Raw genomic sequence first — 576,716 nt, 5'->3', positions numbered from 1 at the left:
TTATTCTGTCTTTATTGTTCCTGACCACAACGATGCAATGTGTTTGCCTTTCTTATTTTCACCCATGGAGGTGTTTAGCTTCATTCTCTTTCCTGTACATTGCCAATCTAATTTAAGGCACTGGTTCATGTGGACCACTGAGAAAAAAATCAGTGTAACAAGAATACTTACGCTGTGCTGATTCAGGAATCTGCTGTTTTCCTAGAAATGTTTTGTCCAGCTCGAAGGACACTGTCGTTAATGAGGTTTAAGTGGTGCTTGGGTTTGAGTAAGCATTGTTAGACTAATGTAAGTCACCAAATTAGAGCATATATATCAGGCTCCTTTAAAGTAAAGTAAAGTTAAGTTTATTCATTAGTCACAAGCAGGCTTACATTAACCCTGCAATGAAGTTACTGTGACAATCCCCTTGTCACCACACTCCTGCACCTGTTTGGGTACACTGTGTGAGAATTTAGCATGGCCAATACATCTAGCCTGCACATCTTTCGGACTGTGGGAGGAAACCGGAGCACCTGGAGGAAACCCATACAGACACGGGGAGAATGTGCAGACTCCAGTGACCCAAGCGGGGAATCGAACCTAGGTCCCTGGCACTGTGAGGCAGCAGTGCTAACCCACTGTGCCACTGTGCCACCCCACAATGTGAAGATTCAGAAGGTAATTCGATGCCAATTTTATGCCATAAATGAAGTGGATGCTAATATAGAACGGTCAAAATCAGGAGAAAGTTGTAAAACTATCTCTGTCATAGATTGACTGATTTTAAAGTTGATCACAAAACTAAGATGATCTCCTGTGGAACACAAAATTCAGTTAGGCAGCACAGTCATTTAAGTTATCTTAACTCATTCACTTAGGAAAAAGTCTTCAATCCATTATTAGAATACCCACAATATCTTTCAATAGATTCCTCCACGTTTGGCTCAGAAATGTTTATCATTTTTCTCAACATCCTGACAACAGTCCTACATTTACCTTTCAGGAGTTTGAACCCGTGACCTCCTTATCCCATTGTTATGGTTACTTTGAGGTCACCATCTAAATTTACCTTTCCTACTATCTTGAGGTCACCGGGGTCCTTTCTGACTCATCCTTCAGAATTGAAGAACCCACGTTTCTTCATTTTTTCTCAACCACCTGAGTTTGCTCTTGTGGATTTTCTCTGCACGATCGCAAGCAATTGATTGTCTCATTCTCCCTGCAAAACAAAAAGAAAGAAGATCTTGCAATGTCTTTCAAAATACTCAGGACATTACAAAGTCCTTCAAAACCAATAAAGTACATTTAAGCGTGGTCACTGCTATTATCATAGAATCCAATAGATGCAGAAGGAGGCCATTCAACCCATCAAGTCTGCACCGACAACAGTCCCATCCAGGCCCTATCCCCATAACCCCACATAAATAATCTGCTAATCTCTCTGACACTAAGGGGCAATTTAGCACAGCCAATCAACCTAACCCACACATCTTTGGACTGTGGGAGGAAACCGGAGCACCCGGAGGAAACCCACGCAGACACGGGGAGAATGTGCAGACTCCGCAAAGACAGTGACCCAAGGCTGGAATTGAACCCGGGTCCCTGACGCTGTGAGGGAGTTCCAGAGACATGATCCTCCGAGAAAACAAAATTCTCCTCATCTCTAGATTGTCGAACAAAGGAAACATCCTTTCCACATCCACCTGTCAAGACCTCTCAGGACCTTAATTGTTTCAATCACAGACACTCTGGGCGGAGTTTTCCAGCTGCACTTGCCACAAGGTCGGAAATTCCTGCCCAAGTCAACTGACCCTTTCGTGGTCCGCCGGATTTTCTGTCCCGCCCGTTATGATTCCCGTGGCAGGAAGGATGGGAAAATTCCATCCTCTGTGCCTGATTGAGGAACCCTGTGGTATCCTCTGACAGCCCCACACACCAGCCCCCCCAACTCCCAACCATCCTCATCCAATCCACACTCACCTGTACCTGGGAATCCATTGCCTATCCTCATTCTAGGCCTTTCTATAGCAGTAGCAGTGGCCACCGCTCCAGGAGGTGGTTTTGGTGCTGGAGAGCTGCCAGCCAATGGGCATGATTTCCACCTTATGGCGGCTTAATCAGGATTGAAGGCCTGATACTGCCCAGGTAAGTGCCTGATTGGAATATTAAACATTGGGTCTCCCAGTAGAAAATGATACAGTGCTCTCGCTGGTTCTTCAACAAATGTATGAGGCCCCCTTCACCACATTAAATCCTAGCCAGAGGGGCTTTCTGGCTCCTTGAGGGCACAGAAACCTCTCTTCCTTTTGATCTCCTTCTTCAACACCTTCAGTACAGTGCCTGAATATTTTCTGTTATGCCATTTGTAATGATTTCAATCAGGCCATTGAGGTTGGCCTGTTGGAATATGAACTCCCTGATTAAGGAGCCAATTGATGGGCCAATCAGGGAGTCTTTTCTTTGTATTTAACTAGGAGTGTCAGTTCCTCTGGCACTCCCGAAGGTAGACTGCTGACTGATAGCACTCTGTGTACTGCTGTTGGAATTGTAAATAAAGGGATTCTGGTGAAGGGACTTCTGCCTCCGAAGACTTATTACACTCACATTCCTCACTCTTTCCTAGATAATGTTCTCTTCAACCAAAAATCTCAGCACTTGCTCCAGCCACAATCCACTCCCTTTTAAGAGGCAAGCTTTAAATCTTAGTCCTCTGTAGACTAGGCCAGCTAATAGATACCATGAATATTGCTGGATGGATGCTGTGATCATTCAAATGAGCAGGCAACACAACGTTAGCGTAGCTCAATGGAGAGGTCTTGGCTAATTATGCATCATGATCTCTTTCTGTTTTATCAGTGCCTATCAAAGTTAGCTCCTCATTATTTTGGGATTTTCTGTTGCTCGGAAGCTATTTTCCATTCTGGGGGGCGGGGGGAGGGGGGGGGGGCTGCAAATCGTCCATTTAAATATCATGATGAGAGTGTATCTGCCTGGTTCCCGGTTTCTCAGGCCTCGGAGAACATTGCAGCTGACGGGATTAGTATTCTGCTTCCAGGTAAAGATGAGCATCTTTCCAGCACAGCTTGTGGGCCAGAAGCTGCAGGAATTCTTCATCCCAGATCACCAAGTGTATCTGCTTCGCTGCCTGTCATCAGAATCCAGTCCCCCCCTCCCCAACCCCGTTCCCCCCCACCGTCCAAAGAACCCTTAGGGATTGGACATCCCCACTGGATATTGGAATGGGCCTGCTTCCAAGAACCAGCCAGTCCCTTCTGGCCTCAAGCACCCTCGCCCCTACTCTTACCCTCACATATAGGGACATAAGAACTGGAGTAGGCCATTCAGCCCCTCGAGCCCACTCTGCCATTCAATAAGATCATGGCTGATCTGTGGCCTAACTCTATGTACCTGTCCTAGGCCCATATTCCTGGATACCTCTACTCAATAAAAAATTGTCTATCTCAGACCTAACCCTAACAATTGAACCAGCATCCACCGGCGTTTGAGGAACAGAGTTCCAAACCCCCAGCACTCTCTGCGTGTAGAAATGTTTTCTAACATCTCTCCTGAACGGCTTGGCCCTAATTTTTAGATTATAGGCCTCAACTAGTGGAAACAGTTTATCCTTATCCACCCTGTCCTTCCCTGTAAATATTTTGTCGACTTCTATCAGATCATCCCTCAACCTTCTGAATTCGAGAGAGTAAAGGCCTTATTTGTCTAATCCTCGTAACTTAACACCTGAAATCCAGGTATCATTCTTGTAACCCTGAGTTGAACTCCCTCTGGGGCCAAAACATCCTTCCTAAGGTGTGGTGCCTGTACCTGCTCACAATACCCCTTCTCTCCCACTCTCTCTCAACCTGCTTGAGGGGTTTCGGTTCCCTCCAGACCATTCGCTGCTAATCAGGTAGCCATACGCATTAATCAGGTTGGGTCTGGGTGAGAAACCTGGGAGAAAGAAAATCCGTAAACATTTGACCGGGCACTGTATAGTATGTGGACTTCCAAGTTTCGTAATCCAAACTCCTGCCTCATCCCTAACTCACGGAACATGTCCCAGTCAATAGGGGGATCTTAAAAAATGTTGTGTTATAATCCTTATGCCTTGATTTAACTTAGCCTTTCAAAAAGGGGAGGCAATGGCCTCATGGTATTATTGCTAGACTATTAATCCAGAAACTCAGCTAATGTTCTGGGGACCTGTGTTTGAATCCCATCACAGCAGATTGTGGAATTTGAATTAAATAAAATTATTTGGAATTAAGAATCTACTGAGGACCATTGTCAATTGCCGTAAAAACCCATCTGGTTCACTAATATCCTTTAGGGAAGGAAATCTGCCATCCTTACCTGGTTTGGCCTACATGTGGCTCCAGAGCCACATCAATGTGGTTGACTGTCAACTGTCCTCCAAGGGCAACTGGCCAGCCAGCGACGCCCATATCCCAAGGAATGAATGAAAAAAAAGGTGTTGTCTGGCAAAATAAAAGACTCACCTGATGAAGGAGCAGTGCTCCAAAAGCTCGTGAATCCAAATAAACCTGTAGGACTTTAACCTGGTGTTGTGAGACTTCTTACTGTGCCCACCCCAGTCCAATGCCGGCAGCTCCACATCATGCAAAAGGCACCGCCCTTCACCTGGGTTTCTCAATCAAAAGACAAATATCAAAACAAACTACGAGAGTCCAAGGTGGCTATTTCACCCTGAGCTGTTATCAAGAATATTTCAGGTACGAAAAACCCAAAACACATTTGGTTGGAACCAATTTGTTGAAAAAGTGAACACCTTGTACTTTTTAATGCCACCCACCCTGATGGCATGCTTGATTTGGGATTCAATGTTTGTCCCATTTTTGCAATATTATCAACTGCCTAAGCCCAAGAGGTTTCGTGCAAACATTTCTCAGGCAACTGGTAATAATTGGGCCAGGAAGATTGTACACTTATAAGTAATTACTTTGTGTTGGCAGACTACTTTACCAAACATTGCTCAGTCGAATATGTCCTTGAGCAATCCTAAATAACGTTCTAATGAGGAACTTTATATATGTATCTGTGAAATGGAAGCAACAAATTATTTCAAATTGCTAACACTTACCAAGCAATAAATAAGTTGCTTAAACAGAGCCATACTTTACACAGAACCACACTTTGTAATCTTTGAGTGACATCTTTATAAAGCACAAGTGTTACTTAACAATAGATATCTGCTCAAAGTTCCAATACAGCTCGGATGCATAACAGTTGTCCATCATCCAGTCAGGTAGCACAAAGCTGAACTGATTCTTTCAGAGGTTTTAAAGGATGAACACATTGGGCGGAATTTTCCCTTTTTTATTTAGAATGTGGCAGTGGGTAGGAAAAGCAGAGATGAAGCCGGCAGCCCCAACAGCAGGCTCTGACAAAGGGTCATCTAAACTTCAATCATTGGCTCTATGCTCTCTCCACAGATGCTGTCAGACCTGCTGAGATTTTGCAGCATTTTCTTTGATTTGATTTACTATTATCACATGTATTAGTATACAGTGAAAAGTATTGTTTCTTGCACGCTAAACAGACAAAGCATACCGTTCATAGAGAAAGGAGAGAGTGCAGAATGCAGTGTTACAGTGATAGCTAGGGTGTAGAAAAAGATCAACTTAATGCGAGGTAGGTCCATTCATTGTTAGAGAGTTTAAAAGAGTCAGAATAAGGTTTTAGAAGCATAGAATGAGAGTAAAAATGGAACTAGAAGGTATGCTGGGCACAGCTTGCAAGAAGTCGCCTCACTCTGGCGCCATTCGTTTTTTTAAAGATTGGGGCACCGTTTTAAAATGCCACCCGCAATACCCATCTCAACACTGCCCCTTGGTACCACCCCCGACACTGCACAGGCACTTCTCCTTTGGCACTGCCCCCTGGCACTGTCCCTTGGCAATGCCCAGACGCTGCCCCCTGAGCTTAACTTCCTTAACGAGATGCCTGAATTGGATTCCAGAGGAACACCCAATCTGACAGGAGTGGCAGTTCCATTCCCTTGTGCACTTTGTGAGAAGCTTCATCTAATTTGTCAGAATTATGGATAACTGAAGTGTCAAGGGGTATGGGAGAAAGGTCGGGATGTGGAGTCAGGCCACAAGCTAATCATTAACGAATTGAATGACAGAGCAGGCTGGAGGGGCTCAATGGCCTACTCCCAGCCCAATGCTCCTAATACACAGAGCAAAGTTCACAAGGCAGGTGCTGCTTTAGCCCAGGTTGCACACACTGACACCTCTGGATTTTGCTGCAGTTGTATACATGTATATAACTGCCATGGACAGACAGCTGCCTGTGAATGGGCAGTAATGGGGAGGATTGGCAACCGCCAGTTCATATTTAGCAAACCATAGCGGTTTATTTACAGGCAGATATATATACAGATTAATTCCACAATGTTAACACTTCCAGCTCGAAGATCCACTCTGGCTGCAAGAGCCCGCACTCTGCAACAAGATCCCCACACTCATTCCTCATTGGGCGGTGTGGGTCGTGATGCGCGATTATTTCACTCGGGAGGCTGGATCGTACCCGGGAAATAAAGGCTTTTATTAGCAACAAGAATGGAGCATACTGCTTAACAATACAATCCCAGACTAAAGGGTCACTAGGCAGTGCAGTGACCTTTATACTCCTATCGGAAGGCAGAGCCAGCCGGAGTGTACCACAGAACAATACCAACAGGTGGAACACCCCAACCCTAACCCCAACAGTAACAAGAGTAACATATGTACAAGTACCCATAGTGATAACCATCTATGGTTCAGTACCCATGGTGGTAACCATTTATGGTTCACCACAGGTCACATGACCCTCCTGGTGTATGCCCCTTAAAGGGGCCAGCTGCTACAGTATACCTCCTGTCTGACTTCCTGTAAACCATTAAAAGAAAAGGTATGTCGCAGCGTGTAAACTCACGCTATCTACTTCCTTCCCATGTAAGTTATTTAGGAAGATGTTTCAGCTATTAAAGCCCAAAATATACTGGTCAATGCCAGTAAAGATCAGGCTGAGTGTGTAATTCTTATGGTTCGGTCAGGGGGAGAGGAATTTGCTGTGAAATCTGTTTCCACCTGGTTTTCACTGATCCTGAGAGGTTTTCCAGATTCCTTTTACACCGGCCCTCATTTGCAGGTGGGATTGTTGGTAGCAGACACAGTGGAGGCTTCAGCTGTTCCACCGAGTTACTGGCCAGTGGTAAGTCTACCCGAGTGAAATAGATTTTACTTGCGTTCAACCACCATGAGCGAAACTCACAATCATGTACAACAACAACAACTTACCTTTACATAGCTCCTTTAACATAATGAAATATACCAAGGCCCTTCACAGAAGCATCACAAAAGAAAGCGTGACACCAAGTCACATAAGAAGATATTGGTGCAGATTTTCACCAATTCGGGGTGACTTCAGGAGCCCTTTGGAAATGGAGGGTGGGACCCACATCTCGGACTCCCATCCCCCCATTCCCATTTCCCAAAACTTCCACCAGTGCAGGATAAGGATGCAGGAGGTCAGCTCACATGTGCGGGCACGGTGGCACAGTGGTTAGCACTGCTGCCTCACAGCGCCAGGGACCCGGGTTTGATTCCTGACTTGGGTCACTGTCTGTGTGGAGTCTGCACGTTCTCCCTGTGTCTGCGTGGGTTTCCTCCGGGTTCTCCGGTTTCCTTCCACATCCAAAGGATGTGCTGGTTAGGTGGATTGGCCATGCTAAATTCTCCCTCAGTGTAGCCGAACAGGCACCGGAGTGTGGCGACGAGTGGATTTTCACAGTAACTTCATTGCAGTGTTAATGTAAGGCTACTTGTAACACTAATGAATAAACTAAAAAAAAACTGAACGAATTGGAACACTGTCGCCCTTGCCAACTCCATCGTGGGGATGGGCAGTTTAACCCTCGTCATCCTCCCCTGAAATTGCAGGTCCCTTCAGTCGGTAGATGTGGTTCACGGCCTGTCAGTGGTGTCCTGAGTTGTGGGAGCCCCAGTCCCAAGTGGGCAACCTCAAAAGAAACCTGTTCCTAGAATTCTATTATTGACAGCAAACACAAAAAATGCTCTCTCAATACTGTAGTTAGATGCTGTATTGTAAGTTTTATATAATTTACTGCAGTAATTGAAATCCTTCTTGTAATAATCTGAGATGATAGTCTTCAGCAGCTGCATGTTAGAGAACAAAAAGCTCCCAGCTGCTGCTGGGCTACTTTGATTGACAAGACATTTCTAAATTTTCGAAAAATACATAGCCATTTGTTTTTTTTTGTAATTTCAATGGGCTGTGATCTGGAATGGGTTTTATGATAGCTGTGGTCATTATGAATGTTTGGCCAGATTTCAAAAGTCCAGAACCACTTATCTCAGCAGGGGCTGTCTAAACATTTTGATTGAGAGATTAGTAAAAAATTTGATATCTTCGATGTATTTAGTGGAATAGATGTTTGTTTTTAAAGGAGATTTACAACTTGTTGGGATTTATTTGGAATAGCTTCTTTTGGAAAATAATTTTTCTTTCAGTATGGTGTGTTTGACTGAGATTGGATAGTCCAAAGACTATTTTATAAATTTCAATTCCAGAATGTTCTATCCATAGTCTAACGGCACAGTGGTTAGCTCACCTGCCTACTTACATAGAACATAGAACAGTACAGCACAGAACAGGCCCTTCAGCCCACGATGTTGTGCCGAGCTTTATCTGAAACCAAGATCAAGCTATCCCACTCCCTATCATCCTGGTGTGCTCCATGTGCCTATCCAATAACCGCTTAAATGTTCCTAAAGTGTCTGACTCCACTATCACTGCAGGCAGTCCATTCCACACCCCAACCACTCTCTGCGTAAAGAACCTACCTCTGATATCCTTCCTATATCTCCCACCATGAACCCTATAGTTATGCCCCCTTGTAATAGCTCCATCCACCCGAGGAAATAGTCTTTGAACGTTCACTCTATCTATCCCCTTCATCATTTTATAAACCTCTATTAAGTCTCCCCTCAGCCTCCTCCGCTCCAGAGAGAACAGCCCTAGCTCCCCCAACCTTTCCTCATAAGACCTACCCTCCAAACCAGGCAGCATCCTGGTAAATCTCCTCTGCACTCTTTCCAGCGCTTCCACATCCTTCTTATAGTGAGGTGACCAGAACTGCACACAATATTCCAAATGTGGTCTCACCAAGGTCCTGTACAGTTGTAGCATAACCCCACGGCTCTTAAACTCCAACCCCCTGTTAATAAAAGCTAACACACTATCGGCCTTCTTCACAGCTCTATCCACTTGAGTGACAACCTTTAGAGATCTGTGGATATGGACCCCAAGATCTCTCTGTTCCTCCACAGTCTTCAGAACCCTACCTTTGACCCTGTAATCCACATTTAAATTAGTCCTACCAAAATGAATCACCTCACATTTATCAGGGTTAAACTCCATTTGCCATTTTTCAGCCCAGCTTTGCATCCTATCTATGTCTCTTTGTAGCCTACAACAGCCCTCCACCTCATCCACTACTCCACTAATCTTGGTGTCATCAGCAAATTTACTGATCCACCCTTCAGCCCCCTCCTCTAAGTCATTAATAAAAATCGCAAAGAGCAGAGGACCAAGCACTGATCCCTGTGGCACTCCGCTAGCAACCTGCCTCCAGTCCGAAAATTTTCCATCCACCATCACCCTCTGTCTTCAATCAGATAGCCAGTTACCTATCCAATCGGCCAACTTTCCCTCTATCCCACACCTCCTTACTTTCGTCATAAGCCGACCATGGGGGACCTTATCAAACGCCTTACTAAAATCCATGTATATGACATCAACTGCCCTACCTTCATCAACACACTTAGTTACCTCCTCAAAAAATTCAATCAAATTTGTGAGGCATGACTTGCCCTTCACGAATCCGTGCTGACTATCCCGGATTAATCCGCATCTTTCTAAATGGTCGTAAATCCCATCCCTAAGGACCTTTTCCATCAATTTACCAACCATTTACCGTCCTTTCACTTCCCCAGATTCCATCTTTCTTGTGTTTATGGTGGGAGACAGAAAAAGCATTTAGATCTTGGGATCAGCACATAATCATCAGCCATCTCCACTGCCTGTCTAGCCATTTTAATTCTCTGACCTTTAACATGAGACCAAACTGCAGGAGGAAGTGAATTCTCCAGGAGAATTCTTCCAGCCCCTGTGTCCAGTACCTCAGCACCTCGAATTACTTCATAGATTCCACCAATGTCCAAGGATCTCCAATCCCGCAAGAGATCCCATCTTATTACAATATTCCTGGATGGGCCCCCACTTTGTTATGAGCCCAGCTGACATTACCACTGGACAAGTCAGATCCCAGGATTGAACCTAGTTCGCTAGGTTATAACTTTTATTTTTTGTTTGGAAAGGTGGAGGACGGCTGCTGAACAGAATCATAGAGTCTGCTGTTAAATGTTTAACAAAAGAATAAAACATCTATTAAATAAGAAAAGATGAACAATATTACACCACTTTGTCACTATACCTTTACAGTTATACACAGATTTGTAAGTATAACATGAGTTACAAAGTCTATCTTATACTCTAATGTTCAGAGTAAGTACACATGTAAACCAATAGGTGATCTGTAGTCAGACATACCATACTCTGAAACCAAGTGACAGATGCCACCCTAAGCAACTTCTATGGATTTCTCATCAACCCGTCCCCAGACACTTGGTACACGGTGAGCCAGCTAGTCTCACAGAAGGTCTTTCTTTTAACTTGAGTTTCCCATCTCTATTCTAAAAGAACTTGCCTTGGAATTTCCTTCCAAACTATGCTTTCAGTTGGACATTTTCAACAAGGATCCACCTCCAGACTTTCAACCTTTCCTTCTAATGTTCTTTGCTTCTGGATCGCCATGCGCATTCAGATTTTGCCTTCGCACACTCTCCCAGATACTCGACCATGCTAATCTAACACTACTGCCTCACAAGCTCATATCAAGAAATCATCAATCTTCAGCTGTCTCCTTGGATCTTTTGGCTTCTCCCAAGTGCATTTTAACCTGATTCTGCAACTTGCAGCTTTTTCTCTTTAATTTGGAGCCTTTTCTTTCGCTCCTTACTTTACTTTGTTTGGACTCCTACTCTTATTCCTTGACTTAAGTGGGCCTTTCTTTTTGTCCAAGTCCCTGGTTTCTGTGATCTTCTCCTGTTCTATTACAAGTGGAGCTTGGTGGCTCGGAGTTTTAGGCTAGCTGATAATGCCCATATTTAAGATGGGGGAGACAGAAATTAGGAAACTTTAGGCCAATTAGTCCAGCATCTGTTCTTGGGAAAATGTTAGAATCCATTATAAAGGAAATAGTAGCAGGGCATTTCAAAAATCATAATACAATCAGTCAACATGGATTTACGAAAGGGAAATCATGTTTGACAAATTTAATGGACTTCCATGAGGATGTAAAAAGTAGAATGGATAAAGGAGAACCAGTAGATATAGTGTATTTGGACTTTGAAAAGCTATTTGATAAGGTGCCACATTCGAGCTCATGGTATTGGGGTGATACATTAGCATGGATAGAGGATTAACTAATAAACAGGAAACAGAGTCAGGCTAACTGGATCATTTTCAGGTTGGTAGACTGTAACTGCTGGAGTGCCACAGTGATCAGTGCTGGGATCTCAACTATTTACCATCTATATTCATGACTTGGATGAAATTGGCTGGTAATTGCAATGAAGGCAGGAAAGCAGGTTGTAAGGAAGACACAGTGGGCAGGATTTCCCACATCCCCCAGGATATCCTGCCAATATGAACGGCCAGAAATTCCGGGTAAAAAGTCTGCAAAGGGAAATAGGTAGGTGAAGTGAGTGTGCCGAAAGTTGGCAGATGGAGTATAATGTGGGAAAATGTGAGGTTTTCCACTTTAAAGTTAAAGTTAAAGTTTATTTATTAGTCACAAGTAAGGTTTACATTAACATTGCAATGAAGCTTCTGTGAAATTCCCCTAGTCACCACACTCCAGCACCTGTTCGGGTCAAGGCACCTAACCAGCTCATCTTTCAGACTGTGGGAGGAAACTGGACCACCCGGAGGAAACCCCACAGACACAAGGAGAACGTGCAGACTCCACACAGACAGTGACCCAAGCCGGGAATCGAACTCAGGTCCCTGGCACTGTGAGGCAGCAGTGCTAACCACTGTGCCACCGTGCCGCATGTAGGACTGCCACACTGTGCCATGTGCCACGGACATGTAGGAAGAACAGAAAAACAGAATATTATTTGAAAGGAGAGACGGCAGAATGCAGCAGTACAGAGGGACCTGGGTGTCCTTGTATATGAATCACAAAATACTAGCATGCAGGTACTACATGCAACTAGGAAGACAAATAGAATGTTGGCATTTGTTGCAAAGGAGGTTGTAATCAACCTAGTGAAACTTCCCCAAACTGCATCTAAAGTATGTATATCCCTCCTCAAATAAGGAGACCAAATCTGTACACAGCACAGTACAAAAGTAGGGAAGTCTTGCCACAATTGCAGGGTGCATTGGCATGACTATACCTGGAATACTGTGCACAGATTTGGTCTCCTTATTTGAGGAGGGATATACATACTTTAGATGCAGTTCAGGGGAGTTTCACTAGATTGATTCCTGGGATAAAGCTGTTATTTTGAGAGGAAAGTTTGAGTACATTGCTCATTGGAGTTTAGAGGAATGAGAGATGATCTTATTGAAGCGTTAAGACCCTCATGAGGTATGAGAGGGCAGCTACTGAGGGGATGTTTCCCCTCATGAGGAAACCTAGAACTGAGGGGACAGAATAACGACAAATGGCCAGGGGGAATTTCTTCTTTCAGAGGGTTCTTAGTCAGTGGACTTCTCTTCCCCAGAGAGCAGTACAGACTGGGTCATTGAACTTATTCAAGGCTGAGCCAGACAGAGCTTTGATTAACAAGAGAATTAAGAGCTAAGGGCGGCAGGCAGGAAAGTGGAGTTGAAGCCACAATCTTGTCGAATAGCAGAGAGCAGTCTCGAAGTGCCGAATGGTCTGTGCCTGCTCCCATCTCTGGTGTTCTTAAGTTGTCTTTAAAGTGGAAAACCAAGCTCAACAAATACAACAACGCCAACGCAACCTTGTTGCTGAGTGAAACAAAGCATTCGCTTCTTCCTCTTGCGAATGCTTTCAGAAATGTTGAGCTGTCATCCTGTCACAAAACACATGAATGTTCTTTTTTCCCACTGTTTTCCCCTCCTCTCCAGATGGTGGTGACAATGCTGGGGTATGGCTCTGTGAGTGCTGGCAATGAGCTATTCAATCATGAAGCTGAGCTTACTGTTGTCATCACTCAATATTCATACACATCAAGTTTCCAGCACGGATAACTGGAGATCAATTAGCAACAAGGACCCTGACTGAGATTTCCCATTCCCAACACCACCCCCCCCCACCCCCGCCTCCCCACCACACCCCACCCCCCCACCCCCGCCTCCCCACCACACCCCAAATCCTATTATCCTATTTCACCTCTTCTCTTTCTTAGCTTGGTAACGCCAAGGGATGTACAATTGAAGCGATGCTACAACTGAGAGTAATTGTAGCATTCCGACAGCCTCAGCCATGATCAATGCGCTCTCTGTTAGGCCGGCTTTAAGGTGTTCCGCATGCCCCGGGGGCTACTGCACTTAACCTTTCGTATTGGATTTCCACAGATCTCAGCACGCTTCCACTCACCCTCAGGTTTAGTAAGAGAAGATGTAAGGCCCAGTGTGAGCCACTGCCACAACTTCATCACATAACAACTGAGTGCTTCTAAACCTAATGCACCTTTAAAACACACAAACGTTCATTTAAAACAGTTAAAGTTGTTATCAATGAGTTCTGAATCTTTGGAATTCTCTATCCCAGAGAGAAGCGGATGCTTATCATTGAGAATATTTAAGGCTGCAATAGAGAGATTTTCGGTCTCTCAAGTGATATGGGGAGTGGATATGGGGAGTGGGATATGGGGAGTGTGATATGGGGAGTGGGATAGGGGAGCGGGATATGGGGAGTGGGATAGGGTAGCAGGATATGGGGAGTGGGATATGGGGAGTGGGATATGGGGAGTCGGATATGGGGAGTAGGATATGGCTAGTGGGATAGGGGGAGCAGGATATGGGGAGCGGGATAAGAGGAGCAGGATATGGGGAGCGGGATATGGGGTGCGGAATATGGGGAGTGGGATATGGGGAGCGGGATATGGGGAGTGGGATATGGGGAGCGGGATATGGGGAGCGGGATATGGGGAGCGGGATATGGGGAGTGGGATATGGAGAGTGGGATATGGGGAGCGGGATATGGGGAGTGGGATATGGGGAGCGGGATATGGGGAGCGAGATATGGGGAGCGGGCAGAAAGTGGAGTTGATGCACATGATCAGCCTTGGTGGCATTGAATAGCGGAGCAGGCTCGACAGGCCATCTAGCCTGTTCCTGCTCCTATACATACTTACTTTAGATGCAGTCCAGGGAAGGTTCACCAGGTTGATTCCTGGGATGAAGCTGTTAATCCTTTGAGGAAAGTTTGAGCACGATGCTCGCTGGACTTTAGAAGAATGAGAGATGATCTTATTGAAGCATCCTCATGAGGTACGAGAGGGCAGCTACTGAGGGGATGTTTCCCCTCATGAGGGAATCTAGAACCTGGAGGGGGGCGGGGGGGGGGGGGGGGGGCACAGAATAAACAGTCTCCCATTTCAAATGGACAGGAGGAATTTCCTCTCTGAGAGGGTGGTTACTCAGTGGAATATAATAGAGCCTCTAAATTAACCAGGCCAAAAGGGTCTGGGTAAACTCACTGTTCCTCAGTGAGAAAACATGCTTAAGGCAACATGTGTAAATGCTTTGAGTATAACTCTCTGTCCAGTGTGCGTGGTCGCTGAATTTATCCCCACGATCGTTCAGGTAGAGATTGTGGGTTCATTGCCCCTGTTTTTAACACATTAAATAGGCACCAAGTATCTGAGGTTAACAGTGAGACTGTGTACGTCCAATCAGCACAGGCGTTGCTCCCAGTGCTGTATTTGTGGGGCCCTTTGTTTACCATCACAGGCGGTGACTAAAACAGCTGTTAGGCCTCTCAGTGTAAATTAACAATCTAAGACCTGCAGAAGGGCCACTTGCTGGTTTTATTTCATCAATAAATGGGCATTTTCCTGTGTCCCTGGCTGCCCGCAATGAAAGATTGGTTATTTGCAAAAAACACATTTCTGTAAAATCCGAAGGAGGAGGGATATTTTTCCAACTCCATTCTAGTTGTAATTTACCCCCTTTCTACCCCAACCATCACCTACTGCAATGCCCCCTTTCTGACTTACCTAAGGCCAGATTACCATCCTTTTCACTCAGGCAAGCTGTCTGCAGATGTGTAACCGGCACTGGCAGCATTCTTTCAGTCTTTCATGGGATGTGGGTGTCGCTGGCTAGCCCAGCATTTATTGTCCATACCTAATTACCCTTGAGAAAGTGATGGCGAGCTGCCTTCTTGAACGCTGCAGTCCATGTGGTGTAGACACACCCACAGCGCTGTTAGGGAGGGAGTTCCAGGAATTTGACCCGGTGACAGTGAAGGAACGGCAATATAATTCTAAGTCAGGATGGTGAGTGACTTGACGGGAAACCTGGTGGTGTTCCCATGCATCTGCTACCTTTGTCCTTCTAGATGGTAGTGCTCATGAGTTTGGAAGGTCCTGCCCAAGGAACCTTGGTGAGTTCCTGCAGTGCACCTTGTGTATGGTACACACGGCTGCAACTGTGTGTCGGTTGTAGAGGGACTGAGTGTTGAAGTTGGTGGATGGTGGGTGAATCAAATGGGCTGCTTTGTCCTGAATGGTGTCAAGCTTCTTGGGTGTTGTTGGAGCTGCACTCATCCAGGCAAATGGAGAGTATTCCATTGCACTCATGACTTGTGCCTTGTGAATGGTGGCCGGGCTTGGAGGAGTCAGGGGGTGAGTTACTCTCCGCAGAATTCCCAGCCTCTGACCTTTGCTTATAGCTCCATTATTTACATGGCGAGCTCAGTTCAGTTTCTAGTCAAAGATAACCAATGGTAATAGTGGGGAATTCAGTGATGGTAATCCCATTGAATGTCAAGGGGCGAAGGTTAGATTGTCTCTTGTTGGAGTTAGCCATTGCCTGTGTTACATCCCCAGCTGTACTGGAAAAGGCAGATCTCAGAGTGAAACCTGGCCTGATAGATCCTAGTTTCTTTTTTCAGAAACTGTGGAGGTATGTTCCAGAACAAATTCACAGGAGTCTGCCGACGAACATTTAATACAAGAAGTAAAATATTTATTTATTATTTATTGCAGAACTAGGGGTCGTAGTTTGAGGGTAAGGGGTAAACCTTTTAGAACTGAGGTGAGGAGGAATTTCTTCACCCAGAGAGTGGTGAATGTGTGGAATTTACTATCACAGAAAGTAATTGAGGCCAAAATGGTGTCTGATTTCAAAAATAAATTAGATATAGATCTTGGGGCTAAAGGGATCAAGGGATATGGGGGGAAGAGGGGATCAGGATATTGAATTCGATGATCAGCCATGATCATAAGGAGCAGGCTCGAAGGGCCAAATGGCCTACTCCTGCTTCTAGTTTCTATGTAAAACAAGAAAACTGAACTATATCATACCAGACCAAAAGATTGGAAAGATCTCAATACACACACAAGAAAATGATTCAATTTCCCAATATTCCTTTACCCCAGCAATAACTTTATGGACACATTAAACCAGTGAAGAGTTACCGCTAGCTTGACACAAAGGCTTCTCACTTGGGATGGGTATCGTTGCAGACGATCTTCTTCTGGTGAATTCCTAAGCATTCACTTGATGCTTTTTCACCCAACTCGTTTCTCTCCCCGTCCCATGGCAATTAAGATGGGCAACGCCCACATCCCATGAATGAATGAAAAAACATCAAAAACTGCACAATAAACTCACTGTTTCTCCAACTGCAGTGCAAAAAAAAAAGAGTTCCCTCAACTCAGTCTTCCAGTCGCACTTCTGCTAAACTGATCTCTGTACTGAGTCCTATAACTGATTATTCTGACGTGGAGATGCCGGTGTTGGACTGGGGTGGGCACAGTAAGAAGTCTCACAACACCAGGTTAAAGTCCATCGGGTTTATTTGGTAGCACGAGCTTTCAGAGCATCGCTCCTTCACTAGGACTCACCTGATGAAGGAGCTGCGCTCCGAAAGCTTGTGATACCAAATAAACCTGTTGAACTTTAACCTGGTGTTGTGAGACTTCTTACTGTGATTATTCTGCTAACTTCTGTTCCAACAGCATTGCAGGTTTACTTCCCAGAGAGATTTTTTAAAGATCTCTGTTTTCACTCTCTGACACACACTCAACTTTCTGTGACACATGCGACCAAAGCAGATTTCATGCATCTCTCAACAACTCACCCAGACATTTGTCAGACTGTGAGCCAGCGAATCTCACTGAAACTTTATTTTTCTCATGAGCATTTCCAATCCCCACATTTGAAGATCTTGCTTTCGGAATTCTTTCCAAACATTAACCCCGCTGGGCGGTTTCAACAAAGGCCCACCTCGCAGGGTTTCAATGCCGCCTTCCGAGATTCCTTTCCGCTGAATCTTGAGGACATCCAAGCTTCACCTTGGAAGTACAGTTTCAGATCTTCAGCCATGCCAAGCAGAACATCACGGCTTCAGAGAGATACCTTCCCCCCTCCAAGGCCTGCAGCATGAGTCACCAACCTTCGACTGCCTTCTCAGATCTTCAAGGCCTCTTTTGAGTCCACTTCACTTTACTGGCATTCTGTATCAGGTCCAACCTGGCTCTTCGCGTCGGTTTCTATTTTACCTTCCGTGCAGGCATGCAGGGCTGACCCCTGACCCGGAATGAAATAAAAACCCTCACTGCGCACGTGCACCCATTTCCTGGCAAATGTGCAAAAGGCCTGAGGCTTGTTCATGACCTCTGACTTCGGATTGAGGACTGAGGTTCATTACACCTGGTGTGGAAGTGTGACACGAATGTTACTTGCTGCTTATCAGCCCAAGCTGAAACGTGTCCAGGTCCTGCTGCAAATCTAACCGCCCTCCAGAGTAAACACAGTTGAGTGAACAAGGGAATGACTACTGGAAAACGTACAAATAAACACTACTGCTTGGTGTACAATGAAACCAGAAATTGCTGCAAGCACACGGCAACCGGAATTTTACTGGCACGCCTGTCCCGATTCTGGGATGGACAAGGCTCACAGAACGGAATTCTCCGTTGGCCTCAGGTGGGATTTTACGATTCTCAACCAAGCGAGGTCGTAAAATACCAGCCAGCATGCCCATTATGGGTGGCACGGTGACACAGTGGGTTAGCAGTGCTACCTCACAGCCAGGGACCCAGGTTCAATTCCAGCCTTAGGTGACTGTGTGGAGTTTGCACATTCTCTCCGTGTCTGCGTGGGTTTCCTCCGGGTGCTCCAGTTTCCTCCCACAGCCCAAAGATGTGCTGGTTAGATGGATTGGCCATGCTAAATTGCCCTTTAATGTCCCAAGATATATACAGGATAGGGGGATTAGCTTTGTAAGATGCATGGGGATAGGGCTTGGGTTGGTACATACTTAATGGGCTGAACAGCCTCCTTCTGCACTATAGTGCTTCTATGATCAGGTTAGGACTTTGGATTTCCACACTTCAGTTGACCTTCATTTTTGATTGGAGAATTATCACAACACAACTCCGTATGGTGTGGAATGGACTGCCTGCAGTGATAGTGGAGTCAGACACTTTAGGAACATTTAAGCGGTTATTGGATAGGCACATGGAGCACACCAGGATGATAGGGAGTGGGATAGCTTGATCTTGGTTTCAGATAAAGCTCGGCACAACATCGTGGGCCGAAGGGCCTGTTCTGTGCTGTACTGTTCCAAGTTCTATGTTCTATGTTCTAACTGTGAACCTAAATTCAAACATTCTACTTGTAATTACAAGCTTGAAAAAGCTGAATAATTTCTACTAAGTAACAAGCATTAAATGTTTCTAAGTATACTTTTGGGAGAGTGCCTACATATGGTTCCTTGCCAGGAACCTTAATAAACCTAATATTAGATGTAGCGTGAGGAGCATTTTCACTATCTGTCGAGTGTCATGACAGATCTTGCTGAATTCTATGCAGTGAAAGAATAATTGGTTAAAACATAATGAAGGCTCTGCTAAATGTTAATATTTTTCAGTCTGGGTGTAATTACATTATATCAGATGAAAAAGGCATGATCCCGAAAGGATTAATAAAATAACCCAACAGTGAAATAAAAAGGAAAATGTGTATCTACAAATCCTTCAGGCAGAAGGCACATGGATTCAGTGGGATGGTTAAAGAAACATGCAGCAACATGTTAAAAGATTAAACAGTTGGGTAGAGTGAAAATTAAGAATAAACATATCTGCAGACACAAAAGGTAACAATAAGAAATTCTTTCTGTAGTTCAGTAGAAAAAAGACCGAAATAGGTGAGAGCCATAAAAGAAGCAATTGTGTCTAAGACAGTGGGCGGCACGGTGGCACAGTGGGCGGCATGGTGGCACAGTGGGCGGCACAGTGGCACAGTAGGTGGCACGGTGGCACAATGGTTAGCACAGTGGCACAGTGGGCGGCACGGTGGCACAGTGGGCAGCACGGTGGTACAGTGGGCGGCACGGTGGCACAGTGGTTAGCACAGTGGCACAGTGGGCGGCACAGTGGGCAGCACGGTGGTACAGTGGGCGGCACGGTGGCACAGTGGTTAGCACTGCTGCCTCACAGCGCCCGGGACCTGGGTTCAATTCCGGCCTCAGGTGATTGTCAGTTTGGAGTTTGCATGTTCTCCCCGTGTCTGCGTGGATTTCCTCCGGGTGCTCCGGCTTCCTCCCCCAGTGCAGGTTGGATGGATTGGCCATGCTAAATTAAGACCATAGGCCACAGGAGCATAATTAGGCCATTCGGCCCACCGAGTCTGCTCTGCCATTCTATCATGGCTGATAAGTTTCTCAACCCCATTCTCCCGCTTTTTTCCCGTAACCTTTGATCCCCTTACCAATCAAGAACCTATCCATCTCTTTCTTATATACACTCAATGACCTGGTATCCATAGCCTTTTGTGGCAATGAATTCCACAGATTCACCACCCTCTGGCTGAAGAAATTCCTCCTCATCTCAATCCCTTTACTCTGAGGCTGTGCTCTTGGATCTTAGTCTCTCCTATTAATGGAAACACCCTCTCCATGTTCACTCTATCCAGGCCATTTAGTATTCTGTAAGTTTCAATGAGATCCCCCCTCATTCTTCTAGACTCCATCAAGTACAGACCCAGAGACCTCAAACGCTCCTCATACATCAAATTGCCCCATAGTGGCCCAAGATGTGTAGGTTAGGGGGAGTAGCAGGGTAAAAACGTGGGGCAACGGGCATAGGACATGGGTAAGGTGCTCTGTCTAAGAGTCGGTGCAGACCTGATGGGCCAAAATGGCCTCCTCCTGCACTATAGGGATTCTATGATTCTTAGAGAATGGGCACAAGGTTATAAATACTGTGAATGACTGCAGTCTCCAAATATTCACAACAGAAGTCATGATCGACATGCCTTCCCCATAAAGAGTTAGCCCTTTTGAGGTTGATATTCATTGAAATGAGATGGGAGTCGCACCAGGTTAAAAGTGATCCTGGGAGAGTTAATATTGGCCAAGGATACCAGAGAGCATTTTGTCAAGCATTGGAAAGGGTAAGGAGGAGATTCACCAGGATGTTGCCTGGGCTGGAGCGTTTCAGCTATGCGGAGAGACTGGTTAGGCTTGGGTTATTTTCCTTCGAGCAGAGAAGGCTGAGGGTGGACCTGATTGACATGTACAAAATTATGAGGGACATAGACAGGGTAGATAGGAAGAAACGTTCCCCCTTAGTGGAGGAATCAATAACTAGGGGGCATAGATTTGAGGCAAGGGGCAGGGGATTTAGTGTGGATTTGAGGATTTGTTTTCACCCAGAGGATGCTGAGAGTCTGGAACTCACTGCCTGAAAGGGTGGAAGAGGCGGGAACCCTCACAACATTTAAGAAGCATTTAGAAAAGCACTTGAAATTCCAGGGTATGCAAGCTATGGACCAAGTGCTGGAAAATCGGGTTAGAATAGATCAGTGCTTAATGGTCGCCGCAGACATGATGGGACAAAGGGCCTGTTATAAAGCTCTGTGACTATGACTCAATGATGAGAAATGTCAGTGAACAGGGAATGGGAGAACACACTGGGCGGGATTTTCCAGCCACGCTCGCCCCAAAACTGGAAAATCCCATCTAAAGTCAATGGACTTTTCCATGAGTCCACCCCTCTCCTGCTTATGATTCCGGGAAAGGATGGGAAAATTCGCCCCAATGTCTAATCTCAACAGGAAGGGCAGCAACTGAGTTATCGGCAATGGCAGTCTTATCATTCTCTGTTCAACCCGATGTGGAATAATGGAATCGATATCCAGGGATAGACCGGTAAATGATCTGGACAATAATGCTTGGGCCTCATGAAAAAAGCTGAGGATAAACGACACTGCAGAAACTCACCACCTGAGGAAACATGGCATGTTCCGCCCTGGAAAATCAGTGAGGAAATTAGCATTCAGCTTGACTTGGATGAAGATTTTGAAGGTGAATTGTTTTTGTGTTTGCTAGGTTTGGGTGTGCAGTCCGAGTTTGACAGGCTGGGTCTTTGTTTATTAGCTGATGAGCACTCTCAGAGGAAGACTGCGCTGCTCCAATTCCCAATCTTAGATTGGTTGACACTTTCTTTTTTGGATGATTCATTTTGTCAGACTGACTGTTTGTGTTTTACACATGTACTGATCAATTAGGAATGCAGAGATTGACAGCAAGGCGAATAGACAGGCACTTGGACACATAGCACAGTATTGAGTTATTTATGTTACCGGATTATCTTGAATTTAAGGTCTATTGGAGCTTCAGTAAGACTCAAAATAGCTAGTGTAATCACCCTGGATATCCTCTCTTCCACCTTCTTCTGTCGGGAAAAAGATAGAAAAGTCTGAGGTCATGTTCCAACCGACTCAAGAACAGCTTCTTTGACAAAGCTTTGACAAAGGGTCATCTGGACTCAAAACGTCAGTCCTTTTCTCTCCTTACAGATGCTGCCAGACCTGCTGAGATTTTCCAGCATTTTCTCTTTTGGTTTCAGATTCCAGAATCCGCAATAATTTGCTTTTATTTTATTAAGAACAGCTTCTTCCCTGCTGCCATCAGACTTTTGAATGGACCTATCTCGCATTAAGTTGATCTTTCTCTACACCTTAGCTATGTCTGTAACACTAGATTCTGCACTCTCACCTTTCCTTCTCTATGAACGGTATGCTTTGTCTGTATAGTGCGCAAGAAACAATACTTTTCATTGTATGCTAATACATGTGACAATAATAATTCAAATCAAAAATATTGATTCAGTTGAGGCCATAACACTCCTTCAATCACTTTTTACAGTTTGCAAACCCTCAGTACATGAGCACGCATGGCATATGCAAATATCTTACAGAATGCAGAGACTCAGATTTCCTGTAGTTTTTTTTTAAGAATCCTACAGTGCAGAAGGAGGCCATTCGGCCCATCAAGTCTGCACCAACCACTATCCCACCGAGGCCCTATCCACATAGCCCCATGCATTTGCCCTAGCTAGACCCCCTGACACTAAGGGTCAATTTAGCATGGCCGTTCCACCTACCCCTCACATCTTTGGACTGTGGGAGGAAACTCATGCAGACACGGGGAGAATGTGCAGACTCCACACAGATAGTGACCCAAGCCGGAATCGAACCCGAGTCCCTGATGCTGTGAGGCAGCAGTGCTAACCACTGTGCCGCCAGCGATAGCAAATGTATTGTAAATGTATTCTTTATATTTATATTAACAAGGTAGTAAGCAATAGAGCACAGAAACATTATGTCCTTATCATGTTTAACAATTCTAACAGCAGGGAAGATGGTGGCATAGTGGTAACGTCATTGGGCTCATAATCCAGAGGCCCAGACTAATGCCCTGAGGACAAGGGTTTAATTCCCTCCATTACAGCTGGTAGAATTTAAATTCAATTAATATGAGCTGGAATATCAAGTGATGGGGGGGGTAGTATAGAATTTCAGTATCAGACCCTTCATTTTAATTTTACCGTAATAACTCGATTAAGGTAATTATAAAGTGCCTTATATTTGGTAAGAATTCACAATGTGCCTGGAACAATATAAGGTATTGTAAATTGCAAAGGTATTATAAACTGTATAACCACAAATTAACCAAGTATTAGAAGCTTAAACTCTATTTTCAACCCTGTATTGTGCGCCTTGGCCAACTTTGTTCTGAATGCGGCATGATGGGAAACACAGTGGTAGACAGGCCAAATTCTGTTAATACAATGGAACACAGAAAAGCAGCTTCTGTTATCTGTTTTTGGATATACGAAAGGCAAGTGTAATCACAGGCCCGGTCTGTAAGGGAATGGATTCGTTCATGGGTAGCGAGTCTCCCAAGCTGAAAAAGGAGGCCCAGGTTCCAGCAAAAGAGTGACTCCTTTCACCAATTAAAAATCACAGGCGTTCGTTGTGGCCTTGGTTACTGGTAATGACGTGGGTTAGGTTTCCTTGGTAAAGGGGAAGGAACCTACATGGGAAATCAGCTAATAAGCTCCTATTCCTGTTGACAGGTGGAACGTTATTGGCTAAGGTAATAATGTTGAATATTGTGATTGGGCCCTCCAGTCTGATTGATGAGACTAGGCGGGATTTTGAAATCTTGAGAATAATAATGTAATAATTTTACTGGGCAATATTAGGTCAGAAAGCACAGTCAACTCTCAATGACTGTGTCTCTCTCCTGATGCATGCATTAGCAAATAAATTCCTTTTCGTTCTTTAAATATATGCTGTCTTTCACAGTCTATGGGCCCGATTTTACCAAAGATTCGTGCCTGTTTTCGGGCGTGAAATCGCAGTAAAGTTGGGCGTCGGGTCTATACCGCGATCTGCACCCGATTCCGAGCAGATCATGGCTTTACCAACACCTGATTCGGGCGCGGGCGGGCGGCCCGACGATTTAAATGTATTAGCATGCATTTAAATCGACTTAATGAACCGCGCGCCCAACTCTACCGCCAAATCCCACTTTACCGTCTTCTGGTCCGATGTGGAACTGCGCTCTAATCGACCTGCCGAATAAAATCTGAAGTTGCCGCTGCAGCCTCCGAAGAGCGGGGTCAGAGACTGCAACGGCTCCCTGACCCAGCTCCTCCTCTGGGGGGATGTGGGGGGGGGGGAGGGGGGGGGAGCGGTGGGAGGGGGGGGCTGGAGGAGAGGAGGTGTGACATATCATCCTCTGGGGAGTGGGCGTGGGAGGGGAGGGGGTGTGACCGATCATCCCCTGGGGGGGGCGGGGTGGGAGGATAGGGGGTGTGACGTATCATCCTCTGGGGGGAGGGACCGCTGCCACTCTGCGGCCAATCGGTGGGGAGGGAGGGGGCAGGGGGTTCCGCTGCCACTCTGCGGCCGATCCCTCCTCCCCACCGGAGGAACAAATCCCTCCTCTCCGGAGTGGCCGCATACTTCAAACACCACGACTGTCATTATTCACCTCAGCGGAACCCACTGCCCCCTCCATCCCCACCGAACGGCCGCAGAAGTGGCAGCGACTCACCCAGAGGATGATACGTCACATCCCCTCTCCTCCCACCCCCCCACCCTCCCCCAGATGGTCTGTGTCAGAGAGCCGCTCTCTCTGCTTTTATCTTTCACACCCGGGCGCGCTGCTTCAGATTTTTTTCGAACTGCGCATGCGCAGTTCAGAGCTCTGATCATTCTGGCAGCCATAAGCCCCGCCCACAGTGCGAATCGGACCGGAGCCGGCAAAACGTGTATGGGCGCGCTGCAAAAAGGATTCCGGGCTCGGATCCGTATTACGCCCGGATACCGCCCTTCGGCTCCGATTGGTAAAATCGGGCCCTATGTATTGGTTGAGTGAAGTTCAACAAATTCAAGGCACCCCAAGGGGAACACCCTTCAGAAAATTCCTCTTACAATTTGGCACTGTGAGCAGGGTATTCACCAGTAACCGGTGGCGAGATGTGTTCCCAAAAGGTGGGTGAGTACAAAGAACAACAAAGAACAATACAGCACAGGAACAGGCTCTTCGGCCCTCCAAGCCCGCACCGCTCCCTGGTCCAAACTAGACCATTCTTTTGTATCCCTCCATTCCCATTCCGTTCTTATGGCTGTCTAGATAAGTCTTAAACGTTCCCAGTGTGTCTGCCTCCACCACCTTGCCTGGCAGCGCATTCCAGGCCCCCACCACCCTCTGTGTAAAATACATCCTTCTGATATCCGTGTTAAACCTCCCCCCCTTCACCTTGAACCTATGACCCCTCGTGAACGTAACCACCGACCTGGGAAAAAGCTTCCCACCATTCACCCTATCTATGCCTTTCATAATTTTATACACCTCTATTAGGAGTACTTTCTTTAAATACCACCCAGTAGCTAGGGGGCTAGGCGTCTGGCAGTCGGAAGCCGTAGGTTGAGTACCTTGGACTGGGAAAGAGGTGCGAAAGCAGTGTGTATGTCAAGAGCCCACGCTTGACGTAGAGGGGCCAGGGACAGACTCTCGGACACTCCTATGCAGCGGAGCCGAAGAGGCCACGTAGCTAGAGACGCGTCAAGTGGCTAGACCGTGTGTACAGACGGCGGCTGGCTTGGGAGCAAGGAACTCACAGGGAGGGGTTCCAGAGGTAGGGACAAGGCCGTGTGAGAGAACCAGCAAGGAGAGGTCCCAGAGGTACAGGTCTCCTGTAAGAGACTTGTGTGAGAGAGAGAGAGACAGGTTAAATTGGTTGGTCTAAAGCGTCATAGACCAAAGAGGGGGGTAAAAGCAGGCACGGACTCTCTGTGTATGGCACAGAGAGAGAGAGAGAGGATATAACTGTGCGATTCATGGTCATTTTCAAGAACAGGAATCTGACAGAGATTTGAGGTCTGCCAAGTTGGGAAAGGAAAATCAATTTCAAGATGGCGTTACGTTACGTCTGAAAAGTTGTAAGAAGAGTTAACCATTTCAGCACACAGTTGATTTGATTTTGTATCTGCCTGTGTTGGTTATGGAGGCAGAGTTGTAGAAATAGTTAATTGTGCAAATTTTGAGCTAAACTGGAGAGATTGTAAGTAAGTGTAAAAGTTTTAATTTAGTAGAGATATTTAAAAGTGATAAAAAAAAATTAATTTTGGATTAATCAGGATCAAGCTTGTTGTTACTTTTAAAAATGTAGTCTTGATAGAATTGACAATGGAAAGAATTATTCCGGAGTGTTTGAAGTGATGATGTCAATCTGAGTGAATTTACTCTGCCCCTGCTGAACCATGCAGAGAAATAACCCATTCTGTCCCAGGCAGGATGGATCTTTGTGTTATAAGACTTGAAGTAGTTTTAAGACATAAAATCAAAAATCTAACAGAAAGGGGAGTTGCATAAGGTTGTGGTGAACCATCGTTGGTTCCCACTGGATAGTACTGAGCCAGGGCTGGCCAGTACTACAGGAATGTATATAGGTTACTGTGGGATCGTACTAATGTTGCTGTTGGGTTAGGGTGGGATTGTTACACCTGTGTTTGTTACGTTTGTGGCACATCCCAGTCGGGCTCCGCCTCCTGGGAGAGGTATAAGACTCCCTGCTCGGACGGGACCCCTTCAGTCTGGGATAGTGTGTTAAAGTTCTGATAGCTCCATTGTTAGTTAATAAAAGCCTTCTTTTACTGAAGCTTCGAGCCTCGTGTCCAATTGATGCGCATCAAAGATAGAATGGGAGTGCGCGCTTAATGATGGGAATTATTATACTGCCATAATACATTCTAGTTAAAATGTGTAACATGGATACACAAAGTAGTGAATCAACCACAAAACTGGAGGAGTGGTTTTGAACACAAAGCACACCCCTGTTGAAAATTTTGAATATGGGAAGTTTGAAAGCAGTATTAGATGTCAGACAGGCTAAAAGGGAGAGCCCGCCTATAATACCAAATTGACAGATTAATATAATTAGAGATGATGGAAATAATTCAGTGGAATAAATGAGAAAGGAAAATGAACAGGATAATAAAAGATACGTTATAGAGGAGCTGATAGTAAACAGAGGAGGACAGAATCAAAAGTGGGATTCATTGGATACAAGAGAGACATTTGAAGGGATTCTATGGAGTAGAATGCAGTTTAGGTGATAGCTATAGATGAAGGAACAAAGTTTTCTTAAAGGAAAGAAGAGATGAGATAGACACTAATGGACAGTTGAAAGCCCAAAACACTGTTTTCTGAGTTTGAGATGATTCTGACATAAGAAAATGTGCTGTAAGCAAGTTACCTTAATAAAATGATGTTATTTAAGATAAGAACAAACAATTAAAATAAGTTATGGCCTGGGATCAAATTGAAAGATTTGATTTCTGTTTCAAAGATGTTATTAGGTTATAGTATTCGGGGGGGGGAAAAAAGATAATTTCCAGAGGACTGGGGGAAGGTTATTTGTGTACAAAGGCTTTTCACAGGAAAAGGGGTAAGATAAGTATTGAAGACTTTTTAACTATTGTAGAAATTTTGTGGAAGGTTCTGCCCGAGTGATTAAAGCCCTTAAAGGACTTGATAAAGGGAGGAAGGGCTAGTCAGGAAAAGATAGAGTGGGGAGATGCAGAAATGCAGGCTTTTTCAGATTTGAAGCTGGCTTTGGTGACAGCCCCAGCTTTGGTCGCCAAACCATTACACATTCTCTGTGGGGCAAATGATGGAATACAGGCAGCTGTGGTTGCTCAGAAGTAAGGGGACAGATTGAGACTGATGGGGTGTTACTCCGCTCAGTTACTCAGTTGCCAGAGAGATGCACCGGTGTGTGAGGGCACTAGCTTGTGCCTCGTGGGCGGTCAATGTTTTGGAGCCCCTCGCCTTGATGGGAAAAAATGATCCTCCATAGCCCGCATTCTCAGGAATTTACTCCAGGCAGCCAGTGCTCCTTTAGAAGCAGCAATATTAGATAAAAGTTCAAGCTCACAGGAAAATTGAGAATGAAGTGCAGCAAAGGAAACCATTTTGCCAAAATCAGGCAGCAAAGGCCTGAGTAAAACAGGATTGGGAGTGGACACAGCTGAGCAGCTGTAGCAGCTGAGGGCAGTCCAGGTATTGATGTAAAACAAGTGGAGGAACAAGCAGATGAAGAGGAAAAGGAGCAATGGAAAAACGATGGAGGATGGTGTGGTGAACCATCGTTGGTTCCCACTAGATAGTACTGAGCCAGGGTCTGGCCAGTACTACAAGTATGTATATATGTTGCTGTTGGGGTTAGGGATGGGTTGTTCTACTTGTTGCTGTTGGGGTTAGGGTTGGGCTGTTACACCTTGTATTATAGTTATTGTGGTACATCCCAGTCGGGCTCCGCCTCCTGGGAGAGGTATAAAGGTCTCTGCTCTGTCTGGGACCCCTCAGTCTGGGATCGTGTATATAATTAGTAGCTTCGTTGTAACAGCAAATAAAAGCCTTTATTTCCTGAGCATCTCAAGCCTCGTGTGTGATAACGCGCATCAGATGGTAAGGTCATGATGGAATATGGAGGAGAGAAGGGAAAATAATAGTTCCTAAAGTAACACAGCATTCCCTGCTGAAGATTTATCACGGGATAGCACACCCAAGCTGGGACAGAATGCTCGATTTATTGAAGAAATTTTAGTATTGTCAGAGGTGTCTGCAGTGCACCCTAGTGGTGCCAGGACATCCCTGCAAGATTAAAATGGGAAGTCAACCCAGACCCGAAGGACCCTGGGAGAATTTACAATTGGATATTACAGGGCCACGGGTACAGGAAAAGCGTACTGTTTAGTAATTGTAGATCAGTTTACTCGATGGGTTGAAGCATTCCCATGTAAAGACGCCACAGCTACAACAGTAGCTGTGATATTACCAAATGAGATAATTCCCAGGTGGGGAATGCCTCTTCAGCTGGATTCTGATAAGGGAACTAATTGCACAGGAAGAGCTTTGAAAGACGGATCTGTCGTATGTTGGGAATAAAGCAGAGGTTTCACAGAGTTGAGGGATGGTGGAGAGGATGAATTGAATATGGAAGGATCTAATAGACCATCTACATTTTCTTAAAAAGCAGGTGATCACGCAACAGCAGCACCGAGATTGGACTAAATTGGTGGGAGACAGTACTCCTAAATTGTCTTCACCGAGAGATAAGGTAATGGTGAAACTCAGGACAGACAAAAAGGGGCGAGGAACTTGCAGAGAAGGGCCTTTTGACATGGTGGTTACAGGGTAGGCATGTACCCTAATTGATGATAAGTGTGGGCTACGCTGGAGACAGTTAAGGCCGTATCCTGGTGGTAAGCCCCAAGATAGCGAACCTGACCCAGCGACTGAATGATTTAATATAACAGTAGAAGTGGAGAGAATCTGATTAGATCAAATTTATTCTGATTGTTAATTTAAGGTCGTGAGGACATCTGGATTGTATTACAGATTATATGCTAGCGCAGATACCCGGAGCTCTACAACGAAGGCTACAATCAAGGCACAGCTCCAATCAAGATCGACCAGACATCCCCCAGCAACTGAGGTTCTTCAGCGTTCCCCTCGGGAGGTACATGTTAATACTTACATGACACACACATATGCTAGATTGACTAGTCAGGTGAAGTATTAGATATGTTCGCACATCCCCATACATGCAGGAGGGGGAATCAGTAGAGAGGTAAGGAAAGAATTTCTTAACAGTGAGTCTTGTGCAGAGAGGTTAGGTCATATAAACACATATACACCTGCCTATAACCGAGGGGAACCAGCTCCTAGTTTAGTTTTAAAACAGCCAACACCAAAACTAAAGGGGATATATTGTGCTAGAAACATGGAAGGCCAAGGGGAAACCTTGGGCATGAGTGAATGTGATCACAAGGATGTTGCCGGGACTTAAGAAGCTGAGTTACAGAGAGAGATTGAATAGGTTGGGACTTTATTCCCTGGAGCGTAGAAGATTGAGGGGAGATTTGATAGAGGTGTATAAGATTTTGATGGGTATAGATAGAGTGAATGCAAGCAGGCTTTTTCCGCTGAGGCTCGGGGAGAAAAAGACCAGAGGGCATGGGTTAAGGGTGAAAGGAGAAAAGTTTAAAGGGAATATTAGGGGGGGCTTCTTCACGCAGAGAGTGGTGGGAGTGTGGAATGAGCTGCCGGATAAAGTGGTAAATGCGGGGTCACTTTTAACATTTAAGAAAAACTTGGACGGGTTCATGGATGAGAGGGGTGTGGAGGGATATGGTCCAAGTGCAGGTCAGTGGGACTAGGCAAAAAATGGTTTGGCACAGACAAGAGGTGCCAAGGGGCCTATTTCTGAGCTGTAATTTTCTATGGTTCTATTTTCTATGGATCGAACCACCCGGCTGTGCCTGAGTCCACCCAGTAATGACCAATCTTGCAATATTTCTTATTGCTTTAGAGGAGGCAACACTTATCCAACTCTCAATGGAACATATTGGATTTGTGGGGATAGGGCATATCCTTGGCTCTCTGTCGGATGGAAGGTGTTGTGTTACCTTGGATATGTAATCCCATACATATATCACAATCCTAAACTCCCTCCCCTGCCAAGACATCAATGAGATATTACAGAAATATAATGGTTCTTTGGCATATTGTTTCCCCAGTATAGAGTAGCTAAAGCAATGCGTGAAATTCTGGTTCTACGCTCCATTTTGGAACAAGTCACCAATGATACAGCAACTGCCCTTGCTAAGGTTAATGATGAGATGGTAGCCATGCGCACTGTGGTACTTCAACACAGATTGGCATTGGATTAAGTCTTGGCGGCAAGGGGTGGGACTTGTGCGGTGTTTGGATCAGGGTGTTGCACGTATATACCAGATAGTTCAGAAAACATAATTAATCTGGTTAGTCATAGCAGGAAAGAGGTGGAGAAACTCAAAGACCCTGAACCATTTACCTTAGGTGGTTGGCTCTCAGCCTGGCTGGGCTCCTTGGGAACATCTATCCTACAAGGGATTGCAATATTCTTCATGGTGATCTTGGCATTGATGGAGCTTGTCAATGGAGTTAAGTGTGCCTGTGCAAAGTTGCCCAAGTCCACAGAAGGGATGGTACCAGTGATGGCAATTAAATTGAGCAAGCAAGGACACAAAGGGGCCAGTTGTCCTTCAGGACACAGGAATAAGTATTGGGACACTTCTATTTAGTGGCCTTATCTTGGGCTATAGCTAAGGGCCAAAAGCAGGGACTGATAGGGGATAGTATAGAATTCTAGTATCAGGCCCATCATTTTAGTCTTACCATAATAAGTAGACTCGGTTAAGGTAATTATAAAGTGCCTTATATATATAGTAAGAATTCACAATGTGCCTGGAACAATATATGCAAAGAGATTATAAATTGCAAAGGTATTCTAAACTGTATAACCACAAATTAACCAAGTATTAGAAGCTTAAACTTTATTTTCAACCCTGTATTGTGCGCCTTGGCTAACTTCGTTCTGAATGCGGCATGATGGGAAACAGTGGTAGACAGGCCGAATTCTGTTAATACAATGGAACACAGAAAAGCAGCTTCTGTTATCTGTTTTTGGATATGCGAAAGGCAAGTGTAATCACAGGCCCGGTATGTAAGGGAATGGATTCGTTCATGGGTAGCGAGGCTGGAGCAGTCTCTCAAGCTGATAAAGAAGGCCCAGGTTCCAGCAAAAGAGTGACTCCTTTCACCAATTAAAAATCACAGGCGTTTGTTGTGCCCTTGGTTACTGGTAATGACGTGGGTTAGGTTTCCTTGGTAAAGGGGAAGGAACCTACATGGGAAATCAGCTAATAAGCTCCTATTCCTGTTGACAGGTGGAACGTTATTGGCTAAGGTAATAATGTTGAATGTTGTGATTGGGCCCTCCAGTCTGATTGACGGGACTAGGCGGGATATTGAAATGTTAAGAATAATGTAATAATTTTACTGGGCAATATTAAGTCAGAAAGCACAGTCAACTCTCAATGACTGTGTCTCTCTCCTGCTGCATGCATTAGCAAATAAATTCCTTTTCATTCTTTAAATATACGCTGTATTTTGCAGTCTATGTATTGGTTGAGTGAGGTTCAATAAATACAGAGCACCCCAAGGGGAACACCCTTCAGAAAATTCCTCTTACATCAAGCCTGTCTCAGTAATGGTGACCATTACAGCTATTTTTGCTTGTTGTAAAAACCCACCTGGTTCACTGGTGCCCATCATAGAATCCCGACAGCACAGAAGGAGGCCATTTGGCCCATCGAGCCTGCACCAATAACAATCCCACCTAGGCCCTATTCCCATAACCCCACGCATTTCCTCGCTAATCCCCCGAACCTACACATCTTTAAACACCAAGGGTGAATTTACCATGGCCAATCCAACTAACCTGCACATCTTTGGATTGTGGGAGGAAACCGGAGCACCCGGAGGAAATCCATGCAGACATGGGGAGTTCCTGCAAATTCCACACAGTCATCTGAGGCTGGAATTGAACCCGGGTTCCTGACACTGTGCGCAGCAATGATAACCACCATGCCACCATCTTGACAAGTCCTGTACCAATTCATGAAGGTCCTGACTTCTCAAACATGCCCCTTGCCTGAGGTGTGGTGATCCTCAAGTTAAAGTCACCACCAGTCAACCTATGGTCATCTGGAGTATGGAGGCTTTGCCTTTGGGGAGGTGGTATTGAGGTACTGCTGCTGGACTAGTAATCCAGAGACTCAGGGACCCAGTTCAAATCCCGCCATGGGAGATGGTGAAATTTGAATCCAACAGAAATCTGGAATGAGGGGTCTAATAATGACCATGAAACCATTGCCGATTGTCATAGAAACCCATTCAATTCCTTTAGGAAAGGAAATTTGCCATCCTTATCCGGTTTGGCCTGCATGTGACTCCAGACCCACCGCATTGTGGTTGACTCTTAAGTGCCCTCAGGGATGGGCAATAAATGCTGGCCCAGCCAGCGATGCCAACAAAGAATTTTTAAACATTATTGATCAACCTTGAATAAAATGGAGGAATTGTTGACCCATCCCAAGACGCTATCACTGTTGCTTTCTAACAGTTCCTTGGCGCTACATAAGAGAAGTGCAGTGATAAGCAATAGTTATCCTGTAGTGCAGCTCTGTCCAAGACAACAAGAAACTACAAAGGGTCGTGAACGAAGCCCAGTCCATCACACAAACCAGCCTCCCATCCAGTGACTCTATCTACATTTTCCACTGCCTCGGAAAAGCAGCCAGAATAATCAAGGACCCCACGCACCCCGGAGATTCTCTCTTCCGACTTCTTCTGCTGGGAAAAAGATACAAAAGTCTGAGGACATGTACCAACCAACTCAAGAGCAGCTTCTTCCCTGCTGCCATCTGACTTTTGAATGGACCTACCTCACATTAAGTTGATCTTTCTCTACACCCTAGCTATGACTGTAACACTACATTCTGCACCCGCTCCTTTCCTTCTCTATGAATGGTATGCTTTGGTTGTATAGCGCACAAGAAACAATACTTTTCACTGTATACTAATACATGTGACAATAATAAATCAAATCAAATCAAACCAGAAGGCCGGTCCAGAGCAGGCACGTTCCCAGTTACACTGTCACAAGGAGAATCCTGTGCTTATCTAAATAATTGATGCAGCTGCTAAAAATATGGAAGATGAAAGAATATCTGAGAAAAGAACTTAAAAATACAGCTGAAACTTCTTAAAAAACAATTGCCATTCACTCAGTTGGTGTACCTGGCACAAGCCATAACATGGCACACATTGGAGCTGAATGTAATGAACCTTCACCGTCCACGGAAACCCTCGGGCAAATCATCTCACTTTCTTTACACATGAGAGTGGCATTCAGAAGCACTGCCAGAACAATTAGAAGAGACACCTCATTTATGCACCAGCCGTGGCTTGGTCCATCGCATTGATGTTTCTGAATAAGACGTTGTGGATTCAAACCCCATTCCAAAGACCTGAGCGTGTTAAGATCCTCGCTGATGTTAAATGCGAGGATATCCCAAAACCCAGTAGGGTAACTGGGAACACCGGTTCTTAGTGATGTATATTTTCAATTTGGTATAATGTGAGGAAAGATATGCAAACCAGTGAGGAAATATTAAGTCTTGTTTTAATCAATCATAAAATAATATTTTTTAACTTAAAATGAACACACAATCGGAAAGACTACAATGCAAGACAATAGGACACTTAACTATAATAGTAGCTACACAAACACACACAGACATTTATGAAATTAACCCTTGTTCCCAGCTATCTATGCTCCTAAATTCTGAGAAATGTCCCTTTCCCAAACAACATTCAATACCATATAAATCTTTCAGCTAAATCCAGCATACGTAGTTACCACCCACAAAGTTTCTTCAAGCTTAGAAAAGCTTCTTTTCAGTGTAGTGCTTCTTCTCTCTCAGATATTAAAGCAGCGGCTTTCTGCTCCAACCTGTTTTCAGGAGAAAACCGCCTTTCCAGTTGGGTGTGACAATGGCCGTAACTGCTTCCCAGCTCTCTCCCTCCTCCTGGGCTGTACCCAGTTACCCTGCTATGGATATACTAATACCCTCCTCTTTAATATTACCTTATTCAGATAACCCCATGGGCCAGGTTTTTAGCAAATAGGTGCAAATTGTATTCTTTTCTCTCCCCTTTGAACTCATCTCTTCTACCATAATTCCTGCTGGTGTGATGTCACGTGACACCAGCACGGTGGGGGGAGAATGGTGGAAGGGGGGAGCATCCAATGCTCCCAGAAGCAATGCCATTAATCCATTTAATCACCTATCCTTCTACTTCCTCCTGAATAATAGATTTGAGCATTTTCTCAGAGTCAGATATTAGATTAACTGATCTATAGTTTGTTCATTTCTGCCTCCCTGCTTTTTTGAATAGTGGTGTTACATTTCTGGTTTTCCAATCTGCTGGGACGTTGCCAGAGTCCAGGGAATTTTGGATGATTACATCCACTATCTCTGCAACCACTTTCTGTAAGATCTTTAGATGTGAGTCATCAAATCTAGGGAACCGAAAGCCCTTATTCCCATTAGTTTTCCTGGCACTTTTTCTAGATGGTATCCAACATTTTAAACTCAAATCATAGAAGACAGTTTTTCCACTGTAATTGAAGATACAAATTGCTGGAAATGTACAGTATGCCAGGTAGAATTTAATTTGATTTGATTTGATTTATTGTCACATGTGAAAAGTATTATTTCTTGCGCGCCATACTTACAAAGCAGACCGTTCATAGAGAAGGAAATGAGAGAGTGCAGAATGTAATGTTACAGTCATAGCTAGGGTGTAGAAAAAGATCAACTTAATGCAAGGTAAGTCCATTCAAAAGTCTGACAGCAGCAGGGAAGAAGCTGTTCTTGAGTCGGTTGGTACGTGACCTCAGAGTTTTGTATCTTTTTCCCGAAGGAAGGAGGTGGAAGAGAGAATGTCCGGGGTGCGTGGAGTCCTTAATTATGCTGGCTGCTTTGCCGAGGCCGTGGGAAGTGTAGACAGAGTCAATGGATGGGAGGCTGGTTTGCGTGATGGATTGGGCTATATTCATGAGCTTTTGTAGTTCCTTGCAGTCTTGGGCAGAGCAGGAGCCATACCAAGCTGTGTACAACCAGAAAGAATGCTTTCTATGGTGCATCTGTAAATGTTGGTGAGAGTCGTAGCTGACATGCCAAATTTCCTTAGTCTTCTGAGAAAGTAGAGGCATTGGTGGGCTTTCTTAACTATAGTGTCGTCCAGGACAGGATTTGTGGAAGGAGAAATAGAGTTAGTGGTTCAGGTTGATGAGCTTAATCTTTGGCAGTCAGTGCAGTTTCCTCTATTTTGGGGAGATTAGGTGAAGATTGGATGGTTACTTTGCTGAACACGTCTGTTCTGTCTGCATGGGCTTGTCACTGGTTGCTTCAGTTCCCTATCCCGTTCGGACATCTCAGAACACAATATTCAAATGAAGCAGGGCACAAGCTGGTGGAGCAGTATCTTATATTGGTGAAAGGTCATTGAACTGAAATGTCACTCCTCTTCCGTCTCCCCAGATACTGCCTGACCCACTGAGTGTTGCTTTTTTTGTTTGTATCTCAGATCGCTGGCATTTGTGGGGTTTTGCATTCATTTTAACGTTCACATTGTGGTCTGGGAGCCACAGCTTGGGTGAATATTCTCCAACCGTTGGTGGTTTTACCCCAAGAGTTGCCTTCAATCTCTCAAGTAAAAGCAAAATCCCGCAGAAACCAAATAGCAAAAATCTGGCGACACTCAGAATAAAATGTTTCAAGCAATTTTGACCTCTGTTGGATAAGTAACGACATTTAAAAAACATTGAGCAATGGTTTGAGGAGTTTATTACAGTATTGGAACACAACATGTATTACAGTGGCTATTTCAGTTTGCAGCACAGGAACAGGCCCTTCGGCCTTCCAAGCCTGCACCGACCATGCTACCCGACTTAACTAAAACCCCCAACCCTTCTGGGGACCATATCCCTCTATTCCCATCCTATTCATGTATTTGTCAAGACGTCCCTTAAAAGTCACTATCGTATCTGCTTCCACTACCTCCCCCGGCAGCGAGTTCCAGGCACCCACCACCCTCTGTGTAAAAAACTTGCTTCGTACGTCTCCTTTAAATCTTGCTTCTCGCACCTTAATAGTAATTGACTCTTCCACCCTGGGAAAAAGCTTCTGACTATCCACTCTGTCCATGCCCCTCATAATCTTATAGACTTCTATCAGGAGCCCTGGTGATGCAGTAAGTTCTGGTATCCTGGTGATGCAGTAAGTTATAGGCTTTGGGTTGCTTGTTTATTTACTCTCAACTCTGTCTGCAATTTCAAATGGAATGCAGGACATAATTTATTTAAAGCTTCAGCACATAACCCCGTGAACCATTCACATTTTTCAAAATACCGTACGTTTCTTGGTGTTTGGAATGTTCCCTGGCTAGAGAGACAAAGGCCAGGAATCGGGGCCTCCTGACACCCTCCTGACTTCATGCCACGTGTGAAACCATTTGCTCTCCTCATGTCAATTTACATAACCCAACAACAACAACTCTGAGTCATCCCAAAGTAACCAGTGTGGGATGGATTTCATCCAACCTGCTGATGTATCTGAGAGTGAACAACTGTTTGTCGATCGGAAATGGAGAGAAACAACTCAACAGAAACTAACAAGTGATGAACAAAATAGAGAATGCTGGAAAAACTCAGCCGGTTTGGCAGCATCTGGAGGGACGGAAAAGAGATTTAACATCACAAGTCAGTTCGACTCTTCGTCAGATTTAAAGAGAGGGGAGATGTGTTGGATATTAAACTGTAACCGGGAAAGATTGCAACAAGATGGAGCAACCTTAAGAACAAGTGACAGATAGCCCGGTGTGGGGGTGGGAGAAAAGCCGTGGGGGGCGGGTTCATGCATTGAGACATAAAATGTTTGCGATACAGGAAAAAGGGTTAAAAACAGAGGGGAAAGGTCACAGTGTAAAGTTGTTGAACTCAATGTTGATTCCTAAGGGCTGTAATGTGCCTAAGCGGAAGGTGAGGTATTGTTTTTCCAGTTGACAGTGGGCTTCACTGGGGCATTGCAGCAGTAAGAAGTTTAACAACACCAGGTTAAAGTCCAACAGGTTTATTTGGTAGCAAAAGCCACTAGCTTTCGGAACAGGCTGTCCCTTCGTCAGGTGGGTGGGAGTTCTGATTACAAACAGGGCACAAAGACACAAACTCAATTTACATGAATAATGATTGGAATGTGAGTCTTTACAGCTAATCAAGTCTTAAAGGTACAGACAATGTGAGTGGAGGGAGTATTAAGCACAAGTTAACCTTAATGCTCCCTTCACTCACATTGTCTGTACCTTTAAGACTTGATTAGCTGTAAAGACTCACATTCCAATCATTATTCATGTAAATTGAGTTTGTGTCTTTGTGGCCTGTTTGTGAACAGAACTCCCACCCACCTGACGAAGGGACAGCCTGTTCCGAAAGCTACCAAATAAACCTGTTGGACTTTAACCTGGTGTTGTTAGACTTCTGACTTTGTTTACCCCAGTCCAACACCGGCATCTCCACAGGATTGCAGCAGACCAAGGATGGACATGTGGGCATGAGAGCAAGATGCTGAGTTAAAATGGCTAGTGACAGAAGGGTTGGGGTCACGCTTGGGGCTGAGTGGAGGTGTTTCACAAAGCGGTCAACCAGTCTGCATTCAGTCTCCCCAATGTAGAGGACACCTCACCGGGAGCAGCAAATACAGTAAACCATGTTGAAGAAGGCACAAGTGAAATGTTGCTTCACCTGAAAGGAGTGTTTGGGGACTTGAATGGTGAGGAGGTAAAAGGGGAGGTGTAGACGGGCTGGGCAGATGGGCAGAACAGTGGCAAATGGAATTTAACCCTGAAAAGTGCAAGGTGATGCTTTTTGGGAGGACTAACAAAGCAAGGGAATACATAATGAATGGTAGGAAGATAGCAAGTACAGAGAACCTTGGGGTGCATGTCCAAAGATCCCCGAAGGCAACATGACAGGGAGATAAGGTGGTTAAGAAGGCATATGGGATAGTTGTCTTTATTAGTTGAGGTATAGAATACAAGAGCAGGGAGGTTATGATGGAGCCTGTATAAAACACTCATTAGGCCACAGCTAGAGTACTGTGTGCAGTATTGGCCACCACACCAAAGAAAGGATGTGATTGCACTGGAGAAGGTGCAGAGGGATTCACCAGGATGTTGCCCAGGCTGGAGCGTTTCAGCTATAAAGAGAGGCTGGCGAGGCTGGGGTTGTTTTTAGAGAGAGAGAAAGTTGAGGGGGGACCTGATTGAGGTGGACAAAATTATGAGGAGGCTAGATAGAGCAGATAGGAAGGAAAATTTCCCCTTAGGAGAGGGGTCAATAACCAGGGGGCGTAGATTTAAGGTCAGCACCAGGAGATTTAGAGAGGATTTGAGAAAAAACCGTTTCACCCAGAGGATGGTGGGAAATTGGAACTCCCGACCTGGGAGGGCTTCATGTGCGGAGACTCGTGTATTTGTGGTGGTGGGGTGGAGTGGGCATGGGAGCAATGGGAATGCCAGCGGTGAACGGGGGGGGGGGGGGGGGGGGAGGGGGCTGTTGCCTGGGATGATCATGGGCCAGGGATGCGGATATGACCGGGGGAAGAGGGCCGATGTTGGGGATGATTGGGGATGGGGGGGGGGGAGGTGTCAGGAAGTGAGCGGAGGCCACGGATATCTCCATGGTGAGAGGGGGGGGGATTATTTGTTTTCCCCGTTGTCAGGGTAGCCTTTCCGATCTCAGTGGAACTAGTTTCTGGCTCGAAGAGTCCCCACCTCAACAGAATAACAGTGCAAAACATGCCCGCTCTATTTATTGGCAGTTAAAGTAACAAAATATGGAGAGGAAACTGGCCTGGGGGGTTGGAGAGTTCCACACCAGAACTGACACTCAAATTCTCATCAGATTCCACCCAAGGAACAAAAAAAAACCTCTTTTTCTGGATCCAGGCTTCTCTGGCTAGGCCTGCAGTTATTGTCCATCCCCTATTGCCTTTGGCAAGATGTTGGTGAGCTGCATCTTGTACCACTGCAGTTCATGAGGTGTTGATGCTCCCACAGAGTAAGCAGGGAATTCCAGGATTTTGACCCAGCAACACTGAAGGAACGGCGATATATTTCCAAGTCAGGATGGTGAGTGGTTTGGAGGGGAACTTCCAGGTGGTGGTGTTCCCATGTATCTGCTGTCCTTGTCCTTCTAGATGGTAATGGTCGTGGGATCAGAAGCTGCTGCCTAAGAAACCTTGGTAAGTTCCTGCAGTTCATCTTATAGATGGTACACATGGCTGCCACTGTTCATCGGTGGCGTAGGGATTGAATGATTGTGGAAGTGGTAGCAATCAAGTGGGCTTCTCTATCCTGGATGGTGTTGAGCTTCTTGAGTGTCGTTGGAGCTGCACTCATCCAGGCAAGTGGAGAGTATTCCACCACACTCCTGACTTGTGCTTTGTAGGTGGTGGTCAGACATTGGGGAGTCAGGAGGTGAGTTACTCACCATAGGATTTCTAGCCTTTGACCTGCTCTTGTAGCCACAGTATTTATATGTTTAGTCCAGTTCAGTTTCTGGTCAATGGTAACCCCCAAGATGCTGATAATGGGGGATTGAGCAATGATAATGCTGTTAAATGTCAAGGGAAGATGGTTATATCTGCTCTTGTTGGCAATGGCCATTGCCTGGCACTTGTGGCGTGAATATTACTTGCCACCTGTCAGCCGAAGCCTGGGTCTTGTTCAGAACCTGTTGCATTTGAACATGGACTGCATCAGTATCTGAGGAGTCACAAACAATGCTGAACATTGTGCAGTCATCAGTGAACATCCCCACTTCTGACCTTATGACGGAATGAAGGTCATTGGTGAAGCAGCTGAAGGTGGTTGGGCCTCGGACACTACCCTGAGGAACTCCTGCAGGAGCTGAGATGATCCCGTCCACAGGATCTTATGTTCCTGTTGAGGAAGAACACCGATGGAGATTCCCTGACAGCAGGCTGGGCGAACCACAGAAAGTGCTATCGACATCAGGGGATTGGAACATTCTGCCGACAGCGAGTGGCAAACCCCCTCCCCCACTGAAAAACATGCTCCAAGGCGGGGGGGATTGGAAAATCCAATTCACTTTTCACACAATAATGTTGAAATACAAGTTGATCTACATTATTATTTGTTAGTTTCTGTTGAGTTGTTTCTCTCCATTTCCGATCGACAAACAGTTGTTCACTCTCAGATACATCAGCAGGTTGGATGAAATCCACCCCACACTGGTTACTTTGGGATGACTCAGAGTTGTTGTTGTTGGGTTATGTAAATTGACATGAGGAGAGCAAATGGTTTCACACGTGGCATGAAGTCAGGAGGGTGTCAGGAGGCCCCGATTCCTGGCCTTTGTCTCTCTAGCCAGGGAACATTCCAAACACCAAGAAATGTAAATCGTATGAGGAAAGGCCGAGGGGCTTGATGTTGTTTTCGTTAGAGAGAAGAAGGTTAAGAGGTGACTTAATAGAGGCATACAAGATGATCAGAGGATTAGATAGGGTGGATAGTGAGAGCCTTTTTCCTCGGATGGTGATGGCTAGCACGAGGGGACATAGCTTTAAATTGAGGGGTGAGAGATATAACAAAGAACAAAGAACAATACAGCACAGGAACAGGCCCTTCAGCCCTCCAAGCCCGCGCCGCTCCCCGGTCCAGGATTGAATCCTGAATCCAGGATCCCCGCCCAATTTTCCAGCCTATCTACATACCAATATCCTATCCACCGAGCTGTCCCCCATTATAGGACAGATGTTAGAGGTAGGTTCTTTACTCAGAGAGTAGTAAGGGCGTGGAATGCCCTGCCTGCAGCAGTAGTGGACTCGTCAACGTTGACAGTGTTCAAGTGGTTATTGGATAAACATATGGATGATATTGGAATAGTGTAGATTAGAGGGGCTTTAGATTGGTTCCACTGGTCGGCGCAACATCGAGGGCCGAAGGGCCTGTACTGCGCTGTAATGTTCTATGTTCGATGTTCTATGTACGGTATTTTGAAAAATGTAAATGAGCCGAAGCTTTAAATAAATTATGTCCTGCATTCCATCTGAAACTGTAGAAATGGTTGAGAGTAAATAAACAAAGCCTATAACAAAAGAGTCCAGAGGGGCAATTGTTTCACACAGAGGGTGATGAGTGTCTAGAACGAGCTGCCAGAGGTAGTAGTAGAGGCGGGGACAATTTTGTCTTTTAAAAAGCATTTAGACAGTTACATGGGTAATATGGGTATAGAGGGATGTGGGACAAGTGCGGGCAATTGGGACTAGCTTAGTCGTTAAAAGAAAAAGGATGACATGGACAAGTTGGGCCGAAGGGCCTGTTTCTTTGCTGTAAACCTCTATGACTCTATGACTCTATAACTTACTGCATCACCAGGTTCGCCCAGAAATCAGATTTTAACTGAAATAATACATGTTGTGCTCCAATATTTGTAATAAATTCCTCAAACCATTGCTTAATTTTTTTAAAAAATGTTGTTACTTACCCAACAGAAGTCAAAATTGCTTGAAACATTTTATTCCATGTGTCTCTACACTTTCACCATTATGTACCTCAGCAACTTGTGGGATCTCAGTCCCACGCTGGGTGTTTTGGAGAGTTTCAGAGCTGCTGACACATGGCGCTGCTAATGGACATGAAGCATATGGCGCGGAGTTGATCTCGTCGGTGAAAATTTCACACGTAGCAGGAAGTACAGAGGAACTCAGGAGGTCCACATCTCAGCCCTCAACCTGCAGGGAGAGCAAATATGCAAGCATTACAACAGGGCCATATATCAAAGCTGCTTAATGAGCTGTAAACCACTCTTCAACATCCTGAGCCCGTGAAAGGAGTTATATGAATATAATTTCTGTCTGTCTTATCTCCTGAACTGGACTTTATTGTTTATTACCCAGATTAAATTATCGAGTTAGTACGACGCTTTTACTTAACATCACGTTCCGTTAGCTATACTGTAATGTGGAATACATCTGCCTGACTGTTCAAACATCCTTTCATATTCAGATGTTTTTCTTTTTAAAACTCCTTTCTTTTCAATCATTCTTCACTGTCCCAAGGCAAATGATACAAATAAGACAGGAAATCCTATGAAGAAAGAATTGGAAGGTGCCTTTCCCTTTAAAAGCACATTATTCCATTTAACATCATGATTTTCTTTTTCTGTGCCCTATATCCCGCCCCCATGCCATCTGCTAATTCTTTTTTGTCGATCTTTGGCATCAGTCACCTCTCTGATGCTTCTCTGAGTAGGAGAGGAGAATTATTTGAAGAGCATAGCATCCATTTTTATAGCTAGGAAATTCAGTAAGTTGAAAATGGTTTTAAACTTTCACAAAATGCGTCAACGTTTTATTTAAACGTACATAAGTTGCAGTCACTAAAGTTGCAATTCACCAAAGATCCTGAGACAGCACCTTCCAAACTCACGACCACTTCCAGCAGATACATGGGAACAACACCAGATGCAAGTTCCCCTCCAAGCCACTCACCATCCTGACTTGGAAATATATCGCCGCTCCTTCACAGTCGCTGGGTCAAAATCCTGGAATTCCCTCCCTAATGGCATTGTGGGTCAACCCACAGCACGTGGACAGCAGCGATTCAAGATGGCAGCTCACCATCACCTTCTCAAGGGCAACTAGGGATGGGCAATAAATGCTGGCCAACCAGCGACGTCCATGCCCCATGAACGAATAAAAAAAATGTCAGCAAGCTTATTGTGAGCACTGAGATGAGCTTAGTTTTTACGATGCAACTATAACTTTGCCTTTGGCAGATTGGCCAACATTTCCAAAATAAGTATATTTTATCAACTTACTTTTAGCGCTTGAGGATTTGCACCAACACCCTCAAGAGGTAAAATAGCAGCAGAAGATATCTGGAAGATGAGTTCTCATCCCAATCTGTTTGGAGACCCAGTAGTTGAGCTGATTTGATATGGAAGTAGGGTGTTGATTTTTACTCTGATACCCAATCAGAAAATGATTTGATTTGATTTATTATTGTCACATGTTTTAGTATACAGTGAAAAGTATTGTTTCTTGTGCGCTATACAGACAAAGCATACCGTTCATAGAGAAGGTAAGGAGAGAGTGCAGAATGTAGTGTTACAGTCATAGCTAGGGTGTAGAGAAAGATCAACTTAATGCGAAGTCTGACGGCAGCAGGGAAGAAGCTATTCTTGAGTCAGTTGGTACGCGCCATCAGACTTTTGTATCTTTTTCATGAGGGAAGAAGGTGGAAGAGAATATGTCCGGGTTGCGTGGGGTCCTAAATTATGCTGGCTGCTTTGTCAAGGCAATGGGATATATAGACAGAGTCAATGGATGGGAGGCTGGTTTGCGTGATGGATTGGGCTACATTCACGACCTTTCATAGTTTCTTGCGGTCTTGGGCAGAGCAGGAGCCATAACAAGCTGTGATACAACCAGAAAGAATGCTTTCTATGGTGCACCTGTAAAAGTTGCTGAGAGTCACGATGGAACATAGAGATCACACAGTGAGAAATGACCAAGCTCCAACTCGTTCACCTTCTACCATACTGTTTGATGATAATGGAATTGTTAACAAAGAATGCCTATCAGCCACTCAGCTATGGACAGCTAGGAATGGGCAAAAAGTGATGGCCTTGCCAGTGATGCCCGCATCCAACGAATTAATAACTAAATCATTATCAATTACTGACCCGGGGGTGAGATGAGTTTTTGAAAGCTTTGCGAACCTTGGGTCTAGAAGGCATATCTCCCTCAAAAATATGTTGCACTTGCAATATATTGTACGGTGGCACGGTGGTTCACACTGTTTCATCACAGCACCAGGAACCCGGGTTCGATTCCAGCCTTGGGTAACTGTCTGTGTGGAGTTTGCACGTTGTCCCTGTGTCTGTGTGGGTTTCCTCCAGATGTTCCGGTTTCCTCCCACAGTCCAAAGATGTGTAGGTTAGATGGATTGGCCATGGTAAATTGCCCCTTAGTGTCCCAAGATGTGTAGGCTAGGTGGATTGGCCATGGTAAATTGCCCCTTAGTGTCCCAAGATGTGTAGGTTAAGTGGATTGGCCATGGTAAATGCGTGGGGTTACGGGAATAGAGTGGGCCCCAGAAGAAGTCTGGTGAACCTTTGTTGTGCTCTCTCTATGGCAATAATATCCTTTCTGAGGTAAAGGGACCAAAACTGCGCACAATGCTCCAGGTGCGGTCTAACCAAGCTCCGATACAATTGAAGCAAGACCTCACTACTCCTGTACTCAAATCCTCTTGTGATAAAGGCTCAGATCCCATTAGGCTTCCTAATAGCTTGCTGCACCTGGAGTAACTTATGGACAAGGACACCCAGGTCCCTCTGTACATCGACACTTTCTAATTTCTCACCATTTAGGAAATGGTACATCAGTTCCTTCTACCAAAGTGGATTGCCTCATATTTTTCCACATTATATTCCATCTGCCGTTTTCTTGCCCACTCACTGGGCGGAATTCTCCAGTGCGTTGGTCTAAAAGACAGAATTTCCCACCCGACTGTCAATGGGGTTTCACATTGTCCACAACCTGCCCGCTAAAATTCCAGTGGCAGGTGGGATGGGAGTGTAAGTCTGTCCAAATCCTCCTGTAGCTGTTTTACATTTTCCTCACAAAACACATTCCCACCGAGCTTTGTATCATCCATGAACTTGGAAGTATTACATTTGGTCCCCACATCCAAATCATTGATATATATTGTGAACAGCAGGAGCCCGTGTGCTGATCCTTACGGTACCCCATTAGCCACCGCCTGCCAATGTGAGAATCCCTAGTCTCTGTTTTCTGCCCATTAACTAATCCTCAGTCCATGCCAGTATATTGCCTCCTAATCAACATCCCTGTAAGGGACTTTATCAAAAGCCTTCCTAAAATACAAAAATATTATATCCATCTTTGTCAATTTTGTTATTAACATTCTCAAAAAACTCCAACAAGTTTGTCAAACTTGAGGCAAGATTTTTCTGGCCGTTCACACCCCCATGACCAGACATTCCCATTAGACATTCCCATCGTCCGCCAAAGTTTCTGTCCCGCCCAGTATGATTCCCACAGTGGGTGGGACCAGAAAATCCCACCCATCATTTCCCAATCAGATCATCATGGTCCAAGTATCTATTTATCGCATTCTTTATAATCGATATCAACATTTTCTCTACCACTGCTGTAACAGTTCCCTGTTTTCTCTCTCCCTCACTTCGTAAACAGTGGGGTGACATTTGCCACCTTCCAATCTTCAGGAACCATTCCAGAATCTATAGGATTTTGGAAGGTGATCACCAATGCATCTATTATCGCTATAGCAACATGTTTCAACACTCTGGGATGCATAATATCAGATTCCAGGAATTTGGCAACTTTCAGTTCCATTAATTTCTCCAACATAACTTTCTTACTTACGCTAATTTCCTTCATCTCCTCATTCTCCTTATCCCCTTATGTCTCTACATCTGGGAGATTCCCTGGCCGGAACTCTTCAGCTGTCCACGCTGCCGGAATCTTCTGGCCCTGCTGCCATTGCACCCCCGCCATGGGTTTCCCAGCAGTATGGGGTGGAGTCATTGGGACATCAATCTACACCCCCAGCCCTTGGCTAACAGCAGGCCACCTCCGCCATGTAAAAGCTCCGTGGGGAAGACAGAGAATCCTGCCCCTGTATCTTCCTTCGAGGAAACAGGCACAAAGTCATCATTCACTTCCATTTCTCTGTTCCCCACTATAACTACTCCTGATTCTGCCTTTAATGGACCCCAATTGTCTTAGCCAACCATTTCCCATTTACATGCTGAGAGAAGCTTTTACAGTCTATTCTATTGTTTGTTTGCTAGATTGTACTCACATTGTATTCTCCCTTTCTTTATCAGTTTCTTGGTCCTTCTTTGCTGTATTCTAAAGCCCTCCCCATTCCTCAGTATTATTGCTATTTCTACAACTTTATTAGCCTTCTTTTAATCTAATATAATCTTTAACTTTCTTTGTCGGCCACGGTTGACCAGCTTTTGTTTTCTGCTTTGGCACCTTGAAGGAATGTAGAGGTGCTGTATGTTATGTAATATTTATTTGAAGACTATATATTGTCTATGCCCAGGCAGAAAGGCTGGCCAAGTGGTGTGGGAGGATGTTTCTGGTGGGTCTGGCCAATGCCCTCCTGCTGCCATGCTGTTTTGGCAGCAGTGGGAAGCTGGCATAGGGATGCCCCTTGAGCCAATTGAGCTAACTGAGTGACCACTTAAGGGCCTCTTTCAGCCTCTGCTTGCATCTGATTGGGCCAGCAACACTTTGGGGTGGGTGGGGGACGGCGGGGAGCTACCATCCACAATGGGATGTTGGCCCGGGGGTGACAACTTAATTGGTCATCACGAGGAATATGCCACCTGGGTACAATGGCCGGATGACACGATTTGAACTCTGGCTTTCAACCACGACAGCACAGGGCTATGTAGAGCAGGAACACTGACTTAACAGGGCAATGGGGAAAGCACAGGGCTGTATAGAGCTGGCAGACTGGGCTGAATGGTCATTTTCTGTGATTTGATTCGATTTATTCTTGTCACATGTATTGGGATAAAGTGAAAGGTATTGTTTCTCGCACGCTATACAGACAAAACATTCTGTTCATAGAGAAGGAAAGGAGAGAGTGCAGAATGTAGTGTTACAGCCATAGCTAGGGTGTAGAGAAAGATCAACTTAATGCAACGTAAGCCCATTCAAAAGTCTGACAGCAGCAGGGAAGAAGATGTTCTTGAGTCAGTTGGTACGTGACCTCAGACTTTTGTATCGTTTTTCTGACGGAAGAAGGTGGAAGAGAGAATGTCCGGGCTGCGTGGGGTCCTTAATTATGCTGGCTGCTTTTCCGAGGCAGCGGGAAGTGTAGACAGAGTCAATGGATGGGAGGCTGGTTTGCGTGATGGATTGGGCTTTGTTCACGACCCTTTGTAGTTTCTTGCGATCTTGGGCAGAGCAGGAGCCAAACCAAGCTGTGATACAATCAGAAAGAATGCTTTCTATGGTGCATCTGCAAAAATTGGTGAGAGTCGTAGCGGACATGCCGAATTTCTAATTCAGTAACTCCTGGATTTATTTCTTTTTCCAGGAGCATCAGCTTCTTTCCATGTAAGTAATCATTCCTTTCTGGATCCTTTTGTTCTCGAGTGAAACACTTTTCCTGCAGTAAAATGTAGCTGTGATGAGGGTGTGGATTCTCACACATACTCACAGTTAGCGAGTCAGTGTGAGTGTGTGACCTCGCAGCAGAAATACCTGGCAGCTCAACTTTCAGAAACATACAAATTAAAACTTTCGATGTATTGGCCTTCGAAGTATCAATGACAGCGTTCTCAACATTAACACCATCCGGCTCCCCTGACACATCTAAAAAATAGTCACACCTCAGGAACAGCCCTCACTCCCTCTGCCCCCTCTGTCCCCGCCACCCCTCCCCGCCACCCCTCCCCGCCCCCCAGACCCCAGCTTTCCTTCCTCAGACACACAGGCCAAGGGAATGACTTATTCCATCCAATCAGATGCTAGAATGTGTAAGTCATGGGTACTGAGGGGTTTTCAACTCACACTGTTTCCCAGCGTTTAAAATACCCAACAATTGTTTTTAAAAGGTGGAGTTTATCAAATTTACAGCTGTTCTTTCCCAGTTCTTAGAGCATATGTGTAACTCAGATGGCTTCTAATGATTTTCTTACTGTACTTAGGAAATAATAATAAAATTATTGAATCTTTTGCCCAGTGAATTCATGTATTATGGAGTATGTCAATCTGTAATTTTAAATATACTTGCTTTCCAATCACTGGCAAGTGCAGATCTATTTGAGTCGAGATACAAAAATACACTTTGAGTTTGTTTGATGTTTTATTGGTTTGAACTCAGCGATTGGCAGTCATATTAGATCAATGCTGAATTAGCTGCCCATTGCCATAATGAACCTTGGCACTTTTGGGTTCTGTAAGCGAAAAAGTAGCCAATGTTTCATTTATGGTTATCAGGCAGTATCAGAGAATCATAGAATCATACAGTGCAGAAGAGGCCCTTTTGGCCCATCAATTCCACACCAACACAACATCTGAACTCCCATCTAATCCCACCAGCCAAGCACTTGGCCCATAGCCCTGAATGTTCTGACGTGACAAGCACTCATCCAGGTACTTTTTAAAGAATGTGAGGCAACCCGTCTCCACCACCCTCCCAGGCAGCGCATTCCAGACCGTCACCATCCTCTGGGTAAAAAAGATTTTCCTCACATCTCCCCTAAACCTCCTGCTCCTCATCTTGAACCTATGTCCCCTTGTGACTGACCCTTCAACTAAGGGGAACAGCTGCTCCTTATCCACTCTGTCCATGCCCCTCATAATCTTGTACACCTCGATCAGGTCACCCCTCAGTCTTCTCTTCTCTGACGAAAACAACCCAAGCCTATCCAACCTCTCTTCATAATTTAAGTATTCCACCCCAGGCAGCATCCTGGTGAATCTCCTCTGCACCCCCTCCAGTGCAATCACATCCTTCCAATAATGTGGCGACCAGAACCGCACACAGTGCTCCAGCTGTGGCCTCACCAAAGTTCTGTACAACTCGAACTGACTTCCCTGCTTTTGTAATCTATGCCTCGATTGACAAAGGCAAGAGTCCCATATGCCTTGTTCACCACCTTACTAACATACCCTTCCACCTTCAGAGATCAGTGGACAAACACACCAAGGTTCCTTTGTTCCACAGAATCACCTAGTGTCCTATCATTCATTGCAAACTTTCTTGTCAAATCACTCCTTCCAAAGTGTATCACCTCACACTTTTCAGGGTTAAATTCCATCTGCCACTTATCTGCCCAGTTCCATTTATATCTCCTTGTAGCCCAAGACACTCCACCTCACTGTTAACCACCCGGCCAATCTTTGTGTCATCCGCAAACTTACTAATCCTGCCCCCACGTAGTCATCAATGTAACTTATATAAATGATGGATATTAGGGGGCCCAACACAGATCTCTGTGGTACGCCACTGGACACTGGCTTCCAGTCACTAAAGCAGCCTTCTGTCCTCACCCTCTCTCTCCTGCAACTGAGCCAATTTTGACATCCTTCTGATACTGAACACCTGAAAATTCCTGGGGTCCACTCTGCTGTTGCGGAGGCGGGGTGGGGGGGGAGGGGGGGGTTGTGGATTGACCCAGCAATGGGGAGGCGGAGGGGGGCGGTTGTGAAGATTGACCCAGCGACTCAGCACATGTTTTGCAGCAGCACGAGACAGCCCACCATTGGCTGGCAGCGGGATCTTCTGGTCCTGCCATTGTCAACCAGGTTTCCCATTGAATAAACCCCTTGCCGCCTAGGGGCGTGCCGTAGACGGGACCAGAAGGTCCCACCAGTGTGACTGGCCAGCAAGTTCCGGCCTAAGCCTTGGAGACAGGGTTGGGGGGGGCGGATTATCAGCATGCTTGAGGTGGGTCACTTATATCTGCAAGGGCACAAAGCAGTGGAATTTTCCCTGTGACACTGCATGAATCTGCAGAGCCATCCTGTCCCAGAATGGAGGCAAGTCTGCTCCTGAAAAGATACTGGTCTTTTGCTCTCAAAGGAGCAGGAGAACGGTTTGGGTAAATGCTGATTAACATTCCCTAATAAAAGCTTGAGGCCTTTTGGCTCCAGCCAGGCTCCTGACAGCAGGCAATCTGAGGTTCAGGGCCTAAATTGGAGAAAGCACCTTCTGAGGAAGCCCAGGAACCTCTCTGGCTTTCTACTGGAGCCAGTGGAGTGGCAATTAGAAGATCCACAGTAAGAAGTCTCACAACACCAGGTTAAAGTCCAACAGGTATATTTGGAATCACGAGCTTTCAGAGCACTGCTCCTTCATCAGGTGAGTGTTGTGAGACTTCTTACTGTGTCCACCCCAGTCCAACGCCGGCATCTCCACATCATGGCTACCATCGACACCACAAACCGTCAACTCAAAGTGGAGAGGATCTCCAAGAGGATCGCGCAGCCACTCAGCCGATGAAGGAACAACGCTCCGAAAGCTCGTGATTCCAAATAAAGCTGCTGGACTTTAACCTGGTGTTGTGAGACTCCTTACTATGCCCACCCCAGTCCAACACCGGCATCTCCACATCATAATTAGAAGATCTGTCCATGGCATCCTTGCTTTAAAATGCCAGCGAGCAAAAAAAAACAGGGCATGGACTTCAGGCAGTGCTTGGCTCTGCCCCAGAATCTGGCACTCATCCCCACATGAAGCATTCCTGATCTGGGCTGGAACTTTGAGGCCTCCGTATCAAGACTCACACCTGAAGAAAGATCACCAGGGGTGAAGGACAAATTCCCTTTTGCAAAGAGTCAACTCCTTTGGGAGGGAACAGTAGAAACCTTGGGCGGAATTCTCCAGCCGCGCTGGTCTAAAAGCCGGAAATTCCCACCCGACCGTCAATGGGGTTTCACATTCTCCGCAACCCACCAGCTAAAATTCCAGTGGCGGGCGGGATGGGAAAGTTCCAGCCCTTGTCCTTGGAGGAATTGTTGATAAAGATGGTGCATATACAGGCTTTCTGCGACTCGATGTATTTGATGTGTTAGTGTTACAATATAGTGTGGTTTCAATAATTATTCTGACCCAGTTAATGTGATGATATTTTGTCAGGTCTTCCCTATCGTTCTGTCATTTCCTGACCCTCTTTCCCTTGCCTTTAAACCTGCTTAAAACCTGTTACACCTCGATGTGGAGTTGCCGGCGTTGGACTGGGGTGGGCACAGTAAGTAGTCTCACAACATCAGGTAGCACGAGCTTTCGGAGCGCTGCTCCTTCATCAGGTGAGTCACCGGAAGGAGGGGCAACACTCCGAAAGCTCATGCTACCAAATAAACCTGTTGGACTTGAACCTGGTGTTGTGAAACTACTTACTGTTACACCTCGGACATTTTACAATGTTTGCCGTGTCATGGGCGGGAATGGAACAGTTGGAGAATTAGCCAAAAGTCCATTGATTTTCAGCAGCATTGGAAAATCCTGGCCATGGGCAGGTCTGGAAAATCCCAGCCTTTAACTCTGTTTCTCCCTCCACAGATGCTTCCTGACTATCTGAGCATTTTCAGTGTTGCCTGTTCACAGCTAGATGTTCTGATTAGCTCAAAGTCTTCGATTTCACTCTAAAACAAACTGGGGGTACAGGTGTGATGAGCTCCCAGACTTTCCACTGCGGATGCCACCCTTGCAGTGTTGGCCTGGGTTCCACACATTGCCGGCACTACCTCCTGCGACAGAAGGCTCCGGGGCTCCTCCATTCGGCCTTGCAGTTGCAGGATTGTCGCTGACACCCCATCCTGGTATTCCCGGTGCTGTCTCTGCATCTCCAGCTGCAGAAGGATGGATGTGTCCAGAGGCACCTGGCTGTAGCGCACAGCCGTGTCCTGGGATCCAGCAGACCTCCGACTGTCCGATCCATGGGATGTTCCTCTCTCCACCTGATCTGCATCAGTTGCAGCATGGTGCTCACCAGGCAATGACCCAAAAAACCTGCCTGCTGAGATCACCCACCGAGGTGTGTGTTTCTGTGCTGGTGGATGCTGGGTGACTGCCATGATGCATCTTCACTGTCCGCTTCTGACATCTCCTCTGAGGTGGTGCTGAGGAGAGGGGGCGATGGGACCCTGCTGGTGACTGGACCAGGCTGATCGGGTGATGTCCCTGCAAGGAAAGGGTCACGGTATTTGCACATGCCCAGGGCAAGTGGGTGGCACGGGGGCACAATGGTTAGCCTCACAGTGCCAGGGTCCTGGGTTCAATTCCGGCCTCAAGTCACTGTCTGTGTGGTGTTTGCACATTCTCCCTGTGTCTGCATGAGTTTCCTCCGGGTGCTCCGGTTTCCTCCCACGGTCCAAAGATGTGCAGGTTAGGTTAATTGGCCATGGTAAATTCTCCCTTAGTGTCAGGGGGATTAGCAGGATTGATAAGTGGGGTTACGGAGATAGGGGAGAAAAGAGCTGACGTTTTGAGTCCAGACGACTGTTACATTAAGGGACAAAGGGTCATCTGGACTCAAAACATCAGCTCTTTTCTCTCCTTACAGATGCTGCCAGACCTGCCGAGATTTTCCAGCATTATCTCTTTTGGTTTCAGATTCCAGCATCCGCAGTAATTTGCTTTTATTGCGGAGATAGGGCCTGGGTGAGTTTGTTGTCGGTGAAGACTCGATGGGCCGAATAGCCTCCTTCTGCACTGTAGATTCTGTGGATTCTAAGTGTTTGGAATACACAGAACTCATTTGAGTTTATTCATCTAGATGAAGGTGTAGAGGCTCCTCACTTTTCTCTCGCTGGCCCACCTCACTCCCAGCACAGGCCCACGCCTCAGCATCACGCCTTCCCCTGCCAGCACCAGGTCCCCTCAAATGGAGCTGGAATCCGGCATCCCACTGCCCTGACGTTGCTCCCAGTGATTGTGGGTAAGCTTATGCTGCAGGAATGCAAATCAGGAGGACATTACCTTGCCTCCTGCTGGGTCAGATGTTGATGAAGACTGGCGTGTGTGGGGCACTGCGTGTGAGCAGGGAGAGGTTGTGAGGAGAGGAGTTTCAGTGGTTGGGAGGAAACTTGTGGGAGATAGGGTGCTGCTAGATGGCACCATGTGGGGGGTCGAGGTGACATTCTGAGGGGTGATGTCAGGAAGGAGTGCAGAGAGGACACAGGGAGCATTCACCCGGGCAGAACGGAGTAGGCCATTCATCTTTGTGCGGCATTGAACCCCTGTCCTCTTGTGGAGGAGGTTGGCATTGACCAGTGCTGCTCCCGTCTGCCGGGGGGGTTTGTGACCTGGCTGGAGTCTCTCTGGAAATTCGGCATGTCAGCTCCAACTCTCACCAACTTTTACAGATGCACCATAGGAAGCATTCTTTCTGGTTGTGTCACAGCTTGGTATTGGCTCCTGCTCTGTCCAAGACTGCAAGAAACTACAAAGGGTCATGAATGTAGCCCAATCCATCACACAAACCAGCCTCCCATCCATTGACTCTGTCTACACTTCCCACTGCCTCGGCAAAGCAGCCAGCATAATTAAGGACCCCACGCACCCCGGACATTCTCTCTTCCACCTTCTTCCATCGGGAAAAAGATACAAAAGTCTGAGGTCACGTACCAACCGACTCAAGAACAGCTTCTTCCCTGCTGCTGTCAGACTTTTGAATGGACGTACCTTGCATTAAGTTGATCTTTCTCCACACCCTAGCTATGACTGTAACACTACATTCTACATCCTCTCCTTACCTTCTCTATGAATGGTATGCTTTGTCTGTATAGCGGGCAAGAAACAATACTTTTCACTGTATGTTAATACATGTGACAATAATAAATCAAATCAAATCAAATCAAATCAAAACAAATCAAATCCTGCCAGTCTGAGGGTAGACTGTTCCCCTTCTCTCCTCAACAGCATCAGGCAGTCTGGTGAGGGCCTCCCCTATAGGTAGGGAGCTGGCTTCCTCTCTGCCATCCTCCTGCCTGGACTGTGAGCAAGTGCTGGGTTTTTAAATGCAACGCCTCTTTATACTATTGCTCAGATGACGCCCCCCGACCCCCCCACCTCGCGCCCCCCCCCACCCCCCCAACCTTCCCCCACCCTGGGAAGGGCGAATCAAATGCCTTTTGCCCTCAGCGCAGCGTTTTTCATGTGGGGAAGTTTTTCTTTCAAAATGCCTAAAAATTGTGGTTCAGGTCACGCCCACAGAGCGGGTGGGATTCGAACTGGTTTTCCCACTGAAACTTAACGAAGTTTGGGAAAATTCCACCCCAAACGTAAGCACGACTTGGGACAAAAACAGAAACTGTTGGAAATACTCGGCAGGTCAGACAGCATCTTTAAAGAGCAAGTCACAGAGTTAAGATTCCAGGTTAGCGACCTTTCAACCTATTGCTTTGGCTCTGGCTGCAGGTTTTGCGATGTTGCACTTTATTGACTAATTGCATTCCAAGAATTGTCACACAATTCTTGGAACGCAAACACAATGTGAACTGTTCTCGGTGCCAACCAGGTCACTTGATCACATTGGTCGGAGCGATAGGCAATTCTCGAGAACTGGTGGGATCCAAGTTCAATATTACCAAAATACTTCGTACACAAATACGGGGCAGGATTTTCCAGCTGCGTTCGCCCAAGACCGGAAAATCCCGCCTGAGGTCAACGGACCTTTGCATGGTCCGTGTCCAGCCCCGCTACGATTCCCGTGACGGGCGGGACGGGAAAATTCTGCCCTATATTTACATCTTAAAAAAACGTGCCTCACTTTAATCTTATACGGCAAATGCAAAAAGTAGTTGAATTTTTCCGCAGGAATCCAGTTCTGTCAGGTTGATTTTCTACATTTCTTCAGCGAAACACAGTATCTATAGATAGTCAGTAGATATATTAAAACTATCACAATACTGACGTAGGTGTGCTATCTTGGGCATATGCTAAGTGCTGTCGTTGAACCTACTGTATTATTCACTATAACCAGTAGTACTGCATTCAGGCAGAGCCACTTTTACATTTATTTTAGGTCAACTCTTTTGGTCCACTTCCTACTGCCGACAGTGAAATGTGGATCTTTTTTTGCCCCTTATAGAGTGTCCATTTTAGCGTCCTTTCCTGCTGACCGTTAAGAATTGACAAGTAGCTTTTCTGGCTAAATACCGTTGATGGCCAGAAAGAGATGCTTCCAGCCAATCGAATCCGTGGGTCCTTTTTTTATTCTTGCGCCTTTTCTCACAGCACCTCGGCAACCGAGGGTTACTTTTAGTGATGTGAATGAGCTGCGAGAAATGATGTCGGACCCAGGGTTGAGAAGCAAATGAGTCGAGAGGGCTCTGAGCAGCGACTGGGAAAGCAGCCAAGAGTTTCCACAACCAGGAAACTTGTATTATCGAGAGGAAGATCTGCATAACTCTAGTAAATAAACATTAGTACAGTTTAATTTAGACCCGCAGCTGTTTAATTTTGTGCGCCGAAGTAATAATAAGCTGTCAATGCCGGAAACGCGCTTTGCTATCGAATGTACGCTTTAACTCGTTCAGTGCCGGAGACACCATTTGGTGTGAGCCCTGTCTCCCACGGGGAGATACCATATGGGCCTGATTTTCCAGCTCACTGCTGACAGGGAAATGGGGATATGACAAACTTGCGTCGAGGCACATCGAAGTGTTGTTGTTTTAGCACCACAACCGTCACTTTGTGTTTGTAAGTCAACATAGGGCCTAATTTTGGAACAAGTAAATTTAGACCAGGTTTTTTTGATGGCGTACACCTGGCATCGCGCCACTATTCCTTAAAAAAAAACATACAAATAGTTCCAACCCCTGCAAGCTCACAAAGGCTGCAATATACTGAAGGTATTTCTTTCTACTCTGACATTAATCTACCTGTTTTTGAATTTCTTTGCAGCTGTTGAGAAGAAGCTTTCATCCAGGGGTTCCGCATCTAAATCCCAAAGGGGAAGCCACACCCTTCAAATCTACTACCCTCCGTCCTGATCAAATTAATAAATAATATCGAACCTGGAGAATCACAATCACAGCCATTCCTCCTTGCAATCAGTTAGAAGGAACAAACTTGCTTTCATCTGCCCCATAGTCCCTTGCCATCTCAGAAGGTGCAATATCTTCTCCCTTTACCTCCACCCTGCTCACTGTCCAAGTCCCCAAACACTCCATTCAGGTAAAGCAATGTTTCACTTGCACCTCCTTCAATCTGGTCTATTGTCTATTTATTGGGCGGCACAGTGGCACAGCGGGTTAGCACTGCTGCCTCACAACGCCAGGGACCTGGGTTCAATTTCCGGCTTGGGTCACTATCTGTGCAGAGTCTGCACATTCTCCCCGTGTCTGCCTGGGTTTCCTCCAGATGCTCCGGTTTCCTCCCACAGTCCGAAAGATGTGCTGGTTAGGTGCGTTGGCCATGCTAAGTTCTCCCTTAGTGTACCCGAACAGGCAGTGGAGTGTGGTGACTAGGGGATTTTCACAGTAACTTCATTGCAGTGTTAATGTAAGTCTACTTGTGACTCTAATAAATAAACTTATGTTTATTAGATGCAACACCTTCCCCTTTATCTCCACCCTCCTCACTGTCCCAGGCCCCAAACACTCCTTTCAGGTGAAGCAAAATTTCACTTCCACCTCCTTCAATCTGGTCTATTGTGTTCACTGCTCCCAATATGGTCCTCTAGATTGGGGAGATGGAACACAGACTGGGTGACCGCTTTGAGGAACATCTTCACTCATCCATAGGACCATAGAACCTCTACGGTGCAGAAGGAGGCCATTCAGCCCATCGAGTCTGCACCGACCACAATCCCACCCAGGCCCTATTCCCATACCACATATATTTACCCAGCTAATCCACCTGACACTAAGGGGCAATTTAGCATGGCCAATCAACCTAACCCTCACATTTTGGACTGTGCGAGGAAACCAGAGCACCCGGAGGAAACCCACACAGAGACGGGGAGAATGTGCAAACTCCACACAGACAGTGATTTGAACCCGAGTCCCTGGTACTGTGAGGCAGCGGTGCTAACCACTGTGCCGCCACCGTCCACAAGCATGAGCTTCCTGTTGCTTGCCGTTTCAATTCAGCATCTTGCTCTCCTGCCCACATGTCTGTCCTGGACCTGCTGTAATGTTCCAGTAAAGCCCAACGCAAACTGAAGGAACAGCACCTGATCTTCCGATTGGGCACTTTACAACCCTCAGGACTCAACATTGAGTTCAGGGACATCACGTGATGCAAGGTGGGGAATGGCTGTGTTTTTGCAGCCTCTGCCGCTAATCATCCTTTGATCCTTTTTCAATCCTGATGCGCACCCCTGGCATTGGCCTTTATTCCCCAATTAACACCTCCTAGCATCTTTGATGAAATCTCTCCTAGCTCCTGGCAATCACTGACCTCCTACCCTTTCCACCTGTTCCAGCCTCTCTTGTACAGGTTATAATCCAACATATTTCTTCCTCCCTTTGCTCTGAAGCAGAGTCAAATAGACTTCAAATCTTAACTCTCCCTCTCAATGGCTGCCAACCTCACTGGGATTTTCCAGCATTCTCTGTTTTTAATTTCGGATTTCCAGCCGCTTGATTTTTGTACAAATGAAGCATTGTCAGAAAAAAATACAGTTGTGGAATCTGGATACCTTATCGTTTGCAGCCAGTGTTTCCCATTGTAATAATGTGCTTTCCAAAGAACTGGGTTCAAAGCTGCTCGGTAGGATTTTATCATCTGGTGAATTATTTTACAAGGTGATTTTATTTGCTTAGTGAAAGGTTAAAAAGGTGCAAGTGGATGATTGGCAGGAGATAATTTCATCATGCCTGGTGGTGCAGATGTGTAATTTTTTGAAACAAAATTAGCACCTGTAGGAGTTCATAAGGTTCATAAACTTCAACATCTGTTGCAGTTTAAAGGTGTCACAACAGCTTTAACATAGCGATTCAGCAACTGAACCTTTCAAGCAGACTTTCAGGAACTGAGACCATTTCTAAATCCCACAGTGAGGCAGAAGGGGATGAGTAATTGCAAAGACCCAGTGCTCTTGAATATCAAAGAAAGACGATTTGGACAGAAGATACAAAAGCTACATTAATGTATCGAGGAGGGTGTTTTTTTACTGTTGGTTTGTCAGTTGCTGCCTTTGTATTGCTTTGCCTCACACAGGATACACCCAGTTAACCCAGAAAAAAGTATTATATCCCATGGAACCGGATGTACTGTTAAAGTGTTGTTCAATTCCACAGTGTACTGGGAGCTGGACCATATTGTAAAATGGAGAAACCTACTCCATTCTAACCTACAATCTGCCCCCAGTCCCAAAACATTGCACAGTACAGTCATTTATTTCTAAATTAAAGACACATTGAGTGTCACTGGGTTCCTTTACATGAACTCTTAGTCAACTTGTGCTGAATTCTCAATCGCATATGTCAGGGAGGCGCTGGCCTGGTGGTATTATCGCAAATTTATTTATCCAGAAACTCAGCTAATGTTCTGGGGACCCGGAGTTCGAATCCCACCACGGCAGATAGTGAATTCAACAAAACATGTCTGGAATTAAGAATCTACTGATGACCATGAAACCATTGTCGATTGTCGGAAAAACCCATCTGGTTCACTAATGTCCTTTAGGGAAGGAAATCTGCCGTCCTTACCTGGTCTGGCCTACATGTGACTCCAGAGCAACAGCAATGTGGTTGACTCTCAACTGCCCTCAGGCAACCAGGGAGGGGCAATAAATGCTGGGCAGCCAGCGACACCCATGAATGAATTTTTAAAAAAAGGGTCTGATGGTCTTTTTCATTTCCTGGTTTTAGAGAATGACAACATTCCCGTTACGGTGAGAATTTGTTCTTTTAATCTTCCAATTTAGCGTACGTTTTGCCGACGCTGATTTCTTGGAAGGAATCATAAAACATGTAAATGAGTGGAACATAGGGATCTCAAGTTAATGACATGGATGCTCGAATACAAATGAAGCCAGCTATCTTCATTGAAGAATTGACAGCAAGCTTTCTCAATACAGATGAAACATGCCCATGTTCAGATGACCGTGATAGTCCTGGAGAGAATGGTGATCTCACATGTTGGAGCTTCAGTTGATTATTCTGTGGAGTGGAAGGAAACTTGTTCACAGCTGTGGCTGTGGTAGCAGTTGGTCCTCTTCGCACATGTTTGGAAAATTGGGTTGAAAAATTTTGATTTGATTCGATTTATTATTGGCACATGAGTTGTATACAGTGAAAAGTCTTGTTTCTTGCGCGCTATACAAAGCATGCTCTTCATTGAGAAGGAAAGGAGAGAGTGCAGAATGTAGTGTTATAGTCATAGCTAGAGTGTAGAGAAAGATTAAGTTAATGCAGGGTAAGTCCATTCAAAAGTCTGATGGCAGCTGGGAAGAAGCTGTCCTTGAGTCGGTTAATACGTGACCTCAGACTTTTGTATCTTTTTCCCGACGGAAGAAGGTGGAAGAGAGAATGTCGGGGGGGGGCGGAGCGTGGGGTCCTTAATTATGCTGGTTGCTTTTCTGAGGCAGCAGGAAGTGTAGACAGAGTCAATGGATGGGAGGATGGTGTGCGTGATGGACTGGACTACATTCACGATCTGTAATAGTCCCTTGCGGTCTTGGACAGAGCAGGAGCCATACCAAGCTGTGATACAACCAGAAAGAATGCTTTCTATGGTGCATCTGTGAAAGTTGGTGAGAGTCGTAGCTGAATAGCCAAATTTCCTTAGTCTTCTGAGAAAGTAGAGACGTTGGTGGGCTTTCTTAACTATAGTGTCGGCATGGGGGGACCAGGACAGGTTATTGGTGATCTGGACACCTAAAAACTTGAAGCTCTCGACCCTTTCTATATCGTCCCCATTGATGTAGACAGGCTTGTGCCCCAAGAATACTTGAAATCCATCCGTAAAATGTCAACAGTCAAGAGAGCACCAGAGTGTGGAGTCTTCTTGCGAGCTGTCCCCACCATACCTTCTTTCTTTTACTCTTGTTCTATGCTTTTAAAACTTTACTGTAACTCTTTTAAACTCTCTCATGATGTTCTATTTAAATGTCTTACAGTTTGGGTGATTCTCTGCACCCTGAAGACTTCTTCCCTGCTGCCATCAGACTTTTGAATGGACCTACCTCGCATTAAGTTGACCTTTCTCTACACCCCAGCTGTGGCTCTAACACTACATTCTGCACCTTCTCCTTTCCTTCTCCCCTATGTGCTCTATGAATGGTATGCGCGCAAGAAACAATACTTTTCACTGTATCCCAATACATGTAATAATAATAAATCAAATCAAATCAAGTAAAAAGTGTGATAAATTTGGAGGCAGAAGGCTTGATGTCCACACCGCATTGGAGAGCTTTTTGAAATAGTATAAATATTCAAAGAAACAGGTTGATATACATTCAGGGATCTAATCAGATTTTACTACCTTAAGCCACAATTCTATAATTCTGAGAGCTGGGAAAACTCTAAGGCGTTTTACATGGCCACCTATCCCACCAGCAGAGAACCAACCGGAACAGCCCGCCAGCAGGAAGGGCCAGCAAATCCCACCCATACCCAGACACCCCAACATAAATCCAATTGCAGAGAGTAGGATTTGATGTGAAGCAGTTTGTCAGTTGTCTGACAACAAAGTTGTGGTGAGGAGGGTGGTACCCGCCTCACCACATGAAAAGGATGGGAGCATGAACTCTTGACAGGATGGTCTCCGTGGTAACGGTTGAAGTGCTATAAACTGGCTTGGCTTGAAGAAAAGATGGTACGATAATGGACGATGTTGTCAACTTTATCAGCACAAAACAATGTTATGAATGAAGGCACAGCAATAGAGGTGGTAAGTAAATTCGAGATTGTTTAGTTACCTCTCTGGAGTATCATAAAAGTACAGCAGCCCTTTGACAGTCTGACACACTCTACATCGAATCATTCTCAAGTATCACATTGACAGGAAGACTTTTCACACCTGTCTAGCTGGTTTTCATTTCAAAATTCCATTATGGGTTTTTTCAAGTGACTTTGTTTTCTGTAGGTTTTATGGGAGGTTTAGGTAGATTTTGGTCTTTTTAAGTTTATTTATTAGTGTCACAAGTAGGCTTACATTAACACTGCAAGGAAGTGACTGTGAAAATCCCCTAGTCGCCACACTCCAGTGCCTGTTCGGGTACACTGAGGGAGAATTTAGCATGGCCAATGCATCCTAACCAGCACGTCTTTCAGACTGTGGGAGGAAACCGGAGCACCCGGAGCAAGTCCACATAGACACGACGAGAACATGCAGACTCATAACAGTCAATGACCCAAGCTGGGAATCGAACCCGGATCCTTGACACTGTGAGGCAGCAGTGCTAACCACTGTGCCACCATGCCAACCCATTTGGGCCTGTGATAAACCCCATTAGGTCCATGGGGAATTGGGGAACTGATTGATCTCGCTGTGGGGCTCATTGAGTATGGGTTCCCCTAACAGGCAGTGGCCTCCCGAATTGGAACTCATTACCTGAGTCTTTTATAAGGCAGGCCCAGGGCTGGGCCTGTTGAATGCTAATCCTGGGTAGGGACTAGTGTGTGCACACCCCAATTGGGTTACCTGTGTCAGTACAGGGCCGATTTCAGAAAACATGCCAGCATTATTCTGGCCTGCATTGGCAGCCTGTTCAAACACAGAGATCAGTTTAGGGTTGTTTGCCTCTCTGAGAATGGCCTTCAGTTAAGTTCTGGGAGGATATGTTGGAGGGGATTATTAGGTTGCTCCTCCTGTAGAGGTGGGGGTCATTTCTACTACCACTAGTTATAGAGTCATAGAGGTTTACAGCATGGAAACAGGCCCTTCGGCCCAACTTGTCCATGCCGCCCTTTCTTTTAAACCCCGAAGCTAATCCCAATTGCCCGCGTTTGGCCCATATCCCTCTATACCCACCATACCCATGTAACTGTCTAAATGCTTTTTCAAAGACAAAATTGTACCCGCCTCTACTCCTACCTCTGGCAGCTTGTTCCAGACACTCACCACCCTCTGTGTGAAAAAATTGCCTCTCTGGACACTTTTGTATCTCTCCCCTCTCACTTTAAACCACGCGCTCTAGTTTTAGACTCTCCTACCTTTGGGAAAAGATATTGACTATCTAGTTGATCTGTGCCCCTCATTATTTTATAGTCCTCTATAAGATCACCCCTCAGCCTCCTATGCTCCAGAGAAAAAAGTCCCAGTCTATCCAGCCTCTCCTTATAACTCAAACCATCAAGTCCCAGTAGCATCCTAGTAAATCACTTCTGCACTCTTTCTAGTTTATTAATATCCTTTCTATAATCAGGTGACCAGATCTGTACACAGTATTTCAAGTGTGGCCTTAACAGTCACACAAGAATGTATTTTTAAAGACACTTTTTTTCAAGATAACTTACTTACATTGGCTGCCATGGTGCCAGCTGAAGAATTCGGAAAAGGGAAGGCCCAAAGCCTGTTTGCTCATTGCCGGCTTGTGCTTTGATGGGTTCTTCAACAGAAAGAACCATAAGATCCTGTTTCCCTCAATTTGATGTATTTATTGTCTGCTTTGGGGGTTTGTCCAGGCACCTAGGCCCTAAGCTCTGGAATTTCCTTCCTAAATTTCTCCAACTCTCTCTCTTCTTCAGACGCTCCTTACAACTTACCTCTTTGTCCAAACTTTAGTTCAGATGTCTTAAATTTCCTACCATCGCTCAGTGTCAAGTTTTGTTTGACGATGCTCCTGTCCGGTGCCTCGGAATGTTTGGCTCCGTTAAAATCACAATATAAATGAATAAGTGCGTTGTTACCCATATGTTCTGCAACCCATTAATAAAAGAACTGCCTAATCTTGGATCCTACACTGAGTTGAATCATTGTGTGCAACTTATGGTGTCCTTAGTCATTGGACTCTTCCTGTGTGATCATGCAAGGCATCCAAACGATGCTTTTAGCATGCCAAATATGCATCCAACCAACAATTATAATTCTGTCTGAATCATAGAATCCCTACAGTACAGAAAGAGGCCATTCAGCCCATTGAGTCTGCACCGACCACAATCCTACCCAGGGTCTATTCCCGTTACCCTACATATTTACCCTGCTAATCCCCCTGACACTAAGGTCAATTTAGCATGCCCAATCAACCTAACCCAAACATTTTTGGACTGTGGGAGGAAACTGGAGCACCCGGAGGAAACCCACGCAGGCATGGGAAGAGCGTGCAAACTCCACACAGACAGTAACCCGAGGCTGGAATTGAACCTGGTTCTCTGGGTGCTGAGAGGCAGCAGCGCTAACCGCTGTGCCCCATGTCATTGGTGAGATTCTAAAGGCTCAAAATTGGAATCATCCTTGGCCGTGGTTACATATTGTAAACTGGAAAATGTAAAATCAAAAGTGTTAGGAGAACAAAGATAGCTTCATGGGATTTATATTTGTATTGGTAAATATTAGAAATACGATATTGTTTCAAGTTGGACAATTTATTGTTTACTGTGTTAGAAAAGATTAACCTGTAGTTAAAGCTTTTGCAGAAAATACGGACACATGGGATTGAGGGTGATTTAGTGGTTTGGATCAGGAATTGGCGAGCTGTAAGAAAACAAAGGGTGGTGGTTGATGGGAAATATTCATCCTGGAGTTCAGTTGCTAGTGGTGTACCGCAAGGATCTGTTTTGGGGCCACTGCTGTTTGTCATTTTTATTAATGACCTGGATGAGGGCGTGGAAGGATGGATTAGTAAATTTGCGGATGACACTAAAGTCGGTGGAGTTGTAGACAGTGCGGAGGGAAGTGGCAGGTTACAGAGGGACATAGATAAGCTGCAGAGCTGGGCTGAGAGGTGGAAAATGGAGTTTAATGCGGAAACGTGTGAGGTGATTCACTTTGGAAGGAGTAACAGGATTACAGAGTACTGGGCTAATGGTAAGGTACTTGGTAGTGAGGATGAACAGAGGGATCTGGGTGTCCATGTGCATAGATCCCTGAAAGTTGGCACCCAGGTTGATAGGGTTGTTAAGAAGGCGTACGGTGTGTTAGCTTTTATTGGTAGAGGGATTGAGTTTCGGAGCCAGGAGGTCATGCTGCAACTGTACAAAACTCTGGTGCGGCCGCATTTGGAGTATTGCGTACAGTTCTGGTCACCGTAATATAGGAAAGATGTGGAAGTGTTGGAAAGGGTGCAGAGGAGATTTACCAGAATGTTGCCTGGTATGGTGGGAAAATCGTATGAGGAAAGGCTGAGGGGCTTGAGGTTGTTTTCGTTAGAGAGAAGAAGGTTAAGAGGTGACTTAATAGAGGCATACAAGATGATCAGAGGATTAGATAGGGTGGATAGTGAGAGCCTTTTTCCTCGGATGGTGTTGGCTAGCACGAGGGGACATAGCTTTAAATTGAGGGGTGAGAGATATAGGACAGATGTTAGAGGTAGGTTCTTTACTCAGAGAGTAGTAAGGGCGTGGAATGCCCTGCCTGCAGCAGTAGTGGACTCGTCAACATTAAGAGCATTCAAATGGTTATTGGATAAACATATGGATGATATTGGAATAGTGTAGATTCGAGGGGCTTTAGATTGGTACCACTGGTCGGCGCAACATCGAGGGCCGAAGGGCCTGTACTGCGCTGGAATGTTCTATGTTCTATGTTCTAAATTCCTGCTGGACAAAGCTGTTTGTATGCGTGGGGAGGGGGGGGTGTTTGGTTTCAGATTAAACTGTTGTCAAAATCTTGCTGCCTTTCACATCTGTCCTGGTGATGATGCACTCCTACCGCAGGTTTCCAGACAGCGAGGGGAGCATTCAACAGGAAACCCTATTGACAATGGCAGAACTATAAGATCCTCTGCCAGGGAATGGCGTGCCTACCAGCGCAAAACATGCCGTGGAGAGGGCGAACAATTCCTGCCCTGCGTTTCTATTGTGCTTAGAGAGGGTTACAGCACGAAGAATAGATAGAAGCTAGCAGGAGCCTGTGGTTGTTGTGAAGCAAGTGGGCAGCCTTTTAAGGTAGAAAGGTTTTTTGAAATTAGTTTGAGTTTAATTTGTTTGTCGTTGGAGACAGGACAGTGGGGCAGTAAACATCTCTCAACTCTGCTCGGAGAAGAAAGGCTGGACAGGCCAAGGGAGCTGTAAACGGCAGATTTCTCAAAGAATGAGATAAAGTCCAGACAACCAGGAGATTGGGACAGAAAGAATATCTTAGGAAGACTGAAGTTAAAGGAACAGAGACCAAGAAGTTGAACAAGCTCCTATTCAGAGGAGAATTCAAGAGAAAAGCAGACAAAGTGTTGTAAGTGAAAGAGGCAGCTGTGGTAATTAGATTTGAAGTGGAAAAGTAGACTTCAGAGGGAAATCAAAAGTCTGGTGCCATCTTAATGGAATCGATAGTTAAAGAAATTGTGAACAGTTTGTACAACAGTCAAGACAAAGAAATCCTGAGGGGAGAGCTGTAAAACCTGGTTGCTGGATTATTTGTTAAAATTGGAGTGGAAACTTTGTTTGTAAGACCGGAACTTGATCCGGAATGCAAACCGCTGATGGAAAGCATTGCTGTTTAAAAGATTCGAAAGTGTGCCTTTTTGAACATGGAATCTGAAGTTCCTTGTGTGGAAGCTGGAGTTTAGTGAGACAAGACGGCTCACGGTCTAAAAATCGGGTTAAAGTCCAACAGGTTTATTTGGTAGCACGAGCTTTTGGAGCGTCGCCTCTTCATCCGGTGAGTGAAGAAAGCCCGTGCTACCAAATAAACCTGTTGGACTTTAACCTGGTGTTGTGAGACTTCTTACTGTGCCCACCCCAGTCCAACGCTGGCAACTCCACATCAGCTATAAAAATCATCTGGGAGGATTTTGAGATGAAATCCACAGGCACTCATTTGGGTTCAGAGCAGAGTGTGTGTTTTTCCACGGACAATCTGTGTGCTTAAAGGAATTTTGTAGCTATTATCTAAAGCTATTTGTAGCGTGGCCAGAAAATCCATTCCAGATCAAGTTCAGGTCTTACAAACAAAGTTTCCACTCCAATTTTAACAAATAATCCAGCAACCAGGATTTACAACTCTCCCCTCAGGATTTCTTTGTCTTGACTGTTGTACAAACTGTTCACAATTTCTTTAACTATCGATTCCATTAAGATGGCACCAGACTTTTGATTTCCCTCTGAAGTCTACTTTTCCACTTCAACTCTGGCCGTGCTCGCCCTAAAACCAGACAATGCAGCCTGAGGCCAAGGGACCTTTGCATAAAAGTTTAAAATTTATTAGTGTCACAAGTAGCCTTGCATTAACACTGCAATGAAGTTACAGTGAAAACCCCCTAGTCGCCACACCGGCACCTGTTCGGGTACACTGAGGGAGAATTAATCATGGCCAATGCACCCTAACCAGCACGTCTTTCAGACTGTGGGAGGAAACCAGAGCACCTGGAGGAAACCCACGCAGACACGGGGAGAACGTGCAGACTCCGCACAGACAGTGACCCAAGCTGGGAATCGAACCCGGGTCCCTGGCGCTGTGAGGCAGCAGTGCTAACCACTGTGCCACCATGCCGAACCACCCCACCCCCTGCCTACTAAAATTCTCGAGGCAAGCGGCACGGTAGCACAGTGGTTAGCACTGCTGCTTCACAGCTCCAGGGTCCCGGGTTCGATTCCCGGCTCGGGTCACTGTCTGTGTGGAGTTTGCACATTCTCCCCGTGTCTGCGTGGGTTTCCTCCGGGTGCTCCGGTTTCCTCCCACAGTCCAAAGATGTGCGGGTTAGGTTGATTGGCCAGGTTAAAAATTGCCCCTTAGAGTTCTGAGATGCGTAGGTTAGAGGGATTAGCGGGTAAATATGTGGGGGTAGGGCCTGGGTGGGATTGTGGTCGGTGCAGACTCGATGGGCCGAATGGCCTCCTTCTGCACTGTAGGGTTTCTATGGAACAAGAAGATTCTGACTGTATTTTTTAATTTGCGTAAACCTTAAAATCTGTGTACATTTGTGAATCTAAGGGGGGGGGGGATTAGTAAATGAGTATTGCATCATAATCAAACTTTTCATTTTTAATAAATGTTTATTTCTTGTTGTTGAAATGAACTAGCGATCATGTGACTCTGTTCCTCCACATTTAAAAAAAAAATGTAAAAGTTGCGGTCTTCTGTGCCAAGGTTCCAATCTGGGACCTTCCAGTTCACTTATAACATCAACTGGGATCATAACAAACGCAAATTCCATTCAAAAGTGTGCCGAAGAAGAGATTGCGCACGCGACAGTCCCTCAAGCTTTTAACAGTTCTTGCAGAGTATCGTCAGAGATTTGAATGCGTCTTCAGCAGAATCCCGGGCGTGTGTGTAACACCCACCGCGATCTTCCACACATTTACATTTCCCACAGCCACGGAAAGCTTTTCATTTGTGTGTGGGGAGGAGAGGGTGGGGGGAGGCATGCGGTGGGGTGGGGGGGGGGGGGGGGGGGGGGGGCGTAGAAATGTCCTTCTGCGTGGGTGGCTGTAGCTTAATATGTGTGGCAGGTATTAAAATAACAGAGCGCTGGCAGTGCCAGCAATCCTATCAAAGGTGTCCATATTTTGGGTTTCAGAGAAACAGACATGTTGTTTCAATATTCTCTTCACTGCAGTTACTGGTCAGAGGTTGTCTGCTGATCAAATCAGTGCCCCAGCAGCCTCCCACTGTAGTTACATTTGTGCCAGTCATGTTCGTGGTTGTTGGGATGACGAAGGAAGTGCCGTGGAGTGGTCTCTATATTTAAACCTGCACAAATGGCATTTGAATCATTTATGCCAAGGGAACAATTTGACTGGTGAATTTCACAGATTCCTCAATTTAATGGCAAATTGCTAATCTATCCATATACACCAACTTGGTAATCAATTATTAATGTTGGCAAGATGACGTCCTCTTAAGAGGAAAGTTTTTATTTGGGGGAGGAATCAAACTCGTGGATTTTAGTTAAAGCCATTTCATGGTTTGAAGTTGTGTTTTTTTAGTAAGAAATCATAGAATCCTTACAGGACAGAAGGAGGCCATTCGGCCCATCGAGTCTGCACCAACCACAATCCCATCTAGGCCCTATCCCCATAACCCCATGCATTTACCCTAGCTAGTCCTCCTGATACTAAGGGGCAATTTAGCATGGCCAATCCATCTGGTTGGCAGATGGTAACTAGTGGCGTGCCGCAGGGATCGGTACTGGGGCCTCAACTATTTACCATTTATATAGACGATCTGGAGGAGGGGACTGAGTGTAGGGTAACAAAGTTTGCAGACGACACAAAGATAAGTGGAAAAGTGAATCGTGTGGAGGGTGTAGAAGGTCTGCAGAGAGATTTGGACAGGCTGAGTGAGTGTGCAAGGATCTGGCAGATGGAGTATAACGTTAACAAATGCGAGGTTATTCACTTTGGAAGAAATAATAGCAAATTGGATTATTATCTAAATGGAAAGAAGTTACAACATGCTGCTGTGCAGAGGGACCTGGGGGTCCTTGTGCATGAGACGCAAAAACCCAGTCTGCAGGTGCAACTGGTGATCAAGAAGGCAAATGGGATGTTGGCCTATATCGCAAGGGGGATAGAATATAAAAGCAGAGATGTCTTGCTGCATCTGTACAGGGCATTGGTGAGGCCGCAGTTGGAATACTATGTGCAGTATTGGTCCCCTTATTTGCGGAAGGATATATTGGCCTTGGAGGGAGTGCAGAGAAGGTTCACCAGGTTGATACCAGAGATGAGGGGTGTTGATTATGAGGAGAGACTGAGCAGATTGGGTTTGTATTCATTGAAATTTAGAAGGCTGAGGGGGGATGTTATAGAGACCTATAAGATAATGAAGGGGCTGGATAGGGTAGAGATGGAGAGATTCTTTCCACTTAGAAAAGAAACTAGAACTAGAGGGCACAGCCTCAAAATAAAGGGGGGTCGGTTTAGGACAGAGTTGAGGAGGAACTTCTTCTCTCAGAGGGTGGTGAATCTCTGGAATTCTCTGCCCACTGAAGTGGTGGAGGCTACCTCGTTGAATATGTTTAAATCACGGATGGATGGATTCCTGATTGGTAAGGGAATTAGGGGTTATAGGGATCAGGCGGGTAAGTGGAACTGATCCACTTCAGATCAGCCATGATCTTATTGAATGGTGGGGCAGGCTCGAGGGGCTAGATGGCCTACTCCTGCTCTTATTTCTTATGTTCTTATCTAACCCGCACATCTTTCAGACTGTGGGAGGAAACCGGAGCACCCTGAGGAAACCCACGCAGACACGGGGAGAACATGCACAGACAGTGACCAAAGCCGGGAATTGAACCCAGGTCCCTGACGCTGCGAGGCAGCAGTGCTAACCACTGTGCCACCGTGCCGCCCCCATATTAATCACCATAATACCTGCTGCAGTCAATTCCTCAGAGAAACACATAACATTTTCCAATTTTTAAAATTAAATGGTTTATTTAAGTTAGGAAGAGAGGTTTGGATAAACTTGGGTTGTTGGAGCAGAGAAGACTGAGGGGCGACCTGATCGAGGTGTACAAGATTATGAGGGGCATGGACAGAATGGATAAGGAGCAGCTGTTCCCCTTGAACATAGAACATAGAACAGTACAGCACAGAACAGGCCCTTCGGCCCACGATGTTGTGCCGAGCTTTATCTGAAACCAAGATCAAGCTATTCCACTCCCTTGGTTGAAGGGTCAATCACAAGGGCACATTGGTTCAAGGTGAGGGGCAGCAATTTTAGGGAGGATGTGAGGAAAAACCTTTTTATCCAGAGGGCGGTGACGGTTTGGAATGCGCTGCCTGGGAGGGTGGTGGAGGTGGGATGCCTCACATCCTTTAAAAAGTACCTGAATGAGTACTTGGCACATCAAGGCTATGGACCAAGTGCTGGTAAGTGGGGTCAGGTGGGAGTTCAGGTGTTTCTAATGTGTCGGCGGGGACTCGATGGGCTGAAGGGCCTCTTCTGCGCTGCATGATTCTATGATAATTACCTGAACCAGCTCCAATGCGGGCTTTGCTTTGTTCGTGCTGATACCTACTCAAAAACTGGCACATGGGAAGCACATGTCCCGAGTATTATGTGTGTAGCAAGGAAATTTCCTCTGCAGTTTCTGGTATTTGTTAACAAAGCCAAAAGGTGTTGCTCAGTGAACTTGTTTATGAAACAAATGATTGGAAAGAAATCATCCCCTCTAAGGACAGAATGATGAAGATTTGTTTTAGTGAGTTTTAGCACAATCGTAGCTTGTTGCTAAGAGATAACAACTTTTAGCAATCTAATTATAACTGGTGTCAGAGAAATCCTTCATCTATTAGATTGTGCGATTGTTTGGAAGGGTCGAACTACTATGATTCCTTTCAGATCAGGAAAGGTAATTTGCGTTAACTTTGTGACAGTAACACCGGAATATATCAAACCTGACCAGAACGGAAATGTTCCAAATTTACATTTTGACCTTTGTAAGCTACTGAAAAACAGAACATTGCTATAGAATGAGACAACTGATGCTTGCAAGCCACCTTGATCACAGACTCTATTCAGCTTGGACCTGATTTAATTAAATCTGCTTACCAGTTTTCTCCTTCTGGGATTTGCCCCAGCTATTTGGGTGGCACAGTGGCACAGTGGTTAGCATTGCTGCCTCTCAGCGCCAGGGACCCAGGTTCAATTGCGGCTTTGGGTTACTGTCTGTGCAGAGTTTGCACATTCTCTCCGTGTCTGCGTGGATTTCCTCCGGGTGCTCCGATTTCCTCCCACAGCCCAAAGATGTGCGGGTTAGGTTGATTGGCCATGCTAAAATGTCCCTCGTGTCAGGGAGATTAGCAGGGTAAATATGGAGGGTCATGGTGATAGGGCCTGGGTAGATTGTTGTTGGTGCAAACATGATGGGCCGCATGGCCTCTTTCTGTACTGTAGAAGATTGCACCAGGATGGCCGAGCGGTCTAAGGCACTGCATTCAGGTTGCAGTCTCTTCGAAAGGCGTGGGTTCGAATCCCACTCACGACAATTAATTTTGTATGGGGCGGCACGGTGACACAGTGGTTAGCGCTGCTGCTTCACAGCTCCTGAAAGAGCTTCCAATTAGTTCTGCTGCACGGTGGCGCAGTGGTTAGCACCACTGCCTCACAGCGCCAGGGACCAGGGTTCAATTCCTGGCTTGGGTCACTGTCTGTGTGGAGTTTGCACATTCTCCCCGTGTCAGCGTGGGTTTCCTCCGGGTGCTCCGGTTTTCTCCCACAGTCTGAAAGACGTGCTGGTTAGGGTGCATTGGCCATGCTTAATTCTCCCTCAGTGTACCCGAACAGGCACCAGAGTGTGGCGACTAGGGGATTTTCACAATAACTTCACTGTAGTGTTAATGTAAGCCTACTTGTGACTAATAAGTAAACTTTAACTTTAGGGATTCTATGATTCTATTCACTCCTGTTAAGCCACTAATCTGCCCATTACATAGAATGTACAATACAGAAACTGGCCATTCAGCCCATCTGGTCAATGACAGTGTTTGCTACACACAACCTCCTCCCACATCGAACCCGATCAACATAGCCTTCCACTCCTATCTCCCTCATCGACTTATTTTCAAACCTCCCCTTAAATGTATCAATGCCAGTCAGTATGATATCACCCACTATGAATTTGCATTTTAGTATCTAAAATCTACTTTAGCGACAGTACGCCATGGGGCCATAATGCCTCTCAGAATAATACTACTCAGTCACATGTGTGGGCTGTGATCCCTCACACATTGCCATGTACTCCTAACCTTTCAGAAGGCAGACTGAGAAACATTTGAGTGACACAAGAATGACTGTTGAACCAGCAAGCTGGTTTCTTTTCACAAGTTGGTCGTCCGTTTCAAACCTACCTACTGCTAGACAGGGTAGATGCAGGAAGGATGTTCCCGATGGTGGGGGAGTCCAGAACCAAGGGTCAGAGCCTCAGGGTAAAGGGTAAACCTTTTAAGGCTGAGATGAGAAAAAATTTCTTCAGCCAGAGAGTGGTGAGCCTGTGGAATTTGTTGCCACAGAAAGGGGTTGAGGCCAAAACATTGTATGTTTTCAAGAAGGAGTTGGATATAGCTTTTGGACAAAAGGGGATCAAAGGGTATGGGGCGAAGGTGGGATCAGGCTGTGTTGGATGATCAGTCATGATCATAATGAATAGCAGAGCGGTCTTGAAGGGCCGAATGGCCTCCTCCTGCTCCTATTTTCTATGTTTCGATGCTGCAAGATCTTCTCAAAGGGGCACGCCAGGCAGGTCTTCTCTGGCGAAAGTAGACCAGCAAGTTTTGCTCTGCCGACTGTCGTGTTTATTCAGCGACAAAGGGGGCAAAAGCCGTTTAAAAATTGACTTGGCAATAACTTACATTTAGCAAAGGTCTGAAAGAACCCGTTGGCAGCCTATCCAGTCCGTCAATAACAAAAGAAAAGTTTAAAAAATAAGATAGAATAAAAGTCAGAGAAAATGACGAAAGAGACGCAGGCGACAGTCCAGGGGGAAGAGGGAGTGTTTATTTCACTCGAGAGGAAGGATAAGCAAGGCCATACAGAAATACTAAGAAGTCTCACAACACCAGGTTAAAGTCCAACAGGTTTATTTGGAATCACGAGCTTTCGGAGCACTGCTCCTTCATCAGGAGAGTGGAGAGGTGGGTTTCCAAATTGTCGTGGTACTTAATCAGTCAGAGAAATTTAAGTGGAATTTATTAGTCAGCCTGAATCAAATTCTAAATTATAGAATATTTCTCATCTTGAATTAGACACCTATGTTTATGATGGGTACCAGTTTTCCAGGTATCACAGACTAAAGGCGGAATTTTCCCGTCCCGTCCAACACAGGAATCGTAGCGGGCGGGATCGGACCATGCAAAGGTCTGTTGACCTCAGGCAGGAATTTCCAGCCTTGGGGCGAGTGCAGCCGGAAAATTCCGCCTAAATTCCTTCGCAAATTGACATACAGGAATAAAAAAGTAGAGGAATGTTTAAAAAAGTGTTACAAAAGTAAATATACAATATGTTACAAATATGCCAAATTCTTATCAAAAAAATCAATTTGCCAGTTAAAGTTTATTTATTAGTGTCACAAGTAGGCTGACATTAACACTGCAATGAAGTTACTGTGAAAATCCCCCAGTCGCCACACTCCAGCGCCTGTTTGGGTACACTGAGGCAGAATTTAGCATGGCCAATGCACCCTAACCAGCACGCCTTTCAGACTGTGGGAGGAAACCGGAGCACCCGGAGGAAACCCACGCAGACACGGAGAGAATGTGCAGACTCTACACAAACAGTGACCTAAGACAGGAATCGAACCCGGGTCCCTGGTGCTCTGAGGCAGCAGTGCTAACCACAGTGCCACCCCATTGCCCAGATGTAAGGTAATGAATACATGAGGAGACTACAACTTCATATGAGTCCGGTTTCACTTCTAGAAGAATGACAAGGGAAGAAGCTGGCCTGGTGCAACATTGCAACATGAATTCAGTGAGCTTTATCAGTGAGATAAATCTCACTGTAGTCTAACAACAATCCGACATTTTGCATAATGAATATCACTGAAAGTCAATGAAATTGACGAGACTAGACTTCACACACATTCACTTGTAAATAAAATACATTTTTATAGAAAGTTTATTGGATCAATTTGGATTGAAAGGGCGGCACGGTAGCACAGTGGTTAGCACTGCTGCCTCGCAGCACTGGGGACCTGGGTTCAATCCCAGCCTCGAGTCACTGTCTGTGTGGAGTTTGCACATTCTCCCCATGTCTGCCTGGGTTTCCTCTGGGTGCTCCGGTTTCCTCCCACAGTCCAAAGATGTGCAGCTTAGGTTGATTGGTGATGCCAAATTGACACAAGTGACAGGGGGATTAATAGGGTAAGTATGTAGGGTTACAGGAATAGGGCCTGGGTGGGATTGTGGTCGGTGCAGACTCAATGGGCTGAATGGCCTCCAACTGCACTGTAGGGATTCTATGGTTCTATGAATTAGTTGCAAAATAATTGGGATCGAAGAAAATATATGGATAACCCATTTTCGCTTAAAGCTTCTCCACTTGGTTCACTAGATCAATCCCTGGAATGGAAGAGTTGTCCGATCATAAACTAAGTAAATTGGGTTTATGTTCTCTGGAGTTTAGATGAATGAGATGGGGGTCTCATTGAAAGCTGCAAATTCTGAAGGGGTTTGACACGGTTTATGCTGAATGCTGTTTCTGCCGGCTGGGGAGTCTAATATGCGGAGAGCACAGTCTCAGGATAAGTGGCTAATCACTTAGGACTGCGATGAGGAAACATTTCTTCACCCAAAGGGTTTGTGAATCTTTAGAATTCTCTGTCCCAGAGGGCTGTGGATCCTCCATTGTTCAATACATTTAGGGCTGGGATATTTTTGGTCCCTCAGGGAATGAAGGGATATGGGGAGCAGGCGGGGAAATGGAGTTGAAGCCCAAGAGCAGCCATGATTGTACTGGATAGTGGAACTGGCTTGATGGGCTGAATGGTCCACTGCTGTTCCTATTTCTTCTGTTTTTGTTTTCTTCTGTCCCTTTCTCATTGACCGAGTTCCAACTTGTCCTTCTTTGGCTCCAGTGCCAAGTTTTGTTTGCTTACACTCCTGTGAAGGGCCTTGGGAAATTTTGTTATGTTAAAGGTGCTATATAAATGCACGTTATGTTGCTGCTTGAGTGCTTCGTATACAGCCCCATTACTTTGACACGAATCCCTTACAAACAGTATATCTTCAGTAAATGCACAACATCCCCCTCTTTCTCCATTTAGTTAAGACAATCCAGTACTTATAGGACAGGGGTGGCACGGTGGCACAGTGGTTAGCGTTGTTGCCGCACAGTGCCAGGGACCCGGGTTCGATTCCCAGCTTGGGTCACTGTCTGTGTGGAGTTTGCACATTCTCCCCGTGTCTGCGTGGGTTTCCTCCAGGTGCTCCGGTTTCCTCCCACAGTCCAAAAGATGTGCAGGTTAGGTGCACTGGCCATGCTAAATTCTCCCTCTGTATACCACCTGAACAGGTGCCGGAATGTGGCGACTAGGGGAATTTCACAGTATTTTCATTGCAGTGTTAATGTAAGCCTACTTGTGCCACTAATAAATACAGTAAGTAGTCTCACAACACCAGCGCCGCTCCGAAAGCTCGTGCTACCAAATAAACCTGTTGGACTTTAACCTGGTGTTGTGAGACTTCTTACTGTGCTCACCCCAGTCCAACGCCGGCATCTTCACATCATAATAAATACATTTACTTTCAATGCCTTTAACAGCCTGAGTAAGATCTGGCTAAATATTTTGATTTAGAAGCACCATTATGTAACCATTAGAGCATTGCTAATAGTATAGATTTCATTAATTTCATACGAATTCATGAGGGCAGCCCGACTTATAATATTCAAAATGCCTTCCTACACTATTGTTGAATATTAATCTAAAATTACTTGGAGGAGATTTCTGATTTGTGAGAAGATCTGCCCGATTGGGAATGGGTAAATTTCCATTGAAGCTCGGACATTCACCAGCACTAGAAGTAGTTATTCTGCATTCCTTTCCCATTAGAAACCTCTGGTAAGAAAATGCTTGGTAAGGAATTCCCATTGAGAACACGTTTAACCGCAGTGTTGAACCACACAGATTGTATTTTTAGTTGAATGAAAAGGAGGTCACTGATAGCGTGAAAGTAAAAGTGCCACGTGTATGAAGGAGCATTTTAGAGAGTGTAATAGAGGAACCTTTGCCTCTTTTAAAAAATAATTAGTAAAACCTTGGTCAGCTTGAGGGAAGCTGATCACAAAGGAAGACTTTAACATTTACAAGCCTCCACTGGGGTGGCACGGTGGCACAGTGGTTAGCACTGCTGCCTCACAGTGCCAGGGGCCCCGGTTCGATTCCTGGTTTGGGTCACTGTCTGTGCGGAGTTTGCACGTTCTCCCCGTGTCTGCGTGGGTTTCCTCTGGATGTTCCTGTTTCCTCCCTCAGTCCAAAGATAGAATCATAGAATCCCTCCAGTGCAGAAGGAGGCCATTCGGCCCATTGAGTCTGCACTGACCACAATCTCATCAAGGCCCTACCCCCATAACCCTATAATGCATTTACCCTAGCTAGTCGCCCTGACACTAAGGGGCAAATTAGCATGGCCAATCCACCTAACCCGCACACCTTTGGACTGTGGGAAGAAACCAGAGCATCCGGAGGATACCCACGCAGACACGGGGAGAATGTGCAAACTCCACACAGACAGTGGCCCAAACCAGAAATTGAGGTATGTAGGTCAGGTGGATTGGCCAGGCTAAATTCTCCCATAGTGTCCCCGAACATGCGCCGGAGTGTGGCAACTCGGGGATTTTCACAGCAACTTCATTGCAGTGTTAATGTAAGCCTACTTGTGACTAATAAATAAACTTTAATTGTAGACTGTTTAAGTTCCTATTTGTTGTGAATAATTGAAAACAAGAACTTGGTTTAGCAAATGAAATGGAAGTTTAAATGAATCTAATTTACGATCCGTGTGGGGAGACCGTAAACCAAAATAGCTGAATTTACTGAACCATTCCAAAATGAGGAAATTACCAATGATATTCCACTCTCTGTAGCTGTAACTGTTAGACAAATCAGAATCCATAGAAATTAAACATGTGGTAACAGGTGCATTATCGCCAGTATGCAGTATAAATTGCATACGGCAAACCAGATACCACAAAGAATATCTCACCAGATTACAAACATTCACATCACTCCCTACACAATAGCACCACATACAATCTCAATCTTTCCAACTTGATGCTTGGAACTTGGAACCACTCAGTTTTCTCACTCAATAGTTTTGGTCCTTGGGTCACTGCAACATTAGTTCCATTTCATGTGAGTCCCCCAAAGTCAAGTAAACAGCACACAGCTAGGTTCACGACAGTCTTGATGGTGCAGATTCTTTTATTTTATTCATTTGTGGGATATGGGTGTCGCTGGTTGGCCAGCATTTATTACCCATCCCTCGTTGCCCTTGGAGGGCAGTTGAGGGCCAACCACATTACTGTGGCTCTGGAGTCACATGTAGGCCAGACCAGGTAAGGACGGCAGATTTTCTTCCCTAAAGGACATTAGTGAACCAGATGGGTTTTTTCAACAATCAACAATGGTTTCATGGTCATCAGTAGATTCTTCATTCCAGATATTTTTCATTGAATTCAAATTTCACCATCTGCCGCGGTGGGATTCGAACCCGGGTCCCCAGAACATTAACTGAGTTTCTGGATTAATAGTCGAGTGATAATACCATTAGGTCATCAACTCCCCGGAGGAGTTCAGATGAGTGAGAGGAGATCTCATAGAAACTTATTCAATTCTAACAGGGTTAGACAGAGTAGGTGCAGAAAGATGCAGACTGGTGGGGGAGTCCAGAACTATGGGTCATAGTTTAAGGATGACGGGGTAAACCTTTTGGAACTTAGTTGAGGAGAAATTTCTTCACTCAGAGGGTGGTAAATGTGTGGAATTCACTACCACAGAATGTAGTTGAGGCCAAAACATTGTGTGATTTCAAGAAGAAATTAGATATAGCACAAATCTGAAGCATAGCCAAATAGAATTGTTCCATTCACAGCCTCTGTTCTAGCCCTGTCTTTAGCTTTGTCCCTTTATTGATTTGATTACACACACAACTCCTTGTAAATGTGCCTTCTCTGTTCTTCCCTTGCTGTGACTCTCCTTTGCCTGTAGCTGACCTTTGTATCTGCCAGCCATTAACTTCCTTCCTGTTGGCACTGCACTGTTTCCAGGTTAAGGTTGCCTTAACTTGGGGCAGCATTTCTTAACAATTGATCCTTTTGCAATTAATGCAAACTCTTTTAGTCCTTGTCAAACATTCTTAAAAACAGTCACAGATTCCAGAGACATTTTAAAGAAATTAAAATTTTTCATTACTCTACTGCTTCCAGGTCAGAGGTTGTCACACTAACTATTGAAAAATGTTAATTACTATTTGACCAGAAACCATAACCATTAACTTGGTTTAAATCAATAGCCTATTTTACTGTTTATGTTGAAAAATAAAAATATAATTTAAAATATTTTTAAATATTTGGAAGGAAGATAAATGAGTGTGATTCCTGCTTTCAATGTTCAGGTTTCACCAATCCTTGAATTTACATTTTTCATGTAAGATTCCATAAGATTTTAGAAGGGAGAATCCTTTCACTGTTTTATTGCTGTTTATGCCAGGCATCTGACCAATCCAAATTCAGTTCGCAAGTAGTTTAATAATCACTTAACTGGAGTTACAATTGGGATTCTCCCAAACTTTAAGTGTGAATGTGATAGTGCACAATTATCCTTTTGGCAAATGCGTTATCCCACAGTACGGTTAGCGGCCAACCTCACCCTCAGAGGAAACGGTTCTGGAGTTATGATATTTCAGCAATGTACAAGGTTCATGGGCCGCATTTTGTCCAGGTTTGTGCTGTGGTCCTGGTGTGATAGTCCGTTGTTTAATGTCGATTTTTTAAAAAATTCATTCGTGGGACATGGGCATTGCTGGCTAGGCCAGCATTTATTGCCCATCGCTAGTTGCCTTTGAGAAGGTGGTGGTGAGCTGCCTTTTCAGATAAAGCTCGGCACAACATCGTGGGCTGAAGGGCCTGTTCTGTGCTGTACTGTTCTATGTTCTATGTTCTTGAATCGCTGCAGTCCATTTGCTGTGGGTTGACCCACAATGCCGTTAGGGAGGGAATTCCTGGATTTTGACCCAGTGATTGCAAAGGAATGGCCGATATATTTCCAAGTCAGGATGGTGAGTGGGTTGGAGGGGAACTTGCAAGTGGTGGCATTCCAATGTAACTGCTACCCTCGTCCTTCTAGATGGAAGTGGTCGTGGGTTTGGAAGGTGCTGTCTAAGGATCTTTGGTGAGTTGCTGCAGTGCATCTTGTAGATAGTACACACTGCTGCTACTGAGCGTCAGTGGTGGAGGGAGTGGGTGTTTGTGGATGTGGTGCCTATCAAGCGGGCTGCTTTGTCCTGGATTAAAGGCTAGAATTCACTCATGTCACATGCTGTCAGCGGGAATGGAGAATGTGGCGCTCAGCCAAATCAGCAGCAGGACTGGAGAATCCCAGCCGCAGGCGAAGTCGGAGAATTCTGACCAATATCACCTAGACCCGATGCCAGATTCCCTATCCGCAGTTGCCCAGTTTGTTCAAGTCTGTGTGTGCAGATTTTAAAAAGCAAATACCTGCAGACAGAGGAAATAAAATCCACAATACAGAGGAATCATTAACCCCGCCCTCACTCTCTTACCTCCTGCTGATGGTCCTCTCCTATTCAGAGGCTGCACAATACCACAGCTGGAATTTTACCACCACGGCTGCCCCGGGATCAAGGCGGGCACGGCTCGCAGGACGGAATTCTCTGTTGGCCTCGGGTGGGATTTTATGAGCCTTGCCTGAGCGAGGTCATAAAACCCCAGCCCACAACTCCATTTACCTGCTCAAGCTCAATATTTCTTACTTTCCTTCGCTAATGAAAGTCTGTAGATTTTAGCTTTGTGCAAGTGGATAGATTTTAAATGGATTGAAATCGGGTCTTACAGCTGCTTAAAGTGTGAGTGTACTATGAGCAACTATTGTGCAACTGGCCTACAGGTGGCGCATATTCATGCAAATGCATCACTTTCCATCTGTTGGCGATTGTATTCCAATCCCCTTCCCGCACCTAATGGCGCACAAAGACAAACCTTCATCTGTTTCCAGAGTTAGCAATTTCCTGTAATAGCTAATAATTCCGGATAGTCTGTCACTGGGGGATTTATAGCTTGAGGTGCGCCACTCCACATCAGGCGTGACTGACCAGGAGAGTCTCCCACTCTCACTGCCAGCCGTTGTGTGTTTGGAAGGATTGGCAGATTGACACGCTCCATCTGTTTGGCTGAGTTATGAACCCACCTTCCTTGGCCATCAAGTCCTGGGGTGGGACTCGAACCCGGAGCTTCTGGCTCAGAGGCAGAGATGCTACACACTGCACCACGAGACCTGGCTATTGTACACTTGGTTAAGAAATCCACTGATCTGCCAAGTAACAAAGGTGGGACCCTATGGGAGCATGTTGATAGGTTGCTAGATCAGTCCAAAAGTCAGCGAAGAACAGTTCAAAGTTCAGTGAATCTTAGTCAGTCGGGAGCAGGTGAAGATGAAGGTGGCCAGCTCCGTACAGCTGGAGTGAAATCATAGAAACACCACAGTGCAGAAGAAGGCCATTCGGGCCATCGAGTCTGCACTGACCACAATCCCACCCAGACCCTACCCTCACATATTTACCCGCTAATCCCTCTAACCTACGCATCTTAGGATTCTAAAAGGCAATTTTTAACCTGGCCAATCAACCTAACCCGCACATCTTTGGACTGTGGGAGGAAACCGGAGCACCCGGAGGAAACCCACACAGACACGAGGAGAATGTGCAAACTCCACACAGACAGTGACCCGAGCTGGGAATCGAACCCGGGACCCTGGAGCTGTGAAGCAGCAGTGCTAACCACTGCGCTACCGTGCCGCCCCTGTTAATTCTGAGGAGCTGGGGACTAAGTCAAGCTGTGGAGATGCCGGTGTTGGACTGGGGTAAACACAGTAAGAAGTCTAACAACTCCCACCCACCTGACGAAGGAACAGCCTGTTCCGAAAGCTAGTGTCTTTTGCTACCAAATAAACCTGTTGGACTTTAACCTGGTGTTGTTAGACTTCTTACTGTGACTAAGTCAAGCCCCAGAGCCGTTTGGTATGTCTGTGCAGTTGAGGTTCAGAAGAAGCCCCGGAAGTTGAGAAGGCGGTGGAAGTTTGCTGGCTTTGTGCTGCTGACAGGGTCTAGGGCTCAGAGAAGCTCAGGGATGCCCACGAGCAACATTTGCTCTGTGCAACTGGGCGGAACCGGAGCTCAGAGAAACCCAGCAGCAGTGTTGTGCTCAGAGTCGCTGTTGAGCTGGAATTGTGCCAGTGATTCAATTCTAGACTGAAGACTGGAAATCCCTGAAAGGGGAAACAGAGTGAGTTCACAGCGAACAACTTGAGGCACTGGAGAGAATTCCAACAGAAGGTGGAATTTTCCCATCCCGCCAGCCACGGGAATCGGAGTGGGCGGCGGGCAGACCACGCAAAGGTCCGTCGACGTCGGGTGAGATTTTTCCAGTCTTGGGACGAGCGCAGCTGGAAAGTCTCACCCAGAATCTTCGAAGGTGGGAATTGGAAAGCCTTGTGAGAAAGATAAAGTTTCAGGGATAAAGATAAAGTTTCACTAACGTCTGGGCGGGTTCTTGAGAAATCAAACGACTCAGTGTTGGTTGCATCTGTCATTTACTCTCTGGTGTGGTGTGCCCAACCACAACTCACATATACCTAATGTTAGTGTATAGGGAACATACACACACTGTGTTTTGACTATCCAGTAAATGTGTTGTACAGATGCAGGGAATACATGAGAATTTCTGGCCCTTCTGAAAATGATTTTACCAGAGTAAATTTCACTGGTGTCAAGAGGTGGGAAAGGTTCATAACACATGACACGGTGATGTTTCCTTGGAGAGATTTATATTCTAGTGAACACAGTGGTTTGAAGAGGTCTCCAAAGTCAGAACAGAAAATCCCGCTGACACTTGGTGTCCATTTTGGGAGAATTCACCAGCAGAAACAAATGTGGGTTATTGTGCAATAATTACATCACGACGATTAGAGAATCAGTGCTCACCAATCAGTGATATGATTTATCAAAGGGATTTGACAACAGAACTATCCTCAATGGGGCTTTCTGGTTGTGCCCCCCAGAACCAGAGGGCACAACCTCAGGCTAAAGGGACGATCCTTTAAAACAGAGATGCGGAGGAATTTCTTCAGCCAGAGAGTGGGGAATCTGTGGAACTCTTTGCTGCAGAAGGCTGTGGAGGCCAGGTCATTGAGTGTCTTTAAGACAGAGATAAATAGGTTCTTGATTAATAAGGGGACCAGGGGTTATGGGGAAAAGGCAGGAGAATGGGGATGAGAAAAATATCAGCCATGATGAAATGGTGAAGAAAACCCGATGGGCCGAGTGACCTAATTCTGCTCCTATGTCTTATGGTCATTGTCTCTTAAAGGGCAAAACAGCAGAGTAAGGGTCATGTGACCTTGGTGACCAGTGAGGACTCAGAGTGTGGAATCACCCCATGGTGAGAAAGGCACCTAGGCAAAGAGACATTCTGGGAGCTAACTACAGCCACGAAGCTGCTGTACAATTCTTATTACCAAGTGCCTTTTCTGTTAACTAATCAGGACTGCAGAAATGCATCTTTACATTTGGAGCCGAGAATAAATTATCCTGACACTGCCTCTGGCCCGACACATGTGAGTATCCTGTTCTAACCGTAGCCTGAAAACAAAAGGTCTCACCAGAATGAGAGTGGACACAATACATCGAGACTGGACACAACACACTGAGACTGGACACAACACATCAAGACTGGACACAACACATTGAGACTGGACACATCGAGACTGGACACATCGAGGCTGGACACAACACACTGAGACTGGACACAACACACTGAGACTGGACACAACACATCAAGACTGGACACAACACATTGAGACTGGACACATCGAGACAGGACACATCGAGACTGGACACAACACACTGAGACTGGACATAACACACTGAGGCTGGACACAACACACTGAGACTGGACACAACACACCGAGACTGGACACAACACATCAAGACTGGACACAACACACTGAGACTGGACACAACACACTGAGACAGGACACAACACATCGACACTGGCCACATCGACACTGGACACAACAAACTGAGACTGGACACAACACACCGAGACAGGACACAACACATTTTGACTGGACACAACAAATCGAGACTGGACACAACACGCTGAGACTGGATACAACTAATCGAGACTGGACACAACACATCGAGACTGGACGCAACACATCGAGACTGGACACAACACATCGAGACTGGACACAACACATCGAGACTGGACACAAGACATTGGGACCGGACACCTCGAGACTGGACACAACAGACGGAGACTGGACACATCGAGACTGGACACATCGAGACTGGACACAACACACTGAGACTGGACACAACACATCGAGACTGGACACATCGAGACTGGACACATCGAGACTGGACACAACACACTGAGACTGGACATAACACACTGAGGCTGGACACAACACACTGAGACTGGACACAACACACCGAGACTGGACACAACACATCAAGACTGGACACAACACACTGAGACTGGACACAACACACTGAGACAGGACACAACACATCGACACTGGCCACATCGACACTGGACACAACAAACTGAGACTGGACACAACACACCGAGACAGGACACAACACATTTTGACTGGACACAACAAATCGAGACTGGACACAACACGCTGAGACTGGATACAACTAATCGAGACTGGACACAACACATCGAGACTGGACGCAACACATCGAGACTGGACACAACACATCGAGACTGGACACAACACATCGAGACTGGACACAAGACATTGGGACCGGACACCTCGAGACTGGACACAACAGACTGAGACTGGACACATCGAGACTGGGACACATCGAGACTGGACACAACACACTGAGACTGGACACAACACATCGAGACTGGACACATCGAGACTGGACACATCGAGACTGGACACAACACACTGAGACTGGAAACAACACATCGAGACTGGACACAACACATCGAGACTGGACACATCGAGACTGGACACAAGACATTGAGACCGGACACATTGAGACTGGACACAACACACTGAGACTGGACACAACACACTGAGACTGGACACAATACACTGAGACTGGACACAACACACTGAGACTGGATACAACACACTGAGACTGGACACAATACACTGAGACTGGACAAAAGACACTGAGACTCGACACAACACATCGAGACTGGACACAACACACTGAGACTGGATACAACACACTGAGACTGGACACAACACATCGAGACTGGACACAACACACTGAGACTGGACACAATACACTGAGACTGGACAATAGACACTGAGACTGGACACAACACACTGAGACTGGATACAACACACTGAGACTGGACACAACACACTGAGACTGGACACAACACATCGAGACTGGACACAACACACTGAGACTGGACACAACACACTGAGACTGGACACAACACATTGAGACTGGACACAACACACTGAGACTGGACACAACACACTGAGACTGGATACAACACATCAAGACTGGACACAACACATCGAGACTGGACACAACACACTGAGACTGGACACAACACACTGAGACTGGATACAACACACTGAGACTGGACACAACACATCGAGACTGGACACAACACACTGAGACTGGACACAACACATCAAGACTGGACACAACACATCAAGACTGGATACAAAACATCGAGACTGGACACAACACACTGAGACTGGACACAACACACTGAGACTGGACACAATACACTGAGACTGGACAAAAGACACTGAGACTCGACACAACACATCGAGACTGGACACAACACACTGAGACCGGACACAACACATCAAGACTGGACACAACACATCAAGACTGGACACAACACATCAAGACTGGACACAACACACTGAGACTGGATACAACACACTGAGACTGGATACAACACATCGAGAGTGGACACAACACATTGAGACTTGACAAAACACACTGTGGCTGGACACAGCACTTCAAGACTGGACGGAACACATAGAGACTGGACACAACACATCGAGACTGGACACATCGAGACTGGACACATCGAGACTGGACACAACACATCGAGACTGGACACAACACGCTGAGACTGGACACAACACACCTGGACTGGACACAACACACTGAGACTGGACACAACACATCGAGACTGGAGACATCGAGACTGGACACAACACATCGAGACTGGACACAACACATTGAGACTGGACACAATACACTGAGACTGGTCACAACACATAGAGACTGGTCAAAATATATTGAGACTGGACACATCGAGACTGGACACAACACACTGAGACTGGACACAACACATCGAGATTGGACACATCGAGACTGGACACAACACATCGAGACTGGACACAACACACTGAGACTGGACACAACACATCGAGACTGGAGACAACACACTGAGACTGGACACAACACACTGAGACTGGATACAACACACTGAGACTGGACACAACACATTGAGACTGGATACAACACATTGAGACTGGACACAACACACCGAGACTGGACACAACACATCGAGACTGGATACAACACACTGAGACTGGACACAACACACTGAGACTGGATACAACACACTGAGACTGGACACAACACATTGAGACTGGACACAACACATCGAGACTGGATACAACACACTGAGACTGGATACAACACACTGAGACTGGATATAACACATCGAGACTGGATACAACACACTGAGACTGGACACAGCACATCGAGACTGGACACAACACATCGAGACTGGATACAACACACTGAGACTGGACACAACACACTGAGACTGGATACAACACACTGAGACTGGACACAACACATTGAGACTGGACACAACACATCGAGACTGGATACAACACACTGAGACTGGATACAACACACTGAGACTGGATACAACCCATCGAGACTGGACACAACACACTGAGACTGGACACAACACATCGAGACTGGAGACATCGAGACTGGACACAACACACTGAGACTGGACACATCGAGACTGGACACAACACACTGAGACTGGACACAACACATCGAGACTGGATACAACACATCGAGACTGGACACAGCACATCGAGACTGGACACATCGAGACTGGACACAACACACTGAGACTGGACACAACACATCGAGACTGGACACAGCACATCGAGACTGGATACAACACACTGAGACTGGACACAACACATCGAGACTGGACACAACACATCGAGACTGGACACAACACATCGAGACTGGACACAACACATTGAGACTGGACACAACACGCTGAGACTGGACACAACACATCGAGACTGGAGACATCGAGACTGGACACAACACATCGAGACTGGACACAATACACTGAGACTGGTCACAACACATAGAGACTGGTCAAAATACATTGAGACTGGACACATCGAGACTGGACACAACACACTGAGACTGGACACAACACATCGAGACTGGACACATCGAGACTGGACACAACACATCGAGACTGGACACAACGCATCGAGACTGGACACATCGAGACTGGACACAACACACTGAGACTGGACACAACACACCGAGACTGGACACAACACATCGAGACTGGATACAACACACTGAGACTGGACACAACACACTGAGACTGGATACAACACACTGAGACTGGACACAACACATTGAGACTGGACACAACACATCGAGACTGGATACAACACACTGAGACTGGACACAACACACTGAGACTGGATACAACACATCGAGACTGGATACAACACACTGAGACTGGACACAACACACTGAGACTGGACACAACACATCGAGACTGGATACAACACACTGAGACTGGACACAACACATCGAGACTGGATACAACACACTGAGACTGGACACAACACACTGAGACTGGACACAACACATCGCGACTGGACACAACACACTGAGACTGGACACAACACACTGAGACTGGACACAACACATCAAGACTGGATACAACACACTGAGACTGGACACAACACACTGAGACTGGACACAACACACTGAGACTGGACACAACACATTGAGACTGGACACAACACACTGAGACTGGACACAACACACTGAGACTGGATACAACACACTGAGACTGGACACAACACATCGAGACTGGATACAACACACTGAGACTGGACACAACACATTGAGACTGGATACAACACACTGAGACTGGACACAACACACTGAGACTGGATACAACACACTGAGACTGGACACAACACATCGAGACTGGATACAACACACTGAGACTGGACAGAACACACCGAGACTGGACACAGCACATCGAGACTGGACACAACACACTGAGACTGGATACAACACACTGAGACTGGACACAAGACATTGAGATAGGGCAGATCGAGACTGGACACGACACACTGAGACTGGACACAACACATCGAGACTGGAGACATCGAGACTGGACACAATACACTGAGACTGGACACAACACATCGAGACTGGAGACATTGAGACTGGTCACAACACATAGAGACTGGTCAAAATACATTGAGACTGGACACATCGAGACTGGACACAACACACTGAGACTGGACACAACACATCGAGACTGGACACAACACATCGAGACTGGATACAACACACTGAGACTGGACACAACACATCGAGACTGGACACAACACATCGAGACTGGACACAACACGCTGAGACTGGACACAACACACTGAGACTGGACACAACACATTGAGACTGGACACATCGAGACTGGACACAGCACACTGAGACTGGACACAACACACTGAGGATGGACACAACACACTGAGACTGGACACAACACATAGAGACTGGTCAAAATACATTGAGAATGGACACATCGAGACTGGACACAACACACTGAGACTGGTCAAAATACATTGAGACTGGACACATCGAGACTGGACACAACACACTGAGACTGGACACAACACATCGAGACTGGATACAACACACTGAGACTGGACACAACACATCGAGACTGGACACAACACATCGAGACTGGACACAACACGCTGAGACTGGACACAACACACTGAGACTGGACACAACACATTGAGACTGGACACATCGAGACTGGACACAGCACACTGAGACTGGACACAACACACTGAGGATGGACACAACACACTGAGACTGGACACATCGAGACTGGACACAACAAATCGAGACTGGACACAACACACTGAGACTGGACACAACACATCGAGACTGGATACAACACGCTGAGACTGGACACAACACATCGAGACTGGATACAACACACTGAGACTGGACACAACACATCGAGACTGGACACAACACATCGAGACTGGACACAACACGCTGAGACTGGACACAACACACTGAGACTGGACACAACACATTGAGACTGGACACATCGAGACTGGACACAGCACACTGAGACTGGACACAACACACTGAGGATGGACACAACACACTGAGACTGGACACATCGAGACTGGACACAACAAATCGAGACTGGACACAACACACTGAGACTGGACACAACACATCGAGACTGGATACAACACGCTGAGACTGGACACAACACATCGAGACTGGACACATCAAGACTGGACACAGCACACTGAGACTGGACACAACACACTGAGGATGGACACAACACACTGAGACTGGACACATCGAGACTGGACACAACAAATCGAGACTGGACACAACACACTGAGACTGGACACAACACACTGAGACTGGACACATCGAGACTGGACACAACAAATCGAGACTGGACACAACACACTGAGACTGGACACAACACATCGAGACTGGACACATCGAGACTGGACACAACAAATCGAGACTGGACACAACACATCGAGACTGGACACAACACATCGAGACTGGACACATCGAGACTGGACACAACACATTGAGACTGGACACAACACATCGAGACTGGACACAACACATCGAGACTGGACACATTGAGTCTGGAAACAACACACTGAGACTGGACACAACACATCGAGACTGGACACAACACACTGAGACTGGATACAACACACTGAGACTGGACACAACACATCGAGACTGGACACATTGAGACTGGACACAACACATCAAGACTGGACACAACACATCGTGGCTGGAGACGACACATTGAGTCTGGACACAACACACTGAGACTGGACACAACACATCGAGACTGGACACATCGAGACTGGGCACAACACATCGAGACTGGACACAACACATCGAGACTGGACACAACACATCGAGACTGGACACAACACACTGAGACTGGATACAACACACTGAGACTGGACACAACACACTGAGACTGGACACAACACATCGAGACTGGAGACATCGAGACTGGACACAATACACTGAGACTGGACACAACACATCGAGACTGGAGACATCGAGACTGGACACAACACATCGAGACTGGACACAACACATCGAGACTGGACACAACACATCGAGACTGGACACAACACACTGAGACTGGACACAACACACTGAGACTGGACACAACACACTGAGACTGGACACAACACATCGAGACTGGAGACATCGAGACTGGACACAATACACTGAGACTGGACACAACACATCGAGACTGGAGACATCGAGACTGGACACAACACATCGAGACTGGACACAACACATTGAGACTGGACACAATACACTGAGACTGGTCACAACACATAGAGACTGGTCAAAATACATTGAGACTGGACACATCGAGACTGGACACAACACACTGAGACTGGTCAAAATACATTGAGACTGGACACATCGAGACTGGACACAACACACTGAGACTGGACACAACACATCGAGACTGGATACAACACACTGAGACTGGACACAACACATCGAGACTGGACACAACACATCGAGACTGGACACAACACACTGAGACTGGACACAACACACTGAGACTGGACACAACACATTGAGACTGGACACATCGAGACTGGACACAGCACACTGAGACTGGACACAACAAATCGAGACTGGACACAACACACTGAGACTGGACACAACACATCGAGACTGGACACATCGAGACTGGACACAACAAATCGAGACTGGACACAACACATCGAGACTGGACACAACACATCGAGACTGGACACATCGAGACTGGACACAACACATTGAGACTGGACACAACACATTGAGACTGGACACAACACATCGAGACTGGACACAACACATCGAGACTGGATACAACACACTGAGACTGGATACAACACACTGAGACTGGACACAACACATCGAGACTGGACACATTGAGACTGGACACAACACATCAAGACTGGACACAACACATCGTGGCTGGAGACGACACATTGAGTCTGGACACAACACACTGAGACTGGACACAACACATCGAGACTGGACACATCGAGACTGGACACAACACATCGAGACTGGACACAACACATCGAGACTGGACACAACACATCGAGACTGGACACAACACACTGAGACTGGACACAACACATCAAGACTGGACACATTGAGACTGGACACAACACATCAAGACTGGACACAACACATCGAGACTGGACACAACACACTGAGACTGGATACAACACACTGAGACTGGACACAACACACTGAGACTGGACACAACACATCGAGACTGGAGACATCGAGACTGGACACAACACATCGAGACTGGACACAACACATTGAGACTGGACACAATACACTGAGACTGGTCACAACACATAGAGACTGGTCAAAATACATTGAGACTGGACACATCGAGACTGGACACAACACACTGAGACTGGTCAAAATATATTGAGACTGGACACATCGAGACTGGACACAACACACTGAGACTGGACACAACACATCGAGACTGGATACAACACACTGAGACTGGACACAACACATCGAGACTGGACACAACACATCGAGACTGGACACAACACGCTGAGACTGGACACAACACACTGAGACTGGACACAACACATTGAGACTGGACACATCGAGACTGGACACAGCACACTGAGACTGGACACAACACACTGAGGATGGACACAACACACTGAGACTGGACACAACACACTGAGGATGGACACAACACACTGAGACTGGACACAACACACTGAGGATGGACACAACACACTGAGACTGGTCACAACACATAGAGACTGGTCAAAATACATTGAGACTGGACACATCGAGACTGGACACAACACACTGAGACTGGTCAAAATACATTGAGACTGGACACATCGAGACTGGACACAACACACTGAGACTGGACACAACACACTGAGACTGGACACAACACATCGAGACTGGATACAACACACTGAGACTGGACACAACACATCGAGACTGGACACATTGAGACTGGACACAACACATCGAGACTGGACACAACACACTGAGACTGGACACAACACACTGAGACTGGACACAACACATTGAGACTGGACACATCGAGACTGGACACAACAAATCGAGACAGGACACAACACACTGAGACTGGACACAACACGCTGAGACTGGACACAACACACTGAGACTGGACACAACACATTGAGACTGGACACATCGAGACTGGACACAGCACACTGAGACTGGACACAACACACTGAGGATGGACGCAACACACTGAGACTGGACACAACACATTGAGACTGGACACATCGAGACTGGACACAACAAATCGAGACTGGACGCAACACACTGAGACTGGACACAACACATCGAGACTGGACACATCGAGACTGGACACAACAAATCGAGACTGGACACAACACATCGAGACTGGACACAACACATCGAGACTGGACACATCGAGACTGGACACAACACATTGAGACTGGACACAACACATTGAGACTGGACACAACACATCGAGACTGGACACAACACATCGAGACTGGACACATTGAGTCTGGAAACAACACACTGAGACTGGACACAACACATCGAGACTGGACACAACACACTGAGACTGGATACAACACACTGAGACTGGACACAACACATCGAGACTGGACACATTGAGACTGGACACAACACATCAAGACTGGACACAACACATCGTGGCTGGAGACGACACATTGAGTCTGGACACAACACACTGAGACTGGACACAACACATCGAGACTGGACACATCGAGACTGGACACAACACATCGAGACTGGACACAACACATCGAGACTGGACACAACACATCGAGACTGGATACAACACACTGAGACTGGACACAACACACTGAGACTGGACACAACACATCGAGACTGGAGACATCGAGACTTGACACAATACACTGAGACTGGACACAACACATCGAGACTGGAGACATCGAGACTGGACACAACACATCGAGACTGGACACAACACATTGAGACTGGACACAATACACTGAGACTGGTCACAACACATAGAGACTGGTCAAAATACATTGAGACTGGACACATCGAGACTGGACACAACACACTGAGACTGGTCAAAATATATTGAGACTGGACACATCGAGACTGGACACAACACACTGAGACTGGACACAACACATCGAGACTGGATACAACACACTGAGACTGGACACAACACATCGAGACTGGACACAACACATCGAGACTGGACACAACACGCTGAGACTGGACACAGCACACTGAGACTGGACACAACACACTGAGGATGGACACAACACACTGAGACTGGTCACAACACATAGAGACTGGTCAAAATACATTGAGACTGGACACATCGAGACTGGACACAACACACTGAGACTGGTCAAAATACATTGAGACTGGACACATCGAGACTGGACACAACATTGCGTCTTGGAAGTGCAGCAGAGAGGGAGAGATTCGCGAGAGGAGTGCTGCGGGTAAGCGCTGTTATTTTTAACTTACTTTTTCGCGGGTTTTTTCTTTAAAAATATCTAAACCCGGAAGTGGTCGCGCAGGGAGGTCTGGGAGAGAGAGATTTTTTTTTAAAAAAAGTTACTCACCTCAGTGAATCGGCCTCATTGCGTCTTGGAAGTGCAGCAGAGAGGGAGAGATTCGCGAGAGGAGTGCTGCGGGTAAGCGCTGTTATTTTTAACTTACTTTTTCGCGGGTTTTTTCTTTAAAAATATCTAAACCCGGAAGTGGTCGCGCAGGGAGGTCTGGGAGAGAGAGATTTTTTTTTAAAAAAAGTTACTCACCTCAGTGAATCGGCCTCATTGCGTCTTGGAAGTGCAGCAGAGAGGGAGAGATTCGCGAGAGGAGTGCTGCGGGTAAGCGCTGTTATTTTTAACTTACTTTTTCGCGGGTTTTTTCTTTAAAAATATCTAAACCCGGAAGTGGTCGCGCAGGGAGGTCTGGGAGAGAGAGATTTTTTTTCCCCAATAAATTGGAACAGAGAGGAATCCCGATACTCTACACTTGTAGAGTATCCCACCCTCCCTCCTCCTCTAACCTAAAAAAAAGACCCAGTGAGAGCAGGGCTTTGGAGAAAACAGGAGGAGGAAAGGTAAGTTTAAAATTTTCATTCACTTTTTTTTCCCTGTGTGTTTAAAGGGGCAATTATGAGTGTGAGGCCAGTATGTTGTTCCCAATGTAGGATGTGGGAGGTCCTGGAGGCTCCTAGCCTCCCGGACGACCATATCTGTGCTGGGTGTGTTGAGCTGCGGTTCCTAAGGGAACATGTTAGGGAACTGGAATTGCAGCTCGAGGACCTTCGCCGGGTTAGGGATAGTGAGGAGGTCATTGACAGGAGCTATCGGCAGGTGGTCACACCGGGACCACGGGAGGAGGGTAACTGGGTAACAGTGAGGAAGGAGAAAGCTCAGTTGATGGTGAGCACCCCGGTGGATGTGCCCCTTAATAATAAGTACTCCTGTCTGAGTACTAATGGGGTGGACAGCCCACCTGGGGGAAGCAGCGGTGGCAGTGTCTCTGGAGCTGAGCCTGGCCCAGTAGTGCAAAAGGGTAAGGAAAGGAGGGTAGTGCTAATTGGGGACTCTACGGTGAGGGGGTCACATAGGCGTTTTTGCAGACACAGACGGGACTCTCGGATGGTGGTTTGCCTCCCTGGTGCAGGGGTCCGGGATGTCTCTGGTCGAGTCCCAGAAATCCTGAAGGGGGAGGGAGAGGAGCCGAAGGTCGTGATGCATATAGGTACTGCTGACATAGGTAGGAAGAGGGAAGGGGTCATGAAAAGAGAATATAGGGAGTTAGGTAGACAGCTGAGAAAGAGGAATGCAAAGGTAGTAATCTCGGGATTGCTGCCTGTGCCGCGGGAGAGTGAGAACAGGAATCGGTGGAGAATGAATGCGTGGCTGAGGGACTGGAGCAAGGGACAAGGATTTGGGTACTTGGATCATTGGGACCTCTTTAGGGGCAGGTGTGACCTGTTTAAAAAAGACGGGTGGCACTTGAATCCCAGGGGGACCAATATCCTGGCGGGAAGGTTGGCTAAGGCTACTGGAGAGACTTTAAACTAGAAAGGTTGGGGGGAGGGAATCGAAATGAGGGGACTGAGAGCGAGGAGGTTAGCTCGCAAATAGATAAGGAATGTAAACAGGGTAAGAGGGAGGTTAGACGAGTGATGGAGAAGGGAAGTGCTCAGGCTGAAGGTCTGAGATGTGTCTATTTTAATGCCAGGAGTGTAGTGAATAAAGTGGATGAGCTTAGAGCGTGGATTGCTGCTTCGAATTGTGATGTGGTGGCCATTACGGAGACTTGGATGTCTCAGGGACAGGACTGGGTGCTTCAGGTGCCGGGTTTTAGATGTTTCAGGAAGGACAGGGAGGGAGGCAAGAGTGGGGGGGGAGTGGCACTGTTGATCAGGGATAGTGTCACGGCTGTAGAGAAGGTGGACGCCGTGGAGGGATTGACTACGGAGTCTCTGTGGGTGGAGGTGAGGAACAGGAAGGGGTCGGTAACGTTGCTGGGTGTTTTCTATAGGCCGCCCAATAGTAACAGAGATGTTGAGGAGCAGATGGGGAAACAGATCCTGGAGAGATGTAGGAATAACAGAGTTGTCGTGATGGGAGATTTTAATTTCCCAAACATAGATTGGAATATCCCTAGGGCTAGGGGTTTGGATGGAGAGGAGTTTGTTAGGTGTGTCCAGGAGAGTTTCCTGACACAGTATGTGGATAAGCCTACTAGAGGAGAGGCTGTACTTGATCTGGTGCTGGCTAATGAACCTGGACAGGTGGAGGATCTCTCAGTGGGTGAGCATCTTGGGGATAGCGATCATAATTCTATCTCCTTCACGATAGCATTGGAAAGAGATAGGATCAGGCAGGCTAGGAAAGTGTTTCTCTGGAGTAAAGGGAAATACAGTGTCATCAGGGAGGAAATTAGACGGGTAAATTGGAAGGAGGCATTCTTGGGGAAAAGTACCGAAGGAAAGTGGAGGTTTTTCAAGGAATGTTTGTCTGGAGCTCTGCATGACAACGTTCCGATGAGACAGGGGGGTGTTGGTAGGGTACGGGAACCGTGGTGCACGAAGGTTGTGATGAACCTGGTGAATAAGAAAAGAGAGGCGTACAGAAGGTTCAGAGAGCTAGGAGGTGTTAAGGATTTAGAGGAGTATACGGGATGTAGGAAGGAGCTTAAGAAGGAAATTAGGAGAGCGAGAAGGGGTCATGAGAAGGCCTTGGCGGGTAAGATTAAGGAGAATCCCAAGGCTTTCTACAAATATGTCAAGAGTAAAAGGATGAGATGTGAAGGCATAGGACCCTTAAAAGGTGAAGGGGGAAAAGTTTGTGCGGAACCGTTAGAAATGGCGGAGGTGCTTAATGAATACTTTACCTCGGTATTCACGGTGGAAAGGGATCTGGGTGGTTGTACTGCTGGTTTGCGGTGGACAGAAAGGATCGAGCATGTGGACATAAAGAAAGAGGATGTGTTGGAACTATTGAATGGCATCAAGGTTGGTAAGTCGCCGGGACCGGATGGGATGTACCCCAGGTTACTGTGGGAGGCGAGGGAGGAGATTGCGGAGCCTTTGGCGATGATCTTTGCATCGTCGATGGAGACGGGAGAGGTTCCGGAGGATTGGAGGATTGCAGATGTGGTCCCTATATTCAAGAAAGGGAACAGGGACAGCCCGGGAAATTACCGACCGGTGAGTCTAACCTCAGTGGTTGGTAAGTTGATGGAGAGGATCCTGAGAGACAGGATTTATGATCATCTAGAGAAGTTTAGTATGATCAAAAGTAGTCAGCACGGCTATGTCAAGGGCAGGTCGTGCCTTACAAGCCTGGTTGAGTTCTTTGAAAATGTGACCAAACACATTGACGAAGGAAGAGCGGTGGATGTGGTCTATATGGACTTCAGCAAGGCGTTCGATAAGGTCCCCCATGCAAGACTTCTTGAGAAAGTGAGAGGGCATGGGATCCAAGGGGCTGTTGCCTTGTGGATCCAGAACTGGCTTGCCTGCAGAAGGCAGAGAGTGGCTGTGGAGGGGTCTTTCTCTGCATGGAGGTCAGTGACCAGTGGAGTGCCCCAGGGATCTGTTCTGGGACCCTTGCTGTTTGTCATTTTCATAAATGACCTGGATGAGGAAGTGGAGGGATGGGTTGGTAAGTTTGCTGACGACACCAAGGTAGGTGGTGTTGTGGATAGTTTGGAGGGATGTCAGAAGTTGCAGCGAGACATAGATAGAATGCAAGACTGGGCGGAGAAGTGGCAGATGGACTTCAACCCGGATAAGTGTGTGGTGATCCATTTTGGCAGATCCAATGGGATGAAGCAGCAGTATAATATGAAGGGTACCATTCTTAGCAGTGTAGAGGATCAGAAGGACCTTGGGGTCCGGGTCCATAGGACTCTTAAATCGGCCTCGCAAGTGGAGGATGCGGTCAAGAAGGCGTACGGCGTACTGGCCTTCATTAATCGAGGGATTGAGTTTAGGAGTCGGGAGATAATGCTGCAGCTTTATAGGACCCTGGTTAGACCCCACTTGGAGTACTGCGCGCAGTTCTGGTCACCTCATTACAGGAAAGATGTTGAAGCCATTGAAAGGGTGCAGAGGAGATTTACAAGGATGTTGCCTGGATTGGGGGGCATGCCTTATGAGGATAGGTTGAGGGAGCTTGGTCTCTTCTCCCTGGAGAGACGAAGGATGAGAGGTGACCTGATAGAGGTTTACAAGATGTTGAGAGGTCTGGATAGGGTAGACTCCCAGAGGCTATTTCCAAGGGCTGAAATGGTTGCTACGAGAGGACACAGGTTTAAGGTGCTGGGGGGTAGGTACAGAGGAGATGTCAGGGGTAAGTTTTTCACTCAGAGGGTGGTGGGTGAGTGGAATCGGCTGACGTCGGTGGTGGTGGAGGCAAACTCGTTGGGGTCTTTTAAGAGACTTCTGGATGAGTACATGGGATTTAATGGGATTGAGGGCTATAGATAGGCCTAGAGGTGGGGATGTGATCGGCGCAACTTGTGGGCCGAAGGGCCTGTTTGTGCTGTGGCTTTCTATGTTCTATGTTAACACACTGAGACTGGACACAACACATCGAGACTGGACACAACACATCGAGACTGGACACAACACATCGAGACTGGACACAACACACTGAGACTGGACACAACACACTGAGACTGGACACAACACATTGAGACTGGACACATCGAGACTGGACACAGCACACTGTGACTGGACACAACACACTGAGGATGGACACAACACACTGAGACTGGACACAACACATTGAGACTGGACACATCGAGACTGGACACAACAAATCGAGACTGGACACAACACACTGAGACTGGACACAACACATCGAGACTGGACACATCGAGACTGGACACAACAAATCGAGACTGGACACAACACATCGAGACTGGACACAACACATCGAGACTGGACACATCGAGACTGGACACAACACATTGAGACTGGACACAACACATCGAGACTGGACACAACACATTGAGACTGGACACAACACATCGAGACTGGACACAACACATCGAGACTGGACACAACACATCGAGACTGGATACAACACACTGAGACTGGATACAACACACTGAGACTGGACACAACACATCGAGACTGGACACATTGAGACTGGACACAACACATCAAGACTGGACACAACACATCGTGGCTGGTGACGACACATTGAGTCTGGACACAACACACTGAGACTGGACACAACACATCGAGACTGGACACATCGAGACTGGACACAACACATCGAGACTGGACACAACACATCGAGACTGGACACAACACACTGAGACTGGACACAACACATCAAGACTGGACACATTGAGACTGGACACAACACATCAAGACTGGACACAACACATCGAGACTGGACACAACACACTGAGACTGGATACAACACACTGAGACTGGACACAACACACTGAGACTGGACACAACACATCGAGACTGCAGACATCGGGACTGGACACAATACACTGAGACTGGACACAACACATCGAGACTGGAGACATCGAGACTGGACACAACACATCGAGACTGGACACAACACATTGAGACTGGACACAATACACTGAGACTGGTCACAACACATAGAGACTGGTCAAAATACATTGAGACTGGACACATCGAGACTGGACACAACACACTGAGACTGGACACAACACATCGAGACTGGATACAACACACTGAGACTGGACACAACACATCGAGACTGGACACAACACATCGAGACTGGACACAACACGCTGAGACTGGACACAACACACTGAGACTGGACACAACACATTGAGACTGGACACATCGAGACTGGACACAGCACACTGAGACTGGACACAACACACTGAGGATGGACACAACGCACTGAGACTGGCCACAACACATAGAGACTGGTCAAAATACATTGAGACTGGACACATCGAGATTGGACACAACACACTGAGACTGGTCAAAATACATTGAGACTGGACACATCGAGACTGGACACAACACACTGAGACTGGACACAACACACTGAGACTGGACACAACACATCGAGACTGGATACAACACACTGAGACTGGACACAACACATCGAGACTGGACACAACACATCGAGACTGGACACAACACATTGAGACTGGACACATCGAGACTGGACACAACAAATCGAGACTGGACACAACACACTGAGACTGGACACAACACATCGAGACTGGACACAACACACTGAGACTGGTCAAAATACATTGAGACTGGACACATCGAGACTGGACACAACACACTGAGACTGGTCAAAATACATTGAGACTGGACACATCGAGACTGGTCACAACACACTGAGACTCGACACAACACACTGAGACTGGACACAACACATCGAGACTGGACACAACACACTGAGACTGGACACAACACACTGAGACTGGACACAACACATCGAGACTGGATACAACACACTGAGACTGGACACAACACATCGAGACTGAAGACATCGAGACTGGACACAACACATCGAGACTGGACACAACACATCGAGACTGGACACAACACACTGAGACTGGACACAACACACTGAGACTGGACACAACACATTGAGACTGGACACATCGAGACTGGACACAGCACACTGAGACTGGACACAACACACTGAGGATGGACACAACACACTGAGACTGGACACAACACATTGAGACTGGACACATCGAGACTGGACACAACAAATCGAGACTGGACACAACACACTGAGACTGGACACAACACATCGAGACTGGACAAATCGAGACTGGACACAACACATCGAGACTGGACACAACACATCGAGACTGGACACATCGAGACTGGACACAACACATTGAGACTGGACACAACACATCGAGACTGGACACAACACATCGAGACTGGATACAACACACTGAGACTGGATACAACACACTGAGACTGGACACAACACATCGAGACTGGACACATTGAGACTGGACACAACACATCAAGACTGGACACAACACATCGTGGCTGGAGACGACACATTGAGTCTGGACACAACACACTGAGACTGGACACAACTCATTGAGACTGGACACATCGAGACTGGACACAACACATCGAGACTGGACACAACACATCGAGACTGGACACAACACACTGAGACTGGACACAACACATCAAGACTGGACACATTGAGACTGGACACAACACATCAAGACTGGACACAACACAGTGAGATGGACACAACACATCGAGACTGGCCACATTGAGTCTGGACACAACACACTGAGACTGGACACAACACATCGAGACTGGCCACAGAGTCTGGACACAACACATCGAGACTGGACACAACACACTGAGACTGGATACAACACATCGAGACTGGACAGAACACATCAAGACTGGACACAACACATTGAGACTGATCCGCAGTCTTACAGTCCGAATACGCCCAACTCCAAATTATTTAGTGAGCTTGTGGATTGAGTGAAAGCTCAATTGCAACTTCAACCATCAGACACACTTCAGAGATTCAAATTAAATTTGAGAATGAGAGCCCCAGGCCAACTGATTGCCACTTACATTGCTAAACTAAAGCAATTATCGGAGTATTGTGATTCCACAGCCACCCTCAATGATACGCTACTGGATAGGTTAGTCTGTGGTGTGATCAGCAACACTCCTCAACACAGATTGCTTGCAGAGGTCAACATAAATTTTCATTGAGCAATGGAGATCGCGCTGGCCATGGAAAGAACTGCAAAGCACACAAAATGGCACCGTTCACCAGGTAGGGCAGGAACCTGCAGCCAGCCTTGGTGCCAAAACCACCAAAACAGATGCAAAGCCAGAAACAAAACAAAGAGGTACAGAACAGGCCACCAGCCAATAATGTTTAAAGTGGAATGTCAGCAATGTGGAGGCAGCCACACTCCTGAATCATGTCAGTTTAAGGAAGGTGACTGTTTTTATTGTCACAAAGAGGACATTTGATAAATCAGTGCAGAGTTAAGTCAAGATCGCAAGATAATCAATCAACTATCAATCCTCCTGCCTTGGCAAAGCAGCCAGCATAATTAAGGACCCCACGCACCTCGGACATTCTCTCTTCCACCTTCTTCCGTCGGGAAAAAGATACAAAAGTCTGAGGTCACGTACCAACCGACTCAAGAACAGCTTCTTCCCTGCTGCCATCAGACTTTTGAATGGACCTCCCTCGTATTAACTTCATCTTTCTCTACAGCCTAGCTATGACAGTAGCACTACATTCTGCCCTCTCTCCTTTCCTTCTCTATAAATGGTATGCTTTGGCTGGATAGTGCGCAAGAAACAATACTTTGCACTGGACGTTAATACATGTGACAATAATAAATCTAATCAAATCAAATCAAATAAAAACTAAGATGTTACATGTACACAATGTGGAAGAGCCTTGCGCCCGTGATTCTGGTATTCACTCTCTGTGTAATCTGAAACAGAGACAAGATAGGTCCTATTACTGTAACCCTCTGGGTGAATGGGAAGCCGCTTAAGATGGAAGTGGATACAGGGGCATCAGCCAGTGTGATGGCCGAGCATATATTTCAGTGCCTAAGACTGGGAGTCCGACCATTGAACTTGAAGAGCATTTCTGCCAAGTTGAAGAGGAATAAAAATAAAAGGCAGCACAATGCTACCTGTAATCTCAGGGCAACAGTCTATCCAACTCCCAATGATAAAGTGATGGGTGAAGGACCAAGCCTTCGTGGCTGTGATTGGCCTGAAGAAATCAAGTAGAATTGGGCTGAGATTTTTTAGTTGCCCGAACAGATAAGAAAATACCAGAGCGTCTTCTGTGATAAATTAGGAAAAATCAAAGGGCTGCAAGCTGAGATTTATGTGGATCCAGAGACAATTCCCCAATTCTTGAGGACAAGACTAGTACCATATGCCTTACGGATGGCACGGTGGCACAGTGGTTAGCACTGCAGCCTCACAGTGCCAGGGACTCGGGTTCGATTCCCGGTTTGGGTCACTGCCTGTGTGGAGTTTGCACGTTCTCCCCATGTCTGCGTGGGTTTCCTCCGGGTGCTCCGGTTTCCTCCCACAGTCTGAAAGACGTGCTGGTTAGGTGCATTGACCTGAACAGGCACCGGAGTAAGGCGACTAGGGAATTTCACAGTAACTTCATTGCAGTGTTAATGTAAGCCTAGTGTGACTAATAAATAAACATTAAAACTTTTTACGAGAGAAAGTAGAAGCCAGTTCAGTTCTCGGAATGGGCAGCCCCGATAGTTCCCGTATTGAAACCAGACAAGACCGTTCGCATTTGCACTGATTATAAGCTAACAGTTAATCCGACCACCAAGCTGGATAAATATCCAATCCCGAGAATTGAAGAGGTAAATCTTACACAAATCTGGATATGAGTCACGTGCACAAACAGTTCAAATTAGATGCTGCTTCCCGGGGGTATGTCAGGATAAACACACACAAAGGCCTATTCCACTACACACTCTTGCCTGCCTTTTGGTGTGTCTTTGGCATGTGTAATATTACACAGGACAATGGAGAGTGTGCTACAGGGGCTACCGCAGAGTTCAGTATAACTTGATGATGTCCTTATAACTGGATTGAGAGAGGCTGAGCATCTAGCAAACCTAAGAGAGGTGTTAAAGAGATTTTAGGAGGCTGGAGTTTGCCTCAAGAAAGAGAAGTGCACCTTTCAAGCTACCGAGGTGACCTACCCAGGGCACCGTGTAGATGCACAAGGATTACACCCTGTGGAAGATAAGGTCGAGACAATATAGGAGGTGCTTGACCACACAAACACAACTGAACTCAAATCATTTTGGGGATGGTAAACCATTATGGATTTTTCTTGTACCAAATTTATCAATGGTATTGACACGTTACATAGTCCGCTGAAGAAACATCATCATTGGTCTTGGAAAGCTCTGCAGGAGGAGGTTTCCACAGGTGAAGCAATTGCTGCATTCCTCAAACCTGTTTGTGCATTTCCATCCATCTAAGGAGCTGATATTGACATGCGATGCCTCTGCATATGGTATTGGTACAGTGTTGCCCCATGGACGTGGCGGCGTGGTGGCACAGTGGTTAGCACTGCTGCTTCACAGCACCAGGGACCCGGGTTCAATTCTGGCCTAACCCGCACATCTTTGGACTGTGGGAGGAAACCGAAGCACCCGGAGGAAACCCATGCAGACACGAGGAGAATGTGCAAACTCCACACAGACAGTGACCTTAACCCAAGTAGACAGTGACCAGTGAATTGCTCTTAACTGAATTACACAGAGCTCATCCTGGCACCTCAGTCCTGAATGATTGCCCCCCCCTTGTTCTGAGACTGTGCCCCAGTGCTTCAAGCAGGCAGCTCATCACCACCTTCCCAAATGCAATGGGCATGGGCAGATGCCCACATGCCATTGATACATTTTCAAAAAAGGAGCAGTTGCATGGATCCTGTGGTACAAACCTACCTAATCTGGCACAACTGCTGCCCAGGAAGATTAAGAAAGTTCTGACCAATATTTAGCTGCCCTTGTCTATTTTTCTTTTGGCATCCTGCTCCCCAGTTCTGTTCAAAATTCCACTTCCTGATTATGCTTAACACCTCAGTTCCAAATTCTGTTTTAAGTCCCACACTCTGGCTGTCTCACCCTCACGTTGCTCCTGGTATACCCCTGGTGTGGCAGCTTCAGAACTTTAGGAAGGAGAAAGAGAGAGGAGAGATCAGCTTCTGTCCACATGCATTGCTAAGAATGAGAGTTGGCTTTGGTGGGCTTCAGTTGAAGGCTTGAGGGCAGTGCATGCTTGTGGAGGGCCTCCTTCATTCTTTCTATTTCTCTCTCTCTGTCTTTCTCTTCATCTTCAATGGTTTCCACTCCCACTTCCTCCCTTTCCTGTTGCCATCATTTTGTTGTGGACCATGTTCAGGAAGATAAGGATGATGATGAGGGAGATGGAGATGAATGCGGATGATGTGAGTTCCAGAATTCCTCTGCTCCATAGAAATCTCTTCTCCTTACTCCTTGATCTAAACCTCATCCCTTGTACCAATTCCTTTTCCATTCCTAGACACCAGATTCGGTCACCAAGTAGAATTAAACAGCAGCAGTGAGGCAGTGTTTGATCCACACAGCGTGGAGTAGTAGGAGAATTGGGAAATGGGTGAGGATGTACAACCTCCCTAGCAGAGGTTAAGGAAAGGGCTGTCGACCAACTTAGAGTTCTGGGACCCAGAATTGATGGGTAGTCATCTGAAATGAAGAATGTTTGAGGAACATTGTACTTGCTTGCAAGCTCTGAAATTAGTTGCTGATGGCGTGCCACAGGGACTGACCATGGCACTTAGGCCTACAGCAAGATCAAAGAAGCCTTTTTTTTGTTGAGGCCAGCAATAGAATATCGAGCAGCTTCACCAAGGTCTACTACCAGACCGCCAAGAGACCGAGGACAAGTCAGTACCCACACCTGCACACTGCCAATGACTGCAACATCTCTGGAAGTGGTGAGAATGGGACAAACACCATGTTCACGGATGCAAGCTGCTGCCTCTTGTGCTGTTGTGGCATTCATGGTAACTTCATTGCAGTGTTAATGTAAGCCTACTTGTGACAATAATAAAAAAAGTTTTAAACTTTTCTGTGCTGTGGGAGTGTAAAACTCTGCCCCAACTGGGTTACCTATTGACTTGGTTCTCTATTGTCTAGGGGGTTTTCGCAGTAACTTCATTGCAGTGTTAATGTAAGCCTACTTGTGACAATAATAAATAAACTTGGTTCTCAGCCATCACCAAACCTCCTACCGGAAACATGTGTCGGGCATCAGGCACATTGGGAATGATTGATTTTGATCGTTTAATTAAAATGGTTGGAAAGTCATGTGCAGCCTGCATTAAATCCTGAAATGTCTTTTCAACCAATAAGGTTCCCCACTGGCAGCAATAAGACAAAGGATTAATCTTCCAACTGGTGGAGCTTGATGGAAAGACTGGGAATCCTTCAACGAAACCTCAATCCTATTTGTTTTTAGCTTCAGGGCTTCTGTTCAGCTGGACTGCCAAGTAAAGGCACAGCATAACCATGTTTGGCTCCACTAATCTTTGCAGTGCAAAACCATACAAGCTATTGGCTTTCGTGAAGATGGTTACTCTCTCCCAGTAAGTTCCTTCGACAATGCTAAACAGATGTGAGCAGATTCTCAGTTCTCTTTAAGATTACGACTTAAACCTTCCAATGTGTTGCAAATGTTTAAGCTAGGTCTTTGCCAGGATATAAGATTGTCCAGGATCTTAGCATTCTGCATGAGGTTGTTACTACTTCATTGCTGAATGGTCAGAAATTTGCACATACCTACCTTTCTTACCTGTGGAAAACACTCGCGAACATTCCCCGTGTGGTGATGGGTGTAATTTTTAAAAATACGCTTTGGGATTATGACGGTATTCTGTAAAGAAGGCTTTGTGTCTCTGTATCTGTGCACATGATTTAATTAAGCTGGGGAGATTAATAAAGTAAGAAGTTTAACAACACCAGGTTAAAGTCCAACAGGTTTATTTGGTAGCAAAAGCCACACAAGCTTTCGGAGCTGCAAGCCCCTTCTTCAGGTGAGTGGGAATTCTGTATGACTACCATAGATTAATAAAGACAGTTTGTCTGTGAGAGGTGAGAGATAAAAGGGGTAGAGATGCTTGATGCATTAATTTGTAATGAGAGGTTATGGTGAAGTGGGTTTATAGATAAATAAGTTGGGTTTTTAAAGTTTGCATTAGGATATGAGGCCATAAGACAAAGGAGCCATTCGTCCCATCATGTCTACTCCACCATTCAATCAGATCATGACTGATTTGATAATCCTCAACTCCAGTTTCCCACCTTATCCCCATAATCCTTGATTCCCTTACTGATTAAAAATCTATCCATCTCAACCTTGAACATACTTAATGACCCAGCCTCTACAGCCCTCTGCGGTAAAGAATTCCACAGATTCACTATCCTCTGAGAGAAGAAATTCCTCCTCATCGCTGTCTCAAATGGGTGACCCCTCACTGTGAGATTATGCACCATGGTTCTAGACTCTCCCACAAGTGGAAATAACATCTCAGTATCTACCGTGAGAATCCTATGGGCGGGATTGTCCTCCCCCTCTGTGGTGTGTTTCCTGGCAGGTGGGGGTGATGCACCGCTCGCTGGCAATGGGATCTTATTGACCCGCCGTTGTCAATGGTTAAGTTTAAGTTTAAGTGATGACAAAAGTCTGCTTACATTAACACGGCAATGAAGTTACTGTGAAAATCTCCTAGTCGCCACACTCCGGCGCCTGTTCGGGTACACTGAGAGAGAATTTAGCACGACCAATGCACCTAACCAGCATATCTTTTGGACTGTGGGAGGAAACCCACGCAGACACGGGGAGAATGTGCAGACTCCGCATAGACAGTGACCCAAGCCGGGTATCGAACCCGGGTCAATAACATACTGGGGGGGGGGAGATTTTCCGCTCCCATTTTTGGGGGGGTCTGTGAACAGAAGCAGGAAATCCTGGGGGGGTCCCAAAATGCTATTTATGCGATGGGATTTTCTGTTCCGACTGTCCCTGCCCCCCTCTAGTGACAGAATAGGAATCCTGACATTTAACACTGGGATCTCCATTTCACTACATTTAAATATAATGATCACTTTTACACCTGATAGTCCCGCCCCCTTCCACCATTAGACTGTCCATTCACGTCAGTGTGAAATATTTGTATCATTATTTGCTTCTGTAGAAGTGAAACAAGCAGTTAAAATCATTTCTTTGTACTTCCCAAAAGTGAAACTTTACATCATACTTCAGGGACCATCTGTGAGATTTGTGTACTTTGGACAGAACCCAAATGGACCAGTCATAAAGATGGTTCATCAACAAATAAAGCAATCAAACGAATATACAACAAAGCTTCCACAAACTTCAAGAACGTTCTCTTAAAGTAGAGAGGGATTTAAAGTAAACACAAATGGACTAGAAATTCCTCAGGAGTGAAGGGGTTTTCACTGGTTAAAGGTGCATTGTCATCAGGAATGTCAGGCCTTTGAGAAATGAGGCAGTGAGAAAACCCAACAACAATGGCCCTTTAAAATGAGATATAAATGCTTCTCAAAATGGGAGGTGAGACTTACTGAACTTTGTATATTTTTTTGTACACTTTTGTTAACATTGTTACAGCTAAAACAAATATATTTTATATTTACCTTTTAAATAACATAGAACGGGACTCAACAAAAGCCGCTTCCACGCAACAGACTAAGAACTGAACAAAGATTCAAAATATACAACACCTGCCCTGTAAGATGTTGCATCGATGTGTCTACTTTCAGACTGTGCAGAGGATATTTTATAACCAACAGCATAAACTTATAAGATCTCAGCCAGTCTGGCAGCATCTGTAAGGAGAGAAAAGAGCTGACGTTTCGAATCCAGATGACTCTTTCCAAAGGGTTATCTGGACTCGAAACGTCAGCTCTTTTTTCTCTCCTTACAGATGCTGCCAGACCTGCTGAGATTTTCCAGCATTTTCTTTTTTGGTTTCAGATTCCAGCATCTGCGGTAATTTGCTTTTAAACTTATAAGATGTTGATTTTGGCCATGGTGCCTTCATGAACTCTAACTACTAATTCAAAACGTTTTGTATTTATTAAAGCATTTGGTGATCTTTGTAATTCCTCTGTGTAAGGTAAGAGAATCTCTTTGCTTTAACCATAGAATTGCTGATTCAATTTGCTCCTCCGACCCTCCCACAAAGTGGTCATTAATCTCCTGCGGCAACAGAAATCTGCTGGTGGAAAAAAGAGGCAGGGTTTTCCAGCCACGCTGGCCCCAAGGTCAGAACATCCTGCCCGAGGTCACCGGATCTCTGCATGATCCGTGTTCCGCTGCCCGGCTATGATTCCCGTGGCGGATGGGACGGAAAAATTCCACACAGTAAAAAAAAGCCAAAATGAAATTACTTAAACTTATTCTTGAATTTTGGTGGCAAAACATGGAATTGCTCAATACACACATCAAAATCATAGAATCCCTACAGTGCAGGAGGAGGCTGTTCGGCCCATCGAGTCTGCACCGACAACAATCCCCCCTAGGCCTTATCCCTGTAACCGCATGTACTTACCCTGCGAATCCCCCTGACACTAAGGGACAATTTAGCATGGCCAACTCACTTCACCCACACATCTTTGGACTGTGGGAGGAAACCGGAGTACCCGGAGGAAACCCATGCAGACTCGGGGAGAACGTGCAAACTCTGCACAGCTAGTGACCCAAGCCGGGAATTGAACCCGGGTCCCTGACGCTGCGAGGCAGTAGTGTGAACCACTCCAATACCGTTCCTCCCTAAAATCGTTAACTTTTAAAGACAAGCTAGAGTAATGCAGAATTTGAGCCATGTGTACTGAACATGTAACTGCTCCTTTCGGAGCACCACTGGTTAGTTCAGGTTAGCTCAGTTGGCTTGACGGCTGGTTCGTGATACAGGGCGATGCCAACAGTGTGGGTTCAATTCCCGTACCAGCTGAGGTTATTCATGAAGGCCCTGCCTTCTCAACCTTGCCCCCTGCCTGAGGTGTGGTGACCCTTGGGCTAGATCACCACCAGTCAACTCTCCCCCTGTCAAAGGTGATCTGGGACAATGTGTGCTGCCCTTATATTCCTTCCTTCCTCCTCTGAGGCTTCTATAGGGTGGCTTTTGTGAGGCAAAGCTATGCAGCATGCAGTTCACCGCTGGAGGGCAATCAGGGCCCAGCAGGATTACATTACAAAACTCCCAGACTCACCCAGGTACCTGAATTACATCTTCAAAATGACAACCCTGTTCTCTTATCATGACTCCAGCTGAAAGCTGACCTTGTTAGAGTGGCGGTCAGCTGTTATCTTGGGAAAATGCCCAGCTCGTCATCACACAGCACTAGAGGCAGTCACTTTCATATTCACGCAACTGGTCATCCCTAATTGAACCAAGGAGTGGAAGTGAGTCTCATTGGACTGCACTCCAAAGTGAAGGCATTTTGGCAGCAACTCGAGCATTCACTTGAATAATGCGATACTGCCTGTTGCAAACAAGTTTGACAATGAGTGAAGTTCATTCTCGGTGGAGAGGGGATTGATCAAGAGAATATACAGGAATAATATAATGTTCAATTCTGGTCGCCACACTACCAGAAGGATGTGGAGGCTTTGGAGAGGGTACAGAAAAGATTTACCAGGATGTTGCCTGGAATGGAGGGCATTAGCTATGAGGAGAGATTGGAGAAACTTGGCTTGTTCTCACTGGAACAAGAGAGATTGAAGGGCGACCTGATAGAAGTCTACAGGATTATGAGGGGCATGGACAGAGTGGATAGTCAGAAGCTTTTTCCCAGGGTGGAAGGGTCAATTACGAGGGGGCATAGGTTTAAGGTGCGAGGGGCAAGGTTTAAAGGAGATGGATGAGGCAAGTTTTTTACACAGAGGGTGGTGGGTGCCTGGAACACGCTGCCAGGGGAGGTAGTGGAAGCAGATACGTGTGGTGAACCATAGATGGTTACCACTATGGGTACTGAACCATAGATGGTTATCACTATGGGTACTTGTACATATGTTACTCTTGTTACTGTTGGGGTTAGGGTTGGGGTGTTCCACCTGTTGGTATTGTTCTGTGGTACACTCCAGTTGGCTCCGCCTACCTATAGGAGTATAAAGGTCACTGCGCTGCCTAGTGACCCTTTAGTCTGGGATTGTATTGTTAAGCAGTATGCTCCATTCTTGTTACTAATAAAAGCCTTTATTTCCCGGGTACGATCCAGCCTCCCGAGTGAATTAATCGCGCATCAATACGATAGTGACTTTTAAGGGGCGTCTTAACAAACACATGAATAGGATGGGAATAGAGGGATATGGTCCCCGGAAGGTTGGGGGTTTTAGTTCAGTCGGGCAGCATGGTCGGTGCAGGCTTGGAGGGCCGAAGGGCCTGTTCCTGTGCTGTAATTTTCTTTGTTCTTTGTTCTAATCAATGTCACCATGTGCTTTTTGAATCTTGCACCTTTGTAAAACTGTGGTGCTACCATATTGCCACCAGTTGGCTGTGAGGACGCAAAATGCGTCTCTGACTAGCTTGATGAATCAAGCTGAGTGACGTACAGTACCAGTCATGGCTCAGTTGGGAGCACACTTGCCTGAGTCAAGGTTGTGAGTTCAAATCCCATTCCAGAGACTTGGGCACAAAGTCTGGTCTGACACTCGGGTTCTGAGAGTGCGGCACTGTTTTTCAGAGAAGACCTTAAACCAAGGCTCAGTTCTGTTGTCACAGATGGAAGTAAAAGACCCCATGATGCTATTTGAAAGAATAGCAGGAAGTTCTCCCTGGAGTTCTGGTCAATATTTATTCCTCAATCAGTATTATTAGAGGCAGATTACTTGATCTTCATCATAGTTTCTACACATCAATTGCCTGACACTTTTCCTACCTACATTACAACAGGGATTACACTTCCAAAAGTATTTCACCGGCTCTGGGAAGTACCTGAGGTTGTGAAAGGCACTATTTAAAGGCAAATCTTTTCTTTCTTTGTCATTATTGATTATCTCAGAGACAGCCAAGAATGACAACTGTGACTTTTGCATCCACTGGCGATGTGATTCCTGCAGGGGAGGTGGACTGCAGCTCAAGTTCATGGAAACATAGAAACTAGAAGCTGGAGTAGGCCATTTGGCCCTTCGAGCCTGCTCTGCCATTCATTTTGATCATCAAATTCAATATCCTGATTCCTCCCACCTTCTCCCTTTTACCCTATAGTCCCAAGAACTATATCTAATTGCTTCTTGAAATCAGACAACGTTTTAGCCTCAACTACTTTCTGTGGTAGTGAATTCCACTGCCCTCTGGGTGAAGAAGTTTCTCCTCACCTCAGTTCTAAAAGGTTTACCCCCTTATCTTCAAATTATGACCCTTGTTCTAGATGCCCCCACCATTGGGGATATTCTTTCTGAATTTACCCTGTCTAACCCTGTCAGAATTTTATAACTTTCTATGAGATTATATTGTAAATGGCAGAACCCTTAGGAACATCTACAGAGGGATCTGGGCGTGCAGGTTCACAGTTCCCTAAAAGTGGAACACAGGTGGCCAAGGTGAATAAGAAAGCATGCTTGCCTTCATCAGCGAGGGCATTGAGTACAGGAGTTGGGAAATTATGTTGCAGATATATAAGACCTATAAGACCGCATTTTGGAGTATTACGTGCAGTTTTGGTCACCACATTATCAGCAGGACGTGGAAGCTTTGGAGAAAGTGCAAAGAAGATTCACCAGGATGTTGCCTGGTCTCGAGGGTGTTGGCTATGAGGAGAGGTTGAATAAACTGTTTTTACTGGAAAGACAGAGGCTGAGGGGAGACCTGATAGAGGTCTACAAAATTATGAGAGGCACAGACAGGGTGGATAGTCAGAGGCTTGTTCTAATGGGTGGAAGTGTCAATTACACGGGGGCACAGGTTCAAGGTGAGAGGGGGACAGTTTAAGGGAGATGTGCAGGGGAAGTTTTTCATACAGAGTGTTGGGTACCTGGAACGCGCTGCCAGAGGGGGTGGTGGAAGCAGGCACATCAGCAACATTCAAGAGACATCTGGATGGGTTCATGAATAAGGAGCGAATAGAGGGATACGGACCGAGTAAGGGCAGGTTTTTGTTTAGTTGGGGCATCATGATTGGCACAGGCTTGGAGGGCCGAAGAGCCTGTTCATGTGCTCTTTTCTTTGTTCTTGTAAACACAAAATGTTCTTGTAAACACAAAATCAAATGTAAACAAGTCTTTTCTAGTTATATTTGTGCATATATTAATCTGATAATAATTTAAAGGTCTCTGACCAATTAGTCTCCGGACTTACCTCGGCCTTACTGTTGGCAGTGGGCAGGCCCAGTAACAGTGCAATGGAATAAATCAAATGGGCCAGAGAAAGGCCAATCGGCACACTGGATGCTGACAACCTATCAGCATCCAGTGCTCCAAGCGGTCTTGCTCTGATTGGCCCTCTAATTCTTTTTAAATTTTGCATGTTTGAACTGGCGTGTAGCAGTCACGTGTGTGAATGTCTCCATGTCCTTGCCTCTCCACGTATCTGTAATCTCCTTCAGCTCTTTGGCATTCCTCAAATTTTGGCTTCTTGAACATCGCTGATCTCTTTCACCCTACAATGGCAGTCAGGCCTTCAGCTCTTGGTCCGAGGCTCTGGGGTTTCCTCCCTAAACCACCCCAACTTCTCTCTCTCCTTTTTTAAGACACTCAATAGAGCACAACTTCTTAGGGAATTTTTTTCGATCACTCGTTTGGACACCTTTCGATGTCAGATTTAGTTTGCAAATGTTCCTGTGAAAAATCAAGTAAAGAACAAAGGGACATTGGCGTGCTTGTCTATCGATCTCTGAAGGCGGAAAGGCAGGTTCATAGGGTGGTGAAAAAGGCATATGGGACACTCACCTTTATCAATCGAGGCATTGATTACAAAAGCAGAGAGGTCATGATGGGATTGTATAGAACTTTGGTGAGGCCACAGCTGGAGTACTGTGTGCAGTTCTGGTCGCCACATTATAGGAAGGATGTGATTGCACTGGAGGGGGCGCAGAGGAGATTCACCAGGATGCTGCTTTGGATGGAACATTTAAGTTACAAAGAGAGGTTGGATAGGCTTGGGTTATTTTCGTTGGAGCAGAGAAGACTGAAGGGCGACCTGATTGAGGTGTTTGAGATTATGAGGGGCATGGACAGGGTCAGTTACGAGGGGACACAAGTTAAAAGTGGGAGGTTTGGGGGGATTTGAGGAAAAGCGTTTTTACTCAGAGGGTGGTGACGGTCTGGAGTGCGCTGCCTGGGAGGGTGGTGGAGGCGGGATGCCTCACATCCTTTAAAAAGTACCTCAATGTGTACTTGGCACACCATAACATTCAAGGCTATGGGCCAAGTGTTGGCAAGTGGGATTAGGTGGGCAGGTCAGGGCCTTTCATGTGTCGGGCGCAGGCCTGATGGGCTGAAGGGCCTCTTCCACATTGTAGTATTCTGTGATTCTGTGATGCACTTTTGAGTTTCACCATGTTAAAGGCAGGACACAAATGCAAGTTGTTATATGGGCTATGATAATGTTATAGAAGCAATGCAGTGCAATGTCTCTGTTACTTCATTCAAATGCCCATTTTTAACTGCCAGAGCCTGGAAAAATCAAGTAAAGATCTTCAGGTGTGTCCATTAGAAAATATCAGAAGCATTCTACCGTCAGTTTCTCTAGATCGGCACGGTCGCACAGTGGTTAGCACTGTTACCTCATAGTGCCAGGGATCTGGGTTCGATTCCCAGCTTGGGTCACTTTCTGTGTACAGTTTACATGTTCCCCCTGTGTCTGTGTGGGTTTCCTCCGGGTGCTAAGGCTACTGGGGAGAGTTTAAACTAGAATGGTTGGGGGGGTGGGAATCAAATCGAAGTGACTGGGAGAGAGGAGGTTAGCTCACAAATAGAGAAAGCTTGTCGACAGTGTGAGAGGGAGGATAGGCAGATGATAGAGAAGGGGAGCGTTCAGACCAAAGGTTTGAGATGTGTCTATTTTAACGCAAGGAGTGTTGTGAACAAAGTGGATGAGCTTAGAGTGTGGATCACTACTTGGAAATATGATGTGGTGGCCATTACAGAGACTTGGATGACTCAGGGACAGGACTGGTTTCTTCAAGTGCCGGGTTTCAGATGTTTCAGAAGGGACAGGGAGGGAGGCAAAAGAAGTGGGGAGTGGCACTGTTGATCAGAGATAGTGTCACGGCTGCAGAAAAGATGGATACCATGGAGGGATTGTCTACGGAGTCTCTGTGGATGGAGGTTAGGAACAGGAAGGGGTCAATAACTTTACTGGGTGTTTTCTATAGTAACAGGGATGTTGAGGACCAGATAAGGAAACAGTTCCTGGAAAGGTGTAATAATAACAGAGTTGTCGTGATGGGAGATTTTAATTTCACAAATATTGATTGGAATCTCTCTAGAGTAAGGGGTGTAGATGGGGAGGAATTTGTTAGGTGTGTTCAGGAGGATTTCTTGACACAGTATGTAGATAAGCCTACAAGAGGAGAGGCTGTACTTGATTTGGTATTGGGAAATTAACCTGGGCAGGTGTCAGATCTCTCAGTGGGAGAGCATTTCGGAGATAGTGATCATAATTCTATCTCCTTTACAATAGCATTGGAGAGAGATAGGATCAGACAAGTTAGAAAAGTGTTTAATTGGAGTAAGGGGAATTATGAGGCTATCAGGCAGGAAATTGGAGGCTTAAATTGGAAAGAGGGTTTCTCAGGGAAATGTACGGAAGAAATGTGGCAAATTTTCAGGGAATATTCCCTGGAAATTTGTCTGGAGTTCTGCATAGCAACATTCCAATGAGACAGGGAAGTTATGGTAGGTTATAGGAACCGTGGTGTACAAAGGTTGTAATGAATCTAGTCAAGAAGAAAAGAAAAGCTTACAAAAGGTTCAGGGAGCTAGGTAATGTTAGAGATCTAGAAGAGTATACGGCTAATAGGAAGGATCTTAAGAAGGAAATTAGGAGAGCCAGAAGGGGTCATGAGAAGGCCTCGGCAGGCAGGATTAAGGAAAACCCCAAGGCATTCTACAAGTATGTGAAGAGCAAGAGGATAAGACGTGAAAGAATAGGATCTATCAAGTGTGACGGTGGGAAAGTTTGTATGGAACCGGAAGAAATAGCAGAGGTACTTAATGAATACTTTACTTCAGTATTCACTATGGAAAAGGATCTTAGTGGTTGTAGTGCAGACTTGCAGCGGACTGAAAAGCTTGAGCATGTAGATATTAAGAAAGAGGGTGTGTTGGAGCTTTTGAAAAGCATCAAGTTAGATAAGTCGCCGGGACCGGATGAGATGTACCCCAGGCTACTGTGGGAGGCGAGGGAGGAGATTGCTGAGCCTCTGGCGATTATCGTTGCGTCATCAATGGAGATGGGAGAGGTCCCAGAGGATTGTGGATGTTGTCCCTTTATTCAAGAAAGGGAGTAGAGATAGCCCTGGAAATTATAGACCAGTGAGCCTAACCTCAGTGGTTGGCAAGTTGTTGGAGAAGATCCTGAGAGGCAGGAGTTATGAACATTTGGAGAGGTATAATATGATTAAGAATAGTCAGCATGGCTTTGTCAAAGGCAGATCATGCCTTACGAGCCTGATTGCATTTTTTGAGGATGTGACTAAACACATTGATGAAAGAAGAGCAGTAGATGTAGTATATATGGACTTCAGCAAGGCATTTGATAAGGTGCCCCATGCAAGGCTTATTGAGAAAGTGAGGGGGCATGGGATCCAATTGCTTTGTGGATCCAGAACTGGCTTGCCCACAGAAGGCAAAGAGTGATTATATATGGGTCATATTCTGCATGGTGGTCGGTCACCAGTGGAGTGCCCCAGGGATCTGTTCTGGGACCCTTACTCTTTGTGATTTTTATAAATGACCTGGATGAGGAAGTGGAGGGATGGATTGGTAAGTTTGCTGATGACACAAAGGTTGGAGGTGTTGAGGATAGTGTGGAAGGATGTCAGAAGTTGCAGCGAGACATTGATAGGATGCAAGACTGGGCGGAGAAGTGACAGATGGAGTTCAACCCAGATAAGTGTGAGGTGGTTCATTTTGGCAGGTCAAATAGGATGGCAGAATATAAGAATAATGGTAGGACTCTTGGCAGAGTGGAAGATCAGAAGGATCTTGGGGTCCGAGTTCATAGGACGCTCAAAGCAGCTGTGCAGGTTGAGGCTGTGGTTAAGAAGGTGTATGGTGCACTGGCCTTCATCAATCGAGGAATTGAGTTTAGGAGTCGTGAGATAATGTTGCAGCTATATAAGACCCTGGTCAGACCACACTTGGAGTACTGTGCTCAGTTCTGGTCGCCTCATTACAGGAAGGATGTGGAAGCCATAGAAAGGGTGCAGAGGAGATTTACAAGGATGTTGCCTGGGTTGGGGAGCATGCCTTATGAGGATAGGTTGAGTGAGCTCGGCCTTTTCTCCTTGGAGAGACGAAAGATGAGGGGGTGACCTGATAGAGGTGTATAAGATGTTGAGAGGTATTGATCTAGTGGATAGTCAGAGGCTTTTTCCCAGGGCTGAAATGGTTGCCACAAGAGGACACAGGTTTAAGGTGCTGGGGAGTAGGTACAGAGGAGATGTCAGGGGTAAGTTTTTCACTCAGAGGGTGGTGGGTGCGTGGAATGGGCTGCCAGCAACGGTGGTGGAGGCGGATTCGATAGGGTCTTTTAAGAGACTTTTAGATAAGTACATGGAACTTAGTAAGATAGAGGGTTATAGGTAAGCCTAGTAATCGCTAAGGTAGGGACATGTTCAGCACAACTTTGTGGGCTGAAGGGCCTGTATTGTGTGTAGTTTTTCTATGTTTCTATGCTCCGGTTTCCTCCCACAGTCTGAAAGCTGTGCTGATTAGGTGGATTGGCCATGCTAAATTGACCCTTAGTGTCCCAAGATGGGTAGGATAGGAGGAATTAGCCATGGTAAATTGCCCCTTAGTGACATAGGATGGGGGATTAGCCATGGTAACTGTGTGGGGTTATGGGAATAGAGCAGGGGCAAGGGTTGGGCCTGTCAGATTCAGTGCAGACTCGATGGGCCGAATGGCTTTTTCTGCACTGCAGGGGTTCTAAAAGGTACAAACAGAAATACACACATTTTGCAACTTAATAGATCTCAGAAAATGGTAACATATTTACAAGGCGATGCAGAAACTTGAACAGTAGAAGGCAAAATGCCACCTTAAAATAGCAACAAAATGTTGTTCAGTTGAGGCAGTAACTACCAAAAATACTATCTGATCTGTTCAGAGCTCCTCCCGCTCACTGACTGTAATCTGGTTGCCACGGAAATACTAAGGGAGACTTCGATGTTTACCAGACTACAGTTACGGCAAACAGTTAAAGGGAAAACAGCTGCTGGGAGTTTAAACATTCAACATGTTCTGTTAAGCTCAGAGAAGAAATGATAAAAAAAATAATTTACAATGCGTTCTCTCTCTGGATGAGAAATAAACACAGTAAGAAGTTTAACAACACCAGGTTAAAGTCCAACAGGTTTATTTGGTAGCAAAAGCCACACAAGCTTTCGAGGCTCTGAGCCCCTTCTTCAGGTGAGTGGGAATTCTGTTCACAAACAGAACTTATAAGACACAGACTCAATTTACATGAATAATGGTTGGAATGCGAATACTTACAACTAATCCAGTCTTTAAGAAACAAAACAATGGGAGTGGAGAGAGCATCTTTTTAGCCTGTCTTGATGCTCTCTCCACTCCCATTGTTTTGTTTCTTAAAGACTGGATTAGTTGTAAGTATTCGCATTCCAACCATTATTCATGTAAATTGAGTCTGTGTCTTATAAGTTCTGTTTGTGAACAGAATTCCCACTCACCTGAAGAAGGGGCTCAGAGCCTCGAAAGCTTGTGTGGCTTTTGCTACCAAATAAACCTGTTGGACTTTAACCTGGTGTTGTTAAACTTCTTACTGTGTTTACCCCAGTCCAACGCCGGCATCTCCACATCATGAGAAATAAACTCCATGGGACAAAGAATGTTTACTAGGAATACAAAAAAAACGGAGCTTAATCTGCTCCAGTCTTCATTGACATGGACATAAAGTTATTCCATCAATGTGCAATAGCACCTCTTGGAATCACTTGAGTACCAGGAAACTATTCTGCCTGCTCTGCTGCAGTTTGGCTGGGACTGTCAACTTTAATCTGATTTCCCTCTGCTTTCCCTGCAACCTTTTGTATTCCTCCTATGTGAATACTTATTCAATTCCTTTTTTTTTGTTCTGGCATCTGCTTCAATAACATTCCATAACCCCCCTTTGCATGCAAAAACTTCTCATCTCCACTATTGTTCTTTGTGATTATTCAATTGTGACTCCATGTTTCCTCAGTCATGCAAAAAAGTATCTGCAAATATTTTTAATAAGCATGCACTACACTTTAGGCATAAAAGAATAGTGTGTTCCTAATTGGGGAGATGACAGCCTAATGAAAAAGGTTAGTGGGTTGAATTTCTTTTCCTGACTTGGGAAAGTGCCCTAGATTGTTGGATTTTTATTCCATGTGGGCGGGGTGGGGGGTTAATGGGGTTTGGGCGCTGGGTGCCAACGAGGACTGGCCAAAAGGCCCACGTTGGTGGTTTAAGACTGCAACCAGCTGTGCAAAAAAAACTTCAAAACAGTCCCCAAGCCCTCACTCCTCATGTTCCATCCTTGCCAACTCATGCCACCACATGCAACCACTCACCCCCTCAAGGCCCTCATACCCTCCATGCCAACCTAAGCCCCTCTAGCCATTTAAATGGCCCTTCATAAATCCTATGCCAATTTAGTGCCAACACATGCCCTCCCCACCCATCACCTTTTGCCCTGATATCCTCCAAACCACTTCACTCAGTATCCACCATGGGCAGATCTCAGGAGCCATCCTGAATTGAAATAAAGTTCAAAGTGCCTATGGCAGATTTTTCTAAAAAAAAACCTCACAATGATAAAAATCCATTCAATACATTTAAATTCCTTCAAATATTTAATGGCTTATGAAAACATACATTTGCATTCATAGCCCCAGATCTCAAAACTCTCAATAAAACTGAATTTACAAGCCCTCCACTGTGATAATGATAGATTATGGAATCAATCATGCAACACTAATCCTGTAATGATAATCATACTTATCTCAACAGAATCACAGGGCTGTTACAGCACAGAAGATGGCCTTGCAGCCCATGATGCTTTCACCTTCCCTGCATATGAGCACTTAACCTACTGCAATTCCTTGCTTCCCCCAGTAACTCTCCAGATGAGTCTAATTCCCATCTAAATACGTTGATTGAACCTGCCTCCACCACAGTCAGGCAATGCATTCTTGATCTTAACCATTTGCTGCACGAAGAGCTTTCTCCTCACATCATGTCAATTACTTTAAATTTATGCCTTTTTGTTCTCGATCCTTACATGTAGGAATAGTTCTTCACTATCTGCTCTGTTGAAACTTCTCTTGATTTTGAATATATGTATCAAATCTCCTCAGTTTTCTCTTCTCCAAGAAGAAAAGGTCCCAATTTCTCCTATACCTTCATAATTGAAGTTCCTCATTCCTGGGACTATTTTTGTGATTATTTTCTGCATTCTGTCCAATGCCTTCACATCCTTCCTATAGCGCGGTACCTGTAACTGGACACAATACTCCACTGAAAGTCAAACTAGTGCCTTTTACGAACTAGTTCAACACTAATCCTTGCTCTTGGACTTTATACCCCTATTAATAAAGCATCGGATACTGTATGCTTTATTAAGCTGCTCACTCAACCTGTCCTGCCATCTTCAATAATGTATGCACATGTACGCACAATTCTTTCTGCTCCTGCACCCCTTTTAGAGTTGTACCTATATTTTATATTGTTTCTCTATTTCTTCATACCAAAATGAATCACTTCAAATTTCTCAGCATTGAATTTCATTTACTACTTGTCTGCCCATTCCATCAACTTGTCTATGTCCTTTTGTAGTTCGACACTATCAACAAAGAACAGTACAGCATAGGAACAGGCCCTTCGGCCCTCCAAGCCTGCACCGATCATGATGCCTGCCTAAACTAAAACCATATGTGCCTACAGAGTCCGTATCCTTCCATTTCCATCCTATTCATGTATTCGTCTAGTTGCCCCTTAAATGCCGCTATCGTACCTGCTCCCACCACCTCCCCAGGCAGCGCGTTCCAGACATTCACCATCCTGTGTAAAAAACTTGCCTCGCACATCTCCTCTAAACTTTTCCCCACGCACATTAAACCCATGTCCCCTGGTACTTGACTTTTCTATACGAGGAAAGAGCATCTGACTATCCACTCTGTCCATGCCGCTCATAATCTTGTAAACATCTATCAGGTCACCCCTCAACCTCTGTCGTTCCAGTGAGAACAAGCCAAGTTTATCCAACCTCACCTCATAGCTAACACCCTCCAGACCAGGCATCATCCTGGTAAACCTCTTCTGTACCCTCTCCAAAGCATCCATATCCTTCTGGTAGCGTGGCGATTGTACACAATATTCAAAATGAGGCCTAAGGTTCTGTACAGCTGCAAATTTTTATACTCAATGGCCTGACCGAGGAAGGCAAGCATGCCATATTTGATTTGATTTGATTTATTATTGTCACATGTATTAACATACAGTGAAAAGTATTGTTTCTTGCACGCTATACAGACAAAACATACCGTTCATAGAGAAGGAAACGAGACAGTGCAGAATGTAGTGTTACAGTCATAGCTAGAGTGTAGAGAAAGATCAACTTAATGCAAGGTAAGTCCATTCAAAAATCTGACAGCAGCAGGGAAGAAGCTGTTCTTGAGTCGGTTGGTACGTGACCTCAGACTTTTGTATCTTTTTCCCGAAGGAAGAAGGTGGAAGAGAGAATGTCCGGGTGCGTGGAGTCCTTAATTATGCTTTCTTGACTACCTTATCTACCTGCATTGCCACTTTCAGTGATTGGTGGACATGCACACCCAGATAATTCTCTCAGATGTATCATCCACAAATTTTGAAATTGTGCCCCACATACCAAGGTCTAAGTCATTAATATACATCAGGAAGAACCTGGATCCCAAAACTAACACTTGGGGAAACTTCATTGCAAACCTTCTCCCAGTCCGAAAAACATCTATTAACCACTACTTTGTTCTTCTTGTTACTCAGCTATTTTTTTTATCCATGTTGCTACTGTCTCTTTATCCCATGAGCTTTAACATTGGTCTCAAGTCTGTTGTGTGGCACTGCACCAAATGCCTTTTGGAAGTCTATGTACATCACATCAATACATTGCCCTCATCAAGCATTTCTGTTTCCTCTTCAAAAAACTCCAGGAAGTCCGTTACAATTTTTCCATTAAGAAATCCCATGCTGGCTTTCCATAATGAATGCACGTTTGTCCATGTGACGAGTAGTTTTGTCCCAAATTATTGCTTCTAGACGTTTTCCCTCCTAAGCATTAAAGCTGACTGACTTAGCTTCTGGGCTTATCCTTACACCCTTTTCTGAACAAGGATGTAAAGATAAGCCCAGAAACTAACATTTGCAATTCCCCAGTCCTCTCACACCACTGCTGAGCGCAAGGAAAATTGGGAAGTTATGGCTAGGTCCTTTGCAACTTCCACTCCTACTTTCTTCAGTATCCTTGGACGCATCTCATCCGAACCTGGTGCGTTTTCAACCTTTCTAACAGATCCCTCTCATCAATTTTAAATCCTTCCAGTGTATTAATTATCCCCTCTTTCACTGTGGCCTGAATAGCATCTTCTTCCTTAGTAAAGACATATGCAAAAAATGTTTAACTGCATAATGCAAATAATACCTTAGAACTGAGTATGGCTAGAACAAGGTCACCAAGTTTAGAGGCATGGAGCTGTTACACAAAATTGGGTGCCATGCAATGTAATAATACAATCAGGATATTCTCAACTTAACAGCACCTCAATGCATATCACCCAGACAAGCTCATAACCTTCTTCTAACTGTTACCCACAGTAAAATGATGACAGAGGAATAACAACAATAAAGGATCAAAGCAAGTGTAAGAGTTTTAAGATATTAAGGATAGATAAATTTAAGACTTCTGCAGTTTGAGAAGATATGCATTCCAAAGCCATGTTAAAGGTTTGTTTATTGTATTAAAATGCATCACTATTTTACACAAAACACATCTCTCCTCTATGTATACACATAAGTACTTCAATGATGGTTGTTTAGCAGATAAGAAGTTTTGAAGTAAATCAAGGCAGACATAAATTCCAATCAAATGTTTTCCACAGGTCAAAACATAGTCCAGTCTAGATCATTAAGTTTGATAATAACTCTATTGGTCTCAAAGAACAGCTACGCAAGACAATGCTATTTATTGCTGAAAAGAGAAACATAATGCTGACGCTATTTGCCTTGCACTCATTGGGACATATGCAAGATTGTCAAATTTCAAGTAATCACATTAAAATGTCCACTGTTTGATATGATTCTGTGTTTGGGCAGCGCGTGGTAATAGACACACTAACAACAAAAGAAAGATATTTAGTCGAGTAAATGATGTGGCTCACTTGTGCTCGCTAGAAGTGACATACATTCACATGCAGGGACATGTCCTCTGCAAACAAAAGGAATATGTTCAAGCCTGGTACCTTTTTTGAAATACCCAGAAGTGTGACGGGCCCAATTCCTTGTCATCTTCTCTATTGCAATGCTTCAGCTAATCAGACTTCCCAACCAATCAGCACCCTTTCCTTCTATAATATAAGCGATTGAAATTTGGTAATGCTGTGTTTGCCCCAGTGTATGCAAGATGAAAAACTTCAGCAACATAACTTTCTTTTCAGCAATACTCAAGTTCTGTACTACCCGGTGATTGCTGAACACTACGTTTGTAATCTGCAGCTTAGGTATGCTGCGTCGATTTCATACTTCTTCCTTTGCCCTTATTCCTTGATAGGCCTTTGTAAGTGAGGTCTTCTTTTAAAATGCGTTTCCTTCTGGCAAAGTATTCCTCTCGGCGGTTCTGTAATCTTCCTGTAAACATAAGATTGTGACATTAGCACTGGATTAATAAATAAATTCCAGCTTTATTTTCCCTTTAAAAACCACAAGAATATCAAATCAGTTCGTGGTAAGGTAAGGTAACGTAGCCATAGTCTCCGATGACCATAGACTCCCCCCATCCCTTGAGGGGGGAGAGCTGACAGGTGGTAATTTAACCTGAGGATCACCATGCCTCAGGAGAAGGGCAAGTTGAAAAATTAGGGCCTTCATGAATAATCTCAGCTGGTACTGGAATTGAACCTGCGCTGTTGGCATCACTCTGCATCACAAACCAGCTGTCCAGCCAACTGAGCTAAACTAACTCCAAGCTCATTTTGCAGAGATTAGATCACAAGCCTGACCCTACATCATACATAATGTTCTAAAGTAAAAGCGATCTGGGCAAAAATATTTTTGTTCTTGTGCTCATGTTAAGAATAGATATTCTCGGGGTCACAATCTGCATAGGGAGAGCTGCCAAACTCTGCCATGCCCTGCAGGGACACCAGCAACTATGGTGCAGCATGCAGCTTGTACATGTGCAGGGACTCTAATGATCAACTGTGGCCTGGCCTTACGTGCACTGTCTTCTAGGCATGCTACAGGCTCATGCCTGTACTTAGAGGTAACTTCCGCTTCAGCCTGGCCTGTGACCTGCACATTTAGCTTTGGCAAAGATTGTTGATTGTTTGATCTGCATTTAAATGCTTGGTGGTTTTCTAAATTTTTGTTCCTCTTTTTGTGACACTTCCTCCTTGTAAACTTCATGTCCTAATCCCCAGAAATCTGACTTGCACATAAGTTTCCTCTTCAATCAGTGCCATCATTCCCTTACCTGCCTGAATTTGCACATGGAGATGTGAAGAATTATACAAATTAGATCAGACCAGAAAACTAAATGCTCCAAGCACTGGGGATTCCAGCATGCCTTAAAGCACTGCAAAGCAATATAGAATTCTTTTATTCCTGAATACTGCCCCATGAAGTGACAATCCTTCAAATTTCAGTCCTGTAAATAGCATTTATAAGAAAAATGCCTTTAAGGTGTCAGAAATCTTGGTGCTCCGTATGTTTTTGTCTGGTACAGAGAAAGAAAAACCTGACTAAAAAGTCAGAAGTTCGATTTTTTAACACTGAACATTTGCTTTAGACAAGTAGTGTCTCTAGTTAGAAAACTTTATTTGCATTTATAATTACCTGGTAGTAGAACACGTGTAGCTTCATTACTCATAGCAGGTGGCATGTCTTGACGTAGACGCTTTGCAGTATTGTCATCTCCCTGACCTATGAAACTAAATGAGAAGAAAGATTAGTAATGTTTCAATATGCCAAATGCACGACAAACGTAAAAAGCCCATGGAGGAAAGTGAATAATTTAGACTGCCACTGGTATAATTTGCAACATGAAATGTATGCCAATTACAAATGGTACCACTGGAATGAGGTCAGAATCCGTTATGTTGTTTTTCTATGACATTATGATGGGGCATATGGAACACATTGTTACAACTGAAATACCTTTTATGGATTGAAACCACTTGGGGTAGAAAATTGGATAGGGCCTAAAAACTAACTTGGCAATGTGGGCGACCCTGCATCCATCGATTTTGATGCAGACAGCATTCATGCATTGTGCTGTTTACTAATTTAGGCCATTGCAGTGTGTAAACGTGAAGCTAACTTTCACTATTTAAAGAAAGTTTATACTTCCTAAAAGAGAGGTGCGTTGTGAATGCAGCACGGGGTGGATGTCATTCTAAAAGTGATTTTGATGTTAGGAATGCTCAATAATGGCTCAGTGTGGCAGGGCGGCTTCCAAGATTTTCAAATCCTGCACTAAAGGTCTTACTGCAGGAGATGGAGAGGGGAAAAACTGTGAAGGTACTTCTGCCCAAACTTTGCAAAGACAGTGGGACCAGATAGTCATGGCACTCAATGCCGGGAGTCGAACTCCAAGGATCTTGGATGTAGTGTTGTAAGAAATTCACGGTCTCACATGGACACCAAGGTCAATAAATGTTTAATCCCACCAATAGCACCACTAATCTCATGTAATGCTTAATACAGTACACATCCATCACTCAACTGCCAGAAATCCCCAACAATCACGATTCATACATAACATTCATCTCCTGGCCCTCAGATACTCAGCACTGCTGCAAGCCTCACACCTTTATCTCACAACTTGAACACAATGCTTGCTATTCAATCACATATGATAAGCTACGTCACCCAAACAGATTGTACAATATTCAGTACTACATTTCCGCCTCTTACGGGTCAAGGTAATACTTAACCATGGACGGCAGCAACGAATTTGTGGGAGCCAGACATCGTTGCATGTCCTTACGCCTATGGAGGAGATGCTGGTCACTATCATTGGAGTGGCCATCGCTGAGGTTACGGCCAGTGACAGGGTAGAAACCACAGAGATGCTAATATCCTCAGACCTAATTTCCTTTCTTAAATCCCACTTTGATTTCATCCTACAATTTCTTCAATCCAAGTTTGCTGATACAAAACTAGATGGGAAAGTTAAGTTCTGAGAAGGATACAATGGGCTGGATTTTTCCCATCCTGTGGAGACGGAGCCAGAAGCAGGAGAGCCTGGAAAATAGTGGACAAAGTCATGTTGGGATGGCTCCTGCTTTACGGAGGTGGGACGATAATTAAGACTCCAATAAGTATGATTTTGCAGCCTTGGTGGCATTTGCTACAGGCAGAGCAGCCTCCTGCTGTACGTGGAGACCATCCTCCGAATGAGAGTGGCCTTTGTAAGGCAGGCTGGGGACGGATTGGAACCAGAGGCTCCAGGCTCGAAAGACCACACCTTCAGGCCACATGATTCTTCTGGGGAACCTTTTCCTCCACTTGGAGGGGCTTACCTGCTTTGGTGCTCACCATTTTTGACCCCCTTGGATGCCTCCAAGGCTCGTCCATGTTGAGACACCGTTGTGGTTTCAGACCTGCCTCAGCAGAACTTAACTCTCCAAGTGGAGTTGTTGAAGCTTTGGAGTTGCCAACCTCGAGAGCCTACCGGCTACCCTTAAATGGATGGCAAACACAGAACCTGCCAGTCAGGAGACTGTCTCTGGGAAGATTGCACCATTAGGCACACTGCAGGCAAGCTCATAACCCCATTTGTCCCTGATATTGAGGTCCCTGAACCTTAAATAAAATCCAATCTAAAGCATCTAAAGGGATATAGAAGGTGGGCAAGAAGGTGGCAGATGATGTATAATGCAGGGAAATGTGAGGTTATTCTTTATAGTAGCCAGAATAGAGAACGGAGTTTTAAAAAATATTGAGAAACTAGTAAATTTTGGTGTTCGGAGGGGTTTGAGTGTTCTTGTACATGAAACACAAAATTAACATTGCAGGTACAGCAAAGACCAGATGGCATATTGGCTTGTATTGCAAGGAGGTTGGTGTATTTGAGTAAGGAAGTCTTGCTGCAATTGTACAGGTGTTGGTGTGACTACACCTGGGATATTGCATATAGAACTGGCTTCTATAACCAAGGGAGTGAATAAAGGTTCATTAGACTGGTCGCTGGAATGAGAGCGTTGGCACTTTGAGGAAATATTGAGTAGAATGGGCCTATAGTCTCTGGAGTTCAGAAGAATGAGAGCCGATTTCAGTGAAAAATATGAGATTCTTAGAAATATTGACAGGGTGAATATGGAAGGGCTGTTTCCTTGGTGAGAGAGCCCGGAAATGGAGGGGGTGGGGGGGGGGCACAGAGCTTCAGGATAAGAGGTTGGTCATTTAGGGCTGAGATGAGGAGAAATTTCTCCATGGTGTTATGAATCTTTTAAAACTGTCTACCCGAGGGCCACGGATGCTCAGTCTTTTGGAGTATTTCAAGACTAAAATTGACAGATTTTTGAAGTCTAAGGGAATTGAGGAATATGGAGACCAGATGGATAAGTGGAGTTTGATGTTGAATTTCAGCCTTAATGTAACTGAATGGCATAGAGCCCACTCCAGTTTTTCCTCTGAAAATGGCAAATGAATAATATAGAGTGGTCACTATGAAAAAGTATGAAAAATTAAATAATTTCAACTTGTATCAGCTAAACATAAAATGCAAGGTAGGCTGGCTGGACCTTTGTTGGTGGAAGTTGAACTGCATCAAAGAATCAGGAGATCAACCCTAGCAACTAATCTACTATTCATTATTCGCTCATTTAACTTTCACATGGAAAACGGAAGTACAATAGCTAAGGAGAACCCCTGGAGAGCTGTCTGTGTAGGGCAGCTTGGAGCATTTCAAAGGTGTGATAAAGCATTGATCATCCTGAGCTGACACATCCACAAAGATGGTGAAAGTTTAAGAGGTGTTTGGCAGATCGTTTCAATGGGAGCTATAGCTCAAGTCCAAAGTAGATGCTTTTCATACAATCTTGTTTGCAGTCCATATACGATAGTGGTAGAAATAATGCACAATGTTGATATAAGTATTCAAATAAAAAGAACACATTTACTTGTTCCAGGTACAGCCAATAGTTGGGTTTGTGTCTTTGGGCAGTCAGGGTGTGGGGAGAGTCCTGTGGAGGGGTGGGTTGGTCTGGTCTGTGCAATAGTTACCCAGAAGTTAGCAGGACTTCTGGGTAACTATTGGTGTAACCAAATCTGAATCATCCGAAGTTTGTGTTTTAAATCGGTTGGTTCAGTGCCTAGACAAAGTTTGCACTTTTGGGCAATTGCCATGCAAACCTTACCTGTGAAGATCCAAGAGGGGTTTCCTAATGCATCTTTGGGGTAATCCCCAAATCCGACACTGGGCAGCTCGGATGTTATGGACCAAATATATTTCTGGATTCTTTCCTCCTTCATTAACAGATAGGTCACGAATTTACAGCCTCGCTTGTCCTGAAACGGCAAAATCCCGTCCGAGTTCAATGGACCTTCCCATTGTCCATCCTTGCCCGCTCTGATTCCGTGGTGGGCGGGGCAGTAAAATTCCAGCCATAATGTATTTAGAAAATATTCTTCTTTCCCACAATCAGGTTCAATCAGCAGCAAAGATCACAATTTATGCCACATGGGGCAGCACGGTGGCACAGTGGTTAGCATTGCTGCCTCAAAGCACCAGGGACCCGGGTTCAATTCCTGGCTTGGGTCACTGTCTGTGCAGAGTCTGCACGTTCTCCCGTGTCTGCGTGGGTTCCCTCCGGGTGCTCTGGCTTCCTCTCACAGTCTGAAAGACGTGCTGGTTAGGTGCATTTGCCGTGCTAAATTCTCCCTCAGAGTATCCGAACGGGCGCCAGAGTGTGACGACTAGGGGATTTTCACAGTAATTTCATTGCAATGCTAATGTAAGCCTACTGGTGACACTAATAAACTTTAAAAATGCATCTAATAAAATTGCACTAAGAATACTTCACTGTCATGATTATGTTCTGAACATGAAGCGCTACAAAGTGAACTGAACAAAAATTTTAATACATTCTGCTCAAATCAGGAGACATTAAATTACCTATTTTAAGTATAGACTTATTCATCCTTTGAAGAAGCTGATTGTCTATGCAAAGCCAAGACATTCATATTATCTTAAAGTAGTTTATTTGTGCCAAGAATTTCCTAGTTTGAAAAGCTTTACTTCAGTGCATGTTCAGGCTAACATGTAAACTGAAATCTCAGTATGAGGTTCCTGTCTTTACCTTTCAGATTTCCTTTTCTTCCTGGCAGCAGATGTTAAAGCCATATAAGAAGGTTTGCTGTTTATTCCATTTGAAGATAGCAATGATGGGAAGCCTAACCTGCAGCAATATATAGCAAACAGAAACAAAGGTGAGTTTACAAGCAATCACCATGGCTTTTATTCTCAAATACTGTACATAAAAGTGTTTAGCTATACACTTAAGCAACAGACGTCACAAATCCAAAAAGAACCAAAGTCACAAACTGATGTTAACAATTAGGAAATAGAGGTAGTTTAAGGAATTTATATTTGTATTGTGTGCGTTAGAAATATGATATAAGTTTAAGCTTAATTATGTTTCAACATATGTGTGCCAAGGGAAAACTTCAGTTTAGCTTCATGTAAACAAAGGTGCCTACAAGTCTATAGTTTAGCTTCACTTTAAACTTTGCCTGCATTGTAATTAAAGCACTTATAGGCTTTAAAAAACTAAGCTGTTGCTTAGCAGTCAGAGGCCCACACTGAAAAGCAGAAATATTTCAGTTCAGTTGGAACCAGGTAACCCAGAAGCTTTCTACAGAAGTTGCCAGTGCAGGCAGGACAATACAGAGGGACAGAAAGCAGGTCCCAGAAGCTAAAGAAAAGTCAGAAATCAGAGAATGAAAGTACTAGGAAGTTAAAGAAACAAAAACAAAAATCTGGAAAAAGGGTTCTGTGCAATGAGGTCAGGAGCACAAGAGGAGGCTCCCAGTAAAAGACAGGGCTGCAAGGTACAGATCTGGAGACAGCAGCTAGCGAGAAACCAGATATGCAAGGTAGTCCTAATGTTGTTGACACCTTAATACAGCCAATGAAGCAGTGGTACTTCGTTGATGTGGGTACTTTACAAATAGTGTGGGAGCTTGAGTGCATGTAGTGATGGAGGGCAAAGAATACTGAAAGGAGGTTGAAATCTTGGATGTGGATCCTTGGTGAAGGCATCTGAAAGATAACACTGCTTAGTAGTAAATTCCACGGCATGTTCTTCAAGAGTGTAATTCAAGAACCCTTGTCTAAAAGTCAGAGTGCCAGTGAGATCAGTTGGTTCACAGTGTGACAAGCATTTGGGGGAATTTGATGTGAAATCACCAGAGGTTGTATTGTGTGGCGTTTGCCACTTGGTTTTGGAGTTTGGTATGTCTGATCACACTTCATCTATTGGTTTATATGGACTGTGTACTTACTGAGGACATTAGAATATAGGATATATTTAGCAATGTTTTATCGTTACAAATTGGTATGTCTGTAAAGGTATAGCTGGGGTGAAGGAATAGTGTATGATAGATCTTGTTTAATAAACATCTCATTCTTTTGAAGTTAATTGGCAGCCCTGCAACTCTGTTCATCACATCTCTAAACAAGAAATGAAAGTTACGGTCTACTGAGTCAGGGTTCTGCTCTGGGATCTGACTGCCCAGTAGTATCAGTGGGGATCGTAATAACAGGGAATAATTTAAAGTAAGAAATAATACGCGAACTCATAATTATTAAAAACTAAAACGGTTTAACATTTAGTTTCTGCCACTGTTTAAGCACAGTCATACTTCAATGTTCAAATACGTTTTGTTTCCATGAAAAGAGATCAATATGATAGTTTGAAATTATTTTGTACTTGCAGAAGATTCAGTTTGGAAGATAAGGTCAATCACGTCTATCAGCAGCTATCGGCACAAGTGTCAAAATAAATCGAATTCCATTTGTTCATTTGAGATGCATTTAAATAAACAAATAAATAAGATCAAGCCTTTCAAAAACATATAGACCCTGCATCTTCAACTTCCAGTGAAAACCAAATAGTACAGCAGCATAAAATCATAGAATCCCTACATGCAGAAGAGGCCACTTGGCCCATCGAGTCTGCACCAACTGCCCGACAGAATATCTTACCCAAGCCCTAATACCTGTAACCCCACATATTTACCATGGCTAATCTATCTAACCTACACATTTTGGGACTATGGGAGGAAACCCATGCAGACATGGTGAGAATGTGCAAATTACCCAAGGCTGGAAGCTGAGAGGCAGCATTGCTAACCACTGTGCCACCCCTAATGCATCAGAGACTCTATGAAAATTCAAACTCAAATGAAAAGATGTAATAATTAAGGTCTTCTACCATTTCAAACTTTTTATCCCTGATATAAATTTGCATGGTAGCCAATAAAAGCATCTTTATTGTGCACAACCTTATAGTTTACAATTTATTTTAGAATATCAAATCACAAAAACCACTATACTCATGATTTGATGGTACTGCGACATACCAAACCAAAGATAGATTTTCACAGCTTTATTCTAAAAAGTCACAAAAATCTGAACTAATTCCTTGATTGCTCTTTGCATATACATGTAGTCTAAAAATACCTAATTTCACAACAGGAACTCCTACCATTCTATGAAAATACCTAATTGAGTTTCAGATTTAAGGTTTACACTTGGTACATGCGTATTTTTCACTTTCTTCAGAAAAATGTCCCAAAAGATATTTTATTCCTAATATTATTTTAATGTACCAGCAGATTTAGGCACCTCTTGTTTGTTTGGACTGTTGCTAGTACTTTACCAGCCCTTAAAACCTGAAATTAAATTAGGTGTTTTCACAGAATGGCTGGAATCCCTGCTGTTGGTATTTTCATACAATAATACCTAGGTTACAAAATATATTGATTGGATCAAAATACCAAACTGTAATTACAGGGTATATGGATTTTATGATGAGTAAAATTATTCTCGAGAATTTAATACTTATTGCTGTTCTGCAACATGAAATATTAAGAATGGTAATCTATACAGAGTTTATTGCATTTCATGTGTACAAACTGGTCCAATGGAAATATGATGTACAGGTAACTTTTAAAAATGTTAACTGAAAAAAAGTTATGAATAAATACTACAGTTGCCACTTCCCTTGCTTAACAATTAATACTAGAATCCTGATGCACAATGCAAGGTTGTGGAGGAAGAAGAAATAAAACTTTATTTAGGCTGTAAAACAAACCTTTGCAGGAAGCTTCTGTGATTCTTGGAGTGCTTGTATGATGCAGTGTAACCAGAGATTGTCTTGTTACAATTGGTTTTATTCACAAATGAGTGTTGAATTCTTGTTGTGTCTGGGACAGGTTGGCTGCATTCTCCTAAATTGTATGTAACATTTATTAGATTCTCACTCATTTCAGAGGCAGAATTCTCTGCGTCGCTCAGACTTTTCCCTTCCTCTTTGTGACAATCTGCCTTTTGGAGCTGTTGCTTTGAGGTAGGCAGTTGACAGGAAACTTGCACAATTTGCGACTTGCAGTTCTCTGGTGTATAGTGTATACGTGCTAGCCCTTCTTTAGCAAGGCTATCATTCAGCTGAGCAAAGCTTGAATTTTGTGCAGTATGACTATTTAGTTCACTGCAAGTTAATAGTGATTGCTCCAGCCGTCGCCTGGAGGATTTGTACGTAGATACTCTCTCTGCTTTTCCCACTGGTAGTAGATTTTCCTTTGATTCTATGGCAAGGAAAAGTATCAGAAATTAGCCACAGTTAAAATACACATTATCAAAATCCAATACCATAAGACAACAGATTTCACCACAAATTTTCCATGATGAAGAGACTTTAAATGCAATATTTTGTTGAATGTACTGTATTGGAAAACATAGCTAAATGATGTTCGGAAATAATTCAGTCTATACTTAACCATACCAGTGCTCCCCAAACTATTTTCCCTGTGTGACCCCATTTTAACATGTGGAGATTAATGTGAACATGCACGCACAGTTAGTTAGTGGCAGCCGGAGGATGGGAGGAGGTACAGAAGCTATGAAAGCCTGAGTGTGGCTGATTCACCAACCCTACACTCCTGTTGTGCCTACCTACTGTTGCCTATTACGAAGGTCGTAATTTCCTCATTTAAAACTTGCCATGCTTGTAAAGTTCACTTCCCCACAGTCTATTTGAATAAATTGATGCCAGGATGAGAACTGTGATGCTGTCCCTTTTCAGGCTGGATCATGTAATAATTAGCAACTCGTTCATTCTCCCACACCCTTTCACTATCCACATATTCACCAATGTAAGAACTGACTCCTCCTCAGGCTCCAGTTAATTTTTTCAGATCAATCAGTTTGTTAATATAGCTTCCAATCTCTTAATGCGTGCCAGGTTCCAATATGGAGCAAGGGACAGAGAGTCCCATATTCGTGAGTCCCTTGCTCACGACTCTTTTAAAAGGTATTGAAAAGAAGAAGAAATATCCCAGGGACCAGGGCACCAATGTCAAGATTGGATCCAGTAGAAAGATTCAATGGGAGAAGGGTGAAGTGGAAGGAAGGATAAAATCAATGGCTCACACATTCATAGTGCTGGCACCATGCTCTGATCATTGACCTGAGAGCAACTGAGAAATGAGCAGGACAAAGGCAGGACAGGATGTCACGTGGGTCTTGGTGGTGCTAATCTTGGAGGAAGGGAGTCTCATGATCCCCATCTGCTGTCTTTGCAACCCCAATTGGGATTGCGAGCCACAGTTTGGAAACTGCAGCTGTAAATGGTCTCTCAGCATTATAAATATGATGCAGGTGCCTGATGCAATGGCTCAGGATTTTGAAAAAATAATAAGGTTACAATAATCAGTGTGGCCATCATTATTGCTCCGAAACTGATAGCAGCTTTTAGAGCTACATGTGCAGTTAAATGGGAAAATCCAGATGTTTCCATCAGTTATTCTGTGTTTCTTCATCCAGCGCTCTACAAAATAATGGGTATTTTTACTTCTACATTATTAGTCTCTCTGGAAATATTGAAAAACCTACGCCATGATGAATGAGATGTAACTGGGATTTTAATAATGTATTGAGTACATAATTGCTGCTGAACAACCACCTGGGCCTGAAAATATGATATAATATTTGCAAAATCAAAATTGTCCATTGTGATAGAAATTCATTTTTAAAATAATATTTTTATTAAGATTGCTAAGGTATTTCACCTTCTACCTTCATTTTACGTATTTCTCGATCTATATTTCACTTTCCATAAAATGATATGAAAGAGTGACAGAAAATTAGTGCTTTTAAATGCTGTCTGTGAGAATTCTTCAGTGTGATTGGCTGCTCACTCTGCCTGATGACATCATCATCAACAATATACACTGGAGTTTACTAACTGGGGTGCGCGGGAGTGTCCCAGGGTGGCAGGAGTGGCACATCTGTAAAATTTGTAAAAAGCTGCGGGGCTGTTTGTCCAATCAGAGACTGGCTTCTCCAGAAGATAGTCCCTGATTGGATGAGTGTTAACACTGGAGTGATGGGAAGAGCGGACCTCAGAATGGAACTTGCAGCAGGCACCATAGCAGAGGGCCAGAATGGGCCTCGGAGCGTGAGAAAGAGGGGTGAGCGTGTGTGAGAGCGTGGGATGAGTGTGTGTAAGATCGCGCGGGAGGAGGGGGGAATTACATGAGAGAGGGAAATGTGTGTGAAGGATTTTCACAGTAACTTCACTGCAGTGTAAGCCTATTCGTAACACTGATAAATAAACTTTAAAAAGGGAGTCGTGTGTGAATCATAGGGCCTGATTTTACCATTTTCATTCTAAGTGCTGAATCTAGGCGCAATTCAGATCTGACTTGTAAAACTGTTGTCAGGCGCCCCCATACGCACTTTTAAAAAAATCGCGGGTCGCATTCACACTGTGGGCGGGGCTTAGCACACCCGAAACGATCGGAGCTCTGAACTGCGCATGTGCAGTTAGAAAAAAATTTGAAAAAGCGCGCCCGTGTCAGATTGCTCCCGGGCCGCAGAAAGCGGAGAAAGCGGCTCGGGAGCGATGGCCCCCACAGAAATCACTGTCCCCCTTATCCACCCCACTGCCCAGACCGATCGCGACCCCCTTCACCCTTCCCTCCCACTGATCGCCCGCAGAGTGGCAGCAGACCCCTCCCCCCCCACCAGAGATCCATCTGGCCTCCCCCGCCGCAGAGAATGTTCTGGCCTCACTCCCCCCACCCCAGTGAATGATCTGGCCTCCCCCTCCACCCCCAGAAAATGATATGGCCTCAATTCCCCCCCCCCCAGAGAATGATCTGGCCTCACTCCCCCTCCCCCAGAGGTACATCTGACCTGCTTCCCCCTTCCTCCCAACCAGACAACGATCTGCCCTCCCCCCGTCCAACCCGACAACGATCTGCCCTCCCCCCCTCCCCAACCAGACAACGATCTGCCCTCCCCCCGCCCAACCCGACAACGATCTGCCCTCCTTGCCCCTCCCAAACCAGACAACAATCTGCCCTCCCCCCCCACTAATGATCGGCCCTCCCTCCTACCTCCCCGCCCCCCCACCAGAGAATGATCTGACCCGTCCCTCTTCCCCCCTCCACCACTGATCTGAGTCAGAGAGCCGTTGGAAGCCCTGAACTCGCCTCTTCAGCAGCTGGAGCGCCCGATTTAGACTTTTATTTAGCAGGTCCATTTCGGCGCGATTCCAGATCGGCGAATGCAGTGGTAAAGGGGGAAATGCTGATAAAGTTGGGTGGGCAGTTCAATTTAAGTGCATGCCCGCTTTGGGCGCAAATCGGATTGCGGCCATTCCCGGGTCTCGGTAAAGTGGCCATCTGTGCGGATGCGGATTGTATTAATGGTCTCACATCCGACTTTACCACGATTTCGCGCCCGAAGATGGACGCGACGCAATGGTAAAATTGGGTCCATAGAATCCCTACAGTATAGAAGGAGCCCATTCGGCCCATCAAGTCTGTACCGACCACAAACCCACCCAGGCCCTATTCCCGTAACCCCACATATTTACCCTGCTAATCCCCCTGACACTAGGGTCAATTTAGCATCAACAATCAACCTAACCCGCACATCTTTGGATTGTGGGAGGAAACCGGATCACCCGGAGGAAACCCATACAGACATGGGGAGAATGTGCAAACTCCACACAGACAGTGACCCGAGGCCGGAATTGAACCTGGGTTCCTGGTGCTGTGAGGCAGTAATGCTAACCACTGTTCCACCGTACTGCCCATGTGTATGTGAGAGAGAGAGAGAGTGAGGGGGAGATATGTGTGTGTGTGAGAGAGAGAGAGGGAGACGCGAGTTCTTGCATCCGATACAAGCAGCAGCATTGCAGCATCACTCCTCCCATTAAAAGTGACAAAAGACTTAATTTTTTTAAAAAAAGAAGACATTTTAGATTGCCCACACCGAAAGTGGGTGTTTGTGACTGTGGGCCTCTTCCCAATTCCTAACATGCATAGATATAGCTAGAAAAGACTTGTTTACATTTGATTTCTGTCTTCGCACCTATATTGAGGCAAAAATACACATTATGAGAATGATTGGGGTTCCCTGGTGCTCTTGGGAGGTCACTAGGGGTTCCTTGGATTAAAAAATTCGGGAAACCCTGATATAGCGTATACCAAGACGCGTAATTACTGATACCAATAAAAGTATTTTTGGTACCAAACCATGGAAGAAGAAGTCAGAACTGATGATCAAAAGTTTTATCAAAAAGTTAGGTTTTAACGAGCGTCTTAAGAGAGAGATTGAGAAAGGGTTTAAGGAGGAAATTCCAGAGTTTATGATCAAGGCTATTGAAAATGCAGCTGCCAAAGGTAGAGCAATTAAAATCAGGGATACACAAAAGGCCAGAATTGTAAGATTTCAAAGTTTGTAAGACTGAAGGAGGCTGCAGGGATAGGGAGGGACAAGCACGTGCAGAGACTTGAAGACAAGGATTTGAAAATTAAAGCAATGCCAAACAGGGAGCTAGTGAAGGTCAGCAAGCATGGGGGTGATGGACAAATGGGGTTTGGAACGAACTGAGACATGGACAATAGAGTTTTGGATGAGCTCAAATTTCTATAGGGTGCACAATGGAAGGCTGGCGAGGAGTGCACTAGAATAATCAATTCTGGAGGCAACTAAGGTTTCAACTGCAGAAAAACTGAAGGAAGGTCAGAAACCCATCTTGAGGTCAACAACACAGAGGTTGCAAACTGTTCTGTTCAGTTTGCCCAGAGATGCAACTGTGGATAGGAAATGGAGTTTGTGGCAGGGATTAAGATTAGTTGAAGAAAAAAAAAATCATATCGTACGAGCAGTGTGGCAAAGCAAAAACAGAGGAGCTGGTGGCGAGATGATCCTGATAATGTATTTTGGATTATATCACGGAGGGGTATGCAGATGAGAAACAGAAGGTGGTCAAGGATAAATCCTTACAGAACTCCAGAGCTAACAGAGCAGGAATTGAAAGAGAAATAATTGCAGATAATTATCTGGCCACAGTTAGACTGATAACATAGAACATAGAAAGCCACAGCACAAACAGGCCCTTCGGCCCACAAGTTGCGCCGATCACATCCCCACCTCTAGGCCTATCTATAGCCCTCAATCCCATTAAATCCCATGTACTCATCCAGAAGTCTCTTAAAAGACCCCAACGAGTTTGCCTCCACCACCACCGACGTCAGCCGATTCCACTCACCCACCACCCTCTGAGTGAAAAACTTACCCCTGACATCTCCTCTGTACCTACCCCCCAGCACCTTAAACCTGTGTCCTCTCGTAGCAACCATTTCAGCCCTTGGAAATAGCCTCTGAGAGTCTACCCTATCCAGACCTCTCAACATCTTGTAAACCTCTAACAGGTCACCTCTCATCCTTCGTCTCTCCAGGGAGAAGAGACCAAGCTCCCTCAACCTATCCTCATAAGGCATGCCCCCCAATCCAGGCAACATCCTTGTAAATCTCCTCTGCACCCTTTCAATGGCTTCAACATCTTTCCTGTAATGAGGTGACCAGAACTGCGCGCAGTACTCCAAGTGGGGTCTAACCAGGGTCCTATAAAGCTGCAGCATTATCTCCCGACTCCTAAACTCAATCCCTCGATTAATGAAGGCCAGTACGCCGTACGCCTTCTTGACCGCATCCTCCACCTGCGAGGCCGATTTAAGAGTCCTATGGACCCGGACCCCAAGGTCCTTCTGATCCTCTACACTGCTAAGAATGGTACCCTTCATATTATACTGCTGCTTCATCCCATTGGATCTGCCAAAATGGATCACCACACACTTATCCGGGTTGAAGTCCATCTGCCACTTCTCCGCCCAGTCTTGCATTCTATCTATGTCTCGCTGCAACTTCTGACATCCCTCCAAACTATCCACAACACCACCTACCTTGGTGTCGTCAGCAAACTTACGAACCCATCCCTCCACTTCCTCATCCAGGTCATTTATGAAAATGACAAACAGCAAGGGTCCCAGAACAGATCCCTGGGAACCAAACCATTGCAGTGCCACCCAGTTGGATGATGGAGAAGACAATGTGGTTAACTGTGTCAAAGCTGCAGATTGGTCAGGAAGGATAATTATGGTCAGTCACAAAGAATGTTACTGTATTAACAAGGGTTGCTATTGGGCGACGGTCAGGCAGGAAACCTGATTGGAGGAATTCTAAATTATATTTATGGGAGGGATGAATATGGATTTGGGAGATGATTACTCATTCAAGGACTTGAAAGAGGAAATGAAGGTTAAAAATTGTAGTTTGCAGGTACAGAGGGTTTTTTTGAAATTAGCAGATTTGAAAGGGTGTTTAAAGTTTAAGTTTATAATTTAAAGTTTATTTATTAGTGTCACTAGTCGGCTTACATTAACACTGCAATGAAGTTTCTGTGAAAAGCCCCTAGTCGCCACTCTGGCAACGGTTCGGGTACACTGAGGGAGAATTTAGCGTGGCCAATGCATCTAACCAGCATGTCTTTTGGACTGTGGGAGGAAACCGGAGCACCCGGAGGAAACCCACACAGACAAAGGGAGAATGTGCAGACTTCCCACAGACAGTGGCCCACGCCGGGAATCGAACCCAGGTCCCTGGCGCTGTGAGGCAGCAGTGCTAACTAAAGACTGTGCCGCCATGCTGCCATGGGTGGAATGATGGGGAAGAACTATATACAAGGGGAACTGTTAACAATGGCAGCTAGCATGAGCCAGAAACAGCAAAGTATTAGTTACGTGGGTGGCACATTTTGGGATTCCTAATTTTTTTCCACAGAAAGAATTTTGGAATTGAGTTATGTTTAAGGATTTTTAAACAAACCAAATTCACATAGGTTCAATAAAAATGTGATCATATGTACTGTTAGATTGTACTAAAGCCAAATGAATCAGTTTGGGGAGTGTCGAAAATCCCAAGTCTTTCATTCTGATTCAATGAGAATCTCTTGTTTTAAACCAGATGCTCAATAAATATTTTCTCAGATGCTTAATAAATATTCAAATCCATTGTGGGGAGGAGTATTTTTGATGGTGTGGGCATTGCTATAGCAGACAGAATATCTAAAACAGGCCGAGTGTTCCTTGAACATAGTCAGTGATGGTCATAATTATGACTTCCATTTTGTTATGATGTGGAGATGCTGGCTTTGGACTTAGGGTGGGCACAGTAAGAAGTCTCACAGCACCAGGTTAAAGTCCAACAGGTTTATTTGGTAGCATGAGCTTTCGGAGCGCGCTCTGTGGGCTCTGATAGGGCGGCACGGTAGAGCAGTGGTTAGCACTGCTGCTTCACAGCTCCAAGGTCCCGGGTTCGATTCCCGGCTCGGGTCACTGTCTGTGTGGAGTTTGCACGTTCTCCTCGTGTCTGCGTGGGTTTCCTCCGGGTGCTCCGGTTTCCTCCCACAGTCCAAAGATGTGCGGGTTAGGTTGATTGGCCAGGTTAAAAATTGCCCCTTAGAATCCTAAAAAAATGCGTAGGTTAGAGGGATTAGCGGGTAAAATATGTGGAGGTAGGGCCTGGGTGGGATTGTGGTCGGTGCAGACTCGATGGGCCGAATGGCCTCCTTCTGCACTGGAGGGATTCTATGATAGATCAAAGATTAATTGTAAGAGAATTAAAGCACGCAGCAGGAGAAAACTTTTACTGAATGTTACAAGTTTGCAGGATGCACTACAGAGTTAGAAATTGAAGGTTAGGCCATGCCAATGTTTAAGAATGAGTAGGATTGGAAGTTGAAGGAATAATATGTCATGGAAACAGAGTGGATAGGATTAAACCTCTGTTCATATGAAGGGTGAACACCAGCATGCATTGGTGATGAAATATGCTCCGCTTGCCTGGATGAGTGCTGCTTCAACAACACTCAAGTTGGATACCACCTGGGCAAAGCAGCCCTAAATGGAGATGGTGGCATAGTGGAACTGTGACTGGACCATTAATCCCAAGGCCCAGGTTAATGCTCTCAGGACACGAGTTCAAATGCCACCGAGGCAACTGGTGGAATTTAAATCCAATTAAAATCTGTAAATATAAAGCTAGTCTCAGTAATAGTGACCATGAAACCTTTGTTGATTGCTGTAAAAACCCATTTGCTTCATTCATGTCCTTTAGGGAAGGAAATCTGCCATCGTTACCTGGTCTGGCCGACATGACAGATCCACAGCAATGTGGTTGACTCTCAAATGGTCCCTGAGAAGTTCTAGCAAGCTATTCAGTTTAAAGGCAATTAGGGGTGGGCAACAAATGCTGGTCTTGCCTGTGACACCTGCATTCAATCAAAGAGTAAATAAGCTGACTTGATTGGCACCCTGTCCATTACCTTCAACGTTCACTTCCCCACCACCGTCGTACAGTAGCAGCGTTGTGTACCATCTAGAAGATGCACAGCAGCAAATCACCAAGCTCCTTTGACAGTACCTTTCAAACAAGTGACCTCTTCCATTTATAAGGACAAGAGTTGCTGATGCATGGCAACACCTCCACCTTCAAGTTTCTTTCCAAACCACATACCATGTCATATCACACTATACGTGACACTGTTTCACCATTCCTTCACTGTTGCTGGGTCAAAATCTTGGAACTCCCTTCCAGCAACACTAAGACTGTTCCTACACCACATGGACTGCAGCAGTTCAAGAAGGCAGCCATCACCATCACCTTCTCAAGAACAATTAGGAATAGGCAATAAATGCTGTACCAGTCAGCAATGTCAGCATCCTACAAAAGGTCAAATATAAAAATACAAATCTGCACCTACCTGATCATACAACCAACTATCTTCTGCATGTCTATGTTTCAGTCACTTCATTTCAATATCCTCAATCTCTGGTTCTCCAGTTTTCTCTTACACTTCAGTTCTCCAACAATGCAGATCAGCACCCTGGTTCCCCATTCTGCCAAATCCTAGATTTCTTTCAACTATATTCTGAGACACAGTTTATCCTTTTCTTGGGAGTACAAAGTCATTAATTTGTTTTTCTTTTTCTGAATCCATTCTGGCAGTTGTTTACCATGACATTATCACATTGAAAATGGCCAAGTTTACTTCTGATAACTGATGTCATTATTTTCACTGTAATTGATGCAAGACCAATAAGTTTGTTTTGTCACCTTTATAAAGACGGGCATCACATTTGCGTGCACTATCGTATGTCACTGCTCTCAATGTCACTCACCTTGGGTAGAATTTAACAAAGGTGGCGAAGGTTCAACTAGTGACACACCCGCTAACCTGATCACCAGGGGCTCTGTGGGATTTAAGTACTAATTGGCAATGGGGGTTCTTTTAATTGCAGGACTTTCCTCAGTACAGAAATCCTGCCCAATCAGAGGCTGGCAGCCCTCTATTATCAAAAGTGTCACCAGGATCGGAGACTACTCCAGTAATAAATGACCCTTCAACAGGATTTATCGTGGGATCCCGAGAGAAAGTCAGGTGATGGTGGGATGGTGGTTACTGCGAGAGTGGGGATTGGCTCTCAGCCAGGCACTCACTCCTTCAGATGCAGGGTCCCCCAAACAGGCAGATTAGGGTCACTCATAATCACAGATGTTTCTTTATCACATGCATCTCAGATTTCTTCTCTAATGCTATTTCCAACGTTACCACTACAGTTTGATGGTCTGTATACCACCCCCATAAATAGCTTTTGCCCCTTGATGTATTAACTTGATCGTTACGGATTCCACATCATCTGTGCTAATATCTTTCCTCAATGTTGTATCAATAGCTTCTTTAATCAACAATGCAACTTCACCACCTTTTCCTTTCCACCTGTCCTTCCTTAACACTGAATAGTCCTCAATGTTTAATTCCCATCCTTGGTCACCTTGGAGCCACGTCTCTGTACTCCCAATCATATCATAACCCTTTACATCCATCTGCACAACTAATTCATCCATTTTATCAAATGTTCCAAGTGTTCAGGTACAAAACCTTAAGGCTAGTCCTTTTAATGTTCCTTTTCCCGATTCTACTATTTTTTACTTTGTTCTTATCTGGTTCTGGCCCTTTATTTCTCTGCCTATCACTTTTCTTATTCTCCATGCTGTCTTTTTCTCTTGTTCTTAATTCTCCCTGCTCTGAATCCTTACATAAGTTCCCATTACCCTAGCCATTTTAGTTTAAACCCTCTCCAAACACTCTCACAAGTACCTACTCCCGCACCCCCCTCCCCTCCCCATGGACATCAGTCCTGGCTCTGTCCAGGTGTAACCTGTCATTTGCACGAATGTGTACAACAACAGGCCATTCACCCTTCGCCTTCAAAATGTCCCTCAACTGCTCTGAGACATCCTTAACCTTAACATCAGGGAGGCAACATGCCATCCTGGAGTCTTTTTTGCAGTCATAGAAACGTCTATGTATTCCCCTCACAATTGAATCCCTCATGACTATTGTATTTCTACTCCTCTTGCTCCTATCCCAGCAAAGCCAACGTGGTGCTAGGAATTTGGCTGCTGCTGCTATCCCCTGAGAGGTCATTCCCTTCAACAGTATCCAAAACTGTATATCTGTTTTGCAAAGAAATGGCCACAGGAGATTTCTGCACTACCTGCCTAGTCCTCTGCTCTGTTTGGTGGTCACCCATTCCCTTCATGCCTGTGGAGTCTGAGCCTGCAGTGTCACCACCTCTCTATTCATATTATTCACAACACTCTCCGTCTTGTGGATGTTCCACAGTGTTTCCAGATGCTGCTCCAGCTCCAGGCTTTCAGGAGCTGTAGCCGAAGGCATTTGCTGCACATGTGCTGGTCCTGGGAACTGGAAACATTCCCGGTCCCCTACATGGAGCAAGAAAAGTAGACCATGGCTTGGAGCTCTCATGCCATGTCTCATACATTTCTTGATATCACATTGAATGAATGGAATTGGCTGAAGACTGACATCTGTGATGGTGGGGACTTCAGCTAGAGGCAGGGATAGAAAATCTATTCAGCACTTCTGGCTGAAGATATTTGCAAATGCTTCTGCCTCATCTTTTCTGCTCATCTGTTGGTCTCTACCATAACTGAGGATAGGGATGTTCCTGGAGCATCCTCCTTTTCCTTTAATTGTGTAATTATCATTCATAATTGTATGCGGCAGGACTGCAGAGCTTTGATCTGATGTGTTGGTTGTAAGATCATTAAACATGACCTATTGTGTTAACAAAGAAAAAAGAAAATTACAGCACAGGAACAGGCCCTTCGACCCTCCAAGCCTGCACTGACCATGCTGCCCGACTGAACTAAAACCCACTACCCTTCTGGGGACCATATCCCTCCTTTCCGATCGTATTTATGTTCTGCTTCTATTGTTTAGCATGCATTTAATCCTGTGCTGTAGTATCATGGGCTTGGAACCTGATTTTAAGGTGTGCCTGGTGCTGTTCCTGGTAAGCTCTCTTGCACTCCTCATTGAACCAGGGCTTGGCTTGGTGGTAATGGTCAGCTGAGGGATATACTGCTCTACAAAATTACAGACTATGCTTGAAAGTTTGATGATACTGATACTAGCTTTTTACTCATGTATTTATTAACTGAATTTAACTCTGTATCTGGATCACTAGTCCATAAGCACTATGTTTCTGTACCCCTAGCTTCAACATAGTTTTGTGCTGTCTGTTAGCTCAGTGAACAAAGAGTTTAGGATTAGGCTGGGGGAAAACAAGAGAAAAGGTCTACTGTTCAGAGAAAAGCCTCTTGGCCAAAGAGGTAGCCATGGAGGTGAAAGAAAGGAGGCTCAACATCATTTTGATAGATAATAATGTCAAGTTCTTCTTCCACTGTACCCATTTCTCTGATGTGGAGATGCCGGCGTTGGACTGGGGTAAACACAGTAAGAAGTTTAACAACACCAGGTTAAAGTCCAACAGGTTTATTTGGTAGCAAAAGCCACACAAGCTTTCGAGGCTCTGAGCCCCTTCTTCAGGTGAGTGGGAATTCTGTTCACAAACAGAACTTATAAGACACAGACTCAATTTACATGAATAATGGTTGGAATGCGAATACTTACAACTAATCCAGTCTTTAAGAAACAAAACAATGGGAGTGGAGAGAGCACGGTACATACTCTTGCAACTCGGCCAACGTTGTCTACCTGATACGCTGCAAGAAAGGATGTCCCGAGGCATGGTACATTGGGGAAACTATGCAGACGCTGCGACAACGGATGAATGAACACCGCTCGACAATCACCAGGCAAGACTGTTCTCTTCCTGTTGGGGAGCACTTCAGCGGTCACGGGCATTCGGCCTCTGATATTCGGGTAAGCGTTCTCCAAGGCGGCCTTCGCGACACACGACAGCGCAGAGTCGCTGAGCAGAAACTGATAGCCAGGTTCCGCACACACAAGGACGGCCTCAACCGGGATATTGGGTTTATGTCACACTATTTCACATAAATATTTCTGCTTTTTTCCTCCTGAGTTTTTATCATGCGATCCTAGAATCAGAATTTATGTCACACTATTTGTAACTCCCACAGTTGCGTGGACCTGCAGAGTTTCACTGGCTGTCTTGTCTGGAGACAATACACATCTTTTTAGCCTGTCTTGATGCTCTCTCCACTCCCATTGTTTTGTTTCTTAAAGACTGGATTAGTTGTAAGTATTCGCATTCCAACCATTATTCATGTAAATTGAGTCTGTGTCTTATAAGTTCTGTTTGTGAACAGAATTCCCACTCACCTGAAGAAGGGGCTCAGAGCCTCGAAAGCTTGTGTGGCTTTTGCTACCAAATAAACCTGTTGGACTTTAACCTGGTGTTGTTAAACTTCTTACCCATTTCTCTGGCCAGAAGGCTTCCCTGTGCCACCTTTTGCAGGAATTGCCACCTTTTCCTGTCTTAGCAGATGTGATGAAAGGTAGTCAACCTAAAATACCATCTCTTTAAAAAGATTCTGCTGGATCCGATGAGTGTATCCAGTATTTTCTGTTTTTCTCTCAGTTTTCCAGAGTTTACAGCATTTTGCTTTTGTAGTTATAGAAAGAAACTCTTGCATGTGTGTACTTGAGTAGCTCCATTTGTTGAATGGGATTGCTGCTTTGGACTAGCCATAAAGTAAACAGGAGCTGCTTAACCACAAGGAAACTAAGACCAGCTGAACCTAATGGTTACTTTACATGGGGTTGGACATTTCCAGATTCCTGCATCCCCACTGCAAACATCAGCTGGCATGCATCACTGGAGCTGCCCCAGGCCGCAGGATTTGTTCTAACAATGCCAGGCATGCTGACCTGGGATAAAAAACCACTGCACATTTTGAAAATTGAACAATGAATGCTTTGAACAAAAATTGCTCTGTACACTTCAATCCCTCTTCAAGCACACAAAGAAACCTCTCCTTCAGGCATTTATTTCAATAATCTTCATCATATTAGTTGCAAATACATTTCTATTTTTCTTAAACTAAAAGCACATCCATCATTAATTTACAAACCAAGTTTCAGATTGTAATGTAAATGTATATATGAATTAAGAGTAAGCCACTTGGCTCTTCAAGCTTGTTCCGCCATTCAATAAGAAAATGGCTAATTTATTGTAACCTCAACCCCACGTTCCTGCCAACCCCTGATAACCTTTCACCCTCGTTAATCAAGAATCTATCTGGCTCTGCATTAAACATATGCAAAAACTCTGCTTCTGCTTGAGGAAGAATTCCTCAGAGAAAACATTTCTCCTCATCTGTCTTAAATGAGCAGCCCCTTATTATTAAACAGTAACCGCGAGTTCTACATTCTTCCACAAGAGGAAATATCCTTTCCATACCCACCCTGTCAAGACCCTCAGGCTGTTAAAGGTCTCAATCAAATCGTCTCTTATTCTTTTAAATCTGAACAACTTTTCTTCATAAGACAATCCGCCCATTGCAGGCATTATTCTAGTAAACCTTCTCTGTACAGCTTCTAAGCCATTTACATATTTCCTTATATAAGGAGATCAATATTGTACAAAGTACTCCAGATGTGGTCTCTCTAGTGCCTGTACAACTGAAACATAACTTCCCTACTCTTGTAATAAATTCCCTTTACAATAAACAATAACATTCTATTAGGTTTCCTAATTACTTGCTATATCTGTATACTAGCCTTTAATGATTCATGCACTAGACAGCCAGATCCTTTTGAATCTCAGAGCACTGTAATCCCTCACCATTTAAATAATGTGCTTCTTTTTTATTTTTCCTGCCAAAATGGATCATTTCACATATTTTCCCACTCACTTAACCATGTCTGTTATGTGCACTTCACAATTTACTTGCTTAACTATCTGCGTCAGCAGCAAATTTAGCAACGGTACCTTCGGTCCTTTCATCCAAGTCATTTATATAAATTGTATAAAATTGAGGCCCCAGTACACCACTCATTACATCCTGCCAAAAGACCAATTAATTCCAACTCTCAGTTTTCTGTGAGCTAGCCAATTTTTAATCCATGCCAATGTTACTCCCAAGGCCATGAGCTTGTATTTTCCGCAATAACCATTGATGTGGCACATTATCAAATGTCTTCTGGAAATCTAAGTACAGTACATCCACTGGTTCCCTCTTTATCCATAGCATATGCAACTCCTTCAAAGAACTCCAATAAATTGGTTCAACATGATTTCAGTTTCACAACACCATGTCGACTCTGCCTGATTATCTTGGAACTTTGTAAGTGGCCTGCTATAGCAGGCAAGATTCTCTGGCCTCCCCTCAGAGTTTTACTCGGTGACAGGGGGCGGTACATCATTCACTTCTGCCCCTGCCAATTGAAGCCATCCCTGCTGCTGGGAAACCGCTGGCAGGGGATCCGCCACTGGCAGGACTGGCCGGAGAATCCCGGCCAACATCTTTCATAATGGCTTCTAATGTTTTCCCTATGACAGACGTGAAGCTAACTGTCCTTTAGTTTCCCACTTTTCGAATAAAGGAACCTTCCTCAAATCTAGGGAATTTTGGAAATTAAAACCAATGCATCAACTATCTCCCTAATAACCTTCTTTCAAGACCAAGGGATTTGTCAGCCCGCAGTCCCAACAATTTGCTCAATACCACTTCCCTGGTGATTATAATTTTTGAGCTCCCTCCATTCCCTTTCCTGATTTACAGCTGTTTCTGGGATGCCAGTTATATCGTCTATAATGAGGACCCATGCAAAATACCTGTTCAATTTGTCCGCCATCTCCCCAATTTCCATTAGGTAAAGCCTATTTGAATTACATTGATATGACATGTGGGCACACTAAGTGCACTATTGAACATCTTAATAAAATGGCACAATATTCCACCTACCCACTGATGATTTTAATTGATCTGGAGATCTATCCTTTTGGACTTTTATAGTCGTCGTCGGTAAACTTCTGGAAGGAGTTTTTTTTGAGCCTAAAGACAAAAAAAAACATTTGAGACAATGTATATTGGTACAATTAACACATATGGAATTAAAACAGTTCAAATCCATGTTTAAATAGGCGAGAAGACACACTGAAGCTAACAAGCACGCTACTAAGAGCTTTTGGATATTTGCCTGGTGGAATGCTGTTGGTGGTGTAACTTTACCAAATCAGGTCCTTTCAAATCATGATTTTTGTAAGTTGCAGATAAAACTGTCAATAGAACATAGAACAGTACAGCACAGAACAGGCCCTTCGGCCCACGATGTTGTGCTTGGACATTCCATTTATTCATTGTACCTAACAGACGTTTATTGCACAAATGATTAAACGTCTTTAAGAAGGTGGTGCTATCAAGATAAAATTTGGCCACAGAATGAGGAAAATGGATGCTGAGAGGTCACATCAATACTGATTTAACCCCTGCATATTAACTTGAATATAGATCACAAAGATATTCATAGCTATTTTTAAAAATTCCCTTTAAGAATTATCCAATTCCCCTTTGAAAGCCATTATTTGAAATCTGCTTTCACTGTTTCAGGTATTGCATTCCAGGTCACAACTTGCCACATAAAAATAAATCCTCCCATCATGTTCATGGCACTTTTGCCAATTAACTTAATATGTACCATGTGGTTGGTTATTGATCCATCTGACTTTGGAAGCAGTTTTTCCCCAATTAACGCTCTTTAAAAACCCTTCTTGATCTTGAACCTCTATTAAATCTCCCCTTAATTATCTCTGCCTAAAAGGGAATGCCAACATCTCTCCATGCTAAGTCCGATAATCCTAATAAATCACCTCCGCATCCTATTTCAGGCCTTGATTTTGTTCCTAGAAGTGTGTTGTATAGAATTGAACACAATTCTCTAGTTAGGGCTGAACTAGTGATTTATAAACTTTAAATATAGCTTTCTTGATTTTTTTTAACTTATGGTTTTGTTTATAAAGCCAAGCATCCCGTATGCTCCTTTAACCATCTACAAAGATTTGTGTATGTACATCCCGGGACTCTTTATTCCTGCACCATTTAGTTTATATTTTTTCTTCTCATGCTCCATACCAAATTGCATCACTTCTCACTTTTCTGCATTAAATTGCATTTGCCAGGTGTCTGCTTATTTGACCAATCTATGTTCCCCTGAAGTCTACTGCTTGCTGTTCACTAAATTTCTGAGTTTTGTATCATCTGCAAATGTTGAATTTATGTCCTGTTTACCCAAGTTCAGGCCATTAGTGTAAACCAAAAAGAACATCTGAGCTTATTTGTGGAGATTTCATCTCAGTTGCAAAGATGTTAACAGTTGCCGTGAAAATATGCTTGGATAAGCAGTCTTTGTATTTCTACCAGTCGGTCTAATAAAACATGTTGATTTGGCAACTGTGGAACACTACAATTATTATGTACAGAAAATGGTAAAAGAATGATGCACACAATGTGGTTAGGAGCAGCGGGATGTTACATCGATTATATTTAGACCTTGATAAAGCAACGATTATAAATTGTGCCAAAAATTTAAAAGATTGGCTAGTTTTAGCTGGGTATTAAAACTTTGTCATGTAAACCCTTATGTTCCAGCTTAACTCAGTACAAATATTATAAAGATATTGCTCAGTTATCTCTGGGCATTGGACATGAGGGAGGAACCAAGTATATAATTCAAACACAAACAGCCTGTGATTTATTCAGTTACAGCTATTAGCAGCTCCTTCACATTTGGCTCACAGTAACTTAAATCCAGGAAATCCAGCAATTTTTTTAAGGAGTATTTATTAGCCTGGACTATTTCAGAGTCAGCCTGGAACTTTTGAAGCTCTTGGGCCAATATTATTTAGGTCAAGAATAAAAATTAGTAGATATTGTGAACACTTTACTGTCAACACATATATCTATATATAAATAAAATAAAGTATTTCCAAAATCAATAAATTTGTTGAACAATCTCAAGCAAGGTTTGATGTTGTGAAACTCTGCCTCTGCTCAAAGGCATGAGGATGATCTGAAGATTATGAGTGGGATTTTAAGGCCTCGCACGTCCCAAAACTGTAAAATCCCACCCAAGGTCTATGGACCTTTCCATGGTCCGCCCCTCGCCTGCACCGATTCCCGTAGCGGGCGGGACGATACAATTCCAACCAATAAATCTAGTAGTCATTCTAAGAAAAGGCTTGCTTCTTGGGTGTACTATCAAAATTACCTAGGCCAAGTATAAACATTCTCCAGGATGTAATGAGAAAAGCACACTTACAAGAATAGTCAGAAACACAGGGGCCTAAATACGTTTTAGAAAATGGCAAGGGCGGCATGGTAGCACAGTGGTTAGCACTGCTGCTTCACAGCACCAGGGACCTGGGTTCGATTCCCGGCTTGGGTCACTGTTTGCACGTTCTCCCCGTGTCTGATTGGGTTTCCTCCGGGTGCTCTGGTTTCCTCCCACAGTCCGAAAGACGTGCTGGTTAGGTGCATTGACCCGAAAAGGCGATGGACTGTGATGACTAGGGGAATTTCCCAGTCACTTCATTGCAGTGTTAATGTAAGCCTTACTTGTGACTAATAAATAAACTTTAAGAAGATCCAAATATCACAATAATGGTTTTGTGTTAAAAAGCACCATCACAACATGCCACACAAAACAAGGAGGTTTCAGGCTTGGTTGAACAGCTGAATTAGTAGATTTTAAACAGGCTAGCATACAGGAAAGGCAATTGGCTGTGTTGCTGTCTGATTGAGAAGGAAAATATTAAAAACAGCTATGGATCCTGCTCTGCCCTTTATCAACTGGCCCCTGCTTTAACATTAAACAAAAGCAACACAGGGCTCAGCCATTGTAGTCCCTATTCTATCCTGCCAACATTAATTATCTGGACTGATATTAAGAATGCCCTTTCGTTGAGATACAAGTGGGTGGCTGAGGGCAGGTATGAATATGAGTGGAAGAATCTATATGCTTTTTTTTCCCCTTCAAAAAGAAGCATGATTTAGAAATACACATTATCTGGTGGGGTTTGAAAGAAGTGAACAATTTTTTATTTTGATATGTTGGCCAGGATTCAGTTGATGCCTACAATGTGCATCTTCCTCAGCTTCAAGTATTCTCCACTGTGCTTACAGAACAAGAAATAAAATATGACAATTTAAGCATTCTTGTTCTTCACTAAGATAAAGGCAAAATACTGCAGATGCTGGAATCTGAAGCAAAAAATCCCAGAAAATGCTAGAAAATCTCCTTTCTCAGATGCTAAGAGCAAAGAAAATCAGAAGAGATTTATACTATGAGGGTTGGGGGCAGGGTTGTAATAGGACAAAGGGAATGTAAATGAGGATGAAGAAGGCTGAGAAAAGTGCTAAAAGTGTCCGTTAAATGACCAGATTCCTGTTCTTCATTTGATTCGAATTTCAAAAGGAATCTCAGCCAAAACCTTTTGGCTCTTCCCATTAGTGAGATCTTGTGGTCCAGCCAAAGGCAAATCTCCCTCCTGCCTTGGCAGTTGAGGGTGAAAGTCAAAGAAAAAGCCATTGACAGCATTGGGACTGGAAGATCGTGCCGCTGGCCAATAGCAGGCCGACTCCACTGCTGCAAAACATGGCGTGGGGAGGGTAGGGGAGCAATCGGAGTTAACTTATTTTACTTCATACCAACCAAACAAGTGAATTATACATATCGCTCCAAAGGAACTAATTTTCCTTTATTTGATAATAGTAGAAAATAGGAAACCAAGTTTACATTAATGCTTACCAGCATGAACAAAAATATAATTTTATATTTATAAATATAATAGAATTTTCTTGGCAACTAATTCATACATTTTAGGGTTAACTGGGGTATTATGCAATAAGATTTAGGACTACAATCAGTTCTGCAGACAGGTAATATGGACTCTAAACTTTAACTCTGTTCCTCTCTCCACACATACTGTCAGATCTGCTAAGTTTATCCAGCGTTTTCTGTTTTTATTTCAGATTTCTAGCATCTGCAATATTTTGCTTTTATTTGAAGATTTGGGGCTAGACTGGGGAAAAATTAAGTATATGTGCATGCTAATCTGATCAGCTTTGACTTGTAAGGGATAAAACCTGATTGGTAAAGCTGTTTTCTGCTTCCACATAAATGACATATCAACATAGTACTTAAATAATGTCCAAGCTGCAGCAATGGTTTTCAGCAGCCATTCACAAATGTATGCTTAGGAATACATGATCTACATTCTTGCAATAATTCATTCTTCTAGTTAATTAACATATGCTACTTAATTATAGTTTAAGAACAGTCTACATACTACATGGTGCAGCCTGGCAATAGGTGAGCTGGGAGTAATTCATAATCGAGGAAATGTTTAGCTGTTCATCAGATAATTGTTCTGGCAATTCCATAATCTGATCTTCCCAAGTAATCCCTTTCTCCTGTTGTACTAACTGCTCCACTTGTACAAACGCATCCTCAGCAGCTGCAGACGCAAGTCCAGCTTCCTGCAATGTTTTATACTGTTGGCTGAATGCAGGAAGCAAAGTGTTTATAAGCCTGTAAAGTGAAAGCAAAACAAACGATTATGGTGCAGGTCCTACTATATCATACATGTAAAATGATGTGAGATTTCACACATGACTACACATTTCCCTTTTTACTGAAAATATCAAGGGAATAGTTTCCTTCCTTAATGCAGTAAATTGTGATTAAAGTTCTAAGAGTCACATCCACACAGAATATTAAGAGTTTGTTCTAAAGGTCAAGATACTTTTTATTTACTTAACCTTATTGCTAATATAGTATACCAGCAGTAATTTAACATAAGGCAGATCAGAAAAATATATTTTGGTTGATTTGACACAAGTTAAGTAGGGTTATCATCCAACATCACAAAACTTCTAATGATTTGACGTTGACTTTTTGCCTGAAAATGTATTTCTTCCCCCCACCTCCCCAATCTGATCAGAGTTAAGTGCTGCAGATTGGACTGTAACACAATATACATGGAAAGATGCATGTTGTCCACAACAGGAACTCGACTTCACTTGATCTGCACTGATGTGAGTCAGGATATACATGCTGAAGCCTCGCAAGGTGGATGCAAAATTCAAATCAGAAGAACCTGAGTGTTACTATTTGATCTCTTGCTGGCTAGACTGGCTAAAACACCGTCAAATGTAAGTAAGTTTTCTTTTCCTTATCATCTAACATAAGCATATGATGCTTATGGTGTGCCCCTCATTATAAGTAACCACCAAAAAAAATTAAACAGTAATAATTTTATAAAACCTCAGTTATGTGGTTGTTGAAAATTCTGGAATAGAATAATTTAGTGAACAAGTTTAGTTAATGTGGTCACAACCGGAGAGTTATAATGTAAGATATGCTCATTCAGTCCTCGTTTGCAACTTCCCAAAGTAATAAAAAAACTTTAATTCCTTAAGTATTATGCAGTAAGCTCTTTAAATATAATTTAACGTTAAGCTACAAATGATGTGATTAATAATTTCTTTCAGATCAAGATGTTGGTACAAGTTAAAAACTGCTTTACTTTTCTGTTCTTCTGTTCTCTGGTTTTTGGAGAGAAAGTAACTGAGTCATATGTTGAATTTGTTGTTTTAAGTCCATGACTTCCATTTTTAAATGGCTGCACTGTAGATCTTGATTAAGGACCTGTCAACAAAAATACATTTGTAAGGGCAAATTTGTGGTCTGGACTAATCAAACTGTACAAAGTGGTAGAAACACAGGTTATAAGACCATAAGACCATAAGACATAGGAGCGGAAGTAAGGCCATTCGGCCCATCGAGTCCACTCCACCATTCAATCATGGTTGATTTCAACTCCATTTACCCGCTCTCTCCCCATAGCCCTTAATTCCTCGAGAAATCAAGAATTTATCAATTTCTGTCTTGAAGACGCTCAACGTCTCGGCCTCCACAGCCCTCTGTGGCAATGAATTCCACAGACCCACCACTCTCTGGCTGAAGAAATTTCTCCTCATCTCTGTTCTAAAGTGACTCCCTTTTATTCTAAGGCTGTGCCCCCGCGTCCTAGTCTCCCCTGTTAATGGAAACAACTTCCCTACGTCCATCCTATCTAAGCCGTTCATTATCTTGTAAGTTTCTATCAGATCTCCCCTCAACCTCCTAAACTCCAATGAATATAATCCCACGATCCTCAGACGTTCATCGTATGTCAGGCCTACCATTCCTGGGATCATCCGTGTGAATCTCCGCTGGACCCGCTCCAGTGCCAGTATGTCCTTCCTGAGGTGTGGGGCCCAAAATTGCTCACAGTACTCCAAATGGGGCCTAACCAGTGCTTTATAAAGCCTCAGAAGTACATCCCTGCTTTTGTATTCCAAGCCTCTTGAGATAAATGACAACATTACATTTGCTTTCTTAATTACGGACTCAACCTGCAAGTTTACCTTTAGAGAATCCTGGACTAGGACTCCCAAGTCCCTTTGCACTTTAGCATTATGAATTTTGTCACCGTTTAGAAAATAGTCCATGCCTCTATTCTTTTTTCCAAAGTGTACGACCTCGCACTTGCCCACGTTGAATTTCATCAGCCACTTCTTGGACCACTCTCCTAAACTGTCTAAATCTTTCTGCAGCCTCCCCACCTCCTCAATACTACCTGCCCCCCCACCTATCTTTGTATCATCGGCAAACTTGGCCAGAATGCTCCCAGTCCCGTCATCTAGATCGTTAATATATAAAGAGAACAGCTGTGGCCCCAACACTGAACCCTGCGGGACACCACTTGTCACCGGTTGCCATTCTGAGAAAGAACTAGAAAGCACTTCAATAAGGCTTTAAGAATTCCTTCAATCCCTTTAGGATTCCAGCATCCGCAGTATTTTGTTTTTATTTAAGAATCCCTGGTTGTGCATATAAAAAAGTAAAATAACTAAATACGTACATTTAACAACTATGGTCTGAAGCAAGTATTGCTAGATTCTGGTAACTAATGATAGCAGATCCAAAGCTTTTTGTACACGTGGATAAAAGATACAAGCCACAAGTCACCCTGCCAACTATTTGTAATGACATTCCTAATGTGCTGCCTTTCGTTGAGCACAGCTGTGGTGACCCAGATGCCACCTATCTTGAATATACTATCCTGTGACATGAGGTTTGTTTATTATTCCTGATTGTTTGCATTTTGATATAATGGTTCATTTGTACCTAAAGTTATGAACACTGCTGTTTTTGGACAATCATCAAACACCTGATATCCCAATAAATCTTTTAACCAGCAGTTTTTTTATTTTTCAGATACCAGGGAAGGCATCACTCACTCCTCCTGAAATAGCTTTTCTCAAACAGATTCCTGTGCTAATTTTTCCATGTTGTATGGCCTAACACAAGAATTGGAAGTGTTCTCGGAGTTTCTATTCTGCTGGTGGTTCAGTGCTATTGCTATGCAACCAGGATTTATGTAGCACTCCTGAGTTGCCATTAGTGACCACCAAAAGTAGTGTCCTCCTGTTTCTGAGAACCAGTCCAAAAGGATTTCTTGCAGGGGACAACATTTTGGAATTTCAGGTTCTGGAACTCATTGCTCCTTAGCCATCTTAACACTGACGAGCATTATTGCATTTTTGAAAATAGGTATGTATAACAAGTTTTCTGAGCATTCAATAGATAATGCATTTTGTGATGGAGCACAAAACCACAGTGTCAATAAATTGTGATTTCTGGGCTATGCTGAGCTAGCTGATCTGAATTGGTGCAACAATGGGATATTGCAAGCCAGAGAGGAGAAACTGAATTCAGGGTTTTTGCCCCGTGGCTGGGATTCAATTATTCCTTTTGGAAAATACTTATGTCTGTATGTCAGCTGGAGACATAACTATATATTCTGGTGATGCCCTTACAGCTTACCAACACTTGCTGTTTAAGTTTGCATATATTGCATGATCGCTTGCGTAGCTGATGTCAATGGAACCACACCTTAGCCTTGAGTCACTGCTTTCAGGGAGAGAAGGGGAGAACATATAACATGTTGGTAAGTGGGGGAATGGAAACGCTCCTCCAGAAAGACAATTTGTTGTAACATTTGGCTGCGTCTATTTGAAATGCTTCCAATACTGTATTTACTTTGTCTATAAGCATTTCTTGAATTTTCTGGCAGAATTTGCACATCTAAAAATGGTTGTTTCAGAAGAGAGGCAGTGTATCTGCAGTTAAACTTTATAGGTTCTGAAATTTGTTTATAAATTTTAAAATTCAAATTAAATACAAGTATTTACATAATCAAAGACTTGTTTTGCAGCTGTTTCTTTCCCCTCACAAATGGAGCATGATGTTTTTGTTGGCTCACACAGAAGATGCTAAAGTGGTCACTTCAAAGTGGTACAGAATGGGTTGTGACCGAAAAGTCTGAATGGACAGGTGTTAGATCAAATTTCCCAGCTGTATGTCTTATTATTTACTAGTTCAATCAGCTTTCCATCCTCGCATTAACTTTCTTCTCTTCCAAATACCATATTTCTTTTTATTTACTTATTTCCTCTCCAGTTCAGCCACTATATATCTGCTTGCTGGATTCTCTAACATTTTCCCTCTTAACTTTCAAAGATCTCCCAAAAAACTCTCCTTTTGACCATGTTCTCAATCCATACCTTAGAATGAGAAGAAAGAGATATGGTGGATGCCAAACATGGGGAATGGGCAGTAATGAAGAATTACTCCATAATGTCTCCTCTGGCTATTCAAGTCAGCGTCTGTCATTCCCATAATTGTTAGATCAGTACAGCCTCCCTGTCCCCCTCCATTAACCTCCCTCCACCTCCAATTTGGTGACCTCTGCCTTCAGGGTACACAGCTCCACTTCAGCAGAATAATGCATTGTACATTAATACATTGCATATGAAACTGCTGTTCTTTATGTTTTACTGTGCACATGGGAACTTCACCAGTCTTCCTAACACTAGATGGTGTTGCTGCACCTCCAAACCGTGTCACCCAGGTGTGTTTTTCTTGGTGGCAAGGCAGGCAAGTAGTTTAATTTAAAATAAATTGTTGGCCTTTTGTGACAAGTGTTAATCCATTTTTTTCTGATTTTGGCAGGCCTTGGGAATCATCCATTCGCTTTTTTTGCCTGCCGGTAGGTCCTATTTCTGCTGATTTGATGGGCCATATGTCATCCCTTTTCTCTAGTCATGGTCTCGTCTGCTTTCTTTCATTGTTTATTCAAGAGCATTGCTAAGATGCCTCACCCTGCCTTTGTTATGCCACGATTCACTTCCAGCTTTGAAGGCCTCAAACCCTTTGGCTTCAGTGGAACTTGGGACATTCCACTCCTTGGCCAGAATCTTCTGGTCGTTCACGTGGTGGGATTCTTTGGTCCTGTCGGTGGCGCACCCCCTGCTGCGGGTTTCTTGGCGGTGTGGGGCAGCTTCAATGAAAACTCCCATTGACAGCGGCGGGACCAGAAGATCCTGCCGCTAGCCATCGGCGCTGCCTCTCACTGCTGAGTAAAATGCTGAGGGGATCCAGAGAATCTCACCGCTTGTTCCATGGTCTCCTCTTCTTTGTTTTGTAGCACGTTTCCTCCAGACCTTGTGTCTGTCCTCATTTCTTATTTGATAATTGCAGCCCTGCCATCTTCCTACTGATTTCTTCAATGCTCAAACCAGCAAGTTGTTCTTCAAAGAAACTGCTGCAATTATTGCACTTTCAAGGACATATCAAACACTTCAAGGTCAGCCTGAGGGGATGGGAAGGCAGCCAAAGATTTTGGTGGGGGTTTGATTTGATTTATTATTGTCACATGTATTAGTGTAGAGTGAAAAGTATTCTTTCTTACATGCTATACAGGCAAAGCATACCGTTCATAAAAAAGGGAAGGAGAGAGTGCAGAATGTAGTGTTACAGTCCAGAGAGAAAGATCAACTTAATGCGAGGTAGGTCCATTCAAAAGTCTGATGGCAGCAGGGCAGAAGCTGTTCTTGAGTGGTTGGTACATGTCCTCAGACTTTTGTATCGTTTTTCCGACGGAAGAGAGCATGTCCAGTGTGCATGGGATCCTTAATTATGCTGGCTGCTTTTCTGGGGCAGCGGGGAGCGTAGATGGAGTCAATGGGTGGGAGGCTGGTTTGAGTGATGAACTCGGCTTTGTTCACGACTCTTTGTAGTTTCTTGCGGTTTTGGACAGAGCAGGAGCCATACCAAACTGTGATACAACCAGAAATAATGCTTTCTATGGTGCATCTGTAATACTTCATGAGAGTCGTAGCAGACATGCCAAATTTCCTTGGTCTTCTGAGAAAATAGAGGCATTGGTGGGCTTTCTTAACTATAGTGTCGGCATGGAGGGACCAGGCCAGGTTGTTGGTGATCTAGACGCCTAAAAACTTGAAGAACTCGACCCTTTCTACTTCTTCCCCATTGATGTAGACAGGGCATGTTCTCCACTACGCTTCCTGAAGTTGATCACTATCTTCTTCATTTTGTTGATGTTGCGGAAGAGATTATTGTCATTGCGCCAGTTCACCAGATTCTCTATCTCTTTCCTGTACTCTGTCTCGTCATTGTTTGAGATTTGAGATCTGACCCACTATGGTGGTGTCATCAGCAAACTTGAAAATCGAGTTGGAGGTGAATTTGGCCACACAGTCATAGACTTATAAGGAGTATAGTAAGGGGCTGAAGGCAAAGCCTTGTGGGGCACCGGTGTAGAGGATGATTGAGGAAGTGGTGTTGCCTATCCTTACTGATTGCGGTCTGTGGGTTAGGAAGTTCAGGATCCACTCGCAGAGGGAGGAGCCAAGACCCAGGCTACGGAATTTGGAGATGAGCTTCGTAGGAATAATGGTGTTGAAGGCTGAGCTGTAGTCGATAAATAGGAGTGTGACCTAAGTGTCTTTGTTATCTAGGTGTTATCTAAACCATGCAGCTTGACACTGACCAACGAATGGTTGTTAATTATTTTGTTTAGCTGAGACAGGTGCTATGTTTGTACGTTTTCTCTGTCTGCAAAGAACAGGGCCCTGTGCATTAATATATGTTGCAATACACACGACTCTGTTCTTTTCAAGCAGAACCAACATGGACACATAGCACCTGTTTGCCATTCCCTGACACATTCCTCAGGGCCAATTGGGATTAAGCTCTGGTTTACATTTCAAACAAGTTTTGGCAGTTAACTGTCAATCATCATCAACTGGTGCTTTTCCCATGGCAAAGCCTCTGCTGCCTCTACCAAAGTCCACTTCTCAAACAATCATCATTCTCTTGTCAGACAGTATACATCGTTTTCCCCTTGTATTGCCATTCTTGCCAAGTGTCCTGATGAGTGCCAGATGAAAAGCCTCAACAGGTCTCTTTTTTCAACAATACTCAAGTTCTGTACTACCAAACAACAATTCAAATATATATTTTTAAATCTTTGTGTGCTGTCACATGACAAATTAATAGATTTATAAAACATTTTAAAATAATTTTTTAAAAAACCTTCTAAGTTCGCCCCATGTGTAAATGTTGTAACACTTACATTTGCTTAGTGTGAGTTTTTCTAAGTGATCTTACTTTAGAACAATTAGCTTTCTGATTAGGTGAAAATTCTTTAATGTGATTGACTGTGTGGCCAGCCTGATGACATCACTTCAACCCTATGTTGGGAAATCCTCAGTAAAGAACACATAATCAATTGCAGTACGCGGCGTGGTGATAGAAGCGAGTTTCTCGATGGAGAGATTGCTAGATCTCTCAGTGAGACATACTTCATTGTCAGTGGTGAGTGCTATTGCTTCGCCACTGATCGCAACATCTGACCTAGTGATTTTGTCCAGAATACAAAAGCAAGTACTAGAATATTCAATTCTTTGCAATCAACAGAGACAGTCCCTCCTCAGAAAGTACCCAATAGTCTTGGATTCAGAATGTCCCGTCAGCTCTTGATCATAGGAATTACAATTCAATAAAGAGAGATAGTTTGACTAAATTTCAATTAATTTTAGAAATTGCTAATATAAGTTGCCATGCAATTTGTTTTAAGCATGAAGAACTATATCTTCTGCTCTGAAAGGAACACACCTATAACACTGTCATATGAAATGATGGATCATAATGTATAAAAAGAACCTCATGAAGGATTATCAATTATTTTAGTTCTACCTGAGGCATCTTTCCACCTTGGCCCAATGAACACATTTCGTTCTCCACACGGTGCAACCAGTTACTGTTTTCTTCAAGCATTCTCTGCACAGTTTCCATCTTTTGTTGAATATGCTTGTGTTGTGTAATTAATGCTGCGAGCCTACGTTCGTGCTTGCAAGATGCCTAAAGAACGAATAGGTAAAGCGCTAAGTTAATCAAATAGGTACAAAAGATCGATTTCTTCCAAAAACAATTACCAATACTGCAGCAATTTTGCAAATTTAAAGGGCTGTAAACAAAAACATTAAACAACAAATACCACGCGAGGCATTTTCCTTTTCCAGCATGGATCAGGTTCGTACTGATAAACTAGGTCTGATTCAGGATATTAGTGATCAGGGTGCAGTGCTAACACAGCAGGTCAAGAGCACAGCAGGTTTCGGAACAAGTCCCATCTAACATTTTATACAGAGGCAAATACTGTGGATGCCTGTAAACCAGAGTGATTCTTCGTCAGAACTTGAAAACATTATCAATGCAATAAGTTTCAAGCAAGTTCAGAGGCAGAATAAAGAACAAAAAGGATGGTTTATGATAGGGTTGGAAGGCAGGAGTGATTAAATGAACAGCAGATACCAGCACCTATTGGCCGAGGAACTGGGAACAGTGGTTATGATCTGAAATTGTTGAACTCAATGTTGAGTCTGGAAGGTAAAGTGCCTAATTGAAAAATGAGATGCTATTCCTCAAGCTTCTATTGAGCTTCATTAGAATAGTGTCTGACATCCCAAGCAGGCATAGGAGATGCAACACCTACCCTTTCACCTCTTCCCTACACTACCATCCAGGACCCCAAACATTCCTTGCAAGTCAGACAGTGATTTACTTCTACATCTTTCAATTTAGCATACTGTATTTGTTGCTCATGACTTAATCCCCTCTAAACTGGGGAGACAAAATGCAGATTGGGTGATGGTTTTGCCGAACACCTCTGTTCAGTCTCCAGCAGACAACCTAGTGTGAAGGAGCAAAGAGATGCAGCATGGAAAAGCCTGGTTCACAGGCCCATTCCTGGATGTGATGCAGTGAAGGCATGGGGAGAAGTCCTTCTCCCTGAGAACAGCAGGAAAAGACCAGTCATCCTCACAACACAGGCATGTCTGCAAATCAAAAAAGCTGTCAGCAGCTGAAGTGTAGTGCCAAGAACCAGTCGTGCGGGGAAAGGCTCAGCGACTTAATGAAGTCATAAGGTGAATGTCATACAACTGGTAGGTGGCCGCCATCACTCTGTTACTCTCCCAACATTCCCTTGCAAGTACTACTCTGATCAACACACCTTGCCTTCACACAAATTCCTTTCTCTCTAGATTCCTCCTCAAATCTCCATTATAATAGGCATCACTTACCCAGGGTCATTGTGGGAAGCTTTCAAAGCTGCAAGCACACTTCCCTAGTTAAACATGCCTGAATGAAGTTGTTGTGGGCTTCTCTGGCAGGCAGATCTGGGACTTTCGGCACCAATGGTGCACCTGGATGCTCCTCCTCCTAACCCAGCAAGGATGTCACGCACATTCTATCTTCCTCTGGTGCCAGATTCAGTCCTTTATGCATCATGCAGTGCACAGTAGACCATTAGAAATCTGGAGGCCCTTGCTGGGACAGATTAAGGCCATCTTCAAATCAGTAAAGGCAGTGGAACCTCATTGTTTTGTTCTATTGTTGCCTTGGTGGTGAAATAGCTCAGTAGTACTTATTGTGTGCCTCTGTGGTAGGGTTCCTCAGCCAAATCTTGAATGGGTGTTCCTTGTCCCCCAGGAGACAACTGTTGAAGCTGTGATAGAGAGAGCTGAAGAGAGACTGTCGAAGTAGGAAAGAGCTGGGGCAGCTCCCTGGATACTTGGCGCAAACTTGCATTATCCTCTTGTGATGGTCACCTACCAGCTTCATATAATGGGAGTGGAAGCCCTCTCTTTTGAAAAATACACCAGGGCTGTTCTGATGGCATTTTCAGTGCCACATGTGCGCACACTGTGACCTGAGATCGATGAAGTTGACACTGGGCCTATAAACTCTGTGTGAGGTGCTCTCTCATTTAAGGTGCAATTCTGTCTCCACCTTCTATGTTCCGTAAAGCATGCTTGTGACTGTGGAGAAGGCAGTTTAAAAAAACATTTACAGGATGTGGCTAGGCCAGCATATAATGCACATCCCTAGTTACCCTTGAGAAGGTGGTGGTGAGCTGCCTTCTTGAATGACTGCATTTCCTGAGGTGCAGGTACACCCATAATGCTGTTAGGGAGAGAATTCCAGGATTTTGACCCAGCGACAGTGAAGGAACGACCAATATATTTCCAAATCAGGATGCTAAGTGGATTGGAGGAGAACTTTGAGTGGTGGTGTTCCCATGTGTCTGCTACCCTAGTCCTTTTAGATGTTAGTGGTTGTGGGTTTGGAAGGTGCTGCTGAAGGATCTTGGTGAGTTCCTGCAGTGCATCTGGTAGATGGTGTACACGGCTGCCACTGTTCTTTGGTGGCGGAGGGATTGAATGTTTGTGCAAGGAGTAGCAATCAAGCAGGCTACTTTGTCCTGGATGGTGTCAAGCTTCTTGAGTGTTGTTGGGGTTGCACCCTTCCAGGCATGTGGAGAGTATTCTATCACACTCCTGACTTGTGCCTTATAGATGGTGGTTAGGCTTTGGGGAGTCAGAAGGTGAGTTACTTTCTGCAGGATTCCGAGCTTCTGACCTGCTCTTGTAGCCACAGTATTTATATGGCTAGTCCAGTTCAGTTTCTGGTCAATGGTAACCCCCTGGATATTGGTAGTGCGGGATCCAGCAGTGGCACAGCCATTGAATGTCAAGGGGTGATGGCAAGATCCTCTTTGTTGGAGACGGTCATTGCCTACCATTTGTGTGGCATGAGGGTTATTTGCTACTTGCCAGCTCAAGCCTGGATATTGTCCAGGTCTTGCTGTATTTGGACATGGACAGCTTCAGTATCTGAGGAATTGTGAATGGTGCTGAACATAGTGGAATCATCAGCGAACATCCCCACTTCTGACCTTATGATGGAAGGAAGGTCATTGATGAAGCAGCTGAAGGTGGTTGGGCCTCAGACACTATACTGAGGAACTCCTGCAGTGATATCCTGGAGTTGAGATGATTGACCTCCAACCATTACAACCATCATCCTTTGTGCTCGGTTTGACTCCAAGCAGCTGATAATTTTCCTTCTGATTCCCATTGACTCTAGTTTTGCAGGGCTCCTTGATGGCACACTCGGTCAAATGTGACCTTGATATCAAAGGCCGTTCAGCTGGAGTTCAGCTCTTTTGTCCATGTTTGAACCAAGACAGTAATGAGGTCAGGAGCTGAGTGACTCTGGCTGTACCCAAACTGAGCATTAGTAAGCAGGTTATTGCGAAACACATGCCAGTTAATTGCACATTTGATCACTCCTTCTATTATTTCACTGATAATTGAGCATAAACTGATGGGGTTGGCAATTGGCTGGATTGGATTTGTCTTGTTTCTTGTTTACAGGACATACCTGGGCTATTTTCCACATAGCTGGATAAATGCCAGTGCTGCAGCTGTGTCAGCACAGAAAGTTCCGGAGCACAAGTCTTCAGTACTATTGTCAGGGCTCATAGCCTTTGCAGTATTCAGTGCCTTCAGCTGTTTCTTGATATCACATTAAGCGAATTGAATTGGCTGAAGACTGGCTTTTATGATGCTGGTGATATCCAGAGAAGGCCGAGATAGATCAGCCACTCGGCAATTCCGGCCGAAGATTGTCGCGAATGCTTCAGCCTTATCTTTTGTGGAGCTTCCTCCTCTAGTGAGTTGTTTAATTGTCCACTACCATTCACGGTTGGATGTGGCAGGACTGCAGAGCTTAGATCTGATCTGCTGGTTGTGGAATTGCTTAGCTCTGTTTATTACTTGCTGCTTATGCTGCTTGGCATGGACTCGAGAAAGCTGGATCCCACACGCAACAGGAGCTGCCTCCACCCGGCTTAAAAAATTCCAACTGTTAAACTCTGTTTCTCTCTCCTCAGATGCTGCCTGTCCTACTGAATTTTTCCAACATTTTCTCTTTATGTTGCAAATTGGCCAACAATCTGACTTTGGAACTGCTAGAAAGTGAAAAATACCACATCCAATTCCAGTGTGTGGATACTGAAACAAAAACTTCCTCCATAACCGACTGGTATTGAGATCATCAGTCCCTTGAATGGCTTCCTCAGCTAGACAAAGGAACCTTTCATTGGGGACAAAGGGGAAGGACGAAGAAGTTTTCATCTGCATAAGAATGCTGTGCTCTGATGTTCTTAAAGACCCACACTGAACTAAGGTAGATGAGGAGTACTGTCAGGGCAAAGTTCAATTTCAGCAATCTCATGACATCAGTATTTGCCCATTATAACAATGCGATGTGCTATAGTAGAGCTTTGGATTAGAGGTTAAAAAGGTTTAATGTCCTAAACTCAAGAACATATGAAAATCAAAATCAGATTTGCATCTTATACATGATGCATGCAGTGGAAAGTATAAAAATAAACATCAGCACATGTCAAAACAAACAAAGCAGCTTTTACCTATTTAGCAAGATAGCTTTATCTTTAACAAACGCCCTTAACTCAAAATAAATGACGAAAATAGATGCTACTATGGGTGGAATTTTCTCTTTCTTTGAAAATGTGTCAAGTCGGGTGGGAAGAGCGGTGTGTAGCTCACTGGCAGCACTGCTGGACCTTCCCGCCATATTTTTTGATTGTGAAACACAAAATCCTGGTGGTGAGTCTCACAACATCACGCTGGCAGCCCGCTTCACCAGCAATTTCAGCCGCTTTTTAAAGGGTGCCCTGATTTGAAAAAATAAAAAAGGACCCCAACACGGACACGGGACATCCCCCCTACTGCCAAGGTACAGCTTGGGCCTGACCCTCGCCCCCTCCTGGGGGCTGTACTTACCTATGTGCCCCCGGCAGATTCTCTTTGTTAGTTCCCCATTTGTAAAAACCTGTTGTGAACCCCAGTGGGGATTTTCCAGCAACAATGACTGCTAGTCATATGTAAATCAATTTAAATGGGGTTCCCGTTTCTGCATGGCAAGAATCCTGATGTGGAGATGCCGGCGTTGGACTGGGATGGACACAGTAAGAAGTCTCACAACATCAGGTTAAAGTCCAACAGGTTCATTTGATATCACGAGCTTTCAGAGCGCTGACTCACCTGACAAAGGAGCAGCGCTCTGAAAGCTTGTGATACCAAATAAACCTTTTGGACTTTAACCTGGTGTTGTGAGACTTCTTACTGTGGCAAGAACTCCGTTATGTCACTGGGGACAATAGAGCAGGAAATTCCACATGCGTAAAAGCTGTTTTGGGACTCTCCATTGATTCTCCACCCCCATTCCTGCCCGCTGAAAACATGGACAGAAAATTCCTCTCCTTCATTGCAGCTGGATAATGCAAGTCTTATATAGCCTGTGATACTGCGCATTTAACTATATCACAATTGAACTGTGTTTTTGTCAACTTAATTGACAGAACCTGATGAAAGGTCATCCAGACTCGAAACTTTGGCTCTATTCTCTCTCCACAGGTGCTAACAGACCTGCTGAGTTCTCCCAGCATTTTCTGTATTTGTTTCAGATTCCAGCATCCGCAGTCTTTTGCTTTTAAACATGTATATCCAAGTTCTGTACAATGCTTTGATGTAATTTTAATAAACAATAACAGAAAGACATGCATTTATACGGCACCTTTCACAACAATTGGGCATCCCAAACCCCTTCAGAACCAATGAAATAATTTGGAGTTGGAATCATTGCTGCAATGTAGGAAATGTGGCGGTTAACCTGCACACAGAAACTTCCATAAACAGCAATGTGATAATGACCAGATAATCAGATTTTGTGATGTTGACTGAGGGACAAACATTGACCAGGACACTGCCCATATCTCCCTTGGTCTTTGAAATAGAGACACAGGATCTTTTATGTCGACTTGAGAGAGGAGACAGGGATTCGCTTTAATTTCTCATCTGATAGACGGAATCTTGAAAGGTGCAGCATTCATTCGATATTTCCCTGGAATGATTATTGCGGTCAAGTCCTGGAGTGGGACTTGAATCCACAGCTTTCTGACTTCGAGGCAAGAGTGCTACCAACAGAGCTACAGTTAGACCATAAGACACAGGAGCAGAATTAGGCCACTCAGCCCATCGAGTCTGCTCCGCCATTCAATCATGGCTGATTTTTTTCTCATCCCCATTCTCCTGCTTTTTCCCCATAACCCCTGATCCCCTTATTAATCAAGAACCTATCTATCTCTGTCTTAAAGACACTCAATGACCCGGCCTCCACAGCCTTCTGCAGCAAAGAATTCCACAGATTCACTACTCTCTGGCTGAAGAAATTGATACCAATAAAAGATGCATTTCAGATAATATAAACTTTTAAACAGGAAATTGCTCAGAGTAACTATTATATAATGATTTTCCAATGCATTAAGAAAAAGAAACTGACACCAGCTTTCAAGTTACCTGCAAATGATTGTTGGGGAAACATTGTCAGGGAGTCAAAATGGAAGGTAAGTTTTTGGGAGCAGGCCAGTAGATTGACAGTTGGTCAATTTTTCCACCCGTGATACATTCATTACCAAACAATTTTACCTTTTCTGTTACATGCTCAGAGGAGAACAGTTTGGCGTGTTGCTGGTACCGTTGACAATAATATATTTTTAGTTCCTTCTCTTTCAGTCTCAGTTCTAAATCTAAACAGGTATTCCTGATTTTCTGTCGATTGCTGAAGATATTTTCAAGGACTTGTTCAAACCTGGAAAAGAAAAGGAATGTGACCAAGTGCAACATTATTCTGCCATTTGTTTCTTATCACTTTACTTAGTAGCTAAAGTAATAACTTAAAAATAAATCTTTTGCAGGATTTAACTAAAGTACTGTAAGTGCTTTAGAAAGAGCAAATCTCACGTCGAATGTCCACTGATGCCCATTTTCAGAATTTGTCTGAAATGCTGCTCTAAATTGCATAACCCAAAACAAAAGCAACTTCATTTCAATTTGTATCTTAACGCTCCACCTCAAATAGGCCATGACAGCAAAACACTTGGGGAGTCAAGATGTAGTGTAGTTTCCAGGTGGAACAGATTGATGCTGTGGGGTAATTAGACCAGAGCACACAGAGATAATGTTAATATAATTTAGTCAAAGTCAAACATTTCGTCTTTTTAAAATCTGATATAAATTCTTATTTCCACATTTATAATAGAAACTGCCTGTGTAATCACATTGTGATTACAACCTTCTGTTATTGGCTGTACAGTTCCACTTCCACTGGGGGACAGTGCAATTACAGAACAACATTCATAGACAGTGTCCATTCTAAAGCATGTGAAATGTTAGGAAAACAAAGGTAGTTTTAAGGGATTTATATTTGTATTGGCAAACATTAGAAATGAGGATGAATTGATGAAATAGCTGAAGATGGTTGCACTTCGGACATTACCCTGAGGAACTCCTGCAGTGATGTCCTGGAGCGGAGATGATTGACCTCTAACCACAACCATTATCCTTCATGCAAGGTATGACTCCAACTAGCAGTGGCCTTTCCTTCCGATTCTCATTGACTTTGTTACGGCTCTTTGATGCCACACTCAGTCAAATTCTGCCTTGATGTCACTGACACTCTCACCTCTGGTGTCCAGCTCTTTTGTCCACGTTTGAATCAAGACTGTAATGAGGTCAGGAGCTGAGCGGCCCTAGTGGAACCCAAACTGAGCATCAGTGAGCAGGTTATTGCGGAGTAAGTGCTGATTGATAGGCTGTTGATGATTCATCACTTTACTGACGATTGAGAGTAGACTGATGGATTGGTAATTGACCAGGTTGGATTTATCCTGGTTCTTGTGTACAGGACACACCTGGGCAATTTTGCCTATTGCCGGGTAGATGCCACTGTTGTAGCTGTGCTGGAACAGTTTGGCTAGGGGCACGACAAGTTCTGGAGCACAAGTCTTCAGTACCATTGATGTAATATTGTTAGGGCAGTATCCAGTGCCTTCTATTATTTCTTTGTATCACATGGAGTGAAGCGAATTGGCATCTGTGATGCTGGGCACCTCTGGAGGAGGCCGAAATGAATCATCTATTCATCAGTTCTGGCTGAAAATTGTTGCAAATGCCTTATCTTTTGCACGGATATGCTGGGCTCCTCCATCATTGAGGATGGGGATATTTGTGAAGTCTCCACCTCCAGTTAGTTATTTAATTGTTCATCACCATGCATGGCTGGATATGGCAGGACTGCAGAACTTAGATCTGATCCATTGGTTGTGGGATTGCGTAGCTCTGCCTATCACTTGCTGCTTATGCTGTTTGGCACACAAATATTCCCGTGTTGTAGCTTCACCAGGTTGACAACTCATTTTTAGGTATGCCTGGTGATGCTGTGTCTCTACAAAGACTGTGTGGTGGTCACTCCTACCAATACTGTCATGGACAGATGCATCTGCGGGCAGGCAGGTTAGTGAGGTCAAGTATGTTTTCCCTCTTGTTTCCTTCACCACCTGTCGCAGACCCAGCCTAGCAACTATGTCCTTTAGGACCCGGCCAGCTCGGTCTGTGATGGTACTACCGAGCTACATTGAAGTCCCCCACCCAGAGTACATTCTGTGCCCTTGCCACCCTCAGTGCTTCCTCCAAGTGGTGTTCAACATGGAGGAGAACTGATTCATCAGCTGAGGGGGATGGTACATGCTAGTAAGGAGGATTTTGTAGGGTCGGCAGGGCTAGGTCTACCATTTCTGGTGCCTAATTCAGTGCTGGGTGGTCCGCCCAGTTTCACTCCTTTTTAGTGGTGGAATACAACTGAGTGGCTTGCTAGGCCATTTCAGAGGGCATTTAAGAGTCAGCCATGGAATCATACGTATGCCAGCCCAGTAAGGGTGGCGGTGGCACCGTGATATTGTCGCTCGACTAGCAATCCAGAGATCCAGGGTAATCTTCTGGGGAACCAGGTTCGAATCCCAGCATGGCAGATGGTGAAGTTTGAATTCAATAAAAATCTGGAATTTAAATAAAAAGTCTAATGATGACCGTGATTGCCATCAAAATCAATCTGCTTCATTGCGGAGGACAGAAAGGATCGAGCATGTGGACATAAAGAAAGAGGATGTGTTGGAACTATTGAATGGCATCAAGGTTGGTAAGTCGCCGGGACCGGATGGGATGTACCCCAGGTTACTGTGGGAGGCGAGGGAGGAGATTGCGGAGCCTTTGGCGATGATCTTTGCATCGTCGATGGAGACGGGAGAGGTTCCGGAGGATTGGAGGATTGCGGATGTGGTCCCTATATTCAAGAAAGGGAACAGGGACAGCCCGGGAAATTACCGACCGGTGAGTCTAACCTCAGTGGTTGGTAAGTTGATGGAGAGGATCCTGAGAGACAGGATTTATGATCATCTAGAGAAGTTTAGTATGATCAAAAGTAGTCAGCACGGCTTTGTCAGGGGCAGGTCGTGCCTTACGAGCCTGGTTGAGTTCTTTGAAAATGTGACCAAGCACATTGACGAAGGAAGAGCGGTGGATGTGGTCTATATGGACTTCAGCAAAGCGTTCGATAAGGTCCCCCATGCAAGACTTCTTGAGAAAGTGAGAGGGCATGGGATCCAAGGGGCTGTTGCCTTGTGGATCCAGAACTGGCTTGCCTGCAGAAGGCAGAGAGTGGCTGTGGAGGGGTCTTTCTCTGCATGGAGGTCAGTGACCAGTGGAGTGCCCCAGGGATCTGTTCTGGGACCCTTGCTGTTTGTCATTTTCATAAATGACCTGGATGAGGAAGTGGAGGGATGGGTTGGTAAGTTTGCTGACGACACCAAGGTAGGTGGTGTTGTGGATAGTTTGGAGGGATGTCAGAAGTTGCAGCGAGACATAGATAGAATGCAAGACTGGGCGGAGAAGTGGCAGATGGACTTCAACCCGGATAAGTGTGTAGTGATCCATTTTGGCAGATCCAATGGGATGAAGCAGCAGTATAAAATGAAGGGTACCATTCTTAGCAGTGTAGAGGATCAGAAGGACCTTGGGGTCCGGGTCCATAGGACTCTTAAATCGGCCTCGCAGGTGGAGGATGCGGTCAAGAAGGCGTATGGCGTACTGGCCTTCATTAATCGAGGGATTGAGTTTAGGAGTCGGGAGATAATGCTGCAGCTTTATAGGACCCTGGTTAGACCCCACTTGGAGTACTGCGCGCAGTTCTGGTCACCTCATTACAGGAAAGATGTTGAAGCCATTGAAAGGGTGCAGAGGAGATTTACAAGGATGTTGCCTGGATTGGGGGGCATGCCTTATGAGGATAGGTTGAGGGAGCTTGGTCTCTTCTCCCTGGAGAGACGAAGGATGAGAGGTGACCTGATAGAGGTTTACAAGATGTTGAGGGGTCTGGATAGGGTGGACTCTCAGAGGCTATTTCCAAGGGCTGAAATGGTTGCTACGAGAGGACACAGGTTTAAGGTGCTGGGGGGTAGGTACAGGGGGGATGTCAGGGGTAAGTTTTTCACTCAGAGGGTGGTGGGTGAGTGGAATCGGCTGACGTCGGTGGTGGTGGAGGCAAACTCGTTGGGGTCTTTTAAGAGACTTCTGGATGAGTACATGGGATTTAATGGGATTGAGGGCTATAGATAGGCCTAGAGGTGGGGATGTGATCGGCGCAACTTGTGGGCCGAAGGGCCTGTTTGTGCTGTGGCTTTCTATGTTCTATGTTCTATTAATGTCCTTTAGGGAAGGAAATCTGTCGTGCTTTGTGACTCCAGGTCCTCAGCAATGCGGTTGACTCTGAAATGCCCTTGGGACTGGGCAATAAGTGCTGACCCAGCCAGCGACACCCACATCCCATGGGTGAATAAGAAAATGTCCACCCACAAAGACTGAATATTTTGCCCTTGAAATTTGGACTGCGTAGGTGATCAAACACAAATATGTCATGCTATAATGATTGAAATGATTCATTTGTTTCAAGAAGCTGTATGACACCAAAGATCAAATGTGATGGCTCACAAGAGATTTACTGCATTACTATATTAAATTCAGGTACTCACTTCTTTACAAAGTTAGCTGACAATTTGTTGCACTCTGGGGGAAGGAAAATCTTGAGGCTTTCACGTTGAATACATTGCAAAGAGACTGAACATATTTTTTTCCTGAACAACACAAGCAGCAAGACTTATTCATCATCAATGTGTTTATATTTAATCCAACTAAAATACAAGGAATACCAACTTCTTTTCATTTTACCAGGAAGACTATCAAAAGTGAACACATTTTACTTTAACTTATTCTGGTGTTAGACACAGAAAATGGCACCAACTGTTTTTAAAAAGTTAGAGACGTGACTATATTCTGTAATCTCACTCTGACGTACATGGTTTGTTGTTGACTCTTAAAATATTGATACACAGAGACATTTACATCTCTCAGAACGACTGTACACTCCAACGACTGATGTAAGAGACTGCTGAGAAGACCTATTAATACTTCAGATTTTCTACTGCTGCTGCCAAGGCTATAGCATTTTTTTCACTTCGAGGCTTTGTTTACTAGCAACAAATTACCATAATTTCTATCTGCAAACATGTAAATAATTTATGATGTTTTAAACAATTCCATATCAATCTATTTATTACTCACAAAAAAGGGGTTTTCTTTTCCCCTGCTAATACTTTTGCCATTGTATATCAGTTATTGAAATTCACACAGCTAATTTTACTGTACAACACAAGTATGGCCATTTTGACAAATTATAAAATTGAGCTTTGCTGCCACAATGTCAGAGCTTTTGCAGCTCCTATTTTGACATGCAATATAGAGCTGTTTTAAATAAGATCTTATGTATACTCACAGTGAAGCAAGAGTACTAAAAATATTCACTAGACATTACGTGCTTATTAAAATTGCATTGAAAAACTTCTGAACCAAACTGATCATACAAGTTACAGTGGAGCCCCGTTTTAACGCGATGGTTGGGGTCCATAAAACGTGATTGTGAATGTTATCGGGGTCGCGCTAAATCGGGGTGTGTAAAATCGGGGCTCCACTGTATAATGTGGTTGCAGTATTTATCGCCTCAGCCTGTTATCTATTCTTTGTTGCTCATCATCGTAAGTCATTGTTCAAAATGATTAGAAGTTATTTAAAAAATCTTTTGACTGTGAACGAATGTCTGAATGAGATATTGTTGATTAGATTTCAATCACACAATGAGGATTGGGGATGTTCATTGATAATTACAGTGTTCAGCTCCAGATACAATTCCTCAAGTGATGAAGCAGTCCATGCCCACATGCAATCTGGCTAAGATCACATCCAGGTCTGAACTGAAAAGTGGCAACATTAGTGCCACAAGTGCCAGGCAATGATCATCTCCAAAAAAGGTGCAAGCATCCCATTATTATTACCAAATCTCCCATCATCAATATTCTGGGGTTCTGACTCGAGATATAATTAGGTTCACCACATAAATAGTATCACTACTGGAGCTTTTGATTTGATTTATTATTGTCACATGTATTTGTATACAGTGAAAAGTATTGTTTCTTACGTGCTATACAGGCAAGCATACCGTACATATAGAAGGAAAGGAGGGTGCAGAATGTAGTGTTACAGTCATAGCTAGGGTGTAGAGAAAGCTTAATATGAGGTAGATCCATTCAAATGCCTGATGGCAACATAAGTCAGTTGGTATGTGACCTCAGACTTCTGTATCTTTTTCCCGGTGGAAGAAGGTGAAAGAGAGTATGTCCGGGGTTTGTGGGGTCCTTAATTATGCTGGCTGCAAGCCCCAGGCCACGGAGTTTAGAGATGAGTTTCGTAGGAACAATGGTGTTGAAGGCTGATCTGTAATCAATAAATAGTAGTCTGACATAGGTATCTTTGTTATCCAGATGTTCCAGGTTGAGTGTAGGGCCAGAGAGATGGCATCTGCTATTCACCTGTGGCGGCGGTAGGTGAACTGTAGTGGATCCAGGCAATATGGGAGGCCAGAATTGAATCGTGCCATGATTAATTTTTCAAAGCACTTCATGACGATAGATGTCAGAGCCACCGGACGATAGTCATTAAGGCACGCTGCCTGGCTTTTCTTTGGTACAGGGGACACGGTCATCTTCTTGAAGCAGATAGGGACCTCAGATTGGTGTAAGGAAGGTTAAAGATGCTTGCGAATATCCCTGCCAGCTGGTCCGCGCATAATCCGAGTGCTCGTCCAGATACCCCCATCTGGACCAGTCACTTTCCATGGGTTGATTTTCGAGAAGGTTCATTTGACGTCTGTGATGGTGACCTGGGATACCGGTTCGGCTGAGGCTTCCGGGGTGGAGGGGGTGCTCTTGCTGACCTCTTGATCAAAATGGGCATAGAATTCGTTGAGCTCATCGGGGAGGGGTGCATTGGTGCCAGTGATTCTACATGCCTTCATCTAGTAGCCTGTTAGGCCTTGCAGACCTTGCCAAAGTCTTTGGTAGTCCGTGTGGCTAGCCTGGGACTCTAGCTTGGTCTGGTACTGTCTTTTGGCATCTTTGATGGATCTCTGTAGAGCTCAGGGTTGCCTGACTTGAATACCTCAGAGCTGGTCAGGGGCTGGATATTTTGCAGCTTGATCACCTCCTGACTTCCCAAAGCTACCATACTTAGAGAGGTACAATTTACTAGTCCTCCTTCGATAGCACTTTCCAAACCTTCGATCTCTGGGAATAGACTGAGACTTTTTTCTCTGGAGCATAGGAGGCAGAGGGGTGATCTTATAGAGGTCTATAAAATAATGAGGGGCACAGATCAGCTAGATAGTCAATATCTTTTTCCCAAAAGTAAGGGAGTCTAAAACTAGAGGGCATAGGTTTAAGGTGAGAGGGGAGAGACACAAAAGTGTCCAGAGGGGCAATTTTTTCACACAGAGGGTGGTGAGTGTCTGGAACAAGCTGCCAGAGGTAGTAGTAGAGGCGGCTACAATGTTGTCTTTTAAAAAGCATTTAGATAGTTACATGGGTAAGATGGGTATAGAGGGATATGGGCCAAATGCAGGCAACTGGGATTAGTTTAAAAAAAGGGCGGCATGGAGAAGTTGGGCCGAAGGGCCTGTTTCCATGCTGTAAACCTCTATGACTCTGCCACCTAGGACGAGGGTGTTGGAAATGTGGGAACACCAGCGCCTGCAAATTCCCTATCAAGACACACACTCCCGACTTGCCATTCCTTCACTATCACTTGATCAAAATCCTGGAGCCCCCTTCCTAACAGCACTGTGGAGCACCTTTATCGCATGTAGTGACACGCTTCAAGCTTGCAACTTATAACAACCTTCTCAAGGACAACTAAGGATAGGCAATCAATTTTGCCAGCAATGCCATATCAAGGGAATGAACAATGTAAAAAAAGAACATTCAGGTTTCAGACACAACTGCCCTATCATTATAGTCAGATTAGAGTGTCTTGGGCTACAAGAAGATATAGATGGGATGGACAAATGGGCAGATGAGTGGCAGATGTAATTTAACCCTGAAAAGTGTGAGGTGATACACCTTGGAAGGAGTAATCTGACAAGCAAGTATTTAATGAATGGCACATCACTAAGAAGTTCTGTGGAACAAAGAGACCTTGGCGTGTTTGTCCATAGATCTCTGAAGAGAGAAGGACATGTTAGTAGGGTGGTGAAAAAAACATATAGGACTTTATCAATCGAGGTACAGATTACAAAAGCAGGGAAGTCATGTTGGAGTTGCATAGGACTGTGGTGAGGCCACAGCTAGAATGTTGCGTGCAGCTCTGGTCACCACATTATTGGAAGGATGTGATTGCACTGGCGGGGGTGCAGGGGAGATTCACCAGGATGCTGCCTGGGATGGAACATTTAAGTTATGAAGCGAAGTTGGGCGGACTTGGATTGTTTTCGTTGGAGCAGAGAAGACTGAGGGGCGACCTGACCGAAGTGTACAAGATTATGAGGGGCATGGACAGGGTGGAAAAGGAGCAGCTGTTCCCTTTAGTTGAAGGGTCAGTCACAAAGAGACACAAGTTCAAGGTGAGGGGCAGGTTTAGGGGGATGTGAGGAAAAACCTTTTTACCCAGAGGGTGGTGACAATCTGGAATGCGCTGCCTGGGAGGGTGGTAGAGGCAAGTTGCCTCACAACCTTTAAAAAATACTTGGGTGAGCACTTGGCATGTCATAACTTGCAAGGCAATGGGCCAAGTGATGGTACGTGGGATTAGGTGGGAGATTAGGTGTTTCACACGTGTCGATGCAGTCTCGATGGGCTGATTGGCCTCTTCTGCACTGTATGATTCTATGAGATTCTAGCATCAGGAATTAAATCGTACTCCAGGATATAAGCAAGGATAAATAATCTGATCTCGCAACCATCGCATTCCTAATTTCTTCAGCATTCCTGGTCAAAGAATAAATAGTTCTGTGACCAATAGTTGCTTCACGACTATTCCTTCACTGACCAGTGCAAAGCTAGGTAAATCCTGCTGGATCTCACTGAGGACCTTATATTTCTGAATACACTCCTCAACTGTATCTCAAAGCCTGCCATGGATTCTTAAATCTCAAAGTCTGCAGAGACCCTATTTGTTTTGTCTTTTGCAAGTATGAGTTGAGATTTAAAGGGACATATAGTTACACTTGTGGAAATGTAAATTGCATGTTTGCAACTCGCTTTTAAAAGTAAGTTTTGTTTCATAATAAATCACTGAGTTTACTGAAAGAAGCCTTGTTAAAGTCTCTTTTATTCTGGGACTTATAACAGCAAAGGGCCATTTTGATGAGTGAATTAAATATTTACACTTGTGATGCGACCTGTGGAATAGTGGGGCTAGAAAAACTTGCACACTCCTCTCAGCCCGGTCATATCAAAAGACAACAGCTAAAATTCCTCCTGAGGGAGACAGAACTAACAAGGTTTTGTGACTCAAAGAGATCACTGATGGCTGGGTGGGCTGCTGAAAAAGCTGTGGGATTTGTCTTGGTAATATCTGTCATTTAATGTGCAGTGTAGCGTGTTCCACCAGAGTTTGTTAATTCATGAATACCTCATGTTAATTCTGACTTTTAGAATATAAAGATAGATATTGTAGATTGCTTCACTTTGCTGGATTTGCCTACTACTTTAAATAAACAGTTAATGGTCCCTAACCCAATTGTAACAACCAATGAGGTACTTTGTGATCAATGTTGTAATGTAGGAAACAGAAGCAATTTGTACACAGCAAGGTCTCACGAGCAGAAATAAGAATGATCATATAATTTTCTAAAAAATGTTGTTTGTGGCCTAACTATTGGTCAGGAAACTGGGGAGAACTCTCTTTCACTTCTACAAAATATTTGGCTCTCAGGGTTTCTTCTGAGGTCTAACTATCTCCATGATGTAGAGATGCCGGCGTTGGACTGGGGTGGGCACAGTAAGAAGTCTCACAACACCAGGTTACTTTGGAATTGCTCCGCAAGCTCGTGATTCCAAATAAATCTGTTGGACTTTAACCTGGTGTTGTGAGACTTCTTAGTCCAGCACAGAACCAGCAATCCACCAACTTCTCAGTCCCCCAGGACCTCGGAGTCCGAATGGCACCGAATAGCTGCCAGAATGATCCTTAATTGCCTGGAGTCTGCTAACCGCAGCACCTTTGAAGTGTAGCCTCTTCCTCTGTTGCAGAACAATGAGATCTTTTTATGACCACTTGAGAGGGAAGAGTGTTTGCAAAGTGCGGTTTGAGTCCAATAGGGTTGAAAGTCGTCATGGCACTGAGGGAAAATAAAGGTTTGCTACTTATCTTATAGACCTCTTTTTATCACTGCTGAGTCCTGCAAGGTTTCCACAGGGAGTTTGACCCAAGAACGACCAGCAGGTTCTATATCACCTTTGTGTCTGGGTATTACAGGGTTAACTCTCTTCGGTTTGCAGGTCTTGCTTTCTCCCCTGGAGTACATCTGGAAGACCCAGGGTAATGTAATGGGGTGGGGCCCTGCTTCACCTTTGTTCTGAAATAGGCATTCCCATGTGGCAATGTCTCTACAATTAACTTTTAATTAACAAAAGACTTTAATTTATTAATGACCTGCGAGGTCATATGCATGTTCTTTGATAGTAGGCATAGCACCCTATCATACATCAATCCTCAGTTGTCTTATTCTGTATCATCACCTATACCTGACACAGTTAAAATCTAATTGAACATATATCTGCTAAATATTCACTTAAATATAAACAAGATAATCTTGAAAACACATCAAAGAGAAGTATTAACATAGTAGCAAGATCAAACAAGTTGACACAAAGAGACATGCCCATTATTATTTTAACATTGAATTTGATATCTAAACAAACTCTGAAGCCACAGAGTTTAACTGTTACAGCTGCATAAGGACAAAAGGACTGAAGACAAAAAGGCATGAAGAAGCCCATCAATCAATAATTAAATGCCTCACAGCAACATAAACTCTGTGCTACATCTGCAAAGAAAACAACATTCCAAAATTCTGCATGAATACGAGTGAAAAAGCATCTTCTTGAAAAGGTGTGCGCCTTTGATTGCGAAACCAAATAAAAATGTTTGGAGGTTTACCTTTTTATTTCATTTTCCTTTGAATTTGACCCAAGCATAACATTTCGTCCATGGTTATTCCGAACAAACAATTTTTCACTCCCGTAAGCTTTCAATTTCTCTTTAAGCTCCATAATCTGTAGAACAGATAAGGCAAAGAGGTCAGGATCAACTCTTGAATTAAACCATCATTTTAAATATGTGCTATTCACACTTAGGGCGTGACTTCTCTGAAACCCTCCCCACTGGCCTCCAGCGACAAACACTTCAACCTTTCTAAAATTCCACTATCTACAAGTCCGAAAGACATGCTGGTTAGGTGCAATGGCCATGCTAAATTTTCCCTTAGTGTACCTGAACAGGCGCTGGAGTGTGTTGACTTGGGGATTTTCACAGTAACTTCATTGCAGTGTTGATGTAAGCCTACCTGTGACACTAATAAATAAACTTTAAACATCTTGTGCCATCTACACTTTTTTACCCCATCATTGCTTGAAGGTGAGGGAACCATTAGGAGGTCAGTAATGGAAGTAAATTTTCTGCTGCCTTGATTCTTAGCCATCTGGAGCATGGCCTTCAATTATCTCAGCCCTATCCGCTCAATAATACCTTTGCTTTCCCTCCCTACAAAGAACATAGAACAGTACAGAAACAGGCCCTTCAGCCCACGATGTTGTGCTGAGCATGACGCCAAGTTGAAACTAATCCCTCTGCCTGCCATTGGTCCATACCTCTCTATTCCCTGTATATTTATGTCCTTATCTGAAAGCCCCTTAAACGCCCTTATCGCATCCGCCTCTGCCTTCGGAAGCTTCCTAAAACCTAATATTTGAATGTGCTTTTGGTCAACTTTTAACTTTTCCCAAGAAACACTCAATGCAATAAACATTTCAATGGACTTCACACAAAAAGGACAGTGAGCAGAAGAGTCAACAGAGATGACTGAAAGCATGGCAAGTTTTGAGGGATACTAAAAATAGATTTTATATTTTGAACAGTCTGTTTTGCTTTCATGATGGACAAATGTTTCTGGTACTTTTATAGTGACTATTTACCTCTTTCCTTTGCTCCTCACAAATCTTTGCATATTTGCCCACATGGTTATTTAGATTCAAAACATTGCTCTTTATCTGCAGAAGTGAAATGAAAATAGAGCAATTGTAATAAAACATAAAATAGTACAATGTTCTGCCAAGTAAAAATAATATAAAACATAAAAATCGGTATCAAGATTGCTTTCATATTTTATAAATACCATTGCTGGTAGTGAGGTCTGCAGAGATGAGAGAACACTGTCCTAGAATCTGAGAACATTCTGCATAGTTTTACATTCCTATCCCATGCAAAGAAATAGGTCAAATCTTTATGAGCAGATTACAATAGTTTTACAGCAACATGTAAAGCAAAGAGCCACCTTTCATGAACAGGGGAGGCTTTTGCTAAATTAAAGTCTGTAACTTGTTAAATTTGAAAAGGTAAATGTAATTAAGATATTTTGGATGTAAATGGGTAAAATGCACACACATCTGAACTGAACGCATTACCACACTGAAAGATCAGAATTTTTAAGTCATCCGTGGGGTGCAGGTGTTGTTTACTAGGCCAGCCTTTATTGCCCATCCTTAATTGCCCTTAAGAAGGTGGTGGTGAGCTTCTTTCTTAAACTGCTGCAGTTCCGGTGGTTAGCTACACCCACACTGTTGTGAGGGAGGATGTTTCGGCAGTGAAGGAATAGCGATATATTTCCAAGTTAAGATGGTGAGTGTCTTGGAAGGGAACTTTCAGGTGGTGGTGTTCCCATGTATCTACTGCCCTTGTCCTTCAAGATGTTAGAGGTTCATAGCGAGGAGGCTTGATGAGTTGCTGCATTGCATCTTGCAGATGGTACACAATGCTCCACTGTGCATTGGTGGTGGGGGGACTACCAATCAAATGGGCTGCTCTGCCCTTGATTGTGTCAAGGTTCTGGAGTGTTGTTAGAGCTGTACTCATCCAGGCAAGTGGACAATGCTCCATCACACTCCTGACTTGTGCTTTGGAGATGGCTTTGATAAATCAGGAGGTGTGTTACTTGCCACGGGATTCCTAGCCTCTGACCTACTCTTGCAGCCAGAGTATTTATACGGCTAGTCCAGCTCAGTTTCTTCTCAATTGTAACCCCCCCAGGATGCTGATAGTGGGGGTTTCATGATGGTAATGCCACTGAATGTTAAGTGGTGTTGGAGATAGTCATTGCCCAGCACTTGTGTGGCATGAAAGTTACTTGCCATTTGTCAAACCAGGACTGGACATTGTCCAGGCCTTGCTGCATTTGGGCATGGACTGTCTCAGTATCAGAGGGGTTGTGAATAGTGCTGAACATTACAATCAGTGAACATCCCCACTTCTGATCTCATGATGGAATGAAGGTCAGTGATGAAGCAGCTGAAGCTGTTTAGACTTAGGACACAAACTTGAGGAACTCCTGCAGTGATGTCCTAAAACTGAGATGAATCACCTCCAACAACCACAATCATCTTCCTGTGTGCTAGGTGTGACTCCTACCAGTGGACAATTGTCCCCTGATTTAAATTGACTCGAGTTTTGTTAGAGCTCTTTGATGTCATTCAATCAAATGCTGTCTTGATGTCAAGAGCAGTCACTCTCATCTCACCTCTGGAGTTCAGCTCTTTTGCCTATGTTTGAACCAAGCCTGTAAAGACGTCAGAAGCTGAGTGGCCTGGCGGAACCCAAACTGAGCTTCAGTGAGCAGATTGTTGTTAAGCAAGTGCCACCTCATAGCACTGTTGAGTACCCCTTCCATCATATTACTGATGATCAAGAGTAGACTGATGGGGCAGTAATTGGCCAGGTTGGATTTATCCTGTGTTTTGTGTCCAGGATATACCTGGGCAATTTTCCACATTGCTGGGTAAATGTCAATGTTGTAGCTGTACTGGGACAACTTGGCTAGGAATATAGCAAGTTTTGGAACACAAGTCTTCACTACTATTGCTGGAATATTGTCAGGGGCCAAAGCCTTTGCAGCATTCAGTGCCTATCAGTGAATTGGCTGAAGATGCCATCTGTGACATGGGGTCCTTCCGAGCAGATAGAGATGGATTATCCACTCAGCACTTACGGCTGAAGGTTGTTGCAAATGCTTCAGCCTTATCTTTTGCAACAAAAACATTCATAGGTTTGGATCTATCATATATTAAAAATTATTTATCGCTGCGCACACCTTCCAACACCTCTGATAATCTTCTGAGACATATTTGTTAAGCGAACGACCATTGTAACTCTTCACACTCCTGCCACTGGTAGCACTTAACACCCTAGTTTTGTATTCACAGCTCCTCAGCCTCTAAGATAAAAAAATTCCAATGTTCCAACTCTACTACTTTTCTGCTATTCAAAACTGTGCTAGATTTTATTACAATAATAAAAATAATGACAAAGCCAGGCTTTAAAACAGGACTGAATTACATCTGTGCCTTGACCAAGGTATCTTCTTTCCTATAATGTTGCTTCACATGAATATATTGGGCTTGACTTTCCATGTGCTGTCTTTTGGGAGATGAACTGGTAAATACGCGCACACACACACACAACTTACTGAAGATTTGATGTCTTTTGCTCTATCGGCATACTTCAGGGTATTATATGTGTCCTCGTAAAACAGAGAAGATGGGCTGACAGCAGCTATCATTATCGTCTGGCAATTTCCTCCCAGAGAATCCTTCAATAGCCGTGTTAATTTACTGTTCCTGTATGGAATATGCTGGGTTTTTCTCTGGAAAAGAAAAAAGACCCAGTAAAGTTACTCAGCAAAAATTCTGCATCAAATTAAGCATAGCCCTTTGCTGAAAAGGCCGATCTCATTCAACATGAAAATATTCGCATGTTAAACCTGTCAACAGTCATATGAAGATTCTTGAACTCTACAGCACCTAATTAAACCAAAATTTTACAAATCTCTGAAGCAAATGAGCAGCAAGCACCATTCGCAGAGTCTGCCCATAGCTGGGGGCTTAAGAGCATGTTTCAATTCTAAGTATCGTGTTGCAAAGGAATTGATTGTTCTTTTGTCTCTGGCAACTTGTGTTCACACAGTAAGAAGTCTCACAACACCAGGTTAAAGTCCAACAGGTTTATTTGGTAGCAAATACCATAAGCTTTCGGAGCACAGCTCCTTTGTCAGATGGAGTGGATATCTGTTCTCCAACAGCCACTCCATCTGACGAAGGAGCTGTGCTCCGAAAGCTTATGGTATTTGTTACCAAATAAACCTGTTGGACTTTAACCTGGTGTTGTGAGACTTCTTACTGTGCTTACACCAGTCCAACGCCGGCATCTCCACATCATAACTTGTGTTCAACAGACAGTGGTAAATGTTACTAATTTTACGTGCTGGAAATTCAACTTGTTTCAACAGAAGAGTTGGCAAGTTCATAAAGATTCATAAAGAACTTTCCCATCCCGCCCGTCACGGGAATCGTAGCAGACGTGACAGGACCATGCAAAGGTCCGTTGACCTCGGTTGGGATTTTCTGGTCTTGTGGCTAGTGCAGTTGGAAAATTCCGCCCTACAGTTAAGACAGGTTAAAACAGGGCAGTCAACAGTACTCTTGCCTTGGAATCATAATCATGTACTCAAGTCCTCTCCAGGACTTGGACATGTAACATAAGCTGACACACAGTCCAATACTGAGAAAGTGCTCTGGAATGAGATATTACACAGAGGCTCTGTGTGGCTGTTTAGGTGAACGCAAAAGATCATAAGACATTATTTGGTGAGGAGCAGGTGACTCTTCCAATGTCCTGGCTAACATTCTTGCTTTTTAATAACAATACCAGATATAAAATACAGAGACACAGAACAGAGAAGACAATTTATTAAAGTCATGAGAGTGGTTCGAGGATGAGACACACAAAAAAACACACTGTGGTCCATTGTCCTCATTAATGCCTAAAAAGTTGTTCCGGTTAAAGTTCACAAATAAAGCAAAACAAAATCTGGCAGTTATTGCACCGTACAAGATTTGGGGAATTTCAGCCCAGTTGAGTTGGAAACATATTCCTCAATATTGTCTCAGAATTATTGCCAAGCTGGGTGAAATGATTCATAAATAGATAATCAACAACCTGACACACTCACACAATCATGTTCATCAGTCAAAATCTCAGAAGCCACCATCATTCTTGGATATGTCAATTCCATTGAAAAGACAGATCCACTGAGGTATGTGAGTGGCTTTGGGAATCCTCAGCATTAGTTGTGAACCCCGTGTAATCTCTGCTTCAACTCAAAAAGAAGTCTCCCATCACCAGGTTAATGTTCAACAGGTTTATTTGGTAGCGTGAGTTTTCGGAGCGCTGCCCCTTCACAGGTGAGTGGAGAGTTGGGTTCACAAACAGGGCATATATAGACACAGACTCAATTACAAGATAATGATTGGAATGTGAGTCTTTACAGGTAATCAAGTCTTTACAGGTACAGACAGTGCGAGTGGAGAGAGGGTTAAACACAGATTAAAGAGGTGTGAATTGTCTCAAGCCAGGACAGTTAGTAAGATTTTGCAAGCCCAGGCAAATCTTGGGGGTTACAGATAGTGTGACATGAACCCAAGATCCCAGTTGAGGCCATCCTCATGTACGCGGAACTTGGCTATCAGTTTCTGCTCGGCGATTCTGCGTTGTTGTATGTCTTGAAGGCCGCCTTGGAGAACCCGTGTTAATCTCTTCACTCTACCCGAAGATCAGAGGCTGAATGCCTGTGACTGCTGAAGTGTTCTCTGACAGGAAGGGAACACTCCTGCCTGGTGATTGTCGAGCGGTGTCCATTCATCCGCTGTCGTAGCATCTGCATGTTCTCGCCAATGTACCATGCCTCGGGACATCCTTTCCCTGCAGTGTATCAGGTAGACAACGTTGGCCGAGTTGCAAGAGAATGTACCATGTACCTGGTGGATGGTGTTCTCATGAGAGATGATGGCATCCGTGTCGATGATCCGGCACGTCTTGCAGAGGTTGCTATGGCAGGGTTGTGTGGTGTCGTTGTCACTGTTCTCCTGAAAGCTCGGTAGTTTGATGCGAACAATGGTCTGTTTCAGGTTGCACGGTTGTTTGAAGGCAAGGGGATGGCCTTGGTAAGATGCTCGTCTTCATCGATGACATGTTGAAGGCTCCGAAGAAGATGTCGTAGCTTCTCCGCTCCAGGGAAGTACTGGACGACAAAGGGTACTCTATCCGTCGTGTCCTGTGTTTGTATGGTTTTTCGCTGTGGCGCGTCAGAACTGTCGATCGATGAGTTGAGCGCCATATCCTGTTCTTACGAGGGCGTCTGTCAGTGTCTGTAGGTGCCTGTTGCGATCCACCTCATCTGAGCAGATCCTGTGTATACGGAGGGCTTGTCCATAGAGGATGGCTTCTTTAACGTGTTTAGGGTGGAGGCTGGAGAAATGGAGCATCGTGTGGTTATCCGTGGGCTTGCGGTAGAGTGAAGAGATGACCAGCCTTGATGGAGATGCATGTGTCCAAGAATGCAACTGATTCTGGATAGTACTCCATGGTGAGTCTGATGGTGGGATGGAACTTGTTGATGTCATCGTGTAGTTGTTTCAGTGATTGTTCGCCATGAGTCCAAAGAAAGAAAATGTCATCAATGTATCTAGTGTATAGCATCGATTGAAGGTCCTGTGCGGTGAAGAGGTCTTGTTCGATCCCGTGCGTGAAGATTTGGCACATTGAGGTGCGAATTTGGTCCCCAACTCAAAAAGATCAAGAAATTCTGTTGATTATCACAACTGATGGATTGGTACTTCATCACTTGAAAGAAACAGTTTTAGACATTTACAGCACAGAAGGAGGCCATTTGGTCCATCATGTCCATGCCAGTCAACAAAGATCTGACTATCTATGTTCTATATCTGACTACACTAATCACATTTTCCAGCATTTGGCCCATAGCCCTGGGCAGCGGCAGCGCAAGTTAGTACCTAAATATATTTTAAATGTTAAGAGAGTTCATGACTCAGCTACCTTTTAGGCAGTGAGTTCCTGACTCTCACCATTCTGAATGAAAAAGTTTCTCACAACTCCCTTCTTAGCTTTCTAACTCATATTAAATCTAAGCCCCCTGGTTATTGATCCCTTGACTAATGGAAAAAATGCATTCATATCCACCCTATCTATATCCCTCATAATCTTATACACCCCTATCAGGTCCCCTCTCAACCTTCGCTCCTCCAAGGAAAACAGTCCCAATCTATTCAATCCTTCCTCATTGCTCAGACCCTCAGGCCCAGGTGGCACCCTGGTAAATCTCCTGTGCAATCACGTTCTTCCTATAATAAGGTGCAGTACTCCAGTTGTGGCCCAGCCAGTGTTATATACAGTTCTAGCATGATCCCACGGCTTTGGTTTGATTACATGCTTGACGATGGCATGGTGGCACAGTGGTTAGCACTGCTGCCTCAGACTGCTCGGGACCCAGGTTCGATTCCAGCCTTGGGGACCTATAGATTTGGACTATTCCAGGAGTAGAAACATTTTTTCTACCTCTACCCTATCAAACCCTTTCATTATCTTACAGGCCTCTGTCAACCTAGAGTCTAAATCACTCCTCAAATTTTTCATGTCAAGAGATATAAGCCTAAGCCTATTCTGCTTTTCCTGAAAGTATATCCTCCCAGTTCTAGTCAGTATCCTTGTGAGCCTTTTGCACCAATGCTTCTTCACTTTTACAATATGGGGCCCAGATGTATGCACAATACAATGTGCCCTCTTTTTAGGTATAAGTGTGACATGGTATTACAGGTGTCAACACACGCAAGAATGTGGAACTTTGGGCAAGTATATCCTATCTAGAAAAGAGGAAAGTGTTAGAAGAAACCATCAGCAACAGCAGCTCATCCAAAATCTACTTATTGATGTTTAGTTCAGGTTTGGCTATTTGTTCCCAGATCTCAGGCATCAGCTTTTGTATCCATATATGGATCTAGTTGACTTTTCCATCAAAGTTGCATTTTTAAAAATTCACTCTTGGGATGTGGGCATTGCTGGCTGGGCCATCCTTAATTGCCTGCGAACCAAATTCATCTAGGCCATTTCTGTGGATCTGGAGCTACATGTAGGCCGGACCAGATAAGGATGAACAAGGTTTTTATGACAGCTGATTTTACGGCAATAGTTTCATGGTCATCATCAGACTTTTAATTCCAGATTTTTAAAAAACTTCAAATTTCACCATCTGCCTTGGTGGGATTTGAACCCAGGTCCCCAGAGGATTACTCTGGGCCTTTGGATTACTGGTCTAGTGACAATATCACCATGCTACCACCTCCCCTCCCTTAGGCACAATATGGCACTAAAAACCTTAGGTCCCACCTGATTGGAAAACAATGAACAAAACTCCTCTATTAAAGGAAGGTGGGAGACAGAAAGCAGAAAACTACAAGCCAGTTAGCCTAACATCTTGCATTGGGATAATCTAAAATTTATTATAAAGGAAGTTATAGCAAAATCTCGATGTAATCAGGCAGAGTCAACATGACTTTGTGAAAGGAAAGTCAGATTTGAATAATAAATTAGAGTTCAACTAACAAGCAACGTGGATAAAGGGTAACTTGTTATGGTGGACTTGGACTGCCAAAATTATTTGACAAGGTGCCACATCAGAGGTTGTTACACAAAATAAGGTGTGGGCTTCCTGGGATGAAAGGGTTATCTTATGAGGAAAGCTTGGACATGTTGGGCCTATATCTGTTGGAGCTTGTTGAATTCTCTTCCCAAGACAGTGGTAGAAGCAGGTTCATTGAATATTATTAAGGCAAAGGGATAGATTCTTGACGAATAAGGGAGTTGGCGGGTATATGCGGTAGACAAGAAAGTGAAGTTGAGGCAACATTCAGATCAGTCATGATCATAAAAAATGGCGGAGCAGGCTCGAGGGTTGAATGGCCTATTTTCTTCCTAACTCATAGTTGAAAGCCAATGATAAAAAAGCACTGAAGGACGCTCCAGTTTTTTGGTCAATGTTTATTATCTGTTAGCCCCAGTGGAGTGGAATATTGTAGTTCAATTTCTTACCATTTTCCTATTGCTACAGTTGTCCACGTTCTAATTTTACTCTTCAAATGACAGTCTGAAGCTTCTTGTTGACAATTTCATGAGATGACTTTAGCTAATTAATAATACACACTCCCTATCATGTTCTTTTAAAATAGGTTGGTTCTTAATTTTCTTTTAATCCTACTTCCGAACTGCAAAATAATGTCTATATTAAAATAATCTTGTGAATCATGAGATATTTGACTTAGTACGTCAGAATATTTAAATCACTGAAATGTCTCCAGCATCTTTATTTGACTTTCTAATTATAACTGTGCAAACACCAGATTCCCACTGAATTTGAATTAATTTGATATTTTTAATTAACTGCCCATAGATCATAAAAGTTATGCAGCATAGTACTTCCTTCCATTAAGATTTTACCTCGCTCTTCATGTGACACCTATAAATATGTTCAATTTCCCCAGATTAAGTGGTTGATGACTCTGTCATACATTATTATTTAGTCTTTGTAATGTCCGTATTTTTTTTTGAAAATCAGCCATAAAAAATAATTTGTGACAAAAAAAAGGGATAATCAGCCATGGATATCTAAGGAAATAAAGGAGGGTATCAAACTGAAAGAAAATGCATACAAGTTGGCAAAGATTAGTGGTCAACAGAAAGCCATGAAAAAAGCTATAAAGAAAAGTAAGATAGATTATGAGAGTAAACTTGTTCATAATCTAAAAACAGATAGCAAAGGTTTCTACAAATAGATAAAACAAAAAAGGGTAGCTAAGGTAAACATTGGTCCTTTAGAGGATGAGAAGGGGGATTTAATAAAGGGAAATGAGGAAATGGCCGAGGTATTGAACAGGTATTTTGTGTTGGTCTTCACAGTGGACAACACAAATAACATGCCAGAAATTGATGACAAGAAGGCTATGGTAGGTGAGCTCCTAGAAACAATCATTATCACTCGAGAAGCAGTATTGGGCAAGCTAATGGGGCTAAAGGTAGACAAGTCTCCTGGTCCTGATGGAATGCATCCCAGGGTACTAAAAGAGTTGGCGGGAGAAATAGCAAATGTACTAGTGGTAATTTACCAAAATTAGCTGGACTCTGGGGTGGTTCCCGCAGATTAGAAAATAGCAAATGTGACGCCACTGTTTAAAAAAGGAGGTAGACAAAAGGCGGGCAACTGTAGGCCGGTTAGCTTAACTTCTGCAGTAGGGAAAATGCTTGAATCTATCATCAAGGAAGAAATAGCGAGACATCTGGATATAAATTGTCCCATTGGCAAGACGCAGCATGGGTTCATGAAAGGAAGGTAATGTTTGACCAATTTGGTGGAATTCTTTGAGAACATTGCATGTGCAGTGGACAATGGGGAACCTGTAGATGTGGTGTAGCTGGATTTCCAGAAGGCATTTGACAAGATGCCGCACCAAAGACTGCTACATAAGATAAAGGTGCACGGTGTTACGGGTAATGTATTAGCATGGATAGAGGATTGGTTAACTAACAGAAAGCAAAGAGTGGGGGTAAATGGGTGTTTTTCTGGTTGGCGATCAGTGACTAGTGGTGTGCCTCAGGGATCAGTGTTGGGACTGCAATTGTTTACAATTTACATAGATGATTTGGAGTTGGGAACCAAGTGTAGTGTGTCAAAATTCGCAGATGACACTAAGATGAGTGGCAGAGCAAAGTGTGCAGAGGACACTGAACGTCTGCAAAGGGATATAGATAGTCTAAGTGAATGGGCAAGGGTCTGGCAGATGGAGTAGAATGTTGGTAGGAAGAACAGCAAAATGGACTATTATTTAAATGGTAAAAAATTGCAGCATGCTGCTGTGCAGAGGGACCTGGGTGTCCTTGTGCATGAATCGCAAAAAGTTAGTTTGCAGGTGCAGCAGGTAATTAAGAAGGCAAAGGGAATTTTGTCCTTCATTGCTAGAGGGATGGAGTTTAAAACCAGGGAGGTTATGTTGCGGCTGTATAAGGTGCTGACGAGGCCACATCTGGAGTACTGTGTACAGTTTTAAAACCATAAGATATAGGAGCAGAATTAGGCCACTCGGCCCATTGAGTCTGCTCTGCCATTCAATCATAGCTGATATTTTTCTCATCCCCATTCTCCTGCCTTTTTGATCTCCTTACTTGAGAAAGGATATGCTGGCACTGGAGGGGGTGCAGAGGAGATTCACGAGGTTGACTCCAGAGTTGAGAGGATTGGCTTATGAGGAGAGACTGAGTAGACTGGGACTATACTCATTGGAATTTAGAAGAATGAGGGGGGATCTTATAGAAACATATAATATTATGAAGGGAATTGATAAGTTAGAAGCAGGGAGGTTGTTTCCACTGGTGGGTGAAACTAGAACTAGGGGGCATAGCCTCAAAATAAGGGGGAGCAGATTTAGGACTGAGTTGAGGAGGAACTTCTTCACCCAGAGGGTTGTGAATCTGTGGAATTCCCTGCCCAGTGAAGCAGTTGAAGCTACCTCAGTGAATGTTTTTAAGGCTAAGATAGACAGATTTTTGATCAGTAAAGGAAATAAGGGTTATGGTGAGCGGGCGGGTAAGTGGAGCTGAGTCCACAAAAACATCAGCCATGATCTTATTGAATGGTGGAGCAGGCTTGAGGGGCCAAATGGCCTACTCCTGCTTCTAGTTCTTATGGCAATGAGATTGCACAGAACTATTTCAAACATTTTCAGGGTAGTACTGTTTGCATGCTGCAACAGAAGTCATGAGTATTTATATTTAAAAAGACTTAAAAGTATTCGCACTTCTCATAAATAAGTAAAAAATAATGTTCATTTGTTTAAAGTTAACACCAAACTATTTTGAGGTTTCTCTGCAGTATTATTCATTTCTATGCACACAGACACAAAAATGTAGAAACCAGTGAGGTGGCTTGGGATGTTTTATGTTAAAAGTTGTTCATGAATTAGTTCCCAGGAGACAAAATTAACCTAGGTTACAGTAATGGAAAAATAATGGCACTAAAGAACAACAAACTCCAGGACCAGGGTTTAGAAGTAGTAGTCGGAACATTGCAGATGCCCTAACTACAATCTTCTAGAGTTGCAATGAGATTCTTACTGATTAAGGAAGCGTTTATTTTTGATTGGAAAATTGCAATTACTCCACTTTAAAAGGTGACAGAGGGAAACCAGTGAATTATAGACCTTGATATTATAGTCTAATATCAAGAAATTGGTAGAGACTACAATAAGGATAAAAAGCTCATGGGATTGAAGGCAATTTATTGGATATTGGATGAGCAGCAGGAGACAGGGTAGGGTTAATGGGCAGGTATTCTCACATTGCATTTGCTTGTTTTGCAAATCACTTCCCCTAAAGGGGGAGGGGGGGTGGCATGTTCAAATAGTAATACAATATGAAATGTTCTCGAGTTGTTACATGAAGAGCTATCCTCCAAGTAGTTATTTAATTTAACAACTATACACGAAATACAACAGAACTTGTAGAAAATCCTAATTTGAATTAAGTCTAGCAATGCATAGGTGAGGTCAAGAATCCATTTGACCAATTGTATGAGAGAGGTGCAGGACTTGTGTTTGTTGTTTCATTTGTTTCCACTTTGTCAGTTGTCTCGAGGAAAGATAGAATGGGAAAATGCACGGTATTACTGGGATGTGTTTTATGAAATTGTATTATTGGATATCAGTTTATCCAATGGCCAAGGCTGGTTGAGAGCACAAATTTCCATTCATTTGTTGAAACAGGTGCACAGAAGGAAAAACATTATTTAATTGAAAAAATAGATCTAAGAAAAATAACCATCAATCATGCAATATTTATTTACACAATGGTACCAAGTGTTTTAGCTTCTAACACAGATACTTTAAATGTCTGGTTGACTGACACTTCTATAGGGCTGTAGTAACAACAGTTTATTTTGAAAGAAAATTAAGAACGGGGTGGTTTTAAGATTTTACGCACATGCCATTCTTAATTGGTTCTGTGCAGAGTGTATGCAACTAGGTAGTATGGAGGATATGGGGACCACTAGGGTGAGTGGAGAGGCATGGGAAGTGGGCCTAATAATTAACACCACAAGTCCCAAAGACCTGACGCAGGCCTTTTAACCAGCCCACCTCATCATTTGGCAGCCCCTGGCCATCTTCAATCTGTATTTTGGGTGTCTCTAGCACCCACCTGCCACCTGTAACAAAAATTGCACAGTTTGAGTCATTTTTATCTGGAGGTGGGTGCACGAGCTGGGAAATTTCCCAACTCCCACTAAAAAGATGAAAATCCAGCCAAGAGAGTGAGTTTAGAATTGCATAATTTTCAATAATAAAGGAAAACATTGTTTGGAGCTAAAGGCCATATGAAATTTAAAAAAAAATTAAAACATTGAAATTCACTTGATTTGGCATTTTTACACCATTATTTGATATTATTTACATCCTTAAAAACAAAGTGGTATTTTTTAAATAGTATCATGGAGAATCATTTTATGGGACAAAACCTGAACATATTGCAGTCATCTGAAATAACTGACTCCAGGCATTTAGTGAATGAGATGCTTGTATCAAATCCCTAGTCAAACAAAATCTTAGAAACCATATGACAATTTTAGTTGATTATTTCAGTACTCAATTTGTTCCTTAAAACACTCTGGGGAAAGATGTTCAACTCCAATGAAGACATTCACAGACATTAACAGCTGCATCCAGGACTAAAAAGGTATTGAAGACCTTTAGGTAGACTGGTCCAAAGATGTGTAGGTTAGTAGATTATCCATGGTAAATGCGCAGGGTCACGGGGATACGGCAGAGGAGAGGGCCTGGTGGGATGCTCTTTTGGAGAGTGGGTGCAGACTCAATCGGCCAAATGGCCTCTTTCTGCACTGTAGGGATTCTATGCTTCTATGGACCCAAGATTCCAACGAATTTGGTTGACGAAAAAGAGAATGACAAATTCCTATAGGCATTGGAGGAAACAAAGAGATGATTTCCTGATGAAATTTTCCAAAAGGGCATTCACCTTCTGTAGGCAGTGGTAACATTATGTGAGATAGCCTCACCATGGACAATGGGAAGAATTTTTAAGGATAGGAAGATAAGCCAACGCCATTTTCAACAATGGGATGAATCCCTAAGATGATAAGTTGATGAATTTCCTGTACTGAACTCTGAAGTTGTAAGCACTGAAGATTCTGCCTCAGCTCTTGCTCTGAAGGACAGTTCTAGTAGGATGTTCAGCTGCGGCTGAAGTGTGGACATTGTTTCAATTTCACCCATGGAAACATGCACCTTCAACTTCTTGGCAGATGTGATTCTCTATGGACTCAAGCACATTGTTCTCCCGAGACAACACTTCGTGGTTAACCAACAATACATGAGGTATCGCACTGGTAGGTTCAATGGGGTAAAGATCGGAATGCTGCTCTGCCACAGTTAACACAGTTGACTCAAAAAAAAGATTTCATACAAAGTAGATTGGAATGGCAATCAACCTCTAGGACTTCATCCTCCAACCAATTAATTGGTGCTACAATGGTCTCTTCCTTATCGTGTTCTTCAGGAATAAGTCATTTCAAAAGGCTTTCTTGCAGATAGCCACTGTCTGCCATAGCACTTTACGTATCTGCATATTCTGGCTTAGCTCTGTAAAGAAGAGATCCATAACCTCAATATCTCATTGAGTCAGAGGTTTACAGCATGGAAACAGGCCCTTTGGCCCAACTTGTCCATGCCGCCCTTTTTTTTTAAACCCCGAAGCTAGTCCCAATTGCCCACATTTGGCCCATATCCCTCTCTGCCCATCTTACCCAAGTAACTGTCTAAATGCTTTTTAAAAGACAGAATTGTGCCTATCTCTACTACTACCTCTGGCAGCTTGTTCCAGACACTCACCACCCTCTGTGTGAAAAAATTGCCCCTCTGGACACTTTTGTATCTCTCCCCTCTCACCTTAAACCTATGCCCTCTAGTATTAGACTCCCCTACCTTTGGGAAAATATACTGACTATCTAGCTGATCTGTGCCCCTCATTATTTTATAGATTTCTATAAGATCACCCCTCAGCCTTCTACGCTTCAGAGAAAAAAGTCCCAGTCTATCCAGCCTCTCCTTATAACTCAAACCATCAAGTCCCGGTAGCATCCTAGTAAATCTTTTCTGCACTCTTTCTAGTTTAATAATATACTTTCTATAACAGGGTGACCAGAACTGTACACAGTATTCCAAGTGTGGCCTTACCAATCTGCCTGGGGTCTAGTGCATGGTGTCTTTGTGATGGAAAGGAAATCACTGCTCAATGAATAAACCTGATCAGCTATAGGCTGAAAATTCATTGGTTCTACATAGAACTTCAGAATTCTTCCATGAAAGGCGTAGAGTTGGTTAAATGCAGGTTCATCATCTAGATTTTCAGAACATCTAGTGACACACCAACATTTCCACTCAGTAAGGATCTATTTTGATTGTAAACAAAGAGTATCAAAGGTCTGTTGCCCCTTGTAACGAAGAGGGGTAATTAGCCTGCCTTTTATTGGAATATTTGGGCCTCCTGGACCTTGTCATTTAATATCTGATGGATGAAGGGATATTGGATGAAGCCAAACTAGATGAGCAGCTAGTTTATTAGTGCCAGCTCCAGTGTCAATTTTAAAGATGGTGTCAAAACTTTTAACTTGCATTGAAATTGGCCAGGAGTCCTCATGAAGATACTTCACTTCCTCTAGAAACCCTATAATGCCATCTCTGTAATTATTTCCAATTATTTGAATGGAGGCATTTCATAAATATTCTCATCTTCTTCCTCGATTAAAGTTATCAGACTTACAGAAGTGCTTGAAATGTCCAGTCTTCCTGCACGGGAAGATTCTGTGCCGCCTGTTGTGCAATCTTGATGTCCATGTTGTTGCTTTGCACCACAGCACAAGCATCTCAAAACGACTGCTGTGGGGTTTCCCACCCTTTCATCAAGCTTTTGAGTTGGTGGGGTCGTCATCCTTGGATCAAGAGTCATCCAGAGCCTCAGTATCATAGCGGATAACAGCCTGATTTATCAATGTTCGACCCGCCGTGCATGTTGAACTGCTGGATCTAGAGTGAGGTCGCCCTTGTCTGAGTTTTTCATCACAGACCCCAACAATGATACAAATAGGATCATCATTAAATGCCCCACATGGCAAGTGCTAGCCAGGCGATACAGATCGGTAAGAAATATGTGGACTGGTCTTTGGGACCTTCAGTTAAAGCGTGTAACCTCTATCATGAGGCTTGATTTCTGGTTAAAATGTGTGTTGAAGGCTTTGAGAATTGTGCTGAAGCCTGCAGAGGTCTCTTGTACCTCTTGTCTCAAGTGGTATAGAGGAATGAATTAACCTGGTGTTTTTGCTCTTCAGCATGAAGGTTTTATGTTGCTCAATGTCAGAAAAAGTGCTTCTTCTAGAACTTCCACTTTTGGCCCATCTCCAGGTCCTTTAGACTTTCAAATGGATGAGTTAGGGACAATGATCCTCACTGCAGAAGGACATTATTATTGCTTTCAAGGTTGCATCCTTCTTCAGTAGGTTTTAGGTTCTTACTCTGTAAGGTATCAGCATGCTGCCACCATGTTACATACACTGATTTGATTTATTATTGTAACATGTATTGGGATACAGTGAAAGTATTATTTCGTGAACACTATACAGACAAAGCATACCGTTCATAGAATACAGAGGGGAGAAGGAAAGGAGAGAGTGTAACAATTGCAATTGTGTAGTGTAGCAATTACAGATAGGGTGCAGAGAAAGATCAGCTTAATATATGGTAGGTCCATTTAAAAGTCTGATGGCAGCAGGGAAGTAGCTGTTCTTGAATCAGTTGCTACTTGTTCTCAGACTTATGTATCTTTTTCCCAACGGAAGAAAGTGGAAGAGAACATGTCTGAGGTGCGTGGGGTGCTTGATCATGCTGGCTGCTTTTCTGAGGCAGCGGGAAGTATAGACGGAGTTTATTGATTGCTAGCTTGTGGTCCATCCTACCTAAAGAGACTGTAGTCTTACTCTGGTACTGGTTTCAAACTGTTTTATTAACAGTATATGTAAGAAGAGTAGCTATATACCTCACAGACAGAGTACAAACTATTTCATTCTTTCTTCTTAGTAGCTAGCACATAACTGCTGCTGTCATTGTTACATCATGTTGTACATCACAACCGTCATTCTATTAATCTCTACAATGTATTGGATTAAATGACAATTGTGGCCCTTCCATTTAAAGACAAAGAAAATACAAAAAGCCCTCAATCAATAATTGGTAGTTTAAATTTCTGGGCAGATGAAAACGTGATGGTGCACCATGCAAGATATAAGTCAGTTGCAGACTTTGTTTATCTAATAAATAATGTTTGATCTTCAAATTGTAATAGAATTCTAAATGCCTTAAAATGATGCTGGTAAGTAGAGAGAAGAAAAAGTCTTGTAGGTTAATATTGCACCCATCTTATTAAGTGTTATCTCGTAACTATTAATATACTGTACAATCTGGTTTGCAAATTGAACCTTTTAGACAGATTTTCACAGTTTATGAACCTGGAGGAATGGTGCAAGCGATCTTTACTGCTCGATGTAAAACATACATCACATACAAAAATAAGCCCGTCCAAAAAATTCAGAAATCTCAATCTTAAAAAATTTCTGCGGATTAACTTCTGAGCTGAGAGAATTATTATGCTTGCATTGTAATGGAGGCCAAAATCAATGATCTTCAGAGACTCATGATTACACAAGGTCAAGCAGCATGGTGTATGGCATAAGTTCTCTGTTCCACTTAACAAAATTGCCCTTTTTATTAATAAGCTACTTTGGTGAAAATGGATTTAGTTTTTTTCATCCAAAAGGAATTGGAGACATAATAAAAATCATTATGTTACTTTGGAAACATAGAAACAAGAAGGAGTAGTAGGCCATTCTGCCCTTCGAGCCTGCTCCACTATTCATTTTGACCATAGCTGATCATCGAATTCAATGTCCTGATCCCTCCTTACTCCCGTATCCCTTGATCCCTTTCGCCCCAAGACCTATATCTAATTTCTTCTTGAAATCGCACAACATTTTGGCCTCAACTACTTTCTGTGGTAGTGAATTCCACACATTCACCTCTGGGTGAAGAAATTTCTCCTCACCTCAGTTCTAAAAGGTTTACTCCTTATCCTCAAACTATAATGCTTAGTTCTGGATTCCTTCACCATTGGGGACATTCTTTCTGAATCTACCCTGTCTAACCCTATTAGAATTTTATAGGTTTCTATGAAATCCCCTCCCATTCTTTTAAACTCCAGTGAATATATCCTAACCGACTTAGTCTCTCCTCATATGACAGACCTGCTATTCCAGGAATCAGCTGTACTCTCTCTAGAGCAAGGACATTCTTCCTCAGATAAGGACACCAAACTGCACACAATACTCCAGGTGTGGCCTCACCAATGCTTTATATAATTGCAGTTAAACATCCTTATCCTTATACTCAAATCTTCTCGCTATGAAGGCCAACATATCATTTGCCTTCTTTACTGCCTGCTGTACCTGCATGCTTACTTTCATCGGCTGATGCACGAGGACACCAAGGTCTCACCGAGTATCCACCTCTCTCAACTTACATCCATTCAAGTAATAATCTGTCTTCCTATTACTGCTATCAAAGTGGATAGCCCCACATTTATCCACATTATACTGCATCTGCCATGCATATGCCCACACACTCAGCCAAATCACGCTAAAGCATCTCTGCATCCTCCTCTCAGCTCACCCTCCCTCCCAACTTTGTATCATCTGCAAATTTGGAGATAATACATTCAGTTCCCTCTTCCAAATCATTATTATACAATGTGAACAGCTGGGGTCCTAGCACAGATCCATGTGCAACCTCATTCATCACTAATTGCCCAATTAGAAAAAGATTCATTTATGCCAACTCTTTGCTTCCTATCTACTAACCAGCTTTCTATCCATCTCAAGACATTACCTGCAATCCCATGTGCTTTAACCTTACATAGTAGTCTGTTATGTGAGACTTTGTCGAAAGTCTTCCAAAAGTCTAAATAAACCACATCCACTGGTTCTCCTCGGTCAACTCTACCAGTTACATCCTCAAAGAATTCCAATAGATTTGTCAAGCATGATTTCCTTTTTGTAAATCCATGCTGACTTTGTCTGATTATACCACTGCCTTCCAAATGCTGAGTTATGAAATCCTTGAAAATGGACTCAAGTAACGTCCCCAGTACCAACGTTAGGCACACTGGTCTATAGAACAAAGAACAGTACAGCACAGGATCAGGCCCTTCGGCCCAAGTCTTTGCCAACACAGATGCCTCTCTAATCTAATATTTTCTTGCCTCTATGTGGTCCAAATCCCTCTATTCCCTGCCGATTCATGTATCTATCCAGATGCCTCTTGAACATTGTTATAGAATCTTCTTCCACCACCTCCTCCGGCAGCGCGTTCCAGGCATTCACCACCCTGTGAGAAAAACTGGCCTCTTACACCTCTTTTAAACTTTCCCCTTATCACTTTCAACCTATGCCCCTGAATAGTTGACCCTTCAACACTTGGAAGAAGACTCTGACTATCCACTCTATCCAAGCCTGTCATAATCTTGAAAACCTCTATCAGGTCCCCCTCATCCTCCAATGAAAACAATCCAAGTTTGTTCAATCTTTCTTCATAGTCCATATCCTCCAAACCAGGCAACATCCAATGCATCAACATCCTTCCGGTAGTGTGGCGACCAGAATTGTACACAATACTCCAAATGCAGCCTAACCACGGCCTTATACAGCTGCAACAAGATTTTCCAATTCCTATACTCAACACCCTGACCGATGAAGGCCAGCATGCCATACGCTTTCTTGACCATCTTGTCCACCTGAGTTGCTACCACCAGGGAACAGTGGATCTGCACGCCCAGGTCCCTCTGTATGCTAATATTTCTAAGGGCTCGACCATTTATTGTATACTTTCCCTCTGCAGTAGACCTTCCAAATCACATCACCTTACATTTGTCCTGGTTAAATTCCATCTGCCATCTTTTGGCCCAGGTCTCCAACCGATTTATATCCTGCTGTATGCTCTGACAATCCTCCTCACTGTCCGCTACTCCCTCAACTTTTATATCAACTACAAATTTACTCATCAGACCACCTACATTTTCTTCCAAATCATTTATAAAAATTAAAAACAGTAGGGGCCCCAGCACTGATCCTTGTGGAAGACCACTTGTCACAGACCTCCAGTTAGAAGAGTACCCTTCCACTGCTACTCTGTTTTCTATGCCCAACCCAGTTTTGTATCCATTTTACCAGCTCACCTTGGATCCCATATGACATCACTTTGTATGTCAGCCTGTCATGAGAAACCTTATTGAAGGCTTTACTAAAGTCCATGTATTCAATATCTACTGCCCTGGTCAATTTTTCTTGTCAATTCCTCAAAGAACTCAATCAAAGTTGTGAGACACGACCTCCCCTTCACAAAACCATGCCACCTATCGCTAATAAACCCACTCTCTTCCAGATATGAGTACATTCTGTCCCTAAGCGTCTTCTCCAATCATTTCCTCACCGCTGATGTGAGGCTCACAGGCATGTAATTTTCTGGACTGTCTCTTCTGCCCTTCTTAGACAGAGGAACAATGTTAACTACTCTCTATTCCTCTGGTACCTTGCCCGTGGCTGAAGGGGATGCGAAGATTTTGACCGTGGCCTCAGAAATCTCTTCCTTTACCTCTCTCAGTGGGGTGGCACTGAAGCACAGTGGTTAGCACTGCTGCTTCACAGCGCCAGGGGCCCGGGTTCGATTCCCGGCTTGGGTCACTGTCTGTGTGGAGCTTGCACATTCTCCCCGTGTCTGCGTGGGTTTCCTCTGGGTGCTCCAGTTTCCTCCTACGTTCTGAAAGATGTGTTGGTTAGGTGCATTTGACCCAAACGGGCGTTGGACTGTGGCGACTAGGGGAATTTCACAGTAACTTCATTGCAGTGTTAATGTAAGCCTTACTTGTGACTAATAAATAAACTTTATTTTACAGTATTCCGGGGTTTCCCCTATCTGGCCCTGGGGACTTGTCCACCTTAGTGTTTTACAAAACCTCCAATACCTTCTCCCTTTTTATCTCAACATGTCCTAGAATGTCAACATCCTCTTTTCTACACTCACCATCCACCACATCCTTCTTCTTTGTGAATACTGATGCAAAGTACTTGTTAAGGACCTCATCTGGCTGCACACACAAATTCCCTTCACTGTTCTCGAGTGGACCTACCCTTTCTTTAGCTACCCTCTTCCTCCTTATGTATGCATAAACAGCCTTGGGATTCTCCTTAATCCTGCCTGCCAAGGATTTCATGGCCTCTTTTTGCCCTCCTAAGTCCCTGTTTAAGCCCATTCCTACTATCTTTGTATTCCTCAAGAGTCTTTCCATTTTCAGTTTCCTGAAATTTATGTAGGCCTCCTTCTTCTTTTTCACTAAGCTCACATTCTCTCTTGTCATCCAGGGTTCCCGAATCTTGCCACCCTTATCCTTCATTTTTACCAGCACATACTTGTCCTGAATTGTTAACAACTGACTTTAAAAGACACCCACATATCGGATGTGGATTTTCCTTCAAACAGGCGCTCCCAGTCTACATTCCTTAGCTCCTGCCTAATACTGTTGTAGTTAGCCTTCCCCCAGTTTAGTACTTTCACTCTGAGACTACTTCTTTCCTTTTCTACAAGTATCTTGAAATTTTTGAATTGTGAATACCGTTCCCAAAATGGTCCCCCTCTGAGACTATCATTCACCTGTCCGGCTTGTTTCCCAGAACCAGGTCTAAGACAGCCCCTTTCCGAGTTGGACTACCTACATATTGCCTCAAGAAGCACTCTTGGGCATACTGAACAAACTCTGCCCCTAAAGGAATCCCAGTCTATGTTGGGGAAGTTAAAATCGTCCGTCACAACAACCCTGTTGTCTTTACAAGTTTCCATAATCTGCTGACATATCAGTTCCTCCACTTCACACTGGCTGTTGGGAGGTCTGTAGTACAATCCCAACAGTGTGATTGCACTCGTGTTCTACCCATATGGCCTCACTGCATGATCCCACGCAGGTGGCTTCCCTCTGAAAAGCTGTAAAGCCACACCTCTACCTCTTTTGTCACCCTCTCTATCTCGCCTGAAGCATCTAAATCCTGGAATGCTAAGCTACCAGTCCTGCCCTTCTTTCATCCAGTCTCCATGATTGCCACAACATCATAGTTCCATGTAGCTATCTAAACTTTAAGTTCATCCGTCTTACCTGTCATACTTCTTGTGTTAAAGCAAACACACCTCAGGCCATCTGTCCGGTCATGTTTTGTACACTCTCCCTGTGTTTTATTTCTCTTAGCCTTACTGGACCCATTCACTGAGTTCTCCACAGTCTCTGTACTCGTTCCCTGTTTTCTCTTTACCTCCCTTTTTGAACTATGAGCTTACATTAGCTACCCTCTAATCTGTAGGAACAAGTCCAGAGTTCAAAGAATTTTGGAAAATAACCACCAATAGATCTACTATTTCCAGGGCCAGTCCCTTAAGTACTCTGGGATGAAGATTATCAGGACCTGGAGATTTATCCACCTTCAATCCCATCAATTTCCCAAAACCATTTCTCTACTAATGCTGATTTCTTTCACTAAAAACTTGTTTCTCTCAGAACTTCTGGTACATTATTTATGTCTTCCTTTGTGAAGATTGAAGCAAGTACGAATTTAATTCCTTGGCAATTTCTTTATTCAAAGAACAAAGAAAATTACAGCACAAGAACAGGCCCTTTGGCACTCCAAGCCTGCACTGACCATGCTGCCTGACTGAACTAAACCCTTCTGGGCACTATATTCCTCTATTCCCATCCTATTCATGTATTTGTATATTTCCCGTTATGAATTCTCTCCTTTTTGACTGTAAGGGGCCTACTTCATTTTTGCCATTCTTTTTCTCTTTACATACCTATAGAAAGTTTTACAATCAGTTTTTATGTTCCCTGCTAGATTACTTCCATGCTGTATTTTTTCCTCCTTAATCAATCTCTTGGTCCTCCTTTGTTAAATTTTAAACTGCTCCCAGTCCTCAGGCCTATTGCTTTTTCTTGCCAATTTGAATGCTTCTTCCTTGAATCTGATACTATTGCTAATTTCCCTTGTAAGCCATGATTTGGCCACAATTCCCTTCCAATCTTGTCCCAAACAGGAATAACCAACTTTGGAGTTCAACGATTTGTTCTTTAAATGCCTGCCATTGCTTGTCCACTGTCTTTCCTTTCAGTAATGTTTCCCAGTCCATCATGGCCAATTCATGCCTCATACCATCATAGTTACCTTGGTTGCTCCACATGATATTAAAAAGTACATTTATTCATATTCTGTGCAGGAACAAATTAACTGTTTAGCTTAGTTAAACATAATAGCAAGCAATTTTTGAACATAATGTTCTTTTGAAAATGTGAAGAGTATATAATCAAATGGTTATTTTTTTTTACAATTAGTAATCATAATGACTCATGTAATTAAAAGTTAGCTATATTGGTTTTGGGTAGATAATTTGTAGATAGATTTCAAAAACTGTGATGTAATTGCATACTGGAGTTGTACAACAGGAGCCCCCTGGTTGGAACAAAGTTATGATGCACTTACCTTAATAATCTAAAGTTAGGATTGCCACTATTGGGTAGCGTTCAGCAAGAGGAGGAATTGTAACTTCAACGCAAAACATTTTCCTGCATCAATTTTTTTGTTCTTTTCCTAAGAGGAGATGCTTTTAATATCCTTTGCCCCACCCAATTTTCTGCAGTTTAGGGGGAAAGTTTTAATTCAGCATTCATTGCCCATCCCTACTTGCCCCTTATAATGCTGGGAGCTGCTTTCTTGAACCATTAGACTGGGTCCAGTTTCATTCCTTTTTTCTAGACTTTGTAGCAGTTGGATACAATTGGCTGGCTTGCTGGGCCATTTCAGAGGACATTTACGAGTCAACAACATTGCTGGAAAGTGAAGGAGACTGAATTGCCCACGGCATGGAAAGCACCATTATTGCACTAAAATTAACTGGTATAATTCAGCGTTTCTTGTAATTATTTCTGAATAATAAGTTCAATATATGAAAAAAATGCTCCTGCAGAACACTGCGCAAACAGTAAGGAAATACCTTGCTAGGAGATGTCAGTATTCATGTAAACTTTAAGCTCAACTAATTGTGCTTGTTTTCTTAGAATTTAATAATGGAGAAAAAAATGTGAAATGTGCAAAATAGGCTGCTAATTAACTATTGCCTGCATCACTATAAGCAAACACTGTAGCCAATTTGTTCTTAATGATGGCCTGATTCAGATTGTTCATTTTGGGAAGGTGTGAGACAAAGGTTGCCTGCAAAGGTAAATGCAAAATATTACGGAGCTATTCAAGAAGACCAGGGAGTAATATTCCTCTTGGTCAACATCACAAAAAATAGATTAATTGGTTATTTATCTCCTCTATACCACTTGAGACAAGAGGTACAAGAGACCTCTGCAGGCTTCAGCACAATTCATTTGATAGGATAATTACCGACTGGATATACAAGTTACCATCACTGTTTCTGCATGCAACTCATTTTGGGAAGTATCAGTTTGCACTTCATTACTCTCCAGACTTGCAATCTTATAGAAAATTAGAGCAAGTTGGCTTTCCAGGTTTAAGTTTAAAAAAAATTTAGAACATAATTTTTCTTGCAATGTAAGCATTTCCAGGTTGCAGTCACATTCCACTCGAGATAACTAACAGCACTGAAAGCTCCTGCTTTTAGCCAGTTAATGTGGACCCTTGAAAATTTGAATTAAACACTTGTGGTAATGAATTATTGTGGATTTTACCATGTCTTACAGATTTTTAGTAAGTACTGTATAGAGGTTTATACACAAATAGTGAGTTTCAGTGAAAAAAAGCCATATTTTGTTGTTAAATTAGGGAAGTCAAAGTTGGAAGCTTCAAAGTTTCCTGTCCAAAGAGGTGCAAAGAAAAATCGAAACAACTTGACCCCTGAACATCCTCCCCTTCCCTCCCACTGACCATTGCAGGTATGAAACATAGCTTCAAATTTAGAATGCATGGATGGTGATGTTGGAAGTGAATACCTTGGGTGTAAATTAAACATTGCCCACATTTACTAGTTACAAGCTGTAATCTCAGATCAATTTCAATTTACAAGCATTTATCTACAAAAATAGCCGCAGAAAATATATGCTAAAATGAATTTCTTCCACTAACTCAGCTGAAGTAATTTTACTATGTGAAGCCAACAAATTGGCTTTAAAAAAATAGTTAATCCCTGTTTACTTCATTATTGGAATTTTTGCAATCATTTTATATTGTAACTACAAGAACAATTTTGTTCCTATATTTCTAATAACTGAATGCATAAATGTTTTATGATAGCTATCATGACGAAACACAAATGGTAGCTCTTCTCACAGAATACTGACAAAAATCAATGGACTAATTGGGAAATAAAAGCTGCATCACCTCGACTGTATAAACCCATCTAAAGTAAACATCCCTCCACATACATCCCTATACAATTTGATGTTAAAAATTGAACTCAATTCCATTTTAGCAGGATTTTGCCAGATATCGGAATCAATGTAACATGATGCATTAAGTAGAATGCTAATTACCAACACATGCACAGTGGCATCATCGCTGTATAAAATATATCACCTTTCTCTTTGTAAGCTTAAATTTCATACGTAGTGTTTTAACAATGCAAAACTTTGATCATGGGTGCGATATTTGCCCCTTTTGAAGAGGGAAAAGAAGAATAACATTTTTTAGGTTTGTAAAATCAGTGTGAAATGAGACACGAGGTTTCACAGGGAGCAATGATACTGAAACTGACCAGTAAAATGACCCAAATGAAAGCCATAACATCACAATGACCAGGAATCCAGATCACATCTTATTAAAAACTTGTCTGATTTGCCAAAGATTAGGTCTTTCACCTAATTTCACAGTAAGACAGGCAAAAAGAAAATGGGCAAAAAGAGAATAGAGATGTATCCTGCCCAGACTTCAAAATACAAACAGGCTCTCAATCTCAAATAACATTAAAGATGTTAAGGGAAGGACAATTTGGGATACAACATTACACACTCAACAAATACACAGAGATGCATATTACCATTATACACACAAAAAACAAAATCACTGAACTCTGAATTACTAAGGCTGGAGAAGCGGTATAGAGAGGTTTAGAGCATTCAAGAGATAGCGATGTAAAATCTATTTCAGATATCAGAATTCACTGGCAAATAAAAACACTTTTAAAAAGCCCACACAATTAACTTATAATTGTTCCTGCGATGTGGCTGACGTAAGCAAACCTGTATTTAGTCTGCATTCCCAGTTACCCTGAGGTTATTAAGAATTAGTTACATTATGTAGAACTGCAATTATCTGTCAGCTGAATTAGGTAGTTGGCAAGCGTACTGCCTTGAAGGAAATTAGCAAACTAGTCGAGTTTTTAAATGGCAGTTTTCATGGTGTTCCAATCTCTGTGGGAATCCATAAACCAAAGTAACTAAATCTATCGAACGACCCGCAAATGAAGAAATTAATGAACAAAATGTCACAGCTTATAACTTTAACATGAATCAGGATCCATGTAAATTAAACATGATTTAACAGGCAAATCACAGTTGGTATGAACAACAAATTAGAACAGCAGATACAAAGCTTTATATAGGTAGCAGGCAGTCCACTCTGTCTTATGGTCCCAGTTTCAGCCACAAGCAGAATTCCAGACCCTTTCCTTCAAAGATTTAACATATTATCTGCAGGCAGCAGCTTCCAAGGAAACAGGATTCCACCTGTGCTATCTTCCCAATATGCCACAATTGTTTCTGGAACCTTTTCAATTTGCAGCTCTTCTTTTGTCTCAGGTCTTTCTGTGCCAAATAGCCATCTTATGTTAACGCCCTTCCTGTTAGCACTGTTTCCAGGACAAAGGTCACCAGGTTACATGGACCATTATCTTATTATCCAAAAATGACAACAGATTCTTAACAATTGATACACAGCCCTTTGTAGATTCCCCAAATTTTCCTCACTGCTACTGCTTCTGGGTCGAAGGCTGTCACGATGGATCTTTATTTCAGATGCCACCTATCAAATTACCATATTAATTCAACTCAATTTCCCAATTTGAATGAGTGGAAGCTCCTAGTTTGGTAACCTGACCACAAGGAAATAATGGTATATAATTCACGGATTGAATAGCAAGATGTACTATGCCAGATATCTAATACAAGTTCTGATGTTGTAATTCTCATATTGTATGTTTGTGAGGTGTGCAATCTTCACTATCAATGGAACATGATCTACAGCTCACTGACAAAAAGTGGAGTGGAAAAGAGAGACAAACAAGGTGTATAGAAAAAGGATTAAACGGTGATTTTCATAGTCATTGTAATAATGCTGCTCTATTTTATAAAAGTACCGCCATAGTTATTCTCTGGTCAGCTCAACACAGCTTGCTTTTAGACCAAACAGGCATTACCCAGGCAGAATCTAGGAGGGAATTGATAATCTCCTGTGGAACTTACCAAGGTCTGCTCTTTCCCCACAGATTAGAATTTTAATCTGCTCTTCTGAGCAGGCAGGAAGATCACCTGCTGGAAATCAGGTGCTTCATTCAATGTTTGAGCCCTGGTGATAGAATCGGAGCCCAACTGCTATTTTAATCATGGACCTGTGCAGAGGATCCACTGTGGCTTTTCATTAAGCCATCCTATGGGGTAAAAAGAGCGGAGATCAGAAAAGCCTCAAGTAAGGTATGTTCCTGCAAACATTTTCTGATTTCCTCATTGAGCTAGGAGGAGAAGCAGCATTTTTTAGGCTGACTATTGATTGAGGGAGCAATCTTGTCTGGGAGACTAGAAGAACTTGTTGCATTATTTTAAATGTCATAGTGATTTCTACATGCACCTCAACAGGTGGATGAGCTTAAGTTACTTGTTACAACAGAACAGCATCTCAGTAGTACGTTAAACGTGATTCTAGACAACGTGCTTACACCCGGCCTTGTGACCCAACGACTGGCTATTCAAACAAAACAGCAAGTTTCATTGACTGTTTGTAAAAGACAGAGTATGAAGTGCAGTTCAAGAAGGCAGCTCATTATGACCTTCAAGGGATATTAGGGATGGGCAACAAATGTCAGCCTAGTCATCAATGTTCTCAGCTGAGGGGAATATTTTTTAAAATAAAAAGCACCATACTGGATCAGTCCGTGTTTGCAAAACCTAAAACAAAATATCTATAGTTAGATGTGAGTCCAGAATTGGACACCATGCTGAACAATGTGTGCTGATAGTTACACTAACAATCAGTTTAAGATAATCAGTTGAGCTCATAACATGCCTCATTTACACTTGCTAGAAATGGCTTACATTCATACATAGGGATCAGTTCTTTGCAAAGTTTAAGTCCTGAGCTTTTTTTGAATTATCCGGGAAGGTCGGGAGCCTATAATTCCTCATTAATTTCACCATGGCAATGCTTTGGCCAGAGTGACTTGCCAACTAACCAGTACCGTTTTATCCTATAGTATAAATCACTGCAATCATTTGAAACTTGGAATTCCTGCATTTATCCTGATGAATCTTACAGCATAGTTTCAAGTTTTAGGTGTCCAGATCACCAACAATCTGTTCTGGTCCCTCCATGCCGACGCTATAGTTAAGAAAGCCGACCAATGTCTATACTTTCTCCGGAGGCTACGGAAATTTGGCATGTCCACTATGACTCTCACCAACTTTCACAGATGCACCATAGAAAGCATTCTTTCTGGTTGTGGGCCGAGTGGCCTAATTCTGCTCCTATGTCTTATGGTTTTATCACAGTCTGGCATGACTCCTGCTCTGTTCAACCCTGCAAGAAACTACAAAGGATCATGAACGAAACCCAATCCATCACTCAAACCAGCCTCCCATCCATTGACTTTGTCTACACTTCCCGCTGCCTCGGCAAAGCAGCCAGCATAACCAAGGACTCCACGCACCCCGGACATACTCTCTTCCACCTTCTTCCATCAGGAAAAAAATACAAAAGTCTGAGGACATGTACCAACTGACTCAATAACAGCTTCTTCCCTGCTGCCATCAGACTTTTGAATGGAACCACCTCACATTAAGTTGGTTTTTCTCTACACCCTAGCCCTGACTATAACACTACATTGTGCACTCTCTCCTTTCCTTCTCTTTGAACGGTATGCTTTGTCTGTATAGCGCACAAGAAATAATACTTTTCACTGTACACCCAATACATGTGACAATAATAAATCAAATCAAAACTTCTCAACATCCTGCCACCAGGAGCTCCAGTGAACCCACAGTGCCTAGTCAATGATAAAGCCCACCATAAAAAGCAGCTGCTGAGAGGTCCTTGCTCTCTTACCAGGAAACAGTGACTAGTTTGATGAACAATGACCAAGAGATGTAGGAGATGTAGAACATAATCAGAGTAAGCACAAAGCTTTTACTGACTGAAAACTCAAAAGAAAAGCAGCACTCCTGCAGCTTGGGACATAAAGAACAGTGGATAAAAAGTGATGAGATCCAACAGCTCTGACATGCATTGTTTCTTCAGTGTGAGAAAGCCAGTTTACAGCTGAAAAAAAAACAAGGCATCTGGAGCAGATAGAATCCCTGCCAAAATTCAGAAACATGGCAGAGATACATTCCTGGCACAGCAGCTCATCATGCCTGAGGATCTCAGGGACACTGATCTTGACTATATTCACAAAGCGAGACAAGTTGCTTGTGAGGACTATAGAGAAGTCTCTGCTGTCTGTCACAGGGAAGATGTATTGAAGGGGCTTAAGGCTCCGAAAACTTGTGGTTTTTGCTACCAAATAAACCTGTTGGACTTTAACCTGGTGTTGTTAAACTTCTTACAGGGAAGATCACCAGGACAGGTGGAGAAAATATTTTTAAAAGCATATGGATTGCTTTCCTTTATTGGATTAGGTATAGAATACAAAAGCAGGGATTTAATGCTGGAACTGCATAAAACATTGGTTAGGCCAGAGATGGAACTTTCCATGCAGTTCTGCTCACATTACAGTAAGGACATATTGTTCAGGAGACAATACAGAGGAGGTTTACAAGAATGTTTAAGGGCTTGAAAATTGTTGCTACACAGGAAAGATTGGGTAGGTTACAGTTGTTTTCCTTAGAGCAGAGGAGCCTGAGGGAGACTTGATTGAATTGTACAAAATTAGGAGGAGTCTAGACAGAGTAGGCAAGAAAGATCTGTTTCTCTTCTGGGGGCAAAGATTTAAGGTGATTAGAAGGATTCGAGGGGACTTGAGGAAAAGCTTCGTCACTCAGAGTGGTGGGTATCCGGAATGTGTTGAGTAGGTTAAGGGTTTCTTCCTCCATCATCAAAACAGGCAAAAAGGTACCTGGATGTGTACCTGAAGTGCTGTAACCTGCTAAGCTACAGAGCAGGTGCAGGAAAGTAGGATTAGAATGGGTGACTTTTATTTTTTGGCCGGCGCAAACATGATGGGATGAATGGCATCTTTCTGTGCTGTAACCTTTCTATAGTTCTAGAGCCAAGGTCCTTTTCCAACCAGCTCCTACAGCACAACTTCCCCAGAAATCAGAAGACAGTGAAAACGCTATCAAGGGTTCTAAAGCTTCCCCGAAAACCTCAAACATTCCCGTCAACTGATGGAGATACCTTGGGGCTTGCAACCGACCAAAATACATTCCAGAAAGTAGGGAAGGTGAGGAATGTGCAGGCACGAAGTCGAGCTGTTGGGGTGAGTGCTGTAATTTATGATCCCAATGCAGGAACCAGAAACCCAAATAACCAAATTTACCGAATGACCCCAAATGAAGGAATTACCAGCAAGATTCAACTTTTTGTAGCTTGAACACAAATCAAAATCCACGTAAATCAGACATAAATTAACAGGTAAATTATGGTCGATATGAACTATAAATTATACATGAAATAGCAGATACAACAAAGATAAATTTTACACAACCGAAAACACCTGCATCACTCCCAGCAGATGTGTTTTAAGTCCAGCAATAAACTGTTCTTTATTTATGCAGGGTAGGTCAGGAGCCCTATCCACCAACAGAATTTTACATAAGAACATAAGACCAAGGTGCAGGAGTAGGCCATCTGGCCCCTCGAACCTGCTCCGCCATTCAATAAGATCATGGCTGATCTTTTCGTGGACTCAGCTCCACTTACCCGCCCGCTCACCAGAACCCTTAATTCCTTTACTGTTCAAAATGTATCTATCCTTGCCTTAAAAACATTCAATGAGGTAGCCTCAACTACTTCACTGGGCAGGGAATTCCACAGATTCACAACCCATTGTGTGAAGAAGTTCCTCCTCAACTCAGTCCTAAATCTGCTTCCCCTTATTTTGAGGCCATGCCCCCTAGTTCTAGTTTCACCTGCCAGTGGAAACAACTTCCCTGCTTCTATCTTATCTATTCCCTTCATAATCTTATATGTTTCTATAAGATTTCCCCTCTTTCTTCTGAATTCCAGTGAGTATAGCCCCAATCTACTCAGTCTCTCCTCATAAGCCAACCCTCTCAACTCCGGAATCAACCTAGTGAATCTCCTCTGCACCCCCTCCAGTGCCAGTATATCTTTTCTCAAGTAAGAAGACCAAAACTGTACACAGTACTCCAGGTGTGGCCTCACCAGCACCTTATACAGCTGCAACATAATCTCGCTGTTTTTAAACTCCATCCCTCTAGCAATGAAGAACAAAATTCCATTTGCCTTCTTAATTACCTGCTGCACCAGCAAACCAACTCCTTGAGATTCTTGCACAAGGACACCCAGGTCCCTCTGCACAGCAGCATGCTGCAATTTTTTACCATTTAAATAATAGTCACTTTGCAGTTATTCCTACCAAAATGGATGACCTCACATTTACCAACATTGTACTCCATCTGCCAGACCCTCGTCCACTCACTTAGACTATCTATATCCCTTTGCAGATTTTCAGTATCCTCTGCACACTTTGCTCTGCCACCCATCTTAGTGTCATCTGCGAAGTTTGACACACTACACTTGGTCTCCAATTCCAAATCATCCATGTAAATCATAAACAATTGCAGTCCCAACACTGATCCCTGAGGCACACCACTCGTCACTGATCGCCAACCAGAAAAACACCCATTTACCTTTGCTTTCTGTTAGTTAACCAATCCTCTATCCATGCTAATACATCACCCATAACACCGTGCACCTTTATCTTATGTAGCAGCCTTTGGTGCGGCACCTTGTCAAATGCCTTCTGGAAATCCAGATACACCACATCCACAGGTTCCCCATTGTCCACTGCACATGGTATGATCATCAACAGCAAGGCACTTCTGCATATCCATTCCCCCTTGGGTCATAAGACTCTGGTGTGGGAGCTTTCCAGAGTTTTTTTTCAACTGACCGACCAATAAACTGAATCATGGTTTGGCCATTTATGAGAACACAAGAAAGTGTAGACCATACAGCCATTGAGCCTGCTCCCGCCATTCAATAAGATCAAGGCTGATCTTCAAATCTATTTTCCTGCTCGTTCCCTATATACTTTGACCCTGAGGTACCAGAATTCTGCTCATCTCAGCCTTAAGTGCATTCAACAATTGACCATTCACAACTCTCTGGGGTGGAGGCTTCAAGATTCACAACCCCAAGTGAAATAATTTTTCCGAATTCTGTGAGCACACCCAGTTCGTTAGCAAGTCCGACCTATTTCGTTTTCCAGGCTCTCTGTATTACTGCATCTGTGCACTGACTGCCTTTTGCTTCCAGCTCTTGTTTCTTTACAACAGTAGCTTCTTTGACTTATTATCTAAGAAAATTAGATTTGGATTTAGATTTAGATTTAGAACATTACAGCGCAGTACAGGCCCTTCGGCCCTCGATGTTGCGCCGACCTGTGAAACCAATCTAAAGCCCATCTAACCTACACTATTCCAATATCATCCATATGTTTATCCAATGACCATTTAAATGCCCTTAATGTTGGCGAGTCCACTACTGTTGCAGGCAGGGCATTCCACGCCCTTACTACTCTCTGAGTAAAGAACCTACCTCTGACATCTGTCCTATATCTATCACCCCTCAATTTAAAGCTATGTCCCCTCGTGCTAGCCATCACCATCCGAGGAAATAGGCTCTCACTGTCCACCCTATCTAATCCTCTGATCATCTTATATGCCTCTATTTGGTCCATTTACAACAGATGCAAATTCTTAAAAGCCCTTTTCAAACATCCTTAAAAGCAATTACAGATTTCACAGACATCTTAAGAAATGATAGAATTAATGCAGTAAGGAAAATCTGAGTTAAAGGTCCTCACAGGGCACAAACCTCTGAACAACTCATCTACTCGACCCTATCTTCTTACACACGGCAGAGTCTGCAGATTATGCAATAATCAGCCATTGGATCAGAGTGGATGGGAGTCATCCTTGATCCTAAGGGATTGTCTAAGAAAAGGTTACAGATATAGAGTGGCAAGGATGGGTCGGATTTAAAAACAAGGTTTCAAAATTTTGTGAAAATTGCTGCAGGATGTTGGTTACAATTCAGTGGATCTGAAGAAGTATTTAGAATCATATGCAAATTAACTGCAACTCCGACTCTTAGAACTATTTACAAAGACACAATAAAGAGTATAAGCTAGGAACGGTCTTCATGCTTGCTGGTACACTCGGCTGTCCAGCACTCAACAGACCCTGGGTTTGGGTCAGCTGCTCTCCTACATCATTGTGTGGTCCCACATTAAACCTATATTTGTCAGACCCTCACATTACAATAATTGAGCAGATACTGGACCAGAAGCCAATGCATGTCAACGAGCACAGGGGTGATGTTTGGAATAAAATGAGCTCAAGTTTATGTTGGATGGAAGATGGGAGACTGGTCAGAAGGTTATTGGAATAGTTAAATCTAGAGGGAGCAAAAAGCACGCATGAGGGTTTCAGTCAGTGAGCTGAGGCAGGGACTGTACCGAGCACTGTAATGGTGTTGAACTAGGAGTCAGGTGATGGAGTGCATGTGTAAAAGGAGGTCTGATACAAGTCCAAGGTTGCAAACACTCTGATTCAGCCTCAGACTGTTGTTAAGGGCTGGGATGGAGTTGGTGGCTAGGGAACGTAGGTTGTGGCAGTCTTTCCAATGGATGGAGGAAATATTTGCTCATCCCCTATTGGATATGGGACAAGCTGTGTAAAAAAAATGGTGTCAGTGGAGAGTTGATGGTGAGTTAGAACCAGGTGATCATATACATGTAGAACTTGACATCTTTTCTGGGATGATAACACTTGGGAAGTTTGTAGATGAGGAATGTGTGGTGGTGATGATGATGGGTGGGGGTCAAAGTTAACCACGTGAGAGCAGAAATAAGGAAGAGAAGCCAATGCTAGTGACTGTGCCTTTGATTGACTAGATTAGAATGGAATTGGGGCAGGCAGTTCTACTCAGTTGGAGGACAGGAGTGGCCTTGGTAGAGGACAGTGTAGTCCACGATGCCAAAGCCTGTAGATAGGTCAAAAAAAGTAGAAAATATAACTTGGTGATATAGGATTGTACCTGTGACTGGATCAGAGCCAAATACAAACATGGCAATGGCAAAAGGGGAGAGATTCAAACATGTACTTGTGGCAAAGTTAGGTGTGGACTTGGGAGGGGACAAATATTCAAGAACTTGAGGAAATGGAGGTTGGAAATGGGGGCAGTAGTTTGCTACAATAGAAGGGTCAAGGGTGAGTTTTGGAAGAGTAGAGTGATGACAACAGATTTGAAATGAAGGAGATGGTACTGAAGGCGAGGAAAATATCAACACTGTCACCCTCATCTCAAAAGCTGTTATCTTCCTCTCACCCTTTCTCTTCAGAATCCAACTCTTACATCCGGAGTGCAATACTCCGCACGAGTGACTACACTAGAATTTTTTCCAGCTTCATGCTGATGCAAGCAGATTTAGACACAACAAATTCTTAACTCCTACCCATGATATGCATCAAAACAAGTGTAATTCGGCACATCACGTGAAATATTATTAAAGATCTGAAGTTTAAATTTTAGAACTATTCTGATGCCAGCAGCATAAATTCAAGAAACAAACAGCACTACAACATCACCAATTTGAGGTACACATCAGCTGAGCTGTGAAAAAAAAGCTTTACGAAATCTATAAGTTCTTACCTTGGAATCTGCTAAGGCATTGATGACATTTCCCAGAGCCAAGAGAGATTGGTTAATATTTGCCCCTTCCCTGAAGCGAACTGCTTTCATGTTCATTGCACTAATACGTTCTGATCCAGCTAAATCAACGAGGCACATTTTTGCAATTTTAATGTTTTGATTGATGTTTGCAGTTCTATCTTGCTGCCTTAAATAAATCTGTAAAATGAATGAATGATATAAAAGATCTGCTGTGCAAAACTAAAGGCTTTGAGAGTGATACTAAAAACTGAAATAATACACACATCCATCTATTGCACACAAATGCCTTGGACTAAGACCTTATATCCAAGGTGGAACTTTCGCTTGGACTTTGAAACAGAGTACAAACGTAAATGAGCGTATGCATGCTCAGATTTAACCCCAGATTAGTTCTGTGCATCTTAAAACCAGAAACCTTTAGGAAAACTACCGAATCGTTCAATTAAACATTATCTAAATAGATACCACAATTTCTTTGAGCTAAAATGCATGCCATTTATAGCTTTCTTAAAAAACAATAGCATCAGATCAAAAGAGTTGGTGTAAATCATGTGACAAATAATTCTTTTTTATAATTTGCTTTTTTATGAAGTACTGAGGTGCTTTGAGCAAGAATGTAAGGAGGAGCTCCAAATTTGTCCACAAAGAACACCTGCATTTAGCAAAACCTTTCATGACCTCAGGACATCCCAAAGAGTTTTATAGTCAATTCAGTATTTTTGAAGTGTGCTCACTGATGTAATGTAGGAAATGAATTTCAAAGTAATGTCATCAGGTAAGACTTTTATAATTTAAACATTTTCCAGGACTTAAATCAAAAACCTACAAAAGTACAGTGAGCAATCTCCCTCAGTTTTCAAAGTTTATTTATTAGTGTCACATATAGGCTTACATTAACACTGCAATGAAATTACTGTGAAAATCCCCTAGTTGCCACACTCCGACGCCTGTTGGGATACACTGAAGGAGAATTTAGCATGGCCAATGCACCTAATCAGCATGTCTTTCAGACTGTGGGAGGAAATCAGAGCACCAAGAAACCCATGCACACACAGGAGAATGGGAATCGAACCCAGGTCCCTGGCGCCGTGAGGCAGCAGTGCGAACCACTGTGCCACCGTGCCACCCAGTAATAAGAACCAAGGATATTAAAAACAAGATTTCATTAACTACCAACTGCCACACAAATGAACAAAATGCTTGTGGCAACTCAGAGTAGTAAAATAAATAGTCAAGCCAAGAGAGAAAGTAACTAACTCTTCTTATATAGGGATCACACAGCTTTTAACATTATCATAAAGGATATTATAGCCGAATTACGGAGGTTGTTTCTATCCAGAGCAGTTAGAATAATGTACGAAGAGACAGCAAATGAATTGGATGAGGTTAAATTAAATATGGATGGGGGGGATCACAATGCACAAATAAATCACAACTGTTCATCTTACTGGAAGCAGCATGTTAAAAAACGTGTTTCCTGCTGATTTCCATGTTCCCAGCAAGGAATGGTAGGAGTCCTTTAGGAACCGATTCTGTGCTATAATATATTAAGAAACACCTGAATATATGAGTGTGTGTACATCAGATAACGTACACACTATAGATAAGGTTCTCAGGTAATGCACTCAAGGCACTGATTCAAGACATAGAGAAGAGAGATGTCATGTATTCCCAAAAAATCCTTGACATATACTCAGGAAGCAGAGCAAAGAATTAGTAGAAGTCGATGTTAGGAGTATAGCTCCAAGAACATGGGTGCACTGCAGGAAGCTTAATAATCTGATGAGTTAAGATTAGAGAGTTCAATTTTCAAAGAGCACATCTAGCCTTATCCCTCATTAAACTAGCCTTATCCCTCCTTAATTCACTACACCCTCCGAATAACAATCTTCACCAATAAGTACTCAACCTTTCCATTCAATATGCTTTGCCTTACTTTTATGCCTCACATCCACAAACTTAGATGGTACACACTATGACAACCACATCGCAAGATCACTGAAGGACATTCACTGACCCATATCACTCCTTGCAGCTGATGCATAATTGGAGCCAGCAGGGAAAAAGAAAAGGACAAGATTCTCCATGAGTTAGACTGGGTTTATACAGGGCCTTGGTGAGAACACACCTGGAATATAGCGTGCAATTTTGGTCTCCCTACCTAAGAAAGGATATACTTGCATAGAGGGAGTGTAGTGGACGTTCACTATGCTGATAACAGGGTTGTCTGATGAGGAAAAATTGCTTCCATTGGGCCTGTTAAACTAAACTGGAGTTTAGAAGGATGACAGGAGATTGAATTGAAATGTATTAAAACATAGCCTGAGAACTTTCCTGCTCTTTTTAAGTTGGCACTACGGTTTTTAAATTTGGCTCAATAGGCAAACCAGGTCACAGTTTAATGCCTTATCTGCAAATCTGTGTTCTATTAGATTTCTATATAATGACTCATTATATATATGGGTTCCTGACCATAGTCACGAGGAGGTAATCCTTGCCACCCAGTAGTCAGTCCCTTACTTGCCTATCTGGATCCAATACAGATGAAAGAGGACTGCCTCAGAATGAACGAATTATGTTAGCTAACAGGTCAACAAGCATTCACCTGCATGATGCCGGCCAGTGGCTAGACACCAGCTGTACATGAAGGCAGTGGAATCCTTTTCTTGTGATAAAATTGTAGAGCTTAGAGACGAGTATGTAATGCAATGTGCATGCATCCTGAAGCAACAGGCTTCCTGCAATCTGTGCAAAACCCCATGCTCGCTCCTCCTATTTATCTCTGGCAAGAGGGAATGAGCTGAAAGTGTTTTTCATTCTACAGCGTCTCAGTGACCTCCCTCACATAGTAGGGCTCTGCTAGTTTTGAGCTGCTGTTTATATCCGCAGCAACAGCCTGAAAGAAGTCAGAGATATGAAAAGTAAGACCTCAAGTCACCTTGGACCGTCTCAGATCAATCAGTTTTCATCTTGCTTCAAGGTTGCAGTTCCGGCTGCAGCGTTGACAAGATTTCACTCACAATTAGCGAGCCAAAAATATCGTGTGAACAGGTTATCGCCGGAATAAAAGAACTACTCTCTGTGGATAAGGCCTCCTGCTAAAACGCCCACTGTTCCTCCCTTCTTCTGCATAGGCACTCTTCATCCTCTCAGTCATCTTTAATTCCGAGAAAGCGTTAATGGGTCACCCATGTCTGGGTAACCAAAGGTAACAAGATTAGTTGCACTACTTCCCAGGCTCAAACTTTAGCCCAGTATAGTTAAACCTCCAAAAAAAAAATGTACAAAACATACAGCAGTAAAAGATAAATGATTCAGTAACCAATCTGCAACTTCTCCATGATCTTTTTAAAAGCACTGACAGGAGTGGGGTTAATAGTTTGGGGCGGCACGGTAGCACAGTGGTTAGCACTGCTGCTTCACAGCTCCAGGGACCTGGGTTCGAATCCCGGCTCAGGTCGCTGTCTGTGTGGAGTTTGCACATTCTCCCTGTGTCTGCGTGGGTTTCCTCCAGGTGCTCCAGTTTCCTCCCACAGTCCAAAGATGTGCGGGCTAGGTTGATTGGCCATTCTAAATTGCCTCTTAGTGTCCCGGAATGCATAGGTTAGAGGGGTTATTGGGTAAATATGTAGGGATATGTGGATAGGGCCTGGGTGGGATTGTGATTGGTGCAGACTCGATGGGCTGAATGGCCTCTTTCTGCACTGTAGGATTCTATGATAATGGTTTGGAATCTGTTATGGTCATCTGTGTGAGGGCAAGTTGGGCTGAAGCTGCTAAATATCAATAGTGGGCTTCTTATCAATGCTGCACAATGCTTCTTACTAATGTCTCTGCTCGGCATACTGCCAGCAGCTTTAGGTGTGTGCAAACTCCTTACCAAGATGACATCTCAGCAGTGTGGGCACACAATTTGGACACCATTTTGAAACCTTAAATATCAGATGGCCACTCTGTGCTGTGTTATGATTTGTATCAACAAATACAAAAGTTTCACCTAAGCTAGCAAGTCAAATTAGTGATGAAACATCCGTAGGTGGAATGCCCTTGAAAACTTAAAAGCACATTGACAAATAAGCAATATTGAATTGAGTTTATATTCATAGGCATACCTGAAAGACAGCGTGAGAACGTGAAGAATTGGCGTTAACATCAGTAGGATGTTGTGTTCTATTTTTATTCCCATAATCCAACATCTGAAGAAGCTGTTTTGAAGATGTCGGCTACAAAATATTTTTACAAAGAAAGGCATTCAGTTTCCATCAATAGTTTTATACACAAGTCAGTTAGATCATAAACAGAATGCTTGTCAAACATTTCTGCAACTCACTTTCTTGTGTTATGTGATTATTATGACTCTGGATTACGTTAATATTTCAGTCCTAATAAACCCCTCACCCTCACGTCCTCAAAGGAGTTTCAAAATTCCAAAATTCATATTGATCGATCTGGTAAAAACTGAATGGAGTTTCAAATTGGGAAAGAGAATGCTTCAGGCATCAGCAAAACTTCCCTTGGCTCTTTTCAGCAATATTCAAAAACATGTTGCTGAAGTTGTTTATCTTACACCACCAGGACAATGCACAAAGGTCAAATTTCAAACTATCACATCAATTTATACTACAGGAGAAAAATCTGCTGATTGGTTGGTAAATTGACAGAGTATGGTCTGTACTCTACCAATCAGCCTGCACTTGCAAAGTATCCAATGTTAGCTGTGATTTTGCAATTGTTCTGCAAGTGCTACTCAATCTTGACCACTAATAGCTACACTGACAACCAATTCCAGATAACAAGTCAAACTTGTAATGTGGTTGAATTATGTTTGCTAAAAGCAACATATATTCATATGCAGGTATCCATTCCCTGCAAACAAAAGGAATATATTCAAGGTTTGCAGCTTTTGAGTTACTTGGACGTTTGGGAAGTCTGGAGGAACTATGAGGAGTAGTAGGCTGTTTGGCCCTTTGAGCCCGCTCTACCATTCAGGCAGATCATGACTGATCTGATTGTGGCCTCAATTTCACATTCCTCCACACTCCAAAGATGTGCGGGTTAGATTGATTGGCCATCATAAACTGCCACTTAGTGTCAGCGGGGTTTAGCAGAGTAAATATGTGGGGTTACGGGGATAGGGATCGTGTGCAATTGTGGTTAGTGCAGACTCGATGGGCCAAATGGCATCCTTCTACATTGTAGGGAGTCTATGATTCCCACCTACTGTCTACTTTGAATCCTTTGTTAGTCAAAGATCTACCTAGTCTTTAAAAATATTCAATGATCCTGCCTCCATCGCTCTCTGGGGAAGTGTGTTTCACAAGACTTATTGAGTCATTGAGGTTTACAGCATGGAAACAGGCCCTTTGGCCCAACTTATCTATGCCACTCCTTTTTTTAACCGCTAAGCTAGTCCCAAATGCCTGCGATTGGTCCATATCCCTCTATACCCATGTAACTGTCTAAATACTTTTTAAAAGACAAAATTGTATCTGCCTCTACAATCTCTGGCAGCTTGTTCCAGACACTCTCAACGCTTTGTCTGAAAAAAGTGCCCTTCTGGACACTTTTGTATCTCTCCCCTCTCACCTTAAACCTATGCCCTCTAGTTTTAGACTCCCCTACCTTTGGGAAAATATATTGACGATTTAGCTGATCTATGTCCCTCATTATTTTATAGACCTCGATAAGATCACCCCTAAGCTTCCTACGGTCCAGAGAAAAAAGATCCAGTCTATCCAGCCTCTCCTTATAACTCAAACCATCAAGTCCCGGTAGCATCCTAGTAAATCTTTTCTGCACTCCTTCTAGTTTAATAATATCCTTTCTATAATAGGGTGACCAGAACTGTATTCCAAGTGTGGCCTTACCAATGTCTTGTACAACTTCAACAAGATGTCCCAACTCCTGTATTCAATGTTCTGACCAATGAAACCAAGCATGCTAAATGGCTTCTTCACCACTCTGTCCACCTGTGACTCCATTTTCAAGGAGCTACGAACCTATACCCCTCGATCTCTTTGTTCTATAATCTCTCCAACGCCCTACCATTAACTGAGTAAGTCCTGCCCTGGTTCGATCTACCAAAATGCATCACTTCGCATTTATCTAAATTAAATTCCATCTGCCATTCGTCAGCCCACTGGTCCAATTGATCAAGCTCCCGTTGCAATCCTAGATAACCTTCTTCACTGTCCACTATGCCATCAATCTTGGTGTCATCTGCAAATTTGCTCACACCGCGACTCACAGGCCTCCAGTTTGAAAAACAACCCTCTACAACCACCCTCTGTCTTCTGTCATCAAACCGATTTTGTATCATTTAGCTATCTCATCCTGGATCCTGAGAGATTTAACCTTATGCAACAATCTACCATGTGGTATCTTGTCAAAGGCCCTTAGAGGGGAGACCTCTTATTTTTAAACAGTGTCCTCCAGTTCTAGTTTCTCCCACAAGGGGATATATCCTTTCAGCATTCATCCTGTCAAGCCTTCCAAGGATCTTGTATATTTTTCAATAAGTTCATCTCTCATTCTTCTAAACTCCAATGGATATAGGCACAATCTGTCTAACCTATCATCATAAGATAATCCCACCCCCATCCCAATATCAGTTGAGTGAACCTTCCCTGAACTATTTCTCCCCTTTTATATCTTTTCTAGAGACCAAAATGGTACACAGTTCTTCAGAAATGGCCTCATCAACACTCTATGCAACTATAGCAAAATATCCCTCCTTTTATATTCCATTGCCCTTGCAATTAACAAAAACATTTGCCTTCCTAATCACCTGCGGCTCCTGCATACCAACTTTTGGTGATTCATGGACCAATACACCCAGGTCCCTCTGTACCATTGAGTTCTGTAATCTCTCTAGCTCTGTTGTTTTCTCCATGGCAACATCCAGGTCAGAGTTGACCTGCCAAACAGTCTGCACCCATTTCTCCTATTGTTGTGATAATTTGAAATTTGACATTCTTGGGTTTAGCAGACATTCAGAAAATGAAAGTAATTGTTTTCTTCTAAATCAAAGCTGCAAACTTTTTCCGCAAATTAACAATTTTGTTCTCTCATGAAGGCCTTAATTCAGATGCAAGACTATGTCCAACATCATCCGTCATTTTGTTCAAGTGCCCCAAAATTGACAGAGGGCAACTTATTAAACCAGATTCGATTTTAATCCCATGTCCAAATGCATACATTTCCAGCAGGGATCACTGGATGGTAAACAGAAGCAAAACCCTGGATTGATTTTACCAGCCTTATGCCTGGACATGACGGACAAATGCAATGCCTCACATTACACCACACAGCCAACTCCATCAGTGATCGGGGCTGGGGGGGGGGGGGGGGGGGGTGATTCTCCCAAAAAGAAATTAGGTGTCGAATTCGCTGGAAAACGAGTAAATCACGCTGGTTTTTTTCAGTGGAAGTTCTAAAATTAATCTCCCACACTCTGTGCACTGCAGAGTGCCCTAATGTGAATAATCAATGGGTGGTGCCTATTCTCGCCCAGAAAGCCAGCAGCATAATGCCAAGCGGGCCACTGCGCATGCGCCGATCTGTCAGTGCCGAGATCGGCGCATGCACAGTGGCCCTTGTCTGCTGGCCTCCCGACTGCTGGCCAGCTCGATCACTGGCCAGCCCCACGATCCTGCAGTGCCGACCCCCTCCATGGCCTCATCGCTGGCTCCCCAAGCATGTTGGCCCAGCCCTGGACACCACCCCCCATCCGCCTCGGTCACTGCCCCCCGCAGTCCCGATCAACAAAACAATCCCTCCCATGACCAGCCCCGATCGCTGGCCTCCCCCACTGATCTATAGTTAACCCTCTGTGGTGAAACACTCCTGACCGGGGAGTGGGGGTTGCAGTTCCACCAGCGAGGCCAACACGACTGTTTTCGTTCATGGGGAGCAGGTGTTTTCTTTGCCGGCAAGAACCTCTCCCGGCGAGGCCATAAAGGTAAGCGAGCCCGGGCAATTGAGCGCTGGGCTCACTAACCACATGCTAATAAACATTTAAATAAATTAACTAGCCTCTCGCCCATTTCCAGCGAGAGGCTGACTGCACTGCAAATCCGGCTGCCGTAAAGTCCCACCGGTCGCGAAAACCGGTGCCGTTTGCGCGAGCCGCTTTACACCTGATTTTACAAGATTTCCCGCCGCAAAAGAAGTGTAAAACAGCGGTAAAATCCCACCTGAATGTCTATATGTATTAATTTATCAGGAGAACATTGGAGATATAAATATTGACAGCAATTCTTTGCTGCTTAATCATGCACAAGTATTAAATAAAATTCTTACAAATCAAGTTTATGGATCTCGGAATTCTGATACAAATCCAACTAAAAACCAAAAGTTGCAGCCACCAGTAAAACAAATATTCCTTGTTCAAATAGCTAATGTAAAGCTAGTACTACACTCAAATTACAGGGTTTTATAATCTTGATTCTCAAGTCATAAAATAGAGAGTAGGGATGAATGGGTCTTCAGGTTGGCAAGCTGTAACTGGGTGCAGTGACACAAGGGTCAGTACTGGAGCCTCAACCATTTACAATTAAGGGACTGAATGCTTGGTAGCTAAAATTTGCTGATGACACCAAGGTAATTAGGGAAGTAAGTTGGCAAAAGGAGAGAAAGGGATATGGGCAGATTAAGTCAATGGGCAGAAATTTAGCAGATGGGAGTATAATGTGGGAAGTGTGAACTTGTCAACTTTGGCATGAGGAATACAAAAGTGGTATATTACTTAAAGGGGGGGGAAACTGCAGAACTCGGTGGTACAGAGGTATCTGGGTCACCTGGTACATGAACCACAAAAAGAAATATAAAAGTCGAGAAGTGGTGGAAGTAGATTCAATCATGACTTTCAAAAGAGAATTGGTTAAGTAATTGACGAGGAACAATTTGCAGGGCTAGGCAGTGGGACAGCTATTTTGTTCTTGCAGAGGTAGAAAGACAACAGTCTGAATGACCTCTTTTTATAAAGATTGCTTTATTGCACTTAATACTCCATTTAACAAGACGTCTTCTAGGCCAAATGTAGAACATTCAAGTCAGAAGAAATGAATTCTCAATATGGCATAAATTAATAATAATTTTTTAAAAAATAGTACCTTGTGTAGTGTTAAGCCTTGGACAATGACTCCACTTTGAGCGTCCTCTCGCACTGCCAGGGATCTGGAGTTGGTTAACAGGTCTCGGACCTCCTCATTGTACACCTCAAAATAAAATAAATTGATTAGAATTTCAAGCTGCAAGCAGCATTTCTGCACTCTTATGCAAGGAGGATCAGTTTAGCTGATGTATTGCCAGCACGCCCTAATCCTCCCACGCCAATTCCCTCCACCCGCCCCCTCTCTATTGCTAAGTAATGAGTTCAATCCAGTCTTCATTCGAATTTTGTATGCGTACATCTGCAATAGTTAAGGTAGAATGATCAAGAGTGGAAATGGCAAGAAACGACTTTGACTTCTAGGTCAGCAGCAAATTATTATTGGCCACCCCTCTCAAAATAGATAGATTGTCCTTCACGAGTCTGAAGATAGCTGATTCGTAATCTTCATGGCACATAGAAAATAGGAGCGGGAGTAGACCATTCAGCCTTTTAAGCCTGCTCTGCCATTCACTGTGATCATGACTGATCAGCCAATTTAGTAACCTGTTCCAGCTTTCCCCCACATCCTTTGATCCCAAGAGCTACGTCTAACTCCTTCTTGAAAACAAACAATCTTGTGGCCTCAACTGCTTTCTGTGGTAGAAAATTCCATACGCTCGCCACTCTGGGTGAAGAAATTTCTCTTCATCTCTGTCCTAAGCGGTCTAGCTTGTATCCTCAGACTGTGACCCCTAGTTCTTGATTCCCCTACCATCAGGAGCATCCTTCCTGCATCTACCCTGTCTAGAACCTTTAGTATTTAATAGGTTTTTAAGATCCCCTCATCGATTCAATATCTCATGCTGCAGTTCTGCCATCCCAGGAATCAGTCTGGTAAATCTTTGGTGCACTCCATCCATAGCAAGAACATGTTTCCTCAGATAGGAAACTAAAATTGCACACAATATTACAGATGTGGTCTCACCAAAATCCTGTATAACTGCAGGCACCTGTACTCGAATCCTCTCACTATGACGGCCAACATGCCATATGCCTTCTTCACTGTCTGCTGCATCTGCATGCTTACTTACAGCTAATGTACAAGGTTACCCAGGTCTCACTGCATATTCTATCTTCTTTCATTATCTTCACATCCTCTTTGACCACAGGTGAGGTTCCAGAGGATTGGACAATAGCCCAGTTGTTCCCTTGTTTAAGAAAGAAAGCAGGGATAATCCAAGAAATTATAGGCCGGTGGGGAAGCTTTTGGAGAACATGAGGGACAGGATATGTGCACATTTAGAAGAAAATGGACTAGTTTGTGACAGGCAGCAAGGTTTTGTACGGGGAAGCTCATGTCTCACCAACTTGATTGAGTTTTTTGAAGAGGTAACAAAGATAATTGATATGGGAAGGGCTGTGGATGTAGTTTATATGGACTTTAGTAACGCGTTTGTCAAGGTCTCATATGGCAGGCTGGTACAAAAACTAAAATCACATGGGATTTGCAGTGCTCTGCCTAGATGGATACAGAACTGGCTTGGTTATAGAAGTAAGAAAGAAGTCTAACAACACCAGGTTAAAGTCCAACAGGTTTATTTGGTAGCAAAAGCCACTAGCTTTCGGAACTGGCTGTTCCTTCGTCAGGTGGGTGGGAGTTCTGATCACAAACAGGGCACAAAGACACAAACTCAATTTACATGAATAATGATTGGAATGTGAGTCTTTACAGCTAATCAAGTCTTAAAGGACAGACAATGTGAGTGGAGGGAGCATTAAGCACAGGTTAAAGAGATGTGTATTGTCTCCAGACAGGACAGCTAGTGAGACTTTGCACATCCAGGCAAGTTGTGGGGGTTACAGATAGTGTGACATGAACCCAATATCCCGGTTGAGGCCGTCCTCATGTGTGCGGAACCTGGCTATCAGTCTCTGCTCAGCGACTCTGCGCTGTCGTGAAGTCTGATGGTGGGATGGAACTTGTTGATGTCATCATGTAGTTGCTTCAATGATTGTTCACCATGAGTCCGAAAGAAGAAAACATCATCGATGTATCTAGTGTATAGCATCGGTTGAAGGTCCTGTGCGGTGAAGAAGTCTTGTTCGAACCTGTGCATGAAGATGTTGGCATATTGAGGTGCGAATTTGGTCCCCATGGCTATTCCGTGTGTCTGGATGTCATCAGACTCACCATGGACTACTCTCCGGAATCGGTTGCATTCTTGGACACACACATCTCCATTAAGGACGGTCACCTCAGCACCTCACTGTACCGCAAGCCCATGGATAACCTCACGATGCTCCACTTCTCCAGCTTCCACCCTAAACACGTTAAAGAAGCCAGCCCCTACGGACAAGCCCTCAGTATACACAGGATCTGCTCGGATGAGGACGATCGCAACAGACACCTCCAGACGCTGAAAGATGCCCTCATAAGAACAGGATATGGCGCTCGACTCATCGATCAACAGTTCCGATGCACTACAGCAAAAAACCGCACCGACCTCCTCAGAAGACAAACACGGGACACGGTGGACAGAGTACCCTTCGTCGTCCAGTACTTCCCTGGAGCGGAGAAGCTACAACATCACCTCTGGAGCCTTCAAAATGTCATTGACGAAGATGACCATCTCGCCAAGGTCATCCCCACACCCCCACTTCTTGCCTTCAAACAACCGCACAACCTCAAACAGACCATTGTCCGCAGCAAACTACCCAGCCTTCAGGAGAACAGTGACCATGACACCACACAACCCTGCCACAGCAACCTCTGCAAGACGTGCCGGATCATCGACACGGATGCCATCATCTCACGTGAGAACACCATCCACCAGGTACACGGTACATACTCTTGCAACTCGGCCAACGTTATCTACCTGATACGCTGCAGGAAAGGATGTCCCGAGGCATGGTACATTGGGGAAACCATGCAGACGCTACGACAACGGATGAATGAATACCGCTCGACAATCACCAGGCAAGACTGTTCTCTTCCTGTGGGTGAGCACTTCAGCGGTCACGGGCATTCAGCCTCTGATCTCCGGGTAAGCGTTCTCCAAGGCGGCCTTCACGACACACGACAGTGCAGAGTTGCTGAGCAGAGACTGATAGCCAGGTTCTGCACACGAGGATGGCCTCAACCGGGATATTGGGTTCATGTCACACTATCTGTAACCCCCACAACTTGCCTGGAGGTGCAAAGTCTCACTAGCTGTCCTGTCTGGAGACAATACACATCTCTTTAACCTGTGCTTAATGCTCCCTCCGCTCACATTGTCTGTACCTTTAAGACTTGATTAGTTGTAGAGACTCACTTTCCAATCAATATTCATGTAAATTGAGTTTGTGTCTTTGTGCCCTGTTTGTGATCAGAACTCCCACCAACCTGACGAAGGAACAGCTAGTTCCGAAAGCTAGTGGCTTTTGCTACCAAATAAATCTGTTGGACTTTAACCTGGTGTTGTTAGACTTCTTACTGTGTTTACCCCAGTCCAACGCCGGCATCGCCACATCTTGTTTATAGAAGACAAAGTAGTGGTGGAAGGGTGTTTTTCAGAATGGAGATCTGTAGCTATTGGTGTTCCACAGGGATCAGTCCTGAGACCTCTGTCGTTTATAGCATATCTAAATGATCTGGAGGAAAATGTGAGGGGGGGTCTGATTAGTAAGTTTACGGATGACAAGAAGATTGGTGGAGTTGCTGATAGTGCTCTGCTGTGACTGCTCTGCCTGAGCTTGGAGAAGGCAACCTGTTTTGGGAGCCCAATATCTAACATCTATCTATGTGCCAATCCGACGAAGCTGATGGCAGATGACCATAGCCTCATTGCTTGTGTTGTCCGTTTGAGAGAGGACACTGCTGTTGGTACGATGGTTCTTCCACTTAATGTGCAAGATCTTCTGCAGGCAGCGTTGATGGTGTAACGTCAGCACCTCCTGCACATTGTCCAGGTTTCAGCCTCATGCAGCAAGGTAGGAACCTTGATCACATAGTTTTGATGTCTCAGTCTTTAAACACTCGCTTCCTCAGGTGGACAAAGGCTGCACCAGCAGATTTCAAGCGATGCTGGATTTCTTCAATGTCAGCATTCTGTGAAAGATAACTACTACAAGTGTTCCACATTTTCCAGGCACTAGTAATGAATCAATGGAGCTTGCTGATGGAGGACTTTGGTCTTCTGGATATTGAGTGCAAGTCCTTTATTCTCACATGCCTCAGTAAATACGTTGATGATTCTCCGGATATCCGTTTCTGACAGTGTTTACTGACTGAGCATCATTAGTCTATTGGAGCACAATGACTGAAGTCAGCATCGTCTTTGTTTTTGATTGGAGTTATCCGAGATTAGGTTACTATCCATCTGATAAATAAGCTGCACTCCAACATTCTCTCCAGTCAGATGGAGCATGGTAGCAGTTAGCCAACTTAGCACTCTTGGCTATAGGTTGCTGCTTGCTAAGATATATTTACTCAGCTATTGATGAGACTTCACAGGACACTGTATGCATACAAACCAAACCAATCTCTGTATCGGACAAAGGAGAGCGTGAAACTAACCAACTCGAGCCCAGTGTGCTTCTTAGACCCAAAAACGAATGTGCAATTTCAAATATAACATTAAAAACATTGCACTGGTTATATATTAATTCTAATTTAAACAAAATCTGTGCAAGATATTTCTTGACTATCAGATTGCATCACACAAACTTTATTATGGGTCAGTTTCTTGTAACTATTTGGTTAATTTGCAAATTTCTTCCAACAGAAAAGGTCAATTTTTTTGAACGTAGAGAAACTCCCCGCTCTAACTGTAATCTCAAGGCATCAATTTCATTCCATGATGGGAAAATAAGACTTGGCAATCTTATAAAACTAAATTCAGCCAATTTATCATCTGTCCTGAATTATACGCTGAAGAGCATTTAAATTGATTGACTCAACCCTGACGTGGCCTCACCAAGTAATTAAACTGAGACGCTTACTTAACTATCAAACATTGCGGGCTAAAAATTCATCTGCTCCCGTTTTTGGGCAAAGGTTGTAATTCGCAACCTGCCCAAAACCATTCATGTAAAGTCAGGGAGCACATAACCATCATGCTGCCTGCTTCTTTTCATGAGGGGCTTTATAACATGCCTGGCTAGCAGTGTTCCAACTAGCCTCCAGCTCCTAAAGACAGTCTGTTCCTTTTAAAGAGAAGCTGCACTGAATTACAGCAGACTGACGCTGAATGCTTTGCTGCGATTGTACACAAGGGGAAATGGCAGAAAGCGTGTTCCCAGTTTTAGAGATGCAGCACTTGAGCTATTAACCATGGAGATAGGAGAGAGGCCTTTTTCCATGGGGGTCAGGAGGCCCTCAAAGCAAACCTTCCAAAGGAAATAGGAGCAAATGTCAAGGGAGGTCAATGTCAGACTTTGAGCGTTGTGGATCTGGCAGCAGTGTGGAAAATTTAAGGACCTCACAAGAGTGTTAGAATGTAACCAATGATAACTTTGGATCAGTTGTAATGTGACCAATGGTAACATGCTGTGAGGGTCAGCTGCCCTGCTAAACTATGTAACCAATGATAAAATGATGTGGTGGTCAGCTGACCAACTGATTCAATATAAATAAGAAACAGTTGTAAATTGTGGAAGCTTGGAATTGCCCAAGGTGTGGCCTCAAGTGTTGGAGCAATGACGTTTCTGTATTAAGCATTTTTCTTTTGTTTTATTGCCTGCAACTGAAGAGTTCCTTCTGCTAGATGAACAAGGGTGATCAATGTCAATGAAAAGATCATCACATGACATCTCAATTATGTCAGTCTCAATCTCACTCTGTGCAGGCTCTGCATACCTTCAGCTATTTAATTATGGCAAACATCAACCAAACACGTTGCAATACGATCCCTGACATTCCTCCCTCTCAAGAACAAGATAGCCCCTAACAGGAGAGTGATCCCAATGGAGGAGATGGCTCTCCGCATCTTAGGGCAGAACCTGTGCTATCTGTTGACGCTGAGAACATTGAAGGAGAATGACAGGACATGCTTTAAGTCCCTTCTCAAATTCCTCCTCATATTATTTGGTATGAAAAGTAAGGTGCAGATGGTGTGACCAGGAAGTTATGCTTTCTTCATCAGATCAAAACTCTCCTTGGGTATCTGAAAGTGCAAAATCTCAAGAGTAACAGTACAAACCGAAGGAAGATAGAGCAGCCATACACAAGCGATGAAGAAGCACCATCACTTGCAGTTGATCTGACACTCAGCCACTAGTTCAGATATTGGCACAGCACCTAACGGGACAGAATCTGGATCTAAATGCGGCTTACCACTGGATATGAGTGGGCTGCCGTCAAGACAGTTCATATGCCAATACCCCAGCGGGCCAGGTTCACAGATGGGTTCTACTACAGGGAACTCAGATGGTGACTTCAATGGAGTGGCATACAGGGGAATGTTGATGTCTATGTACAAAGGGGCTTGGTGAATTGGCAGGGTTTGCAGCCAGGGCATCATAAATTTTTAGCAATTAGAAAATTGCTAAATCCCTATATTGTTAGTCTCCTTAACTGGTAAATTAATAAATTTAAAAGTAAAAGAAATATGCTGACTCTCCATTTACCTCACATGCACTGCCTCTCCCGCTTGTCACACATTCCACTCCCTGATACTTCCAAGCACTGCAGATCCTGTCTCTTGCTGAACCCCTGCTCCCTTTCTATTCTGACTTCCTGCAGTGAACAAAGTCCCTGGAAGAGAGTGGCTAAAGGCAGGAAGAGCAGTTATGATGTGCCAAAGTTAAGGAAGAAGCCAGAAAGTCAGTAACGAGAGGGTAGTGAGGAGTGGCAGAGGTCGCAAATCAAATGGCAGATAATGAGAGGAATGGTCAGGGAAAGGGGTCAAATTACATGAGGGCGATGGACAAATTCAGCCTCAAAAGCCTCCTCCCCATACCCCGTAAAATACCATGAGAAAAGTGGCCACCGAGACATTGAGCAGATAGAATCTGCGAGGAGCTCTATTCCAACTCCAGATTCGGTCTCTCCCATGTCAACTGCTCCAGCTCCTCCAATCACCTACGCCTGCTGCTTCTTCAGAGACAGGATCTATGATTGAAGAAGCTGCAAGGATGGGACAGAGTTATCTAATGATTGGAGGGGCTGCACTGTGATTGTTCTGCTTGTCCCGCTGCTGCCATTGAAAGGAGGCCGTTTTGATGAGAAAGGTTTGAAGACTCTGGTTAGTCAAGAAGTGAAGAACTCTGTAGTGGAACTTGCTTTTTGCTGTCATTCTGTAAATCCAATGAGGAGATCAGCAATACTGCCAAAATCTGTCACTTCAATTATCACAAAACCACAGTGCTGGCAGACATCACCCGCAAACATGACATTCAAATGTTGGAACAGTGAGAACAGCAACACCATGGCAATTTCCAGGATTCAGGAAGGTAAGAAATAGCTTATCTTGTTATGTATCCACAGGGATTAAGAATCCTGTCAGGCAAGGGATTTTTAAAATGGGTATTTTCAGTTAAGTCTGGGTAAAAATTGCCCTGCCTCTTGTCCCCTTGTACTTGATTTAAGCCATTTGGTAACTCGTGTGCCACTGTGGCACTCCACTGTCATGTTTTCTTTTCCTTTGCAGTAGTGTGTGTGTGTGCGTGTGCATCAGTTATTTTGGAAAAAGCTTTTGTTGTCAGCTTATGGCTGCCGTTTTGTGATGTCAATTTATAAACTCTGTCTAAGAATTCAACGCTTTCCTTCTGTCTTGTGGTTTTAAGTTTAACGGTAATGATTATTGAGGATATTGATGAATTCTTTTAATTTTGCTTCTGCACGAGTCCATATACTTCCTATGGAAACATAGAAACATAGAAAACTACAGCACAAAACAGGCCCTTCGGCCCCACAAGTTGTGCCGAACATATCCCTACCTTTTAGGCCTACCTATAACCCTCCATCCTATTAAGTCCCATGTACTCATCCAGGAGTCTCTTAAAAGACCCTATTGAGTTTGCCTCCACCACCACTGATGGCAGCCGATTCCACTCGCCCACCACCCTGTGTGTGAAAAACTTCCCCCTAACATTTCCCCTGTACCTACACCCCAGGACCTTAAACCTGTGTCCTCTCGTAGCAGCCATTTCCACCCTGGGAAAAAACCTCCGAGAGTCCACCCGATCTATGCCTCTCAACATCTTATATACCTCTATTAGGTCTCCTCTCATTCTACGTCTCTCCAAGGAGAAAAGACCGAGCTCCCTCAGCCTATCCTCATAAGGCATGCCACTCAATCCAGGCAACATCCTTGTAAATCTCCTCTGCACCGTTTCAATCTTTTCCACATCCTTCCTGTAATGAGACGACCAGAACTGAGCACAGTACTCCAAGTGGGGTCTGACGAGGGTCTTACATAGTTGCATCATTATCCCCGGACTCCTAAACTCAATCCCTTGATTGATAAGGCCAGCACACCATACGCCTTCTTAACCACCACCTCCACCTGCGGGGCCGATTTTAGAGTCCTATGGACCCGGATCCCAAGGTCCTTCTGATCCTCTACCGTACTAAGAGTCTTTCCCTTTATATTGTACTCCTTCATCCCATTCGACCTGCCAAAATGGACCACTACGCATTTGTCTGGGTTGAAGTCCATCTGCCACTTCTCCGCCCAGTCTTGCATCCTATCTATGTCCCTCTGTAACTTCTGACATCCCTCCAGACTATCCACAACCCCACCAACCTTCGTGTCGTCGGCAAACTTACCAACCCATCCCTCCACTTCCTCATCCAGGTCATTTATGAAAATGACAAACAGCAAGGGTCCCAGAACAGATCCCTGGGGCACACCACTGGTGACCGACCTCCAATTAGAAAAAGACCCATCTATACACACTCTCTGCCTCCTTTGGGCAAGCCAGTTCTGGATCCACAGGGCAGCAGCTCCTTGGATCCCTTGCCCTCTCACTTTTTCGAGAAGCCTTGCATGGGGGGCCTTATCGAACGCCTTGCTAAAATCCATATAAACCACATCTACCGCTTTCCCTTTGTCAATGTGTTTAGTCACATTTTCGAAGAACTCCACCAGGCTCGTAAGGCACGATCTGCCTTTGACATCGAGTAACACAAACAGCTGGGACACCTTTTTAAAATATACGCAGCAGATTGGGAAGAGAGTATATGTTTGCATTCTATTTCAACTCTCTTCCCGCACACGGTGATGCAGTAAAGCAGACTTTATTTGTTTCCATAGCTAGTTATTCCAGGAACAGGTCGCCAGTGGGTCACCAGAGGCTTACAGCTTGAGGGGCAGCGACATCGAGTGTCGCTGACCAGGATTCTCTCCCATTCTTTCCACCAGCCACTGGCATGTTTGCAAGGATTTGCAGGTTGACACTCAACCTGTTTGGCCGTGTTATGAACGCACCTTCCTTGGCCATCAAGTCCTGAGGTGGGACTTGAACTCTGAACTTCTGGCTCAGAGACAGGGATACTACCCACTGCGCCATCGACCTCCTTACATACGTTTACATAGGCTGAAGCAAATATCTCACCCATAGATGTGGCTTAAAATAAGTTTTTTATTAAACATAAAGTGTAATAACTAGATTATAGCTTCATCTGGTCGGTCAGGCTGGGGAAATTATTGAAGATATCTCAGACAGAAAGCATACCGTCTGTTTCTACATAGGTGATGATGTGGAGATGCCGGCGTTGGACTGGGGTAAACACAGTAAGAAGTCTCACAACACCAGGTTAAAGTCCAAGAGGTTTATTTGGTAGCAAACGCCACTAGCGTTCGGAGCGCTGCTCCTTCGTCAGGCGAGTGGGAGATCTGCTCATAAACAGCCCTGTTTGCTGTTTGTGAACAGATCTCCCACTCACCTGACGAAGGAGCAGCGCTCCGAAAGCTAGTGGCGTTTGCTACCAAATAAACCTCTTGGACTTTAACCTGGTGTTGTGAGACTTCTTACTGTGTTTACCCCAGTCCAACGCTGGCATCTCCACATCACGATCTGGACATTTACAGACTGGAAGCTCTTGACCATTTCCACTTCAACTCCATTAATGTAGACAGGGGCATGTCCTCCACTACGTCTCTGAAGTCGATTTCTAGGCCTCATCCTGATGGCCACCTTTGTGTGCGGCTGCATCAAGCTGTGTGTAGATCCTCAGTACACTAATAGCAAGTGCCATTACCTTTTGAGCTTCTACCTGTCCCAAGTGTTGCAGAGGATGGGTCTGGCCACACTGCCGCGGAACGCTCCAAGTAGTTGGACCGTACCGTAGCACCTGCCTTTTGTGGAGAAAGTTTTCCAGAAACACACCATTGACCACATGGCGATCAAGCAGTGGTCAGCACGTAATGTCCTTGAGGCCCTGAGAGAAAAGGAGATGGTGGATCCTGTCGGATGGTTCCCTGAGCAGACTGTCAGTGTCATCTGGCAGAATGCCTCGTCACCAGAACTCACAAACAAGCACCAAGGCCTGGTTTGGCTGGTGGTGAGAAGGGCACTTCCCGTCAGATCCTTTATGCACGCTCGAGGTCTCAACACCACCACACGCTGCCCTGGATGCGGCTGCGGGGATAATGAGACGGTCGCACACCTCCTGTGTCTTTGCAAAAAAGGTCTGGAGTGAGATGCAGTGGTATTTGTCGAGGTTCATCCCGAGCAGCTCAGTGACGCAGTGTCCTCTACGGGCTGTTTCCAGGGACGCACACAGAGACAAATATCAACTGCTGCTGGAGGGTCATCAACTCGGTGAAGGACGCACTTTGGTCTGCCTGAAACTTGCTGATCTTCCAGTTGAAAGATTTGTCCTCGACCGAGTGTTGCAGACTGGTACATTTCAAGGTCCAGGACTACATGCTGAGGGACGCGCTCAAGCTTGGGGCAGCCGCCGCAAAGTCACAATGGGGAAAGGCCACCGTGTAAAGCCTTTCAACCCAAGCAGACCGAGGGCCCGGTAACTGTAGAATACCCTCGGCCTGCGCAACTGTGTGCTAATCTGAAAAACAACAGCACGCAGTAAAATCTGATATAGTTTTAAGTACTGGAATGTAATGTCCTGTAAATGAGCATCGTATAGTATTGGAAAAATGAATGGTCTTTTTTTACACTGTTTGTAATTATTGGATATGTCGTTTTGCAATGGTTTATTTGAGAGTTTTTTTATGAATAAAGTACATTTTTGAAATTAAAAAAAAAGTCATCTCTAATGTATCCCAGAATGCTCTCCCAATTAAGAGGTAGATACTCAGCGAGACCTTGATGTCCTTGTGCATCAGTCGCTGAAAGTAAGTACACAGGTACAGCAGGCAGTAGAGAAGGCAAATGGTATAAAGAACAAAGAAAATTACAGCACAGGAACAGGCCCTTCGGCCCTCCAAGCCTGCACCGACCATGCTACCCAACTTAACTAAAACCCCCTACTCTTCCGGGGGCCATATCCCTCTATTCCTATCCTATTCACGTATTTGTCAAGACGACCCTTAAAACTCACTACCGTATCTGCTTCCACTACCTCCCCCGGCAACGAGTTCCAGGCACTCACCACCCTCTGTGTAAAACATCTGCCTCGTACATCTCCTTTAAACCTTGCCCCTCGCACCTTAAACCTGTGCCCCCTAGTAATTGACTCTTCCACCCTGGGAAAAAGCTTCTGACTATCCACTCTGTCCTTCATAGCGAGAGAATTTGCATATAGGAATAGAGATGTTTTACTGATTTGGTTAATTATTGTTACATTTTCACAGTGAAAAGTATTGTTTCTTGAGCGATATATTGACAAAGCATACCATATATAGAGAAGGAGAGAGTGCAGAATGTAATATTACAGTCATAGCTAGGGTGCAGAGAAAGATCAACTTAATGCAAGGTAGGTCCATTCAAAAGTCTGACGGCAGCAGGGAAGAAGCTGTTGAGTCGGTTGGTACGTGACCTCGGACTTTTGTATCTTTTTCCCAACGGAAGAAGGTGGAAGAGAGAATGTCCGGGGTGTGTGGAGTCCTTGATTATGCTGGCTGTTTTTCCAAGGCAGCAGGAAACGTAGACAGAGTCAATGGATGAAAGGCTGGTTTGAGTGATGGACTGGACTTCGTTCACGACCCTTTGTAGATTCTTGTGACCTTGGACAGAGCAGGAGCCATACCAAGCTGTGATACAACCAGAAAGAATGCTTTCAATGGTGCATCTGTAAAAGTTGGTGAGAGTCGTAGCAGACGTGCCAAACTTCCTTAGCATCCTGAGAAAGTAGAGGTGTTGGTGGGCTTTCTTAACTATAGTGTTGGCATGGAGAGACAAGGACAGGTTGCTGGTGATCTGGACATCCACATCTGGATGACACACGACAATACAGAGTCGCTGAGCAGAGACTGATAGCCAAGTTCCGCACACATGAGGATGGCCTCAACCGTGATCTTGGGTTCATGTCACACTACCTGTAACCCCCACGACTTGCCTGGGCTTGCAAAATCTCACTAACTGTCCTGGCTGGAGACAATACACATCTCTTTAACCTGTGCTTAACCCTCTCTCCACTCACATTGGCTGTACCTTTAAGACTTGATTACCTGTAAAGACTCGCATTCCAACCATTATTGTGTAAATTGAGTTTGTGTCTTTATATGCCGTTTGTGAACAGAACTCCCACTTACCTGACGAAGGGGCAGCGCTCCGAAAGCTAGTGGCTCTTGCTACCAAATAAACCTGTTGGACTTTAACCTGGTGTTGTGAGACTTCTTACTGTGTTTACCCCAGTCCAACGCCGGCATCTCCACATCACGATCTGGACATTTACAGACTGGAAGCTCTTGACCATTTCCACTTCAACTCCATTAATGTAGACAGGGGCATGTCCTCCACTACGTCTCTGAAGTCGATTTCTAACTCCTTTGTTTTACTGACATTGAGGGAGAGATTATTGTTGTCGCACCAGTTCACCAGATTCTATCTCTTTCCTGTACTCCGTCTCATTGTTGTTTGAGATCCAATCCACTACGATGGTGTCATCAGCAAACTTGAAAATCAAGTTATAGGGGAACTTGGCCACACAGTCATAAGTGTATAATGAGTACAGTAAGGGGCTGAGGACACAGTCTTGTGGGACACCGGTATTGAGGATGATCGTGGAGGTGTTGTCGCCTATCCTTACTGATTGCGGTCTAGGAAGTTTAGGATCCAGATGTAGAGGGAGGAGCCGAGCCCTAGGCCAAGGAGTTTGGAGGTGAGTCTTGTACAAAAAACAGCACAGCACAGGAACAGGGTCTTCGGCCCTCCAAGCCTGTGCCGATCATGATGCATTAATTAAACTAAAAAAAAAACTTCTGCCCTTACTCAGTCCAGATCCCTCTATTCCCTCCCTATTCATGTACCCATCCAGATGCCTCTTAAATGTTGCTAATGTGCCTGCTTCAACCACCTCTGGCAGCACATTCCAGGTACCCACCACTCTCTGTGAAAAAACTTCCCATGCACATCTCTCTTAAACTTTCCCCCTCTCGCAATGAACCCATGTCCCCATGTAATTGACACTTCCACCCTGGGAAAAAGCCTGACTATTGACCCTGTCTACACCTCTCATAATTTTGTAGACCTCCATCAGGTCTCCCTTTAGCCTCAGTCCCACCAGTAAAAACATTCCTAGTTTATCCAACCTCTCCTCATAGCCAATACCCTCAAGACCAGGCAACATCCTAATGAACCTTCTTTGCACTCACTCCAAAGCTTCACATCCTTCTGGTAGTGTGGTGACCAGAATTGCACACAGTGCTCCAAATCTGGCCTAACCAAGGTTTTATATATCTGCAACATGATTTCCCAACTCCTGTACTCAATGCCCTGCATGATGAAGGCAAACATGCCATATGCTTTCTTTTTCACCTTGGCCGTCTGTGTTGCCACCTTCAGGGAACTGTGGACCTGCACACCCAGATTCCTCTGTACGTTAATGTTCCTAAGGGTTCTGCCATTTACAGTGTAATTCACACATAAATTTGATACCCCAAAATGCATCATCGCGCAATTGTCCAGATTAAATTCCATTTGCCATTTCTGTGCCCAAGTCTCCAATCTATCTATACCCTGTTGTATCCTCTGACAATCCCCGGCACTATCAGCAATTCCACCAATCTTTGTGTCATCTGCAAACTTACTAATCAGACCCCTCACATTTTCCTCCAGATCATTTACATATACTACAAACAGCTGAGGTCTCAGCACTGATATCTGCGGAACACCACTAGCTATAGATCTCAATTCTGAAAAACACCCTTCCACCACTACTTTGTCTCCTATAACCAAGCCAGTTCTGTATCCATATAGCCAGAGCATTGCAAATCCCATTTGATTTTAGTTTTTGTACCAGTCTGCCGGGTCAAATGGCAGGATCTTGTCAAAAGCCTTACTAATTCCATATAAACTACATCCACAGCCCTTCCCTCAATTATCTTTGTCACCTCTTCAAAAAACTCAATTAAATTGGTGAGACATGACCTTCCCCATACAAAACCATGCTGCCTGTCACTAACTAGTTCATTTTCTTCCAAAAGTGCACACATCCTCAGTATCTTCTCCAAAAGCTCCCCTGCCACTGACGTTAAGCTCACCAGCCAATAATTTCCTGGATTATCCCTGCTTCATTTCTCAAACAATTCCTACGACAATTGTAGGAATAATGACACTGAAAGCTGAGCTGTAGTCAATAAATAGGAGTCTAACATAAGTGTCTTTGTTATCCAGGTGTTCCAGGGTTGAGTGTAGGGCCAGGTTGATGGCACCTGCTGTGGATCTTTTGCGGCAGTAGGCAAACTGCAATGGATCAAGACAGTCTGGGAGGCCGGAATTGATTTGTGCCATGGCTAACCTTTCAAAGCACTTCATAATATTGGATGTCAGAGCCACTGGACGATAATCATTAAGGCACGCTGCCATGCTTTATTTCGGTATAGGGTGTGGTGAGGCCACACCTGGAATATTGTGTGCAGTTTTTGTGTCCTTATCTGAGGAAGGATGTCCTTGCTATAGAGGGAGTGCAGCAAAGGTTTACCTTGCTGATTCCTGGGATGAGGAGAGACTAAGTTGGTTAGGATTGAATCTGATGATCAGCCATGATCATAATAAATGGCGCAGCAGGCTTGAAGGGCCGAATAGCCTATTCCTGCTTCTAGTTTCTAAGCAATGGTATGGGTGGTGTCACAAGTGAGAGCAGCACAATTTTCTCACCTTGATGTTTCAATAGCACTAGTGTCCAATTGTACACTTCTTCAATGTGCACAGTTCCACAATAAAAATGAAATGAAATGTTTGTTCTCTGAACACCATGAGCAATATGATGGGAGATCTATTATTTATTAAAACTGCATCCAATAACAACTTTTTTGAACTGTAGATGCGTTTTTTTTTCACCTTTTAAAAAAAACATCAAACTGTTAAAGGGAAAGTGGTCATGCTCCAATGAAATCAAAGGGAATCTCCTCACAGAACATATTCTATACTTAGCACAAGCAACCACAAGGGTCATCTTTCCTAGTAATTCAATTTCATGTTTGCATCACCTATTAACTTCAATTTTGGCTGCAGATTTTTTTAAGCTCCACAGCTTTACATAACATGATGGGAAATGGTGAGTGTTACAATAAAGTCAAAACATGTGAAAAGTTTACTTAGAGGTTGGCAGAGGTTGCAAGTATAAGCATAATTCAATCTGCATGAGATTCAATTTCAAATGATAAAACCTTAAAATATTAAATCTCACCTCCAAATATGAGACTGCAACGTCACAACATTTCTCATCTTTCACCTGTTCTATTCGATTGTATAATTCCTTCATAGTTCGATACATCACCCCAGGTTGTTCAGGTGATCCTAGCATGGTGTGTGTTTTTCCAGATCCTGTTGCACCGTATGCAAAGACTACAAAAACACACCATAGTTATTATACATTCATTAGGTGACAGTCAATCTTATTAAAATGTATTATTTTTCAAATAAATTAAAATTTAGTCATCAATTTTGTGTTGAGTTCAATCATGCAAACGCCCCCACATCTCAATGGTCATTACTACTTCTGTTGGTTCAAAATGCTTTTCAGAAGATTAAAGTGAAAAGTTGAAAGTTGGGAACATGAATAAAAATGACTGTGGTGTTGTTATTGAATAAGATAGAAATAGATCCATTGGCTTTTGAACCAAGATTGAAGATATTAAAGGGATGTGGCAAGAAGGCAGGTGGATTTCCTGTCTTTTAAAAAAAAACTTACTGCTGGATTTCCTTCGGCCAGACACAAAACACCCAAATAATAAAAATATTATGCACTTCCTTCCACTGAGCTGTAAAGCCTGTTGCAACATTTTCACCACAGTTTTTGTGTCAACACTTACAATTACAAATTCCTTTGTCCTAGTTATAATGGATGCTTGGGGGCATTGTAAAATCTCAATTTTGTATTTCCTAGCTCCTCAATCTGTTTTGGAAAACATTTAATCTTTAGTCAACTCTACTTCTCAAGTTTTTCAAATTTTGACAAGCTTTTCTGTTTAACCGAAAATTACATTAAACATTTGATTTTATTGCACCACTTGTCAGACTTGTAAGAAAATACCCATGCTATACTCTTATTTTTGGCAAGATTATATTTTCTACTGCAGTTTTTTAAACTCCTCTCCCCTGACTCCTCCACCCTCACTTCCAACAAGTACGAGAAGCTCATGGATTTAAAGATGTGCGGGTTAGGTTGATTGGCCATGCTAAAATTGCCCCTTAGTGTCCTGAGATGCGTAGGTTAGAGGGATTAGCGGGTAAATATGTAGGGATATGGGAGTAGGGCCTGGGTGGGATTGTGGTCGGTGCAGATTCGATGGGCCAGATGGTCTCTTTCTGCACTGTAGGGTTTCTATGATTTCTTTGTTAATAAGATAGGGACCATCCATTTATCTATAACTGCCACATCCCTCCCTTCCACTAATCTACTGGGTAAGCTCCCTCAAGTTCCCTGCTGCACTTTCTCCAATATCCCAACAAATCTTCACTGACTTGTCATGTCATGTCGTCCTTGATCCCATTCCCACTGAACTGCTGACCATCCAAATTTCCCACCTGTTCTTCATGTTAGCCGATATTGTCAAAGATTCTTCCACTTTAGGTGTTATCCCTCTCTCGTGTAAACTTACCATTACCTCACTCGTCAAATAACCAACTCTTGACCCCACCATTCTTGCAAACTGCCACTCCAACTCCAATCTTGTCTTTCCTCTCCAAAGTCCTTGCGACAGAGGGAATGCAGCAAATCTGTTCCCACCTTTCCTAGAATTCTACATTTGAATCCCTGCAAACACATTTCCACCAAATCTGAAGGACAGTCTTAAAGTTATGACATCCTATGTGAGCATGACAAAGGTAAGCCATCCGTCCTCATCCTTTACAACCTGTCTGCAGCCTTCGACAAGGTTTATCACAATATCCTCCAATGCCTCTCCACCATCATCCAGCTGGGTGAGGCTGCTCTCATCTGGTTCCATTATGTATCTAATTGCTCTCAGAGTATCACTTGCAATGTGCAACAGCTTCCCTTCCTGATCCCAAACCTATGGCCTCCTCCAAGGATCTATCCTCAGCCCCCTCCTATCTATATGTTGCCCCTCAGAAACATCATCTGAAAGCACAGCATTAGTTTTCACTTCAACATTGATGACATCCAGCTCTACATTCTGCCGCCTTTGTTATGGAATCCCACAGAGGAAATAGTCTCTTCATATCTACCCGAACAAATCCTGCAAAAAGAATATGCAGGACTTCCCAAAGTGTGCACGATGGACTTCAGCTGCCTCTCCCACATTAATCTGTTGTCTCTCAGAAATTTATTTTAAAAAAAAGATGTTTAAAATAAAAACAGAAAATGGTGCAAAAACTCAGCACACCTGGCAGCATCTGTGGAGAAAGAAACAGAGTTAACATTTAGAGCCTGCATGACTCTTCAGATATTTCAATGGTTTAACCCAAGTGTAATTTTAGGCCAATTGCAACTCAAGCCTCAGCTCCAGTCAAAGTTTGTCTTTAAAATACCTATTTGAAGAGATTTGTTATTTTTGCAGCTAGTTAACTAGGAATAAGAACTATGCAATATGCTAATTAATATAGCATATGATTAAACTCCTTTTTCAAAATTCCCCAGATTCTAGATCAAAATCAATGTACCGACCAGGTCCCTCATGGCAAGGTGCCTCATTAAGAAGTTTAGCAACACGAGGTTAAAGTCCAACAGGTTTATTTGGTAGCAAAAGCCACAAGCTTTCGGAGCCTTAAGCTCCTTCTTCAGGTGAGTGGGAATTCTGTTCACAAACAGGGCATATAAAGACACAAGTTTGTGTCTTTATATGCCCTGTTTGTGAACAGAATTCCCACTCACCTGAAGAAGGAGCTTAAGGCTCCAAAAGCTTGTGGCTTTGGCTACCAAATAAACCTGTTGGACTTTAACCTCGTGTTGCTAAACTTCTTACTGTGTTTACCCCAGTCCAACGCCGGCATCTCCACATCAAGGTGTCTCATGGCAGACTGGTGCAAAAGGTGATCAGAGGTGAGCTGGCAAGGTGGATACAAAACTGGCTCGGTCAAAGACGACAGAGGGTAGCAGTGGAAGGGTGCGTTTCTGAATGGAGGCTGTGACAAGTGGTGTTCCTCAGGGATCAGTGCTGGGACCTTTGCTGTTTGTAATATATATATAAATGATTTGGAGGAAAATGTAACTGGATTGATTTGTAAGTTTGCAGATGACACAAAGGTTGGTGGATTTGTGGATAGCGATGAGGACCATCAGAGGATACAGCAGGATATAGATCAGTTGGAGACTTGGGCGGAGAGATGGCAGATGGACAGTCAGAAGCTGTTTCCCCAAGGTGGAAGAGTCAATTACTAGGGGACATAGGTTTAAGGTGCGAGGGGCAAGTTTTAAAAGAGATGTACGAGGCAGATTTTTTACACAGAGACTGGTGGGTGCCTGGAACTCGTTGCCGGGGGAGTAGTGGAAGCGGATACGGTAGTGACTTTTAAGGGGCGCCTTGACAAGTACATGAATGAGATGGGAATAGAGGGATATGGTCCCCGGAAGCATCGGGGTTTTTAATTAAGTCGGGCAGCATGGTTGGTGCAGGCTTGGAGGGCTGAAGGGCCTGTTCCTGTGCTGTAATTTTCTTTGTTCTTTCTTTGACCAATTTGTTAATACCTCTTAAAATTACCATCATGACCAATATTAGTCCTATTAATTTCATCAATTACATTTCTATATTAATAGCAATTTCTTTAAACTCCCCAGTCTTGCTAGTCCTTTGGATCCAATATTTCCTGAGTGTTTTATGTGTTTTCTATCATGAAGGTGGATGTAAAATATTTCTTTGATGTCTTTGTCGTTTCTTATTCCCCAATTTCTCCTTGTGCTGCCTTTTTAAAATATTCATTCAAGGGATGTGGGTGTCGCCGGCTGGGTCAGCGTTTATTGCCCAACCTTAACTGCCCTCTAATTGTGTGGGTTGCTAGAATATTTCGGAGGGCATTCAAGAGCCAACTACAATGCTATGGAACTGGAGTCACATGTAAGCCAGACCAGGTAAGGACAACAGATTTCCTTTCTTAAAGGTCGTTAGTGAACCAGATGGAGTTTTACAACAATTGACAGTAGCTTCATGGGCATCATTAGACTTTTAATTCCAGATTTTTATGGAATTCAAATTTCACCATCTGCTGTGTTGGAATTCAATCCTGGGTCCCCAGTGCATTATGCTGAGTCTCTGGATTACTAGCCCAATGACAATAGCTTATTTTGGGTTTAAGCTAATTAACCAATTAAAATAAATCAAACAGAAAATATAACTTCCATCGGTGCCATGGTGTCTTATCACCAGAGCATTAGCCAGGTCCTCTGGATCACAGGTCCACCATCTCCGCCTTGTAAGGGACCACATTTATTTTTGCTCATTCTTCCTTTTCACATTCCAGTACCTTTTATAATTTGTTTTCATGCCTCTAGATATTTACCTCACATTGACCTTCTCTTACTTATCAATTGCTTGGTAATCATTTGCTGAATTCTAAAATTCTCAGACTTGCTATTCTTTTTGGCCTCTTTTAAGGTCAAACCAAATAAACAAATTCAAATTAAATCAGGACAAAGTAAAAGGGCCAGCTCCCCAAAAGGAGGGGGAACAGCCCGAACAAAAATCAAAGTACAAAGGAAACTTAAAAACATCTAATCATAATGTGATTATTAGGGTCCATAACACACCCCAACACCTGCGGTGCCCAACGGGCGCGGAAGGTGTCAACCATGCCCGTGGACACCGCATGCTCCCTCTCCAGGGAATTCTTTTTGGCAACATCTTAGACCTCTTCTTTTCATCCAACACTATCTTTAACTAGTGTTAGTGAGGGTTGGACTATTTTTCCTTTGTAGTTTTTTAATTCTCAAGGGATATGTGTGTTGCAGATCAAGAATTAATTCTTCCATTTTTTGCTTTTGCTTACATCATTTAACGTGACTCAAGAACAGCTTCTTCCCTGCTGCTATCAGACTTTTGAATGGACCTACCATATATTAACCTGATTTTTCTCTGTAGCCTAATTATGACTGTAACACTATATTCTGCACCCTCTCCTTTCCTTCTCCCTATGCACTCTATGAACTTGATTTGATTTATTGTCACGTGTATTAACATACAGTGAAAAGTATTGTTTCTTGCGCGCTACACAGCCAAATCATACCGTTCATAGAGAAGGAAATGAGAGTGCAGAATGTAATGTTACAGTCATAGTTACGGTATAGAGAAAGATCAACTTAATGCAAGGTAAGTCCATTCAAAAGTCTGATAGCTGCAGGGAAGAAGCTGTTTTTGAGTTGGTTGGTACATGACATCAGACTTTTGTATCTATTTCCCCGAAGGAAGAAGGTGGAAGAGGGAATGTCCAGGGTCCATGGGGTCCTTGATTATGCTGGCTGCTTTGCCGAGGCAGTGGGAAGTGTAGACAGAGTCAATGGATGGGAGGCTGGTTTGCATGATGGATTGGGCTACATTCACGACATTTTGTAGTTCCTTGTGGTCTTAGGCAGAGCAGGAGCCATACCAAGCTGTGATACAAACAGAAAGAATGCTTTCTCCAGTGCATCTGTAAAGGTTGGTGAGAGTCGTAGCTGACATGCCGAATTTCCTTAGTCTTCTGAGAAAGTAGTGGCGTTGGTGGGCTTTCTTAACTATAATGTCAGCATGGGGGGACCAGGACAGGTTGTTGGTGATCTGGACACCTAAAAACTCGAAGCTCTCAACCCTTTCTACTTCATCCCCATTGATGTAGACAGGGACATGTTCTCCTTTACACTTCCTGAAGTCGATGACAATCTCCTTCGTTCTGTTAACATTGAGGGAGAGATTATTGTTGCTGCACCAGTTCACCAGATTTTCTCTCTCATTCTTGTACTCTGTCTCGTCATTGTTTGAGATCCGACCCGCTATGGTGGTGTCGTCAGCAAACTTGAAAATCGAATTAGAGGGGAATTTGACCACACAGTCACAGGTGTATAAGGAGTATAGTAGGGGGCTGAGAACACAGCCTTGTGGGGCACCGGTGTTGAGGATGATCATGGAGGAGGTGTTGTTGCCTATGTTTACTGATTGTGGTCTGAGAGTTAGGAAGTTCACAGTCGCAGAGGGAGGTGCCGAGGCCCAGGCCATGGAGTTTGGAGATGAGTTTCGTGGGAATAATAGTGTTGAAGGCTGAGCTGTAGTCAATAAATAGGAGTCTGACATAGGTGTCCTTGTTATCTAGGTGTTCCAGGGTTGAGTTCAGGGAAATGGCATCTGCTGTGGACCTGTTGCAGCGGTAGGCAAACTGTAGTGGATCCAGGTAGTCCGGGAGGCTGGAATTGATTCGAGCCATGACTAACCTTTCGAAGCACTTCATAATGACGGATGTCAGAGCCACCGGCCGATAGTCATTAAGGCACGCTGCTTGGTTTTTCTTAGGTACTGGGATGATGGTCGTCTTCTTGAAGCAGATAGAGACCTCAGATTGTTGCAAAGAGAGGTTGAAGATATCTGTGAATACCTCTGCCAGCTGATCCATGCAGGATCCGAGTGCACATCCGGGTATCCCATCCGGGCCAGTTGCTTTCCATGGGTTGACCTTCAAGAAAACTGCTCTGACATCTGCAGTGGTGACCCCAAATGCAGGTTCATCCAGGGCTTCCAGGGTGGAGGGCATGCTCTCGCTGACCTCTTGCTCAAAACGGGCGTAGAATGCATTGAGCTCATCAGGGAGGGGTGCGTTTGAGCCGGCGATTTTACATGCCTTCATCTTGTAGCACGTTATGTCTTGCAGATCTTGCCATAGTCAGCGGGGGTCGGTGTGGCTGGCCTGGAACTCTAGCTTAGACGGGTATTGTCCTTTGGCATCTTTGATAGATCTCTTTAGATCATATCTGGCTTTCTTGTAAAGGTCAGTGTCGCCTGACTTGAATGCCTCAGACCTGGACTTCAGCAAGCAGTGGATATCCCTGTTCATCCATGGTTTCCGGTTGGGGAACACATTGATTTGCTTCTACGGCACACAGGCTTCTACACGCTTACTAATGAAGTCAGTTACTGTAATGGCGAACTGTATGTTTTGTCTGTATAGCATGCAAGAAACACTACTTTTCACTATATCCCAATACATGTGACAATAATAAATCAAATCCTAATTCTTCTCCTCATACCCACATAGGTTGCTTTTTTCAGATTTAAGACCCTGTTTCTGACCTAATTAATAAATCCTATTTACCAGGTCCATTTAGTATTAAAGCTATTAATTAACCCATTCTCATAGCAGAATACCAGATCCAAAATAGATTGTTCTGTAATTAGTTCAACACACTGATGTAGAAAACTGTTTTGTATACATGCCATGAGCTCACCTCCTGCCACACTGCAATTTAGTTTGCCCAAAGGCCTCATGATAACTATATTACTCTTGTTACATGCGCATCTAATTTCCTGTTGTTACTCTGCTCAACACAAATATGGTTGGGAGCATGTAAACTACTTCTCCCAGTGCTTTGTTTCTTAGCCCCACATATTTTTTTAATAAAAGCATCCCAAATAAATTTAAGAAATAGAAATTACTTAATACTTCACCTGTACAGTTATATCCATTAAAAACACTCTCTAGAATTGATTTTGTCTCTTCAAATATATCCGATTGTGAGGAATCATCACCAAAAACTCGGTCAAAGACAAACTGGAGATCCCTGTTTTTCCTTTTGTTCAAGTCACGACGCTGAACTTTACAGCCATAAGAATAGTTGATTTCCTCCACTTTGGGATCAAAAACCAACATGTGCTTATCAACGACATGTACAACTTTGTGGTGCCTTCCAGTTTGCTCTCTCGAGTTTTCAGGCCGAACACGGATAAAAACCTTTACATGATTACACACATCACTTTCAGTGGAAGGCATGATGACATGTTCAAATATTCCTCTTCTTAAAGATCTGTTTCAAATGCAGCTCATTTACTTCTTTCCTGGAAGAATTAAAAACAAAAATACATTTGTAAAATGTCATTATTGTATTACAGAGAACAAAAGTTACCTTCAGTCAAGCTGCAGTTGCAAAACCAGTTGCAAATGGCTCCATCTGAACCATAAATTTTCGATGTTTCGCTTCACAAGTGTTCCCAGCAGAGATCTCACCAAACATTTCCCTTCTTTCCCAACAAACGTCAGAGATCCACCAACATAACCAGAAAACATACAAAGATTTGTCATCTTTTATACTGTGTGAGGTAATGCATGTTGGAAGGTCTAATACAGATAGGAAATATACAGGAAATGGCAGAACACTTCGGAGTATTGATAGGCAAAGGGATCTGGTGTACAGGTACACAGGTCACTGAAAGTGGCAATGCAGGTGGAGAAGGTAGTCAAGAAGGCATACTTGCCTTCATCGGCCGGGGTATTGAGTTTAAAAATTGGCAAGTCACGTTGCAGCTTTATAGAACCTTAGTTAGGCCGCACTTGGAATACAGTGTTCAATTCTGGTCGCCACACTACCAGAAGGATGTGGAGGCTTTGGAGAGGGTACAGAAAAGATTTACCAGGATGTTGCCTGGTATGGAGGGCATTAGCTATGAGGAGAGGTTGGAGAAACTTGGTTTGTTCTCACTGGAGCGACGGAGGTTGAGGGGAGACCCGATAGAAGTCTACAAGATTATGAGAGGCATGGACAGAGTGGATAGTCAGAAGCTGTTTCCCCAAGGTGGAAGAGTCAATTACTAGGGGGCATAGGTTTAAGGTGCGAGGGGCAAGTTTTAAAAGAGATGTACGAGGCAGATTTCTAACACAGAGACTGGTGGGTGCCTGGAACTCGTTGCCAGGGGAGGTAGTGGAAGCGGATACGGTAGTGACTTTTAAGGGGCGTCTTGACAAGTACATGAATGAGATGGGAATAGAGGGATATGGTCCCCGGAAGCGTAGGGGGTTTTAGTTAAGATCGGGCAGCATGGTCGGTGCAGGCTTGTTCCTGTGCTGTAATTTTCTTTGTTCTTTAGTATGCATATTTCAAGGGTACACTATTTAAGGCATGAACAAAATACTTCCTTTTGCAGAACAAGCTAGGCTGAACTGACAATGAAGTCGGTTTATAGACTGAGAAGTTTTACAAGGATCAGAACTATCCATCAACAATATAAATAAATGCATTACTTCTGCATCAAAATGACTTGCAAACTCTTAACTGGATGGGAGTGGGAAACAACAGAGCAGTTTGGATAACATATTCAAATTAGTAACAATATTGTTACAGGTTAAGTTCTTAAAATGTATTTTTCAAAGTCAAGAAAGCCAAATAACTGTCACTCATTAAACTAAAGTGGTTCAGTGTTAAAAAAATGAAGTCTATTTCAGCATTGAACACTTAGACAAAAGCATGACTGCGTGTTTTTAAACTTCTACATCAGGGACAATGTAGCAGTGGACTGAAAGGCAGCAAATGCGTCACTTCTCTTCAAAGAGCCAGGAAATTAAAAGTCAATTAATCAACATGCAGCAGGGATAGAAAGATGGATTTTTATAAATGCACTGGCTATGGATCACGTCAATTATCATAAAGCATTTGTGGCAATGATAATATCACGTGCAATCATGGGAATGAGATAATATCAAATATTTGGGAGAGCAGAAAGCACAAAAATAGGGGCAATAAAAAAAAAGCTGTCACAAACCATTGTCAAAGCAAAAAAATCCATAAATTATTTTAGAAGGGAATTAGACAGTTGTTTGAGCATCAGATGACAACTCCTTCTCTGCTGCCATCACACGTTTGAATGGTCCTATCATATATTAAGCTGATCTTTCTTACATCCTATCTGTAACTGTAACACTATATTCTGCACCCTCTCCGTTCCTTCTCCCCTATGTACTCTATGAATGGTATGTATTGTCTGTGCACTGTATCCTGATACATGTGACAATAATAAATCAAATTGAGATGTGGCTTGGCGGCACACGTGGATATAGCACTCTCACCTCTGAGCCATTAGCAGGGATGACAACTATGATTAAATACATTCCTGGAGGTTTCAATACATGATGTGGAGATGCCAGCGTTGGACTGGGGTAAACACAGTAAGAAGTTTAACAACACCAGGTTAAAGTCCAACAGGTTTATTTGGTAGCAAAAGCCACACAAGCTTTCGAAGCTCTAAGCCCCTTCTTCAGGTGAGTGGGAATTCTGTCACAGAATTCCCACTCACCTGAAGAAGGGGCTTAGAGCTTCGAAAGCTTGTGTGGCTTTTGCTACCAAATAAACCTGTTGGACTTTAACCTGGTGTTGTTAAACTTCTTACTGGGTTTCAATACATCACATGCCCCCAGGTTCCAGCCATTAGTCAGTTATTACAACCATCCTTGTGACCAACCGCCTTCCTAGGCCAATTGGAAAGCAATAAGATTCATTGCCCAATTGGATGATACTGGACTGTCGGCCAAACACCCTCCTCTTCCCCCAACCTCCCCATTTTCATCCCTGGTAAAGAGTTGAGTTTAGTTTAGTTATGAGCGTCACAAGTAGGCTGACATTAACGCTGCAATGAAGTTACTGTGAAAATCCCCTAGTCGCCACACTCCAGCACCTGTTCAGGTACACTGAGGGAGAATTAATCATGGCCAATGTATCTAACCAGCACCTCTTTCAGACTGTGGGAGGAAACTGGAGCACTCGGAGAAAACCTACGCAGACACGGGGAGAATGTGCAAACTCCACACAGACAAGTGACCCAAGCCGGGAATTGAACCCGGGTCCCTGGGGCTCTGAGGCAGCAGTGCTAACCACTGTGCCACCTTGAAACATTCAAAGAATTGATTGTTTCTCCGGGACTGCACACAGCAAAGAAAATAGAAACAGGGGTAAGCCATTCGGCCCTTCTAGCCTGCTGCACCATTCATTATCATCAGTGACCTGGAGATTGATCTGCAATGCCTGGAAGTTGCAGGTCAATCCTGATCAGCTGACAACCAGTCCAACCCAAGCCTCAAGGTGCCAGGTTCGAGTCCCACTCCAACCAAGGCTGACTCTGCAGTGCAGCACAGGAGGAGCACCGCACTGTCAGAGGTACCGCCTTTCGGATGGACATTAAACCCATCTACCGGAGGGGAGCTATCCGCCCGGTCTGATAGATATTATTTCACACACAGTTACAGACTGTGCAGTGGTTGGTAAATGTTGGCAGAGACAGGGTATTAAAGCGGCTGGCTGGCACTCACCGGCTCCTGTTTACCGGGCCGGCCCACTCGCACCGTCCCGGGCACTGGGCACCGCGCGCGCGCCAACACAGTTTAAACTCCAACTGTCCCCCCCAGACAGCCCACCCGCCTCCTCCCATTGGCTGGAATTGAGCCGGCCGCCTCCTCCCATTGGCTGGAGGCGTGCCGATCCCCTTCTCCCATTGGCTGGAGGTGAGCCGGCCGCCTCCTCCCATTGGCTGGAGGCGTGCCGGTCCCTTTCTCCCATTGGCTGGAGGCGCGCCGGCCGCTTCAATCCGATTGGCGGAGGGCAACACCAGCCAATGGGAGAAGGGCGTATGACGTCAGCGCGTCGCCTCCCGCCGCTCCCCGAGGCGGCGGATGGACAAGAAGAAGAAGAAGTAGGGGTGTGTCCCTTAGATTACCGTCCGGCGGACAACCGTGCCCTGTGTGCCCTCTCCATTACCATCCGGCGGACAAACCTGCAGCCCGACGTGTCCTGTGCACTACCGTCCGGGGCAGAACCAATCTGGGTGAAAACCTTCACTCCGAAACAAAACCCCAAATTCACCAACAAGTTTCCCTCACATCGTGTATTTCAACATTTTCATTCGCGAGAAACCCGAGATTTTTTTTTAACACAAAATAACAATTTGTAGACGGTAAATAAAATCAAGAAGATATTAAGGTCGACCGTCTAAAGTTGATGATGACAATGTGGGGGGGGCGGGAGGAGGGGGCTTTTGGTCAGGATGAAAGCGGTGGATAGTTTTTAGGATGTCAAAAACAATCCGATGTCAACCGTTTTGAGACGTAAGTTGAGGGGGAGAGTGAGCTGCTATCGCGGGGTTCCTCCGTCACCGCGGGGAAAGAGCGAAGGAAGTTTGGGCGCAATTTCAGGCGGATTTTATTTTTTGCGCCGATTCGGATCGTCGCTCCCTTTAAAACAAGCTCGTGGTCCCCACATCGAGGGCACCTTCCTCCCCTCCCCCCCCCCCCCCCCCAATACCACCCCCTCTGTGAGACAATTAAACATCATGGCCTGGGGCTCCATGAGCCATTGCCTGAGAAGCTGCCGGTTAGGCAGAGGCGCTGCCAGCCGGAGGAAAGGCCATGGCTTCCCCCTCGCCCTCAGGCCCCTCTTCTGCTGGGATCACCAGCCTCCTCTCGCCGCCAGACACCTCTCCCTGTCGGCCCCCGGAGAGGTTCGCCACGCAGAGGGCTCAGGCTCCCCGGAGCTGGAAGGATTCAGAAGCGGCAGGGGGAAAAGTTCGCAGCACCCTCTGTGTGGCCACAAACCCGTGATGGTCAAGGAGGTCATTAATCATCTGTCACCCAAACCTGGGCAGGTGAGTCCAGATTTTGTGCCAAAATAAGTCAACCATAAAGTTTGTCATTAATCATGATGACCCCCTCGCCCTCCCCCATCTGGTTTTAATATTTTATTGCCCCATTCTACCCTGTGACTCCACTGGAGTCTAGATATTTGATCATGAGTAGGAATTAATAGGTCCTTCTCAAATTGGCAGACAGTAACCAATGGGGTTCCCCAGGGATCGGGGCAGGGACCCCAGCTTTTCACAATATACATTAATGATTTGGATGAGGGAACAAAATGTAACATCTCAAAAGTTTGGAGATGATATCAAGTTGGGTGGGAGGGTGAACTGTGACGAGGATGCAGAGAACCTTCGGCATGATCTGGACAGGTTGGGTGAGTGGGCAAGTCAATGGCAGATGCAGTATAATTTGGATAAATGTGAGGTTATTCATTTTTGAAGCAAAAACAAAAAGGCAGATTTCTACCTGAATGGATGTAACTTGGGAGGGGGGCGTGTATAGCGGGACCTGAGTGTCCTTGTGCACCAGTTACTGAAGGTGAGCATTTTGGGGGGGGGGGGGGGGGGGGTGGGGCAGGTGCAGCAGGTGATAAAGAAGGCGAATGGTATGTTGGCCTTCATTGCGAGAGGTTTCGAGTACAGGAGCAGGGATGTGTTGTTGCAACAATACATGGGCCTTGGTGAGGCCACAGCTAGAGTATTGTGTGCAGTTTTGGTCTCCTTTTCTGAGGAAGGATGTTCTTGCTCTCGAGGGAGTGCAGCGAAGGTTTACCAGGCTGATTCCGGGGATGGTGGGACTGAGATATGAGGAGAGATTGACTAGGTTAGGATTGTTTTCGCTGGAGTTCAGATGAATGAGGGGGGATCTCATAGAGACTTAGAAAATTCTAATAGGACTAGACACGGTAGATGCAGGGAGGATGTTCCCGATGGTGGGGGTGTCCAGAACTAGGGCTCACAGTCTGAGGATAAAGGATAGACCATTTAGGATGGAGATTTGGAGACATTTCTTCACCCAAAGAGTGGTGAGCCTGTGGAATTCATTACCACAGGAAATAGTTGATGACAAAATATTGAATGTGTTCAAGAGGGGGCTAGATATAGCGCTTGGGGTGAATGGGATCAAAGGTTATGGGGAGAAAGCAGGATTCGGCTATTGAGTTGGACGATCAGCCATGATTGTGATGAATTGGGGAGCAGGCTCAAAGGACTGAATGGCCTCCTGCTCTTATCTTCTGTTTCTATGATGTGGAGATGCTGGTGTTGGACTGGAGTGGACAAAATGAGAGGTCACACAACACCAGGTTATTGAAATCACGGAAAAGCTCTCTGAAAGCTTGTGATTTCAAATAAACCTGTTGGACTATAACCTGGTGTCGTGTGACCTCTCATCTATATATTGGGTGGTGCAGAGCTTGAATAGACCTAAGTGTTACTGAAGCTTTTTTTGTCTTATGCTCGGTCAGGACAAAAGTAAGAATGTCAAAGTTTGTCATTCTTGTGTTTGTCCTGATGAGTGTCAGAGGAAAAGCTTCAGCACCGTGTCTCCCTTTTCAACAATATTCTAGTTATTATTGCATAAATGTGTTCCATAACTTGCGATTGGTTTTGAAGATGGTGATTATTGGTTTGAAATTAACACATGCTTCTAAGCCCCAAGTATTGATCTAATATGACCATTATTTCTGATCAGTTGAAGTGTGTTTTTTCAATGCAGCAATTTCCCACACAGATGTTAGTAAAAGCAGATCAAGGTAAATGCTAATAGGGGCCTTATTATGAAGGCCCATCAGTGACCTTTCAACAGACCTGGAAGATGTTACAGGTTAACAGTTTTTAAGTAAGTACAGAGCTGGAGGCAGAGAAGATAGAACAGCTAGGGTGGAGGGCAGGAACAATCATGGTGCAAGACAGAATGGGGTGGTAATGAGACAAGTGAGGAAGTTACAATGACCACTGAGGAACAGCAAATGCCTACAGTAGAATAGCAGAGATGGGTGGTAAATCTATCAAGGAGGAGAAAGCTTCTGTGGCCCACAAAGGAGCTGAAGAAAGATAGGTAGACCGCAAGAGGGTGAACTACCTTCATTGACTGTACCTATGAGGGACCACCAATCAACAGCACCTCTAGTTCCAGTGTAGTTATCCTGCATTACGAGGACCTATTGTCCAAAAAAATGGAAATGGGTGTTTAAGACTCAAGCCTAATAATGATGAGACGTCCGTGAGTGTGCTTTGAGCATTTTTGGAAGTGTAAGAGCGCAAGGATAGAGAAATCAAAGTGGGACGGAAAATTAAAATGCCAGAGGACTACGAGTACAGCATCATGCTAGCCAGCTGAATGGAGGGGATTTGCATAGCAACCAATCCTCAAAGCCTAGAAAATAACATTTCCAACAGTGAATCCAACAGGAGTGTTTGGGACTCCAGATGTTGGGAAGGGAGGAAGTGTTGCATCTTATGTCCTTGCACAGAAACATCCTGAGGAGGGCAGTGAGTGTTGGTGCCCTTCACTTCAGATTAGGTGTTCAGTGTCATTTGTTTCAATGTTAAATATCATAAGAGAACCTTGCAGTGTCAGTTCAAACATACCGCAGTTTTTAATTTAAAGAATATTAGCTTTGGTTTGCAAATGTTTATTGTATACAGTTCATCGGTAAATGCACGTTCTTTGAACTGTATCTATTATATATTATAATTGTGCAAGTGTGTGAAATTATCATCAACTTGTTTTTATTATCAATGCCTTTGCCCATTTTCTATAATGGAAACTAGAAATGTAAACGTGTCATACTAATTCCACCCTTCTGTCAGTGGCGATTCTATAGTGCAATAACTAGTAGGAGGTTATTATTAGTGTAACATGTTAACATAGGTAGTCTCTACTTGAAATACGCTAATTTATCATTCCAATATATAAGAACAGAATTACTTTGAAGTGACGGCAGAATTACTTCCGCTTGTCATTAAATTAAACCCCTGTGCCACCATCCTCCTGTAAGTCAATAAAATAATTTTTAATGTGTTGTGAATATGCCTTGATTTTATTCCGAATCCTTATTCCAGCTGTTTGTTGTATCTTGTTCTTCCTGCATACACACTGGTTTGCAAATCAGCACAGTTGTACAGTGAGAGTGGAGTATTTTTTTGATGGGGGTGGGGTGCGGGGAATGGAGGAAGAGCTTTTTATATCATTAAATTTAGGCTCGGATTGTTGCAGCTTTGGTCGAGGTAATTTTTGCAGTGGCAGAACTTGTAATTCATGGAGAGTATAGTATTTTTGCCCTTGTCAATCACAACGTGAGTAGAGTAGAATTTCAAAATCGTGACTTCCATGTTAAATGGCAAAGAAGTAGCTTCTATTGATTTTCAAAATATGAATGTTCTATAAACAGTTGAGTCGTGTTCGTTTACCAGCACCAAAGGTTCACAGGGACCTGCAGTCTTAAATAACTCCTCAAAGGCTGATGTCCCTTCACCAGATTCCCTTTATTTACAAACTCAATTCCACTCCTAGAGTGCTTCAGGTACAAAGTAAGAATTAGGAGTGCCAGCGGACCTGATACTCCCATATTTATATAACACAGGTGAGGCTCCCTGATTGGGCAGGCAATTATGACCTCTATCAGGGAGCTCATATTCCCAAGAGGCCAACCACATTGGCCTCTTTGAAATCATTTCACCGTCCTTCCTCGTCCCTTCCCTTGCCCCTGGGCTGACATGGTGGCACAGTGGTTCGCACTGCTGTCTCAGTGCCAGGGACCCAGGTTCAATTCTTGGCTTGGGTCACTGTCTGTGCAGAGTCTGCACATTCTCCCCGTGTGTGCTTGGGTTTCCTCCCACAGTCCAAAAGATGCGCTACTTAGGTGCATTGACCATGCTAAATTCTCCCTCGATGTACCCAAACAGGTGCCAGAGTGTGGCGACTGGGGGAGTTTCACTGTAACATCATCGCAGTGTTAATGTAAGCCTACTTGTGACACTAATAAAATAAACTTTAAACCCTTCACTGATAAATGAACTTTGGATCTGATATTATTTCAATAGCTATATATGATATATTTATTTATTAGTGTCGCAAGTAGCCTTTCATTGACACTACAATGAAGTTACTGTGAAAATCCACAAGTCGCCACACTCCAGCGCCTGTTCGGGTACACTGAGGGAGAATTTAGCATGACCAATGCACCTAACCAGCACGTCTTTCGGACTGTGGGAGGAAACCAAAGCACCCGGAGGAAACCCATGCAGACACAGGGAGAATGTGCAGACCCTGCACAGACAGTGGTGAAGTCACCCAAGCTGGGAATCGAACTCGAGTCCCTGGCGCTGTGAGGCAGCAATGCTAACCACTGTGTCCCCTGTGCTACCCCAGAGGACATCCTCATCACATTACATTTCATTAATTTGATGAATTAGTTAAGTTATTCTGAAAGTTTCATAATTTATGGGAAAGGAGTAGCAAACCTGAGAGGTCCAAAAGAAGAGATGCAATTATTGACTCTTGGTGCAGCTCAGCAGCTAAATGCACAGATAGCATTTTGGATTCATTAGCATAGCAGAAGTTAGATGAGACATTTCTCATTAACAGAGTAGAGACAATATGAAAGAGTTGGAAACTGAAACCCATATGCCTGAACACTCATGTGTAATTCATCCACTGTGTACATCATGTGAAGTCAGAAAGAAGAAGCCACTGACCAAGTTCTGAGTCTGTGGTGGAGAGGACGAGATCCAGTCGTCATTTGGAAGAGCAGAATATCAGCTGCAGCACTGATGAAGCATGCCCAGTGAAGGAAAGGCATGTCTCCACGGTATCAGGACAGGTTGCTCAGGTGTTGACATTACACAGAAATGCAGAGGAGCAAGGATCCATAGGTATGAAACCAGGGAGAGCCAGGTGTGGGTGAGAATTAAATCCAATCAATACAAACAGGAAGGATGTTTCAAGGAAAATCCAAAGAAGAGCAAGAAGCAAATAAGATTGGGAGCAGCAACAGGAGGGGTCTAGTGGAATCCAGTCCCCAATAAAGAGTCATGAAGTTCTGAAGGCAACATGAAGCCAATTTGATCAGCGGCCACAAAGCAAGATCATTGAGCAGTTTTGGTGCATACCTGGAATAAGTGGCAGCTCAGTGACGTGCATAGTGTTGAGACCCAGACCAGAAACCCCAAGGTATTTTGTGAAGTTAGCCTACATCTAATTTTGGCATTGCTGAGCATAAAGTGTTCACTCCAGGTATGATTCAAGTGACCCACTAGGAAGCTTTTATCAAAGTTTAATTAAAACAATAAATACAGTTAGAATATAACAAAAAGGATTTAGTGTAACTTTTACCCAATAAAGACTTAAACATGACAGTATAAGTCTTAACATCTCTGTTGTTCCAATCGAAAAGAAATATCCCATAGACATTCACGCTTCTTCTGAATTAGTTAGCACTAAAATAAGTATACGTGCTACTAGATTTCAAACTTTTAACAACTATAGACATCCAACCAGCAGTTTTCAGAGATATATCCTCAAGATGGCAAAACAGAGAAGTATATCTAGTCTCCAGCAGCTTCTAGTCTTCTTCATATTTCAAATATGACAAAAAAGGATACCTTTCTCTCTGCAGCTTCCAAAACAGCAACACTCTGACAGCAGAATCTCCAACTCCAGAGAGGAGAACAAAAGAGACACTGCTTTTTCTCTCAACTCCAGACAGCATCTGAAAGCAGCAACTAAGCTGGAACTCTCTGTGAAAGCATAGCTGTCCCCAGTTATATTACCTGACCTGTCAATTAACCCAACCAAGTTAGAGTCATAGAGGTTTACAGCATGCCCCTCACTATTTTATAGACCTCTATACCAGTTCTACTCTGCAATCCCAGGGGAACACTAAAACAACAGAACACTGCATTAGTTCAGATTAAAACAAACATGATAACCATACTGCTTCAGTAACAGTGGGGAGGCACGGTGGCATAGTGGTTAGCACTGCTACCTCACAGTGCCAGGGACTTGTCTGTGTGGAGTTTGCACGTTCTCCCTGTGTCTGCGTGGGTTTCCTCCGGGTGCTCCGGTTTCCTCCTGCAGTCCAAAGATGTGCGTGTTAGGTTAATTGGCCATGGTAAATTGCCCCTTCGTGTCAGGGGCACTAGCAGGGTAAATACGTGGGGCTACGGGAATAGGGGCTGGGTGGGAGTGTGGTTGGTGCAGACTCAATGGGCTGAATGGCCTCCTTCTGCAGTGTAGGATTTAATGATCTATGAATAAAGGATATTGGTTGTAGACAAAACGGCTCCAAAAGGTGCCAGGGACTGCTAGAAACATCATGCAGGGAAACAATATATTTCTTAAAAGCACGGTATCGTCACAATAGCATAGTTGGAAATCAAACAGGATCAAAGCAGCTCAGTACAGAACAAATAGGGTCAGTGGGTGGACAATGGGCTTTAACTTCAGCTCGAGTTTTAGATTGAACTAAAACATATCCAGTACTAAAGGCAAAATATGTTAAGCAGTTGATTAAAAGAGACAGGGAGGAGTTACCATGAGAAGTGTTCAGTGGGAGATGTAAGTCTGGGTCCCATTTTCAGTGGAAAACCAACCCATTTTAAATACGTACTCAGTGTATTTTATTTTCTGTATTTGTTTCAACGTAAAATATCAGTGAGTTTTACAATGCCGGTTCACATTGCATATCCCAATACTAAGCAGCATAGCAGAAACCCTGCCAAAAGTTGTCACTTTTATCCTGTTTCACACAAAAAACTGGTACCATCAGTTTTCACATTTTTAACAGTCAATTTCAATGCAAAACATGAAATTGATCAACTATTTTGCCACTCATTCCCCAACCTCTTCAATATTTCAATATTGTAGAGAGGATTTTGTTTGGCAGAATTGATCATGACTATATTAAAATTATTGTTCTCATGTAAAACGTAGTCCAGTGTTCCTGGCAGACACTGGTTTCCGATTGATCTTAACTTCAACAAGAGTGGTCAACAAACTTAACACATCTTTGTACTCAGTTCACAAAGCTGGATAGTTTTTGATAATAGGCAGTTTTTCTGCCTGTTATCAGACTTTGATAGCCTTAAAATTGTATTCAATAATGGATTTAAATGTGTGTAGAACGTTTATCTTTATATTGACCACAAAATACTATGTATTCTGGCATATTTCTTTTGGTATTGTACTTCACCCACAAGAGTATTGGTTAAAGGGGACCATAAATGTGAAATTTATTTTGATTTGTGCTCTTTTTCTCCAAATCTCAAGGTTTTTCTGAAAAAATGAAACCAGGACTTTGAGTGGCTGAGTATGGTTCTTATTCATGCTGTTGCAGCTCGTGTAATCAAAGTTTAAAGTTTATTTATTAATTCGTCACAAGTAAGGCTTACATTAACACTGCAATGAAGTTACTGTGAAATTCCCCTAGTCGCCACAGTCCGGCGCCTGTTCGGGTCAATGTACCTAACCAGCACGTCTTTCAAACTGTGGGAGGAAACCGGAGCACCTGGAGGAAACCCACGCAGACACGGGGAGAACGTGCAGACTCCACACAAATAGTGACCCAAGTCGGGAATCGAATCCTCCAGCACTTTCTGATTTTTGTGTTTGTTCACCCTCAAAGTCAGCATACAGAGGCACTGAGTGAATTTTTGTAGAGGACTTTTCACGGGAAATCAGAAACTTTGACGACAATCCTCCGTTGAAAATGAGATTCATGATTCGTCAGCACCATCCTCAGTCACTGGTAGGCACATAAAATGCACTTCGCTGCAAATCAGAAGTAAAATAGAAAATGCTGAAAATTCCCAGCAGTTTGGACAGCATCTGAGGAGAAAGAGAGAGATGTATTAACAGGTTGGATTTTCAACCTCAAGGCAGGTAGCGGGAGTCAGGAAATTTCCTGGCTCAGCCCGTCCACCTTGGGGGGTGGGGTGGGGGGGGGGCGCGGGGGCGGGGGGGGGGGGGGGGGGGAGGTGCCTTCAAAAGATGGTATTTTTAATGTGGAGTGAGGGAAGGTGCAGGTATGGATGACGCTAGCACTAGCTGATCCAGGAAAGAGTTTGCCAGTGCTAAGGCAGGCTGTTTAAAAGGCCTATCTTGGTGTATTGGTACTTTGTTTCATTTGTATTGTAAACAAAGTAAGGCCCTCACGTCTCACATCCCCCACTCACTCCCCATACTCCATCCATGCCACCTTATGGTCTTCCACCCACCACACCATGGTCCCTCATTCATGCCCCCCATCGGGAGTAAACATGGGGTTATATGGGGCCTTGGTATTGGTAGGGTGCATTTGTATAGCGCGCAAGAAACAATACTTTTCACTGTACTAATACATGTGACAATAATAAATCAAATCTAGGCGGGAGGGCTACGGGAGTGGATGTGGAGCACACCTTTGCATGGGAGGCATGAGGAGGACCATTTGAACTTACCTTTCACAAGGTTCCCTCATGCAGACTGTAATTCACATCACCTCAGGTGCTATGAACCTTAACTTTTGAATAGTTGGCCTTACTCCATGAAAGTTACAGAGGACTAGAACATGCCCAACCTCGTAGATAGAATCATAGAAACCCTACAGTGTAGTAAGAGGCCATTCGGCCCATCGAGTCTGCACCGACCACAATCCCACCCAGGCCCTACCCCCATACCCCTACATATTTACCCGCTAATCCATCTAACCTACACATCCCAAGACACTAAGGGGCAATTTTAGCATGGCCAATCAACCTAACCCGCACATCTTTGGACTGTGGGAGGAAACCGGAGCACCTGGAGGAAACCCACGCAGACACGAGGAGAATGTGCAAACTCCACACAGACAGTGATCCAAGCCAGGAATCGAACCCAGATCCCTGGAGCTGTGAAGCAGCAGTGCTAACCACTGTGCTACCGTGCCGCCCTCATAACTGAGCTGGCCAGATCAGGAATACAGCACTCGTGACCTGAACCAGCCTGCACCCTCCAAAGGCTCTGGTGAAAATCAGAAATGATGTGGAGATGCCGGCGTTGGACTGGGGTAAGCACAGTAAGAAGTCTCACAACACCAGGTTAAAGTCCAACAGGTTTATTTGCTACCAAATAAACCTGTTGGACTTTAACCTGGTGTTGTGAGAAATCCCAGGAGTCCCGGAGTCAGGTCCCAGCCACCATTTTTACTCCTCCATGGATTCTCCCTGACTCCATGAAAATCCAGCTCGTGAACTCTGTTTCTCTTCACAGATGCTGCCTGACCTGCTGAGTATTTCCAGCATTTTTAATGTTTCATTATAGTATTTTCTGTTTTTCAAAAAATTTGTAGCTACCTATTCCATTCTCATTAAACACCAAAAAAGTGATTGTGAAATCTCAGCTTTCACAGCTTGTTTGTAAAATAGTATTTAACGTTGTGGTTCTATAAAGTTCAGAGAAGAAGAAAAAATGGTTGCCAGCCATCAGTTTAATATGATACTCCCAGATCCTCGTGATGAACCATTATTCTTCATTGCATTCAGGGTCACTTTTTATATCAAACTTGCTGCAGACTTAATATTTTTTCTTCCAGTAGAAAGTTTGGCTGGATGAGTCAGCGCACTGAGTCATAGTCACAGAGGCTATAGAAGTGCTAGACTAGTTAATTAGAAACTGTTTAATTCATGCTGAGGTCTTAGCCTAGTTAGTATGATTTGACATGCCATGGATGTTTTTTTTTACAACAACTTTATTTCTCACTGTTACGATCCCAGTTGATGTTATAACTGGACCGGAAGCTCTCAGAATGGAACCCTGGCTCAAAAGACCATAACTTTTACTTTTTTTAAATCAAACGTGGAGGAACAGAGTCTCAGGACTGCTAATTAGTTCGAACAACAAGAAAAAGACATTTATTATACATGAAAAAATGGATTATATTACAATATCCTTTTATTCCCCCTTAAAAATTACACACAGGTTTTGAGATTTATATGGATAACAAAGTACATTTGAAGCTACAATGACACATCATTAACACACACAGTCCATTTGACGCACATAAAATGTCTATAATTCCCGGTTTTCTCTCTCCTTTTAAAAAAAGTGGGGTCAGATTAGCGGCCCTCCAATCCACTAGAACTCTTCTAGAGTATAGAATGCTGGAAAATGATCACCAATGCATCCACTATTTATAGGGCCACTTCCTTGATTTGGGTTGTACAGCAGGTCCTGGGGACTTAAAGAATTTTAATCCCAGCAATTTCCCCAATACAATTTCCTGACTAATAAGGATTTCTTTTAGTTCCTCTTTCATGCTAAGCTCTCTGTCCCCTAGTGCTTATGGAAGGTTATTTGTGTCCTCCTTAGTGAAGACCAATCCAAAGTATTTATTCAGCCATCTCTTTGTTGCCCATTATGAATTCACCTGATTCTAACTGTAAGGGACCTACATTTGTCTTCACCAGTCTTTTTCTCTTCACATATCTATAGAAGCTTTTGCAGTTCTAATTCTGATCGTGTGGTCGAATCAAAATGTAATTTTACTTGTTAGGATTGCAAAGCAACTGGCTGTCGGCTGCACTTGTAAAATAGCAAAACCTGCAGGGAGCCAAAAGCTGGAGTGTGCTATGTACAGTTTTTGCCTCCTTACTTAAAAATGCATATCATTAGAAGCAGTGCAGAGAAGGTTCCCTTGACTGATTCCTGGGATGAAGGGGCTATCTTATGAAGAAAGGATGAGCAGGTTGGCCTATGCCCATTAGAGTTTAGATAAATGAGGTTCTGTTACAGAAACATATATGATTCTGAGGGGATTTGATGAGGCGGATGCTGAGAGAATGTTTCTCAATGTGGGGAATCTGGAACTAGTGGATGCAGTTTAAAGATTCCCATGTACCACTGAGAAGAGTAGTTTTTTTCCCTTAAGGGGCCTTAGTCTTTGGAATTCTGTTTCCCAGAGCACAGTGGAGGCTGGGTAATTGAATATATTCAAGGCTGAGTTAGAAAGATTTTTAATCGACTTGGGAGTCAACGGTTATAGAAGGACAGACTGTTGAGGCCATGATCTTAATGAATGGCCTAGCAGCCTTGATGGGTTGAATGGCTTATTGCTGCTCCTAATTCTTGTATTCTTTGGCCTAAGAAATTATTTTTTTTTTATTCATTCGTGGGACATGGGTGTCGCTGGCTAGCCAGCATTTATTGCCCATCCCTAGTCACCCTCAAACTGAGTGGCTTACAAAAGGCCACTTCAGAGGGCATTTGAGAGTCAACCACATTGTTGTGGCTCTGGAGTCACATGCAGTCCAGACCAGGTAAGGACGGTAGATTTCCTTCCCTAAAGGGCATTAGTGAACCGGATGGGTTGTTCTGACAATGGAGATTCTTAATTCCAGATTTTTTTATTATTGAGTTCAAATTCCACCATCTGCCTCGATAGGATTCGAACCCGGGTCCCCACAACATTAGCTGAGTTTCTGCATTAATAGTCTGACGATAATACCACTGAGCCATCACTTCCCCTGTACTGCATGTAAAAACATTGAGTGGTTAGGATCTGGAATGCAGTGCTTGGGAGTGTGGTGGAGGCAGGTTCCATCGAGACATTCAGAAGCGATTTGGATCATCAGCCCCTCCATTTATCCCCCTCTACCCTTTCGCCAAATGATTACAACAAGGGAACAATCAGAAAGCCACAATGACGATTAAAAAAAACACAAATAAAAAGAGAAAGACATCAAAAACATAACACCATGAACATGATGCAGGCGACAGATGTATTGTCCAGTTTAGTAGCTGCAATCTCCCAGGAGACCCACTTCTATTCTGGAAAATTTTGATTTGCTTTGGGTAGAATTTTCATATTGCTGTTCAGAACAATGTGTATATTCCTGCTTTACTGTGATACCTGCCATAAAAGTTTGATTACAACTCCTTTCGGAGTTAGTCTTAACTGCTAACATTGTTACAAAAAACACTAAACGTGCTAATGTAGAAATTAGGTATATTGAGTGGCACAGTTATTGAATTGCATTTTCACTATGGTAACAACTTAAAATAGAGTGAAGGCCTGATTGAACAGTGTTATGTTTGCAATCGAGTTGTATTCAGTACTCAATTTAGCGCAAAATTTATTTTCACTCAGATTGTAGGATATTAGAGAAATTTGGCAGAGACTATGTGTGCAGTGGAGGGAGGTTTGGGATGGATGATTATGAGAATGAGATGATTGAATTAACTATATTAGTAAAAAAATATGCCTAGGAAATTCTGATTGCCAAGATTAATTTGTTGCTGTAATATTTGGTTTTGCTGGTGAGCTATCACAGGAACTGTAAAGGACAAATTAAGTAACCAATATGCAGTGATTAAACGTAAAAGTTGGGGACGTGAGATGAAAGTGAATTTGAATGGGAAAACCATGAATTTGCATTTGTGTTTTTAATGATCTTTAAAATTGGAAGCCTGATCCACGCTGCAGTTTACCTAAAGATTAAGGTTTGTAATTTAATAATTTTCTTTGTGACTGTTTCATACACATTAGCAAGGATGTCATCCAGGGCATGCCCTCTCATTATGGGCATGGTTTCAAATAACATTTAACTAGCGATAATTATTAATACATTGTGCTGCTAATGCCTGACGTGAATTTAAATGACATTTAAAAATGAAGAAATATTTGATTAAGGACTGTTCATGCAATAGCCTATCTTTGGCCACATTGGTAATTATCATGGTGACATGAGTGTACTGTAGAGATTTACTGTGCTGGCAGATCAACTACATAGAGTGAAGACATGACACGTGACATCTACTGGAAGGGAGACCTGAGGCAGAATATAAACCAAAAATTCCATATTAAATACAGTATCAATAAATGGAAGTCCTTATTTTTAGATTGAGCTTTTATTAAAGTAGGAGATTCTGCTACGTTTTGGCTGGAGTGGAAGAGAGTTTTACACACAAAATATTTTGCATTTCCACTGAGGTATTTTGGTGGGCTACAACAGAAGAGCTATTAATGATATAATTATTTACAAGGCCAAGTGCTTGTCAGGGTTTTCAGCGATAATTATTACAGCTGCAAGATGATTGAATATTTAAATATACTTTCAACATAAAGAGGCGATTATAGGACAGATTTTTCTGAAGTAGTAAATGCCTCCGCGAAGCAGCCTATTACTGATATACAACTCAGCCAGCAACTTGAAGAAGAGATACCGTGTGAATTAGAATTATCACAAAGTGCTGGCAAATTTGCTCTGCTCTGCCACTAGCTTTTGAGAAAACGGTTTCTCGTACTTAACCACCCCGTGAGTTTCATGATGTTGCTGCATTTGCAATTACCATTAAATTCACCACTAAATATTTAATTAGTTAAACAGCATAGGGCATTTCAACAACAATCTTTTTCCCAAAAATTTAACAATTAAAAATGAACAAGTCTCATTCGTTCAGGCTGTGAATTATTTCAGGAGATTTTAAAAATGTGATTTTTTTTTGTTAAAGAATCTTTCTTTCCTTTTCTGTCCTTTCCTATTTATTGATTTAACCTTTCTTCCCCTGCCTCTGTTTCTTTTTCTGTAACTGATTGTACGCTAGGGAATTTTCACAGTAACTTCATTGCAAAGTTAATGTAAGCCTACTTGTGACGAATAAATAAACTTTAACGTAACTAATCCACCAACTCGTAATTTCTACTTTTTCCTTATTTTTAAATCCCTAAATCGACAATTGGTGAGGGAAATGTGGTTTTGCCCCAATGTTTACCAGGTTCCAGATGCCCTGTTACCCCTTCCGTGCTATTACCAGCTGACACTTCCACTAACTTTGTGGGCAATTTTTAAAATAAACCTGAACATACATGAACCTTTCTAATTATGCGGGTACGGTGCGAGATGTTCCACTCCAGTAAAATCTGTGTTGGTATGTTTAATATTTGGACAATAAGTGTGTGCACTTGCCAAAATTTTCAGAATGCCTCTCCAATTAAGACTTTGCACCCAGGGTTTTAAAATTTTGGGGTTCTTTGTAGCATTTGTTGTACTGAACTATTCCTTGTGCAGAAACACCTCTATCAAAAGTATTAGATTTAAAATTTTGTCCTGTCTGTTAATTCACTTAATACATTTTCCTGATTTTTAAAAAATAATAATTGTATCATATTTATACTTTAAAGAATATATTTGGTCTCTGGCATGCTTGCATAAATAGCTTTAACACTTTGTTGGCGCAATCCTTCTGCTGGCTAACATCTACTTTTCCAATATTTCCTTCCCTGCCTTTCTTTAACATTCCAATTTTAATTACAGCTGATTGTTATTCCCAGCCCGACATCACTTCCATTATTTATTGTCTGTCTTTGTTCACTGCAGTTGAAGTCTCATTATAGCTGGCACTGCTCAAATTTCTTGTCTACATTATGCTGTTTTGATTATAGAATCATCCTATTGCTCGCTCCAGACTTGACTATTCCAACGTACTCCTGTTTGGCCTCTTATATTCTACCCTCCATAAACTTCAGATCATCCTAAATCCTATTGCTCATGTAAAACTTCCATCAAACACTTTTCCTCCATTAACGGGCGGCACGGTAGCACAGTGGTTAGCACTGCTGCTTCACAGCTCCAGGGTCCCAGGTTCGATTCCCGGCTCGGGTCACTGTCTGTGTGGAATTTGCACATTCTCCTCGTGTCTGCGTGGGTTTCCTCCGGGTGCTCCGGTTTCCTCCCACAGTCCAAAGATGTGTGGGTTAGGTTGATTGGCCAGGTTAAAAAATTGCCCCTTAGAGTCCTGGGATGTGTAGGTTAGAGGGATTAGCGGGTAAAATGTGTGGGGGTGGGGCCTGGGTGGGATTGAGGTCGGTGCAGACTCGATAGGTCGGTGCAGACTCGATGGGCCGAATGGCCTCCTTCTGCACTGTAGGGTTTCTATGTTTCTATGTTTAACCCTGTGAGCGCTGACCTACATCAGTACCTGGCTAAGAAACATCTCAATTAAAAAATTCTCATCTTTGTTTTCACATCTTTCTAACCCACTTTTGTTTCTTGTGCAGTTAGCTTCTAATCACTGCACCATTAACAACCATGTCTTCAGCTACCCATAAAGTGCCTGAGGATACTTTACTATGTTAAAGGTGCCATATAAATTTAAGTTGTCTCTGTGACAGATAAAAAGTACTGATTATGCATAGATTGACCACACCGAGGAGGTGGTGGCATAGTGGCATTGTCACTGGATGAGTAATGCAGAGTCCTAGTGTAATGCTCTGGGGACCTGGGTTCAAATCACAACACAGCAAATGGTGAAATCTGAATTCAATATAAAAGATTCTGGACCATTGTTGTAAAACCCCACCTGGTTCATTAATATCCTTTAGGGATGTTCGGGTCCCCAATCAGAACCACAAGGTACATTATGAAGTCAGATTAGACCTCAACAATTTTTCTATTTTGGCATAAATGAATGCCAAAATAATACTTTGGTGCTGGAGTAATTCCACTGACAAATTAAGGATCGTTCATCAAAACAAGCTTTATTCGTAACGCAGTTTAAATGTAACTATAAACAAAATGAAGCAGTTTAACAATTTTTAAATATGAAAATAATCAATTCTAATTTTTAACTTATCACTATTTCAGTTCCAAATAAGTAACATTCTTCCTAATAGACTTAAAACCCTATTTAAATATAGTTGACAATCAGAAATATACTTGCTGTAACTTAGGTTAACAGCCTTGGAGCTTTCAGAGAGATTTTGTGGAGAGAGAGCAGCCTGCAGAACTGTCTTCAAACCAAACCTCAGCTAGAAAACGAAAAGCAGTTTCTCTGCTACCAAACTAGTTCCTCTCATTAACCACATCATCACCTGACCCTGTATACCTAAACCCACATTCCATTTCTATAATTAAAAAAAAAATCCAGGGGAAATCTCCATTTATAAACAAAAACTCATGAGCCCTATTATTATCCAGGTCAGAAACTAAGGTATTTTATGAAGTCAGCCTGGACCATAATTTTTGCTGCTTGAATTTGGCTAGGGCGAGCATGAAATGTTTCACTCCAGGTATGATTCAAATGACCCACTTGGGAGCTTTTATCAAACAAAGTTTATTTAAGAACATAACTAGGAGCAGGAGTAGGCCATCTGGCCCCTCAAACCTGCTCCGCCATTCAATAAGATCATGACTGATCTTTTTGTGGACTCGGCTCCACTTACCTGCCCGCTCACCATAACCCTTAATTCCTTTACTGTTCAAAAACTTATCTATCCTTTCCTTAAAAACAATCAGGTAGCCTCAACTGCTTCACTTAGTTTGAGGTCATGCCCCCTAGTTCTAGTTTCACCTGCCAGTGGAAACAACTTCCTTGCTTCTAATCTATTCCCTTCATAATCTTATGTTTCAATGAGATCTTCCCTCATTCTTCTGAATTCCAATGAGTATAGCCCCAGTCTACTCAGTCTCTCCTCATAAGCCAACCCTCAAAACTCTGGAATCAACCTAGTGAATCCCCTCTACCTCCTCCACTGCCAGTATATCCTTTCTGGGATATACCCCAGAATACTGAGAGAGGCAAGGGAGGAAATTGCTGGGGCCTTGAGAGAAATCTTTGAATCCTCCAGGGGAGGTCCCAGAGGATTGGAGAATAGCCAAATGTTGTCCCTTTGTTTAACAAAGAACAATACAGCACAGGAATAGGCCCTTCGGCCCTCCAAGCCTGCGCCGCCCATGTGCCCACTAGACCATTCTTTTGTATCCCTCTATTCCCAGTCTGTTCATGTGGTTATCTAGATAAGTCTTAAACGATCCCAGCGTGTCCGCCTCAATCACCTTGCTTGGCAGTGCATTCCAGGCCCCCACCACCCTCTGTGTAAAATACGTCCCCCTGGCATCTGTGTTGAACCTTGCCCCCCTCACCTTGAACCCATGACCCCTTGTGTTCGTCACCTCCGACCTGGGAAAAAGGTCCCCACTGTTCACTCTATCTATGCCCTTCATAATTTTATACACCTCTATTAGGTCGCCCCTCATCCTCCGTCTTTCCAGGGAGAACAACCCCAGTTTACCCAATCTCTCGTCATAGCTAAGACCCTCCATACCAGGCAACATCCTGGTAAACCTTCTTTGTACTCTCTCCAAAGCCTCCACGTCCTTCTGGTAGTGTGGCGACCAGAACTGGACGCAGTATTCCAAATGTGGCCTAACCATCGTTCTATACAGCTGCAACATCATATGCCAACTTTTATATTCTCTGCCCCGTCCAATAAAGGCAAGCATGCCATATGCCTTCTTGACCACCCTCTCCACCTGTGCTGCCACCTTTTAAGGATCTGTGGACTTGTACACCCAGGTCCCTCTGTGTGTCTATACTCCTGATGGTTCTGCCATTTATTGTATAGGTCCCCCTTACATTAGATCTACCGAAATGCATCACTTCGCATTTGTCTGGATTAAATTCCATCTGCCATTTCTCCGCCCAATGTTCCAGCCTATCTATATCCTGCTGTATTCTCTGACAATGTTCATCACTATCCGCAACTCCAGCAATCATTGTGTCGTCCGCAAACTTACTGATCACACCAGCTACACCTTCCTCCAAATCATTTATATATATCACAAACAGCAGAGGTCCCAGTACAGAGCCCTGTGGAACACCACTAGTCACAGACCTCCAACCGGAAAAAGACCCCTCCACTGTTACCCTCTGTCTTCTATGGCTAATCCATGATGTGGAGATGCCGGCGTTGGACTGGGGTAAGCACAGTAAGAAGTCTCACAACACCAAGTTAAAGTCCAACAGGTTTATTTGGTAGCAAATACCATAAGCTTTCGGAGCACAGCTCCTTCGTCAGATGGAGTGCTGACGAAGGAGCTGTGCTCCGAAAGCTTATGGTATTTGCTACCAAATAAACCTGTTGGACTTTAACCTGGTGTTGTGAGACTTCTTACTGTTCTATGGCTAAGCCAGTTCTCCACCCATCTAGCCATCTCCACCCATCTCCCATGAGATTTAACCTTTTGCACCAGCCTGCCATGAGGCTACCCTGTTTAAGAAGGTTAGCAAGAATAATCCAGGTAATTACAGGCCGGTGAGCCTTACATCAGTGGTGGGGAGATTATTGGAGAGGATTCTTCGAGACAGGATTTATTCCCACTTGGAAATAAGTGGACGTATTAGCGAGAGGCAACATGGTTTTGTGAAGGGGAGGTCATGTCTCACGAACTTCATTGAGTTTTTCGAAGAAGTGACGAAGATAATTGATGAGGGTAGGGCAGTGGATGTTACCTACATGGACTTCAGTAAGGCCTTTGACAATGTCCCTCATGGCAGACTGGTGCAGAAGGTGAAGTCGCATGGGATCAGAGGTGAGCTGGCAAGGTGGATATAAAACTGGCTCGGTCAAAGAACGGGTTTATTTGATAGCAAAAGCCATTAGCTTTCGGAGCGCTGCCTCTTCGTCAGGTAAGTGGGAGTTCTGTTCACAAACAGGGCATATAAAGACACAAACTCAATTTACAAAATAATGGTTGGAATGCGAGTCTTTACAGGTAATCAAATCTTAAAGGTACAGACAATGTGAGTGGAGAGAGTGTTAAGCACAGGTTAAAGAGATATGTATTGTCTCCAGACAGGACAGTTAGTGAGATTTTGCAAGCCCAGGCAAGTCGTGGGGGTTACAGATAGTGTGACATGAACCCAGGATCCCGGTTGAGGCCGTCATTATGTGTGCGGAACTTGGCTATCAGTCTCTGCTCAGCGACTCTGCGCTGTCGTGTGTCGTGAAGGCCGCCTTGGAGAACGCTTTCCCGAAGATCAGAGGCCGAATGCCCGTGACCGCTGAAGTGCTCCCCAACAGGGAGAGAACAGTCTTGCCTGGTGATTGTTGAGCGGTGTTCATTCATCCGTTGTCTTAGTGTCTGCATGGTCTCCCCAGTGTACCATGCCTCGGGACATCCTTTCCTGCAGCGTATCATTTAGACAAAGTTGGGCGAATTGCAAGAGTATGTACCGTGTACCTGGTGGATGGTGTCCTCACGTGAGATAATGGCATCCGTGTCGATGATCCGGCACATCTTGCAGAGGTTGCTGTGGCAGGGTTGTGTGGTGCCGTGGTCACTGTTCTCCTGAAGGCTGGGTAGTTTGCTGCGGACAATAGTCTGTTTTGAGGTTGTGTGGTTGTTTGAAGGCAAGAAGTGGGGGTGTGGGGATGGCCTTGGTGAGATGTTCGTCTTCATCGATGACATGTTGAAGGCTCTGGAGAAGGTGTCGTAGCTTCTCCGCTCCAGGGAAGTACTGGACGACGAAGGGTACTCTGTCCGCCGTGTCCCGTGTTTGTCTTCTGAGGAGGTCGGTGCAGTTTTTCGCTGTGGTGCGTCGGAACTGTCGATCGATGAGTCGAATGCCATATCCTGTTCTTATGAGGGCATCTTTCAGCGTCTGGAGGTGTCTGTTGCGATCCTCCTCATTTGAGCAGATCCTGTGTTGACGGAGGGCTTGTCCGTAGGGGGTGGCTTCTTTAATATGCTTAGGGTGGAAGCTGGAGAAGTGGAGCATCGTGAGGTTATCCGTGGGCTTGCGGTACAGTGAAGTGCTGAGGTGACCGTCCTTGATGGAGATGCGTGTGTCCAAGAACGCAACCGATTCCAGAGAGTAGTCCATGGTGAGTCTGATGGTGGGATGGAATTTGTTAATGTCATCATATAGTTGTTTCAGTGATTGTTCACCATGAGTCCAAAGGAAGAAAATGTCATCGATGTATCTAGTGTATAGCATCGGTTGAAGGTCCTGTGCGGTGAAGAGGTCTTGTTCGAACCTGTGCATGAAGATGTTGGCATATTGAGGTGCGAATTTGGTCCCCATGGCTGTTCCGTGTGTCTGGATGAAGAACTGGTTGTTGAAGGTGAAGACATTGTGGTCCAGGATGAAGCGAATGAGTTGTAAAATTGCATCTGGAAACTGGCAATTGTCGGGGTTGAGTACTGAGGCAGTTGCAGCAATGCCATCGTCGTGGGGGATGCTGGTGTAGAGTGCCAAGACATCCATTGTGACGAGGAGTGCTCCTGGTTCAACTGCTCCATGTGTGCTGAGTTTCTGTAGGAAGTCCGTAGTGTTGTGACAAAAGCTGGGGGTTCTTTGTACAATGGGTTTCAGGATGCCCTCGACGTAGCCAGAGAGGTTCTTGCACAGGGTCCCATTGCCCGATACGATAGGACGGCTGGGTGTGTTTGCCTTGTGTATCTTCGGGAGGCAGTACAGATCTCCAACGCGGGGAGTATGTGGGATGAGAGCACGGAGGGTGCTCTGAAGGTCCGGATCAAAGGTCTTGATCAGCCTGTTCAGTTGACGGGTGTGTTCTTTGGTCGGATCTGTGGGTAACTGTCTGTAGTGTTCCTCGTTGTTCAGTTTGTCGGTACATTTCTTTACAGTAATCCATTCTGTTCAGTATGACGATGGCCCCTCTTTTGTCTGCTGGTTTGATGACGATGTTGCGGTTGGTCTTGAGAGCGCAGATGGCGTTGCCTTGTGCTCGGGTGATGTTCGGGGCTGTCTTGTGAGTGCGGCTGATGAATGTGGTGTTGACGCACCTCCTGACGGCTTGGGCATACATGTCAAGTTAAGGGCAGCGGCCTTTCGGAGGAGTCCAATTCGACACTTTCCTCTTCAGTTGCTGCACTGCGGATCTCTCTGTCGGCTGTTCCGGTTCATTGGCTGTCTCATTGTGTTCACTGTTGGCCTCTTGGTTTGTGGAAGAACTCCCGCAGCCTCATTCGCCTGATTAATTCCTGTGTCTGCTGCAAGACTGATGGGGTCTATTTTGGTGGTAGGACAGAAACTGAGCCCTCGGCTGAGAACTTCGATTTCATCTGGTTAAAGTGTGTGGTCCGACAAGTTGATAATAGACTTCCCTGCAGTGGTACTGTTTTCTACTGTGGTACTGGAGGAGGCTTGGTTGCTGCTGGTGGTGATGCCAAGTTTCCTGTTCTTGGTGTGCACGTAGGTGGTGTAGTTCCTTTGTCTCGTCAGCTTGGCAGAGTTTCGCAACTGGTCTGCATCCTGAGCGCAAGTTGAGAATATTGGCTCTATCTTGCTTTCCAGGATGCGATGTTTGCTGTAGAGCTGGTGTATGAGGTGGTTGAGTGTGAGAGAGGTGCGACGGCAAAGTCTCTCAGCGTAGTCTGTGTTATAGGTTGACCTGAGTGGGTTCGTGATCTGTAGTCCTTTCGGTATCTTGTCTGCTTTCTTGCATCTTTGTAGAAACTTGATGTCTGTGTCAATATGCGCGATCTTCTTGCAGATCCTCTCCGCTTGGAGCCGGCAGTTTGCAGTGTCAATGGTAGTCATGATGTGGAGATGCCGGCGTTGGACTGGGATAAACACAGTAAGTCTCACAACACCAGGTTAAAGTCCAACAGGTTTATTTGGTAGCAAAAGCCACTAGCTTTTGGAGCACTTCGTCAGGTAAGTGGGAGTTCCGTTCACAAACAGGGCATATTAAGACACAAACTCAATTTACAAAATAATGGTTGGAATGCGAGTCTTTACAGGTAATCAAGTCTTAAAGGTACAGACAATGTGAGTGGAGAGAGCATTAAGCACAGGTTAAAGAGATGTGTATTGTCTCCAGACAGGACAGTTAGTGAGATTTTGCAAGCCCAGGCAAGTCGTGGGGGTTACAGATAGTATGACATGAACCCAAGATCCCGGTTGAGGCCGTCATTATGTGTGCGGAACTTGGCTATTAGTCTTTGCTCACGACTCTGCGTTGTGAAGGCTGCCTTGGAGAACGCTTACCCGAAGGTCAGAGGCCGAATGCCCGTGACCGCTGAATTGTTCCCCAATAGGAAGAGAACACTCTTGCCTGGTGATTGTCGAGCGGTGTCCATTCATCCGTTGTCGTAGCATCTGCATGGTCTCCCCAGTGTACCATGCATCGGGACATCCTTTCCTGCAGTGTATCAGGTAGACAATGTTGGCCGAGTTGCAAGAGTAGGTACCGTGTACCTGGTGGATGGTGTTCTCACGTGAGATGATGGTATCTGTGTCGATGATCCGGCACAACTTGCCTGGGCTTGCAAAATCTCACGAACTGTCCTGTCTGGAGACAATACACATCTCATTAACCTGTGCTTACGCTCTCTCCACTCACATTGTCTGTATCTTTAAGACTTGATTACCTGTAAAGACTCGCATTCCAACCATTATTTTGTAAATTGAGTTCGTGTCTTTATATGCCCTGTTTGTGAACAGATCTCCCACTCACCTGACGAAGGGGCAGCGCTCCGAAAGCTAGTGGCTTTTGCTACCAAATAAACCTGTTGGACTTTAACCTGGTGTTGTGAGACTTCTTACTGTGTTTACCCCAGTCCAACGCCTGCATCTCCACATCATGACTACCATCGCTCAAAGAAGACAGAGGGTAACAGTGGAAGTGTGCGTTTCTGAATGGAGGGCTGTGACAAGTGGCGTTCCTCAGGGATCAGTGCTGGGACCTTTGCTGTTTGAAATATATATATATATTATATATAAATGATTTGGAGGAAAATGTAACTGGTTTGATTAGTAAGTTTGTGGACGACACAAAGGTTGGTGGATTTGCGAATAGCGATGAGGACTATCAGAGGATACAGCAGAATATAGATCGGTTGGAGACTTGGGTGGAGAGATGGCAGATGGAGTTTAATCCGGACAAAAGTGAGGTAATGCATTTTGGAAGGTCTAATACAGATAGGAAATATACAGTAAATGGCAGAACCCTTCGGTGTCTTGATAGGCAAAGGGATCTGGGTGTACAGGTACACAGGTCACTGAAAGTGGCAATGCAGGTGGAGAAGGTAGTCAAGAAGGCATACGGCATGCTTGCCTTCATCAGCTGGGGCATTGAGTTTAAAAATTGGCAAGGCACGTTGCAGCTTTATAGAACCTTAGTTAGGCCGCTCTTGGAATATAGTGTTCAATTCTGGTCGCCACACTACCAGAAGGATGTGGAGGCTTTGGAGAGGGTACAGAAAAGATTTACCAGGATGTTGCCAGGTATGGAGGGAATGTGCTATGAGGAGAGGTTGGAGAAACTTGGTTTGTTCTCACTGGAACGACGGAGGTTGAGGGGTGACCTGATAGAAGTCCATGGACAGAGTGGATAGTCAGAAGCTTTTTCCCAGGGTGAAAGAGTCAATTACCAGGGGGCATAGGTTTAAGGTGCGAGGGGCAAGGTTTAAAGGAGATGTACGAGGCAGATTTTTTTTTTTACAGAGTAGTGGGTGCCTAGAACTCTGCCAGGGGAGGTAGTGGAAGCGGATACAGTAGTGACTTTTAAGGGGCGTCTTGACAAATACATGAATAGGATGGGAATAGAGGAATATGGTACCCGGAAGTGTAGGGGGTTTTAGTCAAGTCAGGCAGCATGGTCAGTGCAGGTTTGGAGGGCTGAAGGGCCTATCCGTGTGCTGTAATTTTCTTTGTTCTTGTTCATGCAAGGAGACCAAAACTATACACAGTACTCCAGGTGTGGCCTCACCAGCATCTTGTACAGCTGCAACATAACCTCACTGTTTTTAAACTCCATCCCTCTAGTAAAGAAGTACAAAATTCCATTTGCCTTCTTAATTACCTGCTGCACCCTGCAAACCAACTTTGCAATTCCTGCACAAGGACACCCAGGTCCCTCTGCGCAGCAGCATGCTGCAACATTTTACTATTTAAATAATAGTCCATTTTGCTGTTATTCCTACCAAAATGGATGACCTCACATTTACCAACATTGTACTCCATCTACCAGACCCTTGCCCACTCACTTAGACTATCTATATCCCTTTGCGGACTTTGTATGCTCTGCACACTTTGCTCTGCCACTCATCTTGGTGTCATCTGTGACTTTTGACACACTACACTGGTCCCCAACTCCAAATCATCTATGTCAATCGTAAACAATTGCAGTCCCAACACTGATCTCTGAGGCACACAACTAGTCCCTGATCGCCAACCAGGAAAACACCCATTTACCTTCACTCTGCTTTCTGCTGGTTAACCAATCCTCTATCCATGCTAATGCATTACCCGTAACACCGTGCACCTTTATCTTATGCAGCAGCCTTTGGTGCGGCACCTTGTCAAATACCTTCTGGAAATCCAGATATACCATATCCACAGGTTCCCCATTGTACACTGCACATGTAATGTTCTCAAAGAATTCCACCAAATTAGTTAAACATGACCTGCCCTTCATGAACCCATGCTGCATATTACCAATGGGACAATTTATGTCCAGATGTCTCGCTATTTCTTCCTTGATGATAGATTCAAGCATTTGCCCTACTACAGAAGTTAAGCCAACCAGCTTGTTAGTTACTCTCCTTTTTTAAACAGTGGCATCACATTTGCTGTTTTCCAATCTGCCTTCCAGTTTGATCAATTCTGATAGTGCGCTAATATGCTACATTGTAATGCTTGTTGGTGAGACATGGATTTTCTGATTAGCTCTCGGATTGTCAGTACATTCATCCCTCATTTGGTCACCACGAACTTGTCCATTTACTTCAGATATTGAGATTCCCTAATGGAAATGTATTGACCAGCTCGTCAAGTGCAGCCCACCTGATCTCTTGAATGCAGTTATCATTTATTAAGTTATTGTCCTGTGTCTAATTTCTACACTTTTCTATCTGTCCTTCTGATGCTACATTCATATATTTAATAGATCTTAGAATTTCTCACCATTGCTCCTTCTCCATGCTCATCCTGATCGATAAGTTTAGCGCTGTTTCCAGTTCTTGCAATCAAGGTGGCTTATCCAGAATCCAGTCTGACTGGACGAGCTGGAAACGGCATGAAACTCAAATTGTAATCGATTAGCCTGGCCTGCTGTAGAAGCAGCAGCAGCAGCAAACCCCGAATCTGGGACTCAGACATCAGAACAATGCCCAACAGGTCTGGCCTGCTGTGGAAACCCAGAGAGGCTCTCACAGAATCCCAGGGTTGCGCAGAACCCAGTTTGGGAACTAGGCAATATAAGCCAACAGACAGCTGCGGTGCGAGGGGCTGCTTCATTGGTAGAAATACCAACCCTCGGGCATGATGTTAAACAAAGGTTACACGTTCAGGTGCACATATGGCTCTACGGAACCAATTTGAAAGAGCATTGGGGTCATGGACAACATTCATCTCTCAATCAACAGCATCAAAAACTAATTGAAAAGCAGAAAAGTGCAGATGCTTGAAATCTGAAGTAAAAACACAGCTTTGACAAAAGCTTATCCTGACTCGAAACGTTGGCTCTATTCTCTCTCCACAGATGCTGTCAGACCTGAGATTTGCCAACATTTTCGGCTTTTGAAACAGGAGTTGTCTAGTCATTTAGCTCATGGCTGTTTGTGGGTATCGATTGGCTTCAGCATTTGATTTACACACCAGGCAGTGCACTTCAAAAGCTAATTGACCAAAGTGCTTTAAGATGTTTGAGATCTCTAATGTGGCAACTTAAAAGTTTTTTTTTCTCTTCAACTTGAATAGATAACATTAATTCTGCTTAAATAATGTTTGTGATGTACTACACTGAATAAATGTTAATTTTCTGTATGTTCATGCTAATTGCAGTACATTTAATCAATTGTATAACTTTTGTCATGTTACATCTGTAAAACAACAACTTTGTGTGTGACTAAAGAAAGTTCAGATTCCCACAGAATAGCAAAGCTTTCACAGTGTGATTTGTTACATGAAGTTATAATTTATTGTACTTTTAATGAGCCATAAGAACAGACATATGTATTAAAATGTGCACACAAGGTTTTGATTACATAAGCTATTGAGTACATGGCTGTGTTGGCTTGTTTCGCAGTAGTAGTCTCTATTCATAAACCAAAAACTGTTTTGACCTATTAAACTAGCCTATTTGAATTCCCAAGTAACATTACTGATCCAGAGAGAAACAGTTAATATTTTAGGTCGCTCACCAGCCTGAAACATTAACTCTGTTTCTCTCTCCCCAGACGCTGCAGGACATGCTGAACATTTCAGCATTTTTCTGTTGTTTTAAATTTCCAACATCTGCAGTGTTTTCACCCTTGCATCCCATGAGTCCTGGATTTACTGTGTTTAAATCTTTGGCAAATGTTGGTTAAGTCGATCAACTGTGCCATGGGTGGCATAGTGGCTAGCACTGCTGCTCAGTGCCAGGGACCCAGATTTGATTCCTGGCTTGAGTTACTGTCTGTGCGGATTCTGCATGTTCTCCCCGTGTCTGCGTGGGTTTCCTCTGGGTTCTCTCCCACAGTCCGAAAGATGTGCTGGTTCGGTGGTGGTTAAGTTCTCCCTCCGTGTACCCGAACAGGCGCCGGAGTGTGGCAACTGGGGGATTTTCCCCAGTTCATTGCAGTACTAATGTAAGCCTACTTGTGACACTAATAAACTTTAAAACAACCGTGGAGCATAAAATATAATCGGTTTGGTCAATATCTTGGAACTATTTGACTGTGAATGGCCAGTTGCTACATCTAAGTGCACCCAGGTACGTTTTTAAACTACCATAGATTTGAACTTACAAGTTGACCTGGCCTATAAAACCACCCCATATTTTGGTTGCAAAAGGCATGTATAGGCCTAAACCCGGCATATAAATTTAGCCCCAGTTTTCAGCTATTAAATGAATGTTGAGGGTATTACATTAGGAGGCAGCCTCAATTTTTCAGTTCAGGAATATATGTTTAGGGTTATATTTGTCTGATAAATTACTGCATGAGATCAAGAAGACGACACAGGCTGTATTGCCAATAAGATGTGCACAAGTTTAAAATGTGCCCACACATGGCGACCAACGATCCGAAATGGATTCTCCTGCAAAATAAATGAAGTTTATTTTGCTGCTTTCGAGCTAAAAATCATAACATTTGCAAACGTGTCAAATAACTGTGCTGCAGTGAGTGAATTCAATGTTAGTGAAAAAAATAGAAGGATTCTACACTGAAGATGCGCAAGACCATGAACTAGGAAAATAGGGACCAGCCACTGGCCTGATCTTGAGGCATGTATCTGAATAGATCATCAAAAAATCTTTGGAACGATTACATAGTCACCAGAAGTGCAGTGCGTATACAAGTACTTAAGTAGGTAAATCAAACCTAGCAAAGATTTCAGAGTAACAACTAGTTGATGTAGCCTGTTTAAGGAACAAAATATTTCGGTCTTGTGGCAGAAGACAGATCACCGCAACGCCAAAATTCAGTTTCCAGTGATTCATCATCATACAGTAGCATAAAAACACTGACTCAAGAATAAGTTAATTTGTAACCGCTGGATCCATAAACATAAGAAATAGGAGGAGTAGGCCCATATGACTCCTTGAGCCTCTTCTGCCATTCAACAGGATCATGGTTGAACTTATAGGCATCACAGTGGTATAGTGGTTAGCACTGCTGCCTTACAGCACCAGGGACCCAGGTTCAATTCTAGTCCTGGGTCACTGTGGAGTTTATACGTTTTCCCTGTGTCTGCGTGGGTTTCCTCCGGGTGCTCCCACAGGCCAAAGATGAGGTTAGGTCGGTTGACCATGCTAAATTGCCCCTTAGTGTCGGGGGACTAACAAGGCAAGTGTGTGGTGTTACAGGCATAGGACCTGGGTGGGATTGTTGTTGGTGCAGGCTCAATGGGTTGAACAGCCTCTTTCTGCACTGTAGGGATTCTATGATTCTACATCAACTATGCTTCCTATCTCTCATTCTATATACAGTATAGTTAATAACTGACCACCGAGAGAAAGCCAAGATTCTCAACCCTCGACTGAAAAAATTCTCCTGACCAATTTTAAATGGCTGACCACTTATCCTCAGACTTAGACCATTAGTTCTAATTATCTAACCAGGGGACACTTTTTCAGCATCTATCCTACTCAACCCTCAAGAATTTGATATCAATGAGATAACCCCTCATTCTTCTAGACTCCCAATAATATAGGCTCATTCTGATCAATCTCTCTCCTCCTTGGCGAATCCGCTCATCCCAGCAATCTAGTAATATATTCAGCAGGTCTGGCAGCATCTATAGAGCAAGAAGCAGAATTAACGTTTCGTGTATGATCATGTTCCATCGGAACTGAGAAAAGTTGGTGATTAGGGTTTTAAGTAAATGTGAGGTGGGGAAAAGAACAATGGGGAAGGTTTGTGATAGGGTGGAAGGCATTACATAGAATATATGGCACAGAACTGCCTAGTTTAGTAAATTTAAGATGCACCTCCTTTAAACCAAGTATATCTTTCCTCAGGTAAGGAGACCAAAATGTACACATTATTGCAGATGTACTTTCACCAAAGCCCTATGTAAGACTTACTCATATTCCAACTCCTTTACAATAAAGGCTAATCTAATTCCTTGCTGTACCTGCATTTTAAATTCCTGTGGTTTGTGTGCAAAGACACCAAGATCTCTTTGAATATCAATATTTGCTTGTTTTTCACCCAAAAAGGTTTTTCCATTCTTCAGACCAAAGTAAATAGTTTCATATCTCCATTATACTTCATCTGCCACCTTCTTGCTCATTCACTTAACCAGTCTGCATCTTTCTCAGATTACTGTCCCATCTAACTTTGTATTGTCCCTTGTCCAAGTTGATGAAAATTGTAAGTAGTTGAGACCAAGCACATCCTTGCAGTATTTCACTAATTACATCCCAAAAATGACCCATTTATTTCTGCTCATGTTTCTTGCCCCCAATCCATCAAGATATTACGGATTGTTTTTTTCCCCCTCTTTTGACCAGCAGGGTTATATTTTCCACCTTTCAAGCCAAGTTCTAGAAACTTGAGAATGCTGGAAATCAAAGCCAGTGGATCTACTACCTGTGCAGCTATTTCTTTTAAAACCCTAGGACGTAGGCCAACAGGTCCTGCAAATTTATTATATTTTCATACCATTCATTTTTTCAGTGCTTTTAATTTACTGAAGTAGTCCATGTTCAACTACAACAAGATCTGGACAACATCCACGTTTGGGCAAGTAACATCCAGGCCATACAAATGCCAGGCAATGACCATCACCAATAAAAGGCACTAACCACTCATTTACCCTTGACATTTAGTGGTGTTACCATCACTGAATCCCCCACATTAACATCCTTAGGATTACCATTCACCAGAAACTCATCTGGACTTGCCACAAACATTGGCTACAAGAACAGGTCAGAGGTTAGGAAGACTCTAGTGAGTGAAACTCATCACCTGACTCCCCAAAGCCTGTCCACCATCTATAAGGCACAAGTCAGAAGTGTGATGGAGTACTCCCCTCTTGCAGCTACAACAACAGTCAAGCTCAATACCATACAGGACAAAGCAACCCACTTGATTGGCACCATGTCCACAAACATCCAGTAGCAGCAGTATATACTGTCTACAAGATGCACTGCAGAACAGCACCTTCCAAACCCACAATCACTTCTGTCTAGAAGGGGGCAGCAGATACATGGGAACACCACCACTTGCAAGTTCCCCTCCAAGCCACTCACTATCCTGACTTGGAAATATATCACTGTTCCTTCAGTCGCTGGGTCAAAATCCTGAAATTCTCTCCCCAATGACATTGTGGGTCAACCCACAGCATGTGGACTGCAGTGTTTCAAAGCAGCAGCTCACCCTCACCACCTCAAGGGTAATAAATGCTGGCCAGCCAGTAATGCCCATGTCCCATGAACAAAAAAGATTATCCTTTCAGTTCTCACTCATACTGGAAATTGTGAAGAGTCTACTCTATGTAATTGACTATTGTTTGCTTAGTGTCATTATTAGTCCAATATATTTTCTCCTGTCTCTGCCTTTTAAAGCTTGTAAAAGGGTCTTGTAATTGTCTTTTTTTTGAAGAGAGTATTTTCTTCCTCAATAATCTTAGAATTTCAATATCCTGCCAATCTTCCATCTTTGCAGCAACAACGTAAGTCTCTTCACCTAATACTGTCCTAACTGCTGTTGTACTACTCTGCCAGTGGAATTTTATTGCTCAATGTATAAAAATAACAATTGATTGCCTGACTGAGAATGGCTGGTTACTGCTCTGGATAATGGTAGTTATGAATAATGAACATATGCAATAACCTTAATGCCTGTGTTTTGATCTGTAATGTATGCAGGTGATGAACTAGTGAAGATATCACATGTGCTATTTAGTGAGGATAGGATCCAATTGCTTGTCATGGTTCTCAGCTGTGTTTTGATACTTATTATCCACTTGGGCAAGTAGAAAACTTTACCTTAGCAGTATCAATAGGAAGAAAAGCTGGTGACTGTTCCTGTCATTGGATTGCTGCTCCACAGATTCAATGCTCTGCATTTTCTGGATCCTTCAAGCCCGGCTTTCCCAGAAAAATGAAATGCAGCATCTGTCAGGGAACTGAAGTCCAAGACAGACTTAGCCCTTTTTACGACAGTAGCTGCCATTAATGGTCCAGTTTGAATATTAGTGGATGGGCAAATGGACGAATAAGTGAATAGGTTGGTGGGTGAATAAGGGGGCACTTGGGTGGTCAAGAGGGTAGGTGGGGTAGTCAGGACAGAGTAGAAGGGTGTAGTCAGTAGTTATCCAAGAGTTAGACTAGATTTTACTTTCCTGGATAGTTCAGGAAATTAAGGCAAAGTAAAATCTAGTCTAACTCTTGGAGCTAGAAATATTTATGGAGTGTAAAAGAAAGTTACAGCACCAGGAACAGGCCCTCCAAGCCTGCACCAACCATGCTGCCCAACTGTAGTAAAACCCCCTACTCTTCTGGGGACCATATCCCTCTATTCCCATCCTATCCATGTAATTGTCAAGACACCCCTCAAGTTACTATTGCATCTGCTTCCACTACCTCCCCTGGCAGAGAGTTCCAGGCACCCACCACCCTCATACTTTAAATCTTGCCCTTCACACCTTAAACCTATGCCCCTTAGTAATTGACTCTTCCACCCTAGAAAAAAGCTTCTGACTATCCACTCTGTCCATGCCTCAATCTTGTAGACTTTTATCAGGTCGCCCCTCAACCTTTATCGTTCCAGTGAGAACAAACCAAGTTTCTCCAACCTCTCCTCATAGCTAATGCCCTCCATACCAGGCAACATCCTAGTAAATCTTTTCTGTACCCTCTCCAAAGCCTCTACATCCTTCTGGTAGTGTGGCGACCAGAATTGAATACTATATTCCAAGTGCAGCCTAACTAAGGTTCTATAAAGCTGCAACATCACTTGCCAATTTTTAAACTCAATGCCCCAGCCGATGAAGGCAAGCATGCCGTATGCCTTCTTGACTACCTTCTCCACCTGCATTGCCACTTTCAGTGATCTGTGTACCTGTACACCCAGATACCTCTGCTTATCAATACTCCCAAGGGTTCTGCCATTTACTGTATATTTCTCATAAAATGTCCTGGGGAGTGTAGGAATTTCCCAGTAGCAGTTCAAACTTTCCAGTCAATTCAAGTTTAATTCAGATCTTGCTACTTAGTGAGACCAAACAACTGCTAGCCAAAATACTGGAAAAATGCATATTGCAGTGTGATTAACAGGATAAAAAAAGTGCACAAAAAGGAACATTTTGAACTAGTGATAAGGGCACAGATTAAACGTCACAAGAACCAAATGGTATAAAAAAGGCTGCATTGAGAAATTATGAAGGAAATGAAATAATAATGGGCAGAATTTCAGTATCCAGCAGGTTGGTTTGCAGGCTCAAGAGGGCACTCATTGCGCAGGTGACCTTCCCATCCATAAAATAGGTTGTAGACAAGACGTAGGGCAGCTCATCTACCCTTGGCAGAGTGAACACCCTCAAGTCACCCCACTTCCAGCAATGCTGCTGGGCCAGGTGCAAATTTCCTACTCGTCTTCTGTGGGGTAAGAAACTCCACCACTTGTTTTGCCCTATAATTTAACAGGACGAATATTGAAAAAAGGAGTTGCGATTTGTAAACGGTCAAACTGTTTAGGCATATTAAAGAATAGGGAAAATTAAACCAAGAGGTGATGGCAATAAATTAGTTTACCAAGGAAATGAAAAGGATACAATTGGAGGTTGTATTAGAGGATTACTAGTTTATCCCAGAAAGAGTAGAGGGATAAACTGGACAAGTAGATTAGACAGTAATATTGGATGGAAATAGACCACAAGTCAGCAATTTTTAACCAAATGCACAATTCAAAAGGATTCTGACAGTGTGGGCTACTATGCCACCTCTCTAGGGTGGGAACATCAATGGAGGCTAGGGGAGAAAAAAACCAGAGGGCATGGGTTAAGGGTGAAAGGAGAAAAGTTTAAAGGGAATATTAGGGGGGGCTTCTTCACGCAGAGAGTGGTGGGAGTGTGGAATGAGCTGCCGGATAAAGTGGTAAATGCGGGGTTACTTTTAACATTTAAGGAAAACTTGGATGGGTTCATTGAGAGGGGTGTGGAGGGATATGGTCCAAGTGCAGGTCAGTGGGACTAGGCAAAAAATGGTTTGGCACAGGCAAGAAGGGCCAAAAGGCCTGTTTCTGAGCTGTAATTTTCTATTGTTCTATGGAGAGAGGCTAAACACGCACACTAGCCAAGCTCAGGTCCCATCCACCACTGGAGAGCTAAGGCTTCAGGATGGGTAATAAATGGCTTAACCAGCCAATAATGCCCAAACCAAGTGAACTAAAACAATTATTGTGGATCCATTTAACTAACATGAGGATGTAAGAGACAAACTAGTTCAGAAAAATCACTGCTTTATCGATCATTTGATCCATAGTTTAACTGAATTTGCTTGTAGTTCCTGTACAGGAACAAGGCTATCAATGAAGCAGAGATCAGAGAGACAGCTGTCACAGTCAGGGCCACAATCAGGACCACCTTTGAACCCTCAGATTTCACACCTACAAAAGCAATGAGAAACCAATGGGGTTAGTAAAGGAAACGGGAAAATGGAAACCAGCAGTCAGCCAACTCACCTGGAGATCTCTCTTGCATCTTTTGCTCAACCACATTCATGGATTCAGTTGTCAGGTTAGCCACACTAGTATCCAGTATGATTAGGGGTCCAAGTGAGATCTCACCCTCCCAATTCAACCCAGCTTCACTCTGCAATGTAAACCACTCCAGTTAGAGGGGGCAAAGGGGAACCTTCAATATCTGGGGATCATGGGGATCAACATCCTCCCAGCTTCAGCAACAAGATCTCTCCTTCCTCTGAAAGAAAATTGCAATTCCTTTATGGCACCACAGTTATTCACATAGTGACAGGTACAGATGTTATTATTAGATTCTAATGAAGTCCAGCTAAACAAGAGAAGCAGTCAGTCAATTAACCCGATTATGGAACAATGATGCACACAACACATCCAAGGGAGAGGAAACTTACACATTCAGCATCTTCTGGAAAGTACACGCTTTGTTCATGGAATCTATCCAATCCACTGGAACAACTTTCAGTTGACAGGTGATGATAATCTGAGGAATACATTCTATGTTATCTAGTGACTCCCTTCCAACATCAAGACCCCAATGATTAGCTTCCTTTTATCAAAGAACGGTCATCTCCAAAGAAACGGAATGCATCCAGGTCAAACCGGAGCTTGTCCAGTTCCTGCTCGTCTCTTGACAATACAACAGTTGAAAAAGAGTCCTCAGCTTTGCTGTTCAGGAGGCAACTGAGGATTAAAAAGGGGATGAGTCATAGAGTCATACCCTTCGGCCCAATTCGTCCATGCCGCCTTTTTTTAAACTCCTAAGCTAATCCCAATTGCCCGCATTTGGCCCATATCCCTCTATACCCATCTTATCCATGTAACTATCTAAATGCTTTTTAAAAAACAAAATTGTACCCGCCTCTACTACTACCTCTGGCAGCTTGTTCCAGACACTCACCACCCTCTGTGAAAGAATTGCCCCTCTGGACACTTTTGTATCTCTCCCCTCTCACCTTAAACCTATGACCTCTAGTTTTAGACTCCCTTACCTTTGGGAAAAGATATTGACCATCTAGCTGATCTATGCCCCTCATTATTTTGTAGACCTCTATAAGGTCACCCCTCAGCCTCCTACGCACCAAAGAAAAAAGTCCCAGTCTATCCAGCCTCTCCTTATAACTCAAACCCAGAAGCATCCTAGTAAATCTTTTCTGCACTCTTTCTAGTTTAATCATATTCTTTCTATAATAGGGTGACCTGAATTGTACACAGTATTCCAAGTGTGGCCTTACCAACATCTTGTACCACTTCAATAAGACGTTCCAACTCTTGTATTCAATGTTCTGACCGATGAAACCAAGCATGCCAAATGTCTTCTTCACCACTCTGTCCACCTGTGACTCCGCTTTCAAGGAGCTATGAACATGTACCCTAGATCTTTGTTCTGTAACTCCCCCCAACATCCTATCATTAACTGAGTAAGTCCTGCCCTGGTTCAATCTACCAAAATGCATCACCTTGCATTTGTCTAAATTAAACTCCATCTGCCATTCGTCAGCCCACTGGCCCAATTGATTGAGATCCTGTTGCAATTGGAGGTAACTTTCTTCACTGTCCACTATGTCAATCTTGGTGTCATCTGCAAACTTACTAACCATGCCTCGTATATTCTCATCCAAATCATTAATATCAATGACAAATAACAGTGGACCCAGCACTGATCCGAGGCACACCGCTGGTCACAGGCCTCCAGTTTGAAAAACAACCAACAGAAGCCAGTTTTGTATCCATTTAGATACCTCACCCTGGATCCTGTGAGATTTAACATTATGCAACAACTTACCATGCGGTACCTTGTCAAAGGCCTTGCTAAAGCCCATGTAGACAACATCAACTGCACTGCCCTCATCTACCTTCTTGGTTACTCCTTCAAAAAACTCAATCAAATTTGAGACATGATTTTCCACTCAAAGCTATGCTAACTGTCCCCAATCAGTCCTTGCATCTCAATGCCTGTAGATCCTGTCCATCAAAATACCTGCCAACAATTTACCCATGATGTGGAGATGCCGGCGTTGGACTGGGGTAAACACAGTAAGAAGTTTAACAACACCAGGTTAAAGTCCAACAGGTTTATTTGGTAGCAAAAGCCACACAAGCTTTCGAAGCTCAAGCTTCGAAAGCTTGTGTGGCTTTTGCTACCAAATAAACCTGTTGGACTTTAACCTGGTGTTGTTAAACTTCTTACTAAACAACTTACCCACCACAGATGTGAGGCTCACTGGCCTGTAGTTCTCAGGCTTTTCCCTGCAGCCCTTTTTAAACAAAGGCACAACATTTGCCACTCTCCAATCTTCAGGCACCTCACCCGTGACTATCGATGATTCAAATATCTCAGCTCGGGGACCCGCAATTTCCTCCCTAGCCTCCCACAATGTCTTGGGATACACTTCATCAGGTCCCGGGGATTTATCTACCTTGATGCACTTTAAGACTTCCAGCACCTCTTCTGTAATATGTACACTCAAGACATCACTGTTTATTTCCCCAGATTTAACATCCATGCTTTTCTCAATAGTAAATACTGATGAGAAATATTCATTTACCCATCTCTTGTGGATCCGCACACAGATGACCTTGTTGATCCTTAAGAGGCCCTACTCCCTTGTTACTCTTTTGCCCTTTATGTATTTGTAGAAGCTCTTTGGATTCTCCTTTGCCTTATCTGCCAAAACGATCTTGTCCCTTTTTGCCCTCCTGATTTCTCTTAACTCTACTTCTACATTCTCTATACTCTTCAAGGGATTCACTTGATCCCAGCTGCCTATGCATGTCACATGCCTCTTTCTTCTTGGGGTGGAATCCTTGTCTGGGCTCATGTAGCTACACAGCGGTCAATGTAGAGCTTCAGGGGCATGTGGTTGGTCATTGGAAAAGAGGCCTCAATGTGAATAAGATCACACAGTTGAAGGGCGCTCTGTAAGCCAGTCATTTTAAATACAAAAGGACAAGGGTTGAAGACAATAGGTGCAGCCCCTAGAACAAGTTGAGGAAATCACCCCCCACCTACCCATCACATACCATTCATTAGATGCAGTGAGAATGCTAGGTGCCCTTCTCCAGACCTAGTGGAGCTGAATGAGATCCAGGTGGGCTTGATGGGGTTACTATTCACATTGCCCTTCCTGGAAAGGCAGTGAAGTCATTAGGACTTGAACACCAACAGTTGTAGATATTATTGACAATAGAGTAAAGATTCTCACCTAAAATAATGACACTCAATGGGAACAACAGCTCCATTTATTCTCACAATGGCAGATCCATAATATGCTGGGGTGTGCTTCAGGTGGGTGTAGATCAGGAAATCTTGAGTCATCTAAAAGACATCAGGATAAGAAATGAAATAATGTGAAATGTTCCACATGGGCATCCCATCAGAACAATTCTTAGTGGGATTGATACTGAAGAGGCCGCTTCCCCCTAGCTAGGGGGTAGTTAGTGCAGGTCAGGGGTCAGTCATTAGGATCAATGTGACGAGGAATTTCTTCATTCAGCTCATGGACCTTTGGAATGCTTTATAAGAGCTGCAAATGGTCAGAGCAAGATGGATTTATTTCTGGGCATTAAAGAATTATTGAGGGGAACAGGAACATAGAAGTTTAGCCCATGATCTTAGTTAAGAGGGAAAACAGGCTGGAGGGGTATTATGGCCTCATCTTACATTGCTATGCAAGCAAAATTAGAATTAATAGGGAAGTGATTCAACAAAAGGACAGCTTCAGTTGGAGCCACAAGTAATATGGAGCATGTCAAACAGTTTTAAACCAGGGTCCCATTCTAAGTTCAATCCTGATAAATGCGAAGTGATGCATTTTGGTAGAAATAATGTAGGGAGGAGCTATACGATAAATGGCAGAACCATAAAGGGTGTAGATACGCAGAGGGACCTGGGTGTGCAAGTCCACAGATCCTTGAAAGTGACGTCACAGGTGGAGAAGGTGGTGAAGAAGGCATATGGCATGCTTGCCTTTATAGGACGGGGCATAGAGTATAAAAGTTGGGGTCTGATGTTGCAGATGTATAGAACGTTGGTTCGGCCGCATCTGGAATACTGCGTCCAGTTCTGGTCGCCACACTACCAGAAGGACGTGGAGGCTTTGGAGAGAGTACAGAGGAGGTTTACCAGGATGTTACCTGGTATGGAGGGGCTTAGTTATGAGGAGAGATTGGGTAAACTGGGGTTGTTCTCCCTGGAAAGACGGAGGATGAGGGGAGACTTAATAGAGGTGTATAAAATTATGAAAGGCATAGATAGGGTGAACGGTGGGAAACTTTTCCCCAGGTCGGTGGTGACGTTCACGAGGGGCCATAGGTTCAAGGTGAGGGGGGGGGGGGGGGGGCGGGGGGGGGGGGGTTTAACACAGATATCAGACGGACATATTTTACACAGAGGGTGGTGGGGGCCTGGAATGCGCTGCCAGGCAAGGTGGTGGAGGCGGACACGCTGGGAACGTTTAAGACTTATCTAGACAGCCATATGAACGGAGTGGGAATGGAGGGATACAAAAGAATGGTCTAGTTTGGACCAGGGAGCGGCGCGGGCTTGGAGGGCCGAAGGGCCTGTTCCTGTGCTGTATTGTTCTTTGTAATGGCAGGAAACATTGGAAGTTCCATTCTGTTCATTTAAGAAATAACCAGGTGAATTAAGCTGGATGGAAACTAAACCCTTCAGCTAAATTGATCTGAAAACAAAAAGGAAAAAGCTTGGAGGAACCAAAGAGGGTGCAATATCACAAGGTTGGAGACCAAAGCAAAATATAGTCTAGAATAGAAAATTTAGGGTTTTGACAGGTTTCACCTCAATATCAATGACATCTCACCAAGTGTTCTAATGAAGCATGGAGATACACCAGGATGAGAATTCACACTACCTTCAATGTGCTGCCACACTCATGCAGTCCATAGTCAAAGAGGACAGTGTGGTTCTGAGTGTAGATGCTGGTTGGCCAACAACCTGCTGTCCCCAGGGTCAGGTCAGTAGCTTTAATTAGATGCTCAGTTCTAAACAAATCTAGTTGCACCTTGATCAGTAGGTTATTCTCACCACACTGCACCATCACTGTCTGCTGTGGAGAAACAGTCAAACCCTCAGACACAGAAATGAGAACCAAAGGGAGGTCCAGGAAGATGAACTCCTTTAGGTACAGGAGTGGCTTTAACTCTGCTCCATGGAAACCTCTGGTCTCAAAACTGTTTCCAAGTATCAGAGCAACTAAAAGCTCCAATTAACACCAGCCTTGTGCACAAACCCCTCACTACAAAATCCCCCATAATATCAAATTACTCAAACATCTCTTTAGCCACTAAGTAGCACCTTTTATACACACAACCTGTACTCACCTGATACCAGAAGTAGCAACATTACCAATTAACCAGTTCCAATTTTCACTAATGGCAGAACACATGGATTTATTATGAGGCGGGCCCATCTTATTTGGACCAATAGGAGCCACTCTGAGTTACTATAGTGTCACCTGATTGAATTCAGTTCCACAAGTTCTCATGTTGATGGCACCAGGAATAAAATTGTCTGAGATGATTTTGTTTATTGATCCATGAGGATGAGTGGTGGATATGGCTTACACTGATCGGAAGCCATAAGATATAGGAGCAGAATTAGGCCATTTGGCCCATCGAGTCTGCGCCGCCATTGAATTATGGCTGATAGGTTTCTCAACCCCATTCTCCTGCTTTTTCCCTCTAACCTTTGATCTCCTTACCAGTCAAGAACCGATCTATCTCCTGTCTTAAATGCACTCAATGACCTGTCCTCCAAAGCCTTCTGCGGCAATGAATTCCATAGATTCACCACTCTCTGGCTGAAGAAATTCCTCCTAATCTCAGCTCGAAAGGATTGTCCTTTACTCTGAGGCTGTGCCCTCGGGTCCTAGTCTCTCCTACTAATGGAAACATCTTCCCCACGTCCACTCTATCCAGGTCTTTCATTATTCTGTAAGTTTCAATGAGATCCCCCCTCATCCTTCTATATTCTATTGAGTACATGCCTGGTGGACAATCTGATAAATCTTATGATGGGAAATGGAAACTACCACACTGCTTCAGCAGCACTTAAGGAAAATTCTGCATATCCATTCCCCCGACCAAAGTGCATAACCTTACTTTTTCCACATTATATTCCATTTGCCATGTTCTTGCCCACTAAGTACATCCAAATCCCCTTGAAGCCACTTGACAGCTTCCTCACAACGCACATTCCCACCTAGTTTTGTGTCATTTGTGAACTTGGAAATGCAAAATTTGGTCCTCATATCCAATGTTTTTTTTATTCGTGGGACATGGGCATCGCTGGCTGGCCAGCATTTATTGCCCATTTCTAGTTGCCCGAGGGCAGTTGAGCGTCAACCACATTGATAGAATTGTCATCGACCTCAGGAAGCGTAATGGAGAACATGCCCCTGTCTACGGGGATGAAGTAGAAATGGTCAAGAGCTTCAACTTTTTAGGTGTCTAGATCACCAACAACCTGTCCTGGTCCCCCCATGCCAACACTATAGTTAAGAAAGCCCACCAACACCTCTACTTTCTCAGAAGACTAAGATAATTTGGCATGTCAGTTATGACTCTCATCAACTGTTACAGATGCACCATAGAAAGCATTCTTTCAGGTTGTATCACAGCTTGGTATGGCTCCTGCTCTGCCCAAGACCGCAAGAAACTACAAAAGCTCGTGAATGTAGCCCAATCCATTACGCAAACCAGCCTCTCAGCAATTGACTCTGCCGACACTTCCTGCTGCCTCGGCAAAGCAGCCAGCATAATTAAGGACCCCAGACATTCTCTCTTCCACCTTCTTCCATCAGGAAAAAGATACAAAAGTCTGTGGTCACATACCAACCGACTCGAGAACAGCTTCTTCCCTGCTGCCATCAGATTTTTGAATGAACCTACCTTGCATTAAGTTGATCTTTCTCTACACCTTAGCTATGACTGTAACACTACATTTTGCAATCTCTTATTTCCTTCTCTATGAACAGTATGCTTTGTATAGCATGCAAGAAACAATACTTTTTGCTGTATACTAATACATGTGACAATAAATCAAATGGATCTGGAGTCACATATAGGCCAGACCAGGTAAGGATGGCAGATTTCCTTCCCTAAAGGACATTAATGAACCAAATGGGTTTTTCTGACAATCGACAATCGTTTCATGGTCATCAGTAGATTCTTAATTCCAGATTTCTTTTTATTGAATTCAAATTCCACCATCTGCCACGGCGGGATTTGAACTCAGGTCCCCAGAACATTAGCTGAGTTTCTAGATTAATTGTCTAGCGATAATTCCACTAGGCCATCGCCTTCCCAAATCATTCATCTATATAGTGAACAGCTGGGGCCTGAATACTGATGTCATTAATATGCGTGATGTTAAAAGCATGTGACAATATTGAAAGGAAATTGGCTAAACAACAGAAAATAGAGAATAGTAGTTGATATGCTTTTTGGAACTGGAAGATGTAAAGTTGCATCTCCTGATGGTCAGTGTTAGGATTGTTGGCCTTTATGTCTATAAGTGATTTGTGGCGAAATCTTTTGAGAATTTAGCAGAGTGTCAGTTCTGTTGGGAAAAGTGGGAACGTGGCAACACCACCATGGCAGGTTCCCCTCCAAGCCACTCACCATCCTGACTTGGAAATATATCCTTTGCCGTAGCTGGGTCAAAATCCTCGAATTCCCTTCCTAACAGCATTGTGGGTCAACGCACAGCACGTGGGCTGCAGCGATTCAGGAAGGCAGCTCATCACCACCTTCTCAAGGGCAGCTCGGGATGGACAATAAATGCAGGCCAGCCAGAGACGCCCATGTCCCACGAACGAATAAAAAAAAAAGTGGTGTGGAACTCTCCAGCTCCACTGGCCAGTTTTCCATCCAGATTTTGTCACTTTAACTGCAAAAAAATAAGAGTGGGCGTTGTTTGCGCTGTCGCTGTAGCGAGGCAGGACTCTGAGCTGGGAACTGGCTCTGCTGCAATTGGGGTGCCTTTTTGAAAGGCGCCCTAATAACTAAAAAAAAAATCTCCTTTCCCTCACCACAGAGTTATCTGTGGCCTCTCCCCAAACCCTGGTAACTATGGCATCACCCCTTCCCTTTTAACCATTGCCAGCATCGACCCCCTTCTCCTCTCCCCCACCCCTACCCCCTCTTACATTATTCAGGTAAGTCCTGACTTCTGCACGGTACGTTATTCCAGACGTGTATTCTGGACCAGCATATTTTCCTGCTGGTGACAAGGAGAATCGGCTGTGGGTGGAAGATTCCGGTAGGGTCTTCATCTGTATCCCATTAATGAGATGCAAATCAGCTTCACTCCAGCCTCCAGCAGATAACATTCAGGAATATGGGCCAAATGCTGGCAGATGGGATTAGGTGGGAGTTCAGGTGTTTCTAATGTGTCGATGCAGACTCGATGGGCCAAAGAACCTCTTCTGCTCTCTATGATTCTATGATGTCCCGATCTGCTATGGCGGGCACCAGTGGAAGTTCCCACAGGAAATTCAGGCTGGTGTAAAATCTGCTTTCTGGACTCCCATCAAATTTTCCCCCTGCCTGCCATTGAACATGCCAGTGGGAGAATTCCACTGTATTTCAGGTTGATGACTGTACTTAAGAAATGTAAGAGTTTTGAAGTGAGTGGAAGAGGGGAGGGACAGGAGCAACAAAGGAGAAGGTCGGCGATAGAATGGAAGGCAGTGTGGGGTGGAGGGGGGGTGGTGTTAAATCACAAAGATTTCACTAGCCAGAGATGCCTGATTTGGAAGGCAGAAGTACTTCTTCCAGCAACTTCCTTTCCAGTATCTTATTCTAATCTCTGAAGCAGTTACCTTATGGACAATTAGAATTAGGAACATTTTTGAACTTTCTGAACATTTTTGTAACCACGTTATAACATAGAAAGATATTGCAACATGTGATCAAATCATGTATTGTTAAACCTGAGAAACGTATTCCCTGTTAACTGGGATTCAGTTGAGTTCAAACATGATAACCCCTTTCAGATAGGAATTGCCCGGTTTAACACAGGTTCAATGATAGCATTCCCTGGGAAGCTCAGATTAAGTACAGTGAAAATAGAAGCCTCTTTTAACCCAGGGGATGCTCCTTCGAGCTTTGAATTCAGGTACCTTGCTGTGACAGCACAGGATAAATTGAAAATTGCTGCTTAAATTTTGCGTTTCTGACCTTGGAATTGTTAGTATAGCACTGGCAGCCCAAGAATTAGAGAGAATATTTAACAACAGCCACTGAACATGGATTGATCCCAGAGGCTTATGAAACTGATAAATTTCTTGCACTATAGGGTCATGTGAATTGTGTAGGTTTCATTCATAAATAAAATAAATTATTTGGCTCACCATTGAGTATTCTGTCTATGAGCATGTCCTATGAAGTAAAATTCTCATTATTTTAGTTGAAGGGTTACAGGTTGCGACTGTAACTTCATGTGACTAATATTTTAATGTGAGGGACTTTCATGTTTTATTCACAAGATATTGTTTGCCGTCTTAACTGATTTTAAGGAACTAAAGTAAAAAATGATTGCCAGGCGCAGCCCCTTACCAGTTGTACAATTGAAAGACTTGTGATGGAGATTATTTTAAATTTCTTGGTCCCTGCCTGCTAATTGCTGGTAGTTAGTTTGACTGCTAAATCCCAGTAACAGGGATATGATTTACTTGAATTGACATTGCAATTTTTAGCATTATTACAATATTTACAGTACAAGTTAGAATTTGATATTAGTGGCATGGTAAATTATTCAAGGACCTTCCAAATTGAGTGAGAAAGCAGTCCCGGTTTTTGAAGCTGAATAAATTATTCAAATTACAAGCCATTAAAAAGAAGTTTGAGGTCTCGACGTTAGTGGCCAAACGAGTGTGCTTGCAGCTGATCGCGAGGAAATCTGCTGCAAAGATGTAGTAACCTCTGTGGCATGGATCTTCCCTTTCCCGACATCGGTTTGGATGCGACGTCAGGTCAGGGGGTTCTCCAGGTGTCCAGTAACGTTGATGTCACCGTGCAGACTATACAGCCAGTTGTACTCAAGTTGCTGGACCAAAAATCTCAAACTCCCTTCCTAACAGCACGGTGGGCGTACCTACATCATATATACTGCAGTTCAAGAAGGCAGCTCACCACCACCACCTTCTCAAGGGCTATTAGCCATTGGGATCAAATTCTGGCCTTGCAGCAATGCCCACATTCCATGGAGGAACGCACAGGATTAAGGTTAAGGTAGAAGCTGAAAGATCATAAAACCAAATTTTAAAAACTAAAAATATGTGGAATCTTTATATCACAGAGCAATTTGACATTCCACAAATTGCCATGTGTTGTATGTGTTAATTCTTTGGACTTTAAACATGGGTGGCACGATTGGGAAGTTTGCAGATGACGCAAAAATTGACAGTGTCGTCGATAGTGAAAGAGATAGCTGTTGTCTCCAGAATGGTATCAATGATTTGGTCGGGTAGTTGGAAAAATGGCAAATGGAATTCAATCCGGAGAAGTGTGAGGTGTTGCATTTGGGGAGGGTAAACAAAGCAAGGGAATGCACAATAAATGGGAGGATATTGGGAGGGGTAGAAAAAAAACTTGGAATGTATGTCTGTGGTGAACCATCGTTGGTTACCACTGTGGGGTTATTCCAATGTTGCTGTTGGGCTAGGGTGCTCACACTGTGGGGTTGTTATAATGTTGTTGTTGGGTTAGGGTGTTTACACTGTGGGATTAATATACCTGTGGTGGTTGCTGTTGTGGCACATCCCAGTTGGGCCCCGCCTCCTGGGAGAGGTATAAGACCCTCTGCTCGGGCGGGACCCCTCCAGTCTGGAATGGTGTACTCGTGTTTAAATAGTTCCATTGTTAGACAATAAAAGCCTTCAATTACAGAAGCCTTGTGTCTCGTGCTCGATTGTCGTGCATCAATGTCCACACGTCCCTAAAGCTTGCAAGACAAATGCATACAGTGGCAACGAAAGCATGTGGAATGCTTTCATTTATTGGACAAGGGATAGAATACAAAAGCAGGGATATAATCATGGAACTGTATAAAACGCTGGTTAGGCCACAGTTAGAATTTTGCATATAATCCTGGTTGCCACATTACAAGAAAGACATAATTGCTCTGGAAAAATACGAGATTTAGAAGAATGTTGCCAGGGATTGAAAGTGGCCACTGTGGGGAAAGATTGGATAGACTGGATACAGTGCACATTTTGACCATCTTATTTAAGGAAGGATGAAAATGCGTTGGAAGCATTTCAGTGAAGATTTACCAGACTGATACCTGGAACGGGTCGATCGTCTTATGAAGAAAAGTTGGACAGGTTAGGTTTGTAGCTTAAACTGGAGTTTAGAAGAATAAGAGGTGACTTGATTGATACATATAAGATCGTGAGGGGTCTTAACAGGGTGAATGAGGAGAGGATGTTTCCTCTTGGGGCGAATCTAAAATCACTGTTTAAAAATTGGCCAATTAAAACGGATATGAGGAAAATGTTTTCACCCAGAGGGTTGTGAGTCTTTGGAACTCTCTTCCTGAAGCAGTCTTTGTATATTTTTAAGGCAGAGGTGTATAGATTCTTGGTAAGCAAAGGGATGATAGGTTATCGTGGATAGGTGGGGTGTAGATTTGAGGTTGCTCTCAGATCAGCCATAATCTAATTAAATGGTGGAACAGGCTTGAGGGGCTGAATGGCCTACTCCTGATCCTTTTTTGTATCAAAAACCTTAGTTCTATCAACTCAGACAACCTATCTTCCTACAATTTCCATTTTAAATAATTTGTTTTCCTTTAAACGTCCACCGCCAATACACATTCCCAATTCTTGGATTCTTTATTTTTTCATTTTATCATGATTTACTAACAATTGAAAGAAAGGAAATTCCCTCAGGATTTCCGATACCTATCATTTCACTCCGTAAATGATTCATGATATTCAAAGATTTTGGCGGGGTGCACGGGGTGCAGGGGAGCGGCACGGTGGCACAGTGGTTAGCACTGCTGCCTCACGGCGCCAGGGACCTGGGTTCGATTCCCAGCTTGAGTCACTGTCTGTGCGGAGTCTGCATGTTCTCCCTGTGTCTGTGTGGGTTTCCTCCGGGTGCTCCAGTTTCCTCCCACAGTCCAGAGATGTGCAGATTGGGGTGCATTGGCCGTGCTAAATTCTCTCCTTCAGTGTACCCGAACAGGCACCAGAATGTGGTGACAAGGGGAAATTCACAGTAACTTCATTGCAGTATTAATGTAAGCCTATTTGTGACTAATAAATAAACTTTACTTTACTTTAAATTGCCCCTTAGTGTCAGGGGGATTAGCTAGAGTAAATGTATGGGGATAGGACCTGAGTGAGATTGTGGTTGGTGCAGACTCGATGGGCCGAATGGTCTACTCCTGCACTGTAGGATTCTACGATGACTGATTGATCCTCTAGCACCACTGTTGCAGGAAGCAACATCACATCTCACATTCAATAAAAACTGATATTCACCATTCTTTGTCTGCAACAAACTTGTTTTAAATCCTATTTTCTATTTTATCAGTTCTGACATAGGGCACTTAAATCCACAGAAAGCCAGGAGATGCCTGGCTGCGTCTTGGATTGTTGGTGATTCAAAGCAGATTGAGATAGAAAAGATTCATGCAAGCCTGTTTGCCATTATATTACAATTATAATGTTTTAAATCAATAAAACTGTCATGCACCTCTTTGTAGCTGAAGAGCTTTTTGTACATTAATAGGCATTTTCCTTTATTGCCTTGAACATTTAGTTTTAAATGAAAAGATCTTATTGATCTTTTATTAACTGTACCTTTCACTGTGTTTCCTGCTTCATTTAATAGGTTGTACTAATGGTTCACTTAACAAATAAACTTCTCTTTCTGTAGAGGCGGGTACAATTTTGTCTTTTAAAAAGCATTTAGACAGTTAAATGGGTAAGATGGGTATAGAGGGATATGGGACAAATGCAGGCAATTGGGATTAGCTTAGGGGTTTAAAACAAAAGGGCGGCATGGACAAGTTCGGCCAACGGCCTGTTTCCATGCTGTAAACTATTCTGTTCATATTCATACTGACTCTATTCATATTTTGCACAAAGGGCTATTTGCAAATGTGACTCCTGGTGTGTGTCTTTGTTTCCTAGTGTGCCCATCAGGGAAGGGATGTTGGCCATGGCACTTCAGAGTATTCAGCAGCCTGTCTATTTATAGCGCTTCGTTGGTGCATCTGACAGTTGTCAAGTCTATAATATGAGTGAGAACCAGGCTGAATGTAGAAAGTTCAGAGGAAAAGTGAAAAAGGTAATAAGAGAAGCAAAGAGAGAGTATAATGAGTGTGGCAGCTGACATAAAAGTGCATGCAATAGTCCTCCTATAAATAGTAAAAGGGTGAAAAAAGGGACTAATTATGGACCAAAAAAGGGATTTACACGTGGAGACAGATGGCATGGCTGAGGTACTAAATCAGCACTTTGCATCCGTTTACCAAGGAAGAAGATGCTGCCAAAGTCATAGTGAAAGAGGAGGTAGTTGAGATAATGGTTGGACTAAACATTGATGAAGAGGAAGTATTAGATAGGCTGCACTTAAATGTTGATGGGCCACAGGACTAGATAGGGTGCGTCTGAGGGAACTAAGGGTTGAAATTGCACTGGCACTGGCTATAATCTTTAAGCATTGTTAGTTACATGGGTGGTGTCAGAGGACAGGAGAATTACAAACGTCCTATTGACTGGGCATTTACCAAAACTCAAAATCAATAGATGCCCCAGACTCAGGGCAGGATTTTCTGGCCCTGTCCCACCGAAGTTGACCCCCCCTTCCCCTGTGGCGGGTTTTGTGCTGGCGGGATGGGTCAGCCATGCAAAAGCTCATACACCTTAGTTGGATCAGAAGATCCTGCCAGAGGCCAATGTCTTGCTGCATTTGCCGCAGGAAAGCCAACCGTGGGTTTGGGGAAGGAGGGTGGGTGGGGCTGGAAATTCTGGTTACAGTGTCTGTGAGAGAGGCAGATAAACCAATTGATCACAAGCAGGTGTGAACAGCGACCACTCATCCCCCATTGTGTAAGGCAATGGCTTCTAACTTCAGAATCTTTGAATGGAAAATAGAAGTATTGATAAAGTTGTCACATGATCAAAACTGACTTCTGACAACAAATCTTGTTACTCCCAAGAACCAGGCAGAGACAGGTCAGTCTGGAAACCAATAGGACAACAGGGACCAATCCTCCAACAAGAAAAATAGATTCCTGTCTGAACAACCAGTCAACCCAGGCCGAGAGAGAGAAAGAGAGAGAGTGAGTGACGAAATTATCTTCACCTGCAAAGATTCCTATCTACAGAAACTCAGTCACAATTTTGTCTGGAAGCCCAGAAGCTTCCGACTTCTCAAAAGGACATTGAGAGAACTCTTATGTTCTTAACACTTCTCTGAAGCACTTTAGCACTATGTTGAAGATGCTAAATGAATGCAATGTGTTGTTGAAGTGGATCTTGATGGAGGCATGTATTTGGAAACTATACATTCTAGCATAAATAGAAGGAATGCCTTGCGTGCAATAAAAGCATGCTATAATGGGCAGGATTTGCTGAATATTTGGTAGAAGGCTGATATCCTTCAAAGATATGAAAATAATAATGGGGGGGCGCGGGGGCAAAGGTGACATTATGGAACTGTGCATGAAACTGAGAGTACAAGAGTGAAAACAGAACTTAGCTACTTCCAGATCTGATAATGTACTTCATGCAGAGATTCCCAAATTTCTCGAGATGTTCCTGGCAATTGAATACATCAATGCAGTTCAAAACACTTCAGTACCATAAAGATCAACAAGACTGCTTAAATGTTTAAGTAGACAGTTATAAATTTGGGTCTGCGTTCTCTGATTCATTTGACATTCACTTCCAGAAAAGGCCTGAGCATTTACTGACGAAGGAGCAGCGCTCCGAAAGCTGATGGTATTTGCTACCAAATAAACCTGTTGGACTTTAACCTGGTGTTGTGAGACTTCTTACTGTGTTCACCCCAGTCGAACGCCAGCATCTCCACATCACTTACTTTTTAACAGAAGTTAATTCAGATTGCACTATATCCACCTGGACCATTTAATCCAAAGATAATAACAGATCCCACTATGATCTGGGCTGGATATTCAAGCTTTTAACATGTTTACTACTTAAATGTCCCTCAGGGCGGATCAAATTAACACTTGGCGTGGCAAGGCTTAATACAAGTAATTAAGGCATTTTATTTCACAGTGTTAAGCATATAGCGTAGCTTATCTTCAAATTGGTTTAGCTTAGTCAGTAGAACTAAGCTTTGTGAAATATAAAATACAGTTTGTCTCGCTTCCTCAAATCTGCTTTTCTTAAACTTTTTGTCTTCTAACTGACCCTTCAGCATTTCTGACTTTGAGTCGATTGAAAGCTTTCATAGCTCTTCCGAGGAAAGATTGATCAAGGTTCATACAACCATGCTCTTTCTCAGTTTTACAGTTTTGCTAAAATGGTGGCTTATTTGCTAATCCTGTCTGTAAAGGAAAGCTTGGACCGGGTGTGAGGGGGAGGGTCAGACTGGTGACGGTGCGGCAGCAGACCTAGAGAGGAGGTCGAACTGAGCTTTTCGGCCTTTTGAGCCTGCTCCGGCATTCAGTCTGACCATGGTTGATCATCCAAACTCAACAGCCTGACCCTACCTTCACACCACCCCCCTCAGCCTCCTCTCCCCCCCGCTCCCCCCCCCACCACACACACCCCCCCCCCCGCCTCATACCCCTTGATCCCTTTTGCCCCAAGAACTTTATCTAACTCCTTCTTGAAAACTTACAGGGGATGATTCTCCCAGCCCGCTGTGCTGCTGGGAGACCCAAACGGAGGGCATGTCGCGGGCTTCCTGCCAGGCGCCACAGCCTCCACACGTCTCCGGCCTCCAGATTTCCGGATCTGTATAAATGATTTCAATGAAGATTTGAATGTGATTGGCAGGCTCGGGACTGAAGTCTCTGGGCCCGCTAGCCACTTCCCCCTCCCCTTCCCGCCACCCACCAGGAGTGTTTCACTCCAGCAGGGTTCACAACAGCTCCCCACTAATGGGAGGGCCACCAGCTACTAATGGGGAGCTGGTGACCCGACCCCGCTGGAGCGAAGGGGGTGCCATGGAGGCCCCTCAGAGGGTCAGGGTAAGGGGAGGTGCCCCTGGGCATTGCCAGCTTAGCAGTGTGAGCCTGGCCCCCTGACAATGCCCAAGGGGCAAAGGCAGCGTCTAATGCGGCGGGGTGTTGTTAGAGTGAGAGTCCTGCTGCCACTCTCCAGTTGGTGTTGAGGAGGGAGGTGGCCAGCGATCAGGGCTGGACATCAGGGTGCAAGCAATTCGGCCTACCGTGGGGTTGGGGTTGAGGGTGGGTCGGGACTGCGGGGGCGGGTGGTGGTTGGAGAGATCAGGCCTGCAAGGTGGGAGGGGGAAGTGGCAGATTGGGACTGCGGGGGGGAGGGGGGAAGACCGAGGTGAGTGGGGGGGTTCAAGGCTGGCCTGGACACCTCCCAGGAGGCCAGCAATCGGGGGGTGGGGTGGAGTCAGTAAGCCAGCGTTGCAGAGTTGCAAGGTTGGCCAGCGATTGGGAGGCTGACAGTGTGGGCTACTGCACACGTGCTGATCCCCACTCTGATAGATTAGTGCATGCGAAATGGCTCACTCAGCACTATGCTGCTGCCTCTTCAGCAGGAATAGGCCCCGCCCCCTGGTTTATAGCATGATTCCCACTGGGGCACTCTGCAGTGCACAGAGTGTGGGAGATTCATTTTGAAAATCCCGCAATAAAATCAGCTGGAGTTACTCCAATTTTTATCCAAATTCAGCACTTAGACTTGTTTTGGGAGAATCCCACCCACAATGTTTTGGTCTCAACTGCTTTCTGTGGTAGTGAATTCCACAGGCTTACCAGTCTGGGTGAAGAAATCTATCTTTATCTCAGTCCTAAAAGGTTTACCTCTCATCCTTAGACTATGACATCTGGTCCTTGACTCCCCCGCCATTGGGAACATCCTTCCTGCATCGACCCTATCTGATCCTGTTCGAATTTTATAGGTTTCTATGAGATCCCCCTCAACCTTCTGAACTCCAGCAAACATAATCTTAACCAACTCAATCTCTCATACGTCAGTCCTGCCATCCCAGCAATCAGTCTGGTGAAGCTCCTCTGCACTTCCTCTGGAGCAAGAGCATCCTTCCTGAAGTAAGGAGACCAAAACTGCACACAATTTTCAAGGTGCGGCCTCACCAAGGCCCTGTATAATTGGAGCAAGACATCCTTGCTCCTGTATTCGAATCCCCTCGCAATGAAGGCCAACATACCATTTGATTTCTTTACGGCCTGCTGCTGCTGCTGCATGCTTACCTTCAGCAACTGGTCTACGAGGATACCCCGGTCTCGTTGCACATTCCCCTTTCTCAAATCTGTAACCATTAGAACATAGAACATAAAACAGTACAGCACAGAACAGGCCCTTCGGCCCACAATGTTGTGCCGAGCTTTATCTGAAACCAAGATCAAGCTATCCCACTCCCTATCATCCTGGTGTGCTCCATGTGCCTATCCAATAACCGCTTAAATGTTCCTAAAGTGTCTGACTCCACTATCACAGCAGGCAGTCCATTCCACACCCCAACCACTCTCTGCGTAAAGAACCTACCTCTGATATCCTTCCTGTATCTCCCACCACGAACCCTATAGTTATGCCCCCTTGTAATAGCTCCATCCACCCGAGGAAATAGTCTTTGAACGTTCCCTCTATCTATCCCCTTCATCATTTTATAAACCTCTATTAAGTCTCCCCTCAGCCTCCTCCGCTCCAGAGAGAACAGCCCTAGCTCCCTCAACCTTTCCTCATAAGACCTACCCTCCAAACCAGGCAGCATCCTGGTAAATCGCCTCTGCACTCTTTCCAGCGCTTCCACATCCTTCTTATAGTGAGGTGACCAGAACTGCACACAATATTCCAAATGTGGTCTCACCAAGGTCCAGTACAGTTGCAGCATAACCCCACGGCTCTTAAACTCCAACCCCCTGTTAATAAAAGCTAACACACTATAGGCCTTCTTCACAGCTCTATCCACTTGAGTGGCAACCTTTAGAGATCTGTGGATATGGACCCCAAGATCTCTCTGTTCCTCCACAGTCTTCAGAACCCTACCTTTGACCCTGTAATGCACATTTAAATTAGTCCTACCAAAATGAATTACCTCACATTTATCAGGGTTAAACTCCATTTGCCATTTTTCAGCCCAGCTTTGCATCCTATCTATGTCTCTTTGCAGACTACAACAGCCCTCCACCTCATCCACTACTCCACCAATCTTGGTGTCATCAGCAAATTTACTGATCCACCCTTCAGCCCCCTCCTCTAAGTCATTAATAAAAATCACAAAGAGCAGAGGACCAAGCACTGATCCCTGTGGCACTCCGCTAGCAACCTGCCTCCAGTCCGAAAATTTTCCATCCACCACCACCCTCTGTCTTCGATCAGATAGTCAGTTACCTATCCAATCGGCCAACTTTCCCTCTATCCCACACCTCCTTACTTTCGTCATAAGCCGATCATGGGGGACCTTATCAAATGCCTTACTAAAATCCATGTGTATGACATCAACTGCCCTACCTTCATCAACACACTTAGTTACCTCCTCAAAAAATTCAATCAAATTTGTGAGGCACGACTTGCCCTTCACGAATCCGTGCTGACTAGCCCGGATTAATCCGCATCTTTCTAACTGGTCGTAAATCCCATCCCTAAGGACCTTTTCCATCAATTTACCAACCACCGAAGTAAGACTAACCGGTCTATAATTACCAGGGTCATTTCTATTCCCTTTCTTAAACAGAGGAACAACATTCGCCACTCTCCAGTCCTCTGGCACCATCCCCGTGGACAGTGAGGACCCAAAGATCAAAGCCAAAGGCTCTGCAATCTCATCCCTTGCCTCCCAAAGAATCCTAGGATATATTTCATCAGGCCCAGGGGACTTATCGACCTTCAGTTTATTCAAAACTGCCAGTACATCCTCCCTCCGAACATCTATTTGCTCCAGCCTATTAGCCTGTAACACCTTCTCTTCCTCAAAAACATGGCCCCTCTCCTTGGTGAACACTGAAGAAAAGTATTCATTCATCACCTCACCTATCTCTACTGACTCCATACACAAGTTCCCACTACTGTCCTTGACCGGCCCTAACCTCACCCTGGTCATTATTTTATTCCTCACATAAGAGTAAAAAGCCTTGGGGTTTTCCTTGATCCGACCCGCCAAGGACTTCTCATGTCCCCTCCTAGCTCTCCTAAGCCCCTTTTCAGCTCATTCCTTGCTAACTTGTAACCCTCAATCGAGCCATCTGAACCTTGTTTCCTCATCCCTACATAAGCTTCCCTCTTCCTTTTCACAAGACATTCCACCTCTTTCATGAACCATGGTTCCCTCACTCGGCCATTTCCTCCCTGCCTGACAGGGACATACCTATTAAGGACACCCAGTATTTGTTCCTTGAAAAAGTTCCACTTTTCATTAGTGCCTTTCCCTGACAGTTTCTGTTCCCATCTTATGCCCCCTAATTCTTGCCTAATCGCATCATAATTACCTCTTCCCCCAATTGTAAACCTTGCCCTGCCATACGGCCCTATCCCTCTCCATTGCAATAACAAAAGACACGAATTGTGGTCACTATCTCCAAAGTGCTGTCCCACAACCAAATCTAACACTTGGCCCGGTTCATTTCCCAGTACCAAATCCAATGTGGCCTCACCTCTTGTCGGCCTATCCACATATTGTGTCAGGAAACCTTCCTGCACACACTGCACAAAAACTGCCCCATCCGAACTATTTGACATACAAAGGTTCCAATCAATATTTGGAAAGTTAAAGTCCCTCATGACAATTACCCTGTGACCCCCACACATATCCATAATCTTCTTAGCAATTTCTTCCTCCACATCTCTATTACTATTTGGGGGCCTATAGTAAACTCCTAACAACGTGACCGCCTCTTTCCTATTTCTAACCTCAGCCCATATTACCTCAGTGTGCAGATCCCCCTCGAAGTGCCTTTCCGCAGCCGTTAGACTATCCTGGATTAACAATGCCACTCCTCCATCTCTTTTACCAGCTTCCCTACACTTACTGAAACATCTATACTCCAGAACGTCCAACAACCATTCCTGTCCTTGTTCTACCCACGTCTCTGTAATGGCCACAACATCGTAGTCCCAAGTATCAATCCACGCCCCAAGTTCATCTACTTTGTTCCGGATACTCCTTGCATTGAAGTAGACACACTTCAACCCACCTTCCTGTCTACCGGTACCCACCCTTGACCTTGATACCTTCCCCAATACCTCACCACCCTCAACACTGACTTCTGGACTACAACTCCTTTTCCCACTCCCCTGACAAATTAGTTTAAACCCCCCTGAAGAGTCGTAGCAAATTTCCCTCCCAGGATATTGGTGCCCCTCTGGTTCAGGTGCACCCCGTCCTGTTTGTACAGGTCCCACCTTCCCCAGAATGTGTTCCAATTATCCACGTATCTGAAACCCTCCCTCCTACACCATCCCTGCAACCACATGTTTAACTGCACTCTCTCCCTGTTCCTCAACTTGCTATCACGTGGCACCGGCAACGTACCAGAGATGACCACATGTTTTGTCTTGGCTCTCAGCTTCCAGCCCAGCTCCTGAAATTCCTGTTTTAAATCCCCATCCCTTCTCTTACCTATGTCGTTGGTACCAATGTGTACCACGACTTGTGACTGTTTTCCCTCCCCCTTAAAAATCCAGAAGACACGGTCCGAGACGTCACGGACCCTGGCATCCGGTAGGCAATGTACCATCCTTGAGTCTCATTTGCTGCCACAGAACCTCCTATCTATCCCTCTAACTAAGAGTCCCCAATAACTATTGCCCTCCCGCTCTCCCCCTTACCCTCCCGAGCCACAGAGACAGACACAGTGCTGGAGATCCTCTCACTGCGGCTCACCACTGGTATGTCGTCCCCCTCAACCGTATCCAAAGCGGAATACTTGTTGCTAAGGGGAACGACCACCGGGGATCCCTGCACGGACTGCTTCCTCCCAGCCCCTCTCACCGTCACCCATCTATCTTCATTCCTCGGAGTAACTGTATCCCTAAAGCTTCTGTCTATGGCCACCTCTGCCTCCCTAATGATCCAAAGTTCATCCATCTCCAGCTCCAGTTCCCTAACACGGTTTTGGAGGAGCTGCAGATGGGTGCACTTCCCACAGGTGTAATCAGCAGGGACACTGACGTCGTCCCTCACCTCAAACATAGTGCAAGAGGAACATAGCACTGCCTGCACACCCATCCCCTCTAGATACCTTGCCAGTACCAGGTAGAAACAGCAAAAATGAATTTAAACTCACCCCTGCTCACCCTGAATTATCATTCAGATGATAATCTGCATTCCTTTTGCTACCAGAATGGATAATGTCACATTTATCCACATTTTACTGCATCTGCCATGCACCTGCCGACTCACTCAGCTTGTCCAAATCACACTGAAGCATTTCTGCATCCTCCTCACTGCTCACCCTCCTACTCAGTTTTGTGTCATCTGTAAATTTGGAGATATTGCATATAGTTCCCTCATTGAAATCATTAATATTTATCGTGGATAACTGGGGTCCTTGCACTGATCCCTGTGGTACCCTATTAGTCACTGCCTGCCATTCAGAAAAAGACCTGTTTATTCCTACTCTTTGTTTCCTGTCTGCCAACCAGTTTCCTCTCCATCTCAATTTACTACCCCCAATTCCATGTGCTTTAATTTTACACACCAATCTCTTATGCAAGATTTTGTCGGAAGCCTTCTGAAAGTCCAAATAAACCATATCCACTGGCTCCCTCTCATTAAGTCTACTAGTTACATCCTCGAAGATTCCCAGTAGATTTGTCAAGCATGATTTCCATTTTATAGATACATGTTGACTCTGTGATTCTACCACTGTTTTCCAAGTGCTACAAAATCTTTGATAATGGGCTCTCGACTTTTTCCCATTACCGACGTCAATTTTTATTAATTACGTATTCATTTGTTCACTATTGGAGTGCTGGGACAGTTTGCAACGTGCATTCTAGAAGATGCAGCTTGAGGGGTTTGCCAATGATACAATCTGTTTCCTTTCTTGGTCCTTTATATTAGTGAGGAATTTTCCACCCAGCAACACATATATTTATAGTCAGATGGTTTCTGCTCCATGCGGAATTTGAAGTGGAGGTTGGAAACTATCCTTTCTTTAGTCAGCCTCAGTCACAAAGAAATTACATTGGTGGGTTCCTATACGACATGATTATTATAATATAGTCAAACTCTATTCCTGTAAAGTGCAAGTCTATGACTATTGGACAACTTTCAGACTTATTTTTTTCTGCTCTACTTCTTTCATCACTGCACTTATTGGATTTAATTAATGATAAATTTGTCAACTGTGTAGTCATCTCGCCCCCATACACTGTTGCTCGTGTTAAAATGTGAGGGAAATATCAGTTGCTTATGGGATAAATTGCAGAAAAGTTGAATGTCTTATGTTCAAGAAAGTACACTTGCAACTCTGTAATGGTTCGTTGATTTTTATACAGATTTTCTACTGATTTCTACAGTATGGTATGTTTTCTTGTTAGCCAGTTTGTAATTTGTACTGCACAAGACAAATAGCTTAAGTTAATTTTCTGGTTAATTTATACCTGAATCCTCAGATAATCTTCAGTAACCAATGATGGCAATGCCTAATGTCGTATTAATAAACCTTAATCGAGCTTCAGGCAGAACGCGATTTATGCATTTTAAAAAAAAGATACAGAAATGTCAATGACTAAATAATAATTGAAATAAATTTAGTCTTTGTCACACTGGATACAATATACAGTAATTTAATAATTTTGTGTTGGCAATCTCAGTCTATGCTAAGTATCTGTAACAACCAGCTAACAGTTGGTAGACCCAATTAATGCACATTTTTCTCAAGCATTAATTTTGTTGTCATTTTTTATTAATTAGGCTAAAGATACAAGTTGATACTTACAATTATGGTGGCAGCTACTTGGTATAAGCTGATTAAATTATGAAGTGCAGAATTGATATGTAAATTATTATTTTAAGGATGAATTGCTGCCAGAAAAACTATTTGTAAAATCTAGAATACGCTCAAAGACCAACTGCTTGTGTGATGTATTCATTATAGAACCAAATCATTTGTGTTCGCACTACTACATTCAGATCAGATGATAATTCAACTGGACTTTACCAGTTAAGGAAAGATGTCCAATTAGTTCACTATGGTGGCAATCTTGCACTTGTACATAGTGTACTAAGAGATCAGGCACAGGCGCAGTAGTGCCCACGAGCAGTTAGCAGCCGGTTTCCCGTAATGAATAAACCCTGTCCGCTCCCCCTACTGGCGAGAATCACATTTTGTCTCATTTCTTTTTCCAAGTGTGATAAGATTTGACTTTTCTCTCGCCAAAAAACAGGCTCTGAAACTCCTATTTTCACGCTCATTCGGCACTTAGAATATATTTGGTAAGATAGCCCCTGACATGATCCACTGAAAATACAGGTATATATTGGACTTGCAGAATGGGCATGTAATTAGTAAATGAACCTCAATATAGATAAGGGTGTGGTGATATATTTTGACTCGAATAATAAGGAGGCCACATCCTCCTTAGAAATGAGTATCTTGAGTGTGGTAGAGGAGCAGAAGGCTTTGGAGGTAAAGGTGCATAGATCCTGAAAAATAGAGAGGCAGATTATGTAAAGCCATTTAAAAAAAAATAGCAGGCAAAGAATAGGGTTCATTTACAGACAATTTTACCAAACAGAAACAGGCCATTCAACAGGTCTATTTCAATGTTTATGCTCCACATGAATGTCCTTCCATCATTCTTCATCTCACACAATCAACATGTCCTTCCATTCCTTTCTCCCTCACCCACTTACCTTAAATGTAACTCTCCAAATTTCGATGATATACTATCTATACCAAAATCCTAATTATTTATAGACGTTAAGAGTAATCATCTTAACACTGATTACTTATTTCCTCAGTCAGGAAACATTTCACTACTATTCCCTGTTTTTTATTGTTGGTTAATGATCCACTATGCTGTTATATCCCCTTTGATATTGTGCACTTAATATTATCAACCAGTCTTCAGTGTGGTGTCTCATTGAAAACAGCATGTACTGCATTGCCTTTATTATTAATACATTCCGTTACTTCTTCAAAGAGCTTGTGTAAATTTCAGACATGGCTGCCTTCTCGTATATCATTCTAGTTGTCTTATTAATCTCTGTCTCCCTAAGTGGACATTTAATTGATCCTATATTATAAACTGGGATGTTCGTGTAGGTGAGAAAATGCAACTTTTGTGGCCTCCAAATGGCGCACCAACCCATGGCTGGTGCCTAGGATATTTATTTTCTCATGCAGTTTACAAGCCATGGTGGATTCCAGGTGCGGAAATGGACTGATTAGAAGGTCCACCTCATTTCACTGGGACATTGGTGCAGCTCTCTACCATAGTTCTTATGCCCCCTAATCCTCATCCGTTCACCTCCCCCACCCACCACCCATGTCCCACCATGGCCCCTCGTATTCCTATGCCATCCTTTGCCCCTCATATGCCATCTTTCCATTCATGCCTCCTCATATATCCTATGTCCTCCTCATACCTTTTGTACTACCCATGCTGCCTCCATGCCTGCCATGTACCCTTTATAACCAGTCACCAAATAGCTGCCTTGGGCAGACCTCGGGATATCTTTGAAATGAACATTACAAAATAAACTTCTAACAATCTAATAGATATGTCGGATTCAAAGACATTTGATGCTGAAAAAGGTCTCCTCCATAAAACCCATTAAAATTAAAATCCCCTGAAGTGGTTACTCTGTTGTAAAAGCAAACACTCATCCTTATACAATGTCGTTATTAATGCCTTTACAATGCCTTTATTAACCTCTTAAAACTGTCAGGTAAATATAATCAGAGCCCCCCCTCCCCCCCCCCCCCCCCCCGCTCCTGCTGAGATAAATAGTTCTGGACCTCTTGAAACTCATACAAGCATTCATCATAGCTCCAGCTATCAAAACAAACCTTGGGAAATGTCAACAGTGCAATCCATTGAAACTAAAACACCAGATGGCCTTTTTAAGCTGCAGATCATGTTCATTTCCATTTCAAGCAGATTGTCTATCAATCAATGGAGTGTAGCAGATGTTTAGGTTTTTTTATATTCAACAGCAGAGCCATGTTTTTACAAACCTAAAGATTGCTGGACATGTAAATCTCAGTCCAAAACATAACAGGAGAGCACATTTTGTCGACAGGATTTTCAATGCATTATGCCACTTTCTCCATTGGGAAAATTACTTTAATGCATGTCAAGACTTGTACAATGGTGCATAAACAATGGTACATTTAAAATGAGTGATTATTAGGTTATGGACCAAACAGACTGCAAGAATTAAAAGGATATGGAAAATAGGAGTTCCTTGGATGGAAATGGAAATTAAAATGAGTCTTAAAAGAGAGGTGTATAACAAATCTTGAACTTGTAATATAACAAGACGTCATAAAATTATTCAAGAAAAACAAAATATAAAAGGGCCCAAGATGTGGCTTAAAGAAAGGCAGACAACAAAAGCAAATTTAATGGTCAACATATCTTTGCGTTCAGAGCTCTAGGGTCAATCACTACATTAAAAACAACTAAATTACAATTCAGCATCAAACAGTGACATTGGGAGGTGTCAAAACATTTAGCTTTTACCTGGAAGAATGTTTCAGGCTCCTTAGTAAGCTTCCCTCACTGGTTACAAACTCTCAAACTAGGTGGGTTCTTTTACGGCTTCCAAACCCGCAGCAGCACACTAAAATAGCATGGGGAAGGAAGTTCAACTCTCCTGCAGTCCTCACAATGGCCCCAACCTCAGAAGAGGTGCATGGAGGGTTCGCACTCAAAGCCCATCCCAACCCAGAAAAAAAACAGATTAAAATAGTCAGGAAGGCATTGCAAATTGGAACAAAAACCAGAAATGCTGGAAAATCTCAGCAGGCCTGACAGCATCTGTGGGGAGAAAGAATAGAGTCAACGTTTCGAATCTAGGTGACTCTTCGATTAAGCGTCATCTAGACTTGAAACTTTAGCTCTATTCTCTCCCCACAGATGCTGTCAGCCCTGCTGAGATTTTCCAGCATTTTCTGTTTTTGTTTCAGATTCCAGCATCCACAGTATTTTGCTTTTACAATTGGAATTCGCTGTCAAAGATTCTAAACTTCCCCGACCCTATTCCCACCTCCAATCAGGAGATGAAAATCCAATCCGTTGTATCTAAAAGTTTCCCTTTGACAGGCTAACTGGTTACTGCTTGTCTGGCTTATCCCTTTCTTCTTTGTTGAACAGTGGTGTTAAATTGGCAAGCTGCCAAACCTCTAAAACAATCTCCATATTCAAGAATATTTGACTATGGTAAGAATCTTTGAAATTCCTTCTCTGACTTCCCTCAGTGTATTTTGATGCATGCCACCCAGAAACATTGCCTTTTCCACTTTTGCCCCACTAATTATTTTGTTCCCTATGGTTATCCTCATTGTATCTTTTCATTTCTACTGTCATTCCTTGGAGGCAAACTAATCATTTACGACCTCTGCCATCACCTCAACCTACACGAGATTTTCTTTCTTATTCTTAATCCACCCTATTCTTTTTTTAACTAAGCAACCCTCTTGCCTCATTTACTTTAATTGTCTGCCTTTTTTTATGCTACCTCTTGGGTCTAATTACGTTTGGCTTTTCCTGTGTGTTTTTATTTTCAGTCCGATGTTATATTACAAGCTCTAGATTTGTCATATGCCCCTCTTTTAAGTCTCATTTTAATTTCCCTATACACCCAAGGAGCTCCAGCTTTTTCTGTGCCCTTTTAATTCTTGTAGTCTGTTTTCCAGTTTATCTCAGCCAGTGTGCTATTTAATCACATGGAAATTTCTGGAGGTATTGATTTAAAAAGAGAAATGATATGAAACTTTAGTGGAACTTTGGTTACTCCGCATAGTACAATGGAGAGTTCCGGTCACCATATTTAAAATATATGTGGAGGCACTGGAGAAGATGCAAAGAGATTCACCAGAATTATACCAGGACGAAGAGGTTTTCAGGAAAGATTGAATAGGCTGGAGCACTTTTCTCTAAAAAGAATTGAACACTCTGAGGCGGCCAGTCGGAGCTCTGCAATGTTCTGAACAGATTTTATAGAGTAGACCTAAGAAAGATGTTTCCACTTGTAAGCAGACCAGAACTGGGCATGGTGACTCATAGAATCATAGAAGAGAAACCCTTCGGCCCATCGAGTCTGCATCAGCAAGTCATCAACAAATCTAATGGGGAGTTCAGGAGAAACAGTTTCACCCAAAGAGTGACTGGAAGGTGAAACTTGCTGGCACAGGAATTACAATCACAGAGAAAGAATCATAGCATCCCTACAGTGCAGAAGGAGGCCATTCAGCCCATCAAATCTGCATCGACCACAATCCCAGCCAGGCCCTATTCCCGTAACCCCACATATTTGCCTTGCTAATCCCCTGACACTAGGGTCAATTTAGTTTGGCCAATCAACCTAACCCGCACATCTTTGGACTGCGAGAGGAAACCAAGGCACCCAGAGGAAACTCGCACAGATACGGGAGAATGTGCAAACTCCACACAGATATTGAGAAAACTATTGAAACTAAAGATTGACAAGTCCCCAGGATCTGATGGCCTCCACTATGGGGTCATAAAAGAAGTGGCTGCTGAGCTAGTAGGTACATTGATTATCATTTTCCAAAACTCCTTGGATTCTGGAAATGTTCATCAGATTGGGAACCAGTAACTGTAACAGGAACTAGCTTAACATCTGTCATAAGGAAAATGGTAGAATCTATTATTAAAAGGTTTACTTGTTAATGTCACAAGTTGGCTTACATTAACACTGCAATGAAGTTACTATAAACATTCCCTTGTCGCCACACTCCGGCGCCTGTTCAGGTACACTGAGGGAAAATTTAGCATGGCCAATGCACCTAACCAGCACGTCTTTCGGACTGCGGGAGGAAACTGGAGCACCCGGAGGAAATCCACGCAGACACGGGGAGAACATGCAGATTCCGCACAGATAGTAACCCAAGCTGGGAATTGAACCCGGGTCCCTGGCGCTGTGAGGCAGCAGTGCTAACCACTGTGCCACCATGCTGCCCATATAGCAGGGCACTTAGAAAAATGTTAATGTGATCAGGCAGAGTTAGCATGGTTTTGTAAAAGGGAAATCGTGTTTGACTAACTATAAGTTATTTGAGGGAGTAACCGGCAATGAGTAGATATTGTCTACTTCGGTTTCCAAAAGGTGTATATTAAGATGCCATATCAAAGGTGACCTCACAAAGTAAGAGCTCTAGCATAGGGGGTAATATATTAGCATGGGTAGAGGATTAGTTGGCTAACAGGAAGCAGTGCTTAGTGATAAATGGTCATTTTTGTATTGGCAAAATAAAACAACTGGAGTGCCACGGGGATTAGTGCTGGGCCTCAACTATTTACAATCTATATCAATGACTTGGAGAACTTTATGGTTGTTAAATTTGCTGATAACGCAACGATAACTAAGAGAGTGAGTTATGAAGAGGACAGAAAGGGTCTGTCAAGGGATATAGGTAGGTTAAGTGGGCGGACAAGAATTTGGCAGATGGAGTATAATGTGGGAATATGTCCACTTATGCAAGAAGCCAAAAGAAATATTATTTAAATGGCGAGAGATTGCAGACCTCTATGGTACAGAGGGATCTGGGTGTTCTGATACATGAATCACAAAAGCTTAGGATGCTGCTACAGCAAGTAATTAGGAAAGCAAATGGAATGCTTCATTTATCCCCAGGGAGATAGAAAATGAAAGCAGGAACTCTTGCTACGGTTGTACAGGGTGTTGATGAGACCATGGCCGGAATTCTCCGACTTCGCCTGTGGCTGGGATTCTCCAATTCCGATGCAGTAAATGGACATTTGGCTGAGTGCCAAATTTTCCATTCTCACCGGTAGCGGGGCATGTGAGATTGGAGAATTTCGGCCCATATCTGTCGTACTGTACTCAATTTTGGTCTCCTTTCCTGAGAAAGGATCTAGTTGCATTCGAGGTAGTTCAGAGAAAATTCACTCGATTGATTCCTGGGAGGAAGGAATTATCTTATGAGGAAAGGTTAGATAAGTTGGGCCTGTGTCCACTGAAGTTTAGAAGAATAAGAGGTGATCTTATTGAAACATGTAAGATCCTGAGAGGACTTTAGAATAGATACCGAGAGGAGGTTTCCCCTTATGGGACGGACCTGGATTAGAGGATACTGTTTAAAAATAAAAGACAGAGATGAGAAATATTTTTCCCTCAGAGGGTAGTTAATCTGTGAAATTCCCTTCCCCCGAGAGCAGTGGAGCAGTGAATAGTTTTAAAACCGAGTTAAATAGATTCCTTATTGACAAGGGAGTCAAAGGTTATCGAGGGAAGACAGGAATGTAGAGTTGAAGCCACAATCAGTTGAACCTGATCAAATGATGGGGTAGGTTTGAGAGGTCGAATGGCCTACTGGAGCAGCATGGCGGCACAGTTGTTAGCACTGTTTCCTCACAGCTCCAGGACCCAGGGTTGATTCCTGGCATGGGTCACTGTCTGTGTGGAGTCTGCATGTTTTCCCCATGTCTGTGTGGGTTTCCTCCGAGTGCTCCTGTTTCCTCCTATAGTCCGAAAGACGTGCTGGATAGATGCATTGGTCATGCTAAATTTCACCTCAGTGTACCCGAACAGGTGCCGGAGTGTGGCGACTCGGGGATTTTCACAGGAACTTCATTACAGTGTTAATGTAAGCCTACTTATGACACTAATAAATAAACTTTAAAACTACTGCTCCTAATTCATAGGTTCATAGAAACAGCCTAGGTGAATAGCATGGATACATTCAAGGGGGGGTTAGATATGCCCATGAAAGAGAAAGAAACAGAAGGATACGTTGATGGGATTAGATGAGAAACATTGGGAGGAAGCTCATATCGAGTATAAACACTGACATGTGCCTATTAAGCCTAATGTTGTGTTTTTATATTGTTAATGCCTTGTATTTTGATTTATAGAACCTATCTGAGCTTACATTATCTGCTGTGCTTGCCCGCACAATACGTTTGAAAATAATTTGTTTGACGGGAAACATTTGAGATTTAACTAAGAGAATTGAAAAAGTATGATATATACGCAATTCACTCAGATTTCTTTCCTCCTTTCATGCTCCCCTTCAGCCAAACAAATGAATCCAACTTTCCATTTCAGTGCAGAGTTAATTTATTGAATTAATATATTGCAGCTGTTGAAATTTGATTTCATTGTGCATTGCTGTGTTTCTGTATTCAAATTGCACTCTGGTCCAACCAAATAGAACAGCAGCAAGATTTGTAATTATTGCCATTTAGCTGCAGAATTACATCAGTTGTAATGAGGCGGATGTGATTCTGATGATGAACGGCTGTGGATAGAGTAAGGATGCTGTTGGTCTTCCATAAGTGATCATATTCTTATTAATGAATCATAGAATCTCTACAGTGCAGAAGGGGACCATTCGGCCCATCGAGCCTGCACCGACTCTCTGACAGAGTATCTTACCCATGCCGTCTCCCTTGCTCTATCCCTGTAATCCCATACATTTTTACCACAGCTAATCCATCTAATCTACATATTTTGGGATACTCAGGGACAACTTAGCATGGCCAATCCTCATAACCTGCATATCTTTGGAGTATGGGAGGAAACTGGAGCTCTCAGAGGAAACCTACGCAGACACGGGGGAGAACGTGCAAACTCCACACAGACAGTGACCCAAGGCCGGAATTGAACCCGGGTCCCTGGCGCTGTGAGGCAACAGTGCTGAGGGATCCTATGCATGCTTAGCTATGGTTTGCTTATTTAATGCAAAGATTTCATTTTAAGATATTTCTGCCTATGCAATTACATTTAAATGCTAAGCTTTTGAAGCTAACTTGATCACATTTTAAAACGCAGCAGGCATGCTGGGATTAGCTAGAAAAATTGACTATATTTTTTGAAAGCACAACGCCAGCAAAGGCAGGCTTTCTCATGAGCCAAACAGCAGCAGCTGCAAGGCCTCATAACAAGCTGCAAAAACCTGCTTTTGCAGACAGAGACAGCATGTACCAAACAATTTCAACACAGATAAGAATGAACGTATATTGTAGTCACAGTACTAGGTTTAGTTACATCGGTCCAGAGTCTGTTTTGTGTGTTGCTTCAATCAGTACAGGACTGGCTTTTGCCGGCATCTCTGTATCTCTCTCTCCCTCTAGTTTATCTTCGTTTTCTGTAATGTGTTATTTTTAAGACCTGTTCAATAAAAGAAATTCAACTTCATATCAGTGCCGTCTCCGTCTATTCAGAGGAATGAATGGACCCTACAAGTGCTAGCCACTTTGCCACCGTGCTGCCCTCTTCCTCAGAATGTGAGGAATCTTGCAGATTGCTGACTGTACTCAAAATGTAATCAAATGATCAGGATTCTAAACCAATGCAATGATTGATTGGAATATTTGGGAACTTTTCTTTATTTTGATATATTAGTCATTATGTAATAAAGCACCAACGCTTGTCATTGGCTGTGAAAGGTTTAGAAAATAAAGCAATGCAGTGTAACCAGTGTATCATTTAAGTTTCTCACTTGTCCATTTTGCCCACTTGCCAGCAACTATAGATTGGATATCAGTAGTTCACTAGGGGTTCAGATACACGTCAAGACCTTTCAGCTGGAATCTAGACATAGCAGTCCTTTAATTGAGTTCTCTTGTTGAATGCCATTCATTCCATGTATTCTTTGGTTCCCAGTCAAGGCCTTGCTCCTCTCTCTCTGTATTCTCCTCCAGCCCTGCAACTCTCTAAGATATCTGCGCACCTCTAATTTTAACCTCTTGCACATCCTGAACTCTATTTTTTCCACCATTAGTGACCATACCTTCAGTTGCCTGGATCCCGAACTCTGGAATACCCCCACTGCTTCTCTACCTCACTTTCCAACTTTAAGACATTTCGTAAGACCTACCTCTTCAACCAAGCTTTTGGTCATCTGATCTAATATTCCATTATGTGGTCCATAGAAACCCTACAATGTAGAAGGAGGCCATTCGGCCCATCGAGTCTACACCGACCACAATCCCACCCAGGCTCTACCCCCATATCCCTACATATTTACCCGCTAATCCCTCTAACCTACCCATCTCAAGACACTAAGGGGCAATTTTAGCACGGCCAATCAACCTAACCCGCACATCTTTGGACTGTGGGAGGAAACCGGAGCACCCGGAGGAAACCCACGCAGACACGAGGAGAATGTGCAAACTCCACACAGACAGTGACCCGAGCCGGGAATCGAACCCAGGTCCCTGGAGCTGTGAAGCAGCAGTGCTAACCACTGCTCTACCGTGCCGCCAGTTTCATACATTGTTTTATTATGCTCCTATGAAGCCCCTTTGGACATTTTGTTATGTTAAAGGCACTATATAAATACAGCTTGTTGAATCGTGAGAGAAAAATATAGTTTAAAATAATCTTTTTGTTTTGGCCCACTTAGTCTAATTAATTACCACAATGTATTTTCTGGATGCTTTCCTCAAGAGATAAGAAATAATGGTTGAATGGAAAGGAATAATATGCTTTCAAATTATATTGGTGGCCAAATTTACATGCCATTGACTGAAGAAAAGCCTTCACCCAACTAGGAGGGTCAGAAAACTGGTAACATCATACCCTATCATTGTAAAATCTTGAAAGTCTCCAGCAGGGTGTTAGTTTTCCAGGCTGCTGGCTACAAAGAAAATTCTGATCTGTAGCTGCTGGAGAGTTGATTAAGTATGTATGACTGCTTTTTATGTATTAAGACAGATTATATCTTAACAAAATTAGGTTTAGTTATAAATTCACTTGAAAGAAGAGACACATTTAGAAACAATTGTGAGCACACTATGAGCGCAAATTAATTATGAATGATGTGCGTACCGTAGTGATCTGCAATACAATCCCATCCATTCACCCACTCTGCAACTAGCCAAGAATGCATTGTGGTTTATTTTTGTTTTGATGCATTTGTGAACAAACTAAATAGGAAATATTGTTTTTGTAGTGTTGACGAAGTAAGTATTTAGCCATAATTTAAACATTTTGTGACTTACAATTATCTTTCGAACCTGACTGCAACTAATAAGTTCCGGTCTCTGCCGCTATTCTCATTCATCAGTGTTGTATTGAATGTCTTCACACTTCAGTTGTTTAACTAAAGCTGAACTCTCATTCTTGACATATTCCATGAATCATGTGCTTACAGATGTTTCTGAAATCCAGGTTTGTCATAATGTTTACCTATTCAGAAATTACAGTGAAAATGAACATTGACTTGTTTCAATTACACCGTATGAAAGCTTATTTGAAAAGTGATTTACATAAATTTGTCCATGCACTGTGTCTATATGAACTTGTCACTTTGCAATTAGACCCTCCTGGTAATGGAGACTCTGATGAGGCTTAGTGTCATGTCTCACAGCTCTTCAGCCTGAATTACATTGCCCTGTTACAATTTGTCTCCACTGTGTAACCATGCTTCACCTAAAGACCACAATTGGTTTGGATTCCCCGCGTGCAACGCCACGGAAGACCGATAATAACATCAATAATAACTTGCGTTTAAATAGTGCCTGCAGAAAAACACCCCAAAATGTTTTACAGAGGCATTATCAGATAAAGATGGACATCAAAGCAAGAACAAAATATTAAAAAGGATGACCAAAATATTTTTGTCAAAGTGGGCTTTAATAGGGTCTTAAAAGAGGAGAGGAATGGAGAGACATGGGGATTTTAGGAGGGAATTCCAGAGTGGAACCTAAATGACTGACAGCACAAATACTGGTGGCAAGATACAGAGTAAGAGTTTAAACAACACCAGGTTAAAGTCTGGACTTTAACCTGGTGTTGTTAAAACTCTTACTGTGTTTACCCCAGTCCAACACCGGCATCTCCACATCATGGCAAGATACAGAGTCAGAGAAATATAGGTTTTGAGAGTGAGGGGTTTGTAGGACTCGAGAAGCTTTCAGATATAAGAAGGGGTGGGGCTATAATGGGAATTAGCATGAAAATGAGAATTTTAGTTTAAATGCTTTGAAATCCGGACCAATGAAGATCAGCAGAAGAAAATAATGCTTGTATTTAAGAGACAGGATTTTGCATTGAGATTAGCATCCAGAAATTCACCACTCATGCAATAAATTCCTCTGTATGATTGCAATAATTGTGTAAGGGTTTTCATATAAAGTAGAATTCCCTTACTTTCAAAAGAAAGAAGGTTTATTTAATGAAATTCTCCTGTGACGAGTAAAGCTATTTAAAAGAAGTTGTTTGATTGGAATTGTGTAGGTCTTTAACAATTGTATATGAGTAATTCTAAAATATTCACTGCATTCATTTGTATTAGTAGTGCCTTGCGCTTCCAAGTGTATGTGGAAAACACATTTAAGTTGAATTAACTGGGTTTTATTGAATTAAAGGTTTTGACATTTTCTGTTGACATTTTTCTTACGCCCTGATTTTGGGATCCATTTCCTCCACTGAAGGTGCTCTGTAACTGCAACTTTTGTCAAGATAAATACTGATCATTCTGGATAGTTTTTATGTAACTGATGGCCAGTCTAAATATATTGTGAGGAGGTAGTTGGTCAAGTTATAGAACCACGCCTCAAAATTCCCATTAGCAATACAATGAATACAATACAATATACTAATTACTCTGCCATTTCGCCAATTCCACCATGGTGCCACCACCAAACACATGTCCCCCTCCAATCCCCTGTCAGCATTGTGAAGGGACTGTTCCCTCCACAAGACCTTGAGTCCACTTCTCTATCACCCCAACACCTCAGCCCCTTCCCACAGCATCATCCCACGCAGTCGCAGGAGATGTAGCAGCTTCCTCCTTACCTCCTCCCTCCTCACCTCGCCAATGCCCCAAACATTCCTTCCAGCTAGAGCAGCGATTCACTTGTGCTTTTTCTTTGGTTTAGTCTGCTGTGTTCACTGCACACAGTGCGGTCTCTTCTAAACTGGGCAGACCAAACACAGGCAGGGTGACTGCTTTGTGGAACACCTCTGTACGCAAGCATGACTCCCATCTTTTGGTTGCTTGCCGTTTCAGTTCGCCATCTTGTCCTCTTGCTCACATTTCTGTCCTCAGCCTGGTACGTTGTTACAGTGAAGCCCAGCACAAGCTGGAGGAACAACAGCACATCTTCCATCTCATCCACACGTTCCCAGCCCCACCCCCCACCTCTCCGCCCCACAACCATTTCACTTAATGGTGTGGCTGAGGAAGAACAATTTAATTTTACCTACAGTTAAACTTGGCATGAGATTTACCTAGTGACATTCTGCTCTGTTCCCGCTTTCTTCTATTTTAATCTGCTTTACTGAACAAAACACACTTTAAACCAGCAGGATTATAAAATATGCACATCCAGGTCTGATTACACCATTGGGCATTTTCAGTTTTATTTGGTGATATGAGTGGGGAGGTCCTTATGGCTTTCTGACCAAGTGGTGGTCAAATTTGAAAGAATCATAGAATCCTACAGTGTAGAATCCTACAGTGCAGAAGGAGACCATTCGGCCCATCGATTCTGCACCGACCACAATCCCATCCAGGCCCTATCCCCATATCCTCATGCATTTACCGCAGCTAGCCCCCTTGAAACTAAGGGGCAACTTAGCATGGCCAATCCACCGAACTCGCACATCTTTGGACTGTGGGAGGAAACCAGAGCACCCAAAGGAAACCCACGCAAACACGGGGAGAACGTGCAAACTCCACACAGACAGTGACCCAAGCCAGGAATTGAACCCGGCTCCCTAGCGCTGTGAGGCAGCAGTGCTAACCACTGTGCCACCGTGCCGCCCACGGATGAGTTGTTCATCCTTTTGTTTCATTTTTCCTATAGGTCCTACACATCTCTTTCCTGGCAAGAATCACCCCAAGCGCCAAAAAAATGTCTTAAGTTTAGGTAGATTGCGATCTGGATCACACCCACTCATCCAGTGGGAATCGCACTGCTTTTCCCTCTGGTTTGTTTTGATTTATTATTGTCACATGTACTAGTATACAGTGAAAAGTATTGTTTCTTGCGTGCTATACATACAAAGCATACCGTACATAGAGAAGGGAAGGAGAGGGCGCAGAATGTAGTGTTGCAGTCATAGCTAGGGTGTAGAGAAAGATCAACTTAATGCGAGGTAGGTCCATTCAAAAGTCTGATGGCAGCAGGGAAGAAGTTGATCTTGAGACGGCTGGTATGTGACCTCAGACTTTTGTATCTTTTTCCCGACTGAAGAAGGTGGAAGAGAGAATGTCCTGGGTGCGTGGGGTCCTTGATTATGCTGGCTGCTTTTCCGAGACAGCGGGAAGTGTAGACAGAGTCAGTGGATGGGAGGCTGGTTTGAATGATGGACTGGGCTTCGTTCATGACCCTTTGTAGTTTCTTGCGGACTTGGTCAGAGCAGGAGCCATACCAAGCTGTGATACAACCAGAAAGAATGCTTTCTATGGTGCATCTGTAAAAGTTGGTGAGAGTCGTAGCGGACATGCCAAATATCCGTAGCCTTCTAAGAAAGTAGAGGTGTTGGTGGGCTTAACTGGGGACAACACTTAGAAATCTTTTGGAAAAAATGTGCCCATCATGTTTCATGATGTTTCGTAGAAATCCCAAATTGTTTCTCAACAGGCTATTAATTAATATTCATTAATATTTTTCTCACCTGGCTGGTGAGGAAATAGGAAACATGTCCTTCACAGGTTGGAAGAGCTGTTTACTAATTTAAAGCTGTGGCAAATCTACTGGTGCCCCCTTACATGAATACTTCCCATCTACACATGGCTCGGGTATACAATTAAACAAATATACATATATATATGTATATATTTATTTTCAATAGAATGTCATTTTTTGTTTCCTGTGTGTTGGGAAAGTTGTACAATGACACATTGTGTCTTTGAAAAGGATTTCTTATTCTAATTTATTTGACATCCTTTGCCATTTTTTCCAGATATTTTTAGATATGACATTTGGAGCTGGAGGCCATACAAAAATGATCCTTTCGCAAGCTTCTGACATCTCAGTGTTTGCCTTAGACAGAGATCCAGTAGCGTATGGAATCGCTAAACAGATTTCCCAGGAATATCAGTAAGTAACTTACAGATGGATCTTGTTTTCTGTTAAATGTTTAAGACGTAGGTATTACGGACCATGTTTTCTAATGATGGTCTTGTTTGTTGCTAAAGTTGCGAGGATTTTTTAAAAATGCAGGACTGAAACGGTCTCCTAATGAACTGTTTCTTGCTGAACAATGATTAAACTTTGCCCAGTGATTCGAAGAATAAAACATGAGAAAGAAAATTGGAAATTAGCAGAATGGTGATAGTTTACAATATTGCCTAATCTTGCAAGGCCAGTAAGTTTTGAACCTTACAACAGTTAGTCAAAGAATAATACAATACAGGAACAGGCCCTTCGGTCCACCAAGCCTGCACCAATACGTGGTTTCCATCATAGAATCGTAGCATCCCTACAGTGCAGAGGGAGGCCATTCAGCCCATCGAGTCTGCACTGACCAGAACCCCATCCAGGCCCTATTCCTGTAACCCCACATATTTATCCTGCTAATCCCCTAACACTAGGGTCAATTTAGCATGGCCAATCCACCTAACCCACACATCATTGGACCATAGGAGGAAAACGGAGCACCTGGAGGAAACCAACGCAGACATGCAGAGAACGTGCAAACTCCACACAGTGAACCAAGGCCGGAATTGAACTCGGGACCCTTGCGCTGTGAGGCAGCAGTGCTAACCACTGTGCCACCGTGCCGCCCCACTGTTTGCCTCCCGTTCATGTGTCTATCAAGATATTGTATTAATTTAAAGATGTATTTTAGGTTGTAAAGTTGTTTTTTTGCAGACCAAAATACTTCCGCACTTTGCCAACAAATTGTCATGACTCCCTTTCTGCCGTTCAAGATCATAGTATAATTACAAATGAGGAAAGTCATTTGGCCTAATTTAATTAATCCATCCAGAAAGATTCTAAATCCCTTATTTCAGGATTCAGTTATTTCTTAAATGAATCAAGCTTTATGCCTCTACCTCTACTCTTGTGCAATCCCGTGATGGAAAGTATCACCAATGTTACTATCTTAAATATTATCAGAAATGTACCCAGGATGTGTTTAACAGAGACTGCTGGAAACAGTGCACCCAAACATTTATTAACTATGTACAACTATATATAGGGACAGGGTAATGTTCTCCATATTCTCCCTTGAACACACTTGAATCAGTAAACAGAGATTCCTTAATAAAAGCAAATCACTGCGGATGCTGGAATCTGAAACCAAAAAGAGAAAATGCTGGAAAATCTCAGCAGGTCTGGCAGCATCTGTAAGGAGACAAAAGAGAAATGAGTTTCGAGTCCAGATGACCCTTTGTCAAAGCTAAAAGGCATCGAAAAAGGGAGATATTTATACTGCAGGATGAGGGGATGAAAGATGAGTCATAGCCACAAAAACAAGGGGAAAAGACTGCTAATAGCTGTCCATAGAGAGAATAAAGGGTGTGAATGGCCAAACGGCAGAGAAGCTAAATTGAGAGGGTAAGCTGTGACAGATGAAGGTGTTGGGGGAGGGGTGGTGAAAATGGATGGGACAGATGTAAAATTTAGAAAAGGAGAAGCAAAGGGAGAGAGAAGGGAAGGGGGGGGGAAGAAAAATGAAGAAAGACAATAAAGAAATAAAAGGTAGACAACAGTAAAAAATAAAATAAAATGAAAACAAAAGGGTCGAGGTGGGGTAGAGCTAATCATCTGAAGTTGTTGAATTCGATGTTGAGACCGGAAGGGCCCAGCCGGAAGATGAGATGCTGTTCTTCCAGTTTGCGTTCAGTTCACTGGAACATTGCAGCAGGCCAGGGACAGGCATATGGGCATGGGAGCAGGACCAAGTGTTAAAATGGCAGCAACTGGAAGGTCAGGATCCTGATTGTGCACAGACCGAAGGTGCTCAGCAAAGCGATCACCCAGTCTACGCTTGATCTCTCCGATACAGAGGAGACCACATTGGGAGCAGTGACACCAAATTGAAAGAGATGCAAATGAAACACTGCTTAACCTGAAATGAGTGTTTTGGACCTTGGATGGTGAGCATGGAAGAGGTAAAGGGACAGGTGTTACACCTTCTGTGATTGCATGGGAAGGTGCCATGAGTGAGGGGAGAGGTGTTGGGTATAGTGGAGGGGTGGTCGAGGTTATCCCGGAGGGAACAGTTTCTGCAGAATGCTGACAGAGGGAGTGAAGGGAAGATGTGTTTGGTGGTGGCATCATGCTGGAGTTGGCGAAAATGGCGGAGGATTATGCTTTGCATGTGGAGGCTGGTGGGGTGAAATGTGAGAACAAGGGGGACTCTATCCTTGTTCTGGAAGGAAGGGGAGGTGCTGAGGGTCGTGGCGCGGGAGGTGGACTGCACGCTGTTCAGGGCCCTGTTGACAACTGTAGATGGGAATCCACGGTTGAGGAAGAAGGAGCACACATTAGAAGCACCACTTTGGAAAGTGGCATCATTGGAACAAATGCGACGGAGGCGAAGGAGCTGAGAGAAAGGGATGGAGTTCTTACAGGATGTAGGGTGTGAAGAACTGTAGTCCAGATAGCTGTGGGAGTCAGTGGGCTGGTAATGGATATTGGTAGACAGTCTATTGTCGAAAATGGAGACAGAAAGGTTAAGGAAGGAAAGTGTCTGAGATGGACCAGGTGAAGGCGATGGAGGAGTGGAAACTAGAAGCGAAGTTGATTAATTTTTCGAGGTCTGGACGAGAGCATGAAGCAGCACCAAAATAGTCATCCATGTACCGGTAAAGGATTTGTGGGAGGGGACCTGGGTAGGCCTGGAACAAAGAATGTTCCACATATCCCATAAAAAGACAAGTGTAGCTAAGATCCATGCAGGTGCCCATTGCTACTCCCTTGATTTGGAGAAAGTGGGATGAGTTAAAGGGGAAGTTGTTGAGAGATAGAATGAGTTCGGTCAGGCGGAGGAGAGTGGTGGTGGATGGGAATTGTTCAGGCCTCTTTTCAAGAAAGAAGCGAAGAGCTGTCAGGCCATCCTGGTGTGGGATGGAGGTGTAGAGAGATTGCACATCCATGGTGAATAGGAGGTGGTTAGCCACCCCCCCCCCCCCCCCCCCCCCCCCGCCCCCCCATCCCCACCTCGCATCTTCATCTGTCACAACTTACCCTCTCATTTTAGCTTCTCTGCCGTTTGGCCATTCACACCTATACCCTTTATTCTCTCTATGGGCTGCTATTAGCAGTCTTTTCCCCTGGTTTCTGTGGCTATGACTCATCTTTTATTCCCTCACCCTGCAGTATAAATATCTCCCACTTTTTCTGCCTTTTAGCTTTGACAAAGAGTCGTCTGGACTCAAAACGTCAGCTCTTTTCTCTCCTTACAGATGCTGCCAGACCTGCTGAGATTTTCCAATAGAGATTCCTTTTTCTGGTAAAAATGATGAACAGATGTTCTCTTTTTCTTCTTGTTCTTTGTACCGCCTTTTGAGGACATTCTGCTGGCTGCTCTTTCTCAAAGCAACGAGACTTGGTCAGCTTCTGTTAAGGTTTGCATAGCTGTAGTGGGTCGACAGTCGTCTGATCCAGCAGTTTCCTTGCTTGGCAAAAGTATTTGTTGCTTGGGTATGTCCAGTGATTGGTGCCCTCTGAATGAAGTGTTGTGCACTCCCAATGTTTCACTCAGTAATGAATCAGATGGACAAACAGAAGAATGGCTCTCATTTGGGAGGTGGAGGCATCATGGTATTTTCACTAGACTAGTAATCCAGAGACCCAGGGTAATGCTCCGGGTACCCGGGTTCAAATCCCACCCTGGTAGATGGTGAAATTTGAATTCAATAAAAATCTGGAATTAAAAGTCTATTGATGACCATGAAACCATTGTCAATTGTTGTAAAAACCCATCTGGTTCACTAATGTCCTTTAGGGAAGGAAATCTGCCGTCCTTACCCGGTCTGGCCTACATGGGATTCCTGACCCACAGCAATGCTCTTCAATGCCCTCTGAAATTGCCCTGCAATCCTCTCAGTTCAAAGGCAATTAAAGAAGGGCCATAAATGCTGACCCAGCCAGCGATGCCCACATCCCATGAATGAATGAACAAAATAATTGGAGTTAATGGTACTTGTCAGTACTGTCGGGTTTTGTCTTTCTGCTGGTTATTGACACGTGCATACCCAGTGAGTTTGTTGTTCATTAGGTATTGGCATTTCAAGAGTTCTAGCAGGCAAGGCAACAATTGGAATAGAACAGGATATTACCTCAGGCTGTTTGACTTTACAGTGCTGCACTGGAACAGGTTGTTCTGCTGCTTCTACTTAGATCCAGAGAAATTACACATCCTTGTTTCTCTGAAATATGTGTGAGATCAGTAGCAGGTACATCAGCTATTTCAGTCACTTCTTCTTCAGCCTTGACCCCAGGGTTTAGGGGGATCAGCTTTTTTGTTCTGCACTTCTCTCACTTGTCAGAGCTTCTATTCTTAGTTTCTCTTCACAAACGTCAGTGGCAGCATCAGGTTGTTCTTTGCCATCACTGTCTTTAGAACCATGCGGATTGTCAGTCTGGTTGCTTTCACTTGTAACGTTCTGCTCACACTCATTAATGGTATCTTGGTTATCAACCTCAACTACTATGGCATTGTGGTAATGTCACTGCACCTGTAATCCAGAAACCCAGACTAATGTTCTGGGGACGAGGGTTCAAATCCCAGTTCGTGGAAATTAAATTCAAATAATAAATCAGGAATTGAAAATGAGTCTTAGGGCCTGATTTTACCATTTTCATTCTGATTGCTGAATCTGGGTGTAATTCAGATCCGACTTAGAAATCTGCTTTCAGGCGCCTCCATACACACTCAGCCTGAAAAAAAAATCACCAGTCCCATTCGCGCTGTGGGCGGGGCTTAGCGCACCCGAAACAATTGGAGCTCTGAACTGCGCATGCGCAGTTAGAAAAAAAATTGAAAAAGTGCACCCATGTCAGATCGCTGCTGGGCCGCAGAAAGCGGAGAAAGCGGCCCGGGAGCGCAAAGTGGGAGCGATGGTCCCCACAGATATCACTGTCCCCCATATCCGCCCCGCCCGCTACCTAGACTGATCGCGACTCCCTGCCCCCTTCAACCCCCCCCAACCGATCGCCCGCAGAGTGGCAGCGGACCCCCCTGTCCCCCTCTTCCCACCCCCACCAGAGATCCATCTGTCCCCTCCCCACCAGTGAGTGGTCGGGCTTCCCCTCCCCCCACCAAAGAATGGTCTGGCCTCACTCCCCCCCCCCCCCGCCCAAGAGAACGATCTGGCCTCATCCCCCACCCCTCCCCCATCTCCAGAGGAACATCTGACCCGCCTCCTCCTCCCTCCTTACCAGACAACGATCAGGATTCCCCCCGCACCCCCCATCACCAGACAACGATCAGGATTCCCACCGCCCCCCCACCACCAGACAACGATCGGCCCTCCCCCCCACCAGACAACGATCGGGCCTTGCTCCCGCCCCCCCTCCCCACCAGAGATACATCTGACCCGCTTACCCCTCCTCCTCCCCCGTCAACCAGAAAATGGCCTCACTCCCCTCCTCCCCCCCCCCCCCCTCCCCCAACCAGAGAATGATCTGGCCCACCTCCCTCCTCCCCCCCACCACTGATCTGAGTCAGAGAGCCGTTGGAAGCTCTGAACTCTCTCTTCAGCAGCTGGAGCGCCCGATTCAGACTTTTATTCAGCAGGTTCATTTCGGCGCAATTCCGGATCGGCGAACACGGCAGTAAAGGAGGAAATGCTGATAGATTTGGGCAGGCAGTTCATTAATTCAATTGTAATACATGCAAATACATTTAAATCGCCGTTGCGCCCGTTTGGGGCGCAAAGTGGATCGCCGCCATTCCCAGGTTTCGGTAAAGTGGCCATCTGCGCGGACGCAGGCGCGGATCGCGTTAATGGCCTCACACCCGACTTTACCACATTGGGCATGACGCAATGGTAAAATAGGGCCCTTAGGAACAATTTTCGATTGTTGTAAAAACTCTTCTAGATCACTATTGGGCTTTGTTGTAATAATCTTTCAGCTAATCCATTGGTTGTTAAGGTGTGGATTTTGTATGCTAAATACCATTTACTTTGAGGTAATCCTAAAACTCTTGTGAAGTAATCTGTGAACCATTATCGCTAACAGTCTGGTCCGGTTCACCAAATCTTGCAAAAGATTTGTCAGGTTTTTCAATGGTTTATTCAGATGTAATAGATCTCATACTAACAACTACTGGCCACTTCGAGTCTGCATCAGTTATGGCAATGGACATGTAATCCTCAAACAGACCAGCAAAATCTACCTACAATTGTTGCCATGGCATTTTGGACCACTCCCAAGGGTGTAAAGGAGACCACAGTGCTATATTTCTTATTGGTACACAGGATCGACACTGTCCCACTTTTATTTAAATCTGAGCATCCAGACCCGGCCATCAAAAATAATTACATGCTAATCCCTTCATCCAGACTATACCAGGATGTCCTTTATGTGGTTCAGTAAGAAGTCTCACAACACCCGGTTAAAGTCCAACGCTGCTCCTTCATCAGATGAGTGGAGGTCGGGTCACAAACGCAGCATATATAGACAAAGACACAATTGCAAGATAATTACAGGTTGGAATGTGAAGAATGGTTGGAATGTGAGTCTTTACAGGTAATCAAGTCTTTTACAGGTACAGACAGTGTGCATGGAGAGAGGGATAATCACAGGTTAAAGAGGTGTGTATTGTCTCAAGCCAGGACAGTTAGTAGGATTTTGCAAACCCAGGCAATATGGTGCCATGTTTGGACTTTAACCTGGTGTTGTGAGACTTCTTACTGTGCCTACCCCAGTCCAACGTTGGCATCTCCACCTTTATGCAGTTGTTTAGGAACTCTTCCAAGCAGACGAAGAGGAATGATCACTCGGATTCCCCACAATAGACACCCACCTTGGACGGTCAACTCAAGTTTGCTTGACACATATAGTTTCAAATCAGGATGTGGATGATCTGTTCCAGCTCGCGTTTCCTTCGATACCATATCCATCACCTTCCCCATAGAATCATAGAATCCCTACAGCACAGAAAGAGGCCATTGTCAAGTCATTGGGTGTTTTGGTTCCTGCCTTTTCCGGATAAACCAAGCTCTGGAGCAAATTGAAGATTTTACTTCCTTTGGTACTGAGGAAAACTGGTCTGAGCAATTTGTTTTCAATTTATTCGCTTGTACAAAGTACTGGTAAAGGAACTCTATGATTCATTCTTTTCATTGAAAGGGCCCATGGCTCCTAATTGACCCATCATTTCACTTGCAGGCACTAACAACTCAAGATTGCTCAGTGTATATATATGTCTTTCCAGTACTCCTTTCCCTTTACCCTGGAGACTGTTGACTTGATTTTATTTTCGAACAACCCCAGTTGTACAGCAAAGCTTCCATTCTTTTCAAGTATGCCAAATACTACCTGAAATATCACCCTTCTCTGATCAGGAAAACCTTTTATTTTAAATCCACGCAGAAAAGGTTCGCCAGGGAAAATGTTGAAAGGATGTTTCCACTCATGGGAGAGTGTCAGACCAGAGGGCATAGAATAAGGGGATGCTCATTGAAGACGGATTTGAGAAAGAATTTCTTCCCTCAAAGAATGGTGAATTCTTTACTCCTGGAAGCTGTGGAGGCCGAATCCTTAAACATTTTCAGGACTGAGATCGATAGGTTTTCAATCAGTAAGGGAATTGAGGGTTAAGGAGAGAAGGCAGGAAAGTGGACTCAGTGAGTGTTCGATCAGCCATGTTCTCATTAAATGGTGGAGCAGGCTCAAAGGGCTGAATGGCCTACTGTTCCTATTTCTTATGGTCTTATAGGTATGGATAGGGTTATAGGGCACAACTGTGTGAAGAATGGTGCCATTTCTCATTACTCCACTTTTAGAATCATAGAATCCTACAGTGCAGAAAGAGGCCATTCGGCCCATCAAGTCTGCACCGACCACAATCCCACCCAGGCCCTATCCCCATAACCCCATGCATTTACCCTAGCCAGGCCCCCTGACACTAAGGGGCAATTTTAACATGGCCAATCCACCTCACCCGCACATCTTTGAACTGTAGGAGGAAACCGGAGCACCCAGAGGAAACCCACGCAGACATGGGGAAAATGTGCAAACTTCACACAAATAGTGACCCAAGCAGGGAACCCAACCTGGGTCCCTGGCGCTGTGAGGCAACAGTGCTAACCACTGTGGCACTGTGCCTTTAGTCTTTAAAATATTGCTGTACAGGCCTAACAGCTGAAATAACTTACAGCTGGGGTGCCACAAGGGAAAGTAGCCGAAAACTGGGGGGTTGCTCTTTTTGGTATAATATTCTTTGAATTGGCATTGTATGGTCAAAAGACCTTTAAAATGTCTTCCGATGGTAATGTTGCACAGTGTTATTTCTGTTTTGGGTACAGAAAAATATTGAGTAAACTTATTTTTGCTTCATCTACTCTTATTTAATGGTTCAAATGCATTGTTAGCACTTAAATCCACAGATGCTGTGTGCAAAATGCACTCTTTTGGTCCATAGGGAGTCTTACTGAACAGTACATGGATGCTATTCTAAGCTGCAGTCAGCACAGGGTCACTCATTCTGTAAAGCAGCAGGAAGATTCATTCTCATCCAGGTTAGGTCTAATACAGACATTCCCAAGAGTCTCATGAATGCATCGCAATCAAATTTTGGAAAAATAACGCAAGGTCCGTTGCGAAATTCTCTTATCAGCCACAATAGATATGCAAGACATAAGGGCATCAGGGACATTTGTATGAAATATTGAAAAGTAATAAATAAAAATCTCAAGGTTCTGTACAACTGTTATCATCAGTTTTGTCAGAACTATGGAGTCTACAATTCATTGATAAAATACTTCTAGACGACAGTAGAAGCTAACTGCCATGATATCTTTACCGTTCCTGCTGTGTATATCGTCCAAATGTATTTCATAACAAGCTTGACTCAGGTAACAATATTTGAAGGTAAATGAAGTGGCAATGCTGATGCAGTCACACTGAGGTAAATACATAAGATGCTGCCTGTTTTAACTAACCACGGGCAAATTCTGATTTTCAACTTGTAAAATAAAAGTAAAGTTTATTTATTAGTCACAAGTAAGGCTTACAATTAACACTGCAATGAAGTTACTGTGAAATTCCCCTTGTCGCCAAAGTCCGGTGCCTGTTTGGGTCAATGCACCCTAACCAGCACGTCTTTCAGACTGTGGGAGGAAACCGGAGCACCCGGAGGAAACCCACGCAGACACGGGGAGAATGTGCAAACTCCACACAGACAGTGACCCAAGGCTGGAATTGAACCCGGGTCCCTGGCGTTGTGAGGCAGCAGTGTGTGGCAGCGCCGGCGGGGTGGGAACGGCGCTGTGAGGCAGCAGTGCTAACCAATGTGCCACCATATCGCCGTATGCAGTTTATGACACAAATGGTAGGTTAAAAAAAGGAAGTTTGACTGTACCAGTAGCCAAGTTCCTACAGAATTTCTGCTTGAATAGTTATGATTTTTTTAGCTTTCATCGTTTTGCTTTTGGAGGATGTACCACCTGTTCTCGAATTCCATCTGTTTAACTATTTACCCAAAATAACATTTCGTCCAGCACTTCCAGCATTGCAGGGCTTCCTCATTCATTTCCAAATTACACATCCTGTGACTGATGTGATGTTCCTTCTGATCTAACCCTCAACTCTATTGTGTCACACAGTAGCGTGTGTGACAGTACCTCTGCGCTAGCCCCCAAGTCGTTAGATAGAGCCTGCAATCTTCTTGTTGTGCCGTAGACCTTAAATTAAAAAAAACAAGATGCAGATGCTGAGTACTTCAGTGGAAGAGCTGCGCAGGGCTGTTAGAGAATCACAGAAGTGAAGAAGCGTACTGGGGAGGATGGGGGTGCTGGATGCCAAAGGGGGTAGGGTGGGTGGTGGGAAACTTGCAGGTAATCTAAACAACAAAACCGAGAGAGTAAGGCAGACACCACAAAAGGAAATGTTTATCATGACTAAACAAGAGGAAAGAGCTTCATAGAATAGAATCCCTGCAGTGCAGAAGGAGGTCATTCGGCCCATCGAGTCTGCACCGACCACAATCACACCCAATTCCTATTCCTACAACCCCACATACTTACCCAGCTAATCCTCCTGACGCTAGGGTCAATTTAACATGGCCAATCAACCTAACTCACACATCTTTGGACTGTGAGAGGAAACCGGAGCACCCAGAGGAAACCCATGTAAACATGGGGAGAATGTGCAAACTCCACACAGACAGTGATCCGAGGCCAGAATTGAGCCCGGGTCCCTGGCACTGTGAGGCAGCAGTGCTGACCACTGTGCCACCGTGCCACCCCGAAAGAGACAGATTGCCAAATGAAGACTGGAGTGACAAGGGTTTAATGGGAAGGAAGAAGATATTTTATGAAGATACATAATTTTTTGCTATGAACAATGTAACAGAGGATCGGCTGTAGTATATGTTGCACGCTACAAGATATAATAGTCCTGTTCTAAAATAGCATACCCATGTCCTCTGATTCACCAAGGCCTCAGGATTAGTCCTGGTATATTTTATTAAAGATATCCAAATCCATGAGATTAAACAGGATCTAGAGAGGTACCAAGAAATTTTATATGAGGCAGGATTCTCCCAGCCAGCCTGCGGTGAGTTTGGTGGATCTGGTGGCGGGCATGGTTAATCTGGCAGGAGCCAAAGGGCTGGATTTTCCAGCCGCACTCGTCCCAAAACCATAAAATCCCACCCGAGGTCAACAGACCGTTGCCCGATCCACCACCCACCCACTACGATTCCCGTGATGGAAGGGACGGGAAAATTCACCCAAAATGTCAGAAACCTGCTGGCATAAAATCCCATTACAGTTCTCCCAATGGTGATCAATGGTGGGTCACTCGTCCCACAGGCAGATGGTGCGAATTCCATTTGCATCTCATGAATGCTCATTAAAACAGCTGCCCACTGGTATCCCATCAAGCCTTTCAACCTTGCGTTTTGCCAGTGTAAATTTATGGTGGCATTAAATCTAATGAGTGGGTATGCACAAGTGGTCCTCAGATAGCCAGAGATTTCAGGCTGCGTACAACAGCTTTCTGCCACAGTGCTGCACTGCTGCTGATGCGCTGTTCCCCACTCTGCTGAGGCAGACCGGTTCCTGCCTCCATGCTGAGCTGGTCTTCATGGACAGCACCGTGCTGCTGGACCCATGGACCCTTCTGTGTCACCGAGTCAGATCAGTACAGCGCCTGGGGTTGGGGGGTACAGGGGCCTCCTTCCCCCTGGTGCCACACAGCAGTGGGACAGCATTGTGCTGCGGGACTCATGCAGCCACCATAACAAAGGTCCAAAGTTTGACCGGGGATGGAGTGTGAGGTGAGGCCAGGATGAAGGGGGTGCGAGGCAAGTGGGAGGCAGTGTGGAATGAGAGCTGTGCAGGAGGATGGGGGGAAGGGTGAGGACTCGCGATGGCACACAGAGAGACAAGGGTATGGATGAAGAGGATTAACAATGGAAGACAGAGGGAAGATCGAGGGCAGGGAAGCTGGATCCCGATATGGCTGCATGAAAAGCTCACAAACAAAGGGGGTCAAAGGGTGAGCACGTCATTTACAAGAAAGACAAGAGCAAAATACTGCAGATGCTGGAATCTGAAACAAAAATGGAAAATGCTTGGCAAGAGAATAGAGCCAACGTTTTGAGTCATAGAATCATAGAATCCTTACAGTGCAGAAGGAGACCAGTTGACCTTTCATCAGAGCTGGAAGAGGAGATTACAAGAAGCGGATGCACAAAGACTCCAGATGCAGTGGGTAGCAGTCCAAGGAGGCATGGATGCCTCACAGTTGGTGGGCGAGGGAGAGAGGGGTTGAATCAAGGAACAGACTTCCTCTTGAGGCTGCGAGCCTTTTCCCTCTGGGTTGCTGACATTTTGCAGTCTGCTGAGGACATGGGGCTGGAGAGAGTGATATGAGTGTGCTGGACTGGTATTTACATATGACAACAAGATGTTTGAACCCGCTACCGGCCCGCCAGGAGGGTCAGAGGGCAATTCGCTTATGCATAAATAATGAGATTCCAAGCAGGGAATCTGGCTCGGGATCCTGCTGTTATGGTTGGTGGGACCAGCACCTGCCACCGCACCTAGACTAGAATTCTCCAGCTGTTTATGTGCCACCACTGCTGCCAACGAGAATGGTGAATTTGGCGCTCAGCCAAGTCACCATTCACCCCAGTGGGACTGGAGAATCCCAGCTGCAGTCAAGGTCGGAGAATCTGGCCCTGAGTCTCAAAATGGGAGAATTCCACCTATGAAAACTACAGCTTTGTGATTTATTTTTAAAGGGCAGGAGATTTAAATAACTTCACATCATGACAGTTTAATTCACCCTTTTAAAAGTTCCTATTCCATAAATCCATGAATCCCGCACTGTGGGTTAACTCCCTTGCAACAGCCAAAATATTTGAACTATATTGAGTTCAAATGGCCCTGCTGAGTTCAGATTTCCCTCACAGGTGAATCATGCCCTTTCCCCTACCAGCAAAAATTGGATCTATTGGAAATGGGGGCCAGGACTTCCACATCTGAGACCTGGCCGCCATTTTTAAGTTCCATAGTGTCTCCACGACTCTGTGAAAGTTAGGGCCATTAGCTCTGTGTCTCCTTCTCTCTCTTCGCAGATGCTGCCTGACCTCCTGAGTATTTTCTACCTGTTTCTGTGTTTATTTCAGGTTTCCAGTATCTGAAGCCTCTTGCTTTTATATCGGAACCCCTTACTCTTCTTTCAGCTGGTAGCTTGAAATATTTGTCCCTGAGTTGAGTTTAAAGTCACATATATGTACGGCATCTCCAGCATTGCAACCCTTAGTGTTGTACAGTGAGTATGAAGCCAGATTACCTGAACTACTGTCATCTTTAAAGGATTATGGAATCCGGTGCGAATTTATCTTTCAGAAATTGCCATATATTATGTATTACTTTAACCAAAGAAAATCTGCAAACAGGGAAAGTTTCAAAGGAAACTGATTATTTTCTTAAGCATTGCCTCGATATAATTTTTTTCTTTGAAGCTTTTATACTTGAACAGCCTAATTGATTGACTTTGTGAAAATTACCATCTCCTCCTGCACTTCCAAACTTGAATGGATGTACTCAATTTATTGGATTTTTTGACGTACTTATCTCCCATGATAAAATTCCAAGAAAGATAACAGGCTACTTGTTTGTGCATTGAGCCAATGATTTACAGTGTTCCATATCAGTTCTTGCGTCAGCTTTTTATGTCAAAATAATTTGTTAACAGGTCACTGGAGGGCTCGAAATTGATCATAGCTTTAGCTCTAATGCACATGTGGAGCAAGTGACATTGATAATCAGAGATCAGAAATTCAGTAATCTGACTTTCAGTGTACAAACTGGCCAATCGTTCTTGAAGATAGGACCAGGAAAAGCTACAATGTTTTTGGGATAAGGAAGGTAAAAATATTTTGCATCCATTTCTCTCGCCCCCGCTCCCCCCCCCAAGGGATGAACCGTAGAGAAAACATTTTTACATAGGTTTACTGGACTATACAGGCGAGGAACAGGCCATTCAGCCCGTCCAGTGCATGCTGGTGTTCATGCTCCACTTGATCTTCCATCCATCTCTTCTCATCTCTACACCCTAGCTATGACTGTAACACTACATTCTGCACTCTCTCGTTTCCTTCTCTATGAACGGTATGCTCTGTATAGCACGCAAGAAACAATACTTTTCACTGTATGTTAATATATGTGACAATAATAAATCAAATCAAAATCAAACCACACTGTGCGGAGGCCAGAGGATCCCCCCAACATTTCGACTCCATATCGCCCTTCTGCAGAAAAATAAAAGCAAATTAGTGCGAGTGCTGGAATCTGAAACCAAAAGAGAAAATGCTGGAAAATCTCAGCAGGTCTGGCAGCATCTGGACTCGAAACATCAGCTCTTTCCTCTCCTTACAGGTGCTGCCAGATGTGGGATTTTCCAGCATTTTCTCTTTTGGCCCTTCTGCAGAACTGCAGAAGGATAGAAATGTAATGAATTATATAGTTGGAGGAGGTTTGGGGCAGAATGGAAAGTCACGGGTAGGTCAGAGCTACGACCACATGGCCACCTGTCCCTTGTTGTTCAGTTTTGCTCCCATTGAGCACTGACCTTTGTTCTCCTATTAACACATTCGACTATCATATCCTTTTGCCACCAAAAGAGAAAATACTGGAAAATCTCAGCAGGTTTGGCAGCATCTGTAAGGAGAGAAAAGAGCTGACGTTTCAAGTCCAGCTGACCCTTTGTCATTCCGTTTTGCCACTATTAACACTCTCATTCCTTAATGGCACAATTAACATCTCCTTTGTCTGACATCTTTGTCAACTTGCCCATAGCCCCAGCCTATGCTTGATCTTCCATTCTGCCCCATCCCCTCTCCAACCAGAACATAGAACAGTACAGCACAGGAACAGGCCCTTCGGCCCACGATGTTGTGTCGAACATGACGCCAATTAAATGAATCCCTCTTGCCTGCCCTTGGTCCATATCACTCTATTCCATGCATATTCATGTACTTATCTAAAAGCCCCTTAAACACCCCTATCGTATCTGCCTCCACCACCACCCCTGGCAGTGTGTTCCAGACACCTACCACTCTCTGTGTAAAACACTTGCTCCTCACATTTCCTTTGAGCTTTCCCCATCTCACCCCAAGTGCATGCCCCCTATTATTAGACATTTCCACACTGGGAGAAAGATTCTGACTGTCAACCCTATCTATGCCTCTCATAATTTTATAGATTTCTATCAGGTCTCCCCTCAGCCTCCACCACTCCAGAGAAAACAACCCTAGTTTGTCCAACATCTCCTTATAGCTCATACCCTCTAATCCAGGCAGCATCCTGGTCAACCTATTCTGCACCCTCTCCAAAGCCTCCACATCCTTCCTGTAATGTATTATAATTTATTGCATTTCTATCCCTCTTCAGTTCAGCAGAAGGGTCATATCAGCTCAAAACATTAATTCTGTTCCTGTTGCCACAGATGCTGCCAGGCCTGTTGAGTTTATCCAACGTTTTCTGTTATCATCAAATTGGAAGATTGGAATTGTGATGAAGAGCCTCTTATTTGCTCCCTTACATATGGATGAATTATTTTCCTTACTGCCATACAATGTGTTGTTTTTTATTTTATTTTTAAGCAAACAAAGCCTGTCCACCTTGTCATATCATTTGGTACTGGAAATTGTCAAACTTTATTTTGTAACTCAAAATTGGTCTGGTTTAGTTAGCTACAAAATGCGAAGGTATCAGAAAATAATACTGTAGCATTGGCCATGTAGGAGCAACTTCAGAATTCGTAAGATTGCAAATCAATTATGGATGCAAAATCATAGAATCCCTCCAGTCCAGAAGGAGGCCATTCGGCCCATCGAGTCTGCACCAACAACAATCCCATCCAGGCTCTATTCCCGTAACCCCACATATTTACCCTGCTAATCCCTCTGACACTAAGGGATAATTTATCATGGCCAATCAACCCAACCTGCACATCTTTGTACTGTGGGGGGAAACCGATGCACCCAGTGAAAACCCACACAGACATGGGGAGAATGAGCAGACTTCACACAGACAGTGACCCGAGGCCGGAATTGAACCCGGGTCCCTGACGTTGTGAGGCAACAGTGCTAACCACCGTGCTGCCGTGCTGGCCTATCAGTAAGGTGGCTAAAACGCACATGGAACCCTTTCATTTATTAGTCGAGGTACGGAATATTACTGGAATTATATCAAACTTTAAATTTATATATATAAAGGTTTAGAAAGTTTATTTATTAGTCACAAGTAAGGCTTACATTAACACTGCAATGAAGTTACTGTGAAATTCCCCTAGTCGCCACACTCGGCGCCTGTTCAGGTCAATGCACCTAACCAGCACATCTTTCAGACTGTGGGAGGAAACCGGAGCACCTGGAGGAACCCACGCAGACATGTGGAGTACGTGCAAACTCCACACGGACAGTGACCCAAGTTTTAGTTAAACCAACAGTTCCCAATCTTTTCCTTCATATGGATTCTAGATCATTATCAAATTCTTTTGCAGGTTACACTGTATGCAACCTGTTCTAAAACATTTTATCCAACATGGACCATGGCTGACAGGATTAAACTTATATATCAATGGAAATTAAAAATGCAGCTATTTCTAAAGGTTTGTGATGCATTCTCACAAATACATTGCAGTCATCATAGCACATTTATCTGCAGTAGGCCTACCAGTGGGAACATATAACACTTAGATAATGAGGAGGCTGATGTTGTTTTGTAGATGTCCAATGCTGGATGTTGTTTTGTAGATGTCAAGTTCCAGGGATGGCAGTCTGAATCGGAGAACTGGTTCAACGTTAAGTTTATTCTGATCTTTGGTCTTCAATGCAACAAGCCCTGAAAACCCAGTTTCGCAAAGATAGATTTTGGGAAAAGGCATCAGAAACTTTGCTGCCTTGACGGACAGTTCTGGGTATTCAGAAGCAACTTTAAGCCAAAAGTCTGTCAGGTACTTCTGAGAAAAATCCAGCTTTAAAGCACTGTCACAGGCCAGTTCCACAAGGCTGTCTTGCTCTCTTGAGATCAGGCTTGCCAGGATGACATCATCAAGGCTGGCAAAGGGATTTGATATCCAGTTAACTTTGTGTTGGGAACAGGGAAGTATTCGCGTAGATGTGTTTTCAAACTTTGCAGGTGCTCTCTGATGTCATGTTTCACACCGTTGGGAAGCCACATTTCTGCCGTTGCCAAAAAACCTGACAGATTCGCAAATGAATCGCAATTTGAATGATCAAATTGTTTGGCCCGCATCTCTATTTTCCTGATCATCGTTTCAGTTTTGTTCTACACATGAAAAACTGTCACTGATTTTCCCTGAAGATTCGGATTGAGACCATTTCAAGGATGTAAAATATCTGCCACGGATAGCAATTTAGCAAGTTGCTGAAAATCACTGAAGCATTGTGAGTGAGACTTCAAACTTTGAGTCAAGTAGTAAAATTTCCTCAGGAGACCAGCGGACCTAACTTTTACAGATGCACCATAGAAAACATTCTTTCTGGTTGTATCACAGCTTGGTATGGCTCCTGCTCTGCCCAAGAACCGCAAGGAACTACAAAAGGTTGTGAATGTAGCCCAATCCATCATGCAAACCAGCCTCCCATCTATTGACTCTGTCTACACTTCCCGCTGCCTCGGCAAAGCAGCCAGCATAATTAAGGACCCCACATACCCCAGGCATTCTCTCTTCCACCTTTTCCTGTCGGGAAAAGGATACAAAAGCCTGAGGTCATGTACCAACCGACTCAAGAACAGCTTCTTTCCTGCTGCTGTCAGACTTTTGAAAGGACTTTCCTTACACTAAGCTGATCTTTTTCTATACCCTAACTATGACTGTAACACTACATTCTGCACTCTCCTGTTTCCTTCTCTATGAACGGTATGCTTTGTCTGTATAGCACTCAAGAAACAATACTTTTTACTGTATGTTATAAATGATAAATCAAATCCAATCAAATCAAATCTAATGACCCTGGAACACAATGCTAACCACTGTGCCACCTTTGGACCACAGGTTGGGAACCACTGAGTTAGTCCACAACTTGACTACTGTGTGCAGTTCCGGTCACCACATTGCAGAAAGGATGTAATTGTGTTACGGAGGGTAGAGAGGAGATTTACAAGGATGTTGCCAAGACTGGAAAATTACAGCTATGAGGAAAGATTGGATAGGCTGGGGATTTTCTGAGAACAACAAAAGCTAAAGGAGATTTGATTGAGACATAAGATTGTCAGCGACCTGGAAAGAGTGGATGGGAAAGGCCTATTTACTTTAGCAGAAAGGTCAGTGACTTGGGCATAGATTTAAATCGATTGGCAGAAAAATTAGAGGAATGATGAGGGTTCACACAAGAGTGTTGTGGGATGCTGGAACTCTGCCTGAAAGGGTAGTAGAAGCAGAAATCTTTAACTACAAAAATACTGAGAGTGCAGCTTTAATTAAATGGTCTCAGTAACAATGGGATCGAGTATAACTGTTCAAGCTGTGTTATTTCTTAAAAGAGCTCAGGATCCCAGTTGACAAGGTTTGTTATTTATTAATGCCACAAGTAGGCTTACATTGACACCGCAATGAAGTTACTGTGAAAATCCCCTAGTCGCCACACATCGGCACCTGTTTGCATACACTGAGGGAGAATTTAGCACGGCCAATGCACCTAGCCAGCAGGTCTTTCGGATTGTGGGAGGAAACCGGAGCACCCGGAGGAAACCCATGCAGACACGGGGAGAACATGCAGACAGTGACCCAAGCCAGGAATTGAACCTGGGTACCTGGTGCTGTGAGGTAGCAGTGTGTGGCAGCACCGGCGGGGTGGGAACGGCTGGAGAATTCAGGCCTGAATTTCAAAAAGGGAACAAGACTGTAGCACATATGAATAACTTAGCTTCATACTCTTTGATCCAGCCTCTCTCATCCCTCAACAAAAGATCCCAATTTTCCTACTCTCCTAATGGTTGCCAAGGTGAGGTTATGCTTCACTAGGTTGTAAAAGCTGTTCAAAACTGGAAGGAGTGACTGTCCTTCAAGTTTAATTCATGGCAGTGGATGTTGACAGGCAGTGGGAACTGTATCAGGTCAGCATGATCTTATTCACAATTTGTATCCACAAATGCAATTTGCAATCCAGGTTACTCGATAGCAAGCAGGCGTTAGATCATTGACTAATTTTCTCTTTTCCTCCTCTCTGATGTGGAGATGCCGGCATTGGACTGGAGTTGGGCACAGTAAGAAGTCTCACAACACCAGGCTAAAGTCCAACAGGTTTATTTGGAATCACCAGCTTTCAGAGCGTTGCTCCTTCATCAGGAGAGTGGAGGTCAGTCCACAAAAACGGCATATATAGGCAAAGACACCATTGCAAGATAATGGTTGGAATGCGAGTCTTTACAGGTAATCAAGTCTTTACAGGTACAGACAGTGCGAGTGGAGAGAGGGATAATCACAGGTTAAAGAGGTGTGAACTGTCTCAAGCCAGGACAGTTAGTAGGATTCTGCAAACCCAGGCTCCCTCCCTCCAATTGCACAGTCTGTACCTGTAAAGACTTGATTACCTGTAAAGACTTGCATTCCAACCATTATCTTGCAATTGTGTCTCTGTCTATTTATGCTATGTTTGTGAACTAACCTCCACTTCCTGATGAAGGAGCGGCGCTCCGAAAGCTCGTGATTCCAAATAAACCTGTTGGACTTTAACCTGGTGTTGTGAGACTTCTTACTGTTTCTCCTCTCTAGCCTTCTAAAGCTGGAGCCAATTACAATAGCCCACTACAACTCTGACTGAGATTAACTTGTCATAGTCTAAAGATTAAATAAAGGTTCCTCAAGGCTTATATAGATTAAATACCCCATCACGTGGTGAATTTTATCACTAATGTAGTTGTGGTGGGATATTATTAAGAAGCCTAAAAACATAAAGAATTACACATACCCAATAAAACAGCCCTCCTGTAGTGACTATCTAGTTCCCCAGGCATTTCAATCAGCCCTCTGGTGCCCAACCTGTTAACAATTTATGCAAAGCATTTAAGTGTTGATATTTTGCTTAATCAATTAAATTATTAGAGAAACAAAATAAAATCTGATACTCATTGTTTCATTTCATTAGAAGAGAAATAGTTTGGATCACTGATTTAAGATACCCAAAACGCCAGTCCCCAGTGATTAACATAAAATTTAAGAATGGTCATCATTAGGCAAGGAGCTGAATTGCAAATGGATGCAGTCGCAAAATGGGATTCTGAAAATGGAATCCCATGCATTAAAATCAAATTGGATGTATTCAGTCAGGTTTTGATCACGATATATGTTGTTGATACTGATGATAAATGTATGGGGATAGGGCCTGGGTGGGATTGTGGTCGGTGCAGACTCGATGGGCCGAATGGCCTCCTTCTGCACTGTAGGATTCTATGATTCTATCCGATGATCTCGATATATGTTGTTCATACTGGGGAGACAGTGGCGTAATGATAATGTCACTGGACTAGTAATCCAGAGGCCCAGGCTAATGCTCTGGGGGACATGAGTTTGAATCCTACCATGGAAGCTGGTGGAATTTAAATTCGATTAATAAATCTGGAACTGAAAGGCTAGTCTCGGTAATGGTGACCATGGAACCATTGTTGAATGTCGTAAAAATCCATCTGGTTTACTGATGTCCTTTAGGAAAGGAAATCTGCCATCCTTACCTGGTCTGGCCTACATGCGATTCCAGACCCATGTGCGTCTTAACTTTCCACTGAAATGGCCAGGCAAGCCCTCAGTTCCAGGGTAACTGTGAGTGGTCAACAAATGCTGGTCTTGTCGTTGATGCAAACATCCCAGAAAAAGAATACCAATTACATATTGACAGATAAATATGACTGGTGAATGCATACAATTTACATTACATTATTTAGCATCAGCAAAATTTGATTTGGTAGAAGCGATGGTGTGGCAGTCAGTGACCATCATTATGGTGTAAATCAGACACCAACTTTCCAGTGTCTGCACACATGCAGTTAAATGTGCAATTCAGTATGATTTAACCTGGTTCTCCAGAAGATATTTATTTTATTCATTCGCGGGACATGGGTGTCGCTGGCTGGCCAGCATTTATTGCCTATCCCCAGTTGCCCGAGGGCAGTTGAGACTCAACCACATTGCTGTGGCTTTGGAGTCACATGTCGGTCAGACCAGGTAAGGACGGCAGATTTCCTTCTCTAAAGGACATTAGTGAACCAGATGGGTTTTCCCGACAATGGTTTCATGGTCATCAGTAGATTCTTAATTCCAGATATTTTTTATTGACTTCAAATTCCACCATCTGCTGTGGCAGGATTTGAACCTGGGTCCTCAGAACATTAGCTGAGTTTCTGGATTAATAGTTTAGCAACAATACCACTAATCCCTCTAGATCAACAGTATCTCACTGAGCGACTTACATGGAAAAATGTGAACATACATAGGCTGCAAAACAGTTTAGGCTTTTCATTCCAGTGTAAGTCAAATTTCTTTGGTGTGAGAAGTCCTGGGCGGAATTCTTCTGACCCACCTGCTAGCGGCTTTGGTGTCAGGCGGGTGTGGAGAATCTGGCAAGAGCCAAAAAGTCAAAGCCTGCTGGTGTAAAATTACATTGCAATTCTCCCAATGGCAGGTTGAAGGCAGCTCTGTTATCCCACTGGCAGGGGGCATTGCCAGGGACATACCCCAGTGGGAACAGGTGGTGGGGGGCGGAATTCATTTATTTGTGGAGGGGGGAGTGGACGTGGTGCTGGTGATGGCTGTTCGGGTGGTAAGTCGGGGGAACGGGGTCCAATGTTCGGGTGCGTTGGGGTGGCTACTGGCATTGACTGTTGGCGGGGGGAGGGGGGTGGGCGGGGGCGGGTTGTGAATACCAGCTCTGATCGCAGGGGATGGGGGATGTGGTGTGAGACCTCCATGGTGGGTTGGGGGGGAAGCTACATTTTGGTCTGATCCAGGCATCCGTTAAACATGCCCCGATCTCAGTACAACTGGGTGTTGCTGGCATGATCAGGCCCCGTCCCTCTACATGACGACGTGAAACGTGCCCACCTGTTTCTTTGTGACAGAGTGTGGTAAGATCCGGAGAAAAAACCTCCCTGTTTCTCTGGAGAGAAACACGCGGTTTTCTTGCCGGAACCAACACTCTGCCATGTTTTGGAAAGATTTCACGAGAGAGAGATGATAAAAGACTGGTGTGGGCACTGCTTCCGTCACTACTTTGTGGACTTCTTTCAGAGCTATATCCGTTGTGCGCTGGTTGGGTATGCTTTGGTGGAAAGTCAGCCCCTCAAAAACATTAACTGTGTAAAAGTCAACCCTTCATCCTTTTGCCTAAAAACCCGGCCTCAAAATTGTACTTTTAGACAAGCATGTATGGTAGTTCTCTACAGAAGGGGCATTTGGAATATTGTGTGCAGTTCTGGTCACCTCACTATAAGAAGGATGTGGAAGCGCTGGAAAGAGTGCAAAGGAGATTTACCAGGATGCTGTCAGGTTTGGAGGGTAGGTCTTATGAGGAAAGGTTGAGGGAGCTAGGGCTTTTCTCTTTAGAGTGGAGGACGTTAAGAGGCCACTTAATAGAGGTTTATAAGATGATGAGGGGGATAGATAGAGTGGACGTTCAGAGACTATTTCCTCGGGTGGATGTAGCTGTTACTAGGGGACATAACTATAAGGTTCGTGGTGGAAGATATAGGAGGGATGTACGAGGTAGGTTCTTTACTCAGGTTGGGGTGTGGAATGGACTGCCTACTGTGATAGTGGAGTCGGACACTTTAGAAACTTTCAAGCGCTTATTGGATAGGCACATGGAGCACACTAGAATGATAGGGAGTGGGATAGCTTGATCTTGGTTTCAGAAAAGGTTCGGCACAACACCGTGGGCCGAAGGGCCTGTACTGTGCTGTACTGTTCTATGTTCTATTGCTGAATTGGTAAATGAATATTCCCTTGAACAGATGTTCAAATACTTCTTTTAAAAGGTGTATGCACGTGGACGCACCAAAAATACATCGACCAAGCAAGAAACCCTTTATTGACCATTATTGCCATCTCACAGGGTAACTTACAGTTTCTTCTTCAGATGCACTGAAGTATCATGTAATGGCGGAATAAATTGTGTTTAAAAACAAAATAATCACAGCGCTATTATTCTCTCTGTGTTTTCCAATTCATTGCTGCTTTCTCCATGCACTGAATTGTTACCGGAAAGATGGCCTGTTGTGAGTCCTTGGCCATCGCTGCTCTGATGTGACCACTAGGAGGTGTTTTCGCATTTTCTACAAACTCTTAAGTGACTGTTCCCGCTTCATAAACTATTCTATTCCAGAAGACATCTCCACAAACAAAACTGAATAATTCATGAATTGTAACTAAGCATCTACGTCAGCACCTTTGTCATGCCATCAGGAGCTATTAGCAGCATGTTTCTTTCAGTAATTCATTTTCTGAAGAACTCTTTTAAAAATTTATGATTGATGCGACCCATTGGGTTACGTTGTTATATAAAAATAGTTGTGGTTTTTTTTTATACAATTCGGTGAGGTGGAAGGTCCTGGGCCCCAGCAGCCTTTTAATGCACGAGTTATGCATTCTACCTTGATGTCATGTGAATGCATGATGCATTTAATTTTACAGCACAAAAGCTATTGTGCATTATGAATTCATCATAACGTAGGAAAAGTTGTAAAGCTTATTAATGTGGACATTGAGGTGGGAGGATATGTTTGAGCAAACAATTTTTAGCAAAACAGATGGACATGCAAGTAGAGTTGAGCACTCTTTGTTCACTGTTAGCGCTGCTGCCTCACAGCACCAGGGAGCCGGCTTCGATTTCCAGCTTGGGTCACTGTCTGTGTGGAGTTTGCACATTCTCCCCGTGTCTGCGTGGGTTTCCTCCGGGTGCTCTGGTTTCCTCCCACAGTCCAAAGATGTGCGGGTTAGGTGGATTGGCCATGCTAAATTACCCCTTAGTGTCGTGGGGAAACTAGCCAGGGTAAATGCATGGGCTTATGGGGATAGGGTCTGGGTGCTATTGCAGTCGGTGAAGACTCGATGGGCTGAATGACCTCCTTCTGTACTGTAGGGATTCTATGATATCCGCGTTGTAGCCCACATGGAAAATATTTAGCAGTTTTGTAACCTAGGCAATACTTTAAATAGTGTGGCAATTATTAATAATAAAGCGAGACAATCCTTTTTGTTCAAACAGCTACAACCTAAATACGTACGGAGAACTCAGATTGTTCTTCAAAAGTGTTAGCTTGTATTTTGCTCTTCTACTTGTCAATTTACTGGTTTCATATGGTTATTTCAAACTTTTACTCCAGCTTCTGAATGTTTATCTAATAGAACCAGGATTCAGTCCTTCAGCCAATCTTAAAAATGTTCTGAAATCGCTTGAGAGCTTTGCAAATGTCAATCATGTGACTCCCATTTAAATATCAACAGATAGGAAGCAGTATTGCAAAAAAAATGCAAGTATGTATTTGTCTCATAGTTAAGATATCATAGTTGGGCGCACAATGACCCAGTGGTTAGTGCTGCTGCCTCACTGCACCAGGGACCCGGGTTTGATTCCGGCTTTGGATGACTGTCTATGTAGAGTTTGCACATTCTCCCCATGTCTGCATGGGTTTCCTCCAGGTGCTCTAGGTTCCTCCCACAGTGCAAAAGATGTGCAAGTTAGGTGGGTTAGCCATGGTAAATGCGCGGGGTTATGGGCATAGGGCAGCGGGGTGGGCCTGAGTAAGGTGCTCAGTCGGAGAGTTAGTGCAGTCTCGATGGGCTGAAGGGCCTCCTTCTGCACTGTAGAGATTCTATGATATTAATTCTATGTATTCTGTTCAGTGTAGCAGTCGTGAAACAAGTTGTTTTTCTAAGTGTTTTGATATTTCAATTTACTTTTTCAGGAACCAGTAACTAGAATATATGTAAGGTGGGGTGAGGGGCGGGGGGGGAAGGAATTTCTGCAGATCTTAGATTCTTGCAGAATAAAACTTAATGTAAGCACTGGGTATGTTATAATTCACCGCTGATTGAAAGCCCTGGTCACACCCCCTTTCCAGCTGCAGTGCAAACGGTGGGCACTTAAATACGAGGCCAGCTCTTGAAGCCTATTCTTAAGAAAACTTTGATTTCCACAATGGCGCGAATTTGCTGGTCTTTGTGAATCCTGAGTGGAGCAGATCCTGTTGTATATCGAGATGATAGAAGAGCAACAGGTCCAGTGTGCATGACGATGTCAGCGGACTGATTCACCCCCTTGAGCAAGTGGAGGCCTGCTGGTCAGTAGAGAGAGAGAAAATCTACAGAATTATCAATGTAAGAAATAGTGTACTGGACATATTAACATGCAAAAGAAAACATGCCTGTTGTGAAAATTGATGTGCTGATTTTCTTTCTAAAAAAGCTTGTGCTATTTTTATGCATTTTGACTAATTTTAAACAATCAGTTGTTATCTGATACTGATTTCAACAATTCTTTGCAATTCTTGACAGAGTGAAGAATTGAACTTGCAGCTAGTTGCGCCAAGTTAAACAGATGCATTGAAGTTTTCTTACTTTTTTATTAAATGAAGTTTTTCTGTAAGGCTCAATTACATGTTTTTAAACTTAATAAGTTACCATCTGACGGAATTATTCCAGATAAATTGCAACCACAGTTTAGGATTGGTGCTTAAATTGATCTTCATTTGTTTTCATTTGTGACACATTTTGCCTGTGTTTGAGTTCTTTGTCTGCTGCCTATCTTATTAAATGCCTGCAAGGAACCTCTGTAATATAGGAGGCAAGTCAAAGATTTTGTGAGGGGAAAGTTTAAACGTTCCTGTACTTAGTTCATTAAAAGCCTTGAAGCATGTTACTTTAAACTTCATGTCGGTTTTGTGAGAAGGGAAGGGGTTATCTTACTGTAATTTACAAGGTTGTGGCTTCAAAATTTCAAGTCAAGAGAAGTATTATTTCCATATTAAGTCTTTCACTCGATTTATGAAGTTTGCCTGAACTGTATTTCTCGGTTAATAGATTCCAGAATTTTTTTTGTTTCCAAACTAAGGACTCAGAGTGATACCTCATCTTTACTGGAATTATTTCCAGTGAAAATAATATTAATAAGATGAAGGTGAATATTTTCAAATAGATTACAGATTACAATAATACGGTGGCACAGTGGTTAGCATTGCTGCCTCACAGCGCCAGGGATCCGGATTCGATTCCGGCCGTGGGTCACTGTCTGTGTGGAGTTTGCACTTTCTCCCCGTGTCTGCGTGGGTTTCCTCCGGGTGCTCCGGTTTCCTCCCACAGACCAAAGATGTGCGGGTTAGGTGGCTTGGCCGTGGTGGATGCGTGAGGTTACGGGGGTGGAGTAGGCTGGGGAGGGCCTGGGGTAAAATGCTCTTCCGGAGAGACAGTGCAGACCCGATGGGTGAATGGCCTCCTGCTGCACTGTAGGGATTCTACATTTAAAGAAACTGCATAACTGAGCCATCACAAGCCATATCTCGTGTGGTCTTGTATTCTTCCTTTCTGGTCTTGGTGTTTCTTAGTTTAACGTTCCAAAATAAATATAACTTTGAACAAATATGAATATGTAACAGGAGGAAATTTCGCAAAAATTCATGCTAAGAGCTTCTGCGAGAATCTAAATATAACTTGTAGAAATATCAAATATTTTCAAAACTGAATGAGGCTCCATTAAAAAATCTGTGTAGAACCCAACCAATTTCTTCTGTGAAAACAATCTGAATCTCTTTGCAATGATTGCTGCAACGACATGTTTTCTGAGTAGTTACTGGTTTATTTCGCTCGATGAAAACGGATCACAAATAGAACTTTTTAATTGATGTTTTGCAATGAGCGTTTGAACGTACGGATACAGAAGGTATTTGAGTTATTTGGAAAATGTGTTAAAATGGCTTAAAATTTCCTTTCCTCTTTTCTGGTTCCAATTACCAATCTGTACACATAACTGAGACACTCTGAATTAGTTTATCCCCATTTGCTGTTTTCTTATTTCTCTGCTTACTATATTGTAATCAACCTTTCTTTTCTTTCCCATCATATTTTGTAAAATTTATTCGTCACAAAGCTTACATTAACACTGCAATGAAGTTACTATGAACATCCCCCTTCTCTTTCCTTCTTCTCTTCTTTCCCCTTCAAACTTGGTTCTAATCAAGTCTTCACAGCCAACCTTTCGCGCAAAAGATCATCTTGGCATAAAATGGCTGTGTTCAAATTCCCAAATTTAAAATCCCAAGAAAACATTCCTAGACAGTAAAGCAAAGTTTATTTATTAGTTACAAGTAGGCTTACATTAACACTGCAATGAAGTTATTGTGAAAATCCTCTAGTCGCCACACTCCGGCGCCTGTTCGGGTACACTGAGGGAGAAGTTAGCATGGCCAATGCACCCAACCAGCACTTCTTTCGGACTGTGGGAGCACCAGGAGGAAACCCACGCAGACACGGGGAGAACATACAAACTCCACACAGACAGTGACCCGAGGCCGGGAATCGAACCCAGGTCTCCGATGCTGTGCGGCAGCAGTGCTAACCGCTGTGCCACCCGCTGTGCCGCTCAGCTGAAAGGAATGTGTAATATTTCTGGTTAGAGCTGGTTATTTGGTTATTTCTGGTGGAGTGAAAGCTTCCATTGAAGTAGTATGTCTTGAAACCCCGTATGACGGGTTAATCTGAGCTATGCTATATGTATTGTATCCTATACCCAGAACTCATTCTTCAGAAGTTGCTGATCATTTGCATTCCTATAAATCAATGCATCATCTGCTGTTGCAAATAAAGGATCATGACCCTGAAGCTCTGAAAGAATAAATAGTGTTTCTAATTCTCTGAGATCTCACCAACTATTGAATGATGTTCGGGAAGATATTCAGTTAAGGACTACTAAGTGCTGAATACTTGGTAATAAATTTTGAACTGTCCTCTCTGTTGACTAAGTTTGTGTTTATTGAAGTGAATTTCTCCCGATTAATTGCTTTGACCATATCAGCTTGCGTTGCTAAATAAAGACCTGTTATGTCTAAACATTATGAAATGAAACATGGTCCTATACATGGCTGGGGAAAATGGAAATAATAGCAGGAGATTTAAATTTGTTTCCATGTGTGAAGAGTGGAGCTGATGTTAAATGTTGAGATATTCCAAATCCCCGAAAGGAATGCCGGCTCCCAACTGTATTTTAAAATCACAGAATCCCTACAGTACAGCAGGAAACTATTCGCCCCATCGAGTCTGTACCGACCACAATCCCACCCAGGCCTCTGGATTATTAGTCCAGTGACATCACCACTACGCCACAGTCTCCCCAGAATGAACAACAAAAATTGTGATCATAGAACAGAATCTTAGAATCCCTACAGTGCGGAAGGAGACCATTCGGCCCATTGAGTCTGCACTGACCACAATCCCACCCAGGCCCTATCCCTGTACATTTACCCTAGCTAGTCCCCCTGACACTAGGGTCAATTTAGCATGGCCAATCAATCTAACCCGCACATCTTTCGGACTGTGAGAGGAAACCGGAGCACCAAGAGGAAACCCAGACACGGGGAGAATGTGCAGACTCTGCACAGTCATCTAAGACGGGAATCAAACCTGGGTCCCTGGTGCTGTGAGGCAGCAGTGCTAACCACTGTGCCACCGTGTCGCAATTTGGTGTAACATAAGAAAAGATGTGAAGGAGAGTGACGGATATCCCAGACGTTTTTGTGATGATTTTAAACAGAATAATTGCTTATTAAACAATAAAGCACACACCAGCACTAACATCCAACTAGAAATACACCTAACTACATTAATGGTTAAACACAATGGCTGGTAATTTTCTGCTCCCGATTGCGTTGGGTGTGTTTGTTGACGGGAGTGGAAAATATCGTGAGAACAACTGAATCACATTTTATGCCAACATAAACATGTGACGCGATTGTAGTCTCCCCCTTCAATGGAACATCATTTGCATTCGTTAACATATTGTTATCAGGTCCCTATCCCTGAATCATTCTCACCCGCCCCCCCTCCCTATTCATGGTGGCATGACGGCACAATGGCGTGAAACCTGACTGGTCTCCCGAGATGTGCACTTCGTCAACAGACCTCCCAATAAAGCTCAGGTCAGTGCATCACTCAAGAAGGAGAGGGTCATGCCTGGGTGGTGCCAGGGGTGGGGGTGGGGGGGATGTCTAGGGTGAACTCCTTTGCACTGGGGTGGCCTTTATAAATGGCACTCTGATCTTTGAGATATCAAGTTGCTATTGGGGTAGGCGAATGGGAGGCTGCTTCACAAGTGAAACATCGCGGCACCCGCACCTTGATGTATTTATTAATGGGTCCTGCACTATAAGGTGGAGAAGGCCGCCGTGGCTTTGACATCTTCAGTGCCGCTTTTCCTGCCTGCTATTGGATTTTGCCGGTTTTCAGGGAAAACCTCTCCCATTATATTTAAGTTTACCCAGTTCCAAATCCCTCTATTTTCATAATCTCAGAGCTAAATCTCCCCAAACAACATCCCATAGGTTTTAAAACTATAAGCAAAATACAGCAATAGTTACCACACCAGGCACCAATATGTTTTGGGGCTGCTTCCGACTTAGAATGAAGACAACTGGCTTAGAATCATAGAATCCCTACAGTGCAAAAGGAGGCCATTCAGCCCATCGAGTCTGCACCAACGACAATCCCACCCAGGCCCTATCCCTGCAACCCCACATATTTACCCCACTAATCCCCCTACCCCCCACACATCTTGGGATACTATGGGTCAATTTAGCATGGTCATTCTGCCTGACCTGCACACCTTCAGACTGTGGGAAGAAACCGGAGCACCTGGAGGAATCCCACGCAGACACAGGGAGAACATCCAAAGTCCACAGAAACAGTCACCTGAGGCTGAAATTGAACCCGGGTCCGTAGCGCTGTGAGGCAGCAGTGCTAACCACTGTGCCACAATGCTGCCCAGCTTCTCAAACAGGCCTTCTCCAGGCACAACTTGTTGGAAGTGGACACAGCTTGCTGCTATGGCTGCAGTCTCAACACAGCTCCCTTGCATAGGGTGAACATGCCTCTCATATACTGTTTTTCCTCTTGATCTTCCCTTATCTGAACTAACCTTCTCAGGAATCACTCTTAATCGCTTTTATTACGAGTTCACCTTTCAGAGTGTGTGTCTGAAATTCACCCCATCTTCTCTTTTGAACTTTTACTGTATTTAACTTTTGACCCTCTAATCTCTGTTGTTACTAATTTGCCTTAGGAAAGCATTTGTTTATAGTGTTGTTCACTAAGCAGCATATCAAAAGCTTTAGTTTCATGAACAGCCAACCTGTCTTCCCACAAGTTCTGTTTTAAAATAGTTGGTTCTTTAAACATACCACTGCCAAAATCCAATTATTGGATTCCTTACTTTTCATTTTGTCACTGTTTCCTAATACCTGGGCGGCACAGTGGTTAGCACTGCTGCCTCACAGCACCAGGGACCCGGGTTCAATCCCAGCCTTGCATCACTGTCTCTGTGGAATCTGCACATTCTCCCCGTGTCTGTGTGGGTTTCCTCCGGGTGCTCCGGTTTCCTCCCACGGTCCAAAGATGTGTAGGTTAAGTGGATTGGCCGTGCTAGCTTGCCCTTTAGGCCAGAGTGTTACCGTCCCGCTCACCACAAGAATTGGAGCAAGTGAGGGGCAGAGCATGGGACGGTCCGTTGACTATTTCGGGATGAGCAAGGCCGTAAAATCCCGCCCTTAGTGTCCCAGGATGTGTAGATCAAGGGAATTAGTGAGGTAAATGCGTGGGTTTACGGGCATAGGGCGGAGGTGTGCGGGAGGGGTGTGGGTAAGATGCCCTGACAGAGAGTTGATGCACAGGTGATGGGCTGAATGGTCTCCTTCTGCACTGTAGGGATTCTATGATTCTATGACATGTGTATGTATTTTTGATGTAAATAAGCTTCGGAAAATCGGATGCAAATTTAATGTAAAGCAAGTATTACAGTGGAATTCATTTGCAAACTTTCTTTTATGGACGATGCAGTGGCACAGTGGTTAGCACTGCTGCCTCACAGCGCCAGGGACCCGGGCTCAATTCTAGCTTTGGGTGGCTGTCTGTGTGGAGTTTGCACATTCTCCCCGTGTCTGCTTGGGTTTCCTCCCACACTCCAAAGATGTGCGCATTCGGTTGGTAGGCCAGGCTAAATTGCCCCTTAGTGTCAGGGGGACTAGCTAGGATAAATACGTGGGGTTGAAGGGATAGGGCCTGGGTGGGATTGTTGTCGGTGCAGGCTCGATAGCCGGAATTTTACCAGCGTGCCAGCCCCGATTCCAGGGGTGGGCGAGGCTCGAAGAACGGCATTCTCCATTGGCCTCGGGCGGGATTGTACGAAACTCGGGCGGACATGCCGGTAAAATTCCACCCGATGTGTCGGTATTCTACACTATCGGGATTCTATGGTGCTGTTAGATCAGGAAAATCAATTATCAAAAAATAACTGTGAATGTGTTGTCCCAGTACAACATGCTTTCCGGGGAGTTCTCTCTTTGTGGACTGACAATCCCAATTATACTTTGTGATTCATTTGTTTAACCTCGTACATTTGTACTGAGCACTTAAACTTGCAGCATAAGAGGGAAATGACTATTAAAACATACATATTTATCATTGTATTCTAACATAGAGCAATGCAGGTAATGGATATGAACAATTCAAGTGTTGATAAATATGCTTCAGTGGAAAACCTCCTGCTCATCAGCAGTGGAAATGTCCGATTCAGATGCTTGATGTTGAATTTATGCTGCAAGTGTTAGCCTTGGCATTAAATTATGTTAGTTTTTAGATTTAACAGAGGATGTCCCCATGGATTATGTGGAGATCATGAGAGCTGATGGAGCATCATTGATAGTGTTAAAAGACGACCACTTTCTAAAGTATTGAGTTCTAAAGTGATTGGTTCAAGGCCCATACTGCAGCACACCTACACAGGTTAGAGTAAAATCAGTCAGATAAATTATTTATTTATTTATGTCACAAGTATAGGCTCACATTAACACTGCAGTGAAGTTACTGTGAAAATCCCCAGTCGCCATACTCCAGCGCCTGTTCGGGTACACTGAGGGAGAATTTAGCACGGCCAATACATCTAACCAGCACATCTTTCAGACTGTGGGAGGAAACCGGAGCACCCGGAGGAAACCCGCGCAGACATGGGGAGAACATGCAGACTCCACCCAGACAGTGACCCAAGCTGGCAATTGAACGCGGGGGAGGGAAGGGGTTGTGAGGTGCGCTGGTGCTTGTAGGATGGGAGGAGGGGTTGCCCAGGTGGTTATGAGGAATGTTTTCCCATGGGGAGGGGGGAGTATTGTTTTATATCAGAGGTCGAGGCATCTTAGCAGCTCAATCAGTCTGCCCCACCAGCATGATAGCAAAAATCCTGTCCCTAGATCCCCTGTGCACAGAGTGCTGCAGAATCTGGAGAGAAAACTCGGCTGTGCAACTGGAGAGATACACGCTAATTTTCACGCCTCAGCCAGCGATCTGTGTCCTCACTAAATATTGGCCAGGAAACCAGAGAGAGCTTCCCTGCTCTTCTTCAAATTGTTCGATGGGGTCGCTTATGCCACTTGAGGGAACAGATAGGACTGGTTACCAAATGATCAAATAACCCCCTCCCTCTCACAGGCACCAGAGAAACTACCGCCCCCCCCCCCCTCACAAGTACTGGGACAACCCCAGCCACACATAAGAGGAACCCCCCCAAATTGGGGCAGGATTCAGGACCTGCTAGATGGAGATTCAGGCAGAGAGCCATGGAGCAGTACGGAGAGTGCAGGAGATCACAGAACAGCTTGAGCCAATACCACACTTGAGGACAGACAAGATATAAAACTTGCCATCTCAATACTGCACACACTTGCTATCTCAATACACACACCGATACAGATACACACACAGATACACACACACACATGCACACACACACACACACACACACCGATACAGACGGATACACACACACCGATACTGATACACACAGATACGCACACACACACACACGCAGATACTCGCACGCCAATACTGATACACACAGATACGCACACACACACCCCGATACAGACGGATACACGCACACCGATACTGATACACACACAGATACACACACGCACACCGATACACACACACACACCGATACTGATACACACACAGATACACACACACACACACCGATGCAGACAGATACACACACACCGATACTGATACAGATACGCACACACACACACAGATACTCACACGCCAATACTGATACACACACAGGTACACACACACACACACCGATACTGATACGCACACACACACACACACAGATACTCACACGCCGATACTGATACACACACAGATACACACACACACCGTTACACACAGATACACACACACCGATACTGATACACACACACACAGATACGCACACACTACACACACTGATACACACACATACACACACACCGATACTGATACACACACACACACACCGATACTGATACACACACACAGATACGCACGCACGCACGCACACACTGATACACACAGATACACACACACCGATACTGATACACACACACACACACACACCGATACTTATACACACACACTCACACACACACACACAGATACACACACACACAAACACCGATACACACACCGATACACACACGCCAATACACACAGATACACATACACACACACACACAGATACACACACACACACACACAAACCCCGATACACACACACTCACACACACCGTTACTGATACACACACAGATACACATACACACACACACACACCGATACACACACACCGATACACACATAGATGCACACACACCCAGAAACACATACAAATATACACGGATACACACATACACACAGATACACACACACACACACCGACACACACACAGATGCACACACACCCAGATACACACATAAACATACACGGATACACACATACACACAGATACAGACACACAACACAGATACACATCACACACACAGATACACGTCACATACACAGATACACACACACACAGATACACTCACACACACAGATACACATCACATACAGATACACACACACACACAGATACACGCACACAGATACACACACACACACACAACGATACACACACAGGTACACACACACATACAAACACCGATACACACACACAGATATACACACACATACACACACATACACGGATACACACATACGCACACACACACACCGATACATGCACAGATACGCACACCCACACACACAGATACATATTCGCACACACACACATGTGCATGCGCACACCCCTCCTCACCTCAGAACGACTGGGTTGGGGGGGGGGGGGGGGGAGGTTCAATAAACCTGTGACATTAATGTGAAATGTTGAGCAAACAAACTCTGCAGGCAGTCATTCTAGGCAGCCATAGTTGAATTTTTGTTTTCAATCTGAGCGTGATCATTACAGTCGTGGAGCCAAAACCTTTATCTCCAAGCAAATGGTGACACCATCTTGAAATTCAGAAAGCTCTGAAACCAAACCTTTACTGCTAAACATTTCACCATCAGAATTCCACACTTTCAGATCAATTCACACCAATCCAAGGCCCAGCTCAATCACATAATTGGGGACTTTGAAGGAAAGGATTGCTCAGAAACAGGATCAGGTTTAGACAAGAAGCAGAGTAGATTAACACACTCCTTTATTCAGTAAGCCAGATTGTGGACAACATTTTTGCGAGACAGGAAATCGGTGAATCATCTTCTAAAATTAGTAGAATAACTAAAATCTTTTGATGTTTCTTTTAATCTAAGAAACACTAAAATTCTTGAAAAAGCTAAATTGTAGAAGTGAGCCCAGTAGGCAGGAGAATCTGTCAATTCATTCATCAATCATCTCTGGAGGATAGCAGAAGTCTACAAATACAGAGACAATCTGAACTTATCAGAGACAGAATAATGGTAGGAGACATGGACAACGCACTGTCTGACCTCATGCATGATGTGGAGATGCCGGCATTGGACTGGGGTGGGCACAGTAAGAAGTCTCACAACACCAGGTTAAAGTCCAACAGGTTTATTTGGAAACACGAGCTTTCGGAGCGCTGCTCCTTCATCAGGTGAGTGAAGAGATAGGTTTCACAAACACGACATATATAAACAAAGACACAAGACCTCATGCAAGCAAAGGAAGATCTAACCCTGGAAAAGGCAATCCAGATAGTTAGACAGTCAAAATCCCGTGAGCAGCACTCTCCATTTTGAGAAGAGAGAATAAACCACGATGCAGAGGCTAACACACAGTTCGACTAGTTAAGCAATAAAGGCACAGGAAAACTCCAGGCCAGAGAAAGCAACACCCAAACCTCCCAACAGAGCAACCATGCCAACACTGTGGAGGAAAGTGCTGTCACAAGTGCGATCAATGTCCTACAATTTCAGCCCCATGCTTTCAGTGGAACAGGATTGGACACTACGGCAGACTGTGCAACACATAGAAGTCCCAAGGATTATCCATGAGAACAAGACTGCAAGTCCAGAAGACGTTCGGCCGTTCTTCTTGGTTGAGCTCTGAGATCTTGGTTTCCCATTTTGGAACGTGGACATTTCAGTCAATGGCCATTTAACAAATTTGAAATTAGACATATCAGCCAGTAAAACAGTCCTGTTGGACAATGAATCGTGGCTTCAAACAACAGACACAACATTTTACAAGCCTGGAGGCATCCAACTTCCGATCATAGGCAGGATTTTGGATCCACTAAGGTATGGCAGAAAACAAATCCTTGAACTGATGTACGTCATCCAGAACCAGCCTTTCTCGTGAGCAGAGATGCCTCTGTAGCCCTGGACGTCCTCAACATGGAAGAAGATGCCAAGACAACCGTTGTCAAAACTTATATAGAAAAGCAAGTCTCTGAGAGCTCAAACAAAGAAGAATATCCTGACGGGACTTCAGCTCTGAATTATCTTTCCTTTTTCCAGAGCAGGTTTGTTCATTTTCATTATAGGTGCCAGTAATGGTCAGACTGACCAACCACTCGGGAGACAAGCACGACACACAGGGGAAGATGTAAAAGAGAGCAGCCCAATGAACCTCAACCTCTGGCTCCAACGATGTGACAGAAAGTCAACACTGCAACTCCCAGCGAGCACGCAAAAGCTACAAAGGATGCTGGAGTCTGGTAGTAACCGTTCACTGCTGACAGTGAAATGCAGAGCTGAGCTGAGAGGTACCACTAGACCTCATTTTATTCACGGGAATGTTCATCTTCCGCCACAGAGAACATCGCCACAATCCGCATCGTGGATAGAATAGGTGAAAGAAATGGCCAGGAGTCAAGCACAACGTTTGTCCATCCCACCAGAAACAAGTCAAGGAAGCAACTGCCGACCAGCTCAACAGCTGAACCGACTCAGTACAGTTCAACACTGAAGGAATGGAAGAAAAGGATGAAGCATACCCTGATGCTAGGACAACCTCCAAATCAACAAGAAGAACCAGCAGCGACAAAATCTACCAGTCCTCCAGCAGTAGTGTGAATGGGATATGGAAGGGTTATAAGGCCTCCAGACCATCTGAACTCTTGAATTCAAGGACTTAAGGGGGGAAGATGGGGGTCGTGATATGTAATAATGACGAGGTAAATGTAAGATAGCAATAATAATGTATGACACAAGGGGTGGGATTCCCTGGCCAGCCCCCAGCGTGTTATTTGCGGACCAGTTGGGGGGGGGGGAGGTGCACCGTCATCAGGATCTTAACAGCCTGAAAGTTCCAGCCTATTTAAACTATAATGACTTAAAATACATTGGATAAAGACTTGGGGGAGGTGTAATAAAAGGGTCTGGTACATATAGAGTTAATGTGGGACTGAGTACTGTACTGGCAACACAGTGATGTAAGATAACACATGACCTGAACCCAGGATCAGTTGAGTGTTGGACACAAAGATGTGTGTGCCAGCAATCATGGAGACAGCTCCGAGCTTGTACCCTTTACTGTATATTTGTACGTGCCTCTAAGGAGTCAATAAAGACTTACAGTTAACCTGTGAATGACTATGAAGTCTTTTGCAGACCTACTGAACCGTAACCAACACCCTACAACAACAATGACCATATCATCTGTTTTTGTGATGTTGATTGAGACACAAATATTCTCCAGAATGCCAGAGATTCCCTGTTAGCTTTTTGAACAGTGCTATGGAATCCTTTGCACCCACGTTAGAGAGCTGACAGGCCTTAGTTTAATGTCACATTCCTCAGTGCTGCACTGGGGCACCAGCCTTGATTTTTGTGCTCATGTCCTGGAATGAAACGTATGCAATGCTGTGTACACACCTTGCACAGATTTTAATTGGTGATTTGTAAAGAAACGCTAATGAGGGTTGGAATCTTGTTCTTGGCAGTTTCCGAATGGCCAGCCTGCGGCTTCTTCTTTGGTGAGGTAAGTCAGATGGTGCTGTGCTTGGCAGTGAAAGTTAACCCTTTGTGCTGGGTTAACCCTCTGTAATCTGATACCTGATGGTGGCTCTGCAACAATTGGAAGAAAATGCCAATAATACATAGAAACGCACATAGAAGATCGAGCAGGAGGAGGCCATTCGGCCCTTCGAGCCTGCTCCACCGCCATTCATCACAATCATGGCTGATCATCCAATTCAATAGCCTAATCCTGCTTTCCCCCTATAACCTTTGATCCCATTCGCCCCAAGTGCTATATCCAGTCGCCTCTTGAATACATTGAATGTTTTGGCATCAACTACTTTGCGTGGTAATAATTGCAGCTGGAGATGAGTTGGTGGCGGGGGGTGGGGGGTGACAAGATTATTCCAGATAACCCAGCTACCCAATGGCATCATAGATAATTCCAGCCAGAGAAACCAAGTAGTAATGCCAAAACATTATCCTGATTTCATCTTTTATTATTGTGTGTGTGTATGTGAGTGTTTCTGTGTGTGTGTTTCTGTATGTGTGTGTGTGTGTTTGTGTGTTTCTGTGTGTGTGTGTGTTTCTGTGTGTGTGTGTTTGTGTGTTTCTGTGTGTGTTTCTGTGTTTGTTTGGGTGTTTCTGTGTGTGTGTTTTTGTGTGTGTGTGTTTCTGTGTGTGTGTGTTTCTGTGTGTGTTTCTGTGTGTGTTTCTGTGTGTGTTTCTGTGTGTGTTTCTGTATGTGTGTGTGTTTGTGTGTTTCTGTGTGTGCGTGTGTATGGTTGTTTGTGTGTTTCTGTGTGTGTGTGTGTTTCTGTGTGTGTTTCTGTGTTTGTTTGGGTGTTTCTGTGTGTGTGTTTTTGTGTGTGTGTGTTTCTGTGTGTGTGTGTTTCTGTGTGTGTGTGTGTGTGTGAGAGTGTGTTTGTTTGTGTGTGTGTGTTATCATTATCATTATTTCATTATCCTGATTTCACTTTCATCTTCCTGTTCTTAGCTGATTAAGATCCAGCAATGTTTAGTTGCACACATGGGGATCCGGATACCTCAGAAAACCTGAGCGTAGAACATTTGGACCACTTAGAGAACTCTATTTATGTCTTAAGATCTGTGAGTTAGGTAAGCGAGGAGTGACCCTACTGTACATTTCATATCAGGTAAACAGAAAGCGTAACTATACAGGTTTCTCAGTAACTTGATTTGGAAGCTCCTATATATGGTAAAGAGTTGTTATGCCTGTCAGGAGTGGACCAAAAGAAGATAGAGGACTTATCAGCATAATTATTCTTAATTATTTTGCAAAGGATAATTTTACCCTTTGTGATTTTTGTTTCTTTCAGTGGTCAGTTTCAACCTCTCCTCGGAAGATTCAGCCAACTGGAGGACTTACTAATGGCATCAGGAGTGGAGGCAGATACTTTTGATGGAGTTCTCATAGATGCAGGCTGCTCCTCTATGCAGTTAGATACACCACTGCGTGGTTTTGCTTTGAGCAAAGATGGCCCCCTGGATATGAGAATGGACGGAGACAGGTTGGTACAGAAACTACAATTATTCTCTTGACACAGTGTCTTCTTTTGTATCACAAGAACTGACAGGAATAATCCAGTTAATCCCATTTCTGTGGAAAGTGATTACGGGAAACATGAGCTATATTATAAAGAAATCTACCAGACTTGAAAGCAAACAGGACTGTCAGTATTAAGAGCTTGAATGAGCTGTTTCCTGGTCTAGTAGGAATACAAAGTAATGCTATTTCCCGAATTCATTTTCTGAGCAGTGAGGAATATGTTGAACATGTGTTTCGATGTTCCAACCAGGATGGGAGGAGTGCACAGTTGCCCCACTAGTCCGAAAGGTCGCTCCATTAATTTAAACTTTAATTCACTCACCAAAACGGCTCATCATTTACCTTTGCTGCTAGTGGACCCCAAGCAAGAGACTTTATCCAGGCATTTTTCATTAAACTCAAAATGATTGCTTTATGATTAAAAGCAAAACATTTTAAAATCAAGTTGGTACACACGCAATTGTACTCTGGACATATAATTATCTGTCCCTTTTTAATAATACCCCAGCACGCACAGACACACACACAGAAATACACAATAACACAAACACACACATAGAAACACACACAAACACACGCACACACAAACACACACATTGAAACACACACACACACACAGAAAAACACACACAAACACACGTGCACACACAAACACACACATAGAAACACACACACGCACACACACAATCACACACACACAGAAACACACACACACAGAACCACACACATACACACACACAACATGCACACACGCAAACACACAGAAACACACGCAAACACACACAAACACGCGCACGCATAGAAACACACACACACACACAGAACCACACACGCAGAAACACACACATAGAAACACACACATACACAAACATGCACACAACCAATCACACACACACAAACACAGACATACACACACAAACACACGCACACACACAAACATACACATAGAAATACACACACAAACACGCACAAACAGAAACACACACAACCACAAACACACACACACATAGAAACCAGGGGCAAACAGATAATGGATGGGATTTTCCACAACACCCCTCTCCCCCCTCCCCTCTATCCCCACCGCCTCACCCGCCCTCCATGACAAGTTTTCCGGTCCTGCCACCGTCAACATGATTTCCCGTTGTTTCCACTCTCTGCCACTGGGTAACCCATGTCGGGGGGGGGGGGGGAGGTTGCATTCGGCGGGACCAGCTGATTCTGCCAGCTGCAAAGACCGGAAAATTCCGCCCAGGGTTTCCACATAAATGGGCTTTGGAAGATAGGCTTTATAGAATCAAAGGATAAAGTTTGCAGGGTTTTGATGCTACTGATCTGGAACTCCCTCGTGCGAAGACCCATCGGATGTCTGGAGGTTCTCACTAATGGAGCTTCGCTGTGGAGGAGAATATAAAGCTGGATCAATTTTCCCCATCTCAGCTTTTCAGGTTTCCACATGCAGACTCAGATGTGGATTCTCTGGCAGCATCCGATGGGTCTTCGCACGAGGGAGTTCCAGATCAGTAGCATCAAAACCCTGCAAACTTTATCCTTTGTTTTTATAGAGCCCATCCTCCAAAGCCCATTTCTGCAGAAACCCTGGACGGAATTTTGGTTGGTAATCACACGCAGAATTTCAGGCAAGACAGGGAAAGAGCCAATTAGGCCAACGTTCCTTCCCAGCTTATTCCCCAAAACACACTGATTTCAACAACAGGTCCAAAGCTTAAAGCTTACCTCCCACTTTCGGTTTCCAGGAACTCACTAGCCTTTGCCAGTATTTTCCAATGCATGAAAGTGATTGCAGTTCAAAACCAACAAACAGCTCTTCCCCCTCAACTACAGTCACCTGATGAAGGAGCAGCGCTCTGAAAGCTCATGCTACCAAATAAACCTGTTGGACTTTAACCTGGTGTTGTGAGACTTCTTATCGTGCCTACCCCAGTCCAATGCCGGCATCTCCACATCATGGCCCCCTTAACTACCATGCTGCTCAGGTGATTTCTTGGAAAAAGGCAGGATTGCTCCTAATTCAAAGGTGAACTTTGTAACTCTTCTTCAAAAAAAGACCCAGGGTCAGCATTCAATAGCACAGTGGTTAGCACTGCTGCTTCACTGTGCTAGGGACCTGGGTTTGATTCCCGGCTTGGGTCACTGTCTGTGTGGTGTTTGCAAGTTCTCCCCGTGTCTGTGTGGGGTTTCCTCCGGGTGCTCCGGTTTCCTCCCACAATCTAAAAGACCTGCTGGTTAGGTGCATTGACCCGAACAGGTGCCAGACTGTGGTGACTGAGGGAATTTCACAATAACTTCATTGCAGTGTTAATGTAAGCCTTACTTGTGACTAATAAATAAACTTTAAAAAAAAGATAATGCAATATGTTTCCATATTTAAAAAGAAAAATATAGTTTTGAAAGACATGACAACTCTTGTCACAAGTTGTAACACTGCAATAACATACTTGTGAAATATATATATTTAAGAATATTAAGGATTATTATCATATCACTGGTTTTAAAAAGTGCTTACCAAATTTGAGCTGAACCCTCAGACTGGTTTGTTAATCGATATGCCAATATTTCCAACTGTGTTATGATTGTAAATGAACTTAAATTTATCAGAATAGGTTTTCCTCAGCTAAATTTTTAAATATTTCCAATCATTTTGGAGCTACGCCTTGATAAATTATTTATTTATGTATTCATTCATTTGACATGGCGTCTCTGGCTGACCAGCATTCATTGCCCATCCTTAGTTGCTCTTGGAAGACAGTTGAGAGTCAACCACATTGCTCTGGAGTCACATGTAGGCCAGAACAGGTAAGGATGGCAGATTTCCTTCCCTAAAGGACAATAGTGAACCAGATGCGTTTTTCGGACAATTGACAATTCTTAATTCCAGATATTTTTTATTGAATTTGAATCCCATCATCTGCTGTGGCGGGATTTGAACCTGAGCCCTCAAAACATTAGCTGAGTTTCTGGATTAATAGTCTAGTGATAAACCACTGGGCCATCACCTCTGTAGAACTAATTAATGCAGTTCATGGTTTCTATGCAGCTAGAACTAATGGGAACATTGCATAGAGGAAATAGGATCTTGCTTTGTTAATTATGAAAGAATTAACATGTTCACACCATCATAGAAATTTAACCACAGGAAACACCTCATCATGACTGTTCCACTGGAATAGAGGGATCCGGTCTGTGTAAGAGCAGAAGGTTTTTTAGTTTTGTTCGGGCATCATGATCGGCAAAGGCAAGCGCCTTTGTACTTCCTTTGTTCTTTGAAAACTCCACAATGGAACAGAATTCCTGCTCTTCTCCAAGTCCATGAATATTTTTCTTTGTGTCTATCAAAGCCCTATAAAATGTGATTCAATCAGTTCTAATATCCCACCTGGAAACGTATTCCATACTTTAGTAGCTTATTGCATGACGTCAAATCTTCAAACTTTCACACTTTCAGTAATGAGGCTAAATTGAACATTCTTAATATGTACGGAAGTTTAAGTTTCGGTACTTGGAACCAGTGAGTGCACATTAATGCAGAAGCACTTGATATTATCAATAATAGTTCTTTAAATTATCCCCGCCTATTCAAACCAAAACTGGACTTAACCTGCTATTCTTGGGTCTGTTCCGTGTGTCCATGTGATTGCAGGTTAAGTTAAAGTTTATTTATTAGTCACAAGTAGGCTTACATTAACACTGCAATGAAGTTGCTGTGAAAATCCCCTAGTCAACATACTCTGGTGCCCGTTCGGGTACACTGAGGGAGAATTTAGCATGGCCAAATCACCTAACCTGCACATCTTTGGACTATGGGAGGAAACCGGAGCACCCGGAGGAAACCCACGCAGATACAGAGAGAACATGCAAACTCCACACAGACAGTGACCCAAGACGGGAATCAAACCCGGGTCCCTGGCGCTGTGAGGCAGCAGTGCTAACCACTGTGCCACCGTGCTGCCCCATGCACTGAACTCAACACATGTTGTGGATCAGAATGGAAAGCAGTTCACCAATGGCAGATTGGAAGATGACCTCGTACTGTGCTGCCGTCAGTTTTATAACATTCAGATCATTTATATTTTGGATGATCATATGTCAGTAATTGGCCATTTCATTTCCAGATGTAAAGCACATACTTTGAGCAAATAGTACAATGAAAGCACATACATTCTCCACAATTCTGACAAAATGCCAATCTGATTGAAGTTTGTTGCTTCACAATTGTTTTTGGTTAGAAGGAAAAACTTGACATAATAGAGGGCAGCTTCACAGATTGCTTCCTCCAATATGCTGTCCAGAAAGGAACAGGTACACAGCTCCCCTGGTCCAGAAGGGGAAAATTCATTCACTTTTATGTTGGAGAGTGTGGTGGTTTGGACTGGGCCCAATTGAACATTATGCCAGCATCAGACTACCCAGACAAAATGGCAGATGATGAATGATGATATCTTTTGACTCATTCTTGGACAGAGCATCAGATATCGAGCTCTGTATTTGGGTTAGATCTTTGCCAATATCATCATCATTTGTCAGTCATGTTGCTGTAATACATTGGAAACGAACATCTTGGTTTTCTACGAGTTGGATTGCAGAGTGCATGTTGGGTCTAAATTGGACTCTACTGTCCATTTTGTAGGCATGAAGACTTCCTCAGATGGCTACGAGAAATGTGCACACATTCCAATTTTAAATTTGGAGCAACCATGTGTCAGAGTTACTGGTTTGCTTCTAAATGGTGGGGAGAATAAAAATCATGCAATACATTGTGTTTTTAATTTTATGTCTAGTCAAATTTAAACCATGTGGCATTTGATTTAAAGACAACAGATTAACAAACTATGAAAGATGAAATAGAACAACACGTTTTAATCTAATTTAGACAGGATATGCATAATTGGGCATATTGGTGATTCATACCAAGGCTAATGCAAGTTAACTGATGAAAACTGATAGAAATTGGGCCGAACACACACTTACTGCTAGGAGCCCAACTTGAATTTGTCAACAACTAAAGAATTTCAACCCTTGCTTCTTAAGATAATGCAGTATTCATTAATCAGGTTAGTTACCTAAATTAGAAAGAGTGGATGTTGCCTATTTAAATGCTAGAAGGTTGAACTATATACCCCTGAACGAGTTAATTTTACATACTGTGGTGAACTCTTGCTTGTGAAAACAGAGATGAAAATACTTCTTCACATTTGAATTATTCCATGTGGGAGTAGTTAAATTTCTATTCAAATCTAATGCAGATCATTGGCTTACTTGTCTTCTAAATTTGTCAGCAGACAGCAAAGGTAACTCTGCTCCACACAAACCCATTTTCAACTTGGGTTTGGTGATCCTACACTAAGTTTAGCATGTCTATTTATTAAGAGATTAATTTCTGCCATTTATTTGGGTTTCAGCCCATTTAGCATTGGGTCAAAATTAGAGTTCCAATTAATATTTGGTGACTTCAACAAAAATAGGATTAATTGGGTTCTCATCCGAAGACTGAAGATGAGCTGCGAATTTTCTTCTCTTGTTTTTTTTTTCCTTAACCATCTGTTACCAAAAAGAACCTCAAACATACTTGTATGCTGTGTGCATTTCAGCTCTGTCTCCCTGTGCTGTGAAGCTTCACCTCTGTCAATGAAAATGACGTCAAAGAAATTAATTGGCTCCTCTTGTGCGTAGGTACCCCGACATGCCCACCGCAGCTGACGTGGTGAATGCCTTAGATCAACAGTCACTTGCGTCCATCTTAAGGATCTACGGCGAGGAAAGGCATGCAAAGAAAATAGCTGCAACAATCGCACAGGCACGCAGCATCTACCCCATCACTCGCACTCAGCAGCTCGCCAGTATAGTTGCAGGTATTCTCATTAATTCCAGCCAGTGTCTGGAAGGAAATATACTAATCTTGCGAGTCCCAGTGGGACCTATTTGCACTGTACACATGCAGGTACTAATCCTGTGCATTTGGCTTCTGATGTCAGAGTTTTATTTTGGGGAATCAAGGATAGAAGTCAACAAATTCCATTTACCATTCTGAAGTTAGCATTCAGTTGCTACTAGATTATTATATAATACGTTTGTTTTTAATCGGGGGATAATGATTTTGCTGCAATGTGAATTGCCTGCATTTCTTAAAATAGAAATAGAATGCTCTGAAATGAGCCCATTCATTAGTCATCTTTGTGTAGAGGTATAAATCAACAGAATTTACCTAATTAAATTTAGGCTTAATGTTTGCTGCCGCATTGTGTTTATAACAAAAATTCTGCTGCAAACCATGCTTACCCCAGAATCAAAATTTACTTAATTTACTGTGCGGCAAGTGTAAAGCATCCTCTTAATTGTCCACACACCCTCATCTCCCAGGTGGTTCAAATGATTGCAAGTATATTGCTGCATTAAGATTTGCTTTCTGTAAAAATGTGTTTGAACGCTGTCTTTATCAATTTGATTACATTTCCTTCATTCTTTAAGTTTAACATTGCAAATTAATTGCTGTATACATGGACATTTCCAAAGATTGCTTCAGAATGCAAGCTCTGTTAAGGACAATATTCCGGTACTAAGTAGATGTATTCTTGTTGTTGGAGGGTTAGGTTAGCAGCGGCAAAATCAGATTGCTGCTGGCATCCAAAATTATCACCAATCCATTGTTTCGGAAAGAAAGATATTCATATTAATAAAATGAGTGTAATTGTGTTTGCATACACATTGTCATTATCTAAACTAATCACTAGTTTTTTAAAATTTTAATGAGTTCTGAGTCTGGATGGGAAAAATCATGATGAGATTGTCAAAGACTGAACAGTTATGTCACGTCAGTAAATCACTAGTTTTTTAAAAATATGAGGATTAAACTTGTGCCGGGGGACCAAATGTGAGTCAGAGCCTTAATTGCCACAGCATCTGACAGCTTGCTTCCTTTTCCTGCCATTTCAACCCCCTTGAGTTCAGTCCTCTATAGAATGTGTAATCCTTTGTTTTTTTTTTATGCCTAGCTTGAAGGTGTTCGGGAATAGTTCGACTGATATGCAGTTTATAGATCTTTCTTTGGCTGCTTGATACTATTTTGTCGGCTAAAGAAATCTCATTATAGTCATTCTACTATGTCCCAAATGACTTGGTCACTGTTAAACCCTTTTAAAATTTTATTCCAACCTCTTTATTGTAAAGTTCCTCAAAACTAAATACATGCTGCTCAAAACTCCAGAGTCCTGATAAAGCATGAGGACTTCTGCTTAATTATATAAATTATACGTTCAGCTCCCATCTTTCCAGTGAAAACAATCCTAGTTTATTCAACCTCTCCTCATAGCTAACGCCCTCGAGACCAGGCAACATCCTTTGTCATCATGTGGCCATATGTTTAAAATTCCTGGAGCAATTATGCTTCTCGTTCAAGGCTCATCGAAACATGCGATGGAGAACCTTTTGTGGCACATCCACTATTTCCTGTAAATCAAAAAAGCACATAATATTCCTGTTTGTTGATAGCAAATGCAAGACAACCTAAATGGGATATTAATTTGTTGAGAGGCTCCTTAAATAGATGTCAATACCCACATTAAGTTGCGCAAAGAGGGCAATGTCTGTTTCGGGTAATGAGTGGTGAATGCCTGGAAAGCCACTTTATCAACATAGTGGAATCTTTAATATGGGCACAGATTGAGAGTGGGACATTAAGGCATGAATTTGTTCCCCCCCCTAGATTTCCACTTGGAGAACGGGTACTACGTGAACTAATTTCTTTCGAAAGGAGTCTAATTTGAATTTATTAAAGACCTATAAACAATAAATCGGAAGTTTTTAATAGGGCACTTTTCTCTAAGACAAAATTCAGTAGTGTAAAACAACACAGACATGATGGGCTGAAGGGCCTCTTTCTGTGCTGTAATACACCATGACCACATGATTAGCATTTTCAGTGGATATTGTTTTGGAGTTAACTTAACCTTTCAGTTGAAATATGTCCTATTTTTATACTAAACCTGTACTCAGTATTTATTCTATAATCACAAAACAAATTACTATACATTTGTCTCAAATCAGGTGTTCAATTTCGGAAGTATTGAAGTATTGCCATCAGTTTTTATGATAGGTTCCCCAATGTGCTATTCAACAAATTGCTTCCTAACATTTTTGATTTTCTATCACATCCTAAACTTTCACTGGGATTTTCCAGTCCTGCTGTGGCGGGTCCCGCAGTGGCGGATATGGTGAACCAGCCAAAGGTCCATTGACTTCAGTAAGACTGGAAGATTTCCCTCCCTAGCCCCCCAGTGGGCAGGGCTGGAAAATCCCACCCTTTGTCTTGGATATTTTGTTGCTGAATTGGTAAAGCTATAAATTGTAAGGATAAGGAAGAATTAATGAGAATTCTCAAATTAGAGGTAAATGGTTTTGTGTGACTTTATAGAGTTGTATATAAAAGAAATACAGGGACAAATTCATATACTTGCAATTATCTGTCACGTTTGAGAATAGTGGCTCATGGCACAAAACACAACGGGCAATCCTACCTGAAACATTCCTAAGTGCTGAACTAGGGTGAAAACGGGAGAGAATTTTGGGTGAGCTCCCAGTACACAATTGTATGACACTTCGAAAAAAAAGAGGCAAAATGTGATTCTCGTCAGCAGGGGTAGTGGGTGGAGACTATTAACGCCAGGAAGTCGGCTGCTGAGCTGTAGGGGCGCCTTTGCGCAGGTGCCCCAGTCTCCCAATCCACTGTGTCCTGACCTGAGATTATGTCACACCCCTCCACCCCCCCCCCCCCCTCCCCGAACATCGCATTCCCCCCGATTGCAACCCCCCCAACCAATCACCCTCCTCCCCTGGACGATCACCGCTGCCATTCCCCCGTTCTCTCCCCTCGCCCTGTGAATGGCTGAAGAATTCTGTTATATGTAAATGATTTGAATTTTCTGCAGTAGTGTTGCAACAAGATTGCTCCCAAGTAGAGAACCACCAATTCATCCCCTGGCTGTAATCAAAACACATACATCATGTCGGTCAAAGCTGACACTTTGTTAGAATGGGATTTAGATATTCAAATAATATTCAAATATTAGAAAAGCACCATCAGATACCCCATGTGTTTCAGTAAATATTTATGGGTGTGCCATATGTCTAAACATTTTATTTACAAAGTTGATCACAAGAAATGATTAAAACGGCTCAGTGAAACCTCTGGGTAGCTTCTGTGAGTCAACAACCAATGTCACTGAGTGACAATACGATACGATGCTATTTATAACCACAGCAACTAAATGTTTTCTTTTTGCTGAAACTTTTCTTCTGTGCTTCGAGTATTCAGTCTCATTTTCTTTCCTTACATTGGTTCATAAAATAATAAATTGATTCAGTTCTATGGTGGGCAGTTTCTCAAGAGCCATTCTTCAATGGACTGACTGAATTTGATGTGACCTCTAACCTCAAACAAAGCTGCCCACAAAGATCCAACAATTTTTGATTTGATTTGATTTCCTTCCCTTAAGGACATTAGTGAGCCAGGTGGGTCTTTCCGACAATCGACAATGGTTTCATGGTCATCAATAGACTCTTTATTCCATATTTTGTTGAATTCAAATTTCACCATCTGCCGTGGCAGGATTCAAACCAGGTCCTCAGAACATTAGCTGAGTTTCTGGATTAATCGACCAGTGATAATACCACTAGGCCATCACCTCTCCATGTATTAGTATACGGTGAAAAGTATTGTTTCTAGCGCACTTTATAGACAAAGCATACCGTTCATAGAGAAGGAAAGGCGAGAGTGCAGAATGTAGTGTTACAGTCATAGTTAGGGTGTAGAGAAAGATCAACTTAATGAGAGGCATGTCCATTCAAAACTTTGATGGCAGCAGGAAGAAGCTGTTCTTCAGTTGGTTGGTACGTGTCCTCAGACTTTTAGAGAGTTTCATGCCATAGATTTCACTTGTATTGACATTAATTTCAGTCTAGAACAAGCTATAGAGATTTCTGACATCCAGCAAGGATGGTGTCATCAAGCAGGCTAAGCAATCAATCACATTGAAGAATCCTCCCAGATGGCAAGTAACAAGCTGGTTTTGCCAGTTACTTTGTGTAATTTTACAGAAAGCAAAATAAAGATTGGGGCATGGGTGGAAGCTGACACATTAAAAACATTTTTTAAATCATCTTAATCTGTGAAGTAGAGACATTTTGACATTCCCCAGATATAAATCAGTTTTTCTGGACCTGAGATGTTGTTCAGCAGTACTTATGACTTTGTCCACAATTGAAATCCCAGTTACACCTCATTCAACGAGGCACAACTTCCTCATGGGTTTTTGCAGCGAGAATAATGGTGGAAATTATGATAAGGTAAGATACAGGAGCAGAATATAGAACATAGAACAGTACAGCACAGAACAGGCCCTTCGGCCCACGATGTTGTGCCGAGCTTTATCTGAAACCAAGATCAAGCTATCCCACTCCCTATCATCCTGGTGTGCTCCATGTGCCTATCCAATAACCGCTTAAATGTTTCTAAAGTGTCTGACTCCACTATCACTGCAGGCAGTCCATTCCACACCCCAACCACTCTCTGCGTAAAGAACCTACCTCTGATATCCGTCCTGTATCTCCCACCACGAACCCTATAGTTATGCCCCCTTGTAATAGCTCCATCCACCCGAGGAAATAGTCTTTGAACGTTCACTCTATCTATCCCCTTCATCATTTTATACACATCATTTTATACACATAGAATAAGGCCATTCGGCCCATCGAGCCTGCTCCGCCGTCCAATCATGGCTGATAGGTTTCTCAAACCCATTCTCCCGCTTTTTCCCCATAACCCTCACCAATCAAGAACCTATTTATCTCTGTCTTAAATACAAAGAACAAAGAACAGTACAGCACAGGAAACAGGCCCTTCGGCCCTCCAAGCCTGTGCCGCTCATTGGTCCAGCTAGACCATTCGTTTGTATCCCTCCATTCCCTCAATTGAGGGATAGACTCAATGACCTGGCCTCCACAGCCTTCCGTGGCAATGAATTCCATGGATTCACCACCCTCTGGCCTAAGAAATTCTTCCTCATCTCGGTTCTAAAGGTTACTCTGAGGCTGTGCCCTCGGATCCTAGTCTCTCCTGCCAATGGAAACATCTTCCCCACGCCCACTCTATCCGGGCCTTTCAGAATTCTGTAAGTTTCAATGAGATTCTCGTCAATTCAGCGATTTCTAGATGATTCCTGACTCTGAGGACTGCAATAGTGTAGGCTACGGACGAACAGGAGATCACTGACAGCAACCTCTGGATTTCCACATTTAACGAATAGGTGTGCAGATGCATGAAGTTGCTGTCTGCTTCACACAGTAATACAGCAAATGCTGAGAGCGTCACCAACATTACAAATGACAAATCTGAGTGGATGTATGAACCTCGGGAGATGAGTGCACCTTTCACCAGTAGATTGTGCAAACACAATTATGACTTTACCTGATGTCTAAGCAAAGCTCATTTAGCAAGGGTGACTGGATAATGGATGAACAGAATGATTCCTTGTACATGATAGTTCAGGGTGATGAGATTAATTGTGCCGAGTCAGTCACTTCGCTTCCCTATTTTCACCTGCCTCAATGTCCATTTGCCATTAACAGCTTTGCAAAGCATTCTGAGTGCCTTGAGTGTTTTTGACTTGTTGTACAGCAAAAAATTAATCTGTATGAAAAGAAATAACAGATTTAACTGCACGGTGGCACAGTGGTTAGCACTGCTGCCTCACAGCGCCAGGGACCCAGGTTCGATTCCCGGCTTGGGTCACTGTCTGTGCAGAGTCTGCACGTTCTCCCCGTGTCTGCGTGGGTTTCCTCCGGGGGTGCCGGTTTCTTCCCACAGTCTGAAAGACGTGCTGGTTAGGTGCATTGACTCGAACAGAGTGTGGCGACTAAGGGAATTTCACAGTAACTTCATTGCAGTGTTAATGTAAGCCTTACTTGTGACTAATAAATAAATAAACTTTAACTTTATTTCGATACCATCTTTAATTCCCAAAAGACGTCATAGGAGAGTTATTAAATAAAATTTGCTGTCGGGTCTTGTAAGGAGATATTAGGTTAAATGACCAAAAGCTTGATTGGAGGCATTTTAAAGAAACTCTTAAGTGAAAGGCCAATTTTATGTGCCTAAAAGTAACACTTATTTTTATTCAATTAATTTATTTTTAAATGTACAATTTATCTAAAGATTGTGGCAGCTTAAAAAAAACAGCGTGGATGCTTTTAGAAACAACTAATTCAAGTACATTTATTTTAGATTAAAATGAAGACATTTCTAAATGTTAAGAACTTTTAATTGAGATAAAATAAAGATGAATGTGCAATACACCTACAAACATCAGCATTGACTGGTGTTGCTCTTTTGAATAACCAACACAATTCATGTGATGGATGCCATAGGCAGAATTTTCTGGTCCCGCCGATGTCTACGGTGTTTTGCGTGGCTCGCCTGTCCTGTCCCTGGGGAACCCACTCCAGGAGGTTCGCCTTGGGCGGGACTGAAAGATCCTGCCATGGAAATTCCCGTCCATGGAATAGAATTATAACCTTTTGGACCTGCTCACAGTGGGGAGGGCGGCCGGGGGTTGGGAACATGAAAGGTGGTGAAGTGGGCTTTACAACAGTTTTTTAATCCAGCCAAAGCACTGGCAGCCATGCCCAGGCATCCCGACCATTGGGTGGCACAGTGGTTAGCACTGCTGCCTCACACCGCCAGGGACCCGGGTTCAATTCTCGACTTGGGTCACTGTCTGTGTGGAGTTTGCACGTTCTCCCCGTGTCTGCGTGGGTTTCCTCCGGGTGCTCCGATTTCCTCCCACAGTCTGAAAGACGTGCTGGTTAGGTGCATTGACCCAAACAGGTGCCGGAATGTGGCAACTAGGGGAAATTTCATGGTAACGTCATTGCAGTGTTAATGTAAACCTTACTTGTGACTAATAAATAAACTTTACTTTCATTTGGAGCATGCGAGCTTGATCACGACCTTCACCTGAGTGGGAAAGGCTCAATATTTAAAGGGACTCAGCAGGAATGGAATGGAAACATATTGCAATTGCCAGGCCCGAAGCAGGAACTTTGCAGATGGAGTTTCAACATAGAAAGACTGCCTCCTGCTCCCAGATCTTGGAGGCTTCCCTGTAGGTATTGCTGCAGGCTGGAAAATCCTGCTGAATAATATTATTCCCAGCAGACAAGAGGAAGAGACCATCCTGACCGCAAGCAGGTATGGCTGGAAGTTGAGGAAGAGATAAGCAGCAGGAGTGTGGGCCCACAATGGATAGGAGTGCCAAAGAAGATTCAAACCTTCACGCTGACTACCCTGGCATTCTCCTGCACAGCACTCCTCAGCCCAATATATTTTGCAGCTTCACCCATCCCTTTCCCTTAAGGCAACTCCCTCACATCCCCATCTGAACAGCCACCACTTTCACTCAACCATAGATATTGCCATCTCACACCCATCCCTCATAGTCATCTGCCACAAATATTGTCGTCCTATCTCCCTAATCTATCGCACTTCTCACACACATAGCATTCTTCTTTGATTCCTTACAATGGAAGAGATTGCAGAATACAGTAGAGAGGCAGAGTATTGGGGGATAGTCCTCCAGTCATCAGCACCCTGAATGCCGTGGAGGAGCCAGTGATGGAGATCAGCAGACTCTGGAGTACTTGGCGAGTGAAGATAGCGAGACGTGGTATCCCTAACACCTCGTGATAGAATTAGATATCACACAGCCGCATGGTGCACAACCATCACTCATGTTGACTTGATTTCGCCAGTGACTGAAATATGGTCATAGGAACCAGGATAGGTCATTTAGCCCCTGGAACCGGTTCCATCATTCAATGAGTACTTGACTAATCTGCGATCCAGCTCCATTTGCACAGTGCTGAATTTGAACCCTTTCCCCTTGTCAATTGTAATTCATGTTTTACATCTCCCACAGGTCCGTCAGGTGTCATGAAGTAGCTGTTGCAGGAGGTTTCTAAGAATCTCCAGAAGAGCTTGTGCATTCTCAGTAAGCTCAGTCACACCCAACTCACGTGTACCCACGACCAACCTAGGTATACACGTGTTGATCAGGCCACCCCAAGGCAGATAGCTGGGCTGTCATATGTTAAAGTGAACATGGCAAGTAAGCAGCTGCAGCACTGGAGGGTGTAAGACCCTCCAAACTCTGCCAACCTCAATCTGAGAGGCAGGGACATCAGCAAAGAGGACCATTCTGGAACAGCAGTAGAGAATGTGAGGTTCTGACAGCAGTTCCAGCAGCGCTGCACACCACTGCAGAGAGGTTGGAGTCATTTGTCTCTAGCATTTGTGCCAAAGTGTCTCAGGCCTTTGTGGTAATGCCCCTCTCGATGGAACGAGTGGCCACTGCATGAAACATCAGATGTGACAGGCAACCAAATGCATTCTGGTACAAGCAACAGCTTGTACACTCAGTCTGCCTTTTTAAAAGGATGGGAAACCTAGCCTGAACCATTCATCACCTCACTCAAGCACAGCAAAGTGCTCTCCAACTCTTGGCTAACACGGCACAGCGATTGGACCAAGAGAGGGAAGATGGAGAAAGGGCACACGGAAATGGGAGCTGGCGAAAGGCACTCTTCTACCTTCACACAGCTTCTACCTTGACTGGATATCTGACACGGATATATATGATGACCTTCTGTGGTTATACACCAACTGAACATTGCTGGGGTGAAATCCCTTTTGACTGACAAGTACTCTTAGAGTCATAGAGGTTTACAGCATGGAAACAGGTTCTTTGGCCCAACTTGTCCATGCCGCCCAGTTTTTACCACTAAACTAATCCCAATTGCCCACGTTTGGCCCATAATCCTCTATATCCATCTTACCCATGTCTAATGCTTTTTAAAAGGGAAAATTGTACCTGCCTCTACTCCTACCTCTGGCATCTCATTCCAGACACTCACCACCCTCTGTGTGAAACAATTGCCCCTTTGGATCCTTTTGTACCTCTTCCCTCTCACCTTAAACCTGTGCCTCTAGTTTTAGACTCCCCTATCTTTGGGAAAGATATTGACTATCTAGCTGATCTATGCCCCTCATTATTTTATAGACCTCAATAAGACCACCCCTCAGCCTCCCACGCTCCAGGGAAAAAAGTCCCAGTCTATCCAGCCTCTCCTTATAACTCAAACCATCAAGTCCCAGTAGCATCCTAGTAAATATTTTCTGCACTCTTTCTAGTTTAATAATATCCTTTCTATAATAGGATGACCAGATTGTACACAGTATTCCAAGTGTGGCCTTACCAATGCCTTGTACAACTTCAACAAGATGTCCCAACTCCTGTATTCAATGTTCTGACCAATGAAACCAAGCCCTCTCATTCTGCCCGGCCTCCAACTTTTGTAATTTGCATCCCTGGCAAGCATGGCATCAGTCACCTGGGCGATACACTTGTGGACACCAAATCCTGCAGCAGACCCCTGGATTGAGCTGGATTCATAGAAATTCAGAGCCGGCAATGTATGCCCATCTGATCCACTTCGAAGGGAGTCTTGTTCCAGGAAGCTGCAGATGTCAACAATGACCTTCTGTGGAAGTCTGACTCTCCAAGAGACACTGATGCTCAGTCGTGTCCAGGAAGCTGATCCTCTCACTGTCTGTAGACTCTGTGTTGGGGGTGCTGCCTCCTGTGAGTTGGAGCTCCTGGGCCGAATTTTCCCGTCTGGCCCGCCACGGAAGTTGTAGTGGGTGGGGCAGGACCATGCAAAGGTCCGTTCACCTGAGACGGGATTTTCCAATCTTGGGGTGAACACGGCCGGAAAATCCCGCTTCTTATGTTCATCCCCTTTTTCCTGTGGAATGGCAGGTGACTGAGGAGAAGTCGGTTTCCAGTGCTTTTCCTCTTGTCCCTCATCTACAAAGTAAATGGACTCCTCAGAACAGGCCTGTGAACCTCTCACTTAGGCAAAGAATCAGATGTTGTAGTTCAGTATTTAAAGGATTTCCAGCTTCTCCATTTCACAGTCATAGAATCTTAGAATCGCCACGGTTGTAGAAGGAGGCCATTCAGCCCATCGAGCCTGCAACGGCAACATTCCCACCCAGGCCCTGTCACCATAACCACCCCCTGCTAATCCCCTGACACTGAGGGTCAATTAATCCTGTTAATCTCTGCTGTGTTTTCGCCTCATTGACCTTGCAATCTTCAGACAGCCTGGGAGACCCACATGCTGTCAGTTAAGGACAGAATCCAGGGTTAAATCCTCAAGTCAGTAGTCTTTTTATATATTTAAATTGCAGACCCACAGTGTCCTGGACACTTTGCAACATGTCCCAGTTGATTGCGGAAATCAGTGGGTTCCTGCTGCCTCCTGGCCCGCCAGCACCCCCTCCACCCCATGGCATTCCTACCAATGGGTATTCAAGATTGTCGGTGATCAGGGAAGCCAAAGAGAATCATTTCCCGATTTGACTACAGACCTGTTTTTCAGCATGTAATTGGATATTTCAAATATTGTTCCATGGAATCTTGTTAAGACTATCCTTATTCTTTATTATACTTGGCAATAAGTTTCGCATCTTTACTTGAACATGCACTCAGATATCAAAGATACCGTTCATTGTGAGGCTGCGGCGATGATTAAATTTCAGATCCTGTTGATGACTAAAGCCAGCACTCGGCAAAATCACAAATCTATTTCTGGGTAGATCTAATGTTCAGGAAAAGCACCATCAGTAAATGGAAGTAATACTATTTTGACCATGCATTTTTCTAAAGGATTTCTTATTCCATTGGTAATGAAAGTTCTCCTCAAGCCAGACAAACTGTTGAAGTTAAAACATATGTCCTGGGCTATCCTTAAGTGATCACTTGAAGCTGTAACGTTTCAAGAGCTGTCTAAGTGGCAGCTGTACAAATACCGGGGCTGGAATTTTATCATCTTTTTGACTAATTGTCAACTCAAGCAGGAAAGCAGTGTGTAGCCCACCAACTCCATTCTTCCCACCATACCTTTGACACTACATTTGGCTAGTTTATATTTTGAAATGACAAACTTAGATGCATATGTCAAAGAGACAAACACGAATGTTAAGTTTTGCAAATAAATTCACTGTTTTACAAAGTAATGTATAGACATTATAACATGGAAGCAGGCCACATGGCCCAACTAGCCCATTTGGCTTTTATTCTACAAATGGGTGGCAAGGTGGCACCGTGGTTAGCACTGCTGCCTCACAGATCCAAGGACCCGGGTTCAATGGGTGACTGTGTGCAGTTTGCACGTTCTCCCCGTGTCTGCGTAGGTTTCTTCCGGGCGCTCCGGTTTCCTCCCACAGTCCAAAGATGTGCAGGTTAGGTGGATAGACCATGCTAAATTGCCCCTTAGTGTCCCAAGATGTGAGGGTTCGGTGGATTAGCCATGGGAAATGTTTTCTGGATAGGGTGGGGAAAAGGGCTCTGTCAGAGAGTCAGTGCAACCTCGATGGGCCGAACGGCCACTTCTGCACTGTAGGGATTCTATTATGAAATAGTTTAACCACATTCCGTTTCCCCTAACCCTTGAGCCCCTTTCTTTTATTCATCATCAGTAATTGTAAATTGCTTTCTGGGTAGTTGATCCTAAAAGCAAACACAGATTTTTAAAAGATCAAGAATAAATGTTTATGATTTTTGTATAGATCTGTTAATTTCTCCAAATCATTTTGGATTTTTTTCTGCTCATCGGTTGTTTTTCTTCCCCCTTTTCTATGTTTCTGGAAGGCATTGACTTCTTGCTGAGATATGTTTCCTTTGGTTGCTAGTTTTCCAGTTAATCGGAATTATTCATATGCCTGAGCCTTGAGTCAGTAGTGCTCACATCAAACAGGGGAGCCCGGTGCAGCCTCAGCTGACGCCAGCTAACTCTGCGCGCATCAGGGCTTGAGCCTGGGATCTTCCTTGTCTTTTATGTTTCCGACATTACAACAGTGACTGCATTTCAAAAACATATTGCATCCAGTGTTCGTGAAAAGCTCTATGTAAATACAAGTCTTTCTTGCACGGCGGCACAGTGATTAGCACTGCTGCCTCACAGCGCCAGGGACCCGGGTTCGATTCTGGCCTCGGGTGACTGTATGTGTGGAGTTTGCACATTCTCCCCGTGTCTGCGTGGGTTTCCTCTGGGTGCTCCGGTTTCCTCCGCACTCCAAAGATGTGCCGATTAGGTGGATTGATTTTTGATTTGATTTGATTTGATTTAGTATTGTCACAGGTATATTTCACAGTATACAGTGAAAAGTCTTGTATCTTGTGTGCTATACAGATATACAAAGAGAAGGAAAGGAGAGAGAGCAGAATGTAGTGTTACATTCATAGCTAGGGTGTAGAGAAAGATCAGTTTAGTGCGTTGTCCGTGCTAAATTGCCCCTCAGTATCCAAAGATGTGTAGGTTAGGTTGATTGGCCATGCTCAATTGCCCCTTAGTATCAGGGAGATTAGCAGGGTAAATATGTGGGGTTACGGGGACATGGCCTGGGTGGGATTGTTGTTGGTGCAGACTCGATGGGCCGAATGGCCTCCTTCTGCACTGTAGGGTTTTATGACTGAGCCACTCACCGATTAAGTTTGCCTATCAGTAGAAATAATTGTGGGAAAATATGGTGTAAGTTCAAAATTAGCAATGTGGTTGACCCTGAACTGTTATCTGAAATGCCACACCAAGCCACTCAGTTCAAAGGCAATTAGCGATGGGCAACAAATGTTGGCCTTGCTAACAATGCCCACATCCCCTGAAATAATTGTTTTTAAAAATTCACAAGTTAATGTGAGTACAGATTTTAACTGAGGAACCATATCTTTTACTGAATAGCCTTGAAGACATTTCAATGTAATGGCTGTAGTGCGATAGATGACTGTGCCACCTGCTAAAATGTGTATCACCATCAGGAGTCTACTTTTTTCAAAAGCCCAACTATTGCCAAAGATATACGATTAGCATCCTTTTATTTATTTCTGTTTTCTTTTTTATTTGTTCTTAAACCAGTAGCTGCCAATGGCGTCATCACGGGCTCTGGGGAGAAGCTGAGCCACATAAGTGAGAGCAAGTTGAATCAATATGCACAGTTGAAGCTGAAACATGCTGTGTTTATGACTGTATCTCTACCGATGCGTAGCTTCTAAACACTGTCTCAGTAACTCTTCCCGGTACTCTTGGAGCAGAATTCTGGATTCCTGTTCAGAGGTTCAAATACCAGCTCGCACTTTAGTAATTCACCTGCCCTCCATAGAAAAGATGGATGTTTGTTAGATTGTCTGAGTGCTTTGTGTTGGCTGTCTTAGCCAAACTCTCTATTTTTGGACGGTGGCAACAGAGGGGATGGGGGTGGGGAAGAAAACAACAGGGTGACTCCACCACCTTGGTAAACAGTCCTCCTGTTTGACTAATGTGAAACAGCTTGGTGGAAAAATTCACAGTCTAAAACCTTGCACCCTCATGATTGAAGAGGATAGGTTGAAACGAGAAAAAGTGGAGAAATATAACTTTTAAAAAGATCATGCGTCCATAATTTGCAGATCATTTCATAGTCCTGATGGTCAAACATCACAGAGTGGTCATACAAGCCACGATAGAAAGGGTTAGAAAATATTAATAACAAATACGTCTTTTTTTTCATTCTAGTCTTCAGGATAATTAAAACTCTCTTTTAGGCTGCTAGACTTCATTGGCTTTCAATTCAAGCAAGCTGTGGCATCGGTGAATACTAATCATCCAATGGACCGAGACAGTGGAGGTTGAGATGTAGTTTGGATTGAGACACAACCCACAATAGAGAGCTAACCCACGGAATTTTAAAAGTGGCTCATTTAAACTTGGTCTCATGTTGAAATGATATGAAGGTTTATCAGGCTGATTCCTAGGATGGCAGGACTGTCATATGAGGAGAGACTAAGTCAGTTAGGATTATATTCACTGGAGTTTAGACGAGTAAGAGGGGATCTCATAGAAACTTATAAAATTCGAACAGGGTTAGACAGGGTAGATTCAGAAAGAATGTTCCCAATGATGGGGGAGTCCTGAACTAAGGGTCATAGTTTGGAGGATAAGAGGTAAACCTTTTAGAACTGAGGTGAGGAAAAATTTCTTCTTCCAGAGTGTGGTGAACGTGTGGGATTCACTACCACAGCAAGTAGTTGAGGCCAAAACGTTGTGCGATTTCAAGAAGAAATTAGATATAGCTCTTGGGGCGAAACGGATCAAGGGATACGGGAGGAAGGGGGGATCAGAATATTGAATTCGATGATCAGCCATGATCAAAGTGAATGGCGGAGCAGGCTCGAAGGGCCGAATGGCCTATTCCTCCCTCTAGTTTCTATGTTTCCATGAGATGATGTCTGGAGTACTTAGTGGATTCCAAAGCAAACTTAAAACACAAATATCCAAATTAATTTTCCTGCTGTTCTCAATGCACCAAAATACCTCTGTTAGCTGCAGCCGAGATGGTGATTATTCTTGAAGTTTTGTACAAAGTGTTACGCAAATTCGACACAAGAATGCCTACACATTGCTGCCTGGAGTGAATTAATGTTTTAGAAGGTACTGTTTTTAGGTACTCGGGAGACTTAAATACCTCAGACATGAGAGTGCAGCACATTATATCGATATTATTTTGCAACTTAACCATTTCACAGTAGCCCCAGACCAAAGCAATAAGGAATGCCAAAATGCTTTCTTTTCTTCCGATTTTAGTTAAATTGTTTGGCATTTTGAATTAACTAATTTTATAATTGACGTTTTGCAGTCTCCCGTCACTTAAAGTTTATTTATTAGTGTCATAAGTAAGGCTTACATTAACACTGCAATGAAGTTACTGTGAAAATCCCCCAGTCGCCACACTCCAGCACTTGTTCGGGTATGCTGAGGGAGAATTTACCATGGCACCTAACCTAATGCACCCTAACCAGCACGTCTTTCAGACTGTGGGAGGAGGAAACCGGAGCACCCGGAGGAAACCCACGCAGACACGGGGAGAACATGCAGACTCCACACAGACAGTGACCCAAACTAGGAATTGAACCTGGATCCCTGGCGCAGTGAGGCAGCAGTGCTAACCCACTGGGCCACCGTGCCGCCCACACTCCCACAAGAATCAGTTACATTTCTGAAATTGAAACCCAGCAAAGCTGAATAAAAAATTCAGAAATTTGTGGAATTTGGAATCACGAGAACGAACACCTTTTCTGCTGTAGTTCCAAACTGCAAACGGAGCAAAGTACTTCAGAAGGGTAGAAAAAAAACATTTAAAAGCAAAATACCGCGGTTGCCGGGAATGTAAAATGAAGACAGAAAATGCTGGAAAAACTCAGCAGATCTGGCAGCATCTGTGGAGCGAGAAACAGAGTTAATGGGCCGGATTCTCCAACTTTGCCCACAGCTGGGATTCTCCAGTCCCGCTGCTGTGAATGGAAGTTTGGCTGAGTGCCAAATTCTCCATTCTTGCTGGCGGCATCAGCAGGGCGTGAACAGCTGGAGAATTCCAGCCAACATTTTGAGTCTGTATGACTCATCTTCAGAGCTGGAAAAGAGGCATACAGACTCGAAACATTGGCCGGAATTCTGCAACCTTGCCCGCAGCTCCGGTCCCACTGCAGTGAATGGAGGTTTGGCTGAGCGTCAAATTCTCTGTTTTCGCTGGTTGTACGAGAGCAGAGAATTCCGGCTGTTAACCCTGCTCCATAGCTGCTGTCAGAACTGCTGAGTTTTCCCAGCATTTTCTATCTCCATTTTAAAAAAGTGTTTTATACTTTAACTCCTGCAGTTAAACATTTTAAAATCTTGGTGCAACTCCGTTGTAGTATCAACCCATATTTGCACCAGTAGGCGTTGGCCTACTGCTATTATCGCTAGACTATTAATCCAGAAATTCGGTTAATGTTCTGGGGACCTGGGTTCGAATCCCACCATGGTGGAATTTGAATTCAATTAAAAATATATCTGGAATTAAGAATCTACTGATGACCGTAAAACCATTGTCGATTGTCGGAAAAACCCAACTGGTTCACTAATGTCCTTTAGGGAAGGAAATCTGCCTTCTTTACCTGGTCTGGCCTACATGTGATTCCAGAGGCACAGCAATGTGCTTGACTCTCAAATGCCCGCCAAGGGCAACTAGGGATGGGCAATAAATGCTGGCCAGCCAGTGACGCCCATGTCCCACAAATGAATTAGATTTTTTTTTAATCGGTTCTCGGCACGGTGGCACAGTGGTTAGCACTGCTGCCCCGCAGTGCCAGGGACCTGGGTTCAATTCCTGACTTGGGTCACTGTCTGTGTGAAGTTTGCACATTCTCCCCGTGTCTGTGTGGGTTTCCTCCGGGTGCTCCAGTTTCCTCCCACACCCCAAAGATGTGCAGGTTAGGTGGATTGGCCGTGCTAAACTCTCCCTCAGTGTACCCGAACAGACGCCGGAATGTGGCGACTAGGGGATTCTCACAGTAACTTTATTGCAGTGTTCATATTGTGACACTAATAAATTAACTTTTTAACTTTTTAAAAGTTCTAGAGCAACTTGAAAAGATTCTGGATGATAACACAAAGACCAACGCTGTCCTGATTTCGACACTGATCCAAGTATTGACTGCAAATAAAGTTATTATTTTTCATTCTGTCCACCATTCCCAAATCTTTTCAAGCAAATAAAATAAAAACATGGACATCTGATGAGTGCAATTATCCAAAAACATGAAATCCCATCTGGAGCACTTTTTAAAACTTTTTAAAAGTTAAATGTCGCCTTTGAGCTTGAGAATAACTCAGAATTTCATGAGTCAGACAGTGTGTCTTTACGAAATGTTGGTCCTTCAGAAAGTATATCAGGGAATGTTTTGTGGAACAAAGAACAAAGAAATGAAAATTACAGCACAGGAACAGGCCCTTCGGCCCTCCAAACCTGCACCGACCATGCTGCCCGACTGAACTAAAACCCCTTACCCTTCCGGGGACCATATCCCTCCATTCCCATTCTATTCATGTACTTGTCAAGACGCCCCTTAAAAATCACTATCGTATCTGCTTCCACTACCTCCCATGGCAGCGAGTTCCAGGCACCCACCACCCTCTGTGTAAAAAAACTTGCCTCGTACATCTCCTTTAAATCTTGCCCCTCGCACCTCAAACCTATGCCCCCTAGTAATTGACTCTTTCACCCTGGGAAAAAGCTTCTGACTATCCAATCTGTCCATGCCTCTCATAATCTTGTAGACTTCTATCAGGCCGCCTCTCAACCTCCATCGTTCCAGTGAGAACAAACCAAGTTTCTCCAACCTCCCCTCATAGCTAATCCCCTCCATACCACGCAACATCCTGGTAAATCTTTTCTGAACCCTCTCCAAAGCCTCCACATCCTTCTGGTAGTGTGGCCACCAGAATTGAACACTGTATTCCAAGTGTGGCCTAACTGAGGTTCTATAAAGCAGTAACATGACTTGCCAATTTTTAAACTCAATGACCCGGCTAATGAAAGCAAGCATGCCATATGCCTTCTTGACTACCTTCTCCACTTGCATTGCAACGTTCGGTGACCTGTGTACCTGTATACCCAGATCCCTCTGTCTATCAATACTCTTAAGGGTTCTGCTACTTACTGTATTTGGAAATGGTTTACGTTTCAGGCTTCTTTCCTGGGAGACTGACAAACAAATTTCACCCGGAAAACAAAGCTGCAGTTAACTGCTTGATTCACTTGACAATTGTCATGAGTCACAGCGTTATCAACGACCCAACTGATAACCTATGTGACTGACAAAGGTAAACTTCACCGCCCCATTCTTCTCAACTGATTGTAACCATCGAACCGCACCATCCTCCAATGCCTCCCCACTGTCATCCAGATGGGTGGAACTGCTCTCGCGTGGTTCCGTTCTTATCTAAATAATCATAGCCAGGAAAATCACTTGCAGTGGCTCCATGACTATCTCCCTCGATCCTGGATAATGATGGTAAATGTCTACTAACATATCCAAATGGTGCTTGGATCAAATGGCTTAATTCATGGAAACATAGAAAATAGGAGCAGAAGTAAGGTGTTTGGCCCTTTGAGCCAGCTCCACAATTCAATATGATCATAGCCGATCCTCTATCTCAACACCATAAACCTGTGCTTTCCCCATTCCCTGACATCTTAGATTTTGATTTGATTTGATTTATTATTGTCACATGTATTAACATACAGTAAAAAGTATTGTTTCTTGTGCACTATACAGACAAAGCATACTGTTCATAGAGCAGGAAATGAGAGAGTGCAGAATGTAGTGTTACAGTCAAAACTCGGGTGTAGAGAAAGATCAACTTAATGCGAGGTAGGTCCATTCAAAAACCTGACAGAAGAAGCTGTTCTTGTGTCGGTTGGTACGTGACCTCAGACTTTTGTATCTTTTTTCCAATGGAAGAAGGTGGCAGAGAGAATGTCTGGGCTGCGTGGGGTCCTTAATTATGCTGGCTGCTTTGCTGAGGCAGCGGGAAGTATAGACAGAGTCAATGGATGGGAGACTGGTTTGTGTGATGGATTGGGCTATATTCACGATCTTTTGTAGTTTCTTGCGGTCTTGGGCAGAGCAGGAGCCGTACCAAGCTGTGATACAACCAGAGAGAATGCTTTCTATGGTGCATCTGTAAAAATTGGTGAAAGTCATAACTGACATGCCAAATTTCCTTAGTCTTCTGAGAGATTAGAGGCGTTGGTGGGCTTTCTTAACTATAGTGTTGGCATGGGGGGCTAGTTCAGGTCGTTGGTGATTTGGACACCTAAAAACTTGAAGTTCCCGACCCTTTCACCTTCATCCCCGTTGATGTAGACAGGGGCATGTTCTCCTTTACGCTCCTGAAGTCGATGACAATCTCCTTCATTTTGTTGACATTGAGGGAGAGATTATTGTTGCCGCACCAGTTCACCAGATTCTCCATCTTATTCCTGTACTCTGTCTCATCATTGTTTGAGATCTGAACCACTACGGTGGTGTCGTCAACAAACCTGAAAATCGAATTGGAGGGGAATTTGGCCACACATTTCCTTCTTAAATATATTCAGTGACTTGGCCTCCACAGCTTTCTGTGGTCATGAATTCCATAGGTTCCTCACCCACTGGATGAAGAAGTTCCTCCTCATCTCAGTTCTAAATGGCCTATCCCATATCCTGAGACTATGACTAGACCTCCCAACCAGTGGAAATAACATTCCTGCATCTAGTCTGTCCAGAATGTTACATGCTTCAAAGAGATCCCCTCTCATTCTTCTAAATTCCAATGAATGCAGGCCCAGTCGACCCAATCTCCCCACATACAACAATTCTGCCATCCCAGGTATCAGTCTGATGAGCCTTCGCTGCACTCTCGTTATGACAAGTATATCCGTTCTTAGATAAGGAAACCAAAACTGCACACAATACTTAAGGTATGGTCTCACTAAGACCCTGTACACTGCAGTAAGACATCCTTATTCCTGTCCTCAAGTCCTCGTGCAGTGAAGGTCAACATACCATTTGCCTTCCTAACTGCTTACTGTACCTGCATGTTTGCTTTCTGTGACTGGTGTACAAGAACACTCAGGTCCTTTTGGACGTCAACATTTCCCAATCTATCACTATTTAAACAATACTCTGCCATTCTGTTTCTCCATCTGAAGTGGATTTATCCACGTCATTCTGCATCTGCCATGTACTTGCCCAGTCCCTCAACTTGTCTAAATCACCTTGAAGCCTCTTAATGTCTTCCTCACCACTCACATTCCCACCAAGTTTCATGTTATCAGGAAACATAGAAATATTACTTTTGGTTCCCTCATCCAAATCATTGATGTACATTGTGAATAGCTGGGGCCCAAGCATTGATCCCTGTGGGGCCACACCAGTCATCGCCTGCCACTTTGAAAAAGACCCATTTATTCCTACTCTCTGTTTTCTGTCTGCTAACCCATTCCCAATCCATGCCAGTATATTACCCCCAATCCCATATGTTTTAATTTTGCAGACTAACCTCAGATGTGGGACTTTATCAAAAGCTTTCTGAAAATCCGAATACACCACATCCACTGGCTCACCTTTAGCTATTCTACCAATTACATCCTCAAAAAACTCCAGTCGGTTTGCCAAACACAATTTGCCTCTATAAATCCATGTTGACTTTGCCAAATCCCAATGATATTTTCTACGTGTCCTGTTATCACATCCTTTTATAATAGACTCAACCATTTTCCCCACTACAGATGTTAGGCTATCCGGTCTGTAATTCCCTGTTTCTCCCTCCCTTTCTTAAATAGTGAGGTTACATTTGCCACCCTCCAATCTGTTGGGACTGTTTCAGAATCTACAGAATTTTGGAAAGTGACAACCAACGCACCCACTATTTCCATGGCCACCTCCTATTGTATCCTGGGATGGAGAGTATCAGCCCTAAAGATTTATCAGTTTTCAGTCCCATTAATTTTTCCAACACTAATTTTCTTCAATTCCTCCTCACCAGTGCTTGATTCCTCAGCATTTCAGGGAAGTCACTTGTGTCTTCCTCCATGAAGACAGAGCTAAAATAGTTAGAATCATAGAATCCCTACAGTGCAGGAGGAGGCCATTCGGCCCATCGAGTCTGCACCGACCACAATCCCACCCAGGCCCTTTTCCCGTAACCCCACATATTAACCCTGCGAATCCGCCTGACACTAGGGTCAATTTAGCATGGCCAATCCACCCAACCCGCACATCTTTGGAGTGTGGGAGGAAACCGGAGCACCCGGAGGAAACCCACGCAGACACGGGGAGAATGTGCAAACTCCACACAGACAGTGACCCATGCAGGGAATCGAACCTGGGTCCCTGGCGCTGCGAGGCAGCAGTACCAGCCACTGTGCCACCATGCCGCCCCTTTGTTTAATTGCTCTTCCATTTCCTTGTTCTCTATTATACGTTCTCCTGTTATGGACTGTACGGAACTTAAGAACATAAGAACATAAGAAATAGGAGCAGGAGTAGGCCATCTAGCCCCTCGAGCCTGCCCCGCCATTCAATAAGATCATGGCTGATCTGACGTGGATCAGTACCACTTACCCGCCTGATCCCCATAACCCTTAATTCCCTTACCGATCAGGAATCCATCCATCCGCGCTTTAAACATATTCAGCGAGGTAGCCTCCACCACCTCAGTGGGCAGAGAATTCCAGAGATTCACCACCCTCTGGGAGAAGAAGTTCCTCCTCAACTCTGTCTTAAACCGACCCCCCTTTATTTTGAGGCTGTGTCCTCTAGTTTTAACTTCCTTACTAAGTGGAAAGAATCTCTCCGCCTCCACCCTATCCAGCCCCCGCATTATCTTATAAGTCTCCATAAGATCCCCCCTCATCCTTCTAAACTCCAACGAGTACAAACCCAATCTCCTCAGCCTCTCCTCATAATCCAAACCCCTCATCTCCGGTATCAACCTGGTGAACCTTCTCTGCACTCCCTCCAATGCCAATATATCCTTCCTCATATAAGGGGACCAATACTGCACACAGTATTCCAGCTGCGGCCTCACCAATGCCCTGTACAGGTGCATCAAGACATCCCTGCTTTTATATTCTATCCCCCTCGCAATATGGGCCAACATCCCATTTGCCTTCTTACATTTGTCTTTCTGTGTACTTGTAGTAGCTTCTACAGTTCGCTTTTATGTTACTTGCATTCACCTGTTGTTGGATGCCTGATGTCTATCACATACTCAAACATCTGCCTCACCTCTGCATGTAGAAATTCCTTTACCTGCACCTAGTTCAACACCACTGTTGATTGACAAGTTGAACGGAATGCTTATCGTCAGCAGTGACAACAAGGAGGAGTACACAGAGTACAATTAAATGAATCATAGAATCCCGACAGTGCAGAAAGTGACCATTCGGCCCATCGAGCCTGCACCAACAACAATCCCACCCAGGCCCCATCCCCATAAACCTATGTACTTACCCTGCTAATCCCTCTGACACTAAGGGGCAATTTAGCATGGCCAATCCACCTAACCCGCACATTTTTGAACTGTGGGAGGAAACTAGAGCATCCGGAGAGGACCCACGCAGACACGGGGAGAACATCCAAACTCCGCACAGTCACCCGAGGCCGGAATTGAACCCGGGTCCCTAGCGGTGTGAGGTAGCAGTGCTAACCACTGGGCCACTCTACAAACACTAATCACCAGACAAAAGATACTATAAAATGATCAAAGTTCAATTAGCCATGTCAAGTGACCATCAAATTAAGAATGTCACTAATATGAGAGTCTGACTTTAAGTAGTGACATTATTCACTGATAGCTGACAGATATCTGAGCGCTTGTTTTGTATCCTCAGTAACAAAGTGCGGTGCTGTAAAACAACATGGGAAATCCTTGTTGGAAGCACTTTGCATTAATCAATTTGAAGGAACCAACAAGGTCTGTGGATTGAATTCTTAACACTTGCTGCCCTGGAACCAGGTACACCAAAGCCTGTTTGGCTCTTCCCAAAATACACTCTCATCCTGGTAGATGAAAGAATGCTTACACTCAGAAGTCTTACTTGCTAGCAACTTGTGTATCATCATAGAAACATAGAAGATAGGAGCAGAAGGAGGCCATTCGGCCCTTCGAGCCTGCTCCACCATTCATCACGATCATGGCTGATCGTCCAACTCAATAGCCTAATCCTACTTTCTCCCCATAACCTTTGGTCCCATTCGCCCCAAGTGCTATATCCAGCCGCCTCTTGAATACATTCAATGTTTTGGCATCAACTACTTCCTGTGGTAATGAATTCCACAGGCTCACCACTCTTTGGGTGAAGAAATGTTCCTCATTTTCATCCTCAATGGTCTACCCCAAATCCTCAGACTGTGACCCCTGGTTCTGGACTCCGCCACCATCGGAAACATCCTCCCTGCATCTACCCTGTCTAGTCCTGTTAGAATTTTATAAGTCTCTATGAGTTCCCCCCTCATTCGTCTGAACTCCAGCGAAAACAATCCTAACCTTGTCAATCTCCCCTCATACATCAGTCCCGCCATCCCTGGCTTATGAGGAGAGACTGAGGGCTATACTATTGGAAGTCAGAAGAATGAGGGGAGATCTTATAGAAACATATAAGATTATGAAGGGAATAGATAAGATAGAAGCAGGGAAGTTGTTTCCACTGGCTAGGGGGCATAGCCTCAAAATAAGGGGAAGCAGATTTAGGACTGAGTTTAGGAGGGTTTCACACAAAGGGTTGTGAATCTGTGGAATTCCCTGCCCAGTGAAGCAGTTGAGGCTACCTCATTGAATGTTTTTAAGGCAAGGATAGATAAATTTTTGAACAGTAAAGGAATTAAGGGTTATGGTGAGCGGGCGGGTAAGTGGAGCCGAGTCCACAAAAAGATCAACCATGACTCGTGGGGCCAGATGGCCTACTCCTGCTCCTAGTTCTTATGTTCTTAATCAGCCTGGTAAGCCTTCGCTGCACTCCCTCAAGAGCAAGAACATCCTTCCTCAGAAAAGGAGACCAAAATTGCACACGATATTATCATGCAAGTGTGACCTATATAAAATTTATATATCATTTAATTACTTGTGAATTTTGGATGGAATTTTCCCGTCCCTGCCCACCAGCGGGTGGGGGCGGACAGTGCAAAGCTCCATTTACCTCGGGCGGGAATTTCCAGCCTTGGGGCGAACACGGTCGGAAAATCCCACCCTTTGAGTCTGCTTAAATTTTGTGTAATGGTACATTTAAAATGAGGTACTTCTCCAATTGGCAAAGCTTAGCTCCCAGGTTGAAACATGCAATAACTGCTTACTGATTTAATTAACTTCAAAACTATTAGACGGCATTATTTCCCCAGTGTTGTTTTCTTTAAGATGTAGGGAACTATAAAATACTTTGCAGCACCATCACCTCAATCTTAATGACTCAAGAGCATGTCGGTACTAAACAGCTCTACGGTGTTGGAAACGTAGTGCCCCGCAAAGGTTCTGAATGAATTTGATATATTTTAATCGGATTATTAATACTATTCTTACTGTTACGCGCAGGGGATTATTTTCACACAGTTGCATTTCAAATTGAGCGTAGCGATAGCAATTACACCAATACACCATTTTATTTATTTCTAGGCATGCAGTTCAACATGTTTCATGTTCAATATTGCATTAGGGATTTAACATTTGATATCTCACAGTGAGAATTATTCTCTGCTAACTACAAATAAGGGAATTTCAGTGAAGAATGTATGTGCTTCCTTTTGGTGAATTCATTGAAAGTCCCCATATCCACATCCCCATTTCATTCTAGCAGTGCAAAAGAGAAATTGATTTTGTTAAATTAGCTTTCTAGTCTCTTATCTTCAGGTCAGCTTGTGACCGTCGTAATAGTGAGCCTGTTGCATGTGTCACGTTGTTGTGACCCTGTTTTCAAAAAAATAAGGTAAGATAAAGCATGAGAATCAGCAGTTCACATTCTGCCGAGTCTGCCCATTATGAACTATCTGTGCAGGGCAGCAGGAATCCACCTGGAGTTTAATTTAGAGCATTATATACTTTTAAATAGTGAAGGGCGCAATCACTTTCCATGAACGCACTGTTCACATTTGGTGTCAGTCCCAAGAAGTGGAAGGGAATTGCAGGCATCGACTGACTGGAGGCTGACTAAATATCCCAATTTCAATTTCATTGAGATCCCTACAGCAATACATTTAAGTTTATTTTGTTAGTGTCACAAGTAGGCTTACATTAACACTGCAATGAAGTTACTGTGAAAATCTCCTAGTCATCACACTCCGGCGCCTGTTCGGGTACACTGAGGGAGAATTTAGCACGGCCAATGCACCCTAACCAGCTCGTCTTTCAGACTGTGGGAGGAAACTTGAGCACCTGGAGGAAACCCACATAGACATGGGGGGACTGTGCAGACTCCACACAGACAATGACCCAAGGCAGGAATAGAACCCGGGTCCCTGGCGCTGTGAGGCAGCAATGCTAACCGCTGTGCCACCGCGTAGCCGTGCAATAGGTTTGGCACAGTAGAGGCACCAGGGGAATGTGCCTAAGCATCGTGCAGTATGACTGGATTTGGGACAGCTGCAATAGGAATGGGAACCTGTGCCCTTTGTTGAGTTTTTAAATTTGATTAGCATTTGAGAGTCACCATGATGGGTGGAACTTTCTGTTCAGTGTCAACTCAGACGGGAAAAGCGTTGTGTAGCCCGCCAGCTCCACTGCTGGCTTTTCCTCACCATATTTTTTGACACTTGGTCAAATAAATCCTCGAGGTGAGTCTGTCGACCTCACACTGGCGGGAAAGCCCACCCCACCAGCAACATTGATGTTCAAAAGATCCGCCTCCCCAATCTACAGAAAATAAAATGAAGAAAAAGGCCCCTCCCCATGAACACAGGACCCCCCTCTCCACAGACATGGGGAACACACACAGCCACACTCCCCCTTCCAGCAATAACCCCTCCCGACTGGCGGCACGGTGGCACAGTGCTTAGCACTGCTGCCTCACAGCGCCAGGGACCCGGGTTCGATTCCCGGCTTGGGTCACTGTCTGTGCGGAGTCTGCACATTCTCCCCGTGTCTGCGTGGGTTTCCTCTGGGTGCTCCGGTTTCCTCCCACAATCTGAAAGACGTGCTGGTCAAGTGCATTGAGCCGAACAGGTGCCGGAGTGTGGCAACTAAGGGATTTTCACAATAACTTCATTGCAGTGTTAATGTAAGCTTGCTTGTGACAATAATAAATAAACTAAAAAAAACTATTGAATTTACAGTGTGTCAGATAACAAAAGTCAAATTTCTTTGTATCGTATATTTTGTTCCCCAGGATGTATCAACATATTTTTTCTTAGAAAGGACTAGAAACGTAGAAAGGGCGACACGGTGGCACAGTGGTTAGCCCTGCTGCCCCACAGCGCCAGGGACCCGGTTTCAATTCCGGCCTCAGGTGTCCGCCTATATGGAGTTTGCACATCCTCCCCATGTCTGCGTGGGTTTCCTCCGGGTGCTCCGGTTTCCTCCAAAGGTGTGCGGGTTAGGTTTATTGGCCATGCTAAATTGCCCCTTAGTGTCAGGGGTATTAATTAGGGTAAATATATGGGGTTATGGGTATAGGGTTTGGGTGGGATTGTGGTTGGTGCAGACTTGATGGGCCAAATGGCCTCCTTCGGCACTCTGGTTCTGATTATTTTTATTAAAAGGTTTATGTTCACTCTAGGTTTCTGAAAAACAATCTTTTCTTTTTGTTTACGACTATCACAGGAGCATTTCCAGCAGTGGCAATGTACGCACGTAAAGACCTGCTTCAGAGACCTGCACATGTGGCGACCAAAACATTCCAGGCCTTGCGAATCTTTGTGAACGATGAATTGAACGAGTTGTACAGGGGGCTCCAGACGGCTCACAAGTTCTTGAAGCCCCGAGGCTGCTTGGTGGCGTTAACATTTCATTCGCTGGAAGACCGCATCGTAAAACGTTTCTTCCATGGTATTGACCTGTCGGAGAAGCCAAATCAGAGCGCAAGGCAAAAGATTCGGCAAGGACTGAGGAGACAGGACGAGGGTGAAACATCTGACACTCAGCAGGAGAACCTGAACTGGTCAAACATTCAGAAGAAGGTGTTGACTCCTGAGACGCAGGAGGTTCAGGAAAATCCACGAGGACGTTCCGCAAAACTTAGAGCTGCCGTAAAACTGTGACAGATGTGAAAATCAGTCTTGTAAGGGTTTTCTCAATAACCCACGCCTGATAGAATTCAATATGCAGGTGTCTCAATGAAACTGTAAATGGACAAGAAGTCCATTGTAGTGGGCAATTCCCATTGTCACTGACAAAGAAACAATAAAAACTGGAGGTAGAGATTTAGCTGTGGTATTTGAAAATTAATAGCTCGCATTTAATACTGAGTGGAAGAGTGACAGAGTGAAGTTCATTTATTAGTCACAAGTAAGGCTTACATTAACACTGCAATGAAGTTACTGTGAAATTCCCCTAGTCGCCACAATCCAGCGCCTGTTCGGATCAATGCACCTAACCAGCACGTCTTTTGGAATGTGGGAGGAAACCAGAGCACCCGGAGAAAACCCACGCAGACACGGGGAGAATGTGTCACGCAGACAGAGACCCAAGCCGGGAATTGAACCCGGGCCCCTAGCGCTGTAAAGCAGCAGTGCTAACCACTGTGCTACCGTGTCGCCCTCCGTGCTACTGTGCCGCTCTTGTACTACCGTGCTGCCCCAGGGATCTTCTGCTATCTTGTTGGGATGGACAATCCAGAACAGATGGAAGCAGTGAGTTAAACATCAGGCTTACACCTCAGGGACATGAATCCAAATCTGCCCAAAACTGATTAGGTGAGCCTTCTTCGTTCAAGCTCCAGTTTCTAAGGGGCAGAGATTCATCGTAGAACAACCCTCAATTTGGCACTAATTGATAATCCCATTTGTGAGCCATTGGGATGGCTATGCAAGGAAGTTAGGAAAGTGTCATCACTGTGCACCACCGGAGTGGGATGTTCTCCTCGGCTGTAGACTAAGACACATTGCTGGGGCAGAGCAGAGGGATGTAGAGGACTGCAGCCTTACAGGATGTTGACACCGGCGTCCAAAGCAAACCTGTTTCCTTTCTCTCAATAATTTCCCTAACTTTTTATTGGTGCAAAATTCACCAATAAAGCCATTAGAATGTGCAATATTCTAAGATTAAATGGTTTAAAAAATGTGGCAAACCTTCGTATTCATGCAAGTGATATTGGTCCACGGTGGCACAGTGGTTAGCACTGCTGCCGCACAGCACCAGGGACCCGGGTTCGATTCTGGCCCCAGGTGACTGTCTGTGTGGAGTTTGCACATTCTCCCCGTGTCTGCATGGGTTTCCTCCGGGTGCTCCAGTTTCTTCCCACAGTCCAAAGATGTGTGGGTTATGTGGATTGGCCATGCTAAATTGCCCCTTAGTGTCAGGGGGATTAACATGCGTTATGGGGGTAGGGCCAGGGTGGGATGGTTGTCGGTGCAGACTCGATGGAGCCAATGGCCTCCTTCTGCACTGTAGGATTCTATTCCATGATCGGTAAATTGACGAAGTGTGGAAGAGAGACATAGGGCGCTATTTTACCATTTTGATTCTAAGTGCGGGGCAGACTGGAAATGTTTCAGATCCGACTTTTAGACCCGTTCTCAGGCGCCCCCATACACACTCTGCCTGAAAAAGTAGCAACGATTCTGGATCGTGCTGCAGAAGCCTGTGGGCGGGGCTTAACGCGCCCGAAATCCTGCAGCTCCGATCGGCGCCTCCAACTGCGCATGCGCAGAGCAAAACAAATGATAGAATAACGCTCCCCTGCAACATCACTCCCGGGCTGAATAATGCCTCCCCCGGCCCTCACAGACATTACCCCACCCCCACAACATTACTGACTCCCTTATCCCTCCACCCCCTCCGCCACCCAGACATCACGGGCCCCTCCCCCTTCTCCCACCGATCTCAGGCAGAGTGGCAGCGGACCCCCCCTTCCCCTCCACTGATCTCAGGCAGAGTGGCAGCAGACACCCCTCACCACCCACTGATCTCAGGCAGAGTGGCAGCACCCCCCCCCCCCCCTCCCCCCCCCCGATTTCAAGCAGAGAGCCGTCGGACGCTCGGTACTTACCCCCTCACTAACTGGAGCGCCCGAATCGGACTTTTGTGGAGCATGTCCGTTTCGCGCTGATTCTGGATGGGCGAACGCGGTGGTAAAGGGGGAAGTGCCGGTAAGGTTGGGTGTACATGCAATTGTATTTAAATGCCCGTCGCGCCCGTTGTGGGCGCGGTCCCGATCCCAGCCATTTTCAGGCCTTAGTAAAGGGGGAACCGGGGTGGAGGCAGGCGCGGATCGTGCCACTCACCTCACGCCTGACTTTACCAAGTTTTCGCGCCCGAAATCGATTGCAATGCAATGGTAAATCAGGCCCAAAGTGTTACGCATCAGTGCGATCCCCAGCAGCAGACGTGGATGACTGAATACAAACAGACTGCTTTAGAGAAAATACCAATTAATTCAGAGGGTTTCATAGGTTTGAAACATTTAAAATGTAAAATATATCTTAATAAATGCTGCTACCTTGGGTCAGCAATGATACTGCTGGGATTTATGTAAGATGGTGTGAATGTGCTACGGGATTTTTAGTCACAGATAGCGGAACTGTTAGTTGTAAACATCTTTAGCCCAAGACCAACAAAAATGTGAGAGTACTGATTCATCATTTTTTAAAGTTTATTTAGTGTCACAAGTAGGCTTACATTAACACTGCAATGAAGTTACTGCGAAAATCCCCGAGTCGCCACACTCCAGCGCCTGTTTGGGTACACTGAGGGAGAATTTAGCGTGGCCAATGCACCCTAACCAGCACATCTTTGCTCTTTTTCTGTGAGTATTCTATGAGTCATGAGTCTTTTGGACTGTGGGAGGAAACTGGAGCACACGGAGGAAACCCACGCAGACACGGGGAGAACGTGCCGACTTTGCACAGACAGTGACCCAAGCTGGGAATCGAACCCAGGTCCCAGGCGCTGTGAGGCAGCAATGCTAACCACTCTGCCACTGTCCCACCCTGTATGCAATGTATTGTGCTACTGCTGTTAATTTCTCTTTTCTGCCCCATTCGGGATCTTCCAAGCCAACAGGACAGCAGAAGATCTTAGTCAGTATTGCTCCAGATCAATTGTTAGTGCACGTGCGTAATGTAATGGACTCTTCCTACGATTTTACACTGAGCGAAGGAGTTCCTAGCCTATGTTCAACACCTTCCAAAGATAGTGCCACATTTCTCCCTTTCTCGAAACAAAATTTGAAGCTTATTTTATGTTTTATTTGCAGCAAGTTCCATGAATCAGTCTGGAGATCAGGGTAGCATGACGCAAAAACAATGAAGGTAAGAGGGGAAAGGTTCAGTAGGGATGTGCGGGGGAAGTTTTTTTACACAGAGGGTGGTGGGAGCCTGGAATGCGCTGCCAAGTGAGGTGGTTGAGGCAGATACGTTAGCGACATTTAAGACTTATCTGGATAGGCACATGAATAGGTGGGGAATAGAGGGAAACAGGCGATTGGTCTCGATAGGACAACATGATCGGCGCAGGCTTGGTGGGCCGAAGGGCCTGTTCCTGTGCTGTACTGTTCTTTGTTCTTTGAAATTATAATGGAGAATTTTAACTTTTACATCGACTGGGAGAATAAGTAGTCTCACAACACCAGGTTAAAGTGCACTCACCTGATGAAGGAGCGACACTCCAAAAGCTCGTGCTACCAACTAAACCTGTTGGACTTTAACCTGCTATTGTGAGACTACTTACTGTGCCCACCCCAGTCCAACGCCGGCATCTCCACATCATAGACTGGGAGAAGCAGAGATGCACAATAATTGAAACTAATATATTTCCAGAATGTTTTTAGAACAGTTTCTTAGAACAATCAGAACCAACAGGGGAACGGGTCAGAAATTAGTTAGCAGTTCAACGCGAAAGGAACATCTTGCAAATAGCGACTATATGATTGAGAGGGAAATGGGAAAGTCGCAAACAAAGGTTTTAAACTTAAATAAGGCGTACTTCAATAGGATGAGAAATAAATTGACTGCAGTGAAGAGAACTGCACTGTTAATGGGTAAACCTACAGCCAAACAGTGGGAAGTATTCAAAGAAATGCGTCATACAATACACGACCAGTACATGCGCCTAAAAGCTCAATTTATATAGCTAAGCACCTGACGTCAACAAATGAGGGAAGAGACAGTGTCAAGCTAAAAGAAAAAACCAATATAATTGCAAGAGAAATCCAGAGGACGAGGAGAGATATAAAAAACAGCAAAGGGAGAGAAAGGAGAGTAGTAAGTACAAAAAAGGAATAGTAAGAAACAGTTTGCAAATGATATCGAAGCTAGCAGCAACAAGCTTTCTTAAATACGTTGAGAAATATTGTAATAATAGAGATTGTCGGCTCATGAAAGACATGCAATGAAGCTATATTAGACAATAAAGAAATGGCAGGATTATTAAATGAATGTTTGTATCCACCTTCAAAATTGTGGACCAAATACAAGGGAACCAAAGAGTTAGTCAATCAGAAACACGAGGTACAGCCCAGGGCACTAAGAGAAATATGAGAAAATCACAGAGGTATTAATTTACTAATCTTGAGAAATTTAGAATCGGAATAGAATCCCTACAGTGCAGAAAAATGCCATTCAGCCCATCGAGTCTGCACCAACTCTCCAAAAGAGCATCCCATCAAGACCCTTTTCCTGTATCCCCATGTATTTTCCCCACTAATCCCCCTAACCTACATATCTTGGGATACCGAGGGGCAATTTAGCATGGCCAATCCACCTAACCTGCACGTCTTTGGACTGTGGGAGAAAACTGGAGCACGCAGAGGAAACCCACACAGACATAGAGAGAATGTGCAAACTCCACACAGACAGTCAGCCAAGGCTAGAATCAAACCTGGGTCCCTTGCGCTGTGAGGTAGCAGTGCTAACCACTGTACCACGATGTCACTCTTAAATTTTCACCTTCTGCCATGATGGGATTTGAACCCTGGTCCCCTGAGCTTTACCCTGCGTCTCTGAATTCTTAGTCAGTGACAATACCACTACTCCACCCTCTCCCCAATTTGTAAAATTGCACCTTTAGATTTGGAATTAGCAAACAGAAACTCCGCTATTAAAAAGGGGAGGTTTGGAGAAAACTGGGCGCTACAAACCCATCATTTTAACATCAGTTGTGGGGACCTATCGTAAGGATTCAGTGTGACTGGCCACTTGGACAAGTGTGAGCTTATCAAAGAGAGGATAGGATTGGTGAAGAGTAGCTTATGCCTAGCTCATTCAGTTGAATATTTTTAGGGGAATCGCGATCATGATGGATGATGTGGAGTGCCCATGGAGTTTGTCTACATTAACTTCCAGAAGGCATTTAATAATCCACACAACAGAATGCGAGCAAAAATGAAAGCATGTGTAAGTGGAGATAACCTTGTGAAGTGGATTGGTAATTGGTAGTAGGTGACTGAAAGTAGGGACAAATGTACTCTGGTGGGATGCAATAAGTTATGTGTCAAAGAGGTCTATGCTGGTGTTTCACCTTTGCACAATTTACATCAATGGCTTGGAGAAGGTATAAAGTTCTCTATTGAATTCTGTAGACGGTTCATTAAGACACAGACAGTTATGCAGATGGAAGCAAGAAGTTACAAAGGGACATATTCAAATTGAGTCGGCAAAATTGCGATGCACAGGGCTGGAATTTCCAGCCACGCTCGTTCAAAACCAGAAAATCCCACCCGAGGTCAACAGACCTTTCCATGGGCCGCCCCTCGCCCGCTCCAATTCCCGTGGCAGGAAGATCCGCCCCATGGAGTTCAATGTGCATATGGAGTAAAAGGCAGAGCAGCCATGGTGGAACAGGTTTGAGGGGCTGAATAGTCTGCTCATGGTTTCTGTGCTGTCCTGAAAGTGTAAAACTCCACAGATATTCATAGATAGAATCATTGAATCCCTGCAGTGCGGAAGGAGGCCATTTGGCCCATCGAGCCTGCACCGACAACAATCCCACCCAGGCCCTATCCCCAGAACCCTACGTATTTACCCTGCTAATCCCCCTGTCACTAAGGGACAATTTAGCATGGCCAATCCACCTAACCCGCACATCTTTGGACTGTGGGAGGAAGCCGGAGCACCCGGAGGAAACACAGGGAGAACATGCAAACTCCACACAGACAATCACCCAAGGCTGGAATTGAACCCGGATCCCTGGCGCTATGAGGCAGCAGTGCTAAAACGTTTTTAAAGTTTCTTTATTAGGGTCGCAAGTAGGCTTACATTAATACTGCAATGAAGTTACTGTGAAAATCTCCTACACTCTGGCATCTATTCGGGTACACTGAGGGAGAATTTAGCATGGCCAATGCACCTAACCAACACATCTTTGGTCTCACAACACCAGGTTAAAGTCCAACAGGTTTATTTGGTAGCATGAGCTTTCGAAGTGCCGCTCCTTCATCAGGTGAGTGCCTGATGAAGGAGCTGTGCTCCGAAAGCTCATGCTACCAAAAAGACCTGTTGGATTTTAACCCGATGTTGTGAGACTACTCACTGTGCCTACCCCAAACCAATGCTGGCAACTCCACATCTTTGGTCTGTGGGAGGAAACCAGAGCACCCGGAGAAAACCCACGCAGACACGGGGAGAACATGCAGATTCCCCACAGTGACCCAGGGCGGGAATCGAACCCGGGTCCCTGGTGCTGTGAGGCAGCAGTGCTAACTTCACTGCTCGATTCTAAACTTGTTGCATTTATCTTCGTTTACAATCCCAACAAGTTCCTTAACAATTCTGCACCAAAATAAACAAGGTCATATTAAATTTTGAATATCTTATGAATTTAATATCTTTATATTTTCAAGATTCTATTTTGTCATGATTAGAAATTGTGGAAAAGACCAGCCTTGCAGGTGTCTTGATGAATGCTGAGATCTTGATGATTTTTCAGTTTTTAGAAGAATAATCCAATTTATCAAGCCTCAAAACTATTGAAATGCAATTTAGGCACCAAATTCGATTCCTGGCTTGGGTCACTGTCTGTGCGGAGTCTGCACATTCTCCCCATGCCTGTGTGGGTTTTCTCCGGGTGCTCCAGTTTCATCTAACAGTCCAAAAGATGTGCGGGATAGGTTGATTGGCCATGGTAAATTGCCACTTCGTGTCAGGGGGACTAACTAGGGTAAATGCATGGGGTTACGGGAATAGGGCTTGGGTGGGATTGTTGTCGGTGCAGACTCGATGGGCCGAATGGCCTCCTTCTGCACTGTAGGACCCTACGATTCTAAGAAATGATGTGATCTAAGGTGTAAAGGTAGCTAGCCTTTATCCCGAAGTGGAGAAGTTGTTTAATGCCTGACAGTGGTGTATGTTTTAGCATTTACAGTAGGTTTCTGTGCATCATATGTTTCATTTGTTTTGCCCCTTCATCAGCCACTGCTGATGAAGAAATACAAAGGACATTTAACTACTCTTTTCCAGGAGGAAATAATTCCAAAGCTAGCCCCAAACATAATCAACGTCAGTTGAATCACAAAGTGCCTTTCTTTTTGCTGTCAAATATTAAGAGTGTACAAAATATCTGTGTGTCAAGTTTGTCTTTAACTTTGTTTACATTCTGTTTGATGTAGATGGAACTGAACAGGAAAGAGCATGGTACTGGATATTGATTCATGAGTCATCTGCTCTCAGTGCCTGCATACTGAATTCTGATCAATAAGGCTGTATGTACCTTACCAGGTGGAAATAAAGTAACCTATTTTTAAACATCTTAGACCGCTGATCAACTGACTTCCTTTACATTACCTCTCGAGCCTGGTCTGGAGGGTTTTAGGCATGAGGGGAGGTTGGATAAACTCGGATTGTTTTCACTGGAAAGACGGAGGCGGAGGGGAGACCTGACAGAGGTCTACAAAATGATGGGAGGCATAGACAGGGTGGATAGTCAGAGGCTTTTTCCCCAGGGTGGAAAGGTCAACGACAACAGGGCGCAGGTTCAAGATGAGAGGGGGAAAGTTTAGAGAAGGTTTTTCATACAGAGGGTGGTGGGTGCCTGGAACGGATTGCCAGTGGAGGGGATGGAAGCAGGCAGATTATCAACGTTCAAAGCGTATTGTGATAGATAGATTTGGGGTGGCACAGTGGGTAGCACTGCTGCCTCACAGCACCAGGGACCCAGATTCAATTCCGGCCTCGGATCACTGTCTGTGTGGAGTTTTCACATTCTCCCCGTGTCTGCGTGGGTTTCCTCCGGGTGCTCCGGTTTCCTCCCACACTCCAAAGATGTTGCGGGTTAGGTTGATTGGCCATGCTAAAGTTGGCCCTAGCACCAGGGGATTAGCAGGATAAATATGTGGGGTTACAGGAATAGGGCTTGGGTGGGATTGTGGTCGATGCAGACTCGATGGGCCGAATGGCTTCCTTCTGCACAGTAGGGATTCTACGATTCTAATCTCTGAATGGGATAACAGAGGAATATAAACTGTGTATTGGCGTAGGCTTGGTGAAGGACCTGTTCCTGTGCTGCATTGCTCTTTGAGTTGGAGTTATGCAATCACTATTACGGAAGGATATATTGGCCTTGGAGGGAGTGCAGAGAAGGTTCACCAGGTTGATACCAGAGATGAGGGGTGTTGATTATGAGGAGAGACTGAGCAGATTGGGTTTGTACTCGTTGGAATTTAGAAGGCTGAGGGGGGATCTTATAGAGACCTATAAGATAATGAAGGGGCTGGATAGGGTAGAGGTGGAGAGATTCTTTCCACTTAGAAAGGAAACTAGAACGAGAGGGCACAGCCTCAAAATAAAGGGGGGTCGGTTTAGGACAGAGTTGAGGAGGAACTTCTCTCAGAGGGTGGTGAATCTCTGGAATTTTCTGCCCACTGAAGTGGTGGAGGCTACCTCGTTGAATATGTTTAAATCATGGATAGATGGATTCCTGATTGGTAAGGGAATTAGGGATTATAGGGATCAGGTGGGTAAGTGGAACTGATCCACTTCAGATCAGCCATGATCATATTGAATGGCGGGGCAGGCTCGAGGGGCTAGATGGCCTACTCCTGCTCCTATTTCTTATGTTCTTATTACCCCTCATGTCACTGGAAATGGGCAAGTTGATTTTTTTTCAAACAGATACTCCAGGCTGCTAGATGCTCTGATCTTCCTGGTGAAATATTGCTTGTATCTTTCCTCAGGAGCCTGAGCAGAGATACAAGCTTTGCAAGACATTACACTCTTGCGTTACATTGCACCCGTACGTTGCAATGGTCAGGCCTTTTTCTGATGGGTGTAAATTTCCAGGTATAAACACAGGGCTGAATTTTCCTGTAGATGACGGGAAGCTGGTGCCAGAACCATTCGTTGGCCCTGAGCCCATGCCTCTCGGCATCACCAGCACCTGCGCTGGTTTTCTAATTGGCTGCCTTCTGGTTTGAAATACAAATAGGGCTGACAGACAGGACATGAGTAGTGGAGGGATCCTGATGGGATAGCTCACCGTTAGCCCCTGGGACAAGTGAGCGCTGCTCAGACAGAGGGAAACCCTGGGGCCATCTCAAAATGGAGGCATTTATGAAAGATTGCAGACAGCATGTTGAAAAAGAAGGCCCCTAGCTAACCGAATCAATGCAGAATGGGTAACACCAGAGAACTTACCACCTTCAGCCTTTGGGATCGTTGATGGCAATGTCTGCAGCAGCCTGTGATTGCCCTCCAACCTACTGCTGTGAAACCACCTCTGAAGCTTTGCTAGCCTCTGGACACAGTGGAGAGGTCAGTTCAATGCCAACAAACTTGCCTGCCTCTCTGATAATAGTTTTTAGTTGAGTGTTTTGATTCCTTGTCCACCTCTGGAGACCACATTACCTATAAGGAGTTTGCCTTATGAAGAGAGATTGAGCAGCTGAGGCCTATACTCAGTAGAGTTTAGAAGAATGAGAGGAGATCTAATTGAGGTGTACAAGGTGATAAAAGGTATTGGTGAAGTAGACATACAGCAGATGCTTCCTCTTTTGGGCCAATCTAGAACAAGAGGTCATAGTTTTAGGATAAGGGGTAGCAGATTTAAAACAGAGAAGAGAAACTACTTCTCTCAAAAGGTGGTGAATCGGTGGAATTCACTGCCCCAGAGTGTGGTGGATGCTGGAACATTGAGTAAGTTTATGGAGGAGATAGATAGATTTTTTATTAGTAATGGCTTGAAGTGTTGTAGGGAACGGGCAGGAAAGTGGAGTTGAGGCTGAGACCAGATCAGCCATGGTCATATTGAGTGGCAAGGTCTTTAAGTCATGGCGTCATTGGACAAGTTTCCATAAATTTTTACAATGCTAAGATTATCTAAAAGATAGTTTTTACAGTCCGTAATTTAAAATTATACGTTCATCTTACGTTGTACCTTTCAAAAGCACCATCAAAAGTCTGGTGTTTGAGACATCAGTTTAACAACATCATAACTTGGGATGCTGAATGTTAACATGTCACATCAACAAGAGAAAAAATTGTGATTGGCTGCATGAATCGCTTTTTCTGTTGAGCTACCTATCCAATATCTGTGCATGAATCAAACACACTTCTGTAAAATCATTGAGTAGCAATCCTGAATAAACTGGGAAAGGAAGAGTGATTTTGCATCTAAATAGCATCTTTCACAAGCATGAGATGTCTCAATGCTCTACAGCCAATCCAGTATTTTCCAGGCATAGTCACTGCAGGCAGTTTACAACCTGCATTGTGAAAATAAATAATGGGAGAACTTCCCTACTCTTCTGTTAGTGACTGAAATCTTCCCTGTCCGCCTGAACGGGTTCGATGGGGTCTTGGACTAACATCTCATCCAAAGTATGGCACCTCTGAGAGTGCCGTACTCCCTCCCTCAGTGCTGCACTGAAGGTTGTGGATCAAGTTCTGGAGTAGCTCAGATGTGAGCGAACCCCACTGAAACTTCTCACCCTCGTTTGACTTCTCCCATTTTACTTGCGGTTGCTACAGTGCTGGTTGATCACCCCTCTCCACCTCCTCCTGTCATTCGCCCATTCCTTTCAGCAACGTTTACATCTCTCACCACCACATCTGGTCTTAGCTCTTCCTCCTCTCCATTTTCCTGGCTTTCCCATCTCCACCACTTGCCTCGTTACATTTCCCCTTTCTCTCTGCAACAGTGACTATACCATTTCAATCTCTGCTTGGCTACTTCAATGTTCCCGCAATCTTCACCAAGCCCTGCTGTGTTCATTCCTGATTTTAGCTTTCCTCACTATTCCACACATTCCCCTCAGCATCCCCATCATATCCTCGGCAGAGCAGAGCTTTTGAGTTACACCAGATAGTCTTTAATTCAAAGTTGAGCACCATGGTTCTTTCTTATGAGGTAGGCTCCTTTCCTCTTGATGTTGCCCAAGGTTCTTTTTTTTATTCATTCATGGGACATGGGCATTGCTGGCTGGCCAGCATTTATTGCCCATCCCTAGTTGCCCTTGAGAAGGTGGTGGCGAGCTGCTTTCTTGAATCGCTGCAGTCCACGTGCTGTGGGTTGACCCACAATGCCGTTAGGGAGGGAATTCCAGGATTTTGACCCAGCACTGCAAAGGAATGGCGATATATTTCCAAGTCAGGATGGTGAGTGGCTTGGAGGGGAACTTGCAGGTGTTGGTGTTCCCATTTATCTGCTGCCCTTGTCCTTCTAGATGGAAGTGGTCATGGGTTTGGAAGGTGCTGTCTAAGGATTTTGGTGAATTGCTGCACTGCATCTTGTAGATAGTACACACTGCTGCTACTGAGCATCAGTGGTGGAGGGATTGAATCTTTGTTGATGTGGTGCCAATCAAACACATTTTTGGACTGTGGAAGGAAACCGGAGCACCCGGAGGAAACCCACACAGACCAAGTCCGGAATTGAGTCCGGGTCCCTGGCACTGTGAGGCAGCAGTGCTAACCACTGTGGCACCGTGCCGCCCCTGTCTACCCTGTTCGGATTTTCAAATTGACCAGGGCCAAGATGGCAATTTCACGCCACCCACCACTGCACTCCCCACAACACCCCCCCCCTCCCCTCGCCCACCACTTGCCCACTCCCATGCACCATCCCAACCCTGAACCCTGAGCTGTTTTTAATGAAGGTTGTTCAGAGCTGGATTAGTCACCCTCTGCCTCTCATTGGGCATGCTGTGATTAAATCTATTCCTGGAGATTTAATCACATGACTTGCCCCCTGCTGCCACCAACATATCCATCCTTGTGACACACAACCTGCCGATGCAAACTATATAGTTTACCTGCATGCAAGTTTTATCATAGCTTTGCTTCTTTTATCCCTCCAGAAATAACCCCAGTGTTTTGTCTGCCTTTTTTTAAAATGACCTTATAAAACTGCATCGCCAATTTTAGTGATTGCCGTATCTGTGTCCCCAGATTCCTCTGCCACACTAGTTACTTACTTTCCAAACGATATGTTTCTTTTTTATTCATTCCTGGGACATGGGTGTCGCTGGCTGGTCAGCATTTATTGCCCATCCCTCGTTGCCTGAGGGCAGTTGAGAATCAACCACATTGCTGTGGCTCTGGAGCCACATGTAGGCCAGACCAGGTAAGGACGGCAGATTTCCTTCCCTGAAGGACACTAGTGAACCAGATGGGTTTTTCCAACAATCGAGAATGATTTCATGGTCATCAGTAGATTCTTAATTCCAGGTATTTTTTATTGAATTCAAATTCTACCACCTGCTGTGGCAGGATTCGAACCCGGGTCCCCAGAACATTAACTGAGTTTCTTAATTTAGCGGTAATACCACTGGGCCATTACCTCCCCTTAGTGGGGTCCTTATTCTTCCCAACAAAGCGTAACACACATTTACCTGCATAGCAGTTCATTTGCCAATGGCACACAAACCTCTAAAGTTTATTCCTGTACTCCAGTATTTCATTGTAATCTCTGCCAATTTAGTGTTATAGAATCATAGAATCCCTACAGTACAGAAGGAGGCCATTCGGCCCATCGGGTTTGCACCGACAACAATCCCACCCAGGCCCTATTCCCTGTAACCCCACATATTTACCCTCCTAATCCTCCTGACACTAGGGCCAATTTAACATGGCTAATCAACCTAACCCGCACATCTTTGGACTGTGGGAGGAAACCAGAGCACCCGGAGGAAACCCACACAGACACGGGGAGAACATTCAGACTCCACACAGACAGTGACCCGAGGCTGGAATTGAACCTGGGTCCCTGGCGCTGTGAGGCCGCAGTGCTAACCACTGTACCACCGTGGTGTAATTTTGACCTTGTGCTTCAGTTTCCTGAATCCGGGCAGTTTATGTGAACAACAATGGTCCCAGCACCAATCCTTGTGGAATGCCACTTCCCACCATTTCCCAATCTCACTAACTACCTTCAGTCCCGAGGGCGGAATCTTCCCATCCTGCCCAGCCACGAGAATCATAGCGGGCGGGACACAGACCATGCAAAGGTCCATTGATCTCGGGCAGGATTTTCCAGTCCTGGGGCAAGCCCGGCCAGAAAGTCCCACCCTGAGGGTGTGATTGTTCTGTTTTGTAACCAGCTTGTGAGACATTTTGCTACTTGTCCCTTTACTTCACGTGTTCCGGCCAGAGTTATGAGCCTACTATGCCTACCCTGTCACAGAATCAGAAATCACAGAGTTCTTACACTGCAGAAGGAGGCCATGTCTATACTGGCTCGTCATTTCCTGCCTTCTTCCCATAACTGCACATTCTTCCTTTACAGATAACTATCTAATTCCCTTTTGTAAGCTTCGATTGAACCTGCCTCTACCACTCTCTAAGGAAATTTGGCATGTCAGCTACGACTCTCACCAACTTTTACAGATGCACCATAGAAAGCATTCTTTCGGGCTGTATCACAGCTTGGTATGGCTCCTGCTCTGCCCAAGACCGCAAGAAACTACAAAGGATCGTGAATACAGCCCAGTCCATCACACAAACCAGCCTCCCATCCATTGACTCTGTCTGCACTTCCCGCTGCCTCGGCAAAGCAGCCAGCATAATTAAGGACCCCATGTACTCCAGCCATACTCTCTTCCACCTTCTTTCGTCGGGAAAAAGATACAGAAGTTTGAGGGCACGTACAAACCAACTCAAGAACAGCTTCTTCCCTGCTGCCATCAGATTTTTGAATGGACCTACCTTGCATTAAGTTGATCTTTCTCTTCACCCTAGCTATGAATGTAACACTACATTCTGCACCCTCTCCTTTCCTTCTCTATGAACGGTATGCTATGTCTGTACAACACGCAAGAAACAATACTTTTCACTGTATCCCAATGCATGTGACAATAATAAAGCAAATAAATCAAATCAAAAAATCAGTGCATTCCAGGCATTAACCAATAACTAATTAATTACCCTTAACTTAATTAAAGACTTGTGGAAAATCCAAATATATTTTTTCAACTGCATGATCCCTGTCCACCCTTTTTGTTTATTCTACAAAGAATTCAGTGAATTGGATCAAGACTGAGCTTTTCATTTGAAACTCGTACTATGCTTCATTATGTTTTCAGTTTCTAGAGGTGGGATTTTCCAGTCCCGCAGACCCCGAGACTGGAAATTGCTGCCTGAGGTCAAAGAACCTTTCAATAATCCATCAAATTGTCTGTCTTTCCAGCAGCACAGTAAGAAGTCTCACAACACCAGGTTAAAGTCCAACAGGTTTATTTGTAGCAAACGCCACTAGCTTTCGGACCAGTTTTGAAAGCTAGTGGCATTTGCTACAAATAAACCTGTTGCACTTTAACCTGGTGTTGTGAGACTTCTTACTGTGTTTACCCCAGTCCAACACCGGCATCTCCACATTATTCCAGCAGCAAGCCAGACCAGAAAATGTGTCTCTAGATGTTTTTCCTGGACATCCTTGAGTAAAAATCCCACTATATTTCCCACCACTAACTTTAATCTGAGTCATTAATAGAATCCCTACAGTGCAGAAGGAGGCCATTCAGCCCATTGAGTCTGCAGCGACCATAATCCCACCAGGCCCTATCTCCATAGCCCCACGTATTTACCATGCTAGTCCCCCCTGACACTAGGGGCAAGTTAGCATAGCCAATCAACCTAACCCTCACATCTTTGGAGTGTGGGAGGAAACCCACTCAGACACAGGGAGAACGTGCAGACTCCACACAGACAGTGACCCAAGCCTGGAATGGAACCCAGGTCCCTGGCGCTGTGAGGCAGCAGTGCTCGCCATTGTGCCATCGTGCCACCCTGAACCCAATATCTGTTCTTTTAAAATATAGAATATACAGTGCTCTGACACTATTCCATTTTCTAATGACTTTTACTGATGTGCAACTGTGTCTCTGCTAACTCTTTGCTAACTTCTTTGAGTATGCACAGATACAGTCCAGTCAGACCAAGAGTTTTATCCGCTCTAAGTTTGATTAATTTATCAATTATCTTCCACCTTTCTGTCTCATATCTCAGGTCTGCCTAATGTTTTAGTTCTCTCTGTTAATGTCATGCCTACAACATTGGTCTCCCTGGTAAATACCAAGCTAAAGCCATTAATTCATCGTTCTGCCATTTCACTGTCCGTATTTGTGAGTTTGTTATCCGTACTGACCTCAGTCCGATCCGCATTCCCAATTTTCTTTAGTTGTTTACCTGTCCGTGGGATACTTTGCGGTTTCGTTTTGCATTTCTTAACAATTGAATTTCATAGTTTCTTTTTGTCTTCCTTTTTTGTTAATTTCATATTTCTGTTTATTGGCCGGAATTCTCTGACCTTGCCTGCGGCTAGGATTTTCCAGTCCCGTTCATAGAATCCCTACTGTGCAGAAGGAGGCCATTCGGCCCATCGAGCCTGCACCAACAACAATCCCACCCAAGCCCTATCCCCATAACCCCACATATTTACCCTGTTAATCGCCCTGTCACTAAGGGGCAATTTAGCATGGCCAATCCACCTAACCTGCACACCTTTGGACTGTGGGAGGAAACCGGAGCACCCGGAGGAAACCCACGCAGACACGGGGAGAATGTGCAAAGTCTGTACAGACAGTCACCCGAGGCTGGAATTGAACCTGCAGCGAATGGAGATTTAGCTGAGCGCCACATCCTCCATTCTCGCTGGCAGAGGTGACGAGGGCATGAACATGATCAGAGAATCCTTGCCATCATCTTTTCCTCTGTTGTCTATGGGTCTGATTTAATTTGATTTGATTTATTATTGTCAAGTGTATTAACATACAGTGAAAAGTATTGTTTCTTGCGCGCTATACAGACAAAACATACCGTTCATAGAGAGGGAAACGAGAGAGTGCAGAATGTAGTGCTACAGTCATAGCTAGGGTGTAGAGAAAGATCAACTTAATGCAAGATAGGTCCATTCAAAAGCCTGACAGCAGAAGGGAAGAAGCTGTTCTTGAGTTGGTTGGTATGTGACCTCAGAGTTTTGTATCTTTTTCCCGACGGAAGTAGATGGAAGAGAGAATGTTTGGGATGCGTGGGGTCCTTAATTATGATGGCTACTCTGCTGAGGCAGTGGGAAGTGTAGACAGAGTCAATGGATGGGAGGCTGGTTTGCGTGATGGATAGGGCTACATTTACGACCTTTAGTAGTCTTGGGTCTTGGCAGAGCAGGAGCCACATCAACCAGAAAGAATGCTTTCTATGGTGCATCTCTAAAAGTTGGTGAGAGTCTTAGCTGACATGCCAAATTTCCTTAGTTTCCTGAGAAAGTAGAGGCGTTGGTGGGCTTTCTTAGCTATAGCGTCAGCATGGGGGGACCAGGACAGATTGTTGGTGACCTGGACACCTAAAAACTTGAAGCTCTCGACCCTTTCTACTTCGTCCCCGTCGATGTAGACAGGAGCATGTCCTCCTTTACGCTTCCTGAAGTCGATGACAATCTCCTTCGTTTTGTTGACATTGAGGGAGAGATTATTGTTGCCGCACCAGTTCACCAGATTCTTTATCTCATTCCTGTTCTCTGTCCATCGTTGTCTGAGATCTGACCCACTGCGGTGGTGTCGTCAACAAACTTGAAAATCGAATTGGAAGGGAATTTGGCCGCACAGTCATGGGTGTATAAGGAGTATAGTAGGGGGCTGAGAACACAGCCTTGTGGGGCACCGGTGTTGAGGATGATCGTGGAGGAGGTGTTGTTGCCTATCCTTACTGATTGTGGTCTGTGAGTTAGAAAGTTCAGGATCCAGTCACAGAGGGAGGTGCCGAGGCCCAGGCGACGGAGTTTGGAAATGAGTTTTGTGGGAATAATGATGTTGAAGGCTGAGCTGTAGTTAATAAATAGAAGTCTGACATAGGTGTCCTTGTTATCTAGGTGTTCCAGGGTTGAGTGCAGGGCCAGGGAGATGGCGTCTGCTGTGGACCTGTTGCGGCGGTCGGCAAACTGTAGTGGATCCAGGTAGTCCGGGAGGCTGGAATTAATTTCTGCCATGACTAGCCTTTCGAAGCACTTCATAATGATGGATGTCAGAGCCACCGGCCGATAGACATTAAGGCACGCTGCTTGGTTTTTCTTAGGTACCGGGATGATGGTTGACTTCTTAAAGCAGATAGGGACCTCAGATTGTTGTAAAGAGAGGTTGAAGATATCTGTGAATACCCCCGCCATCTGGTCCACGCAGGATCTGAGTGCTCGTCCGGATACCCCATCCGGGCCAGTCGCTTTCTGTGGGTTGACCTTCGAGGAAGCTGCTCTGATGTCTGCAATGGCGACCCCAGATACAGGTTCATCCAGGGCTTCCAGGGTAGAGGGCATGTTCTCGCTGACCTCTTGCTCAAAATGGGCGTAGAATGCATTGAGCTCATCAGGGAGAGGTGCGTTGGAGCTGGCGATTTTACATGCCTTCATCTTGTTGCCTGTTATGTCTTGCAGACCTTGCCATAGTCGGCGGGGGTCGGTGTGGCTAGCCTGGGACTCTAGTTTGGTCCGGTATTGTCTTTTAGCATCTTTGATGGATCTCCTTAGATCATGACTGGCTTTCTTGTATAGGTCAGTGTCACCTGACTTGAATGCCTCAGACCTGGACTTCAGCAAGCAGTGGATATCCCTGTTCATCCATGGTTTCCGGTTGGGGAACATGCGGATTTGCTTCTTTGGCACGCAGTCTTCTACACACCTACTAATGAAATCAGTTACTGTCGTGGCGTACTCGTTCAGGCTGGTCGCAGAGTTTTTAAACACTGACCAGTCCACTGACTCCAAGCAGCCCCATAGGAGATCATCTGATTCCTCAGACCAACATTGCACAACTCTCTTTGATGGATTCTCCCGCTTCAGTTAGACTAGATGGACTGTGACCATTCAAACGCCTTCCAGGTAAGTCATTGGCATTGCCAATCGGACTGGCCCTCGGTTCAAAGGTGACGTCAATTCAGGTTCACGGGTTCCTGCCGCGGGTCATCATCTGGCTGAACAGGCCGATTTCCATGCCACAGATCTCTGGGCACATGTGGCAGGACGCCCTACATTAACGTGGGCTCTGGGTGCCGGATTTGCTGCCTTTTCTTCCCCTCTCTGCCTCCTCTCTACCTCATCATTAAGAAGTTATGATTCACAGTGTGACGCAGCTCGATGGACAAGTTGTCCCCAGTCTGAATGATTGACAGAAGCTCCTCCCATTCGTTAATGTCATTGCTGCCGCATTGCAAGGTGAGTTTCAGAGTATCTTGGAAGCGCTGTCTTTGTCCTTATGTGGAATGATGGGTATTTGACAGTTGAGAAAATAAAGTAAAGTTCATTTATTAGTGTCACAAGTAGGCTTACATTAACACTGCAATGAAATTACTGTGAAAATCCCCTAGCCGCCACACTCCGGCGCCTGTTCAGGTACATTGAGGAAGAATTTAGCATAGCCAATGCACCCTAACCAGCACGCCTTTTGGACTGTGGGAGGAAACTGGAGCACCCAGAGGAAACTCAGGCAGACACGGGGAGAACGTGCAGACTGCACAGACAATGACCCGAGCCGGGAATCGAGCCCAGGTCCCTCGAGCCCAGGCCCCTGGCGCTGTAAGGCAGCAGTGCTAATCACTGTGCCACCGTGCCGCACCTGGAGAGAGGGAAATGCTTTGCGGCCGTGTGGATGCAGTGTCCCGTCCATCTGAGGTGATTTGGCAGGAGTTTGCCTGAGGAGCTGGGGAAAGCTCCGATACAGAACTGAGACCAAGAGTTGTCAAGAGCAGGAAGATTTGTGGTATTGCTCTCATACAACTTGTGGTGAACCATAGATGGTTACCACTATGGGTACTTGTACATATGTTACTCTTGTTACTGTTGGGGTTAGGGTTGGGGTGTTCCACCTGTTAGCATTGTTCTGTGGTACACTCCGTTTGGCTCCGCCTTCTTACAGGAGTATAAAGGTCACTGCTACTTCCTAGTAGTCCTTAGTCTGGGATAGTATTGTTAAGCAGTGTGCTCTATTCTTGTTGTGAATAAAAGCCTTTATTCCCGGGTACGTCCTAGCCTCCTGAGTGAATTAATCGCGCATCACAACTAAACATGCAGGCCAAAATTCTCCCGTCTCGCCCGCCGCGGGAATTTCTGGTCTTGGGGCACGCACGGCTGGAGGGTCCCACCCACTGTTCCAGAATGAGGGATTGGAATAGTGAGGAGGGTTACCGCATCTGCTCGGGTTGTGGTTACATCTGCGAATCGAGGGGGAGTGAGGGCAGGAAAGTACTTTCTCCATCAGGAACTACTCCTCCGAAAACCTTTGGCAATAAAGAGTTTTTGTTTTTGTTTTTTTGCGGAGATCGGGCTGACACTTATGATGTGGAACAGGCAGAGCTGGAGCTGGGATGCTAATTCATGAGTCACCATTCTCTGCTCAGTGTCTGCAAAACAAACTCCTGATCAATAAGATTTGTATCCCTCACTAAGTGGGGAAAATTAATATCAGCTATAAACTTTTAATTGAGGCAAAACTTTCCAACGGTGTAAGAAATGCGATAATCCACTTTACCAGACATAGGGAAGGAGCAGATCACTGGTGTTTCCATTGAGCTGAATGTGAAGCAGCTCTCGGAGAGAACTGATCCTCATTACGGAAACAATTAAAGCTTACAACATCCACTGCATGTTAATTTAGGCGCTCGCACTTAACAGGTCAACTTTTATGACTCAACATCTAACATAAACAGGAAAAGGAGAATATCACTTTGGTTCCATACAGGCACCTGTAGGTTATTGATGCAAGCGGAATAAATGGCGGTTCAGTAAAAAGCTAATAAAACGTCAGGGTTTATTTTCAAAGTGGTGAATCCAGTCTGGTTTCTGCTCCTTTGGTAAATGTCATCGTCCAATCGCAGATATTGCATCAGATTGTGCAGTTTCAGAGCCTGGGACTGCATCACTCACTTCAAACAATCTTGTCTTTTAGCGAAGTATTACTTCCTTCCAGTGAGTGTACTGATTTCATTCTGTCTTTTTTTTTCTCGATTTTGCAACGAATTTGTTGAACGTGATATGAAACGAGGAAATCAACATTTATAATGCTTAGAATGCAAAGAAATGGGGACGTGAGGGGTAACCTTTTTTTTAACACAGAGGGTGGGACGTGTGTGGAATGAGCTGTCGGAGGCAGTGGTCGAGGAAGGGACATTGACAACATTTAAAAGGCATTTGGACAGATACAAGGATAGGAAAGGTTTAGAGGGATATGGGCCTAAATGCAGGCAAATGAGGTTAGCTTAGGTGGGCATTTTGGTCGGCATGGACCAGTTTGGGCCGAAGGGCCTGTCTCCGTGCCGTAGATTCTATGACTTAAGAGATATGGAACAATAAAGTAGTTTCTTTGGCTTGATGAAAGGTCATTGAACTGAACCATTGGATGGGATTGTTGCTTACATGGCCTACATGGTGGGGAGGACACCCACTGTGTGGATCGCAACCCCGCCCTCGCACTTCCAGGTGGGAAGACAGTCCCTGACTATGGCAGCAGCAGGTAACACCGCGCTGTATATGAAAACACCTCGATATAACCTGAGGGATTGTAAAATTTCAGGACAGATATCACAGCCCTCTAAGTAGAAGGAAGCAACGTGTGCATTCAAGCAACTTAGAATCATAGAATCCTACAGTGCAGAAGGAGGCCATTTGGCCCATCGAGCCTGCACTGACCACAATCCTACCCAGGTTCCATCCCCACAATCCCATGCATTTACCCTGCTAATCCCCCTGACACCAAGGGTCAATTTAGCATGGCCAATCCACATAACCCACATATTTTTGGACTGTGGGAGGAAACCGGAGCACCCGGAGGAAACCCACACAGACATGGGGAGAATGTGCAAACTCCACACAGACAGTGGCCCAAGCCGGGAATCGAACCCAGGTCCCTGGCACTGTGAGTCGCAGTGCTAACCACTGTGCCACCCATAAACTTGATGAAATTGTCTGTAATAACCAGAGAAGATGGTTTCTGTTCTGCCAAATATTTCCTCCTTGTTATTCCCACTCTGTTGGTGTTCGTTGCAAGAATCCTGTTTAAGGTTTCGACCAAAGCTACATCAGTCATAGAGGTTTACAGTATAGAAACAGGCCCTTCGGCCCAACTTGTCCATGCTGCCCAGTTTTTTACCACTAAGCTAGTCCCAATTGTCCGCATTTGGCCCATATCCCTCTATACTCATCTTACCCATGTAACTGTCCAAATGCTTTTTAAAAGAAAAAATTGTACCTGCCTCTACTACTACCTCTGGCAGCTTGTTCGAGGCACTCACCACCCTCTGTGTGAAAAAATTGCCCCTCTGGACCCTTTTGTATCTCTCCCCCCTCACCTTAAACTATATCCCCTACCTTTGGGAAAAGATGTTGACTATAGCTGATCTGTGCCCCTCATTATTTTATAGACCTCTATAAGATCACCCCTCAGCCTCCTACGCTCCAGAGAAAAAAGCCCCAGTCGATCCAGCCTCTCCTTATAACTTAAACCATCAAGTCCTGGTAGCATCCGAGTAAATCTTTTCTGCACTCTTTCTAGTTTAATAATATCCTTTCTATAATAGGGTGACCAGAACTGTTGACCCGAGTTGAGGGGAGGAAGTTCCAGGATATTTCCAGCATCAATGTTCTCTCCTCTACATTGAGGAGACTAAACACAGACTGGGTGACGCTTTGCGGAACACCTTCGCTCCGTCCGTGAACACATCCCTAACATTCCTCCAGCTTGCCGTTTCAACTCTGTATCTTCCTCTCATGTCCGTCCTTGGCCTGCTGCAATGCTCCAGTGAATCTCAACGCAAACTGGAGGTGCAGCAAATCATCTCCCAATTAGGCACTTTACTGCCTTCTGGATTCAACAGTGAGTTTGAAAGCTTTAGGCTGTGAACTTTCCTCTCCATCATTACCTGACCACCCCTCCCCCATAGCCGCTGTTCCTTGTTGTTCAATTTTGCTCCCACTGGGCACTGACCTTTTTCTCTCATTAACACTTTCTGCTATCTTACCTTTATTCCACTGATGGCATTCTTCAGTCCTTAATGCCACCATTAACTTTCTCTTATGTCCATGACATCTTTGTCAACATCTCCTAAGCCCCAACCTTCTATTCTACTCACACCCTCTCTAGCTGCAGAATTCATTCCATTTCTACCCCTTTTCAGTTCTGTAGAAGGGTCATATGGACTCGAAACATTGACTCTGGGCACAGTCCTCTGGTTCCATTTGCTGAAGAGCAAATCGCACTGGGGCCGGAGAATCACAGGGGGGGACGCGGCTATAGCATGGTTAATGTTGGCTGGGATTGTCCCAGCCCCGCACTCCGACTTAATCTGGTTCACACTGTTAAATATGCAGAGTCCGATTGGAGCCGGATTGTCCCAGCTCCTGAAAATCTCTGACCCTCAGGCGCAGTGGATACACAGCGCGAATCACTGCTGTTCTCCACAAAGGCAGCCTTCAAGACGCACGATAATGCAGAATCGCCAAGCAGAAACTGATAGCCAAGTTCCGCACACATGAAGACGGCTTCAACCGGGATCTTAGGTTCATGTTACACTACTTGTAACCCTCACCATACTGCCTGGGTTTGCAGAGTCCTATTAACTGTCCTGGCTTGAGACAATTCACGCCTCTTTAACCTGTGATTATCCCTCTCTCCACTCGCACTGTCTGTACCTGTAAAGACTTGATTACCTGAAAAGACTCGCATTCCAACCATTCATCACATTCCAATCTGCAATTATCTTGCAATCACGTCTTTGTCTATATATGCCGTGTTTGTGAACTAGCCTCCACTCACCTGATGAAGGAGCAGCGCTCCGAAAGCTCGTGATTCCAAATAAACCTGTTGGACTTTAACCTGGTGTTGTGCGACTTCTTACTGTCTCCATGAACAGAGACCAATTGCGATGGCCATGCCGGGGTGGGGGGTGGGGGGGGTGGGGGGGGGAGGAGTGGAGGGGGGCTTGAAGACCACTGAAACCTTCATCACCTGGCAGGTATTAATTGTCGTGCTAACTGACTCCCAAAGGAAACTTCGCCATATTATCAGAACCATTTTCAATTTGTATTTTACTGTGAGAAAATACATGTGCTGGAGTCGGGAATCAGAAATTCCAATAACGCTTTTGGAGATTTTAAATAGTAAATCATTTATTAACAGGAAAAAAAACTTAAACAACAATATTACATTTACACAGTTAAAATTAGTCTTGCAGTACATGGTTAAACCAGACCCCTTTAGACAGCAGTCCTTATAAAAACTTAACCTATAACACAAATTTTTCTCTGTTTCCCTTTCTTTCTTTCTCTCTCTCCGTTTTTCTCTTTCTCTCTCTCTCTGTTTCTTCCTCTGTTTCTTTCTCTGTTTCTCTCTCTCTGTTTCTCTCTCTTTTTCTCTCTTTCTGTTTCTCTCTCTCCCTCTGTTTCTGTCTCTCTGTTTCTCTCTCTCTGTTTCTCTCTTGCTCTCTCTCCCTTTCCCTCTTTCTCTGTTTCTTCCTCTGTTTCTTTCTCTGTTTCTCTCTCTCTCTTTTTCTCTTTCTGTTTCTCTCTCTCTTTCTCTTTCTCTGTTTCTCTCTCTCTGCTTCTCTCTTGCTCTCTCTCCCTTTCCCTCTTTCTCTGTTCCGCTTTTTCTGTTTCTGGAACAAACAGACACTTCTCTGGGGTGGCTGAAGTCAGCTCACTCTACCTCTTCATACTCTGTCTCAGCACAGCGCTCTCCTCGGAATCTTGCACGGCCGGACTCCTCCAGCATAGCTGCCAACCTTTAAATGTACCTTTTCCTCTTTCATCTTTTCCCAATTGTCATCTTCCTTCTTTGAAATTTTCTTTTCCCAGAATATAAAACATTTTCATGTTCTCCTTATGGCCACTCCATTCAGCCAATATAACATGTAATAACTTTGCCTTATTTATTTATAATCTTTCCTAAGTTGTAAAACTCTTTTTCACTTCCTTTTGAAATCGAACAACTAAAAATCCTCATTTATCTCCTGATGCAAATTTCTACCCATGTTCTATTTGCTTGCAGAACATCCAACTTGCTCCTATTCATTTCAACTTCCTAACCATAGCCCATATTATGGTCTCAACCCCATGGACACTCAGTCCCTAGTTTAATTAAATTAGTCACACACACCACAAACCCCTCAAAATTCTCCTTTACAGAATATGACAGTACCCTAGCAATATATTTTTTAAAAATTCTTCGCATACACTGCCACATCTGACCCTATCAGCATGACCTTCTCTCCCTTTCTTCCTCCTAAGTCTTGGCTAGCCTCCCCTCACCATGCTTGAAGAATGGATGTAGACAATTTAGCGTTGGTTATAGGCCAAAGTTCTCTTCCTGTTATGAGTTTTTTGACAGTACAATCATAGCTCCTACCAACATATCGTCATTGTAACTCACTGCAGTTACCTCCAAGAACCCTTATTAGCCATTCAAGGCTGTATAGAGGGCAGAAGACAGCTCTGTTTGAATGCTGCTACTGGGAGGCGGGGGATACTGGTCTGGTGCTGCCTTTGAGAGGCTGCAGCCAATTAAATGTCAAAATCATTTCTCGGAAGGGCGGTTGAAGGATCAGCAGTCTTGGAGCTGCTGGATTCTCTGATGTAAGTATTGGACACCTACCCTCGCCTGCTGTCTACTAAGATGCCCGTCTGCTGCTCATGCAGGTTGCAGAGGCTGCGCTGCCACTGTTCTTGAATCAAAATAAAACTAATGATAAAACAGATGGGGATTAATGAGGATAAGTGAATCAAATGAGTTATCATAGAAACCCTACAGTGCAGAAGGAGGCCATTCGGCCCATCGAGTCTGCACCGACCACAATCCCACCCAGGCCCTACCCCCACATATTTTACCCACTAATCCCTCTAACCTACGCATCCCAGGACTCTAAGGGGCAATTTTTTTTTAACCTGGCCAATCAACCTAACCCGCACATCTTTGGACTGTGGGAGGAAACCCACGCAGACACGAGGAGAATGTGCAAACTCCACACAGACAGTGACCCGAGCATCGAACCCGGGGCCCTGGAGCTGTGAAGCAGCAGTGCTAACCACTGTGCTACCGTGCCGCCCAGTGGATATGTAGGGATATGTAGGGATATGGGGGTAGGGCCTGGGTGGGATTGTGGTCGGTGTAGACTCGATGGGCCGAATGGCCTCCTTCTACATTGTAGGGTTTCTATGATTTCTATGATCTTTGGACTGTGGGAGGAAACTGGAGCACCCGGAGGAAACCCACGCAGACACGAGGAGAATGTGCAAACTCCACACAGACAGTGACCCGAGCTGGGAATCGAACCCGGGACCCTGGAGCTGTGAAGCAGCAGTGCTAACCACTGTGCTACCGTGCCGCCCTACAGTTATAGGAAAGCAGTGTTCTGTACACTGGGAACTGTCCTGCTAATTGAGAGGTACGCAGATCCGAAAGGTGGTCTTGTGGCTCTGTATCTAGTGCCTCCCCCTCACCATGCCCCCCCCTCCATCCCCCCCAACTACTCCATCACCACCACCCCCAACTATCCCCCCTCCACCCCCCCCAACTACCCCCCCCAACACCCCCCCAACTACCCCCCTCCACCCCCCCAACTACCCCCCACCACCTTCCCCAACTACCCCCAACCACCTTCCCCAACTACCCCCACTCCCCAACTACCCACCTCCACCCCCCCAACTATCCCCCTACCACCTTCCCCAACTACCCCCACCACCACCACCACCCCCACCCCCCAACTATCCCCCTCCACCCCCACCCACCCCCCTCCACCCCCACCCCCCAACTACCCCATCACCACCACCCCTAACTCATAGAAATCATAGAAACCCTACAGTGCAGAAGGAGGCCATTCGGCCCATCGAGTCTGCACCGACCACAATCCCACCCAGGCCCTACCCCTACATATTTACCTGCTAATCCCTCTAACCTAAGCATCTCAGGACTCTAAGGGGCAATTTTTAACCTGGCCAATCAACCTAACCCGGCACGGTAGCACAGTGGTTAGCACTGCTGCTTCACAGCTCCAGGGACCTGGGTTCGATTCCTGGCTTGGGTCACTGTCTGTGTGGAGTTTGCACATTCTCCTCGTGTCTGCGTGGGTTTCCTCCGGGTGCTCCGGTTTCCTCCCACAGTCCAAAGATGTGCGGGTTAGGTTGATTGGCTGTGCTAAAATTGCCCCTTAGTGTCTTGAGATGGGTAGGTTAGAGGGATTAGCGGGTAAATATGTAGGGATATGGGGGTAGGGCCTGGGTGGGATTGTGGTCGGTGTAGACTCGATGGGCCGAATGGCCTCCTTCTACATTGTAGGGTTTCTATGATCTTTGGACTGTGGGAGGAAACTGGAGCACCCGGAGGAAACCCACGCAGACACGAGGAGAATGTGCAAACTCCACACAGACAGTGACCCGAGCTGGGAATCGAACCCGGGACCCTGGAGCTGTGAAGCAGCAGTGCTAACCACTGTGCTACCGTGCCGCCCTCACTCCCTCCACCTCCCCAACTACCCCCCACCGCCCTCCCCAACTCCCCTCCTCTCCCCCCCCCTCCCCACAACATGAAATCACACCTGTTGAATGGTCAATACCTTTGTGGAACTTTATTCCGCTTGTATTCTCCATTGCTGCTTACATTAAGAAAACCATGCTCTGGTTGTTCTGACATTGTGACTGTGGTTATAATAAAGAGGGCAGCTCCTACCTTAAGCTTTAATCAGCTGTCTGTTCTGCACCTTGCCACAGTTGCTGTAGAATTAACTACACGTCTAAAACGGGGAAGGATGGAAATTACTCTTTGTGTAATAAAGAGTTTAACTGGAGGCTTGGTGAAGTGGCTTCTATCGAATTAAACAAACTCATGAACCTACAATTTTACACAGGGACATGAAACCAAGGTAGATAAATGGTAAGTTACAGGTCAGCTTTGATCTAATTGAATGGCACAGTAGGGTTGAGGGCTGAATGGCCTCCTCACATTCATATATTGGATGTCCGTCCATTCCCTTGCAGAAGCCTTGGTGTAGCAGGCATGGATATCAGAGTGTGTCAATGTTGGCTCAGGTGCAGACTGTGATCAAACACACCACACTGTGCACTAAGTGGCAGCTGCAACCAAGACAGATGACATGGATTTCTCAGCAACCCATCCAGATGTCAATGACCTAACACTTCATGAAGGATTTCGGTGCTTCACTTGCAAATGTTAGCCTCTGAATTCCATCAAACGCCATTCTGATTCAGACTATCTCAATGCTTACTCACCTCTGATAGTTCAATTTCTTCTGAGACTATGTTCCATGGGATTCACAAAGCTGTAACCCAACCTCTAATTCCTGGCAGATTTTTAGCTGGTTTGCAGGCTGCTAGCTTCACTAACCTGGTGCTGTCTTTGGTTTCTCCCAGTTCCATTCTCCTGGTTGCATTAAACTATAAATGGCTCCCAAGGCTTCTCTGAGCCCTGACAGCTTGGCACGGAACCAGTGACTTTCCTCCAGCTTCTGAGCTCCCCAGGACCTCTCAGAGACGGCACTGTTTGGTGCTTGCTAATCTCCTCAGCCTTCACTGAGAGCCATGATGTGGAGATGCCGGCGTTGGACTGGGGTGGGCACAGTAAGAAGTCTCACAACACCAGGTTAAAGTCCAACAGGTTTATTTGGAATCACGAGCTTTCGGAGCGCTGCTCCTTCATCAGGTGAGTGGAGAGTTGGGTTCTCGAACATGGCATAAATAGACAGAGACAAAATTGCAAGATAATGGTTGGAATGAGAGTCTTTTCAGGTGATCAAGTCTTTGCAGGTACAGACAATGTGAGTGGAGAGAGGGTTAAGCACAGGTTAAAGAGGTGTGAAATGTCTCAGGCCAGGACAGTTAGTGAGATTTTGGAAGCCCAGGCCAAATGGTCGGGGTTACACGAGGTGTGAATGAGCTGCAAACCACACAATGTTCACACTGCAACTCACTACCTCTCCCAACCAATACACAGAGAAATTGAAACCAGAGAACCTTGTGAAGCTCCACCCAACTTCACAATGATGTAGCTTCTCAGGGTTCACTGAATGCTTTAAAAGTAACTTAGCTCCAACTCCCAATGCAAGGCATCTCTCTGGGCTGCATGAAGACACAATGGGTGGAATTTCCCTGTCCCACCCGCCACAGGAACTGTAGCGAATGGGACACGGACCACGCAAGATCCGTTGACATCGGGTGGCATTTTCCGGTCTTCGGGCGAACGCGGCCAGAAATGGATGGGATTCTCTGGTCCAGTCTGTGGCGGGACTTGTTTGCGAGTGGGAATGGAAAGTTTGGTGCTCCAGGCAAAACTCCACTCACTCTCAGCGAGCAGCACTGGGAAAGCCTTGCCGCGAACGAAGATGGAAGATTTCGACCCACCTCTCAAAGATCTCCAGCTAAGCGAGCCCACCTGCTGTTTTGTGACTTCATCTCTTCTACTTTGAATCTATTAAACCAGTGCTGGTAACCTTCTGAACATAGAAACATAGAAAACTACAGCACAAAACAGGCCCTTCGGCCCCACACGTTGTGCCGAACACATCCCTACCATCTGTCTCCTTTTGATAAAGCCCAACATTTTAGTTACTTCACAACAACAATCTTCCCAAAACTAAACGCTAGCTCTAAATTAGTAACAAAAGCCAGGAACCAGATACTTGTCAGAATAGTTAGAAATGAGAGAGGTACAGGAATGAAGCATTTATCACAAACTGAATGTACAGCCACAATTGCGCTAGCAGTTCATGCAGTGAATGGGGCCCACCTGCAGTGAATCTGAGCCCGCACTCTCTGTCCACGAGACTGGCGATACACGCTCAAATTCTGGAGAGATTCGGAAAACGGGATTCATGGCAGCGAGCTTCTGAGTTCTGACCTTGCAGCCCCCTTCGCTGGTGGAATAACGTGAAACGCACCGCGGGACCCCCTGGGAAGCTCATTTAAATACATTACCATGTAATTAGGGAGCACTCTCTCCGGGACTTCTCCCCTATTGGATATTCAGTGAGTGCTGATGTGACTTCACATTGGCACCATTTACAGCAGCTCTTTCTAAGGGTGAACCTGGCACCTCGGCCTCTGAGGGGGATTTTGGAGATGAGCACTCAGGCAGCTTTTAGGGAGAGCAATGGCAGGAGGGATAGCTCCTCGGGGACAAGGGTTACCCCTCAGAAGGTGGCTGGTGGCTCCAGTGCGGAGGCTACAAACACCTGCTGAGACTCGTCATAACGATGTGTTAGAATGAAGAACCAAATCCAAATTATTCCGAATTTGACATTCCTCAAATTGAATTGGATAATGAGGAAATTAACAGAAATTGGAATAAATTATTGAGTTACCTTCCAGAGGAAAATCAAAATAACCTGAAAGAGTTAAAGTTTATTTCTTAGTCACAAGTACGGTTTACATTAACACTGCAATGAAGTTACTGTGAAATTCCCCTAGTCGCCACGCCCTGGCACCCCCTGTTCGGGTCAATGCACCTAACCGGCATGGCTTTCAGAATGTGCGAGGAAACCGGAGCCCCCGGAGGAAACCCACGCAGACACGGGGAGAATGTGCAAACTCCACACAGACAGTGACCCAAGCCAGGAATCGAACCCAGGTCCCTGGCACTGTGAGGCAGCAGTGCTAACCACTGTGCCACTGTGCCACCCCGTATTATTAAAATCACATGGAGAGATATGTGGGAATAAGCTGGGAAGTAGAAAAATAATTGTACATGAGAGAGTTGTAGAAAATGCTGTTCCAATTGAGCAATATCTTTATAGACTTTCAATCCTGTCAAATTGGCACAGGTTCCGAAGGAGACGCTTCTCAGCTACTCAGTCTGAGACGCAGCAGCCGAAAGTCTTGCACAACCATGTAAAAGGTGGCAAACCAGTTACTGGACGATGATGTGAGTAAGGAAAGGGAGCAGGTGCAGAGATAGATGCAAGACAAGTCGACTGAATTGGACCCTGATCCTGTGTTATTGAAATTACCTGAACTTAAATTGCAGGATTGTCAAAAACAGCTCATCATCCATGCGAATAAAAACATAGATAAATTAACAGTCATGTGTGATCCCAAAATGGAGATTGAAGAGTAGAAGTATTTTACGGAGGCAGGTGTAAAAGAGAAGGACAACAATGTGAAATTAGACTGTTTGCTGAAACTGTACCATCATTCAAAATGAACTGCTGGAATAATGAATCTGAACAGCTTGCACAGACATGGATACCCAGTGAAATATCACTGTACACAACTGGTGTTCGAGTAACTTACAATGCTTTTTGCAGCAGTGTAAGTACCAGAGTGATCTCTGGAACGATGGTTGCAATAGGGTCTGACACCAAAGAAGATAATCTGCTACGTATTTTTGCCAAAGAGTGGGCGGTGTAGTGGCACAGTAGTTAGCACGGCTGCCTTGCAGCCCCAGAGACCTGGGTTCAATCCTCGTCTTCGATCGTAGAAATTGGAAGCAGGAGTAGGCCATTCAGTGAAATCGGTGAATGGCCTACTCCTGCTTCTAGTTTCTATGACCCAAGCCGAGGGTGGCCTGCTCCACCATTCACTTTGATCATGGCTGATCATTGAATTCAATTTCCTGATCCCCCCTTCCCCCCCATATCCCTATATCCCTATGACTAGGGGTCATAGTTTGAGGATAAGGGGTAAACCTTTTAGAACTGAGGTGAGGAGAAATTTCTTCACCCAGAGAGTGGTGAATGTGTGGAATTCACTACCACAGAAAGTAGTTGAGGCCAAAATGTTGTCTGATTTCCAGAAAAAATTAGATATAGCTCTTGGGGCTAAAGGGATAAGAGCATAAGAACATAAGAAATAGGAGCAGGTGTAGGCCATCTAACCCCTCGAGCCTACTCCTGCTCCTATTTCTTATGTTCTTATGTTCTTATCCCTTTAGCCCCAAGAGCTATATCTAATTTTTTCTGGAAATCAGACAACATTTTGGCCTCAACTACTTTCTGTGGTAGTGAATTCCACACATTCACCACTCTCTGGGTGAAGAAATTTCTCCTCACCTCAGTTCTAAAAGGTTTACCCCTTATCCTCAAACAATGACCCCCTAGTCATAGTGACTAGGGGTCATAGTCACTATGGTCCTATGACTCCCCCACCATCGGGAACATTATTTCTGAATCTACTCTGTCTAACCCTGTTAGAATTTTGTAAGTTTCTATGAGATCCCCTCTCACTCTTCTAAACTCCAGTGAATATAATCCTAACCGACTTAGTCTCTCCTCATATGACAGACCTGCCATCCCAGGAATCAGCCTGGTAAACCTTTGCTGTACTCCCTCTCCAACAAGGACATCCTTCCTCAGAACTGCACACAATACTCCAGGTGTGGCCTCATCAATGCTCTATACAACGGCAGCAAAACATCCCTATCCCTATACTGTGTGTGCAGAGTCTACAGGTTCTCACTGTGTCTGTGTGGGTTTCCTCCGGGTGCTCCGGTTTCCTCCCACAGACCAAAAGATGTGCAGGTTAGGTGCATTGGCCATGCTAACTTCTCCCTCAGTGTACCCAAACAGGTGCCGGAGTGTGACGACGAGGGGATTTTCACAGTAACTTCATTGCAGTGTTAATGTAAGCCTACTTGTGACACTAATAAATAAACTTTAAACTCTAAGAAGGTGATGTTGAAGGTTCAGAGCGAACAACTGAGTTGGACTGTGTGATAGAAGAGCTAAGACCAGTTAATAAGAAAGAGGACAGAGATCAAGTGACTTTTCCGAATGGCCCTGATCACACGATGTGAAGTTGAGAGAGTATGTGTGACAAGTCTTTGGAGGCAGAAGTCCCTTCACCAAAATCCCTTTATTTACAATTTCAACAGCAGTATACAGAGTGCTATCAGTCAACAATCTACCTTCGGGAGTGCCAGAGGAACTGACACTCCTGGTTAAATACAAGGAAAAGACTCCCTGGTTGGCCCATCAATTGACTCCTTAATCAGGGAGTTGATATTCTAATAGGCCAACCTCAATGGCCTCATTGGAGTCATTACAGTATGCAAAGTGATAGGCCGCTTTGACAAGTATGTGATTGGTACAATCTTCTGGGAGAAGGTGATTACATTTTGACATTTCGGGTCTCCGAATATTAAAAAAAAACTGGTTGGATTCAGCAAAGGAAACTAAACAGCAAACTCAAAGTGATTTGTTCCAGTTAGATCCCAGGTAAAGTTTTACCCTCCTGATCCTGTCTAGCTCTCTGAGGATATTATCAGAGCTAATTTATAATCATAAAGACGGAATTGAACTCGGACTTGGAATCAGATCAGCAGCGTGTAGAAGAAGTAGTGTTCGATGATGGAAGACGAAGATTGAAATGGACTATACCACTGTTATGTCCACATGTTTAGATTTTATACAACATTTTGAAATATTGTAGAATACTAACAGTGTGAAACTAGAAGGTTTTGAAAAATGAATCTATCTTTGCATATTGATGGTTCATTTTTTTCTTTAGGGGGAGATGTAATGATACTGTGCCTTTACGAAATATATTTGTCATATTTCTTTTTCAGGGTTTGATTTAGCAGTTTTTTTAAGTTACCAATGCCATTTTATCTGCAGCCTGCATTGTTACTACAATAGTGTAATTGCTCCTAATTTCTAGAATGTTTATTTTAATCTGGACTAATGCTGTTCTGGTGTTTTTAGTGGTTCCCCTGGGGTTTTGCAGAGTAGGACTTGATTAGGTTGATTGACAGGTAAAGTCATATGACTGGATGGAACTAGGCTTACACAGAAGAATCAAGTCAGATGCTGCTTTGAGTTGTTAGAGAGCACCTCTCTTTTCCCCTCTCTGATGTTGGAGACTAAATCAGTTTTCCTGGACCAGAGATGTTGTTCAAAAATACTTATGCAAAGAACAAAGAAAAATACAACACAGGAACAGGCCCTTTAGCCCTCCAAGCCCGTGCCGATCATGATGCCCTAACTAATCTAAATAGAAAGCCTGTCTTTGCTCAGTCCGTATCCCTCTATTCGCTCCCTATTCATGTATCCATCCAGATGCCTCTTAAATGTTGCTAATGTGTCTGCTTCCACCACCTCCTCTGGCAGCGCGTTCCAGGCACCCATCACTCTCTGCATGAAAAACTTCCCCCACACATCTCCTTTAAACTTTCCCCCTCTCACCTTGAACCTGTGCCCCCTTGTAATTCACACTTCCACCCTGGGGAAAAAGCCTCTGACTATTCACCCTGTCTATGCCTCTCACAATTTTGTAGACCTCTATCCCTGTTGGCTCACTGCGCTTAAGATTTAAGCAGTTTGGCCCTGATCTGTGGTGAGGTCTCTCAGCAGACCAGAGCTATGTGGTGAACCTTTGACTCGGGGCTGCGCCATAGCTGCACTCTGGGGTAGTCTATACTGTGAAGCACAGCAACAAATCGCAAAAAGGCATCAATAAACTTGAGGAATGGACATATAACCACCAAAGTAATTTCAACATGGGTAAGTGTGAGGTGTTAGTTTTGTCAGAAAATGAAATAAGTCAAATCTGGTTGGGAAAATCAGAATCTAAATGAGATGGAGGAGATTTGAGAGTTCAAACCCACACATCACGAAAAGCAACAACATACATCATCAGGCCATAAAAGGGCAAACCAAACACGAGAACTAATTTCTAAAGTTTAAAGTTTATTTATTAGCGTCACAAGTAGGCTCACATTAACACTGCAATGAAGTTACTGTGAAAATCCCCTAGTCGTCACACTCCGGCGCCTGTTCTGGTACGCTGAGGGAGAATTTAGCACGGCCAATGCACCTAACCAGCACGTCTTTCAGACTGTGGGAGGAAACCGGAGCACCCGGAGGGAGAACGTGCAGACTCCGCACGGACAGTGACCCAAGCCGGGAATCGAACCCAGGTCCCTGGCGCTGTGAAGCAGCTGTGCTAACCACTGTGCCACCGTGCCGCCCCAGAGCAATAGAATTGTAAATAAGTTATGCTAAACTCATATTCAGTCTATTAGACCATATCATGTTACTAGTTCAGGTCAACATATTGTGAAAAGGATAGAGAGGGTGCAACAAGATTTACGATGAAAGTAAGCAAAGAGAGGTCTTCAAAATTCAAAATGATTTTGATAGACTATAAACAGAGAGGGTATTCCCAGTTGTTGGGAAAAGTAGAACTGGGGACCATCGATATAAAAAAATCACCAGAAGATCCAATGGGAATTCAGGAGAAAACTCAGGAGAGTGCGGCGATTGTGGATAAACAGCCAATGGTTGATGTGAACAGTGTAGATGCATTTAAAGCAAAGTTAGATAAGCACATGAAGCAGAAAGGAATGGCAATCATGGTGATAGAGTTAGCTGAAATACTGGAGAAGTATGAACTCCAGCATGGATTGGTTAGGCTGAATAGGTCAGTTACATATGTAACGGAGAGACTTAAGGGTGGAATTTTCCCATCCCACCCGCCATGGGAATCGTAACGGGCAGGATGGGATCATGCAAAGATCCGTTGACCTCAGGCAGGATTTTCTGGTCTTGGGGAGAGGGCGGCTGGAAAACCCGGCCCAGAAATGGGACAGCGATGACTCACAAAAATGGGACAGCGATGACTAGGTCAGGTGTCAGGCCTGCCAATGTTCGAGATTCAGCGAGGGTTAAATGAACAAAGGGTTCAGTTGGAGCACCATGGTGGCACAGTAGTTAGCACTGTGGCCTCACAGTGCCAGGGACCTGGGTTCAATTCCCAGCTTGGGTGACTCTCTGCGTGGAGTTTGCACATTCTCCCCATGTCTGCATGGGTTTCCTTCCACCATCCAATGATGTATGGGTTAGATTGATTGGCCATACTAAGTTGCCCCTTAGTGTCAGGGGGATTAGCTAGGGCAAATTCATAGGGTTGTGGGGATAGGGTCTGGATGGGATTGTGGTCAGTGCAGACTCGATGGGACGAATGGCCTCCTTCTGCTCTGTAGGATTCTATGAAAACTCCATGATTAACGTACGTCGCTCTGCAATTTCAAAATTCTAGATGTTCAACCCATCTGCATCGTAGCAGTCTGTTGGAATGCCGACAGAGATTCCCAGGCTAGATTTTTGTTTCCAGTGCTAAATAATTCTATGGCTTCATTTGCTTGTAATCTGATTTTAAACCCTCAAATAAAGTTATTCAGGGCTAAGCGGGGAATTGTTGCTCTGTGGGAAACCTCAGCCGTAGACCCATGCGTTTTCTCATTTCAGGTAAATCCTTTGTGTCTCCTCAATGAGCTATTACCCCCACAGCCTCCCCCACCTCCCCCCGCCCCCACCTCCCCATCCCTGTCTATTTTAGATAAACATCTTTATTCCTCTTCTCAACTTCTCATGAATCAGGCGACACGATTCTTTGTGATGGCCACAACAGTCCACATTTGAAACCACTTGCCACTGTCCACATTTTTTTGGTTAAAGTCCAACAGGTTTATTTGGTCGCACAAGCTTTCGGAGCGCTGCTGCTTCATCAGGTGAGTGATGAAGGAGCAGCGCTCCGAAAGCTTGTGCGACCAAATAAACCTGTTGGACTTTAACCTGGTGTTGTGAGACTTCTTACTGTGCCCAACCCCAGTCCAACTCCACATCATCACATGTTTTGGAGTTTGAATGTTGTATAAGATCGAACTGACAGGGAGTGAACGTACTAATTTAATTTTATGGTTCAGGTGGCATCTATAAAGGTTTTAAGCTTTGTTTTGAGTTGATTATGATGTCATTTGAAACCTCGAGAGTAATCCAATGCTTCCTTGCAATCAGCCGTAACACCGTATATAACAGCATCCAATCAACCATGGATTACTCTGAATCTGACAATTTTGTGATTGACTGATCAATCCAGCACAATATTCAGCTGTACGAGTTCTGTTTTTATTTTATTGAGGCGTCCATTAATATGCAAATTTAAAAAAATCCTGTTACTCAGACCCAACTTTCTGTAATTACGTGATTTCAAACATTCTTGTTCCAATTACCTTTCCCAATATTCAACACAACAAATCAGCAGCAGATGATTGCAGTAAGCATTACAAAACATGTCCCCTAAAAGACAAAGCAAATTCAATAATGTACGTAATGTATTGTACCCTGTGGTATTAACGTCACATGAAGTGACTACAGGACATGATAATTGATCTAGTGGTGACTGGTGTGGCTGTTGTGTTTGCCTCAAAATGTAATAAGCAAAACTTTCATTTCTAAGTGCACACTGAGCTTGATCTGGGCACCGGGATACAATCCAGAAAAGGAATTTTCACTCATAAATATATCTCTTAATTTGAACAGTTATGAGACAAAAGTAATGACTTCTGAAGCTTCTGTGCTATAATAGTTGGCAACACAGGGGCGTTAATGATAATAGGGGCGGCACAGTGGCACATTGGCACAGTGGCACAGTGGTTAGCACTGCTGCCTCACAGCGCCAGGGACCCAGGTTCGATTCCCGGCTTGGCTCACTGTCCGTGTGAAGTTTGCACGTTATCCCCGTGTCTACATGGTTTTCCTCCGGCTGCTCCGGTTTCCTCCCACAGTCCGAAAGACGTGCTGGTTAGGCGCATTGGCTGCGCTAAATTCTTCCTCAGTGTACCCGAACAGGCGCTGGAGTGTGACGACTCGAGGATTTTCACAGTAACTTCATTGCAGTGTTAATGTAAGCCTACTTGTGACTAATAAATAAACAAACTAAATAAACTTTGGTTAGCACTGCTGCCTCCCAGCACCAGGGATCCGGGTTTGATTCTGACTTGTGGAGTTTGCACATTCTCCCTGTGTCTCCTCCGGTTTTCTCCCCTACTCCAAAGATATGCGGGTTAGGTTGAATGGTCATGGCTAAATTGTGCCTTAGTGTCAGGGGGACCCGAAGGGTAAATATGCAGGTTTACGTGGATAGGGCCTGGGTGGGATGGTGCAGGCTCGATGGGCCGAATGGTCTCCTTCTGCACTGTGGGATTCTATGATTTCCCTTTTCATATGGAATCTGTAAACCTATTTTATTATGCAAAAAAAAGATGAATTTGACTTAGGCAAATGAAGACATCTTAAAAACCTGCCTTAATTTAAATTCTGTGTAAAAGCAAATTGATTAATTCTGGAGAGGCACGGCAGCACATTGGTTAGCACTGCTGCCTCCCAGCACCAGGGACCCGGCTCGTTCAGAGAGTCAGTGCAGACTCAATGGGCCAAATGGCCTCCTTTGGCACTGGAGGAATTTGTGATTCTCTGGTTCGAGCTTGGTTTGGGCAATGTTACAGCTGTAAACACAAGGGGACACAGGTTGAAGGTGAGGGGCAGGAGGTTTAGAGGGGATGTGAGGAAAACCTTTTTCACCCAGTGAGTGGTGACGGTCTGGAATGCGCTGCCTGGGAGGGTGGTGGGGGCGGGTTGCTTCACATCCTTTAAAAAGTATCTGGATGAGTACTTGGCACATCATAACATTCAGCGCTATGGGCCAAGTGCTGGTAGATGGGATTGGGTGGGAGTTCAGGTGTTTCTAATGTATCAGTGCAGACTCAATGGGCCGAAGGGCCTCTTCTGTGCTGTATAGTTCTATGATTCTAGGATTCTATGATAAAGATTTAATTAGTCTGAGATCCCTTACTCCATCGTAAAAATTTACACAAGCATCTTTTATGGTCAGTTATGGCTAGTTTTTGATGAGCGTGTTTCATTAGTGTGATCTCCCTCACTGGATTATCAAAAGGAATGGTTGTGTCTCTGTGTATTCTAGTCTCTGCCCCTGCTCCTCTTAATCAGTGTGCTAGAATTGATTGGGATTACTGTGCTTTACCCTTCCAATTTCTCACATAAACCGATTCACTCTCAATATTTGCTGATGTTTTAATAGCTACCTGGTCTTCAATTATCTAGAAATTAGTTGGTGATCCATTGTATCTGATCACTGACTATTTTTGTGTTGAATTCAAGTTTGCATTGCTGATTTTATGGGGTTCAGGATAATCTTTGCTAGTTTATGGGAGGGTGCAGATAAATGAGACCAAAATGATGATGTACATACATTGTTCTGTCATTTATTCCCTATTGTGCTGTTTCCTGGTGTATGTACTCACACAGTGCTGTTAGGGAGGGAGTTTCAGGATTTTGAACCAGCAACAGTGAAGGAATCAGCGATATGTTTCCAAGTCAGGATGGTGAGTGGCTTGGAGGGGAACATCCAGGTGGTGTTCCCAGGTATCTGCTGCCCTTGTCCTTCTAGATGGTAGCAGTCATGTATTTGGAAGGTGCTGCATAAGGGGCCTTGTTGAGTTCTTGCAGTGCATCTTGTAGACGGTACACACTGCAGTCACTGGGCATCAGTGGTGAAAGGAGTGAATGTTTGTGGATGAGGTATCAATCAAGTGGACTGCTTTGAAGCAGCTGAAGATGGTTGGACCTCAGACATTCCCCTGGAGAGCTCCTCCAGTGATGTCCTGGAGCTGAGATTATTGACCTCCAAAGCTACAGGACTCAGTGTTGGTGCCCATGCTGTTTGTTGTATAAATTAATGATTTAGACTTAAATACGGGAAGCATGATTGGGAAATTTGCGGATGAGACAGAAGTTGGCCGTGTTGTAGATAGTGAAGACGAAAGCTGTCGACTCCAGGATGATATCAATGGTTTGGTTGAGTGAACAAAGAAGTGGCAAATGGAATTCAATCCTGAAAAGTATGAGGTAAAGCATGTGGAGGAGGCAGCAGAGCAAGGGAATACTGTATAAACAGGAAGATTTTGCATCATCAAGGTTTACAGCATGGAAACAGCCTCTTCGGCCCAACTTGTCCAAGCCGCCTTTTGTTTTAAACCTCGAAGCTCGTCCCAATTGCCCACGTTTGGCCCATATCCCTCTATATCCATCTTACCCATGTAACTGTCTAAATGCTTTTTAAAAGACAAAGTTGTACCCGCCTCTACTACTACCTCTGGCAGCTCGTTCTAGACACTCACCACTTCTGTGTGAAAAAATTGCCCTTCTGGACTTTTGTATCTCTCCCCTCGCACCTTAAATCTATGCTCTCTAGTTTGGACTCCCCTACCTTTGGGAAAAGATATTGATTATCTAGCTGATCTATGCCCCTCATTATTTTATAGACCTCTATAAGATCACCCCTCAGCCTCCTACACTCCAGAGAAAAAAGTCCCAGTCTATCCAGCCTCTCCTTATAACTCAAACCATCAAGTCCTGGTTGCATCCCAGTAAATCTTTTCTGCATTCTAGTTTAATAATATCCTTTCAATAATAAGGTGACCAGAACTGTACACAGTATTCCAAGTGTGGCCTTACCAATGTCCTGTACAACTTCAACAAGACGTCCCAACTCCTGTATTCAATGTTCTGATGAATGAAACCAAGCATGCCGAATGCCTTCTCCACCACTCTGTCCACCTGTGACTCCACTTTGAGAGGGGTTAGGAGGTGAGAGACCTTGGAGTGCATGTCCATAGGGCCTTGAAGATGGCAGGACAGATGGATAAGGTGGTAAATAAAGCATATGGAATGCTTTTCCTTTACTGGATGAGGTATTGAAAAGTGAAACCAAAGTGAATTTAAAAAAAGACTCAGGAGGGGTTTAAAAGTCATTCAATGTCCGTCCATCCATCTGAAAGGCTCTTGGGTTTCTAACACAAGGCCTGGCAAAGCTATCCCACATAGCTTCTTCTCCGGCCTTGACTGCTGGCTCAGGTCTGAACCTGCTGCAGTCTCAGAGCCAGCCGACCATTGCACCATTTCTTTTACGGCTCAGATCATTCGAATCCTGAAATCGTGGCTTCTTTCCTCCTGAGGTAGGAAGCTCCACCTCCAAGAGCTGATTGGCCAGCAGCTCTTCAGTCCCAGAATGCCAATGGGAGCAGTGGCCACTGCTGAGATTGCAGCAATCAGCAGATAATTACGGACCCCATGCACCCCGGACACATTCCCTTCCATCTTCTTCCCGCTGGGTCCTCTTGAAGACCAGAGTGGTAGACTGTGTATGGAACCAAAAGAGATGGGGGAGATACTCAATGGTTTTTTTGCATCCGTATTTACTGAGGAAACGGGCATGGAGTCTACGGAAATAGGGCAAACTGGTAGGGAGGCCATGGAACCTTTACAGATTAAAGGGGAGGAGGTGCTCGCTGTCTTGAGGCAAATCAGAGTGGATAAATCCCCAGGACCGGACAGGGTATTCCCAGGGACCTTGAGGGAAGCTAGTGTTGAACTTGCAGGGGCCCTGGCAGACATATTTAAAAGGTCAGTATTCACGGGGGAGGTGCCGGATGATTGGAGGGTGGCTCATGTTGTTCCGTTGTTTAAAAAAGGTTCCAAAAGAAATCCGGGAAATTATCGGCCAGTAAGTTTGACGTCGGTGGTGGGCAAGTTATTGGAAGGTGTGATAAGGGATAGGATCTACAAATATTTGGATAGACAGGGACTTATTAGGGAGAGTCAACATGGCTTTGTGCGTGGTAGGTCATGTTTGACCAATCTATTAGAGTTTTTCGAGGAGGTTACCAGGAAAGTGGATGAAGGGAAGGCGGTGGATGTTGTCTACCTGGATTTCAGCAAGGCCTTTGACAAGGTCCCTCATGGAAGGTTAATTAGGAAGGTTCAGTCGCTAGGTATATATGGGGAGGTAGGAAATTGGATTAGACACTGGCTCAATGGAAGAATGATGTGGAGATGCCGGTGTTGGACTGGGGTAAACACAGTAAGAAGTTTAACAACACCAGGTTAAAGTCCAACAGGTTTATTTGGTAGCAAAGGCCACACAAGCTTTCGGAGCTCTAAGCCCCTTCTTCAGGTGAGTGGGAAGTCTGTTCACAAACAGAGCTTATAAAGACACAGACTCAATTTACATGAATAATGGTTGGAATGCGAATACTTACAACTAATCAAGTCTTTAAGAAACGAAACAATGTGAGTGGAGAGAGCATCAAGACAGGCTAAAAAGATGTGTATTGTCTCCAGACAAGACAGCCAGTGAAACTCTGCAGGTCCACGCAACTGTGGGAGTTACAAATAGTGTGACATGAACCCAATATCCTGGTTGAGGCCGTCCTCGTGTGTGCGGAACTTGGCTATCAGTTTCTGCTCAGCGACTCTGCGCTGTCGTGTGTCGCGAAGGCCGCCTTGGAGAACGCTTACCCGAATATCAGAGGCCGAATGCCCGTGACCGCTGAAGTGCTCCCCAACAGGAAGAGAACAGTCTTGCCTGGTGATTGTCGAGCGGTGTTCATTCATCCGTTGTCGCAGCGTCTGCATAGTTTCCCCAATGTACCATGCCTTGGGACATCCTTTCTTGCAGCGTATCAGGTAGACAACGTTGGCCGAATTGCAAGAGTATGTACCGTGTACCTGGTGGATGGTGTTCTCACGTGAGATGATGGCATCTGTGTCGATGATCCGGCACGTCTTGCAGAGGTTGCTGTGGCAGGGTTGTGTGGTGTCATGGTCACTGTTCTCCTGAAGGCTGGGTAGTTTGCTGCGGACAATGGTCTGTTTGAGGTTGTGCGGTTGTTTGAAGGCAAGAAGTGGGGGTGTGGGGATGGCCTTGGCGAGATGTTCGTCTTCATCAATGACATGTTGAAGGCTCCGGAGGAGATGCCGTAGCTTCTCCGCTCCGGGGAAGTACTGGACGATGAAGGGTACTCTGTCCACTGTGTCCCGTGTTTGTCTTCTGAGGAGGTCGGTGCGGTTTTTCGCTGTGGCGCGTTGGAACTGTTGATCAATGAGTCGAGCGCCATATCCTGTTCTTATGAGGGCATCTTTCAGCGTCTGGAGGTGTCTGTTGCGATCCTCCTCATCCGAGCAGATCCTGTGTATACGGAGGGCTTGTCCGTAGGGGATGGCTTCTTTAACGTGTTTAGGGTGGAAGCTGGAGAAGTGGAGCATCGTGAGGTTATCCGTGGGCTTGCGGTACAGTGAGGTGCTGAGGTGACCGTCCTTAATGGAGATGCGTGTGTCCAAGAATGCAACCGATTCCGGAGAGTAGTCCATGGTGAGTCTGATGGTGGGATGGAACTTGTTGATGTCATCATTGAGTTGTTTCAGTGATTGTTCACCATGAGTCCAAAGGAAGAAAATGTCATCGATGTATCTAGTGTATAGCATCGGTTGAAGGTCCCGTGCGGTGAAGAAGTCTTGTTCGAACCTGTGCATGAAGATGTTGGCATATTGAGGTGCGAATTTGGTCCCCATGGCTGTTCCGTGTGTCTGGAAGCCAGAGAGTGGTTGTGGAGGATTGCTTCTCTGAGTGGAGGCCTGTGACTAGTGGTGTGCCGCAGGGATCAGTGTTGGGTCCATTGTTGTTTGTCATCTATATCAATGATCTGGATGATAATGTGGTAAATTGGATCAGCAAGTTTGCTGATGATACAAAGATTGGAGGTGTAGTGGACAGTGAGGAAGGTTTTCAAAGCTTGCAGAGGGATTTGGACCAACTAGAAAAATGGGCTGAAAAATGGCAAATGGAATTTAACGCAGACAAGTGTGAGATATTGCACTTTGGAAGGACCAACCAAAGAAGAACGTACAGGGTAAATGGTAGGACTCTGAAAAGTGCAGTTGAACAGAGGGATCTAGGAATACAGGTACAGAATTCCCTAAAAGTGACGTCACAGGTGGATAGGGTCGTAAAGAGTGCCTTTGGTAAATTGGCCTTTATAAATCGGAGTATCGAGTATAAAAGTTGGAGTGTTATGGTAAGGTTATATAAGGCATTGGTGAGGCCGAATTTGGAGTATTGTGTACAGTTTTGGTCACCTAGTTACAGGAAGGATGTAAATAAGATTGAAAGAGTGCAGAGAAAGTTCACAAGGATGTTGCCGGGACTTGAGATGCTGAATTACAGAGAGAGATTGAATAGGTTGGGACTTTATTCCCTGGAGCATAGAAGATTGAGGGGAGATTTGATAGAGGTGTATAAGATTTTGATGGGTATAGATAGAGTGAATGCAAGCAGGCTTTTTCCACTGAGGCTTGGGGAGAAAAAAACCAGAGGGCATGGGTTAAGGGTGAAAGGAGAAAAGTTTAAAGGGAATATTAGGGGGGGCTTCTTCACGCAGAGAATGGTGGGAGTGTGGAATGAGCTGCCGGATAAAGTGGTAAATGCAGGGTCACTTTTAACATTTAAGAAAAACTTGGACGGGTTCATGGATGAGAGGGGTGTGGAGGGATATGGTCCAAGTGCAGGTCAGTGGGACTAGGCATAAAATGGTTCGGCACAGACAAGAAGGGCCAAAAGGCCTGTTTCTGAGCTGTAATTTTCTATGGTTCTATGGGAAAAAGATACCAAAGTCTAAGATCATGTACCAACTGACCCTGGGTTTCCTCCGGGTTCTCTGGTTTCGTCCCACAGTCCAAAGATGTGCGGGTTAGGTTGATTGGCCCATAGTGTCAGGGGGATTAGCTTGGTGAATAGGTGCGGTTAAGGATATAGGGCCTGGGTAAGATTGTGATCGGTGCAGACTTGATGGGCCAAATGGCCTCTTTCTGCACTGTAGGGGTTCTATGACTCAAGAACAGCTTCTTCCCTGCTGCCATCAGACTTTTGAATGGACCTACCTCGCACTAAGTTGATCTTTCTCTACATCCTAGTTATGACTGTAACACAACATTCTGCACTCTCTCCTTTCCTTCTTCCCTATGTACTCAATGAGTGGTATGCTTTGTCTGTGTAGCGCGCAAGAAACAATGCTTTTCACTGTATCCCAATACATGTGACAATAATAAATCAAATCAAATGTCCTGGATCAAGCCAGCTGTGTATAATTTTCATCAGAAAACGATAAGCTTCATAGAATCATAGAAACCCTACAGTTCCGAAAGAGGCCATTCGGCCCATCGAGTCTGCACCAGCCACAATCCCACCCAGGCCCTACCCCCATATCCCTACATATTTTACCCACTCATCCCTCTAACCTATGCATCTCAGGACACTAAGGGGCAATTTTAGCATGGCCAATCAACCTAATCTGCACATCTTTGGACTGTGGGAGGAAACCGGAGCACCCGGAGGAAACCCACGCAGACACGAGGAGAATGTGCAATCTCCACACAGACAGTGACCCAAGCCGGGAATCGAACCCAGGTCCCTGGAGCTGTGAAGCAGCAGTGCTAACCACTGCTACTGTGCCGCCCCTAAAGTTTGTGTGAATCTTGACAACTATAAAGGCAGCCAGAACTCACCAATGTGTTAAATATCATTTTCAGTGTAATCCACACAAACAGTTTTTATAACTCAAATTATTTCCTTTTTGCTCTGATTTCAAAAGACGGAAATTAGTTGTAAACACCAGTGATCAAATACTATGGTTCAAATATCACCCTGTAACCTTTCCAAAATCTGGAAATGGCTGTGTCAATCAACTGGACTGAATAAATGAACGGTTCCGTTTATCTGTCCAAAGATTCCTGCTTGAATTGGATTAAGGTTGTTGTCTGCCAGTAATCTGTTGGTTTTGGGAAATCCTAAGGAAGTGATAAAGTGCTCTGTAAGTGCAAATTCTTTCCTTGGCTATCAGTTAAGTGGCTGTTAAACTACTTGAGAGATACAAAAATGAGTATTACTGCAGGCGAGGCCACTTTGGGCAATTTTACGAACAACTCGAATGAGCCAAGTCGCCCAGAGGAAAAGTGAAATTATTCGCATTTCTCTTCACGGTGAGGCGAACACTCTGAAGTCTAAAAGTAGAAAACATCCCTGGCCAGCTTCCTTCAAGAACGTGACGTCAAATTTAACCCAGCCCAGTAGGACAAAAGTCTTAGCTGTCTGTTCCAACCGCAAGTGCCAATAATTAATCTAATTTGGAGAACACCGTCGCTGTGTAGGCATAACAATATCCATATTAACTGGCCGCAAAGGTGTGGAAAATTGAAGTGTGCGAGTGAAACTCATTTGAGTTGCGTTTGAGGCACATCACTGGGTAGGTTAAAGAAACCACTTTCATGTAAATAACACATGTTATTCTTATGCTGGGAATAGTCGGTTCTGACAGTGGATGCAAAGGGTATTCTAAAACAAGAGAGGATCTGTACTGAATTTGTCAAGTTGTTCAGAAAAGCTCAACCATCTGCTCAAAGTACGAAAAAGCGACTTCTTGCATTTCTTCATACGTCTTAGTTGAATTATGCTAAGTAGAATGACTTTTCAAGAAAGCATAAGGAGGCATGTTTTGTTGGATTTGAGGGATTATAAAAGTATATTAGAGGACTGTTGTGTTTATTATTTTAATTTACATTCTCCTTAACTTTCCAGCAACTGCTTAGCCACACTCTTAATCCAAGAAATTCAATTGGCAGCGATTCCAGAATTAAGTAGTTCACATCTGTTTTTAAAATTGCGGACTAGCTATCCACTGATGTCAATGTGTGTTAAAATGCTGCACCTTTTTAGTCAGAGACTGCCCTGAAATTCTTTCTTGCGTGACACATTACAGGTTAACACCATTCAGGTCCCTTGAAGATTTTTCTGCCCCCTCCTTCGCTCTCTTTCTTTCCTGGAGGGATTGACGGAGGTCGGAATTTTACCGTCCCACCCGCCACGGGAATTGGAGCGGGCGAGGGGTGGACAATGGAAAGGTCCTTTGACCTCGAGCAGGATTTCCTGGTTTCAGGCTGTAAAATCCCGCCTATAATGTCAGTCGGGATGGAATTCCTTGGGCTCAGGCATGCGTCGTTACTCATACATTCTGTCATCAAGGCCTGTCAACAGACCATTAAACTGCAAGCAACCTTCAACCCGAACCCGAGCATTTTCAAGAACAATTAGGGATGGGCAATAACTGCTGGTCTAACCAGCGATGCCCCTGCACCCCCTGAACAAATAAATTAAAAAACTTCTTGCCTTAACTTCTGGCTTCTGAGTAGGTCCCTGAGGTTACAATCGGGAATAGGAATTCTGAATCGATTTCTAAATGGACTCTAGCACCACTCTGTTGCTGCTTAATGGCAGCATTCCCACCTCTGCATCAGAAGGCACAGAGTTTCAATTCCATTCTGGATAGCACTGGAGAATGACGGCTGGATCTCCAGCTCTGAATTTTATGTTGACAGATCCAATGAGATATTCCCATCAGGTGGGTGTAGATATCATATAGTAGAATCCCTACAGTGCAGAAGGAAGCCCATCGCGACTGCACCAACCACAATCCCACCCAGGCCCTATCCCCATAATCCCATGCATTTACCCTAGCTAGTCCCCCGGACACTAAGGGGCAATTTACCATGGCCAATCCATCTAACCTGCACATCTTTGGACTGTGAGAGAAAACCGGAGCACGCAGAGGAAACCCATGTAGAGACAGAGAGAATGTGCAAACTCCACAGTGACCCAAACCGGGAATCGAACCCAGGTCCCTGGCGCTGTGAGGCAGCAGTACAAACCACTTTGCCACTATCCCTCCCGCTCACCCCTCCTCCTACCTTATGGATTGTGGGAACTCATGAGACCTTTCTGCTGTGTAGACCTAACCACTCTATTGGGTGATATCACATGGTCACCACCACAGAGGAACATTCACTGTGGTGCCTTTGAACTCTTGCGACAGTTTTGTGTATTCTCCAAATACATCCCACGTTGCCCAAAGTCAACAAATGCAGTGACTCAGCAGGTCAAGCAGCATCTCCATGGAGAGGGAAAACAGAGTTAATGTTTTGTGTCCATATCACTTCTTAAGAGCTAAGAGAGGGAGAAATGCGTTGGATTATATACTGTATAAGAGGGGCTGGACCAGCTGGAACAGACTAGGAAATCAATGATTGGTGGGAGAGATTCAACAAAGATGTAGCAGAACTTAAGAACAAGTGACAAATGGTTCAGTGGGGGAGGGGGAGGGGGAGGGAGGGTTTTTGTGCAGGAACAAAACATTTTTGGGGGGAATATATAAAAAGAGGATTAAGATGGAGGAGAAAGGTCACAGTCTAAAGTTATTGAACTCAATGTTGAGTCCCGAGGTTTGGAATCTAGCTAATCAGAAGATGAGGTGTTGCCCCTCCAGTTTACGTTAGGTTTCACTGGGGCCAAGGTTAAGTTTATTTATTAGTGTCACAATTAGGCCTACATTAACACTGCAATGAAGTTACTGTGGAAATCCTCGCGTCGCCACACTCCGGTGCCTGTTCAGGTACAATTTAGCATGGCCAATGCAACTAACCAGCACGTCTCTCCGACTGTGGGAGGAAACCGGAGCACCCGGAGGAATGACAAGTGACAGGGAGGTTGGGGTCATGTCTGTGGGCTGAGCGAAGGTGTTCCATATACCAGTCACTCAGTTTGCGTTTAGTCTTCCCAGTGTAGAGGAGACCGCACTGGGAGCGGCGAATACATTCCCTGTGACCTTCCAGGTCTGGCTTAGCTCAACAATTTACCAGATTAAACTGCTGAACCGCCCAGGAGCCCTGGGCCCTTGGAGTTTGATTTAGCGAATATATAATCAAAGACATGTTGCTCCTTCTAAAATTATTGCACGCCATGGAAAATAAACAGTTTTAATGGCACTGTGACAACATTGAAGGGCTTGTAGCTCATGCAAGCATGTTAGTAACAGAGGCAAATTGTCATATTTAAGAAATGGAAACACTGCAACAATTGATAAGTGAGAGAAGCTTATGAGTCTCTGTGTCAGAAATCTCACTTGTAATCCCACTAATTGGTTTGCCCGTTTTAGTCTCTGGAATTGCTTCAGAGCACAGCTAAGAGTGAATGCAGCGAATGTGCCAATTTTTCGTTTTGCTTCAGGGGGTCTTTCTTCAGTGGAATTAATTCCATATCCTCTTAACATGCATTCCTTGCAGTGTGCTTTCAGTTCAGAAGGCAGAGCGATATGGGAAGTGAGCACCGTAATGAAATAATTGAAGAGTGAATAATGTAACACCAGTTTTAACTACAATGTAAATATGATACTGAAGATTGAATTTTCCAGTGATATTGTTGAACACTTGCCTGATTTGCTGCCCACTTTTAATTGTGTTTGTCTCTCGAAATCTATATTTACTGAGAATAGAGTATGAATCCCATTGCAATGGCCACCTGGTCCATTAAGTGAGGCCAGCCTGAAAGTCTATTGGGTCAGGCAAGTGCTGAAATCCTAACTTACGCAAGTGAAGTGGTCTCCCAGGCCTCCCTGCTCAGCAACTCCTCTTGTTTTCTCAATAACTCATTTCCAACCTCTCTAGCAGTTTGCTCCTTGAAACAAACCTGGCTGGCCTGATCCACATTCACCTCTGCTCTGAGCTGAGTCTGGGGGAGCTGAATTTCTCTGGGTCTGTGATATGGCAGCGTGGAGGCAGGTGCTGAATGACAGGAACTGTGTTGTGGGGGGTGGGGGGCAGCGGGGGGGGTGGGGGTGGGGGGAGGCGGTTCCTGACATATTCCCGTCTCCAGAGACAGGCCATTTCTGTCCCAGGTCAGACTGGGAAGCAGTACAGCTGCCTGTTCCACAGGTGCAGTCAGCCAATTTATTAAGTTAAGGCCCAATTAGGAGCAATTTTACAGCCTATTCACCATTTTGCCACAGGCCGAGCCCACTCAATGGGAATGGCCTACATGCACCAGATAGCAGTGGCCAATAGAAGTGCAGGGTCCATAACGTGGATCGAAGGCTGAATGAACAAAAGGCTGCAATCGTAACCCAGACCAATCCGATGGAGGCAGTTGCCCTCCATGCATATGTCCTTAATTGCCTGGACTCTTATTATTTGATGACCCCTGCGTCAATGAGGCAGCCTCCATTTTGAAGCACCTATGGTTAGTCAGAAGCTTTTTCTCAGGTTGGAAGAGTCAATTACTAGGGGGCACAGGTTTAAGGTGCGAGGGGCAAGGTTTAAAGGAGATGTACGAGGCAAGTCTTTTACACAGAGGGTGGTGGGTGCCTCGAACCCGCTGCCGGGGGAGGCAGTGGAAGCAGATACGACAGTGACTTTTAAGGGGCGTCTTGACAAATACATGAGTAGGATGGGAATGGAGGGATATGGTCCCCGGAAGGGTCGGGGCTTTTAGTTCAGTCGGGCAGCATGGTCGGTGCAGGCTTGGAGGGCCGAATGGCCTGTTCCTGTGCTGTAATTTTCTTTGTTCTTTGTTCTTATCTCCTTGGTCTGCCTTAGCAGCCCCCCAGGAGAGGCGGCCATTCCAGAGCTGCTTACTGGGCCAATCAGAAAGCTGTCTCTGGAAAGATCATTGCACTTCTCTCCTTCTCAGCCAATGCTGTCGCAGGATCTGAAATTGTTCCCGGTGCCAGGCTTCAGAAGCCAACGGCGTAATCCAGCTCAAAGTTACCACGGGACCGGGCGTGTGGAATATTTGGTGTTAATCCTATTTGTATTGGTGGTCTGTTACTGTTCGCCCGGGGAGTCTGAGTTGCTGTGCCACTTTTCCATGCGTGTTGCAGCCTGGAGCTATGGATGGTGATGGTAGAAGCTTCGCCGCTCTTCAAATCACCAGGAATCTCTCTCTTACTGGCAGTTGGTGGAATTTGAATTCAATAAAAAATATCTGGAATTAAGAACTTAGGGTATGACCTGACCAGAGAATTGAACAACTTTATTGCTCCGTGATGACCGACAATTGCTCCCAATCGTTTGTTCCCTTTGATCTATTTGAAGACCATTCTTAGACAATGTTCTAACCCAGTTTCTCTCAGTGCTCAGTGATTTTCTCATGTCATGATTCAGCAACTTTGCAAGTTTTTGCTTCAGCGTAGCAACCGTCTCCATGCACACCTCCACCCACCTCCCTCACTGATTGGTTAGATTAGAACATTGATGCGCTATCAATAAGGCGAAAGACTACCGATGTGCCAATATAAGTGTAGGCTTTTATTCACAACAGAATCAGGAGCAGATCCCAACAAATAACCGACCTGGACTGAACAAGGGGGAGGAGACAGCCACCTTTATACTAGGTGCCGAGGGGAGGAACCAAACTGGAAGGGGAGGTGTCCAGGTATGACAAGCACACACAACGGTGGTCCATATAGGACAAAGGCACAACTGAGGTCCACCACAAACATAGAACAGGACAGCACAGGAACAGGGAAATTCGGCCCACCGTGTTTAAAGTTAATTTGTTAGTGTCACAGGTAGGCTTACATTTTACACTGCAATGAAGTTACTGTGAAAATCAAAAGGAAAAATGCTGGAAAATCTCAGCAGGTCTGGCAGCATCTGTAAGGAGAGAAAAGAGCTGACGTTTCGAGTCCAGATGACCCTTTGTCAGAGCTAAAAGGCAGAGAAAGTGGGAGATATTTATACTGCAGGGTGAGGGAATGAAAGATGAGTCATAGCCACAGAAACCAGGGGAAAGGCTGCTAAAGGCAGTCCATTGAGAGAATAGAAGGTGTGAATGGCCAAACGGCAAAGAAGCTGAAATCAGAGGGTAAACTGCGACAGATGAAGATGGGGGGAATGGGTGGGAGAGAGGTAAAATTGAGAAAAGGGGGAAAATGGAAACAAAGGGGGAGAAAATGTAAGGAAAGGGGGGATAAAGAAGGGGGAAAGAGTGGGGGGGGGGGGCGGGGGGGAAAGAAAAATAAAGCCAATAAAGATTAAAAGGTAGAGAACAGTTAAAAATTAAATAAAATGAAAAGAAGGGGGTGGAGGTGGGGTAGAGCTAATCATCTGAAGTTGTTGAATTCGATGTTGAGACTGGAAGGCTGTAAAGTGCCCAGCCGGAAGATGAGATGCTGTTCCTCCAGTTTGTGTTGAGCTTCTCTGGAACATTGCAGCAGACCAAGGACAGACATGTGGGCATGGGAGCAGGATCGTGTGTTAAAATGGCAGCAACCGGGAGGTCAGGGTCCTGATTGCACACAGACCGAAGGTGCTCAGCAAAGCGATCATCCAGTCTACGCTTGGTTTCTCCGATATAGAGGAGACCACATTGGGAGCAGCGAATGCAATAGACCAAATTGAAATAGGTGCAAATGAAACACTGCTTAACCTGGAATGAGTGTTTTGGACCTTGGATGGGAAGCATGGAAGAGGCAAAGGGACAGGTGTTACACCTTCTGTGATTGCACGGGAAGGTGCCATGAGTGACGGGAGAGATGTTGGGTATAGTGGAGGGGTGGTCTAGGTTATTCTGGAGGGAACGGTCTCTGCGGAATGCTGACAGAGGGAGTGAAGAGAAGATGTGTTTGGTGGTGACATCACGCTGAATTTGGCGAAAATGGCGGAGGATTATGCTTTGCCTGCAGAGGCTGGTGGGGTGAAATGTGAGAACAAGGGGGACTCTAACCTTGTTCTGGGAGGGAGGGGAGGGGGTGAGCGTCGTGGCGCGGGGGATGGACCGCACGCTATTGAGAGCCCTGTCAACAATTGTGGGTGGGAAACCACGGTTGAGGAAGAAGGAGCACACATTAGAAGCACCACTTTGGAAAGTGGCATCATCAGAACAAATGCGATGGAGGCGAGGGAGCTGAGAGAAAGGGATGAAGTCCTTACAGGATGTAGGGTGCGAAGAACTGTAGCTCAGATAGCTGTGGGAATCAGTGGGCTTGTAATAGATATTGGTAGATAGTCTATTGTCGGAAATGGAGACAGAAAGGTCAAGGAAGGGAAGGGAAGTGTCTGAGATGGATCAGGTGAAGGCAATGGAGGGGTGGAAGCGAAGTTGATGAATTTTCCAGGTCTGGACGAGAGCAAAAAGCAGCACCAAAATAGTCCAGTGTTAAGCTGCGAAATACATTGGAGAGTGAATATTCACGGGGCTGTCCCAGGTTTTAATTTTTTAGAATTGGAGACGGAATTGCAACTCCAATCCACACCTGAGGTTGTTGAGTCAGGAGGAAGAATAAGAATAAAGGAAGGTAGCAAAGAATGACAGAGGCTGCAAGAAGAGGACAAACGAGGAAGTTTCAGGAGACCTTTAGTGTGTGCAGATCTTTGGGATCTGAGCATCATAGTGAATATTCACAGAGGAGAAACTTCAACAGGGAGGAACAGAAGGTTACAGACCCAGTATTTCCCCAGTGCTTATGAATGTTTTAAGTTTAAAATTTATTTATTAGCATCACACAAGTCGGCTTACTTTACCTCACAATGAAGTTACTGTGAAACTCCCCTAGTCGCCACACTCCGGCGCCTGTTCGGGTACACTAAGGGAGAATTTAGCATGGCCAATGCACCTAACCAGCACGTCTTTTGGATTGTGGGAAGAAACCGGAGCACCCGGAGGAAACCCATGCAGACACGGGGAGAATGTGCAGACTCTGCACAGACAGTGACCCAAGCCAGGAATTGAACTCAGGTCCCCGGCGCTGTGAGGCAGAAGTGCGAACCACTGTGCCATTGTGCCGTTTTATATATAAAATACAGTCAAAACATCATGCTTAGTTCACACACAAGGAACTTAGGAATAAAGATTGTAGATCTGAGTTGCACTTGACCCATCAGGGCTATGGACCAAGTGCTGGTCGATTGCATTAGGTGAGTGTCCAGGTGTTTCTCGCATGTCGGTCCAGACTCGATGGGCCAAAGGGCCTTTTCTGCACTGTATGATTCTATGATTGTGGCACAGACATGCGCATTTGAGAATTTCAAATGGACTGTTCAATGTTTCTCTTTTTACCTTGACTAAGAAAATAAGTGGAGACACTCCTTCACCATGCACAGGAAATGCCATGATGTGGAGATGCCGGCGTTGGACTGGGTAAACACAGTAAGAGTTTTAACACCAGGTTAAAGTCCAACAGTTTTATTTGGTAGCAAATGCCATTAGCTTTCGGAGCACTGCTCCTTCGTCAGATGGAGTGGAAATCTGCTCTCAAACAGGGCAAACAGAGACACAAAATCAAGTTACAGAATACTGATTAGAATGCGAATCTCTCCAACCAACCAGGTCTTAAAGATACAGACAATGTGAGTGGAGGGAGCATTAGCCAGAACAGGGTTTGAAAATTAGGTGGTCGTTTAGTTTTTTTTAATATGAGGCTTACGGAGAATCACCTTTGCAGATGGAAATTAGAACACATATAAAATTTCAGCAACATACTGGGCATCCATCATTTAAAGAGTTAACAAAGAAAAGATTGAGTGGTCTTCTCTAGAAACAGATTAAAGTCATACTGAAGCATTTACAACAAACTTTTGGAAGGTTCCATGGCTCTTATTTCCTGTAACCTGGGATAGATTAAAGATGTTTACATGTACATTTGGTTGGTCATAGATCTCAAATTCAAAGCCACTCAAGGAAAATGAATACAATCAATGCATATGATGTTTATGCTTTATGCTTCCCAGTTTTTACACTCTAAAGTGTATAATGAAAGCTGAATTCAGAACCGATCTTTCTCTCGATGGATGTTTGCTTGTGTTTAGGAATATTGGGCATGTTCCACCTTGTTGTGGATGACCTCATTTGTAAACTGAAACATACAGCAACCTTAATGGAATCTGGAAATGTGTGTTTGCATAGAAACATAGAAGATGTTTGCATCTCCATGTTGTTAGTCTTCTACCAGTGGTTAGCACTGCTGCCTCACAGTGCCAGGGACCTGGGTTCGATTCCTGGCATGGGTAACTGTCTGTGTGGAGTCTACACGTTCTCCCCGTGTCTGCACGAGTTTCCTTTGGGTGCTCCAGTTTCCTCCCACAGTCCGAAAAACGTGTGGGTTAGGTGCTTTGGCCATGCTAAATTCCCCTCAGTGTAACCGAACAGGCGCCGGAGTGTGGTGACTGGGGGATTTTCACAGTAACTTCATTATAGAGTTTCTACAGTGCAGAAGGAGGCCATTCGGCCCATCGAGCCTGCACTAACAACAATCCCACCCAGGCCCTAACCCGGAACTCCACATATTTACCCCGCTAATCCCTCTAAACTACGCTCCCCCCCCCCAGGACACTGAGGGGCAATTTAGCATGGTCAATCAACCTAACCCGCACACCTTTGGAGTGTGGGAGGAAATCGGAGCCCCCGAAGGAAACCCATGCAGACACGGAGAGAATGTGCAGATTCCACACAGACAGTGACCCAAGCCGGGAATCGAACCCGGGTCCCTGGCGCTGTGTTAATGTAAGATACTTGTGACTAATAAATAAACTTTAAACACTAAGGGTGGCCCCAAAACCAGAAAATCCTGCCCGAGGTCAATGGACCCCCCCACAATGATTCTCATGGTGGGCGGGAAGGGAAAATTCCCCTCGAAAAGTTTAAACATTCTTTGGAGAAGTTGCCCCGAGGAGATCTTCCATTATTGCCATTTGCATTGGCATTTCTTTTAATAGCGTAGGTTTTATTAATTTCATATTAAAGACTTACTGCAGTGTTGGTACATGGATCATAAATAATGACCTGGAGTTGGAGGATATTAATTCCCGCAAATTATTCCCAAAAAGGAGGTTTCACCAAAAAGAGCTAAAAAAATTGCTAATATTCAATTAAAAACAAACAAAAAAAAATTTGTGTAAAAACGTGCCAAATAACTGCACTGTAAAACAGACCCGAATAGAATCAGAATGATGTCCCTCCAAATGAGACCATTCAGCCCATTCTCCCTGTGCCAGCTCTTTAAAATAGAATCAGGGGTTATGGGGAAAAGGCAGGAGAATGGGGAAGAGAAAAATATCAGCCATGAATGAATGGTGGAGCAGACTCGATGGGCCGAGTTTCCTTATTCTGCTCCTATGCCTTATGGTCTTATGGAATCCCTAGAGTACAGAAGGAGGCCATTCGGCCCATCAAGTCTGCACCGACCACAATCCCACCCAGGCCCTATTCCTGTAACCCCACATATTTACGCCGCTAATCCCCCTGACACTAGGATCAATTTAACATGGCCAATCAGCCTAACCTGCACATCTTTGGAGTGTGGGAGGAAACCGAAGCACCCGGAGGAAACCCACGCAGACACGGGGAGATTGTGCAAACTCCACACAGACAGTGACCCAAGCTGGGAATCGAACCCGGGTCCCTGGCACTGTGAAGCAGCAGTGCTAAACCACTGTGCCACCGTGCCGCTTGAAAGAGGTGCTCAACTCCTCCCACTTCCCCCGTCTTTTCCACTCAGCCTGGCTCTGATCCACTGGTTCCTCGTTCCAATTCTCTCCACTCCAAATGGGTGTACAATTGACTAAAGTAGAAATACTAAAAAAATCACTGAACAAATGTTTAAAATAGTTGGCATGAAAGGGTCAGCTGTCAAAGGAGCTACAGATGTGAAACATTTGTCAGTGATTACAGTTCAAAAATGGTCAAGAACAATAAACAAAGGAACAGCCTCAATGCTGTTTGAGACTTGTTGGAATAGACAGATGTTTGAAGCACACATTTCCTTCTTGCTTATTATAATGGGAGATAAAACAGGCTGGAAACCATCAATGTTTGTTTTAACTTTCATCATTGGGATGCACAGTAAAGAATGCAATAACCCGTCACTCCTACAGTCTTCAGATTCATAAAAGGCCACAAAGCTTCCTTCGTTTCAAAGGATCCATCTGAGAAGCATTCAAAATCAAAGGTAAAAAGACAAAACGCTGAAGAATGTATTATTATTATTAGTTAAACTTTTCTTGAGAACCAAACCACTCTTTTTTTTTAATAGGGGTATTTATGATGCCTCTCTTCTCAACAGCAACCTATAAAGAATAATAATTCCGGGAAAAGATTTAATCAAATCCAAACAGCTTTACGGAGCACCACACTAATATCCTGCGAATCTGCAACATGTTCATCTTTAAGTGGCACTCTTCATTCTTCAATTTTCTAGACAACCTTGGATTCATGAATGTATTTTGTTTGTGTAGCTGTATCCCGTGGAAAGGAGCAGGTACCATCATTCAAGAGTCCAAAATGAACTGGAGAAGCAGTTGTGACATTTGTCAAACTGCATAGACACTGATGACCAGATGGCAAATAAAGGAGGCTTATAAATACATCAGCTTAGCCACCGAGCCAAGCCTCCTCCTGCCCTAGGCATGGACATGCATCTTACACTAATTCCTCTTTTATCTTCTTTCCTACTGTCACTGAGATAATCTTGTCTAGAATATCAACCTCTTGCTCGCTTGACTCCATTCCCATTAACATAGGAGCATAGGAATTAGGGGCGGGAGTGGGTAATTCAGACCTTTGAGCTCGCTCCGCCATTTAACACAATCATGGCTGATCTTATCTTGGTCTCAACTCCACTTCCCTGTCTGCTCCCCACAGCCCTTTATCCCGCTTTCCATCAGAAACATATACCACTTTCTTGAATCTGTTGATTGATTCTGGCTCCACTGCACTCTGGGGCAGTGAGTTCCACAGATTCACAACCCTCCTGAGAGAAGTACTTTCCCCTCACCTCAGTTTTGAACCTACCACCTCTCACTTTATATCTATGACCGCTTGTTCAAGACTGACCCACAAGGGGGAACATCTGTGCAACATCCACCTTATCTATCCCCTTCAGCATTTTATGTCCCTCAGTTAGACCCCCGACCCCCTCATTCTTCTGAACGAGTACAAGCCCAAGCTATTCAACCGCTCCTCATACGACAATCCTTTCATAGAATCTACAGTGCAGAAAGAGGCCACTTGGCCCATCAAATCTGCACCGGTCACAATCCCAACCAGGCCCTATCCCCATTATCCCATGCATTTACCCTAGCTAATCCTCCTGGCACTAAGGGGCAATTTATCATGGCCAATCCACCTAACCCGCACATCTTTGGACTGTGGGAGGAAACTGGAGCACCCGGAGGAAATGCACGCAGACACGGGGAGAAAGTGCCAACTCCACACAGACAGTGAACAAGCTGGGAATCGAACCCAGGACCCTGACGCTGTGAGTCGGCAGTGCTAACCATTGTGCCACCCTACCGCCTGTCATCCCTGGAATCAATCTGGTGAACCTCCTCTGAACTGCCTCCAGTGCCACCACATCCTTCCTCAAGTAAGGAGACCAAAACTGGACACAATACTCCAGTTGTGGGTCTCACTAATGCCTTTTACAATTGCAACAACTCTTCTTTAGTTTTAAAATCCAGCCCTTTTACAATAAATGTCAAGATTCCATTTGCCTTTCTTATTCTCTTCTTATTAACCTGCTAACCACACTACTTTCCCCCTTGGTCACATGCTAGCTGGCATCTCCTGAAATACTGCGTCCTTCTCTTTCAAAACTGCCAAGCTTTGCTCAGCCATTTTGACTTTTCTCCAGCCTTTCATCCTTCTCCAAAGTCACGAATGTTTCCTCACCTCCCACGCCTATGTCCACTTTGCTTGCTGCCTTACTATATAGTATCCCTCGAGTCAGATCTCCACTCCTGCCACGGTGTGGAAACAGCCCGACTAAAATTCACAATGATACCCTCCCTGTTGGCAACACCTGCAGTATTCACTGGTAATGTCCTTTAGAGAGGGAAATCTGCTGTTCTGAGCCAGTCTGGCCTACATGTGACTCCAGAGCCACAACAGTGTGGTTGACTCTCAAATACCCTCTGAAATGGAGGGCAGTTAGGGACAGACACTAAATGCTGGGCCCAGCGACGCCCACATCCCATAAAAATGCATAAAAGAAAATTGACATTCTAAACTGTACTAACCTCCCCCAACATCTCTCCATTCACCAGCTCAGTGACACTGCCCTCACTTTGTGCTACTTTTAATCGATTCTGTTATTGTCACTGTATCTTAAGCGATGGATTCACTTACTGCTTTCAATACTGCCCCCACTCTTCTTGCTTCCAGATTCCCCCAAAGGATTGGTCTTTGTCCCCATTGCTTCTTGAGCAATATGGCTTCTATAGCTATATGAACGGAGTGGGAATGGAGGGATACAAAAGAATGGTCTAGTTTGGACCAGGGAGCGGCACGGGCTTGGAGGGCCGAAGGGCCTGTTCCTGTGCTGTATTGTTCTTTGTTCTTTGTTCTTCATCTCCATCTTCCCCTTTGCCAATATCACCTGAAGACCCAGGATTAGGTCCCATTTCTACACTGGTGACACCTGGCTCCATCTTCTTGCTGTTAATATTGAACACCACGATTGCTATGCTATGTATATTGTCAGACTGCTTGCCCAGTGTTCACTCCAGGATTAGTTATAATTTTCTCCATTTCAGTGCACCCTGCCTCTACTTTCTCAGAAGACTAAGGAAATTTGGCATGTCCGCTACGACTCTCACCAACATTTACAGATGCACCATAGAAAGCATTCTTTCTGGTTGTATCACAGCTTGGTATGGCTCCTGCTCTGCCCAAGACCGCAAGGAACCACAAAAGGTCGTGAATGAAGCCCAATCCATCACGCAAACCAGCCTCCCATCCATTGACTCTGTCTACACTTCCTGCTGCCTCGGAAAAGCAGCAAGAATAATTGAGGACCCCACGCACCCCGGACATTCTCTCTTCTACCTCCTTCTGTTGGGAAGAAGATGCAAACATCTGAGGTCACGTACCAACCGACTCAAGAACAGCTTCTTCCCTGCTGCTGTCAGACTTTTGAATGGACCTACCTTGCATTAAGTTGATCTTTCTCTACACCCTAGCTATGACTGTAACACTACATTCTGCACTCTCTCCTTTCCTTCTCTATGAATGGTATGTTCTGTCTGTATAGCACGCAAGAAACAATACTTTTCACTGTATGTTAATACATGTGACAATAATAAATCAAATCAAATCAAATCAAATCACCCTGATATCTCTGCGCCCCCCCCTCCCCCGCCCCCCCCAAAAAAGTTTCTGCATTGCGTTCTCCTCATCCTCACCCTCTGGCTGCCTGGCATCATCAGTGGAGCCCTTTTTGGTGTCCATGTCTGAAGCAGAAACCGCAGCATCATCATCACTGCCCTTCTGTTCAAGAGGGGCCCCAATAGAGAGAGCGCGAGATTGTGAAGAGCGTAGCAGACTACTACAGTGAGCGACACTCGCTTGGGTGGGAACTGCAGGATCGGTCAAGACACATCGGCCTTGTCTTCAGCAGCCACTAGTTCTCTCCACCACCACCGCCCCCCCGCCCACCCCCCCGCCCCCCCGCCCGGTGGGTACATAGCAATGGTTGTATCTTTCCTTAGCATCTGACCTTGGAGGCCTGAGAAGCACCTTCAGCCCCTATTCAGTGGACAAAACCCTTGTTTCTGATCAGCCAACCCAGTATAGCAGCTAACTCAGGTGAAGTTCCAAATCTGGGGTTGCAGAGCTTTTCATCTTGCACTCATCAGGAAAAATGCAAGAATGCCAAATTTCAAACGATCGCAACAATGCACGCTGCAGGAGAAAAGGATGCTGATTGGTTGGAAAATTGAATCTGATTGTCTGAGGCATCACCATAGATTTGATTTGATTTGATTTATTATTGTCACATGTATTAACATACAGAGAAAAGTATTTGCGAGCTATACAGACAAAGCATACTGTTCATAGAGAAGGAAAGGAGAGGGTGGAGAATGTAGTGTTACAGTCATAGCCAGAGTGGAGAGAAAGATTAACTTAATGTGAGGTAGTTCCATTCACAAGTCTGATGGCAACAGGGAAGAAGCTGTTCTTGAGTCGGTTGGTACGTGTCCTCAGACTTTTGTATCTTTTACCTGATGGAAGAAGGTGGAAGAGAGAATGTCCGGGGTGCGTGGGGTCCTTAATTATACTGGCTACTTTTCCGAGGCAGCGGGAAGTGTAGACAGAGTCAATGGATGGGAGGGTGGTTTGCGTGATGGATTGGGCTACGTTGGGCTAGAGAAAGCACTGGGGAACTATATGATGTTGCCAGGACTGGAAAACTGCAGGATAGGCTGGGGTCATTCTCCTTGGGACTGCGAAGGCTGAGGCGGACTTGATTGGGATGTACCAAATTGTGAGGGGCCTGGATAGATTTGATTGGAATGGCTAATTTGCTTCAGTAGAGAGGACAGTAGCTCAGAGGCTCAGATTTCAAGTGATTGATCGAGAGAAGAGGGAGGAAATGCTTTTCACCCAGAGGGTTGTGGGTTCTGGAACTCATGAATGGGGAGGGGAGGCAGAAACCCTCAACTCATCAAACAGGTGTCTGGATTGTTGTAACCTGTGGAGCTACAGACCACATAGTCTTAGGATAAGGGGCAGCAAATTTAAAACAGAGTTGAGGAGAAACTAATCCTCCCAAAGGGTTGTGAATCTGTGGAATTCGCTACCCCAAAGTGCGGTGGATGCTGGGACAGTGAGTAAATTTAAGGAGGAGTTGGACAGATTTTTAATTGGTAATGGGTTGAAGGGTTATGGGGAGAAGGCAGGAAAATGGGGATGAGGGGCATATCAGCCATGATCGAATGGTGGAGCGGACTCGATGGGCCGAATGGCCTAATTCTGCTCTTGTGTCTTATGAACTTAAGAACTTATGAACATGCTGGAAAGTGGGGTTTAGGCAGGGTGGCTCATATTTTAACCGGCACAGACGCAATGGGCTAAGTGGCCACTTTCCGTGCCTTTTCTATTATTCAATGTTCCTTTTGTTTGTGGAGAACGGGTCACTCATTAATGTATGTGGCTCCTTTGGAATGGGAGAAACACAATCCTCTGAAAATGTTATTGCCTTTCCTCCCGTAACCAAGGTACAACCACATTTGCTGCTAATATTTCCTTTTCCCCAATCGCGGAGGTTTGAGGCTGGCCTACCCATAAACACTGGAAACTCTCTCACCCAAACAGGGCCCACCTCCTTCCCGTGAGGCTCCGTAACAAAGGCGGCCTCCACAGCTGGAATATTGTCCTGAACTGAACACATCTGCTTCGAAGTAGCTCTTTTGTTGCAGTCCAACTCAACAGTGGGTGGCATCTGGCATATCAGAGGTTTGTGAGGGGCCCCGTGACATGTGGTTATAGCGAAACAAGGCGCAAGAACTAAAGACCAGTACTGAATGGAAGACCGGAATTCTACTCATTCACCCTTTTGTAAAACATAAAATAGAAACTGTGTGGATCAGTAAAAGATGAATCAGCACAATGTAACTGCTATACAATGTAAAAAATGTAATCGATTAAACAATGGAATAGTCCATGCTACACATTTTGGGTCTATCTTTAATCTTCTTTTGGTTTCACATCACTAGTTTCACCTATTTAGGTCTAATCTCTATCTCTTAGGATTGGGGAACTATTTTCATAGAATCATAGAATCCCTACAGTGCAGAAAGAGGCCATTCAGCCCTTCGAGCCTTGATGCGCGATATAACTCACGAGGCTAGAGATGCTTGAGGAAATAAAGGCTTTTATTGACTACTACAATAGAGCTACCATATATAATACACGATCCCAGACTGAAGGGTCCCAGACAGAGCAGTGACCTTTATACCTCTCCCAGGAGGCGGAGCCCGACTGGGATGTACCATAATAACTATAATACAGGTAGAACAGCCCAACCCTAACCCCAACAGTAACATGTAGAACAGCCCAACCCTAACCCCAACAGTAACATGTAGAACAGCCCAACCCTAACCCCAACAGTAACATATATACAGACTCATAGTACTGGCCAGACCCTGGCTCAGTGCTACCTGGTGGGAACCAACGATGGTTCACCACAAGCCTGCACCAACAACAATCCCACCAGGCCCTACCCCCGCAACCCCGTATTTACCATGCTAATCCCCCTGATACTAAGGGGCAACTTAGCATGGCCAATCCACCTAAACCGCACATCTTTGGACTGTGGGAGGAAACCGGAGCACCGGGAGGAAACCTACACAGACATAGGGAGAATGTACAAACTCCACACAGATAGTTACGCAAGGCTGGAATTGAACCTGGGTCCCTGGCATTGTGAGGCAGCAGAGCTAACCACTGCGCCACCCCTATCATAGGCTGATGCCAAGACATACTGTTGTGTATTCTGAAGCAGATGGGGTTATAATACTCTGTTTTATGAACTGGATATTATGATTCTCATACACACCTTTTTGTGCACCTCCCCAATCACTCACAAGGTGGGCTAATCAAAATAGCTGTCTATGTTTCAGCCCTCGGCCCTCCCTTTATGTCTTTTTTCACGGACTGAATGACCTCCATGTTTGCTGTAACAATTCTCTGATTCTATCTGCCAACTTAGAGCATTCACTACCTCCACCAGCGGTGCATAGTGGCAGCAGATACAAGATATGCCACAGTAACTCACCCAAGGCTCCTTCAACAAGCATCTAAACACATGACCTCAACCATCTAGAAGGACAAGAGCAGCAGACACATGGGAACACCACCACCTGCAGATTCCCCACCAAGCCACTCACTATCCCGATCTGGAAATATATTAGCCGTTCCTTCACTGTCGTTGGGGCAAAATCCTAGAACTTCCTCCTGAACAGCACTGGGTGTACCTACACACAGGGATTGCAGCGGTTCAAGAAGGCAGTTTATTACCACCTTCTCAAGGGCAATTTGGGATGGGAAACAAATGCTGGCCTAGCGAGCAATGCCCACATCCCATGCATCATTGATGGACCTTCATAAAGTGGGGTGAGTATTACCAGAAAGGAATTGGACCCTACGGTTTCCACTCCTTCTACATTTTAACCTTTCATTGTTCGCGAAATTAACCATCAGGGAGATATAGCCGAGGTTTTGTGATGGACAAAAAAAAACAGACACAAAGCTGCAATCGCAAGAAAATAATGGAAAGGTTGCTTGATTTTACAGAAATTGAATGTTACTGAAAAGAGAGACATGTCGCCAAAACTTTTCGTCTTGCACTCATCAGGACAAATGCAAGAATGCCAAATTTCAAACGATCACAACAATGTATGCTTGCAGGAGAAAAGGATACTGATTGGTTGGCAAATAGAATCTGATTGGCTGAAGCATCACCATAGCGAAAGCAATGGGGATGTTGCCAGGAGTGGAAAACTGCAGGATAGGCTGGGGTTGTTCTCTCTGGGACTGCGAAGGCTGAGGGGAGACTTGACTGGGATGTACCAAATTGTGAGGGGCCTGGATAGATTTGATTGGAATGGCTTATTTGCTTCAGTAGAGAGGACAGTGGCTCAGAGGTTCAGATTGAAAGTGATTGGTAGAGGAAATCCTTCTGCCCCAGAGGGTTGTGGGGGACTGAAACTCACTGTCTGAATGGGGGTAGTGGGGGCAGAACCCTCAACTCATCAAACAGGTATCTGGATTGCTGTAACCTGCAGAGCTGGTTATCCTGATTTATGAGTGGCTGTGACGGACTGACGTGGGCTAGATGGGCCAAATGGCCACCTCCCCCTGCCATAATAATAAATCTTTGATGTTGAACTTGCCGGCTACATGGACACAGCAGCAGTCAGCTGGCCAAGTGAGCTGAGTTCGCATTTCTTGTTTTGACTGGAAGCTGTATCTGTGCTTCCTCCAGAGGGAGATTTGGCAGAGTTAGTTGAACTGATTGTGGAAGGATCGGCTGCCGTCAGGGGTGGTGGAGGCGAACTCAATAGGGTCTTTTAAGAGGCTCCTGGATGAGTACATGGAGCTTAATAAGATGGAGGGTTATAGGTAGGTCTAGAAGGTAGGGATGTGTTCGGCACAACTTGTGGGCCGAAGGGCCTGTTTGTGCTGTAGTTTTTCTATGTTTCTATGTTTCTAAGGAGTGGGAAACTGCTGGGTCCAATTCCTGTCTGCTGATACTCAACTCACTTTATGAAGGTCCATAAATGATGCACTGGTTGAGACCCCCGGTGATATCTACGCGCTGTACCATTTTGCTCTCTTTGCCCAGAAGACTTTTTTCCTCCTCAATTCTTAACTAAGGTTTTGCAAACTTTTGCTGCCTGCGACATGGATTTCTTCCACTTCTTAACAGTTATCTTGGGGTTTGCCGATCATTAAAACTGAACATAGGGGCTCTTCGGTGGATTCAGACCTTGTTATTGTTTCTATAAATTGCATTGCACAAGGTCATTTCTCTAATTACTGAATATATATATATATATATATACATACAGGAATAGCACACATGCCAGTGTTGCTGTGGCCCCTACAGCACTCCTGATGTCTGTCCAGCATGTGGAGGTTGCTCTTCTGGTTTGAGGTTTACCCAAGTTAACAACCCAGCTGAAGCTGCTTCAGAAGGAAATGCCATTGGATTTAGCAGCAGCTGTTTGAGGTTACAGCTGGCAGTCGGACGCATGGCATGGCAATGACATCATCTGGCCCAGCAACACAGTAGAAGAGACGTTGGACAGAGGGAGAAAATGCAACCTTCTTTTCCTTCAATTACATTTTAACCTTTTGTTTTCTTCTAAATTAATCATCGCAGGTCGGGCAAACTTTGCAGTGGGCAAAAAAACCAGACACAAAGCTACAATGGCATCACGTTTCACGATCGAATCAGTGGGGAGGCAGTGGCGTAGTGGTATTGTCACTGGTACTAGCACTCCAAAGACCCAGGATAATGCTCTCCGGGGACCCAGATTCGAATCCCATCACAGCAGACAGTGTGATTTGAATTCAACGAAAATCTGAAATTTAAAAAAAGTCTACCGATGACCGTGAAACCATTGCCAATTGTCGTTGAAAACCCCATCTGGTTCACTAATGTCCTTCAGGGAAGGAAATCTGCTGTCCTTACCCGGTCTGGCCTACATGTGGCTCCAGAGCCACAGCAATGTGGTTAGTTCTCAAATGCCCTCTGAAATGGAGGGCAGTTAGGGATGGACAATAAATGCTGGATCCCGCCAGCGACACCCAGATCCCGGAAAAATGAATAAAAAGAAACAGAGTTGTCCGAAAACTGGTCATTTTTATGATGCACCATGCTTCAAATTTAGATGTAAAAATGAAAAGAGAAATAACCTGGGTTAAGTTAAGGTGCTGCGTTGGCGTGGTGCGGGGCCAGAGGAGCCATTGACTTTTACCGCTTCATGCGTTGGTCTATTCCCTGGCATCACTGAACACCACCCAAACACCCATGACCCAAACTACCTGACCCAAAATCTGGCAAGATCCGAAATGCAGCCGGGCCTTGGGTCCGAAGTCACCAGTTTTGATACACTCTGATATGATTTGATTTAATTTATTATTGTCACATGTATTAACATATAGTGAAAAGTATTGTTTCTTGCACACTGTACAAAGCATACCGTTCATAGAGAAGAAAAGGTGAGGGTCCAGAATGTAGTGTTACAGTCATAGCTAGGGTGTAGAGAAAGATCAACTTAATGCAAGGAAGTCCATTCAAAAGCCTAATGGCAGCAGGGAAGAAGCTGTTCTTGAGTCAGTTGGTACGTGACCTCAGACTTTTGTATCTTTTTCCCGATGGAAGAAGGTGGAAGAGAGAATGCCCGGGATGTGTGGGGTCCTTAATTATGCTGGCTGCTTTGCCGAGGCAGCGGGAAGTGCAGACAGAGTCAATGGATGGGAGGCTGGTTTGCGTGAAGGACTGAGCTTCATTAGCGACCCTTTGTAGTTCCTTGCGGTCTTGGCCAGAGCAGGAGCCATACCAAGCTGTGATACAACCAGAAAGAATGCTTTCTATGGTGCATCTGTAAAAGTTGGTGAGAGTCGTGGAGGACATGCCAAATTTCCTTAGTCTTCTTAGAAAGTAGAGGCGTTGGTGGGCTTTCTTAACTATAGTGTTGGCATGGGGGGAACAGGCCAGGTTGTTGGTGATCTGGACACCTAAAAACCTGAAGCTCTTGATCATGTCTACTTCGTCCCCATTGATGTAAACAGCAGGCATGTTCTCCATTACGCTTCCTGAAGTCGATGACTATTTGTTGACATTGAGGGAGAGATTATTGTCGTCACACCAGTTCAGGATCCAAGTCGCAGAGGGAGTACTGTACCTGTACTCAAATTTGTTTTGTCAAAACCAAAAAAAGTAAAAGGATTACAGGAATTTAACGGTCAGTAACAATGTAATCTATAAAAGAAAAGAACATCAGGCTTGCTAAAGAGAAGCAAAGTGACGTTAGGAATGGAGGGAAGTTTATCTTCAGTTCCAATCAGCTCCAACATTTCAATCAGTTCCAACGGTGAGGATGGCAATGTCTTCAGATGCTTTGTTGAAAACTTCTGAGTAGCCCGCTGGTGAAATACGTAGGCGAAAATCGAGCAGTGTTAGTGAAAGCTTTCACATGTGGCTGCAGGAATGGGTTTAGGGGGAATGAGAGAACTTAAACCGAGTTTGTTCTGTTTTGTGGCATTAGTAAATGTGGAACCCGCCCAGAATGTGGATCCTGTGATCTGACATCGTATACCTCAATGTTTATTTTGTTATCGAAGATCTGTGACTTGGCTGTCAGCTCGCTTGCTATTGACTGATTTAAATACACTTTGTATATTTTTTCATCATGCTTCTATTAGCAGTCAGAAACTGAGGTCAAATCTAAACATGCACTTCTGATCAAGACAAATGTTAGCAACATAGAGAGCAACAGTGGAAACAGCGAGTTTATTCTGTGAATGAGGATGATTGCTCATGATTGATGAACTATGGAAATAACACATGTTTACTCCACAACTTCCAGCTCCATAGCTTTCAGATAAATACATCTTATTTTGATTAATGTGGTGTGACTGGATATATCTTGTTAAGCACGGCAGTTATCTCACTGAGATATTGAGGGTGTCCTGAAAGTTCCTGGGTTAGATGAACCACCTGTTCTGGTGTTTCACCACAGAGATCCGAATCAGTCAGTCCTTAGTTGACGCTCTGTGCTGTATGATCTGATGGGTTGGGTGGCACGGTGGCACAGAGGTTAGCACTGCTGCCTCACAGCGCCAGGGATCTGGGTTCTATTCCCGGCTTGGGTCACTGTCTGTGTGGAGTTTGCACATTCTCCCCGTGTCTGTGTGGGTTTCCTCCGGGAGCTCCGGTTTCCTCCCACAGTCTGAAAGACGTGCTGGTTAGATGCATTGGCCATGCTAAATTCTCCCTCAGTGTACCTGAACAGGCGTTAGAGTGTGGCAACTCGGGGATTTTCACAGTAACTTCATTGCAGTGTTAATGTAAGCCTACTTGTGACACTAATAAATAAACATATAAGACTACATTTACAATCCTGGGATTGGATTTTCAATCTTGGTTTAAGAACCCAATGCCCGGATTATTTCTTCGCCCCGATATTCACTGGATCTCGAGCCAGAATGTGAAGTAGGAAACCAGACACAAAGGGCGGAATCTTCCTGTCCCACCGGTCACGGGAATCGTAGTGGGCGGGACACAGACCATGCAAAGGCCCGTTGACCTTGAGTAGATTTTCCAGCCTTGAGGGAAGCGTGGCTGGAAAATCCCGCTCAAATTCTATTGTTTGATTTGCTTACACATGAACGCAGCAATACATTGTCTGCTTCCTACCGACGAAAATGCAGGGTCTATTCTCTTTTGAGTAAACAAATAAACTAAACGACTTAACTGCCCGAGAGAACACAGAAGAGAGAACATAGAGGAGACAACACAGAATGGTTTGTCTGGGATTTGAACCCGTGGCCTTTCACACACACACAGTTCCAAAGCAAGAATCAACAAGCCAAGCCTTCCTTATTAATGAGTTTTTCCTTTCACGTCACACACATGTTTCTTTCCCATTTTGGGAAGCAGTGGCGGGAGAATTCCCAGGCTGATTATCAGTCCATTGAACCACATCTTGAATGCTCCTTACATGGCCAACAAATCCTGATGTGGGACTTGAACCCAGAACCTCTGATCCATCGGAAGGGACATAATTACAGTGCCAGAAGACCTCCTAGATCCTCCTTTGCACTTTTTAGTTAAACAAGTAATAAAACCAAACAAATAACCGAGAGGGGTGAGAGCCCCTGGTGGGACACTAACAAAAAAAATCAAAACTGTAAAAGGAAACGTACAAAATCAAATGACAATGTGGTTACCGGGTGCGATCATGCACCCAGGCCCCCTGCAACGCCCAGCGATCATGGGAGAGATTTTTCTTTATTCTCTTTTAAATTGAATAAAATTATCAACAAATTTAACAAAAATGACAGGGTGACCGTCCCGAGTGGAACCCTGTAACTAAACCATAATAACAAAAGGAAACTTAATAAATTAAAGTGTAATTTCATCCCTGGCATCGTCCACCAGTCGCAGAAAAGGCCTTTCTTTATATGTACTCAAGATACTGAATCAATCAACGTTCTTCACCTCTGTATCCTTAGCCCTGATAAGATCATTGTCAGGAAACAATGATTGTTTGAAGTGAAAATAGAAAATGTTGGATAACCTTAGGTTTAAGTAATCTATATTTGCATTTCATAGAATCCCTACAGTGCAGAAGGAGGTCATTCGGCCCATCGAGCCTGCACCGACCACAATCCCACCCAGTCCCTATCCCCATCACCCCATGTATTTGCCCTGCTAATCCCCCTGACACTAAGGGGCAATTTAGCATGGCCAATCCACCTAACCTACACAGCTTTGGACTGTGGGAGGAAACCGGAGCACCCGGAGGAAACGCACGCAGACACGGGGAGAACGTGCAAACTCCGCACAGCCAGTGACGGAAGGCTGGAATCGAACCCGGGTCCTTGGTGCTGTGAGGCAGCAGTGTTAACCACCGTGCCATCCCCAATTCCATCCATTTCAATCGGAAATTGTCTGTATATTAGTTTTAAGTTGTATGTTTGGCAACAACCGGAGAAACATTGCATAGAGGAGTACGCAATATATTTTACATAAGTTACAAATTACCAGCATCTTGCAGAGCCCTGCACCTTTCCTCAATCGCTCTCAATCTTCAAAGCTGCTGCAAACATAAACACACGTCGTGAGGGCAAGATGACAAATGGAAATGTCGTTCCGTAAGATATTCAGATTTGTAACATTTTGAAGCAAATGCAGACTTAACCCCTGTAACTTTCACTGTTGTACACAATTCAATGAAGCATAGACTTGTCTCCCATAATGGAAGTTGATCTGTATTGTGGAACAAGGAACCACTGTGTTGTCTGCTCTGGGACCACTTTACTGCTATTTTTTGTTAACTTTCTGTCAGCGCGACCTCCCAGTTTTCTGGATGAAAGCAAATTACTGCGGATGCTGCAATCTGAAAACAAAAGAGGGCAAAGGGACTCAAAACGCCAACTCTTTTCTCTCCTTACAGATGCTGCCAGACCTGCTGAGATTTTCCAGCATTTTCTCTTTTGCTCCCAGTTATCTGTTTCTTTGTATTTTATGTCTTGTTTACTCCCAATTCACGAAATTCTTCGATTAAGCAGTGGGAAGACCATGGGGAAAGAATAGATACCGTTGGCAGCATTCATTTTCCTTTTAGTCATTCATGGGATGTGGGTGTCATTGGCTGGGCTAGCATTTATTGCCCATCCTTAATTGCCCTTGAACTGAATGGTTTGTTAGGCCATTTCAGAGGGCAGTTGAGAGTCAACCACATTGCTGTGGCTCTGGAGTCACATGTAGGCCAGACTGGGTAACGATGACAGATTTCCCTCCCTAAAGGACATTAGTGAACCAGATGGGTTTTTCCGACAATCGACAATGGTTTCAAGGTCATCAGTAGACTTTTATTTAATTCCAAATTTTTATTGAATTCAATTGTCAATTTTATTGATATCCATCATTATGAAGTGCTTCGAAAGGTTAGCCATGGCACAAATCAATTCTGGCCTTCCAGACTACCTTGATCTATTACAGTTTGCCTACCGCCACAACAGGTCCACAGCAGACGCCATCTCCCTATCCCTGCACTCAACCCTGGAACACCTAGATAACAAAGACATCTATGTGTCAATTCAATTTATTGAATTCAAATTACACCATCTGCCATGGTGGGATTCGAACCCGGGTCCCCAGAACATTGCCCTGGGTCTCTGGATTATTAGTCCAGTGACTTTGCCACTGCCTCCCCTATACCATATACTGAGGCTGTCTGAGATGAAGCACAGTATCAGTCCTATCCCTCCCACGAGATGCGGCAGATTCAGAGATCGATACTTACCCCTCTGTTCAGGACCTGGAACAAACTTAGCAATTCCCGGTCACGACTTAGTTCAGGCAAGTTGCTTTGAAGAGGAATGTCCTTTCATTTACAACCCAGTACAATAAGATGAAACAACATTACGCGTTGTACTAAATGTGTACCTTGAAGGAACAGTGCTAGTCTCTGACTGAAATATGAAGCAGCATGTGGTCACTGTCAGCTAGACAATCATCACATAACTCATCCATATCTCGGTGTGAAAATGACTGAAGTACTACTCTCGCTTTCTGTAAATGAAACCCTTTCATCCATTTGACCTGCTTGACTCCTCTTCTTTCTAGTGACGGTGATGCATCACCAATAATGCTCTCCATAGGACTCTGCCCTTCTGAAATGAGATTATTAAGAACCTATGATTATGCTCATCATAGAGTATGAATGGAAGCACTAACGTGTTATTTTGCACTGACTGGAGGTTAAAAACGATGTTGTATCATCGGGGATCAACAAAGTGTGCTCTTCCATTGCAGTTAACTGACTCTGGTAGCTGCTGTTTTGGCTTTAACACAGTAAGAAGTTTAACAACACCAGGTTAAAGTCCAGCAGGTTTATTTGGTAGCAAAAGCCACAAGCTTTCGGAGCCTTAAGCCCCTTCTTCAGGTGAGTGGGAATTCTGTTCACAAACAGGGCATATAAAGACACAAACTCAATTTACAGAATAATGGTTGGAATGCGAATACTTACAGCTAATCAAGTCTTTAAGATACAAACAATGCGAGTGGAGAGAGCATCAAGACAGGTTAAAGAGATGTGTATTGTCTCCAGACAGGACAGCCAGTGAGACTCTGCAGGTCCAGGCAAGCTGTGGGGATTATAGATAGTGTGACATGAACCCAATATCCCGGTTGAGGCCGTCCTCATGTGTGCAGAACTTGGCTATCAGTTTCTGCTCAGTTCTATCAGTTTCTCTTCCTGTTGGGGAGCACTTCAGCGGTCACGGGCATTCGGCCTCTGATATTCGGGTAAGCGTTCTCCAAGGCGGCCTTCACGACACACGACGGCGCAGAGTCGCTGAGCAGAAACTGATAGCCAAGTTCCGCACACATGAGGACGGCCTCAACCGGGATATTGGGTTCATGTCACACTATTTGTAACCCCCACAGCCTGCCTGGACCTGCAGAGTTTCACTGGCTGTCCTGTCTGGAGACAATACACATCTCTTTAACCTGTCTTGATGCTCTCTCCACTCCCATTGTTTGTATCTTAAAGACTTGATTAGCTGTAAGTATTCGCATTCCAACCATTATTCTGTCAATTGAGTTTGTGTCTTTATATGCCCTGCTTGTGAACAGAATTCCCACTCACCTGAAGAAGGGGCTTAAGGCTCCGAAAGCTAGTGGCTTTTGCTACCAAATAAACCTGTTGGACTTTAACCTGGTGTTGTTAAACTTCTTATTTTGTTTACCCCAGTCCAACGCCGGCATCTCCACATCATGGTTAGGCTTTAGCCAGGGACAACCCTGTTTACGTAATATTGCTGGTCAGGTTCAGGAGTGAAGCTCTGGGTGTAGAAATCTGAGCACGGGTATAGCTGGGATCCCAAACTGCCCACTCTCCAAACACTTCAATTAATCTGATGGGGAGATGCCGGTGTTGGATCGGGGTGGGCACAGTAAGAAGTCTCACAGCACCAGGTTAGTTCTCAAACACAAAGACACAATTGCAAGATGATTACAGATTGGAATGTGAAGAATGCGAGTCATTTTTGGTAATCATGTCCTTGCGGGTATTTACCTGTAAAGACTCGCATTCCAACCATTCTTCACATTCTAATCAGTAATTATCTTGTAATTGTGTCTTTGTCTATATATGCCGTGTTTGTGAACCTACCGCAACTCACCTGTTGAAGGAGCAGCGCTCCAAATAAACCTGTTGGACTTTAACCTGGTGTTGTGAGACTTCTTAAATTAATATCATGTTAGACTACAAGGAATTGACATTGACCTGGGCTTGCCCTCAAACCCCAGCACTCTGTGATTATCCTTAGTGATTCAGTCCGTTTCCTCAGAGTGAGGTCTGGCCTCAAATCCAGGTTTACACGCACAGCATAGCGCCGCTAACAATACTGAAAAGGCTTTGTACCAATGCCAAACTAGTGTAAATGTACCCAAGATCAAAAGCATTCTGTGACTGGAGATACTCATCAATCAGGCATTCTGGTCGCATTCTGATGACCAAAATAAAATGCAACATTTGTTTTCAGACAAGAGGCTGCATTGCTGAACGGCCCAGAACGGGGCCTGTTGGTTAAATTCCACTTCAGTTTTTAAAATCAGGGCCCAATTCTCCCGTTTTGAGAGTGATCCGACCGGTGGGAAAGCAGGAGTGGGATTCGCGCTTCTGCTGGCAATCGTATTCACAAGCTGCCCTGCCTCTTCCAATGGGCTAGTCCGGCTCCCATGTGAAACACACGGATACGCTGGAGTCGGGAATCGCCTGAATGAGCAACAAGCAGGAGCAGTTTAAAAGCGCTCCCTGCACACCCCGCAGTCACATCACCAAGGAAGGTGGCCGGAAGGGGACGAGCTCCACACTTCCTGGAGCGGTTGTTGATTGAATGTTGGATGCCATCGATTTATTATTGTCACATGTATTAGTATGCAGTGAGATGTATTGTTTCTTGCGCGCTATACAAAGCAAACCGCACATAAAGAAGGAAAGGAGGGAGTGCTGAATGTAGTGTTACAGTCAAAGCTAGAGGAAGATCAACTTAATGCGAGGTAAGTCCATTCAAAAGTTTGACAGCAGCAGGGAAGAAGCTGTTTTTGAGTCGGTTGATATATGACCTCAGACTTTTGTATCTTTTTCCTGACAGAAGAAGGTGGAAGAGAGAATGCCCGGGGTGTGTGGGGTCCTTAAATTTGCTGGCTGCTTTGCCAAGGCAGCAGGAAGTGTAGACAGAGTCAATGGATGGGAGGCTGGTTTGCGTGATGGATTGGGCTACATTCACGACCTTTTATATTTTCTTGCAGTCTTGGGTAGAGCAGGAGCCATACCAAACTGTGATACAATCAGAAAGAATGCTTTCTATGGTGCATCTGTAAAGTTTGTGAGAGTCATAGCTGACATGCCAAATTTCCTTAGTCTTCTGAGGCGTTGGTGGGCTTTCTTAACTATAGTGTCGGCATGGGGGGACTAGGACAGGTTGTTGGTGATCTGGACACCTAAAAACCTGATACTCTCGACCCTTTCAACCTCATCCCCGTTGATGTAGACAGGGGCATGTTCCCCTTTACGCCTCCTGAAGTCAATGACAATCTCCTTCGTTTTGTTGACATTGAAGGAGAGATTATTGTTGCCGCACCAGTTTACCAGATTCTCTATCTCATTCCTGTACTCCGTCTCGCCATTGTTTGAGATCCAACCCACTATTGTGGTGTCATCAGCAAACTTGAAAATTGAGTTAGAAAGGAAATTGGCCACATAGTCATAGGTGTATAAGGAGTATAGTAGGGGGCTGAGGACACAGCCTTGTGGGGCACCAGTGTTGAGGATGATTGTGGAGGAAGTGGTGTTGCCTATCCTTACTGATTGCAGTCTGTGGGTTAGGAAGTCTAGGATCCAGTTGCAGAGGGAGGAGCCAAGACACAGGCCACGGAGTTTGGAGATGAGTTTCATCGGAATAATTGTGTTGAAGGCTGAGCTGTCGTCGATAAATAAGAATCGAACATAGGTGTTTGACCCAATGCAGCGCCCTGAAAGCCAAATAAACCTGTTGGACTTTAACCTAGTCTTGTGAGACTTCTTACAGTGTCCACCCCAATCCAACGCTGGCATCTCCACCTCATAGGTGACCTTGTTATCTAGGTGTTTCAGGGTTGAGTGCAGGGCCAGGGAAATGGCGTCTGCTGTGGATCTGTTGTGGTGTTAAGTGAACTGTAGTGGATCCAGGCAATCTGGGAGGCTGGAATTGATTCATGCCATGACTAACCTTTCGAAGCACTTCGTAATGATGGACGTCAGAGCCACTGGACGACAGTCATTAAGGCACAATGCCTGGCCTTTTTTTGGTACTGGGATGATGGTCGTCTTCTTGAAGCAGATAGGGACTTCAGATTGTTCTAAAGAGAGGTTGAAGATGTCTGTGAATACCCCCGCCAGCTGATCTGCACAGGATCTGAGTGCTTGTCCAGGTGCCCCATTCAGGCCCATTGCTTTCCATGGATTGACCTTCGAGACGCCTGCAATGGTAACCTTGAGACAGGTTCATCTGAGGCTTCCGGGTTGGAGAGGGTGCTCTCGCTGACCTCTTGCTCAAAACAGGCATAGAATGCATTGAGCTCATCAGGGAGGGATGCATTGTTGCTGGCAATTCTACATGCCTTCATCTTGTAACCTGTTATGCCCTGCAGGCCTTGCCATAGTTGGCGGGGGTCGGTGTGGCTAGCCTGGGACTCTAGCTTGGTCTTTTGGCATCTTTGATGGATCTCCTCAGATCATATCTGGCTTTCTTGTATCGGTCAGGGTCATCTGATTTGAACGCCTCAGACCTAGACTTCAGCAAGCAGTGGATATCTCTGGTGATCCATGGTTTCCGGTTGGGAAACACGTGGATTTTCTTTTTTGAAGAAGAAGAGTGAGAGGCAACTTGATTGAAACATATAAGATCCTGAGGGATATTGAAAGGGTGGATGTGGAGAGGATGTTTCCCCTTGTGGGAGAATCTAGAACTAGGGGGTCACTGTTTAAAAATAAATTATTGCCCATTTCAGTCAGAGATGAGGAGAATGCTTTTCTCCCAGAGAATTTGAGTCTTTGGAACTCTCTTCCTCAAAAGGCAGTGGAAGAAATCTTTGAATATTGTTAAGGCAGACGTAGACAGATTCTTGATAAACAAGCATGTAAAACAATATTGCCGAGAGGTTTAGAATCTGAAAATAATTGATGTAATCCAGAATATCCGATGATGAATGGATCGCTGGAATTCGCCCACCACGGAATTGGAATGGGCAAGGGGTGGACAATGGGAATGTCTGTTGAGCTCGAGTGGGAATTTCCGGTCTCGGAAAGGTGTACCCTATATGTTCAAGAGCGGGCTGCTTGGATTTAAGAGAGTGGTGCTGGATGGGGCTTGGGGCTGTACCAAGAGGAGTAAACAGGTTGGGGTAGATTAAAGGCATGATTGGTTTCACTCTCATCCTGACTAGAACAGATGAATCTCTCCGCAAATATTGGGAATGTATTAGTCAGTGTGACTCACCAAGATCTGGTTTGCCCTCTTCTCTTCACAGGAGAGAGAGTGATGAACTGCACTGTTTCCATAATAAACAGTAATGAGTTCTATTCCAAAGCTATGAATGACAAAGCCACTTCAGCTTGCAATTTCAGTGTCCGATTGATGAAGTCAATCTAAAGCAACTTGTTGGAATTGACAAGTGGCTAGCAATTAATTAAAGTGTACATGCAGCATCAGTGACACCAAATTACAGGATGTCAGAATGTTCAACATTTCATTTCCCCGAGAAATACTATTCAACATGTTTTACTGTCAGACACGTCAATAGATCACCGTCCGTATTAGATTCTTAAGGCAGACCTTTCAGGTTTTAAAATTGCACAATATTTCCCATAAAACATCCACAGGTTTTAGGTCGGGAAGAATAAAAAAGTCAAACGTCTTAATTTTTCTTCATAATTTATATTTCTGATACCAAGAAGGATCTTTGTTACGCAGGGTGGCACAGTGGTTAGCATTGATGCCTCACAATGCCAGGGACCCGGGTTCGATTCCTGGCTTGGGTCACTGTCTGTGCAGAGTTTGCACGTTCTCCCCCCGTGTCTGTGTGGGTTTCCTCTGGGTGCTCCGGTTTCCTCCCACAGTCTCAAAGATGTACTGGTTAGGGTGCATTGGCCATGGTAAATTCTCCCTCAGTGTACCCGAACAGGTGCCGGAGTGTGGTGACTGGGGGATGTTCACAGTAACTTCATTGCAGTGTTAATGTAAGCCTACTGGTGACACTAATAAATAAACTTTAAATTAAAAAGAAAACTCTATTCCTGAAGGGCAATAAAATTCTTCCAATGATTAGATAATGAAGGAAATTATTTTTAGCACTCTGGTTAATGCTTTCATGTAATTCTTCTTTATCTTATGTTAACAAAGTCATTAGCTCCTTATCCAATATTATTCAATTATTGCGCACAAGTAATTGCCACTTTACCAGCGATAGTGTCAGACCTAAACACTAATTCATTTGCTAATCCTCTCTGCTGCTCCTATCAGAGTCTCCTTGTGATGGTGGTGTGTTACCATTCGTTCAGAGAGTCTGAGTCCCCCGCCAGAATTTTACCGCCACACCTGCCCCGCACTTGGGGCGGGCGCGGCTCGCAGAACGGAATTCTCCGTTGGCTTCTGGCAGGATTTTATGAGCCTTACCCGAGCGAGGTTGTAAAATACTGCCCTGTGTGTTTGTCCCATTCCTTCTTAAGGGAATGTGTCCTGTTCATTCCCAGAGTGGAGTCAAATTTTCTTTATCCGCGGTGTCCATGTCCTTGCTGAACACATACCTTTTGCAAATGAAACATTCCGATCCACTTGCTTCACAATTTCAGCCAAAAGTTTGTTTGCTGTTGCATTTTCAAATAGTTTTGCAAGCTTATGAATCTTTTCATTTAACTCAATGATTTTCAGTACCTCTGAGAAATCCAGTGCTTCTTCTTCTTCTGGTGTCTTGTGCCTCAGTGTTGGAATTACAGGTTCTCATCTTACTTCTGTCTTTTCTTTCTCTGCAGCTTGGAAATTGCTACTGATTTTTCTGTCAATGTCTCCTCTTTGCGATTCAACTGCTTCTTTAACTCTTCAGTTTGTTCCTTGTGCCTTTTGGCTTTCTTCTGGAAAAATGGAACTTTGCTCAGTGTCTTCTGCCAATTGGTTCTTCAGTTTGTTCAGAGTGACATTAAATTCATTTTCACAAATCCTCTTCGCAATTTTCCACTGGAATAAATTTCATCCTGAGGGATTCTTGTAGCCTGTGAAGATCTTCCTATTGTTTGTGAAGCATTCTTGCTTCATCTTGAGTTTTCCTATAATACGCCAAAGTCTCCTCAAATTCCCCCTGATGTTTAAGACAGTCTTGGGACTGGGACTATACTCATTGGAATTCAGAAGAATGAAGGGAGTCATAAAGTTATAGAGGTTTACAGCATGGAAACAGGCCCTTCAGCCCAACTTGTCCATGCCGCCCTTTTTTTAAAAATACCGAAGCTAGTCCCAATTGCGCGCATTTGGCCCATATCCCTCTATACCCATCTTACCCATGTAACTGTCTAAATGCTTTTTAAAAGACAAAATTGTACCCACCTCTACTACTACCTCTGGCAGCTTGTTCCAGACACTCACCACCCTCTGTGTGAAAAAATTGCCCCCTGGTCACTTTTGTATCTCTCCCCTCTCACCATAAACATATGCCCTCTAGTTTTAGACTCCCCTACCTTTGGGAAAAGATATTGACTATCTAGCTGATCTATGCCCCTCATTATTTTATAGACCTCTATAAGATCACCCCTCAGCCTTCTACGCTCCAGAGAAAAAAGTCTCAGGCTATCCAACCTCTCCTTATAACTCAAACTATTAAGTCCCAGTCGCATCCTAGTAAATCTTTTCTGTACTCTTTCTAGTTTAATAATATCCTTTCTATAATAGGGTGACCAGAACTGTACACAGTATTCCAAGTGTGGCCTTACCAACATATCTTGTACAACTTCAACAAGATGTCCCAACTCCTGTATTCAATGTTCTGGCCAATGAAACCAAGCATGCTGAATGCCTTCTTCACCACTCTGTCCACCTGTGACTCCACTTTCAAGGAGCTATGAACATGTACCCCTCGATCTCTTTGTTCTGTAACTCTCCCCATCGCCCTACCATTAACGGAGTAAGTCCTGCCCTAGTTCAATCTACTAAAATACATCACCTCGTATTTATCTAAATTAAACTCCATCTGCCATTCATTGGCCCACTGGCCCAATTGATCAAGATCCCATTGCAATCCAAGACAACCTTCTTCACTGTCCACTATGCCACCAATCTTGGTGTCATCTGCAAACTTACTAACCATGCCTCCTATATTCTCATCCAAATCATTAATATAAATGACAAACAACAGTGTACTCAGCACTGATCCCTGAGGCACACCGCTGATCACAGGCCTCCAGTTTGAAAAACAACCCTCAACAACCATCCTTTGGCTTCTGTCATCAAACTAATTTTGTATTCATTTAGCTACCTCACCCTGGATCCCGTGTGATTTAACCCTATGCAACAACCTACTATGTGGCACCTTGTCAAAGGCCTTGCTAAAGTCCATGTCGACAACATCAACTGCATTGCCCTCATCTACCTACTTGGTTACCCTTTCAAAAACTCAATCAAATTCGTGAGACATGATTTTCCACTCACAAAGCCATGCTGACTGTCCCTAATCAGTCCTTGCGTCTCTAAATGCCTGTAGATCCTGTCTCTCAAAATACCTTCCAGCAACTTATCCACCACAGATGTGACGTTCACTGGCCTGTAGTTCCCAGGCTTTTCCCTGCAGCCCTTCTTAAACAAAGGCACAACATTTGCCACCCTCCAATTTTCAAGCACCTCTTATAGAAACATATAAGATTATGAAGGGAATAGATATGATATAAGCGGGGAGGTTGTTTCCAATGGCGGGTGAAATGAGAACTAGGGGACATAGCCTCAAAATAAAGGGGAACAGATTTAGGACCGAGTTGAGGAAGAACTTCTTCACCCAAAAGTTGTGAATCTATGGAATTCCCTGCTCAGTGAAGCAGTTGAGGCTACCTCATTGAATGTATTTAAGGCAAAGATAGGTAGAATTTTGAACAGTAAAGGAATTAAGGGTTATGGTGAGTGGGTGGGTAAGTGGAGCTGAGTCCATGAAAAGATCGGCCATGATCCCATTGAATGGCGGAGCAGGCTCGAGGGGCCAGATAGCCTACTCCTGCTCCTAGTTCTTATGTTTTTATGTTCTTATGTTCTTCTGTCTTCATTTCTTCAGACTGTTGAATGGTCACCCATTCCTTTTGCATTTGACCTTGAAGGACAATCAACTGTGCCTTCAACTGTCTATTTTCTTGTTAACCTCTTACCAACTCACTCTGGGTTTCAGTGCCTCATCTCCTTGACTCAGCTTGAATCTTGTGCTTCCAATCTTTCAGTTCAGGGCTGATGGGAACATTTTCCTGTAGTACAGCTCCGTTAACTTTTTGCATTTTTGTTTCCTTTGAGTGACCTCAGATAGCTTTCCTTCATTCACAGCCACCTGCGCACTCCATACTCCCATTTGCTGCTGCAGTTTGGGTCAGCTGTTTCTTTCTACTGCACTAAACTCTAAACTCATGCATTTCATTGCACTGGCATGGTCGGCATCCGACTTTGTGGTTTACTTGAATATTGTCTCCCTTGTTCTGGGGTCTTTTGTTTCCCCCGTTCTGGAGCTGCTGGTTGCCCTCTCTTCTGGGGTTTTTTGTTGCCTTCAGTTCTTTACCCTCCCTCTGGGATCACTTCTAATTTTTTGTCCATGGTCATATTGTGTCTCGTAGTTACAGCTTTAAATAAGACTATATGATATAGGAGAAGAATTAGGCCATTTGGCCCATCGAGTTTGCTCCACCATTCAATCGTGGCTAATATGATTCTCATCCCCATTCTCCTACCTTCTCCCCATAACCCTTGATCCCCTTATTGATCAAGGTCCTATCTATCTCTGTCTTAAAGAAGACACTCAATGACCTGGTCTCCACAGCCCTCTGTGACAATGGGTTCCATAGATTCACCACCCTTTGGCTGAAGAAATTCCTCCTCATCTTAGTTTTAAAGGAGCGTCTCTTCACTCTGAGGTTATGCCCACGAGTTCTAGTCTCTCCCACTTGTGGAAACATCCTCTCTATATCCACTCTATCTGGGCCTCTCAGTATTCTGTAAGTTTTATTAAGAATGCCCCTCATCCTTCTCCATCGGGTCTTGACCCAGAGTCCTCAACCGCTCCTCATAGGACAACCCTTCATTCCTGGGATCGTTCTTGTGAACCTCCTCTGGACCCCCTCCAAGGCCAGCACATCCTTCCTCAGGTATGGGGCCAAAAACTGCTCACATTGCCCCATTACCACTGCTGTGAAATAACCATTTTGTCACTTCAGGTGGTCTGCAGCTGTTGGTTTTCTTTGTAGCGATGTCGACAGTGTGGGTTCAATTCCCATACCGGCTGAGGTTATTCATGAAGGCCCAGCCTTCTCACCCTTGCCCCTCACCTGAGATGTGGTGACCCTCAGGTTAAATCACCACCAGTCACAGCCCCCTATGGTCATCTGGGACTAGAGCGATTTTACATTCACTTTCTAGGCAACTCTTTCATTTTTACTTTTACTCCTACAGATGGTTTCTTTGTGTGAACATCCCACGCTTAGTGAGTTTGGCAAAGTAAGTAGCTGCATTGCGTTTTTAAAAGGTTTTAAAAGTTTTTAGACTTTGTCCCTTTTAAAATAAAAAGGCCACAGCAGAAATTCATTTTCTTTTGACCTCTGTAGGTCCTTTGACCTTTGTGCTTTGGGAACTCCAATGGTACGCTTTTATTGACATTGCAAGCTGTTAACTCTGCAGTGATTTCTTCTAAACTCTGCAGGTTTTCCCTCTGCTCTGTCTGCCGTTTTCCTAGATTTTCTTTAACTTTTCTTGCCAGCAACTGTCTTCCAGCTTCTACAATCTGCTGAAGCTCTGGGACCACTACCTATTTTACAATGTAAAGACAGGTTCTGTCCTTGTCCCTTTTCTCACCCATATCTGATCAGGTTCCTTGACTCTGTGTCACTCAGGGACTTACACTTGTTGTAGGTTTGCTCACTGTCTTGCGATCTAAGCAAGTGTCTAACTCGATGCCACTCAGGGTCTTGCAGATTTGTGGTGGTGTTGCTCACCAGGGGAGGCAAGGGCCTAGTGGTATTATCACTAGACTATTAATCCAGAAACTCAGCTTATGTTCTGGGGACCTGAGTTCAAATCCCTCTATGGCAGGTGGTGGAATTTGAATTCAATTAAAAATATCTGGAATTAAGAATATACCAATGACTGTGAAACCATTGTCGATTGTTGGAAAAACCCATCTGGTTTACTAATGTCCTTCAGGGAAGGAAATCTGCTGTCCTTACCTGGTCTGGCCTACATGTGACTCCAGAGTCACAGCAATGTGGTTGACTTTCAACTGCCCTCCAAGAGCAACCGGGGATGGGCAACAAATGCTGGCCAACCAGCGACACCTCACCAGGCTTTTTTACTCTGTATCACTCAGGGGTTTGGCAATGGAATCCACTCACTTTCTGGGTCTGTAGAGAAGCTTCTTCATCTTAGTCTTGGATTTTTCTTCTTGGGTTTGCTGCTCGTTTGAAGCTTCCATTACTACCAACCATGTTGCAATATGTGTTCTTTACATGTTCTCAGTGATGAGATCTTGATACTTGTATATTTAAACATCAACCATTTATTGTTAGATCCCAGGTACTGTCCTGCATGGTGCTGCTTCTTTATGCAGGTAGGTTTCCAAGAATGTTCTCTCTCTGCGTCTATTACCATGTGACTCAAAACATCATACCGTGGGTGGTGCTATTCTCCGGCCCCACGTTAACCCTTGCTCTATCGAACACCTTGACATTACAACGGCACACAGGCACAGCATATAACTCTACATTTGGCCTAGGATAGCAGGGATCAAATCAAAGTGGAATGTTAAGGGGTATTTAGCAACTCTTGTTAGAACCACAAACAAAGGAAGGCTCACATTCAGATATGAAAGTCCTTTAAGCAGATTCAGCCTTGAGCTCTCACATTTCAGACTCATATATGAAACATCATTGCTTTCATGTTCCTTTTGTATTTATATTTCCATTGGATCTATAGCTGAGAGTCTATCCCGTTTCCAGTAACATAGGAAAGGGAACTACTGGAGTGGGAAGGGGAAGGTCACATTAACAGCAAATGCAAGACATGTTTCATTGCCAGAGGAATGAGGAAAAAAAGAATCAATGCAACATAAGGTGAAATATAATTCTTGATTTTCAGAAACTCTTTGATCGAAAGAACCTCATGTTTGATGTAATATTTAGTGGCGAGACTTTGGAAAATTCAGAGACATGGAAATTCTTGCACCTGTGGCCATGACGTTATTAGAGTTCACATTGTGACATGCGTAGGCGATAGTAAAATACAAATTTTAGATTTTGGGAAAACCTATTTCGAAAATACTCCATCAAGACTCATCGAAAGGTAACCCAATCCTTATGGACAATTTAATTAGTCATTTGGCATCACAGAACTTGAGTATTGCGGAAAAAAAAATATTTCGTCCTTTGACATTGGTATTCTTGTGATTGTCCTGATGAATGCAAGACAAAAAGCTTCAACAGAATGTCCTTTTTTCAGCATTAGATAATTTGATTTAAGTGACTGAATCAAATAAAATGTGCAGTTTAATTGACTAGTGGTGATTTCAACATCTTTTTTTCAGTTCTACTTACTTGGTGGCATGGTAGCACAGTGGTTAGCACTGCTGCCCCACAGTGCCAGGGACCCAGGTTCAATTCCCAGCTTGGGTGACTGTCTGTGTGGAGTCTGCACATTCTCCCCGTGTCTGCATGTGTTTCCTCTGGGTGCTCCGGTTTCCTCCCACAGTCCAAGGATGTGCGGGTTAGGTTGATTGGCCATGCAAAATTGGCCCTGAGAGCCAGGGGGATTAGCAGAGTAAATATGTGGGGTTAAGGAGGATAGGGCCTGGGTGAGATCGTTGTCCATGCAGACTCGATGGGTCGAATGGCTTCTTTCTGCACTGTAGGAATTCTATAATTCTAATAAAAATATAGAATGGGAAATCCTGGGAATGGAATATTCCAAAGCCAGCAGAAAACATCTCAAGAACTCAAAATAAGTCAGGGATGTTGTGGCTATTTTTGTTTTGGAGCTCATTGAGTCTCTTTTTTTAACTTGTCCTTTGAAGTGAAGATGAGAACATTCACCAATAGAAATTCTTCTAAAGACAAATTAAGAGCTTCTACAGGTGTTTATAAAGGGAGAGAGTAAGTAAACTGAGTGTTGGTCCTCTAGGGAGTGAGTCAGGTGAATTATTAATGTGGGATAAGGAAATAATGGAAGAATTGAGTGGATATCTTGCATCTGTCCTCATTGTAGAGGGTACAAATAACATTGCAGCAATGTTTGTGACTCAAGAGTTGGGAGGGAGGAATTACAATCTCCAGGGCAAGGACACTGAGAAAATTATTAGAACTAAAAGCTGACAAGTCCCGATAGACGCCAGGGACCCCGGTTCAATTCCGGCCTCGGTCACTGTCCGTGTGGAGTTTGCACGTTCTCCCCGTGTCTGCGTGGGTTTCCTCCGGGTGCTCCGGTTTCCTCCCACATGCCAAAGATGTGCGGGTTAGGTGGATTGGCCATGCTAAATTGACCCTAGTGGCAGGGTAAATGTATGAGGTCACAGGAATAGGAACTGGGTGGGATTGTGTTCGGTACAGACTTGATGGGCTGAATGGCCTCCTTCTGTACTGTAGGGGTTCTATGATTCTATGACATTATGTGAGGATCATAAGAAAGTGGCTGTTGAGATAGTGGATGCGTTGGTTTAATTTTCCAAAGTTCCCTATGTTCTGGAAAGGTCCCATTGGATTGGAAGATAGTGAGTGTGACTCCTCTACTCAAGAGAAGAGGGGTGGCAGGAAACTTGGAAACTACAGGCCAGTTAGCTTGATATCTGTCATGGAGAAATTGCTGGAACTATTATTGAGGATGTTATAGCTGATCACTTAGACAATCACAATGCAATAAGGCAGAGTCAACATGGATTTGTAGGAAGGGAAATTGTGTTTGACTAACTGATTAGAGTTCTTTGAAGAAGTACCTCACAACATGGGTAGAGGGGACCCAGTGGATGTGGCATACTTAGATTTCTAGAAGGCATTTGACAAGGCACAACAACAAAGGTTATGACAGAAAGTAATAGATTATGGTATTGGAACAAACATATTAACATGGTTAGAGGGTTGGTTAGCTAATAGGGAATGAAGAGTAGGCATAAATGGGTCATTTTCAGTTGGCAAGATGTAATGAGAGAGGTGCCACAGGGATCAGTGATGGGGCCTCAACTAATTGCAATCAATATCAGTAATTTGAATGAGGGAGTTGAATGTATCGTTGCTAAATTTGCTGATGACACAAAGATAGGTAGGAAAGTAAGTTGTGAAGCGGAGATAGGTGTTGCAAAGGGATATGGATAGGTTAAATGATTGGGGAAAAAGTGGCAGAGTATAATGTGGGAAATATGAACTTTGGCAGGAAGAATTGAAAAGCAGCAGACTATCTAAATGGAGAGAGTTTGCAGAACTCTGAGCTACAGAGGGATCTGGGTGTCCTGGTACTTGAATCATAAAATGTTAATAATATGCAAATACAGCAAGTGATGAGGAAAGCTAATAGAATGTTACAATTTAATGTGAGGGGAATTAAATATAAAAGTAAGGAGTATGCTTCCATTGTACAGCGCACTGAGACCATATCTGGAGTACTGTGTACAGTATTGGTCTCCTTATTTAAGGAAGGATGTAGATGCATTGGAAGCAGTTCAGAGAAGGTTTACCTGACTAATAGCTGGAATGGGTGGGTTGTCTTATGAGGGAAGGTTGGGGAGGCTAGGCTTGTACCCAGTGGAGTTGAGAAGAATAAGAGGTGACTCAATTAAAACATAAGATCCTGAGGGATATTGGCAGGCTGGATGTGGAGAGGATGTTTCCCCTTGTGGGATAATCTAGAACTAGGGGTCACCGATTAAAAATAAGGAATCGCCCATTTCAGACAAAGAGGAGAATGTTTTTTCTCCCAGGGGATTGTGAGTGTTTGGAACTCACTTCCTCAAAAGGCAGTGGAAGCAGAATGTTTGAATATTTTTAAGGCAGAGAGAGATAGATCCTTGATTAACAAGGGTGTGAGAAGTTAATGAGGATAGCCGTGAATGTGGAGTTGGGTTTGCGATTAGATGTTAGGAGGCGGCATGGTGGCACAATGGTTAGCATTGCTGCCTCACAGCGCCAGACACCCCTGTTCAATTCCGGCCTCAGGTCACTGTGTGGAGTTGGCACATTCTCCCCGTGTCTGCGTGGGTTTCCTCCGGGTGCTCCGGTTTCCCCCCACAGTCCAAAGATGGGAGGGTTAGGTTGATTGGCCATGCTAAATTATCCATTAGTGTCAGGGGGATTAGCAAGGTAAATATGTGGGATTGCGGGAATAGGGTCTGGGTGAGATTGTGGTTGGTGCAGACTTGATGGGCCAAATGGCCTCCTTATGCACTGTAGGGATTCGATGTTATTAAATGGCTTAAGGGGCCAAGTGACCAACTCCTGTTTCTAATTTGTATGTTTGTATACACCATATTGTTTGTTTGGTAGGGCTCTGTCGGAAACTGCTGAGGACTATTTGTAACGAGGCGGTTTGGCAGCAAATAGGACACGTTATTGCAGATGGTAGTGTTTTGGATAAGTTGCAGGGATGTGCGTTCCTCTCCTTGTGTTTTCTCTCTGCCTCAGATACATGTGCGCTTTCAATGGAGATGGCAGTGTCGTGGTATTATCACTGGACTAGTAATCCAGAGACCCAGAGTCATGCTCCGGGGACCCGGGTTCAAATCCCACCCTACTGTAGGTGATGAAATTTGAATTGAACTACCCTGTGGGGTCCGCTTGGCACACACGGCAAACCGTTGCCATTTTAATTAAGGTCTAAGGTTGCATTTAACTTGAAACTCGGGCTGGCTCAGATTCATCTCTCTGCCAGCTTGCCTTCATCCTGTTTTGGAAGAGCTTGGAGCGGGCAGAGTTACACTGAGCCCCAACTCCTGACCCTGGGCTTTGGCGCACTGCTGGATGCCGGACTCTGCTTTCCAATGGACATTCTGTGCGGGAACATTCGGCACAGAACTCCACAGAGTTCTGCTGGCTGAACCTCCATGTTAGGTGGCAATGGAGGAGACTGGTGTCTTCTGAGGCTGAGTCCTGAGAGGGGTCTGAATTGGGAGGAGGATTCAGAAGCTCCAAGTGAGGGCTGGAGTGTAGCCAGAGGCAGAATCCATGAGGACAGAGAGTGGGTAACAGCAAGCAGAAGGAATTGGAGACCTCAAAGAGTGAGGGGATCAAGAAACTTGACACCATCCAGGACAAAGCAGCCCCGCTTGATTGGCACCACATTCACAAACATCCACTCTCTCCACCACTGACGCTCAGTAGCAGCAGTGTGTACTATCTACAAGGTGCACGGCAGCAATTCACCAAAGATTGAACAGCACCTTCCAAACCCACAACCACTTCTATCTAGAAGGACAAGGGCAGCAGATACATGGGAACGCCACCACCTGCAAGTTCCCCACTAAGCCACTCACCATCCTGACTTGGAAATATATTGCTGTTCCTTCGCAGTCACTGGGCCAAAATCCTAGAAGTCCTGCCCTAATGGCATTGTGGGTCAACCCATAGAACATGGACTGTAGCGATTCAAGATGGCAGCTCACCACCACCTTCTCAAGGGCAACTAGGGATGGGCAATAAATGCTGGCCAGTCAGCGACACCCATGTCCCACAAATGAATAAAAAGAAATAGAGTTGGTCATCCCCTGTGTTAGCGTCTGGAGAGCTGGTGAGGGGGTTTGGAGCGAGAACTCAGCTTGCTGGTGACCAAGATACACTGTCTGGATGCTGCAGACTTTCCTTCCATAGGGGAGGGCCAGAGGCGAGGCAGATACCCTTCATGTTCTGGATGGTTAAGCAATCTGTCTCATGTGTTCCAGGTGAATGAGGAATGCCGTGTACACGTCGGCTGTCAACCTTGTTTCTTTTCTGTGATCACTAAGTGTCACTCTGCTGGATGCAAGGCATCCCTGCTACCCCTGTCCTCCAATCAATCCTGCGAGCTGGCTCATTGACGGCCTGGAGCTGAGCTCTCGAAGGTTTTCTTGTGTGTCTGGAGCATCAGGACATCCACTATAAAAAGTTCAATCCATGAAATGGATAGGACTAACTTAGATATATGTAAGGAAAGAGCCAAAATGTATTTGTCCCCCAGATGTTTGATGGACTGACATTTTTAGGTGAGCAAGAAGAACATCTGGAAGACACTGTCCCATGGGTCAGTAGTCTAGCCTTGTTCAGCCATTGATTCCCAACCCACTGTGAAAAATATCAGCGTTTTACAAGGTCTAAAAGTGTGCGGTGATGCACTATTCCAACTCTACTTGGCAGGCCAAAGAAGAAATGTTCTATCTCGGTCCAGACACAGTAATATCTCAAGCGACTGCGCCAGCTGAAGACTGCATGCTGTTGGTTGGGACATCCCAGACACTTGGCCAAGGATCAGTCCCGCTACACGATAAATATTTCAGCAGAACGAAGGGACCGTTTAAACTAGTTCTGCATGATTCTGAAAGGAACACAGGAGATGGAATAGGTGCAGAACCACACCAAAAACAAAACTATGGTCCCCAATTAAAAAGAGGGTGGGTACAGTCTATCTGACAACAAATTATGCATTAAATTAACACCCTAGTGTTACAAATAGTCATTTGGTAGTACAGAATTTGAGTAATGCTGAAAAAAGACATGTTATCAAAGCTTTTCATCTTGCACTTATCAGGACAATTCACAAGAATACCAAATTGTAAAGGGAATAACCTACACTGCATGGGAAGCAAGTGCTGGTTGGCAAGTGGACTCTTAGTGTAATGGAATCAATATGTACATTAATTCATGATGGTCCACTTCAGAGGATATCTGTGTATATTTGTGCAACGATATATATTGTTTTTTTAAAGCTTATTTATTAGTGTCACAAGTAGGTTTACATTAACACTGCAATGAAGTTACTGTGAAAATCCCCTAATCGCCACACTCCGGTGCCTGTTCGGGTACACTGAGGGAGAATTTAGCATGGCCAATGTATCTAACCAGCACGTCTTTTGGACTGTGGGAGGAAACCGGAGCACCCGGAGGAAACCCACACAGACACGGGGAGAACGTGTCGACTCCACACAGACAGTGACCCAAGCTGGGAATTGAACCTGGGTCCCTGACGCTGAGAGGCAGCAGTGCTAACCACTGTGCCACTGTGCCGCCCCAAACTTTGCATTCAAAATTTGTCAGTCATAACACACTTCGTGCAAATTTGTTTTGCACTTAATTATCAAGGGTAAAACAGCAACAAATAAGAATTGAAGAGGTAGGTATTGAGCTCGCAGTTAGCAAACCTGCCAGCAACACATGGCTGAGGATGTAGGAATGAAACAAATCAACCACGAGCAGTCAGAAAAATCTAACAGTAAAAGAAAGGCGAGATGAAGTCCTTGGAATGCCTCAAAATGGATTACATTAGTCCCCTTGAGCACTACCTTGCTGTTAACACTCAAAATCATGGAATGATAGAATCCCTACAGGGCAGCAGGTCATTTGTCCCATCAAACCTGCACCAACAACAATCGTACCCAGGCTCTATCCCTGTAACCCCTTGACATTAAGGGGCAATTTACCATGGCGAATCAACCTACCAGCACATCTTTCAGACTGTGGGAGGAAACCGGAGCACCCGGGAGAAACTCACAGACACGGGGAGAACGTGCAAACTCCACACAGACAGTGACCTGAGGCTAGAATTGAACTCAGGTCCCTGGTGCTGTGAGGCAGCAGTGCTGACCACTGTGCCACCGTGCTGCCCTGGATGGGGCCAACATTTTTTATCTGTTGCCAGAAGTGCAGTGGACACGGAATCTGGTCACCACCCTCTCCTCCTGACCCTGCTGGAATATCCAGAGGCAGGGGGTATGTACAAGGTAAGAGCCATGGAAAATCTAGCGACTGATGTGCTGTACTGTTCTATGTTCTATGTTCTATGATGTCCCTCACACCTTGCCCCACTCCTTTCCTTATGTCATGGATGGATGAAATATCCATCAGCCCCAGGGAGAAGCTCTGTTTCACTTTAGGGTGAAGACCCAGCACGTCTGGATTCCAGCCCATTCCCCAACCGTCTGCCACTGTATTTTTTTATTCATTCGTGGGACAAGGCATCGCTGGTTGGCCAGCTTTTATTGCCCATCCCTAGTTGACCGAGGGCAGCTGAGAGTCAACCACATTGCTGTGGCTCTGGAGTCACATGTAGGCCAGAATGGGTAAGGATGGCAGATTTCCTTCCCTAAAGGACATTAGTTAACCGGATGGGTTTTTCTGACAATCGACAATGGGTGTGTACCCCAAGGCCCTGAGGAAAGCCACAGTTGTGGTCCCTTCAGTCTGAATTCTTTTATTAAAGCTGTACTGGTCCCCATCAAGATCATTGCGGCCATTAAAAGCTCAATTACTCTGGACGGAATAAGTCTTAGCTGTTGCAACCATTTGCAGAGTGAGTGACCATAAGACCATAAGACATAGGAGCAGAATTAGGCCACTCAGCCCATCGAGTCAGCTCCGCCATTCAATAATGGCTGATATTTTTAATGGCTGGTATTGAATAACTCTCCTAAGCTGATGCACTGACAGTGACTTCTGTGCAGATTCTCTTGGTAAGGAATGCATCGGTGTACCCGTTAGAGGAGGAGGATATCACTGGCACCAGCTTGAGATGGGCAGCTCGGTGGCACAGTGGTTAGCACGGCTGCCTCACAGCGCCAGGGACCCAGGTTCAATTCCAGCCTTGGGTCACTGTCTGTGCAGAGTTTGCACATTCTCCCTGTGTCTGCGTGGGTTTCCTCCGGGTGCTCCGGTTTCCTCCCCCAGTCTGAAAGACGTGCTGGTTAGGTGCATTGGCCAGGCTAAATTCTCCCTCAGCGTACCGGAGTGTGGCGACTAGGGGATTTTCACAGTAACTTCATTGCAGTGTTAATGTAAGCCTACTTGTGACACTAATAGATAAACTTAAAAAAAACTTAAGTTTCTGCTTTTAGACACTCATGTGCCGGTGCCAGAGCTTGCTGTGAGTTTTACCAAGAATTAGCACTGATTGCTGAGAGAACCATCATCATTCGCACGGTTGAGTTCGGGGCTTTGATTTTTGTGTTTTGTACCTTTCAGTTTGGGTTGGTGGTATTTTTGCTGTCTGCATCTCCCAATGTAATGCCTGGTTTCTGACACTGCAGGTCACGCGTGTGTGATTGCTGTTGATTTTGTCAGTGTGAAATCAGTAAAGTTTATTTTTTTTTCACTGCCAGTGTAGTATTTATTTCCAGGCAGATCAATGGGAGTTTGTAGTTGGGTTGAAGACTTTCTACTTGTGGCCATCTGGATGGCCGCAAGCTCATTTGTGGGCTCACTCGACTCTATTCTTTTTTAGTCTGCTGCGTGGCGTTCATTTAGTTTTTGATATATTTCTCCAGGAAGTTTAATGGTTCTTAAATGTTCCAATACGCATGCAGCCACTGATTCCATCGCAGCACCTGGCGCAACTGTCAAAAAATGGTGCTCCCTCCTTTGGAGGCAAACGCAAATCAGAAGCAGAAAATGCACGCGAGGAAAATCCTGAACCAGAGACCTGTCCAAAACGTTTTTTTCATCGCCAGTATCCTGTCCGATTGGCAGCAGATCTTTCTAGGCGCAGGTTTACCTTAACAGTCTCCTGTGTGTGGTGCATTTTTAAAAATTCATTCGTGGGACATGGGTGTCACTGATTGGCCAGCATTTATTGCCCATCCCTAGTTGCCCGAGGGCAGTTGAGAATCAACCACATTGCTGTGGATCTGGAGTCACATGTAGGCCAGACCAGGTAAGGACGGCAGATTTCCATCCCTAAAGGACATTAGTGAACCAGATGGGTTTTTCCGACAATCGACAATGGTTTCATGGTCATCAGTAGATTCTTAGTTCCAGATATTTTTTACTGAATTCAAATTCCACCATCGGCCATGACGGGATTCGAACCCCGGTCCTCAGAACATTGGCTGAGTTTCTGGATTAATACTCTAGCAATAATACCATTAGGCTATCGCCTGATCCTTGCGGGACACCACTTCCCCGCTTCCTGCCACTTGGGTAAATATCCTTTACTCCCACTCTCAGCTTTCTGGCTTGAAGCCAGCCAGCAATTCTGGTAATCCATTTTGGGACCATTTACATTTAAACACAAATCCAAACACCTCATTTTAACCAATAGAACTACTCCACAACATTTCATTGTCCAGGATTTCATGGTTCCTCCCAGCTGGCAGGGTATTACCGTCCCGTCAAATTGAACAGAGATTTAAAAGACTCGTCATCCCTGGGCCGGGGGAGACATGTTTGTTCACACATATGTACGTATGACAATTAATGGCTTAGCAAACCACTCAGCTCAAAATAAATTATAGGTGGGCAAACAATGTCATAGAATCCCTATAGTGCAGAAGGAGGCCATTCAACTCATCGAGTCTGCATCGACCACAATCTCACCCAGACCCTATTCCCGTAAACCTCATATGTATCCTGCTAATCCCCTGACACTAGGGTTAATTTAGCACAGCGAATCAACCTAACCTGCGTATCTTTGGACTGTGGGAGGAAATCGGAGCACCCGGAGGAAACCCACACAGACACGGGGAGAATGTACAAATTCCACACAGGTAATGACCCGAATTGAACCAGGGTCCCTGGCGCAGTGAGGCAACAATGCTACCCACTATGCCACCATGCCACCTTGCCAGCGATGCCCACATACCACTGAAGAATCAGGGATGTACTTCTGAGGCTTTATAAAGCACTGGTTAGGCCCCATTTGGAGTACTGTGAGCAATTTTGGGCCCCACACCTCAGGAAGGACATACTGGCACTGGAGCGGGTCCAGCGGAGATTCACACGGATGATCCCAGGAATGGTAGGCCTGACATACGATGAACGTCTGAGGATCGTGGGATTATATTCATTGGAGTTTAGGAGGTTGAGGGGAGATCTGATAGAAACTTACAAGATAATGAACGGCTTAGATAGGATGGACGTAGGGAAGTTGTTTCCATTAACAGGGGAGACTAGGACGCGGGGGCACAGCCTTAGAATAAAAGGGAGTCACTTTAGAACAGAGATGAGGAGAAATTTCTTCAGCCAGAGAGTGGTGGGTCTGTGGAATTCATTGCCACAGAGGGCTGTGGAGGCCGAGACGTTGAGCGTCTTCAAGACAGAAATTGATAAATTCTTGATTTCTCGAGGAATTAAGGGCTATGGGGAGAGAGCGGGTAAATGGAGTTGAAATCAACCATGATTGAATGGTGGAGTGGACTCGATGGGCCGAATGGCCTTACTTCCGCTCCTATGTCTTATGGTCTTATGGTCTAAGAAAGAAAATAAACGTGAGTGACATCTTTCAGCGCAGCGGGTGAGAATGTTTCCAATTGGATGAGCTGCTTTTCCTTGGCAAAGTTTTGCTTTTGTTTCCAATGAACCAAAGTTGGGGGAAATCTTCTCGCGGCATCACCCTTTGTTAGGATGGAATATCTCACGTGACAGGCTGTCAGTATTAAAATATAAAATGTCCTTTTTTGCAAACACAAAAATAGGCTGAATTTGGTGAGAAGTTGTAAATCCAGAAAGTACATTTCCGGCTGTTCCGTCTTCGGTCAGAATTAATGTTGACTTGTTTCAGGTTAAGATACCAGGATACTGTCTCCTCTCATCTCAGTGTTTCTGAAGCTGTATACATTCCTTTCCTGTTAACTGAATGAACAGGGTGGGCGACACGGTGGCACAGTGATTAGCACTGCTGCCTCACAGCGCCAGGGACCCGGGTTGGATTCCCGGCTTGGGTCACTGTCTGTGTGGAGTTTGCACGTTCTCCCTGTGTCTGCGTGGGTTTCCTCTGGGTGCCCCGGTTTCCTCCCACAGTCTGAAAGACGTGCTGGTTCGGTGCATTGACCTGAACAGATGCCAGAGTGTGGCGACTAGGGGATTTTCACAGTAGCTTCATAGCAGTGTTAATATAAGCCCACTTGTGACACTAATAAATAAACTTAATATTAATAACTTAGTAAGACCTTTTGGGCCTTCAGAGGGAAAGGTTGGTTGTTCGAAACTTCTGTTGTATAATTTCTTGATCACACTGAAGTTTAACCGTAGATCTTTCTCCAGTCTGAGCTTGTAGTTTGCTTGATTGACAATTGTACTGAAGAATATAAGACCATCAGATATAGGAGCAGAATTAGGCCATTCGGCTCATCGAGTCTGCTCCACCATTCAATCATGGCTGATATGATTCTCATCCCCATTCTCCTGCCTTCTCCCCATAACCCTTGATCCCCTTATTGACTAAGAATCTATCTATCTCTGTCTGAAAGACACTCAGTGACCTGACCTGACCAGATGTTTAGAAGGATGAGGGGGATCTTATTGAAACTTACAGGATATTGCGAGGCCTGGATAAAGTGGACATGGAGAGGATGTTTCCACTAGTAGGAAAAACTAGAACCAGAGGGCACAACTTCAGGATAAAGGGGTGATCTTTAAAACAGAGATGAGGAGGAATTTCTTCAGCCAGAGAGGGATGAATCTGTGGAATTCTTTGCCGCAGAAGGCTGTGGAGGCCAGGTCATTGAGTGTCTTTAAGACAGAGATAGATAGGTTCTTGATTAATAAGGGGATCAGGGGTTATGGGGAAAAGGCAGGAAAATGAGGATGAGAAAAATATCAGCCATGATTGAATGGCAGAGCAGACTCGATGGGCTGAGTGGCCTAATTCATGTCTTCTGGTCTTATGGACCTCTACAGCCCTCTGTGGCAATGAATTCCACAGATTCACCACCCTCTGGCTAATGAAATTCCTCCTCATCTCTATTTCAAAGGAGTGTCCCTTCACTTTGAGGTTGTGCCCTCAAGTTCTGGTCCCTCCCACTAGTGGAAACATCCTCTCCACATCCACTCTAAGTGAGCCTCTCAGAATTCTGTAAGTTTCAATTACATCAATTATATCTGCAAACTTGAGCTTGCAAAGGCATTCACTTTGTTCGAATTTATCGCTAAAATGCATTCAGCTCATTTATGGTGATTACAGGCCGAAAATAATTGGAGATTTTCAATTTCCATTCATTAAGCAAAAATATACTTAACAAGATATTCAGTCGAGGACGTTGATTACATGGAACATTTTATATTATTGTGTGAGTTACTTTAGCTTTATTAACGTTCTTGGAAATGTGGAGTGGATCTCATTTTTAAATCTATAAAACTGAAATGTTGATTCGCCAGACAACCATGAGGAAAATATCTCTGCAATGGTGCAAGGTTTGGGCTCCTAAATCTACATTTGCAGGGACTGTGCTATTTGCACTGGTAAAGGCTCTAATTGAGATTGCATTTGCTTCTAACCTCCGTCCGGTACTGGTTTTTAAACATTCGATGTAAGCAGCAATTTTCTTTTCACTGAATTGGTCCAAAGCTCCACTGGGAAGAATCTGAGCAATCCTGTGAATGAGGATAGATGCGAGAGAGAGGTTTCAACAACCCTCTGGGATTCCTGTCTTTCATCGATCATTTAATTAAAAAACTGAAGCCTTACGAAGGCTACATTCGTAACGGATCTGGCGTGATTCTGCGTGTAGAGTTGAATTAAGGTAAAGATCTTTCTGTCTTGGTTGTTTATCAGGAAGCTTATTGGTACAGCTCTGGGGTTTGATTGTTCATTCAGGAAAGTGCTCCACTGGAATGAAAGGAGTTTGCTGCTCTGATGGGGATGCTGCCCTTCTGGCCTCCTGCATCATCGGCTTTGGGTTAAGATTGTGATCAGCATCACTAAGTTTGGCTTTTGAACATAAGGGAGAGATTTTTGAGCCCCAATCCTCCGGTTGCGTCACGAGCAGACCTCCCGAGTCCTCCGAGTGCGGCTGGCTACATGTGCACAGATCTTCTTCGATATCTGATTCAAAACATTATTCCTCCACCTCCGTCGCAGGCGTTGTTGCTTCTGGTCAAAGGGCGGGATTTTCCGGCCATTCCTGTCAGCAGAATCTTAAAGTTAAAGTTTATTTATTAGTCACAATTGAGGCTTACATTAACACTGCAATGAAGTTACTGTGAAATTCCCCTGGTCGTCACAGTCCGGTGCCTGTTCGGGTCAAAGCGCCTAACCAGCACGTCTTTCGGACTGTGGGAGGAAACCGGAGCACCTGGAGGAAACCCACGCAGACACGGGAAGGATGTGCAAACACCACACAGACAGTGACCCGAGCCGGGAATCAAACCCGGGTCCCTGGTGCTGTGAGGCAGCAGTGCTAACTACTGTGCCACCGTGCCCTGGCACAGATCCTGTCGAGGGTGAGCGCCCACCACCGGAGCCCTGGCCCCGGAGGGTGCGGACAACTAGAATTTGATCCCACTGCCAACCAATGGCAGGCCACGTCCGAGCCGCAAAGCCGGCCCTGGGGGGGAGTGGAAATCCCACTCATTGGGTCTGATTATCAGTGACTCGGTGTGGAGTGGGACAGCAACGCTCCCAGAATCACAATGAACTGCTCAGTTTCAGCTCCCGATCTGTCTGCTGCCATCTGGATCAGTTCCTGCAGGAACCAGACTGGAGCCTTATTCATATATTTCAATCAGGGTCCTAATGCCTCATCACGGACAGAGGTAGACATTTGTGTGTGCCTCACTACAAATGCTCAAGATGCTGCTTAAAGGGACACTCCTTTGAAAGCACTCATCACTGGAGCCTCTAACGCAGAGGATCATAGGATTCTGACAGTGCAGAAGGAGGCCATTCAGCCCATCAAGTCTGCACTGACTCTTCGACAAAGAGCATTTTACGCCAGGCCCACTGCCCCCCCCGCCCCAGTTTATCCCCATGTAACCCTGTGTATTTAACATTGCTGATCCACCTAACCTACACATCTCCAGACATAAAGGGGCAATTTAGCATGGCCAATCCACCTAACTTGCACATCTCAGGACACTAAGGGACAATTTAGCATGGCCAATCTACCTAACTTGCACATCTTTGGACTGGTTTGATTTTTCCAGAGGTTTATGCCTTTCTCCATTCTGTTTAGAAGCCTCCTCACAGTTCGTACAGACTGTACCAGGAGAGTCACCCTGACCACCCCACACTGATTAGTGCAGAAACTCTGACAAAACCATTAAAAAAAGGACAGATACAAAAGCAAAATACTTCAGATGCTGGAAACCTCAGAATAAGAACAAAAATGAGGGCGGCACGGTAGCACAGTGGTTAGCACTGCTGCTTCACAGCTCCAGGGTCCCGGGTTCAATTCCCGGCTCGGGTCACTGTCTGTGTGGAGTTTGCACATTCTCCTCGTGTCTGCGTGGGTTTCCTCTGGGTGCTCCGGTTTCCTCCCACAGTCCAAAGATGTGCGGGTTAGGTTGATTGGCCAGGTTAAAAAAATTGCCCCTTAGAGTCCTGAGATGCGTAGCTTAGTGGGATTAGCAGGTAAATATGTGGGGGTAGGGCCTGGGTGGGATTGTGGTCGGTGCAGACTCGATGGGCCGAATGGCCTCCTTCTGCACTGTAGGGTTTCTATGATTTCTATGACAGGAAAAGTCCAGCACCTGTGGAGCAGGGAACTCAGGATGGGCAATAAATGCTGGCCAGCCAGTGATGCCCAGATCCAGGGATGTAGTACCAGATGATAAAAGGTGTGGATAACGTAGTCGTGGAGCGGATGCTTCCTCTTGTGGGGAATTCTAGGATGAGAGATCATAGTCTGAGGATAAGGGGTAGCAAATTTAAAACAGAGTGTAGGAGAAACTACTTCTCCCAAAGGGTTGTGAATCTGTGGAATTCACAACCCCAAAGTACAGTGGATGTTGAGACAGTGAGTAAATTTAAGGAGGACTTAGACAGATATTTAATTGGTAATGGGTTGAAGGGTTATGTGGAGAAGGCAGAAAAATAGGGATGAGGAGCATATCAGCCATGATCAATGGCAGAGCAGACTCAATGGGCTGAATGGCCTAATTCTGCTCCTATATCTTATGAACTTATGAACTGAGTGAAGAAACAATAAGGGTGCGATCTTACTGGCCATTCACGCCATGCGCGCGCTGCAGCGAAGTCGGAGAATTTGGCGACAAGCCAAATCTCTGTTATGGCAGCGGGATGGGAAAATCCCACCGGAATGAATGGCCGTAAAATTACAGCCAAAGATTTTGTCCAAATGAGGTGGGAATTGCTACTTAAACACTACCTGAACGTAACATGAAGGGATAAAGAAACAAAATAAAGAGCGATGCAGCAGCACAAAAACAAGAACATGAAAAAAGATGGAGGCGAAGGTTAGAATCTAAGATTGATGTTGAGTTCAGTAGGCTGATGATGACGTACAAGGTGCTGTTCCTGGAGCTTTGAAGTTAGTATCAACCAAGGACATGGTGAAGAGAGAGATCACTTTACACACACTCAATTCTCTCTGCCACTGCGGGGCAGTGATTAGAAAAGGTCTACAAGGGAATGCAGCAGCCAATATACGCACACAGTTTTGTTATTGTTCACGACACATTACCGCTCTAATTGAGATGTGTTTCACTGTGAGATTTACATCCATTCACTGAATTAACAGCTAAATGGGGTAACTTGGATTGCAGCGCCAAAGGGCGATGGCAAATTGGTAGCCAGTCGTTCAGTCTGTTTGACTTTTTTTTATTGTGCTTAACAGAAAGGAAAATCATGCGGGATGCAGAGGCGTCCATCAATTTATTCGTGAGGAATGCAAGAACGATTGTCGCCTCCCTTGTCTGGAATGCAAAATAGGTTGTTGACTCACTTGTGTGGAATTTAAAATCAATTGAAGATTCACTTGTGTCCGTGCACTATCGATTCTCAACTCACTTGTTTGGAATGCAAAATCAATAATTGAATAAATCAGGTGGAACGCAAAAATTGAGCGTCGATTCACACGTTACGATTAGTTTTATGTCTGATATATCTGAATAGGAATTCCAATCATTTTGGTTAATCTTATAGGAGTTTGTGTGCATATTGGCTGCTGCGCCAGCTAAGTGACAGCACGGTGGCACAGTGGTTAGCATTGCTGCCAGGGACCATGGTTCGATTCCCGGCTTGGGTCACTGTCTGTGCGGAGTCTGTACGTTCTCCCCGTGCCTGTGTGGGTTTCCTCCGGGTGCTCTGGTTTCCTCCCACAGTCCGAAAGATGTGCAGGTTAGGTGCATCGGTCATGCTAAATCTTTCCTCCATGTACCCGAACGGGTGCTGGAGTGTGGCGACTCGGGGATTTTCACAGTAATTTCTTTGCAGTGTTAATGTAAGCCTACTTGTGACACTAATAAATAGTCTTTACTTACTTTTTTTCAAAGGATTCACAGATCCCATCGTGTAGCAATAAATCCGAGACCAAGTTTTACTATTCAGCATTCAGTATCCTCATTTCCACATTTCAAAAATATCTCAACAAATGATTAGTAATCATCAGCTGATAAGCCTTGCTCCACATTTTGAATTCCCTCTACAGTCCCCATGTATGTTACGATCCCAGTTGCTGTTTCTGCTAGACAGGAAGATTCCAGAACAGAACCCAGGTTCAAAAGCTTTTACTTTGCTTTTAGAAAATACGGAGGAACAGAGTCTGGGACTGCTAATTAATTTTTAACAAGAGAAAAAAAAAATTAAACATGGAACATTTGATTATAAAGCAGTGCTTCTTTACTCCCCCCTGAGGTTCACTAGTATATCCAGTAGCCAAAAATAACACCCCATTCTGAATCAAATGGCCGATGCCACGCAACCAATCTTTCATGGATTTCTCTCATACTCCCTCCCCAGATGATTGTCACATGAGGGTTCCCAAACTCAACTCCCGAAAATACACATTTTAAAATCTTCTTTCAAACAATGCTTTCCATCAGCTATGTACATTAAGAATCCGCTCCAGTTTTTCTAACTATCCTCTCAACCAAATCTCTCACTCCACTGTTTTAATAAGGAATGCAGCTCCTGGCTTTCCAACTATCCTTACGACAAACTCTTTCACTCCATTGCTTTAATAAAGAATCCAGCTCCAGGTTTTCCACCTCTCCTTTAAGGTTTCCTTTGTCTTAAATACTTTGCACAATCCAGCCACCAATTGCAACGATTCCCACAATTATTTCAACTCATGTTCCACAGGCTACACTAAGATCTCACAAACTTTAGAATCTTTTCCGATAACCTTCTAGCCTCTCATTAGCCAACTTCTCCTCAGCTCTATCTGTTTCTGCAGAACGCTGCTCTGTTCCTCCTCGTTCCTTTAACTTCAGACTTACTGGAAATGTTCTCTTCTCTAGTTTCCATAACTAGCTGTTCTTTAGATATCTGCACTTGTTTTCTCAACCATTACTCTAGTCGACTCCATAGGAGTGAACTGGTAATCAATATTGTACCCCATACGAGTGCATCAGCGATTGATTTCCAATCCACATGATTAATTCGACAATCAATTTTGCATTCCACAATTGCGAATCAAAAATCAATTTTGGACATCAGGAGAGTCAATTGACAATAGATTTTGTCACCAAATCAGTGAGTTGACAATCGATTTTGCACACCACACTAGTCAATAAGTGACCCTTTACGCATTGCCCCCCCAGTGAATTGACAATCAATTTTGGAATTCCACAGTGAATTGACAATTCACCACTTTGGAATGCAAAATTGAAATCGACAAAGACAGTGGTGTAGAGGTATTATCACTGGACTAGTGATCTGGAAACTCAGGGTAATGCTGTGAGGACCCGGGTTCAAATCCTGCCACGGCAGGTGGTGAAATTTGAATTGAATAAAAAAATCTGGAATTAAAAATCCAATGATGACCATGAAATGATTGTAGTAAAATCCCATCTGGTTCGCTCATGTCCTTTAGGGAAGGAAATCTGCCGTCCTTACCTGGCCTGGCCTACATGTGACTCCAGAGCCACATTGCTGTGGATCAATGCTCCCAGAGATGGGCAATAAACACTGGCCCAGCCGGCGATGCCCACATCCCATGAACGAATATTTAAAAAATCAATTTTATATTCTGCCGGAGTGAATTGACAATCAGTTTTGGACACTGGATGAATCAGTCAACAATAGCTTGTGCAGATCACTCGAGTAAGTTGACAATTGTTATTTTGTACCCCACAAGAGTAAGTCACCAATCAATTTTCATTCCACACAAGTAATTCGACAATCAATTTTGTATTCCGCAATCATGAATTGACAATTGATTTTGCACATCACAGATTTGATTTGATTTGTTATTGTCACATGTATTAGTATACTGTGAAAAGTATTGTTTCTTGCGTGCTGTACAGAGGTGAGTGGACATTTGAATTTGCTTTCTAAATGAGTGAATTGATAATTGATTTTACACACCTCTCTGGCAAACAATTTTTACACACCAAACCGACAATCGATCGGGCGCACACACATGCGAGTGAAAGATTAATCAAATTTGCATTCCGCATAATTGAATCGACAATTGATTCAGCACATCGCGTAGAATCATAGAATCCCTACGGTGCAGAAGAGGCCACTTGGCCCATCGAGTCTGCATGGAATATCTGACCCAGGCCCTCTCCCCCGCCCTATCCCTGTAACCCCACACATTTTTCCATGGTTAATCCATCCAAACTACCCACCTAAGGGGCAATTTAGCATAGCCAACCCACCTAACATGAATGAGTTGGCAATCGGGTTTGCATTGCACCCACAGCAATCCACACTGGATGAGTGGAACGGGTGGTAATTTTACACATTATACAAGTGAGCCCACAGTCGATTTCTCATCCCACATCAGTGCTTCAACAAACAATTTTGAATTCCACGCAAGGGAATTGAGAATCACTTCAGCGTTACGCAGGAGTAAGTTTACCATTGATTTTGAATTCCACAGAACTGAACTGACGGATGATTTTGCCAACCACCTGAGTGAGACGACAGTCAGATTAGTGTTCCACACGAGTGAACCAAAAATGGGTTTTGCAGACATTCGAGTGAACTACATATCACTTTTACACCAGTGACTTCACAATCAGTTTGCACACCAGCTGGCAATTGACTTTGCATAGAATCATAGAGTCCTAGAGGTTTACAGCATGGAAACAGGCCCTTCAGCCCAACACATCCATGCTGCCCTTTCTTTTTAAACCCCTAAGCTAGTCCCAATTGCCCGCATTTGGCCCATATCCCTCTATACCCATTCCACACGAGTGAGTTCATAATTTACTTTGCACACCACACGTGTTAGTCTATTCTGCATTCCGCACACGTCAGCCATCTCCACACGCGTGATTTGACATTTGATTTTGCATTCCACAGGTGTAAGTCGACAGCTGATTTTAAACACGGGTAAACTCAGTCGACAATCGATGTTTCACTGCTCACGAGTGAAGCGACAATCGATTCTACATTCCAGACAAGTGAAGCGACAATTGGATTTACACACCAGACGGGTGGTCCCACACCAATGGGTCAACAAATAATTGAGAATCAGATTTGAACTCAACACATATCTGCCAACAATGGAACACGCGGACCACACGAGTGAATCGAAAATCAGTGTGGCATTCCCCACTAGTGAGGGGGATTTCACAGTAACTTCATTGTAGTGTTAATGTAAGCCTTACTTGTGACTTGTAAACTTTACTTTAAACTTTAAACAATTGCTTTTACATTCCACCCGAGTGGGTGGGAAGTCGAATTTGCATTCTGTATGAGAAACATAGAAACATAGAAGATAGGAGCAGGGGGAGGCCATTTGGCCCTTCGAGTCTGCTCCACCATTCATCACGATCATGGCTGATCGTCCAACTCAATAGCCTAATCCTGCTTTCTCCCCATAACCTTTGATCCCATTCACCCCAAGTGCTATATCCAGCCGCCTCTTGAATACATTCAATGTTTTGGCAGCAACTACTTCCTGTGGTAATGAATTCCACAGGCTCACCACTCTTTGGGTGAAGAAATGTCTCCTCATCCCCGTCCTAAATGGTCTACCCTGAATCCTCAGACAGTGACCCCTGAGGGACTGGACCATTGATTTTGAATTCCAGAGGAGGGAACCAACAATTGATTTTGCATTTCACTTGAATGAATCAACGATCAGATTTCAAAGCAGTCAGTTGACAATTGATTTTCCGCATCACATGAATGAATCAACAATCGATTTTGCACATGTGATGTTACTGTACCTTTAAGAAAGGTTTTTTGAAAAGAACATGATTTCTGCGGCTCTCACAAATTCAGTGATGTCATTATTGCCGGCTTGACTTTGATTAGTCCTTTTATTGTGTCTTAAGTGATTTAAATGGGGTTGTTTGTGTTTACTCTGGGATTCACTTGTTGATTCTGCATTATTAGGAGGACAGTCAGGTGTTTTTGGACAGTTTTGTTCTCTCATTTTCAGTTTGGAGCTACAGGTTTGAGTTTTAGTTTTAGAAGGGACAGCAAGCTAAAAATAACTGTTTTCTCCCTCTCCCTGCTTTTTTTTTCCTTTGGGAATTCTCTTGTTTCCCTGAAGGGTGAAAATCTGCTGTTGTTGGGGGCTGGACCAGAGTCTCTCTGGAGTTTTGGAAAGCTGTCTTGTCTTCAAACTGTTTGGAGTAAATCCAGAGAACTGCAGACTTCAACCAAAGGACTCAATTTCCATTATCCCGTGAACAGTAGACTTTGCTGTATTGAACCTGTTTTAAGGGTTTTGTCTATGGCAAGGGTTTTGGTTTGATTGGAACACATTGGATATCTTTGTTAATACTACATTATAGTGGTTATTTTGTTTCTTGTTTGTAATTGTTAAACGTTCTTGCTATTTTTCTTATTGTACATGTTAACTATATTCTTAAATAAACTTTGTTTGATAAAAGCTCCTGACTGGGTCTTTTGAATCATACCTGAAATGGAACATATCATGCTTATCCTAGCCAAATTCAAGATGCAAAACGTGTGATCCAGGAGGGCTTCATAAAACACTTTAGAGTTTCTAACCTGAACCATAACATTCAGCATCGCAGTCAATCGATGATCGATTTCACACTCTACATGAATGAATTGACAATGGATTTTGTGATTCACCGAAGTTCCTTAGACAGCATCTTCCAAATGAACGACCACTTTCATCTGGAAGGACAAGGGCAGCAGATACGTGGGAACACCAACACCTGCAAGTTCCCCTCCAAGCCACTCACCATCCTGACTTGGAAATACATCGCCGTTCCTTCGCAGTCGCTGGGTCAAAATCCTGGAATTCCTTTCCTAAGGGCAACCCACAGCACGTTAACTGCAGCGATTCAAGAAGGCAGCTCACCACCACCTTCTCAAGGGGCAACTAGGGATGGGCAATAAATGCTGGCCTAGCCAGAGATGCCCATGTCCCATGAATGAATACAAAAAACACCAGACGAGTGAATCAGCAAAAGATTTTGTATTCTACATGAGTGAACAGACAATTGATTTGGCCACGCCAGATGAGATGGTTGGCAATCGAATTTTATTCCACAGGAGAATGTGGACAATTGATTTTTCACGCGAGTGAGACGATGCTTAATTTTAAACAATACTCGAGTGAGCTGGCAGTTGATTTTCCATTCCTCACGAGTGAACTAAATATCGATTTTGCACACATTCAAGTGAACCGACTCTCAGTTCAACAGTCGCATGACTGAGTTGACAATTAGTTTTGCATTCCACACGAGTGAGTTACCAATGAATTTTGTACATCACACGTGTTAGTCGACAATCTATTCTGCATTCCACACACGTCAGTCGACTCCACACGCATGATTCGACATTCGATTTTGCACACCACATGAGTGAGTCAACGATTGATTTCTAACACCATAAAAGTGAGTCGATAATTAACATCACGTTCCAGGAGAGTGAGTAAACAATTGGATTTGAAAACATCACAAGTGGGTGGCACGGTGGCGCAGTGGTTACCACTGCTGCCTCACAGCGCCAGGGACCTGGGTTCAATTCCGGCCTCGGGTCACTAACAAAGAACAAAGAACAAAGAAAATTACAGCACAGGAATAGGCCCTTCAACATTGCAAGCCTGCACCGACCATGTTGCCCGACTGAACTAAAAACCCTACCCTTCCAGGGACCATATCCCTCTATTCCAGCCTATTCATGTATTTGTCAAGACGCTCCTTAAATGTCACTATCGTATCTGCTTCCACTACCTCCCCCGGCAGTGAGTTCTAGGCACCCACCACCCTCTGTGTAAAAGATTTGCCTCGTACATCTCCTTTAAACCTTGCCCCTCGCACCTTAAACCTGTGCCCCCGAGCTATTGACTCTTCCACCCTACGAAAAAGCTTCTGACTATCCACTCTGTCCATGCCCCTCATAACCTTGTAGACTTCTATCTTCTGTCTGTGTGGAAACATAGAAACCCTACAGTGCAGAAAGAGGCCATTCGGCCCATCGATTCTGCACCGACCACAATCCCACGAGGCCCTACCCCCATACCCCTATATATTTTACCCGCTAATCCCTCTAACATATGCATATTCTCCCCCTGCCTGTGTAGGTTTCCTCCGGGTGCTCCAGTTTCCTCCCACAGTCCAAAGATGTGTGGGTTAGGTTGATTGGCCATGCTGAATTGCCCCTTAGTGTCAGGGAGATTAGTAGGGTAAACATGGGGGTTGCAGGAATAGGGCCTGGGTGGGATTGTGATTGGTACAGACTCGATGGGCCAAATGGCCTCCTTCTGCACTGTAGAGAGTCTATGAGTCAACAATTGATTTTACATTCCACACGACAGAATCAAAAGTCAATTTTATATTTCACACAAGAAAATCAGCGATCCATTTTGCATACAGTCAACACTTTATTCTGTACCAGTGAAATCACAATTAATTTTTTGCACACCAATGAGTGGATTGACAGGGATTTTGCATTCCACGTGAGTGAGTAGACAATGTAGTTTCCCCCCCACTGGAGTGAGTGGACAAGCGATTCTGTATTCCACAGAAGTGAGTCAAAAATCGATGTTGCACTTCACACGATGGAATCGACAATGAATTTTTCACACCACGTGACTGACTCGACAATCAATGTTACACACCGCATAAATAAGCTGACAATCGATTTTTGCGCAGCATACGAGTGCATTCACAATCGATTTTGCGCACCGCATGAACCAAGCGGCAATTCATTTTACAGAACGCATGAGCGAATTGACAATCCATTTTGCATTCCAGATTAATGAACTGACAATTAATTCTGCATACCACACGAGGGAGCAGTCAATTGACTTTGCAACCCACACGAGTGAGCCCACAAACAACTTTCCAATTCACACACAACGCATCGACAAATGATCTTGCACACCCCGGGAGTGAATCAATGATTAATATTGCAAGGCACACGAGTGAGTTTATAATCGGCTTTGAGCACCAGAAGACTGAGTCAACACTCGATTTTGAATTCCGTATGAGTGAGATGGCGAGCGATTTTGCACACCACACTAGTCAGTCGGCAATCATATTTGCACACCGTACCAATGACTTAATAATGACTTTTGCAAACCAAAGATGTTCAGGCTAGATTAATCGGCCAGGGTCAATTGCCCCTCAGTGTCAGGGGGATTAGTAGGGTAACTACGCGGGGTTACGGGTATAGGCCATGGGTGGGATTGTTAATGGTGCAGGCTCGATGGGCTGAATGGCCTCTTCCTGCACTGTAGAGATTCTCTGATTTATCTGACAAATGATTTTTCAATTCACATGAGTGAATTGACCGTGGATTTTGCATTCAGTACGAGTGAATCAGCAATCACTTGTTCAATCCACACGAGTGATTTGGCAATGGATTTCACTGACATCACAAGTGACTGGACAATGGAGTTTGACTTCCAGATGAGTGAATTGACTGCTGGTTTTCCATTCCACACGTGTGGACTAACAGTGGATTTTTCAGCCCACACAAGCCAGTTGAGAGCTGATTTTGAATTACCACACAAGTGAATCAACAATCTACTTTGCACGCCAAAGGAGTGAGTGGAAAATCGATTCTGCGTTCCACACGAGAGACCCGAAAATCGATTTTGAATTGCACACCACACGATAGGATCGACAGCTGAATTTGCAAAAGAAACACAGCTGAGTTAACAATAGATTCTGTACACTTCATTACTGATTCGACAATCGACTTTGTCACCAGTTTGAATCGACAATCAATTATGTATTCCAGATAAGTGAATCGACAATCGATTAGAACCAGTTAGCACAGAAACCAAAGATGCTGACGTAGGTACAAGATGTCCAGCCTTTTGACACTTCTGGAGAGTGATCCAGACAGTCTTCATGCAGCAGCTTCCAGTGAAAGTTCCAGCCCAGGCTGGAGAATCTTAGCTAAAAGGCTTATTTCATGGCAGATTCCACTTCAAACACAAAGAAAGCAATCTCTCTCTAAAACTCCCAAAAGCAGACAGCCTTGAGTTCTCTGTGAAAGCCTAGCTGTACCCAGTCATATAACCTTACTTGTCAATCAACCCAGTCAGGCATTACTCTGCAATACCCCAGCGGATAACAGAAAACAACGGAACCCTGTATTAGTTCAAATTAAACAAACATTGGAGCAATTAAGACCAATTATGTTTCTACAGTGATAGTACAGTGCTTCTGGCTCCAGACAAAATGGCTCTGCTAAAATGAATGGGACTAGCAAACACATTCAGCACAGGAACATGACTAAAATACATTTTTAAAAAGCACAGTATTGTCACATTTCAGACAGATGAATCATCAAACAATTATGCATTTCAGACATGTGAATGGATAATTGATTTTGCATTCCAGGCAAGTGAATCGACAATTGATTTTGCATTCCAGACAAAAGAATCGATTATCAAACAGAGCTGACTTTTAAATGTATCCCATATAAGAAACATGATAAAAACACATTTCCGAAAGGCACAGTCTCATTACAGAGTGAGTCGATGTGTTTTGAGAGGGTATGCACAGGTCTGGTGGAGAGCACCCCAACATTCAAAATGACAGTCTGGTGTGGTGACCTGAGTGTGAAAAGCAGAGGAAGCTGGCTAGATACTGCAGGTAAAATCATTGACTGGCAGCAGACACAGCTCGATAACCGATAACAACGCAGCTGAGAGGAAAGCTCAGATCATCACCGGCGATCCCTCTCGCTCTTTATATCTTCAGTTTGAAAGGCTCCCTTCAGGCCGACCCTTTAGAATGCTTATTGCCAGGAATAATCTCTTCCAGAGGTCTTTTGCCCCCAATGCTATAAATTTACTAAATAACATAATGTAAATGCAGTAAGTGCTTTAGTAGCAGAGTGCAATGAGTTGTGTTTGTTTGGGATGGATGTTATATATGTACAAATGTAGGGAAACATGAAATGTTCACTGTTTTTAACTAATGACTGCATGATTATGTGTTAAACTGGGGGTGCATCCAAAGATAGATTTCCACTTTTGTGCGGACAATAAAGTTCTATATTCTATTCTATTCTATTTCCCGAGTAATTTCACTACCAGTTTTGCATTCCGAGAGTGGGTCAATATTCGATTTTGCATTCAACACAGATGAATCAATTTTGCTTTCCAGACAAGTGAGTCAGCAATGGATTTGGTATTCCACATCAGTGAGTTGTCAATCCATTTTGCTTTCCACATGTCAGATTTGACAATCGATTTTGTACACCACGGCGACGACAAACTACTCTGAATTCCACACGATTGAATTGACAAGTAATTTTGCACACGATACAATCGGACCCTCGAATAAATCGGCAGCCATTTTTTTCCACACGAGGGAATCGACAATCAATTTTACATTGCGCACCCGAGTGAGTCGAAAATCGATTCTGCTTTCCGTTCGATTGAATCGGCAATCGATTTTGGACACCCCACAACTGCGTGTTACAATCCCGGTTGGTGTTACTGCTGGAGAGATTCCAGAATAGAACTCCAATTCAAAAGATCGTAACTTTGGCTTTTTGTTTAGAGAATGTGGAGGAACAGTGTCACCGGACCATTAATTTCTTCCAGCAAAGCTGAGAGAGATGTTCCCGCTCCTGCCTTCTTTGCATTTACACACAAGTGAATTGACAATCGGTTTTGCATTGCACGCTAGCAAATCGACAATTGATTTTGTCTTCGACACGAGTGAGTCGACAACCAATTTGCACAGTACACGGGTGTCTGGATAATCAATTTTACGTTTCACACAAGAGAGTCCACAATAGATTTGCACACATCACAGCTGTGTCAACAATTGATTTTGCTCACCACACGACTGTGCTGTGATCCCAGTTGGTGTCACTACTGGAGATTCCAGAATGGAAGCCTGGCTCAAAAGATCATAACTTTTGTTTTATTTTCAGAAAACTTGAGGGAACAGTGTCACTGGAACTCCAATCAGTTTTAACAACAAGAAAAGAACATTGATTAAACGTGAAAAGTTTGTTTATGATATAATACTTCTTTGCCTACAGGGGAGGCTTTGGCCTAACCAGTGGTGTTGTCCCCTGGTTAATCCAGAAGCTCAGCCAATGTTCTGGGGATCCAGGTTCAAATCCCACCAATGGCAGAAGGTGAAATCTGAACTCAGTTAAAAAAATATATATTTGGAATTAAGAATCTACTGGTGACCATTGTTGTCATTTGATTTATTGTTGTCACATGTATTAGCATACAATGAAAAGTATTGTTTCTTGTGTGCTATACAGCCAAAGCATACCGTTCATAGAGAAGGAAACGAGAGAGTGCAGAATGTAGTGTTACAGCCATAGCTACGGTGTAGAGAAAGATCAACTTAATGCAAGGTAAGTCCATTTAGAAGTCTAACGGCAGCAAGGAGGAAGCTGTTCTTGAGTCAGTTGGTACGCGACCTCAGACTTTTGTATCTTTTTCCCAATGGAAGGAGGTGAAAGAGAGAATGTCCGGGGTGTGTGATTAGGCTGGCTGCTTTTCCGAGGCAATGGGAAGTGTAGACAGAGTCAATGGATGGGAGGCTGGTTTGAGTGATGGACTGAGCTTCGTTCACAGTCATTTGTAGTTTTTTGCGGTCTTGGAAAGAGCAGGAGCCATACCAGGCTGTGATACAACCAGAAAGAATGCTTTCTATGGTGCATCTGTAAAAGTTGGTGAGAGTCATAGTGGACATGCCAAATTTCCTTAGCCTCCTGAGAAAGGAGAGGCATTGGTGGGATTTCTTAACTATAGCGTCGGCATGGAGGGACCAGGACAGGTTGTTGTTGATCTGGACACCTAGAAACCTGAAGCTCTCGACCCTTTCTACTTCATCCCCATTGATGTAGACAGGGGCACGTCCTCCTTTACACTTCCTGAAGTCGATGACTATCTCCTTCGTTTTGTTGACATTAAGGTCGAGATTATTGTTGTCGCACCAGTTCACCAGATTCTCTATCTCATTCCTGTAATCTGTCTTATCATTGTTTGAGATCCGATCCACTATGGTGGAGGGTTAATGGCATTACCATCAGTGACACCTCTATTATCAACATCCTGGGAGTTACTATTGACCAAAAACTAACCTGAACAGCCATATAAAAACAGTGCCAACAGGAGCAAGTTAGAGACTGGGAATTCCGAGGTGAGTAACTCACCTCCTGACTCCCAGAACATGATAACCATCTACAAGGCACAAGTCAGGAGTGTAAGGGAATATTCTCCTCTTGCCCAGATGAGTGCAGCTCCAAACCACTCAAGAAGCTCAACAATATCCAGGACAAAGAAGCCCATCCACCAACTGAGACATTCACAGCTTCCACCACCCAGGCACAGTGGCAGTGATGTTTACCATTTATGAGAGGCACAGCAGCAACCCACCGGGGCTCATTGGACAGGACTTTCCAAACTCGTGACGTCTACCACCTGGATGTTCAAGGCCAGCTAATAATAGCTGGGAACACCAGCAGCTGGAGGTTCCCCGCCAAGCCACTCACCATCCTGACTTGGAAATATGTTCCTTCACTGTCGCTGGGTCTAAATCCTGGAACTCCCTCCCTAACAGCACTGTGGGTGTACCTACACTACATGGACAGCAGTGATTCAAGAAGGCAGCGCACTACCAACTTCTCAAGGGCTATTAGGGATGGATAGCCAGTGACACCCAATACCGATGAATGAATAAAAGGAAATCTGCCACTCAAACTGCACTTGACTCAACAAGACTGTTAATTAAGGTGGAGTTAAAGTTTATATTCATTATCTACTTAAAATTTCAATGAAATTATTAAACATTAATATACCGTTGAGCTTTATTTAACTTCATGTTAGCATTGTATAATTATGGAACAGACTGCCACCTAGTGCAGCAAACAGAGGCTGAGGATTCAGAAGGGAATTAAATGGGCGACTAGAACCATAGAATCATCGAAAGGTTACGGCACAGAATGAGGCCATTTGGCCCATTTGTCCATGGCAGCCCAAGGACACCCAGGTGCCCTTGCTAATCCCACTTTCCTGCACCCGGCCCATGGCCCCAGCTTACAGCACTTGAGGTGCTGATCCAGGCACTTTCTTAAATAGCTTAATGTCCCTCTGCCTCTACTACCAACTCGGGCAGTGAGTTCCAGGCACTGCGTAAAAATGTTCTTACCCATGTCCCTTCTACACCTTCTGCCACTTATCTTGAATCTATGTCCCCTGGTTCCAGAATTCTCTGCCAAGGGAAGCAATTTTATCCTGTCCACTCTATCTCTCCCCCTCATAATTTTGTATACCTTAATCGAGTCACCCCTCAGCCTTCTTTCTTCTATGGAAAATGGACTAATGGCCAGTGACCAAGGCAAAGCATCTAAAGGCAGTAAGCAGCTTCAGAAAGGGTGGTACGATGGCACAGTGGTTCGCACTGCTGCCTCACAGCGCCAGGGACCCGGGTCCAATTCCTGGCTTGGGTCACTGTCTGTGTGGAGTCTGCACGTTCTCCACGTGTCTGCGTGGGTTTCCTCCGGGTGCTCTGGTTTCCTCCCACAGTCCAAAAGACGTGCTGGTTAGGTGCATCGGCCATGCTAAATTCTCCCTCAGTGTAGCCGATCAGGTGCCGGAGGCGACTCGGGGATTTTCACAGTAACTTCATTGCAGTGTTAATGTAAGCTTACTTGTGGCAATAATAACTAAACTTTAAAACTTTAGCTCATGTTGTCTTGTACCAAGGGTGGGTATTCTGTGACAGGGTGCTTGAGTGTTGAAACAGAAGTTTTAATTCTTCTCTTTAAGATAACTCCATGTGCATGAGTTCCAAAATATTTGCCAAAGTTGATGCCTGCAAATAATTCCGGCTTTTGACACGGGATTCCATGGTTAATGTTATGTTTATTTTAGATTAAAAGGATGTATTTGTGTAAGTGAGAGATCAGGTTGTGAAGTTTAGTTTAGTTTATTTATTAGTGTCATAAGTAGACTTACATTAACACAGCAATGAAGATACTGTGAAAATCCACTAGTCGCCACACTCTGGCACCTGTTCAGGTACACTGAGGGAGAATTTAGCATGGCCAGTGCATCTAACCAGCATGCCTTTCGGACTGTGGGAGGAAACCAGAGCAGCCGGAGGAAACCCAGGCAGACACAGGGAGAACGTGCAAACTCCACACAGACAGTGACCCATGCTGGGTATTGAACCCGGGTCCCTGGCGCTGTGAGGCAGCAGTGCTAACCACTGTGCCAGTGTGCTACTGGGGTATAAGTGACCCTGCCTCCAGGCCAGAAGCTCTGGGTCGGGTCCCACTCAAAGTCTTGATGGCCAAGGAAGGTGCATTCATAACACGGCCATAACAGGTTGAATGTCAACCTGCAAAATCCTTCCAACACATGCCATTGGCAGGTGGTAAAAGCGGGAGGCTTACCTAACCAATCAGATGATGGAAACAAAGTTGGAGACTCTACCTTCACTATTCATATCTCCAGGTACAACATGTAAGCATGTTGCCATAGCAACTCAGACTCCCTGAGTGATCCTCAGGGCAAATGATGAAGAAAAGAAAGCTTAACTTGGTTGTGGCTCCAGTAGTTTTGATTGTAGTTCAGGCTTTTGACGAGTTTCTTGTGCATCTCAATTTAAAACACAAAGAGCAGGAATCTCCATGCTCCCACCGGGATGTGTTTCACAGTGGCAGAGGTGGGCCACCTTTGGCCGGCAACTGGGTCTTCTGATCCTTTTTAAAAATTCATTCATGAGACATGGGAATTACTGGCTGTCCAGAATTTGTTGCCCATCCCTAGTTGGCCGAGGGCAGTTGAGAGTCAACATCATTGCTGTGGCTCTGGAGTCACATGTAGGCCAGACCAGGTAAGGCTGGCAGATTTCCTTCCCTAAAGGACATTAGTGAACCGGATGGGTTTTTACAACAATTGACAATAGTTTCATGGTCATCAGTAGATTCTTAATTCCAGAATTTATTGAATTCAAATTCACCATCTGCCGTGGTGGGATTCGAACCCGGGTCCCCAGAACATCAGCTGAGTTTCTGGATTAATAGTCTAGCAATAATACCACTAGGCCATTGCTTACCACTGTCTTCGGGGTTTCCCATTCTATGCGCGCCCCCCCCCCCCCCCCACCACCGGGAAACCCATGGCCCCGTTGGGAGCACCAAGACACTGTTCCCAATGAAGCTACCAAACTTTTTTTTAATGCATTTGTGGAACATGGCCATCACTGGCTGGCCAGCATTTATTGCCCATCCCTAGTTGCCCTTGGAGGGTGGTTGAAAGTCAACCACATTGCTGTGGCTCTGGAGTCACATGTAGGCCAGACCAGGTAAGGACGGCAGATTTCCTTCCCTAAAGGACATTATTGAACCAGATGGGTTTTTCTGACAATCGACAATGATTTCATGGTCATCAGTGGATTCTTAATTCCAGATTTTTAAAATTGAATTCCAATTCTGTGGTGGGATTCAAATCCGGGTCCTCAAAACATTCGCTGAGTATCTGGATTGATAGCTTGGCAATAATACCATCAGGCCATCGTCTCCCTCGATCACTGGCTGTAGGCCTAAATTCTTATAGAAACCATACAGTGCAGAAGGAGGACATTTGGCCCACCGAGCCTGCACCGACAACAATTCCACCCAGGCCCTATCCCCATAACCCCATGTATTTACCCTGCTAAATTCACTGACACTAAGGAGCAATTTAGCATGGCCAATCAACCTAACCCATACATCTTTGGACTGTGGGAGGAAACCGGAGAACCCGGAGGAAACCCCACACAGACGCGGGGAGAACGTGCAAACTCCGCACAGACAGTGACCCGAGCCGGGAATCGAACCCGGGTCCCATTGTGCCACCGTGCCGCACCTTCTGATTACACCCACTGCGGGAATCATCACCCATGACATGTGTACTGACTTACAGACGCACGATTGTTTGCAAAAAGTGCAATCTAATTCCTGGTATTTTCCCAAATGTTCGGAGGAACTGTAAGACTATCATGATATGCAAATGCCCAAGCAAAAGTATTGTCATAAGATGTTATCACCTTCAATTCATGGAAGAGAATTGTGCTGAAGGCCTTGGCAATTGATCGGTAAGCTGTTGTATCAATATCTATCTAATTTCTCTAATACCAGACATTACCTACATTGATGCAGCATATCGAGCCACACAGCACTAACCAGTCATTCAGTAGCTAATGCAGCCAGTCACAACTCCTCAACTGAAAGGAATAAAATGTTAAATACAAAGTCATTTTCTTAAGGATTTAATTACTGACTATTAAATGAATGACTGTTCGTGCCAGTTTCATTATTAAAAGCCGATGCACAAAGCACCCAGGCATGAAAGACTGAGGAAATGCACTTTCCAATAGCTTGCTTTGTCCACTGTAATCTGGAATTTATTTTTGCATTTCTAACATGCCATGACCAATTCAAACATGGTGCCGTATCAGGACATCACTAGGGCAGCATTGTTTGATATTTTCACAAAATTAGTTTCCCTCCGTGATCCCGAGCTTATGAAATGTCATTTGAGTTCAGAATGTGTGGGGGCGAATCTCCCAGCCTGCCGCGCTGCTCGGGTGGCGCACGGGCCGGGAGAGATCTGCGGAGGCCGTTTCGCGGGTTTCCCGCTGGGTGCCACGGCCTCCGTGAGTTTCCGCAACTAAAATTTCCAGCGTAGTCAGGTCCGCGCCGGAGATTGGCGCGGAGGTGATTTCAATATGGAAATCGGCATTTACATCCGATTAGCGGGCCCAGGACTGAAGCCTCCGGGCCCATTAGCATCTCCAGCACCCCCCATCGGGAGTGGTTCATTTCAGTGGGGTTTACCCCTGCTCCCCACTAAAGGGGAACAGGCGGTCAAACCTGCTGGAGGGAAGAGAGGCCAGTGGTGCTCCCCCGGGAGGTTGGGGGTAAGTGGGGAGTGCCCCTAGGGCAGTGCCAGCCTGGCAGTGCCAGCCTGACACCCTGGCACTGCCCAAGGGACATCTTGGCACTGCCCCCCCAGGCATCGGGCGGTGCCAGGTGGGCAGGACCAGAGGGAAGGGGCAGGGTCTATTGAGGGGGAGATCGGTTGGGGTGGAGGGACCTGCTGCCATTCTGCACTTGGGATGATTGGGTGAGTGAGTGTGTGTGAGTGAGTGAGTGTGTGTGAGTGAGTGTGTGAGTGAGTGTGAGTGAGTGAGTGTGTGTGAGTGAGTGAGTGTGTGTGAGTGAGTGTGTGTGTGTGAGTGAGTGTGTGTGTGTGAGTGAGTGTGTGTGTGTGTGAGTGAGTGTGCGTGTGTGAGTGAGTGTGTGTGTGTGTGAGTGAGTGTGTGTGTGTGAGTGAGGATCAATCCATACACATGTGGACACAGGAGGCAATTAACATCACAACTGTCCTGTATCACTGTCAAACTGAAAGATCCCACAATTCACTGGTTAAAGTGTGTCAGTCGCTCTGAATCTGTCAGTGCTGTTTTAACCTTCTTCAACGCAGCGTCACAGGCTTCTGCCCATTCGCAGGCTTCGTTCTGACACAGGAGTTCAGGCAGGGTTTCAGCAGGGTACCTAGCTGTGGAATGAATCTCCCGTAATGATCCAGCAACCCAAAGAATGAGCAAAATTGGCCAATATTCTGAGGAGCTGAAGCATCCACAATAGCCATTGACTCTGGAGGGCAGCATCAATGATGTACCCCAAGTATTCCACAGGGGGCAGAAAAAACTCACGTTTGTCTTTGTGAACCCGTAGACCTTACTCCTTTAGTCTTTGTAGGGTGACATCCAATTCTTGAGAAGATCCTCACCAGTCTCTCCCATTAGCACAATGTCATCAAGATAGCACTGAATCCAGGCAAGCCACTCCAGATCTTGTCCATGGCCCCTTGAAACAGGAGTAGAGCTGACGTTATTCCAAAAGACATTGGTGGAGATTTAAAGGCTACTATTAACCCCAGTGTAGTGCGCTGAACAATATCCACTTCCCGCAGATTGAGGGCTTTTTGGCTGTTCTGTCTGGTGGGCAGAAATTCAGCAAAATAGACCAGGCCTACTTACAAATAACTTGATGAGAAATCTGGTGCTACATACCCACACACACAGACACACAGACAGAGACACACACACACACACACACAGACACACACACAGAGACACACACACACACACACAGACACACATACACATACATAGAGACATAGAAAATAGGTTCAGGAGTAGGCCATTCGGCCTTTCAAGCCTGCTCCGCCATTCAATATGATCATGGCTGATCACGCACTTTCAGTATCCCACTCCCACTTTCTCTCCACACCCCTTGATCCCGTTAGCCACAAGGGCCACGTCCAGCTCCCTCCTGCACATTTCTAATGAACTGCCCCCAACAGCTTTCTGTGGTAGAGAATTCCACAGGTTCACAACTCTCTGAGTGAAGAAGTTCTTCCTCATCTTTGGGTAAGCGTTCTCCAAGGCGGCCTTCACGACACACAACAACGCAGAGTCGCTGAGCAGAAACTGATAGCCAAATTCCGCACACATGAGGGCGGCCTCAACCGGGATCTTGGGTTCATGTCACACTATCTGTAACCCCCACAACTTGCCTGGACTTGCAAAATCTCACTAACTGTCCTGTCTGGAGACAATACACATCTCTTTAACCTGTGCTTAAAGCTCTCTCCACTCACATTGTCTGTACCTTTAAGACTTGATTAGCTGTAAAGACTCGCATTTTAATCATTATTCTGTAAATTGAGTTTGTGTCTTTATGTGCCCTGTTTGTGAACAGAACTCCCACTCACCTGACGAAGGAGCAGCGCTCCGAAAGCTGGTGGCGTTTGCTACCAAATAAACCTGTTGGACTTTAACCTGGTGTTGTGAGACTTCTCACTATGTTTAGCCCGGTCCAATGCCGGCATCTCCACATCATGTCTATTCCCTCTCCCCACAGATGCTGTCAGACCTGCTGAGATTTTCCAGCATTTTCTGTTTTTGTGGTGATAAAAATCCCCATTTCGTTTAAGCAAATGAAAATTGCATGCAATAAAATGCCTCAATCAAAGTCAAAGGATAACCTTGTTTCCATGTTTTGTTGCTTATGTGACATGTGTCATTGAAAAATAATTTCTTGTTAAGGCTAACTGTAAAAGAAATCACTAATTGGACAGATGGTTCTGAGCTCAGCCTATGACCAGCAGATGCACAGTACATTATAGTATTACGATATGACTGCAATAATTTGGAGCAGCCCTCCAATTAATATCCATAGTTGTTTGTTTTCGTGCTGTTCGAAGTTCATTACTAATAGTGTACATTTATATTAGCAGACGACTGTTATGAAGCGGCACAGTGGTTAGCACTGCTGCCTCACAGCGCCAGTGACCTGGGTTCGATTCCCAGCTTGGGTCACTGCCTGTGTGGAGTTTACACGTTCTCCCCGTGTCTGTGTGGGCTTCCTCCGGTTTCCTCCCACAGTCTGAAAGACGTGCTGGTTAGGTGCATTGGCCATGCTAAATTCTCCCTCGGTGTACCCAAACAGGCACTGACGTGTGGTGACCAGGGGATTTTCACAGTAACTTCACTGCAGTGTTAATGTAAGCCTACTTGTGACTAATAAATAAACTTTAATAGTAAACTTTAAGCCAGCATGTGGGAACTAGGGGATTTTCACAGTAACTTCATTGCAGTGTTAATGTAAGCCACTTGTGACATTAATAAATAAATAAACTTTAAACAAAGTTACTTATTAACATTAACAACTAGACAAATACATGAATAGGATGGGAATGGAAGGATACGGACTCTGTAAGTGCATACGGTTTTAGTTTAGACAGGCATCATGATCGGCGCAGGCTTGGAGGGCCAAAGGGCCTGTTCCTGTGCTGTACTGTTCTTTGTTCTATTCCTTTATCCTGAAAGATCCCCAAACTCTCCAGAAGAAAGGATACCACTTGGTGAAGTAAGAAAGGTATCTAAATTTTAATGGAGAATAATGAGTCACAAAGCGTCAAGACCCTTGAGGGACCCTTGGCGACTGTAACGGGCTTTGATTGCATTTAGTTTCTTGAACTCAAAAACATGTTAATGAGGTGGATTTGAACTTTAGACCTGTGTGCCATTGCACAAATGAAATAAACTGCCTGAACCAAAGAGGGATGCTCATGGGAACCTGCCGATTAGTTCCTGCAAGCACAAGCTGAGAAACCTAGTACTCAAATCATCAACTGCTTCTTGCTGGCAGGAGGCCTGAACTCAATGAGGCTTTGAGCACCATTTAAATGCTTTCTGGAGAAATACAAGTGCCAGAGAGATGTTTGCTCGCACTGCAGATCATCCACAGAGGTCTGACCATAGAATCATAGAATCTACAGTGCAGAAGAGGCCATTTGGCCCATCGAGTCTGCACCGAAAACAATCCCACCCAGGTCCTTTCCCCGTAATCCCACATATTTACCCTCCTAATCTCCCTGACACTAAGGGGCAATTTATGGTCAATCAACCTAACCCGCACATCTTTTGGACTGTGGGAGGAAACTGGAGCACCCGGAGGAAACTCATGCAGACACAGGGAGAACGTGCAAACTCCACACAGACAGTCACCCAAAGCCGGTATTGAACCCGGGTCCCTGGCGCTGTGAGGCAGCAGTGCTAACCACAGTGCCACCATTCTGCCCATCTAACTACTGTGCCACTGTGACATATATACATTGTGTGTTGGGGTGTGAGGTGCGGACTGCCTCTTTAAGAGTACAGATCAGTTGACCCCTGGGTTATTAGCTCCATCCAGTGCGGGACTCTGCTGAGCAATCTTGGACCTGACTGTGAGTGAGTGCTCACCTTCAATAACCAGCTCCCAGTTTTGGACTATTCAAGCCGACCTCATGATTCCTTACGCCTCTTAGTCCACAGGGGCATCCATAATGGGGGGAGAGTGGGAAATCAGTCTGACTCCATGTTAAACATGTTCAGATAGAAAGGAGAACCCCAAAATTCTAGATTCACTGATGAGGCATTGGTCATTTTTCAAAAGATGTAAGGGAGCGGTGAATCAGTAAATAGGGGAAGGTGACAGCAGCTTCGAGAGTGCGGGAATGGCGGGGTGGTCAGCGCCATTTCTGTCAGCGTTTGGAACGGACGCTCATCAGGAGTCAACCTGACAGAAACAAGTGCAAAATAATGCACTGAGCATTCTAAAAATATAAGTTCCAGATGCTGACAGCCATTCCTTGGCTAGCTTGAGGAAATACCAAAAGGTCTGATACACTGGGTACATTGCAATAAACCATCATTAATCACGTGAAACAATGAGGAGGTTATAGAAGGCCATGAGGCGACCACTACTGATCACAGAGATACACAGTGAAGAGTCTTCACTTCAGTGCCAATATGTTGCTGCTGGTGATATCACTAGACTAGTAATCCTTGGACACAGGCTCAAACCCAGTGATGAGTGGCACGGTGGCCCAGTGGTTAACACTGCTGCCTCATAGCGCCAGGGGCCCGAGTTCGATTCCCGGCTTGGGTCACTGTCTGTGAGGAGTTTGCACGTTCTCCCCGTGTCTGCGTGGGTTTCCTCTGGGTGTTCCGGTCTCCTCCCACAGTCCGAAAGACGTGCTGGTTAGGTTGATTGGCCGTGTTAAATTGCCCCTTTGTGTCAGGGGTCTTGCAGAGTAAATACGTGGGGTTACGGGGATAGGGCCAAGAGGATTGTGATCAATGCAGATTTGATGGGCTGAATGGCCTGCTTCTGCACTGTAGGGATTCTATGATTCTGTGGTTATGTGCTTCATGAATGCCTCTGAGGAAGTCCTTACCTGATCTGGCCTATGGGCTGATGCCAAACCATAGTAATGAGCTTCACTCTTAACTATCTTTCGAAATGGCCTAGCTAGTCACTCAGTTGTACCAAACTGCTACAGAAAAGTCAAAATCAGCACTGTGGGTGTACGTACACCACACGGACTGCAGTGCTTTGAGAAGGTGGCCTACCATCACCTTCTTAAGGGCAATTAGGGATGGGCAACAAATGCTGGTCCAGCCAACAATGGCCACATTCCATGAAATAATTTTTAAAGTCATGGATTGGTTAAGTACAGTTAGGTTTCTGAGGCAACAGCTGTTAATGGGCAGGTTTTTCTGAAGGAGCCAGCCCGCCATTGGCCAGTGCCAGCATCTTCTGATCCCCTCACCGACAACAGAGTTTCCCATTGTTTGCACCCTCCAGCGCAGCTGGCATGCCAAATGCACATTTGGCATGTCAGCTACGACTCTCACCAACTTTTACAGATACACCATAGAAAGCATTCTTTCTGGTTGTATCACAGCTTGGTATGGCTCCTGCTCTGCCCTAGACCGCAAGGAACTACAAAAGGTCATGAATGTAGCCCAATCCATCACACAAACCAGCCTCCCATCCATTGACTCTGTCCACACTTCCCACTGGCTCGACAAAGCAGCCAGCATAATTAAGGACTCCACGCACCCGGACATTCTCTCTTCCATTTTCTTCCTTCGGGAAAAAGATACAAAAGTCTGAGTTCACATACCAACCGACTCAAGAACAGCTTCTTCCCTGCTGCTGTCAGACTTTTGAATGGGCTTACCTTACATCAAATTGATCTTTCTCTACACCCTAGCTATGACAGTAACACTACATTCTGCACTCTCTCGTTTCCTTCTCTAAGAACGGTATGTTTTGTCTGTATAGCGCGCAAGAAACAATACTTTTCACTGTATGCTAATTCATGCAACAATATTCATATATTCATGCAACAATAATGAATAACTCAAAGGGGAACCCACAGCAGGGGGGGCGTCAGCAGGACTGGAAGATCCTACCAGCAGGAGAGTCTGGAAAATCCTGCCCATTGTTTGTGTTGGAATTGAGAATTTGCAGCAGTCTGCTTGCCGCTAATGGTTAATTCTCACCCTGAATAGAAATACATCTGAGGCTCACATCAGTATCTGCATTGCCGCCAAGATGCCTCTGAAGCATTTGTGATGTTGATACAATGTTCTATTTGGCTAATAAGAGAAAGCCAGCATGGATTTATTAAAGGCAAATCGGGTTTGATTAACTTGGTCGAGTTCTTTGATGGAGCACTGGAAAAGATTGATTAGGATAATGTGGTTGATGTTGTGTAAAAGGCTTTTGCCAAAGTGCCATGTAGTAGATTAATAAGCAAAATTAAAGCCCTTTGAATGAAAGGGTCAGTGAAAGCATGAATACCACATCAACAACACATCATGCTCTCAGTACAGCAGATGGTGGTGTAGTGGTATTGTCACTGGACTAGTAATCCAGAGTCCCAGGATAATGCCCTCGGGGCAGGGGTTCACATTCCGCCACATTCCATTAGATATTTTTTAAAAATAAGGAATGGTAAGTACAGTGTTTGGTTTTTGAAGGAAAAACTGTTAATGAGTGGGATTTTCTGATGGAGACATCTCACCATTTGTGTAATTTGCATTCAATAAAAATCTGGAATTAAGAATCTATTGATGGCCATGAAACCATTGTTGATTGTCTGAAAAACCCATCTGGTTCACAAATGTCCATTCGGGAAGGAAATCTGCCGTCCTTACCCGATCTGGCCTACACATGATTCCAAATCCACAGCAACGTGGTTGACTCTTAAATGCCCTCAGGGATGAGCAATAGATGCTGGCCCAGCCAGCGACATCCATATCCCATGGATGAATAAAACAAATAGGCTGACAAAAAAAATAGGCTGACATGAGAAATTCAAGTTCTCGAAGTGCCCAGCAGAAAGCAGCAGAGCGGCAATGCTGATTGGCTGTTGCGGGTAAGATTTGCATTGGGTGGTCAGTGCTTCCAGAAAGTGGTTGGTAGAGGAGCTGTTGAGGGTGGTATGTATGTGGAATGAGCTGCTGGAGGAAGTGGTTGAGGTAACATTTGAAAGGATACATGGGTAGGAAAGATTTAGAGGGATATGGGCCAAATGCAGGCAAATGGGGTTAGCTTAGATGGACATTTTGGCCATAGCTTCTGATTCTATGAATGGGTTCTAATTTCAAAAAATGCAAATTATATGTAGTGGTTGTGGGTTATCATTCAGGGAATCTGTGTTTGCTGCACGTTTACATGTATATTGTAGTCTGGAGCTCTGGATAGTGATCGAAGAGTTGCCAACATTCTCTCTGTCACATGGCTGACCAGGAATCTTGCCCGTTCTCACCGCCTGCCATTGTTGTGTGTTAGAAGGATTTCCAGATTGATAGTCAACTTGGTTGGTTGTGTTATGAACGCACCTTTATCTGGGGGTGGGAATGAAACGCAGAGCTCGCGCTCAGAGGCAGGGACACAACTACAATGTATGTATGCATCGCAGCTGTTAAAAAATTGTTTGGAACAATCCCAACAAGTTATATTTTGGAACGAATGGATCCAATATTTAGCAACACTATAAAGAAGGCTTTTGGAAAGTGACAAGATTAGCACAGTGGGAGTCAATTTCTGAAAAATTGGTTGAATGAGATATGGTTAAAAAGAAACTACGGAGAGAATTTTCCTGTCCTGACCGCCACAGGAATCATAGCGGGTGAGGGGGCGGACCATGGGAAGGTCCAAAGATGTGCGGGTTAGGTTGATTGGCCAGGTTAAAAATTGCCCCTTAGAATCCTGGGATGCGTAGGTTAGAGGGATTAGCGGGTAAAATATGTGGGGGTAGGGCCTGGGTGGGATTGTGGTCGGTGCAGACTCGATGGGCCGAATGGCCTCCTTCTGCACTGTAGGGTGTCTATGTCTATGTCTATGACCTCAGATGGGCTTTTATGGTTTTGGGACGAATGTGGCTGTAAAGTCCCTGTTATCATAGTTAGAAAAAGAGAAAAAAATCCAAATAATCCCTTACAACCTGAAACAGGAGAACTTATAACTGAGAACAAGGAAATGGCAGAGTAATTAAACAACTACTTCAGTTTTGTCTCCTTGGAGGAAGACACAAATGACTTCCAAGAAATGCTAAGGAACCAAGGAATTAAAGGAAATTAGGATTTCTAGAAAAAATAGTGCTGGAGAAATTAACAGGACTGAAAGCCAATAAATCCCCAGGGCCTGATGATGTAAATCCCAGGGTACCGAACAAGGTGGCCATGGACGTTACGGATGCATTGATTGTCAGGGAATAACAGACCCATTAGCTTAATGTCACGAGCAGGAAAATGCTGGAGTCCACTATAAAGGATATAAAGGATGCAAGGACAGGTCACTTAGAAATTATTAACAGGACCAGACAAAGTCAACATGGATTTATGAAAGAGAAACATACTGGAGTTTTTTGAGGATGTAACTAGTGGAATAAAGAAGGATGAAACCGTGGGTGTGATGTGTTTGGATTTTCAGAAAGCTTTTGATAAAGTCCAGATCAGAGGTTTGTGTGAAAAATTATAACTAATGGGAGTGGGGGTAATATACCGGTACAGTACGGTTATACTGGTACGGTTGAGCATGAGTTAGCAGACAGGAGAGTAGGAATCAATGGGCCTTTTTTGAAGTGTCATGTGGGGTCCTGCAGGAATTAGTTCTTGAGTAATATATATCAATGACTTGGATTAGGGGAGTAATATTACCATAAGTAATATTTCCAAATTTACTGACTGGCATTTATGCCGACCTGTTTTCTCCATGCTACCATTATAAACAGCGGAATTACATTTGCCATCCTCCAATCAGCTGGGGCTGTTCCAGAATCTTCAGAATTTTGGAAAATGACAACCAACACATCCACTATTTCAATTGCCACCTCCTTTAGAACATTGAATACAGGAGCTGGGAGGTTTTGTTGAACTTGTACAAGATATTGGTAAGGTCACACTTGGAATACTGTGTACAGTTCTGGTCACCCTATTATAGAAAGGATATTATTAAACTACAAAGAGTGCAGAAAAGATTTACCAGGATGCTACCGGGACTTGATGGTTTGAGTTATAAAGGAGAGGCTGGATAGACTGGGACTTTTTTCTCTGGAGCGTAGGAAGCTGAGGGGTGACCTTATAGTGGTCTATAAAATAATGAGGGTCATAGATCAGCTAGATAGTCAATATCTTTTCCCAAAGGTAAGGAAGTCTAAAACTAGAGGACATAAGTTTAAGGTGAGAGGGGAGAGATACAAAAGGGTCCAAAGGGGCATTTTTTTTCACACAGAGGGTGGTGAGTGTCTGGAACCAGCTGCCAGAGGTAGTAGTAGAGGCAGGTGCAATTTTGTCTTTTAAAAAGCATTTAGACAGTTACATGGGTAAGATGGGTATAGAGGGATATGGGCCAAATGCAGGCAATTGGGACTAGCTTAGGGGTTTAAAAAAATGGTGTGGCATGGACCAGTTGGGCCGAAGGGCCTGTTTCCATGCTGTAAACCTCTATGACTCTATGACTTTTAAGTAACCTGGGTTGTAGATTATCAGGCCCTGGGGATTTATTGGCTGGTCATTTAAAACTGAGGTATGTAGAAATTGCTTATTGCGGAGTGTGGTGAATCTTGGAGTTCCCTGCCCCAAAGGATGGTGTAGGTTGAATCTTTAGAAGTATTTAAAGTGGAGGTGGATAAATATTTGATAGATCAAGGAATAGAGGATGACGGGGAAATGGCACAAAAAAGGAGTTGAGGCCGGCATAGATCAGCCAGGATTGTATTGAATAGCGGAGCAGGTTGGAAGGGCCTGTGGCCATTCCTGCTTCTATTTCTTGTATTTATTTCTCCAGTAGTCTTGGTGGGAATGTGAGTGGTGAGGAGGATATGAAAGAGCTTCAAGGTGATTTAGACAAGTTGAGTGTGTGGAAAAATACATGGCAGCTGCAGTATAATGCGGATAAATGTGAAGTTATTCACTTCAGTAGGAAAAATAGAATGGCAGAGTATTACTTAAATGGTGATAGATTGGGAAATGTTGACGCAGAGAGTGATATACAGGTACAGCAAGCAGTTAGGAAGGGAAATTGTATGTTGGCCTTCATTGCAAGAGGAATTGAATACCCCTGTTAATATGTTTCTAACCACTGTACTACAGACTTCCCAAATTAAATGTAACCTATTATTATTTTAGATTGAGTGTCTTCAGTTTATAGTGCAAGCAAATGACATCAGTGAGAAATGTGCTAATAAATTCTGAACACAAAATAAAGGGGAGACGTCCAGTTATAAAAGGTCAAATATTTACTCATGAGCTGGGAGACTGGCGTTGGGAAAATTCCCAACTTCACCCAGCAAACTCGGCAGAAATTGCCCCAACCCATCGGATTTTATTTGGGAATGGGGGTGGGTGCAGTTGTTGACTGTAGTTGCATTCGCCACCTTGGAAAGGGTTCGGAATCAGCCGTTGGGATTGCCAGGTGTGAAGATGGGTGTTTAGAAGGTCTGCCTTGGTGCTCTGGGACTTTGTCCCAGTTGCTAAAAAAACAAAAACAGAACTTACATTCTCATCATTCACATACCCTCACATTCTCCATGCCCCATTCATGCCAACTTGTGCTACCTCATTTTCCCGCCCATCACCCACAGCACCTCATACTCTCCATGTCAACCTATGTCACTCTACCCACTTGCCCTGGCCCTTCAAACCCCATGTCAACTTCGTGGGCAACTCATTCCAACCCATGTCTCCCACACACTAATCCTTTCTCATTCACCCCCATGCCAATGCATTCATTATCCATCATGGGCAGACCTCAGGAGCCATGATAAGATGAAACAAACTAAAGTTCAAAGTATCTATTACACACTTTACTTTGTTAAAAAAAAACACTCCTGGAGATAAAAACCCATTTCATTGCTGCAAGCACCTAACCCCTCACAAAACAAGCATTTATTTCAAATATTAATCCCTTATGAAAACAAAAAATTGTATTCATAGCCCCACATCAAAGATAGCGAGTAACTTTATTACTGCTCTGAGCTGTCAATCAAACTGAATTTACAACCCCCACTGTGATAATGATAGGCCAACATACAATGGAAGCATCCAATCAGCACTAATCCTATAAAGATAACCTTCAGGCTTATGTCAACAAATGACTGTTGACACTGCAAGCGCTACTTCTTTTTCAACTGCAAGCTAGCTGTCTTTGTTTTCCAAAATTTCCATCATGGGCAGACCTCAGGAGCCATGATAAGATGAAACAAACTAAAGTTCCAAATTAGGCAGGCGACCGAAATGAATTGGCAGATTGATAGTTCCAAATGTATCCACTTTTCGTGTACATTAATGTATACTCTTAATAATGCTGAAGGGGTACCTGATCTCTTCCAAAGGGATACCCTACCTTTCGAAAAGGGTACAAGAGTTGGGAAGTCTTGCTGCAACTGTACAAGGTACTGGTGAGACCACATTGGAATATTGCGAGAAGTTCAGGTCCCCTTACTTAACGAAAGCGAGAGGCAGTTCAGAAATGATAGCCAGAGAATGAGAAATTGGAACACTTAGGAATCAATATTTCACAAATGATTTTATTTTGTTGGAAGCAGTTCAGAGGAGGTTCACTAGGATGATCCCTGGCATGGAGGATTGTCTGATGGGGAAAGATTAAACAGGTTGGGACTCTAGGCATTGGAATTTAGAAGAATGAGAGGTGATCGCACTGAAATGTATCGGACTCTTAGGGGGCTTTGCAGGGTAAATGCTCAGAGGAAGTTTCTCCTCATGGGGAGCCAGAGGGCATAGTCTCAGAATAAAGAGGTGTCAATTTAAGAGTGGGCACAATAAGAAGTCTCACAACACCAGGCTAAAATTCAACAGGTTTATTTGGAATCACGAGCTTTCGGAGCGCTGCCCCTTCCTCAGGTGACTCACTCACCTGTTGGACTTTAACCTGGTGTTGTGAGACTTCTTCCTGTGCCCACCCCAATTTAAGACTGAGTTGAGAAGGGATTCTGTCAGTGGGTTGTGACTCTTTGGAATCTCTGCCACAGAGAGCTGTGGGGAAAGAGACTTTGTGTATATTTTGAGATAGACTCTTGATCAGTAAGGGAGTCAAGGATTATGGGGAAAGGGCAGGAGAGTGGATGTGAGGAATGTCGGATCAGCCATGATCCTATTGAATGGTGGAGCAGGTTCGAGAGGCTGAATGGCCTGTTCCTACTTTTTATGGTTTTACGGTTTTATTATCTAACTTCTCCAAATAACTCCAGCAGCTTTCGGTTTCTCCTTCAAATATCCAGAGCCCGTGAGTCGTGTTTCAGAAATCTGGGTGACCAGAATTGCTTCTGATGGAAGGGACCTGCACCTGTGTGTGCGCTGCTGTCTCTGTGAACTGCGGACATTTGAAAAACCTCCCACTCACGCTGACCACCACCCTCTCCCGCTCCCATCCTCCACTCCCCCCCCCTCCCACTCAACTCCCCACCTGGGAAAAAGGTGGGTGCAAGGGTTGGGGGCGGAACCTTTGGACTCCGGACTCTTGGACCTGCTAAGCTGAGACATGGAACCACACTCCGACTTTATGAACATTCAGGCCAAATAGTTGATGGATCCAAGGGCGGGATTTTCTGATCCTGTCCGTTCCCGCCCCACTGCGAGGATGAAGAAATTGACGCTCAGCCGAAACTCCATTCACTTCAGTGGCACCGGAGAATCCCAGCCGCGGACAAGATCGGAGGATGTTTTTGCCATATGTAGTAGAAACATAAAAACACAGAAGATAGGAGCAGGAGGAGGCCATTTGGCCCTTTGAGTCTGCTCTGCCATTCATCACGATCATGGCTGATCACTCAACTCAATTGGCTAATCCTGCTTTCTCTCCATAACCTTTGATCCCATTCGCCCCAAGTGCTATATCCAGCCGCCTCTTGAATACATTCAGTGTTTTGGCATCAACGACTTCCTGTGGTAATGAATTCCACAGGCTCGCCACTTTTTGTGTGAAGAAATATCTCCTCATCTCTGTCCTAAATGGTCTACCATGAATCCTCAGATTGTGATCCCTTGTTCTGGACTCCCCCCACCATCGGGAACATCCTCCCTACATCTACCCTGTCTAGTCCTGTTAGAATTTTATAAGTCTCCATGAGATTCCCCCCTCATTCGTCTGAACTCGAGTGAAAACAACCCTAACCTAGTCTATCTCTCCTCATACATCAGTCCCGCCATCCCCGGAATCAACCTGGTAAACCTTCGCTGCACTCCCTCGAGAGCAAGAACATCCTTCCTCAGAAAAGGAGACCAAAACTGCACACGATACTCTCGGTGTGGCCTCACCAAGGCCCTGTATAATTGTTCCTGTACTCGAAACCTCTCGCAATGAAGGTCAACATGCCATCTGCCTTCTTTACTGCCTGCTGTATCTGCCTGCTTACCTTCAGCAGCTGGTGCACAAGGACACACAATAATGGAGACCTTCATGAACCAAGCTGCTGTTTTGATCGTGCAACAATTTTTTTGGGTTGATTTTAATTGCTAATCTCATTTTAATGCGTCGTTCTCTTAGTTGCTGCCTTACTCATATCCATGCAGATTTCTGGTGGTGACGTATCTTGTTCAGTAAGATTGAGGAATTCACCAGTTCTTAATTGCCAGAGTAAATGGTAGGTCAGCAAGTGGGGTGAGTCAGAGCCACTGGGACAACAGTGTGTTACAATAACAGATATCTGTCTTCATTAGAAGACACGGAAGAGGGGAAATGTGGACAACGACAGCCAGGATCAAAGTCAGAGAGAGCTTAGTCAGTCTGTTGAGTCAGAATTGCCCTCAGTAACGATGCCTCTTCTCTATTTGCTGTGTCTGAGCAGATATCTATCCTTCAGCACAAGTTATGGTTTGGAATGATTCTTGCATGTCTTTCAGTACCTGCAAACACGAAAACACAACTTGCTCCAGATTAGCTGTTTGCTTCTGGTTGTCAGGCATTGTAAAGCACTTGCCTGAAATGTTAACTTATCTTCTGCTTTGAAAGTTTAAAGTCTTATTTATCAGTGTCACAAAATAGGCTTACATTAACACTGCAGTGAAGTTACTGTGAAAATCCCCTAGTCGCCACACTCTGGTGCCTGTTCGGGTACACTGAGGGAGAATTTAGCACGGCCAATGCACCTAACCAGCATGTCTTTCGGACTGTGGGAGGAAACCGGAGCACCCGGAGGAAACCCATGCAGACACGGGGAGAATGTGCAGACTCCACACAGACAGTGCCCCAAGCCGGGAATTGAACCTGGGTCCTTGGCGCTGTGAGGCAGCAGTGCTAACCACTGTGCCACCGTGCTGCCCTTTCTGGCAGATGTTGTCTGACCCGCACCGTGCATTCCCAGCATGTTTTTTCTATTTCCTATTTTCAGCACCTGCCGTTTACCTCGTTTTGATTTGCAAATAATTGGATTTTTTTTCAATGACTGTTACTGATATTGCAAACCAATCAGCGTTTCTTAATATTAGGACTTTGCAAAGGGCCTTGGCAGATTCTGAGTTTTTTTGATTTAATTAGAATCATAAAACCCTACAGTTCAGTAGGAGGCCATTCGGCCCATTGAGTCTGTATTGACTCTCTGACAGAGTATTTTACCCCGGCCCTCTCCACTGAGCTATCCCTGTAACCCTACACATTTACCATCCCATTTAACCTGCACATCTTGGGACGCTAAGGGACAATTGAGCATGGCTAATCCACCTAACCCGCACATCTTAAAGTTTATATATTAGTGTCGCAAGTAGGCTTCCATTAACACTACAATAAAGTTACTGCGAAAATCCCCTAATCCCCAGTCTTTGGAGGGTGGGAGGAAACCGGAGCACCCGGAGGAAACCCACGCAGACACGGGGAGAATGTGCAAACTCCACGTGGACAATGATCCAAGGCTGGATTGAACCCGTGTCCCTGGCGCTGTGAGGCAGCAGTGCCAACCGCTGTGCCACCTTGCTGTGTTCTGCTAATCTGGATTTGGGGTACTCTCAAATGAAATTTACACATTTTAGTAAGGAGGTCAGGAATTGTCTTTTTGTTTAGAAGAAGATCAGAAGTTTGCACCTTGATTAAATGTAATGTTTGGGAGGATTTTTCATTTCTTTGTGTGAAACTGAATCACCTTCATGCTAAAAAATGAAATACCTTGATGAACAAAGAACAAAGAACAAAGAACAATACAGCACAGGAACAGGCCCTTCGGCCCTCCAAGCCCGCGCCGCTCCCCGGTCCAGGATTGAATCCTGAATCCAGGATCCCCGCCCAATTTTCCAGCCTATCTACATACCAATATCCTATCCACCGAGCTGTCCCTCACAGCTACGATGCTTTGTTCATTACAACCTATTAACTTACCCCCACCCCCCCATTCCAGACCATGTGATCTCCAGGGAGAGGCGAAAACCCAGAGTGAAAAACCCCAGGGCCAATATGGGGAAAAAAAATCTGGGAAATTCCTCTCCGACCCCCTGAGGCGATCGAAACGAGTCCAGGAGATCACAATGGCCCCGATCGGAAAATGCTTCCCAACCCTAGTCATTTCCACTTCCACGAACACCATATGATTCCCCTGCCCCCGAGACAGGTTCCCAACTATCCGCAGTCTCACTCTGTACTGGCACCAGCAAGATGATCGTAGAATGAAGCCTTGAAACGAGAAACCAGGAACAATTAGCCCGCGCCGCTCCCTGGTCCAAACTAGATCACTCTTTTGTATCCCTCCATTCCCACTCCGTTCATATAGCTGTCTAGATAAGTCTTAAACGTTCCCAGTGTGTCCGCCTCCACCACCTTGCCCGGCAACACATTCCAGGCCCCCACGACCCTCTGTGTGAAATATGTCCTTCTGATATCTGTGTTAAACCTCCCCCCCTTCACCTTGAACCTATGACCCCTCGTGAACGTCACCACCGACCCGGGGAAAAGCTTCCCACCGTTCACCCTATCTATGCCTTTCATAATTTTATACACCTCTATTAAGTCTCCCCTCATCCTCCGTCTTTCCAAGGAGAACAACCCCAGTTTCCCCAATCTCTCCTCATAACCAAGCCCCTCCATACCAGGCAACATCCTGGTAAACCTCCTCTGTACTCTCTCCAAAGCCTCCACGTCCTTCTGGTAGTGTGGCGACCAGAACTGGACGCAGTATTCCAAATGCGGCCGAACCAACGTTCTATACATCTGCAACATCAGACCCCAACTTTTATACTCTATGCCCCGTCCTATAAAGGCAAGCATGCCATATGCCTTCTTCACCACCTTCTCCACCTGTGACGTCACCTTCAAAGATCTGTGGACTTGCACACCCAGGTCCCTCTGCGTCTCTACACCCTTTATGGTTCTTCCATTTATCGTGTAGCTCCTCCCTACATTATTCCCACCAAAATGCATCACTTCGCATTTATCAGGATTGAACTCCATCTGCCATTTCCTTGCCCAAATTTCCAGCCTATCTATATCCTTCTGTAGCCTCTGACAATGTTCCTCACTATCTGCAAGTCCTGCCAGTTTTGTGTCGTCCGCAAACTTACTGATCACCCCAGTTACTCCTTCTTCCAGATCATTTATATAAATCACAAACAGCAGAGGTCCCAATACAGAGCCCTGCGGTACACCACTAGTCACAGGCCTCCAGCCGGAAAAAGACCCTTCCACTACCACCCTCTGTCTTCTATGACCAAGCCAGTTCTCCACCCATCTAGCCACCTCCCCCTTTATCCCATGGGATCCAACCTTTTTCACTAGCCTACCATGAGGGACTTTGTCAAACGCTTTACTAAAGTCCATATAGACAACATCCACGGCCCTTCCTTCGTCAACCATTTTGGTCACTTCTTCAAAAAACACCACCAGGTTCGTGAGGCATGACCTCCCTCTCACAAAACCATGTTGACTATCGTTAATGAGTTTATTCCTTTCTAAATGCGCATACATCCTATCTTTAAGAATCTTCTCCAACAACTTCCCCACCACGGACGTCAAGCTCACCGGCCTATAATTACCCGGGTTATCCTTCCTACCCTTCTTAAATAACGGGACCACATTGGCTATCCTCCAATCCTCTGGGACCTCACCTGTGTCCAGTGACGAGACAAAGATTTGCGTCAGAGGCCCAACGATTTCACCTCTCGTCTCCCTGGGCAGCCTTGGATAGATTCCATCAGGCCCTGGGGATTTGTCAGTCTTTATATTCTCTAACAAACCTAACACTTCCTCCTTTGTAATGGAGATTTTCTCCAACGGTTCAACACTCCCCTCCGAGACACTCCCAGTCAACACATCCCTCTCCTTAGTGAATACCGACGCAAAGTATTCATTTAGGATCTCCCCTACCTCTTTGGGCTCCAAGCATAAGTCCCCACTTTTGTCCCTGAGAGGTCCGATTTTTTCCCTTACAACCCTTTTGTTCCTAACGTATGAATAAAATGCCTTGGGATTCTCCTTAATCCTGTCTGCCAAGAACATTTCGTGACCCCTTTTTGCTCTTCTAATTCCCCGTTTGAGTATTTTCCTACTTTCATTATACTCCTCCAGAGCTCCCTCCGTTTTTAGCTGCTTGGACCTAACATACGCCTCTCTTTTCCTTTTGACCAGTCCCTCAATTTCCCTGGTTATCCACGGTTCTCTAATCCTACCCTTCCTATCCTTCTTTTTTACAGGCACATGCTTGTCCTGTAGCCCTAACAACCGTTCCTTAAAAGACTGCCACATACCAGATGTGGATTTACCCTCAAACAGCCTCTCCCAATCAAGAGCTGCCAATTTCTGCCTGATCCCAATAAAGTTAGCCTTCCCCCAATCCAACACCTTACCCTTGGGACACCACTCATCCTTTTCCATCACTATCCTAAAGCTAACAGAATTGTGGTCACTATTTGCCACATGTTCCCCGACCAAAACTTTGAAGACCTGACCGGGTTCATTCCCCAGCACCAGGTCCAGTATAGCCCCCTCTCTAGTTGGGCTGTCCACATATTGTTCCAACGAACCCTCCTGTACACATTTTACAAATGCCTCACCATCCAGAGTCCCTGCCCTCAGCGATTTCCAGTCTATACCAGGGAAATTGAAGTCTCCCACTACAACAACCCTATATTTCCTGCACCTATCCAGTATCTCCTGACATATCCATTCTTCCACTTCCCTTGGGCTGTTGGGGGGCCTGTAGTACACCCCCAACATAGTGACTGCGCCTTTCCTGTTTCTAAGCTCCACCCAGAGTGACTCGCTACACGACTCCTCCGAATTGTCCTCCCTCTGCACCGCTGTAATATGCTCTCCAACCAATACCGCTACTCCCCCACCTCTTTTGGCCCCTCCTCTGTCTCGCCTAAAACACTTGTACCCTGGAATATTCAGCTGCCAGTCCTGTCCCTCTTTCAACCAAGTCTCCGTCACCGCAACCACATCCAAATTCCTCGTGCGCATTAAGGCCCCAAGTTCGTCTGTTTTACCTGCTACGCTCCTTGCATTGAAGTATAAGCACTCCAGAAGAACTGACAAAGTGCTATTGTGGCTGTTAGGAAATAGAGGTAGTTTAAGTAATCTATCTTTGAGGAGGTGGTGACACAGTGGTATTGTCACTGGACTAATAATCCAAAGACCCGGGGTAATGCTCCGGGTACCTGGGTTCAAATCCCACCACGGCAGATGGTGAAATTTGAATTCAATAAAAATCTGGAATTAAAAGTCTACTGATGATCAGTAAGTTTGCGGACGACATGAAGATTGCTGGAGTTGCGGATAGTGATGAACATTGTCAGAGAATACAACAGGATATAGGTAGGCTGGAACATTGGGCAGAGAAATGGCAGATGGAATTTAATCCAGATAAATGCGGAGTGATGCATTTCGGTAGATCTAATGTAAGGGGGAGCTATAAAATAAATGGCAGAACCATCAGGAGTATAGACACACAGAGGGACCTGGGTGTACAAGTCCACAGATCCTTAAAGGTGGCAGCACAGGTGGAGAGGGTGGTCAAGAAGGCAGATGGCATGCTTGCCTTATTGGACGGGGCATGGAATATAAAAGTTGGCATATGATGTTGCGGCTGGATAGAACGTTGGTTCGGCCACATTTGGAATGCTGCGCCCAGTTCTGGTCGCCACACTACCAGAAGGACGTGGAGGCTTTGGAGAGAGTACAGGGAAGGTTTACCAGGATGTTGCCTGGTATGGTGGGTCTTAGATATGAGGAGAGATTGGGTAAACTGGAGTTGTTCTCCCTGGAAAGATGGAGGGTGAGGGGCGACCTAATAGAGGTGTATAAAATGATGAAGGGCATAGATAGGGTGAACAGTGGGAAGCTTTTTCTCAGGTCGGAGGTGACGAAGGTTCAAGGTGAGGGGGGCAAGGTTCAAAAGAGACATCAGAGGGACGTATTTTGCACAGAGGGTGGTGGGGGCCTGGAATGCACTGCCAAGCAAGGTGATTGAGGTGGACACGCTGGGATCATTTAAGACTTATCTAGATAGCCACATGAACAGACTGGGAATAGAGGGATACAAAAGAATGTTCTAGTGGGCACATGAGCGGCGCAGGCTTGGAGGGCCGAAGGGCCTGTTCCTGTGCTGTATTGTTCTTTGTTCTTTAATGACCATGAAACCATTGTCGATTGTTGGAAAAACCCATCTGGTTCAGTAATCTGCCTCACATCCAGGAACCAGGTTCGATTCCTGGCTTGGGTCACTGTCTGTGTGGAGTCTGCACATTCTCCCCGTGTCTGCATGGGTTTCCTCCGGGTGCTCCAGTTTCCTCCCAAAGTATGAAAGACATGCTGGTTAGGTGCATTGGCCATGCTAAGTTCTCCCTTGGTGTACCCCAACAGGCGCTGGAGTGTGGCGACTCGGGGATTTTCACAGTAACTTCATTGCAGTGTTGATATAAGCCTACTTGTGACACTAATAAAATAAACTAAACTAAGCTAATGTCCTTTAGGAAAGGAAATCTACCGTCCTTTCCTAGTCTGGCCTACCTGTGACTTCAGAGCCACAGCAAGGTGGTTGACTCTTAACTGCCCTCTGAAATGGCCTGGCAAGCCACTCAGTTAAAGGGCAAATTGTGATGGTTATTGCCCACATCCTGTGAATAAAAAAAAGTCTTTGTATTTGTGGGTATTAAAAATGAGATATGGTTTAATTTAAGGTTAATTTGTTATTCTGTATTGGTGCGCTAAGAAAAGGTCAAATCCTTAGTTTAGCTTCACATTGAAGAAAGGTGCCTATCTGTAAGTTTAGGTTTCATATTAAACGTTGCCTGCATTGAAACTGAGCTTTCATGATGCAAAAGCAATTACAGTTTAAATAAGCTAAGCTGCTGTTTAGCAACCAGAGGCCTACGCTGAAAAGCGGAAGCATTTGAGTTCAGTCAGAACCAGGTAACCCAGAAACAAGAAGCTTGCCACAGACATTGCCTGCTCAGAGGGACAGGAAGCATGCCCCAGAAGCTAACGAACCGTCAGAAACCAGGGAACGAGAGTTCTGTTCAGTGAAGTCAGGAGCAGAGTGAGAGTCTTCCAGGCAAAGATTGGGCTGAAAGGAGCAGACTGGGAGAAGTTGGCTAGCAAGAAGTCAGACATCCTAACATTGGTGACATCTTAGTACAGCCTGTGAAACAGTGGTATTCTGATGGTGTGACTGGGTACCTGAGAGATTGCGTGGAAGCTTGAATGCATGTGGTGGTCCAAGGGAGAGGAATTCTGAAAGGAGAGTTTGAAATCCTGGATGTGGATCCTTGGTGAAAGCATCTGAGAGATAGCCTTGAATAGCCTTGAGAAGTTTCCAAAGTGTATTCTTTGAGAGTGGTAATTGGACAGCCTCGTGTGAAAGTCAGAGTTCCAGTGAGATCAGTTGGTTCACAGTGTGACAATCATCTGGCTGGGGGGTGCGGGGGAGGGGGGGGGGGCTCGTATTTGATGAGAAATCCACATAAGTTGTATTGGCTGGTATCTGTCACTTGGTTTTGGGGTATGGTGTATTTGACACAGTTTGCTTATTGGTTTCCATGGACTGTGTACTTCCTGAGAACATTAGAGTATAAGATAGATTTTGTAACTTGTGTTATCCTTACAAATCAGTGCAAATGCATCAGGGTGCAGCTGGGCTGAAGGAGTAATGTATCATAGTTAATCTTTTCTTGTTTAATAACTGTTTTATTCCTTTGTTAAAAGTTCTTCGGTAGTCCTGTGATTCTATTCATCCATGTCTCCAATCAAAACTAACATTTGGGATCTATTAAGCCGGATTTCATCCTGGGACCTGACATGTCCAGTAGTGATATCGGCTGGGGCTGTAACATAATTTGATGCCCGGCATCTTGTAATGGATTCAGAATTAAAGTAGAAAAGGCTCAGAATGATTCAAGTAAAAGGTTTGGTGAGATAACATAAAGAGTGTGCGTGTGTGTGTGAGTGTGTGAGTGTGTGTGTGTGAGTGTGAGTGTGTGTGAGTGTGTGAGTGTGTGTACGTGTGTGTGTGTGTTGTGTGTGCGCGTGTGTGTGTGAGTGTGTTGTGTGTGCGCGTGTGTGTGTGAGTGTGTGAGTTTGTGTGAGTGTGTGTGTGTGAGTGTGTGTGAGTGTCTGAGTGTGTGTACGTGTGTGTGTGCGCGTGTGTGTGTGAGTGTGTGTGAGTGTGTGCGCGTGTGTGTGCGTGTGTGCGTGTGTGTGTGTGAGTGTGTGTGTGAGTGTGTTGTGTGTGCGCGTGTGTGTGCGTGTGTGCGTGTGTGTGTGTGAGTGTGTGTGTGTGTGTGCGTGTGCGTGTGTGTGTGAGTGTGTATGCGTGTGTGTAAGTGTGTGTGAGTGTGTGTGTGTGTGAGAGTATATGTGTGTGTGTGTGCGTGCATGCGTGTGTGTGTGTGCGTGCGTGTGTGTGTGTGCGTGCGTGCGTGCGTGTGTGTGCGTGCGTGTGTGTGTGTATGTGTGTCTGTGTGTGTGAGTGTGTGTGTGGGGAGGGGCATATGTGGGGAGCTTGTATGGAGCATGGACACCGGCACAGAACAGTTGGGCTGAATGGTTTTTTAAAAAATGTATTAACTCAAGGGTCGTGGGTGTCGTTTTAAGGTCAACATTTATCGTTCATCTCGAATGCTTTTTGAGAAGGTGATGTGAGCCGACTTCTTAAACCACTGCAGGCTGTGTGACACACAATGGAACTCCCATGGTGCTGTTAAGTAGGGAATTCCAGGATTTCCACCAGCATCGATGAATATACAGTGATACATTTCTAATTTTGTTTGATTTGGAAGCTGATGGCATTCCCATGTTGCCCTTGTCCTGCGAAGTGGTAGAGGCTATGGGTTAGGAAGGTGCTGTCGAAGGAGTCTTGTGGAGTTTCTACAGTGGGCTTTATGTAGATTCCGTCTTCCATCACTTTATGATAACTGGGAGGAAGTTGATGAGGTCAGACTGGATTTGAGAAAAGCAAAATACTGCGGACGCTGGAATCTGAAACAAAAACAGAAAAGGCTGAAAAATCTCAGCAGGACTGACCGCAACTGTGGGGAGAGAATAGAGCCAAGGTTTTGAGTCTAGATGACCCCCTCGCCAGAACATCCAGACTCAAAACATTGGCTCTATTCTCTCTCCCCACAGGTGCTGTCAGACCTGCTGAGATTTTCCTGCATTTTCTGTTTTTGCTTCAGGTTGGATTTGTCCCTGCTGGATGAGGACAGAACATTACCCCAGTAACTTTCCATAAATGCCAATACTGCTGACCCATTCACATTGCCAACCCAGAGTGTATCTCATTCCTGTTTTCTGCAGCAGTTCATGAATGTGACACATGCCATCTTCTGCAAGGACGTTCGGGATGAGCAATGAAAGTCATGCCGGCAACAACCGTATCCCTACAATTAATACATCTTTTGAATAAAGTATATTCAGCCCAATGGGTCTATGCCAGTGTTTTTGGGCTCCACATGAACCTCCACCCACCTGACTGTAGTTGAATGACCCTTGAGGGTTTTTTGATTTTTGTTCCAAATGCATTGCAGGATGGCATTCATCAAACTATCGCAGCATGTTTGTGGTATATTTCACCAATAGATTTCAATTCACCGTGAGGATGATTCATTTTCACACAAAGAAATGAAAAATCCTTCGCAAACATTAATTTAACCTGGGTGCATGCTGCTTGCAATGGCCTCGCTTCTACACAAAAGCACACGATTTAAACATATAGCTTCATTTTTCTACTCAGTGCTGTTTAACATGGAGGATCACGATTTCTGTAGCTGGGATGCGATGGTTGTAAACAGCATATCACAGAATCAGACAATCCCTACAGTGCAGGAGAAGCCATTCAGCCCATTGAATCTGCACCCACTCTCTGACAGAGAACCTTATCCCCGTAACCCCATGTATTTACCATGGCTAATTCATCTAACCTACACATCTTAGGACACTAAGGGGAAACTTAGCATGGCCAATCCTCCTAACCTATACATCTTTGGACTGTGGGAGGAAACTAGAGTACCCGGAGGGGCACGGTGGCACAGCGGTTAGCACTACTGCCTCAAAGCGCCGGGAACCTGGGTTCGATTCCTGGCTTGGGTCACTGTCTGTGTGGAGCCTGCATGTTCTCCCCGTGTCTGTGTGGGTTTCCTCCCACAGTCAGAAAGACGTGCTGGTTAGATGCATTAGCCACGCTAAATTCTCCCTCAGTGTACCCGAACAGGCGCTGGAGTGTGGCAACTAGGGGATTTTCACAGTAACTTCATTGCAGTGTTAATGTAAGCCCGCTTGTGACACTATCTAATAAATTAATAAACTTTAAACCCATGCAGAAATGGGGAGAATGTGCAAACTTCACACAGACAGTCACCTAAGGCTGGGATTGAGCCCAGGTCCCTGTAGTTGTGAGGCAGCAGTGCTGACCACTGTGCCGCCACGCCACGGTTTCTTATTGTTTGTCCCAGAGTCTTAGGATATAAAATCAATGTTGAAGACTCCAAGGTTCAAGCCCATTTGACTACATCACTATTCCCACATTACTGTTCCCAGCCCCTTTGGTCTACTCTGCGGGGATGGACAGAACAGTCTGAGGGCTGCTGATGTCAGATCCCAGACAATTGGTTGAAACATAGAAATATAGAAACTAGAAGCAGGAGTAGGCCATTCGGCCTTTCGCGCTTGCTCCGCCATTCATTTTGATCATGGCTTATCATCAAATTCAATTTCCTGATCTCCCCTTCCCCTCCATATTCCTTGGTCCCTTTAGCCCCAAGAGCTCTATCTAATTTCTTCTTGAAATCAGAGAAGGTTTTGGCCTCAACTACTTTCTGTGGGAGTGAATTCCACACATTCACCACCCTCTGGGTGAAGAAATTTCTCCTCACCTCAGTCCTAAAAGTTTATCCCCTTATCCTCAAACTATGACCCTTAGTTCTGGACTCCCCCACCATTGGGAACATTCTTTCTAAATCTACCCTATCTAACCCTGTTAGAATTTTATAAATTTCTATGAGATCCCCTCTCACTCTTCTAACTCCAGTGAATATAATCCTAACCGACTTAGTGTCTCCTCATATAACAGACCTGCCATCCCAGGAATCAGCCTGATAAACCTTCGCTGTGCTCCCTCTATAGCAAGGACATACTTCCTCAGATAAGGACACCAAAACTGCACACAATACTCCAGATAGGGGCCTCACCAACGCCCGATACATTTGCAGCAAAACACCTCTATTCCTATACTCCATTTCTCTTGCTATGAAGGCCAACATATCATTTACCTTCTTACTGCCTGCTGTACCTGCGCGCTTACTTTCAGTGACTGATGCACAAGGACTCCAAGGTCTCGCTGAGTATCTATCTTTCTCAATTTACACCCATTGAAGAAAAACTTGGTTGTTTGATGGACAGAGGCATGGTGGTAAAGTTGTTGGACTCATAATCCAAGGGTCCAGACTAATGCTGTGGGACATGGGTTCAAATCCACCAGCCTTGCTTGGCCTGGCCTACCTGTGACTCAAGACTTGCAGCAATGTGACTGATTTCCAACTGCCCTCTCACTCAGTTCAAGGGCTATTAGGGGTGGCCAACAAATGCTGGCCTTGCCAGTGACGCCTCCGTCACATGAAGGATTAATAAACAAAACGCTCTCACAACTTGGGCACAACTTCAGAGGGCATTGAGAGTCCCGCACGCGTTTGTGATTGGAGACATGCGTGCAGCAGCCAAGGCGTGGGTAGAAATTTCCCTTCTCAAGAGGAAGCCACTAAGGGATCAATCAGCTTTACAACGGTAATCCAGCTACCATGGCACCATTTGAATTCACGACCGTTGCTTGTTAACTACCATACCCACAGAGCTACTGTGCACATTTCCATATGCAACCTCTCTCTCCCCACCTCCTGCCCCCGGAATAATGCCATAAAATCCCTGAATGATTCCTTTGGTGAAGGGTGTCGTTTTTCACATTGCAAAGTGGGGGTGGGTCAGGGGAGATCAATTCCTCTCTCGAGTCAACACCCTTACCTGGTCTGGCCGACATGTGACTCCAGAGCCACAACAATGTAGTTGACTCTCAACTTCCCCTTGAAATGGCCGAGCAAGCCACTCAGTTCAAGGGCAACTCGGGATGGGTGGCACAGTGGTTAGCACTGCTGCCTCACAGCCCCAGGGACCTGGGTTCGATTCCCGGCTTGGGTCACTGTCTGTGTGGAGTTTGCACGTTCTCCCCGTGTCTGCATGGGTTTCCTCTGGGTATTCCGGTTTCCTCCCACAGTCCAAAGGTGTGCGGGTTAGGCGCATTGGCAATGCTAAATTGCCCCTTCGTGTCCCAGGAGGCGTAGGTTAGAAGGATTAGCGAGGTAAGTATGTGGGGTTACGGGTATAGGGCCTGGGTGGGATTGTTGTCGGTGCAGGCTCGATAGGCTGAATGGCCTCCTTCTGCACTGTAGAATTTCTATGATTCTAAATGCTGGCCCATCCAGCAAGGCCCATGCCCCAAGAATGAATGAAAGGAAAATACTACAAGAACGCTTCAAAGTCAAGGACTATATGATCTGAAGACCCATCTCCCCATTTTGATAGTAATATTTAATTTTAATTTTATCTCGGGTTGTGACAATTGGAATTTCTTGGCGGTTTAGTTAAGAATCATGATTTTGAAAGTCTAACTGACGCTGATGGGAAAAATCGATGGTAAAAGAGATCGAGGTAGACAGCGAATGATCTTTCGAAAGAACAAGGTGGTCACCAACACCTTCTGAGGACATGGTACCTGAAGAGAGAGAGAGGGAGGTTTAATGTCATTCCCATTGATCACAGGGTAATTGAAGCTTTCACTGTTACATCACTGTGTTACAGTTTCAGACTTCTCCAAATTGTTCACAAAACACTTTTCTGATTTCCTGTCTATTGTTCGCTGTTCTAGAATATAATCCCAGTATGGGGACAATCAATCCCTAAGCATTTCTTAGTTTGATCCAACCATATCAAAGGCCGTCTTTCTTGCAAGAGAATTTCAACTGATGTGACGAGATAAAATTCCCATTGAAAAATATGCTTTTAGCACATTGTGCAACATGTCACCAATCATTAAAAATTATTTTTTTTATTAGTGTCACAATACTTACATTACATTAACACTGCAATGAAGTTACTGTGAAAATCCCCTAGTCACCACGCTCTAGCACCTGCTCAGGTACACTGAGGGAGAATTTAGCATGGCCAATGCACTTAACCAGCACGTCTTCCCGACTGTGGGAGGAAACCGGAGCACCCGGAGGAAACCCATGCAGACACGGGGAGAATGTGCAGACTCCGCACAGACAGTGACCCAAGCCGGGAATCGAACCCGGGTCCCTGACGCTGTGAGGCAGAGGTGCTAACCACTGTGCCACCGTGTCACCCCAGATTTGGCAAAGAGGAAAGTAAATATTGCACATTCTCATAGAATCCTAGAATCCCTACAGTACAGAAGGAGGCCATTCAGCAAATCGAGTCTGCACCGACAACCACCCCACCCTATCCCCGTGACCCCACATATTTACCCTGTTATTCCCCCCCAAACCTAGGGTCAATTTAGCATGGCCAATCAACCTAACCCGCACATCTTTGGGCTATTGTGTGATATTATGTTTGATAGAATAACTAAACCTTCAATTAATTTTGATTAAACTTGAATTACCTTAAAAATGTCGCCATCTTGAACCATTCCTATTCAGAGGAGCTGACCCTTTAAGGGAACATCTGTACCTTGCATGCACGCTGAAATATTTTGCCCTGCTTTCCATTCTGAACATGTGCTCCGCCTGCCAAGTGGTACGTGACAATTGCTGCAGAGCTCCCCAGGGGTGATGATCCATCACTAGTGGGAGGCCGTGCTCACAGGGAATCTGCAATGGAGACTGGATTATGGTAACCAATTCACCAATCTGCGTTCATCCTGGCTGTGGCTACATCTGGAATGGTGAGACACCACACAGTTGTGTGGTGTCTCACCACACAGACACCATCCCTTATTGTTTTCACAGGCCCAGAGTTTAACATAAAGTCTTGGTTTTGTTGATTAATCTTCCTTTTGTTTTTGAAATATTTATCCATCAGATGTTCATGGTGGCCCAATGGCTGTTTCTATTGCTTTGACATTCCACACCTCAATGTATGTGTTCGCTGACAGGCTATATCGCCGTGGCAACAGTTTCCTTGGCTTTCCAGAAAACTCTCTATGACTTCCTTCGGCAATATCATTATTCGGGGTTGAACCAGAGCTTGGTTCCAGTCACCTAAACTTTGGGGTAAAATTCTCAAAAAATAGACCTCCATGGAAGATTGTACAATGGAAAATTGTCATGACTCTATGGCAGGAGAATGGGACTGGATGGATTGTTTTCCAGAGAACTAGAATGCAATTGATGGGCTGAATAACCTCCTGCTTTGGCAAAATGACTCCTGGAATTTAATGTCTGTCCCCCCACACAGGGGTCAGATGTCCAGCTAAGGGCCTCATCCTGTCACTGTCGGTATGTCCTGTCCCTACCACGTGGGGAAACTGATGGGCAAACTCTAGTTGGGTTTCTGCAGCAGGGTGGGGGGAGGGGTGGGGGGGGCGTAGTCCCTCAGCTGGAGGCACTCAGTGTCTGACTGGGGAACCCGTCACTAATTAAGGGGCGGGGTGGGGGGGGGGGGAGGTAAGGGTGAGGGGGGGGGGCACGATGGGGATGCTGGAGAGAGGCAGCCGCTGTTACTTCCTCTGAGATACCTCCCCTTCCCTTTCTGACAACCCCAAGCCCGCGACCTCCATCTCTCCCTGATGAAACCTTTTTGATTTGATTTGATTTGATTTATTATTGTCACATGTATTAACAGACAGTGAAAAGTATTGTTTCTTGCGCGCTATACAGCCAAAGCATACCGCTCATAGAGAATGAAAGGAGAGAGTGCAGAATGTAGTATTATAGTCATAGCTAGGGTGTGGAGAAAGATCAACTTAATGCAAGGTAAGTCCATTCAAAAGTCTGACAGCAGCAGGGAAGAAGCTGTTTTTGAGTCGGTTGGTACGTGACCTCAGACTTTTGAATCTTTTTCCCGATGGAAGAAGGTGGAAGAGAGAATGTCCGGGGTGTGTGGGGTCCTTGATTATGCTGGCTGCTTTGCCGAGGCAGCGGGAAGTGTAGACAGTGTCAATGGATGGGAGGCTGATTTGAGTGATGGATTGGGCTACATTCACGACCTTTTGTAGTCCCTTACGGTCTTGGGCAGAGTAGGAGCCATTCCAAGCTGTGATACAACCAGAAAGAATGCTTTCTATGGTGCATCTGTAAACATAGAACATAGAACATTACAGCGCAGTACAGGCCCTTCGGCCCTCGATGTAAAAGTTGGTGAGCGTCATAGCTGACATGCCAAATTTCTTTTCTCTTCTGAGAAAGTAGAGGCGTTGGATAGTGTCGGCATGGGGGGACCAGGACAGGTTGCTGGTGATCTGGACACCTAAAAACTTGAAGCTCTCGACCCTTTCTCCTTCGTCCCCGTTGATGTAGACAGGGGCATGTTCTCCTTTTTGCTTCCTGAAGTCGGTGACAATCTCCTTCATTTCGCTGACGTTGAGGGAGAACTGGTTGCCACACCAGTTCACCAGATTCTCTATCTTATTCCTGTACTCTGCCTTGTCATTGTGGTGATGTCACCAGCAAACTTGAAAATCGCATTGGAGGAACCTTTCTCCAGGGATGCAATGATGATAGCTGGCGAAGGCCCATAAGGCAGCAACCAGCTCTCCTGGTGGCACTGCCATTAATGGAGGGCTGCCACCTATGATCGGCTGGCAGGCTGGGGCCAGGATGTCCACTCAACTGGGAGAAGTCCTGCGATTAAACCTCCCCCATGGGGCCTGGAGTCCGGATGCCAGGGTTTCAGCTGTCAATAAGGGGCTTAATTTCCTCGGGACTGCTGGACACTGGATCGGCGGGGAGGTGTTACCAGTTCTTGCAGAGGGCGTCAAGATCCTGGCTGTCCTCATCAAATTCCACCCTCTGAATCTAAAGGCAATCAGTTGCAAAATTAACACTGGAAAGATGGGGTAATGGTTGAAAAAGGTGGATACCACCAGCTTAATGCTGGCAAGTTCACCTCGCCTTGTGTGAATGCATCAATCTTCTGCTCCTGCAAGAGGTGAGGAAGAAGTTGGCGGGACTGAAGATTTGGGGTAGAATTTTCCCGTCCCGCCTGCCACGGGAATCATAGCAGGTGGGGCGGACCATCCAAAGGTTCATTGATCTCGGGCAGGAATTTCCAGCCTTGGGGTGAGCATGGCTGGAAAATCCCACCCTTGGTATCAGAACCAATACCTCAATGCGTTCTCGCCTTCACCGTAAGCAAGTTCTGGCAGTAAAGTTCTTTGATTGACCTTCCCACCTCATCTCCACTTGGGTCCCTGACATGGACAATTAACAGCCACTTATGGCACAGTGACACAGTGGTCAGCACTGCTGCCTCACAGCTCCAGGGAACTGGGTTCGATTCTGGCCTTGGGTGACTGTCTGTGTGGAGTTTGCACGTTCTCCATGTGTCTGCGTGTGTTTCCTCCGGGTGCTCCGGTTTCATCCTACAGTCCAAAAATATGTGGGTTATGTGGATTGGTCATAAAAAATTTTTATTCATTTGTGGGACATGGGCATCGCTGGCTGGCCAGCATTTATTGCCCATCCCTAGTTGCCCAGAGGGCAGTTGAATGTCAACCACATTGTTGTGGCTCTGGAGTCACATGTAGGCCAGACTGGGTAAGGACGGCAGATTTCCTTCCCTCAAGGACATTAGTGGACCAGATGGTTTTTGCAACAATTGCCAATGGTTTCATGGTCATCAGTAGATTCTTAATTCCAGATATTTTTTATTGAATTCAAATTCCACCATCTGCTGTAGTGGGATTCGAACCTGTGTCCCCAGAACAGTAGCTGAGTTGTGTAGGTTAGGGGAATTAGCGGGGTAAATGTGTGGGTTTGCAGACATAGGGTGGAGTGGGCCTGCGGAAGATGCACTGTCAGAGGGTCGATGCGGGCTTGATGGGCCAAGTGGCCTCCTTCTGCACTGTAGGAATTCTATGATTTTATTAAGAGATTTTGGGTAAAGTAAGCAACACCATTGACGCAATAATAGCAAAGAAATTATTCAAAAGAACAAACTGTACAGAGTTGAATTATTCTGAGGTGTTTTGATTGCAGGAGTCATCGATAATTAGCCTATACCAGGTCTGCTTTCTTGGAGTTACTCACAACTACAAGTGAAATACTGTGGAGAAGATCATTAATCAGCAAAACAAGATAAATAGCTGTGCTTTGTAAACAACAGCACAAATAACATGTAATTGCTTTAATTTACTTATCTTACTTCTATTGTCCAATGATGCAACTCGTGTATCAGAAATAGAGTAAAGAATGAAGTACTTTCAAGTAAAACATGGACAGGCTGCTTCCAGTCAGAATGATTAACCTTCTTATTACCCACACACATCAACACTACAGCTACTCGATAAGAGTCTTTAACTGGAATGCCAGAAGCATTCTCCCTCACAATGTTGCTAAACATGTACAACAAATGGAAGGTCAGCAATACTTGAACCAGAAGATGTCGTATATAAATACAATCAGGTTGGACTTCCTTGAACGATCCATTGCTTTAAGACTGCAGACTGTGCCCACCCTTGCTGCACTAATATCAGCTAAAGAAATGATAGTGCCAATTTTAACCCTGCCCACTTGGTGCGAATGGGGAATGTAGGAGGGAATGAATGAATGAATGAGCATGAGGGAGAGCAGAACTCGTGGCTGTAACCACAGCTTGCTACCGCGCCACTCTACTGATCATCAGTTCTCACATATTCTTATACTTTTTTGCGTTACAAATTGCTACATTTCGATTAGCTCATCAGATTGTTGCTTTGAATTAGTTACAGTTCTGTTTTTTATTGCATTATACGGTTCCATTGTCTTGAGTGCTTCAGCTTTAATTGCTTTGTGGACATCTCCTGTCCACCAGTTTACAATATCAAAGCATTTTTTTGTCAAGCTGATTTTGATGGGGTGTTAATTGTCCCATCTCCTGAATATTTGATTAAGCCTCTAGGGGCACAATTGTTCCTCTAGACCTTTTGGAGCCTTGATAATTGATATCAATTTTCTTATTGTTGCTGAATCCTTGGACTGATACCTCCTGCACAGTGGCTGCGCTGTGGCTAGCACTGCTGCCTCAAAACACAACAGGGACACAGGTTCAATTCATGGCTTGGGTAACTGTGTGGAGTTTGCACATTCTCCCTGTGTCTGCGTGGATTTCCTCCGGGTGCTCCGGTTTCCTCCCACAGTCCAAAAACGTGTGGGTTAGGTGCATTGCCCATACTAAATTCTCCCTCAGTGTACCCGAACAGGCGCCGGAGTGTGGCGACTAGGGGATTTTTGCAGTAACTTCATTACAGTGTGAATGTAAGCCTACTTGTGACTAATAAATAAACTTTAATTTTTATCCTGGTGTGTGACTGTTTTAGTGCTGTTTAGTTATTTGTATTTTGTCCTGTCTGCCTGCAGTGTTGATAATGCAGTGCCGTCTGTTTAATCTTTTCCATTCATTCCTCTCCTGCTGCAGCCCACACTTCCTGGGTTTGCGTACGACAGGGAAGCTGGTAGCTAACAAGACCCTCAGGGCCCTATCTGCAGTGTTTCTGGACGTACGGACCTCTTGCCATTTTAATCGTTGAATTTTTGACACCCATGAACTGCCTGATGAATCTAATTGATTTAAAAAAATGTGTTCATGAGATGTTGGCATTGCTGGCTGGGCCAGCATTTAATCCCCATCCCTAATTGCCCTTGAACTGAGTGGCTCGCTAAGTCATTTCAGAGGGCCATTTAAGAGTCAACCACATTGCTGTGGGTGTGGAATCACGTGTAGGCCAGACAAGGTAAGGATAGCAGATTTCCTTTCCAAAATGACATTCGTGAACCAGATGGATTTTTGCAACAATCGACAATGGTTTCATGGTCACCAGTAGACTTTTTATTGAATTCAGATTTCGCCATCTCCCATGGTGGGATTCGAACCTGATCATGACGCTGGAACTCTGGATTATCAGTCTAGGACTTGAGGAGCAGTTGGCTGAACTGGGAATCTGAGAGTTTCCTGTCTTGTGTGTTCCAGGAGGTGGTGGCCCCATAGTCATAGGTGGGGATGAGGGGGGTTCAGGCAGGGTCGGAGGAAGACACAGGAAGTGCAGGCATCCCCCCAAGCCAATGACATTCACTCATCATTTCTCAGTTTCGAGTGTTGGGGTGGGTGATGTCTCTTTGGAACTATAAAGGAAAAATCAAGCTCCCCCTCCCCCCAACACCACAAGACTTTTGACTGTGCGTAGGGGCAGAGAAGAGTAGAAAGGCAGTTATCATGGGTGATTCAATAGTTAGAAGCAGAAGACGGCATTTCTAGAACTGTAAAAATGACTTCTGAACATTACGTGGCCAACCTGGTGACAGGGTGAAGGATGTCACTGGGCAGATGCAGGACATTCTCTGAGGTGAAGGGGAAGGGACCAGTGTTCTGAGTGAGAGGTTATCTAGTACTGTGAAGATCTTCAGCTGCAGTTTTGTGAACTATTCTGGGCACCAGATTTCAGGAAAGACTGACAGGCCTTAGAAAAGGTGAGGTTTGCCAAGACATAATCAGGAATGAGGGGCTTTGGTCATGAGAAGAAGTTGGTAAAGTTAGGACAGAAACGGTTAGGAGGTGACTTGATTAATACCTATTCAAGATGATGAGGAGTTTCGATAGAGTAGACCAAAAGTAAACAACTCCCTCTAGTGATTGGGTCAATAAACCAGACATCATAGATTTAAAATCATTGACAAGAGATCTAGAGAGGGAAATTGGAAGATTTTTTTCTTTACAGTTCATAGAATCATAGAATCCCTACAGTGCAGAAGAGGCCATTCAGCCCATCGACTCTGCACCAACTCTCTGACAGAGTAGCTTACTTGGCTCTCTTCCCTGCTCTAGGACATAACATAAGAATATAAGAATTAGGAGCAGGAGTAGGCCATATGGCCCCTCGAACCTGCTCCGCCATTCAATAAGATCGTGGCTGATTTTTTTGTGGACTCAGCTCCACTTACCCGCCCGCTCACCATAATCCTTAATTCCTTTACTGTTCAAAAATGTATCTATCCTTGCCTTAAAAACATTCAATGAGGTAGCCTCAACTGCTTCACTGGGCAGGGAATTCCACAGATTCACAACCCTCTGGGTGAAGAAGTTCCTCCTTAACTCAGTTCCAAATCTGCTCCCCTTTATTTTGAGGCCATGCCCCCAAGTTCTCGTTTCACCTGCCAGTGGAAACAACCTCTCTGCTTCTATCTTCTCTATTCCCTTCACAATCTTATGTTTCTATAAGATCTCCTCTCATTCTTCTAAATTCCAATGAGTATAGCCCCAGTCTACTCAGGTTCTCCTCATAAGCCAACCCTCTCAACTCCAGAATCAACCTGGTGAATCTCCTCTGCATCCCCTCCAGTGCCATCTATCCTCGTAACCCCACACATGGCCAATCCGCCTAACCTACGCATCTTTGGAGTGTGGGAGGAAACTGGAGCACCCGGAGGAAACCCACGCAAACACGGGGAGATTATGCAAACTCCACACAGTCACCCAAGGCTGGAATTAAACCCAGGTCTCTGAAGCTGTGAGGCAGCAATCCCACCCACTGTGCCACTGTGCCACCCATGGCATGGGATCTGGATCACTCTTAAGCAGTGAAAGCGGTTGCGTAAATGGTTTTAGAAAGGAGTTGCTTGAGGATGTGGAATGTGTAGAGTCAGTGTTAAAAAAACAGGGGTGTGGAAATCAGCATGATTGCTCTTTCAAAGAATAGCACACAAATGATGGGCCAAATACCATTTTTCTGTGCTGTAATTTTCTATGATTCTGTGCGGATATGAGTCTGCTCTGAGAGTTTTTAGTTCTTTAGGTTACCTTGATTGTCATTCATTATCCTCCCTACATATTTCTGAGCAAGCTGGACAGTGGTAGTTCCTGCGCTGACCTCCCAAAGTGTTACCTTCTATTTGTGCTCATTTAACTCTTCAATATTTATTTAACACCTTAGGATGTGCCAAATATCTGTTGAGCTTTTAACCAGAAATTGCAATAAAGTCAGGGGCACCTTAGTTGTAGCCTTACGTCTGAACCTCCAGTTTCAAGCCCCGGTTTGAGTTCCTTACAATCAATGTTGGCAGTACTGAGGGAGCACTGCACTGTGGAATGTATGGAGTTTTGGATGAGGCATTAAATTGAGGTCCCGTCTGCCTTTTTAGTTTAATCATTCATGGGACATGGGCGTCGCTGGCTGGCCAGCATTTACTGCCCCTCTCTACTTGCCCGAGGGCAATTGAGAGTCAAACACATTGCTGTGGCTCTGGAGTCACATGTAGGCCAGACCAGGTAAGGATGGCAGATTTCCTTCCCTAAAGGACATTAGTGAAGCTGATGGGTTTTTCTGACAATCGACAATGGTTTCATGGTCATCAGTAGATTCTTGATTCCAGATTTTTAAAAATCGAATTCAAATTCCATCACCTGCCCTGGCGGGATTCGAACCCGGGTGGCCAGAACATTAGCTGAGTTTCTGGATTAATGATCTAGCGATAATGACATGAGTCCATCGCCTCTCCTAAAAAGATCCCTCGGAAATTTCTACTTTTGAAGAAGCGGCAAGGGAGTCCTGGCTCCAGTGTCCACCTACCCCTCAGTCAATATCACAGAACAGGTTATCTAGTCATTATTACGTTGTTAGCCACATTTGTGAATGTTGGTGGAATATTGATGTCAGTCTGTGACGCCGAAGCAATAAAAACCAAATCTGAAGATGGACGTAAACATTTTGAAAATTCCTGCCTGTAAAGCTGATGTTGCAAACATTTTGATTTGATTTATTATTGTCAAGTGTACCAATATACAGTGAAAAGTATTGTTTCTTGCACGCTACACAGACAAAGCATACTGTTCATAGAAAAGGGAAGGAGAGATTCCTTGATAAAAGCAAATTACTGCGGATGCTGGAATCTGAAACCAAAAGAGGAAATGCTGGAAAATCTCAGCAGGTCTGGCAGCATCTGTAAGGAGAGAAAAGAGCTGACATTTCGAGTCCAGGTGACCCTTTGTCAAAGTTAAAATGAATAGAATGTGGGAGATATTTATACTGCAGGGTGAGGGAATGAAAGGTGAGTCACAGCCACAAAAACAAGGGGAAATGCTGCTAATGGCAGCCCATAGAGAGAATAGAAGGTGTGAATGGCCAAACGGCAGAGAAGCTGAAATCAGAAGGTGAACTGAGAGTGCAGAATGTAGAGTTACATCTGGATCAACTCAGGGGTTAAGTACTTAGCCGCACAGTTACCTTCTTCAAAGATACACAAGTGAGCAGCCTGATTAGCACACACCCTGCGTTAATGAGAGCTTTTCAGAAGGACTTTGCCCACCAGGCAATTAGATGAAGGAATGTTCCATCGCATTCCCTCAATGGGGCCCATTCAAAATCCGGTGATGGTAGCACTCCTTCAATGCATCTATTCACCAAAAACAACAATCACCCGTAATTACTAATGAGAGAGCTGGGTTTTGGCCTGGGTCTATCATAGGTCATCTGTGAAATGTATCACAACATATTAATGTTTTCTCCTTCTAATCTCAATGCAACGATACTCCTTTGAAGTCAGATTGAGAACACAAAAATGTCTATTTCAAAAATGTTAAGCATTTTGCAAGTGGTTCAGTCAAAGGAGCCTCCAGCGTTCATTTTAAAAAAGTTGAATTCATGGCTTATGCTCTTTGGTGTAAATCTATATTTAGGTTTAATTAAAAAATCCTGTTGAATAGCGTGAAGTTGCATTCTGCTTCTTTTCCTTTTTAATGAGCAGTTCTTTCTAGATTATGCGTGGAGCAGGCCACAACCGTAACTTTTCTCCATGAAACTTTGTACAATTGCTCATTTCATCCGGGAGAATGTGGAAGTTTACAATTTAAAGGACCCGGGAGGAAGATAGCGCAGACGCTGGAAATTGGTACCTTCAACAGAACGAGGAGTTTAATAGGGTTAGTTTACAGATTGAAACAAGTCTGTGCCTGCCACTCCTCAAACACAGATGTTGGCCAGTTGTGTACTTCTGCTTCTGAATGGCAAATAAACAATGCCGTGACCTGTCAGAGTTACTTGTTCCCATAAATGTCCTTTTCTGTTCTGATGAAAGCCTGTTTGCAGAATGTTTCAGTTGCTCTCAGCACTTTTGCAGTCTCCGGAAATGCTTTCAGCTATTGTGTGTGGCACCTTGACCGCACCTCTCCCAGCCACCACCTGTGCTGAGGAAGAATTACAGCATTTTCACTTCCAAAGGGTGTGCGTCTGTGCCAGGGGCAAGTACTGAAAGACCAGACAACCATTAAGAGAAGAATCATTCCTCATTCCTCAGACATTTGGGTTTAAAAAAACAAGGCACTCTCGGCAAAACTCGGGGTCCTGACCCTTTCTTCATACTTTGATAGAGGAAGATTTCCTTTTTTTTCATGCACTGACATCTATTACAGCGATAAAAGCAAATCACTGCGGATGCTGGCATCTGAAACCAAAAGAGAAAATGCTGGAAAATCTCAGCAGGTCTGGCAGCATCTGTAAGGAGAGAAAGCTTTGACAAAGGGTCATCTGGACTCAAAACGTCAGCTCTTTTCTCTCCTTCCAGATGCTGCCAGACCTGCTGAGATTTTCCAGCGTTTTCTCTATTACACGTGTACTGCCTCCCACAACTACTTAGAATTCTTCCCATCTCACTTCCTGCAAGGACTCCATTCCCACTTTTGCTGTCTCTACCACTTCTGCTTGATGATACCACATAACAAATGTCCTTTTATTTACACTCAGTCATGACTTCTCCTCCACTGTGGCTGTATGGAGCCTTGACAGAAGCTATCTCACTGCTCACACTTCTGCCCTTGTGCCTCTCACCCATAGCAGAAACATCCTTATAGACCCTCACCCTTACCTTACACCCTGCCAGTCTTTCCATTCAATGGATGAACTCCTACCATTTTTGCCACCTCTGACACAATCCCACCATCAAACAAAAGCCCACTACTTTCTCAAGAGGTGAAGGAAATGTGACTTATCCGCTACAACTCTCACCAACCTTTACAGATGCAGCATAGAAAGCATCCTTTTTGGATGTATCACAGCTTGGTATGGCTCCTGCTTTGAGCAAGACAGCAAGAAACTATAAAAGGTTGTGAAAGTAGCCCAGTCCATTATGCAAACCAACCTCCCATCCATTGACTCTCTCTACACTTGCCGCTGCCTCGGAAAAGCAGCCAGCATAATTAAGGACCCCATGCACCCTGGACATTCTCTCTTCCAACTTCTTCCATTAGGAAAAAGGTACAAAAGTGTGAGGTCATGTACCGACTGACTGAAAAGCAGCTTCTTCCCTGCTGTATCAGAGTTTTGAATGGACCTACCATATATTAAGTTGATCTTTGTCTACACCCTATCTGTGACTGTAACACCACATTCTGCACCCTCTCCTTTCTTTCTCCCCTATGTACTCGATGAACGGTATGCTTTGTCTGTATAGCGTGCCAGGAACAATACTTTTCACTGTATTCCAATACAAGTGACAATAATAAATCAAATCAAATCAAATCCCATTCCCTTGCTTCGCAGCATTTCAGATGGGCTGATCCATCTGTTGAGAGCCTGGTTCGCCATTCCCCCATTCCTACCACCTCCTCTCCTTCCCATGCAAGTGCAGGTATAATGTTCACTTCCTCACACACTGCTATCTCGAGACACCAACATTTTTGTTTGTGACAGCAACTTGCATGTTTGATTTGATTTATTGTTGTCAGATGTATTAATATACAGTGAAAAGTATTGTTTCTTGTGCGCAGTGCAGACAGAGCATACCGTTCATAGAGAAGGAAATGAGAGAGTGCAGAATGTAGTGTTACAGTCATAGCTAGAGAAAGATCAACTTAATGCAAGGTAAGTCCATTCAGAAGTCTGACAGCAGCAGGGAAGAAGCTGTTCTGGAGTCGGTTGATACGTGACCTCAGACTTTTGTATCTTTTTCCCGACGGAAGAAGGTGGAAGAGAGAATGTCCGGGGTGCGTGGAGTCCTTAATTATGCTGGCGGCTTTGCCGAGGCAGCGGGAAATGTAGACAGAGTCAATGGATGTGCTTCCCCAGTCTGGTACACCGTGTTCACTTCTCATGTTGGGATCTCCTCCTCTCCTTGAAAAACCTGAGGCGGATGAGGGAATCATCTGTCAAACCGATCTGTTCGCAAGTGTGATCTGTCAGTTCAAGTCTCTGTGCACGTCTGATCTGGGGCATCTACTCTGTTCCACTGAAGCTTAACAAAGCTCAGAGAACAGCGTCTCACCTTTCTCTGTGGTACCTTTCACTCCTCTGGCCTCAGTTTGACTTTAACAATTTATAGTTCTCATTGGAAGCTTGCCTGTTTAACCAAATTCGAGCAAACTCTTGTGTTGATTTATTGCTCATCTGCAGCACCTCCCAGTCTTGGGAGGAGGTGACTCTTTAATGAATTTTACGTCGTGCTGTATCCTTTTCAGTTGAGATGCTAAACAAGAAGCCCTGTCTGTTCAGCTCCCTTCGGGGACATGAACATCCCATAGCAAAATTTGAAAATAAAACATAGTTCTCCTTGGGTATTTTGGTTAATATTTACCCCCCTCCAAAAACAAATTGCTGGCTCATGATGTCATTGTTGTCTGTTGAAGCTTGCTGTGCACAAAATGGATGCTGTATTTCCTGCAATGACCAGACTTCAAAATTATGCCATTCATGGTATTTTAAGTTTCTTTATTAGTGCCACAAGTAGGCTTACATTAACACTGCAATGAAGTTTCTGTGAAAATCCCCTAGTCGCCACTGGCAGAATGAGGGAGAATTTAGCATGGCCAATGCAACTAACTAGCACATCTCTACGACTGTGGGAGGACACCGGAGCACCCGGAGAAAACCCAGGGAAAATGTGCAAACTCCACACAGGCAGTGACTCAAGCCAGGAATTGAACCTGGGTCCCTGACGCTGTGAGGCAGCAGTGCCACCGTGCCCTCCCTGTTTGGACCTTCACCAAGATTTCTTGAGGTAAGGATACACACTTTCATTTGATATTTTATTGCCTAATTAAGACTGTATTTCCAGCTTAAAAGTGACATTTCCTTGAACCATTGACTTGCATAAAAAACAAACATTCCCATTGATAGAATCATAGAAACCCTACAGGGCTGAAGGAGACCATTTGGCCCATCAAGTCTGCACCGACCACAATCCCACCCAGGCCCTACCCCCACATATTTACCCGCTAATCCCTCTAACCTACACATCTCAGGATTCTAAGGGGCAATTTTTAACCTGGCCAATCAACCTAACCCGCACGTCTTTGGACTGTGGGAGGAAACCGGAGCACCCGGAGGAAACCCACGCAGACACGATGAGAATGTGTAAACTCCACACAGACAGTGACCCGAGCCGGGAATCGAACCCGGGACCCTGGAGCTGTGAAGCAGCAGTGCTAACCACTGCTCTACTGTGCCGATAGGAGGCTAGTTTTTCTTCTATCATACCTGGATGGCAGTTCCCTGACTTGTGAGCATTGAGATAATTTAAGAAGGAAGACTTACGTTCCTGGAACAGTTTTCAAAACCGTCGGACATTCCGAAGCGTTTTTAAAAAAAAAAATTATTCCATCCACATTGAATCCAATTCATGGTCCACACGAGAGGGACAAGCAAGATCCAAGCTGACAAGACAAGGCATTGCATCCCATCTTGGACTTGATCTGACGCTTGATCTCAGCCAAAAGGCCGAGACGGTTTTGAAATATTGCATCAGGCGACGCCTCGGTTAAACCTCAGGGGCTACCCTGATCATTGACTCCAGCCTAGCCTGGATGGACCATCTGCTCGATTATGGCGTTGCTTACTTCAGGTGCAATTATTATTGAAATTGAGCAATATGGCTGCCAGTGTTCCATAAAAGCAATGTGATAATGACAAAATAATCTGCAATGTTGATTGAGGGATAACTATTAACCATGGCACCAGGGATAAATAAAGAACAAAGAAAATTCCAGTACAGGAACAAGCCCTTCGACTCTCCAAGCCTGCACTGACCATGCTGCCCGACTGAACTAAAACCCCCTACTCTTCCAGGGATCATATCCCTCTATTCCCATCCTTTTGTCAAGATGCCCCTTAAAAGTCACTACCATATCCACTTCCACTGCCTCCCCCGGCAACGAGTTCCAGGCACCCACTAATCTCTGTGTAAAAAATCTGCCTCGTACATTTCCTTTAAACCTTGCCCCTCGCACCTTAAACCTGCACCCCCCAGTAATTGACTCTTCCACCCTCGAAAAAAACTTCTGACTATTCACTCTGTCCATGCCTCTCATAATTTTGTAGACTTCTATCAAGAAGAATATCCTACTCTTTTTCAGGATACTGCCATGGGATCTTTTCCATCAATGCCAGGCAGTGGATAAGGCTTCAGTTTTGAAATTTCACCTGAAAGATGGTACCTCTGGCAGTGCAGCACTCCCTTAGTCCCACACTGGAGTATTAGCCTATTATCTTTGTACTCAAGAGCTGGGGTGGAATCTTTTGGTCCCACCAGGCGTGTGAAGTTTGGCAAGAAAGGGAATTTCATTTGGTGAGAGGCCGAAAATCAGTCGGGATGAGCTTGAGGAATTAAGTTCTCGAGACACGAAAGGTGGGTCGAGATTCCTGATGAATCACAGAATCCCTACAGTTCAGAAGGAGGCCAGTTGGCCCATTGAGCCTGTACTGATAACAATCCCACCTAGGGCCTGTCCACGTAACCCCACATATTTACCCTGCTAGTCCCCAACAAGTTTAAAGTTAAAGTTAGTTAAAGTTGGAGGTAATCTATTAGTGTCACAAGTAGACTCACATTAACACTGTAATGAAGTTACTGTGAAAATCCCCTAGTCACCACACTCCGGTGCCTGTTCGGGTACACTGAGGGAGAATTTAACGTGGCCAATGCACCTAACCAGCACGTCTTTCAGACTGTGGGAGGAAACCCGAGCATCCGGAGGAAACCCAAGCAGACATGGGGAGAACGTGCAAACTTTGCACAGACATTGACCCAAGCCGGGAATTGAACCCGGGTCCCTGGTGCTGTGAGGCAGCAGCGGTAACCACTGTGCCACCGTACCACCCTCAATGAGCAATGTCGGGAAGACGTTTTGCAGGTATTAGCATCTCATTGCATTAAGAGGCCTCCTTGTCGGAATGAGGCTCCCTCTTTGAATTGACGTCCTCGTCAGCTGGAAATCTGAACATCCAATTTTACGGCTGTATTGTTTTTAATTTGTCCATGGGATGTGGGCGTCGCTGGCTGGGCCAGCATTTATGGCCCATTCGCGAGAGTCAACCACATGATATGAGTGATGCGCAGCTGGGGAGCTTAGGAGGTCACTAGTTTCTGTTTTCTCTGTCTCGGGGGTGGGGGGGTGGGGGGGGCGGAGGAGGAGCAGTGGGTGGTGGGGGCTGCTCTCAACTTCACTCATGCTGGGTGCCAGGAGCACAAGCTGTGCAGAGACTGGAAGGCGGGTGGGTTGGGTGGAAGAGAGGCTGGACCTGGGAGACAGGGGGAAAGGAAGAAGTCTGTTTGGATGCCCTGTAAATTCAGTACAAGGACAGAGAATCATAGAATCCCTACAGTACAGAAGGAGGCCATTCGGCCCATCGAGTCTGCATCGATCACAATCCCACCCAGGTCCTATTCCCGTAACCCGCACATTTACCCTGCTAATCCCGCTGACACTAGGGTCAATTTAGAATGGCCAGTCAACCTAACCCGCACATCTTTGGAGAGTGGGAGTAAACCGGAGCACCCGGAGGAAACCCACACAGACATGGGGAGAATGTGCAAACTCCACACAGACAGTGACCCAAGATGGGAGTCGAACCCGGGTCCATGGTGCTGTGAGGCAGCAGTGCTAACCACTGTGCTACCGTGCCGCCCTAGGGTTAGAGATAGGACTCTGAGCATTGTCATAATAGAATCCTCATTATTGATGCCATAGAATTCCAATTATTAATGTGACGGAATCGTGATCATTTCATACAAGATTATCGACGAAAAAACCTTCGTCCAGAAACAAGCTTCGTACAGAATTGAACCCGGATCCCTGGCACTGTGAGGCACCAGTGCAAACCATTGTGTCACTGTGCCGTCCTTCAAGTCCATGAGGTAATGGGGGGGGAGGGTAATCTCTTGTCTGCCTCCAACGTGAGACTCACCTTGTGGGATTTGAACCGACAACTTTCCACCTCAGAGATGAAAGCACTGCCAACTGAGCCGCAGTCCACATGCAAGAAAGCTCTCTGTCAGTAATCAAGTGCATTCATTTATTAACTAATCAGATTTTGGTGTCATTTATTCACATTTGCCATGCCAACAAAACCATTTGAGTTGGATCTTGCAACAGGGGGTAGGCGTGGATGTACCTGAGGCAGGGGAGGAATTGTCAGATGGGGTATGATTTTCACCCAGCACAGCGATATTCCCAATAGCCCGCTCACTGAGGTCATTTACATGATGGCAAAGTGTGTTCCTGGCCATTGCGGGAGAGCCGGGCTGAGGGTGAAGTCACGACTTTAAGATCTTTCCGAATGTGTCTGTTAAAGTGCACTGTCCACAGAAACCTGCCATGTGGGGAGACATGGTGTACTCAGAATGATGAGCTGCACACTCATCACTGTTTCACTACAATGTGTCACGAAGTCTTGCATCACATTGCAGCGATGGATTATTCATCATCCACATTTTCAGAATGTACAGGTGCAACATTAACATGGAGGAAGTTAAATCGGGTGGATTACGGAGACTTGCTGCAGAGCAAGGTCAAAGCAGCCTTCAAAATAACTGAAAAATTAGGACTTTCTTTGGCTGAAATTTTAATTGCAGCTCTTGGAACCGTTCAGGCCAACATGCTCAGAGCATCTGTTCAGGCCTTGCTCTGAAAAGAGACTCCAATACCTCTCCGTTGTTATTGAAACACTAGCTTCCAGGGTCAGATAAGCAGTTCTGGCATCTCGCAGTTAAGCAGCGCAGGCAGCAAGGAGCATGACATCTCGTTGTCATTGCAATGATGGGGCGGCACGGTGGCACAGTGGTCAGCTCTGCTGCCTCACAGCGCCAGGGAACTGGATTCAATTCTGGCCTCGGGCCACTGTCTGTGTGGAGTCTGCACGTTCTTCCCGTGTCTGCGTGGGTTTCCTCCGGGTGCTCCGGTCTCCTCCCACAGTCCAAACATGTGCAGGTTAGGTTGATTATGTGCAGATTTGGTTGATAGGTTATGGGAATATGGCCTGGGTGGGATTGCGGTCAGTGCAGACTTGGTGGGCTGAATGGCCTCCTTCTGCACTGTAGGGATTCTATGATTCTATGAATCTCTGGAATTCTCTGCCCCAAAGGATGATGGAGGCTGGATCATTAGAAGTATTCAAAGTGGAGGTGGATAGATATTTAATTGATTGAGGAACAGAGGCGCGATGGGGAAATGGCACAGTGAAGGAGTTGAGACCGATGTAGATCAGCCATGATTGTATTGAATGGCGGGGCAGGCTTGAAGGGCCAAATTTCCTACTCCTTCTATCTTATCATAGAATCATAGAATCTTACCGTGCAGAAGGAGGCCATTTGGCCCATCATGTCTACCCTGCAACAATCCCGCCGAGGCCCTATCCCCGTTACTCCATGTATTCACCCTGCTAATCCACCAGACATTAGGGGGCAATTTAGTATGGCCAATCAACCTGACTCACTTGTCTTTTGGACTGTGGGGGGGAACCGGAGCACCTGGAGGAAACCTACGCAGACATGGAGAGAAAGTGCAAACTCCTCACAGACAGTGACCCGAGGCCAGATTTGAGCTCTGTGAGGCAGCAATAACCACTGCGCCACCGGGCCGCCCCTGTGTTCTCGTAAAAAGGGGCAAAAGGTCAGAATATCCCTACATATTTACCCACTAATCCCTCTAACATATGCATTTCAGGACACTAAGGGCAATCTTTTTAGCACATCCAATCAACCTAACCCACACATTTTTGGACTGTGGGAGGAAACCGGAGCACCCAGAGAAAACCCACACAAACACGAGGAGAATGTGCAAATTCCACGCAGACGGTGACCCGAGCCGGGAATCGAACCCAGGTCTCTGGAGCTGTGAAGCAGCAGTGCTACCGTGCCGCTCTCTGTTCCTGCGGAACTATGTAGGTAAGTGTTCCAGAGCCATCTGAAGTCTTGGATTCTAATTTGGAGTCAGAGACATTTTCGGAGAATCCAGTGGAGCAGGAGAATTGCCCATCGCAAATTCTGACTTCTGAGGAGAATTCCCAGAGTCCTTGTTTTGGGAATTCTGAGGATTCCAACAGCACATCTCCCATATTGGGTATGTCTGTACTCTGGATACAGTAAGAGTTTTAACAACACCAGGTTAAAGTCCAACAGGTTTATTTGGTAGCAAACACCATTAGCTTTCAGAGCGCTGCTCCTTCGTCAGATGGAGTGGAAATGCATTTCCACTCCATCTGACGAAGGAGCAGCGCTCCGAAAGCTAATGCTGTTTGCTACCAAATAAACCTGTTGGACTTTAACCTGGTGTTGTTAAAACTCTTACTGTGTTCACCCCAGTCCAACGCCGGCATCCCCACATCGTACTCTGGATGGTCAGAGACCAGGGAGATCTGAATCAATGTATCTTGACAATGGTGAAGGTGCCATTTAGTGTATTGGAGGTACAGGCTAAGGTACTAGCTTACTAATCCAAAGTGTTTCTTGCTGCTCCTGAGAACCACCCTGGTCAGTTTCCAAATATTACATTTAGACATCTCGGAATGTCGCATTGCAATGTGACACCGGACTGTGTACCAAGTGCATAGCTCACCAGCGTTCCTGAATGGTGGTTCCCCCATGTATCAGGTCAATCATTTCAGCAAACTTGCTAAAAAATGTTGAAAACCTGTCTGTTGGTGGAGATGAAGGTGTCCTTTGAGTATGACTAACAAGTGGAAATAGTCTCCTTCTGCATTCCCAGTGACTGCATAATCAAAAGCCAGGCGCATGGGATTTTCCAATAGGTTTTCCCATTGAGTAGCAGCAGTGAGATGGGCCAATTTATCCTCTAACAACCAAAAGGTACAGAAGGTAAACAGGTTGCAGTTTCTGGTGTGTCTAAACTTAATTGTGTCTTCCGTGTCAGTAATTAAATGAACATGTTTAGACCACCTGCAGAAATGATTTACCAGTGTGGGAAATCTGCCAGACTGTGCAACCTGAAGTTAATGATGTGCAATGCAGCAGTACTTTGCATCAAAACTGTTTGAATACCAAGTGCTCAGCCACTGAGGGGAGTGGGAGAAGGCGAAAGGCGCATGCTTACACCACCTGCAGCTTTGTATATTAGATGAGTGAGGATAGGGAAGTGCGGTGTGAGCCAATTGGTACGGTAGGTGCGGGGCATCTCTTACCTGGGTGGCACGGTGGCACAGTGGTTAGCACTGCTGCCTCACAGCGCCAGGGACCTGGGTTCGATTCCCGGCTTGGGTCACTGTCTGTGCAGAGTCTGCACGTTCTCCCTGTGTCTGTGTGGGTTTTCTCCAGGTGCTCCCTCAGTCTGAAAAGTGCTGGTTAGGTGCATTGGCCGTGCTAAATTCTCCCTCAGTATACCCGAACAGGTATCGGAGTGTGCCAACTAGGGGTTTTCACAGTAACTTTATTGCAGTGTTAATATACACCTACTTGTGACACTAATAAATGAACTTTAAAGAAAGATTTAAAATCACTCTTAGCCTTGGTTGGTTCAGTGAAGATCAGCACTGTCTGTGCCATAGTTAGGGAGATATTGTCAGTTAGGCATCACTGTCTGTGGTTGTGCCCTGCCTTGTTCTGCAGGGGAGAGGGAAATCTGTCAGTGAGTGTGGTGGCGCAGTGTGTTTGGGTTATGTACCTGTCACGGTTGAATGGCTGGCAGAGTGTGTGAGCTGAGATATCTGGTGATAGCGTGCAACAGTGAGGTGAGGCTGTGAGTATTAAGATCTGTGTCGTGCTTGTTAGAAACCGTTGGTGGGAGAGTGAAGGAGGATGATGAATGGAGCAGTGTGTGTGGTCGGTGGTTCATTTTTAAGGATAAGACATTGATGATGCATTCACTGACCTTCACCTAGTGTGAGATCATTAAACATCTTCCTGCACGGCACTCAGCTCCTTATGGCTAGGCTGCTTCCATTGATAGCATGGCACGGTGGCACAGTGGTTAGCGCTGCTGCTTCACAGCTCCAGGGACCCAGGTTCGATTCCCGACATGGGTCACTGTCAGTGCGGGGTTTGCACGTTCTCCCCGTGTCTGCGTGGGTTTCCTCCGGGTGCTCTGGTTTCCTCCCACATTCTGAAAGACGTGCTGGTTCGGGTGCAGTGACCCGAACAGGTGCCGGAGTGTGGCAACTAGGGGAATTTCACAGTAACTTCATTGCAGTGTTAATGTAAGCCTTACTTGTGACTAATAAATAAACTAACTTTAACAGGTGCTTCCAGTGCCATGTTGAGTAACTGTCCTGGACCCCTGACCTCTCACTTCCTGTCCACTTTTTTACACCAAGGCATTCCGATCTGCATTAGAGAACATTGGAGTAAGGTCTCCCCTTTCTCAAACCTATTCTTCCTGCTCAGTGACTTAGCCCCAGCTGTTTCCAGAACTTGCTGTAGCCATAATGCACCTGCCCTTTAAATGTATAACTCCAATGAAGTTAGACCCTGTGCTGAGCAGTGTAGCCACTCAGCAGTTTGTTTTGCACTGAATGCAGATCATGGTCATTTAAATTAGCAAGCCTCATCCCATTCCCCATCTCCTCCACACCACCCACCCCAGTCTCCACCAACCCAAGACTGATGGTCCAAACCAGTCCAATGATTCAACGTAGGAGAACAAAATAAAGAGTGGGAAAGTAAGATAGGATAAAGAGATAAATCCTCTGGCCAACATGGTGGACTCCAGAGGGAGGCAACACTTCCTCGACTGGGGAAGAAGTCAATGAGAAACAGCCTGAAGAGGAAATGGGAGCACATCACCCTGGAGGTGAATGTTGGGAGTCTGGCATCATGGGTGTGGCAGCAATGCAAAAAATAAATAAAATGACCTCACATGAGTGGTCAAGATACTTCAAAAAAATCATTCCAGGGATATGGGCATCGCTGGGTAGGCCAGCATTAATTGCTCATTCCTAATTAGAGTCATAGAGTTATAGAGGTTTACAGCATGGAAACAGGCCCTTCTGGCTCTCAACTGCCCTCTGAAATTGACGCTGGATGGCCAACATTTACTGCCCATCTCTAGTTATCATTGAACTGAGTGGTTTGCTGGGCCATTTCAGAGGGTAGTTAAGAGTCAACCACATTGCTGTGGCTCTGGAGTCACATGTAGGCCAGACCAGGTAAGGACGGCAGATTTCCTTCCCTAAAGGACATTAGTGAACCTGAATTCTGGCCTTTTGCACATTCCTGGCTTTATTCCTTCCACTATTGGCAGACTTGTCTTCAGCTGCTTAAGCCCTGAATCCTGGAATTCCTTCTTTAAAGCTTTCCTCAATACCTATCTTGATCAAGTTTCTGGTCATATGTTCTGACCTTATGTGCCTTGGTGTCAAAGCTTGGTCAGCAGTAACTGCTCTTGAGAAGTGGATCAAAAAGAGACTTCCCTGTGTTGGATCCTCAACATACTGATTTGTAAAATTATCTGATATGCAATGCTGTAATTGGATTGCCTAGTCTGCATGAACATTAATGTCACACATGATCACTGTGTTATTTTTGTTACATACACCTCGAACTTCCTGACTAAAACTTTGGGACCATGGCTCCTGTTAGGGGCATATAAATTACCCCCTTCAATGCTTTCTGTCCCTTGCTGTTTCTTAGCTCTGCCTAAAATGATTCTAATCTTAATCTTTTGAGCTACGATTTTGTCATTCTATTGCCTTTATCTGATTCTGGGTTTCTGAACATTTCTCACACCCTGCCACTCTTTTTCCATTCTGTCTACTGCTCCCAAAAGTCTGGAATATAGTTTTCAAACTTTGGCCGCTCTGCCACCATGTCTCGAATGACAATGAGATCAAACCCATTAATTGCTGTCTGCTATCAATTCATTTAGCTTGTAGCGAAATGCTTTATGCAATAGATAAAACCTCTGGCAATTACGTCTTTCCAATTTTCCCTCATGTCCCTTGGAACCCTTTGAAGCTGAAGACTTTTGATTTTTTTTATTTCATTTGATTTGATTTATTATTTTCACATGTATTAGTATACAGTGAAAAGTATTGTTTCTTGCGCGCTATACAGACAAAGTTAAAGTTTATTTATTCGTCACAAGTAGGCTTCCATTAACACTGCAATGAAGTTACTGTGAAAATCCCCGAGTCACCACACTCCGGCACCTGTTCAGGTACACTGAGGGAGAATTTAGCACGGCCAATGCACCTAACCAGCACGTCTTTCGGACTGTGGGAGGAAATCGGAGCACCCGAAGGAAACCCATGCAGACACGGGGAGAATGTACAAACTCCACACGGACAGTGACCCAAGTTGGGAATCAAACCCTGGGTCCCTGGCGCTGTGAGGCAGCAGTGCTAACCACTGTGCCACCATGCCAGCCCGTGCATACAGAATACAGAGTACTGGGCTAATGGTAAGATACTTGGTAGTGTGGATGAACAGAGGGATCTGGGTGTCCATGTGCATAGATCCCTGAAAGTTGGCACCCAGGTTGATAGGGTTGTTAAGAAGGCGTACGGTGCGTTAGCTTTTACTGGTAGAGGGATTGAGTTTCGGAGCCAGGAGGTCATGCTGCAACTGTACAAAACTCTGGTGCGGCCGCATTTGGAGTATTGCGTACAGTTCTGGTCGCCGCATTATAGGAAAGATGTGGAAGTGTTGGAAAGGGTGCAGAGGAGATTTACCAGAATGTTGCCTGGTATGGTGGGAAAATCGTATGAGGAAAGGCTGAGGGGCTTGAGGTTGTTTTCGTTAGAGAGAAGAAGGTTAAGAGGTGACTTAATAGAGGCATACAAGATGATCAGAGGATTAGATAGGGTGGATAGTGAGAGCCTTTTTCCTCGGATGGTGTTGGCTAGCACGAGGGGACATAGCTTTAAATTGAGGGGTGAGAGATATAGGACAGATGTTAGAGGTAGGTTCTTTACTCAGAGAGTAGTAAGGGCGTGGAATGCCCTGCCTGCAGCAGTAGTGGGCTTGTCAACATTAAGAGCATTCAAATGGTTATTGGATAAACATATGGATGATATTGGAATAGTGTAGATTAGAGGGGCTTTAGATTGGTACCACTGGTCGGCGCAACATCGAGGGCCGAAGGGCCTGTACTGCGCTGTAATGTTCTATGTTCTGTGTTCTATAGAGAAGGAAAGGAGAGAGTGGGGAATGTAGTGTTACAGTCATAGCTAGGGTGCAGAGAAAGATCAACTTAATGCCCAAGGATCACCAAATCTGCAAGAGATTTAATTAGAGAATTGTTAGAGAGTTCAAAAGACAATGTACTTGTGGGGAGAATGGATTGCATATTGGACTTTGTGCATTCAAAATTATCAATTTTTTTCACTTCGGGTTACCCGAATTCAATCCTTGAAATTCTCAGTTGCATAACGACAGAACCATTTGTTGCATAATATTCCACAGGTGGGTTTGACTTTTTTAAAATTGAGAACATACCTGGAGCGCGGGACAGGATGTCTTCCAATTTCATCTAAGCTATACCCGATGGAAAATAAGGATTTGGAAAATCAGCTTATTCCCATTTGTGTTTATTTTCCTTCCAGTGGAGGGCTTGCCGAGAAACTGTGAGTGGTAAACAGAGGTTAAATGAGATTAAGCAAATGTTGCACCATTAACATATATTTTATTTCCTGAAAGTTTCCACGGAATTTCTCATTAGTTGATATATCACGGCAGGCTCTTCTGAAATCTGAATGGTAGCCAGAAAGTCAGTCAGGAAGGAAACCAATAGAACCTGCTTAATGAATGTGTACGATTACTCCACGTCCACCCACCTTTTGTGTGGGGGTCATAATAAAGTGAAAACAGTGTGATGGCAAATGCTCCCACCAGAGATATAGATGGATGAGCCTGTTTCGAATGTACACACTTCCACATCTTTGAGCAACTGGAAATGAGGGGCACTGTAGGATATAATAGAGCTTTAGATCATCCTGAATAAATGGAACAGAAGATTGTCAGTGGAAAATGTTAAACTTAAAATCCTCTTTCACCACTTTTGTTGTTTAAACATTGTTGAGATGTGGTATATCTCATTACAACACTGACATTTCATCGTCCTGGCTATGACGCATCTTGTTTATAGGTCTCCCATCAGAAAGAGAAAATATGAACAGTAAACATTCTTATTATAATCTTCCCACTCACCGGAGGCTGATTTTCATATGGATGTCAAAGGGAGCATTGTATATATTTTATTATTGCACTTGAGTTAGCATTTCTTTTATTTGTGTTCTTTAAAGTTTTTTTTGCAGGGAAGGGGTTGAATGCAGAAATATTGCGAAAGCAGTTGACTAAATAATGATCTTTAATGTTTGCCAAGCAAACTCATTGAGCCTTCCTTAGGACATCGGCATGGTCTAATCAACAAGGGGCGAATTGTATTGGAAATCATGAGTGACTCCAGGCCAGACTTCACTCAGTTACTCAATCGTCATTGGGAGTGTGGCAAAGGTTCCAACCTCTTTGCTTTGGCACTGAACCCCATTGGACTTTCTGGGGTCAGCTACAAATTAACGTATTGTGGCTCGAGTTTGTACACTCTCAATGTCTCTGAATGAGGACCCACCCATTCTGGGTGTGAAATTACATTTATAACATCGGTGGCATTTTAAAATGATTTGAACAAATAAAGGAGTTTCCAATTCTGCTTATACTTGTTTAGGTGGAAGATTACAAAAAGCCTCTTATCCAACGTTCTTTTGCTCAGACCAACTCAAAGGGGCAAGCTAATAAGTCAGAAATTAGGGGCAGGCAGCATTTGCGAAACTAAGTAATTAATTAGCGCAGCAGGAGAATCGCCTCCTTTATGTTTCCATAAGATCACCAATCATTCTTTTCAATTCCAATGGGTATAGTCCCAACCTGTCCAACCATTCTTCATAAGATAAGCCCCTCATCCCAGGAATGGGTCAAGTGAACCTTCTCTGAATTGTTTCTAACTCAATTACATCCTTTTTCAAAAATGGACACCAAAAGCGTGGTCTGACAAAGGCCCTGTGCAACTGTTGCAAAACTTCCCTCTTTTTATATTCCATTTCCCTTGCAATAAATGACAACATTCTCTTTGCCTTCCTCATCACTTGCTGCACCTGCATAATTACATTTTGTTATTCATGCACCAGGACACCCAGATCCCTCTGTAACAAGTGTCGAGCTTTAATTTCTCTCCATTTAAATAGTACGCTGCTTTTCTATTCTTCCTGCCAAGGTGGACACGTTCACATTTTCCCACATTGTACTCCACCAGCCAAATTTTTGCCCATCCACTTCACCTGTATATAACCTATTTTAACATGGATTATAGCACTTCAAGGAGGTAGTTCACCATCACCTTCTCAAGGGCAGTTAGGGACGGGCAACAAATGGTAACTTTGTCAACAATGTTCACTTCCCATGAATCATAGAATCACATTTTGGGTGGCATGATGGCACAGTGGTTAGCATTGCTGTCTCACAGTGCCAGGGACCTGAGTTCAATTCTGGCCTCGGGTCACTGTCTGTGTGGAGTTTGCATGTTCTCCTGGTGTCTGCGTGGGTTTCCTCCGGGTGCTCCGGTTTCCTCCCACAGTCCAAAGATGTGCAGGTTAGGTGGATTGGCCATGCTAAATTGCCCCTCAGCGTCAGGGGATTAGAAGGGTAAATATGTGGGGTTACGGGAATATAGCCTGGTGGAATTGTGGTCAGTGCAGACTCGATGGGCTGAATGGCCTCCTTCTGCACTGTATGGATTCAATGATTCTATGAATCCCTATAGTGCAGAAGAAGGCCATTTGGCCCATTGAGTCTGCACCCACCCGGGCGCTATCCCCGTAGCCCCACATATTTACCTTGCTGGTCTCCCGGATACGAAGGGACAATTTAGCATGGCCAATCAACCTAACCCACACATCTTTGGATTGTGTGAGGAAACCTGAGCACCCATGCAGACACGGGGTCCCTGGCACTGTGCGGCAGCAGTGCTAGCCACTGTGCTATTGTACCGCCCCATGAACAAAGACCAATTTAATTGCTGAAATTAATGCTCTATATGTCACAGTAACTTAACCTTGGTTACGTTAAAAACAGCTCAGAAATTGTGTGATGGAAGCTTGCTATTATTATTTTGCGATGAATTCTTCTTAAGCGGCGTGGGTCTGGGGTCACATTGAGGCTAAACTTCCCTCTATGAAGGATATTTATGAACCAGGTGGGTTTTTACAACAATTGATGACAGTTGCCATGGTCACAGTTACTGAGACTCGCTTTATATTGCGGATTGATTTATTGAATTTAAACTCCACCAGCTGATGTGGAGGGATTTGAACTCATACGCCCCGAGCTTTCAACTGGGCCATTCAATTACTAGCCCTGAGACATTACGACTGCGCCACGATCTCCCTGTGGTGCAGAGGAATGAAAAGTCAAACAACTCTACACAAGATGGATAACTAAGGTGTCGCGTTGAAATAGTCAGTAACTTACAGTTGTCTTTTGCTTTGACAATTCCTATTAATCACGGCAATATTGAAGATAAGATTGCATTCTGGAGCCCTTACAGAGGATTTCCTTGTTGGAAAAAGATAGTTAATATTTGAAAAGGGTGGTTGATTCGATCCACTTGAGTTTGGATTGAGTTTGAATTTGGATCTGAATTTGAAGCATCAGATCTGAATTGTTCAAGTACCAAGTAGGTAACAGGCTGGTGTGTGAAAAGAGAATTCATGACAAACTGAATGTACTATCTATTAGCCACATTATTCTCTTGATGGGTTGTGTGGTGCAGTGGAACACCCTGAAACTTAAATTCAGACCCGACCCAACCTCAATTGGTATATTTAATTGTACAAGCATGACAGAGAACCACTTTAAATACTATTGTACCAAACAAGCTGTACACGCACAAAATGTTTTTTTTAAAGAAAAACCATTTGGCCCTGATTTTTACTGAATGAAAAAAATTGCAGAATACATATTTAGAAACATGCAAACTAGAAGCAGGAATAGGCCATTTGGCCCTTTGAGCCTGCTCCGCCATTCATTATGATCATGGTCGATTAGCGAATTCAATGTCTTGATCCCCCCCTTCCCCCCCATATCCCATGATCCCTTTAGCCCCAAGAGCTACATCTAATTTCTTCTTGAAATCAGACCATGTTTTGGCCTCAACGACATTGTGTGGCAGTGAATTCCACACATTCCCCACTCTCTGGGTGAAGAAATTTCTCCTCACCTCAGTTCTAAAAGGTTTACCCCTTATCCCCAAACTATGACCCCTAGTTCTGGACTCCCCCACCATCGGGAACATTCTTTCTGAATCTACCCTGCCTAACACTGCAACAATTTAATAAGTTTCTATGAGATCCTCTCTCATTCTTCTAAATTCCAGTGAATATTTTTTTTATTCATTTGTGGGACATGGTGTTGCTGGCTGGGCCGGCAGTTGTTGCCCATCCCCAGTTGCCCTTTGAAGGCAGTTGAAAGTCTACCACATTGCTGTGGCTCTGGAGTCACATGGAGGCCAGACCAAGTTTCCTTCCCAAAGGGACATTAGTGAACCAGATGGGTTTTTCCGACAATCGACAATGATTTCATGGTCACCAGTAGATTCTTAATTCCAGATATTATTTATTGGATAGCAAGATAGAGGGTTACAGGTGAGCCTAGTAATTGGTAAGGTAGGGACATGTTCGGCCCAACTTTATGGGCTGAAGGGCCTGTATTGTGCTGTAGTTTTTCTATGTTCTATGTTCTATGACCCCAAAACATTAGCTGAGATTCTGGATTAATCGTCCAGTGATAACACCTCTAGGCCATCGCCTCCCCACTAGGCCATCGCCTCCCCACTAGGCCATCGCCTCCCCAGTAGGCCATCGCCTAATCGACCTAGTCTCTCCTCTTATGATTCTTTTACAAAGCAATCAAACCAAGCCAAGCAATGTGACCTAAATTAATCAATCAGGAATTTGGTGTGCATTATTAGTAAACAATCTTTGTGATATTATGGACAATATTGAGCAGGTCATGTATTGTCCCCCTTTTCCACAGCTTCATATTACCCATCTCCTCCTTCGTATGATTGTCTCTATCCTGTAGAAAATGTGCTTGAGAAATCTCATCCAGATCCATAATTTAGTGTGAATTTATTACACCGCTGAAAGAAACCATGGAAATGCTACGGTGTGAATTGGAAAAGTTCTTGAGAGTACAGTTCCTCTGAGATCAATGAGGAATGTACATTTGTGATTTCCAGAATATAGCAAGCATGTAGTGGCACTATAGTTCCACATGGAAGTGCTTGACTCTGGTTGTCAGAATGAGGCAAAATTGGTTACCCTTTATCACACAATTCTGGAAAGTCAAATCAAGGTAGGACTTTCTCGGTGAATGGTAGGACCTTAGGGAGTATCGTGGAACAGAAGGACCTTGGAGTTCAGGTGCACGGTTCTCTGCAGGTGGAGTCACAGGTAGATAGGGCAGTGAAGAAGGTTTTTGGCATGCCGGCCTTCATCAGTGAGGGCATTGAGTATTGAAGCTGGGAAGTTATGTTGCAGTTGTACTGGACGTTGGTGAGGCTGCACCTGGAGTATTGTGTTCAGTTTTGGTCGCCTTGCTATAGGAAAGATGTTATTAGACTGGAGGGAGTGCAGAAGAGATTTGCAAGGATGTTGCCAGGGACTGAGTTACAGGGAGAGATTGACAGGCTAGGAATTTTTTCTTTTGAGCATAGAAGATGGAGGGGTGATCTTATAGAGGTGTAAAAGATCATGAGAGGCGTGGATAGGGTGAATGTACTCAGTCTTTTTCCCAGAGTTGGGGAATCAAAAACTAGAGGGCATGGGTTAGAGTTAAGAGGGGAAAGAATTCATGGGAACCTGAGGAGCAACTTTTTTACCCAGAGGGTGGTACGTGTGTGGAATGAGCTGTCGGAGGAAGTGGTTGAGGCAGGGACATTGACAACACTTAAAAGGCATTTGGACAGATACATGGATAGGAAAGGTTTAGAAGGATATGGGCCAAATGTAGGCATTTTGGTCGGCATGGACCAGTTTGGGCCAAAGGGCTTGTCTTTGTGCTGTATATTCTATGATTCTGTAACATTTAATGCAAGGAACCAAAGTGGGCAAATAGGCTCAAACTCATATCCTCCAGGGCTTAACAGGGGAGGCAATGGCATAGTGGTATTGTCACTGGACTAATAATGCAGAGATCCAGAGAGGGTAATGTTCTGTGGACCTGGGTTCGAATCCCACCGTGCCAGGTGGTGATATTTGAATTCAGTAAAATAAAATCTGGAACAAAAGTCTAACGATGACCATGAAACCATTGTCGATTGTCATAAAAATCCATCTGGTTCACAAATGTCTTTTAGGGAAGGAAATCTGCTGTCCTTACCTAGCCTGGCCTACATGTGACCCCAGAACCACAGCAATGTGGATCTTAAATGCCATTCAGGGGTGGGCAATGAATGATGATGGCCACATCCCATGAGCGAATTTAAAAAATGCTATTATAAATTCAGAAATCAATTTATTATTGTAAGATTAATAAAAGACTACACTTTCATGCACATGCACATTTATGACACTTTATAACCTTTTGATCAGTGTAGGAGGGTTAGAAAAAGAGGGTAGAATGAATATGTTTCATATCATTAAAGAAAATCTTCCACCAAATGAGTTAAATGAAGAAGCATATTAATTCATCTGGTTAGGATATTTTTATCCAATTGAATTCAATTTTACAGGTTATAGCCTAACTGTGTGTGGGCAGTGTTAAATTAAAGCGTGACACTTGTTTCATTCCGAACTGCAGTGAATTTATTAGAATGGAAAGAGACTTGACACTGTGGAGAAACAAAGAGATTTAAATGTTCATATGCACAAATCACTAAAAGCTAATGGGCAGGTACAAACAGCAATCAAAAAGGCCACTGGAATGCTGGCCTTTCTCTGAAGGAGATTGGAGTACAAAAAAATGGAGAAGCGATGCTTGTGTTGTACTGGCCCGATGCCTGATTCACTCACCCATTATCCCCCCCCCACCAAACCCCGCCCCCTCCCCCCCAACATCTGGAGTATTATGTTCAATTTTGGGTACTGAACCTCAGCAACAAGATAGAACGTAGAAATTGGAACAAGAGTTGGCCATTTAGCCTGCTCTGCCTTTCAATAAGATCATGGCTGAAACTCATTCAGACGAAGGGCACTAAATTCTGCCCAAATTGACATGAAAATCTTGAATTCCACCATCTGCCATGGCGGGATTTGAACCTGGGTCTCCAGGATATAGCTGTGTTCCAGGATTAATAGTCTAATGATAATAGCACGAGGCCATCGCCTCCCCACAGTTGTAGCTAGGGTGTAGAGAAAGATCAACGTGGGTCCATTCAAAAACCTGACAGCAGCAGGGAAGAAGCTGTTCTTGAATTGGTTGGTATGTGACCTCAGACTTTTATATCTTTTTCCTGATGGAAGAAAGGGGAAGAGAGTATGTCCGGGGTGTGTGGGGACCTTAATTATACTGGCTGCTTTTCCAAGGCAGCAGGAAGTGTAGACAGAGTCAATGGATGGGAGGTTGGTTTGCGTGATGGACTGGGCTTCATTCACGACCCTTTGTAGTTTCTTACGGTCTTGGACAGAGCAGGAGCCATACCAAGCTGTGATGCAACCGGAAAGAATGCTTTCTATGGTGCATCTGTGAAAGTTGGTGAGAGTCGTAGCGGACATGCCAAATTTCCTTAGTCTTCTGAGAAAGTAGAGGCGTTGGTGGGCTTTCTTAACTATAGTGTCAGCATGGGGAGACCAGGGCAGGTTGTTGGTGATCTGGACACCTAAAAACGTGAAGCTTTCGACCATTTCTACTTTGTCCCCATTGATACAGACAGGGGCATGTTCTCCACCACGCTTCCTGAAGTCGATGACAATCTCCTTCATTTTGTTGACATTGAGGGAGGGATTATTGTCATTGCGCCAGTTCACCAGGTTCTCTATCTCATTCCTGTACTCTGTCTCGTCATTGTTTGAGATCCGACCCACTGTGGTGGTGTCATCCTCAAATTTGAAAATCGAGTTGGAGGGGAATTTGGCCGCACAGTCATAGGTGTATAAGGAGTATAGTAAAGGGCTGAGGACACAGCCTTGTGGGACACCAGTGTTGGGGATGATCGTGGAGGAGGTGTTGTTGCCTAGCCTTACTGATTGTGATCTGTGAGTTAGGAAGTTCAGGATTCAGTTGCAGAGGGAGGAGCCAAGACCCAGGCCATGGAGTTTGGAGATGAATTTTGTAGGGGTAATGGTGTTGAAGGCTGAGCTGCAGTCAATAAATAGGAGTCTGACATAGGTGTCCTAGTTATCTAGGTGTCCCAGGGTTGAGTGCAGGGCCAGGGAGATGGCGTCTGCTGTGGACCTGTTGTGGTGGTAAGTGAACTGTAGTGGATCCAGGCAATCCGGGAGGCTGGAATTGATTCGTGCCATGACTAACCTTTCAAAACATTTCGTAATGATGGATGTCAGAGCCACCGGCTGATAGTCACTAAGGCACGCTGCTTGGCTTTTCTTTGGTACTGGGATGATGGTCATCTTCTTGAAGCAGATAGGGACCTCAGATCGTTATAAAGAGAGGTTGAAGATGTCTGTGAATACCCCCGCCAGCTGATCCACGCAGGATCTGAGTGCTTGTCCGGGTACCCCATCCAGGCAATTGCAATAGGTTTAAAGAGTTTAAGTGTCAAGGTGTAAAGTCCAGCTGCGTTGGACTTTCAGAAAGCAAGCCAGAATAGAGCTGTGAGCTGAAGAACATATTTCAGACAGTAATTGAGTGAGGAAGTTGAGTTGTAATGGGAATTGTCAGCATAGATTCGCTGGTGCTGCACTCCCAGGGAGAAACATTACTCAAAGGGAGCATGTGTCACAATATCACCAGTTGACTGTTGTAGCCTTCACGTCAATACAGCGCTTCCTGTGAATCTAGCTCCCCATTGGGATCGATGAACTTATGCTTTTGTGCGATCGTCAAAACCGCCACAAAGGCATTAACTCCTTCGACTGTCGTTGGGCAGGAAACTGAAGTAAATGCAAATGTCAGTACATTTTCTCAGTGTCTGAAGCTATAATGACGTGAAAAGCATCAGTGATGCATTGTTGAATATTAGTTAATGGTTTATAACTGTTTATGGTTGTCCAGTAAATTTGCTCACACACGTAGATCAGTGCTTATTGAACAGTAACTGCATTGAATGCTTAGCCCCTCCAACCAAGGCATATAACAGAGATAAAATGGTAAGTCATGGAAGGATAGTTTATACTCACATGGTTAATATACTCAGTATGTCGATAATTGTATTTCCCTTTAGTTGTGTTGGGTATCTACACCATTCTAGAATCCCTACGGCCCATCGAGTCTGCACCGACCACAATCCCACCCAGACTCTATCCCCATAACCCTACTTATTTACCCTACTAACCCCCTGACACTAAGGGGAAATTTACCATGGCCAATCAACCTAACCAGCACATCTTTGGACTGTGGGAGGAAACCGGAGCACCCGGAGGAAACCCACGCAGACAATGTGCAAACTCCACACAGATAGTGCCCAAAGCCGGGAATTGAACCCGGGTCTCTGGCGCTCTGAGGCAGCAGTGCTAACCACTGTGCCACCGTGCTGCCCAGTTCTGTTCAGATATTCATTAATACAGCTGTAATAGTCAGAAATGTAGTCAAATGCCTCCGGAAGTGTATTTGACTCAGAGAAAATAAAAGATATAGCCTACGCAAGATGATATATATACTTTTTCTATTCATTCGTGGGACAAGGGTGTTACTGGCTGCCCAGCATTCATTGCCCATCTCGAGTTGCCCGAGGGCAGTTTAGAGTCAACCACATTGCTGTGGGTCTGGAGTCACATGTATTTGATTTGATTTGATTTATTATTGTCACATGTATGAGCATACAGTGAGAGGTATTTTTTCTTGCGCGCTATACAGACAAAGCATACCGTTCATAGAGAAGGAAATGAGAGAGTGCAGAATGTAGTGTTACAGTCGTAGCTAGGGTATGGAGAAAGATCAACTTAATGCGAGGTAAGTCCATTCAAAAGTCTGACAGCAGCCGGGAAGAAGCTGTTCTTGAGTCAGTTGGTACTTGGTATGTTGGTCAGACCAGGTAACGATGGCAGATTTCCTTTCCTAAAGGACATTAGTGAACCAAGTGAGCTTTTCCGACAATTGTTTCATGGTCATCAGTAGATTCTTAATTCTAAGCGTTTTTTAATTGAATTTAAATTCCACCATCTGCCGTTTGAACCCAGGTCCCCAGAACATTAACTGAGCTTCTGGGTTAATAGTCTAGCGATCATACCACTAGGCCATCGCCTCCCCATATATCTCATGACAGCAGTTGTGGATTAGGGAAACTGATTGCGAAAATGACATTGGTGTTATGTCATTTTTCCAATCGCATTGTCTTAGAGAACAGTTTACTGATCTTTAAACCTATTTTCTGCTCTACATTTATCTGGGGTAGGTCTCTCCACTTAACTTTCTTCCATACATCATGTATGTGCATTGTGGTGATGGCGAACAATATAGGCCGGAATTCTCCAGTCTCGCGCGCCCCGCTAATGCTGCCAGCGAGAACCGAGAATTTAGCGCTCAGCAAAGTCTCCATTCACAGCAGCGGGACTGGATAATCCCTGCTGCAGGCGAGGTCGCAGAATTCCAGCCATTTTTCTTTTATTCTTTCGAGGGACATGGACATCGCTGGCTGGGCCAGCATTTATTGCCCATCCCTAGTTGCCCTTGGAGGGCAGTTGAGAATCAACCACATTGCGGTGGCTCTGGAGTCACATGTAGGCCAGACTGGGTAAAGGCGGCAGATTTCCTTCCCTAAAGGACATTATTGAATCACTCGAGGAGATTTTCACAGTAACTTTATTGCAGTGTTAATGTAAGCCTCCTTGTGACACTAATAAATAAACTTTAAACTTTACTTCAATGGTCTTCTTCAAATGTTGCCTTAGAAATCTTTAATGTCCACTTGAAAGAGCAAACAGCTCCTTCACTTAATATCTTACCTTAAAGTTGGTGGATCCAACTGTGCAACCTCTCCTTGGGACCTCCATGGAGTGTCAGCCTAGATTAAGAACTCAAACCTTCAATTTGTATTTTTTTAACCAAAATGTTACTTTTGTTCCAGTACTTATTCTGGAAATAATTTGTCTATTCTATGCCAAATCTTCAAGCTTAATAATTTCCTTTTGTAATTGGTTGCATTGTGGGAGATGGTGTTGGACTGGTAATGTAATTGAACTGGTAATCCAGAGGCCCAGGCTAATGTTCTTGGAACATGGGTTCAAATCCCAGCTGGTAGAATTTGAATTGGAAGCTAGTCTCAGTATTGGTGACCATTGAAACCATTATTGCAAAAACCCATCTGGTTCACTAATGTCCTTTCAGGAAAGGAAATCTGTTGTCCTTACCTGTTCTGTGACTCCAGGTCCACAGCAATGTGGTTGATTTTTAACTGCCCTCTTCAATGGTCCTAACAAGCCTCTCAGTTCAAGGGAAACGAAATAAATATTGGTCCAGCCAATGACTCCCACATCCTGTGAATGAAACTTCTTCATGTTGATCATCCCTCTCAACTGGAGTCATGAAGCCATAGAGATATACAGCATGGAAACAGGCCCTTTGGCCCAACTCGTCCCTGCCGACCAGGTTTCCGAAACTGAACTAGTCCTATATATGGCCCATACCCATCTAAACCTCTCCGAACCTGTCCAAATGTATTTTAAGTGTTGTAATTGTACCCGCCTCTACCACCTCCTCTGGCAGCTCATTCCATACACGCTCCACTCTCTGTGTGAAAAGGTTGCCCCGAAGGTCCCTTTTAAATCTGCCCTCTTTCACCATAACCCCTCTCGTTTTGGGCTCCCTTATCCTGGGGGAAATGGCAAAAGCAGATTACTGCAGATGCTGGAATCTGAAACCAAAAGAGAAAATGCTGGAAAATCTCAGCAGGTCTGGCAGCGTCTGTAAGGAGAGAATAGAGCTGATGTTTTGAGTTCAGACGACCCTTTGCCAAAGCTTTGTCAGCACCAAACCAGGAATCGAACCTGAGTCCCTGGTGCTGTGAGGCAGCAGTGCTAACCACGGTGCCACGGTGCCACCCATGACTGGGATTCTCTGGTGCCGCTGATAGTGATTGGAGTTTTGGCTGGCGTTCCGAATTCTCGGTTCTTGCTTACAACCGGATGGGAATGGAAGAGATCGGGGAATCCCGCCCATAATGTTCGCTGTTCCCTAGTCCACTGGGATCTCACCCTTTTCTAATGATTTATTAAATTTATATAATAGTGCTTTCGCTATCTTTTTACAAGATGCTTTAAAAAGCACAGACATAATCTAGAAGAATAGTCCAGGACCAGAGGGCATTGTCTAGAATAAAGGGGTGGCAACTTAAGACTGAGATGAGGAGGTATTTCTTCTCTCAGAGGGTGTGATCATTGGAATTTCTTGCCACAGAGAGCTGTGGGGGTAGAGCTCTTGTGTATATTTAAGGCTGAGATAGATAGATTTTTGATCAGGAAGGGAATCCTTAATCACTGTGGCAGTCAACGTGTCCGCACAGGGGACAACAAACGGGACCCGGGAGTATTCATCTATTATATTGAGAAAATAGACATTCCGGTCCGTTGAGGGAAGGGGGCCCTTAAAATCCACACTCAGCCTCTCGAAGGGGCGAGTGGCCTTGACCAATTGTGCCCGGTCCGGTCGATAAAAGTGCGGTTTGCATTCCGCGCGAATCCGACAGCTTCTTGTTACTGACCTGACATCCTCCACCGAGTAGGGCAGGTTGCGGGCTTTGACGAAGTGGTAGAGTCGGGTGACTCCAGGATGGCACAGGTCATTGTGGAGGGCCTTCAAGCGGTTCTCCTGCATGATGGCGCATGTTCCGCGCGAGTGGGCATCCGAGGGCTCATTGAGCTTCCCTGGACGATACATAATATCGTAATTATAGGTGGAGAGCTCAATTCTCCACCGCAAGATCTTGTCATTCTTGATCTTGCCCCTCTGCGTATTACTGAACATAAACGCCACGGATCGTTGATCCGTGATCAGGGTGAACCGCTTCCCCGCCAGGTAATGGCGCCAGTGTCTGATGGCCTCCACAATGGCCTGAGCCTCCTTCTCCACCGCTGAGTGCCGAATTTCGGGACCTTGAAGGGTGCGGGAAAAAAACGCGACGGGCCTGCCTGCCTGGTTTAGTGTGGCGGCCAGGGCGAAATCCGATGCATCACTTTCCACCTGAAAAGGGATGGATTCATCCACCGCGTGCATCGTGGCTTTCGCAATGTCGCTTTTCAAAGCCTTGAAGGCCAATTGGGCCTCCGGCGTGAGTGGGAAGGTCGTGGACTTGATGAGCGGACGGGCTTTGTCCACGTAGTTGGGGACCCACTGCGCATAATACGAAAAGAAGCCGAGGCATCTCCTCAGTGCTTTTGTGCTAGCGGGCAAGGGAAGTTCAGTAAGGGGGCGCATACGGTCTGGATCAGGGCCGATGACCCCGTTTTCCACCACGTATCCAAGGATAGCTAACCTGCGCGTACGGAATACGCACTTCTCCCTGTTATAGGTCAGATTCAGGCGAGATGCAGTGCGCAGAAAGTTTTGGAGATTCGTGTCATGGTCCTGCTGGTCATGGCCGCAGATGGTGACATTATCCAGGTACGGGAAGGTAGCCCGCAACCCGTTCTGGTCCACCATTCGGTCCATAGCACGCTGGAAGACCGAGACCCCATTGGTGACACCAAATGGAACCCTAAGAAACTGGTATAGACGACCATCCGCCTCAAAAGCCGTGTATTGTTGGTCCTCTGGGCGGATGGGGAGTTGATGGTAGGCGGACTTAAGGTCTATGGTGGAGAACACCCGGTACTGCGCAATCTGATTGACCATATCAGATATGCGCGGGAGAGGATACGCATCCAGCTGCGTATAACGGTTAATGGTCTGACTGTAGTCGATGACCATCCGAGGTTTGTTCCCGCTTTTAACCACCACGACCTGCGCTCTCCACGGACTAGCACTGGCCTGTATGATCCCTTCTTTGAGGAGCCGCTGAACCTCAGATCTGATAAAGATCCGGTCTTCAGCGCTGTAACGCCTACTCTTAGTAGCGATGGGCTTGCAGCCTGGTACCAGATTCTTAAATAAAGAAGGTGTGGTGATCTTTAGTGTGGAAAGATTGCATGCGGGGCGCTTTGGGCAATTTGGAGGCTGCGGCTGATTCCCTACTGCCAGTGAAGGGAGTGGCCCACCGTACTGTAGGATCACACTCTTCATGTGGACCATAAAGTTTAGTCCGAGGAGAATTGGCGCACAAAGGTGCGGTAACACAAGGAGCCTGTATCGCTCGTAAATTGTGCCCTGAACCTCTAGGGTTACCATACAACGTCCTTGGATCGGTACAGACCGGGACCGTGATGCCATAGAAATTGTCTGTTTGGCAGGTAGAACCCGGAGTCCACACCTTTTTGCAGTGTCAGGGTGAATAAAACTCTCGGTGCTCCCACTGTCAAACAGACAATACACAGTACGACCATTTACCTTGATGTTCATCATGGAACAGTCAAGTCTGTGATGCTTCGTCTGCTCCAGAGAGATCGACGCCACCGTTGGCCCCAGGGCGTCACTGCATGCAGCCGAGGTTGATACTGAGGACCCCTGCTGGTCGCTCCTGGTCGTCGTCGACCATGATGGCCGCCCCCATGAATCGCACGTGGGTGAGGGCGCCAAGAGTAGCGACTCCTGGTGGTCTTCCTCCTCCTCCGTCAGCCACGATGGCGCCGTCCTGGAATCGCACGTGGTCGGGCTTTGCGGGTACTGCGCCGTCGAAGGAGATTGTCTCCGCTCTGGAGGGTCACAGGCTGCACTGCCGTTCTTGGGCTTCGACCTGCAAACTTTAGCATAGTGCCCCTTTTTACCGCACTGACTGCAGATCGCCGTTTTTGCTGGACACTGTTGCCGTGGATGCTTGGCTCCGCCGCAAAAATAGCATCGCTGGCCGCCTGGAGCTGCCGCCGTCGTCGGATCGATATGGGAGTGCGAGCCCGTGGGGCGAGGAGGGATTTGTGCTTGCTCCTGCCACGTTGTCTCCGCGTGGTCTTCGGGGTACAGAGCCAAGCTTTTCGACGCTGCCTCCAGCATCTCAGCCATCTCCATCGCTTGGGTCAAGTTGAGGTTCCCTTTCTCTAATAGCTTAAGCCGGATGTACGAGGACCCTACCCCTGCTACGAACGCATCTCGGGCGAGGTCGTACATATATTGCTCAGCCGACACATCTTTGCAGTCGCAGCCCCTGGCAAGCTGCAAGAGCTCATTGGCGTAGTCCTCCATGGTTTCGCCCGACGGCCGACGTCGTGTAGCGAGGAGGTAACGAGCGTGGATCTCGTTGGGTGGTCTCGTGTATCGTTTCTTCAAGAGCTCGATAGCCCTCGGGTAAGCGGTGGCCGCACGAATCGCAAGATAGACCGTGTCGCTTACCCTCGCGTGGAGGACCTGGAGTTTGTCGTCGTCTGTAGTAACAGCTGCAGAGGCTGTCAGGTAGTCCTCGAAACACTTCAACCAGTGGTCGAAGGTGTTAGAGGCACCGACCGCACGTGGGTCCAACGTCAGACGCTCTGGTTTTAGCATTTGTTCCATAATCCCTTTACTGTCGAGAGTTTTATGTTTGCTAATAAAATTGATGCGCGACAATCAAGCACGAGGTACAAGGCTTCAGCTATTGAAGGCTTTTATTAGCAAATGTTTTATTAGCAAACAATGGAACTAACTAACACGAGTACACCAATTCAGACTGGAGGGGTCCCGCCTGAGCAGAGGGTCTTATACCTCTCCCCAGGAGGCGGGGCCCGACCGGGATGTGCCATAACAACATCTACCACAGGTAAACACCCTAACCCAACAACATTATAACAACCCCCACAGTGGCAACACCCTAACCCAACAGTAACATTGGAATAACCCCACAGTGGTAACCAACGATGGTTCACCACAAAGGGTCTATTCCTGTTCTCCCTGGAAAGACGGAGGATGAGGGGACGACCTAATAGAGGTATATAAAATTATGAAGGGCATAGATAGAGTGAACAGTGGGAAGCCTTTTCCCAGGCCGGAGGTGACGAACACAAGGGGTCACGGGTTCAAGGTGAGGGGGGCAAGATTCAACACAGATGTCAGGGGGACATATTTTACACAGAGGATGGTGGGGGCCTGGAATGCACTGCCAAGCAAAGTGATAGAGGCGGACACGCTGGGATCGTTTAAGACTTATCTAGAAAGCCACATGAACAGACTGGGAATAGAGGGATACAAAAGAATGGTCTAGTTGGGCACATGAGCGGCGCAGGCTTGGAGGGCCGAAGGGCCTGTTTCTGTGCTGTATTGTTCTTTGTTCTGTTCCAATTTTTTATGGTCTTCACAATAAAAGTTAGGAAATGTTTTTTGACGTGGTTTAGATTCTCTTCCTTTTCTCTCTATCTGTTCTTCCTTCGCCAGATCTGTGAGTCTATTTCTCTCTGAGATCAGGCATCGAACTTCTGCTGTTGGATGGTCTGAATGTGTTTTCTAACTGAGACAGATGGTGAGGCACTTGCACAAAAGTTCAGACACTCACAGGTTTATGACATAGGAATATGTCACAGTTTCAATGTTTCAGAATTCTTTAATCATGTTTCAATAGAATGGGACTAGGTGTGAGTTATTATAAAATGTACTTTGTGGCTAAAATTAGTTTAAAGGGTTTCGTTTCTTGCTAGCCCCATGCTGGGTGGCGAATGTGAAGTCGGATGAAAAGTAGTTAATATTCTTACCAGAGGTTCCTTTAGGCCCAGAAAGTAGCAATAACCAATTCAATGTCTTGCCTTTGTTGCGATTAACACCTTGAAGACCCTGTACCGGAAGGATTTTGGGGTTCTCTTTGTCCCTCTGTAAACAGAAGGAAAGAAAATCATACATAACATTTATAAGCCCATCGGAAAAGAGGACTGTGCAGAGGACTGCAGGAGAAGGTTGTGCGAAGTTAGGGCAGCACAGTAGTTAGCTCTGCCTGGAGTGGTGAGGAGGGTGAGAGGTCTACACAGCTAACCTGGACTCGGATTCAGCGAGGGTAGCCATCTTGTTGAGATTATGAGAGTCGAGGAATCTGTACCAGGCTGATTGTTGCTGCTACTATTTGGGGGAGATTGGGGGGCTTCACTTTGAGAATGTGCACCCTCCCCTCTTCTCTTTGAAGGAGTGTGCACTCACCTTGGCTCCTTTGATGCGGGCGAGTGCACTGTCGCTAGGCCAGAGACCGACTTGGTACCCCGCACCGACTACATGGTGGTCGTAGGGGAGAGTATGTGTGGTGCAGGGCTTTTTAAAAATTCATTTACGGGATGTGAGCGTTGCTGGCTGGCCCAACATTTATCCCATTTCATCCCGAATTCCACTTTGCTGTGGATCTGGAGTCACATGTAAGCCAGACCAGGTAAAGGACACAACTGAGCCAGTTAGGTTTCATCGAAACATAGAAAATAGGTGCAGGAGGAGGCCATTCGGCCCTTCGAGCCTGCTCCATCATTCAATATGATCATGGCTGATCACGCACTTTCCGTATCCCACTCACACTTTCTCTCCATACCCCCTGATCCTGTTAGTCACAAGGGCCACGTCCAGCTCCCTCCTGCACATTTCTAATGAATTGGCCCCCAACAGCTTTCTGTGGTAGAGAATTCCACAGGTTTACAACTCTCTGAGTGAAGAAGTTTTTCCTCATCTCAGTCCTGAATGTCTTACCCCTTATTCTGAGACTGTGACCCCTAGTTCTGCACTAGGGAACAAAATTGGGAACATTCTTCTACCCTGTCCAATCCCATCAGGATTTTATATGTTTCTATGAGATCCCCTCTTATTCTTCTAAATTCCAGTGAGTTCAAGCCCAGTCGATCCAGTCTCTCTTCATATGTCAGTCCTGCCATTCCAGGAATCAATCTGCTGAACCTTTGCTGGACTCCCTCAATAGCAAGAATGTCCTTCCTCAGACTAGGAGACCAAAACTGCACACAATACACAAAGTGTGGCCTCACTAAGGCCCTGTATAACTGCAGCAAGACAGCCTTACTCCGATACTCAAACCCTCTTGCTAAGAAGGCCAGCGCGCCATTAGCTTTCCTCACCACCTGCTGTACCTGAATGCTACTGATAACTTCTCACAGATGTTCGGAAACTAATGGTCTAGGGAGATGGTGAAAGGGAAGAGATAGATTGGACAGGATAAACTTGTTTCCCTTGGCGGAGAATTCCAGAACCAGGTGACATCGATTCAAGACAAGTGGTAGAAGGATTAGAGGGGACACGAGAAAGAACTTTTTTATGCAGAGGGTGTCTGGAATTCGCTGCCCGAGTTGGTGGTGGAGGCAGAGACCCTAAACTCTTTTCAAAAGTACCTGTATCCGCACCTTAACTGCTGTAAACTACAGGGCTAAGGGCCGGGTGCAGGAAGGTGGGATTAGCAAGGGCATCTGGGTATCCTCAGCCTGAGATGGACAAGATGGGCCTTCCTTCTGTGCTGTAACATTAAAAAAAGGGGACTGAAAGCAGATAAATCCCCAGGGCCTGATAATTCATATCCAAGAGTGCTAAAGGGGGTGGTTTTCATCTCCCACACTTCTGTTACACTGTCCTATTTAAAATTGCTGCTGTGTATCTTGATGATTCAATTGTCTCAACTTTCTCATTGGTAACTTTCCTGTCCTATAAATTATTAAATCAGCATATTGCGGCTCCACTTTGACAAGGGATGCCCTGTGATCCATTATTAATTACAACATATAATTAAATGAGGAGGAATTAATTATGACAGATAACTTCATAATTTTATCACTACAATTATCATTTAAACCAGCTAAAAACATTGATGTGCAATGCTGATCCTTTAATAATGGTTTGAAGGATTAAGTGAGGAGCAGCACGGCTTTTTATGACAGTTTGTTTCAAGCTCATAAATCACGTTATGGATGTTAAAACCATCTGATGGTGGAAGTGATTATGCATCTCCACGGCCATTATTGCTAAGTGCTTCTTAAATAACACTGTGAAAAGCAGCTGTTTTGGAACATTGTGGATTTGTTAACCCAGTGAACCTTAGTGATAGAATTCCGAGCTATTAGCTGTGAGCGTCAGCCCAAGACGGCCATCAGTTGGGTTTCTACTGGCAGATGGCATCGCGCTGATGGCCGACTTTCTGCATGCAACCCGACAGTTTGTGTTCCGCTAATTGGGAAGATTGATGCCACAATGTGTCAGGAGATGAAACATTCTCAGGATTTCCCTGTGTTCGTCCACACTCACTTCTTCATTGCTGCCCTGGGCCCTGCTTTGAAAAACCTGCTGAGGGGAACGGCAAAGTGAAAAGCTTTGGCGGCAATTTCATGTCACACCAGATCAATGTGGGGTGAGATTCTCCAGCCTTCCAGCTGCGTGTTCCCCGCCGGCCGGAGGTGGCGCGTTGTTTGCTCGCGGCGGGATTCTCTGGGTCCCGCCACTGTCGATGGGGATTCCCATTGATGTCACCCCACGCCGGCGGGATACGCACAGGCAGGGATGCACTGACGGTGGGACTGGCGAATCCTGTGAACAGCTGGAGAATCCTGTGAACAGCCGGAGAATTCCGGCCATAATCTGTGCTCCGAGATCATCCCCAGAAGCTGTAACCTTCTTTGGAATAGAGTGAAATCCATTTGTCTTTTTTGACTTGATTTGATTTGATTTATTGTCACATGTATTAGTATCCAGTGAAAAGTATTGTTTCTTGCGTGTGACACAGACAAAGCATACCGTTCATAGAGTACGCAGGGAAGAAGGAAATGAGAGAGCACAGAATGTGGTGTTACAGTCATAGCTAGGGTGCAGAGAAAGATCAACTTAATGCAAGGTAAGTCTATTCAAAAGTTTGATGGCCGCATGGAAGAAGCTGTTCTTGAGTCGGTTGGGACGTGACCTCAGACTTTTGTATATTTTTCCCGACAGAAGAAGGTGGAAGATAGAATGCCCGGGGTGCGTGTGGTCTTTGATTGTGCTGGCTGCTTTTCTGAGGCAGTGGGAAGTGTAGACAGAGTCAATGGATGGGAGGCTGGTTTGAGTGATGGACTGGGCTTCATTCACGACGCTTTGTAGTTCCTTGCTCAAGATATCAAGCAAGTTGGCATGTCCCTGTTTTTGAAATAAAGGCTGTGGTTGCAAGGTGGGGGCATGGTGGTGAATTTGGCAGGACCCGGGACATCTGGAAGCGTCGGGGACATGAAGTCCCTGCCCAATCTGTCAGCAGGATCTTGTCATTTCTTTTAAAAATAAGAACTCCTGCTTTCCTGCCTGCAGCCAGCCCGGTTGACTGGATGGTTACCGTACTGACCAGGGAAGCCGGGAGTCAGCTGGGGGCTGTTGGGATGAACACTGGCAACTGGAAGAGCGCTCCTCCTGGTGGGGGTGGGTGGAGTGACACTCAGGAGAGATGGCGGGGGAGGGAGGGGGGAGCTGGGAAGAATCATGGGTTTAGGTGGTGTAAGGTTTTAGAGGTGGTCAAAGTTATGGTGGTAGTGGAATTGTTTGAGATACCAGGGAGTAGCCCTCCTCTCCCTAGCCCTTGACCGGTGAAATAAAAAATCACTTGGATGCTGGAAATGATCGATCTTGCCTTGCTTTAGCTGTCGGGTTTCCTGACCCTTTGGAATCCTGGACGAGCAGTGCTAAATTTAAATGACTGCCAAAGTATTAGGAAGGAGCTTCATTTACTATTATAATGATGAGCCTTCCTCTCTCAGCAGATCATAGAATCATAGATCATAGTACAGTGCAGAAGGAGGCCATTCGGCCCATCAAGTCTACACCGACCACAATCTCACTCAGGCCCTATCCCCATAACCCCTCACATTTACACTGCTAATCCCCTGACACTAAGGGGCAATTTAACATGGCCAATCAACCTAACCCACACATCTTTGGACTGTGGAAGGAAGCCGGAGCACCCGGAGGAAACCCACGCAGACACGAGGAGAATGTGCAAACTCCACACAGACAGTGACTCAATCCAGGAATTGAACCCGGGTCCCTAGCGCTGTGGGGCAGCAGTGCTAACCACTCTGCCACCGTGTCGCCCATGCTGACACGGATTGCTGAGGTGCAGACCCAGGCACTGCTTGTAGCTGAATGTGTGGTCCTCTCTTGGAATGACAGCATCTTTATTGCCATCACTGTCACTTCACTGGGATCATTGTTGTTGCCTGTCAGCTGGCCGTGTGTTACAACTGCAGCTGATGTTAATACCTAGCAAGACAACCCTCTGATTGAAATCTGTCTCAGTTGATCATAATCTGTTTTTTTGTGTGGTAGAAATGAGCAGGGAAAGTGACTGGATACAAAAAACCCAGGAGGCGGGATTTTACAGCCACACTCATCCCGAAACTGTAAACTCCTGCCCGAGGTCCATCCCTTACCATGTTCCACCCCTCGCCCGCTCCGATGTCCGTGGCGGGAGGGAGGTAACATTTAGACGAGGGAGCTAAACATAATGGGTGGGATTTTCCGGCTGCGCTCACCCCAAAACCGGAGAATCCCACCCGAGGCCAATGAACCTTTGTGTGGTGTCCCCCCCCCCCCCCCCCCTGCCTGCTCCGATTCCTATGGCGGGCAGGACGAGAGAATTCCC

General features: G+C 44.5%; 2 protein-coding genes across 5 annotated transcripts; one reads left to right on the top strand and one right to left on the bottom strand.

The window, feature by feature from the left end:
- Positions 1 to 121,560: 121,560 nt before the first annotated feature.
- On the bottom strand, positions 121,561 to 247,772 carry kif18a (kinesin family member 18A). Its single transcript, XM_078221017.1, has 18 exons — positions 247,679 to 247,772; positions 244,054 to 244,440; positions 236,655 to 236,812; positions 220,932 to 221,036; positions 215,931 to 216,041; positions 211,798 to 211,995; positions 180,091 to 180,267; positions 177,548 to 177,622; positions 176,514 to 176,629; positions 165,564 to 165,726; positions 158,902 to 159,066; positions 152,321 to 152,442; positions 151,082 to 151,323; positions 146,700 to 146,789; positions 131,176 to 131,668; positions 128,158 to 128,256; positions 123,689 to 123,783; positions 121,561 to 122,482 (listed from the first exon to the last, which is right to left on the bottom strand). Exons 2-18 carry the CDS (start codon positions 244,373 to 244,375, stop codon positions 122,352 to 122,354), a joined length of 2,862 nt encoding a protein of 953 aa, XP_078077143.1. The 5' UTR covers positions 244,376 to 244,440; positions 247,679 to 247,772; the 3' UTR covers positions 121,561 to 122,351.
- A 714-nt stretch (positions 247,773 to 248,486) lies between these two features.
- On the top strand, positions 248,487 to 398,226 carry mettl15 (methyltransferase 15, mitochondrial 12S rRNA N4-cytidine). Of its 4 annotated transcripts, XM_078221018.1 has the most exons (6): positions 248,579 to 249,006; positions 319,144 to 319,280; positions 357,718 to 357,909; positions 363,636 to 363,814; positions 393,814 to 393,868; positions 398,161 to 398,226. In XM_078221018.1, exons 1-5 carry the CDS (start codon positions 248,695 to 248,697, stop codon positions 393,864 to 393,866), a joined length of 873 nt encoding a protein of 290 aa, XP_078077144.1. In that variant the 5' UTR covers positions 248,579 to 248,694; the 3' UTR covers positions 393,867 to 393,868; positions 398,161 to 398,226. The 4 variants fall into 4 exon arrangements, with proteins under 4 accessions (XP_078077147.1, XP_078077144.1, XP_078077146.1 ...); XM_078221021.1 differs by lacking the exons at positions 393,814 to 393,868; positions 398,161 to 398,226 and adding an exon at positions 390,222 to 390,824 and having other exon boundaries at positions 248,487 to 249,006; XM_078221020.1 differs by lacking the exon at positions 398,161 to 398,226 and having other exon boundaries at positions 393,814 to 393,907.
- The last annotated feature ends 178,490 nt before the right edge of the window (positions 398,227 to 576,716 follow it).

The sequence above is a fragment of the Mustelus asterias genome, chromosome 9 (assembly GCF_964213995.1).
Source record: "Mustelus asterias chromosome 9, sMusAst1.hap1.1, whole genome shotgun sequence".
In the NCBI taxonomy this organism is placed as follows: Eukaryota; Metazoa; Chordata; class Chondrichthyes; order Carcharhiniformes; family Triakidae; genus Mustelus; species Mustelus asterias.
Note: the sequence above shows the minus strand (reverse complement) of the source record. Positions and strands in the feature narration are given on the sequence as shown.

Coding starts and splice junctions, on each gene's coding strand:
- kif18a (XM_078221017.1), bottom strand. CDS start 244,375: ATGCCTTCCACTGAAAGTGATGTGTGTAATCATGTAAAGGTTTTTATC. Junction 211,996..215,930: donor GTTCTCACGCTGTCTTTCAG/GTATGCCTATGA, acceptor TTCATTTTACAG/ATTTATTTAAGGCAGCAAGA. Junction 159,067..165,563: donor CTGAGCATGTAACAGAAAAG/GTAAAATTGTTT, acceptor TTCGTTCTTTAG/GCATCTTGCAAGCACGAACG.
- mettl15 (XM_078221021.1), top strand. CDS start 248,695: ATGGCCTGGGGCTCCATGAGCCATTGCCTGAGAAGCTGCCGGTTAGGC. Junction 249,007..319,143: donor TGTCACCCAAACCTGGGCAG/GTGAGTCCAGAT, acceptor CATTTTTTCCAG/ATATTTTTAGATATGACATT. Junction 357,910..363,635: donor ATGAGAATGGACGGAGACAG/GTTGGTACAGAA, acceptor TCTTGTGCGTAG/GTACCCCGACATGCCCACCG.